This window comes from Daphnia magna, linkage group LG1, assembly GCF_020631705.1.
Source record: "Daphnia magna isolate NIES linkage group LG1, ASM2063170v1.1, whole genome shotgun sequence".
NCBI lineage: Eukaryota > Metazoa > Arthropoda > Branchiopoda > Diplostraca > Daphniidae > Daphnia > Daphnia magna.
This window is the reverse complement of record NC_059182.1, coordinates 2032454-2556667: the sequence shown is the minus strand read 5'-3', so window position 1 is coordinate 2556667 and position 524214 is coordinate 2032454. Positions and strand designations below refer to the sequence as shown.

At 40.2% G+C, this 524214-nt stretch overlaps 105 protein-coding genes, 19 long non-coding RNA genes, 5 other non-coding genes and 1 pseudogene across 246 annotated transcripts in view; 55 read left to right on the top strand and 75 right to left on the bottom strand.

Annotated features, from left to right (window-relative positions):
- The window catches only part of LOC116931670, a 4770-nt gene extending 910 nt beyond the window's left edge, over positions 1–3860 (bottom strand). Inside the window, exons 1-12 of one of the 3 annotated variants that reach the window (XM_032939278.2) lie at positions 3571–3860; positions 3247–3379; positions 2405–2575; positions 2212–2328; positions 1747–2141; positions 1479–1633; positions 1174–1226; positions 915–1116; positions 689–856; positions 526–624; positions 330–401; positions 1–213 (exon numbers count right to left, since the gene is read on the bottom strand). The exon at positions 1–213 is cut by the window's left edge and continues 910 nt beyond it. In XM_032939278.2, the coding sequence (XP_032795169.2) occupies positions 1–213; positions 330–401; positions 526–624; positions 689–856; positions 915–1116; positions 1174–1226; positions 1479–1633; positions 1747–2141; positions 2212–2328; positions 2405–2575; positions 3247–3333 (1732 nt within the window). In that variant the 5' untranslated portion in view covers positions 3334–3379; positions 3571–3860. Of the gene's footprint in view, positions 214–329; positions 402–525; positions 625–688; positions 857–914; positions 1117–1173; positions 1227–1478; positions 1634–1746; positions 2142–2211; positions 2329–2404; positions 2576–2973; positions 3185–3246; positions 3381–3570 lie in introns of those variants that run through there. The other 2 variants (XM_032939289.2, XM_032939296.2) reach the window with 2 other exon arrangements.
- A 13-nt stretch (positions 3861–3873) lies between these two features.
- LOC116931681 (protein MIX23) lies at positions 3874–4811 on the top strand. Its single transcript, XM_032939302.2, has 3 exons — positions 3874–4000; positions 4289–4414; positions 4490–4811. The coding sequence occupies exons 1-3, from the start codon at positions 3950–3952 to the stop codon at positions 4748–4750; spliced, it is 438 nt and encodes a 145-aa protein (XP_032795193.2). The 5' UTR covers positions 3874–3949; the 3' UTR covers positions 4751–4811.
- Positions 4812–5142: 331 nt separating this feature from the next.
- On the bottom strand, positions 5143–6216 carry LOC116931692 (UPF0389 protein GA21628). Its single transcript, XM_032939312.2, has 4 exons — positions 6055–6216; positions 5860–5964; positions 5693–5786; positions 5143–5625 (listed from the first exon to the last, which is right to left on the bottom strand). The coding sequence occupies exons 2-4, from the start codon at positions 5951–5953 to the stop codon at positions 5424–5426; spliced, it is 390 nt and encodes a 129-aa protein (XP_032795203.2). The 5' UTR covers positions 5954–5964; positions 6055–6216; the 3' UTR covers positions 5143–5423.
- Positions 6217–10335: 4119 nt separating this feature from the next.
- On the bottom strand, positions 10336–11490 carry LOC116931699 (UPF0389 protein GA21628). 2 transcript variants are annotated; one of them, XM_032939321.2, is made up of 4 exons: positions 11330–11490; positions 11145–11248; positions 10980–11073; positions 10336–10890 (listed from the first exon to the last, which is right to left on the bottom strand). In XM_032939321.2, the coding sequence occupies exons 2-4, from the start codon at positions 11239–11241 to the stop codon at positions 10698–10700; spliced, it is 384 nt and encodes a 127-aa protein (XP_032795212.1). In that variant the 5' UTR covers positions 11242–11248; positions 11330–11490; the 3' UTR covers positions 10336–10697. The 2 variants fall into 2 exon arrangements, with proteins under 2 accessions (XP_032795212.1, XP_045036574.1); XM_045180639.1 differs by having other exon boundaries at positions 11145–11253; positions 11330–11482.
- A 1734-nt stretch (positions 11491–13224) lies between these two features.
- Positions 13225–13989, top strand: LOC116931708 (histone H1). The gene is made up of 3 exons (XM_032939335.2): positions 13225–13379; positions 13462–13768; positions 13854–13989. Exons 1-2 carry the CDS (start codon positions 13326–13328, stop codon positions 13741–13743), a joined length of 336 nt encoding a protein of 111 aa, XP_032795226.1. The 5' UTR covers positions 13225–13325; the 3' UTR covers positions 13744–13768; positions 13854–13989.
- A 1081-nt stretch (positions 13990–15070) lies between these two features.
- Positions 15071–16191, top strand: LOC116927258 (cyclin-dependent kinase 2). The gene is made up of 3 exons (XM_032934277.2): positions 15071–15222; positions 15319–15565; positions 15641–16191. The coding sequence occupies exons 2-3, from the start codon at positions 15321–15323 to the stop codon at positions 16017–16019; spliced, it is 624 nt and encodes a 207-aa protein (XP_032790168.2). The 5' UTR covers positions 15071–15222; positions 15319–15320; the 3' UTR covers positions 16020–16191.
- A 583-nt stretch (positions 16192–16774) lies between these two features.
- On the top strand, positions 16775–17534 carry LOC123477208 (histone H1-like). 2 transcript variants are annotated; one of them, XM_045180638.1, is made up of 3 exons: positions 16775–16928; positions 17011–17355; positions 17387–17534. In XM_045180638.1, the coding sequence occupies exons 1-3, from the start codon at positions 16907–16909 to the stop codon at positions 17413–17415; spliced, it is 396 nt and encodes a 131-aa protein (XP_045036573.1). In that variant the 5' UTR covers positions 16775–16906; the 3' UTR covers positions 17416–17534. The 2 variants fall into 2 exon arrangements, with proteins under 2 accessions (XP_045036573.1, XP_045036571.1); XM_045180636.1 differs by having other exon boundaries at positions 17011–17534.
- Positions 17535–18683: 1149 nt separating this feature from the next.
- LOC116933484 (regulator of G-protein signaling 2-like) lies at positions 18684–19984 on the bottom strand. The gene is made up of 4 exons (XM_045180628.1): positions 19857–19984; positions 19669–19793; positions 19428–19591; positions 18684–19298 (listed from the first exon to the last, which is right to left on the bottom strand). The coding sequence occupies exons 2-4, from the start codon at positions 19784–19786 to the stop codon at positions 19107–19109; spliced, it is 474 nt and encodes a 157-aa protein (XP_045036563.1). The 5' UTR covers positions 19787–19793; positions 19857–19984; the 3' UTR covers positions 18684–19106.
- A 2412-nt stretch (positions 19985–22396) lies between these two features.
- LOC116933487 lies at positions 22397–23917 on the top strand. Of its 4 annotated transcripts, none has more exons than XR_006652506.1 (3): positions 22397–22508; positions 22715–23009; positions 23246–23557. It is a non-coding gene; the product is annotated as an uncharacterized LOC116933487 (long non-coding RNA). The 4 variants fall into 4 exon arrangements; XR_006652505.1 differs by adding an exon at positions 23785–23917 and having other exon boundaries at positions 22413–23009; positions 23246–23526; XR_006652504.1 differs by having other exon boundaries at positions 22413–22512.
- Positions 23070–25101, bottom strand: LOC116921401 (serine/threonine-protein kinase/endoribonuclease IRE1). 2 transcript variants are annotated; one of them, XM_045180510.1, is made up of 5 exons: positions 24948–25101; positions 24410–24608; positions 23807–24348; positions 23668–23733; positions 23070–23293 (listed from the first exon to the last, which is right to left on the bottom strand). In XM_045180510.1, the coding sequence occupies exons 1-5, from the start codon at positions 24967–24969 to the stop codon at positions 23217–23219; spliced, it is 906 nt and encodes a 301-aa protein (XP_045036445.1). In that variant the 5' UTR covers positions 24970–25101; the 3' UTR covers positions 23070–23216. The 2 variants fall into 2 exon arrangements, with proteins under 2 accessions (XP_045036445.1, XP_045036438.1); XM_045180503.1 differs by having other exon boundaries at positions 23070–23733.
- Positions 25102–25282: 181 nt separating this feature from the next.
- On the bottom strand, positions 25283–26784 carry LOC116921320 (serine/threonine-protein kinase/endoribonuclease IRE1). Of its 2 annotated transcripts, none has more exons than XM_032927614.2 (4): positions 26645–26784; positions 26304–26550; positions 25739–26235; positions 25283–25676 (listed from the first exon to the last, which is right to left on the bottom strand). In XM_032927614.2, the coding sequence occupies exons 2-4, from the start codon at positions 26546–26548 to the stop codon at positions 25525–25527; spliced, it is 894 nt and encodes a 297-aa protein (XP_032783505.2). In that variant the 5' UTR covers positions 26549–26550; positions 26645–26784; the 3' UTR covers positions 25283–25524. The 2 variants fall into 2 exon arrangements, with proteins under 2 accessions (XP_032783505.2, XP_045036454.1); XM_045180519.1 differs by having other exon boundaries at positions 26304–26535; positions 26645–26769.
- Positions 26785–27894: 1110 nt separating this feature from the next.
- Positions 27895–29263, bottom strand: LOC116933483 (serine/threonine-protein kinase/endoribonuclease IRE1). The gene is made up of 3 exons (XM_032941249.2): positions 28883–29263; positions 28319–28818; positions 27895–28253 (listed from the first exon to the last, which is right to left on the bottom strand). The coding sequence occupies exons 1-3, from the start codon at positions 29143–29145 to the stop codon at positions 28138–28140; spliced, it is 879 nt and encodes a 292-aa protein (XP_032797140.2). The 5' UTR covers positions 29146–29263; the 3' UTR covers positions 27895–28137.
- A 676-nt stretch (positions 29264–29939) lies between these two features.
- Positions 29940–31401, bottom strand: LOC116936488 (serine/threonine-protein kinase/endoribonuclease ire-1). 2 transcript variants are annotated; one of them, XM_032943633.2, is made up of 4 exons: positions 31254–31401; positions 30924–31192; positions 30371–30861; positions 29940–30298 (listed from the first exon to the last, which is right to left on the bottom strand). In XM_032943633.2, the coding sequence occupies exons 2-4, from the start codon at positions 31178–31180 to the stop codon at positions 30168–30170; spliced, it is 879 nt and encodes a 292-aa protein (XP_032799524.2). In that variant the 5' UTR covers positions 31181–31192; positions 31254–31401; the 3' UTR covers positions 29940–30167. The 2 variants fall into 2 exon arrangements, with proteins under 2 accessions (XP_032799524.2, XP_045036458.1); XM_045180523.1 differs by having other exon boundaries at positions 30924–31188; positions 31254–31386.
- Positions 31402–31615: 214 nt separating this feature from the next.
- On the top strand, positions 31616–38972 carry LOC116933489. 6 transcript variants are annotated; one of them, XR_006652428.1, is made up of 8 exons: positions 31632–32276; positions 32401–36770; positions 36831–37773; positions 37842–37904; positions 37963–38092; positions 38157–38228; positions 38303–38407; positions 38510–38802. It is a non-coding gene; the product is annotated as an uncharacterized LOC116933489 (long non-coding RNA). The 6 variants fall into 6 exon arrangements; XR_006652429.1 differs by having other exon boundaries at positions 31653–32276; positions 32401–32579; positions 33152–37773; XR_006652432.1 differs by having other exon boundaries at positions 31616–32276; positions 32401–37773; positions 38286–38407; positions 38510–38972.
- LOC123477149 lies at positions 38134–39409 on the bottom strand. Of its 4 annotated transcripts, none has more exons than XR_006652488.1 (4): positions 39126–39409; positions 38961–39053; positions 38489–38905; positions 38134–38419 (listed from the first exon to the last, which is right to left on the bottom strand). It is a non-coding gene; the product is annotated as an uncharacterized LOC123477149 (long non-coding RNA). The 4 variants fall into 4 exon arrangements; XR_006652496.1 differs by having other exon boundaries at positions 38969–39053; positions 39126–39408; XR_006652484.1 differs by having other exon boundaries at positions 38987–39053; positions 39126–39403.
- Positions 39410–40237: 828 nt separating this feature from the next.
- On the top strand, positions 40238–54761 carry LOC116936490. 24 transcript variants are annotated; one of them, XR_006652435.1, is made up of 18 exons: positions 40238–40566; positions 40820–40980; positions 48450–48674; positions 48754–48923; positions 48989–49133; positions 49219–49366; positions 49435–49563; positions 49935–50042; positions 50101–50218; positions 50304–50401; positions 50472–50659; positions 51306–51440; positions 51512–51680; positions 51788–51871; positions 51926–52209; positions 52386–52656; positions 52807–52953; positions 53500–54761. It is a non-coding gene; the product is annotated as an uncharacterized LOC116936490 (long non-coding RNA). The 24 variants fall into 24 exon arrangements; XR_006652477.1 differs by lacking the exon at positions 40238–40566 and adding an exon at positions 40577–40742; XR_006652472.1 differs by lacking the exons at positions 40238–40566; positions 40820–40980 and adding an exon at positions 47497–48023 and having other exon boundaries at positions 48085–48674; positions 53500–54229; positions 54362–54761.
- On the bottom strand, positions 42851–44093 carry LOC123477113 (serine/threonine-protein kinase/endoribonuclease ire-1-like). The gene is made up of 4 exons (XM_045180533.1): positions 43932–44093; positions 43626–43869; positions 43075–43565; positions 42851–43002 (listed from the first exon to the last, which is right to left on the bottom strand). Exons 2-4 carry the CDS (start codon positions 43859–43861, stop codon positions 42866–42868), a joined length of 864 nt encoding a protein of 287 aa, XP_045036468.1. The 5' UTR covers positions 43862–43869; positions 43932–44093; the 3' UTR covers positions 42851–42865.
- Positions 49551–53788, bottom strand: LOC116936481 (aminopeptidase N). Its single transcript, XM_045180555.1, has 16 exons — positions 53519–53788; positions 53252–53454; positions 53031–53186; positions 52791–52964; positions 52584–52727; positions 52137–52320; positions 51920–52076; positions 51777–51858; positions 51531–51708; positions 51273–51456; positions 50941–51212; positions 50678–50868; positions 50442–50612; positions 50228–50371; positions 50081–50159; positions 49551–50021 (listed from the first exon to the last, which is right to left on the bottom strand). Exons 1-16 carry the CDS (start codon positions 53786–53788, stop codon positions 49851–49853), a joined length of 2760 nt encoding a protein of 919 aa, XP_045036490.1. The 3' UTR covers positions 49551–49850.
- LOC116936484 (legumain) lies at positions 54128–56601 on the bottom strand. The gene is made up of 9 exons (XM_032943627.2): positions 56162–56601; positions 56001–56098; positions 55853–55934; positions 55699–55784; positions 55425–55633; positions 55167–55360; positions 54883–55101; positions 54564–54728; positions 54128–54483 (listed from the first exon to the last, which is right to left on the bottom strand). Exons 1-9 carry the CDS (start codon positions 56408–56410, stop codon positions 54358–54360), a joined length of 1428 nt encoding a protein of 475 aa, XP_032799518.2. The 5' UTR covers positions 56411–56601; the 3' UTR covers positions 54128–54357.
- A 211-nt stretch (positions 56602–56812) lies between these two features.
- LOC116936482 (CDK5RAP1-like protein) lies at positions 56813–59526 on the top strand. Its single transcript, XM_032943625.2, has 11 exons — positions 56813–57185; positions 57243–57482; positions 57542–57663; positions 57725–57813; positions 57882–57935; positions 58024–58115; positions 58173–58375; positions 58443–58745; positions 58813–58962; positions 59033–59164; positions 59227–59526. Exons 1-11 carry the CDS (start codon positions 56912–56914, stop codon positions 59365–59367), a joined length of 1800 nt encoding a protein of 599 aa, XP_032799516.2. The 5' UTR covers positions 56813–56911; the 3' UTR covers positions 59368–59526.
- Positions 59287–62442, top strand: LOC116936489 (transmembrane protein 242). Of its 7 annotated transcripts, none has more exons than XR_004401750.2 (6): positions 59287–59409; positions 59660–59830; positions 60494–60804; positions 61539–61706; positions 61836–61949; positions 62036–62442. XR_004401750.2 is itself a non-coding variant. In XM_045180543.1 (5 exons), the coding sequence occupies exons 2-4, from the start codon at positions 59734–59736 to the stop codon at positions 61698–61700; spliced, it is 570 nt and encodes a 189-aa protein (XP_045036478.1). In that variant the 5' UTR covers positions 59287–59409; positions 59660–59733; the 3' UTR covers positions 61701–61706; positions 61836–62442. The 7 variants fall into 7 exon arrangements, 2 of the variants coding, with proteins under 2 accessions (XP_045036478.1, XP_032799525.2); XR_004401749.2 differs by having other exon boundaries at positions 62033–62442; XR_004401747.2 differs by having other exon boundaries at positions 61539–61763.
- On the bottom strand, positions 61698–78249 carry LOC116936487. 2 transcript variants are annotated; one of them, XM_032943631.2, is made up of 7 exons: positions 77741–78249; positions 70145–70282; positions 68163–68377; positions 65093–65254; positions 64359–64598; positions 64043–64298; positions 61698–62254 (listed from the first exon to the last, which is right to left on the bottom strand). In XM_032943631.2, the coding sequence occupies exons 2-7, from the start codon at positions 70239–70241 to the stop codon at positions 62139–62141; spliced, it is 1086 nt and encodes a 361-aa protein (XP_032799522.2). In that variant the 5' UTR covers positions 70242–70282; positions 77741–78249; the 3' UTR covers positions 61698–62138. The 2 variants fall into 2 exon arrangements, with proteins under 2 accessions (XP_032799522.2, XP_032799523.2); XM_032943632.2 differs by having other exon boundaries at positions 70145–70277.
- LOC123477131 lies at positions 66292–70747 on the top strand. The gene is made up of 3 exons (XM_045180548.1): positions 66292–66641; positions 66797–66943; positions 70549–70747. The coding sequence occupies exons 1-3, from the start codon at positions 66488–66490 to the stop codon at positions 70653–70655; spliced, it is 408 nt and encodes a 135-aa protein (XP_045036483.1). The 5' UTR covers positions 66292–66487; the 3' UTR covers positions 70656–70747.
- Positions 78250–82562: 4313 nt separating the features above from the next.
- On the bottom strand, positions 82563–105416 carry LOC116936485. Of its 2 annotated transcripts, XM_045180494.1 has the most exons (8): positions 104730–105416; positions 102593–102664; positions 93230–93422; positions 91226–91440; positions 86347–86508; positions 85430–85669; positions 85114–85369; positions 82563–82838 (listed from the first exon to the last, which is right to left on the bottom strand). In XM_045180494.1, exons 3-8 carry the CDS (start codon positions 93357–93359, stop codon positions 82723–82725), a joined length of 1119 nt encoding a protein of 372 aa, XP_045036429.1. In that variant the 5' UTR covers positions 93360–93422; positions 102593–102664; positions 104730–105416; the 3' UTR covers positions 82563–82722. The 2 variants fall into 2 exon arrangements, with proteins under 2 accessions (XP_045036429.1, XP_032799519.2); XM_032943628.2 differs by lacking the exon at positions 102593–102664.
- Positions 87151–88094, bottom strand: LOC116936495. Its single transcript, XR_006652508.1, has 5 exons — positions 87865–88094; positions 87659–87807; positions 87467–87594; positions 87249–87393; positions 87151–87189 (listed from the first exon to the last, which is right to left on the bottom strand). It is a non-coding gene; the product is annotated as an uncharacterized LOC116936495 (long non-coding RNA).
- LOC116936493 lies at positions 88380–98456 on the top strand. 3 transcript variants are annotated; one of them, XR_004401761.2, is made up of 3 exons: positions 88380–88596; positions 88758–88926; positions 97486–98456. It is a non-coding gene; the product is annotated as an uncharacterized LOC116936493 (long non-coding RNA). The 3 variants fall into 3 exon arrangements; XR_004401759.2 differs by lacking the exon at positions 97486–98456 and adding an exon at positions 96494–97452; XR_004401762.2 differs by lacking the exon at positions 97486–98456 and adding an exon at positions 89063–91230.
- LOC116936480 lies at positions 105035–110301 on the bottom strand. The gene is given in 5 exon segments (XM_045180561.1): positions 105035–106104; positions 106106–106143; positions 106145–107900; positions 108496–108732; positions 109683–110301. Coding segments are annotated over 5 exon segments (2841 nt in total). The 5' UTR covers positions 109922–110301; the 3' UTR covers positions 105035–105533.
- A 1351-nt stretch (positions 110302–111652) lies between these two features.
- On the top strand, positions 111653–116615 carry LOC116936461. Its single transcript, XM_032943600.2, has 8 exons — positions 111653–111838; positions 111898–112634; positions 112706–113174; positions 113241–113395; positions 113462–115666; positions 115729–115982; positions 116048–116373; positions 116437–116615. The coding sequence occupies exons 2-8, from the start codon at positions 112626–112628 to the stop codon at positions 116475–116477; spliced, it is 3459 nt and encodes a 1152-aa protein (XP_032799491.2). The 5' UTR covers positions 111653–111838; positions 111898–112625; the 3' UTR covers positions 116478–116615.
- Positions 116616–118069: 1454 nt separating this feature from the next.
- Positions 118070–119248, bottom strand: LOC116936472 (ATP synthase subunit O, mitochondrial). Its single transcript, XM_032943615.2, has 5 exons — positions 119137–119248; positions 118845–118889; positions 118543–118786; positions 118366–118478; positions 118070–118304 (listed from the first exon to the last, which is right to left on the bottom strand). The coding sequence occupies exons 1-5, from the start codon at positions 119164–119166 to the stop codon at positions 118104–118106; spliced, it is 633 nt and encodes a 210-aa protein (XP_032799506.1). The 5' UTR covers positions 119167–119248; the 3' UTR covers positions 118070–118103.
- LOC116936476 (AP-2 complex subunit sigma) lies at positions 119218–120092 on the top strand. The gene is made up of 4 exons (XM_032943620.2): positions 119218–119350; positions 119419–119568; positions 119627–119800; positions 119868–120092. Exons 1-4 carry the CDS (start codon positions 119348–119350, stop codon positions 119967–119969), a joined length of 429 nt encoding a protein of 142 aa, XP_032799511.1. The 5' UTR covers positions 119218–119347; the 3' UTR covers positions 119970–120092.
- A 670-nt stretch (positions 120093–120762) lies between these two features.
- Positions 120763–122835, top strand: LOC116936475. The gene is made up of 2 exons (XM_032943619.2): positions 120763–121528; positions 122269–122835. The coding sequence occupies exons 1-2, from the start codon at positions 121217–121219 to the stop codon at positions 122398–122400; spliced, it is 444 nt and encodes a 147-aa protein (XP_032799510.2). The 5' UTR covers positions 120763–121216; the 3' UTR covers positions 122401–122835.
- Positions 122836–123411: 576 nt separating this feature from the next.
- LOC116936473 lies at positions 123412–126526 on the top strand. Its single transcript, XM_032943616.2, has 9 exons — positions 123412–123569; positions 123763–123893; positions 123961–124463; positions 124529–124562; positions 124628–124728; positions 125443–125782; positions 125862–126007; positions 126078–126264; positions 126349–126526. Exons 6-8 carry the CDS (start codon positions 125617–125619, stop codon positions 126249–126251), a joined length of 486 nt encoding a protein of 161 aa, XP_032799507.1. The 5' UTR covers positions 123412–123569; positions 123763–123893; positions 123961–124463; positions 124529–124562; positions 124628–124728; positions 125443–125616; the 3' UTR covers positions 126252–126264; positions 126349–126526.
- A 146-nt stretch (positions 126527–126672) lies between these two features.
- On the top strand, positions 126673–143276 carry LOC116936462 (serine/threonine-protein kinase Genghis Khan). 4 transcript variants are annotated; one of them, XM_032943601.2, is made up of 25 exons: positions 126673–126998; positions 127064–127174; positions 129012–129476; positions 130178–130449; positions 132336–132635; positions 132956–133099; positions 133331–133453; positions 133544–133752; positions 133829–134055; positions 134191–134351; positions 134469–134575; positions 134690–135524; positions 135645–135793; positions 135872–135978; positions 138484–138782; positions 138846–139469; positions 139547–139826; positions 139889–140142; positions 140248–140605; positions 140679–140864; positions 140935–141061; positions 141128–141416; positions 141480–141606; positions 141681–141795; positions 141875–143276. In XM_032943601.2, the coding sequence occupies exons 3-25, from the start codon at positions 129224–129226 to the stop codon at positions 142083–142085; spliced, it is 5757 nt and encodes a 1918-aa protein (XP_032799492.2). In that variant the 5' UTR covers positions 126673–126998; positions 127064–127174; positions 129012–129223; the 3' UTR covers positions 142086–143276. The 4 variants fall into 4 exon arrangements, with proteins under 4 accessions (XP_032799492.2, XP_045036364.1, XP_032799493.2 ...); XM_045180429.1 differs by having other exon boundaries at positions 126673–127174; XM_032943602.2 differs by having other exon boundaries at positions 126674–127174; positions 141684–141795.
- LOC123477094 lies at positions 129686–132477 on the bottom strand. Its single transcript, XR_006652392.1, has 2 exons — positions 132339–132477; positions 129686–131147 (listed from the first exon to the last, which is right to left on the bottom strand). It is a non-coding gene; the product is annotated as an uncharacterized LOC123477094 (long non-coding RNA).
- A 19537-nt stretch (positions 143277–162813) lies between the features above and the next one.
- Positions 162814–167284, bottom strand: LOC116936464 (DNA mismatch repair protein Msh6). 2 transcript variants are annotated; one of them, XM_032943604.2, is made up of 4 exons: positions 167191–167284; positions 165961–167105; positions 165519–165887; positions 162814–165455 (listed from the first exon to the last, which is right to left on the bottom strand). In XM_032943604.2, exons 2-4 carry the CDS (start codon positions 167068–167070, stop codon positions 163023–163025), a joined length of 3912 nt encoding a protein of 1303 aa, XP_032799495.2. In that variant the 5' UTR covers positions 167071–167105; positions 167191–167284; the 3' UTR covers positions 162814–163022. The 2 variants fall into 2 exon arrangements, with proteins under 2 accessions (XP_032799495.2, XP_032799494.2); XM_032943603.2 differs by having other exon boundaries at positions 165961–167235.
- Positions 167285–167477: 193 nt separating this feature from the next.
- Positions 167478–169700, top strand: LOC116936467 (serine/threonine-protein phosphatase 5). Its single transcript, XM_032943608.2, has 8 exons — positions 167478–167744; positions 167809–167994; positions 168068–168393; positions 168447–168611; positions 168675–168923; positions 168991–169144; positions 169220–169373; positions 169443–169700. The coding sequence occupies exons 1-8, from the start codon at positions 167678–167680 to the stop codon at positions 169582–169584; spliced, it is 1443 nt and encodes a 480-aa protein (XP_032799499.1). The 5' UTR covers positions 167478–167677; the 3' UTR covers positions 169585–169700.
- An 88-nt stretch (positions 169701–169788) lies between these two features.
- On the bottom strand, positions 169789–172960 carry LOC116936466 (protein sel-1 homolog 1). The gene is made up of 8 exons (XM_032943607.2): positions 171954–172960; positions 171552–171878; positions 171336–171488; positions 171042–171270; positions 170832–170980; positions 170589–170754; positions 170265–170512; positions 169789–170199 (listed from the first exon to the last, which is right to left on the bottom strand). The coding sequence occupies exons 1-8, from the start codon at positions 172683–172685 to the stop codon at positions 169945–169947; spliced, it is 2259 nt and encodes a 752-aa protein (XP_032799498.2). The 5' UTR covers positions 172686–172960; the 3' UTR covers positions 169789–169944.
- A 332-nt stretch (positions 172961–173292) lies between these two features.
- Positions 173293–174618, bottom strand: LOC116936474 (galectin-4). 3 transcript variants are annotated; one of them, XM_045177502.1, is made up of 5 exons: positions 174546–174618; positions 174089–174135; positions 173929–174020; positions 173636–173846; positions 173293–173558 (listed from the first exon to the last, which is right to left on the bottom strand). In XM_045177502.1, exons 1-5 carry the CDS (start codon positions 174601–174603, stop codon positions 173439–173441), a joined length of 528 nt encoding a protein of 175 aa, XP_045033437.1. In that variant the 5' UTR covers positions 174604–174618; the 3' UTR covers positions 173293–173438. The 3 variants fall into 3 exon arrangements, with proteins under 3 accessions (XP_045033437.1, XP_032799509.1, XP_045033439.1); XM_032943618.2 differs by lacking the exon at positions 174546–174618 and adding an exon at positions 174426–174513; XM_045177504.1 differs by lacking the exon at positions 174546–174618 and adding an exon at positions 174359–174473.
- A 102-nt stretch (positions 174619–174720) lies between these two features.
- LOC116936478 (32 kDa beta-galactoside-binding lectin) lies at positions 174721–175527 on the bottom strand. Its single transcript, XM_032943621.2, has 4 exons — positions 175386–175527; positions 175234–175325; positions 174958–175153; positions 174721–174892 (listed from the first exon to the last, which is right to left on the bottom strand). The coding sequence occupies exons 1-4, from the start codon at positions 175407–175409 to the stop codon at positions 174779–174781; spliced, it is 426 nt and encodes a 141-aa protein (XP_032799512.2). The 5' UTR covers positions 175410–175527; the 3' UTR covers positions 174721–174778.
- A 461-nt stretch (positions 175528–175988) lies between these two features.
- On the bottom strand, positions 175989–176060 carry Trnaa-cgc. Its single transcript has one exon. It is a non-coding gene; the product is annotated as a tRNA-Ala (tRNA).
- Positions 176061–176065: 5 nt separating this feature from the next.
- LOC116936469 (serine/threonine-protein kinase/endoribonuclease ire-1) lies at positions 176066–177601 on the bottom strand. Its single transcript, XM_032943610.2, has 3 exons — positions 176867–177601; positions 176317–176795; positions 176066–176251 (listed from the first exon to the last, which is right to left on the bottom strand). The coding sequence occupies exons 1-3, from the start codon at positions 177127–177129 to the stop codon at positions 176130–176132; spliced, it is 864 nt and encodes a 287-aa protein (XP_032799501.1). The 5' UTR covers positions 177130–177601; the 3' UTR covers positions 176066–176129.
- A 483-nt stretch (positions 177602–178084) lies between these two features.
- Positions 178085–186516, bottom strand: LOC116936465 (probable phospholipid-transporting ATPase IA). 2 transcript variants are annotated; one of them, XM_032943606.2, is made up of 19 exons: positions 186065–186516; positions 184880–185234; positions 183817–183915; positions 183586–183746; positions 183291–183502; positions 183068–183192; positions 182834–182975; positions 182533–182642; positions 182081–182453; positions 181863–181936; positions 181558–181761; positions 181268–181495; positions 181043–181195; positions 180272–180977; positions 179970–180204; positions 179773–179907; positions 179591–179707; positions 179426–179529; positions 178085–179230 (listed from the first exon to the last, which is right to left on the bottom strand). In XM_032943606.2, exons 2-19 carry the CDS (start codon positions 185099–185101, stop codon positions 179127–179129), a joined length of 3504 nt encoding a protein of 1167 aa, XP_032799497.1. In that variant the 5' UTR covers positions 185102–185234; positions 186065–186516; the 3' UTR covers positions 178085–179126. The 2 variants fall into 2 exon arrangements, with proteins under 2 accessions (XP_032799497.1, XP_032799496.1); XM_032943605.2 differs by having other exon boundaries at positions 184880–185088.
- Positions 186517–186637: 121 nt separating this feature from the next.
- LOC116936468 (putative neutral sphingomyelinase) lies at positions 186638–188294 on the bottom strand. The gene is made up of 4 exons (XM_032943609.2): positions 188113–188294; positions 187661–188053; positions 187393–187602; positions 186638–187318 (listed from the first exon to the last, which is right to left on the bottom strand). Exons 2-4 carry the CDS (start codon positions 188048–188050, stop codon positions 186746–186748), a joined length of 1173 nt encoding a protein of 390 aa, XP_032799500.2. The 5' UTR covers positions 188051–188053; positions 188113–188294; the 3' UTR covers positions 186638–186745.
- Positions 188295–188435: 141 nt separating this feature from the next.
- On the top strand, positions 188436–189997 carry LOC116936471 (DCN1-like protein 4). 3 transcript variants are annotated; one of them, XM_032943613.2, is made up of 6 exons: positions 188436–188574; positions 188643–188967; positions 189033–189177; positions 189248–189356; positions 189417–189624; positions 189702–189997. In XM_032943613.2, the coding sequence occupies exons 2-6, from the start codon at positions 188754–188756 to the stop codon at positions 189767–189769; spliced, it is 744 nt and encodes a 247-aa protein (XP_032799504.1). In that variant the 5' UTR covers positions 188436–188574; positions 188643–188753; the 3' UTR covers positions 189770–189997. The 3 variants fall into 3 exon arrangements, with proteins under 3 accessions (XP_032799504.1, XP_032799505.1, XP_032799503.1); XM_032943614.2 differs by having other exon boundaries at positions 188438–188574; positions 188629–188967; XM_032943612.2 differs by having other exon boundaries at positions 188453–188967.
- Positions 189664–191546, bottom strand: LOC116936470 (protein FRG1 homolog). Its single transcript, XM_032943611.2, has 7 exons — positions 191263–191546; positions 191078–191160; positions 190893–191018; positions 190640–190806; positions 190470–190580; positions 190296–190399; positions 189664–190208 (listed from the first exon to the last, which is right to left on the bottom strand). The coding sequence occupies exons 1-7, from the start codon at positions 191322–191324 to the stop codon at positions 190061–190063; spliced, it is 801 nt and encodes a 266-aa protein (XP_032799502.2). The 5' UTR covers positions 191325–191546; the 3' UTR covers positions 189664–190060.
- A 900-nt stretch (positions 191547–192446) lies between these two features.
- LOC116936458 (beta-lactamase-like protein 2 homolog) lies at positions 192447–193939 on the top strand. The gene is made up of 6 exons (XM_032943598.2): positions 192447–192614; positions 192831–192894; positions 192957–193120; positions 193178–193274; positions 193333–193531; positions 193591–193939. The coding sequence occupies exons 1-6, from the start codon at positions 192560–192562 to the stop codon at positions 193831–193833; spliced, it is 822 nt and encodes a 273-aa protein (XP_032799489.1). The 5' UTR covers positions 192447–192559; the 3' UTR covers positions 193834–193939.
- LOC116936452 (mRNA-capping enzyme) lies at positions 193922–196637 on the bottom strand. Its single transcript, XM_032943590.2, has 8 exons — positions 195984–196637; positions 195774–195925; positions 195440–195719; positions 195122–195380; positions 194864–195049; positions 194704–194804; positions 194426–194637; positions 193922–194231 (listed from the first exon to the last, which is right to left on the bottom strand). The coding sequence occupies exons 1-8, from the start codon at positions 196487–196489 to the stop codon at positions 194101–194103; spliced, it is 1827 nt and encodes a 608-aa protein (XP_032799481.1). The 5' UTR covers positions 196490–196637; the 3' UTR covers positions 193922–194100.
- Positions 196638–197027: 390 nt separating this feature from the next.
- On the bottom strand, positions 197028–211277 carry LOC116933818 (serine/threonine-protein kinase/endoribonuclease IRE1-like). Of its 5 annotated transcripts, XR_006649967.1 has the most exons (11): positions 210963–211277; positions 210434–210906; positions 210191–210363; positions 200625–201027; positions 200453–200520; positions 199100–200069; positions 198571–199025; positions 198188–198494; positions 197880–198055; positions 197601–197737; positions 197028–197542 (listed from the first exon to the last, which is right to left on the bottom strand). XR_006649967.1 is itself a non-coding variant. In XM_032943599.2 (3 exons), exons 1-3 carry the CDS (start codon positions 211172–211174, stop codon positions 210242–210244), a joined length of 807 nt encoding a protein of 268 aa, XP_032799490.2. In that variant the 5' UTR covers positions 211175–211276; the 3' UTR covers positions 210137–210241. The 5 variants fall into 5 exon arrangements, 1 of the variants encoding a protein (XP_032799490.2); XR_006649966.1 differs by having other exon boundaries at positions 200453–201027; XR_006649968.1 differs by lacking the exon at positions 200453–200520.
- Positions 197911–199332, bottom strand: LOC116936455 (cyclin-dependent protein kinase PHO85). Its single transcript, XM_045180331.1, has 5 exons — positions 199100–199332; positions 198778–199025; positions 198571–198621; positions 198188–198494; positions 197911–198055 (listed from the first exon to the last, which is right to left on the bottom strand). Exons 1-5 carry the CDS (start codon positions 199330–199332, stop codon positions 197911–197913), a joined length of 984 nt encoding a protein of 327 aa, XP_045036266.1.
- Positions 201378–203169, bottom strand: LOC116933819 (serine/threonine-protein kinase/endoribonuclease IRE1). Of its 2 annotated transcripts, XM_032943595.2 has the most exons (4): positions 202344–203169; positions 201812–202263; positions 201565–201740; positions 201378–201482 (listed from the first exon to the last, which is right to left on the bottom strand). In XM_032943595.2, the coding sequence occupies exons 1-3, from the start codon at positions 202571–202573 to the stop codon at positions 201589–201591; spliced, it is 834 nt and encodes a 277-aa protein (XP_032799486.1). In that variant the 5' UTR covers positions 202574–203169; the 3' UTR covers positions 201378–201482; positions 201565–201588. The 2 variants fall into 2 exon arrangements, with proteins under 2 accessions (XP_032799486.1, XP_032797403.2); XM_032941512.2 differs by having other exon boundaries at positions 201378–201740; positions 202344–203168.
- On the top strand, positions 205073–207360 carry LOC116936453 (tyrosine-protein kinase Src42A). 3 transcript variants are annotated; one of them, XM_032943592.2, is made up of 7 exons: positions 205073–205437; positions 205501–205720; positions 205849–205919; positions 205978–206153; positions 206217–206385; positions 206441–206941; positions 207003–207360. In XM_032943592.2, the coding sequence occupies exons 1-7, from the start codon at positions 205314–205316 to the stop codon at positions 207203–207205; spliced, it is 1464 nt and encodes a 487-aa protein (XP_032799483.2). In that variant the 5' UTR covers positions 205073–205313; the 3' UTR covers positions 207206–207360. The 3 variants fall into 3 exon arrangements, with proteins under 3 accessions (XP_032799483.2, XP_045033402.1, XP_032799482.2); XM_032943591.2 differs by having other exon boundaries at positions 205079–205437; positions 205798–205919; XM_045177467.1 differs by lacking the exon at positions 205501–205720 and having other exon boundaries at positions 205073–205453.
- LOC116936456 (serine/threonine-protein kinase/endoribonuclease IRE2) lies at positions 206934–208877 on the bottom strand. Of its 2 annotated transcripts, XM_045177494.1 has the most exons (5): positions 208209–208877; positions 207849–208146; positions 207592–207793; positions 207341–207522; positions 206934–207207 (listed from the first exon to the last, which is right to left on the bottom strand). In XM_045177494.1, the coding sequence occupies exons 1-4, from the start codon at positions 208451–208453 to the stop codon at positions 207368–207370; spliced, it is 900 nt and encodes a 299-aa protein (XP_045033429.1). In that variant the 5' UTR covers positions 208454–208877; the 3' UTR covers positions 206934–207207; positions 207341–207367. The 2 variants fall into 2 exon arrangements, with proteins under 2 accessions (XP_045033429.1, XP_032799485.2); XM_032943594.2 differs by lacking the exon at positions 206934–207207 and having other exon boundaries at positions 207289–207522; positions 208209–208876.
- Positions 211278–211346: 69 nt separating the features above from the next.
- Positions 211347–213842, bottom strand: LOC123474939. 3 transcript variants are annotated; one of them, XR_006649970.1, is made up of 9 exons: positions 213788–213842; positions 213355–213453; positions 213083–213187; positions 212887–212930; positions 212596–212687; positions 212361–212436; positions 212102–212150; positions 211856–211939; positions 211386–211683 (listed from the first exon to the last, which is right to left on the bottom strand). XR_006649970.1 is itself a non-coding variant. In XM_045177505.1 (6 exons), exons 2-6 carry the CDS (start codon positions 212397–212399, stop codon positions 211361–211363), a joined length of 327 nt encoding a protein of 108 aa, XP_045033440.1. In that variant the 5' UTR covers positions 212400–212436; positions 212596–212880; the 3' UTR covers positions 211347–211360. The 3 variants fall into 3 exon arrangements, 1 of the variants encoding a protein (XP_045033440.1); XR_006649971.1 differs by having other exon boundaries at positions 211386–211677; XM_045177505.1 differs by lacking the exons at positions 212887–212930; positions 213083–213187; positions 213355–213453; positions 213788–213842 and having other exon boundaries at positions 211347–211464; positions 211633–211683; positions 212596–212880.
- Positions 213843–214382: 540 nt separating this feature from the next.
- Positions 214383–223446, bottom strand: LOC116936401 (cadherin-86C). Of its 2 annotated transcripts, none has more exons than XM_032943549.2 (19): positions 223309–223446; positions 219338–219610; positions 219004–219248; positions 218860–218943; positions 218653–218787; positions 218444–218584; positions 218263–218386; positions 218008–218197; positions 217811–217901; positions 217508–217660; positions 217276–217434; positions 217067–217217; positions 216817–216992; positions 216654–216750; positions 216268–216592; positions 216080–216200; positions 215887–216017; positions 215734–215822; positions 214383–215666 (listed from the first exon to the last, which is right to left on the bottom strand). In XM_032943549.2, exons 2-19 carry the CDS (start codon positions 219552–219554, stop codon positions 214450–214452), a joined length of 3846 nt encoding a protein of 1281 aa, XP_032799440.2. In that variant the 5' UTR covers positions 219555–219610; positions 223309–223446; the 3' UTR covers positions 214383–214449. The 2 variants fall into 2 exon arrangements, with proteins under 2 accessions (XP_032799440.2, XP_032799441.2); XM_032943550.2 differs by lacking the exon at positions 223309–223446 and adding an exon at positions 220434–220608.
- Positions 217701–217771, bottom strand: Trnag-gcc. The gene has a single exon. It is a non-coding gene; the product is annotated as a tRNA-Gly (tRNA).
- A 765-nt stretch (positions 223447–224211) lies between the features above and the next one.
- On the top strand, positions 224212–231594 carry LOC116936396. Of its 5 annotated transcripts, XM_045177278.1 has the most exons (13): positions 224212–224349; positions 224441–224602; positions 224666–225001; positions 225066–226292; positions 226452–227063; positions 227140–228324; positions 228394–228553; positions 228624–228782; positions 229214–229329; positions 229398–229507; positions 229574–229741; positions 229804–231046; positions 231101–231594. In XM_045177278.1, exons 4-13 carry the CDS (start codon positions 225107–225109, stop codon positions 231355–231357), a joined length of 5196 nt encoding a protein of 1731 aa, XP_045033213.1. In that variant the 5' UTR covers positions 224212–224349; positions 224441–224602; positions 224666–225001; positions 225066–225106; the 3' UTR covers positions 231358–231594. The 5 variants fall into 5 exon arrangements, with proteins under 5 accessions (XP_045033213.1, XP_045033205.1, XP_045033207.1 ...); XM_045177270.1 differs by having other exon boundaries at positions 224666–226292; positions 228627–228782; XM_045177272.1 differs by having other exon boundaries at positions 224666–226292; positions 231125–231594.
- On the bottom strand, positions 228825–228910 carry Trnat-cgu. Its single transcript is given in 2 exon segments — positions 228825–228860; positions 228875–228910. It is a non-coding gene; the product is annotated as a tRNA-Thr (tRNA).
- Trnat-ugu lies at positions 229090–229161 on the bottom strand. Its single transcript has one exon. It is a non-coding gene; the product is annotated as a tRNA-Thr (tRNA).
- A 378-nt stretch (positions 231595–231972) lies between the features above and the next one.
- LOC116936439 (glutaredoxin-2, mitochondrial) lies at positions 231973–232777 on the bottom strand. The gene is made up of 5 exons (XM_032943588.2): positions 232540–232777; positions 232427–232474; positions 232246–232350; positions 232138–232183; positions 231973–232074 (listed from the first exon to the last, which is right to left on the bottom strand). The coding sequence occupies exons 1-5, from the start codon at positions 232624–232626 to the stop codon at positions 232025–232027; spliced, it is 336 nt and encodes a 111-aa protein (XP_032799479.1). The 5' UTR covers positions 232627–232777; the 3' UTR covers positions 231973–232024.
- A 99-nt stretch (positions 232778–232876) lies between these two features.
- LOC116936409 (copine-8) lies at positions 232877–235991 on the top strand. 3 transcript variants are annotated; one of them, XM_045177326.1, is made up of 6 exons: positions 232877–233157; positions 233454–233563; positions 233636–234350; positions 234420–234552; positions 234607–234934; positions 234998–235991. In XM_045177326.1, the coding sequence occupies exons 2-6, from the start codon at positions 233475–233477 to the stop codon at positions 235407–235409; spliced, it is 1677 nt and encodes a 558-aa protein (XP_045033261.1). In that variant the 5' UTR covers positions 232877–233157; positions 233454–233474; the 3' UTR covers positions 235410–235991. The 3 variants fall into 3 exon arrangements, with proteins under 3 accessions (XP_045033261.1, XP_045033271.1, XP_045033264.1); XM_045177329.1 differs by lacking the exon at positions 232877–233157 and adding an exon at positions 233177–233323; XM_045177336.1 differs by lacking the exon at positions 233454–233563.
- On the bottom strand, positions 235929–239119 carry LOC116936406 (splicing factor 1). The gene is made up of 7 exons (XM_032943556.2): positions 238515–239119; positions 238300–238375; positions 237583–237735; positions 237411–237517; positions 237181–237335; positions 236820–237119; positions 235929–236754 (listed from the first exon to the last, which is right to left on the bottom strand). Exons 1-7 carry the CDS (start codon positions 238948–238950, stop codon positions 236065–236067), a joined length of 1917 nt encoding a protein of 638 aa, XP_032799447.1. The 5' UTR covers positions 238951–239119; the 3' UTR covers positions 235929–236064.
- Positions 239120–239207: 88 nt separating this feature from the next.
- Positions 239208–241068, top strand: LOC116936449. Its single transcript, XR_004401733.2, has 2 exons — positions 239208–239974; positions 240089–241068. It is a non-coding gene; the product is annotated as an uncharacterized LOC116936449 (long non-coding RNA).
- Positions 240602–244576, bottom strand: LOC116936410 (tyrosine-protein kinase Src42A). The gene is made up of 7 exons (XM_032943560.2): positions 244108–244576; positions 243780–244044; positions 243103–243224; positions 242453–242616; positions 242167–242335; positions 241595–242089; positions 240602–241517 (listed from the first exon to the last, which is right to left on the bottom strand). The coding sequence occupies exons 1-7, from the start codon at positions 244253–244255 to the stop codon at positions 241306–241308; spliced, it is 1575 nt and encodes a 524-aa protein (XP_032799451.1). The 5' UTR covers positions 244256–244576; the 3' UTR covers positions 240602–241305.
- Positions 244577–245135: 559 nt separating this feature from the next.
- Positions 245136–246117, top strand: LOC116936438. Of its 2 annotated transcripts, XM_032943587.2 has the most exons (5): positions 245136–245370; positions 245429–245538; positions 245596–245809; positions 245875–246007; positions 246083–246117. In XM_032943587.2, the coding sequence occupies exons 2-4, from the start codon at positions 245436–245438 to the stop codon at positions 245900–245902; spliced, it is 345 nt and encodes a 114-aa protein (XP_032799478.1). In that variant the 5' UTR covers positions 245136–245370; positions 245429–245435; the 3' UTR covers positions 245903–246007; positions 246083–246117. The 2 variants fall into 2 exon arrangements, with proteins under 2 accessions (XP_032799478.1, XP_045033347.1); XM_045177412.1 differs by having other exon boundaries at positions 245155–245538; positions 246067–246117.
- On the bottom strand, positions 245820–248561 carry LOC116936425 (heat shock factor protein). The gene is made up of 5 exons (XM_045177359.1): positions 248365–248561; positions 248198–248297; positions 247813–248125; positions 247598–247756; positions 245820–247516 (listed from the first exon to the last, which is right to left on the bottom strand). The coding sequence occupies exons 2-5, from the start codon at positions 248293–248295 to the stop codon at positions 247148–247150; spliced, it is 939 nt and encodes a 312-aa protein (XP_045033294.1). The 5' UTR covers positions 248296–248297; positions 248365–248561; the 3' UTR covers positions 245820–247147.
- A 153-nt stretch (positions 248562–248714) lies between these two features.
- Positions 248715–250714, bottom strand: LOC116936423 (minor histocompatibility antigen H13). Its single transcript, XM_032943571.2, has 7 exons — positions 250383–250714; positions 250125–250223; positions 249808–250065; positions 249568–249751; positions 249380–249500; positions 249124–249312; positions 248715–249070 (listed from the first exon to the last, which is right to left on the bottom strand). Exons 1-7 carry the CDS (start codon positions 250560–250562, stop codon positions 249013–249015), a joined length of 1089 nt encoding a protein of 362 aa, XP_032799462.1. The 5' UTR covers positions 250563–250714; the 3' UTR covers positions 248715–249012.
- Positions 250715–250927: 213 nt separating this feature from the next.
- LOC116936407 (ran-binding protein 9) lies at positions 250928–253749 on the bottom strand. Its single transcript, XM_032943557.2, has 8 exons — positions 253435–253749; positions 253245–253356; positions 252751–253179; positions 252579–252691; positions 252270–252513; positions 251930–252195; positions 251699–251862; positions 250928–251576 (listed from the first exon to the last, which is right to left on the bottom strand). The coding sequence occupies exons 1-8, from the start codon at positions 253607–253609 to the stop codon at positions 251331–251333; spliced, it is 1749 nt and encodes a 582-aa protein (XP_032799448.2). The 5' UTR covers positions 253610–253749; the 3' UTR covers positions 250928–251330.
- Positions 253750–254670: 921 nt separating this feature from the next.
- Positions 254671–255888, top strand: LOC116936431. 2 transcript variants are annotated; one of them, XM_032943580.2, is made up of 5 exons: positions 254671–254741; positions 254806–254853; positions 254928–254997; positions 255062–255106; positions 255173–255888. In XM_032943580.2, exons 2-5 carry the CDS (start codon positions 254845–254847, stop codon positions 255760–255762), a joined length of 714 nt encoding a protein of 237 aa, XP_032799471.2. In that variant the 5' UTR covers positions 254671–254741; positions 254806–254844; the 3' UTR covers positions 255763–255888. The 2 variants fall into 2 exon arrangements, with proteins under 2 accessions (XP_032799471.2, XP_045033339.1); XM_045177404.1 differs by having other exon boundaries at positions 254672–254741; positions 255185–255888.
- A 117-nt stretch (positions 255889–256005) lies between these two features.
- Positions 256006–257363, top strand: LOC116936428 (serine/threonine-protein kinase/endoribonuclease IRE1). Of its 2 annotated transcripts, none has more exons than XM_045177370.1 (4): positions 256006–256139; positions 256199–256478; positions 256544–257037; positions 257108–257363. In XM_045177370.1, the coding sequence occupies exons 2-4, from the start codon at positions 256219–256221 to the stop codon at positions 257245–257247; spliced, it is 894 nt and encodes a 297-aa protein (XP_045033305.1). In that variant the 5' UTR covers positions 256006–256139; positions 256199–256218; the 3' UTR covers positions 257248–257363. The 2 variants fall into 2 exon arrangements, with proteins under 2 accessions (XP_045033305.1, XP_045033309.1); XM_045177374.1 differs by having other exon boundaries at positions 256021–256128.
- On the bottom strand, positions 256383–258206 carry LOC116936444. The gene is made up of 4 exons (XR_004401728.2): positions 257873–258206; positions 256935–257056; positions 256548–256857; positions 256383–256491 (listed from the first exon to the last, which is right to left on the bottom strand). It is a non-coding gene; the product is annotated as an uncharacterized LOC116936444 (long non-coding RNA).
- Positions 258207–259407: 1201 nt separating this feature from the next.
- LOC116936415 (glutamate receptor ionotropic, delta-2) lies at positions 259408–261798 on the top strand. Its single transcript, XM_032943565.2, has 9 exons — positions 259408–259637; positions 259730–259836; positions 259901–259988; positions 260055–260213; positions 260271–260427; positions 260580–260797; positions 260879–261004; positions 261067–261215; positions 261282–261798. Exons 1-9 carry the CDS (start codon positions 259509–259511, stop codon positions 261508–261510), a joined length of 1362 nt encoding a protein of 453 aa, XP_032799456.2. The 5' UTR covers positions 259408–259508; the 3' UTR covers positions 261511–261798.
- On the bottom strand, positions 260914–263069 carry LOC116936442. Its single transcript, XR_006649847.1, has 3 exons — positions 262933–263069; positions 261431–262865; positions 260914–261362 (listed from the first exon to the last, which is right to left on the bottom strand). It is a non-coding gene; the product is annotated as an uncharacterized LOC116936442 (long non-coding RNA).
- Positions 263070–263704: 635 nt separating this feature from the next.
- Positions 263705–271715, top strand: LOC123474775 (serine/threonine-protein kinase/endoribonuclease IRE1-like). The gene is made up of 4 exons (XM_045177395.1): positions 263705–263928; positions 264003–264150; positions 271087–271426; positions 271492–271715. Exons 1-4 carry the CDS (start codon positions 263705–263707, stop codon positions 271605–271607), a joined length of 828 nt encoding a protein of 275 aa, XP_045033330.1. The 3' UTR covers positions 271608–271715.
- Positions 265384–270129, bottom strand: LOC123474749 (annotated as a pseudogene).
- A 141-nt stretch (positions 271716–271856) lies between the features above and the next one.
- Positions 271857–273469, top strand: LOC123474773 (serine/threonine-protein kinase/endoribonuclease IRE2-like). The gene is made up of 3 exons (XM_045177384.1): positions 271857–272323; positions 272380–272864; positions 272927–273469. Exons 1-3 carry the CDS (start codon positions 272058–272060, stop codon positions 273046–273048), a joined length of 873 nt encoding a protein of 290 aa, XP_045033319.1. The 5' UTR covers positions 271857–272057; the 3' UTR covers positions 273049–273469.
- A 492-nt stretch (positions 273470–273961) lies between these two features.
- On the bottom strand, positions 273962–275941 carry LOC123474782. Its single transcript, XR_006649849.1, has 2 exons — positions 275555–275941; positions 273962–275478 (listed from the first exon to the last, which is right to left on the bottom strand). It is a non-coding gene; the product is annotated as an uncharacterized LOC123474782 (long non-coding RNA).
- Positions 275942–276872: 931 nt separating this feature from the next.
- LOC116936430 (serine/threonine-protein kinase/endoribonuclease IRE1) lies at positions 276873–278194 on the top strand. The gene is made up of 4 exons (XM_032943579.2): positions 276873–277013; positions 277129–277353; positions 277411–277904; positions 277972–278194. Exons 2-4 carry the CDS (start codon positions 277130–277132, stop codon positions 278100–278102), a joined length of 849 nt encoding a protein of 282 aa, XP_032799470.2. The 5' UTR covers positions 276873–277013; position 277129; the 3' UTR covers positions 278103–278194.
- Positions 278195–278448: 254 nt separating this feature from the next.
- Positions 278449–280086, top strand: LOC116936426 (serine/threonine-protein kinase/endoribonuclease IRE1). Of its 2 annotated transcripts, XM_032943575.2 has the most exons (5): positions 278449–278609; positions 278879–279080; positions 279157–279698; positions 279764–279898; positions 279954–280086. In XM_032943575.2, exons 1-5 carry the CDS (start codon positions 278588–278590, stop codon positions 279962–279964), a joined length of 912 nt encoding a protein of 303 aa, XP_032799466.2. In that variant the 5' UTR covers positions 278449–278587; the 3' UTR covers positions 279965–280086. The 2 variants fall into 2 exon arrangements, with proteins under 2 accessions (XP_032799466.2, XP_032799465.2); XM_032943574.2 differs by having other exon boundaries at positions 279764–280086.
- Positions 278613–280259, bottom strand: LOC116936443. Of its 2 annotated transcripts, none has more exons than XR_004401725.2 (4): positions 280149–280259; positions 279734–280067; positions 279572–279667; positions 278613–279475 (listed from the first exon to the last, which is right to left on the bottom strand). It is a non-coding gene; the product is annotated as an uncharacterized LOC116936443 (long non-coding RNA). The 2 variants fall into 2 exon arrangements; XR_004401726.2 differs by having other exon boundaries at positions 279734–279877; positions 280149–280256.
- Positions 280260–280293: 34 nt separating this feature from the next.
- Positions 280294–283124, top strand: LOC116936408 (sodium-dependent phosphate transport protein 2B). The gene is made up of 9 exons (XM_032943558.2): positions 280294–280614; positions 280706–280972; positions 281044–281184; positions 281260–281391; positions 281451–281642; positions 281703–281839; positions 281903–282008; positions 282073–282204; positions 282268–283124. Exons 2-9 carry the CDS (start codon positions 280828–280830, stop codon positions 283014–283016), a joined length of 1734 nt encoding a protein of 577 aa, XP_032799449.1. The 5' UTR covers positions 280294–280614; positions 280706–280827; the 3' UTR covers positions 283017–283124.
- On the bottom strand, positions 282066–288062 carry LOC116936446. The gene is made up of 5 exons (XR_004401730.2): positions 287931–288062; positions 286939–287014; positions 286763–286854; positions 282313–286684; positions 282066–282229 (listed from the first exon to the last, which is right to left on the bottom strand). It is a non-coding gene; the product is annotated as an uncharacterized LOC116936446 (long non-coding RNA).
- Positions 287019–288250, top strand: LOC116936432 (thialysine N-epsilon-acetyltransferase). Its single transcript, XM_032943581.2, has 5 exons — positions 287019–287245; positions 287353–287464; positions 287543–287594; positions 287668–287876; positions 287944–288250. The coding sequence occupies exons 1-5, from the start codon at positions 287157–287159 to the stop codon at positions 288139–288141; spliced, it is 660 nt and encodes a 219-aa protein (XP_032799472.2). The 5' UTR covers positions 287019–287156; the 3' UTR covers positions 288142–288250.
- On the bottom strand, positions 288246–301140 carry LOC116936399 (peroxidasin). The gene is given in 24 exon segments (XM_045177415.1): positions 288246–288883; positions 288946–289113; positions 289175–289467; positions 289536–289747; positions 289813–289930; positions 289990–290233; positions 290294–290731; positions 290798–291001; positions 291072–291264; positions 291330–291774; positions 291850–292110; positions 292183–292800; positions 293824–293875; positions 293877–293988; positions 294123–294308; positions 294380–294497; positions 294557–294717; positions 294878–294949; positions 295031–295102; positions 295565–295636; positions 295728–295799; positions 295993–296064; positions 300757–300830; positions 300832–301140. Coding segments are annotated over 24 exon segments (4461 nt in total). The 5' UTR covers positions 300940–301140; the 3' UTR covers positions 288246–288787.
- A 4521-nt stretch (positions 301141–305661) lies between these two features.
- LOC116936397 (chitin synthase chs-2) lies at positions 305662–312334 on the bottom strand. The gene is given in 18 exon segments (XM_045177161.1): positions 305662–306026; positions 306097–306343; positions 306406–306570; positions 306650–306838; positions 306908–307068; positions 307160–307374; positions 307440–308002; positions 308076–308243; positions 308318–308530; positions 308532–308746; positions 308816–309026; positions 309089–309382; positions 309445–310460; positions 310521–311033; positions 311104–311193; positions 311196–311347; positions 311736–311877; positions 312192–312334. Coding segments are annotated over 17 exon segments (4677 nt in total). The 5' UTR covers positions 311813–311877; positions 312192–312334; the 3' UTR covers positions 305662–305838.
- A 115-nt stretch (positions 312335–312449) lies between these two features.
- LOC116936413 (protein cueball) lies at positions 312450–315369 on the top strand. The gene is given in 10 exon segments (XM_045177212.1): positions 312450–312575; positions 312657–313128; positions 313436–313657; positions 313727–313931; positions 313988–314243; positions 314311–314388; positions 314390–314499; positions 314501–314617; positions 314681–314984; positions 315053–315369. Coding segments are annotated over 9 exon segments (1470 nt in total). The 5' UTR covers positions 312450–312575; positions 312657–313049; the 3' UTR covers positions 315152–315369.
- A 2107-nt stretch (positions 315370–317476) lies between these two features.
- Positions 317477–319891, top strand: LOC116936420 (dipeptidase 1). The gene is made up of 10 exons (XM_032943569.2): positions 317477–317780; positions 317941–318099; positions 318167–318320; positions 318383–318515; positions 318587–318737; positions 318794–318863; positions 318926–319187; positions 319266–319341; positions 319412–319547; positions 319615–319891. The coding sequence occupies exons 3-10, from the start codon at positions 318183–318185 to the stop codon at positions 319702–319704; spliced, it is 1056 nt and encodes a 351-aa protein (XP_032799460.2). The 5' UTR covers positions 317477–317780; positions 317941–318099; positions 318167–318182; the 3' UTR covers positions 319705–319891.
- Positions 319892–320500: 609 nt separating this feature from the next.
- On the top strand, positions 320501–323026 carry LOC116936380 (protein cueball). Its single transcript, XM_032943526.2, is given in 8 exon segments — positions 320501–320542; positions 320617–320642; positions 320713–320819; positions 321618–321839; positions 321906–322110; positions 322172–322244; positions 322246–322428; positions 322500–323026. Coding segments are annotated over 8 exon segments (1263 nt in total). The 3' UTR covers positions 322905–323026.
- Positions 323027–323684: 658 nt separating this feature from the next.
- LOC116936421 (protein cueball) lies at positions 323685–326134 on the top strand. The gene is given in 5 exon segments (XM_045177229.1): positions 323685–324077; positions 324609–324679; positions 324681–324831; positions 324894–325098; positions 325157–326134. Coding segments are annotated over 5 exon segments (1194 nt in total). The 5' UTR covers positions 323685–324013; the 3' UTR covers positions 325860–326134.
- Positions 326135–326300: 166 nt separating this feature from the next.
- Positions 326301–329139, top strand: LOC116936414 (protein cueball). Its single transcript, XM_032943564.2, has 7 exons — positions 326301–326715; positions 327056–327277; positions 327337–327541; positions 327601–327856; positions 327919–328220; positions 328299–328611; positions 328715–329139. Exons 1-7 carry the CDS (start codon positions 326646–326648, stop codon positions 328808–328810), a joined length of 1464 nt encoding a protein of 487 aa, XP_032799455.2. The 5' UTR covers positions 326301–326645; the 3' UTR covers positions 328811–329139.
- A 249-nt stretch (positions 329140–329388) lies between these two features.
- Positions 329389–331676, top strand: LOC116936416 (dipeptidase 1). Its single transcript, XM_045177223.1, is given in 11 exon segments — positions 329389–329521; positions 329630–329829; positions 329888–330041; positions 330103–330235; positions 330299–330449; positions 330519–330588; positions 330648–330747; positions 330750–330911; positions 330983–331058; positions 331120–331255; positions 331327–331676. Coding segments are annotated over 10 exon segments (1353 nt in total). The 5' UTR covers positions 329389–329521; positions 329630–329680; the 3' UTR covers positions 331549–331676.
- A 245-nt stretch (positions 331677–331921) lies between these two features.
- Positions 331922–333833, top strand: LOC116936417 (protein cueball). Its single transcript, XM_032943567.2, is given in 7 exon segments — positions 331922–332119; positions 332200–332418; positions 332488–332692; positions 332754–332811; positions 332813–333019; positions 333098–333493; positions 333556–333833. Coding segments are annotated over 7 exon segments (1272 nt in total). The 5' UTR covers positions 331922–332049; the 3' UTR covers positions 333673–333833.
- A 2014-nt stretch (positions 333834–335847) lies between these two features.
- On the top strand, positions 335848–337886 carry LOC116936419 (dipeptidase 1). Its single transcript, XM_032943568.2, is given in 10 exon segments — positions 335848–336190; positions 336258–336411; positions 336476–336608; positions 336666–336816; positions 336884–336953; positions 337013–337255; positions 337257–337275; positions 337339–337414; positions 337475–337610; positions 337683–337886. Coding segments are annotated over 10 exon segments (1305 nt in total). The 5' UTR covers positions 335848–335996; the 3' UTR covers positions 337812–337886.
- Positions 337887–338303: 417 nt separating this feature from the next.
- Positions 338304–340629, bottom strand: LOC116936441. 2 transcript variants are annotated; one of them, XM_032943589.2, is made up of 4 exons: positions 339141–340629; positions 338917–339016; positions 338590–338845; positions 338304–338452 (listed from the first exon to the last, which is right to left on the bottom strand). In XM_032943589.2, exons 1-4 carry the CDS (start codon positions 339354–339356, stop codon positions 338425–338427), a joined length of 600 nt encoding a protein of 199 aa, XP_032799480.2. In that variant the 5' UTR covers positions 339357–340629; the 3' UTR covers positions 338304–338424. The 2 variants fall into 2 exon arrangements, with proteins under 2 accessions (XP_032799480.2, XP_045033191.1); XM_045177256.1 differs by having other exon boundaries at positions 338598–338845.
- A 132-nt stretch (positions 340630–340761) lies between these two features.
- On the bottom strand, positions 340762–344452 carry LOC116936437. Its single transcript, XM_032943586.2, has 5 exons — positions 344394–344452; positions 343274–343463; positions 343109–343177; positions 341601–341654; positions 340762–340991 (listed from the first exon to the last, which is right to left on the bottom strand). Exons 1-5 carry the CDS (start codon positions 344450–344452, stop codon positions 340899–340901), a joined length of 465 nt encoding a protein of 154 aa, XP_032799477.2. The 3' UTR covers positions 340762–340898.
- Positions 341802–364248, top strand: LOC116936400. 4 transcript variants are annotated; one of them, XM_045177184.1, is made up of 10 exons: positions 341802–343082; positions 343945–344973; positions 347401–347520; positions 348155–349323; positions 352310–353156; positions 355417–355707; positions 356090–356322; positions 359362–360022; positions 360115–360574; positions 362831–364248. In XM_045177184.1, exons 3-9 carry the CDS (start codon positions 347418–347420, stop codon positions 360546–360548), a joined length of 3738 nt encoding a protein of 1245 aa, XP_045033119.1. In that variant the 5' UTR covers positions 341802–343082; positions 343945–344973; positions 347401–347417; the 3' UTR covers positions 360549–360574; positions 362831–364248. The 4 variants fall into 4 exon arrangements, with proteins under 4 accessions (XP_045033119.1, XP_045033105.1, XP_032799435.2 ...); XM_045177170.1 differs by having other exon boundaries at positions 341803–343082; positions 359227–360022; XM_032943544.2 differs by lacking the exon at positions 343945–344973 and having other exon boundaries at positions 341803–343082; positions 359227–360022.
- On the bottom strand, positions 359031–362615 carry LOC116936448. Its single transcript, XR_004401732.2, has 2 exons — positions 361291–362615; positions 359031–361223 (listed from the first exon to the last, which is right to left on the bottom strand). It is a non-coding gene; the product is annotated as an uncharacterized LOC116936448 (long non-coding RNA).
- Positions 364249–364650: 402 nt separating the features above from the next.
- On the bottom strand, positions 364651–366859 carry LOC116936435 (ubiquitin-conjugating enzyme E2 W). 2 transcript variants are annotated; one of them, XM_032943583.2, is made up of 7 exons: positions 366732–366859; positions 365699–365790; positions 365535–365637; positions 365396–365447; positions 365200–365303; positions 365063–365138; positions 364651–364998 (listed from the first exon to the last, which is right to left on the bottom strand). In XM_032943583.2, exons 1-7 carry the CDS (start codon positions 366831–366833, stop codon positions 364985–364987), a joined length of 543 nt encoding a protein of 180 aa, XP_032799474.1. In that variant the 5' UTR covers positions 366834–366859; the 3' UTR covers positions 364651–364984. The 2 variants fall into 2 exon arrangements, with proteins under 2 accessions (XP_032799474.1, XP_032799475.1); XM_032943584.2 differs by lacking the exon at positions 366732–366859 and adding an exon at positions 366012–366667.
- Positions 366860–367752: 893 nt separating this feature from the next.
- On the top strand, positions 367753–369252 carry LOC116936424 (inositol monophosphatase 3). The gene is made up of 5 exons (XM_032943572.2): positions 367753–368249; positions 368314–368473; positions 368531–368682; positions 368747–368861; positions 368930–369252. The coding sequence occupies exons 1-5, from the start codon at positions 367902–367904 to the stop codon at positions 369163–369165; spliced, it is 1011 nt and encodes a 336-aa protein (XP_032799463.2). The 5' UTR covers positions 367753–367901; the 3' UTR covers positions 369166–369252.
- Positions 369190–369888, bottom strand: LOC116936436 (eukaryotic translation elongation factor 1 epsilon-1). Its single transcript, XM_032943585.2, has 3 exons — positions 369572–369888; positions 369424–369519; positions 369190–369354 (listed from the first exon to the last, which is right to left on the bottom strand). Exons 1-3 carry the CDS (start codon positions 369719–369721, stop codon positions 369229–369231), a joined length of 372 nt encoding a protein of 123 aa, XP_032799476.2. The 5' UTR covers positions 369722–369888; the 3' UTR covers positions 369190–369228.
- A 1850-nt stretch (positions 369889–371738) lies between these two features.
- Positions 371739–375278, top strand: LOC116936405 (ATP-dependent RNA helicase Ddx1). The gene is made up of 16 exons (XM_032943555.2): positions 371739–371973; positions 372034–372177; positions 372235–372336; positions 372396–372598; positions 372673–372915; positions 372983–373159; positions 373232–373369; positions 373426–373665; positions 373748–373934; positions 373994–374134; positions 374208–374360; positions 374433–374478; positions 374549–374720; positions 374792–374840; positions 374899–374970; positions 375030–375278. The coding sequence occupies exons 1-16, from the start codon at positions 371958–371960 to the stop codon at positions 375158–375160; spliced, it is 2214 nt and encodes a 737-aa protein (XP_032799446.2). The 5' UTR covers positions 371739–371957; the 3' UTR covers positions 375161–375278.
- A 15-nt stretch (positions 375279–375293) lies between these two features.
- LOC116936429 (exosome complex component MTR3) lies at positions 375294–376500 on the bottom strand. Its single transcript, XM_032943578.2, has 4 exons — positions 376177–376500; positions 375860–376113; positions 375647–375793; positions 375294–375583 (listed from the first exon to the last, which is right to left on the bottom strand). Exons 1-4 carry the CDS (start codon positions 376352–376354, stop codon positions 375296–375298), a joined length of 867 nt encoding a protein of 288 aa, XP_032799469.2. The 5' UTR covers positions 376355–376500; the 3' UTR covers positions 375294–375295.
- A 22-nt stretch (positions 376501–376522) lies between these two features.
- LOC116936412 (beta-1,4-mannosyl-glycoprotein 4-beta-N-acetylglucosaminyltransferase) lies at positions 376523–378833 on the top strand. Of its 4 annotated transcripts, XM_045177205.1 has the most exons (8): positions 376535–376751; positions 376826–376887; positions 376956–377048; positions 377233–377488; positions 377540–377673; positions 377736–378212; positions 378276–378576; positions 378643–378833. In XM_045177205.1, the coding sequence occupies exons 1-8, from the start codon at positions 376673–376675 to the stop codon at positions 378813–378815; spliced, it is 1575 nt and encodes a 524-aa protein (XP_045033140.1). In that variant the 5' UTR covers positions 376535–376672; the 3' UTR covers positions 378816–378833. The 4 variants fall into 4 exon arrangements, with proteins under 4 accessions (XP_045033144.1, XP_045033140.1, XP_045033139.1 ...); XM_045177209.1 differs by having other exon boundaries at positions 376523–376659; positions 376726–376887; positions 377233–377673; XM_045177204.1 differs by having other exon boundaries at positions 376540–376751; positions 377233–377673.
- Positions 378762–381807, bottom strand: LOC116936434 (basic proline-rich protein). The gene is made up of 6 exons (XM_045177199.1): positions 381430–381807; positions 381236–381312; positions 381093–381174; positions 379666–381031; positions 379440–379595; positions 378762–379351 (listed from the first exon to the last, which is right to left on the bottom strand). Exons 1-6 carry the CDS (start codon positions 381487–381489, stop codon positions 378864–378866), a joined length of 2229 nt encoding a protein of 742 aa, XP_045033134.1. The 5' UTR covers positions 381490–381807; the 3' UTR covers positions 378762–378863.
- Positions 381808–381965: 158 nt separating this feature from the next.
- Positions 381966–387125, top strand: LOC116936403 (mRNA (2'-O-methyladenosine-N(6)-)-methyltransferase). 4 transcript variants are annotated; one of them, XM_032943552.2, is made up of 11 exons: positions 381966–382459; positions 383050–383391; positions 383595–384418; positions 384510–384631; positions 384692–384846; positions 384933–385164; positions 385232–385494; positions 385568–385743; positions 385841–386115; positions 386179–386448; positions 386511–387125. In XM_032943552.2, exons 2-11 carry the CDS (start codon positions 383118–383120, stop codon positions 386773–386775), a joined length of 2856 nt encoding a protein of 951 aa, XP_032799443.2. In that variant the 5' UTR covers positions 381966–382459; positions 383050–383117; the 3' UTR covers positions 386776–387125. The 4 variants fall into 4 exon arrangements, with proteins under 4 accessions (XP_032799443.2, XP_045033128.1, XP_045033125.1 ...); XM_045177193.1 differs by having other exon boundaries at positions 382020–382339; XM_045177190.1 differs by having other exon boundaries at positions 382020–382463.
- An 8783-nt stretch (positions 387126–395908) lies between these two features.
- Positions 395909–401889, bottom strand: LOC116936395 (platelet-derived growth factor receptor alpha). 3 transcript variants are annotated; one of them, XM_045177117.1, is made up of 17 exons: positions 401054–401889; positions 400562–400860; positions 400285–400333; positions 400069–400209; positions 399811–399932; positions 399585–399726; positions 399141–399515; positions 398964–399076; positions 398621–398793; positions 398032–398122; positions 397713–397893; positions 397442–397642; positions 397204–397381; positions 396977–397138; positions 396704–396915; positions 396537–396633; positions 395909–396458 (listed from the first exon to the last, which is right to left on the bottom strand). In XM_045177117.1, exons 2-17 carry the CDS (start codon positions 400667–400669, stop codon positions 396278–396280), a joined length of 2526 nt encoding a protein of 841 aa, XP_045033052.1. In that variant the 5' UTR covers positions 400670–400860; positions 401054–401889; the 3' UTR covers positions 395909–396277. The 3 variants fall into 3 exon arrangements, with proteins under 3 accessions (XP_045033052.1, XP_045033058.1, XP_032799430.2); XM_045177123.1 differs by having other exon boundaries at positions 400562–400840; XM_032943539.2 differs by having other exon boundaries at positions 399039–399076; positions 400562–401889.
- Positions 401890–402035: 146 nt separating this feature from the next.
- Positions 402036–404409, bottom strand: LOC116936394 (omega-scoloptoxin(05)-Ssm1a). Of its 4 annotated transcripts, none has more exons than XM_045177153.1 (4): positions 404197–404409; positions 404005–404113; positions 403188–403334; positions 402036–402560 (listed from the first exon to the last, which is right to left on the bottom strand). In XM_045177153.1, exons 2-4 carry the CDS (start codon positions 404069–404071, stop codon positions 402343–402345), a joined length of 432 nt encoding a protein of 143 aa, XP_045033088.1. In that variant the 5' UTR covers positions 404072–404113; positions 404197–404409; the 3' UTR covers positions 402036–402342. The 4 variants fall into 4 exon arrangements, with proteins under 4 accessions (XP_045033088.1, XP_032799428.1, XP_045033079.1 ...); XM_032943537.2 differs by having other exon boundaries at positions 404230–404407; XM_045177144.1 differs by lacking the exon at positions 403188–403334 and adding an exon at positions 402868–403020 and having other exon boundaries at positions 404197–404406.
- A 240-nt stretch (positions 404410–404649) lies between these two features.
- LOC116936393 (peptidyl-prolyl cis-trans isomerase) lies at positions 404650–405942 on the bottom strand. The gene is made up of 4 exons (XM_032943535.2): positions 405734–405942; positions 405256–405475; positions 405058–405194; positions 404650–405000 (listed from the first exon to the last, which is right to left on the bottom strand). The coding sequence occupies exons 1-4, from the start codon at positions 405905–405907 to the stop codon at positions 404929–404931; spliced, it is 603 nt and encodes a 200-aa protein (XP_032799426.2). The 5' UTR covers positions 405908–405942; the 3' UTR covers positions 404650–404928.
- Positions 405943–406602: 660 nt separating this feature from the next.
- On the top strand, positions 406603–408206 carry LOC116936392. The gene is made up of 3 exons (XM_032943533.2): positions 406603–406798; positions 406867–406943; positions 407025–408206. Exon 3 carries the CDS (start codon positions 407026–407028, stop codon positions 408139–408141), a length of 1116 nt encoding a protein of 371 aa, XP_032799424.2. The 5' UTR covers positions 406603–406798; positions 406867–406943; position 407025; the 3' UTR covers positions 408142–408206.
- A 23730-nt stretch (positions 408207–431936) lies between these two features.
- LOC116933058 lies at positions 431937–438370 on the top strand. Of its 3 annotated transcripts, XM_045177090.1 has the most exons (5): positions 431937–432266; positions 432332–432701; positions 432887–433847; positions 434319–436945; positions 437038–438370. In XM_045177090.1, exons 2-5 carry the CDS (start codon positions 432432–432434, stop codon positions 437533–437535), a joined length of 4356 nt encoding a protein of 1451 aa, XP_045033025.1. In that variant the 5' UTR covers positions 431937–432266; positions 432332–432431; the 3' UTR covers positions 437536–438370. The 3 variants fall into 3 exon arrangements, with proteins under 3 accessions (XP_045033025.1, XP_032796865.2, XP_032796860.2); XM_032940974.2 differs by having other exon boundaries at positions 431937–432701; positions 432890–433847; XM_032940969.2 differs by having other exon boundaries at positions 431937–432701.
- Positions 438371–438913: 543 nt separating this feature from the next.
- Positions 438914–441121, bottom strand: LOC116933078 (F-box-like/WD repeat-containing protein TBL1XR1). The gene is made up of 8 exons (XM_032940975.2): positions 440744–441121; positions 440468–440632; positions 440135–440332; positions 439966–440052; positions 439779–439897; positions 439548–439716; positions 439384–439491; positions 438914–439310 (listed from the first exon to the last, which is right to left on the bottom strand). The coding sequence occupies exons 1-8, from the start codon at positions 440999–441001 to the stop codon at positions 439284–439286; spliced, it is 1131 nt and encodes a 376-aa protein (XP_032796866.1). The 5' UTR covers positions 441002–441121; the 3' UTR covers positions 438914–439283.
- A 127-nt stretch (positions 441122–441248) lies between these two features.
- Positions 441249–443075, top strand: LOC116933094. Of its 3 annotated transcripts, none has more exons than XR_006649608.1 (3): positions 441249–442240; positions 442301–442628; positions 442688–443075. It is a non-coding gene; the product is annotated as an uncharacterized LOC116933094 (long non-coding RNA). The 3 variants fall into 3 exon arrangements; XR_006649607.1 differs by having other exon boundaries at positions 441249–442628; positions 442688–442928; positions 442994–443075; XR_006649606.1 differs by having other exon boundaries at positions 441249–442628.
- Positions 443076–443665: 590 nt separating this feature from the next.
- On the top strand, positions 443666–445468 carry LOC116933112. 2 transcript variants are annotated; one of them, XR_006649604.1, is made up of 6 exons: positions 443666–443803; positions 443864–444459; positions 444553–444659; positions 444733–444983; positions 445100–445241; positions 445313–445468. It is a non-coding gene; the product is annotated as an uncharacterized LOC116933112 (long non-coding RNA). The 2 variants fall into 2 exon arrangements; XR_006649602.1 differs by having other exon boundaries at positions 445060–445241.
- A 1070-nt stretch (positions 445469–446538) lies between these two features.
- On the bottom strand, positions 446539–448119 carry LOC116922326. Of its 4 annotated transcripts, none has more exons than XR_006647034.1 (6): positions 447940–448111; positions 447772–447856; positions 447469–447616; positions 447085–447299; positions 446873–446996; positions 446539–446817 (listed from the first exon to the last, which is right to left on the bottom strand). It is a non-coding gene; the product is annotated as an uncharacterized LOC116922326 (long non-coding RNA). The 4 variants fall into 4 exon arrangements; XR_006647033.1 differs by having other exon boundaries at positions 446878–446996; positions 447940–448110; XR_004393950.2 differs by having other exon boundaries at positions 446539–446996; positions 447385–447616; positions 447940–448119.
- A 799-nt stretch (positions 448120–448918) lies between these two features.
- On the bottom strand, positions 448919–451184 carry LOC116936379. Of its 2 annotated transcripts, XM_045178791.1 has the most exons (9): positions 451069–451184; positions 450850–450994; positions 450612–450764; positions 450396–450531; positions 450148–450278; positions 449923–450063; positions 449654–449793; positions 449307–449574; positions 448919–449230 (listed from the first exon to the last, which is right to left on the bottom strand). In XM_045178791.1, the coding sequence occupies exons 2-9, from the start codon at positions 450974–450976 to the stop codon at positions 449085–449087; spliced, it is 1242 nt and encodes a 413-aa protein (XP_045034726.1). In that variant the 5' UTR covers positions 450977–450994; positions 451069–451184; the 3' UTR covers positions 448919–449084. The 2 variants fall into 2 exon arrangements, with proteins under 2 accessions (XP_045034726.1, XP_045034723.1); XM_045178788.1 differs by having other exon boundaries at positions 450850–451122.
- Positions 451185–451192: 8 nt separating this feature from the next.
- On the bottom strand, positions 451193–453383 carry LOC123466552 (CUE domain-containing protein 2-A-like). The gene is made up of 6 exons (XM_045178797.1): positions 453037–453383; positions 452753–452955; positions 452542–452681; positions 452312–452476; positions 452126–452251; positions 451193–452063 (listed from the first exon to the last, which is right to left on the bottom strand). Exons 1-6 carry the CDS (start codon positions 453120–453122, stop codon positions 451908–451910), a joined length of 876 nt encoding a protein of 291 aa, XP_045034732.1. The 5' UTR covers positions 453123–453383; the 3' UTR covers positions 451193–451907.
- A 626-nt stretch (positions 453384–454009) lies between these two features.
- LOC116933128 (extensin-3-like) lies at positions 454010–456322 on the bottom strand. The gene is made up of 15 exons (XM_045180055.1): positions 456304–456322; positions 455896–455980; positions 455759–455842; positions 455600–455704; positions 455463–455546; positions 455326–455409; positions 455146–455271; positions 455009–455092; positions 454871–454954; positions 454712–454816; positions 454575–454658; positions 454438–454521; positions 454301–454384; positions 454164–454247; positions 454010–454109 (listed from the first exon to the last, which is right to left on the bottom strand). The coding sequence occupies exons 1-15, from the start codon at positions 456320–456322 to the stop codon at positions 454010–454012; spliced, it is 1296 nt and encodes a 431-aa protein (XP_045035990.1).
- A 113-nt stretch (positions 456323–456435) lies between these two features.
- Positions 456436–458920, top strand: LOC116933126. 7 transcript variants are annotated; one of them, XR_004399904.2, is made up of 9 exons: positions 456436–456577; positions 456663–456921; positions 457067–457349; positions 457429–457492; positions 457617–458081; positions 458140–458269; positions 458331–458393; positions 458460–458534; positions 458593–458676. XR_004399904.2 is itself a non-coding variant. In XM_032940992.2 (5 exons), exons 1-5 carry the CDS (start codon positions 458251–458253, stop codon positions 458865–458867), a joined length of 342 nt encoding a protein of 113 aa, XP_032796883.1. In that variant the 5' UTR covers positions 458140–458250; the 3' UTR covers positions 458868–458920. The 7 variants fall into 7 exon arrangements, 1 of the variants encoding a protein (XP_032796883.1); XR_004399903.2 differs by having other exon boundaries at positions 457603–458081; XR_004399900.2 differs by having other exon boundaries at positions 457429–458081.
- A 2016-nt stretch (positions 458921–460936) lies between these two features.
- Positions 460937–467729, bottom strand: LOC116936596 (nascent polypeptide-associated complex subunit alpha, muscle-specific form). Of its 3 annotated transcripts, XM_032943787.2 has the most exons (12): positions 467528–467729; positions 466081–466196; positions 464967–465142; positions 464503–464885; positions 463573–464306; positions 463346–463502; positions 462962–463285; positions 462589–462891; positions 462026–462528; positions 461684–461955; positions 461410–461564; positions 460937–461314 (listed from the first exon to the last, which is right to left on the bottom strand). In XM_032943787.2, exons 3-12 carry the CDS (start codon positions 465139–465141, stop codon positions 461060–461062), a joined length of 3261 nt encoding a protein of 1086 aa, XP_032799678.2. In that variant the 5' UTR covers position 465142; positions 466081–466196; positions 467528–467729; the 3' UTR covers positions 460937–461059. The 3 variants fall into 3 exon arrangements, with proteins under 3 accessions (XP_032799678.2, XP_032799677.2, XP_032799679.2); XM_032943786.2 differs by lacking the exons at positions 466081–466196; positions 467528–467729 and adding an exon at positions 465264–465423; XM_032943788.2 differs by lacking the exons at positions 466081–466196; positions 467528–467729 and adding an exon at positions 465264–465423 and having other exon boundaries at positions 464503–464882.
- A 338-nt stretch (positions 467730–468067) lies between these two features.
- On the bottom strand, positions 468068–471305 carry LOC116936598 (ADP-ribosylation factor GTPase-activating protein 2). The gene is made up of 14 exons (XM_032943793.2): positions 471152–471305; positions 471012–471051; positions 470674–470865; positions 470481–470612; positions 470284–470415; positions 470117–470206; positions 469993–470058; positions 469793–469927; positions 469575–469717; positions 469366–469515; positions 468968–469289; positions 468765–468893; positions 468604–468705; positions 468068–468531 (listed from the first exon to the last, which is right to left on the bottom strand). The coding sequence occupies exons 1-14, from the start codon at positions 471184–471186 to the stop codon at positions 468514–468516; spliced, it is 1686 nt and encodes a 561-aa protein (XP_032799684.2). The 5' UTR covers positions 471187–471305; the 3' UTR covers positions 468068–468513.
- Positions 471306–471700: 395 nt separating this feature from the next.
- On the top strand, positions 471701–483677 carry LOC116936597. The gene is given in 11 exon segments (XM_032943789.2): positions 471701–472076; positions 472078–472323; positions 472325–472440; positions 480049–480132; positions 480298–480365; positions 480507–480764; positions 481002–481109; positions 481228–481337; positions 481423–481565; positions 481731–481842; positions 482011–483677. Coding segments are annotated over 11 exon segments (1908 nt in total). The 5' UTR covers positions 471701–471876; the 3' UTR covers positions 482474–483677.
- A 451-nt stretch (positions 483678–484128) lies between these two features.
- On the top strand, positions 484129–488702 carry LOC116936595. The gene is made up of 2 exons (XR_004401780.2): positions 484129–488184; positions 488283–488702. It is a non-coding gene; the product is annotated as an uncharacterized LOC116936595 (long non-coding RNA).
- A 2274-nt stretch (positions 488703–490976) lies between these two features.
- LOC116936594 lies at positions 490977–491878 on the bottom strand. The gene is made up of 2 exons (XM_032943784.2): positions 491516–491878; positions 490977–491204 (listed from the first exon to the last, which is right to left on the bottom strand). Exons 1-2 carry the CDS (start codon positions 491805–491807, stop codon positions 491074–491076), a joined length of 423 nt encoding a protein of 140 aa, XP_032799675.2. The 5' UTR covers positions 491808–491878; the 3' UTR covers positions 490977–491073.
- Positions 491879–492416: 538 nt separating this feature from the next.
- On the bottom strand, positions 492417–492488 carry Trnaa-cgc. The gene has a single exon. It is a non-coding gene; the product is annotated as a tRNA-Ala (tRNA).
- A 138-nt stretch (positions 492489–492626) lies between these two features.
- Positions 492627–493552, bottom strand: LOC123475741. The gene has a single exon (XM_045178754.1). It carries the CDS (start codon positions 493491–493493, stop codon positions 492660–492662), a length of 834 nt encoding a protein of 277 aa, XP_045034689.1. The 5' UTR covers positions 493494–493552; the 3' UTR covers positions 492627–492659.
- A 339-nt stretch (positions 493553–493891) lies between these two features.
- Positions 493892–494567, top strand: LOC116936592. The gene is made up of 2 exons (XM_032943783.2): positions 493892–494206; positions 494274–494567. The coding sequence occupies exons 1-2, from the start codon at positions 493945–493947 to the stop codon at positions 494450–494452; spliced, it is 441 nt and encodes a 146-aa protein (XP_032799674.2). The 5' UTR covers positions 493892–493944; the 3' UTR covers positions 494453–494567.
- Positions 494552–496730, bottom strand: LOC116936589. The gene is made up of 5 exons (XM_032943780.2): positions 496590–496730; positions 495669–496503; positions 495491–495586; positions 494861–495430; positions 494552–494765 (listed from the first exon to the last, which is right to left on the bottom strand). The coding sequence occupies exons 2-5, from the start codon at positions 495767–495769 to the stop codon at positions 494702–494704; spliced, it is 831 nt and encodes a 276-aa protein (XP_032799671.2). The 5' UTR covers positions 495770–496503; positions 496590–496730; the 3' UTR covers positions 494552–494701.
- A 621-nt stretch (positions 496731–497351) lies between these two features.
- On the bottom strand, positions 497352–503800 carry LOC116936583 (protein Hook homolog 3). Its single transcript, XM_032943772.2, has 14 exons — positions 503567–503800; positions 503417–503502; positions 503275–503347; positions 502866–502968; positions 502294–502628; positions 502056–502227; positions 501705–501982; positions 501464–501628; positions 501254–501399; positions 501036–501173; positions 498331–498533; positions 497988–498268; positions 497755–497924; positions 497352–497691 (listed from the first exon to the last, which is right to left on the bottom strand). Exons 1-14 carry the CDS (start codon positions 503603–503605, stop codon positions 497676–497678), a joined length of 2205 nt encoding a protein of 734 aa, XP_032799663.1. The 5' UTR covers positions 503606–503800; the 3' UTR covers positions 497352–497675.
- Positions 503801–503948: 148 nt separating this feature from the next.
- On the bottom strand, positions 503949–507486 carry LOC116936584. Its single transcript, XM_032943774.2, has 7 exons — positions 507352–507486; positions 506866–507159; positions 506179–506251; positions 505844–506091; positions 505570–505785; positions 505300–505491; positions 503949–505204 (listed from the first exon to the last, which is right to left on the bottom strand). The coding sequence occupies exons 1-7, from the start codon at positions 507397–507399 to the stop codon at positions 504257–504259; spliced, it is 2019 nt and encodes a 672-aa protein (XP_032799665.2). The 5' UTR covers positions 507400–507486; the 3' UTR covers positions 503949–504256.
- LOC116936585 lies at positions 507120–523749 on the top strand. 3 transcript variants are annotated; one of them, XM_045178741.1, is made up of 20 exons: positions 507120–507262; positions 507342–507564; positions 507644–507737; positions 507821–508183; positions 508249–508583; positions 515395–515596; positions 515659–515808; positions 516324–516417; positions 516604–516807; positions 516986–517297; positions 517522–517600; positions 519488–519659; positions 519824–519999; positions 520243–520464; positions 520630–520790; positions 521813–521956; positions 522067–522254; positions 522327–522640; positions 522744–523133; positions 523234–523749. In XM_045178741.1, the coding sequence occupies exons 11-20, from the start codon at positions 517549–517551 to the stop codon at positions 523344–523346; spliced, it is 1932 nt and encodes a 643-aa protein (XP_045034676.1). In that variant the 5' UTR covers positions 507120–507262; positions 507342–507564; positions 507644–507737; positions 507821–508183; positions 508249–508583; positions 515395–515596; positions 515659–515808; positions 516324–516417; positions 516604–516807; positions 516986–517297; positions 517522–517548; the 3' UTR covers positions 523347–523749. The 3 variants fall into 3 exon arrangements, with proteins under 3 accessions (XP_045034676.1, XP_045034674.1, XP_045034670.1); XM_045178739.1 differs by having other exon boundaries at positions 515395–515583; positions 515648–515808; positions 516986–517600; XM_045178735.1 differs by lacking the exon at positions 516324–516417 and having other exon boundaries at positions 516986–517600.
- LOC116936593 lies at positions 517393–518414 on the bottom strand. Its single transcript, XR_006651037.1, has 2 exons — positions 518264–518414; positions 517393–518162 (listed from the first exon to the last, which is right to left on the bottom strand). It is a non-coding gene; the product is annotated as an uncharacterized LOC116936593 (long non-coding RNA).
- Positions 523750–524214: the final 465 nt, after the last annotated feature.

The window sequence follows — 524214 nt, the reverse complement described above, 5'->3', positions numbered from 1 at the left end:
GACGTGATTTCACTAACGATTTGTTCAAACTCGAAACCCTTCTTTGGTGGTTTCTCTGAGGAATTTCTTCGTTGCTGTTGATTTCAGTCCCACCACCAAACACGGCACTCACATCCATTTTCATGATCTCTCTGACGGCCATTGTGACGTACGACGAAGGCAGTATGTTGAATTCGACAACAAGATCAAAATTGCCATCTAAACGACATTCAAATAATAAACAAGATATTTTAGTGTGGAAAATTTTCCTTTAAAATACGTAACGGTTTAAAGAAAGGCGGGAAGTCTGAAGGATGCGCGAACGTTTGAAATTTCAATAAAAGGCAAACCTGCTTTAGAATTTGATAGCATTGCAGCATTGGATGCAATTCCGATTCCAACGTCTGCGACTTGTTTGGTAACTGCAAATAACGAACACGCAAAATACAGACGTACATTTATGTTATTTTTAAATGATTTTTCCCTTGGATTTTTAGTGTCCCACGCAGAAACGAATTCATTGATTTTATGGGAGGAAATGTTTACCTATGCTGCAGACCTTATTGCGTGAATCTGCTTTTGGTACCTCCCGCAAAGTGTCCGCCAACTCTCGTTTGTTTTTCCCTTTGTTCAGTTGTCTTGCTTCTGTAAAATCATTTGAAAATTCATGATTTCGATTGAAACAAGAGATTAGCTTTGCATTACATACCGTATGTTTTACAAAATTTGGTGGTTGGGTCAGAAGCCATAAATAATTGCAGTACTCTGAGCGTTGAAAGTTTTAGTTTATCTAAATCTACTACCACTTCTTCTGGAATCGGTCCGTCTACTTGCTCCAACGACCGAAAAATGTGAACAACCCGCGCAAGTTTATCACCTTAAGATAGCCCAATCAGAATTTAAGTATAAGAGCGCGTCAGCAATAAATAGCGTACTTGGAAGCAGTTGGATGCCAACACTAAGTTGTATTTTTTCTTCATATGACATCGGTTTGGTGTCGTCCTCGTATTTCATTTCGAAACCAGCTGGCGGAGATAAAATAGGCTTTCTCTTGCCCGTTGCTGCAGACGCTAAAAGCACCGACTTGAACGTCGAAGAATTCTGCTTCTTCGGCTGACTAATAGCACTCGTGTCAACCTAGAAACGAGGGAGCGAGTTGAAAGCAATGAAACAAAGTCATGTAATCACCATTACCTGAGATAGTTTCATTTCTTCCTCCGAAGATTCAGTATTAGGTTTACCGCTGTCTGCCAAACAAGAAGGTACGAACCACGAAAGAGAACCCACAGCCAAATATGCAAGAAAAATAATTAGATAGTTAAGTGTAGACAAAACTTGTCCATCTCTGTCCGTCAACATTGCATTTAAATTTAAGAGCTTTTTCTACTGATGTGTTACAAAACAAAATATGAGCATACTGTCCCTCACCTAAAAGAAGAAAAAATAATCTACAAACAAGACATGAAGGTCAGAGCAAAGTGGTTCAAGGGAGGTGATACCTTCTACTACGGCATTAAATAATTCTGTCTTTCCCACTTGATTCAAGACGATTGGGAAATGTCGTTGCGAAGAACTGTTCGAGGGTACGAATTTCCAACTCAAATCTGATGGTTTTGAAATCAGGCGACGGTATGTTGTTTTGAGGCTATACTTCCTAAAAGGAAATAGAATTGGTATTCAGAAAAATGCAAAAGCATTTGGTAGAACACTTTTGTGTGACAGCTAAGAACATAAAAGGAAATAATAATAAAAAAATCAGTTTGTTACTTGGCCTCTCTTTTGAAATCCATTTCGGTCAGCTCATCCACCAGTAAAAGATTTCTGTACCATTCGGCAACTTCGTTGATCGGATAGGTTATATCGTAACCCGGAAGTGGTAACACAACATCGTCGATTGTATAGTTATGGATGTTGTTTTTGTCAATGAAAATGAATTTGCATTGCACACAATCATTTTTGTTGCTAGAGTTGCTGCTATAGTTATCAATTTTCTCAAAGCTTTGAAGTCCCAAATCACAACTATCATCGTCTATCCCCAGAGCATTGACTAAATCCCCCAGGATCGGCTTCATGCCGAACGCAGCAATTCGCTTGGAAACGGCAGTGTTCCAGATGAAACTTTGGTAGGCGCGAATATATGTAAGTCGCATTGAAAAAGGAATCTGGATAAAAATAAGTAAAAAGAAAATATAAAGAAATTCGGGGTTTGAAATAATATGCAGATGAACTTACGGTGTTTAATGCACCAACGAGATCTGTAGCGTCTTTCTTCATAAAAGAGCGAAGTTCAGTTTCCATTTGATTGAATTTCTGCTGACTTTGAAATTCTTCTAAAATTAAATCGATGGCCTAAAATAAAATCCAGCAAGAAAAAATTTTTAGATAACACCAAGATACGTTCAGACTTCAAATTATTAGCGCTTACTCGCTGCCATTGGCTCAATAGTAGCTGTTTGCCAACCAAATGTGCCCGTGTTCTAAAATACTGAGTTTCATAGTAATTTATGAAACCATTTGTTTTGAATGAATCGAGATTAACTTTAATTAAATTCTCGTCACCGATAACCTTGCTCAACACAATGCTGAAACGAATGACCTGTAAAATACAAAAATGTACAATATGAGTACTCTGACGTGATTCATGAATCTAATATGTATATATATATATATATATTTTTTTTTTGTTTTGTTTTGTTTTGTTTTGTTTTGTTTTGTTTTCTTTTGTTTTCTTTTTTTTTTCTTTTTTTTTTCCTTTAGAAAATCATGGCCTAAAGATTTTCCGGTAATCTTAAAGCTTCCAAAAGCTTCCTTAGGCTGGGATTTAAGGTCACACTCAGATTTCAGAGGGTCTAGATGGGTAGTGGTTGCTACAAGCTGTCTAATGATTATCTTTTTCATTTTTCGGCCCAGTAACCATCAACGATGGCGAATGCATTCTTTAGTTTAAAAACTCGTTCTGTACTAGCCATGACAAGATTACAACTAGGATATTACTTGCTTTGCTTAGCGATTTTCGAAAGTACTGTTATAGCTTCTATAGCAGTTTGATTTTCCTTGCATAATACAAATGTCAAATGGTGCATTGCATTTCCATTCTGGTCCTTTACCAAAAAAATTGATAATTTCCTATCTTTAAATGGTCAAGAATCAGCTGATTCATTGTTGTTAGATGAATAGTTTTTCCATTCATACATATTACATGGACCTATTGGTATTTCTTATTTAGAAAAAAGAGAACTTATCCACTATTTCATTATTCCTGTATACCTGGCAGTCTGAGTACAATTTCTTCAAAGCAGCTGAAAATCCTTTTCCTCTCTGGGCATATTCTTGTATTCCAACTTGATCTTCCATTTGTGAAGATGTAATATTTTTCCTTGGTGCTCTTTTGATTGTATTCCTAATGAAAAGATAGCAATAATAAGAATTTATTCTTTCGTAGGTAGCATGGCCTTTAGGATATGATGCTGGCAACTAATATAATGTTTCCCTGCGACTGGAAGTGCTACTAAGGTTCTGAACCTACCATATTTAGGATTATGATTCTGAGATCCCATAAAAATGAAACATAATCTACTTGGATTAGAATACCTTTGAGAACCAGTTCATCTGTCCAATAGGAGATTCGCCATGCTGCAGCCTTGTTTGAAATTAACCTTTATCCCTTTTTAATACTCTTATTGCTCTATCGAAAGCATACAACAGTTCGAAACATGGGTGTGAACAAAAGAATATTTAAAATCTTAAGAATTCGGGACAAATAACCAATTAATGAAAAGAGCAGTAAGTGTAAAGAGAGATTAAAGATTTCCTTGAAGAATAACCAAAAACTTTTCGAAACTTCCGAGTTCCGACAATGAATGTAAATCATCAGCGGTGTTGCCAGCTTATATTTTTTTTTAGCAAACACGTGTTGTCAAAGCAGACGACGAAATATCAAATTTTTCTCTCGTAAATTTCGTCTAGTACCATGGCCGAGATGGAGAATAAATCAATTTGTTATGATATATTACAGTTTCAAGTATGATATTGATAACATTATGCTTTCCTACTAATCCTTTAAAATGAGCGATTTTTCTGGTAACGAATTTCGGTATTTATTTCATTATATTCAGTCTCCGACAAAGTCAACCCACAAAGTCAACTGAGCTGTTATGTCATATCTCATTAATCTTATAATAAGAATACCTGAGTTTCATTGTTGGATCAAATTGTTTGATCTGCATTACATTCTATGAGCTATACTGGTTTCAAACCAATAAATTTTTTGATCTGTCTAGTTTAATAATATTAAAATTTTATTGTACAGGAAACATTGAGGAAGATGAGAACGTTGGACGACAAGATTATTTACACATTCAACACATCAATACCTACAGACTCGTTTAAAGGACAAGTCAATGAATCTGCTACCTGCAAGCATTTATATGATGAGGTTAGCATAATACAAAAATGATTGCTGTATTTAAACTGAGACATTGTAAATTTCTGCGTGCTTATTGTCTTCTAGTTACAAACCAACTACAGAAGCAGAGAGCACAGCATCAAGCAGTGTATTGACATTTTGGCGAATGAAGTTCGTTCGCTTAAGCAGGAAAAGGACGCGCATCCCGACAACTTCCAATTGCTCAAACACTTGAGAAGGGAACAGACTTCTCTTCGACTTCTCCAAACCGAACTCGGAGTGGAAGAAGTAATTAAGGAAAGAACAATGAAGGTATTTTACGAACATTGCCGCAATTATTACAAACTTCCGGAAGCTTCACCATAGCTTTAAAAAAGACATGACATCCGAGTTAGTCCGAAAATAAATATGTTTCATATCAAAACAACGCAATAGTGATTGAACCTTTGTCTCCAAATGTCAGCTATAGTAGCCATTTTACCAACTTTCATTTTCAATGTTATTAGAGTCCGGTTTCAAACCGTATACGTTATGGAAACTCCAGCACCGCTGGCCTAGTTTACCAAAGGTCTCCTTGGTAACAGCGCAAATGATTCGAAGTTTTCTGTTGAATGTTTACGTTTTTTGTTCCGGCAAACAGAACTCGTCGTTCACAATGAATTGTCTACAGTAATGCAGCAAAAGCTAAAGTTTCTGGCCTTAAAAAGCTTTGCGGACCAGGATGTACGTCATTGTGAGAAAGTAAATTGAATTAACACTTTTCTTTTTCAACTTTCATCTGTATTTCGAATACAACACATTTTTACGGACAGATTTCCACTGCATAAAAGTAGAGGGCCAATGCATGAGAAGACTCAATACTATTACCGATCACAACATCATAAAACGTTGAATTCCGGGCCAAAAGTTAAACCACTAGGGGAAGAGAGGACACTATCAAGGACGTAACAGTTGGTCCGTTTACATTTCACCTTTTTTTTTTTTGATTTTTTGTTTTTGCTATAGACATTATATTATTAACAACTGGACGACAAATTACTTAATCATGAATAGTGTCGAATTTGTGAGCTTCGTTGTATCTTCGGTGCCACTCTGCGTTGTATTCGTTGATATTTTCTCCGCGGTGGGCGGCATTCTTTCCGCTGATAATCATCAGGAAAGAACCGAGGACGGTAATTCCGGCGATGGCCAGATTAACTTTGATCCTGAAGTGACTACGAGCGTTCTCAATCATAGCGTTCCTGTTTGGTAAGTAAACAGCTGATTAAAGTCTATAACCTTAACCTAGTTTGAGCTTAATGCACTTACGAGACAAGAGGAGGGACATCGGTGGTCTTCCTGAACTGGCCGCTCCAGACGAGCAATCGCTGCTCGAAAGGACTAACTTTGTGGGCGATTTGACCTGAACGAAATAATTAAACTAGTGAGCATTTCCGCTCGAATTCAACACCTTCGTAATAAAAACAAAAACTTACCGAGTTCGGAAACGGGCGAGATGTATCGGCTAGAGCCAGCGGTTGAGGACATGAGGCGCTTGGCAACAATGCTCTTTGTAAGTTGAGATGCCATTTTGAATTGACCTACGTAAAATCAAATTTAAGAAATAAATATTATTGTAGCTGATTTATTAATCGGCAGATAATTGAACTAAATGAAAGTTAAAACCATACCTTTGTGTTCTTTTTAGATGAACTTTAGGAGAAACTTTGTGAAGACGCTTAGCACAGAATTGCTAGTTGCTGTTGGTTGGTTGAAGGATGGTTTGATTCGAATGAGCGACGGGGCTGCCTTTTTATACGCTGGGCCGTGTTGAGAATGGAGGTGGGACGGGGGAGGGCCACATGGAAGGCGAAGAAGGAAGCAAAACAGAAAGTTCCAAGCATGGGCGTTTCGATTCGAATGCGCCGTCAACAATAAGGGAGAGAGAAAAAACTCAATGGTAAATACGAGAGAAGGGAAAAAAAGAGGCGCTAGATTGTCACGTACGCCACTCGCTGCCATGTGCTTCAGACGAATAAAAACACATAAACATTATCTAACTTTTTTTTTTTCTTTTTTTTCATATACGTAATAACAGCTTTGCTGTCAAGTGTCTACGTGGGCCACGTTTAGCTGCACGCGGAACCTTGCCGGGAAAAAGACCAAAATACGAAGATGTTGTGTCATCAAAAATGTAGGTTGCTCGAGATAAAAGAAATTCATACAGCCGACAAGTTTGATCGAGGACGAATCTCAACCTCGGATATCCAGCTGTGCACTTCCCAGACTTAAATGACTCTTACTTGATTCTTTTTTTTCAAGGACTGTTATGTTTAAAAGATTTAAAATTTCGGCTTCCAAGGGTTCCCTGTTTTCTCGATCTACGAGGCCTATACGTGAACACGTCATGGGGGTAGACACGTGAGCTATCTCACCGTTGGACCCTAAAATAACAAAGGGAGAGGAAATTCGAATTCAGAAAATGAGGCCTAGGTGCGCACCGAGGGATCGATAACCTTCCCGTGCCTGACCTACATTTTTTTTTAAATGTTAAATTTTCATTGTTTTTCAGGGTGGCCCTTTGTTCATCCCGTCAAAAATGAATTTACCACCCAAGAAAATAACCAGGTAGGCATAGACAAGACATTATGGATTGCCTCTATTCATGTAAAATTCATTAACACATCCGAAAATGACCGCACTTCATTTCATGGCAGGGAAGTGGAAATAGTAATTTTCTCCCCCTCTATGCAAATCGAAATGTGGTAAAGAAAAACTTGCGCAAGATGTTTTCGTTGTTTCATTTTCGGGTCGCTGTTGTTGTTGTTGTTTTCATGGCGCCACGCGAAAACCTGTTTCTGTTTACATCGCACAGTTCGCTGATTCTCGGAGACTCGCCCGCGGGAACTACACACGTGTTGCGTGCCGGATCCAATTCAAAAACTACGCAGTAACCGGCAACGAACCCATGGAACTCTACAACCAAAAAAACAAAACATAACAACACGACCGGGGCACTTGGCAACAAACATTTTTTAAAATAATTTTCTTTATCAATTGCCATTTATGGTTGGCTTGTTGCTCAGGCGTGTTATAAAAGCAAAAAAACAAAACAAGAATTTCGATGGAATGAAGAAGAAAAAAAAAAGCGCGATGAAGGACAAACGAAGAACGAACATATTATGGCCTCGACCGCTGAAGAAAAGGAGACGTTGGAGCCGCGTGAGTGGGGGTGGGGGGGGTTTGTTTGTATACATTATACGTACACACCGTTGCGAATGGCTGGACCTACTAGGATAGTACATTATAATGGGCTCCGAATAGGAAACCGGTTATTTTATATTTTTCTGATGGTGTACGTGCTCATACGAACGTTGGCTTAGTAACAAGGGAACTTCGGAAAAGCGCTGCGGTTTTTCTTTCCCATATGTTGCAGCTGCGGACCCTTATCGACCCATACGAAACACACATACGCATTTGAATATGTCTCTCTTGTTGTGCCCGGTTTTATCAGCTTTTTCTTCTTTGCATCACTTTTCTACACACTGGAAACACGACAGTGAGGGGATGAAACAACAACAACAGTCTTGCTCGTGTTTTCCCTCCTGAAACATTGTCACTTTCGTTCAGCCGGCCTCGATAAGGGTCCCTTTTTTTTTGAAAAAAAAACATCTGGAGTTTGGTGTGAGCGGAAAACACCCTAGGCCTCCAGCTGAGGGTATTTTTAAAAAAATGTGTAAGTCATTTTGAAACGACCCAGTTCTTTGTGGATGCTGAAATAACCGACAAAAGGGCATCGGACGATGGTGAGCCAAGAGGGAGAAAATAGAAGAATATATTTGACCTGTAGGCTCTTGTGACTATATGCATATTAAACTCGTAGTAGGGTTACGTCCTACATTTTCACGACGGAGGGTTCTTGTTATTTCTCCTGTATTTGCATTTGTATGCCAAGAAAACGTCAGGGTAAGAAAAAGAAAAGAAAAAAAACAACATTGAAATGGGGTAGCCTATATCTATGCCAGTCTGTATGTGATGGCAACGGTCTTGGGTCCTTCAACCTGTCTGTTGACATGTCTCCGCGTGACACGTCCCCCCTAGTAACAGCTGGAATACCAACTATACCCACCCATAGTTGGACACATATACATTTTTCGAAAAAGAAAAATTTATGTTGTTGAAAATAAATTGAAATAATTTCTCTTATTTTATTATCATTGGAGAGCCATCCGAAGATCCGAGTGTCAACAAACAATTTCGAATTTCATTTATTTTTCGTTTCTCTTTGACTAGTAGCGCGGTGGCTTTATCTCTTCACGTAATCTTTCAAAGCGGCATAGGGAAATATATTTCATGGTTGTCATCTGGCACTTGAGTGCTATTGAGTGTTGTGGTGATTAAATAAGAAACTTTGAACGAACTCAGCCGGCCGACGAACGAATTGTGCATAAGATTCATTCAAAACAGCAATGGCTTACTTTTGATTTAAGTCATGTATGTTGACAATTAAACCTCGTAAACACTTTCATAAAAAGGAATTAATCGTGCGTCAGGCAAACAATGGGCTTTGTTTGTCAGTTGTCTACGACGTCATTCGCGGTCTCGGTTTATTGCTTTCGCTCTACCTGGAACGGTTTCACGTTTTCTCCTTATACTTGGCTTGCTTTTGGATATAAGATATCCTCCTAAACTCATCCTTAATGCTGCAATGTTAATCATAATGCAATTCAACCTCGGGGGCTTTTATTTTTGTAATTTCAGAAAGAAAAAAAAAATATATCGGGTTTCGCGGAACAAGTCATTGGGTATAATCAGTGCTGGAACTGCTTCGTTCATGCAAATATATGCTTGCCCCGATTGCCGATTCTGAACGCAAACAAAATCAGGACTTGACTTTCAGACAGACAGAAATTAAAAAAAAACAAAAAGGAGAACTCGTAATTGCGTTTTTAAACCCTCATGTTGTTACATCACGCTAGGTAAATGTATGTTAACAACCGCAGTGAAAGCGCACGTCTTTAATAAAATGTCTGTGTTGTTAGCCGGGTGTAAACATCGGTGATGTAATCGAATAGCCTCCAGTCTAGAAGGGGAAAAACAGCTCGCCAGTGTGTGTATACTAACTGCGCAACTTGTTGTTGTTGATGGTGGTGTACGTGATGGAACCGGCTCTCGTTTTCTTCACGATGGCCTCCAAGTCTCTATGGTGTCGGTGGCTTTCTTCCAGGCAGACACGACTGTATACCTGCAGGCTTGAATGCATCGAAAAATAAGATGATAAAGGCCTCCAAAACGGGTTTTTCTAGAGTATGTGACCATAAAAATAGGAGCTATCTAGGTCTTTTGTGCAAAAACAACTTCGAGGGTCGATGCCCGCCTTCAATTCTCTTTTGCCACGTCTGCATTTTCACGGATCGTCTTGAATTTTTCTATAATACTAAATCAACGGTTTTTCTTTTCTTTCTGCATCGCCGGACGAATGTCATGTCAAGGTAGTTAAGGACTAATAACACGAAAGTAACAAACACATTCCTCTTTGCTGTGGATGTTGTCATGCCAACTACCAGACATGGAGCGACCCCTCCCTGTGGCATAATCTTGTCAATCTTGGAATCAAAAGCCGTGGGGGGTAGAAAAGCTTGTTTGCGTCGTTTCGTTCATGTTGAGCAATAAATATATTTGCTCCTGTAGCTGCGTGTGTGTGGCTTTTCACGCTGAAAAAAAAAACAAAAACAAACAAAAGATGTCATAAACTGCCAGTTAATTTATTATGCAGCGTTGATTATTTATGTAACAAATGTGCCAAACAATTGTTTGAGTTCGTAAAAAATCCGCTGGGTGATGCACAACAATATGTTATCATTTAAGCCTGACGCATTACACGTTATGACTTTAGCGACATCGTAAAATGCCATAGCCTTGACTGTGCGGATGTGGTGTACACCACGTAGCCCATAAACATTTGACACATATCGTTTTGAACTTTCAACTGTATTTCATTTTTTTTTTTTTGAATAACACAAAACAGGGAATGCCGTGATTTGTTTAAATGACAAGTTGATTTGAAAAAAATGAAAATCAAATTACCTATTGAAAAAAGAGGACTCACATGTCTACTAATACCAGTTACGACGATCACATAACGTTTCAAAGAAAAGGCAAAAAAAGCGTAAGAAAATTATTGTTTATAGCTGAAATCTAAGTGAAATGGGGCACATTATCACAAACCACGACATCTAACAGTCAATTTGTTCACATCCTGACTTTTTCACATTTCACTTTCTTTCGTCTTTTCATGTGGACTGTCGCATGAATATTGTTTTATTCTAATCACTTAATGATCGTATTTGTGGGCTTCGTTGTATTTCCGATGCCATTCAGCGTTGTAGTCGTTGATGTTCTCCCCGCGATGGGCTGCGTTCTTTCCGCTGATTACCATGGCGAACGAGCCGAGAACCGTCAGACCGGCGATGATGAGATTAACACGAATCCGGTAATGATTGCGGGCCTTTTCCATTGTATCGCGTCTATTTTTTTTCCCAGAGCAAATTATTATTATTTTTTTTTAATAGTTTGACAAGCCTGACCATTAATATTGAAATTTTAGTGCACTCACGAGACGAGAGAGGGAACATCGGCAATCTTTTTAAATTGCCCGCTCCATACGAGCAATCGCTGCTCGAATGGACTGACCTTATGACTAATTTGACCTATATTGAAATATACCATAAGAAGTTAGGACGTCTTAATTACAATAGCAGATTGTTTTTCAAGAACTTACTTAGGGTTGAGACCGGAGAAATGTATCTGGTAGTTTGGCCCGATGTCGACATCAAGCGTTTGGCAATGACGTTCTTGACAATGTTGTTAGTTGCCATTTTCCTGCTGTTCTTGCCGGAAAATTGTTCATAATTATTATTTAATTATGAACTCTTTTTGGGAAAAAAAAATGGCGAAAATGTCTACCTCTAAAAAAATGTTCTTCTGGTTGAAACGAGATGCTTTGAACACACAGAACTGCTTTAGTCTGTTGCAGAGAGTTTGTTTGATTCTATTGAAGCAAAGCGGTGGCCTTTTTATACGTCTGACCGGACACAACCTCGCCAAGTATGAATATGGTAATGGTGAGAGGAGGAGGGGGGGGGAGAACGGTCGTTCAGTACGACAAATAACGCGCAAATAATGTTTTGGAAACCTCGCGAATATATACCCGATAACGCTCTTTTTTTGGCACACTTGTGGCTCGCCTAGTAACCGGTCATAGACAGATACTTAGCACAAGGGAACGAGGTGCAATAAAATGCTACTGCGTATCCTTTTTGTTACGTGCGTCACTTGAAAACAGAAAAAAAACAAAACAAACCCGCACATTTTCATCGCAGTCAGCGAATGTCCATTTAAAAAAAAAAAAAAATTTATTACTGAAATCCGTCAACCAACCCGATGACAATCTCGTAACGACGTCTCGCATGTGATGCGCATACTCAATGGATCCGAAAATAAATCGTGATCCTTGGCAGTTTCGATGGAATATGAGACCTGGTTGCTAGGAGGGTTTCAGGGCGAGGCGCGCAGTTTCAAATGCCATTGGCACAATGATGTCCTCAGGCCATTCGTTTGTTATTTAGTTAACCTGGGAAAGTTTCTCGCGAAAACTGCTGCTGACCTACGGAATTTCTATGCGAATATCAATGTCTGTAGTCAACAATGATTGCAGTTATCACCGTCAATTCAACAACAAAAAATTGATATGAAGACAGACGGGTTTTTTGTATGTCAAAACGCTGACATGCGGCTCGATTGTTCGGTGTAGATAAATCAAGGCAACAATAATTAAATATCAGGGCAGCCGGCTATAGCAAACAACTATTGTTGTAGCTACTCGAAGTGGAAGGGAAACAGCGCGAGAGGAACTGAATTAAACTGAACAACAGCGAAAGCTTGAAAATGTCTTTATATATTGTGATGCTATATAGATGCAATTGGAAGTAGGGCATTGAAATTCTCAAAGAGTTGAACAACCCTCGATTTTCACAATTAATAATTGGCTTTCTAAACTTGTTATCCCACTTTCTTCACGATAAATAATGCCCTTTTTTTTCAAGACTCTTTCGAGTGGATTCATTTGAATGAAGTGCAAAATCCACGATCGTCAATTTAAAAAACAAATGCTAATGGGGTCACCTGCAGGTCTCACCTGATCAAATTAAAATCGAATCAGCATTCATTTAAGATTTCAAACAAAACAGCAAAATCCTATTGCGATGAAAACGCGGAAGTTGAATTCGTAATTCAAACGAGAAGATAAAATTGGACAGTCCTTGATTTCTTGATACACGCCAGCTGTTAAGTCGACCTCAATCTTTTGTTACTTGCGTTACATGCAAATGTGATGTCATTCAAGATGCACGTACACTTTTTTTTTCGGATCAAGGACTCGTCACAAGTACTTTGGAGTTCGTCTTCTGTGTATCTTCACGGTTGTTATCAACCAATTTTGTTAACTTTCTGTTTCCCTGTTTTGCCAAATAAAATGCTATATCTCTAAACATAGATTAAATTTTAATGCAAGGTCGTATAGCGTTTGCGCAATCTAAAAATGTTGTGGTCAATGCGTAGGCTTTGCGTATACACACATCTGTGCGGACGGACGGCAGTGTTAATTCGTCCTGCGTGAACAGTTGGCACTCCCGATATGTAAATTCATTCGTCCCACCTGAGTTGTATTTGCTCCGTGGGTGATCGAACCAACTAGAACCAGATTTATATCCTGCATGACCAATGACAAGTGCGCCAATTAAAAGCGGCCACATCCGCATTTACCGGATGACTGCCGATCACTGTGTAATTAAAACAAATCGATACGATTAAAAGAAAACGATATTGTGACGAGTATAAAATGAGGGCCCGTTTAACGTGAATAATTCACTGTTAAGACTGTCTCCTGACTAGCTGTTAAAAAATGAGGTTCTTCGCTGTTTTTGTTCTGATTTTCGTGTGCCTGGCTATCGCCGCGGTAAGCCCACTTTTCGATGGAATTAAAATAACTTAAATGCGATCTTACATTCATTTGTTTCAATAAATTTATTGTAAAACAGGACGCCCAAACCACGAAGAAGCCAAGCCCGACTACTGCACCTAAGCCTACCGCTAAGCCGAAGCCAACTGCCAAACCGAAACCAACTACTGGACCCAAGCCGACAGCTAAGCCTAAACCGACAGCTAAGCCCAAGCCGACTGCTAAGGCCAAGCCAACAGCTAAGCCCAAGCCGACTGCTAAGGCCAAGCCAACTGCTAAACCTAAACCATCGGCCAAACCGAAGCCAACCGCACCGCCCAAGCCCACAGCCAAGCCCAAGCCAACGACTCGTAAACCATAAGATGATCGTTTGAAGAGAGTTACTGGTATTAAACTATACCTTATAAATTGGCATTTAGGTTATTTAAAATACTAACAGGTGTGTTTTGTTTTTTTTCTGAATAAATTTAGATATTTTTCAGTTACGGCCAGGCTGGACGGTGTGAGAAGAGACTGCATAATTTTCAAATATGGATTTATTTTGTTGGATTTCGTTTTTGACGCTTCTTGTATTAAATGAAGCCACGAATAAAACAATAAAAAAAAAGGTGTCAAATTGTCGTCAACATTTTCAGTCACAAATTACCTTTATGCACCCATCGTACGATGCTGAAGCAAAGTATGGCAACTGCTCGTGGCATTGCATTTGTTATTTTTTCCAGGTCTTCACATTCCACTTCAAAAGACAAGTCATTTTCACCGTCAGGAGTGAAACTGTTTACCTCATCCGTTTCACTGCAGCTGTTTGTTAAAATTCGGCACTGAAAAAAATCTCTGAATAAATAAGTTCTGAAACGATTTAGAGAAAATGAAACTAATGCAATGAAATCAAATCGATAGTTCACTAAAGAAAACGTTGCTATAAATCTTTCCTGATTCTTGCCCTGCCTCTCGATTTTTTGTTTAAAGAGGGAAAGGATAGGGATAGGTTATTCCAATCGGGGTGTAGGTAAACAATTTGATGTATATATTTTTTTCTAAGCGTTCATTAACTGGCTGGGAAGTATAAAAGAAATAAAAACAATAAAAAAAAAAAGATATGAAGCGGTCATCATGGATTTTTTAAAATTCCCCTTTCCCTCAGTTCCGATGCGCTAACAAATTGCCCTACCTACGGAAATGTGCTCCTTCTTGAAACTGCCGATTCAAAAAGATATAAAGGTGGAAAGATCATTAAGGTCACAAATGGTTTACAAAAGCAAAAGGGAGAAAGGCTGAACCATCGCAGCGATTTGTAAATGCTTTCATGAGGAAAACGATGCTAATTCTTATGGTCCTGAAGAAACCCTTAATGAACCGAGCGTGAAATTACCAACACGTCCGCAACGTAACGTGCAATGCACATCATTTTGCTTTCAATTTTGCATTTCGTGTGTGTTACATAGGGATTTCCCCGCTATTGTTTCATCGATTGACCACATTATGCAAGCCCGCGTGAAACGTTAGCAATTGTATGCACGTTTTCATGATGGGTTTTATCAGATTCCTTTCAGAGCTGATAAAAGCTGAAAAGTTAACGAAATTTCAGAGCCGTTCAACGAGGTCTTTTACCAAACAATCATAGATTAACATTATATACACTTGCATCAATAAATGGCTGGTGGTTGTGGGACCTGTTTCTCGGCCGGTTAAAGATAAGACAGCTAGCATGAGTATACCACGTAGATATGCAGTTCGAGATACATACGCCATATAATCGGCTCAATAAAAATTAGTTGTTCTTGCCACGTCTTGCATAACTCGTTTAACTTAACACCCTTCCCGATTAATCAACACAAAGGTACATAAAAATACACTTTTAAAATATCATTAGAGCTTTTCCGCTGTGGCCAAGTTTATTGCAGCATTACTAATTGATGTTCCAACTTTGAACTAGACATGTCTTGTGAAGAGCCCAGCCCGATTATGGAGTTGGACGAGAAGGTACTTTTGGGCAAAGGAGCAGAAGGTCACGTATTCCTCGGCACTTTTGCTGGAGAAAAAGTTGCCATCAAAAGAGTCCTCACAAACGCGGACACTGTTGTGGACCCAGCCCGTCAACGAAGGGAAGATGAAACCATGAAAAAATTAGAACACCCCAATGTTCTCAAATTAATTGAGGTTGTAGAAAAGCCAAATTTCAGGTGAGTAACACAAATGATGATTCAGATGAAACTATTTTCATTTTGAATGGTCACAATTCCTGCTATACCTTTAAGGTATTTGATATTGGAGTTCTGCGTGGGAACGATTCGAGACTACATAAGAAAAAAGTACACTGGCCCAATGCCTTCCGAAATCGAAGGGATGATGCAAATGGCTAACGGACTGCAATACATTCACTCGCAGAATTTTGTCCATCGAGATATTAAACCAGAAAATGTGTTGATTTCTTCTTCCCACGTCCTGAAAATATCGGATTTCGGGATCTGTCGGCCAGTTACAACGAGTTCCCAAAGTTTTTCTTTGTCCAGCGTACCCACAGGCACTCGGATGTTCAATTCTCATGAATTGCTTCAATCGGAAGAAAAAAGCCCAGAAGAAAAGCAACAAATTAAAGCTTACGTGTCAACCGACATCTTCTCCTTGTGCTGTTAGTTTTTTAGGTACATCACGATGGGCGGTCATCCTTTTGCCAAAGAAAAGATTATCATCGAGTTTGTAACCGTTGCCAACATTTTCAAAGGGAAAAAGTATCTCGGCAAAGATGGCTGTGGTAACTAATCCGAGATCAAATCAATTCTTATCAAGACATAATTTATTCTTGCTTCTATTTAGAACTAGGTCTATCAAAGGATCATTATGCATTTTCAATGATTGATGGCATGACGGAGGTGAATCCAACCAGCCGTTGGACACTAGACCGCGTTTTGAAAACTTTAGAAAATCAGAAGCTCGAACTTGCACAGGATGAAGACAATAAACATTGAAATCTGTCAAAATCTTGTTCAAAAAAGACAGTTTAAGATGAACATACACGGCACTTTAGGTATGCACAAAACAAATCTTACGACAGCTTAGACGGTCTACCCATATCTGGATCGGTATATTATCCATACTATTAGACCATGTTCCTTCTGTGATAAAGCCCCAGTTAAACATCATATAACGAATCAGTTAAACGAATAATCAGATACATAAATTAAAAAATGGGATGCATCAATTCAAAAAAGACCTGGTTGGTATTTAACGGACGCTCATATTTGTCATAAAAAAACATTATTACAAAAATATCGATTGCGTTGAAAATAGATGTGACGAAATCTACTCTTTCCGTTGGTCGTTTGAATCAAATGGGCATGTCTAAGAGTCTCGGATCAAGATAAGATAATGACATTTCAAATTTCCTCTCAACGGTTTTGAATTGCACATAAGTAAGCAGATACATCTTTACCGTTACTAGTGATTTAGAGTACTTCAAACTGTGCGAAGCTTTCTTGTTTTATTGAGTTAAGTCAGATTGAAAAGAAGGTGCAACACCACAAATGGCAGATTCTGATTCCGAACGTACGTTTTTCAAAATGCAATATTTAAAGATTTCCTATTAAATGTTTAAGATTGAAGAAGTTTTTTTTTTTTAAACTTCAAGTTAAGGCATACAGAATGATAGTATGCCTTGTAAAACAGGACGCCCAAACCACGAAGAAGCCAAGCCCGACTACTGCACCTAAGCCTACCGCTAAGCCGAAGCCAACGGCCAAACCGAAACCAATTACTGGACCCAAGCAGACAGCTAAGCCTAAACCGACAGCTAAGCACAAGCTGACTGCTAAAGCCAAGCCAACAGCTAAGCCCAAGCCGACTGCTAAGGCCAAACCAACTGCTAAACCTAAACCATCGGCCAAACCGAAGCCAACCGCACCGCCCAAGCCCACAGCCAAGCCCAAGCCAACGACCAGAGTTGCCGTTCGATCACTAGTTCGCGAGCGATTGATCTCGATCTCGATAAAAAAAAAATTGGATCGTTTTGATCGTTTCGATTGATCAAAAATGAAATGATCGATCGATGATCGAAATCGATCGAATCGATCGCGTTAAATTTTTATTATTGTATTTCTGTTTGAATCTTTCCAGCAATTACACAGCAATAAACAGCATTTTTTAGTGGGGTTACCAGACGTTTTTGAGGGGTTTTTTTTCCCACTCACGACAGCAGGAGCCATTTAACTTAAAAAACAGCAACATATTGAAATTCAAATCAGATAGCTTGCTTCTCTCAGAAGTGAAAATTAAGCCTGCCGTACTGAATAATCCCTCACAAGCTGCTGAAGAAGGTAGACCACTATTATACTTCTAAGGGAAATATAAATATAAATTAATAATGTATAAATGAGCAAGAATTAGGAATAGAGCAGTAAAACATCCTACGTTGCACGTTCTCCACAAATGCGAAAATCTCATTTGTGTCCAAGTTGGTCTGCTGCGGCTGCAGCGTCTTATGGAGAAACCAACTTCTTCATGTTAAAAAATAAGTTTTCATAAATATAATTAAGATTTTCCCCCTTTTCTTCCAAGCAGGGGGGACCCTATTTATTTTTCATTTCCCAATTTTTTTTTTCTAGCCCTAGTTCTATCTGGTTTATTTTTATTTAGCTATAGTTTGTGAATGGTTTGTTGTTCATCCCCTTGTAGCAGACGAATTTCTGGCAGCAAACGAAATTCTTCGGCTAAAAGAGACGAGCAACTTACAATCAAAAATAAAATAACTGACAACAGCTCGACGAGGATCGAGAGGACAGTTTGAATCTGTTGCTATCACAACTTCAAATACGTTAATGCAGCATCCTTCTGGGACCTTTCTGTTCTTGGTACGTCAACAGATGTTTAGCAAACGCTTGTTATTGTTTCTGATAACAATGAAAGTTCTTCGATCTTCAAGTTTCCTAGAAAAACATCTTCTACTTCATGTCAATTACCTGACCAGTTGTTAACCCAGTGGCGTTGGGGTGGGTTTTTGGTATTTTTGCTTACCTGATAAACGTCGTTGTGCTTTCATTGGCAAACTAGACTAGCAGGCAGGGTACGAATAATGAATTTCAATGTCACAGGAAACTGTAGAAACGTAAGAGGTTGGGGGAACAAATAGAAAAGGTTTGGAATTTTCGCAACGGAATGCGGGAAAGATTCAAAGACGGAGGATGGGTGAGGAAATTCACAGTTCAAAACAAATGGTAGTCGATAGATATGAGCGAAATTCGATCATTTTAGTGTGTGGCCTTGCGGTGGATTCATCCCACAGTCTGTTAGATAATAGCGATACAATTTAATGTAAGGCAATTTCATTCTATTCAAGTGATACACACGTGATACATCCATGTTACAAATAGTATATATTGTTTTCATTTTATTTACAGGCACGATTATCAATTGAATGTATGTTTACAATTGAGGGAAGACGAAGTCGTCGGAACCAGCCGATTAGTCGTTTCCACATTTTGTCAAAAATCGCAGAAAAAATCACAGTTCATTTGACTACACAACAAAACAAACAAGAAATCTAAACGATAATTGATAACAAAAAGTATTTGGTAGTTTATCAATAGGACAGAAATCGATCAGTTTTTCAGAACTAGCGATGATGAAAGTGCGAGTGATGGCGATTTACAGAGACGCTCTCCGCATTTCAACTTTCAGTGTCCCTTTAATTCGAATGAAGTTGAATTTCACGGTCCCAGTAATTTTTTTTTATCGTGACGGTGGGTAGTTTTCCGTCTGGATGAGTTCGAGAAACAGTCCCGACTGGAGGAAACGCAGGTAAGAATCCCGTTCCATCATGTGCTGGATCCGCCTTTGTGCACGATCGAAAGCGTGTTCGTCCAATTGACTTGATTGGACATTAGTTAATGTAATGAGCCTCGTTTCAGCATCCAGATTGACCTATTAGGCAAACCGATAGAGAAATAGAAAAGAAGAATTAATTAGTGACGGATAAATTATCTTTGAATCAACAGAAATCTGCTGAGAATATCAACGTTGAATGAAACAAAACAAGATTTTTAAACGTACTTCTTTAGGTGCTTGAACGGCCACAAAATCCTGGTAAATCTGCGCAGCCCGAGCTGCCATTTTTTTGGGTTTCATGTTCTTGTAATATTCGACGGCCAGCCAAAATTCCAGGTTCTCGTTGCTGAATTCGCGTAGTAAAAAGGCCCGGTAAAGAGACGATCCGTCTGTTTATAAAGGTACGCACAAATGAATGAATTTAGTGAACAAGATATGCGTTTATTGGATAGACTATAAGACTTACATTTGGATGTCATTAAAGTCGAGAAACATTCCGTCCATTTTTGGGCCTCTTCCGGTTGCGGCCGAACCGACAATGATTCCCCTTTCCTTTTGCCTAGGAACGCAAGATGGATCCGCATTTCGAAACTGTAATAATTACACAATATTATTGAAATTTGAATCGAATCATTTATGGGAAATGGAACTGACCGTTTGATTGAATTCACTGCGAGTTGAATGATTTGAAAAGACGAGATGGTTCTGATGGTTGTGCTTTGCCAGTGTGAAGTCAGGGAATGGTCACGCCCGTTTATATAACGTGCGTTTTGCAGCGGAGGAAAAGGGTCTTCCTTCGAATATCCTCCGACGAGACGCCATTGCGCGCGCACTTTTTCAAAAGAAAACAGTCGATTTCTTAAAATCTTTTTGTTTGCACGATACCAGCATGCAGTGGGGGCAAGGAAGAAACGTGTCGCGTGAATCTCGTGTCCGTGTTTGACGTAAGGACAAACGAGTGGGATTCAATCAAAGAACGACAGTTAGGGGGTAAATGTACATGAATTCAATATAAGCTCTGTCCTTTACGACTTGAATATCATAACATCTTTTATACACAGCCGATCTATTCGCAGTTGATTTGCAGCGTATGATGTGATTAAATTATACGATGTACCGTTACATCTCCTGAGCCTTTTCCTCATTGAATAAATCATTGAATTCTGAACAGAATCGAGAATCTTTTACTGAGAAAAGAGGATTCAACTTCATCCAACATCGTCATGTATTTCATCCTGACAGTATCAGAAATTAAAAAGGAAGCGAATAAAAATTTCACGCACGATGACAGTGTAAGCTTCTTTCAGTCAGATGCTGCATTAAAAGCTTCTTTTTCTACCGAGTGGGTGATAAATACAAGATCACGCCCGAGATATACGCGTATGTGCGCCATTTTCGTGAACGCGCAGAGGAAATGGAATGAAATATTAAATCATGAAGATGCAGCAGTTTTTTTGTTTTTTTTTTTTTTTTTTATTATACTCTTTTTAGCGATTGGATTGAGAAATAGAACACATCCAAATCGGTCAATAAACGGGAAAAAAGTAAAACGATTCCCAACAGAAGTGTCACGTTCCGCGTTGCCAGCGTGTCAACATCTGATAGATCGAAAATCCCCACGTTTGCTACGCAATTCCCTGTCTCCTCGTGTTCACTTGGAACGTGTCAAAGCCAAGATTTAAACATGATTTGAAAAGATATACGACAGTACACAAGGATGCCCCCTCCCCCAGCAGTAGAACGTACATGAAGGGCAAAATCGGTAAACTTACAAGTGCGCAGGAGACGATAAAGAACGCACGGTCTCTTAGAATGTTCCCTGTTGCCGTCGTGATTGAATTAGAGTTGTGTATAAGATATTAAATAGTATTCGGGCGAGAACATTTTAAATCCTTAGAAATGCAACAAAAACTTTCTTTTGACCTATAAAGGGGCTGCTATTACTTGTTGCCATGGTAACCGTGCTGAATTCACGTGCCTCTCAACCTCGTGCCGTCCATTCGCACGTCTTTTGCTTTTCACCATCTACACCTGAACTCTATAGCTTGATTTGATTAATTAGTATATAGTAAGGCCTTCACGCAGTAGCCATTCAAGCGGGTAACACAGCGAAAAACGGGCTAGAAAGCCGGATGTCGTGAAAGGAACGGAAAAAGAATCATTACGGGCAAGTGCGCGAAATCCAGGGCAACTATCCCGGCAACAGGTAAAGCGAAGAAAATTGGCCTTTTTTTTATCTTCTTTTGGCTGTACCTTATGTTTATTTATAGCTTTCAAAGTTCCCACTTGTATAAAATAAATGTACATGACAACCGCTATGAGTGGAACTGTTTCATATCGATAAAGTTCAGCACGTGTATATACCATTTGGCTATCGAATAGAAGTCAACGTCAACTTTTGATGTGATTGCGTCTCAATCCAAACGTCACGATTGAATTTTTAAAAACATTCCATTGTTTAATGTTTGGTAAAAATGGAAATTTCAGTGTAAATGTATATATGGTTGTATTATAGGCTTTTCGTTTGGGTAAATAAGTGTGTTTTAGGATAGATCGTATACGGCTTCCACATTTGTCGTGAACTGTGGGCGGGTGGAAGATTGGATTCGGGTGGACTTTGCACGAGACAGGGACGTGCAAAAGAAAAAGACTTTCACGTGTCAACCCAAACAGCTAAGGTCCCTTATCGATCGACGTCTTCCGCTGGGCACGATCCGGCTGAACGCGTTCAATACGCAATAGAAGAAAGATGCAGAAATAGAAAAGCTTGGTCTCCTTTCTGTATAGACTATGCACATAAAGAAAAAACTAGGAAGTTTATTTATTTTATTTTTTCATATGACAATGTTCCGGATGCTTTCCGAAAAGCTTTCAGAGATTTTCATCACGCGAGCTGCTGGTCGTTATTGATTTAACGATTGCAGAGAAATATCGATTTAAAAAATATATCGAGTGGATAGTCTGGAAATAAAGAAAAAGAATGGTCTGTGCCTTCCAGCTGTTTCCTTGCAACAGACTTTAATGGATTTCCATTCTGTTTGCAATTGAGTGTGCGAGACAATTCCAGTTCCATCCCCCACCTGATTCGTGCAGTCTTTCATGTCGATGGTAGCCCATCTAGTTCTAGGTATATTTACGCATTTACGTTGCCGTTTAGTTATATCCGAAAACATGAGGATGAGTTGGGATTTTACAGGTGTGCCACAGGCATTGCGTATAAAGAGTTGCACGTGCCGGCAGAAGTCCTTGGACATTAATGATGTCTCAGCCTTTATACTCGGCAGTTCCAGAAAGCAGCACATTTCTGTAGGTAGGGGAATTTGTTAGGTCATTGATACTGAGGGAAAGGGGGATAAAAAAAATCCATGATGGCCGCTTCATATCTTTTTTGTTAATTATTTTTTTATTTCTTTTGGACTTCCCAGCCGGCTGTTAATGAACTTAGAAAAAAAAATATAAAATTGTTTACCTACACCCCGGCTGGAATAACATAAAAACTGTTCCTTTTGCAGCCCTATCCTTTACCTCTTTAAATAAAAACGAGAGGCAGCCAACTGACGACAGAACAGTTCGTCTCCCACCTGTGGCTGCGTTATTGATTACAGATAGTGCACGGCAAATCGTCTTTGAAATTCAAATAGGACGACACGTTTCTTGGATTTTTTTTTAGTTACGTAACAATTTTCGAGTAACACTTTTTGTTTAGTGCTTCATTGATGACCAACGTGAGTGTCATCATCATAATACTTCAATTTGCTGGAACGAGAACAATTTGCTGCTATCGCACAGACAACCGGATCAACTCAGGTGATCGACAGTAACTGAGAAATTTATACTTTACGTAAGGACATGAAATTAATCACAAGAGGCTGCTAAAGATGTCTATTTAAGAAGAAACAAATCATGTGACACGATTAGTTTTTCTGTACCTGAACGTTTCGTCTTTATCAATCAAATTAAATTGATCAAAATTCTGTTAATCTACTATGCAAGTCAACTGAATTATGTCTTCTGTTATTCACGTTGCAATTCCATTTCCAAAGTGCCTAGCACTGAATTTTTTCCAGGTTTACCTTCGTTCAAAACCCAGCTGTAGCAGACGGCTCATCTATCCCCTTACCCCTTTTTATGTCTGTACCCCGAGGCCCGTATGTAGACCGACTAGAGGGCGTAAGTGGCCCATGGAGAAATTGGGTGGCCCATAGCAGACGGGGTGTGATTGTCGTGGTGTGCGTACTGACGTACTGTGTGAATGTCATCTCGTCTCACGTGTGTGAGACTGGTCCTAAGGGAGGGCTGTGCTGTTTGTGCTGGCTACCCCCGCGTAAGTGTTAAATATATTTGTGTAAACCCTAGTCATTTGTAAGTCTTATATTACTCTAGTAATAAGGAATTAGTTTAAGTCCCCTTTTCATTCGGTTTGTTCGGCTGAAACCGCTCGCCGGCCGACGAACCGCAACACAGCGATGTTCAGAACGAGCTTTAGTCATTCCGTCAATCATTTTAAACGCATAGTGTTCGCTTGGTATTCCTTAATCAAATAACACGTTAGAAAAGAATCTGAATTTCTATCCTTATGCAGGTTACGTAACCACAGTTCTTACCATTCTCTTCGATATACTTTCTGTCGTTCCGGATATTCTCAGTGACGTCACTCTCATCCTTTTCTTGCAAGTTAAATGGCTTTCCTGGTGTCGAAAATAGATGAATGGAAGTCCCTTTTTTAACGATGTAAGTGAAAAACAGGCAGCCCAAGGGGAAAATGTCGATCGATTTGTCCTCTCTGATATTTTTCATTTCCTCATCTTTCATTTTACCGTCCTCTAGTCGAAGATACTCGGGAGCATGATAAGCCCTGGTTCCTCTAGGGCCGGTATAAGAATGTTTTCCGTCTTGCGTCATGGGTTTAGAGCACGCGAAATCCGAAATTTTCAAAACAAATTTGAGTTTTGGATCAGAATTGTTGGCAATGAGCACGTTATCTGGCTTGATATCTCGATGGACAATATTTTGCGAGTGGATGTAAGCCAATCCGCTTGCCATTTGCATCAAGGCTTCAACCTCCGTTGGCATGTGATCCTTGTACATTTTATCACCGTTAATGTAGTCACGAACCGTCCCTAAACATCGTTCAAGTATCCAAAACCTGATGAGTTGAAGTATAATTAAGTATTAGAATTGTTTGAGGTCAATATTTCATTTTGTACTTGAAATTTGGAGTTTCTTGGACATCAACAAGTTTTATGACGTTTGGATGATCCATTTGTCTCATTGCTGCCTCTTCTCTGTCTCGCAATCTTTCAACCATCCTTTCCTTTTCAATTCTCTTGACGGCCAAACCTGGATCCCCTGCAAAAACAGTAGTGTGTTCTCCTCTTCCAAGAACTTCGTTTTTGTCATAGTAGGCTGTTTTTAAGGCACGAACCGGAGCGCAAAGCAGGTTTAAACAAAAGACAATTAAATCAGCGAATACGTAAAGTTTGCCCAGTACTATAAACGTCTCAATTCCGCCTTTACAGATTAGATAGATAAATAGATAGTTGTAACGGCTCCAAAAGTGATTTTTGGCAAAATTTTAGGTAAAGTACCGGTAAGAAACTTAACGGGCAAGCATTTTTACACAAATAATGTTTTAGCATTATCCTGTACGGCTTGTATAAAACTTAAAGTTAAAAAAAAAAAAAAAAGCTCCAATTTTAAACATTTAATAGGAAATCTTTAAATATTGCATTTTGAAAAACGTACGTTCGGGATCAGGATCTGCCATTTGTGGTGTTGCACCTTCTTTTCAATCTGACTTAACTCAATAAAACAAGAAAGCTTCGCACAGTTTGAAGTACTCTAAATCACTAGTAACGGTAAAGATGTATCTGCTTACTTATGTGCAATTCAAAACCGTTGAGAGGAAATTTGAAATGTCATTATCTTATCTTGATCCGAGACTCTTAGACATGCCCATTTGATTTAAACGACAAACGGAAAGAGTAGATTTCGTCACATCTATTTTCAACGCAATCGGTATTTTTGTAATAATGTTCTTTTATGACAAATATGAGCGTCCGTTAAATATCAACCAGGTCTTTTTTGAATTGATGCATCCCATTTTTTTATTTATGTATCTGATTATTCGTTTAACTGATTCGTTATATGATGTTTAACTGGGGCTTTATCACAGAGGGAACATGGTCTAATAGTATGGATAATATACCGATCCAGATATGGGTAGTCCGTCTAAGCTGCCGTAAGATTTGTTTTGTGCATACCTAAAGTGCCGTGTATGTTCATCTTAAACTGTCTTTTTTTAACAAGATTTTGACAGATTTCAATGTTTATTGTCTTCATCCTGTGCAAGTTTCAGCTTCTGATTTTCTAAAGTTTTCAAAACGCGGTCTAGTGTCCAACGGCTGGTTGGATTCACCTCCGTCATGCCGTCAATCATTGAAAATGCATAATGATCCTTGGATAGACCTAGTTCTAAATAGAAGCAAGAATAAATTATGTCTTGATAAGAATTGATTTGATCTCGGATTAGTTACCATAGCCGTCTTTGCCGAGATACTTTTTCCCTTTGAAAATGTTGGCAACGGTTACAAACTCGATGATAATCTTTTCTTTGGCAAAAGGATGACCGCCCATCGTGATGTAACTAAAAAACAAACAGCCCAAGGAGAAGATGTCGGTTGACACGTAAGCTTTAATTTGTTGCTTTTCTTCTGGGCTTTTTTCTTCCGATTGAAGCAATTCCGGAGAATTGAACATCCGAGTGCCTGTGGGTACGCTGGACAAAGAAAAACTTTGGGAACTCGTTGTAACTGGCCGACAGATCCCGAAATCCGATATTTTCAGGACGTGGGAAGAAGAAATCAACACATTTTCTGGTTTAATATCTCGATGGACAAAATTCTGCGAGTGAATGTATTGCAGTCCGCTAGCCATTTGCATCATCCCTTCGATTTCGGAAGGCATTGGGCCAGTGTACTTTTTTCTTATGTAGTCTCGAATCGTTCCCACGCAGAACTCCAATATCAAATACCTTAAAGGTATAGCAGGAATTGTGACCATTCAAAATGAAAATAGTTTCATCATTTTTGGGTTACTCACCTGAAATTTTGCTTTTCTACAACCTCAATTAATTTGAGAACATTGGGGTGTTCTAATTTTTTCATGGTTTCATCTTCCCTTCGTTGACGGGCTGGGTCCACAACAGTGTCCGCGTTTGTGAGGACTCTTTTGATGGCAACTTTTTCTCCAGCAAAAGTGCCGAGGAATACGTGACCTTCTGCTCCTTTGCCCAAAAGTACCTTCTCGTCCAACTCCATAATCGGGCTGGGATCTTCACAAGACATGTCCAGTTCAAAGTTGGAACATCAATTAGTAATGCTGCAATACTTGGCCACAGCGGAAAAGCTCTAATGATATTTTAAAAGTGTTTTTTTATGTACCTTTGTGTTGATTAATCGGGAAGGGTGTTAATTTAAACGAGTTGTGTAAGACGTGGCAAGAACAACTAATTTTTATTGAGCCGATTATAAGGCGTGTGTATCTCGAACTGCATATCTACGTGGTATACTCATGCTAGCTGTCTTATCTTTAACCGGCCGAGAAACAGATCCCACAACCACCAGCCATTTATTTATGTAAGTGTATAATGTTAATCTATGATTGTTTGGTAAACGACCTCGTTGAACGGCTCTGAAATTTCGTTAACTTTTCAGCTTTTATCAGCTCTGAAAGGAATCTAATAAAACCCATCATGGAAACGTGCATACAATTGCTAACGTTTCACGCGGGCTTGCATAATGTGGTCAATCGATGAAACAATATAGCGGGGAAATCCCTATGTAACACACACGGAATGCAAAATGGAAAGCAAAACGATGTGCATTGCACGTTACGTTGCGGACGTGTTGATAATTTCACGCTCGGTTCATTAAGGGTTTCTTCAGGACCATAAGAATTAGCATCGTTTTCCTCATGAAAGCATTTACAAATCGCTGCGATGGTTCAGCCTTTCTCCCTTTTGCTTTTGTGACCTTAATGATCTTTCCACCTTTATATTTTTTTGAATCGGCAGTTTCAAGAAGTAGCACATTTCCGTAGGTAGGGCAATTTGTTAGCTCATCGGAACTGAGGGAAAGGGGAATTTTAAAAAATCCATGATGGCCGCTTCACATCTTTTTTTTTTATTTGTTTTTATTTCTTTTATACTTCCCAGCCAGTTAATGAACGCTTAGAAAAAAATATATACATCAAATTGTTTACCTACACCACGATTGGAATAACCTATCCCTATCCTTTCCCTCTTTAAACAAAAAATCGAGAGGCAGGGCAAGAATCAGGAAAGATTTAGAGCCTGGAACGTTCCTTAAATTTTGCCATTTCTGTTGCCAACTGACGACAGAACAGTTCGTCTCCCACCTGTGGTTGCGTAATTGATTGCAGGTTGTACACGTCTATAGTTATCATTGCCATTCAGGTAGGACGTCAAAATTCTTGCATCTTGGCAAGTTTTTGCGTCACGTAGACATTTCCAAGTGACAAATTTATTTAGTGCTTCATCATCATCGTCACTCCAGTTTCCAGGCAACGACGACACTTTGCTGCTCTCGCACAGACAACTGGATCGACCCAGGTGATCGACATCAACAGAGTAAATTACTTTACGTAAATACCTGGAATTAATGACAAGAGGTTGCTTAAAGTTGTTTAATTTAAGACGAAATATGTCATGTGACAAGATTAAGTGTATCTTAACATTTCGTCTTAATTAAATTTGTCGAAAATCTGTTGATCCATGACTGCAAGTTAACTGAATTAGTTCTTCTCTTGTGCACGAAGCTCCTTGCTCGCGTAGAATGTTTTCCAGATTTATCTTTGTCCTTGTTAACGAGGTATCGGTCAGTTTCCGATGAGACTGCTTCTGTTTCTTAATATGTTAATGCGTTAAACGAGGAGTTAGTTTTAACTGGACCGCGTCAAGACCCAAGCGTGTAACTGGAACAGCAGCAATCATTCCCTCGACAATGGATTGGAAAAGCGGGTCGGTGATCCCTACGAATAAATTAAAAAGATCCATTAGCAATCATAGCTAAAAATAAAAACTCTAATGTCTTTACCTTCAAGGTTGTACTTTCCTTCCAGAACGTTCGCCGGAATGAGGTAGAATCCCCTAGAATCTTCGAACGGATGTTTTCCTTTAGTCAAATAGCTGTAAAAGAGGCAACCTAGGGCGAAGATGTCGGATGAAATGTTGCTCCTCTGATGATCTAGGATACCGGATTTGGCTTGCTCATCGGATAACATGAGCAGCTCAGGTGAAAAGTAGCGTCGCGTACCTTTGACGCCACTTTTCAACGAGTAGGTGCCACTGGCCGTCGTTGGCTTTGAAAAGCCAAAATCGGAAATCTTGAGCCTGGTTTTTTCTTCAGTAGTTGATTTGTATATCAAAACGTTGTCGTCTTTGACGTCTCGATGCACCAGGCCCATTGAGTGGATGTAAGCCAATCCACTGGCCATTTGATACAGGGAATCAGCTTCAGGGGGTGGCATGGGACCAGTATAATTTCCTCTGATGTAATCTCCAATCGTGCCTTCGCACAACTCGAGATAAAAATACCTTACCCATAACGATATTATTGTCTGTTTTGAATAGCTGATTTATCAAAGTAACTTGAACTTACTTGTAATTTTTGTCGATTTCGACGTGAAGGAGTTTGAGGACGTTGGGATGGTCCAACTTTTTCATGTTTTCCTCCTCCCTTTGCTGTCGGGCGTTGGTTGAATCGGCGGAACTGTTTGAAACGAAGAATTCAGTCTTGTCAATCCGCTTAATGGCCACCCTCTTCTCATTCCATGATCCTTCGTAAACAATACCGTAAGCTCCTTTACCCAGAAACGTGGCATCTTGTGAAACGGACGTTTCGTACTCGCCTGTGACGGACATTATTGTAGTATCAGGAAATCAGATTCACGTTTGATTAAAAATGGCTTAACTTTCGAGGTTGGGCTTGAGCTATTGCTAGTTCATACAACTCTGATAGAATTTGGGTTTTCTTTTGTTTTTGTCCCATGATTTCATGCAGCCAAAATAGTCTTATCTTATTCATTGTCAAGATATGGACAAATCTCACTGTTGGGCAATTTGCTTAGTTTGTAGCGGAGTTAAAAAAATATAATTTGTTTGATAAAATGTTGCAATAGTGAACATTTAACTACTGTCTTATTAGTTAGAAACACGAGCTCATTTTTTTTAGCGTAAAGAAAACTGATATCCCATCTTCTGACGTGAGAGCTTGTTTTGTCCATATTCCCGAACTACAAAAGAAGTAGTTTAACTGCTGTGTATTTTGACTTGCAACATGCAATTTAAGCGGGTTTTTTCTCGAATGATATTTGTCTTCCAAGACCACAAGAATTAGCATCGTTTTGCTCAGATAAGCATTTTAAAATAGCTGTGATGATTCAATCATTCAACCTTTTGTTTTTTGGCACTTGCTTCAACGTTTGCGAATCCATTTGAAACGGACGATTGTGCCTTGTCCGTCTGTTTGTAGAGCACTTTTATTTCCGTAATATTTAATTATAGAATGAACAACTGTTCCCAGTAATTGAAATAGCCAACGATAAAATGGAATTCAGCATTTTCTCGTTCCACCTGTTGTGTATTTACCCCAGCATTAATTGCTTGACGACGTTATCGTATTTCACTGTGTTACAATTGTGAGCCAATGGCGTCTGTCTTGCCTGATGTACTTTATTTGAAAGCAAAAACGTCTTATAGCCCACACACACACGTAATCATGTAAGCTGTAATATAAACAACAACAAAACGTGATATCATTTCGTGTTGCGATGCAGATATCCTCTTGCCTGCCAGTGTTCTTTCTCTTTTAAGATAAGATTTTTTTCCTAACCGAATAAACAACTAGCAAATGCACATCTTAAAACAGAAATTGTAATTGAATTTTATTCCGTTCTAATTCTTTTAGCTTCATCATTAAGGGTTTCTAGGGCTTGTTCTAATTTCCAACGGTTACTGGGATCTTTTTCAGTCATCCCGTCAATCATGGCATATGCATAATGATTCTCCTGTAAACCTAATAAGAAAAACATTTCATCTGCGCTTTTAAAACTCGTTATTCATTCACAATTCTTTCTGATATGCTTACCCATCGTGCCATTGAGGATCTTTTCATCGTTTTGAATATTAGTGGGAGTGAGAACTTCATTGGGAGGCCCTCCATTGGCAAACGGATGACCGCCCATCGTAAGGTAATTGAAAAAGAGACATCCCAGTGAAAAGATGTCGATCGAGACGTTAACGCGGATTTGTTCTTTCTCTTTTTTTGTTTTCTCCTCCGTCGAAAGGAATTCTGGGGAGTAATAGACTCGTGTGCCTTTTGGTCCACTGGACATAGAAAAACTTCCGGAGCCTGTGACTCCCCGGCTGAATCCAAAATCCGATATTTTCAAAATGAACTTTGGAGAAATCAATACGTTTCCTGGTTTTATGTCTCGATGGACAAAACGATTGGAATGGATGTAAAGTAATCCGCTAGCCATTTGAATCATTCCGTCGATCTCGGAAGGAATTTCGCCCTTATAGTCTCCTTTGACGTAATCGAAAAGTGTACCGACGCAGAATTCCAAAATCAAATACCTTGCAATGAGCAGTAACAAATAGATTAAACTGCGTTAACTTATTTTAATGAACATTGGTACTTGAAATTATCGTCATTCTGAACGTCAATGAGTTTGAGAACGTTTTGATGGTCCAGAATTTTCATGGTGTCCTCTTCCTTTTTCTGAGCAGCTTCGTCCAAATTGTTGCCCACATTTTTCAAAATCCTCTTAACAGCGACCTTTTCCCCATTAAAAGTGCCTGAGAAAACTTGACCAGAAATGCCAGTGCCCAAAACGTCATTCTTGTTATAATCTACAGATTTCTTAGGAAAAAACAAGTTAACTATGAAGTCCATCCTAGAGCCTAACTGTAAGGGAGATAACTATTAAAAACAAATATTTTTAAAACTTAATTTTCGTTCTTTTTACCTATGTACGCGACTTTCGGTAAAAGGTTCACACACGTCACGCACAACCAGGTAAGGCACTAAATAATATGTTTAACAAATCAACATACTTTGTGTATTTCCCCCTCTGTTTTATATCAATAGCTGCACACAATCTTATCTCTTCATTTCGCAACCGCTAGAGACCAATCTGAAATCCACCAACTATTTGCCTATTTTATCTTTTTTTCAAATAATAATCATTCATCAGTTTATGCTTGAAAACCGCCAAAATGTTATAGTCAACCTTAATTTCTTTTGTTGTTGATGACTTCATCTCTTCCCAAAGAATGCTCACCCAACCTCTGCATTCTGCCTTTGCTTATTACCTGCAGCTGTATAGAATTTTAAAGACTCGTGGAATGGAAAATGAGGAAAGATGTCCCCGTCCTTTCTCCTGAATGCAAAACGCAATTTTCTACCCCATCCTTATTGTCTCAGAATCGAACAGGGTCATTTTCAATTTTCCATTCTCACAGCAGTCAGGCTTTCCAATTGCGCAAGGAAGGTGCCCTAATTGTGTGTTCCACCATACGTGCAAGTGTGTTGTACGTGTAATGCATGTGATTGCTAATCAAGTTCAAACTGACTTTAGAGTTTATCCCCTTTCGGCATTTATACTTTTCATGTCTTTTAATACTTTTTTTGCTTTTGATAATCCCGAAACGCCTTCAGTTTCTTACGTAGAAAAACATCAACTTGTCGGAGCTAAGGGAATCGTGGACGAAATGATGGCCGCTTCTTTTCTTTTCTCCTTCAACTACAATTTTGATTCGACTTTTTCTCTGTTTCTCACAAACTACATAGGCCCCAGTAGCTCATTTGATGAAAAGTCTTTGTTCATCTTTAACTGAAGCTGACAAAAATGAAACGAACTTAACTAGCACAGTCCTGGAAGATAACTCCACGTCTAAAAGTCCGTGCAGAAACATACATCTAGGTGGAATTCTTAACTTGAGAGGGCTGCAAGAATTCCAAATGGAAGTGAAACGATACCCCAAAAAAGGTGAGACAACTTTGCGTATTAAAGGTTAAGTGTGTAAACATGAAGTTAAACAACTGGGTTATCGTTTATTCAGTTCTAAACTATGGAAGTATAAAGTGACACCGTCAATTGTTTTCGATTGCAGGAAACGCTCACATGGGGGTTTTCTATCACGTCTACCAGTTGCGTCACCCGACCTTTAACAAATACTACCGATACTTATTTGCAACTGTCAGGTGCTGACAACCAACGGCCAAATACGGTGACTTTGCTGTGACAATGCCAGCAACAATTTGAGCAAAATCTTCTACACTAGTTTCTACAGTAAGTACATTTGTGCCTCTCATCCTAACATGTAAATGCCCGTAAAAAAAAATTTTTCGGATCGTGCATAACCAACGAAATAATTCAGCGTAATGCTATGTACATTGTTTTCTGGCCCGCTGGATGTTTCGTATGGTAATGTAGGGCAAATAGTTAACCATCCGTGTGTGTTGATGCACTGTAGAAATGTGTCTATTTTTATCCGTCGACTATAAACATGAAGGGCGAGAAATACCAAGGGTTTCCTCCAGTTCCGGTAGCTTTCGGTATTTGTTTCGCCACGTGTTTGAAGGTGAAGCCTAAAACTTTGCAGTTCCTTTTTCTTTCTTAGGCGAAATCCCATTCTTCATCACCGCTGTTGGCGATTACAGCGCAGGCAACGGCTCGTTTGTAGTTCGGTTTGATCCAAATGTGTACTAGAGATTTCTAGAGACAGTTAAAGGTTCGACAAGGATTCCTTCCAGACCACTCGCTTTAACGTCCATCGATCTATTTGAAAGAGCCGATTGCGTCTTTTGTTGTCTGTTTGAAGCAGACCTTACCATTCCGTTTTTTTTTTTTTTAAATTGTAGAATGAACAACTTTTCCCGGAAGTCGAATTGGTCAATGAGCGGGCGAGATCCAGTATTTTCGCGTTGCACCTGTGTACCTATACCGGCATTAATTGCCTTATAGACGTTACGGTGTTTCATCGTCTTGCAACATTCTTGTGGGGCAATCTCATTTGCATTGCCTGTACTTTACTTGAAAGTAAAAACGTCATGTAGCCCACACAGATTTAATCAAGAGGGCCACAAAAACAAGAAAACGTGGTGTCATTTTGTGTTGCGATGCACGTGTCGTCTTGTCTACCAGTATTCTTTCTTGTTTAAGATATGATTGTTTTCCTAACTGCAGTAAAAACTAGCAAACGCATGTCTTAAAAATGTGCTTTTGATTGAATTTATTCTGTTTCAATTCTTTGAACTTCATTCAGAGTTTCTAGGGCTTGTTCTAATTTCCAACGGTTACCGGGATCTTTTTCAGTCATTCCGTCAATCATGGCATATGCATAATGATTCTCCGGTAAACCTAATAAGAAAAACATTTCACCTGCACTTTAAAAACTCGTTATTCATTCACAATTCTTTCTGATATGCTTACCCATCCTGCCATTGAGGATCTTTTCACCGTTTTTAATATTAGCGGGAGTGAAAACTTCATTGGGACGCTCTCCATTGGCAAACGGATGACCGCCCTCCGTAAGGTAATTGAAAAAGAGACATCCCAGTGAAAAGACGTCAATCGAAACGTCAGCGCGGATTTTTTCTCTCTCTTCTATGGTTTTCTCTTCCATCGAAATAAATTCTGGGGAGTAATAGACTCGTGTGCCTTTCGGTCCACTGGACATAGAAAAACTTCCGGAGCCTGTGACTCCCCGGCTGAATCCAAAATCCGATATTTTCAAAATGAATGTTGGAGAAATCAATACGTTTGCTGGCTTAATGTCTCGATGGACAAAACGATTGGAATGGATGTAATGCAATCCTCTAGTCATTTGAATCATTCCGTCGATCTCGGAAGGCATTTTGTCCTTATAGTCTCCTTTGACGTAATCGGAAAGTGTACCGACGCATAGTTCCAAAATCAGATACCTTATAACGAAATCAACAAACTGAGTGAACTGTGTTGAATAATTGTTACGTTCATAGATACTTGAAATTTTGGTCTTGCTGAACATCAAGGAGCTTGAGAACGTTAGGATGGTTCAGATTTCTCATGGCGTTCTCTTCCCTTTCATTATTAATTTCGTCTAAGTAAAAATTTTGAATCCTCTTAACAGCGACCTTTTCCCCATTAAAAGTTCCTCTGAAAACACAGGCAGAACAACCCTCGCCCAAAACTTCTTTCTTGTTGTAATCCATTTGTCTATTTTTAGATGTGGACCCTATTCAAGAGCCTAATTGTAAGCAAAATAACTTTTATTATACATTTTTTATATAAAATTCTCTTTCTTTTTACCTAAATATGACTTGTTTTCAGAAGTATTCAGTCCATCAGTTACGCACAACCATTTAAGGCACTATAGAGTTGGCTAACGTCCGAAGTTGCCAGTTCGATGAAATTGTGAAAAAAAAATTGGACACGAACTAGTAAAGGTTCTTGCAGAGTCATAGAACCCTGGTTCGTTCACGACAGGGGCAGACAGGGGGGGAATCGTCTGTCTTTGTGCCTAATTTCGGAAATAGCAGTCAGAGCCTCCAGCGGGTGTGTAATGCACTACATCGAATGCACCAATAAGGAAATGTCTTTGAAAACTTAAACAGCCAATTGCAACAGTGATAAGGAAACGAATGAAGCAGACGACACTTGAAAAATTAGAGAATTTGTTGCAGTTCGAATTCGAAAACAACCAACACCAGACCAGTGCACCTAATATATTAAAAAAATAATAATAAAAAAAAAATTAAAAAAAAATAAACAATTCGGTAGGTATTGAATAATAACATACAATTTATTTCCTCTAATTTTTTATCATATATATTATCGTTTTTTTTGTCAACAACTTGCATGAGATAGAATTCCTAACTGCAGTAAAAACTGGCAAACGCATGTCTTAAAAATGTGCTTTTGATTAAATTTATTCCGTTTCAATTCTTTTAGCTTCATTAAGAGTTTCTAGGGCTTGTTCTAATTTCCAACGGTTACCGGGATCTTTATCAGTCATTCCGTCAATCATGGCATAAGCATAATGATTCTCTGGTAAACCTAATAAGAAAAACATTTCACTTGCGCTTTTAAAACTCGTTATTCATTCACAATTCTTTCTGATATGCTTACCCATCCTGCCATTGAGGATCTTTTCACCGTTTAGAATATTAGCGGGAGTTTGAACTTCATTGGGAGGCCCTCCATTGGCAAACGGATGACCGCCCATCGTAAGGTAATTGAAAAAGAGACATCCCAGTGAAAAGACGTCGATCGAGACGTTAACGCGGATTTGTTCTTTCTCTTTTTTGGTTTTCTCTTCCGTCGAAAGGAATTCTGGGGAGTAATAGACTCGTGTGCCTTTCGGTCCACTGGACATAGAAAAACTTCCGGAGCCTGTGACTCCCCGGCTGAATCCAAAATCCGATATTTTCAAAACGAATGTTTGAGAAATCAATACGTTTCCTGGTTTTATGTCTCGATGGACAAAAAGCTTGGAATGGATGTAATGCAATCCGCTAGCCATTTGAATCATTCCGTCGATCTCGGAAGGCATTTCGCGCTTATAGTCTCCTTTGACGTAATCGAAAAGTGTACCGACGCAGAATTCCAAAATCAAATACCTTGCAATGAGCAGTAACAAATAGATTAAACTGCGTTAACTTATTTTAATGAACATTGGTACTTGAAATTAGTGTCATTCTCAACTTCAATGAGTTTGAGAACGTTTTGATGGTCCAGAATTTTCATGGTTTCCTCTTCCTTTCTCTGAGCAGCTTCGTCCAAATTGTTGCCCACAATTCTCAAAATCCTCTTAACAGCAACCTCTTTCCCAATAAAAGTTCCTTTGAAAACAAGGGCAGAACAACCCTCGCCCAAAACTTCATTCTGGTTGAAATTCATGTGTCTATTTTTGGATGTGGACCCTATTCAAGAGCCTAATTGTAAGCAAAATAACTTTTATTAGACATTTTTTATATAAACTTTTTACCTAAATATGACTTGTTTTCAGAAGTATTCAGTCCATCAGTTACGCACAACCATTTAAGGCACTATAATAAGTGTTTAACAGATCAAGATATTTATGATTCTCCATTGCTGTTTCATATCCATACCTGCATACAATAGAATCTCTTGATCTATCAATCCTTAAAGACCAATCCAAAATTCCCACTTAGTTGCCTTATTTTATATTTTTTCTTTTTCAAATAATGAACATTAATCGTTTAATACTTGAAAATCACGAAATGGGGTGTCCCTAAAACGCGAAAGCGAAACGCGAAACGAACAGCAACTAAAACGCGAAACGAACAGCAACTAAAACGCGAAACGCCGTGCGAATCAAGATGGTTTGTTTCGCGGTTTAGCCGCTGAATGGTGTTTCATTCCCATGCTAAAGTGCGAAACAACGTTGCGAAACAGAAGGCTGCTGGATGGCTGGCGAAAGCGCGAAATGTTAATATTTCAATAAATAAAAAAAGAAAATTTTAACAGGAATCGCAGGTAATTTAAAGTCAAACATATTTGCTTTTACCAACGTGTTGAAAGTTAATTTTGGGCAAGGCTTTTACATTTCTGACAGAGCCAAACAGTCTCATGAGTTTTTTCAGGCCAAATTTAACATGCTATGGAACCATTCAAGGCACTCAGAGGTCAGAGCACTGGAGAACATCCCAGTTAGCCCACGGCTTTACATTTTTTGGTTTAAACTCAATTTAATTCAATCAATTAATTTCATTTACTTCAATCAGATTCTAAACACATTGTTATATTTAAAATACTAGTTTTTTATTCCCCATCGTGTTTAGTTTCCTATTAGCCAATACAAGTTAACAATTCGTCGCGAATTTGTTCAAGTAAATGCCAACAAATTAAAAAAGGACTGGAAAGAACCATAGATTTAAAAAATGAGTTTTTGTTGGCGTAGAGCTTACAATGCTTATCGGGGTTACATGTTCTCAAAAAAGAATAGTACATGGTTCTTATTTCTCTAAATGAAATGCCAAATCCAATGGCATTTTAAAAAAGGATTTCGCAAAATCATTTCGCTATTTAGGTTGCCTTTTTTGAGTGTTTCGCAGCCCATTGCCTGGGGGCTGTTTCGCACGGCGTTCCGCGTTTTAGTCGCTGTTCGTTTCGCGTTTCGCTTTCGCGTTTTAGGGATGCCCGTCTGCATACTTTAAATATTTAAAAAGTTGTGATATCTTTAAGGCGCGTTCACACCAGAGGTTTTTCGGCTAGCCGAAAGATGAAAGATGAAAACTATGGCAACCGGTTTTACCAACATTTATTTTTTCTTTTTCCCAAAAAAAAAAAAAAATCTCTACTCTTTCGCCATCTAGCGGTCGATCTTGAACTCGGTTTCCCAAGTGATTTATTCCCTTTGTGTGACATTGCACTATTGCAGTTGCAGTCGAAGTCCTCGCGTTGCTGAGTCCCTCAAACAGCCTGCTGATTTCTGAGCACAACATCAATCTTAAGTGATTTCGTCGGCCGAAAGCGTCAGGTACAACACCTCTTACTCATCATTATTAATTATTATGTGTTAGCCTTACACCTTATTTTTACTTTAAGACGTTGAATTCTGAGCACAGCATCACCATGGCTCAAAATTATTTGGTCGGCCGAAAGCGTCAGGTACAACACTTATTAATCATTATTATGCGTTAGCCTTACATCTTATTTTTACCTTCAGACATTGAATTCACCATCTGATAAGGGTATGAAGGTGAATTCCATCAGTGCTGTACTTAAACATTCTCTGTCAGTAGTTCCATGTCCAGACGGGACAGAACATCTATGGGATAGAATCATATGCTACGTTGGTAAGTGTTACGCAGTGTGCTTTCATTATAGTTAATACTAATAGCAGTCTCGTGTTTTATTCAGGACTTGGTTATTCAGTGAGAAGAATAACGTGAGAAGAATAACAACACACAACATTTCTCATTAGACTTGCAGGTGGGCATCATTTAAGAATGATTTACCTTTTTTATACTTAAGAAAACCCCTTGAAAGTTCCTCTTCGCGTTCAGTTAGGGATGACGACTTCAAAGACAAAACATCTGGAACAAGTTGGAAAGAATTGCTTCTCGTTCCTTCCAACAACCGGCTTTTCGTAACAACTGTTTCTATCTCTCGTAAATGCAATGCTAACACATAACAAAAAGCAGACTCCATTTTAAAAAGTAAAACAACCAAGTTAACAATCTTCTTATTACCGTTCTTTCCCTTTTCATTAGGTTTCACCATGTTGAATTCAACTTGACCGACATCAGCAGTACTGCAGGAGCGACGCTTTCACTTTCAGAGCCTCAGGAACGCGAGGACTTCGACTGCAGTATCACACAAAGAGACAGTGTTACCACGAAAAAAATCATGATCGGGATCGTTTACTGTTATATTAAAGTCTGTTGGAGACAATGTTGTCATAACATGCTGCAAAACTCTCCCTGTAACAATTTCCCCTCCACTTTCTTTAATGTAACTTTGCAATTCTTCTACACAAAGAGAAATACAGATGGGAAATAACAAATGTGACACAAGAAATCATTCGTTTGTAGAAATGAATCGGAATCTTTCCAATACCAAAAGTCAGCATCATTGCCTGCGAGCCTGCCAATGTTTTCCGTACTTGCCTTCAAATATAAAATTTGGTCATTGATGTACATCACAATTGAAAATATATCCAACCTATGTACATAATTTGTATTTCTTACTATGCATTGTGCTACTTTCATGTAGTTGAGGCCAACAGGTTGCACAGGTTACCCTAACCCCATTACTCTTGGAGTATATGTTATGCAGTAAACTTTTAATGCAAAGCACAGGTAGGACTGTAGGAGATTTAGTAGCTACTTTTTATTTTCGTTGCTTTCTGTCATTGGGCGATTTGCGCAGTTAATAGACCGGCCGAATAGCAGCTGGCGCTGGCCACACCGTCTCGGACGTGGTAAACCGTTTACGAGTACCGTGGCGTGTAGTATGCAAACGGGAATTTTAGAGGTACCCAAAAGAGTATTAATGACAAACTGTGATGTACTCTGTGAAACTTTACCTAGTGCGCCTGCGAATTCCAACGAGTACTAAGAGAAAATGTGTAAATATACGTAAACTTCAGCTTAATTCAAGGCAGGACCATATTACTTTACTATGAAAGTAATGTGCCAATTATGAATCAAACCACAAGACAGCAGCAATAAGAACTTTTAACGCATTTGAACAAAAATCATGTTCGGAAGATGCGATGCGTGATTGACTCGTTAAAACCGGTTTTTAAAAATTCATTCACAGGTTTTAAAAAACTTTGGTTCCTCCCGCTCATATTGCGACTTGCCAGTCACTACTTTGTTGTGTAAAATGGTTGAATTGGACCCTGGAATGAAAAAATACACCTATTCAATCAACAATTCTTTTTGAGATTCTCCTTTGCTGGTGCTTTTTGAAATAGATACAGTCAATCACGTCATGTTAATTGGAACAACTCCGTTTAATTTAATAAAGGCGACGCATGTGAATTCCTTTTCCGTGATTGTTTAGCTTTTAAGCGTTTTAAGAATTTGACTGTCGACAAAATGCTTTCATTGTATTTTAAGTATCATCGCAAATCTTTGGGTAGGTAGGCGCACACCTCTGGACAGAATATCTGCGTGCCCTATCATATGTATATCATCTATCGTGGAACGTAAATTTAAATGAGTCCCAAGTGCACGTTGCAATATGAGCGGGAGGAACCAAAGTTTTTTAAAACCTGTGAATGAATTTTTAAAAACCGGTTTTAACGAGTCAATCACGCATCGCATCTTCCGAACATGATTTTTGTTCAAATGCGTTAAAAGTTCTTATTATTACGATACAAAGGGAATAAATCACTTGGGAAACCGAGTTCAAGATCGACCGCTAGATGGCGAAAGAGTAGAGATTTTTTTTTTTTTTTGGGAAAAAGAAAAAATAAATGTTGGTAAAACCGGTTGCCATAGAAAACCAAAAGACGACAAAATTTCGTTTTCATCTTCGACTATTCACACTACAAATTTGTTCATCTTGGTAGATGGCGCTTATTACTTTTTTCGCTACTTAATTATTTGTGTCGTCTGCAGATTTTCTGATTTTTGTGTGTGATTATTGTGAGTTCTCTTTTTTCTTAAAATTAAAATGGAAGTAGGAATAGAAGAGAGTAATTATGAGTACGAACTTTGGATTTGGAAGCTGAAGGTCGACACGCTTGCATAACACTGAAGAAAATCGTGCAAAGCATTCTTGGTACAATAACTCAAAATTTAAAGGAAGGAAACAACAGGTAATATTTTCATGTATCACGTGTTATTTTTTCATTGTAAAAGTCAGTGGAACTGTCACCGACAGCGGTATGATTAACTTTTGGTTCTATTCATATTCACTTCATTAATAATAAATGAATGATGAAAATAATTTTATGTGGTCGTAATTTTTATAACAGCTTAAATTAAAGAAAAAGTGAGTTTGATAGGCTAATTACTACTTTAAAACTTTGGATTTACAAACTTTATTATTCATTTACATTTTGATGCTAGGTGTTGGGTTCTATTGGATTGCAAAAATTTGTCACCTGTGATAACAATCATGATTGAAAATTGATCGCAACAACAGATCTGCTGACATTGCACAGCTGATGATTTACTGGGTGCTCATTGGTTGGCCTATGTTGCTGCTGCACATTCACAAAGCTGAAGGGGTATAATCATCATTTCCCAATGTTTTCGTTCATATCATTATAACCTGAATTCAATAAAACAATGAAAATAGGGTCCACCTGTTGATACTTGCTCTACTTAACAGTAATTTTAACTGCCTATCTAGCCAAATTTATTTAAACCAGCTGGTATACAGAGTTCAGATTAAGTAATAATTTTCCTGAACAATATCTTTTGTAGTTTGTGGCTTTCTACCTACCACCCTTCCTCAAGAATGATCTCCCGCCCTCCGCATTTACCTTTGCCGTTGCTTATTAACTAAGGCTATGGAATTTTAGAGTTCTGAAATAGAAAATTCGAAAAGAAAGATTGTCCCTGTCCTTTCCCCTGTATGCCATCCTGCCCCATCCTGATTATCTCAGACTCAGACAGGGTCATTTTTAGTTTTCCATTCTACAAGCAGTCAGAATTCTTAATTCTGCAAGGAGAGTATCATTTAAATCCTGAATTTCATCATACGTGCAAGTATATGTTGTACGTGTAATATGAGTGTGGGATTGCAAATCAAGTTAAAACAGACTTTAGAGTTTCTCTCTTTCAGCATTTATTTTTTCGTGTTGTGTTAACCTTTTGCTTTCGACAATTCAGATAGAAAGCCGAGAGCTGTTTTCAAGTGTTCATCGATTTCTCAACTGGCCTCACAATTTAAATCGTAAACGAATTTTTCTCTGTTCCTCAGAAACTACATAGATCCCATTGCATTCGATGGAAAGTTTTGTTCTTTTTTAACTGAAGCTGACAAAATGAAACGAACTTAACTGGCGCTGTCCTGGAAGACGATTCCACGTCGAAAAGTTCGTGAAGAAACATTCCAAATTGAAGTAAAACGATACTCTAAAAAGGCGATTACCTCGCCTTTTTGGGGTATCATTTTGTGTACAACATCTTGTGTTTAAACGTGAAGGTAAACAACTGGATTGTCATTTAAACAGTTCTAAACTAAAGAAGTATAAAGTGACACCGGCAATTGTCTTCGATCGCAGGAAACGCTACTATGAGGTGTTTTCTATCACGTCTATACCAGTTGCGTCACCCGACCTTTTTCAGATGCCATCAGTGCTCATCTTAAATTTTGCTCAGGTAACAACCAAACACGATGACTTGGCTGTGACAATGTCAGCAGTATTTTAGGCAAAAAACTTCTACACCAGTCGTAAGTACATATGTGCCTCTTATCCTGACGCGTAAATGTCCTTCTAAAGGTTTCGTGGATCGCAGAAAACACAGAAAATAGAGGAGGTAATGCTGTACACTGCCTTTCAACCCGCTGGACGTCTAGTAGAATTTGTCCATTTCTCTCGGTCGACTGTAAAACAACAAGGGCGATAGATCTCAAATAAGGGTTCCAGTTTTGTTTTTTCCGGTATTTGTTTTGCCACCTGTTTGAAGGTGAAACCTAATATTCTAAACTTGCAGTTCCCTTTTTTTTCCCTTATTACTTGATTTAGGTTTTATCATTTCCATTCACGTGGGGAATGGCCAAACCTGTTCCTTCGGTTCGGGCGTAATTTTTACAGTTATTTAAAGATCTGTCTTTAAAAACGTCATTAACTCCAAGGATAATTTATCTCTCCCTTCCCAATAAGGAATGCATTGGGACGTTACGGTGTTTCATCGTCTTGCAACATTCTTGTGGGGCAATCTCATTTGCATTGCCTGTACTTTACTTGAAAGTAAGAACGTCACGTAGCCCACACAGATTTAATCAAGGGGGCCACAAAAACAAGAAAACGTGGTGTCATTTCGTGTTGTGATGCACATGTCGTCTTGTCTACCAGTATTCTTTCTTGTTTAAGATATGATTGTTTTCCTAACTGCAGTAAAAACTGGCAAACGCATGTTTTAAAAATGTGCTTTTGATTGAATTTATTCTCTTTCAATTCTGTTAACTTCATTCAGAGTTTCTAGGGCTTGTTCTAATTTCTCTAATTTCCAACGGTCACCGGGATCTTTTTTAGTCATTCCGTCAATCATGGCATATGCATAATGATTCTCCGGTAAACCTAATAAGAAAAACATTTCACCTGCACTTTTAAAACTCGTTATTCATTCACAATTCTTTCTGATATGCTTACCCATCCTGCCATTGAGGATCTTTTCACCGTTTTTAATATTAGCGGGAGTGAAAATTTCATTGGGACGCCCTCCATTGGCAAACGGATGACCGCCCATCGTAAGGTAATTGAAAAAGAGACATCCCAGTGAAAAGACATCAATCGAAACGTCAGCGCGGATTTGTTCTATCTCTTCTATGGTTTTCTCTTCCATCGAAAGGAATTCTGGGGAGTAATAGACTCGTGTGCCTTTCGGTCCACTGGACATAGAAAAACTTCCGGAGCCTGTGACTCCCCGGCTGAATCCAAAATCCGATATTTTCAAAATGAATGTTAGAGAAATCAATACGTTTGATGGCTTAATGTCTCGATGGACAAAACGATTGGAATGGATGTAATGCAATCCTCTAGTCATTTGAATCATTCCGTCGATCTCGGAAGGCATTTTGTCCTTATAGTCTCCTTCGACGTAATCGAAAAGTGTACCGCCGCATAGTTCCAAAATCAGATACCTTATAATGAAATCAACAAAATGAGTGAACTGCGTTGAATATTGTTATGTTCATAGATACTTGAAATCATTGTCATTCTGAACATCAAGGAGCTTGAGAACGTTAGGATGGTTTAGATTTTTCATGGTGTACTCTTCCCTTCCCTGAGCAATGTCGTCTAACTTCGATTTGTCAATCCTCTTATACGCAACTTCTTCTTCTTTAAAAGTGCCTCTGAAAACACAGGCAGAAAAACCTGTGCCCAAAACTTTATTCCTGTTGTAATCCATGTGTCTATTTTTAGATGTGGATCCCATTCAAGAGCCTAATTGTAAGCAAAATAACTTTTATTAGACATTTTTTATATAAAATTCTCTTTCTTTTTACCTAAATATGACTTGTTTTCAGAAGTATTCAGTCCATCAGTTACGCACAACCATTTAAGGCACTATCAGAGTAATAGAATACTGGTGTAGCCACGGCCATGTTAACTCCCCCTCTCGGATTTTTTCCGAAAAGTTGTTGCCAATTTCGCTTTCGATTGTGAGAAAATGAGGCAACATATCGATTTAAGTGTCCCATAACCGTAACTGCCACCTATGAATTGAGTTTTAAGGGTTGTTATTGTTATAACAACCCATATGTTTATACATACATTTTTTCACACTAATTAATTAAGCCACTTTTTGTTTACTTTCTGAAGTACAGACGACGAAAATGAGCGAAAACATAGCGAAAACGTAATACATCACAAGTTCACAACACAGCCGCTGTGGCGCTTTCGTTATGGACAGAAAGACTTTCAGGCCAAAAAAGCAATGGGAGGGCCCGCCATAAGCGTGGCTACACCTGTATTCTATTACTCTGGCACTATAGACAGAGTCATAGAACCCTGGTTGGTTCACGACATGGGGGGAATCGTCTGTCGTTGTGCCTAATTTCGGAAATAGCAGTCAGAGCCTCCAGCGGGTGTGTGATACGTGCACCAATCAGAAAATACGTTTGAAAACTTCAACAGTCAATCACAACAGTGATAAAGGAAACGAACAGAGCAGACGATACCAGAAAAATTGAAGCTCGAATAGAAACACTGAAATGGCCGTTGAATAATTCAGTTTCTCTCGATAGATGACTCTGATTCTAGTTTCCGCCACTTTGCTCCGCCCCAAAACTGTCGAAATTTTAGACATTCAGACCAACGAAACGCGTTATAGCGATTCCCCTCAGCCTGAACCAACCAGGGTTCTATGACTCTGCTATCAGAGTAATAGAATACTGGTGTAGCCACGCTTATGGCGGGCCCTCCCATTGCCTTTTTGGCCTGAAAGTCTTTCTGTCCCATAACGAAAGCGCCACAGCGGCTGTGTTGTGAACTTGTTATGTATTACGTTTTCACCAACACAGTCTTCATCTGTCCACGGAAACAGATCCGTTTAGATTGTCGGTCAAAAACGGATCTCCAAAGTGGGGGGAACGGAATTGTTTCCGATCACTATTCATACAGCTTTTTTTTTTTTTTTTTTTTTTTTAATTTTTTTCTTGGGGGGGTTTTTAATTTTTTTTTTTTTTTTAGCTATGTTGTCATTATTTACGTTTATTGTTTTTGTTTTTTCTTTTGATTTGGTTTTAAAGTTGTATGTATTTGTGTTTGTATTTTTAAAATCTATATATATGTTTAAAAAGAATAAACTTTTTTAATGAAAAAAATTGCTGTATTTCATTTTTTTTGAACCACGAAACAAATTTTACATTAGAACAGAAGTAAGAATATATTATTATTTGATAGGTAATATTAAATTATTTTTTTTTTTTTTATAAATTTTTTTTTTTTTTTTTTAAATTTAAAAAATTTTACAGTGTTACTCAGCCAAAGCTTTAAATTTGCATTCAGTGTGTTGGCTGCGTTTTCCATCCACGTTGGGAAGTACACTTTTTATTAAGAAGGTAATCTATTGTGGCATTGTAAAAAAATTAACACAATTATCAAACAGGTAACTTATCTCACAAAATTTTAATGTTATAGCCCCTTTTAATTTTTTTTTTTTTTTTTCTTTTTTAGGTTTTTGAATCCCACTAGGTTGACCGGGACAACAACCAACAATTGAATAGTCAATTAAAATAAAAAAACAAAAAAACAGAAAAACCATTAAAGTTAATTAGGTATTTTTCAATGTAAAAATGTAATTAAATAATCAAAAAATTTTTTTTTGTTACTCTTCACTCATTGAATTTGCTTTATGTTGTTTATGAATAAAACACTTGCTGCTTACTCTTTAAAACACATTGAGTTTTTATAAAAATGTACTTGTGTTTACATCATTCTTTGTTATTTAAAACGTTGGAATAATAATAATGAGAAGTTAGAATTCAAATTTGAATTACGCGCGTCATCAAAATGGCCGCCGCAATAGAAGGGAAGGGGGTATTTTTTTTTGAAATTTGTGGTTCTTAAACTATAAAAATCGAAGTAAAATATAACATCAAAACATGCTAGAGATAATAAAGAATCTTAATAATTTTTTTTTTTTTTTTTTTTTTTTTTTTTTTTTAAAAAAAAAATCCCCAAAAAATTTTTTTTTTTCCCCCCCCCCCCCCCTACTAAATTCCTCCCAAATGTCATAAAATAAAATAATTAATTACGTTCTAAGTTTTCAGCGAATTTTCGTAAGTTTTACGGCAATCGATAGGTATTTAAAAGCGCTATCTATTTGGTGAATTTCATCAAAAAATATTGAAAAGGAAAAAAATTCTAAATGAATCAAATTTTTTTGCGTTTTGTCGCTTGGGTCCAATACTGCGCTTGATCGATTAAATGAAAAAAATTTGATTCGTTTAGAATTTTTTCCTTTTCAATATTTTTTGATGAAATTCACCAAATAGATAGCGCTTTTAAATACCTATCGATTGCCGTAAAACTTACGAAAATTCGCTGAAAACTTAGAACGTAATTAATTATTTTATTTTATGACATTTTAGGGAGGGGGAGGCCAAAAACAGACATTTTGGGTACGTTGTTTGGTTACTAATATACACCAAAATAAACAAAAATATATTATTAAGATTCTTTATTATCTCTAGCATGTTTTGATGTTATATTTTACTTCGATTTTTATAGTTTAAGAACCACAAATTCCAATAAAATGTACCCCCTGGCCCCTTCCCGGCATCCATTGCGGCGGCCATTTTGATGACGCGCGTAATTCAAATTTGAATTCTAACTTCTCATTATTATTATTCCAACGTTTTAAATTACCAAGAATGCATGTAAACACAAGTACATTTTTAATAAAAACTCAATGTGTTTTAAAGAGTAAGCAGCAAGTGTTTTATTCATAAACAACATAAAGCAAATTCAATGAGTGAAGAGTGACACGAACAAATTGTTTGATTATTTGATTATTTAATTACATTTTTACATTGAAAAATACCTAATTAACTTTAATGGTTTATTCTTAGTTATTGATTCTAGGCTTAGAAGGTTGCTTTTTAATTGACTATTCAATTGTTGGTTGTTGCCCCGGTCAACCTAGTGGGATTCCGATACCTGGAAAAGGAAAATAAAAGAGTGGTGTCAGGGCTATAACATTAAAATTTTGTGAGATAAGTTACCTGTTTGATAATTGTGTTAATTTTTTTACAATGCCACAATAGATTACCTTCTTAATAAAAAAGTGTACTTCCCAATGTGGATGGAAAACGCAGCCAACACACTGAATGCAAATTTAAAGCTTTGGCTGAGTAACACTGTAAAAATTTTATGCATTTCACTAATCCTAAATAAAATTCGTTAAATGGTAAGAAATTCATTAATATTACCTATCAAATAATAATATATTCTTACTTCTGTTCTAATGTAAAATTTGTTTCGTGGTTCAAAAAAATGAAATACAGCAATTTTTTTCATTAAAAAGTTTATTCTTTTTAAACATATATATAGATTTTAAAAATACAAACACAAATACAACTAACTTTAAAACCAAATCAAAAGAAAAAAACAAAAACAATAAACGTAAATAATGACAACATAGCTAAACAATCAAACAAAATTGGAACGCCCGCCACGGAGACTATGTTGAACGGAAACAAATCGGAATAAGCCGTACGCATAGTGATCGGAAACAATTCCGTTCCCCACCACTTGGAGGATCCGTTTTTGACCGACAATCTAAACGGATCTGTTTCCGGGGACAGATGAAGACTGTGTTGTTTTCACTATGTTTTCGCTCATTTTCGTCGTCTGTACTTCAGAAAGTAAACAAAAAGTGGCTTAATTAATTAGTGTGAAAAAAGTAAGAGCATGAAGAGATTTCTTAACAACCCTTGAAGAGGCACTTATAAAGAAGAAGAAGTTGCGTATAAGAGGATTGACAAATCGAAGTTAGACGACATTGCTCAGGGAAGGGAAGAGTACACCATAAAAAATCTGAACCATCCTAACGTTCTCAAGCTACTTGATGTTCAGAATGACGATGATTTCAAGTATCTATGAACATAACAATTATTCAACACAGTTCACTCAGTTTCTTGATTTCATTATAAGGTATCTGATTTTGGATGCGACCACTGAAATAGAAAATTCGAAAAGAAAGATTGTCCCTGTCCTTTCCCCTGTATGCCATCCTGCCCCATCCTGATTGTCTCAGACTCAGACAGGGTCATTTTTAGTTTTCCATTCTCCAAGCAGTCAGAATATATATGTTGTACATGTAATACGAGTGTGGGATTGCAAATCAAGTTAAAACAGACTTTAGAGTTTCTCTCTTTCAGCATTTATTTTTTCGTGTTGTGTTAACCTTTTGCTTTCAACAATTCAGATAGAAAGCCGAGAGCTGTTTTCAAGTGTTCATCGATTTCTCAACTGGCCTCTCAATTTAAATCGTAAACAAATTTTTCTCTGTTCCTCAGAAACTACATAGATCCCATTGCATTCGATGGAAAGTTTTGTTCTTCTTTAACTGAAGCTGACAAAATGAAACGAACTTAACTGGCGCTGTCCTGCAAGACGATTCCACGTCGAAAAGTTCGTGAAGAAACATTCCAAATTGAAGTAAAACGATACTCTAAAAAGGCGATTACCTCGCCTTTTTGGGGTATCATTTTGTGTACAACATCTTGTGTTTAAACGTGAAGGTAAACAACTGGATTGTCATTTAAACAGTTCTAAACTAAAGAAGTATAAAGTGACACCGGCAATTGTCTTCGATCGCAGGAAACGCTACTATGAGGTGTTTTCTATCACGTCTATACCAGTTGCGTCACCCGACCTTTTTCAGATGCCATCAGTGCTCATCTTAAATTTTGCTCAGGTAACAACCAAACACGATGACTTGGCTGTGACAATGTCAGCAGTATTTTAGGCAAAAAACTTCTACACCAGTCGTAAGTACATATGTGCCTCTTATCCTGACGCGTAAATGTCCTTCTAAAGGTTTCGTGGATCGCAGAAAACACAGAAAATAGAGGAGGTAATGCTGTACACTGCCTTTCAACCCGCTGGACGTCTAGTAGAATTTGTCCATTTCTCTCGGTCGACTGTAAAACAACAAGGGCGATAGATCTCAAATAAGGGTTCCAGTTTTGTTTTTTCCGGTATTTGTTTTGCCACCTGTTTGAAGGTGAAACCTAATATTCTAAACTTGCAGTTCCCTTTTTTTTCCCTTATTACTTGATTTAGGTTTTATCATTTCCATTCACGTGGGGAATGGCCAAACCTGTTCCTTCGGTTCGGGCGTAATTTTTACAGTTATTTAAAGATCTGTCTTTAAAAACGTCATTAACTCCAAGGATAATTTATCTCTCCCTTCCCAATAAGGAATGCATTGGTGCGGATACAATTTTAATTCAATAAGTACTTCAGCGCCTTTTGACGACTTAATTTACTCTAAAATAGTCCAATTTCTTTTGCAGCCTTCCCGTGAAAAGAAAGTGCATACCAACTTATCTATTTTAACAAGTTTGTCTAATTAATCAAAGTTTAAGCTATCAAAAACAGCACGCTGACTCAAACAAAGTTAAGGAGGTATATTGATTTTAACAAATATTACGGTACATTTAGAAATAGGGTGAAATAGCTCGAAATTCGTACAGTACGTATAATAGTGAATTTTTTGGGAGGGTGATTACATGGAAGCGAAAAGTTTGAGCTTGATTCAACTTAAAGCGATTAACATTTTTTTCCCAGACATTTGTCGAGGTATAGAAAGAGTATGCCATCAGGAATCGAGGCAATTTTTCATCATTGGTAAACACAACATGAATAAAAATTCATGTTCTATACCAACACTTTAATTCGTTCGGGACTGGTGTTTACGTTAAGCTGAAAGTTTGCACACGAGACCAAGAGTCCAGTAATTTTGTAACAGTTTGAAAGCGTCGCTTTTTCCATTCCAGATTTATCCGGGTTCTTTCAAGTGCTTGCTGGACGGCCCGAGTTGAAGTACCTAAATCGCCTCTGCCTCCTTCGCTTAACGTGACCAACTGCAACAAAGAAATCTTTTGGTAATTATTTTTAATACAATTTAATCAATCATGCTTACGTTCTCCAGATGCGTCTCAGTGTCCAGTGTTTGCGATATTGTATCTACTAGACGTCCGAGAACGGCCAGACTTGGAAATCTGTCAAATTGAAATCCATGGAGAAAAATTAAAGACCTTAAATGTAAAATAGATTTTTGGTAACTTACTCTTTAACCATTTTGTCCCAGTGAAAAAGCACAAAATCAAAAACCATTGAAGATCCTATTGGATTTTCCGATACAGAACCAAAAACAGTTGCTGAATCTTGGCGACGTATACCGGAATTGGCATCCAAGGCCCATTCAAGTAACCTGATAAGAAAACAAATGGCCATCATTAACGTAAGTCAAAACATGTCGCAAGAATTTTAAGTATGTATACGTGTTTAACGCTTCCGGGCTGCTGGAACAGCTTAACGCATAAAGAAGCATTTCTTTTTCACTAGACAAATCTGTCGATAAGTAGCGCTCCAAGGCGAAATCCCATTCTTCGTCACCGCTGTTGGCGATTGCAGCGCAGGCAACGGCTCGTTTGTAATTCGGCTTGACCCAACTGTGTACAAGAGATTGACAGTTAAAGGATAAAAAAAAGCTTTCAAGGTAAGCTGAATCGTATACTTGTTGTTGTCAGGTTGCGCCATCCAAGACTTGTAAAGAACCATGGCGTTATTGACACATTCGGCAACACCCAATCGGCAAGCCCATGAAATCAATTGATTGCGATTCGATATCACTAAATGGGAATCGCCTTTTCTCTCGTCGAATCCGATTTGTTCGTACGTAGGAAGTAGCAGCCATTTGACGTATTCCTGTTTGGTGAAATCCGGAGGTTACAAGCTTGTTAAATGAGAAAATTATAGATAGAAAAAAGTCATACTCGCAATTTGTTCCTTGCTGGCCGTTTGGTACAGCATTCTGTCTAAATAGTTGAAGCTTTTAAAGGCTGAAAACCATGGCGCATAATCTCTTTCTGAGCGTAGATAGCGGCTCAATTCGAAAGCCACGTAATACGGAAGCGAACCCGTACGTGCGATATTCAAACTATCGTCGAGCAACTGAGAACGGCTAAACGTGGAAATGGCACGGTGGTCTTTAAGTAATTGCTGGGTAATTAGTTTCCAGTTAATTTCATCGTAGTTAACGCGATAGTAGCCTGTATAGTAATCATTGATTAATTCATGAGGCCAGTTGATTTCTAAAGAAAGATGCTAACCGATTTGATCGACATTGAAAATGACCCAATCAGTGGGTGCAGAGGGCAATTCAAGTTCGATTCCATCTTCCGTGCCCAGTATCCAGGCCTGGAAAGTTGTATTGAAATCGGTGGTGTATGTGAGGGGAATCCACCACAGAGGGAACTCTGACGAATTGCGAGACGCAAGTAAATAGAATCTTTCCTGTTCAAATGCAAAGAAAGAAAATGTTAAAATGTGTGTTTGTTTTTTTTGTAAGTCCTAAATTTGCTAGTTACCTGGGTCACGATAGCCGTTTGCAAGTCGTAGTTTCTCCTAACGGTAACGATTGGATAACCAGTTTGAAGAGACCAGCTAGTCATTATCGTTCTGATATCTGCTGGAAGGTCAAGTGCATCGATGGACTGGTTGCTCATCGCCTTCCACAGGTCATCATCCACCGCGCTTTGATATTTCCTTTAATTTTCAATCACAATCAAAAGTAAATGAATTTACAAATGATTAAACATTTCCATTTGTTGTACTTGTTATTCAGGTAGGAAGTGAGACCTTGTTGGAATTTCTTGTGACCCAGAAAACCAGCAAACATTCGAATCACAGCAGGACCTGATATAAAACGGTACATTCAGAATTTACCGAAACTATTTTACCTGTCACGTCTTTTTACCTTTAGCGTAGGGGATTGAATCAAAGAGTCCGTTAATTTCGTTTCTCTTTTTTACTGGCATTGACATGGCATGCGACGACAAGAGAGAGTCTACTGCAAAAACTTTTTGCGTTTCCTGGACGGTGAACTGTTGACCCATTTGCAGACTTGGTTCCACCTGACATGAAATTTTTATGTCAGCTCAGATCAAATCAATAGCAACTGAGACATCACCTACCACATCTAATCCGACGTACATCAAATAGTTGGCAAAACCTTCCTTCAACCAAAGATCGCTCCAAAATTCCATGGTAACGAGATTCCCAAACCATTGGTGGACTATTTCGTGAGTTAGAACGGAAGATAATTTTTGTTTGTCGGCAGTGGAAGACCGTAACGGGTCGTGTAACAAAGCTGTTTCTCTATTTAAAGAAAAACGGCATTTCAAAATAAATCTAATCATTATTAATTCTATTTTCTTATTCAGGCAATTCTTTCTAGCTCCGGAGGAAAACTGCGTTTGGAAATAATGTGTTTGCTACTTTGCATAGCGAGACGGACATAAAATGAAAATAAAAAACCCTGAAACACGGATGACTACATTTTGTCTACACAAAAGTGTGCCATGCAAAAATAGACACCCAAGGCTGACCCCAAGGAAACCGGTTTAAAAAAAGATACTGACCTGTAGGTGATAAGACCCCAGTTCTCCATGGCACTAACGGCAAAATCAGGAATGGCGAACATATCAATTTTGGGTAACGGGAAACTTATGTTGAAGTAGTTTTCGAAGTATCTCAATACTCTAGGGCCTAAGATTCGAGCGTATCTGCAATAGAGATTACATACTTGAGTCTTAATAATCTCTTAATTAATCCGCAATAATCTGTACTCGGTTTGTTTTCCAGCTGAAGGCATAGTCCAAGTGCGAAATGTCGTACGATCTTGCAGGTCGATTTCAGGCGAATCTAAACCTTCAAACTCTGAGACGATGAAGGCCAAAATGTAGGTGGACATGGGCAGAGTTTTCTGGAATTCGTCCCACACGTAATCCGGTAAGTCCTCACTAAAAAAAAAGGGGGGGATTAAAAAAAATCATTTTCAGTTGATTGCTCAATTTTCCAATGTTTACTTTTGGTATGTTCGCTTCAACGGCATGTTGGAGTGAGCTATCCGAGATTTTTGACGGCCAAGTGTTATTTGAAAAACAGCTTTCATTCCCGGTTCGTCATAGCAAGGGAATGCTCTCCTAGCATCCGTCGGAGAGAATTGCGTAGTAGCAATATACCTAATCATTTGAATGAAATCGTTTGTTATGGGGTGACAAACGATTTAAAAGAAAATTATCTTTACTTTTTGATTCCATTTTCAGTGTAGGACGCCCTGTAGAACCCATTTAGTTTGTCGTTCAGTTGGCTGACGAACCGAATCGAAAGTTTGTAGTATTTTCCCACTTGCAGCGTTTCATTTTTAGTTCCGATAACCAATAGTTGCCGAGTCTTGTCCTCAATGTAAGACTGAATAGGAACTCGTCTTGATTCAATAAGATCGTAAACCTGTTAAATGTTCGTAATCAACTAATGAAAATGATTTTTTTACAGAGCGAAATCCCGAAGTTACCTGGAGACCTTCGTCCTTGGCGATTCGAATTTCGGCCATGTGAAGCACAATCATCGTCGTTGGTTCCATGCATTCTAAAAGGATGTCCACTTGTCCATCGATAGTGAAATTACCTTCTTCGATAAATGGCAACAACCGCAGTTTGTAATGTCGTGGTAATACCCAATGAGGTAGTCGCCAATCCGTGTACTTGGGTATCGATCGTGGCTGTTTCGCTGTTCCTTGGATCACCACGAGGGTGAATATCAACAACACTAAACGAAACAACATGATGAACTACCCACGGTTGTTTGGAAGAAAAAGGGGGGAATTAGTGGGAACTGGACTATGTCACGGCTGACTCCCTCAAAACACGAGGATGTTGTGGCGCTTGACTTTTTCTGTCAGTGTGAATGACAGACCCCACAAGTGTTTATACGCACCTTACGGCGTACTCTCTCTTTCTCTAGTTTTCTCTCACCTGTTTGGGGGTCTCCTCATACCTTAGCTGGTACCTTCTGGCCTAAGGCCATTTCTCCACCCACTTTCCCGTGCGCGGAACGTCACATAAGGAAGTGAAAGTGGACGCGTTGCATCACACAATCAATTAAAACGAGACGAACCATAGCATACTGCAACTTATTCATTTACTCGCTTACATAATTTGGTATAGGCGCACATAGAATACGTGATGTGTGCAACAAGATTCGGAGAATATCAACTTTGGAATAGGTAAACCAAAAAAAGCAATTTTGCACTTTGCAATGGGACAACGAGTAAAATGTAGAAAATGTAGAAAACGTATCAGAAAATATAAAATGGAAGAAAGCTTATTGGAATGTTCACTTTTTTTCCCCTTTTTAGATGATTCCAGTGTATTTGCGAGGTTGGCAAACTTCGTCCATGGAGCGGATGATGACCTCCTTTGGAATCGACGACTGGCACATGTTCACCAACACGAACAGGTGGCGATATGCATACTCATTCTCAAGGATGAATAATATGGAAAATGTAAATTTGTGGCTTACACGAATTGTGTGGTCGTAAAATCAAAAATTCTACTTACCTTAGGCAGGTGGAAACAACGCTGAGAGAATGCATTGACAAGTTCTTCGTAGCAAGAAAAGTTGGTTAGCTTCAGTCGACCGGTAAGGATGAACTCTGTTTTAGCTTCATCCTCGGTGGCCTTCAAAACGATTTTCCTTAGGGTGTCTTTCAAATGTTGGCGTTTCTGTGGAAACAAGAAAATATCGTCTTTACTTAATCCGACTTATGTCTGATATAATAGATTTAAAAAAAAAAGAAATTGATAAACAAATAAAAAGCGAAAAATACGCAAACAAATTGGGAAAAAATGGAAAAAGAAAACAAAAACAAAAAATAACCTTTTCAATTCCACGAAGTTTTCGTTGAATTTCAGCGGACTCTGGGCTGGAATTAGTCCTCCGTAATTTGTGTCGCAAAATCGCTAACGGGACATCACCGCTGGGAACCGCATCCAAGAGAGGAGATACTCGCGTCCGGCCATTGGAGGCCACCGGTGCCTTGGCTTTTCCTTGGAATTCGCCAACTTTCAATTTACCAATAGATAAATCACCATACTCCTACATCGTTTTATAAATTACATAATGCCCGACGATCTTAGCACCAAGTTGCATGAAATGTCTACCTGAACATGAGAAGTATTGGTTTCCTTTCGAACAATGGAATACTGACGGAAGAGTGTCTCCTTTGTTAAATCTTCCTTTTCGGAATCTTGCATCCACGTGACGCTATAAACATCTCCGAGGTAAGTGTCACGGTTCGAGTCAAAGTAACAGGCAAAGGAATGTTCGTGAGCATTGGCAGCCGTCGTGACGAATACTTTATACAAAAACAGTTGAATTTTTAATGCACAAGGAATGTAAGAGAAAAAATTATGACGAACTGTTTAGGTTATCCGGCAGCAAATCTTCAAACATGGATCCCGACTCACACGCTTCAATGTACAAGACCAATTTCGCGAACTGTTTCCTTTGGTACATATCCAATAAAGTGTCAAGAAAAGGTCGTGCGTGTAGCTCCGCGTTAGGGAAGGCTAGCAAACCTGGTGCTCCATGATCCACAAAGTTGATGAAAATATGGTCAGATGGGCCACTGGAAATTTAAAAACCAAAATGTACTAAGGATCACCATGGTAATCATTTTCAAGTAAACAATACCTTAGTAGAACTCTTCCTGATCCTACACCCTTGAGACCTCTGATGTCTCCAGAGATCACTTTGAGAAATGTTTCTGGTGTAACATCCTAGAATTGAAATTTTATTGTATGTAGTTGAAATAAGGAAACAGGATTCCAATTATAGGTTAACCTACTTTTCCAACATAGTCTTTGCGTACCCCATTGTACACATCTTCTCCATTTGGTTCATTGATGATAATGCCTTTGGTAGGATTTCTAAAGAAATGTAATAAAATAATTTACATGCTATTGATTTCATGCATAATTTTGGGTTTTCATTACTCTGTGCTATTTGCAATATCATCATACATAAGTGTAATGATATTATCAGCAGGAATTCCATGGTGACGTAAAACTTGGTAGGCATGGCAAATATCAGCCTATCAACAGTAAATTATAATAATACAGTTTCAGATAAAAATGGCAAAGAAGAATGCATATACCTGATGCCTGTAATTGTAATAGCCATTAGAGCCAGCTACAAGTACTGCCCATTGTTTTGGTTGTGCAGCATTTGAATCATTAACTATTTTCTTATGGAAAATTGACTCGATACTTTTCACTGTTTCATCAGCCCGTGACACGATTTTGTCCAGGAATTTGTGATTGCTTTTGCTCAGTGCTACCACTGAGAAAACTGACGAAGACACCAACACAAAGGCAAGGAACGGGAAATAGACCCTACCGCGCATTTTGAACGTCTGATTTCTAACTGACGTTACTCAAATTCAACTGCTCAAATATTTTAGCTGAACTCAAAGAATATGTTTCGACTGTCTTTTAAAATCTAACCGCCCCGAAACTTTAGACGACTAGAACCTCCCCCATAAAACAACACCTAACTCACATGTAATTGTAAACACGAAAGATGATGAAAGTCCAAAACAAGTCCAGAAAAAAACCACTGCTGCCTGGCCAGCCTAAGTAATCTTATCACAAATTACCATTTACCATTACTAATTAGAGTAGCTCAGAGTTCAAAATTTCTTTCAAAAATATTTTTTTATCGCTGAGCCCAGCTTTTAAAACAGCTTTTAAAAAATCTATTTTTTCTAATTTTTTTTTTGCGCATGCCGGCAAAGTCTTTGTCTGGCGACATTGTTACGCAGACGACGTATGAATATTACATTTGTCCTGAACTTTAAAAATCCTAAACTCAAATAGAAATTCTTTATCAAACTAAATATAGCGAAATGCAAGCAATGTTAAGGAACTTTTCTTGGAGTAAATTTAAACGTCTTGTGGATGTTACACATTTTAAGGAATTAAGAAGAATTTTTAATGGATCTCACCCGTTCGGGAAACACACTAACGTACCGTTACGTCAGTATATAAAAAAAGGACCTGGTCTTGAGTATTTCATTTATAACAGTACTAAAAACTCTATAAAGAAGCAAGATGCAGAGGTTTCTTTCGAGAAACATCCTTATCTTAACAAAGAATCATGTGATGGACTTGGTTTAAAAGGTAATATATATTTGTTAATATTAAAATTAGTTGCAAAATATTTAACCATGATGTCAGTGTTTGTTGAGGTCTATGGCTGCCAAATGAATGTGAATGACACTGAAATAGTTCATTCTGTACTTGCAAAACACAATTATGCCCAGGCAACTTCTTGTGACAATGCTGACATAATTTTTCTGATGACCTGTGCCATCCGAGAGGGTGCTGAAAATAAAATCTGGCACCGACTAGGACAACTGAATGTCATGAAACAAGAAAGGAAAAAAAGAAAAGAAAGTCTAACTGTTGGAATAATAGGTAATAGAAGTCTTGATCTCTGATGTTAAAATCATCTTCATGCTTTCTTAATATGTCAGGGTGTATGGCTGAGCGATTAAAAGATAACTTATTGGAAAAGGGCAAAGTTGTAGATATAGTGGCTGGCCCAGATAGTTACCGATCACTTCCATATTTGCTTAGTCATGTCTCATCACACCAAGTATGCTATATTGAAATCAAAATTGTTTTTTTCTATGTTAGTCTATAACTTACTTCTACAGGCTGCCATAGATGTAATTCTTTCTGCTGAAGAAACCTATGCAGACATTGTTCCGATTAGATTGAATCCAAAGTCGCCATCTGCATACGTGTCAGTGTGTAGTTTTGTCATACTTCAAGTTTTAGTTTACAGTATCTCTAACGTTTGTTTTTATTTAGCTCCGTAATGAGAGGATGTGATAACATGTGTTCATACTGCATTGTACCATTCACGTAAGAACGATCTTGTGCAGCGCATAAGGCTTGAATTTTCTGTGTTTTGATCTTTAAAGACGAATTATTCATAAGAAATTTTCTTTAGACGAGGACGAGAGCGGTCGAGGCCCATTGATTCTATCGTCGATGAAGTCCGCTGTTTATCAGATCAAGGAATCAAAGAAATAACTTTACTTGGTTCGGTGGTTTTACTATTTTTAAATGATGTTTTAGGTGACTGAAATTTTTACTTAGGTCAGAATGTCAACAGCTACAGAGATACCTCAGAATCAAACCATTACGCTGAACCGGCAAAAACCAGAGTAACAGTAAACGCGGATGGTTTCAAAACCATTTACAAAGCCAAAACTGGGGGTCGTCGGTTTGCTGATCTTTTGGACAGAGTCAGTCAAGTAGATCCTGAAATTCGTATACGGTTCACCTCACCACATCCAAAGGTATCACCCAAATTTCATATTGCTATTACTTGTATTTATGGAAATGTAATGGATCTTTACGGAATAGGATTTCCCAGATGAAGTCCTTCATCTCATCAACGAGCGACCAAATATTTGCAAATCCTTGCACCTGCCAGCACAATCGGGAAACAATCGAATCCTTTCGTTGATGCGACGAAACTATACCCGTGAAGCATATTTCGCACTGGTGGAAAAAGTCCAGTCGATCTGCGGACACCAAGTTGCATTAAGCTCTGATTTTATATGCGGGTTTTGTGGTGAAACAGAGGAAGAATTTGAAGATACACTAGATCTTGTGCAGCGTGTTCCATATAGCACTGCTTACATATTTCCCTACAGTACACGTGAGGTAGGGAAAATATTTATTGCGTGGTAAGTACTACAAATACTATAACAAACATCTTCTTGTCGTGAAGAAAACCCCCGCACACCGTCGTCTTCAAGACGATGTCCCTCTCGATATAAAAAACGAAAGGGTTGCACGTTTAAACACCGCATTTCGCCAAGGCGCAGATAGAATAAACAAACGACTCATTGGATCAACGCAACTTGTGCTCATTGAAGGAGTAAGTTGATGCTATCGCAAACTAATTTAAATTTTTTAAATACAAGATTCACGTTCTCAATATTCTACAGGACAGTAGAAGATCAGACCAACATTTAGCAGGTCGTTGTGACAAGAATATCAAAGTCATTTTCCCAAAAGAGCCCTTAGCAAGAGGCGATATAAAAGAGCAAGTCAAACCTGGGGACTATGTAGCGGTGAAAGTAGGTTATATTTTACTAAGATATTATGAAGAAATTGATAAATGTGTATATTTTTGTATTAGATTCATGACGCAACATCCCAAGTTCTTAAAGGAAATGGACTGTACAAAACCACTCTGTCTCGCTTTGCGGACGACACTTTGAACGAGAAGCTGACCACAATGTCTACAGACCCGCATACGTTAATGTCGAATAGAATGTAATCTTCCTGTAGTAAACTGCGGACTTCAAATACTTCGAACCAGGTCAGAGACACTAAGCCAGGGCAGCCGAAGACTTGTGTATCTTACTTTGTTCGATTCGTTTTTCTTTTACCTTGTTATTATAAGTATTCCTGCAGAATAAAATAACATAAATTTTTACTAGTACTAGTTTAGTGGTTACAGCTGTTTGAGAATTAAAGATAATAATTAATAATCGAGTATTCGTATTCTTCAAAACGCTTGTCAAATTTTCGTATAGTTGAAATCTGGTAACGCCGTGTGTCTATTACAGTCTGCTACAATGTTTACATGGCTCTAAAAGCATATGAGTAGAGCTTGGGATTATCGCGAATTTTTGTTCTAGTCATGGACAAAGATGAAACAAATCATGGTCCTGCTATAAGTAGTGAAGCAAGCACCTTATCCACAAAAGAAAAAGATGATAGAGCCTTCAAAGCCAAAGGTACATAGTCATAAGACAAGTCGGTGACAAGAGAAGACTACACAGTATGATTTACTTAACTGGGTTGAAATTGAACTACAAAAAAAGAATACTGAATGTAAAATGTGCAATTACTGAATGTAATACAATGCAAATACTGTATGTCAAACGGCATTTTGATGTAAAGATTCGTTCGTACATTAAGAAAAATTGTTGTTTTTGTTTTACTATGCCAGCCAATTTGTTTTTTGGCTGGTTATTAATAATATCTGTAAACTTTACTAATTTTCTCTGTGCTGCAATATATTTTGATCCAAAAGCTTTCCCACAAGCTCTATCAGACAAAGCTTTGTTTTTGCATTTTTCTGTCATTATGTATGCCAGTACAAATTAGCTTTTTGCTTTTTTTTTTTTAAAAAAATAATTTTTTAATTTTTTTTTTTTTTTTTTTTTTAATTTTTTTTTGGCTGGTATTAATATCTGTAAACTTACTAATTTTCTCTGTGCTGCAATATATTTTGATCCTTTCCCACAAGCTCTATCAGACAAAGCTTTGTTTTTGCATTTTTCTGTCATTATGTATGCCAGTACAAATTAGCTTTTTGCTTTCGTCCTAGTAAATACTAAGTTATCAAGTATCCTAATTTCTTATTCTTATTGTTGTTATTATTTTATTTTAAACAGCTGCTGCATTTCTTGCTGGTGTGACTGGTGTCTCAATTTTGTTTGGGTTTGGGACAACTCTTGCTGCAGCCAAAAAAAAGGATCCCCATTTTTTCGATCAAGGGCTGACCGGACGCTTCGAAAAACAGGCAACAGAACCAACTTCAAGTGAGGCGGCTTCAGCAATGAGGAGGCGTGGCCCCGTATCGATTAGTTCTGCCGAACCGGGCGCGTCTTTGGCTCTTCGAGCCCTCGGTTGGGGCACCGTTTATGCAGTGACCGGATGTTCTCTACTATTTTACGGCATCTGGAAGCTTATGGCTGTTAATGACGTAAGTATAATGCCTCGCGATGTACTACGCCTCGGTATATAAAACTAGGCCAACTTTGTGCGAGATATGAGACTTCTTCTTTTCAAAGTTCATTTGTAGATCGGCTTAATGTTTTGCAACTTCACTCTTTTCCAGATGGATTGCATTTGTCCGTGGCCAGACTTTCTAAATTATTTATTAAGTGCCAAGCTTGGGATACTGTAAAGGAAAACAAAAATCTCTCCCCATTAGACTCGCCTCGTTCTTTTAAAGGGAAAAATCGACTGCGATCTATGTGTGACGAAACTAACGCTAGTTTTTTAAAACTTTATCCTTTCTATCTGTTCTGAGGAATCTTATTTCCCTCGATAGTGCCGGCAAGCAAGAGCATAATAGTTTTCAGGGTCCAACAATGGGGAAAACCGTTGATGGGAAAAATCTCAAGTACTGAGTGACGTTTCTTATTCCACCCTATCTACTATCATTCACAATTTCCTTTTTTTTTTAAAGATCTGAGAAAAGCTTGTTGAAGCGCATGAAAGTCTGGGCGCTGCATTCGACTTTCTAGTTAGCCTCAGTCGTAACTGGATGGCGGATATTGTTACATCAAACACTATCTCGTTGTTTTAATTCAAGCGAATCTATTTCTGAGTATTTGTTACCATCTAGTATACTATCGTACATTTATTCCGTTGCTTCTCAATTCGTTTACTACTGCGTATGATCTAACTAGTGTACTCCATTTGCTTCAACAGTTGAAAGAGTTTCGGCTGAAAGTTGGTGGCTGGTTGCCTGCCGTTCCTCGTAACACGCCACAGGGTCGCACGGAATTCTCGGGCCTCAATGATTTGTTGCAGTACATTATCGACGTTGACAAGGAGAAGAAAGAGGCGGCCAAGAAAACTGATGCCAAATGATAGTGTGTATGTGTATTCAACTATTTTCGCCATTCAGTTCAATGAATGTCATTGCTCTCAAAAGTTAGACAAAAGAGATACATAAATTATTCCATAGTAATAAGAATATTTTATTTTTGTTTTATTTTTCTCTAGGATTTAAGTCCAGTTAACTCATACAAACATTGAGATAGAATTTGCACTTAGTGACGCGCGAAACGTATTTTTGAAAGAAGATCGAGGAAACCGTTAGAGGGGATAAGAAACGTGGTAAACATTAAAAAGGGAGATAGGATTTAATGCCATAAATTTCCAAGATTTAAATTCTTTTCTTTTCTGCTTTTTTCATCAAGAAGAACCTTTGTACACATACGGGCACCGATGCAATAAGGATTAACAGTTAAGATTACAGCTTGTGGAACCTTGAAACAAAAAGAGAACAAAGCAACGGAGAATGGATCATCGATCTTGAAGAGGGATCTGAAGAAGGAGGAAATTTAATCCAAAGATGAGCACATTCAGTGGAATGGAAGATTTCAGCGCTGACTGCCTTTGAACCGCCGCCGGTCGATCACCTAATCAATTCGTTGAAAAAGAATTATACGTTACCTTCTTTGCCCTTTACAGCCGCATTACTTTCAGACCACAAACAACATCAGAAAAAAGTTGCATGGATGATCACAGGATTCCTGTTGTTGAGCAATCACCTGATGTGAAACTTTTTAAAATCGTTCTGCGAATGAAACTTTAAATTCTAATTGAATGACCGCCGTTCCGCAGTGAATTCAGGTGGAGGAGGTGGTATAATTTTTGATTACAATGCACGTGCGGACAATTATGACGAGATTGTCGTCTGTGGTTCTTGATAACACGCATTCAGCGAATGTTGACAACTTGCGCAAAGTTAACTATTTTGCGGCACTCTTTCAGATCGATCCAACAACAACTTCAAACAAAGTCTGGATGATAGAGAATACCAAATTCCCATGGCGCAATCCTTCGAAAATTGTCAATTTTTTTTCCCCCGTCAACATCACGGAAAAAACGAAAAAGTTTTTACACCAAACTGAGGAACTTAAACCGGATTTAAGCGACCTCCCAAAGCCACAATACGAAAATCAAGCACAGTCTGACATCAACACGCCAGATATTCGACAAGGGAAATGTTGAATTCCTAACACGCGAACAAACAGTTTTAAAAAGGAGAAAAATGCAATGCAAAACAAAAGAAATCGTGAAGGAGTCAAAGATCGGGGGAAAAAAATGTAATCCCTCTTTTACTGTCTCCAGTTTTTGTTTTCCATTTAAAAAGAGAAGAGTCTCGCTCGCGTAAGAAATGCCACAAACATGCGAGGAGATGAATCAAATTGGGGAGGAACGTGAGAACAGGAAAAAGAAACAGAAGGACAGCACGACTTTTTAATCGAACCGAAAAAACGAAAACGTCATGCACATCACATTTAAACAAAACAAAAAAGGGAAGAAACGCAGTAAGAGGAATTGAAATGTTTTTTGTTTTCCACTTTTGGGGGGGAAAAGGGTCGCTTTTAAAAGACAAGATCGAATAGTTATTCTTTGCTAACACTATTTTGTGTCTCTCTTGTTCTTGTGCTTTCACGTTCTCCCTCAAGTCTCGAAAGTCAATTTGTTTCACCACTTTTTCCATTTTCGTCGTCGGGTTACGCTTCACCCATTTGACAAACACTCTCTTTCAAGAGTCTTAGCGGAAAGTGCTTCCTATTATTTATTTTTTTTGGTGACCCATTCTATTCGGGTAGGATAAAACAGGAAAAAAACAAAACAATTTCATTTAAAAGCAAGTGGGTGGGATTGAACTGACAACTGCGTTTCATTCACAAGGGCGATCAATCAGAAATGTAGATCGGTTCAAAGACGCACTTGGATTTGTTTTTTCACTCACGTCTCGGTGTGCATCTGCACGCGTGTTTGCAAATACTCGATCAGAGCAGCAAAAACACTTGTCGCGTATCTAGTAATATTTGATTGTGCCGCTTTTAATCCTGTTTACTTTGTAATGTTGCCGTTAGTTTCAGGCAGCACCGTTTTCTATTACAATGACGCTGTTATTTAAAAATTTGTTGAATTTAACTACGAAAATGACGTGTGGTTTATCTGCCATGCGTAAGCGTAAACTTTCGTCCGGAATTTATACAGCCATAGGACAGGTAAATACTATATGACACGATATAACTCAATTAAAAAATTAGTTTCGAGTTTGTAATGCCTTTCTTCTTGACGAGCCGTTGAGATAGATCTAACAACATTAGAGCTTAGCTTTGTTTAGTAAACTGCAAACCCGTAGATAACAGAGAGCTGGTAGCTAATATCGATTACCAATTCACCTTGTGAGACGAAGACGTTGACAGAGGCGGCCTTCCCTCTCCACGGTACGCAGGTATAATTGCCGGAATCAGCCGGATCTGCACGCTGGATCACCAGACGGCTGGTCCACGCCATCCAGTCTCTTTTGCTAGCGTCCGATTCGGATACGCCTTCCAAGAAAACAGACACCAGTCCTAACCCGGCGGATGATTTGCTGCCGTGAACCAACGGCCGGCCATTATGGAACCAAACGAACGGTAGGCCGCCTCCTCCCACCTGTACGATGAAATTGTTCGACTTGATTCGATCAAAAATGAAAGGTAATGATAATTATACCGTGGGTAAAGTCAGCTGAGGAAATTTGATCTGTTGTTCTTCGACGCCGCTGCTGGCGTCTGTATCGTTCCCATTGCTGTTATTATTGTGAAGATTCTTGGCTTCCGGGTGAAGTTTGCAATGCAACTGGATGTTACTCTCAGCTTCGACGTGGTGTTCGCCACCCTCGACTACGGACGCTACAGGCGCCCAAACTAAAAGTTCGATAAAATGCGAAACTTGTCCCTGTCCACCTGCAATCTATCTCGGAAAAAAGAAAAATCCCTTTGTTATTAGCATTCCTTACGGGCGTGTCCGTGCAACGTGGGTTACTCGAGATACGATGAGAACCGACGCAATACGTCCTGTTCGTGACCAAACCAATATCAAGTTGAACTGGTGTTTACTTAGCAGGTAAACTAAACAAGCCAAGGACTCTTGTGCGTCAGACTGTCTGACTTTTTCTTTCATTGGAATTCTATAGATTTTTCTGCTTCTCAAACCATTCGACCGTATCGTCACGTAGTCCATGCACTGGCGGAATCCTCACGTAATCTACACACACAAGTCAAACAGTCGTCGTTTCCACGATCCAAAAAGCCATGCATCTTTTTCATATTATTCTAAGATGATTTTCTAGTGATAAAATTGTTTGGCCTATATTTTGGTTCATTTTCCTTACGTACGCATGTCTTTTGCGTCCAGCTTAAAAATCTGAGCACAAGGAGCTTGCCTCACGAATCATTGATTTTTACCTGGCACTCATATGTGCCGGAATCGTAGAGCTGTGGCGATTTGAGCATGAGAATCCAGTCGGGCGAGCCGGGCCGGTTGAGGACGCTAAAGCGATTATCGGCCGTGTAGACATGGCTGCCGGACGACATGATGTGCCAATCTCTCCGTCGAATCCACGAAACCTGTCAGAATGAGGTAATGAAATGGGATTCAGAGGGAAAACGACGAGAAAATACTAACTACACTTTAATCCAACAACAATCAATAATCAAGTTCCATCTGACGCTGATGACACACATGTCGGTATACCGAAGCCATGAAAAGGGGTTGGCCCAGTGTCAATAAATGCATCAAAACCCAACAACAACAAAAAAGTCCCCACATTATATTAAGAATTGCATAGCACATGTTTTGTGTACGTGTGGGGATTCTCCGAGTCTTTGGACTAATGATCAAGTTTTCCCAGGCCACCGAAAGTGTGCTGTCACTAGCTCTGCTTTAATTATACAAAGCGAACTCGTGCAAGTCATAGCTTATTCAGAACGTAACTATGACAGAACGTAATGCGTACGTTGCCACGAACAGGGGCCGTTGACAGGTGTTTTCGTACGAAAATACAAAGCTCTGGCGATTGGGAACTGCTGCTATGCTACAACTTCACTACGGTAAGTAATCAAATCCGTAGTAGATGGAAGTGGTTCAACAGCCCATCTGTTCTATTTAAAATGTCTTATGTTGTAGCATCTGATTTTTTTCTTCTTCAGAATGACGGACTAATAAGGACTAAACAAACTAAACAACAGATTTAGCAAATGTTTCGTTTTGGAAGGTATCTGATGTTTACAACGCACGTTGACGCCATGCACGTCAATCAGTAAAGACAAACAACGAAATCGGAGAAGTCGTTGATAAACAAATAAATCGGAATCTTTTGAAGAGTTGTAGAGAGCAAAACAAAAAGGGGCGGCTTATGTAAGAGACGAAGCTTCGTGTTTCCTTACATAATGCTTAGGGTTACGTAACATTATTTTGAAAAGAATTGGGCTTTTGGTTGCCTACCGAATCTTTTTAAACGGTGCAACTTTTATCTCGAAATTGTATTGGCATTTCGTTGCGTAGAAAGGTGACGTAATAACATGTGGATCATTAAAGGAAAGTTAAATGTTTTCTCTCCCTCTTTCTCTCCGTTTCCAGGGATGTTTCAAAAAGGGGCGTTTTCTGCCCATTCCCTTCGAACGACTATAAACTGCAAACGGAAAACCTTTTCGATTCGGATCTTTTAGGTTACCACTACCTAATTTCCTATCCTCAATGAATCGTCCAAGGTCTGATTTTACTGCGATGAATCGACAGGAAATTAGTGACAGTTGAGAACTGGGCGTCGTGACACCCAACCGAACTGCAGGAATTTTTGTATGCGAGTGTTCAACGTCCGTGAACTGGTACATTTCTTGCTCGTGATGTTTGATTTGAAACTGTGTCAATGTGTGACGTCGTCGATGAATTTCGAGAACGAACTGCTGGTTCTTCAAGACGGAAGGAAAGTTTTGCCAGTGATTTTCATTTTTGGTAAGTTTTCATCTCTTTTCATATTCTCGTCTGAGTGTCTAATGATTAATTTTGCTAATGGTTAGATGTGAATGTATCCTGTTTGAATGCGATTAATTATCGTTGTTCCCATAGTATTCGAAAAGCAATTACATTTTCTATGTGTTTATTTTAAGAAAAAAGGCTTCCTTTTTGCAACCGAACAAAGATCGGAATGACAACGACACCCTGCGTGAATTCAACAAAGTCAAGAAGAAACGTAACTGGGGAGCCTTTCAATCATTTCGTCTTTGCCTGCAGCTATGACGACGCCATCATAAAAGGTAAGATTGTTTCGACGAATCGTCCTTACTTTGCCAACGGTTGTTAGTGACGAGTGCATCTCAAGTTTTATTATTGCTTGAGAACTCGGGTTTTGATAGAGCTATTGTTAACGGTCACCTCTTGACAGTGTGGTCTTTATTATGTTTTTCTTTGACAGTCGAGAATGCCGAAAGTTTGTTTCATTTTCCGTAGTTTTACCTTTTTGTTTGGCTTGTTTTATCGTGAGTGTCTTGTTTCTGAGAAGTATGTAGGCATTGTTCAACAAGTTTGCGTACGGTTATCGATCACTTAGCAAGCTGATGGATATTATCTGGATTTAGTGTTGTCACTTTTGCGTTGCTGATGAGCAATTTTAGTGCAGCAATTGAGCAGAAATATTTTTTCAGAAAAGGTATTTGGAAAGCATGATTGTGAGGTATAAAATTTGCAATTAGAACGATAGGTACTTGATCTGGAATGATTGGTTGTGGGTATCGTCTGCTTTGATTTATTTTATGCATCGTAACTAAATTCGATTTTTTTGTTAAATTAAAATGTTTTAATAACTGCACTTGCTTGATTCTAATTTAATTCAGTCTCGAAATCGAAATCGATTTGAAAGATCACGACGGTTTTTGTGTACTTCCCCATTTTTTCGAACGCATTGCTTCTAGGGATTGCCCTTTTTTTAGTTCTTCCGCATTGAATCTATATTCCTCTGATTAGTGAACGAAAAAAACAATCGATATTGAAGAAAAATGTACTCACGAATAGAGCCCTTTATTTGCTTACTGCAATGGGAATAATGGCCTTTTTATCGTTTCCATATCAACTTCCAGTTGGGAAGACGAAATTGTTTAGGATTCAATTTTTGTGTTTGGTCGTATTCCAAGAAAGTTGTCTTTTTCAAATGCTATGGCTTACTATGAGTAGTAAATACAAGTCCACGATAAACGATCGTTTGAAGGGTCAGAAATTTGATAGTGACATGAATAATGGCGGCTGCCACAACAACACTGCATTCACCAGACTAGCACTTTTATAAGCGGTATTCTTTCTATCCATCTGATTCAATTTAATTCAGAATTATACCAACTACATCGGGAAATTCGTGGCAGAATTTCACAGCGTTTTTTCTACTGCCGAATGGGTGTGACGTTTCATTCATCATAGCTCGATCGATTTTGTATTTTGAACGAATTGTTTTTATGGGATTTTAAAAAATAGAAAGAATTATACCGTTCGCTGGCCAAGGCTGTAAGCCTTACAGAGAAGCAGAGCTGTGTCACCCTGTAAGACGGTCATGTGATTGGTCGTGCCATTCTCAGTGGTTTCTGGGAGGAGCTCTTCCAGCTCTACAGCGACTCCGCTGGACGTTAATGAAGCTGCCAACATACGTAGCTTAGATGTTCCGGTTGCTTCGAAGACTGGATTGTTAGCGGCTATGTCAGCTTCTGCGTAATCAAAACGTAGGCAATGTTTGAAACCCAAAGTATCTTGGGATGTGCATAGCTATTCTAGAACTTGGCTGGTATTTTAGATGCAAGTTAAAAGAACAGACTCATTCCATTGTGGCTACAGAGTATAGAAGGAGATCGTTTATTGTTAATGATGCTGGTTTTTACCATTGCTAATTAACGGAATGGCTCGTCCCTTCGGACTTTTTTTGTCGTTTGTACTGCTGTCGACGCTATCATTGTCGTTAGTGTAGACGGAATGATAGAGTCGGAGACTTTGATGTTACCTAACAATAGGGTCGATTGATTTATTCTTTATTATCTCTCCGACTAGCGCATTTATCATTCAAATAGGACATATTCCTTGTACTTTGTTTCCGGACGTAGGGATAATGGTTGTTTTGCTTGCGTGTTTACCGCTATCCCATTTTGTTTACATTGAAGAACGAATATGCAAACCGATCGTTAAATGGACAAATCCACAAGTTTTATTTTTATTTTTTTAAGGATTGAATGGGAAACGTGCCAATGAGTAACGATCTCGATTCATCGGAATTATTTATGCTTGAGCGGAGCGTGTTGATTATTTGGCGTTGGATCTAGCGCAGTAGACAACGATCGTGCATTCACGAAACAGCTGATGAAAGCATCGATCTCGTTTGTAAATAATCTGCATGAGCTTTTGCTAGTTGGAGTCTTGTGTTTTGCAAAGATCAAATGCGCAGCAGATTGATTGGTCGAACAGATCAAATGAAATGGTACTAATTTCAATGTTTGGGTTGTGCTGTACATTTCAGATTTCCGATATAGCCTTTAATGTTCTAAGAAGAGCCGGTTGTTTTTATTACTTGTGACAGTTTTGTTTAATGGGAATGTCTTTAATCTGATTGTTTTTTTATAATAATGTGTAACGTCATTCACTTGACTGTTATAATCAGCAATTGTATAGTATTTAAGTTGTGCAGTTTCCTACTCAAGTGAATGATTCTCTACATCGCTACGTTTCTTTTCAAAAATTCATTGACGTCTAATTGTTTCGTATTAAATTTAAATGGTGTTTGCTGTGCTGCAAACAAGACTTGTGCACGTCATTCGGCATTCTGTTGGGTACTGGTGAACATTATCGAATGATTTAACACATCTGAAAGTGTCCACTAGCTCTGTCATTGACGGCACGATCCATCACGTTGGGCGGGAAGTTCAAACATTTCGAACGCTCTGCTTTCAGAGTCTAGTGGTACGACGTCCAAACATTTCGTCCCTGCTTTGTTGTTGAAAATGGGTAGCTTAACCATCTGCCCTTTTCCTTTAAAAATCCAACTTGTCGATTGAAATTGATTAGATATTGATTAAACGTCTTCGTTGGTCGTTTGAACGTCACACTTGCATTAAACAAGACTTTGAATCAAAACGAGTTTCTGTGGCGCTAAAAGGTTGTGACGTAAACCAAAAATGTTTTCTTATGTGAAGATTGCTTTTAATTAGGCTAAAGTGGAACTGGGTCTAGCACCAAGCCGGCTCTTTCCTTGATTGTGCATGTCGTATGAAACGTTATTGGAGCTTCTTATCCATCTGTGGTCTGTTGTATTGGAAGAAATATTAGACGAACGGCGGTATTAGATTGTATCCCAGCAGGTAATCAAATAGAAACCCAACTATAGTGGTGTAGAAGAATATCTACTACGATTTTTGATGTGTATTAGTTCGATCGTTATTAATTTCGATTAAAGGCCGAACTATAATATAATCTTAGATTTTTATTACCTATGGATGATGTGGAATTTGAACCAGCTGAAATGTGCGTCACCATGCCGGCCAGGAAAATGGCGAAGTTGCAAACGAGTTTATTACAACCAACCATTTTTTATTGTTGAAGTTGAGGCGTGATGTGATTCACCTTCCCTTAAGAAAAAGGAAAACATTTGAGTTAAATTTAGAAAATTGGGGTAGAATTAAACGACCAGAGAAGAATGAGTGTCAGGCATACAAGCAAGGCAATTTGAATTAGATTAACATAGGTGATCATGTTTCAATTTTTTTTTCTCGCTTCGAATCGTATTTCTAGAGCATAGTTCATTTCCGTTTACTAATATATTTTTAAATAATTGACTTTGTATTTCGTATGTTCAGTAGTTAACAGACTTTAAATATTTAATGAGTGCGTCTAGGAGTATTGGGAGGGGAGCACGAGGACAGCCCTTTCCAACATCTTTGGATATTTCATTCTAATGGAATTGTGCTAGCCGGGGTTCGAATAAATTGCACCTTGAACTAGTCGCTGTTTCGAGACAATGAACGTGTCACGCAAATGTTTCTGTTTTTATTTGAAAGATTCCAAGCCAAAAATAAAAAGAATATGAAAGAAGAGGAAATGTCGTTGGTCTATTCAGTGTCACGTCGGTGTCCTATGAAATAATGTGACTCTGGGAACCTCCAGCAGTCACAAAACATTTATTTTTCGTCTTATTATCCTTGGGGCATTGGACTCAGCGATGACACTCGTAACACGGTTGTTTTGGAATGTTTAACGTGCACTTTTTTGTGTTATGACGCTTAACTTGATTCTGGACTAATATCGACAAGCGTCTCGCACCGACAGTTTTTATTGCTATTCCGGGTGGCAAGAATAAAACAGCCGTTATTATTTTGTGTCAGCACTTGTTTCTCTATTTTTCAAGCGTGCGGCTGACTATAATGAATAGAAAACAAGGTCTTACTATTTGCCGCTCTTTGAATTGTTTTGAAAGGTTACGTCAAGCCATACGCTTTTTGTTTGCAATGCCATCGTGGAAGATCCTCCCCAAATTTGATTCATTGTCTCTTACGTTGAACGACATTACGTTTAGCTGTTTTGCCATCATTTTCTGAAGAGGTGGGCCACCTTGCTTTTACTCTAAATTAAGAAATGGAGCTACGTTCTGGACATTGCGCAAAAAAATGACGGTGAAAAATGGCACATGTTTAATTTTTTCTAGTTATTTCTGTGTAATTTGCACGTTTTTTTCCCCTTTATACTTGAGACTGTCAGCTGTCGAGAAATTGCGAGATATAGGACTACTTGCGGCCTGTCGTAGCATCGGAGTAAACTCAATTTTCGCACAGCCAGTTGAGCGAAATTGGACGGTGACCATTTATGCGTGCTACCCTACAGGGTGCAATCTATCATCTCTCTTTTCACACACGTAACTGCAGCGATGGGGCATATATAATGTTCTTTTCAATCGAGCTAAAGAAACTGCTGCGTCCATTGGACATGCAAGTTTCTTTCCGATTCTTTCTATCGATCATTTTGGCGGATTTAACGACATTTCTACTTTGACCATGGGGTAGTATTTCAGGTCCCACACATCGACCGAAATACTTCTATTGATAGAGACTGGATTTTTCACCGAGCGGATGTGTGTACGCAATCGAAATTGAATAGCCTGGTGGAGCATATAAAGACCTCATTTTATCGTCGTATTATGATGGAGAATTGAGGCTTTCGTATTTTTAAAAATAATAATAATCTTTCATCGATGATGTGCGTCATATTACATGACACATTTAAAGAATGGCTACGACGATTTGATGCCACGAGTGTCGCATTTTGCGCTTGATATTGAACAAACTCCTATAAACTGTTGCATCATTTCTGTCTGGAATCTGCGAAGTCATTTAAATTGTTTCTTTTGAAAAGCGAAACAACACATCAAATAGGCCGATATACGTGAGCTGACTTTGCGGATTTAATGTTTTAGTATTTCTACATCTTTGAAGATCAATTTAGTGGAAGGCTGTAAAGGGGTTCTTAAGTACACGTCGGGTTGTTACGTTTTTACGCCGGTAAAGTAAACGCAAGAATCGAACCTTCGTTGCCACTTTGTTTCCTGAATAAAAAGTTATTTACTTTTACGGCTCCTTAAGATTGGACCCTTGGGAACAGGCCAGTCTTATTGTGTTTTGTTATTTAGGAAAAAAAACAGAATTACAAAAGATTTTTAATTGTATTTTGTAGAATTTAACGTCGGTTTGTTGGATGGCTGTTAAACATTGCCTTTCATCTTTTTCTCTTTCCGTGTTGTTCTTTTCACCAGATTTGTGTGTTTCTGGCTCTATCGGTTAAACAATTAATATAACGAGCTGTTTTGTTAGTTATTTGGCCTCTTTCCTTTTTATTCCTTGGCGAAACAAAGCCAAAAGTGGAAGATGAGTGGCATGTGCATTACTACTCATCAAGCCCCACTTGTCCCCTTTTCTTTCGCTTTTTTTCTACTTTAAATGAAACTTTTCAGCTGATGTCCTCTTAAAAACTGAAACCACGTTGATCATAAGTCTAAACCAGGCCATTGCAAATATTTAATTTCCTTTTTCTTTCCGATTACTTTGCATTTGATAGTCAAACTGTGGTGTAACAGACGTAAGCGGTGACAGCACCCACGTCCCTTTGTTGCAATCCGGATGTTTCATAACCTCCACGCACGAATTTTTACGTAGGTTTCAACGGCAATGTATTTATGGATGTTCTTTATCTAGCACGAAGTCAGTGTTCCTTCTTTTTTCGCATTTACGGTATATAGCCTTATTTCTTCGTTCCTTCTGCGCTTTCCTGTGGCGATAACAAACTTTTCTTTGCCTGTTATGTCACGTTGCTTTACCGACACCCATTTTTTTTTAGGTTACTAGACGAAGAACGTCATCGCTCTTGATGATGGCTATTGGTCTTTGTCCTCCAAGCCAAATGGGCCGTAAAAGAGAAATAAAATGGCGACTCACCTATTTTGCCAGGCCGAAATCTTTTGAGTTGAAAATTAAATGACGAGATGGCTTGACCAGGATAGTTTTTTTTAGTGCGATGGTCAAGCGAAATGTCACTCGTTCAATAGTAAATCCCTGATATCATTTAAAAAATACGCGAAAGGTATACACAAGAACAAGGCGGTTGTGTGCTATATCGTATAGAGATCCATTAAATGATAAAGCTTTTCTTGTGTTTTCTTTTAAATTTGTCTTTTTCAACTAAAAAAAGATGTTATAACTTTTTATCTATTTTGTTTATGTTCGAAGCTGTGTGTAATGTCAAGCAATTTATGCGGATAAAATATCACAACAGAGCTTATATCCTTATGGATCCACCTATAGGTGCTGCATTATCCGGAATTCCTTTTACGGTGGTCACTTAACCAGTGAACGGTTTATTCTTTCTAAATTCTTTTGAGGTGAAAAGATAAACACATTCGATGCGAATTTGTTTCACAGCCACGTCTGCCATTGAATCTATAGATCCACATTTCTTTTGCAATGAATAATTGCTCTTCCCATCTATTTATTTTATACGTGGGCACAGTTCAATATGGGTTTTGGCATGTCGTGCATGTAGTTTTGCGCACGAGCGCGTGTTTGCTCTCTTCTGAGAATGCCAAGTTCGATGACGGGGAGGCTGGACAACAAGTAAAGAGGTTAAAGCCTCTTCAATAATATAGGCGGCCATGACTTTAAAACTAAATACGTGGGTCGATGACGTCCGATGTTGTCCATCTCTCGGGCAACTCTTCACCGAAAGAAAACGGATTTTCTCTCACAAATTTACTGTTTTCTTTTTCTTTTTTCAAGATAAACGCAAGCGAAACGTGAACGAAGAATAAACAAACAATGGGGTAACAAAAAATAGCGGATTTATGTTGTCACAGACTTTGTGAAACGATGGGAAAGATATTCAGTTTTTGAAACTTTTCCTTTGCTTTCATGATCCCCATTTTTGAAGGATTGTTGTGATGGATCAAATTTCACTTTAATGCACTTTTGAGTACAGTAAGAGAAGCATGTGTTGAGCAGCAGGACCTTGCGATCCAGCAGCGGTAGTTGTCGCCTATCATTGGAAATTGAATCCCGTATTGATCCCCGCTTTAATTTGTTGTGCGCTCTTGTACAGGCCTCCTTCTTTTCTATCATATCTTCTGTATACTGATGCATCGTTTATTTCAATTACAGAAAGTGAACGATTTCAGCCGTCTCTTCCATTCTTCTTATTCGTTTTTCCATTGAATTTAACTGAATTTAAACGTCAACTTCTTAACCGAAAAAAAATGGAAAATAGATTCGAGGGTATATATAGTTCCCTGCGCTAGAAAAGGTCAATGGCTATTCTTGTCCATGCATTTCTTATGTCCACAACATCCGCTGCGGCCGTCATCGCGTGTCGGCAAACTTATCACGCATAAACTTCATTAGCTTCCGAGCCGGCTGTTGTCGGATACTGCTGCATATCACGGGGTATAACTGTCATCGACGATATGAAGCTGTTGAGGGCACACGAAGATGAGCAGCGGTCGGGAAAGATTAACATGCAGAAGACGTGAAATGACAGCAGCAGCCAAGGAAAATGAAAGATTTTTCATTTCCATCTCATCTGACCAATTGCTCCACTCTTGGACTGTAGGGGGGTCTCTGTGGAAATATGCCGCACATTGTGGACGTGGTCAAGCGTATACCAACATTTCTTAAAAGAACAGCGACTCTGGCGTGAAAAAGATCGTCCCTCCCCCCCTGTTTCTTATGGACTTGCAATAGTTAGTCTTTGTCTGCAGCTGAATAACACAATGTGGCACCGTCTGGGATGTGTGGTTTGTGTGACTGGTTGCCTGCCGTATGAGCGTTCTCATTCCACGAATTGTCTAGGTGAAAAATGGGTCGTCGTAACGGAATGAATGACGTCGCCGTCACACACTGAATGCGAAAAGAGAACTGAATCATGGATCCAATGATTATTTTTTTTTTTTCCTATTTTGGGAAAGGGATTCCTACGATCCCGCGTTTTATGTAATACTCCCTCTGGGGGGGGTTCGCAAGACTAGACGGAGGATGTCTTTGAGTAATAATTTCCCCCCCTTTTTTTTTAAACTCATTTTCTGGTTCTGTGGTGATAGGCTTTGCTTGAGGGCGGGTTATTTAATATGATATAAGCCGCTTTTTCGGCCTAATGTCGTTGGGCATTGTTTTGTTTTTTTCAGAAAATGACTTTGACATTTGAACAGAAATGTCGTTCTCGTTTATGACCTTGTTACTCTACTCGGCTCGTGGCTTGTGTCAATACACTGTAGCTCCGTTATCTGTCACCGAGACAAGATTAAGCGTTTGGGATAGACGATCAAATAGGAGGACTACTGTACTATGTAATGGCTCACTCGGGAACAAAACAAAATGGATCTCCCTCGCATCTCGTTTTTCTTAAAAATGAGTAGATTAGGAAGGAGATGATGAGGGGAATTTAGTTCTGGGAAAGGGCCAACGCCACTTTAAAACAACGGATAAACGGCACTCTAGAGGGATGGAGAACTGGGATGGCTATGTAAACACGGCCGTTGCTCGGAAACCTCCAATTGAGGCAGATCCACGTGTGATGAAGGTCATGCGGCACCAGTAAAAATTAACACGTGTTACATTTTAGCTGCGTCTCTTTTCTCATGCTATTTATCTATTCAAGTGCCTTTCTGTCCGTCGTTTCTTCTTCTTCCCTGGAGTCAGTTCTCGTGAATTGCAGATCCTCTCGGTATGTTTTATTCGACTTGCGTATCACGATTCGTTTCATCGTCTGTGGTGGATCGTGTGCTTTTATTCCGACCGAATGACTACGGGATTGGCTTCTACATCTCATGTATAGATAGCAATTAAGCAAGATTTGTCTGCCTCTGCTGTACATTTAGGCTATATAGTAATACCGGTCTTCTGTGTCTTGATTGGTTCCTAATAGTTACAACCATCTAGCCATTAATTAACGAACAGGCACTTCTTCTTTTTTTTATTTTTATGTTCTGTAATATTTTTCGGGATTTCAACTAGGCGATATATCAATAAAAAAATCTAAACTTTTAAGCGAAACGCAGATGAATTTACAATGATTTATATTTGATCTTGTTCGTGTAATAAAAGTGGCTCCGTTTGAGATAAAAGGATTTCTTCGGATTCGCTCATCTCCTACCGTAATAGTATCAATGTTTATACCACGGATAGGGCTTGCCTATATATGCTGGTCCTAGATTTACGTCGGGGATTTACGGCAGCGCAGTGCCACCAGAGCTGGAGAAGAATTGATATGAAACGCACCAGCAGTCTCGTCTAGTATAGGCGTCGAGGGAAAAGCTGCTGAGGTCCAAGAGAGAGCACACACACACAAAAAATCATTCGCTACTAAGGGGAAAATGAAGATGCTATCACGTGGGTTCTCAACGAACCAATCGATAAAGTTGGAGCTTGTCTATATGTGGAAACAAGTCCTATTGTCATCAAATGTCGCCGTATTTTGATAGCGTTTAACTTGAAACCGACGCAAGTTGAGGAATGATCGTTCAAACGCTCCCCGAAATCAATTTGTTTTTACGTCAATTTCATTTTCGTATTTGCCAACAGTGTCGCATGCAATGATGCAGATAATTTGTATTCATTTGTAGGGCTATTTTTACTATCAGCATCTCTTGTAATTTCTGTTTACCGCAGTGCAAACACAAAGGTTGCCTTTATAGTGTAAATCGCTTCTGATCCTCTCAGTTGGCAAACATAAGTCGCTGTAAATTTCTTGTTGCCTATCCTGTTTATTTCGAATCTTGAATAAGCCTCTTAATGGACCAATTGAGAAATGAGGCTGCTTTGCGAGCTTTACAACAAAAGCCGATTATTGAATTTTTAATGGACAAAATGGTATTCGTTCCATGTGAGGAGCGTCCCCTCTTCATTCCGCGTCCCCATCTACAAAACTTGTGTAGGGAGCTTGAGAGTATCATGTTTGAGCAGCATCTCGAATTAATTGGGTTAGTGTGATCGACCTATTAAAAGTGATAGTGGCACGGCAAGGTAAATGGGCAAACAGTTCGCGTACTTAATTTGCTGTTGACCTGAAAATTATGCATCAGTTATCTTAAAAATGCGTGTATATAGTTGTGCATAGGTTTTCTTGTTTTAACTGGCTTCATTTTTCCTTTTGAAATTTGAATTGTCACTATGTGAACTCTTGTTTTTTTGTTGTTGTGGTTTGAATTCAATGCTGTAAAAGCCCGACTTATTATTTCAAACATCAAAATCTACTTCACAATTCAAGTGAACTTGCTGTTCAGACAGTATAGGGTTTCCTTGTTTCTAAATTTTCAAACGGTTTGCAAATAGTTCATCATGTCAGTTTCAGTCCTACATACATTAGCTATTAACATTAAGATTTAAAAATTCGAAGATACTCTTTTACATTGCGCCTATTATGTTTAAATAAAAGGGCACCACTCACTTCACTCACGGTTTTCCACTATACATCATTACGAAAGTTGTTCAACGTGAGTCACACGCTCAGACATGGACAGATAGGTCACGCGCCCGCTAAGAAACACAATTTTTTACCTTTCCAATGCTGACAAGCTGTTCCTTTTCAATGTTGTAAAACAAATGTCAGACACGCAGCAGTCGTTGTATATTATACTATTTGAAGTTCGGTTCAACTTCCAACTTAGCAAGAACACGTACGACCGAGTTATTCATGTCACAATCATTTTAGCTTTTCGCACAGTTTTCACTGCGCGCACTTGAAAACGGGAAAGGAAATTGACATGATGATTATTGTTAAACAGTATTTCCTTTTCCTTCCTGTTTATCCAGCGATTTTCGTCCACTTGCTGGCCTAGAACAATTCACTGTCGATGATGTTCGCACGTGAAAGCCGATCATGATTCAATGCCTGTTTGTGACTATTAGCAAATGGTGCGACATCTCTTGGCTTGGAAGGTGTCAGTGTTACCTGAGATTTATACAACATAAACACAATACGCGCGGGATGGACTGACGTGGAAAAACTGGCAGTCGGTTTCCAACCGAGTCACGAACGCTGACTGAAATGCATAGGCTGTCACAAACACTGTCGGTTGAAACGAGAAAGAAACGCGTGCGAGAGAAGCAAAACGAGGAAAAGACCTGCGCGAGTCTGCGCACATTTTCACGAAATAAAAATGCAACACGATGAGAGTGAACTTGTCAAACGAGCACAAAACACACGACAGTTTGTTTATTTTCTTATCGTTATGTTACGTCAGCAAAGCATTTGTATTTTTGTCTTTATATTCGATTATTGCCGTGTTCTGACCTTCGTGTTTGTCTGATGGCTGTTAAGTTCTATAGGTTAATAGATTTCTAATAGTGAGGTATAATAATCACATCGTTGTATGGGAGCTGGGAGTTTGAGCGGAATAATTTGAATCTTTTGTTGTGTAATAATTTTGGCTTTATGTAAATTCCGGGAAACAAGAGAACATCACAGCGGCTGAGGAAATGTCGGCCTCCAGGTTGACACACATTACCGGTCATCGTTGTTCTCTGAAGTCTGAACTTCAAAGGCTTTTGTATACTATGTAATATGAAAACGATCGCCCTCGAGGCTCTAGTGTTCCTGTCTTAATTTGGAATTGCCGCCGTGATCAAGAAGGATGCCTCCGGCTAAAGCCGCATATCCTTTTTTTATTTTCGCAAAAATTTCATTGCCACTGTCGAAAGGAATAGCATAATATTTAATTGCTACAGGCGAAATATGCGGTGCTCCCGCAATCGATTCTTGCTGATCATTTGATGTGGATCACCAGTCGCGTTTGAAACTGATTCAACGCCTACAATTTCAAGCTGCGCTTCTTGGAAATGCAAACTAACATCGCGCGGAAGACGATCGAATCCCCCAAAGTCGTCGACTGTTGCCGAAACCAGGTCACGTTCCGGCTGAGAAAATCAGTTGAGATATCGAGCTGAAAAAGATAAAAAAAAAAGGGAAATCCTTTTGACGATTATGCGGATTGCTCAGGAGGCCATGATCTTTCGTTGGATTATTTCCAAAGCCATCGAGTTTTATGTTTGATTATTCCATTAGCACAATTAATGTGGTGTATTCCTTTGGGCCAACATTGTGCTCCATTGAAATGCTATGGATATGTCGATTGCCATACAGTCGGGATCATTGAGGCAAACTTGCCGTAAGCACTAGATCAAAACTCGCTCACTCCTCTTCAGGATTCTCTGCGTTTCTATGATTTTGAGGCAACCAGATGCGATGGATCCTGACAACCGTCGTCGGTTTTCCTGCCAAAACAATAATAATAAACTTTAACGTGACGTTATTCTTCAGGTTAGACGCTAATAATAGCGTGTCTGTGTGTTACTCTCTTTGTTGTTGAGTTTGTGTAGCATTGCCGGTTCAAGTTCGATTTGATTTCACCCCAGATGGCGACGTTGTTGCAAATCCTCATTTTGTATATGTTGCTTTATATAACCATCAAAAGTTGTTCTTTTTAAGTGTCGAAAGTTAGAGGCTTAAAAGGAAATTGAAGAGAGGGAATAATTAATGTACATCATAGCCCAGCAGTATAGGAGCAGTAATAGTGAGACAGTTATGTTCAGTTTTTGAATGAAGCGAATGCACCCGTGGGTGTTTAAGCAAGTCCATTTGGATATGGCGATAGAGTGGAACACTTTGCATAGAGTGCGAGACATTTGCATACCTCGCACTTGATCAAAAAAACTGGTGGGCTGGTTCTGCGTGCAGATCCGTTCAAGAGAGGCTGCTGCTTCTTTGCTCTCTTTGGTGAGAATTTTCAATGAAGCACAACCGGAAGCATATAATAGGTTGATTCGTTTTCTACAGAGGCACTGCGAAAACAAAAATCGCTTAGGATATACAGCAGCTAAAAGAGTTTGCAAGTTGTTTGCTGATTAAAATGCACAGTCATGTAAAAGATGTGATGGAACATAATGAAACGCAAGCGCTCAACTCTATCGTTTTTCTTTAGCAAATAAAAACAAGAATGTTTAAATGAAGATGCGCATCATTTTGTTGCTTTATTCACATCGTCCCAGAAATCTACGTTTGTAGCCAACTCTCTGTGACGTAATTGTGGCTGCTGGTTTGCCTCTTTTTTTTTTAATAAGTATAAACTATACCTCGAACGCAGGTTGTTGATTCCTTTGGATCGATTCCAGAATATTTTGAATTGAACTAGGAATGAAAAGACGATAGCCGTTGCCCGATCAACGGCCTTGCTACCAATTTCTTTTGTAACAGGTCATAAACTGCGCCAGTTTTCTACCCGGCTGCTGGTGTGTGTGTATATCTGGTTGGGGAATCATTTCTTGCCCGACAGCTCGTAATGATGTTGGCTGCCATCCAGATTTCTGATTTAGATTTTTTCAAAAAATAATACATGAATGTATTTACACGTAGAAGAAGACGTTGAACAAATCTTTTCACGCGCATCGCGTTTCTCTTCCACGTTTGAACGGATTTTTTTTTGGCGAATAATGTATACACCATTCCGACGTTCTATTTGTAGAGACTCTTTGGATGCATTGGATAAAAAAAAAAGAAAATGAATACGTGTGGGTTCCCTCCGGATCCAACAAAATGATGTGAAAAATGGCCTGAAACATCACCTCGTTTTCTTTGAATCGTTTTCCCACTTTCTGATTTAAGTGTTAAGTCGCTATTCGTTACTTGGCTATGCTGGCTGACTTGTATTTGCAAGCGAATGAGTATATCGTCATTGTTGTCATTTGTTAGCCCACAGGTAAACACGTGCGTGTTTATTGATCACATCGTCTCTATAATCTCTTGTTTTTCAAAATGTCTATACATCTAACAAAATTGTAGCTAAACGCTTAGTGTCTTAGATTATGTTGCATATGCTGGTTATCCTATTATTGGTGACTGATGTTCACTATACTAATCCGAAGACGTGTGACGCTCTATAGCGGTGCGGATAACGTTGTTCTGATGGTTCCCACTTTGGCACAGAAGTAAAAGGAAAGACGGAATCACCATTGCTCGTTGCGACAGTAGAACCTATTGCGCTAGTGCTGAGATTGTTACAGCTGGATCCGACACGCAATGGCCATCGATCAGCAGATTAATCCGCCAACACACCGTTGTCAGCCGCTTTTATATAGAGCCAACGCTCACATCACATCCTTTGATTGGATTTTCTCTTGTTCTCTTGGCCGGCTTTGCAACTTTTGTTCCAAAAAGTTGTATACACTAGCAAACTCTCGAAGAAGCACGATCCTGGAAATGACTCTTTCCATTTTGTGTTATTTGCGGATTTTGGGCGAGTAGAAAAGGAAAAAAAAACGGATTCGTTTATCTTTTGTTATCTGGCTGGACAAACACTCTTGGGCTCTTTTGCGAGTTTCCTCTTTTCTATCTTCTTTCGAAATAACTTGTTGTCTTAAACTACATATAGACACGCCAGCCTGCCAGTTTTCGATAGTCCATTTTCGTCTTTGGCTATGTGATATTTTCGTTTGTGATGTGGACCGAAAATAGACCGCGGGTTTACGTGGCCTTCATTTCACATCAAACAAGTTAGCGTTGGACACGTGCTGAAAACTTGAATAACCTAATATCCTTCAAGTATTTGATCTTTTACCAATTTTGGGGTGCAATATCGACGATGTGTAGCGTCGTGACCTTATTATATCAAAGTTTTTAACTGGAACAAACAGTTTTCGTGTGGTATTTAATCAATGGCGGGATAGTATTCGTAAAACCGTAACGCTGTATAAACTTTTGTGTGTTTTTTCAACAATTTATACTGAGCAATGCATGGGCGGTGATGGGGAATAGAAGAAAATCGATAGTTTTGTACGTGCATCAGTTGGCTTCATTTTTAAAAAAATATAAAGTTCAGTGATTTCAATTCCTGTTGTTAAGGTATATTTTCGTGAATACGGAGGAACACAATTTGAGGCTTGGCTGACAGGATAACGAGTGGATTCTTTTTCATTTCTTTCGACGCTTTTGCGGATGTCTCCGAGAAATCCAATCTGAAATGAATACGGCTTTAATCTCTCAGCTCGTCGGATAGCGCGACATTTTTTCCCTGAGCATGTCTGTGAACGTGTATGCTAAACGAAGGGAAGTCATAAAAAGTTGGACAAATTATGGCGAAGAAGCACAGGGATCGTGTTGTGTGCGTCTTACTTTCGAAAAAAAGAGGCTTTTCAAGCAGGAAAATTTGGTTTGATTCAATCGATGGTGGTTAAATGTGTTGAAATGCAAATGATGTTTGTCGAAAAGGCAGTTCGAATTCGCCTCTATACAGCTTTACTATAGCGTTTAATTCAATGACGTCAACTAAGAATTGAAAAACAGACGAAACTGAAAGGCAACACAAGGCATTTTGTTTCTTTAATCTAGTCAGCTTAATTTGTGTTTATTTATTTATTTTTTTATCGAGCAAAGAATTTGTACACGTATGGGCACGATGAAGTTATGGGATTATCAATAAAAAGAAGGACTCGAGTGATACCATAAAATAAAAAAGGAAAGAAGGTACAACGTAAAGAGACCGCAGTTATCGGTTTTGAAGAGGCATCTGAAGAAGAAGAAAATTTAGCCCAAAGATGAGCACATTCAGTGGAATGGAAGATTTCAGGGCCGACTGTCTTTGAACCGCCGCTGGTCGATCACCTAAATAATACGATCAAAATAAATTAAATATTATTTTATGATGAAAAAAAAATCAATTCTCCGACTACTAAATCGCGATCATTTTCGTGTTATCAGGTTTGCCTTGAATCGTATAGCAAAACGAACCCAGGTGATTCCACCTTTTAGACAAGTCACATACAGCTTAACTACATAGAATGTAAACGTTTGACGTTTACACATCATTGAATATAATGTCTACAGGTAAAATAATCCCATCGACAACAGGTTGCTGAGCAACAATACTTTTTTTTTTGCCCTCCTTTGTGTCCAGGCGCAGAAAGGAAGTCTCATCAAAGAAGCACTCTCGCAAAGCATTTAGCGGCCTATTACGTCAACCTGCGTCGCCTTTGATCGAGAAAAAAACAAGTTATTTAGACGAGGATTGATTACAACGCGAGGTAATGGCTATTATTTAGCTCACATAACGTATGGCTGTGCGTGTGATGAAAAGCAGAGTGAATTTGTATATCCTAGGATACGTATTTTTTAAGGAAGGGTTTTCTACCAACACAACAACTTGATCGCCACGTTGACGTTTTCAATTTTTCTTGATTGAATAAGAGAGGGCAACGGTCTTTGTCCACAGTCTAATATTAAAATCTAGGCTGCAGTAATCGATCCAACAATTTTTAATCGGTTCTTTGGCCGGGTAAAAACCGGGTCCACGAGTTCATTGTGCCCTTTTTTGGTTCAATTGACATGGGAAAATGTTTGAAAAACTTTGAACTGTGATAAACGAATTCTGTTGGCTCTCCGATATATATAGCATGCAGCAGATGTGCAATTGACATCAAACATTCTAGTGGGTAGAAATGTCCGGTTTCCAATGACACGCAAAAATGCAGTTGAAAAAGGGCCAAGGCAGATGGTAAAACGAAGGTAAACAAGAGAAAAATCTAGATGGACAAAAAAATGCTATTCTCGTGTCCGTTTTATTTTTTTTACTTGAAAGTCGATTTTATTTTTTCTCAATTCGAAACGAGAAGGAGGAGTTGGTGATGTCTCGGTCTGGGGTTGTGTAAAGATGCCACAAACACGCCACGAATGTTTGGAGGAAGAATATGATAACGTGATGAAAATGCGGAATTTTATAGGCAAATGCCAGACGGACACAGCGACGATGTCGCGTACTCAAAAACCCCGACAAAACAAAGAATTTTTTTTGTTTTTATCGATTTGCGTCACAGAAAATATTGCAACACAAAAATCAAGTTGTTTGTGCTTCTCTGGCGCAACTCTCGAAAGTCAATTTGCTTCTATTTTCCTGTACCATTTTTGTCGGTTATTCTTCCCGCTTCAAGACTCTCACCGTCAAAACTTATTTTTCACGTTTCCAGTTGCATTTAATAATCAAAAAAGGTAAAAAGCAAATGCGGTACAATTGAACTCAATTGTAGAAAAAAGAAAAGGCCATAATTGCTTTTCATTCACGATGGCCATCAACAACGAAAAGCGGCTCGTGCGTGTTACTCACCTGAATGTTATCTTAAGGGTCTACTCTAACGATCGATAGATAATTACGTGTGCACACAAAAACACGACGACCGTATGGCGTGTGAAAAGAGATAGTCTCCCCATTTCCACGGTTTGCCTAACGCTTTTCATTCGTGACCGACACAAGGAAAATAAGTGGCCTTGCAAAATGTTTGACGCGTCACTCGTAAGAGCCGCGACGAGCCAAAGAATCGATTCTGCTGGCTGAAGACGCACATTTATTTTCTTTTACCGTTTGTCCCTCGAGAATCTTCAAACCAACTTGCAAGTATTTATCTATAAACGCCATAACGCTCGTTTTTGCTGCTTTCGGAACGGTACATTTACTGTCGTTAGTTTCCCCGTTTCCAGCCCCTGTAATTTAACCGCGACGTGAACGCGTTTTCCCACCGTAATCCGAAAAATATTTCCCCGTTCTCCAGACGACAATAATTCATCGGTAGCAAACATGCCAATAATTCGATCAGAGATTTACGATCCTCGGGAATCTTATGACTTATACGATCCGTGAGTAGTTTCACGTGAGAAAACAATTTTCCTGTCTGGAAATTTATAGCCGTCGAAGGAGCGTCTAGCACGGAATAATTACATCAACAATTTGTTTGTTCATAATAGTCTGCTGTGCTGGAAACAGAAATGGCAGATCAAAAGTTTCGTTTTTTTTTGTGTGTGTGTGTGTGTGTGTCCAGGGTTTTTATGTTATGATGGCATGTGGCGGTGGATCCAATATCGATTGATAGTGTAAACAATCGCAATTCACCTTGTGAGACGAAGACGTTGACAGAAGCGGCCTTGCCTCTCCACGGTACGCAGGTATAATTGCCGGAATCAGCCGGATCTGCACGCTGGATCACCAGACGGCTGGTCCACGCCATCCAGTCTCTTTTGCTAGCGTCCGATTCGGATACGCCTTCCAAGAAAACAGACACCAGTCCTAACCCGGCGGATGATTTGCTGCCGTGAACCAACGGCCGGCCATTATGGAACCAAACGAACGGTAGGCCGCCTCCTCCCACCTGTACGATGAAATTGTTCGACTTGATTAGATCAAAAATGAAAGGTAATGATAATTATACCGTGGGTAAAGTCAGCTGAGGAAATTTGATCTGTTGTTCTTCGACGCCGCTATTGGCGTTTGTGTCGTTCCCATTGCTGTTATTATTGTGAAGGTTCTTGGCTTCCGGGTGAAGTTTGCAGTGCAGCTGGATGTTACTCTCAGCTTCGACGTGGTGTTCGCCACCCTCGACTACGGACGCTACAGGCGCCCAAACTAAAAGTTCGATAAAGTGCGAAACTTGTCCCTGTCCACCTGCAATCTATCTCGGGAGAAAAGATGAAATCACCACATCTAGATATTAGAATTTCCCACGATCGTGTTCGGGGCATATCAATTATGAAACGAGGATAGAACGGTGGGAACGGCAGCTACTTGCTACAAAACTCTTCGTGACCGAAGAAATAACAAACTTTGATTCGCGTTTGCCTATATAGTATAAAAAAACAAACTAGACGTAAAAACTTTAGGGTTTTCTGCCTGGTTAATTTTTGTTTTCTTTCTGTGCAAGAGTTTTGTTAGCGCCGACATGTATTTTCTACGGATCGTTACGTATTATATTCATACACGGACAAAGGGTCAATTTCTGAGCTTTTGCCAACATCGTACTGTTCTGTACGTGAACACTTTTCTTCTTTTCGGATATTCTTTTGTTGCTCTTTTTTTCATTACTCGCTGCGTTAAAGCCCAGTCTTTCTCTTCGTTCAACTTCTATTCACATTTTACAACATGCACGTCATTAAAAATGCCCCATGACGTTGAGTCATCTGAAAAGTCCAACTGGAAGGCCGGCCAATGCGTGCCGGAATCAACGGGATGATTCATTTTGGTCGCCAAAATGAAAGCAAAAAACATACCCGAAGAATATATTTCAAACATTTAGGATGTTCTGTTCGTTAGTAGGGCACTGACCTTTCCCTGATTAAATATTGATATTACCTGACATTCATAAGTGCCGGAATCGTAGAGCTGTGGCGATTTGAGCATGAGAATCCAGTCAGGTGAACCGGGCCGGTTAAGAACGCTGAATCGACTATCGGCCGTGTAGACGTGACTACCAGACGACATGATGTGCCAATCTCTCCGTCGAATCCACGAGACCTGTCAGAAAGATCAAAAATATCTGCATCACATTTTAAATTCATTTCATCTCTCTAGATTATACAGAATTATAGGTGAAACCTTAAGGGCACACCACCAAATAAACAACGTGAAATGTTTGCAACGAATGCGAGTAATTCGCCGAAAGCCAAATGTCATCGATTCAAGAGTAATCACAATATGTTCGTGTATGGAGTGTTGTGTTGGAGGAAGAAGTTTGCGTGACGTCTTTTGACTGATGATGAAGTTTCGTCAACGCTGTCGGCTGTGTAGGGAGATTGTAATATTACCACCTCTTCTACCATTAATGTATATAGAGACCTGCGATCGTGCGAAGCTATTGGTTAATTCAAACAGAAGCTGGTGACAGCTCTAATGCACTTTCTGCGCATTTCAAACAACGTGATGGTTGATAGGGTTTTTTGAACGAAATACGCAGCCCAGGAAACTGATGGGACTCGTACGCTGCTGTGCAACGATCGTGCTGGCACAAATAATCAAATGATTTTCTTTTTAGTTCAGTTCAAAGGAGAATAACAAGCATCCAGGGACGCTTTCAAATGCGTTTTTAATTTATCTTTTTTTGGTAAAGAATATTTTTGATTGGGCGTTTGTTCGGAGAGAGAGGCTTAAACTCTACGATTTCAGATTGAACTTTTAATCTTCTTTCACCAAGAAAAACTAGTAACAAACGTCACATGAATGAAGTAGGCTCATTATTCAATTAGGATAGCACCTACGTGGCATTTGCACAGTTCCTGGTATTCGTATTCTTCAGGACCTCCTCCTTTTCCATTGATTTTTTTCTCAACAATCCGCCACTCGATGAAAGAAAAAAGTCGACAAAAAGAGTTGGTCGACAATGGCGGTTTCGTTGTCACAGTTCTAATCAAGTTTGAGATAAGGGAGGAGGTTACTTAGAACAATTGAGCAAAAGATGAATCATATGAATCGTTACGTTGGCTAGTCGATTCTTTTCCAGAAGCACACCAATAATTATTATGAATTTGTGGGAAGGAAAGTATCAAAGATCGTATATCAAATGGTGTCGTCAAGGTAAAACTGTAGTACATCCAATAATCAAACCTAGACAGCGGAAACGGATATGCGTAGACAACAAGATTCAGATCGCTTTGAGAGTCTCGGTTACCGATAAGACCTTGCTTGTCGACGAGGCAGAACAACCAGCGTTGTCCTTCAAGTACGTTTTTTTTTTTTGAATTTAGCAAACAGGCAGATTCGTGTATGTTATGTAACGTTATTATTGTGACAAAGTAGTCTAGCTTCTTTTTAATTTTTCTGAAATAGATATACGATCAATCTGGCAACTATTGACTTTAAGGAATTGCAATTTACCTATTTCTCAGAGGGAAAAATGGCGATTGTGAAATTGACTTGTTGCTGTGCAAAATGGCTGTCGCGGGCTGTCGTGACAAACAAAATATTCAAGTTGGATAATAAATTTGTTTTCCCTGAAATCACTGGAAAAAAGGGGAGGGTAAACAAAACTAAAACTGGGGGTATGGAAATGTTTTTTTTATTATTGGCACATTTAGGTACCACAACCTTTTCTTCCCCCTGCCTTTAATAGAATGTACACCCGTCCCCATAAATATCGGACCTCTCCACATGGCGGGAAAAGTTTTATACCGCTTTTATTTTGCAAAAGGCTGTTTTCTAACCCCTTCCCTCACTCTTGCTTATAGAACATTTTCTTCATGCCAATACAATTCTCTTAACGATGAACAAAAATTGCAGCAGTGCTAAAAATTTCCCGCCATTCGGAGGGATCCAATATTTATGGAGATAGTGGTACAAGGTCAGAGCCAGAAGTTTCCTATGGTTTGGTTCGAAAGTTTAATTCAGTTCTGATTTAATTTCGGTTCGGAATGGAGGTGTTTAAAATCCTGCAGCAAAGTGGCTATAAACTACTTTTCAATTTGTATTATATCTTGAACTTCTAAAGTTGTGTTTTGTCGATGTGAAATACGACGAATGACTGAAAGTGTGTAGAGTCAAACGAGTTCCAAGAATCAAAATTCGTTTGGAAATGTAGCAGAGAAAAGCTCAACTTTGGTACTTGATTGTGTGAGTATTTCTCTCATTTTGATTTCCATATTTTTGTACATGTATCAAGTGTTTTTGTAGTTAATTGAACCCGAAACAAACTTGAAATCGAGTGCAATAGTCGTTCTCTTCCACGAAATCTTATTTCGCTTAATAAAGAGTAATTTCACGCTATATTACAGAAACTACCGTGCCAGAAGCAACCACTAAAAATGAAATCACATATTCGTGATGGGACACGTGGCAAATGTGAAGCAACAAGCATCACATTTGCAAACAACAAGAATTGCTGGCCCGGCAGCCATCTTTGTTCGCATGCTAGCCGTGATAATAACGACGCCACTATAGAAGGTAAGAACTCCTGATTAATTATATTCGCTGTAATTGTAATTCTTTTATCGACTTGTTTGCGTTTGTTTTCATTTCCTGCTGAAGCAAACATGTTGAGCTAGGTCATTATTTTGCATTCTTTTCTAAACATTTCTAGCCTTTTGCCATTCACTGCCGTTCTAACACTCGTCAGTAGGGGGAAAGAAAAGAGGATCGATCGATTTAGAGTTTTTTTCCACTCTCGTCTTTTCTTCTTTTCGCGATGTTGCTTGTTTTTTTTTTGAGCTTTTTCTAAAGCTTTCTAGAGATCCATTTGATAACTTTAAACAACACCGCTCGCAAGATGGAGTTAATCGTGCGAAAGGAAAATGCACTCAAAACAAGTTGTTTCACCATTGTTTTCGGAATTCTTTTTGTTTGTTTCCAAGAAATTGATATGCGGTCGATTTGAATGACGATTTTATAAAGACAATCTCTTTTCTACTCCACTTTTTTTTTCCCTTGCTTGAAAAGTAAGACAAATCTACGCAATTTCCAGTCTAACTGTATCGTTAATGTATATCTTACTTTTCTGAGCTCAAAAATATTGCAACTACTAAATCAATTGTAATTGAAACGTGTTGATACGGTAGGATGTAATGGCGTCCATACGATCAAACATTGCGAAAGAATTCGTCTTTTATTGCCTTTTGTTTCCGGCTTAGATTTGAGCAGAACTATCATCCTTTTATGGCACTTTTTATGATTTTTTCTTAATCGACGTGACAAACTGCCGAATAAGCGAGTTGTGCTGAGAAGAAACTTTTACGTTGGTACAAATGAAAGACATTTTTAGTATCACGTCTTCTCGCAATATGTTTTCATCATTTGGCGGGCTATAGACAGGAAGTAGGAATCCTTGACAAATGCGTTGGAATGTAACTTTCAAGCGTCATCTTTCTTGATAAATTACAGCCAGAAGTTGGTCCTTTTCTCTTTGTTAACGTTCACTTTATGGAGGTGGTATAAAAGAAGAACACTTTAATTTTATTTTTTTTTTATTAAGCCGTGGATCTCTGTGGATATTGTGTCCTCAGTAAATAGGATATTATTCGAAAAGTTTGTGTACGAAAATCGATTCCTAAAGTGACAAAGTTTTAACGCTGCTTTTGTTTGAATTTCTCTTTTGTGGATGATGTATTTGCCTGATCTGGGTTCAGATGTGCATCGATCTGTGATTCAGCATCACCGTAAAATCGGCGCCTTCTTTTGTAATTTTATTTTTCTACAGTCAGGATCATTAGTGGATTTGCATTCTGTTTTAAAGGTGTCTCTTCCTACGTGAGTTCATGTTAGCCAGTAAGTTCAAACGATTTTTGCTCACAATAGGATGGTTTATTCATTATGAAAGATCTCCTACCATTTGATAATTTTTGTTTTAAAGGAAAAGAAATGAAGGCACGAGAGATGTCGCTTTTTTGTCTGTTAATATGCATGAAGGGACTAATAAAAACTTGCGTCATACGGTGTCTATAGGAGTTAGTATCGAAATAAACTTGTCTTGTGTTCGTCAAATGAGTGTAGGCTGGAATTTTACCATTGACTATTCATGTAGCACTCAGTTTGCCGCGTCTGGACGTGCACAGTCGTGACACGAGACTTTTTAATGAGTCGCTTCGGGACCTATTTTCTTTTTCTCTTTGTAAAGCACAAAAAGAAATTTTTCTTTAATCTGTGGCGGCTGCTTGTTTTGTTGGATTCTTTGTTGGTTTTTTTTTACAAGAACCGGATAGCGATACGAGAAAATGGCCCTTTTTAAAAATCAATTTCTTTTTTTTAATCTACCGGAGAAAGTATTCGATTTTGAACGACGGATGAACGTCAACAGACAAAGCTTGCCTTTATCGCCCAACGGACAATCATAAAGTCCAACATTTATTTTTTTCCCTATCGATTTCATCCAAATTTTACAAGCAAATGTCCAATCTTTCCATATCGCAACATATTCTTCTTTGTTCGTGTAATTGTGCAAGCCGTGAATAGCGAGGAGAGGCACGACATTAACACCATCGAAAATGGAAAAAAAAAGAACGTAGTTACAAATGAATCAGAATTTCTTAAAATGGAGCGACAGGGAGAAAATGTTATTTTCGATCTATATGACGAACAATAACAGCCTGGATTTGTCATCACCGCCTTGGGTGGATGAAACATTTTCACGAGCAGCCACGTCTAGACGAAGCATTAGCAATAGCCCAATGAAATCGATATTATCCATCGTCACGACGTTGATTAATTTCTTTTACGTCGATCTCTAAAAAGATAAAATAAAAATGCGTACCGTTCGCTGGCCGAGACTGTAGGCCTTGCAAGGTAAGAGGGCGGTCTCGCCCTGTAAGATGGTCATGTGACTGGCCGTGCCGTTTTCGATTATTTCTGGAAGGAGCTCTTCCAGCTCGATAGCGACACCGCTGGACGCCAACGGAGCGGCCAACGCCCCTAGAAGACCTGATCCACCGGCTACGACTACTGGCCTGTTGTCCTCTACGTTGGCTTCTGTAATGTGTCAAAAAACAAAACTTGATTAATATTGTATGGCGTTAGGTTTTTTTCTAGTATTTGAGGCCGTTCTAATCTTCTTGTGTTGTGTGGCGGGGTCCCATTGTTTATACCGTTGCGTCTCATTTGTTATTAGACGCTTTGTGCAAGAAGAAATTAGCGTGGCTAATCTTCTTTGTGAAAATGTCTTGCTTGTTTGTCATGTCCTTCATCGTTATCCTCATCATTGATGCAGAAAGGCGGAGTCGTGCAGTCGAGAGGTTAACGAAGATGTATATTATTAGAGGCATAGATGGATTCAAGAAATTTTGCAAGTGCCGTTGATTATTTTTTTTAAAGCGCCTATGATTTAGAAAGTGATTTGAATCGCGTATCGTTTGAAGTACATTTTTTTTGTGGCATCACTCCAATGAAGAAAAGATTTTAGCAGGAATATCTTGTGGGGAAATTGATAATGAAAAAATGATTAAATCAATGGAGCTGGTCGACAGTGCTGATTATTCGTTACGAAGTAGCAGGGGCGATTGTATATGCATCTCGTATTAGATGAAAGCATCGGTGCCGTTGGAGGAGGTAAACAACATCGCTGTTTACCTTTTATACTATTTCTGCTTATAGTCTGGCTTTTCTTTTTCTGCGTCAGATCAAAGCCGAAAATGGATGGCAATCTCGAACACATTGATTGCCCCGAACTGGTCAAAAGTGATACGACTGATTTCGTTTGTCCTGCTGCACTGCAGAAAGCCATTTGATCTTTGCTTTATTGAAGAGCATTTTCGCAAAATCGATGTATTGATTTCCCCTATTGTTTGCAACAACACAACAAAAAAAAGGTTTTTACATCAATCCATCGAATGTTGATTATTTCTGAATAGGTTCCTTTAAAGTAATGCCCGTTGAGCTATTTTTACAAGTTTTTTCTTTCATTCTTTTGAATATAGCCAACACGCTTAGAATTTGCTTCGGCATTCAATGAAAACTCAAAAAAATCGATTAGCTTCTTTTATTTTTAAGCGTATCTTTATATCAGTAATATTTTATCCGTAAAGACACGTCGCCTATTGTTTTTGGAATTTTTAAAAATCCAGACTATAATGCCCAGCCCTTTTGAAAGATGGTGAGTCCTCCTTGACGTTGGAGGCCACGTCAGCATTTCAAGTACTTTTTCTCACATTCTCGTGCAACTGGACATGACAAAAAACTCCTCGACTTCTGTGTGTTTTGCATATATTGGCTAGAATTGTAGGTAGACCCAACAAACGGAGTGTTAATGTCCGTTTACGTCATTTGACTATCATTTTTGACTTGATGGATCTCGTAATGCATTTCTTTCAAGTTTTCCTACCTCGATAGGCAATTCTTGCTTTGTGCGTCGTAAAAGAATCGTTTGTTGATGTTAACTAATAGGGGAACAAATCGGACAGGTCTCTACGTCATCAGCTCTTAGTTTGATTATTGGGCACGTGCTCTTACAGTCCACTGGTACACGTGGTCATTGGACTATAATTGTGTTGGATGAAATATCAGATGAACGTCTTTTTTTTGGTTTCCATCACAGTCAAAATCGTTTAGAAACCCACGCAACGAAAACTATATATTCTGTACAGACTATTGCGTTAGGTTTGTTACTGTTTATAAGGAGGGTATCGATTAACCAAAGACATTGGTCTACATTTTGTTGTGTGATGAGGTGGGACATATTGTAAGATGACATTTAAATACATTTGCTTGATTTTTCTAAAAAGATTTGTTATGTTGTATGTAAGAAATGGGGTTGTATTTTTACCTGTGGATATGGCGGTCATATTTATTGAGGCAGGAGCCGTAACAGCTGCAATGTGAGGCGTTATCAGGCTGACCAGGAACAAGGCGAACAAGTTCCAAACAAATCTGTTGCTACCAGACATTTTAATCATTTGATCTATTTTGATGTAAGGTAGAAAAGACGACGATGACGTTCCTGGAACACTCCACTTTTCCTAATAATCTAGAGAATCAAACAAAATCGATGGCTAATGAGACGAGACAAACGATTGGATTTCATGCATCATTCATTTTGATTACATAAATTGCGATTCTACCCACAGTCCCCCCCCCTACTAATTATCGCGTCGATTATATACGAAACTTTTATTTCCCCTTCCGTTCGTGTTTGCACAACAATACGAACCGTCCCGATTCGTACGCGTCTGGGCACGTAAAATGCATGGGGTGTGATATAAAAATCTAACAAAAAGTTAGTTTAGCCGTCACTTGTTTCTAGAATGCCGCACTCGGCTGCTAATCTAATTGTTTACTCGGTCCCCACAGTTGCCATCAGTTTGACGGGTTTCTCCATCTGGGGTTTGCTCTTTTTTTGTTGTTGTTGTCAACTGACGCTGACGTTGTCCCCACCTGAACGGCTAAATTTAATGGAGGGTTTTCCATTAAAAGATGGCGCGCATTTTTGTTTTCAAATTTTTGTTTTTTTGTCTTTAAACATGACCTGTTTAAATTTGTTTATTAAAGAGCTTTTGAGATATCAGTAGTAAACGTAGAATATTAAACGAAGACGAGTTCACTTTTCTCTTGGAATTGTACCAAACAGCAGAAAGCGTAAATTATACGCTGAACTTGTCACTTGGATTCGAGACAATGAAAGTGTCGTGAATACTTTAATTCTTCTTGATTGTTGAAATGTGATACAGAAAAGACACGAAAGTCTTAAACAAAAAACGGGGAAGGGGAAGGAAATGTGTCGGTTCGTTCGGTAGTAGGCGGATGTCCTATTAGTGTGATCCGGCTGGAACAGAGACTTTCTCTTGGGAGACACATTGAGATCCATCCTTTAATTTAGTTATTTTTAGCTTTTTAATATTTATTGTTTGATTTTTTTTTCACGTGTTACCTCATCTGATTAAATTTGAAAAAAATTAAAATCGTCGACGTGTCGGGTAACTTGCTCTATTTTTTTAAAATAACAAGGTGGTGACTAGTTCAAAGCAAATAGGGAACAGGAGGGGGGACAATGTCGCCTTCGCTGGTAAATGAATTTTAAAAAATCTTGTTTTATTTTATTTCGTTTGTTTGATTGATACGATCGATAATTGATGGGAAAAGAAAAAATCGACAACGAATGTATTCGAAATGAATTTCCGAAATTTATTTATCGAATCGAATTGAATATCCTCGTACCTGATTCGAGTTCTAAACGAATCTGTCGTTGTATTTTTCTTTTAATTCTATGCATTTATTATAATCGTAAAAACAGACAACGCGTCGTGTTCTGCCGATGATAGCAAGAGGAATTTCAAAAGAAGATGGCACCCCATTCTGTCATTTAAATGGCCTCTGTCATTCAAACTAGCGTTTATATCTTTTTCGTGGAATCATCTTCTCTTGACAAGTTCTTGGGATATATCAAACCGGCAGCGTATTGGGATGGAAAGTGAAAGTGGCCGGGGAAACTTGTGCCCATTGATGTGCGCTACGGGGAGTAATCTATCATGTTCTTTTCGCCGATCTCACACCGACGGTGCATCTTTCGTTTTGAGTTTGATCCAACCAATGGCGTAAAAATGGCCATATCACAATCCTCGTATATATAGCCCAACGGTTTTTCTCTTTTATCGATCAATCATTCTTTGCGGATTTAACGGCGTAAACCCCTTCTGGCCACGAAATTGTATCTGTACATTTCAACAGCCCCTCAGCACGCTGCCAGACTCTTTTCTTTCAGATGGATAGGCTTTTTTTTTTTTGTTTTGTTTTGTTGCAACACCTCAAGTATAAGAAAGTTTCACTCTCTTATCCGTATACATAAGCGCAGAATTGAGCAGTTTCGGCGATCAGGACTAAATCCAAAGCGATAGATTATGATGGAGTACGTGGAGAGTGTCGCATGTTATTTTGGCCAGGTTGGCTTTGCATCCTTTTCTTTTTTTAAGAAGAAAAAGAAAAAAATGTTTCACGTACGGCTCGTGCCGGCTTTTATTCCAGTCTTGTGTGATGTATGTGGCAATGTAACGTCGTCAGACTACACAAGATCTTGGCTATATAATGTGTATATATTTAGCGATGAGATATTCTGATAGAGAACGTATCAAACGACGAGTAACATAAAAAATAGATTTGTCACATTTTTTTGTTGGTTGGTTGCAGCTGACTATCGATCGTTTCGACTCTATATTAATCTTGGTCTATTTTATTTTTTTTTTGAGGGGGGAAGGAGAAGAGGGATATTTTTGGTTAAAGTCTTGTGGCTTCCTCTTGTTGATAAATATATTGGTTTTTGCAATATATATTTTTTTAAATAGTCAAGCGGGGCATAAGCATCCCGTTGATTCATTTGCTTATTGGATTTGTTCCTTTTTTTTTTTTGGCCATCGCATCGATGACGTATTTTCTGAAATGATTAAACATTTTTTTGTTGTTGTTGAGGGGGTTAGATAGGAGAGCATCGCTTGCCATAGGCGCGAACAAAAGATATGTGAAGAAGGGCGTGTCTCGAGATCAAAAGAGAAGCTGCTCCCTGTTTGTATACATCAAAAGGTTTTAAAAATCCCGCCCGCGAGGGGAGCTACAAGAAGTGAAGCTAACGATTGGCTATTAAAATTTTGCGGGATTCAAGTTTTGCTTCTTGAAATAATGGCGATATCTTGCCTCAATTTGCTGCCTTCCGATTTTTGGCTGTTTTTAACCGTTTAATTATATTAGCGATTTATCTCTGTGTGTTGCAAACACGCACTTGAATTGTTCTTTTGTCCCCTTTTACTTTGATTGGCGAAAGAGGACATTCTTTGACAAAGTCATTGTGTCTCCTTTCGATCGCCTTTTGATGTTGTTGTAGTGGTTCCGACTATTTGTTCAGGTGAAAATAAGGCCAAAGTTGGAACTAGACATTGCCGGACTACAAATTGGCTCTTTGACTCAACTATGCCGAATCGATGCGAGTACGTCACACGAATAAACTATAGGCGATAATGTTAAATATATCGCCTCTTCTCGTGCTGCCGCAGTCAAGCGTTACGTCTACATATCCAGTGCGCGTGCTAACGTTTCATCTCTACAGGTTACCAGAGTTACAGAAAACAACACTGAGATTGACGAAAGAGAGGAGAAGAAGGGCCATCTGGATCGTAACGCGTCAGCGAACTGTTTCGACGACCCGAAACGGAGCAACTCGTTTCGCTGAGGAGCTGATTTATAAGGTCGGTGCCGGGCAGCAAACCGCGGGCTTGGTCGTCAAAAGCCGATTAGTAAACATCTTTTGTTTATTTTATTTTTTCCAAGCCGAAAACGAACATTTAAAATCGTATTTTGGTATTACGCCAAAGGCCCGAGAAACCGGAATTTAAAAAGAAAAAGACAAACTCTTATAGTTGAGGTGCACTTTGTAGTTTCAAAAGATGTTGTAAAGAGCATTGCCCGGAAGCGAAGAAAGCCTTTATAGATTCAGCCCAGGCATAAAAACACACGCACACGGGCCACGTTGTGAGAGAGCCGTGTGTTCAATCCAATCAAACTATCCCAACCCAACCCCTCCTCCTCCCAAACACGCCAGCCAAGAAGAAAAGATGTAGGACAGATTGCAGTGGTAGCGACTGTTATAAATGATGACGTCGAATTTAAGGCGACGTTTTCGACTTTTGACTGATTGTGGCGCTGCCGACCGCGCAACTCTGTAATGCGTGTACCGTTAGGCGTTGTGACGGCTTCCTATTTATCAGGAAAAAGAAAGAAAACTGAGAGGGTTTAAAGATGTAGGCGCTTCATTATTCATGTAGGCCATTTTTTGAACAAGAGTTGCAACTTTTCTTTCATCTTGGCTTCTTTCAACCTTCGTTTTTTTTTGTTGTCTAGCCTTATTGTTGCAATAATCAACCTAATGAGCCTCTTCTTGTATTCTTCTCTTTATAAATTTTTAAGACGAATCCAATGGAATGACTTGTTTTGAAAATAGGAAAAACGGCGTCTTGATTCGTTTTTGTTTTTTATCAAATGAAAATAATTGCTTGAATTATCCTTGCTAAATGTTTGAACGAGATGAAATTAAAATTGCAGATTTCCCCATTTCCATTGCTTTTTGAGATGGACCGGATGGTGGCAGCAGCAGCCCCGTCCGTTTACGCATTCTTTACGTATGCTTGTGCATAAATGGCAAAGAGTGGAAAAAGCTGCTGGACATTACTATATTCACTGTTATGTCTCCATTCGAGAATGGAGTAGGAAAAAGAAAAATATCCGTGTCTTCTTTCTTTTCGTTTCCTCCAAGCAAATTGTACACGCCTTATTTCCTCGTTTTTGTCGCAGCTTCCGGTGTGATAAGAAAGTTCTTCCTCTCGCCCTCCCCCCACCACCCTTTTTATTTTTTTTTGCCTTTTGCCTCGACCAAAACTCCCATTTGAGGCTACTAGATGAAATGAGAAGAGCATCACACGCTTGATGGAGGTCATTGGTCTTGCTTTCACAAACTGAATGGCTCGTATAAAATAAGTCGGCGTCTCCGACTCTTTTCCCGCTTCCCCTCCACCCAATCTTTTGGCGAAAAAATAAACTGGGTAAAGAAAAAAAAAAAAGTAAGTTTACTAAAAGGCTCTGGTTCTCTTATATGGTCAACTGGGATGTCGTTCGGTCAAAATGTTTATTCTATTTATTTACTTTATTTTATTTTATTTTTTTTTTTCTTGCTTTCTCTGTTGGGTTTTCACGTACATTGTGGACATGTGGGGGTGCCTTTACTCTGAGAGAAAAGAGTACACGTGTCCGTAAGAGCCAAGTGAGGCTTATATTGTACTATAGAGAGCCATTAGATTAGGAAGTTTTTTTTTTTTTTCTTTTTGGTTTTCTGTGTTTTTGTTGTTGTAATTCGTGATGCGTATCCTGTTGTTGGTGCACAGCAGGATGACGTAATGATGGAAAAGGGAAATAGCTGCACGAAAAAAAAAAGTATCCAACAAAATATTGCCATGCCACAGCTTTAACGCTTATTACTAATAGGACAGATGCTGCTACATTCTACCAACTTGGGTTATATGCAAATATCCCCCTCCTCCTAAATAAAAACTTTCATATTTTTTTTTTCCTTTCCACTTTTCATTAGTTTATTTGATCGATTGAAAAGGGTTAAAAAAACAACTTTTTTAATTTGACGTATCCGTTCTACGTTTTTAGCTCAACAGCTTTGAATTCGTTAACATTAGTTTTTTATTTGCAACTCGCGAGACGTTTAATTCGCTTAAAAGTCGACGTTATGGGATTTATGCCTTTTTCGTGTTATATAGCCCTGACGACTGTATGAAAGAAACGATCAAACAGCAAAAAGCCGTTTGGCTACAGCAATTCGAAACTATACGACGTCAATAACCATTGAACAGCGCGCGAGCCAGTTGTCCAATCAGATTGATGCGAGCGAGTAAAACAAAAAAATATATGTAACGTCCCCGTAGCTGTTATTATGTTTTTTCCTCCGACATTAAACAGCGATGTAAATGCAGTCTGCCACGGACGCAAATATTGTCCATTATTTGTGTACTGTTCGGCTTTTATATTGTTTCAATTGCTCTATCGCTTTTGAGCTGCCAAACGTTTGGCTTTATATATATAGAGAGAGTCCAATGTTATACGCAACCAGTTTCGGACTTGAGTCGTCACACAAAATAGCCGCCACCAGATATTCAAAATGGCCGTCGTGCGAATTTGTTCATTGACGACAAGGAATTGAATGATCGTCATCAACTCTGCTCGTATAACGTAATTTTCTCTTTTCAAAATTAATGTCGCTGGCTGATGAATAGGATCTGTGTAATACTCGAAAGTTGAATTAAAAGGCATTTTTTTTGTTGTGTTGTAGCCTATAACACAGGCAATCGCGTTTCACGCATGGACGCGTCCCTTTTGGCGTCCAAAAGTTTTGCATTCGATGAAGCGGGCCGGACAAACAAAAGATATGGTGTACATATACATATACAACGAGTCCGTATCGCCATTACTGAAGTTGCACCGATCGATGATATAGACTTACTAGTATTCCAAACAGGCTTTTTCTTTTTTTCCTACTTTTTCTTGTACTTATATACTGGAAATATAAACCCCTTTCTCAAATCGGATTCCCTAGTCGGCAAAGAAGAGAAGGCCTAAAAAACAGGGGGGGGTTGCACGAAGTCTTAAATTGTCACTGTCGTCAACTCGAGTATTTTCGTTTTTTTTGTCTCAATTTCTCAATTTTTGATGCATTTAAGTTATGGATCGAGTTTCATATCGCAATTTTCAGAGGCGAGCATTTAGAAAGTGGACGTTGGCTGATAAGCGGGCAGTGTAGACACACGATGGACTCTTCAGTGCGTTGACACACGGATGGAGCTCATTGAATCATTGTTGATCCCTTCTGATCTCTCACGAGAGCTCGACAGCCAATTCCTTTTGTTTGATCCTTCTTTCTCTTTTATACTCTTCTCGTTTGTTGTCCTATTCTTGTGCTTCATTTATTTCGATGGCAAATCAACGATTGGATCAGTTTCCTTTTGATTTGATTTTTTTCTTCTTTATGAAGAAAAAAATGAAAAATAAATTCGAATAGTATATAAGAACACGTAGTATTAGATCGTTTCAATGTGTCTTGCGTGCGCGTATAAAAACTGACAATCCACGACCGCATTCGACATTTCCGTCAGTCTGAACGATGACAATAATAAACATAGACGGCCGTGTATGTATGTGGGGGCCATGTCAGCAGCACATTCTCATTAGGTCTTAAAACTTCATTAGTCTTCCAGGCCCCGGCTATTTCGGATACAGTTTAAATGGATGGCTGACTTTTGGGTGGTGGGGTGTCCGACAGCGACAAAAGGGCGAGGAATATACAAAGCAGTTGACTGCACTGATGGTCAGTGGGCGGGGAGGGGGAGGGTATATGATTAACATGCAGAAGACGTGAAATGAGGAGAGAGCGAAAGACGTCTGCCATCTTGTGTGTGGTCAGTTTTAGTTTTACGTTTGGTCTCTGTGGGCAAACATTTTTGACGTGTACTCGATGACTCGCTAGTGACGTGATCAAACGTGCAGTCAATGATGGAACGTGCGCGTTCCATCATTGTCGCGAAGGCGGCTTTTGAAATGATTTGGGGCGTTGCAAAAACGCTAAAATAGTTCAATCAAGAATGATTGACAACATGATTACGGGGCATACGAAAGAAAGCTAAAGATCTATTGAATTGCAAATGATATGTGCTGCATTAATTAGCGTTATTGACTGGTGGAGAAGAAAACAAAAACGGCCAAAATCTATTTTTATTTGATGATTTTTTGTTGATTGCCTTTATCAATGCGATTGGAGCAAAAGTTTGCTAGTTGAATGGCCAAGTGTCTTTGTTCCTATGACATTGACTCGTGCTTCAATTCCAACTGCTGGAACTCGTCAAGGACCTCTCCTTACAGCGCTAGGTTGTTGCCCCCCCCCCCCAAACCAAAAATAACTTGACATATTTAATACGTATACTCGGTCGCTGTCGCATTTGTTTTTAGCTACTCTTTGTGCTATGAACTTGAAATTAATTCTTTCTGCGGTTCGTGTTCGGCCTGAAAAAGGAAGAGAAAGCCCCACACGTTGCCTAGGCGACGGCCATTGCGCGTCTCAACTGGCAATCTCGAGACCCTGCGGTATTGTTTATTAGGTCTTACTTTTTCACGATTTGTCCGCCATGAACGGCAGGTAATGGCATATGAAAGAGAAATATACTGAAACATTGACTGCATTGCTGGACATGTGACATGTGGTGGGGGGGGCTGGATTAAAAATGTACACAACCGTTCGAATAATAATAGCCTTTGAATTCACGTTCGTCTGCTCTGCGTGTATTTTGAATGTCCGTTTTTTTGTGTCCGTAGAAAGTCTGTGCAATAAGATGGGATACCCTTTTTTTTTTGTTTTTTTAATCCGACGAGCCACACCCTCCTTCGTGATGTTAGATATCGATCGATATCTACGGAGGTGCCGTTTGCTTTCACGCCGAACTTTTAGATTTCAGTCAGCATCTCCTCCGATGGAGAGGAGAGGAGGAGTCAATCAATCAGTGTTGCTGGATCTGATTTCTGATTAGCTTCTTTTTCTGGCCACCAGGGCAGCGTCCATGACTTCATAAATGTAGAGCTTTTGTTGTGCCTAGGGCCTTCTTTTTTATTAACGTACTTTTCTTGATTGGCTCTTGCTGACACGCTGATCCTCCACATCATCTGTCAGCTGAATGACGGAGAGTTGTGTTTTTAAGGAATAATTTTCATGCCTCGTATCGATTTTCACGTGGGCATATGATCCCTATTGTTTTTCATTCATTTTTTTTTTAAATATCTCGCTGGTTTAATTGTTTTTTCTTGTTTAAATCCCTTCAATTTTATTCCAAACGATTAAGCGCAAGGCATCGCTGTTTCATAAGATGCGCCACAAACAAAGTAATAGTTGACAGAATGCTTTGAAATTCAATTCCCAAGTTGTTTTTTTGTTTCTTTCGGGATAGAGTTGGCAGCAAAATCAAGTTATTGATTGATTTACTTTCATTCAATGCTGCTGTTACGTACATATTTACAGTCTGTGCGACAGAATTTGATGCGCCAAGAAAGAAATAAGAATAATCGGCCGTACGTGATTCAATGCGAAATGCCTTTTTGAATAGTGTAGAACATGCAGTTTGGCATAAATAAAAAGAAAGGCGGGACATTGTGCGAGATCCTTAAAAAAAAAATGGGGATTCTTTTGTTAAAAGTTTTACCAATAGCGGTAGTATACACCGTGTTGTTAGACCCTTTCACCTTGCGGTAATTGGCGTAACGATGAAATAGTGTGACAGGTATTCGTGCTGTCGCCCAAAGGCCTGAGGGCCCATTGCAGGTCTTTTTCTAATCACATTACGTCTATGCCCCCCGTGTGTTTGCTTTAGGTATAGAACGAAAACTTGATTTCCGGCCTTCAACCTCTATGCACATTTACGTAAGCTTATTTGTTTTGCTTATTTTTGCTACGCCCACACGTTGAAATCGATGGGGTCTTTTCGCTGTCTCCTCTTCTTTCTATATACATATCACGTCGTGTATATTTACGTGTTACATATTCATGTATGCAATAAGCCTATATACATTATACATGTAAGGGCATCGTTTTTGGACAGGAATTACTTACGTCAAGGCGGTCGGCCAGTTTTGTATGAATTCGCCGATAGCGAGGGTTTATGTTGTAACGGTTAACCGCAATCTATTGCGTAAAAGAAAAGACACACAAAAAAAAAATGGCGTAAGCGTCGAAATAACGTGGCGGTAAAAATGCCTGCAATTTGAAACGCGATCGGTTCAACAGAAAGAAAGTCGTTTAAAAAGAAAAACTGAGTTGAATTGACATCGTCCGGTGAATTAAAAATCATTTGAAGAAATTGGACGCCAGAGGGATTCATTTCTCGGCTAAACAGCCATGAGCCATCCTATTATTGTATACAGAAAATGACGTACAACTATTCAAGGACGCTGTTTGTTTGCTACTTAATTGATGTCTTGTTCATAAACGCAATTATATTTAAAATCCAAACTTGTGTTTCCAAGCGAGACGTTGTGCGCGTTTAACTGTAATGGGACGCGTCAGCTTTGGATGTAGGTATTAACGCATTACCTAAGCAAAGATGTTAATAACATTTTCAGACGCTAATATCATTCGTGCGTGCGCCTTTTCAATCGCGCAAAGGTGAAAACTAATCTTTGTAATTTATTCAGCGGACGACTGTTGTCGTTACGCAACGTCCTATCAAGACACGTATATATAACTGTTTGCCAATTAGCCTTTGAAACACATTTGAATGTGTTGTTCCTCCTTGAATTTTGTTGTCATCATCGCTTTCGAGTTTAGGAATAACAAAAGCTTTGCTTCTTGTATCGATTTTAAAAGTTAGACTTTTTGCGTAATGGCGCACTTCCGCTACTGTTCGCCAACTTTCCACTAGAATAAAGCGCAAAACAGCCTACAAAGTATGCAGCGCAAAGAAAACTTAACTCTGCCAGCTTACTCTAAAATGTGTTATCCATCATCTGTATACATCACGTCTTTTTAAAAAGGATCCCCTCTCTCTATTTTTTTAGTTCTTAAAATCCCACCAGCCTTTAATGATCTTTAGCTGTTTTTAGTTTCTTATATAATCACTTCATTTTTGTTTTTAATGGCCCTAACTTTTACAACGATTGTTGCACGATCGTCTTGTTCAATCTTAACGTTCCCATTGTTATCAAATTCCACAACAACCAAGTCAATTGTTTTTGATTGTCTATAGTTTTCAATAGAATATCACGTTGGGAAGTGTTAAACGTAAAGCCCCCCCCCCTGTTTTCTTTGGCGATATCTTTTCTATCTTAATGTTTGCTAAAAAAAAATCCGCCATTTTCTTAAACGAACATTTGAAGAAGAGGAGACTCGACATAAAAAATGGTTGGCCTAAGAGCAGAGGGGAAAGCCGATTATTGAGATTTTCATCACGAAAAAGAAGTTTCTTCCACTCGACGACTTCTTTCCACTCGTTGATTTTCGGGGGGCTTGTACAGTTGCCTAGCATTTTCGCCATTGCTCCAGTAAATCTGTGGAAATTCTCTCTTTTTTTCTCGTCCTCTTTTGATTTGATTCGCCATCGGGTGTCTCTTAGCTTTAAAAAAATGTACCGACGCAACGGGGGTCTAATGTAAATGAAGATTTAGCTAATAGAGAAAAAAGGATAATAAGCAGACTGCAAGGCAAACTTATACGCTTGTTTGTTTGCCAGCAATCATGGCCGTCATTTTCGATTACTCCGCTGAAGAAATTGGGAGGACAGCAAGTGTTTTCTTTGGGGGTGGGGGTTGGGGGAGATCATTAGCCAAAATAAAAGACCCTGGGAGTAAATATGATTCACAATGTAAAGCTGGTGATGAAACAAGTGGAAAACTCGAACGTTTTCAAGTCAAAATTGTAGATGAAAGCGCAAGTAGTGATGTCAGAACAAGTTCTAGACTTGGCATGGCGCGAACGCCAGTATCTGCACAACATGTTGGTAAGTTCATAAATTAGAGCGGGGCAGTCCGTACAATAGTTGGAGTGGTGAACAGCGTAATATGAATTGTCTTTCACGATGCCCTGCATATATTTCCATTCATAACGATACCGATGTGCAAACTTGGGCTATTCGTTACGACAAGTTTTGGTTCAACAGCAAAGGGCCTTTCGACATATGCCAACATAAATGAACGAATGCAAAATTTAAAGACGGTGCAGTCGGAAAGAAAGCGAACAAAATTTGGGGACTTACCTTGTAAAAATAGACGGGAATAAACAAAATTTGAATGGAAACACTTGGGGTTTTTTTCGGCGTATAATTTAATGTTTATTTTATTTTTTTAAATGTAGAAACACTTAAACAATGAACGATGAATGTTTTATGCGACACTATTCGATACGTTTCTCAAATGTCCAACAATTTTTTTTTTTTTCAGATTTGTTTTTTTAAACGTCACTTTTTCGCCATTTGTCTATCGCTGATGTTTGGCCGCTCGTTGAAACGACAGGAAGAACCAATAACGGGAAGTCGAAGCTCAATATCGAACATGATTCGCGATTTGCCCGCACTTGGCAGAATTATTATTATTTTTTTTTCAGAGAAAAACCTCAGCCCACTCCCCCCGCAAAATAAAAAATTTGAATAAATTTGAATGAAGAAAAGGGAAGCGCGTGAATGAAGATAAGAGACACTGCGCGGTATAGCAAATAAGAAACTTAAAAAAAACAAACAAACAAACAAAAATGGCAAGGAAATGCTTCAGTGCTCCGTGTTCCAACTAAGCCAACATCACCGACTGAAATGCACAGGCTGTCAAACACTGTCGGCGAACTCGACAAAAAATCCAACAGAGGAGGGACTCCCGGACCAAAGGTCCAACAAAAAGTGCGCGTCTGCGCACTCCCGGCTCAAGGTTCTATATACGAAAGGAGGGAAGTTAATAAATGGGCGCGAAAAAAAAAACAAAAACAAATGAAAAATCTCTCGCAACTGTTGTTTCACATTCTTATTTGATTTAATTTTGTATTTATTTATTTTTGTTTCCTTTTTAAGGTTTTATTTTGTGTGTGTGTGTGTGTGTGTTACGTGTTGGGATCGATAGCCGAAGGAGACGTCGCGACGCGCTTGCAATGGCTGTCGTTGATGTTCGCTTTCTTGTCTCCTGATTCTGGCTCGTTTCAGTTGGCGACGGATCAGTTCCAGGTTGGCCAGTGTTTCGGCCGCCTCGGGCAACAGGCAAGTCAAGACGGCCCTGTGAAGGCATTGACACTCGTTGGCCGCTTCTCGCAGCTCTTTGACGTCGATCGGGTCGCTTAGTTTGGCCGCTTCCGGCGGCCAAAATTCTTGATGATCATAAACGGATTGCGGCTCGGTTTGCGTCGGGACGGAGGAGCGAGACGGCGACAATAGCCTGGACACGTTGTGCGCGTCTTTGGTCTTTTTGTCCAGGGCATTTTTCATCATCGCCGAGTCCCCTGGATGAGTCGGATCGTTTTCCGGGCTCGGATGGAATGTCGTTGAGGCCGAGGGAATGGCCGACTTCGCTTGATGGACCTTCTCTGAAGTGGGATCTTGAAAGTTATTCCAGTATGAAACGGTCGCCACGGCCGGCGGAATGGACGTCGCTGTTTTGATTTGAAATCAGCAACGGCCACGCGGAACAATAAGCCGGCCGTCGTCGACGAAGCTGGGCTGTCTTTATTGGTGCCGTCGCAATTCTGCAACGCCGATGCGATGCGATATTCTATTTGGTCCGTGACAGACATCTCTGGCGGAATGGCATCCGGCCTGGATGCCATTCCGGCCTCTCTTTTCTTGCCCCTCGTAGGAATGGCATCTGACGTGTCGTTCGATTGATCGATAAGGTGCGGTCCATCATCTACAGTCACGTCCGATATTGATTCATCCGTAATCTCTTCCTGTCGTCCGCAGGCCGAAGACAGACGAAATGCCGATGCGGCTGTTTCGTAACGTTTGCCGTCCGCTTCTTTGGCTAGCGAATCAGCCACTGGATTGAGACCTTCCACGTGATAATAGACGTCGGCTTCTATCGTTTCCTGGCTGATGGAAGCGCATTCCATCGTCGGTTGGGTCACGTCCTCTTCATTGATTGCGTCCGGTGGATTCGCCGTGGCGACGGCCGTCCAGATTTTGTTGACTTCTTTGCCAGACGCAATTGTTGCCACCACATCCGGATGGATTGACGAAAGATTACCTGCAATCTCATCCGGACATTCGGCAATCTGTAAAGAAATGGTATCATTTGAATGTTGTTGGCCTGAATCTTCCGGCTTCGGATTATGAACGATGGGAGCCGGATCGAATTTCTCTTCCGCATTTGTTTTATCCGGTTGCCGATCGTTGGCCAGCCGATCAGCCGGATGCTGACCGTTGGATAAAAATAGGCTCTCGTTAATTTTGCTTTTCCTTTGGCGGATTAGTGCCATCGACAGTCTATTGCCGAACCGCTTCCGGCGAATAAATGAATTGTTTGCGTTTCTTCTTTCACCGTCGTTGCAGTTCAGGTTCTTTTCCTTCCGGTGAGCTCTGCGTTCTTTTAAGCGCTGCTGTCGCTTCTGGATGGAGACGGCTAACCTGGCGGGAAAGTTGGGCCATCCGGCGTAGTCGATCGAAGGCTCATCGGGCGGATCTAACAGCTCGTTTTTATCCAGCATCACTTGCCAAACGAGCGATTCATGTCTTGCAATCTCGTCCAATTCGATTTGTGATTGATCGTCTTCCTCTTCATCCAAACTATCTCTGTCGCTCTCGTCATCAGGGACGTTAACGACCAATGATACACTTCGTTTAAGAACTGCTCGAGGCGGCGGATGATCCATTTTTTGTTGTATTTGCTGTTGTTGCTGGCGGAAGGCCCACAACTTTCGTTGACGCACTTTAGCCACTTGGCGTTCGACCCAGCTAGGCCCGACCGGAGACAAATGCTGCGAAGTGTCATCCGTTTCGGCACCTTGCGCAGCGATTCCGGTTGCGGAGGAAGGAATTGCTAGAGGAGGAAGTCGTTGATCCATTTCGTTTGCCACGGGGCTCTCGTTTTCTAGCGTTTCTGTTTCCTCCGGTATGGGAATGATTGGCAATTTCGCTCTTTGACGAGTGTCGTTATCATGGCAATCTTCCATCTCATCTCGCTGGATAGCGTCGAAATGAACGTGGCGGTTTGCTCTCGTCCGCCAGTTGGCAGTTCGTCGCTTCAGGATGGATCGTCCGGATACGGTGCAATCCCACGACGGAGCTCCTTGCTCAACACTTTGGCTGATGGCTTTCTGGCGCAGGATATCGTCGAGTGGACGTCTAATGAAACGCTCCCTGTGTTCCAAACTTTGCTTACGACGGCGTTCCAGTACTGTTTGAATGTAACGCCATCTCTCGGCGGCCGCTGTCGACTCCCTCGCCGAAAGCGACCTGCAATTGAGAAAGAAAACAAAACAAAACAAAACAAAACAAACTGTGAAATGAAGATGAGAGTTGCAGGTTGATGGCAGTTGTTCCAATCACGATCGTGAATCTACCCGGTGGCCGTTCGCAATAGCCCAACGGGGAAGTGCGATGAGGGGGGGGGAGCGAGAAAATTTGAATATCCCAACAGCGAGAGGGTTGGCTCTGCACAACCAAACTTGCTAAGAGAAATCGAGCTTTTGTGCTGCCGAGGGGAGGATTATAATTTTGCCATGAAGCGCAGAGCCCAGAGGTATAGCAGGTTGAATCCGGCTTATGGAGGCGAAGCCTTGCGAGCAAAGGGGCGAGCTCGAAAACAGCAGCTTGTTGCCGCTTATATATACAGACAACCCGAAAAACTTTGGTCTGGTCCTATATGGTCTACCGGAGTATAATGAGACAGAAGCTCTTAACGAAAATCTATGCCCGAGTAAGTTGGTGCTTTATTATATATATATTTTTTTTTTTGAAACTAAACTTTTTAAACGTAGCAGATATTCAGCGGTGGGACGCTCGTTTCATTCAGGACAAATGTATGTAAATCGGCGTTAATGAAATGTACCTGACTTTGGTGGTGGATTGGGCGGCCAACAGTTTAAGCCGTTGATTCCTATGGATCGACTCTAGGCTGCCCCATTGCCGGAATGAAGTAGACGGAAGCGAATGAGACGAAAGTGGAAGTCGGCCGTCGATAGGAAACGATCTGCCCTGAATTGCACCGGTTTCATTGCAGTTGATCCGACCGGAACAGTCTCGCTTCGACAGTTCGTAGTGATGTTGGCTACTATCCAAAGCATTGCTTGATTTACAATTGAAAAAAAAAAAAAAAATTCTAAATGAATTTACGCTTTTTAAATTTTTTTCTTTTCTTTTCTTTTTTTTTTCGCATCTCATTTCATCGCTCCACCACAACAATAAGTCGACTTACTTAGCCGGATGCACTTTCTTTTGATGTTTGTGTGTGTGTGTGTGTGTGTGTGTGTGCAAATGTACGACCTACGTCCCTTTCCATATTTATAGAGTCTGTCGGCATACAATAAAGAAAAAAAAAAACGAAATGCAAATCAGTCGACTACAAATTTGTGCCGCAATTAGATTCAATAAAATGTATAACACAATGCGTGAATGCATGTATGTATAAGAGTGCTTAAAAATATCGCCATCTTAATTGATTTAATTAATCGATTTTCATTTGTTTTTCGTATTACCTCTTTGGCCGCTTTCGATGAAGTCTTTCACGAACTAAGCTATTAATATCACTCATTTTCTTTCCCTCAATTACTTTGGTTGATTAAATAAATCCATTCCAAAAATGTGATTTTTAAGTTCTACCGTCCTTCTATAACAACCCTCCCACATTTGCAGAGTTTGCCCCAATTGTCGACGATTGTCAAGGTAGAGCGCGCATGTAAAGTTTGCTAACAATGTGCTCTCTATCCATCAGCGAACCCCCTTTCGTATTGATTAGTTTCCCATGCATGGATAACATGTAAAATAATGAAGTGCTGCTCTGCATAGATACCTTCGTTGCGTTCGATTTTTTTTTTGTTTTTTTCAAACAGCGTGAATAGTGGTTATAATATACGGGATGTTATTATTCAAAATAGAATGTGTGTGGGCTAGTAACAAACTTGAAACGATAAGAATCAAAATGGAGGGGGGGAAAACGTTGACAATAATATACGCCGTTTTTGTTTGTTTTTTTCCCCCGTTTGCAAGTGGACAAATGTTCTGAATGCATACCATTACCTAATTAATGACGAATGGCCGCTATGACTCCGTAGAGATGCAATCCAGGAATTTGATGCTCGACTGCTCTGGATGACGTTGTTGCGGACCGAATTATTGGTCGGAGAGTAGAAGAGACAGAATGGATTACCGCTGCTGTTGCTGACAGCACTTCTTCCACCGATGCTCGGACTGCTGCAGTTGGATGCGACGTGCAGCTGGAATGGCCATCCGTCAGGAGATTCATCCGCCAACTCCATTGTCGAAGGACTACGCTTCTTTTCGATTCAATTCTTTTCAATTTCAATTTTAGCGTGAAATTCGAAGCACTCGCTTTTCAGGCAGAACGGTTGAAGATTCTTCATTCTTGTGTTTGCGGCTTGTTCTGATGCTGTTACGTCTTTTCTTATCTCTGTGGATATACCGGTCCAAGTGAAAGTTCTACGAGACGATCGACTCTTTTGTAGCGGTTTTCTTCCTCAGGTTGTCGTCATGGAGACGCACACGAGGCAGCACACCAACATCCCAACAGGAGAATGTTCACAAACACACTTTATTTTCCAATACTGGCCAGCTCCTTTAGCGTTCGATATTCTGTGGCCTACAGACTGTGCGTTTGTCGATATCCCCATTTTTCTTTTTACGTTGACTACAAAGAAACCGTGCAAAAAAAAAAAAAAGTAGAACTGTATTACTGTCTATTTACGTAACACACGCGGCACGTCGTGCTGCTTAAATGGCGGACTTGCGGCATCTGCCGTATTACCCGATATGAAATGTCTAGTCGACTTTGTAGATGTAATCCCCCCGGAAAATATGGGTTTATGACGCTTTGAGTATTGAACTGCAAAAAAAAAAAAAAAAGGCCAACAGAATCGTGCTGTTACTGACTCATCTTTGATAAAAATTCAATGTTCTCCTTCTTTTATTTGCTTCGACATCAGTATGGAATCAACATCGACTCGAACCCGAATTTATTAAAAGCATTGTTGACGCAACTGTAATCTGGATAAATACACTTTCGTCAGACGACTTTTAATTTATTTTTATGTACGTATGTCGGCATATAGTCATGTTTTTATTGTGGGATTGTATTGCCCAGATGCTTTGGTATTTTGGTGATTCTTTAGAAGAGAGGATAAGATCATAATATACAAGCTGCACGCAACGCACCATATGTTGTTGTCACATCACGAAGATGTGCTTGAAGCTTTTTGGCCTGACATGGAAAAATTCATTAATATAATGAGACGTAGAAGAGATCAACGGATGACTTAGGGGTCACGGCAACATGCCCTTTTTTACTTCACTAATTCAAATACTTAATTAAAATTAATGATATATCTATGTATTACGTAATCGAGCAAGTGTAAGTAAAAAGCTCTGCAAGAACGACATGAAACAGCTCACTATCGGCGATAAACATTAATCGTGTTTTTCGGTCAGATATTAAATGAAAAACAAATTTTCTCGATTTTTCACGTTTCTGCCGAATTCTCGATCAAAAATTCAAAATAATGGAGTAAAATAGCAAATAAATAGATGAAGGAAAGTCTTTACGCAGCCTGCAAGTGGCAACACTGCAATCCAATGTCGGCTGATTGAGCAGACGATATTTGGAAACAAAACTCAAATTTTACATCGCACGTCGTTTGCACGTGGTTGACATTTGAATAAGTTTTGTACAGTTTGTGCCAGAAATATTCAGTGTGTTTTCACCATGCTGTCACCTGAGAAACGGAAAAATCCATCAGATGTTGAGGACGAAGAAAATGAACCAGAAATGGAGAGGGAAAATCCGGAAACGTCCGGACAAAATGTTCCCAAAGCAGGTGTCAAGAAACGTAAACGGGATTTAGCGTGGTCGTTTATGGAGGGTTTGGCAGGCCCAGAACCATTTGAAGGCAAGAAATTATACCACCTTAATTGCATGATTATAAATTTGTCAAAAATCCAAAATCCAAGTGTTTGATTGAACTTTCATGTGCAGCTCTCAAGAGTTTCATTGCTGCAGCGGAAGCATTCAAATCCAGGGAACATGGAGCTGTTGATATTGTCAAGGATTTCTTTCAGAATGGTGGTACTGGTAGGGAGTTCCTGCCTCTCTTGGACATGCCCAAATGGAAAACAAATGAAGTTGCCTTAGTTTTTAACAGTCTTGAAATTCTCTTCCAAAGGTAAAGACCCAAATTCTTATGCTATGACATTGTAACAAAGTTATTTGGCAAACAAACAGAATGGCGAGTGACCTAACCGAATACCGTGATTTGGGCGCGAATGTAGCAAGCAGCATTCTCAAATCAAACATGGATACAATCTACAGGACAATGTTACCCTCTTCAAGTGCCACACAAATTAAATCGGCGCTTAGGCTTCTTACCACAATGGTTACCCTCGGTCACCTGACAGCCCGCGCAGTGATCACTCGTGTAGATTTCGCTCACGAAAACCTTGTAGAGGCTAGTCAACGCAAATCGCTCCATGATTTGCCAGACGTGCGCTCCACCTTTGTCATGTTCATCACATCTTTCTTGTTGGAAGAAGATTCAATGCTATTGCGTACGATCAGCGAAAATCCAGCTATTCTCTGGCCCGTCTTTTTCCATTTGCGTACTGACACCATCGGTGTCGTACAGCTTTTTCTAGAAGCTCTCCGCGACAAAGTTGTCATGAACCCGATGCTCAGCAAAACGCTTAAATTTCACATTTTCAAATCGAGCAATCTAGTACAGTTGATGCGTCTTTTCCATTGGATCGGACCTCAAAAGCCAAAAAGATTTGGTAAGGAAGACACCGCTGAAGAGCCTCCTCTCGATGAAGCTTTGGAGGAGGACAAAGTTACGATTGCAGAACTTCTTCAAAGTCTCTTGCTTTCACTTACGACGTCACACAAATTCGGAATTGCTTTTCCTGATTACAGTCTCGGTGTTGATTCCAACACGAAGAACAACCTGATTCCTTGAAATGTTACAGGTATGCCATTTCATCTGCTACTTTTTACAGCACGCGCACCTTTTTATTTCTTTATTTATCATTTTTTATAGAATTTGTTCAACTTCTGGGGTGGAACTTCCCCGCGTATTGTCGAAATCCAGTCGCAGCTTGTCGTCAAGACAATAGAAAAATGTCCAGATTTGTTGGATTGCTATTTTCGAAGTTTGGCACCAGAAATTGACATGATACGAATGTCAGTTCCCTGGCTGAAGCTGTGTTGCATCATAAAGGAAATCATTGAAACCCAAAAGTTGACAATGGTCTTCAATCCAAAAGAAAAACACACTGTAGCTCAACAGATGCTGCGTGCAGCCACGTTGGTTGGTCCCCTCTCGCTTCCGCGAAACTTTTTCACGAAAGGTTTGCTCATGGATCATTCCGGCATCAGATTGAACGTCGGCGAGATTCTTCAGGTCATATTTGCCAAAGTCAACGAATTCCAAAACATTTTAATGAAACACCCTAAAGCAAACATGTATTCGGAAACTGAAAAGAAGGACATCTTTTCAGCCTTTAAGAGTAAATGGAACCTTTCATTTTTCTAGCTTTGATTGTGCCTAATAATATCACCTTCTTCCTTTATAGAGAAAATCTCGTGGCAAGTACCGCAGGCATCAAAATTGATTGTAATTTGCCGTGAAATGCCCACCTTCAAAAAGCAGGTGTGGTACGGGAAATGTTGGCTAGTTCTTTTAGATCTATTGGTGAACTATGCAAAATTCGGATGGATACCAGAAGAGGTAATATTGTCTATAGATATTTCTAGTGTATGATTTTTTTTCAATTAAAGACGATTTTATTTTCAGGAACAAATCAATTTCCCCGCAACGGAAATGGTTGCAGCTGTAATGGAGTGTGACAACGATTTTTCTATTAAAGAAGATCTTTTGCAGAACCTGAAATTGGCTATTTTTACCCTTATCTCATCGTTATCACATCTTCCAAAAATGAGTGAAGACCAGCAAACATGTTTGGTTTCCCAACTATCATCATGCCTGAAAAAGAATATCAGGCCCGAATTACGATTGTGTGTTGGCTCACTGCTGCTCAAACTTGCCAATCAACCAGAGCTGCCACATCTACACCTGTCCTCAGCCGAGTTAAATATCTGGACATCGTCACTAGAAAGGCATCCTGAAGCTACTGAATTCTTCGCTGAAGTCTTTTCATCCTTCTTGACGTCATCCGAATCGTATAATGAAGAGTATGAATCCATTTTCGGTGCTCTGAAGACCGTAATACAAGAACAGCCATGCAGTCAACTTGTCCTGGCGGCCTGGAAATGCATTAACCAAATAGACGGTGATCAGGAACCCATCGCCTGTTATATCTCGGCGGTGATGTGCGATCTAGTACCTTGCCAAAAAGGTGACCTGAAAGCATTCGCAAACGTTTTGTTAAAAGCCGCCCCCAAGAGCTTATCTTCGAGGCCTGCACTGGACAGTTTCTTAAAATCGTGGACTAAGAAGAAGCGACCGGCTGACATATCGACAATGGGGCTTGATCGCACATCCGTGATTCTCTATAACTGCTGCTTTCCGAATGAATTGGATTGGACTACATTAAAAGCGGAATGGGAAAGCGAAATTGCTGCCAAGAGAAATCGATTAGACATTGTCGAAGTAACTTTCTATCAATGTGTTACCTGCCTTTCATTATCTGCTTCGCGGAAGTCGGATCAGTTGAATATTTTAAGCCTCTTACGCATCCTTGTCGACGGGGAAGTCGATGGATCGGGCTATCCTCTTCACGTCAAATTGCTCGAAGACTCTCGCACTTTAGAATGGTTCGATCTGATGAACACACGTGATTCGTACATCGTGGAATTCAATTCACTCGTCCAAGACTCGTTGAAGCTTGTCCAAGATCATCGTTTGGATCAGCTCTACCAACGTAAACTGAACGATTCGATCGCCTCTGTTATCCAAGGCGAAGGTTCCCTTGAAGAGATTGACGAAGACAAGCTACTGCTCTCATTGTCTGAATTAAAGATTAACGAAATTGAGCCTCAAATTCAATCGCTTGTTAACCGGTTAACGTCCACGGCCGACGACGTTTGCCTGCGTTACCTGAATGTGTTTCTTCAGTTAGCTGGTAGACTGCGACTAGAAGGTGTAATGCAGCGGATCTCCTGGTCAGTTTTTTCACAAGCTCTTCAGCTTTTTGTTTCCTTCGATGCCACTCCAATTTTGAAGAAGGGCATCTACGATGTTGTCAGCGTCTGCCCAGAATTTCTCGATGCGATCGACGACTTCACGGCTGTTTTAAACGCTTGCCTCAAATCCAAGTGGGATTACACATCCTTCGGCCTTCTTTTGGTTACGTCATCGAGCCAGTTGTGCACTGCATTCGGTCAGTGGTGTCTGGGACACAAAAAACGTTTAAAGGATATCAACTGGAGGTTGCAAATCATTCCGGCTTATCTCGCTAATGCAGCAGCCGACGACAAAGTTTTGGATATGATCCATCGATACATGTCTCCAGTATTGAAGCAGCTTTTGGTCAATCGCTCTGATTTCCTTAAAGTATGTGATGAAATCCCCAAATTAACGGAATTTCTCAGCGTTCTAATACCGAAACGCTGGACTGTGGAAGACTGCCATGAATTGGCCACACAACTATTGTCATGTACCAAAAAAGGTTTCAGTTGTTCCCAGTTTGTTGAAGCCGGCCGGCATGGCACCCATTATGATCTTCATGCCAAATTGTGTCTCCATTCAACTGTTCGTCAGTTCAAATCCGAGAATCCGGAACCAAGTGAAGTGGAGCAGCTCACCCAAGAATTCGATTGGCTATCCAAACAGACACAAGCTGATCTCCCTACCTTGGCCAAATCCATTGTTGAAGATGCTGTTTGGAGTAAATTCCTCAAGTATACGCTGCGTATCGGTCTTCGTGCTCTCACTATTAGTGAATCACCTCTACCACCTTTGGCCCTGCGACTCATGACCAACGTTTGGCATCTACTTTTGGCCGGCCAAGGAGAAGAAGTGGCGACAGCATCACAGAAGGTACTTTATTCAAGTAAAACATCATCAGTTGATCTTTAACATTTTCTGAATTTCGAATGCAGGTCCATGAGATGGTTATCAGCCATTCGGAATTTATGACTGTTATAATGGACGAAAGGGAGACGTACACGGAACAAAAGAAAGCAGTTTTGCAGCTCTTGACCGTACTGATTCGAGTGAATCCAAAAATTTGTCAAGGCAGTCAAATTCCATTGCTGTTGTCGTCTTATCACGCAACCAGGTCGACTTCGGATCAACTCATTTTAGGATTGCTGCGTACCTACGAGAAAAATGGCGTTGTACTGTCGCCTTTCAAGTAGGAATTTGAAGCGCTAGTTTTCAAATGGGCTAATTTATGTTTTTTGTTTATTTACAACTCAGGCCGTATCTATGGGGACCAGCGGCCGCTGCCCATTATTCAATTCAAAGAGGTGTAGCTACCCGGATTGCTAAATTGCCGGAAGCTGCTGAAGTGCTATCCTTATTGAATAGCAAAAAGCTACTGCACACCGCCTATAATTTCCCCATCGAACTCAGGCTCAATGGCATGGAAATCACTCGAGAAAGCGAAGACTACGATCCGCGTTTCACCCTTTTGTCATTAGTTCACATTCTCTCTTCACAGTATGAAGTTCAATGTGGCAGGTTCTCGCAATCGGGAGCCATATCATTACTTTTCGCTACGCTTAGCAGTCCCATGCAGCGATGTATAAGTTCCGTTCAAATCTGTGGTTTTATCGCGTTACTTACATCCATCGTTTTGTTTGTAGATGAGATCGCTCGGTTGGCTCGGTTTGAGCCGTCTTCATGACCAGTTTCAGAGTGCGACCGCTTGGCCGGAACGTTGTTTGTGGATTCATCTGATCAATTGCGTCCGATATGGCGCTGCCGATTACTTCAGAGAGCGATTCAATGGTGCTCGCCAGTTGCCTCCTAAACTCCCCAATATTATTGCACTGTTTCTTGCCAAAGCTGCAGCCATCATTCGCGATCCGTCTCACCCTATGTACCGTGCAGTCAACAACTTTCTGCTGGTAGAATTTCTTTAGTTACAAATCCTTTTATTTTTTTATTTTGCCTCATTTGATCTTACTATTATATAATTTATTTTTTGTTTTGTTATTATTTATTTGGTTTTTGTTTTTATTTTTAAGGTAAAATCTGCCATGGATGTGACGCAGGTTCCCGAATTTTTCGTCATGCTTCATAATACTGAACTTCCCGAACAGAGAGCGATTCAGAGAAGCTTCCTTTTTAATCTTCTGCGTGATGGCATCAAGAGTCGACAGGACTATTTGGTTTGCGCCAGAAGAAGAGTTTTCCGAATCCTTCTTTCTCTACAGCCGTCGAATCTGTTGACCGATAAATCTGAAAAGGTTATATTACCTTTTACTTTATTTTGAAATATTTAACTGACTCGATGTTTATTTATTTATTATACAGCGGCTCATATTGGAAATCGTTCAATCGTCTCTTCAAAACTCGATCATTGCCTACGACTTGATCCAGCACCGCGGCTTAATTATGTGGCTGGACAGCCTCTTGCTAACCGATACCGTTGCGGACGAACCTGCTTTAATGGTGTCGGTGGTTGCGACAATGTGGGACACTCTCTACAGTCACATGCAGAAGAAAAGGACATCGAAGGAGAAGGATGACAGGGAAGCGATGACAAAACTTGAAGAGGAAGTAGCCATGATGGAAGCAGAAGACGAAGGTGAAAGTAAAAGAATTTCCACATCTGGCAAACCTACTAACGGCAATAAGACGCAGCCGGCTAGAGCCAATAGTAGAAAACCCATTTGGGATCAACTTCCAATGCAACATCACGTGATTCCCCCCTGGATCATGTGCGAGCTGATGCAGCTTTTGGTCAGTTTATGGCATTTAATCTATAAAGCTGAACCAAACTTTGACACATTCAACAAATATGCTCGAGTTCTCTGCGCTGTCGCCTCGCATATTCACGAATCCAGAAAACTGATTCACGCAGCCCAGGACAAGGATATGAAATCTGTCCGGTTTGTGACGCCTCCTGGAATGTTGACCGTTAAACTGATGCGCCAGCTGGTTGAAGTTTCGTCCCGTTTCGTAAGCAAACTTCCCGATCTTAAGGATCATTTGGCAGTCGTTGAAAGTTCAAAAACACAATCATCAGTCGATCCCAATAGAATTAACTCGCAACTGGGAAAGAAGACACAGCTACATGCGAGAACTTATGAATCATGAAGAACCGAATAGTTCAACCAGATATAATGTTCATAATTTACTTTCTTTAGCTGAATGTGGTATTTGATTTAATAATTGACATGTTTTTTTTGTGTGCATACAACGAGAAACCCGTCATATGGATTTTATTTTTATAATCCACTACAGCATAATTTTGCCATTTGATGTACATAATTTCTCCCACTATCTCACAACCAATTAGAAACGTTTAGACGGGTTGCTTAAGAAGAGTGGTATAACGATCGATTTTGGAGGACAAACTCATGTCGATGTAACGATCTCCAATAGAAACTACAAGTCCGCCGACGATGGAAGGATCTACCTTGGTTGTAACGTTAAGACTCTGTCCTTTTTGAAGGAATCCAGAAAGCGCGGCAGTGACTTCCTTCAACGTGGCAGCATCCAAAGCCTGGAAACACAAAAACGCTTATCAATCGATACACTACAGTAGCATTCTGAGTTGGATATACCTTGGCTGAGGTGATCTCACATGTAACTTCACCTCTGAAAGCAGCCATCATAGTAAGAAAATGATTAGTCACAACATCCAGCTTGGAAAGCCTTCCATTTTCGGCAAGAAGTTCTAAAATTTATAAACAATATTTAAAAAAAAGCATGAAGGAGGGAGATCATGACTGCACACTTACGGAGAAAGTTTCCAGTGATTGAACTCATGTTCAATTTCTTGGCAACTGAACCAAGAGCATCTTTCTTCAATGATCGCTTCAAGGTAGGATTAGAAATGAATTCCCCAAGACGGGAATCTTTTGCAATGGTAGCTTGGAAGTCTTTCAACTCCTTCTCTACTTTATCCAAAGATTTCTGTTTGGAGGCAGCAGAGTAAAGGGCTGAGGCATAGCGACCATATAACCCAAAAACTTGGACTGGAGCCTAAAGAAACCTTGCAATTAGGTTACAATGTACCTTTCACCATATTCAAACGGTTTACCTTCACCAACTGCTGAGATGATGAACTGGTGCTGAAGTTGCGAGCCTAGGGATACAAAGAAGAGTTATTGTCTCGAATCAATTGCTCGAGAAATACAAGTGTAATATGTAACAATCTTCGAAAACAACCGACTATGGTCGCCAGCAACCAGCCGCTTTCGTTAGCAAAATGAAATTCTACGTTAATAAACTTAAGTATTCGATAAAAGAAGGGTCCATTAGCTAGAATACAAAATTGGTTTTCTTACTATTGTTATTTCTATATTTTAGTAATTAAAATGGATTTTACTCACGAGCACTCCGAATTTCGTTGAGGCAGCCATTTTAGTGGGTTCTACAGTCAGTGTTGCCAGGTCGAGAAGGCACGATATTGATGAAGAATTCGCAATTCACGCCGTTAGGTGGCTTTTGTCGGTGTTCTCAGCTGTGGTGGGTGTTTCATTTGACGGCATTTTTCCCGATATCTTTTTGTCGCCTTCTTTCAAATTACAAAGAATTAGCGACATGGTACGCATTTTACATTAAAATTAAACATATTCAAAATTATTAAAGTTTAAATTTAACCACAATCCCAGATTCGTTTTATCCTTATCCAAAATCGTGCTGGAAAGACAAGATTGGCAAAATGGTACATGAACTTTGACGACGATGAAAAACAAAAACTTATAGAAGAAGTGCATGCCGTAGTCACGGTCCGAGATGCTAAACACACTAACTTTGTTGAGGTAAATTCTATTACTTGGCTGATCAATGCCTATATTAATACCGTGGTCTCTATTTCAGTTTCGCAATTTCAAAATCATATACAGACGATATGCTGGTCTTTATTTTTGCATTTGTGTGGATATCAATGATAATAATTTGTGTTACCTTGAAGCCATCCACAACTTCGTTGAGGTGTTGAATGAATATTTTCACAATGTGTGTGAACTGGACCTGGTCTTTAATTTCTACAAGGTACATCTACAATGCTTCCTGGAAAATTTAAATATCACAAATGATGTATTATTCTTTTGTTCTATAGGTCTACAGCGTAGTTGATGAAATGTTTCTAGCAGGAGAAATCAGAGAAACAAGTCAAACAAAGGTATTGAAGCAACTTTTGATGCTCAGTTCTCTGGAGTGAACTATATACATTCTCATTTAAAAATTCCTTTAAACCCATTCGAATCGTTAGATTGATGTCTTGATGATCGTTCGTCTCTGTATTTTTTTTTGTGTTGTTATCCTGTACAAGATGTTAAACTCACTTCACCCATTTCATTTAAATTATTTTCTGCGTTTTATTGGTTTTTAGTGATCATATCTTATGAAGATTAAACATAGGGGTATTCCGTATTCTCGGACAAGTCTACCGTTAACCCGGTTCATTTTCATGGTCTGTGTATTTCTTCTGAAAAAATTACTTCCGAAGCCCAATGAAAATGGAGCAATGTTGTCGTTAATTCATCTGCGAGATAAGATAATGACACATTTTCTCATTCTTAACAATTTTATTTGTTTCACCGGTCTGATCATTTGTCGTGTTTTGCCCTTTCAGCACAGTTTATACATTTTTTTTTTTTTTTTTTTTTTTTTTTTTTTTTTTTTTTTTTTTTTTTTTTTTTTTTTTTTTAATTATAAAACCCGATTTAGGGGTTTATTTTCCTTTCCCATCCTCCCTTTATTTTTTCTTCTATTTCGTGATTTCTTGATATACATTCCTGCAGTGTGCAGTCTATTGTCGATCCGTTATTTTCGGTCAACCGCGTTGAAGCAAAAGAGCATCTTTTTTACCTCAACAGATGGAGTAATGTTGTATAGATTGATTTGCTAGAACTAACTTATACATTATGTCACGTTTGGTTTTTTTTCTTTTAGGACGAATAATACAAAAGGTGAACGATATGGGAATAGACAATTAGCCAACAGGTTATCAACAGATGATGTATTAAAATTGATGGCCTCATTTCAATCGGCTGAAACTAGTTGACGTTCCCACAATCCAAATATCGGCAAGTCAACCTACAGTTAAGGTTTAGCTAGAACGTCAGGTGGTCGCAATTGTTTTCTTAGTTTCTTTCCACTTTCCAGTTGCTGCGTGGGGCGGGGTTTCACCATTCGCCTGGGGTAGAGCCGGTTTACCTGGAGCAACCTTCAACAAAACCAAACTGCGTAGATCGTGGGCCCCGATTTCATTGCTTGCAGTTGTCTAAAAATCTCGCAACTTGAGTTTGATCCAGGGACCTGGTTAAAACGGTCTCATCCTTTCAGGATTTCCATCTGTGTTTTCTTAAAAGGGAAGATAACAGATCACAGTGGTCCAACCTTGGTGAAGAGTGAAGACTGCAATAAATTTTTCTTCCACCAGGAAGAAGAAGCGCCCGTGTTGTAATGGCTACCAAAATGAAGGCAATAATTCCTCCTGTCACGATTTTGCAACGTCCGCCTTTCACTAGTCGCGACGATGGCCAACAATTGATCCGGACATCTGTTCGCACAACTTCTAGCCGGCCAAAATTTTCCATTCGTTCCAAAAAGTCGGCATGTAAAAATTCTAAAAAAGTTAAAAAAACAGATAAAACTCAGCGTTCAACATCTACACGACAACCACCAGCTTGGGATGCATTTGAGCAATCAGATCCGCCTAGTGAAAACGCGAAAAAATTGAAAACTAAAACTAAAAAGAGGAAGATATCGTTGAAGGTACGTCAGATTCATCTATCAAACGTCTTTGATTCAATCGAGTCGGAACAAAACATTCGGTGATTGCTGAACTACGCCGCCCGAAGGACATTGGAAAGTGATCCGAAAGCAAGACGTGTGGATCGAGCAGCATTTGCCCTTCAAAACATAGGGCGCCCTTAAGCTATTCTTTGCCCTTTCTTTTTTTTTTTTTTTTTTCTTCTCCCTTTTATTACTAAAAAAATCCACCGTTGTGCACGCTCACGAGTTGAACAACATGTACGTTTGTCGTTCACACTCGAGTCACATTGAGAAAGCAAGCAATCTCTGGGAAGCAAAGTTTTCTTAGCAGAGGCAACAACAAACTTGAGCTTTATTCAACATCCGACTGCTTTTCAGTCGAGTCTTTTTACTCGCTGCTGTTCTGAAGTTTGTTAGAAACAATGCATTCCCATAAGGTAACAAACAACACGAATGTTTTAAATGTCAAAAGTTAACTTCGTGACCGGTTGTTAAATTACCGTTGCAAATTTTAACGTGACATGTTTTAAAATTCTTGGCAGTCACAACCGGCATGCGTTTGTTTAGAGGTGGTAGCCATTTTCTAGTCTAAAGGTGTCACGTACGTCGTGTGTGGGTCTCTGTTGTATGGCCTCAGTTGTGTGGCCTACTTAAGTTCTGCTTGTGAGAGCAACACGGCGATAGAAAAGATCTGCAGCAAAGTTTTATTTTTAATTGTTCGTTTTGGTGATTTTGCTTAGATTGTGAGAAAAGCTGGCCAACGTATCGAATGGTTGCTGAAAAAAGGTGCCAATTACTTTGGAATAGCCATCATAAAAATCTTCAATCAGCCTGGATTGTACACTGAAGAGTCACGTACGTGTGTCTGCTAATTCAATGATAATGGTATGCAGTTTCTCATCAAAGTGGTGTACAGAATACAGAATACCTTCCTAAATTTCCCCTAAACCCATTGCACCACCGATCAAACTCTGTCAGGATTTGATCGTCCCTGTCAGCTTGATTGTCTAAAAACGCTGTGAATTATGCCTTAACTTTGAAACGCCTTGTGAATTGTACGTTTCGTTTTTTTTTAATGTCTTCCCTATTTCCATGGAAAACCACACACACAAATGACGACATTCTTTTTACCTTCGCTTGATTCGTGCCTTTTTCGAACGAGGATTCCACTTTTAATGCCATTTGGTTCCTTGTTGAAAATTTTTTATCGTGTAAATGTATATTTCGGAATCAATCGAATGATTTTATATATGTCGTCGAGAGTAAGGAAAAAGGGAACAAATTTTAATACAATTCAATAAAACAAACTTCTTTGTTGTCTAACGTTTCTTACAGTGGAGTTATTGAAGACAAACTATGGTAGGTACTATATATGTTCGAAATTATCGTGTGCAGAGTCAAAGAGATTGTGATGAGGACAACACTTGTTTGATAGTCTTCTTTCTTTCTTTTTGAAAAGTCGTCGTTTTTCGTCCCAGGCCAAAGTTGGGAGTGTTCCTGACATTTCCTGTGCAAAATCGTAAAAAGACAAACCCGTGATAAGGCACAGGCAATTATTCTTTCGTGGACAGAACCATCCTGACTGTAACCATCCTGATTGTGTCAATCGTTTCACAAGGTTTTTTTCTTCGTAATTTTGTTTTCTGGCGGGTACACCACAGGTACATACGCTATCTAGTGACCGTGAAGACAAACTCTGGCTGGCGGCCAAACTTAATTTTCGTTTTTCTCAAAAACGTTATTGTTTGACGTACAGTGCAATAAGACAATGGAATTAACCATTTTTAGGAAAATTAAACTTAATGAAAGTTATCCTGTTAAATCTCGATAAATTCCGTAATACACACCATTTGGCAATCTCGCTTGTCGATTTCGCCCCTTGATTTTGTGAGGTTTGCGAGCAGCAAGTCAGTATCGACACAGACCTCCAAATTAGTGAGGAACACGCGTTTGCCTGTTGTATCCTGTTTGCCTTGCATCCACGAGATAAATATAGATGTATTTACACTGATACCAAAACATCCTGATCAGCTTATAGCCGGTAATGCAGACCTGGCAGCGTGTCCTTGAAAATTGGCAGAACGTTGTTCGTGCCAATAAATTTAGACAATTCGAACTTTTCTGAATCTTTCTGTCTACTATTTACTGTTGAGACGAAGATATGTGATCTTTTTCTATCAACCTTAGTTCTCATCCGACTCATTCCTAATATGCTACATTGTGCTTTTTGTCAGGTATCCATGCGTCCTGAAAGGAATGGCAGACGATATTTAATTTTGTCAGTCTTCCGCATGACGCGTTTTGGTCGTTTTCTTTGATTCCAAATTTGGAATTTGAATCTGAGATGGTTGTATAAGTCACACAGGTAGTATGAATTTTTATGCAAATGCAATGTGGCAACTCTAAATGACTGCCAACATTTCTGTTTCAAGAGGAAGGCTAAGGAAACACGTAAGCAGGTGACAACGATCAACGGCCATTTTTTCTTTCGACAATGTCACAAATCGTACAGACTTTTGAGTTGCAACAAGTTCTTTGCCTCAAATTCAACATGTTGTCGGATACCACAGATATTGGCAGTTGGCACAGGGACTTTCAAGCTGCGTAACAGTGTACGTGGCTATGTACCTAATGCGTATCGTCACGTGAGTGAATCACTATTTCGACATCCATGCGTGTCATACTCTAAATGCTCAATGCATTCGACGCAGCTGCGGCTGGAGTACCAGACCTGGTTTTTCATTTCAATGCCAGTGACTAACAAGAAAACTGAATGCTAAATTAAAAGAGTAACTAAGTTAGTTTTACACTCTGCACATAGACAAACAATGTATTTTGTGGCCATGGGCTTTTCAAGACCCGCCACACGAAAAGCAGTAAATCTTGTGTTAATCAACATGTAAATGGATTCTCTCGTGGTTTTGACGTTTAAGAGGTATAATTTTACACCAAATTAGTTTTTTGTTCTTTATTATGATATACGTGAATTGATGATAGTAGGACACGGGTTGTGAACAAAGTTCATTACTAATTGGTAAGCAGTTATTTCTTGGCAACAGTCAAACGACGAATACATTTTAGGATTTTTTACACCTTCAGGAGAACCGGAATCTTTGTGGATTTTCCCTTGTTTTCTATCGCCTTATCGAGATGCACTTGTTTCGAAGGATACGGCCATAATTTTAGTCACAAATAGAAAGGTAAGGACGTCTTCTTTTCAACCCCAAGCTCTCAAAGTCGTCGAATACTCTGAGGAAAAAACCTGACCTTCCTGACCTCACTTCAGAGGCTCAACATTACCTGAAAGTATGTACTCAAGCAGCAGGTGATGCGAGTTTTCTAGGAAGCGAACTAAGTCATCTTAATTCGAGGACAATCCTTCAGATCATTTAAGAGCTACCAACTACCTTTCTGTAAAACAAACACCATCTAGCGTACACAATAAGAAACGCTTTTTCTAGCTCATTAAAGCGCCAAATTTTGTTCTGTTCCGCTTAGCCTGTTGGTAACGAACTAAATCCTTGTGGCTTCTGTATTAGATGTGGATGTCCTAGCCTGACTGAAGCTTTCAATATTATAAAATGAAGTTCAAACGAAAATGATAAGAAAGTGATACGAGCTGTCTCAGGGATTGCTCGACTCCATGTCAGTAGTTGTGATTTAGGTACAAAGTTCAAGTTTTTTCCTATTCTAAAAACATTCCCCATCCTTGTTGAATCGTCGGACTACGTGCGGTAGCATAACAATACCGATGGGAACCGCCCTTTTAGGGGTTAGTAAACACAGTGGTCGTAGATGGCCACTTTGTCTTATGTGTTCCCAAGGCCTACATGTGTTATCTGGGGGTAGTAATCAGTCATTTGACCTCCTACGACCTTGCACCAATCTAATTCGTTTCTCCCCTCTTTCAACAGTTTTATGGGGGAAAAGAAAGTAAAAGCAAATAGTATGCGCCCTCTGTCAAGCTTGGTGTAGTAGTCGATGTTGGTATATAGACGCACTTACTTGCACTTTTCTCCATATTTCATTCGGAATCGACGACGTGAATTCCTCTGTGTTGCTCAAAAGTCAAATAATTTGTGGATATTATGGATATCTTCGGTAGTGCATTGATTAGTCCAACTGTTTCCTGGGCTGTCAATCGCAATATCTCATCAAAGAGTCTCAAACGAAATCACGAACAAGAGGATGAGGATAATGGTGAACCCGATCAACAGGAACGATCGGATAAATATTCGAATTACCGAACCAGTGGTAAGTAACGAAAAATTTTATTACAGTCATCTGGTCGTGAATTTTTGTTATCGTTTTTACATCTGTTCTTCATATTAAGATTTAGCGGAAAACCTGTTAAACAAAAGGTTTTCGCTCCGGGGTAAATTCAAAGAATTATTTCGCCGGGCTGGTGGTTCTTCCGAAGAGTCTCAGTCGCTGCTCATTACTAGCAGATCGAAAAACACACCAAACATCCCACGTGATGTAACTAGTGTAATCATTTTTCTCTAATCAAGGGACTTTGTTAATCCTGATATCTGTTGAATTTCTCTAGAAAATCAAGATTGCCGGAAAGCGATTGCGGAAAGCGCTCCATCAGTCAATCAAATATATGGCCATTGGGATGGAGAACATGGGCACGATGATTTACATTTCAACTAATGTACCCAGTTCCGTGTATTACTGTCGAAATAATACCAATTATGACCCAACTATGCCTTATTATTAAAGGCAAATCAAAGGTACTGACTATATATTCAAAATGATTCAAAAACCTCATATAAAGGTATTTATTTTTTTGTTGTGTTGTTGCGGCATGATTTCAGGCTTGGAAGCTAACACCACCTATCCTCAAGTAGGCGAACTGATTTTACCCCCCTTTTTTTTTGCTTCCAGAATTTCAGATTTTTTAAACTTTTGACGAAAAATGATAAACAACTCATACGATCTTTTCATATCAATAGTGTAGCAAAATAAACGATATTTCTTTGTTTTGTACAAATACTTACACCCTTCTCATTTCTGTTTTGTCTCGAAATAACGAATTTTTTGTAGAGAATCCAGTTTTCCCCGTCAGTTATATTTAGCCCCCACCCGGGTATACTTGGAGGATCTATGTGTGTGTATATGTGTGTGTGTGTGAAGAGGTTGGGTGTTGCCTGTGTGTGTATCTCGAAGAGTTCTGTCAATGCCTCAATGGCTTCGCGTGACGAAGACGAGTCTGCGATTCGGCCAGTTCTGTTGTGTTGGTGACTGAACCTAACCGCCCCGTTCAGCCCATGGTATCACGATTTTGCCAAGTGATTCGAATGTTTTTGTTTAGGTTGTTTTAGTGTTTTAATTTATAACTCTACCGTGGGGCAGAACGGGGCCCTTCTCTTAACTGCTGCGTGTATACTGCCAAAAAATATTGAAAAAGAAGACCAGAGGGAAGAAAAGAAATCTTCAGTGCTGAACGGTATTTCACTTCGTGCCTGTATGTGACGGCTCCAGTATTTTCAGTTTGGATGTGTTAGTTTCATTTCAATCCAACACTTCTAGTGTGTTTGCGATGGACATTTCACAGGACTGTTCCTAGGATGATGAGCTGATTAAGACTTTTGCTTCTTTTTACTCTACTGCCCAGCTGATCAGTCTACCAATTTACATCAGGTATGGTAACATACTAATATCAACCTCAATTGTTTTTTTACACAGCACTGTCTACGTTCAGCCATGATTGGCAAGGTGGATGAAACTAGGCAAGATAAGGTGAAGTTTATTGTGAGCTCGAAAACATGTGATTGTGTTGACTGCTAATCTAATCTAAAATTCAGGCAGGAAGTGTTTGCCATGGAAATCATAACTCTGCCTGCATGTTGCGAGGCATTTGCAAAGCACCCACATTGTACATCAATAGACAGATATGGGTGCTCCTGAAGTCTCGTAATCAATATTCCTGGCTGTCACGCCTGTGTGCTCAAAGGCCTTGCCAACTTTTCTCCTCTCTTGTTTTTTCACATTTGTGAATCCTATATGTTGTGTGGCGAAAAGACGACGATGGGTTGTGTGTCAAGTGTCTAAAGGAAGTTGGAACGATTGGCTCGCCTATGTTGATCATGTCTCCATAAGGTGATGTGAGAGTATACACCAAGTGCAGTGTGTGTGTGTAAAAGGGGGAGGTGTAGGAAAACAGAGAAGAGGTTGGGGAGGGTAGCACTTGAATCGTGACTTTGCATTCGGGAGGAAATAAAGGAAAAGAAAAATAGTCGGCCGTTCCGATGCGGGGGAGACGAGGAGCGGTTATGCGGAAGAGTTGGTTTATTCCTTAGTTACGGATGATTTCTTTCTCCCTTTTTTCTCTCTCTCGCCGTACCTACCCGGTTTTACTCGTTTCTCTGGCGCCGCCAACAAAAAACTAACTTTAAATGTGGGAAAAAAAAAACTTAAAAAAAAATCTTTTCAGTTTTTTGTTGTTGTTGTTTCGATTACATTTAGCGCCCGAAGAACTGTAGCCGTTGAAGAACGAAATAACGGGAAAAAATAGGGGAAAAAAAAATGAAAAAGAAACGAAACTTAGACCTGTGACTGGTTTACATGACTACACGATGCGAGTCTTGGGTTAAAAAAAAAAAAATGTTTGGCAAGTGTCTTATTCGAAGGGCTCCGTCAATGCCAACGCAATTATCGCCCAGGCAATTTATTTACTAGCCCCATTGCTTTACCTAGCTGGCCGGTATATAGGGCAGTAGATGGCCAAGAAGAAAAGAAAGAAAAAAAAATCTTTCCTGTACAATGAAGGAATGTCTCTGTGACTCTTGACGATCTCCCCCCACCTAGTAGTGCATCTCGCAAGGAGAGCCAAGAGAAAGAGAGGAGTATATATATCTCTCTTACATCTAATACGTGTGCAGTACATAAATACAAGGGGCTGATGGGTCGACCGGTCGGGATGCCCTGCTCCTCCCTTCTGGCTGCGCTACGGATAGGGGAGGAGTGATGTATAAATAAATCGAGTTTGTTGTCGGGTGTAGGTGGAGGAATAGGAAGAGTAGCATGTGTGGGATATTTTTCTTTGCCTCCCTTGAAAATATATTTAAAAAAAAAAAGGCAACTTGGCTAACGTAAGGTTTTCCTTCTTCTTATTCTTTCGTCCATTCAGACGCCGCAAATGGGTTCTGCTGGCCCCGCTGTCGGACCGGCGTGTCTCCCGCTGCGTGCGTGTGAGTGGTCGAGGGGGTGGTAGTGGGAGAGACAGAGTCAAAACTGATCTTCCATAACTCTCTGTGCTGTTTGTACGTAACGAGGAGGGGGGTCGTAACAAGAAAAGAGTAAAAGAATAGCGGGAACTGCTCGTTACATGAGTTAATAGTAGTATACAGTACCTTGGAGATCTTGTAAAACGATTTCCTCTGTGTATGCTGTGTAATCCTTTTCCCTTTCGTTTTTGTTTTATGTAGCTATTTAAAAACGAATTCTAATAGCTTTTCTCGCGTTTTCTCTTTTGCAGATTTCTTGTGCACGAAAGAGAAGAAGGAAGGAAGAAAAACAAGGATGTGTCCAGTTATGACAGCCGCCAAGGATTAGTGTTGACGATCCCAGTGTGTGTGTGTGCGTGTGTGTGTTGTTTATTTTTGTGAAAATTAATTTGGCGATAAAAGACGCTCTTCAACTGAGGAAGAAACAAGAAAACGGACTAGCGAAAGAGTTTCTGCTTGGCTAATGGCTGCGGCGGCGTCGTCGGTGATGGCGGCCGACCTGTCGCCGGTCGAGCGACGCCTCAAACAGCTGGAACGGCTGCTATTGACCAGCGGAGAGGATGGAGCCGTCAGCGCTAGCACGTCATCGTCAACATCCACGTCGACGATTACCATCAGCGTCGAGACGCTGCTCGACGCTCTCCTCGTGCTCTATGACGAATGTTTCACCTCGGCCCTCCGCAGGGAGAAAACCGTTTCGGACTTTCTCGAATTGAGTATGTCAATAATTTCGTTTTTTTTTGGTTTTTTTTTAGGTGTAGACGCTTTTTAATTTGTTTGTGTCTGCCTTTCCCTTAAAGAGAAATTTATTTCATTTAAAAAAAACAAAAAAACGGTGACGTCTGCTCAGCGCCCCTTGCGTACACACCTGACTTCCCGTGCGTCACGCGTTAGTGAAAAATCTATATTAGCATAAAAGCGAGTGTTTGGAGCCGACAATTTTTTATTTGCCACGGGTAACGAATTGTGTTTAAAAAAAGAAACAAGAGGAGGGGAAGAGGAGGTGGAGGAGGGATAAACAAAGGGGGTAGATGCTGTGGGTGATGGTGGTGTACGTGTTATTTTTGACTTAACGGCGTCGGAAATAGTAGTTGGACCGTGATAGCTGGGTGGTAATATACTCCATTATGCCTACACATTGTTGTTGTTGTTTGTTGTTCGTGTACGAACAACAGAGACGACAAGCAAAGGGCTGCGGAAGTCATCACCGGCTTTATCCGCCCCTGTCTTTCGCTACACGAATTTTATTTCCTTCGGAAATACCCCGACGAACATATGCAAAACACTTCCTCCTTTCCATACCCCCTCTTTTTGATAAAGTCTAAGTTATTGTTGTTGCATTTAGTGGGTGGGTGGGTGGGGGGGATAAAATCGACTGTTTTCATTTATTCCGTATTCTTCTTGTCGTTTGTCGCAGTGAAACCGAGCGTGAGTCAGATCAAGAGCCTTCGACTGACACGCGATGACTTTGAGCTCATCAAAGTGATTGGCCGGGGAGCGTTTGGTGAGGTGTGCGTCGTCAAGTTGCGGCACACGGAGCGCGTCTACGCCATGAAGATCCTCAACAAGTGGGTGATGTTGAAACGGGCCGAAGCCGCCTGTTTCCACGAAGAGCGCGATGTCCTTGTCCGCGGGGATCGACGGTGGATCACTGACCTTCACTACGCCTTCCAGGACGAAAACAATCTGGTATAACTAAGGCCTTTTGATAATATCGCATTTTTTTTTGTTGTTGCCCCCCCCTCCTTTTTCCCGTTTTTCTTTTTTTTTTCTCTCGTGTCCTTGTCCTTATAATAAGAATATCTTTTTCTTTTGGCCTGGCATCCTGCCCAGGTATTTCCTTCAGACGAAGACCGGCTCGATCATTTCAGATCTCCTTCCCAAAACTTTCCCTTTCCATAGTGACGTCTTTATCCCAGAAGAAGAGAAAAAAGCGAAAATGGCCAAAGAACGTTTTCTTTCTTTCTTTCTTTTGTGTGTTTCGAATTTCTGTTGGGAGGTGTCGATTCGATGTGCGCAGAGATCGAATAGCACACACGCACACAGATACACACACCTCCTTGTAATGAGAAGGGGAGGTGGTGGTTGTCTGGGCTGGCCGCGTTTGATGAGATAATTTGAATTTTCTTGTCGTAACGCTTGAATTGTCGGTCGGCCACTTCCTGCTGGTTGCTTGTGTTCGTTTGCGGTTGTCGTCACAGGAAAAAAAAAAATGGGGGGTAAAGAAATGGCAGAGAAATTCTTTTGGTGCGGGGTTTCGGATGACGAGAAAAACGGTACACGCACATACAACTAGTAAACAGTTTTACTACAAACGGCATAGGAGGATGTACTGCCTCCAAAGTTTGAAGACCTTTCTGTTCCAGCCGGAAAGCAAACAGCAGAAACTGAAAAAAAAAAATTATTGATTTTTTTTTTTCCCTGGAACACACACAGAGTTGAAATTCCAGACAATTGGTGTCTGTAATGAACGAAAACCAAACCTCATTCTTTCCTCCTGTTCGGCGTGATGGAAGCAGCTGCCCACCCTCTCTGTATTATGTGAAGGAAAGGCAGCTGTTTCATCCTTCCCTTAAAAAAAAAAAAAATGAAAAAAAAAAATCCCGACCGGAGGCAAAAGACAAATAGAGATCCAATAAGGGGAGTGGTAGAGAGGGGGGTGTCTGTGTTGTCTACCCCCGGAATGGAGGGTGAAGTTTTGGCCGAAATTATTTAGGACGTCAGAAAGAAAAAGGGACGTTTTGAAGTGTGCGTTCCAGACTCATAGCCGAACCTCCTGCCCAACCAAGTCTGTGCGTGCGCGTGTGTGTGTGTGTGTGTGTGTGTGTTTCTATTTATGGCTACATTTCTTCATGCCGGACTGGCGCGCTTCATGACTTGAAGCGTCAATATTTTCACCACCTGGGCCATGAATGTGTAGTACACACATAGATACGTGCAAGCATGGCGTCGTCTAGGCGAGAACTTTCAAGCGGAAGCGTTTCTGCAGACACAATTTTTCGTTTTGTTTTTTGTTTTGTTTTCCTCTTCTTTGAAATTTCTATTTCGCTGGGTCTCGCCCCCCTCCACCTCTGAGCTGGCCGTCACGCAACTTTCTGTGACCGACCGCACTGCATTACGTAAAAGGCGCTTATAACCTAACCAAAGAACTTTCTATCCTTGATGGACGGGCCAAATAGTTCGGGAAAGACAAAAAAAAAAAATTTAAAAAAAAAATACTAGTCGGTCAAGAAGATCGTAAATCACACAAGTCCGAGAAAGACATGACCGGGTGTCGAGAGTAAATGTCTATCGAAAGAGAAATAGATAGATTTCAAGCCAAAAACGTAATATTAAATAATATTTTTTCCAGCGGGTAGGGGGGGGGGGCATGTCAGCCAAAGATTAGAGATTCATCTTGTTTTTAGAACCGCCTTCCTTATCTCTCCTTTATTTCTGCCTGTAAATCATTTTCTTTTGATTGATTTATTAGTTTCTACTACCGAAAATAGTGTGGCAACGCTGGTTGAAAAGGCGTCAATTTCTAAATGTTAACTTTTATTGTTTTGTTTTTGTTTTTGTTTTCCCCTACCAAGTACCTGGTGATGGATTATTACTGCGGTGGTGACTTGTTGACGCTCCTGTCCAAATTCGAGGATCGTTTGCCCGAGGACATGGCCAAATTCTACCTGGCCGAAATGGTGCTGGCCATCGACTCGATCCACCGGCTGCGCTACGTTCACCGTGACATCAAACCGGACAATGTCCTACTCGACGCCAACGGACACATCCGCTTGGCCGATTTCGGCTCCTGCCTCAGACTGCGCGAAGATGGCACCGTTCAGAGCAACGTCGCAATTGGCACACCTGATTACATTTCGCCTGAAATCTTACGGGTGCGTGGTGACATTTCAAAAATAATTGTCGTCAAAGAATGCTCGCCAAGAGAGAGTTATGGCTGTTATTTAGAGCAGACGCAATATGGCGCCGTTAGAATTTTAAAGCGCATATTCGGTGCCAACAAGTTTGTCCTTTCTCCCTTTCTAGTTTGGTTTCGTTACATTTATTTTTTTTGTTTCATCTCGTCTATGCGCTACACTTAGTTTGGCATTGGCTTCTAGGCGTCTAATGGTATTTTCCTTGTTTTCTTAATTTTCTCTCTTGTCTTTTTTGTTTTTTGTTGTTTTCGGTTGTGGTGGGCGATGCTCGTTTCCAGGCGATGGAGGACGGCCAAGGACGCTACGGTCCGGAATGTGACTGGTGGTCGCTGGGCGTGTGCATGTATGAGATGCTGTACGGAGAGACGCCCTTCTACGCTGAATCGCTGGTGGAAACCTACGGCCGCATCATGAATCACAAGGTTTGTATACATCTGAATGTAATGCGTATATGATTTCAACGCGATCAAATGACCCCTGACTGGCTAAAATGACCCTATCGAATATCGCATAGCCTAACACATTGACGACTCAATTTCTCCAATGAGCCAATGCGCTATTTTGTCCATCCCTCTCCCATCTTTTTATTATGAACGATATTTTAAATATTTTGTAATAATTGTTTGTTTGTTTGTTTGTTTGTTTTTTTAAAGAGTTGCTTTGATTTTCCAACGGATTCCGGTCTGGAAGTGTCGGAAGATGGCAAGGATTTGATGAGGAGACTCATCTGCAGTGCCGAATATCGTCTTGGCCAAAATGGCCTCAGTGATTTCCAGGCGAGTCATTTTCTCTATTCATCGTATTTGCAATTTTGAATGAATCGATTGAGTGAACTTATTTATTTTATTTTATTTTATTTTGTAAAGAATCATCCTTGGTTTTCCGGCATCGATTGGGACAATATCCGTGATAGCACGGCTCCTTATATACCGGAAGTGAGCAGTCCTACTGACACGTCCAATTTCGATGTCGACGACACGGATCTTCGTAGCGCCGACGTCCTTCCGCCGACGGCCAATTCTGTTTTCAGCGCCCTCCACCTTCCATTTCTCGGTTTTACCTACACGCAGGGCAGGTAATGTTGTTGGGACAAAGAAATGAAATGAGAAATTGACGTAACGTAACCGTCACACTTTAATCATTGCCAACAGTCTACTGACGGACATGAACCGGTTGCTTATCCACTCAAACGGAACTGGTGACGGATACACCTCCGCCACTGCAGCCACTCTGACTCACGTGACTGCCGCTGCCCTTCCAGCGCTAAACGGCTCCTCGGGCGGCGAGAGCTCCGGCTCTGGCTGTAATCCGCCCGGCAATAACAACGATGTCCGACGATTACAAGACGAAGTCAATCAGCTGACGAAGCGTAACGGAGGTACAAAACTCTATCGTCTTGTACAGTGCACAGAGTCTTCCTTTGCTTTATCTTATCTTATCTTGTTGCAACTGCTGCCCTGATTTTTTGTTTTTTTGTTTTCCCCACTAATTCTCTTGCTTTCGTATTTCTTAGAGCTGATGCAGCAGTTGGCCAGAGCGGAACAAAACGGCAAGGAGATGTCGGCCCTAATGAAAAAGGATTTCGAACTAAGCGAAGGCGAGAAAAGCCAAAAGATTAAAGACATGGAAAAGAGTCAACGTCAATGGAAACAAGAAAAAGATGAACTCATTCGGGTATGTTTTCGCGTCTCTTTTTTCAATCGTGTCAATCCGTTTCACATAATCACGCGCTTTCTTTTTTTTTATATTTTTCTATTGATTTTCAATTTCTCTCTTTAAAAAAAAAAATAGGAGATGACCGACACGCAAGAAAAATTGCGACTGCAATCCAAAGAGTTGAAAGACGCCATTGGACAACGCAAACTGGCCATGACGGAATACACGGAAGTCTCGGACAAGTACGAATTCAATGACACCAACCAGCTTAAACCAAATGACGTTTCATTTTTATCTCATTTTCAAATATTTGTTCATTTTTTTGTTTTCTCTCGTCATGTTTGTTTCGCAAACAGGTTGTCTGAATTGCGGCAACAGAAAGCCAAACTGTCGCGTCAGGTACGCGATAAAGAAGAAGAGCTGGAAGGCACTCTTCAAAAGATGGACGCACTCAGGAATGATTTGCGACGGGCCGAGAAATTGCGTCGCGATCTCGAAGCGCGGGCCGAAGAGCTCCAGGCGGACGTGGTCCGCGAAAAGAGGCTGCGCGAACGGGCCGAAGAGCACGCTCGATCCCTTCACGAAGATATGGAGCGATTGCAACAGAAGGCCCAGGCTGGCGAGGCGGCCATGAACTCGATGGAACTCAATCAGGAACTTGTCCGGCTGCGATCTGAGCTTGAAAAGCAGGAAATGCAGCACAAGGAGATGGTCAGCCAGCTGGGCAACCGGCACGCCATCGAACTGAGCGCGTTGAACGATCAGCTGCTCGAAGCGGACAATATGCGGGCCACTTATGAGAAAGAATCGGCCCTGTTGAAAGAGAAAGTGGAGCAATCGAGGCAGGAAAGCGCCGTTGAAAACGAAGAAGTCATCGTCGAAGTGCGTCGGGCTCACGAACGGGAGAAGCAACTGCTTCTCGAAGACACGAAGCGCGTCGTTGCTGAACTGGAACGCTTTTCCGACTCGTGTATGCGGTTGCAGAGTGAGAAACGAGCCATGGAAGAAGAACTGTCGGAGCTCCGCAATAAGCAGGCGGCCGTCGCGCAGTGGGAGGCTCAAATATCCGAGATTATCCAATGGGTCAGCGACGAAAAGGATGCCCGTGGCTATTTGCAGGCGCTGACCAGCAAGATGACGGAAGAGATGGAAAATTTGAAGACGCAGGGAGTCGGCGGAACGCCGAGCAACGTACGTTTATTTCGATGCGTCCTAGAGACTTTGGAAAAGATTTTCAGTTCCAATTTTGTTTTTGTTTTTTTAAACTTAAAAATTAAAATTTTTCTTTTTTGGAAATGTTTGAATGCACAGGAAAAGAACTGGAAGAACCGGCGTTCTCAGAAACTGGACAAAATGGAAATATTGAATTTACAGAGTAGCCTCCAATCGGAAATCCAGGCCAAGGAGTCGATCCGAGAAGAATTGACGCAAATCCGAGCCGATTTTATAGCAATGCAAAAGTATCTTTCTATGGCAGACTTCATTTGTTCGGCGAATGGAATCATTTAAATTTGTACTCGATTCATTTTTTTTTTTAGGGAACTGTGGGAAGTGAAGGGACAGCGGGAAGAGCTGGCTCGTGATTTAGTGCGCAAGGATTCCCAGTTGAAAGAGATGCAACAACGACTCGAATCCGGAGACGGATGTAAGTATTCGGATACGTTTGCTAATGTAGTGCAATGGAATAATTTAGAGGATGGTGATATAATTCCTCCTACTTCCCTCTCGAAAAATCCATACATCTACCACAAAATGGGTAATCCCCTGTATCGAACTTCTGCCGGATTGCGATTTTGATCCCCGTGAGGCTCGATCTCCCCCTTCCCTCCCTGCACTATTTTTTTCTTTTTCAAAAGCTCCTCGTAGTGGCTCGAACAAAAACTATCCCACCATCACCAAACAAGTGGGCATCGTTTGTTAATTATCCGTTTTCATTTGATTGCAGTTGTTTAATCTTTTTTTTTTTTTCTATTTCTTTTCTTTTTTCTTTTCTCCCTTTGCACAACGATTTGTCCTGGCACAGCCGTTCATTCTTTCACGACTGCACCCACGTGACCCTCTCCTCCATCCACCCCCCATTGCCACCACAAATCCCGCAAAAAGATATGCACAGCAAAAATGTTATTTGATTTTTGGAATTTTTGCCCCCTGTGAAACAGCAAGGCCTTTTTAAAATTTAGATTTGCCGCTCTTGTTTTCCCGAACTTTAACCGGGTGTGATGATAATGGTGCTAATGATATAATGCTTTGACACCGCGAATGGCTAATAATATTAATTTCTTTTTATTTTTATTTATTTTTTTTTTTGACGGGAGCCGGGGATGGGAATACCACATAACCCCCAAAAGAATTTTCTTTTGCCCTAATATCCCTCACCTCCCTTTCATTTAGTTTAAAAAAAAAGAAACCCAGCTTGCTTTCAGCAAATATTGATGAATCTCTTTAATTATTTTTCTTTTCTTTTTTTTTTTTTTTTATTTTTTTTTTTTTTTTTTTGGGTTGTAACGATCTAATCCTCTTTTTTTTCTCTTTCTTTCTTATTCCTTTTTCCCCCTTTCTCACACACAATCTTTTTTTATTTTATTTTTTTTTTTCTACCGGGCCTCCTTCGTTCTGTCCCTTAATTTGGTTTTCTTAATTTCCAAACTTTCCCAGTCAAAATTCCCGTCTTCCTTGGCTTAACCAGCTGTCTGTGGGGCTTGGTCGTCCTGCTCATCCGTGCCTTTGTGTAGTCAGTTTGAATGAAAAAACTCAAACACACCCACAAAGTTTTTTTCCTTTTTAAATTAATTTCTAAAAAAAAAAAAAAAAACAAAATCAAACAAAAAACAAAACAAAACAAAAATAAATAACTTGTGACCAAAGGCCCCCCCCCCCCATCAGTAGAATAACGCGCTGTGCTCCGTCTCTCGCTTCCGGCAAAATCCTATTCATACGTATAGACAAATGAAACAACGCACTGTGCGCTTCCACTCGACTCGTTGTTATTTTAACTAGTCAAAAAAAAAAAAAAAAAAGGCTCAGCCATTCATTTGATGAAAACATGAGATTTAAAAAAATACAAAAATAAATAATTGCCTTATTGTTACCGCCCGTCCATCCTCATCCCTCCCAGCCATGGAAAGAAGAAGAAGTTCAAATATCACTCGTGCAGCCTCTACGTTCTTCCCAACGTTTTCTTTCTCTGTCCATCTTTTCTCTCTGTCTCTCTCTGTCTCTCTCTCTCTCGAAAAAACAAAACAAACAAACAAAACAAAACAAAAAAAAAACATTCACAAAACAAAAACAAAAAAAACAAACAATTTTAATGGGGTTCGACTCTTCTCTTCTCCTGTCTGGATCGCCTGTGGTCCGCCCGCGTTGGTGCAAGCAAAATGTACTTTCTCCTACTCTCCACTCTCCGGTTGTTGTGTTGTGAGACACTTTGACACACTCGGAGGAGACACTTTTCATTCGGTAAAGCAACAAACGACAAACAAGTCGCCAACCCAAAGCATCCTTGCCCCAAATGCTAAAAAAAAACAAAACAAAACAAAACAAAATATCTGTGCGGTGTTGTGCCCCCCTTGTGTGTTGTTTTGCCTGTGCTGGATGTATGGCTGGACACCTTTTTCCTGTTTCAATTGCGTCCATCCGCCTTGCTGTTTCTGTCTGGTTGTTTCTGGTACGCACCCTCTCGCACTACGTCCGGTTGTCCGCCGCATAGGAAATGAGCTTTTACCTTCCTAGCTCCTCCCCCCACCCGCCCCCCGCGCCGTCATTGTGATTAAACAATCGTAAATTTAATTCCAGAACGAAACTAATCGTCTCTTAGCCACCCTCCGCACCATTAACAAGAAATAGCAGAGAAAGGCGGGGAAAACTAGCGGGAATGGGAGGGATTTTGCCATTTATTTGATTTTTATTTACTGATCTTCGTTAGCGTGCTGGAATTTGCCTCTACCACCTCTCCGTTTACATCCGCACAATAACGCAGAAAATTCCCTGGACATCTCTTTTGTTTAAAAAAAAAAAAATCCTGATGGCAGTTTTAATGTAGTTGTTTGTCTTGTTGACTAGCTCATTATTATTATTATTATTATTTTTTTTTTTTCTCTGGGTTTTCCCCCCCTTTTTTTTTATGTGTTTTTTTTTTTTTTTTCTTCATTAGTTTTGGACAGACCCATATCGCAGATGTCATTCCTGGAGCAGTTTCTCAAAGAGTCGTCGATCAGGGGTCGGGCAGCGTCAGCTGACAGCGAGGAAGGCGACATCGAGGACAACCGAGCGCCATCGGTGCTCAGCAGCAGCAACAAATCGGCTTCCGATCTCAGTAGTCCCGTGCAGAGTGGGCCCTCTCACCACATCAGTCCACTACATCCAGGACAGCAAAGCCAGACGGAAGGTGGCAACGGTGGTTCACCTTTTGGTCATCGCAGCATCGACCGCAGCAGTGGCCACATGATGCAGGTGTGCTAAACGTCTTCTAAAATTTGTATGGACATGTGACTTACCTTGTCGTTGTTTGCCCAGGGTCCTGGAATGGTGGACATGTCCCAGAGCCAGCACACGATGCAGATGCAAATGCAATTGCAACAGAACCTGAACTTCTCCCACCCGTCGCCATCCAACAGCAGCGCTGGTTCGATGCCTCTGCATTCGTCACCGTTGACAAGCACGTTGTCGTTGCGTTCGAAATCGCATCAGTTCCTCGTCCGTTCCTTCCCGTCGCCGCTCAAGTGTAACCACTGCACGTCGCTCATGGTCGGCCTGAGCCGCCAGGGCGTCGTCTGCGAAGTCTGCGGTTTCGCGTGCCACGTGGCCTGCAAAGACAAGGTCCCTCCGCTCTGCCCACTTCCTACGGATCAGACGAAACGACCGCTGGGCATCGATCCTACCCGCGGCATTGGAACGGCCTACGAGGGCTACGTCAAAGTGCCCAAGCCCGGCGGCGTCAAGAAAGGCTGGCTCCGTCAGTTTGTCGTCGTTTGCGACTTTAAACTCTTCCTGTACGACATCTCTGCCGAACGCAACGCCCAACCGTCCGTGTCCGTCTCGCAGGTGCTGGACATGCGAGACGAGCAGTTTGAGGTCAGCTCTGTCCGCGACTCAGACGTTATACACGCCAACAAGAAGGACATCCCTTGCATTTTCAGGGTTAGTGCATCGCGTTTTGTTGCGTTCTCTTTGGTCCAGTCGTTTCATTGTTTGGCGTTCTCGTTTTACCTTCGCAGGTGAGCACTTCGATGATGGATCCGCCCGGCTTACGCAACCATTTGCTGATGTTGGCCGACACGGAAAGTGAAAAGACGAAATGGGTCGTGGCGCTCAACGAATTGCATCGCATCCTGAAACGCAACAAATTGCCCAATCGAGCCGTTTTCAAGCCCAAAGAAGTGATGGATAATTCCATCACGTTGATCAAAACGGCCGGTAGTGGCGCCGTCATCGACACGGACCGACTAGCCATCGGCACCGAAGAAGGACTCCTTTGCATCGATCTCGACCGTGAAGGTATGATTGTAACTGAACTAAAGTTCCATGAACGCTTGTGCTCACGATTCGGTTCCAAATAGAAATCGCCCGAGTTGGTGAGAGCAAACGCATCTACCAAATCGATTACCTGCCCGAGGAACAACTGCTGGTCGTCATATGCGGCAAACAGCACCACGTACGGCTCGTTCCAGTGCGTGCCCTCGACGGTGACGATGTCGAATGGATTAAGGTGGCCGATACGAAGGCCTGCATCAGTTTCACCACTGGCATTCTTCGTCAAGGACACGGCACTCAGGCTGCCGTCTATTGCCTCTGCGTCGCCGTCAAACGTCAGGTTCGTATTCCTTTTGCACGTGATCTCGTTTGTTGTTGTCGTCGCCATTTTGGAACGCTTTCAAGAATGTTGTTTTTCGTTCGTCGGTTCCGTTTGTTGATGCAGGTGCTGCTGTTTGAAATCACCCGGACCAAGGCACGTCACAAGAGACTAAGGGATATCCTATTACCAGCGCCAGCCCAGTGCCTCAACGTGATATCAGACGGGCGCCTCGTCGTGGGCTACCCTTCGGGCTTCGCTGTTTACAGTCTGATGGGCGACCAGCATCCGATGTCGCTTGTCCAAGCTGAACATCCCAGTATTTCGTTCATTACCCACCATCCGCTGGACGCTCTACGGGCCGTCGAAATCAACAGCCAAGAATTCCTGTTGGTCTTTTCCACGCTGGCCATCTACGTTGACTACCAAGGGCGGAAGTCTCGAGAGAAAGAGATCATGTATCCAGCGCCTCCTTTGGCCATTGGTAAACTTACCTGATTTGCCCTCGTCATTTGTGCCAGTTATTAATGTTCAAATATTTTTGGAATGCATTACAGTCAGCTACGATGGCCATTTGCTAATCTACTCTGAGACTCACGTCGACGTGATCGACTGTTTCACCGGTGACTGGGTCCAGACGCTTAATTTGAAACGTTGCCTCCCCCTCAATCATAATGGTCTCCTATCGGCGTCCTTTGCCTCCGAACAGCCTTACGTTGTCTACTTGCGAAACATCAACAAAGGTATTGGATCCATTCGATTTAAGTTCTTAATTTTCCCCCGGCCGACGAAATCATTTCGTTTCTTGATTAGTTTGCGACGCCGTTAACGTCCCAGAAAGCGAAGTGACTTTAGGGGGACAGAATCGAGCAGGAAGCAATCAACCACGAACACGAAGGCGATTCTCTGTTCGCGAAAACAATCGAACATCGAAACCAGCGTAAAGACGAACAACTATGAAAATGTTCGAATTCGGGATTAATCGTTCATCTCCGTGATTATGCAGGAACAACGACCGCCGTTCAAAGATGATCTCGGCACCGTCCAATTTCAATCACATCAGTCATATGGGCCCCGGTGATGGAATCCAGATGCAAAGACTTCTGGATCTGCCGCAGCTGGACAAGGCAGAACAATTTATTCCACACCAGGCTGCCCAGCATCTGCCCGGTGCCATTCCTCTTACAGGCATGTCGACCAGTTCGAGTAGTACCAGTATTACCGGATCGCCGTCACATATGATGACGCTGCAGCAACAACAGCAGCAACAACAGCAACAGCAAGGCATTCAGAGGGTAGGTTCCGACCGTGTATTTTATCGAACATCAAGCGCAATTGACCATGGCGACGGCCTCCAGGTGCGAAGCATGTTCCAGCAGTCCGGAAGCAAATTAACTGCTCCTCGTGTCCCGCCCCAGCCGACTGATCCTTCGCCTCCCCGTCGATCCATATCACAGTCAGGAAATTCGTCTTCCGTTCACAATGGTATCATTTTAATGTCCCCCCCATTCTTTCTTTCTTAAATTTGCTTAATCAAGTCTAATGTTCTTCGTCGTAAGCAGGTGTACCATTACCAGGTCTGCCTCCACGACGGCCAGCTCCTCAGGCACCGTCTCACCAGCGTCCATCTCTGCACATTTCTGGTCCGATTCTAACTTCTTCCACATTAGCCAGGTTAGCCCGATGAAATGAAAAAACATTAATTTCTTTCTATTTTCTTTCTATTTCTTACTGATGAGTTTTCGTTTGACAGGACACCCGAAGGGACTCAGATAACGCCAATGACGCCGAGCAGCGGTCTTTCGGGCCAGCACCTACCTTTTAGCTTCTCGACTCCGCACGATATGGGCACCAATGGCAGTCCGCGTCATTCAATCGCCTCTAATAGCAGCGGGCTGAGTAATCCCCCCAGCCCAGGTGTAACGAGTCATTTACGTGACAGCCGGGACAGTTACGAATCGTGAACGTTGTCTACACTTCTTCATAGAGGGAATCATTTCTTCGTTTCCACATCGAAAAATACTAAACGAAAGCGGCGTACTTATTTATTTGTCATAAGGACTCTTTAAAACACAATAAAACAAAACAAAAACAAAAAAAAACAAAAAAAAAAGAGGAACAAAATGCAACAAAAGCAAAATTGAAAACAACAAACAAGCCAAGCAAAAAGCGTGACGATGATGTTGTGATTGTGTTATGCATTGGCGCGATATGAAAAGGACGTACTTGTCACTATATTAAGATTCCTTTGTTGGTTTTCGCGTTTTGGGTAATTATTATTTGAAACAAGAGCGGATCATGTAGACCTCTCCTCGGCGTAGTGATTCGTCGAAACTTACAAGTATCAACCGCAACGTCACCGACTTCAACATCTCCCAATTTTTCTCAATTCGTCGTCTGTCTTGTGGTGCTTTCATAGACTTATTCCTTTCTACTATTTTCTCAAGCGAATCAATCAATTATTTGGCCCCACGTACTTAATGCAGTCTTGACTCTCATTATTCTTCCTTCAAAAAAAAAAAAATGGCATTTAAATATTGCATTCATTTTTTTATCAAATTGCTGGCCATTCATTTGTAGGATGGAAAAAAAATGCTTGTACACTTTCGATGAGAGCTGGCCATTGCATAACTTGGGTTTATCTGCACCGCCATTTCTTTATTTGAATTTTTGTGTTGTAATTCATTTTTCTTTCCTCCCTTATCCACGTCCAGGGTCTGTTGTACAGCCTTGTAATATCCCCTTCTTACCATTATTTTTGTTTTGTTACCTTTCTTATTATTTTGTGTACGTAGAGCGGCCGGTGACTACCCTCGTCTACTTATTAACTGGTCACCGGCCATTGGCGAGCGAAAGAGTGTCCCTTTGTTACGAACACCTCCATCTTTTACCCGCAGGTTCTCTCACTAATTTATCGTTTCTTAATCTTGTCGACACCGTTGGATAGTGACTTGTTTCCTTTGTTCACGCTAACCGTTCCGTCGTGGACTTCGTTTACTGAAATCTTTCTTTTTTCATCCGGATAATTCGCTTGACACTTCAGAAGAAAAAAAAAAAAACGCTGCCGCTCTAATAAATCCCAGACCTACATACTGTGAATGTTTACGTGCTCCCTAACTAGGTCTTCTTTCATAGGAAATATACAATTTATCAAAGGTGGACTACTCCATTATTTCAGAATCATGGGTCATGGGTTTGAATTTCTATGTTACAAAACGAGAAACCCAGTAGCTTACGATAGATTTAACGCGTTACTCGAAATCCCACATGACACCGAAATGTAAGACAGAAGCACCATATAGTTTTTCCTTTGTCCTTATTTAAGTCCGACAAAATAAGCCCGGCCAACCTATGGAACCGGTGTTTTTTCGTTATTAGCCTTCCAAAACTAAAAAAATTTTTCCCTTTTCCTCCTTTTAAATAATTAACACCAACTTTTTCGTAATAAACAACGGCAAAATAAACTTGATTTTCGCCCAATTCTGAATCGGAAGCATGTATTTTAAGCGTAATTTAAATTTTGCAAAAATGAAAAAGTGAAGGGTATAGCCTTACCACTAAATTCAATAAAAACCTTCAAAAAAACATCTCTTGAAATTCGACCAAATTCACACGATATTTATTAAAATTAAAACGCTGATTACGATTAAGCTATTGGTTTTCTCGTTTACCTGCCTTTTTGAAATAAATAAAAATGCTTTTTGTCAGCATACCAACTATTTGGTTTTTTTACGTTTAGTTCCAAAACTATAAAACCAACGGCAAAATAAACTTGATTTTCGTTAATGCCGCTCAATTCTGAATCGGAAGCATGTATTTTAAGCGTAATTTAAATTTTGGCCAAAAATGAAAAAGTGGGAAGGGTATAGCCTTACCACTTTCGTCAAAATCTTCAAAAAACGACATCTCTTGAAATTCGACCAAATTCACATGATATTATTAAAATTGAACGCTGATTACGATTAAGCTATTGGTTTTCTCGTTTACCTGCCTTTTTTGAAATAAAATGAAACATTTTGTTGTCAGCATACCAACTATTTGGTGTTTTTTACGTTTAGTTCCAAAACTATAAAACCAACGGCAAAATAAACTTGATTTTCGTTAATGCCGCTCAATTCTGAATCGGAAGCATGTATTTTAAGCGTAATTTAAATTTTGGCCAGATAAAATGAAAAAGTGGGAAGGGTATAGCCTTACCACTTTCGTCAAAATCTTCAAAAAAGAACATCTCTTGAAATTCGACCAAATTCACACGATATTATTAAAATTGAACGCTGATTACGATTAAGCTATTGGTTTTCTCGTTTACCTGCCTTTTTTGAAATAAAATGAAACATTTTGTTGTCAGCATACCAACTATGTTTGGTGTTTTTTACGTTTAGTTCCAAAACTATAAAACCAACGGCAAAATAAACTTGATTTTCGTTAATGCCGCTCAATTCTGAATCGGAAGCATGTATTTTAAGCGTAATTTAAATTTTGGCCAAAAATGAAAAAGTGGGAAGGGTATAGCCTTACCACTTTCGTCAAAATCTTCAAAAAACGACATCTCTTGAAATTCGACCAAATTCACACGATATTATTAAAATTGAACGCTGATTACGATTAAGCTATTGGTTTTCTCGTTTACCTGCCTTTTTTGAAATAAAATGAAACATTTTGTTGTCAGCATACCAACTATTTGGTGTTTTTTACGTTTAGTTCCAAAACTATAAAACCAACGGCAAAATAAACTTGATTTTCGTTAATGCCGCTCAATTCTGAATCGGAAGCATGTATTTTAAGCGTAATTTAAATTTTGGCCAAAAATGAAAAAGTGGGAAGGGTATAGCCTTACCACTTTCGTCAAAATCTTCAAAAAACGACATCTCTTGAAATTCGACCAAATTCACACGATATTATTAAAATTGAACGCTGATTACGATTAAGCTATTGGTTTTCTCGTTTACCTGCCTTTTTTGAAATAAAATGAAACAATTTGTTGTCAGCATACCAACTATGTTTGGTGTTTTTTACGTTTAGTTCCAAAACTATAAGACCAACGGCAAAATAAACTTGATTTTCGTTAATGCCGCTCAATTCTGAATCGGAAGCATGTATTTTAAGCGTAATTTAAATTTTGGCCAAAAATGAAAAAGTGGGAAGGGTATAGCCTTACTCAATTCAAAATCTTCAAAAAACGACATCTCTTGAAATTCGACCAAATTCACGATATTATTAAAAATGAACAGCTAATTACTGAATCAGCATATCAACCTTTATTGCTTTTTTTAATTCAAACTATAAGAAACGGCAAAATAATCTTGATTTTCAGCATACCACTAATTTTGATGATGTTTTTACGTTTAGTCATAACTATAAAACCAACGGCAAAATTAACTTGATTTTCGTTAATGCCAATGAATGGAAGGGGTATAGCCTTACCACTTTCGTCAAAATCTTCAAAAAACGACATCTCTTGAAATTCGACCAAATTCACACGATATTATTAAAATTAAGAACGCTGAAAAAAATGTGCAGCAACCAATTTTTTTTTTTTTTTTACGATTAAGCCAAAAATAAACTTGGTTTTCTCAATTCTGAATCGCATGTATTTTAAGCGTAATTTAAATTTTAAAAATGAAAAGTGGGAAGGTATAGCTTACCACTTTCGTAAAATCTTCAAAAACAACCTTTGAACATTCGACCAAATTAGATATATTAAAATTGAAAAATATTTTTTTTTTTCCCCTTTTTACATAAAATGCAAATTGTGTCAGCATACCAACTATTTTGGTGTTTTTTACGTTTAGTTCCAAAACTATAAAACCAACGGCAAAATAAACTTGATTTTCGTTAATGCCGCTCAATTCTGAATCGGAAGCATGTATTTTAAGCGTAATTTAAATTTTGGCCAAAAATGAAAAAGTGGGAAGGGTATAGCCTTACCACTTTCGTCAAAATCTTCAAAAAACGACATCTCTTGAAATTCGACCAAATTCACACGATATTATTAAAATTGAACGCTGATTACGATTAAGCTATTGGTTTTCTCGTTTACCTGCCTTTTTTGAAATAAAATGAAACATTTTGTTGTCAGCATACCAACTATTTGGTGTTTTTTACGTTTAGTTCCAAAACTATAAAACCAACGGCAAAATAAACTTGATTTTCGTTAATGCCGCTCAATTCTGAATCGGAAGCATGTATTTTAAGCGTAATTTAAATTTTGGCCAAAAATGAAAAAGTGGGAAGGGTATAGCCTTACCACTTTCGTCAAAACTTCAAAAAACGACATCTCTTGAAATTCGACCAAATTCACACGATATTATTAAAATTGAACGACTGATTACGATTAAGCTATTGGTTTTCTCGTTTACCTGCCTTTTTTTAAAATAAAATGAAACAATATTGTTGTCAGCATACCAACTTTTTGGTGTTTTTTTACGTTTAGTTCCAAAACTATAAAACCAACGGCAAAATAAACTTGATTTTCGTTAATGCCGCTCAATTCTGAATCGGAGCATGTATTTTAAGCGTAATTTAAATTTTGGCCAAAAATGAAAAAGTGGGAAGGGATAGTATCCTTACCACTTTCGTCAAAATCTTCAAAAAACGACATCTCTTGAAATTCGACCAAATTCACACGATATTATTAAAATTGAACGCTGATTACGATTAAGCTATTGGTTTTCTCGTTTACCTGCCTTTTTTGAAATAAAATGAAACAATTTGCTGTCAGCATACCAACTTTATTTGGTGTTTTTTACGTTTAGTTCCAAAACTATAAAACCAACGGCAAAATAAACTTGATTTTCGTTAATGCCGCTCAATTCTGAATCGGAAGCATGTATTTTAAGCGTAATTTAAATTTTGGCCAAAAATGAAAAAGTGGGAAGGGTATAGCCTTACCACTTTCGTCAAAATCTTCAAAAAACGACATCTCTTGAAATTCGACCAAATTCACACGATATTATTAAAATTGAACGCTGATTACGATTAAGCTATTGGTTTTCTCGTTTACCTGCCTTTTTTGAAATAAAATGAAACAAAATTGCTGTCAGCATACCAACTATTTGGTGTTTTTTTACGTTTAGTTCCAAAACTATAAGACCAACGGCAAAATAAACTTGATTTTAAATTAATAAAAAACAAAAAAAAATTTTAAAAATTTTAAAACTAAAAACAAGCAAAATAATTATTCGTTAATGCCGCTCAATTCTGAATCGGAAGCATGTATTTTAAGCGTAATTTAAATTTTGGCCAAAAATGAAAAAGTGGGAAGGGAGGTATAGCCTTACCACTTTCGTCAAAATCTTCAAAAAACGACATCTCTTGAAATTCGACCAAATTCACACGATATTATTAAAATTGAACGCTGATTACGATTAAGCTATTGGTTTTCTCGTTTACCTGCCTTTTTGAAATAAAATGAAACAAATTGCTGTCAGCATACCAACTATGTTTGGTGTTTTTTTACGTTTAGTTCCAAAACTATAAGACCAACGGCAAAATAAACTTGATTTTCGTTAATGCCGCTCAATTCTGAATCGGAAGCATGTATTTTAAGCGTAATTTAAATTTTGGCCACAAAATGAAAAAGTGGGAAGGGTATAGCCTTACCACTTTCGTCAAAATCTTCAAAAAAGACATCTCTTGAAATTCGACCAAATTCACACGATATTATTAAAATTGAACGCTGATTACGATTAAGCTATTGGTTTTCTCGTTTACCTTCCTTTTTTTATTTTTTTGAAATAAAATGAAACATTTTGTTGTCAGCATACCAACTATGTTTGGTGTTTTTTACGTTTAGTTCCAAAACTATAAGACCAACGGCAAAATAAACTTGATTTTCGTTAATGCCGCTCAATTCTGAATCGGAAGCATGTATTTTAAGCGTAATTTAAATTTTGGCCAAAAATGAAAAAGTGGGAAGGGTATAGCCTTACCACTTTCGTCAAAATCTTCAAAAAACGACATCTCTTGAAATTCGACCAAATTCACACGATATTATTAAAATTGAACGCTGATTACGATTAAGCTATTGGTTTTCTCGTTTACCTGCCTTTTTTGAAATAAAAGGAAACAAAATGTTTGTCAGCATAACCAACTTTTGTTTGGTGTTTTTTACGTTTAGTTCCAAAACTATAAAGACCAACGGCAAAATAAACTTGATTTTCGTTAATGCCGCTCAATTCTAATGAATCGGAAAGCATGTATTTTAAGCGTAATTTAAATTTTGGCCAAAAATGAAAAAGTGGGAAGGGTATAGCCTTACCACTTTCGTCAAAATCTTCAAAAAACGACATCTCTTGAAATTCGACCAAATTCACACGATATTATTAAAATTGAACGCTGATTACGATTAAGCTATTGGTTTTCTCGTTTACCTGCCTATTTGAAATAAAAAAAAAAAAAAAGCAAAAAAAACTTGATTTTCGTTAATGCCGCTCAATTCTGAATCGGAAGCATGTATTTTAAGTAATTTAATATTTTGCCAAAAAAAAGTGGGAAGGGTATAGCCTTACCACTTTCGAAAATCTTCAAAAAACGACATCTCTTGAAATTCGACCAAATTCACACGATATTATTAAAATTGAACGCTGATTACGATTAAGCTATTGGTTTTCTCGTTTACCTCCTTTTTGAAATAAAATGAAACAAAATGTTGTCAGCATACCAACTATGTTTGGTGTTTTTACGTTTAGTTCCAAAACTATAAGACCAACGGCAAAATAAACTTGATTTTCGTTAATGCCGCTCAATTCTGAATCGGAAGCATGTATTTTAAGCGTAATTTAAATTTTGGCCAAAAATGAAAAAGGGGGAAGGGTATAGCCTTACCACTTTCGTCAAAATCTTCAAAAAACGACATCTCTTGAAATTCGACCAAATTCACACGATATTATTAAAATTGAACGCTGATTACGATTAAGCTATTGGTTTTCTCGTTTACCTGCCTTTTTGAAATAAAATGAAACAAAATTGCTGTCAGCATACCAACTTTTTTGGTGTTTTTTACGTTTAGTTCCAAAACTATAAAACCAACGGCAAAATAAACTTGATTTTCGTTAATGCCGCTCAATTCTGAATCGGAAGGCATGTATTTTAAGCGTAATTTAAATTTTGGCCAAAAATGAAAAAGTGGGAAGGGTATAGCCTTACCACTTTCGTCAAAATCTTCAAAAAACGACATCTCTTGAAATTCGACCAAATTCACACGATATTATTAAAATTGAACGCTGATTACGATTAAGCTATTGGTTTTCTCGTTTACCTGCCCTTTTTGAAATAAAATGAAACAAAATGCTGTCAGCATACCAACTTTTTTGGTGTTTTTTACGTTTAGTTCCAAAACTATAAGACCAACGGCAAAATAAACTTGATTTTCGTTAATGCCGCTCAATTCTGAATCGGAAGCATGTATTTTAAGCGTAATTTAAATTTTGGCCAAAAATGAAAAAGTGGGAAGGGTATAGCCTTACCACTTTCGTCAAAATCTTTCAAAAAACGACATCTCTTGAAATTCGACCAAATTCACACGATATTATTAAAATTGAACGCTGATTACGATTAAGCTATTGGTTTTCTCGTTTACCTGCCTTTTTGAAATAAAATGAAACAAATTGTTGTCAGCATACCAACTATGTTGGGTGTTTTTTACGTTTAGTTCCAAAACTATAAGACCAACGGCAAAATAAACTTGATTTTCGTTAATGCCGCTCAATTCTGAATCGGAAGCATGTATTTTAAGCGTAATTTAAATTTTGGCCAAAAATGAAAAAGTGGGAAGGGTATAGCCTTACCACTTTCGTCAAAATCTTCAAAAAACGACATCTCTTGAAATTCGACCAAATTCACACGATATTATTAAAATTGAACGCTGATTACGATTAAGCTATTGGTTTTCTCGTTTACCTGCCTTTTTTGAAATAAAATGAAACATTATTGTTGTCAGCATACCAACTATGTTTGGTGTTTTTTACGTTTAGTTCCAAAACTATAAGACCAACGGCAAAATAAACTTGATTTTCGTTAATGCCGCTCAATTCTGAATCGGAAGCATGTATTTTAAGCGTAATTTAAATTTTGGCCAAAAATGAAAAAGTGGGAAGGGTATAGCCTTACCACTTTCGTCAAAATCTTCAAAAAACGACATCTCTTGAAATTCGACCAAATTCACACGATATTATTAAAATTGAACGCTGATTACGATTAAGCTATTGGTTTTCTCGTTTACCTGCCTTTTTGAAATAAAATGAAACAAAATTTTGTTGTCAGCATACCAACTATGTTTGGTGTTTTTTACGTTTAGTTCCAAAACTATAAGACCAACGGCAAAATAAACTTGATTTTCGTTAATGCCGCTCAATTCTGAATCGGAAGCATGTATTTTAAGCGTAATTTAAATTTTGGCCAAAAATGAAAAAGTGGGAAGGGTATAGCCTTACCACTTTCGTCAAAATCTTCAAAAAACGACATCTCTTGAAATTCGACCAAATTCACACGATATTATTAAAATTGAACGCTGATTACGATTAAGCTATTGGTTTTCTCGTTTACCTGCCCTTTTTGAAATAAAATGAAACAATTTGTTGTCAGCATACCAACTATGTTTGGTGTTTTTTACGTTTAGTTCCAAAACTATAAGACCAACGGCAAAATAAACTTGATTTTCGTTAATGCCGCTCAATTCTGAATCGGAAGCATGTATTTTAAGCGTAATTTAAATTTTGGCCAAAAATGAAAAAGTGGGAAGGGTATAGCCTTACCACTTTCGTCAAAATCTTCAAAAAACGACATCTCTTGAAATTCGACCAAATTCACACGATATTATTAAAATTGAACGCTGATTACGATTAAGCTATTGGTTTTCTCGTTTACCTGCCTTTTTTGAAATAAAATGAAACAAATTGCTGTCAGCATACCAACTTTGTTTGGTGTTTTTTACGTTTAGTTCCAAAACTATAAAACCAACGGCAAAATAAACTTGATTTTCGTTAATTTTTAAATCAAAAAATCTTAAAAAACACGATATTATAAATAACGCGATTACGATAAGCTGTACAATTGTTCACAAACTTTGTTTTTACGTACCAAAACTAAAAAACCAACGGCAAAATAAACTTGATTTTGTAATGCCGCTCAATTCTGAATCGGAAGCATGTATTTTAAGCGTAATTTAAATTTTGGCCAAAAATGAAAAAGTGGGAAGGGTATAGCCTTACCACTTTCGTCAAAATCTTCAAAAAACGACATCTCTTGAAATTCGACCAAATTCACACGATATTATTAAAATTGAACGCTGATTACGATTAAGCTATTGGTTTTCTCGTTTACCTGCCTTTTTTGAAATAAAATGAAACAAAATTTTGTTCAGCATACCAACTATGTTTGTGTTTTTTACGTTTAGTTCCAAAACTATAAGACCAACGGCAAAATAAACTTGATTTTCGTTAATGCCGCTCAATTCTGAATCGGAAGCATGTATTTTAAGCGTAATTTAAATTTTGGCCAAAAATGAAAAAGTGGGAAGGGTATAGCCTTACCACTTTCGTCAAAATCTTCAAAAAACGACATCTCTTGAAATTCGACCAAATTCACACGATATTATTAAAATTGAACGCTGATTACGATTAAGCTATTGGTTTTCTCGTTTACCTGCCTTTTTTGAAATAAAATGAAACAAAATTTTGTTGTCAGCATACCAACTATTTGGTTGTGTTTTTACGTTTAGTTCCAAAACTATAAAGACCAACGGCAAAATAAACTTGATTTTCGTTAATGCCGCTCAATTCTGAATCGGAAGCATGTATTTTAAGCGTAATTTAAATTTTGGCCAAAAATGAAAAAGTGGGAAGGGTATAGCCTTACCACTTTCGTCAAAATCTTCAAAAAACGACATCTCTTGAAATTCGACCAAATTCACACGATATTATTAAAATTGAACGCTGATTACGATTAAGCTATTGGTTTTCTCGTTTACCTGCCTTTTTGAAATAAAATGAAACAATATGCTGTCAGCATACCAACTTTGTTTGGTGTTTTTACGTTTAGTTCCAAAACTATAAGACCAACGGCAAAATAAACTTGATTTTCGTTAATGCCGCTCAATTCTGAATCGGAAGCATGTATTTTAAGCGTAATTTAAATTTTGGCCAAAAATGAAAAAGTGGGAAGGGTATAGCCTTACCACTTTCGTCAAAATCTTCAAAAAACGACATCTCTTGAAATTCGACCAAATTCACACGATATTATTAAAATTGAACGCTGATTACGATTAAGCTATTGGTTTTCTCGTTTACCTGCCTTTTTGAAATAAAATGAAACAAAATGTTGTCAGCATACCAACTTTGTTTGGTGTTTTTTACGTTTAGTTCCAAAACTATAAAACCAACGGCAAAATAAACTTGATTTTCGTTAATGCCGCTCAATTCTGAATCGGAAGCATGTATTTTAAGCGTAATTTAAATTTTGGGCCAAAAATGAAAAAGTGGGAAGGGTATAGCCTTACCACTTTCGTCAAAATCTTCAAAAAACGACATCTCTTGAAATTCGACCAAATTCACACGATATTATTAAAATTGAACGCTGATTACGATTAAGCTATTGGTTTTCTCGTTTACCTGCCTTTTTTGAAATAAAATGAAACAATTTGCTGTCAGCAAAAATAAATTTGGTGTTTTTTACGTTTAGTTCCAAAACTATAAAACCAACGGCAAAATAAACTTGATTTTCGTTAATGCCGCTCAATTCTGAATCGGAAGCATGTATTTTAAGCGTAATTTAAATTTTGGCCAAAAATGAAAAAGTGGGAAGGGTATAGCCTTACCACTTTCGTCAAAATCTTCAAAAAACGACATCTCTTGAAATTCGACCAAATTCACACGATATTATTAAAATTGAACGCTGATTACGATTAAGCTATTGGTTTTCTCGTTTACCTGCCTTTTTTGAAATAAAATGAAACAAAATGCTGTCAGCATACCAACTATGTTTGGTGTTTTTTACGTTTAGTTCCAAAACTATAAGACCAACGGCAAAATAAACTTGATTTTCGTTAATGCCGCTCAATTCTGAATCGGAAGCATGTATTTTAAGCGTAATTTAAATTTTGGCCAAAAATGAAAAAGTGGGAAGGGTATAGCCTTACCACTTTCGTCAAAATCTTCAAAAAACGACATCTCTTGAAATTCGACCAAATTCACACGATATTATTAAAATTGAACGCTGATTACGATTAAGCTATTGGTTTTCTCGTTTACCTGCCTTTTTTGAAATAAAATGAAACAAAATTTGTCAGCATACCAACTATGTTTGGGTGTTTTTTACGTTTAGTTCCAAAACTATAAAACCAACGGCAAAATAAACTTGATTTTCGTTAATGCCGCTCAATTCTGAATCGGAAGCATGTATTTTAAGCGTAATTTAAATTTTGGCCAAAAATGAAAAAGTGGGAAGGGTATAGCCTTACCACTTTCGTCAAAATCTTCAAAAAACGACATCTCTTGAAATTCGACCAAATTCACACGATATTATTAAAATTGAACGCTGATTACGATTAAGCTATTGGTTTTCTCGTTTACCTGCCTTTTTTGAAATAAAATGAAACAAAATTTTGCTGTCAGCATACCAACTTTGTTTGGTGTTTTTTACGTTTAGTTCCAAAACTATAAGACCAACGGCAAAATAAACTTGATTTTCGTTAATGCCGCTCAATTCTGAATCGGAAGCATGTATTTTAAGCGTAATTTAAATTTTGGCCAAAAATGAAAAAGTGGGAAGGGTATAGCCTTACCACTTTCGTCAAAATCTTCAAAAAACGACATCTCTTGAAATTCGACCAAATTCACACGATATTATTAAAATTGAACGCTGATTACGATTAAGCTATTGGTTTTCTCGTTTACCTGCCTTTTTTGAAATAAAATGAAACAAAATGCTGTCAGCATACCAACTTTGTTTGGTGTTTTTTACGTTTAGTTCCAAAACTATAAGACCAACGGCAAAATAAACTTGATTTTCGTTAATGCCGCTCAATTCTGAATCGGAAGCATGTATTTTAAGCGTAATTTAAATTTTGGCCAAAAATGAAAAAGTGGGAAGGGTATAGCCTTACCACTTTCGTCAAAATCTTCAAAAAACGACATCTCTTGAAATTCGACCAAATTCACACGATATTATTAAAATTGAACGCTGATTACGATTAAGCTATTGGTTTTCTCGTTTACCTGCCTTTTTTGAAATAAAATAAAACAAAAATTGCTGTCAGCATACCAACTATGTTTGGTGTTTTTACGTTTAGTTCCAAAACTATAAGACCAACGGCAAAATAAACTTGATTTTCGTTAATGCCGCTCAATTCTGAATCGGAAGCATGTATTTTAAGCGTAATTTAAATTTTGGCCAAAAATGAAAAAGTGGGAAGGGTATAGCCTTACCACTTTCGTCAAAATCTTCAAAAAACGACATCTCTTGAAATTCGACCAAATTCACACGATATTATTAAAATTGAACGCTGATTACGATTAAGCTATTGGTTTTCTCGTTTACCTGCCTTTTTGAAATAAAATGAAACAAAATGTTGTCAGCATACCAACTATGTTTGGTGTTTTTTACGTTTAGTTCCAAAACTATAAAGACCAACGGCAAAATAAACTTGATTTTCGTTAATGCCGCTCAATTCTGAATCGGAAGCATGTATTTTAAGCGTAATTTAAATTTTGGCCAAAAATGAAAAAGTGGGAAGGGTATAGCCTTACCACTTTCGTCAAAATCTTCAAAAAACGACATCTCTTGAAATTCGACCAAATTCACACGATATTATTAAAATTGAACGCTGATTACGATTAAGCTATTGGTTTTCTCGTTTACCTGCCTTTTTGAAATAAAATGAAACAATATGTTGTCAGCATACCAACTATGTTTGGTGTTTTTTACGTTTAGTTCCAAAACTATAAGACCAACGGCAAAATAAACTTGATTTTCGTTAATGCCGCTCAATTCTGAATCGGAAGCATGTATTTTAAGCGTAATTTAAATTTTGGCCAAAAATGAAAAAGTGGGAAGGGTATAGCCTTACCACTTTCGTCAAAATCTTCAAAAAACGACATCTCTTGAAATTCGACCAAATTCACACGATATTATTAAAATTGAACGCTGATTACGATTAAGCTATTGGTTTTCTCGTTTACCTGCCTTTTTGAAATAAAATGAAACAATATGCTGTCAGCATACCAACTTTGTTTGGTGTTTTTTACGTTTAGTTCCAAAACTATAAGACCAACGGCAAAATAAACTTGATTTTCGTTAATGCCGCTCAATTCTGAATCGGAAGCATGTATTTTAAGCGTAATTTAAATTTTGGCCAAAAATGAAAAAGTGGGAAGGGTATAGCCTTACCACTTTCGTCAAAATCTTCAAAAAACGACATCTCTTGAAATTCGACCAAATTCACACGATATTATTAAAATTGAACGCTGATTACGATTAAGCTATTGGTTTTCTCGTTTACCTGCCTTTTTGAAATAAAATGAAACAAAATTTTGCTGTCAGCATACCAACTATGTTTGGTGTTTTTTACGTTTAGTTCCAAAACTATAAGACCAACGGCAAAATAAACTTGATTTTCGTTAATGCCGCTCAATTCTGAATCGGAAGCATGTATTTTAAGCGTAATTTAAATTTTGGCCAAAAATGAAAAAGTGGGAAGGGTATAGCCTTACCACTTTCGTCAAAATCTTCAAAAAACGACATCTCTTGAAATTCGACCAAATTCACACGATATTATTAAAATTGAACGCTGATTACGATTAAGCTATTGGTTTTCTCGTTTACCTGCCTTTTTTGAAATAAAATGAAACAAAATTGCTGTCAGCATACCAACTATGTTTGGTGTTTTTTACGTTTAGTTCCAAAACTATAAGACCAACGGCAAAATAAACTTGATTTTCGTTAATGCCGCTCAATTCTGAATCGGAAGCATGTATTTTAAGCGTAATTTAAATTTTGGCCAAAAATGAAAAAGTGGGAAGGGTATAGCCTTACCACTTTCGTCAAAATCTTCAAAAAACGACATCTCTTGAAATTCGACCAAATTCACACGATATTATTAAAATTGAACGCTGATTACGATTAAGCTATTGGTTTTCTCGTTTACCTGCCTTTTTTGAAATAAAATGAAACATTTTGTTGTCAGCATACCAACTATGTTTGGTGTTTTTTACGTTTAGTTCCAAAACTATAAGACCAACGGCAAAATAAACTTGATTTTCGTTAATGCCGCTCAATTCTGAATCGGAAGCATGTATTTTAAGCGTAATTTAAATTTTGGCCAAAAATGAAAAAGTGGGAAGGGTATAGCCTTACCACTTTCGTCAAAATCTTCAAAAAACGACATCTCTTGAAATTCGACCAAATTCACACGATATTATTAAAATTGAACGCTGATTACGATTAAGCTATTGGTTTTCTCGTTTACCTGCCTTTTTTGAAATAAAATGAAACAAAATTTGCTGTCAGCATACCAACTATGTTTGGTGTTTTTTACGTTTAGTTCCAAAACTATAAGACCAACGGCAAAATAAACTTGATTTTCGTTAATGCCGCTCAATTCTGAATCGGAAGCATGTATTTTAAGCGTAATTTAAATTTTGGCCAAAAATGAAAAAGTGGGAAGGGTATAGCCTTACCACTTTCGTCAAAATCTTCAAAAAACGACATCTCTTGAAATTCGACCAAATTCACACGATATTATTAAAATTGAACGCTGATTACGATTAAGCTATTGGTTTTCTCGTTTACCTGCCTTTTTTGAAATAAAATGAAACAAAATTTGCTGTCAGCATACCAACTATTTGTTTGGTGTTTTTACGTTTAGTTCCAAAACTATAAGAACCAACGGCAAAATAAACTTGATTTTCGTTAATGCCGCTCAATTCTGAATCGGAAGCATGTATTTTAAGCGTAATTTAAATTTTGGCCAAAAATGAAAAAGTGGGAAGGGTATAGCCTTACCACTTTCGTCAAAATCTTCAAAAAACGACATCTCTTGAAATTCGACCAAATTCACACGATATTATTAAAATTGAACGCTGATTACGATTAAGCTATTGGTTTTCTCGTTTACCTGCCTTTTTGAAATAAAATGAAACAAAATTTTGTTGTCAGCATACCAACTATGTTTGGTGTTTTTTACGTTTAGTTCCAAAACTATAAGAACCAACGGCAAAATAAACTTGATTTTCGTTAATGCCGCTCAATTCTGAATCGGAAGCATGTATTTTAAGCGTAATTTAAATTTTGGCGGCCAAAAATGAAAAAGTGGGAAGGGTATAGCCTTACCACTTTCGTCAAAATCTTCAAAAAACGACATCTCTTGAAATTCGACCAAATTCACACGATATTATTAAAATTGAACGCTGATTACGATTAAGCTATTGGTTTTCTCGTTTACCTGCCTTTTTGAAATAAAATGAAACAAAATGTTGTCAGCATACCAACTATGTTTGGTGTTTTTTACGTTTAGTTCCAAAACTATAAGACCAACGGCAAAATAAACTTGATTTTCGTTAATGCCGCTCAATTCTGAATCGGAAGCATGTATTTTAAGCGTAATTTAAATTTTGGCCAAAAATGAAAAAGTGGGAAGGGTATAGCCTTACCACTTTCGTCAAAATCTTCAAAAAACGACATCTCTTGAAATTCGACCAAATTCACACGATATTATTAAAATTGAACGCTGATTACGATTAAGCTATTGGTTTTCTCGTTTACCTGCCTTTTTTGAAATAAAATGAAACAAAATGCTGTCAGCATACCAACTATTTGTTTGGTGTTTTTACGTTTAGTTCCAAAACTATAAGACCAACGGCAAAATAAACTTGATTTTCGTTAATGCCGCTCAATTCTGAATCGGAAGCATGTATTTTAAGCGTAATTTAAATTTTGGCCAAAAATGAAAAAGTGGGAAGGGTATAGCCTTACCACTTTCGTCAAAATCTTCAAAAAACGACATCTCTTGAAATTCGACCAAATTCACACGATATTATTAAAATTGAACGCTGATTACGATTAAGCTATTGGTTTTCTCGTTTACCTGCCTTTTTTGAAATAAAATGAAACAAAATTTTGCTGTCAGCATACCAACTTTGTTTGGTGTTTTTTACGTTTAGTTCCAAAACTATAAGAACCAACGGCAAAATAAACTTGATTTTCGTTAATGCCGCTCAATTCTGAATCGGAAGCATGTATTTTAAGCGTAATTTAAATTTTGGCCAAAAATGAAAAAGTGGGAAGGGTATAGCCTTACCACTTTCGTCAAAATCTTCAAAAAACGACATCTCTTGAAATTCGACCAAATTCACACGATATTATTAAAATTGAACGCTGATTACGATTAAGCTATTGGTTTTCTCGTTTACCTGCCTTTTTTGAAATAAAATGAAACAAAATTTTGCTGTCAGCATACCAACTATGTTTGGTGTTTTTTACGTTTAGTTCCAAAACTATAAGAACCAACGGCAAAATAAACTTGATTTTCGTTAATGCCGCTCAATTCTGAATCGGAAGCATGTATTTTAAGCGTAATTTAAATTTTGGCCAAAAATGAAAAAGTGGGAAGGGTATAGCCTTACCACTTTCGTCAAAATCTTCAAAAAACGACATCTCTTGAAATTCGACCAAATTCACACGATATTATTAAAATTGAACGCTGATTACGATTAAGCTATTGGTTTTCTCGTTTACCTGCCTTTTTTGAAATAAAATGAAACAAAATTTTGCTGTCAGCATACCAACTTTATTTGGTGTTTTTTACGTTTAGTTCCAAAACTATAAGAACCAACGGCAAAATAAACTTGATTTTCGTTAATGCCGCTCAATTCTGAATCGGAAGCATGTATTTTAAGCGTAATTTAAATTTTGGCCAAAAATGAAAAAGTGGGAAGGGTATAGCCTTACCACTTTCGTCAAAATCTTCAAAAAACGACATCTCTTGAAATTCGACCAAATTCACACGATATTATTAAAATTGAACGCTGATTACGATTAAGCTATTGGTTTTCTCGTTTACCTGCCTTTTTTGAAATAAAATGAAACAAATTGTTGTCAGCATACCAACTTTGTTTGGTGTTTTTTACGTTTAGTTCCAAAACTATAAAACCAACGGCAAAATAAACTTGATTTTCGTTAATGCCGCTCAATTCTGAATCGGAAGCATGTATTTTAAGCGTAATTTAAATTTTGGCCAAAAATGAAAAAGTGGGAAGGGTATAGCCTTACCACTTTCGTCAAAATCTTCAAAAAACGACATCTCTTGAAATTCGACCAAATTCACACGATATTATTAAAATTGAACGCTGATTACGATTAAGCTATTGGTTTTCTCGTTTACCTGCCTTTTTTGAAATAAAATGAAACAAAATGTTGTCAGCATACCAACTATTTGTTTGGTGTTTTTTACGTTTAGTTCCAAAACTATAAGACCAACGGCAAAATAAACTTGATTTTCGTTAATGCCGCTCAATTCTGAATCGGAAGCATGTATTTTAAGCGTAATTTAAATTTTGGCCAAAAATGAAAAAGTGGGAAGGGTATAGCCTTACCACTTTCGTCAAAATCTTCAAAAAACGACATCTCTTGAAATTCGACCAAATTCACACGATATTATTAAAATTGAACGCTGATTACGATTAAGCTATTGGTTTTCTCGTTTACCTGCCTTTTTGAAATAAAATGAAACAAAATTTTGCTGTCAGCATACCAACTATTTGGTGTTTTTTACGTTTAGTTCCAAAACTATAAAACCAACGGCAAAATAAACTTGATTTTCGTTAATGCCGCTCAATTCTGAATCGGAAGCATGTATTTTAAGCGTAATTTAAATTTTGGCCAAAAATGAAAAAGTGGGAAGGGTATAGCCTTACCACTTTCGTCAAAATCTTCAAAAAACGACATCTCTTGAAATTCGACCAAATTCACACGATATTATTAAAATTGAACGCTGATTACGATTAAGCTATTGGTTTTCTCGTTTACCTGCCTTTTTGAAATAAAATGAAACAAATTGTTGTCAGCATACCAACTATGTTTGGTGTTTTTTACGTTTAGTTCCAAAACTATAAGAACCAACGGCAAAATAAACTTGATTTTCGTTAATGCCGCTCAATTCTGAATCGGAAGCATGTATTTTAAGCGTAATTTAAATTTTGGCCAAAAATGAAAAAGTGGGAAGGGTATAGCCTTACCACTTTCGTCAAAATCTTCAAAAAACGACATCTCTTGAAATTCGACCAAATTCACACGATATTATTAAAATTGAACGCTGATTACGATTAAGCTATTGGTTTTCTCGTTTACCTGCCTTTTTGAAATAAAATGAAACAAATTTTGCTGTCAGCATACCAACTATGTTTGGTGTTTTTTACGTTTAGTTCCAAAACTATAAGACCAACGGCAAAATAAACTTGATTTTCGTTAATGCCGCTCAATTCTGAATCGGAAGCATGTATTTTAAGCGTAATTTAAATTTTGGCCAAAAATGAAAAAGTGGGAAGGGTATAGCCTTACCACTTTCGTCAAAATCTTCAAAAAACGACATCTCTTGAAATTCGACCAAATTCACACGATATTATTAAAATTGAACGCTGATTACGATTAAGCTATTGGTTTTCTCGTTTACCTGCCTTTTTTGAAATAAAATGAAACAAAATTTTGTTGTCAGCATACCAACTATGTTTGGTGTTTTTTACGTTTAGTTCCAAAACTATAAGACCAACGGCAAAATAAACTTGATTTTCGTTAATGCCGCTCAATTCTGAATCGGAAGCATGTATTTTAAGCGTAATTTAAATTTTGGCCAAAAATGAAAAAGTGGGAAGGGTATAGCCTTACCACTTTCGTCAAAATCTTCAAAAAACGACATCTCTTGAAATTCGACCAAATTCACACGATATTATTAAAATTGAACGCTGATTACGATTAAGCTATTGGTTTTCTCGTTTACCTGCCTTTTTGAAATAAAATGAAACAAAATTTTGTTGTCAGCATACCAACTATGTTTGGTGTTTTTTACGTTTAGTTCCAAAACTATAAAACCAACGGCAAAATAAACTTGATTTTCGTTAATGCCGCTCAATTCTGAATCGGAAGCATGTATTTTAAGCGTAATTTAAATTTTGGCCAAAAATGAAAAAGTGGGAAGGGTATAGCCTTACCACTTTCGTCAAAATCTTCAAAAAACGACATCTCTTGAAATTCGACCAAATTCACACGATATTATTAAAATTGAACGCTGATTACGATTAAGCTATTGGTTTTCTCGTTTACCTGCCTTTTTTGAAATAAAATGAAACAAAATTTTGTTGTCAGCATACCAACTATGTTTGGTGTTTTTTACGTTTAGTTCCAAAACTATAAGAACCAACGGCAAAATAAACTTGATTTTCGTTAATGCCGCTCAATTCTGAATCGGAAGCATGTATTTTAAGCGTAATTTAAATTTTGGCCAAAAATGAAAAAGTGGGAAGGGTATAGCCTTACCACTTTCGTCAAAATCTTCAAAAAACGACATCTCTTGAAATTCGACCAAATTCACACGATATTATTAAAATTGAACGCTGATTACGATTAAGCTATTGGTTTTCTCGTTTACCTGCCTTTTTTGAAATAAAATGAAACAAATTGTTGTCAGCATACCAACTATGTTTGGTGTTTTTTACGTTTAGTTCCAAAACTATAAGAACCAACGGCAAAATAAACTTGATTTTCGTTAATGCCGCTCAATTCTGAATCGGAAGCATGTATTTTAAGCGTAATTTAAATTTTGGCCAAAAATGAAAAAGTGGGAAGGGTATAGCCTTACCACTTTCGTCAAAATCTTCAAAAAACGACATCTCTTGAAATTCGACCAAATTCACACGATATTATTAAAATTGAACGCTGATTACGATTAAGCTATTGGTTTTCTCGTTTACCTGCCTTTTTTGAAATAAAATGAAACAAAATTGTTGTCAGCATACCAACTATGTTTGGTGTTTTTTACGTTTAGTTCCAAAACTATAAAACCAACGGCAAAATAAACTTGATTTTCGTTAATGCCGCTCAATTCTGAATCGGAAGCATGTATTTTAAGCGTAATTTAAATTTTGGCCAAAAATGAAAAAGTGGGAAGGGTATAGCCTTACCACTTTCGTCAAAATCTTCAAAAAACGACATCTCTTGAAATTCGACCAAATTCACACGATATTATTAAAATTGAACGCTGATTACGATTAAGCTATTGGTTTTCTCGTTTACCTGCCTTTTTTGAAATAAAATGAAACAAAATGCTGTCAGCATACCAACTTTGTTTGGTGTTTTACATCAGCCAAACGATAAACTATGGCAACAGCAATAGATATAGATTTACCGAACATGTTGATTTTCGTTGATTATTTCACTCACTATGAAGGAATTCTCCTAGTATGATTGTCCTCAGGCGTTGGCTATCCCTATCCGTTCACTTAACCGAATATTTTTCAGTTTCTGAAATTAAGAGTCATTAGTTGGTAGACGTCTTGTAACTACATCGGTAAGCAGGAGATAACACCTGGTTAGTAAACCCATACTAGGTAGCAACGGTAAAAGGGCTATTTAGACCTGTAAGTACAAAAACAAGGCTCTTAACGTTCGGACGGCAACATATAATAGTTAAGGTAATGGATATTTATCCAGATGCTCATCATTATATTTCTTGTACAATTCAAAATGGGGAAAAAAAACGAAACCTTTAAAATCGGGTGCAACAGAAAAAATAAGAAGAGAAACTTGGGGTGAGGGTAGCGTGACCCTAAACATTACATGAAACAACTGAGTGTTTTCTTTGTTACCGATTTGTTCAACGTTTAGCTAGATATCAACAGAAATAAACCCCCAAAATTTCACAAAAGGCAATTCCAATTCGGCTGGAAATCTACAGGCAAAGTCGTTTGCTTTTGAAACATATCTCGGAAAAGCTGAACAGAGAGCATCCTTGATTCCATTTGTTTGGCCTGCTGGAAGCCGCGGGTAATAATATTTCGCTCCAGACCAGCCAAACGAGCAGCGTGAAATCCATACGACTTGGGACAAGCTCCATCCACAAACTGGTAGAGAAAAATAATATTTTCCTGGCTAGGATCGTCAACTTCTTCATCATTTTCCACCATACACGCCATGTGGCCTAGACGAACTTGGGGATGCGATGAAAGGTCGTGAACTAAACTGTGATAATGCGTGGAAAACAAGGTACGACATTGTCGACGCGCCAAGTAATCCACAACAGAGTACGCAATAGCTGTTCCATCAAAGGTGGCAGTGCCTCGACCCAGTTCATCCAGCAAGACTAGTGAATGAAGTGTGGCATGTTTGAGAATCGCGGCTGTTTCACTCAGTTCGACGAAGAAGGTACTTTCACCTCCCAAGATGTGGTCATTGGCACCCAATCGCGTAAAGAGCCGGTCCACTGGAGTTAGCTCAAATTCTTCGGCAGGTACGAAAGATCCCATCTGGGCTAGGATGACACAGAGTCCAACTTGCCGCATCAAAGTCGACTTACCGCCCATATTTGGACCAGTTACCAATGTAAGGGAGTGATCTGCCTCAACAGGAGGGTCAGCTTCAGATGGAAGAAAAGATCCTATACTGACATCATTCGGAATGAACTCGTTGTTGGCAAATAGCTGGGAATGAGCAGGATGGCGCCCTTGTACTAGCCGTAGAAATGGGCTCTGGTGGCTTCCTGGAGAAACAATTCGAGGACGGCAAACTTTCTGGTCAGCTGCAAAAGCGGTGAGCGCCAGAAGAACATCTAGTACGGAAAGACATTTAATGGCATTCTCCCATAAAACATGGTGACTATCAAACTGTTCGAAAATCCGTCGACTTATATCCTTAAGTGCCGCATTTCGTTGTTCTTCAGCTGCCAGCATTTGTTGAAGAAAACCACGGGATTCCGTAGTGTAATAGCGCTTGAATCCCTTGCGCTGGCCTTGTAGCTCATAACTTGGACCTGCACGACCACCGACTGCCTCACTGACTTCCAACTGAAACCGTTTTTTATCAGTGCCGATGAAAGTTACTTTTCCGCCAAAGTGACGCTTTTGATCTTGCAGGTATTTCTCAGCTTCAGCCTGGACTTCAGCAATCCGCTCCAAAGCCTGGTCATATTGCTTGTCGACACCTGGTCGAGGAATCATCGTTCCTTCCTTAGCTGCCTGCTGGTGATCAAAGGCGAGACGAAAGAATTCCAGTTCTTTGTCCATATCCGGAAATTCCCCACCTTGGCTTTTTAGTTTGACCGATTGGTTGAGTAGCTTGGAAATAATGGTGGACTCGCGGAAATATTCCTCGACTTTTTGTGCGGATCGGAAACCCTCCAATGTCAGCAAGAAATCCGTGATTTTTTTCTTATTGTAAATATGTCCATCAAAGAAGACTGCGCGGCTATCTGGATGATTCTTTGCTTTTAAAGAGCTACCTTGACTGTGTATCTTGTTGACCAATCGTTCTAGATCAGGAAGAGTCTTGAGTATCTTTCCCACTTTTTCTACAACAGATGCATCGTTCAAGAGATACTCTACTGCATCTAAACGATCGTCAATGGACTCCTGTTGACATAAAGGTGCACACAACCAATGACGAAGCATCCGTTGACCAAACGCCGTATTGCAGCGGTTAAGTCGTTCTAGCAGTGATCCCGTTGCTGTACCCATGGAAGAGTTCACAAGGACATCTAAATTGCGTAGCGTCATCCCATCCAAAACCATATGGGAACCAATCAGAGCATCTTCTTGCGGTTCTTGATCAATAGGATGGTAGACTTGAAAAGAACGACGTGATAGAAGTTCTTGATCCAGTTTACATTCCTTTAGATACCAACAAAGGGCACCTAGAGCTCGAATGGCTAGTTCAGATTCCTCCTTGGCCGCCAAACCAAGGGTGCTCGTCTCATCTAGGAGAGGCTTAATGCCTTCTGGCCAGTTTAGATCCCCATTCACTTTAAAGCAATCACTTTCGGCTAGAGAGCGCAGAGTTTTCATTGGGTCCCAGCAATCGGCATTCGAACTGACCAACTCATGGAGAGCGGCAGGGCAGGCGGCATTCCACACTTGACTAGTATCCGCTGAGATTCCGCGTTTGGAAGAAATGATTTCTACTGGATTGTAACGAGTAAGGAGTGTCGAAAGGCGGGACCGATAACGATCATCTTCGAATTGGCCCAGCTGAAAATTCCCAATGGATGTATCGACAAACGCTACGCCAAATTCAACTTTTCCGCCAGCACCCTCTGGTCCACTTTTCTCCCACACTGCCATCAGAAAATGGTGCTCAACCTACAATTTAAAATTTCATGTAAAACGCTCAATTGAAATAAGGTGCATCATGTTAAGATATACCTGCCAATTATCTCCCTCAATCGCGTTGTACGTCCGAGTTCCACGGGAAGTAATCTGACATACCTCACGCTCCACGACGCGGTCAAATTTGGTGGGGCGAGACATGCGTTTACAACGTTCGACCATCATTTCTGGTGTTTCTGTCTGTTCGACTCGGGCCACTTTGTAGCCTTTTTCGATCAACTGAGAGGAGTATTTCGCAAAGCCTCGCTCAGGAAAGCCGCAGTGTGCGTGATCACCTTTCATCAAGATGATCCCCAATTCCTTGACAGCAATCAGCGCGTCAGTATGGTATAGCTCATAAAATTTTCCGACTTTGAAAAATAGTATGACATCAAAGTTATTGATTTTCATCTCCCACCACTGACGCTGTTAATGTAAACAATCATAAATGAAAGCGAAAAAATAAATATGGCTACTAACTGCGCACAAATAAAATTACCATAGCTGGAGTGAGGCTTTGCTTGAACGAATCAGGTACATAGATAGTCCTTGGATCGTATTCGGGATCATCAGGACGGCGCCGTTGTGCGTCACGAATTTTCTCTGGCTTGAGGAAATCGTACGACAAATGAGAAAAACGTCTATCTTCACTTTGGCTATCGCAAATTGCACCATCAGCATCTCTGCAACTGAAGTCAGACAACTTCTTTTTAGTACTATTACTGATGGTGGAAGGAGAATCACAAGCGAATGATTTTATATTAGACGGAGTGCTTATAACGCTTTTCGAATTCATAGCTGGTAGTTTACGTTTCCTTTTCACAGGAGTCTCTTCCTCTTCTTCTGGGATTTCTTCTTCTTGCTCTTCTTCAATTAGGCTGTCCTCAGCTTCTGATTCACTACTAGCAATTTTTACTGGCTTGTATTCTTCGTCTGAAACGTCATCATCGCTGTCAACTTGCGCCAGGATACGCCTTCTTTTAGGTTTTGGACCTTCAGGTTTTTTAGATGTTTTGCTTGATGTTTTGGGTGTAGATCCTTCGCTCATACTATTCTCTTCATCGGATGGAAGTAATTCAACTACCAGACTGTGCCTTTCCTCTAGTGGAATGTTTAATGCTTTATCAGCTTCTTTGCAGGCTTCATGCCAACTGCTGTCTTGAGGTTTCCCAACGCCAAGTGATTCAAAGCTCTGGCTTCCTGTGTAAGGTCTTGCAAATTTCATGTGAATCCAAGATCTTGTTGGCGGGTTGTCAAAAAACTGTACATGTATCTTCCCATTTTCCTTTTCAATTTTCTTAACAGGATGTAGACAAACAAGACTGGGCCACCAAGGAAAGCCATCAAGTTTTGACCAAACAAGACTGCCAAGTTCATAGCCTTCTTTTTGAGACAGAAGGGTTTTGGATATTCCTTGTTTAACCTTTAGTTTTGGGGTATCATTATTAGAAGGAGTTAAAGCTGTACGGCGAGGTGTTGTATTTGCTGAAGGACTTGATAAGGACGGAGAAGACGCCAAAGCAGAGGAGCCCCTTGAAGGTGTTGTACTCCCAGTGGGGGACTTCACAAAGTAGTTAAATAAAGTATTCTTCTGTGAAGACTTGGACATTTTTTTAGTTTTCACAGTTACGAGAACTGTAATGTCTTCCAAATAGATACAATATGATTTTTTTATTAAATTTGATCACAAAACCTTACTCGTGGAAGAGAAAACGGAGGCAAGACTTACTCTGTTGGCCATGAGATGGGACGTATTCGCGCCATAATAACAATTGCCAGAGATTAAAGGTTGCCGACTACTGCATTTAATCTACTACCTATTTCTAAACAACAAAGTACGAAAAACTAGCAATAACAATTTTAAAATATAATGTAGAATAAATTGTAATGTTTTTTGCTTGAAATAAAAATAAATTTCTCAAAGCTAACAAAATTTATAACACACAAATACACAATTGCCAATTGGACTTGGGCTTATGGGCTGTATTTATTGATATTTACGATAGCAGAACATACGTTTGGTTCAGCAACTTGCCAACTTCTGCTGCTTCAAAAACTGAAATATAAATTTGATTTCCATTTTGGATTTTTGACACACGTGACGGAAATTTCGGTGTTGGCGCAACTGGCAACGTTCAGGATCCCCCATCCCCCATTTCAAAGAATCCCCAGTAGAATTATATCAATTTGTTGTTTTATCAAATTTATAAGGGAAAATGGAACAGAACATGAATTTGGAAAAGGCGGATACCCTTAAAGAAGAAGCCAATGAATTGTTCAAAAGTAATATTAAAAAGTTTATGAGTATCATAATGCAGTAATTATGAATAACTTTTTGGCATTTTAGAACAAAATTATGTCAAAGCCATAACGCTTTACTCTAATGCCATTGAATGCAATCCTACCTCAGCTGTCCTGTATGCCAACAGGAGTTTTGCCTATTTAAAGACAGAGTGTTTTGGCTATGCCTTAGAAGATGCATCGAAGGCTATCAGCCTTGACAAAACATATGTCAAAGGTTACTATAGAAGAGGTACTGTCACTACACTTCACTGTGAAATATCTTAAAATTATGTCGAACTTGATTTTCTTTGAAAAATTAATAGCTGCATCTTACATGGCTTTGGGAAAAACAAAATTTGCATTAAAAGATTATGAAACTGTCTTCAAAGCCAGACCAAATGATAAAGATGCTAAATTGAAATTTAATGAGTGCAGCAAAATTGTTAGGCAACAGGCCTTTGAAAGAGCAATTGCTGTTGACACGGTGAAGAAGTCAGTGTCAGAATCTATCAACATTGATTCTATGGCTGTTGAGAGTACTTATTCTGGCCCTCATCTGGTCAATGGAAAAGTTACATTAGAGTTCATGCAAGAACTTATGGATGCATATAAAGATCAAAAGAAACTTCACAGAAAATATGCCTTCCAGGTATTGAATATGATTCTCTATTATGTGCACATAAAATTATTTTTTTTCCCCAGATACTATTAGAGGTAGCTGACTTGTTCAAAGCTCAACCATCACTTATTGATGTAACCATACCTGAAGAAAGCAAGTTCACAGTATGTGGCGATATTCATGGTCAGTTTTATGATCTCATGAACATTTTCAAACTCAATGGTCTCCCGTCGACCGAAAACCCATTCGTGAGTTTTTGTCCCAGTTTGCAGATAATCAGCGATGCATTGCTAATTATTTTAATTGCATAGCTTTTTAATGGGGACTTCGTAGATCGGGGTTCCTTCTCGGTAGAATGCATCTTTACGTTATTTGGCTTCAAATTACTGTACCCGAATCACTTTTTTATGGCGCGAGGTAACCACGAAAGCCAAACAATGAACCAAATGTACGGGTTCGAAGGCGAAGTCAAGTCAAAATATTCGTTACAAATGGCTGAGCTCTTCACCGAAGTCTATAACTGGCTTCCTTTGTGCCATTGCCTTAATCAGCGAGTGCTGGTAGGTTTCACTTTCTTTCCTCCTTCTTTAAAAACTTTAAGCTTGATTCAAGATACGTCTACCCTAGGTGATGCATGGCGGGCTATTTTCGCGGGATGGAATAACCTTGGAAGACATCCGTACAACGGATCGTAATCGTCAGCCACCGGAAGAAGGGATCATGTGTGAACTGCTATGGTCTGATCCTCAGCCGATGAAAGGGCGTTCTCCTTCAAAACGAGGTAAGTTAGAATTTGATAAGGCAGCAGTAAAAGTACATAGAAAATCAAGAGGAAAAATGAACATTGTCATTACAGGTGTGGGAATCCAGTTCGGTCCAGACGTCACAGCTCGATTTTTGGAGCACAATCACCTCGATTACATAATTCGCAGTCACGAAGTCAAAGCGGATGGCTACGAAGAAGCCCACGACGGAAAATGCATTACCGTCTTCTCCGCTCCCAACTATTGGTGATTACCTTTTGTTTAAAACATTCATGTTGTATGTTGACTAAAATTTTAATAATTATTCCGCCATAGTGATACCATGGGTAACAAAGGGGCTTTCATTACGATGAATGGCAAGGACATGAAGCCTCGCTTCACGACTTACGATGCCGTCCCACACCCGGACGTGAAGCCAATGGCCTATGCCAATTCAATGATGAGTCTGTTTGGTTGAATTGAACTGCTATATCTTCTAATCTTCCGGACCCTTTCAAAGGGAGAAATTTAGGTGCACTATTATGTACAATCCACAAACAACAGATTAAACATAAAAACAAAACAAAACAAAAACTCACCAGTTTCCCCGCATTATTTTGAAAAAGCATTCTTGTCAGTCGGTGAAGTTTTCTTTGCTATTCTTAGAGAGCTGCATGAAAAACTGAGTTTACTGTTGGATTTTATTGAACTGGACCCGCAACCGCAACTTTTCGTGTCTTGCGGATTCACAAATATTTCGATATATTACAATGACCCCGAATAGTTTTTAGTTGTTTGCAAAATCAAAAAGAAAAATGTTACACATTTTCTTCCATTTTCAAGGCTGAGGTCTCCTCAGGTAAACCACCAATACAAGTAGTCCCAGCAATGTTGTAATGAGGTACAAGTCCCAGTCAGGTCCTAAATAAGTGGCAGGATCGAGCGAAAGCGTTAACTCCTGCCAATCATTTTCTGTCATGTATCGAAGGCCGAAGAGAACTGACAACTTGGCAAGAGCAAGAGCTACAGGTACTTTAGCATCTGTGCTTGCTTCAGCAGCCATATCGTAAAACCTCTTGGCTAAATGGATATCCTAAACATAAAAATAAAAATGTACCATTGGCGACAATGTGGATCAGATTGCAAACAATTGCCTACCTGTTTCATTCCTAATCCTTGTTCATGCATGTAGCCCAGATTAAACATAGCTTGAGCACTATGCAGTTGGTCAGAAGCGATACGGTAATGGACAGCAGCGGAAGCGAAATCCACGTCGGTGCCCCAGCCATAGTAATAATAGTCGCCCAGACGAACGCGGGCAGGAGCGTAGCCTTGAGCCGCTGCCCGCCCAAGGTATTGCAACGCCCGGACCATCGTTTCGTTCACGTTGAAGAGATCAGTCTCCTCTGAAAGAAATCGGTGAGAAGTATAAAGTAGGGAACTAAACAAGTGTTAGCTTTTTTTTCCATAATCGAGACTTACTGCGATCGAGGATAAAAGCGGTATTGCTCTGAGACACTTCGTAACCGAGATCGGAAAGAAGCATATATTTTATCAACGCTTCATTGACATGCCCATCCCGATAATCTGCATAAGCTTCCATTAATTTATCTGCCCATTTTCCTCGTTCTACGACGTTCTTAAAAAGCTGTACAGTTATACAAAAATTAATAAGTTGCACGCTTAACAAACATTTTAAAAAAAAAAGGGGTGATGTGCTTTTACCTCTACTGCAGTATGACATGAGCGGATCATTCCAGTTCCGGCGGCATGCATCTTCGCTAGCTGGTATATTGCCAAAGTGTTGCCGGCTTGGGATGCCAGGTTGAAGTATTTGATGGCCAGCTTGTAGTCACGGCGGACACCCAATCCAGCTGTCATCGTTCATTGAAAAGTTAAGAGCAAGAACTTATCAAAACTTCCCAATTGGTATACCGAGGTACATGTTTCCGAGTTGGAGATGTCCATCCACCCAGCCTCTATCAGCGGCTGAATTGAAATACTGGAAGGCTTTGTTAACGTCCTTTTCAACATGTCGACCATGAAGGTACATCAAACCTAGTCCAGCCTGACCAACGGGGTTGTTACGATCAGCCGCTGCTTTGAAATATTGAAAAGCTGTGGCGTTATCTTGAGGTACAGCTTCGCTTCCCTCCAGATACATCTGCAATTTAAAAAAAAATCAGATATATTTTGCATTACAAGAATGAACTAGGTCAGATAAGATACCTTCCCGAGGAAAGCCATCGCGTGGGCATCACCTGCATCGGCAGCTCGCAAAAAGTAATTCAAAGCGCGTTGGTGATCCTGCTCAACACCTCTACCCCCTTGGTAATGTAGTTGCCCGAGTCCTAGCTGAGCTTTTACGTCTCCTTTTTCTGCCTGTTGTATCATAAAGCTAAAAAGAAACCATTGCTTTTCTTAAATGGAAGATATTGCGCATACCTGAAGCTGGTAATAACTGATGAGATCGGAATCAAGGACGCCGGATGATTGGCCTGGATTCTCTGCTTCATCATGCAGACGTAGACGATGCACTGCTGTGCCACCCGAGAGAGTTAATTCATCAGCCACTCCATTGGCAACTCGACGGTAAAAATCCAGCGCCTTCTCACAACTAGGCGTCACGCCGATTCCAGACCAATAACGGTACGCCAAAGCCATTTGAGCCCAAGATGATCCACCGATAGCACCAAACGTGTAGTAAAGAAGTGCTTTAGCTCCATTGGGTTCCAGGCCACCTAAGCCAGTAGCATATAAAAATCCCATGGCCTAATGAAAACATAGTTAATTAAAAGCAATCATTTCAAGGATATACAGGGAATGATGAAATTGCATTGTAATTACCATTTGAGAATCTGGCTTTCCCAGTTCTGCCAACTCTTCAAAAGTTTTTCTTGCAATTGGGAGCTCTTCAAGAGAGTTAGATCCCAGCAACTGAGACCAGGCAACACGTTCTTTTGCTGGAATGTACCCAAGTTCAGCAGCCTCCACAAACATGTTGTGTGCTAGTTTACGATTGGCTCGGGTCAAAGTTGTTATCTGTTTACCCTTCTCAAATATTTCTTTTCCTTTTTTCTCATCTTCTGTGAGTTCTTCATCGGAAACTTCATCTTCTAACTTGGATTTAATTGCCATTTCCTTTTCGTCCAACGTTTTTAAAGTATGTTGGATAAAAGTCCAATCAGCTTTTGTAGTAATGATTTTAGATTTAGCAGATTTTTGAGTATCTTCTTCATCCCCAATTATTACTTTGCTTTGGCTTAGATCAGGTGCAGGGACTTCATGTATCACATCACTGATTGTTCCATGAACAATCACAGGTTCTCCCTCTTCATTATTCTCCCCGTCCAGGGTAAGAGCATCTCCATCTGTCATCAACTGAAGCTGTACTGCAGGCTCAACTGCATCTTCTGTAGTCTCACTTGTGGCTTCTTCAATTTCCTTCAAATAGTCATAGAGTTCACTCCATGAATTAAAATTTATATCAGCACTGAAAGTTCTCCACTTTATCAATTGTGGTTTCAGATTCATCTTGGATTTCTTCTTCAGCTGCTTCAATATCGGAACCGGTTTCATCAACGGCTTTTTTAATTTCGTTCTTCGGCAATCACAAGTGAACCAATCGACAAGGCGATTACCCAAAACTTTAACCACATTCTTCAAGTAAGAAGTTTATGAGGAATACCTGTAAATTACTATAACATTCCAAATAATCTTTTCTATACCCTGGATTGATTAACACTGAGAATAATCAATCACTTTGATAAATAAAATGTAAGTGAAACACTTCTATCAATTTCGGTTGTGTACTAGTACTATTCACCCCCTAGTGACGTCTAGTTGTCTGCTTTTACGGCTACTCGTTGACCAATCAGATACGTCCAAGTATGTGTGGCGGGCATACAGAACATATTCAACACGTAGATCTTGAATCATCTTGATCGGTGGTTTGTATAAGCAAACATTGATACAATTACTAACAGCAGCCAACAAGTATTTAAAATATTATGGTCCTAATCTAAATTATCAATTTTTTGAAGAACTAAAACTGCAATAAAGCGTGAATTGCCAGGGCAAGTACCGATGAAATATCCCTAAGGTAATAACGGATATCAGAACGTACTTTACACGACTTCATAAAGCTTATCTTAACATTTTATTGTTAGTATTTATTACTGCAAACTGACTGCTGATGCTATAATTTATTGATCTCTGATGTACGAGTTAAAATACAAACAGACCTTCACTAAAGCATTACTACCAAGCACTACACAAAATAGGGTTAAACAAGTAACAAAGTTACCATTCTTCTTTTTAATGTAAAACATTTCAATATTCTTTTATTTTGACCGCCTTGATCTTGACATCTCCTTGGATTTTGATTATGTCTGCATTGCCGAGTGAAACACGATGATTGAAATCAAAATGATGAGCGTCGTTAAGCTCGACCTATTGAAAAGTAAACAAATTAATCATTGACACAATCTTCATAGACTGTGTAAGCAATATCTATTTTATCTTATTACACTAAAACGATCCTCCAAGACTTTGATCTGAAGCTTGAAAGGTTCTCCTCTTTCAAGCGGATTATCTGCACGCTCTTCTGCACCCCAATCACCAGAAGGAAAATTGGTGTTGCGAACGATCGTCCGTTTGTAAGGTTCTTCCTCGTTGAAACGGAAGTCCAAATGAAAAATACATTGTTGACTGTAATCTTCGATGAAGTTGACAGAAAATCTATTTTAAAGGTTTTTTTTTTATTAACAAAAGACAACAGTGATAATTTTTCTTTAAATAGGAAGAATTGAAAAGTTAATACCGAACAGCGTTTTCTAGAGGCTCGCCCTTGACTTCAACTTTATCTCCAACCTCAAGCTTGCCATCAGTAATAGTATGCACAATTGGTACTTCCTACAAAGTATTATACTTTGAACACATACATGATCATAGCAATAAACCTTAAAATTTTTTTAAATTACCGGGTTCTTCAAAGAAATTGTTTTGGACATTTTGTTGAACAGACGATCTAGAATACAAGCATACCACTGTCAAACTAGTTTAGAAATGAGAATAATGCAACACCCAAGGATTAACATAAAAGATGTGTGGGTTTGCTTGCAACAGAAGGGGGAAACTTTTATCGTTATCTTATTAGAGCGGAAGAGATAGCTTCGACCAAAATGCCACGAGGAAATGCACGCAGCTTTAGCTTAGCGTGTATTAAGTTTTAACTAAAGCCTGATATTTAACAAAAAACACGAAAACTGGAACGATGGTGGGTGTGAACGCCCAGGTAAAAGCGAATCAGAAACCAACCTTTCCAATCGAAAGTCAGACGAAAACTGTATGAATCAGACTCTTTTTAACCGCTACGAGTCGTGGTTGTTCCCCAAAAGGATATGAACTAAGGTATGGAAAACCGATTACCCCGCCCACCTGACAGTGTGGCAAAGATGACCTTGGGTGGCGTAAGTTTCGCAGCCTCCAAGGCCATAGTCAGGTACCCAACTTGTCGGGAAAATGCACGATACCGCATGGTACGTAGTACAGTACAATCGAGTTTTGCCTGGCATCAGTTAAGTTTAGTACGATTGCATCGCAGGAATTTATATTATTTATGACCTATTTGTATTGAGAATTTTAGTTCAATAACGAAAGCACCATCAGCACTAATTAATTTGAACACTCTGAATAAATACATCGCCTTCAATCATCAAGGTATCGGCCATGTTCATGTCGAAACGAAATGCAAATTCGCAATGGTACTGGAAATCGACAATGATCTACCGAAAAGTTAAAAGAAAGGTGAGTTCAAAATCGAATTGTTTGCAGATTTACGGTTTCATACCACGAAACGATCGGTCGAGCATTTGACCTCAATGTTGAATTTCCTTCCCATCAAGAGAGGTAAAGGGTGGCGTTCCTCTTCGCCCCAGCATCCGATTGGAAAATTTGAATTGAGGACTGCCTCGTTTTGATCAAAACGGAAATCCAATTGAAAAAGCCGCGTCCCGGAATCTGTCTGAACGAAACTGATGGAGAATCTACAAACATTAGGGTAAAAAGGTTTCATTACACATTTTTCCTTTATAAAACTTTGCATTTGCACAGGTAAGTTGAGGACCTTTGAGCTCCGTAGAATGCGTCACCAACCAAAACAAAATCACGACCAGGAACACACTGTTTCTCAGCTAAACTAACAGTGAATGGGATGGCCTGTCATAATATAGATAACCAGTTATCTCATAAGAACGATACAGTTAAATCAATTTTTACCGGGTTATTCCACATCAATGTCATTTTTCTCCTAGGGATTAGATTAACTTTGGAGCAACACCGAGAACAAGCACGTAACACCAGAATAGAATAAACAATATGGCGATTACCTCGAACTCCAACAAATTTAACACTTCACATCCAGGAAATCCAAATTCTAGAAAACATGCCTCGGGTTTTACCCATGAATGGAAATGCGGCTGTGATTTTAATAAGCAATAATAACTGGATTGTTCACGGATGTGGGAATGGAACGGAAATGAAATGCTTGTGTGTTGGAGAAACCCTAGGTACTAGGGAAATCAACAACGACTAAGTAAAGAAGCTATGGCTCGGGAGTAGAGCATCCGCTTTTGACGCAGAAGTCTGGCGTTCAAGGCCTATGAAGACCAAAAATGTATTCCGTCTGAATATTAATGATTACAAGATGGATCCAATTACTGAGGCGAAGAAATTTTTCTATTTGGCAGAAAATTATTTCAACGTTTTGAAAAAAGAGATTTTATTCTTTCGAACATTTCTGAGGGCCATTAATATGGAAAATTAATAGATGAAGGCCGATATTGCTCTTTTTCTACAAGAATCAATCGTCAAATCATTTGATGGAGGAGTGGAGGATTGAACTCCAGACTTTTCGCATGCGAAGCGAACACTCTACCACTGAGTTACACCCCCTTTTCTTTCCTTCAAAAAAGTATATTTGTGAATACTGAAACAAAATACACCGAGCAACGAAAGAAAAATTTAAGCACGTGAAATTTGCGGCTCTAGCAATGTCAACGCCTCATCCAATTTCATCCTTTCATGTGGTTCTCTCTTGATTAATTTTTCGATGATGGCCACAGCAAAATGTTGTTCTCCTAAAGCTGCAAGTACAAACAAAACCATTCATCTCCGTAAACTCATTTTTACGAAAGTAAAAGGAACTCACAAGCCAAGCTGTATTTCCCTTCGATGATGTTAAGAGGGACAAAATGACGGGATCCTCCACTGAGAAATGGATGATCTCCTTTAGTCAGAAAACTGTACAACAGACACCCGAGCGAGAAGGAATCGCTGGCTACATTATGTCTGGCATCACTTTTCTCTACACTGGAATTATCTTCCTCATTCTGAAGAAGTTCAGGTGCTTGCATTTCGAGTGAAGTCCTTTGACTACTACTCATGGAGAAACTAGCGTTAGCGGATACGGGCATCGTCAACCCGAAATCTGATATTTTAATCTGAATCGATGGTGAAATGAGGGCGTTTTCCGGCTTGATACTACGATGAATGAATCCCTGTGAATGGATATAATGTAATCCGCTGATCATCTGAAAAATGCCATCCCCCTGGCTAGGCACTTCACCTTTGTACGTGTCGCAACAGTAATCAAAAATACTTGCGACGCACAATTCCATAACGTGATACCTTTGGAATGCGAATAAAAACTGTTATCAAGATGTGTTCAATATTTAAGAAGTAAATTTTTTTTTTCTTACCGAAAGTTGTCGTCGTCGTAGACGCCTATAACTTGCCGAACGTTCGGATGATGTAATGCTGCTAGTTTGTTGAAGCTCTCGCCAGCTGTTATCTTCTCCCAGTAAGGATGCAAATCTGAAGTCATGATACGCTTTATGACCACTTGAGTTTGGCCTCCAAAAGTGCCTCCAAAAATGATAGCTTTTCTACTTTGACCGATCACATTTTTGCGATCTAGTTCAACGTCTGAATCGACAACATTTTGTCTGACTGCGCTAGTCATAACGTATCTTTTCTCGATTTTACTTGGTTAGTTACACTTACTTTGTTTAGAAAACTTTAGGGGAGAGGAGTCGACACGATAGTCTGCTATGTCTGTGCAGTGAACGTAGCTTGCTGAAAGTGAACCAGCCAAAAATGGTTTCCTCTGTTATAAGTCCGACGCGTTTCTTATCTTTATCATGCAGCATCGCGCTTAGAATGCAGTTGCACCACGCATGACAAAACAATTAAACATCTTTCTTGGGAAATTCTTAACAAAGATTTGAGAAAGAATATTTGAATAGTATTGGTTTGCTCAATTGTTTTCCGTTTTTTGGTTTTTACACAACCAGATATTAGGATTTTTAGAAGAATTCCAATATGTCTAGACAATGACGCCACGCAAATAAAAATTCCGCCCTTCAGCATGAAATTTCATTATATGCTTCTAGGAATTTATTTTTCATTTTGAAATACGGAACCTAGATTTCAAGTTGGACAACACAGTAAACGAATGCGACAACGAATAATCTAGAACAATTACTAAACAGAAAAGGAATGTAAGAAGAGAGTGACTTACCAAATAAGAAGCGCTGATGCAATGAAGCACGATCCACGTCACCTTCTTTATAAATACCTTTGCAGTCATGCTTGAAGTGGGGTTGCCTATCCATTCCTGCATCTTCAAGATTGGAAAAAAGCCAAAGCGAATACGACATTCCTACCCGGCTAAATATGGTACGAGTTTCACCTTTCACGCTAAGAGCAATAAATTTGCCCAACTCACACAAAATTGTTGAAATAATTTACAAACAAAACTGAATATTGCAACGGAAATTAAGGGGACTTACCGCAGCTAACCATTTTCCGTGGTGGCACCTGAAACTTCTGGAATTCAACGTAAATACGTTTTCCACCAAAACTAAGTGGTTCTTGGAACTCATTTCCGACGACTTTTGAAAGTTTGTCTTCAAACACTCTGTTCAATCTGTAATGGAAAACGTGACACCGGATTTTCAGCCATACACACCAATAGTAAGATAATGACAACAGTATATCGAATATAGAAAGGGCAGGTCGATAGAAAACGAAGATGTAGAGCGACCACATAGAAAGAGAGTCTAATAAATAATAAAAAAATTAAATAAAAAATTAATTCAGTGAGAAACGTGAAAGTGAGGACCCGCGAGAAGAATTAAGTGTGGGCAGGAAGACAAATAGAAACGGCACATGGAAATAAATAACTAGGTCCGCAGGAAGGAAATACGACGAAAAGAAACGTGGGCCGCAAATTTGAATTGGCAAGAAACAAAAGGCAGACAACACACTTATAAACACTTAAACCACCCCCCCATCCTCCTCATTCCACCACAATAATTGACAGGATAATAAATACGGGCAAATTTTTATTAATTGATCAGGAAAATTCTTCTTGACTAGAATTTGTTGAAAATTAAATTTATCGGTGAAATCGAATACTTGCTTGCGTGGTGATCACATCAGTCGATCGTGGGTTAATTGGGTACCTGTAAGTGTGTGTAGTAAGGAACAAGAATTGTGACTAGGAACAAAAGAAAAAACTAAATACAAAAAAAGATTAAAAAAAAAAAATTCGACGACACGAAGAAAGTTATTTCACAGTTAACACAGATGGCGCGGAAAACGAATAATGAAACATTCCCTATCTCGAACGTTCAACTCAGGATGTCCTTCGCTCACATCGACGGGGAGATGAAAGAGATACGCAACATGAAGCCGACACGGAGGCTAACGGGCGAACACCGAATTAAATGAATGTGGGTGGTCTTTCCTTCGCTTTGAACGTACTTTTGTTTTAAAAATGTGGGTAATAAAATTGAACAGACCAAGAATAGGCCACGTAAACAAACTGGGAACTTCCTTTTTGTTGTCTTATGTAAATTTTCCATGTGTTGGGCCCTCTTTTTTCTTTTAACGGAGGTGAGATAAGCGGGTGTTTACTCGGTAGATTTTCCCCCTCTTTGTTGTGTTTACTTTCTTTTACAGTTTGTCCATAGACCTCGAAGGCAAAGTGGTGTCATAGGCTCGAACCATGTCCCCTTGCCGCACCGCTCCGTGTTCCTCTTGCGAGAAGGCGTAGCCGTCTGAAATGAGAGGGAAACGACAAGACAAACACACACACAAACAAACGGTATAATAAACAATAGTTATCTGTATTAACTTAAAAAAAAGAAAAGAAAAAGAAATTTATCGACATTACTTTGTACAACGAAACGAATAGCGCTTAAGTCATGAACTTGTTTTTTAAAGAATTCTTTCAGAAAAATTTGGAAGATTACGAGAAAGTTCGAGTTCCGTTTGGCCGCGGGCTCCGTCCGATGAGGTGTGCGGCCGCCGGAAAACATTGCGGACGCTACGCATCAACCGGGCTGTCTCCACCAATCTGCATAAAGGAACGTTTTGGAAAGTGACAAATAAATAGAAAAACTGCATTCAATAATTACTTGGTCCTCGAATCCCTCCGCTGACTATCCAACAGTTTCCCCGATTCGGATCGCTGTAGATTTATCTCTCTTTCGCATACTTGGTCAGTGAATGACTTGAACATTGTGTTCCAAAACCTGTATCGAAATTAATGGATAAAGATATACATGAAAAAAAAAAAATAAATAAATTAATCAAATACGTTTTGATGGAAAAATCAGGGAGTAGGGCTGTGGCTGGCGCCATGATCAATCCCCACCAAAAGACGGGCGAAGACAGGAGCATGTGCGACATGCCGGCCATATTGGCAGCGAGGGGTAGACTTGGCCAGAAATGACTGTAGAAACCCACAAAAATCAACGTGACGAGAAAGAAATAAAATGATTGCAAAGGTTTTACCTGTAAAAGGCCAAAAAGAGGAACCAGGTCAAAACAGATCCCCCGATGGCCAATAAAGAAAGCCACGTCCATGACGAGGTTTCCAGGGCCGCTTTCAGACAGACTGTGACCACCACGTAAGTGTACACAGCATTGCCCAGTATCAGATAGCCGCCATCTTTGCCGTTAGACCACACAATATCCTCGCCAAAGGCCATCAACGGTAGCCAAAACAGCAACATGGAATGAAGCAGAGCTGCCAAATAGCCTCCCAGAATTACAACTCTATCGTGTGCAATACGGAACGCTGTCGAGTGACTTACCTTTCAACATCCAGTACCAAAAAACCTTGACATTGAAATGCTGGGCAGTTTGGGATGGTTTGTAGAGCTGAGGGTATCTGTAGGAAACCTCGGCAGTGCATCGGCGGTCAAAAAGTCCCAGGGCTAACGGTGGTGCAGCTGTGAATAGCACATTGTAGAGACCGATGGTCCAGCGCTCGAAGAGAATCTGACCGGACCACGCCGAGTAATGAGCGAACCACAGCTCAATAACGTAGAGGGTAATGTTCTTGTAAAAGGAATAAAGAATGAGGCGGCACATGCGGTAGTAATTGGAGGCGCCATGGACAAGTAAAAGCCGACGGAGGAATCGGAACTGGGCGATGGAGTAATCAGAGGCACAGGCCGCTTGCAGCCCTTCCATGCCCGAGATGCCGACACCGACATGGGCTTTCTGGATCATTGCCACGTCATTGGCTCCATCGCCGATGGCCAACGTCACCGCTTGCCTTTCAACTGTCACAGCCTCAACTATTTCTGCCTTTTGACTGGGCGTCACCCGACAACAAATGACCGCACGGCATTGCAGGCAGAGCTGGAGAAAGTCCTTCTTCAGATCGCAGCTCATGGCATATTTAAGGGTCTGTCCGTCCACGACAAGGGCGGCTGATGAAGCCATCGTGATGCTGAGAGGTGAACTACCTTCAGATCGGGTGCTCAACCACCGACCAATGACTTCCCTGGTCCCCTGCAATAAAGGTGAAACAATGAAATCAAAAGCCGGAACAAACCGATTTGAACGTGTCGACTTACATCGAGCGAATCCTCATTCATGACCAATAATTCCATGTTCGAATTGAGAAGGCGACACGCGTGACCGATATTAATGGCCGTTTCCTGCTTGTCACCCGTCAACATCCACACGCGGATGTCCGCCTCTAGTAACGCTTCAATCGTTTCCGGAACCTTGTCGACGAGTAGAAAAAACTACGATAAGGAATTTTCTATTCAAACAAAGGAAATGGATATCCTGCTAACCTCTTCCTGCAATTTGTCTTCAATAGCCGTTGCGCCCAATAAAACTAAATTGTTTTCAATGAGGTTGGCCGCATCCGCCAGCTTTTCCTCTCGATTCTGCATCGAAATCGACGCTCTGTGGTAAGTGTGCTTCCATTCTTCGTAAATGTCGTGCGGGATTTCTGCGACTGCGCAGCACAGCGTGCGCAAACCTTCACGGGCGAACGCTTCCAAATGGCTTGTTGTCACCTGTTCGAAACACCAAGTATAAAGAAAAAGAAGAAGAAAATCGACTCCATCTGACCGGATACCTGTCTGATGTATTGTTGATGTTGTTGAGGACCGGTAGGGACGACGCTGCCTAATCTTTCATAAATGACGGTATCGGCTCCTTTGCAAAAGAGCTTTATCTTTCCGGAAGGCGTCCGGACAATAACCGACATGCGTTTACGATCGCTGCTGAACTCGAGGATGTGCAGGAGTTGGTAACGATGTTCCATCCCCTCGGCTGTGATCTATTCCAATCGAAAAAAAAGAAAGTCCCACGCATTAATCACCATGTGATGCATCGTTGGCGTCGCAATCGAAGAAGAAAAATCAATGCCATACAACGTACCGTTATTGTTTCTGGTGTGCGTGACGAAAGGACCCATCCCAAACGGGCAGCTCCCTGAATCAGAGCTCTTTCATCTGATAAAAAACAGGAAAAGTCACGAACGGACACCGGAGAATGGAAGACGGGAAAAAAAAAATAGAAGGAAGTCCCACATAAAACCAATCACTATAAGTGAGAACATGAGCATCTAGGGTGGTGCTTATAAATTCATTACGGACCTGGAGAAGCAGCGTGATAGTGTAGGATGTCTGGATTGGTTTCATCTTTTTCGGGTATAACCGTGTGACAGACAGCCAAAAGGGTGAGGAACTCGCGGATGTAGGGAGCGTTCGAATGCTTGGCCGACAAATCTTGGATCATCGATGAAGCCATGCCCGAGCTGTTGACGACCACGTCGTTTTTGGCCGCGTAGATGGTACCACCCACTGAGCACTGCTGAAACTCCATTATGTTTTGCGTCAACGTGCCCGTCTTGTCGGTGAAAACATATTTGACCTGTCCGAGTTCCTCATTCAAATTGGAAGTTCGAGCACACGCCGGCGTGTTCGTCGCTACGTGATACATTTCCGAATCATTGTTGATGAATGTGGCCTACAAGAGAAATCGGACATGAGTAATCTTATTTGAGAACTGACAGCAGAATACGCATTTAGAAACGACGGTGTCCTACCTGAAAAAACCGCACAACTTCGATCGTGACTTGCAAGGAAATGGGGATGAGGTTGTTAAAAAGAATGATGTACGTCAATAAATTGTAGCCGAAGTTGGCAGTCGGTAAGTCTGGATAGAAGACAAAGAAAAAAAAGACATGCGATTCCATCAATCCCCAACGATTAAATGAAGCTTGGTAATAACAATTTCTTCGAAGTTAATTAGGAAGGGGAGAGCAGGACTAGTCCACAAGTAAACGGGGAACAACTGTTAGCTGGACAAAGGAGATTACAAGTTTAAGGTTTGTAATTTTTGTTTACCTTCTAATCCAAGGTACCAATGTGAGAAGCCAAAATAGGAGGCCCAAAACTCATTGAAACTGGAAGCCAGTAATGCGAGCATAACCAGCAAGAAAAACAGTAACAAGATTTGCATATTGGCTGCTTGATCTACAGTCGATCTCTATAGATTGCGTCCGTCACAAAAAGAAAAAAAAAAATTGAAGCAACCGATTATTGTCAATGAACCACAAATGAAAATGTCATCCAGTCAACTTTTAACGGGGCGGCTGCAGATGAATTTTGCAATAGTTTGGTCTCGTGGCCGGTATAGAGAACGATTCCTGTTGCCCATTTGGTATTTTGAAGTCGGGCTCCTCTCTGCAACAATTGATCCGGACCTAAGCAACCCAAACGTCATTTGCTATTATAAACGAGTGTCTGCGTCAAGGATAAATATAGAAAAAGCGATCGCATATAAGTAGCTCAGCAGCAATACCTAAGGCAAGCGGCTCGTGATTGGTGAGCCGAAGGGTGCCCGTGAATTCGTACAAGTGACGGTTAGGCAGTTCGCAATGCAGAGTCCCTTGCAAATGTCCGAGAGCCGACACACTCAACAGTTTGGCAGTGGTTGGCAAAGCCTGGCGGATCTTCAAGTTGGTTTCACCGTCTAAATTGGCCGTCTCGATGTAGCACAGCGAATGTGGCTCACTGTGCCAAGCATCCGCATCATAGGTGTAGGTCAACGTAAAATTGATGACCACGCACAAACAAAATTACAATAAACAATATACCTTGAGGAAATCAAAATTAAATCTGCTGGGAAGAACGCCCCCGCTCGGACTCTAACGACATCTCCGACATTAATTTGCTGCCAAGCTAACCAGAGCCATTGGCCACCACGTAGGACTTCCACCTGCCTTTTATTAGTCTCCTGGTCAGCTTTGTGTCGTTTCTGTTCGGCGTAAAAAGTAAATGGAATTACAAATGCTTTTTCTTAAGTGTGCAAAACACAATATACTTACGAAATCCTCGACAATTTCCTTGGTGGCAGACACGGCCAGAATGAATAATAGTGGAACAAGCGTCGTGTATCGACCCGTTGGTGACACATCAGGAATTTGCTGCCATACGACGCACCAAAACATACGAGAAAAATCAAAAACAAACAAGAAGCAAAAAAAAGGTCAGATAAAGGGTGGCGATGTGAAAAAGATCAAACATGGAAAAGAACAAAATACCAGGAAGCAAAAAAAAAAATAATAATAAATAAAATAAAAATAAAAGTCGGGCATAGCCAGACACAGATCAATCAGATAGGTCACGCCGTGTAGTAGAGGACGACGGAAATTTGGACGCATTCAGCTGAAAGTTACCAAAAAAGAATTGGCCATTGTGCTTTCTTTGCCAACAGCATTCTCGACTGATGTTCTAACCAACCAAGAAAAGAAATGCCCTCTCTCTCCTCAAAAACCTATGACGAAGCAAAAAGACGTATTGCTTTTTTCTTACCCCAACCCATTTCAAGTGCGGTTTTCCCCCCACTCCGTCATTAGTGTCTCAATTAGGCTTTCCACTAAAAGAATCATCCCATTCCAAGAAAACACGAAAGGGTTCCTTGCACTCCAGCAAAATGGGGCTCTCTCGACATTAAGAAAGAAAGTGAACTTTTTTTTTTTTTATTTCTCAGAAACTTTGTCCTCTTCTCAATAGTCTCTAGAACAAATAGGCTTCATACATGGCTACCGCTAAACAGCAAGAAGGCTTAATACACATTAATTTTACAGGGCCTGATATAAACTTCCTCCTAGCTTCTCATTTCGTTGCTTTACTTGCACGGAGGAAATGGTGAAACGAATTTAGAGCGTGCAACTTTTACACGATTGGCTTTCGAATAGGGGTACGCGTCGTCGTCTCCTCCCAAAAAATCAATGAGATTAAGGTGTGCGACACCGTCGACGCGGCTCAGACAACTACACGATCAATTTCCCATCATCTGGTACGCTAAAGGACATCTCACGATCAAATAGGATTGGCTGATCACATACTTTTCAACTGGAAATAAAGGTAAACGAATGTTTAATTTACCTGTAGTAGGGCGATGAAGAGAAAAAAGCAGTTGGAGTAGCGTCGAAACTGTTCAAAGAGGAAGCAGGGTAGAAAAGAGACGAAATTGTATTTGGCCGTTGAGACTCGATTGCTGCAGAAACGCTGGCCCGTCACTTGGATGCGGATGGCCCGCAGTTCGACGCATTCGGCTGCCTCGGTGGCGCCCGATGTTTGGTCGTCCTCCTCCTCTGTAACTCGCATATCACAACACAACTCGGATAGTTATCATCAAATTATCCGATCAAGTGGGAGAAGAAGGAGAACTAGAAGTACAGGGAGGACTTTTTGCGTTTCCATTCGGCTCCCAACGCACAAAAATCATCGCACCAATCGACTACAAGAACAAAAATAACCAAATTGAAGGACGAGAAGGAAACTAAATCACGCCCACTGACATCAAACACAATCACTATACAAATATCCAAGGAACATTGGATCCGTTATTGTTATTCAATAACAGCAACAAAACAATGCCCCTTTTTTAATATTCTCGAGTTTCTTCGTGTTCAGCAACAGGCGGTGGTGATAGGGCAGGGTGACGACACTGGCGCCTTCCGTCGTTGTCGTCTCCGATTCTCCTTTGAAATGAGAGAGAATAAGTGGAACACACCAGTCGAGTTGTGTTCCTTATTCGTTTCCTTTTGATGTTCTACCACGTTTTTGCTTCTGGGGAACCCCCACGCAGAGAAAATTGTTGGAGAGCGCAAGCGTCGACCGCCGGTCAATAATTTTCTCTTCACGAAACGCACCAAAGATCTTACTTGTACAAACTGTAGTTCTGTACACTGGTATATTACTGCACATGCACAATACGGAAGAGAGAAGGAAGGGAATAACGGGAAAAGACCGGAAAACGTGCAGCCCTTACCAAAAAGCCATCAATAGCATGTCTACTCCCGAGGTCGGCCATTCAACATATTAAAATATTAGGATTTGTTTTCTAGCATAAAGGAAGGTTTGATGTAATCCATGGATGAACTCAGTCAATATTGAAAAAAAAAACACAACAGAGAAACGTGACGGAAATAATTGTGATTCAAAGCTGAATGAATTTAAGGTTTTAATGGCGTATTGCTAAGAAAGAGAATAGAAAAGACGATATGAAAGGAAGATTCTAAGAGTAGAGTCTAAATTTGAATCCAAATGTTTGTTTATGATCATTACCGCTCAGTCGACTGATGATGCCAAAAGTTCCCATTGGTTTCTCTTTTTAATGGCGCGCAGAAAAGGTGCAGAGATGCAGCTGGTTGTACAACTTTTCACTATTTCATGTAAACAAAATTTGAACAATGAGTTGACTCACACACGCTTACGTAAACACTAACACCCAAACTGTAAAACAGGATTTTCAGTTTTAAAATGTCTTCCAGTTTAGCCTTCCTTTTCGAACTACATAATGCCACTCGGAGAATAAAACTGCCTTAGGCTATTTTCTAGATAACAAAATCAGCTCAGATAAACCAGAAAAAAATAGGCTTTTATTGATTGTTTTTAATCAAGTGAGCTTTCTTTCTGTAGTTGCCCAATCATTTAGCAACTGATATGAAATATAGCCACAAAAGGAGATATTATATATATCTACTTGGAATCCGCACTCGAGTGCACTGTGCAGGAGACAAAACTATTTCTTCTTCGCGTACGACACGAAAACGAACCGCCCTCTTGTACGCGAAACGCCAACTGCCATGCGCCATTTGTCTCAAAGGGGATCTTTGAATGCAACAAGTAACAGAGCCATCTGTCGGTAAAAAGCTTTATTTTCTTTGGTTCGAATACGAATACGGTAGTTGGTATGTTGACATCCTATGCTAAAGTATTTTTTATAAAATCTGATAAAATATGGTGTTAGATTAAATTTTCAAGGAATTTTAATCGAGTAATAATGGCGAGTTTCCCTGCCAAAATGCCGTGTAACTCGATCCGATTCCAAAGGGTGGCCATGATAAGGCAAAAGACAGCGACAAGAGTCAGGAACAAATGGGTGACCATCAAGGTGTAGTGAACAATACGTGAGCCATCGTAAGAAAAAGGTAGAGTCATTAACAGAACGATAAATAGACCAAAGGCCAGCCAGTAGTTTCGTCTGTCGTTGGAGAGATTCCTAAGCGCAGAATCACACACCTGTAAAGCTTCCTTCAATGAACAGATGGATAATTCTTTGCTCTGGCTTGAAACATTAGACTGGCCTTCCACAATTCTAAATTTGGCACAAACTGCTTCATGGTCTGAATAACTAAACGGATAGCCAGGAATGCGAGATGGCAGTGGAATGTTGACATTAACTGTCTCAATCTGTAGGCCTTCTCTTGAACTACCCATGATGAAATCGATACGTTTGCCATTAGGACAGGCATACAGACTTTCTATCGCTGTATAAGAGTTGACTGATGTTTCGCTAGTCGTACCTTCAGAGTCCGGCTGTAAACGGAAACAAGAGTTAGATTTTTCAAGTCAAAATTTAATCCGTAAGATCAAAATGGTGGTACACATACCTTTCCGGTGGCGAGATACAAATCTTGCAACGAGGTATGGTCAGAAATAAGTCGGTAGGCAAGACTTCCTGGCTCAGTATTTAAATCGCCACCAAGGATACAAACGTCAGCTTTGTTCCGCGTGTAGCGTATCATTTGCGACGTTTCAAAGGCTTGTACTACTCGGTGGGCATGGTATTCATCACTTGACGGATTGTATTCCGCATGTAGCTGAGAACAATTTTCAGTGTTAGGTTACACTCAAACTAAATTGAATTGATATACTTACATGAGTTACATAAAGATTGATTTTTAGGCCATGATAAATAACAGTACATAGCCCAACACCTTTTCCACCAAACCAGTCACCATGTTGGATTTTATGTATATATCCATTCAAGGACCAGGCATGGAAGAAAACATCTATAATTTTAGCTTTGGATAGAATGCAGATTCCTCCACCGATGACACCACTATGAAAATAGTGACTGTGCGGCATGACATTTGCCACTTTGTTGGCTATCAGTTGGAAATCTTCTTCTACCCAGACCTCTTGCAAAAACACAAAATCATAACATCCTGATTGCAGATGGTTTCCTATAGCATCTATGCGAATCTTGCGATCTTTCGAAACTCCGGCGATACCCCAACAGTTTAAAGTCAAAGCCGTTAACTCCATTATCTGATATGCAGAAAGATAACAACAGTAAGGAGACTTTTGTTCTATACTGTCAAGCTTACCTGCAGTGACAAATGAGACTTTTCTTTAAAATATCAACCTGTCCCGAAGTGAATGAGAACACACAACACAAGTTAAAACAATTTAAAAAATGACAGAGGACTTGATTTAAGTATTAGGGTCGTTGCCACCTTCCCAGTTCAAACACGTGAGAACTGTCTTGTTGTCAACAAACAGTCAGCTGCTTGTATCGATATTCAGGCAATCGATTTTTTCGCGCTTTGATCGGGGTAGTAGGACGTTGTTACGTTGTTCATAAAGACCTTGTTGATCAGCTGGTCATGTTTTTATATCGATAGCTTTTCACAATCGATTACTTGTCTCGAAAGAAAAAGTAAGGGTAAGCCCTAAAAGCCCATTGAAGGGTTCTCCGTTTCATCGTCAGAAACATAGAAATACAACGTTTGGAACGAACAAATCCAATTAGGATACCGTTGCTCAGAATAAACACATTACTCTAACTAGTAATTAATTCAAAAAACCTTTGGTAGTTAATTGCCTTCAAAAACCCAAACTAGCTAACCTTTTCAAGGACGAACACGAAACCCGTCTGTATGCCCAGCCGTCAGCTTCAATTGATTAGGAAATCGGTGAACACTTTTTTCGCCTTAATCCACGGGCGAAAAGGAATCAGGCAAGTGTGATGCCTCGCAATAGCAACAACAGTACCAAAAGGAAAATGGATCTGGGTGAGGATGTAAGCTCAATGTTTGGAAAACGTTCAAAAACTAGCAGCAACAGTACTGTGAATCGGTCTAGAACCAAAGGGATGGAAGAGGCACCCACCTCATTTAACCAAAAAAAATGCATTGCCTGGTTTCGACAGTACAGCACCTCCAACAACACAGACACCATAGGTAATGTTTTTTTTTTTTTTTTTAGGTGACCTGAATAAACATTTTATTTCTGTATGTACATGTAGGGCCTGAAGGTGTTGAAGCATTTTGTCGGGATCTGAATGTTGAGCCAGAAAATATTGCATTGCTAGTCTTATCATGGAAAATGGGAGCCAAACAAATGGGATTTTTCACATTGCAAGAATGGCTGCTTGGTCTCACAGATTTACAGTAAAGCTTTTCAACTGTCTCTTCAGTTGCATTAAACTTATTTCTTTATTTATTTTCCCCTTAACTACAGATGTGATTCATTAGCAAAGCTACAAGGGAAACTCAACTACCTTCATTCACTGCTGCTGGACAGTTCCCATTTCAAATCAATTTACCGATATGCCTTTGATTTTTCTAGGGTAATCTATAATTGTATGCTTTAACCCCTTTTGACCAGCGATTACAACCGTATTATTTAGGACAAAGATCAGAGGAGTTTAGATGTAGAGACTGCCAAAGCAATGCTAGGATTGTTGCTAGGAAGGCAGTGGTCACTCTTGAATTCCTTCTTCCAGTTTTTAGATCAATCTCGGTACCGTGTTCTGAACAAAGACCAGTGGTGCAACGTTCTTGAATTTTCACGCGCTGTCGATATAGATCTGAAGAACTACGACGTTGACGGAGCTTGTGAGTATAACGTCAAAAATACAATGGTCCGAACAACAGTTTTAATAATCGTGTGTTCTTTATTTGTCTAATTTTAGGGCCTGTGATGCTAGATGAATTTGTAGAATGGCTCAAGGTGACCAGAGGAGAATCCAACATTCAATAAATACTTTTCTTAGAAAATTTCAATGCTCTGATCGTCCATATATTTCCCAACCATCCTTAATTGGAGGGGATTTTAAGCCTGCTGTCTTTTGAGCTACCAGCCCGGATTCATCACTCCAGTGAGTGGAGCACAACTATTTGCCGAAAAAATTCATTTTTTTTTCTTTTTTCTGTTTGTTATTTTGATTTGAAACAATACAAAAAAGGCTCTACTCTTTTCAATCAAAAAGAATTTCGCGTCACATCTATTCCGTCAAACTCTTCCAACTTGCAAAAATCCAATTGAACTGATTCACTTACACATACGATCAGATTTCATTTTGCTGCGCCTATCTAATAGAACTTCGTGTAGGTATCCTTCGGCCTTCGCAGATTTGAGAACTTCCCGACTCTCTGTATTAATCCGCATTTTCTTATCTTGAAATTTTTGAAACTGCTTCCTAAAGAGCGAAACATTTTTTTTGTCATTAACAAATAAACTTGTACTAGCAGTAAAATTGTAATGGAAGATATGGATAGACACTAACACGTAATTTATCTCTATTTGCTCAACGCTGCCCTTCTCCTCAATAGGTCCTTTATTCTTTTTCTTGCTTTCAATGTCTGCTTCCAGGTCCTTATTACACCGTAACTATATGGTAAAATCAGTACAAGTCTTTCTTAATTTTTTTGTTAAAAAAAAAATAACGCATTTTTCCTACTTTCAGTACTTCATCCTGCCCAGCAGTGATACTCTGGGCGTAAAAACTGTCGTCTTCCGGCGAGACGGAAACGAATTTGCTGTTGGCAGCTTGTAAAGCAAGTTTTCCATCCTAATTGAACAAAGTCTATGCCAAATGTTTGATTTTTAATCAAAAGATGTTATATTTACCTGAAAAACAGGCTCCCATTGCTCTAAGGCACTAACAGCATCAGAACGGCCAACAACTATTCCATTTCTGTCAATGCCAAGGTATTTGCCATACCCAGATTTGAGTGTAATTTTAGTTTCACCAACAGGAAAAGCTGTGAAAATCTCTTCAGGTGAAGGAGGATCTCCTTAAATACCATGAGAGTCAATTCAACTGTCTACTTAGATGTATCTGTAAATATAATTCATGTGAAATGGTGTGGCAAGTACCTACCTTCATCATGTGGTGGTCCTAAAACAAACAAACCATTATCCAGTGCTTTGATGTAACACCGCTCGCCAAACTCAATTGCTAGGGCTCCTGATATTTGTGAAAAATTTTGCACAGACCACCATCCACCTAAGCATAATTTAACTTTGGAAATCCCATGGAAATAGAGTGTCATATCAAATTGTTACCATGCTTTATCATATCCTCTTTGTCTGATGCTGCTACAGCTTCCTCATGGGTGCGCTTCTTAGACTTATGTTTCTTGACTGGCCTGAAAATCATAAGGCAAAAAAATATCGATTTAACAATACACATATGTTTCAGCAAAATAATAAATGTTTGTTGATTAAAAGATAAAATAGTAATTTTTTACTTGAGATCCTTATGCCCCTTCAATTTGAGTCTTCCTGTTCGAATCGCAGAATACTCCGCCATAACGACAACTGATACTCAAAACTACAATCAACAACTGAACGAATCAGAAAGAGATACTATGAATACTAAAATAAAAAAAACTAATTTCGTTTTCTAGTTCAGTACAAAGAGATTGAAGCAAGTAAGAGTAAAATGTCCAAGAACACTGTTGTGATTCGCTATGCAAAACGTTGCCAAAGTTTTATCAACTGAAACTTAACCAGTTAACTCTTAACTTTCAAACTGTTAATTAGTCAAACTTACGTATATTTAAATGGCTATTTCATAAATTTATGAAACATAAATCACATTATTATTCATCGTGATACACAACAAAGTATTAGTAGTTGATTGTTTTGTTCTGTGTTCTGTCGAATAAAACTTTCGAATAAAATTTCGAATAGAATAACGCAAAAATTCGAATGTTTATTCGTTATTCGTCGAATAAAAATATACCTTATTCGAATAGACCAGTTTCGGATGCAATTTCGAATAAGTAATTTTATTTTCGTTCGGCAAAAAATCTCAGTTTGATTGCTGTTTAGTACAAATATTTTCTATTTTTAATGGCCTAAATTCAATTTTTATTCAAACATTTATTCGTTATTTTACATCTCATTCGAATGTTATTCGTATTCGCGAATAAAACATCCTTTTTATTCGTTATTCGTATTCGTTTACAAGACAAATCAAGTTTTTCCTTATTCGACAGAACACTGGTTTTGTTATGATGGGTAAGAGGGTGCAGACAGTCAGACACCCAGACGGAGTGCCTTGTCAGGCCTAAAAACGAACGAGTCTAAAGACAAGAAACCATGGTCTAACATTGGTGTTAGACATTAACATGGTCAACCAATGTTAGACAATGAAGAAACTAATGCGTCGCCGCTCGCCGGACAGCCAGGGAGCGGAAAAGTTTAGTAAATGGGTTGAACAGGGCAAAACAACGAGTGAGTTAACGGGCACAATCACGCCGATCACCGAGTGAGCAGACGGGTTGAAGCAGCAAGCAGGTCGACAAGCGAATAAACAACCCGGGCCACCCGTGCGCCGTGCCGACATGCACGAAAGAATTACGAAAAGAAATACGCATTATAGATATGCCAACGCCACCTATCCCCGGACCCGGATGGACTAGAAGCTGATAGTAGCGGATAAATATCAACAAATAAACGAGTAACATTTACCTTCTTAACCAGCCACAAGCACACAGCATATGACTGGTTCACTTTGTTTGTCATTTATTTACAATTGCAATGAATGTTATTCCGCGAGTTTCTCAGCTTTCTCCTCGTGTAATTCACATTCTAGGTAAAGCCTGTCATATTACATATATATAAAACATTAAATAAAGCTGAGGGTGCCGGAAAACGTGAGACAAATAAATATTTAAGACCGTTTTGCCATCCTTACCTTTTACAAATACCATGGACATCTGATTTAAACTCTTGATTTAAAACCATTTGATATCAGTTTGTGAAATTTATCTTTTTTTGTAACCAAAATTATTTAATTTGCTCATTGAAGGTTGCAATCCTGGTCCATTTACTTTGCAAGGAACTAACACATATTTGATTGGAACTGGGAAAAAGTAAGTATTAGTGTTAGGATCTGTTGCCATGTAAATTTAGCATCTGTGTACTTACTATACAGGAGAATACTGTTAGATACTGGGGATGGTGAGGCTCCAGAGTACATTGATTTACTTAGATCAGTATTGAAGGAACATCAGGTCACCTTAGATCATATTTTACTTTCACACTGGCATCCTGACCATGTTGGTGGTGTGAAAATAATCCAACAGTCAATTAACAAAGGTAAGTTTATAGTTGATTTCCAATACTGGACTTATCATTGAAAACAATTCTTTTCAGACTGTAAAGTGTCAAAGTTTCACATAGAAGAAAAGCCAACGAATTTTGAAAAGTTAACTGATGGACAAGAAGTTTCAGTTGAAGGAGCTAATTTAAAGTAGATTACTAATAAGTTACCTTTACAGACCCTCATTTGATTTGTAATTATAATCTAGAGTGTACCATACCCCAGGTCATAGCACAGACCATGTTGTCCTTCTTCTAAAAGAAGAAAATGCCTTGTTTAGTGGAGACTGTATTTTGGGTGAAGGAACTGCCGTCTTTGAAGACCTATACGATTATATGAAATCGTTAAAAACAATACTTAGCCTAAGCCCAAGTAAAATTTACCCGGGGCATGGCCCTTCAATTGCGGTATTTTCTTCGTTAAAATCTGCCTTAGTTGGTCGTGTTATTTAAATTTTTTTGTCTAGGATCCTACTCAACGAATTGAGTACTACATTGACCATAGAAACGAAAGAGAGAAGCAGATCTTAAAATTTCTTTCATCCCATACTAAGACTGAAATGTCTCCATTAGATATTGTGAAAGGTGTTTACGAGAATTTAGACGCCAGCCTTTATTCTGCCGCAGAGCGAAATGTTGAGCACCACCTTAAAAAATTGGAAAAAGAAGGCAAAGTTAAAAGCAATACAAAGCTGTGGAGTTCAATGTAAATTGCTGAATAGGAAATGCAGGCCTTTTTGTATGCAACATTCTTCACTACATATGCTTGTAATGAGTTAAGAGGCAATACAGTAAGAATAGTCTTCCAGGGTTAAATTAACCATTTATTATTATCCTTCATTCCCTAACTGCTTTCAAAGTCGCACTTTGAAACACCTCCTAGGATTTATAAAACAGTTGGCGGGAAACTGAGCGACGTCAAAGAGAAAAGTGGTATAGGAGGACCATGAGGAAGAAGAGAGACCACGAAATATCTGCTAATGTGGTCTTCGCTGGGGAGGGGGACGAGGAGGAGGAGCCATGGGCTGCCGTATCGGTTCTTTCAGGCTTTGAATAAAGTCCACTAATATCTCGTTGGTTACCGGTTCACGAATACTTTGACAAACCGCTACAAAAAGAAAACAAAAATGGTAAAGTAATATAAAAAAATAAATAAGCAGTGACGTAATAGTAAAAAAATAACAATAATAAACAAGAATTCATATTACCAAATAATAAATAACTAAATCAGTAAAAAAAATTTAATTAATATTAAACAATAGTTACTGAGGAAGTAGTTGTTTTCAAAAGTGATTTTGTTACCTGTGGCTGTATTAAAACTATTGGGGAAACTTTTGTCCGTTCGTTGCCTCATAAAGACCCATTTTCCTTCTTGTCGGCCATTGCCTATCTCATATCTGCATTCAATGATTTTATTTTCTAGAGGGATCATTTCCTTGGTAGCTTTCATGAATGCAAAAGGTGTGTCATTCTTGCCACCAACATACAAATGACCAAGACGCTCTCGCAACATTCTAATTAAACGAATTTTTCAATTAACTAATTTGCACCATTGATCAAATGTGAAGGAATATATTTACCCGGGACGGTTTTCTGTGACAATTTTTAGCCGAAAGTCGACCGAATTGTGAGATGGAGGCTTCCACTTTAGGACGGTCGGACATTGGCCTGCTTGATAGGGCTATATGACAAAAAGGATGTGCTTAAGGTATGATGGTTGGTTGCCTTTGGCATTGTTACCTCCTCAATAGGCTGGAATACGAGACCGTCAGGTTCGTGACCGAGTTTCTTCGTAAATTTCTCTCCTAACAGAGCGGAGGTAGTTTGCACATCCCAAAAATCTTTACGGCGGATGCCGATCGGCTCGCGTTCGCGAATAATCCTTCCTTCTTTCATAGCTTCTACCCGAGGTTCAATAATTTCTTTCTGATACAATGTTAAAGAGAAAGACCAATCAAACATAAGTACGACAAAATCAACTGAATAAGTGGATTATACCATAATAGTGCGATAGCGAACTGAAAAATTTTCGCGCATGATTTGGTTTCCTTCTAGCGAGACGAGATCGTATATCAAGTAACGTGGATGCTGTTTTCCACCGGCTCTATCGATGACCATCTCGCCATCTACTAATGTGTCAAGTAAATGTCGAGTGCGATCGTGCGAAGAAACGAAAGAAAGACCCTCGATTTGAAACACTGCATTGTCTCGATCGATAAAGAAAACTTGTCGAGGTCCCATGATGTACATCATATATCTGCAATTGAAAAACCAAATGTATCATTCTGTGCCGCAAAACACGAGGAGGCTGTTTACCTGGTACCGTCTGCTTTCCATGACACCATATAGGGTTTTTGAAGCAATGAAATATTTCTCCTGTCCATAGAAACAGGTTGACAACCTGGAAATCCAGACTGTTTGAACCCCGTTAGGCTTTTTATCCGCTTTTGCACTTCAGTTGTAATCTCCATATCGGTTACTGGCTGGACATTGGGGATACCTTCCATGAATACGGCTTTTATCTGTGCTGTTTCTCGTCGTGGTTTCTTCTTTTTGTCACCCGTACTGCCGCCTGCTTGGTCATCATCCTCGTTGTCTTCAAACGCAAACATGACGCCGGGTCAAATGCATGGTATCAACAAAAGCATACCTTCAGTAGCTTCTGGCTCCTCCTTGCTGGGGGTATCATCATCAGCCTCACAGTGCCACATTGGCAAGGCTGGGGCTGGTGGGGCATCATCTATGTCCCCGTAGAGTTGGAAGAGCTCATTGATGTAGTCTTCTTTGTAGATTCCAGGAGGTCTATGATACACATTGGTTTATCATTTGTCACTTCTGCACAAACTTAGGCAATACATACCTGGCTTTGGCAAATTCATTGACGGCAGCTTCTACTGACCAGTCCATGGCCTGCACCAAATATGAAACAATAAGAAAGCCTGTTCGGTTAAAACCATGGGTGCAATGAATGCCAATTGTTTGTGTAGGGTTCTGTGAAATGAACTGTGTGCATAGCTTGATGAATAGATTCACTGTGTCTGGGCTGGGGGTTTCACCGTGTCCTTTGCAGTTGAGTTTAACATATTTACATGACATTTGTTCTACTACATTTTTGTCGTAGAAACGGCTGGTATTGGTTAGATCAATCCACAGTCCAAGCTTCAATTTCATGTTTTTGGCTGAAGCAAACACCATTTCCGGATGAAACGTAAATTCATCATCCACTTGATTATCATATCTCGCATCTAGCGGAGTTTTGAACGCTAGAAATTTTTCTCCCACTGTAGAAAAAGCCTTTCGAGGGCAGTGCAGCCATCGTTGAGGAATTGGACCTGGGCCGTTGTCGAAATTCCTCTTACGGCTCATTTTTGTCAATAGAAGAAATGGTTGTAAAAATCGACCTTTATGTTTGAAGCAGTTCGTATTATTCCATTTATGACGTATAGGTTTTCACTACTCGAACTTCTTGAGACGTAAATCCAGAAACAACCTGATGAGATTCAACGGTACGTGAGAATGAGTTCCGTTAGGTGAACACAGGTGCCGCTGTTCAAGACCGGCTCCAGATTGGCGGGTTCCTAGAACAATTTAAATACTACCCAGTTATTATTATTCAATTTATCTACGAAATTGTAAAAAGTAGTGCCCAATGTTTACCAAAAAATCATATTTTTGATTCATATAAGTACTATGAAGTGCACAATAGAACTATAACGGTCGATATATAGTGGGGTTGTAATGGTGTTGAAAGGTGTAACACGCGGCTAGAGCATCTGCTCTAGCTTGACGGGGCTGCCTTGCAATCCCTGTCAGGGTTGGGGTTCTTTTGTTCGCTTGGTTCAGCTTGAGTTTTTGAGTACCGGTACTTCACCGTCTCAAGGACGAGAGAAGACTCGGCTTGTAATGGTGGTTGAAACTGGCGAAGAATTTATTTTTGAATTATTCTGCTTAGAATTGCAAAATGATGACAATAGACTTTTAGTAAAATATTAGGACCCAACCTTAAATTTATGAACCTTATGTTGAAGACAATACAAAAGCCGATTCAGTTTACGCGGACATCGCGACTGTGTCAACCAAATGTTTAGAAAAATTACAAAAATAATTATCCTACAAGTAAATTAATGTGAATCAAATTTTCGGGGGACATTAACATTTAAAAAATGTGAATAAACAAGGATATCTTAACAAGCCATAGCTTTCGTCACGCTAGATAATAAACTGAATCTTTGGACAGGGAAAGAAAAACTGGGGAGAAAACCAATAGGAAATACTAAACGTTAGAGTAAAAAGAAAGCTCCACATTTTACCGTGCAAGGTGCAATGAAAATCAAAATGTGAAAAAAAAAAATGAAACAAGCATCTTGACGTGTAATGGTAGTGATCAGACACGACAGTGGACCCACGTTGTATTCTAACCTATTAAGGAATTTTCAAATTAATTTAAATTAAGGATTTAAACGTAAAAAAAAATTACCATGCCAGTCAAGCAAAGGTTCCATGTTGACATCAGCACAGACTGACTTCGGTTTTGCCTTGGAAGGATAAAATAGGCTCCATGGTTTCCGAAGATTTCCCCATTTTCAATTTTTTTATTAAATATTGCTCTCCTTTCTGATAAAAATAAAATCAGAGTTTAGGTTTTCTAGTATGAACCAAATTGCAAATATCGTGCGCGGTACGCTTTTTGTTAGTAGCCTAACAAGTTTCCATACAGGAAATGACCTTAAAGCTAAAGAGTTAAGATGAGCGTTACTTTGAATTTCATGTAGAATTTGTTACAAATTTTAGCTGTGCAGGCTCTTGCTTTGGATTTTCCCAGTTTCGTCTTCTAGCACCAAGTCGAAATATTTCTGCCCTGGTTTGTTGGGTGCGGGGCTATCTATATATTTAAATGGCGACTTTTGAATGACTCGGGCTTTGATAGCCCACCTAAATAAACACATTATACAGTAGACTACCTATAATAGTTTACGTCTACACATATTACATATAGCTACTATTGGATTTCATGTGTAGTCTACTTAAGTTTTGAATGAATAATAAGCATCATTTGAAACATACCTGGGTTTCTTTCTCGCTCCTGAAAGCACATCCCCAATAGACATAATATTATCTTTTGGTTCTTTTTTTAGGGTTGGCTTCTTAGGAAGTTTGGCTGCTGCACTGGGTATCGGTTTGTGCGACGAGCCAACTACTTCGGCACCAAGTGCTCTATTTGCCAGCAATTGGTTATCAGAATTCCTTGATGAATTTTGGGGAAGGAGTGGTTCCAACTCCTGGATGATATCTTTTAAGGCCATCCGATCCTTAACTTTGTGGGAAATCATTTTGATAACAATTTTTTTGGCAAAATGATCGTCAGCAAGTTCTGAGAATTACAACGAAATTTAATAAAAATTTTTCCAAGAAAGAATGCGTTAGCAATAAAACTAGATAATTAATACCGTCAAGATTAACTGGGTTATTATTCCGGATGTTAGATTCGATTTCCGAATCTTCACCAAAAGGATGAACTCGGGTCAGAAAATAGAAAAAAACCAAGCCGGTTGAGAATATGTCGTTTTTCTTGAACCCCGACCACCTTGAACTCGAAGACCAAGAACTTCAGGTGCTTTCCAGTTTTTGGGTTCCAGGATTTCCGCTCATCGAACAGGAACCATTTTCATTTATCGCTTTGCTAAGTCCAAAATCAGCCCATTTCATTTTGACAATAGGATCTGGGTTTGAAATCAGAATATTTTCTGGCTTGATATCACGATGGATGATGCATAATGAATGAATGAATTCCAAGCCTGTGGTCAATTGGTAAAGCACTTCCGGCTCAGAAGGTATTGGGCCTGGGTAAATCCCTTTACAATACTCGTCTAAGCTAGCTGCACAGAGCTCCAACAAGTAAAACCTAACGGAAAATTTGTATTAGTGACACATTTGCAAATGTTAAGGCACAAGGGTTAACTATATGCCTATGCATACCTGAAATCCTTGTTAACCGGAACATCACCGATTAACTTGACAACATTCTCGTGAACAAGTTTAGCTAGTAAGGCTTCTTCTATTGGCTTACTGTCCTCCAACTGGACGCGTTTTACGGCTACGTCTTTACCGTAATACTTTCCACTGAAAACAAACCCATATCCACCTCTACCCAATTTTTTCGATCTGTTGTAATAACACCCATCACTTATAGGTTCGTATTCCTGACTCATTTTCTAGTTTCCGATCTAAACGCTTTCGTAGTCGCACTATGTAATGAGAACCGAGTTTTGCATTTCCCTCCAAAACGGTATCTTTTTGAATTGATTATCTGATTACAACCCATATCTGTACAGCTATAGGCATTCACCATGACAGTTCAGGATTCACACTGGCCAACGTTTTATCTCTGTACGTTTGAGAAAATAACCTTATCTTAAGTAACAGTTTTGCTTGGTTCAATTTTTGTTGTTCAAATACACCGCTCAATACGAATCCTCTTTATTATATGCCCTTAAATGAAATTTTGTGATTTTTGTTTGTTGTTAGAAACCCTTTACTTGCACACAAGATGGATTTTACATTAGTCTATTGCAAAAAACGTTCCACCATCGTCTATTTAAACAAGGGCATGATTTTCATGCTACCATTCAGCTGTTTTTGTTCCCCCAGTGTCGTTTTCTGAACGGCAAAATGCTTCACAATCTATTATTTCAAAAAGTATCGATTCTTAAAGAAAACTTATTAGGACGTGTTGTTAATACGAACAGCGTTTGTGCCTACGTAAATCATTTGCGAATTAGCGTTATCGAATGTCAATGACCTAAAAAACGGTGTAGAACTTTCTGCAGAAGCGTTCATAACGCGCGATCCAAGAATTCATTTTTAGGTACAGTTTGCGAAGGGTGACTTAGCTGAATTCTAGCATGTCTCCAGTTATCTCTTTCAGTCGGCTTACAAAGCTTTCAATCTGAATTGTTAATAAGGAAAAATATAGCAGCAATCAAGTTAACAAAATGCAATAGCTACAGATTTTTCGAAATTTTTATACAGGTTAAAGCAATACATTTAAAGTGCACATTAGATTCTAGCCAGATAATAGCAACATTTTTACAGAATTTGCATTCTGCTAATGTATCAACATTCCACTATGAAACTGCATTCTCCATTTATTCTTCAGATTCAGAGAATTCTGGATAAAATTCTAGTAACAATTGGAAATCTAACCTCTTCCACTGTAACATTTCCATGTGTCACTGCTTGTTTGAATGTAATAGAATTCTAACTCATTTCTTAACTTTCAGGAAAATTCTTAAATAATGAAGATTAAGTAATGAAGTTTATTATATTCACCAAGTTAGTAGTTTATACAAATGTATCAGCAGTCTACTATGATATTATCGTCGTGGTGTGACAAAACTCTAAGTAAAAATTCCGAACAACAAGCAGAAATTTTACTTAAATATTATTTTTTGCAACGGCTATTATTCTAGTTTGAATAAAGAAGAATTTTGGCTAGTACTACCTTAACGTTCAGGACAATTCCAACTGGTAGCAGCTGAAGCACCTTTGTAGCTGTGAAAATAATGAAGACAATTCTACACTGATCAGCTGAGTATATCTAGCCTTCATCTCAGCTAAACCTTATCAAGAACAGGATTCATGTACGAATGGCGGAACAAAAAACTACAGTATTCTCTTTGAGCGATTCAAATTCTGACTGAAATGTAGCAGAATGGAAAACTGAGAATATGACCCTGTTGGTGTTTGAGACAATAAGGATGGGGCAGCAAACTACGCTTTTGCATCCAAAGAGAAAACGACAGAGACGATCTTCTCGAGTTTTCCGTCCCACGACTCTAAAGTTCCATAGCTGGAGGTGATATATGCAAGGACACATGTAAGCGTGGAGGATAGGCGATCATTTTTAGGAGGGCATCGAAATTCGCATAAAACAACACAATATCACCTATACAAATTGTTATACAAATTGTTATACAAATTGTTACACAAATTGGATGCAATAGGCTACAAAGTTAGCTCGAATAAATTAAATAAAAACATCCTGTAGATCCAATTTGTCATCATTCTACTGACCTGTTAACAAGTATTAATTGATAACTAATAACAAACATGAGTACAAATTTAAAAACACCATCTTACCTGTGTGCAGCTGTAAAATGCGCATTGGTAGTGTTCGCCAAGGGTGACATATGCATCCGCAATCAATTCAAACTGTTAAGTTTCCTCAAAAGACGTTTAAAATGAAGCTATCAGATATGAGACTCCTCTGATGTATTATAATTTCCTACTGCATAGGTCATCAGACAAGTCAATGTGGCAGGTGTATTGTTAGGGGAAACATAACTTTGTAGACACCATCCTTAGGTATTCATTAAACCAATGCGTAAAAAACAAGTTCTATTTCAGTTAAGCTAATGTTCCATGTCGGCATTAGCACTCACTGACTTCCGTCTTGGAGGGATAAACTAGGCTGCATGCTGGTTGTCAACATCTCCTGGCGGATTGGGAGGCAGGAAGGGTTTCAACTTCCTGATGATTTCTTCTAAAGCCATTCGATCCTTAGCTTCGTGAGCAATCATTTTAATGACAACGGGTTTGGCAAAATGATCTGCAAGATCTAAGTATTGTAATGACATTTTAACTTTTCAAGAAAGAATGAATTAGCAATAAAAAATATATACTTAATACCGTCAATGTTAACTGGCTGATTATTCTTGATGTTGGATTCAATTTCCGAATCTTCACCAAAAGGATGGACCTTTTTCAGGAAATAGAAAAACACCAAACCGGCTGAAAAAATGTCGCTTGGTTTTGAACCCCGACAAGATGCACCTAGTAGACGAATGTGTTCAGGTGCAGTCCAATCTTTGGTTCCGCGAACGCCGCTCATGGAGCAGGAACCATTATCATTCACCAATTTGCTAGATCCAAAATCAGCCCATTTTATTCTGACAATAGGATCTGGTTTTGAAATGAGAATGTTTTTTGGTTTGATATCACGGTGGAGGCGTTTTAAATGAATGTATTCCAAGCCTGTGGCCAACTGGTAAAGCACTTCCGCTTCAGAGGGTATCGGTCCTGTGTAACACCCTTTGCAATACTCGTCTAAATTTGCAGCACACAGCTCCAGCACGTAAAACCTATCGGTAAATTTGCATTATTAACACATTTTCTAACTTAAAGAAACAAAGAATTAACAGTGTGACTAATATATACATACCTGAAATCCTTGTTATCTCGCCAATGATATAACTTGACAACATGTTCGTGATCAAGATGAAATAACGCTTCTTCTCTCTGATTCATTCTTTCCAACTCAATGCGTTTTACGGCTACGTCTTTACCGTTATACTTTCCACTAAAAACGACTCCATAATTGCCTTTACCCAATATTAGCGATCTACTGAAACTTAAACTGGGATCGCCTAGAGTTACTAGTTCTTCATCCATATCCTAGGCTCCGATCCAAACGCTTTCGTAGTCACACAATATAATGAAATGAAATTTTGTATTTCCTTTCGAAATGTGTATCTTTTCAAAAAGCTTGCCTGATTATTTCCTATCTCTCACTTGCAACTATCATCAAGCACAAGAAATGGGCAACACAATTCAGGATTTATTGAGCTCCGTACGTTTGAGAAAGTTTATCTTATCATAAGGTTCTGGAAGTTTCGGTTGACGCAATTCTGATTTTAGAATAAACCTGCTTATTGTAATTTTGTTTTAAACGCCCAAATTTCCTCGGTATACAATGCTGTCTGTTAAGATTACCACTAGCAAAGAGGAGAGTTTACCAAGAAAGTATTTGCATGGGCTGGTACTAATTTGAATGTAACAGAATTTTGACTGGTACCTTAACGTTCAGGATAATTTCAACTGATGCCGGGAGAAGCATTTAATTGATGACGGTACACAGCCAATCCTTGAATAGTTAACAAACATACATAGAAAAATAAAACAGTACACTTCCTTGCGCGATTCAAATTCTAACTGCAGTGGAGCAGAATGAGAAATTGAGAATGATCTTTTTCAATTCTGCTACAACGAGATAACTCTTAACTCGTTTTTTTTTTTTTTTTTTTTTTTTTTTTTTTCCAAAAAAAACCCAGATTGCGCGGAAATTTTTAAAGAAAATTGCGTTCCCGATTTCAAGCAGAAGAGAAAGTTTTCTGTGTTTGTCATTGGCTGGCTAGACGTGCCTGGGGCTTTTTTGTATTTTTTTGTTTTGTTTTTGTTCGAACTTGACACTTAATGAAGTGTTTTCGTCGAAGAACTTATCCTTTTTTTATACCGAAATGTATTTTTTTCAGCAAGTTTTTTAAATGTCATTCCTAATTGAGTTTTAATTTAGGCAGAGGTACACTTCTGTACAGTGGTACTTCTGCCAAGATAACTCAGTACATTTGCTTGCGCGATTCAAATTCTAACTGCCGTGGAGCAGAATGAGAAATTGAGAATGACCTTTTTCGATTCTGAGACAACGAGATAAGGATGGGGCAGAAAACTAGATTTGTGCATCCAAGGAGAAAGGATAGAAAATGAATTTTCTGTTCCACGACTCTAAACTTCCATAGCTGCAGGTGATATGCAAGGACACAGGTAAGCGTGGAGGATAGGCGATCATTTTTACGAAGCGTGGGGCATCGAAAGTTGCATAAATCAACACAGTATCCCCTACATGAATTATTTCGCAAGTAAGACACAGTTCAATAGTTAGCTCAAATAAATTGGCCACGTCTCAATCAAGCATTCAACGATTTTTCATCGTTTTACTGACCTGTTAATAAGCATAAGTACAAATGTAAAATTCCATCTCACCTGTTCAGCTGTAAATGCGGAATGTAAGGCTTCGCCAAAGGTGACACGACACTAGAATTACGCCATTAAAGTAACGGATGCATCCGCAATCAATTCAAACTGTTGAGCTTTCTTAAAAGACGTTTAAAAATGAAGCTCAGACATGAAACTCCTCCGATGTATTATGATTTCCTGTCGCATAGGTCATCAGACAAGTCATTATGGCAGTCCCGTACGATTGTTAGGGCAAACATAACGTTGGAGACACCATCCTAAGGTATTCATTGAACCAATCTTGGCACTTTTTCAACGTTGCCAAAATGGGCGTGGCTGTTCCGTTATAAGGATGCTCTTGAGCCAAGGTAAGCAGTTTCTGCGGTGAGGTATGAATTCTCCCAACAACTAGTTTCGGCTTGGGACCAACCGGAACGCTGTCTGTTGTCCGGAGTGCCTCAATTCGTCCGGCCTCGTTCTCGACGGCTTCAAAGGTAAACACACGGTCATTACGAAGAAACCGGGCAACTAGATACCATTGATGGAAATGGATGTTGTCCTTGTTTCGGGTAATGGTCAGCAAAATGTTACTGATGGGTGAAAAATCAGCCGGTTTGGTATACAACAGGATCTCGCATTCTCCAACGGTGTCGTCCAACTCTTCACAGTCCTGGACGCGATTCTTTTTCTCGTTATTTTCTGTCATTTTAAGTCTTCACCTTTCCTATCTTGCTATCAGTTTTCGACACGTCAGTCATAAAAATAGTTTTAAAAAAACATTTGGTTATTGAAAAAAAAAAAAATCAACTACTACTGTTGAATAACCAATGAGGGGATAGTGGAATATACCTCTGAGGAACTGTCCGTTTTTTTTTTAGTAACGTGAAAATTGGCCAACCAACGCTTGGTGTCCACATCTGTGGAATAACGAAACGAGCGGGTATTCGTCATAGGCTTGCTCAGTTATTGCTACATCACAAAATGAACACGGCTTATCTGTATCGTGCATGCTAAAATAACAAAGTGTCTTAGATAAAGTGACATTCGTTTGGACGGTCGATATTCAGTAAACACCATTGGTTTATAAAGATATCGTGTGCAAACTCGCCAAGGTCGTTCAAACGTAGACAATTTATCAAATCCAATGATACTTTGCACTGGCACTCCGTAAAAATTTGAGCCCGGAAAAAGTCTTCCATTACCCCATTCAAAAAATGTTTCTCCAACATAGAAGCTGTCTAATATTGCTAGTTTGATTACATTTTAGTACTCTTGATAAATTCGAGGAAACTGCCTTTGCAAAAACGGATGTGGTTGTCGATTACAGTACAAAACTCTACTTTTTCTTAATGCTTCCAACTCCAATGGCAGTTAGGCTTGGTAAAGCATCGACGACGCTATGGGAGGCCGTAGCAGCAGAAACAGAAACTGGGAACCATCATCTCAACAGGATCTTCCACCTTGGTATAACAACGAACATTCGTCGATTCATCCTGGACCAATAACGCCATATGTCTTTCAAGGCAAGATTGAAAACGGGTAAATGTGCTAGTGATTGTAACACGTCTTGTCCTTTATGCAAAAAGGTGTTCCAGAAATTGAAAGACCGCCCAGTATTATTTACGTGGCAGTCTACGATTATGAACCCAGAACTCCTGGCGATCTCTTGTTTAAGAAAGGTGACCATCTAGAAATCATCGACAACAATCACACTGATTGGTGGAGGGCTCGAAGCAGAACAAACCATATGGAAGGTTACGTTCCAGCCAATTACGTAGCTCCAGTTAGATCGATTGAAGCCGAACCGTATGCATATATAGCCTTATGAAATACTTTTCTCAGATTGTTTTAAATTGTATGATTTTTACCGGCTTACATGTCAGGTGGTATTTTGGTTCGATCCTAAGAATTGATGCTGAAAACATTCTACTCAGGTCCAGGAATCACGACGGATCCTTCCTTGTTCGCGTATCGGAGAGTCGCTACAATGGTTACGCTCTCTCAAGTACGTGTCAATCGTTAGTGAGAATACATTAGTTTTACAATCTCATTTGCGGTCGCAGTTCGCCTCGGCGCGGGGGTGAGACACTACCGCATAAAGAAAGAAAAGGATGACATTGGAAACAACGTCCTCTTCATCTCTCGTCGCAACACATTTGTGACTTTGCAAGAATTAATCAATCACTACATCAACAATAAAGATGGACTCGCCACCATTCTTACCAAACCTTGTTTGAAGGTACGATTTCTAAGCATTCTGCATTTTCTTTTAAATTACCATAAGACAAAACAACTTGAGTAGGCTGGAGCACCGGTGACGGCTACACTATCGCATAACACGCAAGACAACTGGGAAATCCCGCGTTCATCGCTCAAATTTGAACGGCAATTGGGACAGGGACAGTTCGGTAAAGTTCATCAGGGTCTTTGGAATGGCACAGTACCTGTCGCTATCAAAAGCCTCATACCAGGTGTGTACCTCTTAAGATTTCACTTGTGAAATTTTACATCTAATTAGATTTTCAGGAACGATGGACCCTCATGAATTCATAGCTGAAGCTCAGCTCATGAAGAAATTGCAACACGAAAAATTGATCAAGTTGTATGCCGTCTGTACGACCGAGGAGCCTATCTACATCGTCACGGAACTCATGAAAAACGGTAGTTTACTGGACTATCTCAAAAGTAGTAAAGCACGTCAAGTGAAACTGCCAAAGCTCAACGACTTCGCTGTTCAGATTGCTTCGGGCATGTGTTATCTCGAAGAAATGAGCTACATCCATCGTGATTTGGCTGCTCGTAACGTTCTCGTCTGTCACAAAGAAACTGTCGTCAAAATAGCTGATTTTGGATTAGCGAGGGTCATAAAAGAGGAAGAATACGAAGCTCGAATTGGTGCAAAATTCCCACTTAAATGGACAGCACCTGAAGCCATCAACTTTGGCAAATTCTCTACCAAATCAGATGTCTGGTCTTTTGGAATTCTTCTTACTGAACTAATCACTTACGGTCAAACTCCTTACCCTGGTCTGTCCTATATTTACCTTAATCACGAAGTGGAATGACAACAGTTTTTTGTTTTGTTCAGGTATGTCCAACAACGAAGTGTTACTCATGATCGAAATGAATTACAGGATGCCCATTCCTCCAAAATGTCCTCAATCCTGGTACGACATAATGTTGAAAACGTGGGAGAGTGATCCGATGAAACGACCGACTTTTGAGAAATTACGATCCACATTGGAGGAATTGTTGTTCCCCAAACGGCAAAATTCTTCGGAAATCAACTAGATCTGTAATATAGGCACATATTAATTAAGACTATTGACATTCTTATAACTTGATTATGTTGCAATTGGTTGTTGAGTCGCGTCTTGCCCAAATGAATGGCTTGTATTTTTGTAATGCCCTACTTAAGTGAATTACATAGCATGAGTATCACTGCACGGAGGGTTAAAGGGATCCAGAATCTTCGATGTGAAATGTCCTCGAGTTGTTCTCGTGAGGTCGTAAAATGCTAATGACTCCCGATAAGGCCCACCTTTCTTCTGGCTTCAATTTGGTCATATTACATATGATTTCGTGGGCGAAATGAGTCTGGCCCAATTCTGTTTTCCAACACACGACAATAAATAGTAAATATTCAATCTTCAAAAATTAGAAATTACGCAACTTACTACTTAAATTGACGGATTTTCCACGCATAATGTTGGGAATGATTAAATTCTTGGAGCCGAAGAGGTGCAATCCATTGGTCAGAAACGAGAAAAAGACAAGGCCCAAAGCATATATATCACTGGACACGGTTCCACGCCCTCTCAAACCGTCAGGATCACTGCTACTAGGATGTTGATTTTCCAAGTCCAGAATTTCTGGCGCCTAAATCAAAATGATTTTTTATTGAAAATGATTTAACGAGAGCAAATTTATATACCGTCCAATAATGCGTAGCCTTGATCCCATTAATCGCCATGGCTTCTTTCTTACTCAACGGTTTGCACAGGCCAAAATCAGACCATTTCACGAGCGCAGGTTCAGTTAACGAGATCAAGACGTTCTCCGGTTTGATATCACGATGAAGGAGCTTCCTGGAATGGATGTATTCTAGTCCGTTGGCCAATTGTAAGAGAACTTCGTGATCAGGAGGTAAGAATCCTTTGTATTTTCTAGAATCTCGATCGGCCAAACAGCATTGATCGAGAGAGGCTGCACAGAGTTCCAAAGCAAAATACCTGTTGGAACAACCAATAATAAATTAGTATTGTTATAAACGATAAATGCAACAAAAAAATACTTGAAAGTTAAGTCTTCTTCGATGTGGTAAAGCTTAATCACATTGGGATGATCTAAGCTTGCAAACATCTCTTCCTCTCTCTTTTGGACAGCTTCTTTCTGCATACTGGCCAATTTGACTCTTTTAATAGCAACGGGGATGTCATCGCCAAACGATCCTCGAAAAACGAATCCAGCAGTTCCTTTACCCAGAATGGCATTGTCGTCGTAACTGAGCCTGTCACTAACGCTAATAATTTTCTCCATGGCCAGTTGTTGTTCCACTTCAGTGCGTCTAAGAAGAAATGAAACTTTTCATGTCTTCAATCGAGACGGTAGGATATTTAGACTCGGTTAGGAACAGAGTTGCAGCCATTGACTAGTTCAAAAGAGCTGATACGATATCATTGCTATGATTTCGTGCGGTTTCAGCTCGACCCAGTTGTGGGTGCGATTGTCGGGGTGTTGTTTGGTTGCAGTACATCTCCACACACACTGCTTATCTCTATGGTTGTACACCATTATTAACGTGTGGGTTTGTCACGAAAAAAGTTGCACCACTTTTTGATAATAGAACACGAGCAGCTGTAAAATGTGCCGACAAAATTTTAGATATGTGACGAGGATTGAACGCAAAACTTAATACTCTTTATCGCGTTTCGACACCTCGACTTAACGAAGCCCGGAAGTATTTGAGAGTTGTGCATTAGCCGACTGCAATCGTTAAACTGAGCCCTTGGTGATTTTGACCAAGTCCGCCGGTCATGGTTTGCAGAATATTTTGTATTTTATAGGTTATGGAAATCAAGAAGGTCAAGGACAAAAGGAGAGGTAATATTGAACAATAAGCTTTTAGGGATGGGTGAGAAAATACCTGTGGGCGTTTACAACATTTGAAAGGTAGGGTTTACATATTGCGCCTCGTGGACACTGAAACAAGGTCAAAAGAATTACATAACAGAAAAATGTATCTCATCCTTTTCTTTTTTACGTGTCTTAGAAAACGCCAATAATACCAAAACGATAAAAAGTTAAATACATTTGTTTAAACTTTTATGGTTTAGTGAGAAGTTTTGTTTTATAACTGATCAAAATAGTTTTAAATTCATTCTTTTCGACCGTGACCTTATCATCAAATAAAGGTGTACTACAGAACAGCATTCGATCCATCTTTTTATAGACAACCATTACCAGATATCAACCACTTGAGATTTTTAGTTCTTGAGTTATTCAAATTCAAAGTGGTTGCGTTCAAAGCACGTTGATTAACGTTTTTATTCGAAAAACCGCTTAATTGCCAAACTTTTTTTTACAAAAAGTTGGACTTCTTTCGTCTTTTCATTAAAATTTGTGAAAATAGTTTCAAGCTTGGTTTCTAAGTGAAAGATCCGTTAAAATCCCCGTTTTACATAGAGATTACATGAATCGCCCTGCATAAAGATGGCTGAATAACTGATAATGGTTGTGGGCCCACTTGCTGATTAATAAGATAAGATTTTTCCTCTCTGCTCGTACACAGACGTGTCACATGAATTACTATTTCAGAAAATTCAGCAGGTGAGTGATAAAATACGGATCCTAATAAATTTAAACATTAAGAGTTACGTTTCTCTATGCAGACTGTTCCAAAAACATTTTGGCCTGTCGTCTTGTTCAGTTCAACTCGATTCCATTGTTCTAAGACTGTACAAACTTGTCCAAGGTATAAACATGGTATAAAGCAAACATTATCAGATTGTCTTAGAAAAGTCTTTCCCAATAAAGTACTCGATATACAGTAGTACTAAGACAACAAAATGGAGTCGGGATAACGTCCATTCGGTCCATGCTAACGTCATCAACATGTATTGTTTACTTTTTTTTCTCAAGGAAAACTGCTTATAGTGTAGGAATTGGTAGTAAAAGCCAAAAGATTGGTATGAGGTTTGCTAAATAACTTCAAACGGGAAATACTTTTCATAGCAACAATGAATGAATTTATTGTGTTAGACTACTCGTTTTGTTGCACGTCTGTTTGACAATGATGCTCAACAACATCGGAAGCCAAACCAAATTTTATGCATCAATGTATAATTTCAGAGACCCTTTGACGTTCTCCATCGTAAGTCTTTTTTCGGGATCTGCTTCAATCATGCCTTGAATCAAAGGTAAGGCGTAATTGTGTCTCTCCTCCAAGCCTATTAATGAAAAGAAAATATTTAGTAACAATATTTGCAAAGATATTGAGGGGTTTTAAGCTTATATTACTTCCTAAAAACTGATTGTTGCTAAGTATGTTTAATGAAATCGTGTGAATAGAACCATCGGAGAAAGGATGAATGCCCTTGGTGAGGAAAACAAAAAAGAGGCAACCCAAAGAGAAAATGTCGCTGGTGATCTTGCCACGCGGTTTTTCATGACTACTTCCCATGATCCTCAATAATTCAGGAGCAAGAAAACGTTTAGTTCCTTTAGCACCTTCACTCATCGAGAAACTTCCATTTTCTGAAGCAGGTTTACAAAATCCGAAATCGGCAATTTTCATTACCACTTCGTCACCGTTTAAGGCGAATAGCACGTTTCCAGTGCTTATGTCACGATGGACCAAGCCCCTGCCGTGGATATAGGACAACCCGTCGGCCATTTGGTACAGTGTGGCAGGATCAGCAGGCATTCTGCCATTGTACTTGCCTATACAGTAATCATTCACTGTTGCTAGTCCACGTTCCAAAATTAAATACCTGAAGATTTAAAAAAATAAATTAAAATGATACAAGTTGCATACTAATTAAGTGACTTGAAATTCTCGTCCTCTTCAACAGCATAGAGCTTGACCACATTCCGGTGGTTAAGGTCTTTCATGGTGCTTTCTTCTCGATCACTCTGTAGGTCGTGGAGTTGAATACGTTTGACGGCCACAGTTACATTATTCCATTCACCGGCGAAAACTGGCCCATAAGCCCCTTGCCCTAAAATCGTTTTTTGGTCAAATTCAAATGTCAGCCCCATGTTTGTGTCCTAAACGTGTCGGAATGTATAGGAAAGTGCTTTTGAAGAGAACATAATCAGAACTGTTCTAACGATCTACAGAACTCGCAAAAGCCACATATCCACAAACTCGACCATTATCTTAGATAGAAAAACCATCGCACATACACCCGATAATAATGGTAGTGCGACGTGTAGATAACAATTTTATTGTACAACTCGAACATGTAAGAAATTACACATAACAGGTATTCCAATTGTAGGGATTGAGACAGGTGCTCCACCTTGCAGCAACCAATCCAAGGACAAACCTATGTAAACAATTCAAAATGTAATTGGGATACACATAGGACATGTCATAATATGACAATAAAACAGTCAGAAAGTGTTAAATAGTTGTCTTATCATTGTTGTCTGAGAGATTCCCACACAATTATTCATCATTAAAAGTAGATAACTACGACGCTAAATTAACTCACCTGTAGAACGAGGACTGGTAGCCCCAAACAATCGTAAACAAGCGCCTATCACTACAAAAGAAACGGAAAGTTAGTCCACGCAGGAAACTCCATAACTTGACCATACAACTTTACTTCAGCAACTAAAATAATGGTTTCATAAAACCATCTTTTGATGATTCAAAACTCTAGCCTAAGTTCTCATCATGCGAATGAAACAATCGAAGACAATAACGGTACTCACTGCAACTCCAAAAACCCGGAATAACATCAACTGAGCCCAGCCGATCGATTTGATAAAATGGAAGAAACCCCTCCGAAACACCACCTACGAAGAAAAAATACACTGTCAACATAGGCAATGAAAAATACAAGAATTGGAAGCCCAAAGTCCTATCAGAGTCAAGATTTATAATCAATGAATTCAGGTGAAACACGGATGACAATAACATCATTTGCCAAAAACAGGAAGAATCAGCCCAACACCTACCATTCATAACGTACACCCAAGTTGGGATGACTGCAACCGAAGACCTTCGCTGGAAAATAAAAAACAAAATGGTAAGTTACAGGCAATAGCCCCGCATCACGCTACAATTGTAGGAGGTTTATTCCAGGACTGCATGGAATATCCATACCAGTCCAACGATGAAAACAATTCCAATGATATAGGCACTAGTCGACCAGCACGTGTATAAGAACGACGGCTGGAGATACCGCGCGCCAATGAAATGACGAAAAATTGTTACCTGCGTGAATAGTGCCGAGAAACGTCCCAGAAACTCCATGAAAGTCTTCGGCAGAAGACTTCGAAATGAAATGGTCCTAAAATGTAATCAGGTCGTTACTTACATTGCCAAATAAGTTTCAACAATGCTACACACTATCCAGACAATATTGTCCCCCTTATGTATAGCCACCAAACTTATGTGAAGGGAAGGTGGTAAAGTTAAGGGGTTAATTGTGACTTTAAAAGACACTTACCACAAGGACTGCAGTTAAATTCCCGAACCTCCACCGTAAAAAGACACACAAAGTTCCTGGGGAAGTCGCTTGCATGCCAAACCACAAGACGCCTATGCGAACAGAAGGAACATTCAACCGAGAATTCTAATAACTTAATTAGAAGTATGTAAATAAACGTATTAAGTGGCAAAAGCCTCAGTGAAACGTTATATATACTGCATTTCTTTCTCAGATGGGGAAAGAAGACATAAATTACGTAAGCTCATCATTTTGACACAGTTCCACGCTAGAATATGGAAGTCACATTACCTTGACAGTTCAGCATACATCAGTGTTCCAAAAACACGAGGTACCTGTAGAACAAAATTCTAGCTTTAAATCAATCATGAATTAAAAATTTAGAATGGAAGTTCATTTTATTTATCTGGCCTTTACGACATCAACAGCCAATTTTTACGGGCTTGAAGATGTGAACTAGACCAGAAGAGAAATGGCCATGTCTTACCAGTGAAATCCAAGATAAAACTGCATTCCACAGACATTGGCAGCATGTCCATCATTTTCCCTCCAAGGGTATCTTGGTTCAACACAATGACATAACTTTCCCAACCTGCAGGGAGAAAATTTTTAGTTTAAAAAGCAATAAGCCTTCACCATACACAAGATTTAAAAGATTGCTTCAGATCAATCCATTCATCAAAAATGATCAGAGACTCTAGTTCGGTTTCAATGGATATATCATCACATACGAAAAAATAAGTTGCAACACACACATACCAGTAATACTGTACCCCATAGACTAAACACCTGCAGCTCTTCCATCACATTTCCCTCCTATGTAATATCTGGGTTTGACAAAACACTCAACCTCTTAACCTGAAAGGAGATGAAATTTTTAGTTTATAAAGCAATCTTTGTCCACTATAAACAAGATTTAAAAACGGGTTCAGATTAATCCATTCATCAAAAATGATCAGAGACTCTAGTTCGGTTTCAATGGATATATCATCACATACGAAAAAAGAAATTGTAACACGTGGCAAAAGTACTTCTCGATTTACAAATGACTTCGTTTCCAGCTTCTTGGTATGCACAAAAATATATAAAACAATTTAAAACACTATATTTTCAGGACTAATAGGAAATGTAATTTAACTACAACGCGCTTTTCGAAAACTGACACAAAATTCTTTTTTTCCTCGCAACTTACCAATTCTACCATGAGTATGCTGATCCAATGCCTGGAAGAGAATGTTAAAACTTATAACATGATGCTGCAGAAGACAACTTATCAACTGCATTTTTAAATCCCTAAACACACAATATGGTTTTCTTTTCAATCACAGAATATTACTGCTCAGTTATCAGCGTAGATTAAATCTCAATTTAATTTTATAAATTAAGGGTGATAAAAATGTTCTTTTATTTAATAAAATATTAATCAGCATTACTTTATTATTATCAATAAAAATGTTTAAGGATTCTGCAATTATTCTCTGTTGCCAGACTTCATGTGAATGTTTACCTAATTTGAATTTGTAAAAAAACGAACACGGTTTCAAAATCAACACTCAAAGGAAATTATTCTAAAAAATTCATTGAAGTTCTTCTTTTAAAAAACCCAGATAATTAGGTTATGCGCATTTACTGCACAGCACAAGGCACTTGACACTTCAGTATGGCAAGTTGGCAAACATAAACATTTGCCGACGCCATGTTCAAACGTAATTATAATCACGTTCCAATTGTGCTAGACTAAGGCTTAATTTTCGTTTGTTTTTCAATTTGATTGAATATAAAGTATGTGGATCAAAATATTTTATATTCACCAAATCACAATACAAGATACATATGAGATTTACATAAAATATCTTAGGTAGGGAGATTGTCGGTAGCCGATGGAATTTTAGTAGTGGCAACTTCATCATATGCAATGGTGAAAATCGACTTCTTCTCCAGAAAACGACTCCGATTGTTTCCATTGCCTAGTTGCTGTTGAGAGTTGAGAACAATACCCGAATCATGATCGTCCTCGGTTAACAATTTGTTTGATTTTGCTAACGACGCCGAGGCAGCATTGACGACCGTATTACGACCAGAATTGCGCTGTGAGCGATCGTTGCTACTTGCACTTTCTGTTTCATCGCCATCCGCCATGATTGGATTTCTGCTACTCGATTTCGTCCTGGGTTGTTTTTTGTTGTTCTTCTTATTTAAATTCAATTTATGACGTAGAAAGCTCGACCGGTTATTGAAATAAGGCATTTCCCGTTCTAGCTCTTTGATTTCTTTCGAAAAACTATCCGGTCGCTTGACCGACATACTGGCTTCGTGTATGGCCGGATTCACTGTATCCGTTTGATGCCATGCCTGTCTAGCTCCTCTCTCCACATCTGGCGGAAGAAACTGCCGTTGTCCGCCCACATGTCTTCCACCAGGATGATGAAAATCAAACAGACCCTTTGGTCGAAGGTAGAAACTTGACCCGGTTTGCATTTCGCGCTCGAGGGCGCTATCTGTTTCTTCCAGTATAGGACTTTGAACATATTTGTTGAGACTATTACGATGTTGCTGTTCCGTGGCAACCCGCCAATTAAGAGCCATATGCTCTTCCATGCATGTACGATGTGGGAAGTTGATCATCGATTTGGACGAGTTGTTGACATCAATTTGATCGATCTCTGATTCGTTCAGTCTTGGCTCACTGTTACTCCTCCTAACTGTTTTGCATTGCAAATCTGTCGATAACCGACGGTTGCGCTGCATAGCTGTGTCCAGCTTCATTACATCGGCATTGCCCATCCGTTGGTAATAGAATGCATTTTCACCAACACCATGATGACTGGCTGAGTCTTCCGGGTGAATTTCAAGAAATTCCATGTCCGAATGCTCTTCAGCATATTGTCGAGTTCGTGACTGATCATAACCGGCAGCTTCCTCTGAGTAGATATGTTGCATTCCCCCATTAGCATTCTGAATTCGAAAAGCACGCCTGTGAGAGTCAGGTTCCGGCAAAGTCGCCATCCGATCTCGAGTTGTTCTCCGGATTTGATTCAGTCTTTTCCCGCCACTCCAAGCCTCCTTTCGGCCTTATTATACATCACATTTTAAATAGATAAAGTTCGGTGTATCAAACTGTTATCTCGATCGATTTACCTGGTGTAGTCAAGTCTGAAGTTTGACCACTCCTCCCATCAACGACCATAACTGGCCGGACGCCTCCACCAAAATGGCCAATCTTTTTACTGTTTTGAATCGCACAGAACATTGTCTATGTGAAAAACAACGAAATAAAATAATTTCTTTTACCGGTCATTGTAACAGTAGCAACCCGGGCAGCAACAACATATGGCTAAAAAGATTATTGTTGCCAGAAAAAACAGGAGAAAGGCAATCAAGAGCCATAACAGCACGTTGTTTTTATATCGATACTCCCTTTCCTGGAATTCATTAAACGATTAATCGAAAACGAAGAATGAATCAACGGCACTATTTGTCTTACGATGGAAACTCCACCGTTTAAATCGAATTCATTCGAGATTAATGCGTCTCTGATACGTTGAACGTCGACGATGGCGGCGTGTGGAGGGAAACGGACTGTTGCAACTAACCGACTCTTGTGACTAACAGGGAATAAGTCGTATGCGGAAATGAAGTAGCATTTAAATTTCAATTTAAAAAAATTATTACTTGTTAGGGTCCTGGCTGTCAATCCTTTTGCTGAGTGCTATAATTTCATCAAGATATGGCTGGACGTTGTTGATGGTTGTGGGTGCGCCAGTAAGCAAAGTTAGGAGCATTTCCATTTTTCTGACGTCTTCCTCTCTTTCCGGGAGAGAATCCATGCGTTTTGGCACTAGAAAATGAATACTACGAGCGACAACTTCTTGCGTAAAGATTTGAACGACCGTTTCTGCATGCAAATGAGGGACTCCCAAATCGTAAGCTCGCACGTGAAGCTGAATCAATGAAGGCAAATTAGTTGATGTCAGGGGAGCCATCAGCGTGACTTCACCTTCAAAATGGATAATTTTGAGTTGGATTGTGAAATATTTGAATTTATGTAAACTGTTTACCTGACATTTCACTAATTTTAAATTTGGATTCAAAGTTGCCTCTAACGATTTCGTAACGAACCGCTCCGTTGGTTGGACTTGTATCATTATCGATCGCCTAAATAGATTTATAAGATTTTGTTTTACGTGAAACGATTGCACAAAATTAATATCCCTGTTAGACCTGGACAACAACTTTGGAAGTTAATCGACTCAAATCCGGCGTTAAGTTAGTTTCGTAGGGCAGGCCAATGAATTGTGGCGCATTATCATTAATGTCTAGAAGACGAATAATAACCGGCACTGTGGCTGAACGGCCAGTTCCTTCCATATCCCTCGCTTCCACCGTCACCGTAATTTCTTTTTGAATAAAACAATCATAATCACGATTGTCTATTAATTGTCAGACATTTGATAAGCTGTACGCCTTATACCTGGGGATGTTTCACGGTCCAGCAAAACGCCCGAGCCGACTGTAATCAAGCCGGAAATGGGGTCTAGAACAAGAGCCTTTGAGAAGATGCCATGAAGCTGAGTGTAGCGAACTGTTCCAAATTTCCCGGAGTCGGAATCTGTGGCTCTGACCTATTAAACCTTCTTTCTATAATGAGCTGATGAGCATTCATTCAGAACTGGATAGTACTTGGATAACTACTGTTCCAGGCGAAGAGTGTTCGGCTATCTCGGAGATGTAGGTGTCCTTTTCAAATACCGGAATGTGATCGTTATCATCGGTAATGTAAACAATCACGTCTACCGTGCTAACTTTGTTACTCCCATGTTGGACTTCTTCAGCTACTACCTACATCGTTTCATGGAAAAAAGTTAAACTCAACGATACAGGAAAACTAAATTCACAATAGAAATTTCAGTACCTTAAAACGAAGCTGTTGCGTTCGTTCAAAATCAAGTAGAGCCGGGTTTTTTACACGAATCGTGAACGTAGCGGCATTTTCAGCCACAGAAGGCGATATTTCGAAAGTTGAATTGTCCCCTAAAAGTGATAAGGAAAATATTCCGTTGTGGCCCTTAAAAAAAGATAAAGAAAGGAAAACGTTAAAAAGTTTTTGCATCGACCGGGAATCGAACCCGGGCCGCCCGCGTGGCAGGCGAGCATTCTACCACTGAACCATCGATGCTTATACTATTTAATAATTTTGTGGCTAGTAAATGGGTACCTGATCGTTGTCGGTTACAAGAGGGTTCTGTCCATCGCCGAAATACAGCGCCGTCCCTACGGGTGAATTTTCCATCAAATGAGCTACAAATCTGAAATTCAATCACACAAATATGTTAATAGATTACGGATAAAATAGAAATTAAGTAATAAAAGAGCGATACTGTATCACAGAAATCAGAATGACTAAACAAGTACCGATCTTGATTGAATTCAGGAGGATCGTTGGTTTCGTCTTCGATCATTAGAGCTATGTCAATTGTAGTAGTCGTATTGCTCTCGTTGATTAAGCTTCCCATCTCTTCAGCCATCACGGTTAGCAGGAAAGGCGCCTTGGAGCGCACCATTTGATTGAGCGGAACGAGTTTTTTTCTTACTTTCAATTCGCCTGATTATAAAGCAAAATGCAATTCTTTAAAAAGGTTGCTTTTACAGGAATGAAGCATATTTTACCTGTCTGTGGTTCCATAAAAAAGAAAGGGGCAAAAGGATTGTTATCCACCATGATAACATAATTAATATCGCGGGGACTTCCTTTATCCCCATCTTCGGCTTTGACTCTTAGAACGACTTGACCCTAAAAGAACGATATAATTTTAGTATAGGCAACATAGGCATTTTTGTATGGGATTACAATTTCAAGCTTGTCGGATACAGCTGTAATAGGAGGAGCCTTTACGAAAAAAGGTGGTGTGTCTTGAATATCCATAACGAAGACGTAGATCAATACTTCCACTACGTTACGCGTGTCCATTCGATTGTCCACATACGCGTTCTAGATTTGCGTGTTTCAAAATGTACTTTGATAAATTTTAAATCGAAAGTTGGTAGGGAATTCATTACCACTGCTAGAATTCTAAGAATATGAACAGTCTGAATCTCGAAATCTAAAGGCTGTTCTAGAATTATAGAACAGTTGGTCCTGTTGGATCCAGCCAACTTGTCAGACAGCCGAAAATTCCGCGATTGTTTGGTCTTCTACAATTCAATAAGGATTAGTATAATTTTGGTTTGTTATAGTAAAATTTTAATCAGTAAGACTGAACTTACCCGCAGTTCCACTCGAATGCCACGGATATTATTTGGGTTTTTCAATGCAATAAAATAGTCAACAACTGAATCTTTCGCGGAATTCTGAACAAAGCAAAGGTCTGTTAATATAGAAGAACTATCTGATAAAATTTGAATATATACCTCTGGTATTGTAAGGTACTGATTCAAATGCTGGAAAGAGTCGCTTAAAGATGTCGATGCATTGGTGACTTGTATGGTACAAAAGACGGTTGTGACTCCGCCCGAAGTGTCCCGAACCGACAGGCTTAGTTCATAGATCTTACCCAGTTCTACTGATTCTTCCAGGATGACGTTTGCCTCACAGACCGAATGTTGCTTTCCACATGGTAGTATTTCGAGTGACAACAAATTCGGATGTTTTAAGCCTGCACGAAAAACGTGCTACTTAGTCACACAACTTTCAAATAAATGCTGTGTTGAAAAACAAAACAAAACCTTAACAAAAATACCATACTTGAGGAACTGAATTCAAGTGGATGATCGAAATCTGGATCAGACGCTCGAACACGATAAATTGTCGAGCCAGGAAGGGTGGAAAAAGGCAGCAATAAAATTCTCATTCTGGAATCTTCATCAAAAGTTGGTAGGTTTGCTCGAACATTTCCCGACGCGGCGATAATCACCACTAGAAACTCGCAAGCCAAACAGTAGGGCCACGGTGTTCTAGGCATAACGACCAATTTTGTTCTTCGTCACTTCGAAACACAGCAAAAGGACCCCAAAGTGCCTGCATGTTCAAACGACCATTAACACTCTGCTCGTAATGGCCGACAGTAGGATTTATTGGTGTCATTCGAATAAGAACTACGAGTTCAATGTCGAACTACACCTAACCATTCTTAAAGGGAAAAGTTATGCAGCAATCATTCGTCTTTAAAGACAGATTTATACAGGGACAGATTTACAAAGGGTCACGTTCACATATGTAGTTCACAGCATTGCCATTATGGTAACTAAAACAAAAACTATATCAACTTCACAACTTTGAAACTAAACTAAAATACCTTAAAAGAACAACCTGGACAGATTCATTGTTTATAAATTAAATTAGTGCTACATCTCGTATTTTCACACGAAAAGTTAGAGTTAGAAAAATAGATCAAACGATCGAGATCCTATGCACTTCCTCAGTCCTGCGTCCTGCCGACCTCGTGTGTTAAACGTTTTAAGCTTCTGCTTTAGTGGATCAGTTGCTCGAAACATCGGAGAATGTGGCTTGGCTTGAAGTGTTCCATCAGTTTTTTGTAAAAGAGTTATCCTCTTCTTTCTGACAAGTTTCCTGCATTGTCCCAGTTATATGCTCGACTAAAATTACCCAGAGGTATGTTAATTTTTAACTCTTATTTTTTCTCTTTTCCCGTCTCTCGTTCGTGGAGCGAACCACCGCGTGGTTGCCTTACTGTTTGTTACCAGATTACTACTTTTGTTCTTCTGAGACTTTGATACAATTAGTTTCAAATTTTAAGACGAATTCTGAAATAAGAGCTATTACGTTAATGTACATTTTTAGTTTCTCTCAGTAAGGATCAAAGGAAATTTGTGAATTTTACTGCGTTTTGACTCCAACTTGGGGAGACGTTCCACGTGTGTTGATGACATGTCTTTCAGATACGCACACAAATAATAAACAAGAAGTAAGACGGCACTGGTACCAAAGTTTCACATGACCTTGGAGAGCTTTCTTGCGGAACAAACTTTGAGAACGTCAAGTAGGGCAGTCCACGCTAACGTATTTATGTCCAAAAGCTTCGAGGCAAAAAAGAAATGAAAAAAAAAACGAAAGAAATAACCAATTGAATTTTAACTGATTGAATTTTCAGGGAAATGGACTTGAGAGATTACGACACCTACCGGTTGCGTCAAGTACTGCAGAAAAATTGGGAGGGAATTCTTTTTTTGTGTCGCGAAAAAAATGGCGAACATTTCGAAAAGGTAAGACCCGTAGAATTTGTTACATTTAAAAAAAGGCCAAGTTGATTCAAACTATTGTACCAGAGCGTAACATGTGGTACAAATGAAATTCTTTGGTCGATTTTAACTACATAATGCAAGTTGACGTTTGCGTGTCATATCAATCATACAGGCGAAACAAAAAACTTATTTTTGTAATAACAACAAAAGTAAATCCATTTGTTTGTAACATGATTCCTGTTGCATAAAACAGTTTTTTTTTGCTCGTAACATTCGCTACGAATAGCCACGAAATGGCAAAGTCATTTCCTGTTAAAATTTCCAGATCCGCTTCAGCCGCAAAATTCTGTTATTTTTTGTTGATAGTCTCTAAAATTTCGTAAAACCAAAGATTGCCTTTGTTGGTGACCACTAAAACTCTTGCCTTTGAATGTCTCTGCAGACTATTCTCGGTGCTTGCTACTCGAATAGGTCCGCTAAATGCCGTATCACGTGTGTTACGTTGTATACATTCTCCGAATTATGGGGCGTTCTCCTGTTTCAGCCATTTTACGAGATGCTCTCGACTTGATGACCTTTGCCAGTCATCATAAAAACATTTCACAAAACATGGAACTGAGGTCCATATCAATTTATGGTCCTTGAACGATGGCCGACTTTTAAAAAATTTGGGTACGTGTGTAGGCTTTTTAACGTGTTGGTATCAGACAGGGTTAGTCTTGTACAAACAGTATACATACATCTAACGCTATAACAGTATATACCATTACAGTTTACTTATATGCTGCCCCAACCCTTTTTTGATTGTTATGTAGAGAGTCGTATTGGAATAGTTGAAGTGGGTATAGTGAAAAAGGGGTTTGGTATTACTCGTGGCACGCGATGCCCGGCCACCCTCCCCCTAAGGCCCGTTCATGGCCCTTCAAATAGAAGTCTCGTCTACTTCTAATGTGTTGGATACGTTAGGCTCATACATGTATAAATCACTTGGTCTTTTCTTTCCCTATTTTTTGTTGGTGTTGTTATTGTAAACATTAAAGCTCCAAATTTCAGAAAATGTCGACGGAGGAGACGACAATTAAGGAGAATGGAACAACATCATGGCTGTATGGCATGACTGCGTCATCTATACGAGAGACTTTGGAAGTCAATGATGATGGGTCTGTGTGAAGCCGTTGATGAGAACTGGGCACGGAAGAAGCGTCATTAGGAGTCTCACGTCCAAACATCAGGGTAATAGGCAGGAAAAACAACAAAAAGGAGCCGAGTTGTTTGGCTGGAAAATGAAATAAAGACGGAAAAGAAGGCGGGACGTGACGATGTTGACGTAAAAACGGAAGGAAGTCATCAAGAGGCTTTTCCCTCGACACAGGAGGTCACAACAGCGATAGAACCAACATTGGAACGAGAAACGGACAGCAAAAAGAAGAGTGCGAAGCCTCGTAAGCTTATTATAGATCCTTTTGAACTGTATGATTGTTCTCTTCAACGTGTTATCGAATTATGTCTATAGGAAAATGGAGATGAACTACATGTCTGCTTCGTGTCGTGCGAAGATAACTAGCACCCTCGGCCATTTGCTGGAAGGCTGACGTCCCCGCCATCATCTCAACATCAAGAAATCGAACGAATCGAGTGCGTGTGCCCAGTTGTTATCAGAGTGGTACGCTTTCGTCGCCCAGGTAACCGTTCATGGAAGGTCTATACGCCTCCCGTTTGTATATACGTATAAGCCTCTATCCCATGTTGATGTATATTGTCTGTTTGTGTGCATTACTGAATAGTGTGGAGAGTTCTCCGGGCAAACTGATGGAACAAAAAACAACAGAATAACCCCTCCCATTGTGTATGGCCTCTTATCGATTGTCAATCATTCATCATTCATTACGTGTCTACGGGGTTGGGTGGTTTGACGGAACCCTTGTGTTCGGTTCTCACAGCGGGAGGGAAACTCCCGTGAAGCGTACGCACGTATACATAATAACCGCAACACGTTGACCACAGCTCATATGTTTCAATAAAGGAGGAGGGGTTGAAAGGTGTACGCACTATTCTCTACTTGCTACTTGATAAATGTTCATTTCTAACTGAATATATTTTAAAAATTTTTTTCTTTAAAAAAAAAAATGTTTAATTTTGATTGTCCTTCTTGATATTTATTTTTTTTTTTCAGCCAAAACGAAAGAAAAAGTTTTTGCTCCCGCTGGGCTATTTCCAGGCCTGGTGACTTATTATTAGCCCCTTACTCGCAAGCTGGAACGCGTTTCGGAACCCGACACGAAAGAGAGAAAAAAGCATTCAACGGACGCGCGGCATGGTTGGAAATTCCGGCTCAGAAAACACAAGCACGAAAACAATAACAAGCATTCAGGCAACCACTCGAAAGAAAATTCATTCCCCGATAAATCAGTCAATCAACAACTCGACTACCCCGTGTCTTGGACACGCACAAGGAAATAAAAAATGGTAGTCGAGTTATCTCACGTCAAAACATAAAGAAATTGACAAACTAACCTGGGCAATGTTTTTCTTTTCAGCGTCCGAACTATAGGAGAGAGAAAAATCCCGCAGGAGAGTTTTGCTGGAACCCGCGATGAATCACCATACGGACGTCAACCGCAGCGACGCATAAACCCGGCGCATAAAGTACTTACAACTTCACGTCGTCATCATATCCAGTATAAACGAAGAGGTAAAAAAAAACTCGCTCACACACTTTGAATGAAGAAGAAAACTGTGTTTTTATTTAACCACCAGCAGAGTTCGGTGATGCGGATGTCGCCCGTCTGTCTGCCTCTGCTAGCGACATGGTACTCTTCCTCACAGGTGACTTGACAATGTGACTATATGCCACGCCGCGCTCTTATGATCCGATCGATGATGGACTTGCGCGCCTTTCGGTACGGCAGCAAGTTTCACTTTTCCGCGTTGTCCGTCGATATATATTTTTCTTTCTTGACTTTGGGACATACGATCAAAGTATGTAGTCCAGTTATTTCAGCAGCATGCCACTCATCAATCGATTTCGATTGTTTTCTATTTTAGGGACGACAGTATCGGCAGACACGCAGGTGTACAGCCAGTTGCCATGTAACGGTCATATAGAGCCAAGGATGGTTTTTAGGGGTCCGGCTTCTGTATATATACACCGGCCTTGATCCGCTTTTTTAGCTGCTGTAGCGGCAGCAGAAAGTAGCAGAGTACAGAAGTCGCAATGGCAATTCAAATGTCGCCGTCGGAAACAGTCCTATAGCGATGAAGCAGCTTTATCCTACAGCGACAAAAAGCGGAAGCATGCGATTCTACCATCATACACAGAAGGTTACGTCCATACTATAAACTTTGCCAATCGGTTGAATTGTGAATAAAATCTCACAATACATGTACTATTCTAAAATATATATTTGATATACAGGTGAACTTACCTTATATCAAGGCAGACCGCAATGTTCAGTTGCTGGATATTCGCTAGGCCAAAAGCGCGAACGGATGGCTATAAAAGATGCAGTTGTGGAAGAAGAAAAAACAACAACAGCGACATGTGATTGAATCCCGGTACGTATGGACAACACGAAAGCGACCTCGATTGTCTTTGTTTAGGATAGTTGGATGGTAACCGACGCTCCTGCTCTTTACTATAAACCAGCTCCAAGATGGTCGAATGTCAATAGACAAAGGATTGCTGATTCCAGGAGCCCTATATGGAAAGAAAGAGCATTTGGTATTAAGTAAAACACATCCAAATGCTATCGTTCTACTCGTTCCTAAAAGTCGTCGGGTGTCTATGTCTCTAGTTAGCCCCCAGACGGTAAGTTGAAAATTTGTTTGTTTGTTTTTTATTCTTTTTGTTTGAATTTCTTTTTTTGGTTAGAGTCTTTCTCTACTTTTCTCCGTCTGTTCTCGTACCCTCTCCACTAAGGCAATCGGTGGAATGAAGGAGTATAGGAGGGAAATATTCGGCGCGGACGGATATAGACGAGCTATTTATAGTCGAGACGTTTGGAATCCTCTACCCAACACACATACACACACCTTACACATAGCCTATGTTACAGTATGAATCTGTGTGTGTGTGTGTGTGTGTGTGTGCGTGTGTGCGTCTTGCTAGACCTTGGTCTGACCCATCTCTTACGAGAGTAGTCTTCTCTTTGCCGTGTTCCAGTCGAGTCCGCTAAACGTCGGGATCTTTGCATTCCGACAGACAATGGTGTGAAAGTTTCAATTATCATTACCTTTGGTACCTCTACGCTATACAAACCGTCTTATGGCAGACGATAAGAATTTATCCAGTCCATTCGCCGGGCAAAGAGAAATGAATCCTACCGAGGCAGAGGAAGCGTGGCAACAGGAGAAAGAGTTTCTGGATTATATGTTCGTTTCGCTTCGTCACGGCAGTGGTGGAGACGAAAATGGAGCCGCTGAATCGAGCCGGATACGTCGAACTGGGCAGCAACAGCAGGCATCGAGCATATCTTGCATCACTACGACTGCTAATAATACAGACATTAGCTCCACAACAAACAAGACTTTGAGTCCTGTCAAAACGGAAGCTCCGGCCGGGTTAGATCACTTGGACAACCTGTGCAAGTTGATGGAACAGCTGGGCGAACTCCGCGATGCCAACACTCGACTCCAGAAACGAGTCCATTACCTTGAAGACATGAAAACCCTTCAGGAGATGCATCAGGAGCTGGATTTGTTCGTGGGCAGTGATTCAACAGCTTCCACCTCAATGCACAAAGCGGACGCTGGAGCTGATCGATCGTTGGACAGTCTTGATAGTGGCGAAATATTGCCCATTACGCAGGCAGAATTATTGGGTCACACTGCTGACTCCATCAAATCTACAAATAATAGCAGCAGTGACCATCCTTCCGGCGGAGGACATCAGTCACGTTCGCCGGCCGGCAAGAAAATCAAAAGCAATCACCACATGAAATTTAAAAAGCCTGGAACGTTATTGAAATACCGTGAACGCAGTAAATCGGTTGGATTTGATGAAAACGTCGTTCCGGCCATCAACAGTGAAGAAAATGAGGTCGATTATGATAATGCCGTCAATGCATCGACCACATCAACTCCATCGCCTGACAGTTACAAATTACCCGGAACGTCCGTGACTCCTCGAGGTCGATCCAAGACCAAAGTCTCCAAATGGACTAGAGTTAAAGAGGCTTTCCGTTGGGAGAAGGCCCATGTCGACCAACACCAAGCCAACAGTCCGTCATGTGCTACTAAAGTTAATAACAGCCCCTCCAAGCATCCGGAGAAAGAGGAAGCAGCACTCAGCAGACAGCAAGTCGTTGCTTATCAACACTCCCTGTCACCGGAAAGTCCCGGTCATGTTATGGCCCGTTCTCCTAGTCCCGTCTTCCGGTTAGGACGCAGAAGGAGGTCCACGACGTCACGGGGGACATCCACATCTTCGTCATCACTGTCCGAGTGTCCTCTCGAATCGGAAATCCTCAAGTCATTCGCCGATGCCCAGGAACTTCCTCGTACGTGGAAACTTGTTTTCCTTTCATTTTGATTGATTAGTTCATTTCAATCGCCACTAGGTGACGTCCTGTCGAGATGCCTGGATTTATTTTTGGACACAAACAATTTTATTTTTAATGAATGTGATGGTTATTTCAATTTCGTCTTTTTTCATTTAGTTTTCCATCTCGAAAAGAGGCCGTCTAGTCCCGAAGTGAATAAACTCTTAACGGAAGGCAGCGAAGAGGAATCTGGCGGACTGCTCGATTTGCAGCGGGGCTACGTGCTTTCCTTGCCGCAAATGAAACGACTGCATCGTCAGAGCACCGTCAGTTGCGATGGCAATTTCGCCACATCCTCGCCAAGCACGAATATTGCCCAACTGCCAGAACGAATCCCTGAATCACAAATACCTCCGTCTGAAATTCCATCCGAGCCGGATCCGATCAGGATGAAAGGGCCCGAATCGCCGAACCGGAGGAAAACTAGTAAAAATTGCAACACCTTGATGACGGCACCATCCGACCAGCAGGAACTCGTCCATCCAATCCAGGCCGGCGCTGTTGAAAGCACGGACGAAAATGTCGGATCGTTCATCTCAAATTTACGCAGTCAGTTGAAACCTATCAACGAATGGACGTCTAAATGGCATTGCGACCTCATGAAGAATAGCTCGGCTTTGCCCACCTCCCCTGGTGCCGTCAGTCATGTCGAAACGAGTTCCAGGAGTTCTCTTTCTGTACCTTCTACGCCGAATCAGCATCAGGCATTCACCTTTGACGAATTTCCTGGTACATATTGTGATGATGATACATATGCCATTTTCTTTGTTCTATTTTCAGCTGATCAGTAAAATTTTCTATTTAGAAGCTGGACTGGAGCTCGGAGCGGTCAGTAGAGAAAACAGTCCTGGAGGAAAGAAGAATCTCGATCTTGAAACCGCAATGATGTCAACGCTTATGAACAGCAATACAATCAAAAACAATCCTGGCTTATTGTTAAATAGTATTTCACCTGAATTCCGAAAGAAAGTTGAAGTTTGGGAACGGCTGAAATCGGGCTTGTCCCCGGCACCGGCCGCATTCGATTCCGGTGCTTTAGCTTCAGCGACCCCGCCAACTCCGACAACGCCTCACCAAATCCAACAACACGGTGGCAAAAAATCGGCGGATAGTCCGGATTGGAGCGATATTGGCAAACGCAGGAGCGAACCGGATAAATTGCCGCCTGCATTCAAAAAGAAATTGGCCGAATGGGAAATTCGTAAAGCGGTGGCTGGAAAATCCGATCAGAATGTCGAGGAATTGCACAAAATCTTACCACATGATTTTAATAGAAAACTGCAAGAATGGGAGCGAATGAAACAGCAACAAGCCGCTGCTGGGAAAATGTCGGTCGTTGCTGGAAATCAACCGGGACTGGAACGCCAAGGCTCCGGTAAACATAATCATCACAACCGCGGCAAACAAGTGAAATCGGCTCAGAAGACGGAAGAAGTGCAACAACATCGGGGCGAGAAACAAAAGGAAAAAGATCTTCAATGGCTGGAAAAAGAATTGCAAAAAATTGAGCGCGAAAAATTGCGACTGGAACGCGAACGAGAAAAATACATTGAAAGAGAATCTCGACTGGAAAAAATACGAGAAGCCATGAAACAGCCGGGTCACGGCCCTCAGCGCGAAATTTGCATCCGGACCTCAACGGGGGAATTTCGGTTTCAAGGACTATCCCGAAAATTCACGAAAAAACTTTTCCAGTGGGAGGAACAAAAAGGAATCCGTCCAGAAGCAAGCACTATTGCTTTATTGGATGGCGCGTTCAGTCCCAGCCGGCCTGGCCATCATCACCACTTGCACAACCATCACCATCCAACTGCTGGTGAATTTAGTTCCAGTATATCGGTACGGCCAAGCAATTTGTCGGCAATCTCACGATCGAAATCCGAAAGCAGCGTGGCAGATCTAGTTAGCGCTAGTGTACACAGTCAGCCGTCCAGCTTGTCTCTCAACGACGCTGAAACAGCTACCGACTTTGACCGTCGATTGGCCTCTGGTAAATGTTTGTGACTTCTCCCGAAGGGTTTCGAATAAAATTGTTACCGGGGTCTTCTGTTGTTTGTAGATCAAGAAGAAGGTGCCCAATCGACACCCGGACCGGGGGCTCTCCTCGTGGAGGTGGAGGACGTTACGGAGGAATGTGCAGCTGTCGTTGATATTCCGGAAGTCAAGCCGCAAGCCCCCATCTACAGCATCGCTCCAGCAGAGCTCCGCCAAACAATACAGTACATAACTTAATAACAACTAATTGTTTTTTGTTGTTGTTTTGTATCATTTATCTTAACTTATGTATAGTAGGAGCGAACAAAACGAACAGCCAAGGTTTCAGGTGGGGATAACCGGTCCGACAAGGGTGGAACGCAACGACTCCGTTAGGACTGAAGCCAGCTTTAAGCTACTAGAAGAAAATTTGTCACTTTTGGACAGGCTCAGAGCCAAAGGTGAAATTGTCAAGTAAGTAAAAGAAAGAAAAGAAAAGAAAAAAAAAAGAAGGTGTGCCTCCTGTGAGGATTGAACTCACGACCGCTGGTTATCTTCGAATGATTTACGAGACCAGCGCTCTACCACTGAGCTAAAGAGGCTCGTGTTTCAAAAAAGTTTTAAATAAGAATAAAGCGTAAAGGTGAACAACCTAGGATTTTATAAAAACATTAATGGTATTACGTAAAAGGAAATTGCTCCGGTATTCACAAAAATGTTATAAAACAAGTTTTTGATATTCGTTACTAAAAGTAAAGCAAAATGTAACGAAAAAAACGAATGCCCCCTGTGAGAATTGAACTCACGGCCCCTAGTTTACAAGACTAGTGCTCTGCCACTGAGCTAAGGAGGCGCTGACAAATCTATTCACGAAATAGTATAGAAAGCTGTCTGTCGTTCTACAGATACCTGGAATTACAGATGACTTCCCTTGACGGTGATATGGCGGGTGTCGTAAACACTCAGACGGAGGAAATGGTACGACTTAAGGAAGAGGAAACTTGTCTTTCCGATCAAGAAGGTAATTTATGGATACTTATTTCTCTATAGCGCTCGACTTTGATACATTACCTGGTTGTGTGACTGTAGAGAACAACTCAGTTGCGGGAAATACGTCTACCGTTGATCGCCTGAAACGGCGTATTGTCTTACTTGAAGGTCGTGGCCAGCAACTGAAATCTGAGAAAGAACATCTCCAGGTTGAATCCTATTCTACTTTGAACTCAAAGGGAATTAAAAAACAACGACTAATTTCGTATTTTCAGGCAGTATATCAAAGGCAATGTAGCCAGCAAGTGCACCTAGTCCAGCACTTGGTCGGTAAAATGCAACAACTGCGTGACATTGGCAACGTTTCTGGTACCACTCCCCCGCCGTTTGATCCAGAGGCCCTCCAGCGACTGGACACGCTCACCACAGAAATCCTTCAAGAGGTAGTACGCAATGCATTAGCACCAAAACAAAATAAATGTTTGAAACCTCACTTGTCTTTTAGGCCCAGACTTTGGAAAATTCCATGAGGCATTCTCAAAGGCTTCCGACGGCGTGTGGAGACCAGGGAGGGATCACTAGACCAACATCATCCGCCGTTAGATTTCCAGAGCAACTAAGTATTAAAGCCAATCAACTCAAAGAGGAATACGAACGCCTGCGTTCTTTTGATTCGGACTTGGAGACGAATTCGGATGAAGAGCCAGAATCGACTCCAGTTCCTCGAGTGCTACTGCCCCAGTTACCGCCAGTTCCATCCGAAATGAGTAGCGCAGCCCGTAAGAAAGTCTTTGTCGAGACGCACCGCTTGGTTTTCGCTCCTTTAGAGACGAATGTCACCGATCCTGTGCCCATCTTCCAGGCCGCTGTCGGAGAAAATGAAACTGAGGATGGCGAAGTGGTTCCATGGCGACGGATACGTAACGCAAGAGATCAGCCTAACGATGCCACACAGACATGGAGAATGAATTCGTTGACGACAACCCCAACTGAGGAGTCCCCATTCGATCAAGGCCGTCCGATGGCGGTCGCAACGGTCCGCAACACTGCTCCAAACATTCGACGGATGATCGATAAATATCACCAACGAGTCACAGCTTCTGGCAAGGATCGCTCAGCTCCAACGTTTCAACTCCGTTCAAGATGTGATTTGCTAACTGACGAGCGTTCCAGTTCATCAACACCTCCACCTACGATTGTTGTCGAAAATAAAGGCCACGGTTCGCCTCCTACACCAGCAGCTGATAGCCCATTACCATTCGAGCATGCCGGACAACTTCACCCCAATTGCATGGTGCAACTGAGCAAATCGCTGAGTGCAGGAGCTATGAACCCGACATCGACTGAAAATCAACGAACGGGGCCCTCTAGCTCTTCTAACTGGAAAGGGAGTGGAGTATTGCGTTCCCAAAGTGGACTCCAGTTACCCAGTGGTCAGGTTGCCCCATGCATTCGCAATCCAAGTTTTTTTCGGAAATCCCCGCTCGATCCGTCCATTGACGATCTGCTGCAGAAGTATCGAGGTAGAAGACAGGTGGGCAATGTGCCAGCAGACTTGCCTAAGAGCCCTACATCCAATCCGGAGCGAATACTTAAATTGAAGCAAGCTCGGGAAGCGTTTCTCACGGTTGGTCCCGGTGCCATTCCGTCATTGGAATTGCGCCAATCCGAAGAACATGCCCAATCAACATCAGCACCCGAAGAAGAGCTACAGTCCATCTCCTCAAGTCCAACCCTAGTTGTTCAAGGTATTGAAGCCAAATCAGTTGTCCAGAAGTTGTGCAGACAAAGTTTGTTTGTAGATATTACCTTTGATGAATGTGCAGAACAGCCAGACACCAGGAGCTGTAGGTCACAAGAAGAAAGCGTCAGTATGACTGGGGCCCGGCCTGTTGCTGGAAGCAGCGTGCCTTCCTCCCCTGCACCTTCTCGGCGATCTAGTAATAACGATAATTACCGTTCCCGAGGTGAAAGTCCACAGCGAAATCCGGTAGGCCGGCGCAGCTGGCTTAAACAGCCCTCAAAACTTTTCTTTCCCAAATCCCCAAAAACCCCATAAAATAATTTAAACAAATTAAACAAAGAACACAACCTTGATGCCCCAGACTTGCCCATACACACAGTATATAAAATATGCATAAAGTTGGCAAACATCAACGTTCCCGCGGTCCTAATTAAATCGTTTTCGTTTGTTCACAGTGCCAAAAGGAGAGAATGGTTGTTTCCGTTTGTTTCATGATTGCTTTGTTTCATTCGGCTTGATGAACAATCGAATTACACACTTGTATGAATATGAGACCGATCAGATTGCCTTCCATGTATCGTGGGTCTCGGGCTTCCTTTCTCACAAATTTCTATCAATGTCTTCGAAGAAGTTTCTCTGAAAGTATTACCATACGGTAAACTATCCAAAAGAAAGCTTACCAGTAGTAGCTACTAGAGTACTCAATAACGTTATTCTCTTGGGCAACTTTCATATGAATAACTTAAAAAGGCACAACATTAAAATAAGAAACGGTAGAAGCGTGTGATCTTGCCTGACAATTCCTGCCTTTACACGCAAGACAAAATCAACGATTAAGACAATTGACAAAGAATAGCAGATTTGATTTGCTATGACAGATATGTTAATTTTGCATCAAAGCAAACTAACATTTTGAAAAAGCTAACCAAATAAGACAATATGGCATGTATTGACACCACAATACCAACATGATGAACCAGCATTACTTCAACATTTCTTGAAGCTTTCCTCGTTTGTATAGGCTTTGGGTATCTAAAATTGACATTCATGATAAAGAACTCATATTTAAATAAATAATTTTGACAGCTTATTTACCAGTTCCACCTCCAATACATTGGCCTTTAATGAACACCCTGGGAACCTGCCAATTTATGGTTTGTAATACTGTGATACATAAACTTTTTAATTTAATGTGGAAATTACAGTTCGGGTTCCTGTCATTTTTCCAAGAGCATCCTGAATTTGTTCACTGTCTTGTACTTGATCTAACTCAATAAGATCATAAGGCTGACGCAACTTGTCAAAAACCTGAAGTGATAAGGTTATTATTCATTAATTTGTAGGTTTGCGATCACCAACTGTTGCTTCGAAAAGTACCCAGTACCTCTTTAGCCATGGTGCAATAGGGGCAATACGTTTTTGAATATATTACCTATTTTAAACAATTTTCATAAAATGATGAACAATAAAATATGGAAATTCAACTTATGTTTTTACCACAGTGTTTTGAGAAATTCTCTGTCGAATTGTGTTGGTTACTGCACCACTCATTTCACTAGATGGACTAGAAGAATTGACTCCCATCAAATTTGAATTCGATCAAACAGTAACACCCAATGTGACTAACTATACCAAGGAATATCAAAATTACGGGAGGACTGGGCGGATTTGCATGTAAAGGTTCAACCAGATTCAACTAGTGGCAAAACTATCTGTGATTTTGGGTACTATGCAAGTTAGGAAGAAGCCAAGCAGACGACTACAAGAGCCTTTTTATTTTTGTTTTCACTACGGCCTACGGGGTACACTGTACACAAGAACGGGCTCATTTATTATGGTAGGTTAGGACGTTAGGTCACCCTGGTTAGGTTAAGAAAGTGAAAGTTTTCATCATAATTTCGTACTTCATCTCAGCTGATTACAATTGTGCACCAACATGTATTACTGTATTACACAATAAAATTTTCCCTTCAAAACGTCATTCTTGTATGGGTATCGCGTAATCTTCTAGTAGGGCACCACTCATAGCTTTAAAATGGATAATCTTCCTTCTTTTCGTCCGGGCTCTGTTGTAGCTCCACCAACTTCCCAAGTGGAAGTGACATTTTCTGCAAGGCAAGTATAATTTATATATTGTATTGTATATATTATTCGTCGCCCAGATTTGAGATTACCACAATGAGATGATAGAATCCGAAAATACAACCCTTTAAGCCATAGCGATAAACACCAAAGATAAAAAATATATACGATTTTGGACGATTGTATCACGATTTTGTCGGTAAGCGTCCTTCCAAGTCCCAATACAGTTGAGGGTTTTGGATGGCTTGTGTTAAATCTCTATTTTCTTTGGGAAATGTTATAACTCCCTGTCCCCTATAACAGTTTTTTAAAGAAGTATCGCTTTTCAGGCCATAAATGTGTAAAAGAAAATGTTAGCTGCCCAAGGAAATAACATGACTAAGTTGGGCGGTTACGCGGCGGGATTATGCAAGGAAATGGAAATTAGTTTAGCTGGGAGGTTGTTATTCTGTTACTAGTAACAATTTGTTTGTTTATTTTGATAAAATAATTGCATTTTATTTTCTTTCAGGAATCTACCGGATTTGGATTATTTGTCGAAATCTGATCCAATGGTAGTGGTCTATATTCAACCCTTTGGGCACAATCAATGGCAAGAGTTTTCTCGAACTGAAGTAATAGTAAACTCCAGGAATCCTGACTTCACTAAGAAGATAGTGATGATGTTCCGGTTTGAAGAACAACAGAAACTCAAGTTTGAGATCTATGATGTGGACTCTTCAAGTTCTGACTTGAGTAGACATGACTTTATTGGTTGGGTTGAAATTACACTCGGAAACCTTGTCTCTCAGCATGTTATTCAAAAGAAGATTGAATATCATAATCCCAATCTTAATAGAGGGACACTGATAATTTCTGCAGAAGAGCTTTCCTACAACAAAGAAGAAGTGGAGTTCCAGCTAGTTGCTCATGGATTGGATAGAAAAGACTTTTTTGGCAAATCTGATCCTTTTGTGATCATTTCAAAATCAGTAGAAAGTGGAGAATATGTTGCAGTACACAAAACTGAGGTTATCAAGACTACTTTGAATCCTGTTTGGAAGTCGATCACGATCCCCGTGAGAAATCTCAATAATGGAGATTATGAAAGAACACTCAAGTTGGAATGCTGGGATTGGAATCGTAGTGGCTCCCATAGCTTCATTGGCGAAGCTTTCTTCAGTCTTCAGAAGCTTATAGCAGGCCCTTTACCCATGACACTTTTTTGTATGAACCCGGAAAAACAGGTATGCAACTAATTTCAAAAATGCAATATCCTTTGGTTATGTTAACCACATCTCTTTCGTCAAAATTAGAGAAAAAAGAAAAACTATAAAAATTCGGGAAATTTTGAATTCGTCCACTGCAAGATCAATCCAATCTATACTTTTCTTGATTATTTGCAAGGTGGTACAGAAATCAACTGCACAATTGCCATCGATTTTACAGGTTGAACCAAAGTTTGTAAGTTATTACCTTTTTCTAGCATTCATTTTAATATAGCGTCCAATGGCGATCCCAACACTCCGTCGTCGTTGCATTATCTCGGTGGAGGTCCAACGCTTTATGAACAGGCACTGTCAGCTGTCGGCGAAATAGTCGAGGATTACGATTCCGATAAACAGTTCCCTGTTATTGGTTTTGGTGCCCGCTTACCGCCGATAGGACGCGTTTCGCACGAATTCCACGTGAACTTTAATCCAACCAATCCTTACTGTGACCGTGTACCCGGTATCATTGGAGCCTATCGTTCCTGCCTTCCCCTTGTCCAACTATATGGTCCAACCAATTTCGCTCCTTGCATTCGCCATGTCACTAAATTCGCTCAAGCGTATGTTCTAGAATGTCGAAAGGTTTACCTCGGAAGTAATTGTTTTCTTCTATCCATCCCCAGGTATCAAGATGGATCCCATTATTTCATTCTCCTCATCCTCACCGATGGTATCATAACCGACATGTATGACACTAAGGAAGCCATTGTTGATGCCTCGAGCCTTCCTTTGTCCATTATCATCGTTGGAATAGGCAACGCTGATTTCAGCGCGATGGACGAATTGGATTCAGATACAACAGTTCTCACTGCGCCGTCTGGGAGAAAAGCCCAGCGAGACATTGTGCAGTTTGTTCCATTCAGCAAATTTTTAAATGCCAATATGGATCCCGCGCTAGGCAGACTTCATTTGGCCCGTGACGTTTTGCGTGAAATCCCTGACCAATTTGTAGGCTACATGAAAAGTCGTAAAATTAGTCCTAAACCTCCCCGTTATGACCTTTCTAGGTTACCGCCTGACCCTAACCTGTCCTAAATCACTTTCTTAAAATTCTCTTTAGGTGTCTTACGCTTCGTTTTCAATACGTGTGAGGTACTATACAAAATGTTTAATTGTTGTGATTTACTATACTAACATTGTTCTGAATTTCAAAGCCCAACCATGTCACTACTGTTTTGCTCATTCTTGTCCCTATTATTCCAGACATTTAAGTCCTTTACGCTAAAGTGTTACTGTTGGAAGAAAAAAATTAAATTGTTTAAACGTTACGCTTGAAGAAGTCAGAAAATTATCCCTAATTCTCCCCGTTATGACCTTTCTAGGTTATCGCCTGACCCAAACCTGTCCTCAATCACTTTCTAAAAATTCTCTTTAGGTGTCTTACGCTTCGTTTTCAATACGTGTGAGTTTGATGTACTATACCCAATCTTTAAATGTTGTGATTTACTATACTAACATTGTTCTGAATTTCAAAGCCCAACCGTGTCACTATTGTTTTGCTCATTCTTGTCCCTATTATTCCAGACATTTAAGTCTTTTACGTTAAAGTGTTACTTTCGGGAGAAAAAATTTAATTGTTCAAACGTTACGCGTGAATAAACAAATCAGCATGATCAATTTAGAAGTATGAATAAATTCATTACGCCTAATTGAGACCAAAATTCGGTACACAATAAACGTTCATCGGGAACTACTGAGGGGGTGGTGGTGGTGGTATTCCCATCATAGTTGACATATCACTACCGGGAGGGAGAGGTGGGGGCTGCTGCTGGGACTGACCTGGTGGAGGCGGTGGGACTCCGTAAGTTCCGTATGAGGACTGCTGAGGTTGCTGTCCCCAGCTATAATACCCTGGCGGGGGAACACCAGGAACAGGAGGAGGCCCTCTTGGCGGCGGAGGAACTGGGGCAACAGGAGACGTACCTGGCACAGGTGGTGGTGCCACTCCTGGAGGTGGAGGCGGACCTTGGGCGTGCCAACCTCCCCACTGAGGTGGTCCACCCATCCATGGCTGCATACTGGATTGTTGTTGTTGTTGCTGCTGTGAAGTGGAAGAGGCTCCTTCAGTACCAGGAGGAGGCGGAACCGATGACATGCCACTGTGACCCATCCATCCCCCGCCCATGGGAGTGCCCCAAGCTTGCGGACCATAGTTTTGTGGGGGACCCCATTGATTGGTAGCGGGCTGATTTGGCCCTGGGCCGCGTGGGGGTACACCACCACGGCCGCTCATTGGTGGACCTGCAGTAATAGCTCTAGGTTGTCCCTGTTGCCGATCAAATAGTCCCGAACTTCCATGATAGCTTTGACGAGTGCCACTTCCCGATCCCTCACTCTTAGGTGGAGGACCTTCTCCCAATTCAGCCATTAAAGACATATACTGTTTTGGGAATTCGTTAAGATATTAGTAAAATAGTAGCAAAGAACCACTTGAATATGAATTACCTCTTCGTCGATTTTGTTTCCAGGTGCTCCATCGGTACTTCCAGAATTACGTGGCGTTCGGCAATCGCGAGCGATATGACCAGTACCCCCACAGTTGTTGCAGATAACGGTATTAGTGACGTTAGGTTTGTCAGGACATTGCCAGGCTTTGTGAGTGGTAGCGCCGCAGTTTGAGCAACGTGGACCGAACTCGCCTTCACGAAACGTGCCATTCAGCATAGCCAATTCTCTCAGCTGCATTTTTCGTAAATCATTTTGATCCTCTGGTACTTCAACAGCTTCTTTAATGATCTTTTTAATCTGTAAAAAGAAATTGGCATCAGAGATAGTTTTGCATTGTAATAAATTGTGTCATTCTTACGCGGTCGACTGCCTTTTTTATGGCTTCCATACTATTTGCTGTTACGTAGGCATGTAGTGGTTCATCTTCGCCCGGCAAAGGCTTACCCACCTTACCTTCCTTGACTGAACCTTTACCTCGAATTATGATTTTTGCGCCAGTATCCTTTTCCATAGCTAAAACGAAACGACAAAATAAAACAAACTATTAATATTATTTGTTTTTGATTTGATGAGAAGAGAAGGCATTACATTTCAAAGTGTTTCCACGTGGGCCAATCAGCAGACCAACGAAATTGATTTCTGGATGCTCTTCTTGCGGAATCATGACTTTATCAGAGACGCGCGTCATAGGGGGTCTAGTCCATACAAGGGAAAATACTAAGCAAAAGATGACTATGTGAATGTTCAATAAAATTCTTACTTGTAGTCTACAGGGGGTTTAAAGTCAGCATTTAAAGAAATCATCTTGGTTATCATCGAGTGTCGCTCCTCTTCTAGCTTACGGCGCATCCGGTATTCTCGCGTATTCAACCTTTTGCCATCCGTCCCGTAAATTGGTTCCGGGGAGGGCGATCTAAAAAAAAAAAAAAAAAAGGGATAGAAGAGAAAAAGGAAGCACAAATGAGTTTCCCTTTTCTTGGACTGAATTCAGACGAGAATAATTGTGTACGATTAATTATGTTTTGAAATTGATTAAATGTTCTGAAAATTTAGTTAATCCGTCCAGTTGACCAATGAGATGTGAAAAAACAATGATAAAAAGCCATTTTAGAAAAAAAGGCAAAAATTTCCTATTGAACGATAATATTTCTTTGAAAATAATGCACGTCCTGTAAAGGTTCAAAAATGTCAAATTATAGGCTCCCTACATATGAACCTAACAGGCGGCATTAGTACGATTTCAGTTTGTGGTGAAATAAGATTAAAAAGTCAACCAATTAATCGTCACAACCTTAAATCATTTGTTAGATCCTGAAAGGTCTTTGGAGGAGATGGAAAAAAAATACATGGAAAAAATTTGTTTTTTGCCTACTTAGTAATTAAAAAGTGAAAATTCAAAGAACAAAAACCACTTGAACTTGATTAACTATGAATGTTTGGGAAAGAAACAAATTAGTATTGGCTTTATGTATCAAACCTTTCTTCTGGATTGGGGGCAATGCCTAAATCACCAGTCCTCAGTTTCCGTGTTATCTCCTCAATCTTGAATTGGACTGTAAAATCATAAGTCAATACACACAGTATTATGGTGAATCAGTTAATACACTAAAAGAAGACATAATATGCACTCCTGTACACAAGCAATGCATAACATTTGATAATTAAAATAACCTAAATGCACTAAATTATTACCTAGATATGCCTCCTCCTGATCCTTGGTTAAATTTGCTGGTAAAACAGTTGGCATGCCAGGAATGAAAGTTTTCTCTTTTTCATCTCCACCCCAGCGTGAACGTCTTTTCTTCTTTTTTTCTCCACCAAGTGAATTGTCATCTGAGTTATTGCTGTCCTCCAGACCTCTTTTCCATGTACCAGCACTGGCAGATGTAGATGAAGATGTCGCATAGCCGTAGCTGGGAGTCGTTGACGGTTGATCGAATTTCGATTCGTACCTTGTTTCATACTTTGGCTCGTAGCTTCCGTGAGAGCCTGAGCCTTCATCGTCCGAATTAAGATAGTTCGGGTTTAGAAGGGAAGAAGTTGCTTGCCGACGTCCACCGGTCAGAGCTGGATTTACCCTACCCAGAGGTGTAGTATTGGCACCCGTCGAATGAGCGTTACTAGGCATGACTGATGGCAAATATTGTCAGATTTTTTTAAGTTAAATGTTGAACAATCGAAAAAACAGAAAACGAACACGTATCGTCAGGTTAGAATGAGTTCAATATTTTAAAGACATTGGAGAGAGCGGTCGTCCGACGCCAGACGCCAAATTCCTTTTCCAATATGGCGAGGCAACATTGCCGTATGCACTGAATCGAAGTTTTTTTTTTCTTTCACATCCATGCAACGTTGCATAATGCTTGCCATTTTTGTTGTATTTTATTTACACTTCAAATTTACAATCACATAAATTTGCTTAAAAATCGTCACCTGTGTGAACGAACAGAATAAATCATTGATAAATAAAACAAGATCCCCATTTACAAATTACAAAAGATTGCTTAACTACGCCTCAGGCTCTCAGGAGGCTCAGTCCTGCAAGAATGTTTCTGTTTATTTCCGAGTAGTCTGGAATTTTAATGGCGGCTTACGAATTCAAATGGCCAAAAGTAATTTCAGTACAAAGAAGTTGACCATTAGACTCTTAAGAAGCGATATACATTAGGATTGGAGGATTGACTTGTTGTCAAGCATGTACGTATGTACATGGGATTTTTGCATGTGGCTTTCAAGGTTTTCTGGCACGTGTTGTGCTGAAACGAAAATTCTATTTAGTTCACCACACTGACTCCTAGTTCTCTTCCACGGCATGATTGTGACTACGGCCATTGTGCAATCATTCTTGCGTTACAGGTGGTAAAGACCGTTCGAAATCGCAGTCAATTCTTTTGTAATAAATTTCTATTCGAATGATGAAACAAGTGGAATGAGGAATAATGGACGACTGATGAAATGAAAATGCTTTATCGCAGCACTCAGCTACTTCAGTTGTACGTTCATAACTGCTCTGATTAATTGAAGAATATGGAGGACTTTGCATTGTATAACTCCAGAATGTTTAAACTCCGGGTTTTCTGGGAAGCTAGTAATCGCAGTTGTATTTGCTATCTTACGATCGACATTGGCTAGTCTACATGATCGAAGACTTGGTAACTCTCTTTCAATTTTGGATGCTCGATTTTTGAATAGTAATGGAATTTATAGCTGGGTAGTTGTATGTAGATAAATGCAATCTTCATCTTATTCTTTTGCTCCTTGACTAGAACCGGTTGGCAATGATGTGATCCTTGTCATGCAGACGTCATTTTTATTCTTCTAAGATCAATGATAATGATTCTCAACTCTACCCGTTGTCTATGCATCCAAAAACAGAGACGAATGTGTTTTGTGGACTTGTTTGGAGGAAGCAAGAAAGAAGTTATGTTGGAACGCTCTGCTTGGCTATCAAAACACATTTTTTTTTAAGGGCGTTAACTTCACCTCGATTTCGAATTTGGAGTGGCTCACTATTCCAGTTCTTGATCAAATTCAGCGTTTCCATTTCGGTTGTTTTCCGTGTAAGCGAAACAATGGTTTGTTCGTAATTTATCCATTTCAATTGGTGTCGACGAAACCGCAGAAGACTCATTATTGTGTGCTTTTTTTACATAATAATTAAGGGCAGTGAGAGACATTATCATAGATTGTTATTCTTCTCCACAGAAGAATGAATGCAGATTTCAAGTTTTAGAATAAATTGCGATTTCTCCTGCATCTCCGTGAAACAAACAGAAATCTAAAAGAAAAACAAGTGCTTTTATTGTCCAATTGTTCCTGGAAAACAAGGATTCAAAAGGGGATAATGATGAAAACACAATACCTTGACGACTGTAAAGTTCAAATGAAGACGAGACGTTGATGGGAACAAAAAAATCATAATAAAGGGACAAAGACGATTTAATAATAAAAAATAGGAAAAAAAACAAAAAAATAAGACTGACGGCAAAAATCGGGTGGAAGCGTAAACATCCACATTCGCATCAACAGCTTTCAAATGCCCGGGATGGAAATGTACATAACGTTCGGCTAAAAAACCAAACTAAGCAAAATAAATTGACGAGCAAAATTGAAAAGAAAGCGAAAACATAATCAAATAATCTCCCAGCCAATACTGATTACTTTGTATGCACTCTTTTCGTTTCTTAAAATCCCAACCAGATAAAAATAAAATGTGATTGTGTGTTGCGGATTACACAATATCAAATATTACTTGCGATATGGGGATAGTTCTTATTTTAAGTAATGCCATCAATAATAATAGACACGCCTGAGCACCGATGCGTCTTCGTTAAACCTTGTTCTTTAGAGGCAGTCCAAGTAAAGTCAAGACAAATAGCGAACTTGTGTGCGGTTACATGATTGTGTAGGAGTGTTTGTGTTTATGACATGAGTGGGTCAATCGCTCACCAATATTTTGGCTCCAAGTGAAACCGTAGATAGTCTAGTAGGCGACCGCAGCTTCTTTGTATTCAGACCCTTCGATGGTGAAAAAGTCCTCTAGTTTCCATTGAAGCGTCTCGAATGTAGGTCGTTTCATAGGGTCTTTGTGCCATGTTTCCAACATAATTTCATAGAGAGCAGGAGGACAACTAGGAGGTGCAGGCATCCTGTACCCGTGTTCTACCTGGTGTAGCACCTCCGCATTGGTCATACCTATAGCATAATTTTGATTGGCATTAATAAGCTCAAATCTACAAAAAAAAAAAAAAAAAAAATTTATCTTTTCTCACCAGGATAGGGAATGCGTCCGTAGGTAATGAGTTCAGTGAGAAGAATTCCGAAAGACCAGACGTCTGACTTGATAGAGAACTTGCTGTAGTTTGCTGCTTCGGGTGCGGTCCACTTGATGGGGAATCGAGCGCCCACTCTGGCTTCATATTCATCCTCTTTAATAATACGAGCTAAGCCGAAATCGGCAATCTTGACAATGTTATTCTCTCCGACTAAAACGTTGCGAGCGGCCAGATCGCGATGGATGTAGTTCTGGGATTCGAGGTAGGCCATGCCAGAAGCAATTTGTGCGGCCATGTCTATAAGTTGTGCTAGTTTTAGATTACGTCCCTTGCCCTGAAGAAATTCCAGTAGACTGCCGTTTTTCATTAATTCGGTGATAATATAAATCGGTTCCTCAGCCGTGCAGACGGCATAAAGTTGGATTAATTTAGAATGTCGTAACTTTTTCATAATCTGCGCTTCGGCCAAAAAGTCCTTGGGGTCCATGGTCCCTGTAATCAATAAAAAAACGTGACAATAAAACCTGTTTGATTTATCCGTGATTTGCGCAATTTCCGTTCGGAATTACCCGGCTTGAGCGTTTTTATGGCAACGGGTGTGGTATTGTTCCACAGTCCTTCCCAGACTTCACCGAACTGTCCGTGACCCAATTTGCGCACAAATTTGAGCGATGTCCGGTCGATCTCCCATTGGTCGCGAGTATTGTACGACATTCCTGCTGTCACCGGTTTTTCAATCTGCGTGGAACATGAAGATAAATTGTTATTGAGATGGAAAGGAAATCTACTTTATCTGGTACGATAGATCTTTTTAGTGACATTGTTTAGTATTAAAATAGATTGAAATAGTCTAACCTGGATGCATGGTTTACGCAAATTGACACATAGTCCATCTGCATCAGCACTATAGTGCTCCACCAGCTCTTGTAATGTTCGAAACGCTGTTCGGCGGGAGATGAAAAAGCCTCCTTCGTCCAATTGTCTAATTCGGTAATGCTTGACTGTGTCCCCATCACGAACTATAGACAGGATATAAATAATGTAATGGACATGGAAATGGAAATACATTAGCTGTATCAGAACGATTCCTAGACTTAAATTGCCAACATTAAAACTGTGGAATCAAAAGGACCGTGACAATACTGAGAAAAATTAAACGAAGGTCACGAAGGAAATAATTGACAAAGACACGGCCACTGCCCACAAAAATTTAAAGGGAAACGTGTCCAAACGAGCCTTGTTAATTGCGTAAATCTATGGTCGGCCTCTCTCGCTCAAAAAGTGTAGCTACTCATTGCCAAAAGTCCAATGCCAGAAATTATAGTCGATTGAGGGCGGGACTAAAGTACAAAAAAAAAAAAAAAACTACTACACCAGAATTTTCAATCACAAACGGAAATTAAGTTGCCTTATCCTTATTTTTTTTTATCACACAGGCATTAACGAATGAAAATTTAAAACAGGAGACACAATGTTTTAGAGAAGTACTTTAAAATTTGAATTACCAGATAACGAGTAATCATTTCGTCGACTCTCTGAATCGCGGACCAGAAATGCACCATGCTCGTTGTCCGGAAGTAGCAACTTTTTCTCAGCCTCGATGCGCTTAATTTTGCCGAAATACCACCTAACAAACAGATTTCCCTACATTAACATTTTTACAAACACGGTTGCTAGGGCAAGCGTTCATTCTTAGAACAAGAAAAGAGACAAGTCAATCAGCCCAGAAGCGATTTCCTTCATTTCCTACCACAACCTTGAAATAAACCTTTTTTTTTTTTTTTCCTTTTTTCAGGAATTAAAGTATGTCGGCGATGACTGGTTCTTACAACCGAGCAGACGATTGTCCGCGTTTCGGATTAAGTATAGATATTGTCAATAAATGATCATCGTTGAGAGTAGAACTCAGCATGGATATGCATCTGGTTGTCAACTTCCTAGTACAAATGCGTTGCCACGATGTCCTTGAAACGGCCTCAACCGGTGAATGGGAAAGGCCATTGTTACCTGTTTCTCCCAGCAGGTAAATAACCCCTGAGGCCATGTATCTTACACAGGAACACACAGGTGGCAATTTACATTCCTCTTTTTCCTGTTTTCTTTCTCTTTGTTGTTTTTTCTTCACTGATTTCTTTTCTTTAATGAAAATTTACTTTGAGATACTTAAACAAAGAAAGCTTACGGTTCTGCTTCGATGGATTTGAGCTTTGCCACATAGTTGGAGGGAATGTAGCCTTCCTGCTTTGTAGCTTTGCTGCGAGCCAGCCACCAGTCACCCTGAGTGTCATTTATAATTTCAAGATGTTCTCCCTTCTTGAAGCTTAGATCTTCATCGGTCCTAGCATCATAGTCATATAATGCCACAAAAACTTTTGCTGTTGAGCTCAACGAATCCTGGAGGTCTGGAGGTGCAGGAAGTGAAGGACCAATCGGGAGAATGCGACTTTCTGCAAAAAAATAAGCAAAGCATTGAAAGCGGGATCACCATATAGGTAACAGTTTATCATTACGTGGAAATTGTGTATTTTCAATGTGATTTATGTTGGGTGTGCCAATGGGATTGATAGGTGGTTGTGTAGGCAAAAACGGAACACCACTGATGGGTGGTTCTTCTACCCTTGGCACCGAACGACGGTCCGAACTGAAACAATTCCCCATTTTGTCGGCGCAACTATCTGTCCGAGACAGTCAAGAATGTCAACTGAGCTTCTTTATCAGACACCATGCACACCCAGTACAAGAGTGAAACCGAAGCACCTACACCAAAACAAATACAAATGATCGACACTGTTGTTGTTTCATTTTGCCAAAATCTGGACAGTTTCTTTCCCGTCAACTCGGACACCAAACAATAAACCCGACTGCACGGAATGACTTCTTGACAGTCTTCTTGCGTTCGATAAAGAAGTAATAGCCATTCACCTTTAGACCGGAGGCAACAAACTATGCGACTCTTAGTGGTAGGCCCCTCCCTGTTCTTTTTGCTGTTTCTGCTCGGGCATGTTTTAAGGCCACTTTTTACCAAGCGCGCGGTCATTTAGGAAATCTGGTTGCATTAGTAGAGTCCTCTGCTGGAAAGGCTTTGAAACGTTGAATAAAGTTTCAGAAGGTACAACGAGTATTTTACAACAATATAACAAGACAAAATAAACAGTGGATGAAAACGAAACGTTACTTGATTTATAATGTTACGTTGGTATGCTTTTAGCACTAGCTATTTAGTTATCTAAAGTATGTCAAAAGATTAGACCTTAGAGATTTTTTCAAAGTAAGCTAAACCACAAACTTTCAGGGTAACATGAAACAAATTTTCTTCAATGGTGCAGAATGAGATTTTTTTTTGGTTGCTGATAAAATTTTTAAAAAATCTTCTTTACTTACTTCATTTTCTGGTATGTACATTCGAGACATTTGCGGTTCCCGAAATTCCATCGAAGTCGGCGAATCCCCCCCCTTCTCCCAATACAGTTTGCTTCCTTATTGCCATCATTAATCTTTTACTGTTTGAAAAATAATAATTAGCTGATATGTAAAATCTCTGAAACAGATTTTTTTTTAGATTGTTTTGTAGCCTTGCAAGTTGTTTCTGGTCGTATGTTGTCCCCGTACCTCGTACTCTTTTGTCTTTTCACATGGCGGAAAGGCGGATGGCGCTGATTTAATCGAATACGCATTTCGTTCGTCATCTGTTTCCGCCATTTTGAAACCGAAACCCAACAACAAAATGTCAAAAGGGCTGTAGAAGTTGTTTTCTTTTTGCAGTGAAAACCTTGGTGAACACAATAAGTTTAGGAACATTAGAGGCTTTTTCTAATAAAGGTTTTAATTCAGAAGACGAATGCCTTATGTTATCGTATCAGGGAATTTGAACCCCACAAAAAACGGCGCTGCTAGTCAGCCGCCAAGCCCACCATGGAAAGTAGGCATTTCCGGATTAAAAGGTAATTTCAGCAAAAAAGATTATAAGTATCATTTCTGGATACAAATATTTTTCTTAGCTTGTGATTTGGAAGATTTGAAACGGTTCACATATGAACCTCACAGTGATGTACACACAGTTACATTTCGGCACCACCCAGTTGTGCTATTAAATGCCTTAGAAGTTCTGGGATACAGAGTAGTAAGCTCTTTTTATGTGAGTCCAGATAATTGTGTTTGGACTATGAGGAAAGATTTTCCGGAACCTTGCCCTGAACCTTCTGATGAAGAAGAGTAAATTTAGCTAAACTTTATACAGTGATCATCCGGTGTCTAACTACAATTCAAATACTTTATAGGAGTGATTCTGCTGCAGAACTTGATTAACAAATTTTGACATGGAGAAATGCACACACCATAACTGCCAGCATTCCACATCTGTTGGTCAGACATTAGAAGAAATGGATTTTGAAAGAGGGCCTTGGGCTGCTGGTAACCAAAATAATTCCTATCTTTTGGTTGATTGATTTCCCTTTGCCACATGAAAACAGATTCCTTTTGTTTTAGCACTCAATGGGGACTTAGATCGTCTTAGTAAATTATTGCAAAACATCAAAGCTGACACACTTGATACATCTGGATATAGTTCACTTCATTATGCTTCACGAGCAGGCCATTTAAAAGTGGTCAAATATTTAGTAACACATGGTGCGGACGTAAATCTTCCTACACGGAGCAATCAGAGTTCTCCCCTTCATCGTGCTAGCCAGCAAGGACATTTAGCAGTAGTAAAACTTTTGCTAGATCGAGGAGCCGACTCCGGACTACGAGATATTGATGGATGTACTCCACTTCATAGAGCAGCGCTGGCAGATCGTGCAGATGTTTGTCAGTTTTTGATATCCCGCAATCCTCAGCTTACCCAAGTTTCAGATGCACTTTGCCGGTTACCAAAAGATTGCTGCTCTAGCACAGCTTTGAAGAAGCTTTTAAGTTAAGCACGTAAATGCATCGGTTTCTCACAACCGAATGGTTGAACACTAAGCCTTGAAACATTCCAAATCGTCCTTTAAGTTTTCATATCGTCAATGCTTTTTTTTCTCTTTGCAAGTTGTGCCACTAGCCTTGTTCCTGTTCATGAGCATGAATTTGATTTAGAATAGCTACAACGTACGTTGGATACAATCAAACTGTAGTAATCTTTTATCAGTTGCCAAATTTCCTCACTGCTTTATACACAAATAATGTAACCATGTGTTATGCCATGTCTTTGTTGAAGAAAAGTTTTGTTGCTTTACTCCATACTCCTAAACTGCGCTTAATAAATAAATTTATAGATTTTTCCTTAATGTTTTCGTTTTTAAGTTCTGTTTAGGGTAATGGAAAAATAGCAAAATTCTCTCAAGCACATAAGAGAAATTACAATAAAGTTGATATCTATTAAAATGATAAAATAAAGTTTCATTTGAATCCAGTAGAAACATAAAAAAAAAATGCGTTCTTTGAGTATAACTATAAAATACCATCTGTCACAGAAGGCTACGATAAAATAAATAAATGAAAAATATTATTAATAAAAAAAACGAAAGAAGTACTCCTCGCAATAGTAAAATGTGGCCGGAAAATAAAATGTCACTGGTCGTGGCTACAAATGCTAAGGCCATCGCAGTCATCAGCTTCCACATCGATATCCATTAACTCCGTTCCATCGTCTTGAAAAATCTCCACCGCCAATATATCAGGGATCATTCCTGGCAATACGATTACCCTTTCAGTACCGTTGAATTCATAAAAAAGTGACAAATGATCATCCGTTTCTGCAGAAATAGGTTGCGTCAAATTTCGATCATGGTCATTTTTGCTCGTTGTCATTCCAGTCCAAGAATATGAATCTAATGACGATTCAAGACGATAAACGCGACGATGTTCAAGAGGAATGGTTTTCAACAAATGCCCATTCTTAATACTCGTGTCCACTACGGAAACACTATTGCTTTGATCCTGGAGCATTAGCGAAAGAAAATTCAGCAAAAAAATAATTTGAAGTCAAATATGTAGTAAATTAAAGTTTAAGAGATTTACGTCGGCAGTTGGCTCAGACAATTCTGAGTTGGATATTGGTTCCTTCAGCATGCCAATAGGGACTGTCGCTTCGTTCCAATTTAGCAGTTCTTGTGAGCCACTCAAGTCAAGACAATCAGTTTGATTTGATACTGATTGTGATTTGTTGCCATTGATATCCTTATAAGAAAAATATGGGTAAAATTGTTTTTAAGTACCTTTGTTTACGTTCATACATTTTTGTTCTGCTTATCGGAGATAGAGCTAGATCCAGCTTGGCTTTGCTTCCGCGGACGTGTAACCAGAGACAGAGAATCGTAAGTCCATCGACGAAAATGCTCATGCATATAGCAAATGCAGGTAGTAACATGGCATGGGCATTTACATGGTCCTTGGTTGTGTCCATGTGGGGGAATCTTGCGAAACCCGTACAAATTGAGTTGGCGAACAAAACTCGGCCACTGAATACATTTGAAGATCTTTCCTACAAAAATGCTAGAGCAAAACGCTTTCTGATCTATAATGACGCTATCACCGGAAGCACTCCATCTATAACACACGACAGGACTTAGTTTTAGAAAGTTGTTCTTTTTTTGTATTGAAAAATTTTAAATATACAACCTGATAGCACCATCAGTACACTCATCCATCAATTGCCACAATTTGTATGGAAATGTGCAAGGCTTCTGCCTCTCCTTTCCTTGTGATGCATTTGGCATTTCTTTGGATTTCAATACGAAATACAAAATAGACTAATACGTCGTATTTATTAAACTTTTGGTAAATACCAGCTAGGCAGGGAAACAACACTAGAAAAAGTTTGGGGAAAGAAGTAACGTTCGGAAAGGAATTCGCACACCCGCCACATTGACCGCCAACTGAGGAATGAAATAATGAAGTTGAAAAGGGCGGCTACTTGGGTTGCATATTATAGCCGCTAGGAGAAGAAAACGTTATGGCAACAACTCTTAGTGAGCGTTTTGCAACTATCCTCGTCACATTTAGGGAATATCTTAGTTGCACAACCTATATTTTTGCCACCAGGATCTGGCGGGAAAAGTACACATTCTCGAACCTCATGTCCCACAGCTGATTCCTTAATAACTAACACAACAGAGGTAACTAATCCTTTCTCTAATAGAATTTACCAATCAACCGTGTATTCCCAGTGGGAGATAATTTCAAATGACAGAAATTTCTTTCCATCTTATCTACTGTTGTTGGTATGACGATTACACAATGTTATACACATAAAAAATGTGTGGAATACGTCATTAGACAATTGTTTTGCTATTGTCAGGTAGCTCAAGTAAAGCCACTTTAAGCACACAAAGGAAAAACACCATGAAAAACATCATAATTATATAAACCAATGAGGGTGCTTCTTAGAAAATTCTGGTGCGTTCATGATTACGGGACATCTTTAAATACAACACTCACTCAAGCTTTTTTGTTTCTATCACTACTTCAGCCTCAGCAGGGTGATCTTCATACCTAAAAATAACAATGATTAACAGTTTCTTAGACTTCTTTAATATGAAACATACTTGAATAAAGTTTTGATGTCTCCTCTGACTAATGCCAGGAATAGAGGGGTTCCCAAGCAAGCAGGGACAAGATAAAGTAATGCAGGTTGGGCATGACGGTATAGGTGCATCACTAGAATGGTGGCCACCAATCCCATGAAGTAAGCAAAGAAAGTTGCATTGAAATAGAAGTTACTTTTCCTCTTCAAACTAGATGATAAAAAAAGAAATGACATTAGGAAACACCATCTGTACATGGACTCGCTGCACAAAAAACCTGTTGTCAAAGCGAAGCAGCAGAGCAATGAATATTCCTGGAATAACAATATCCCCCAGACCTAACATGGCAAAATTATTGGCATCCAAGCCTTTCTCCAGCAAATCTTGAGGGAAGACCACTAAAAAAATCCAGAAAGAACGATGCATGTCAGAAATTAAAAGACAGAAATAACTGAATTTCTTTACATTTAATAGGGGCCTCAAAGGACTTGGCAACAGTGACCATGACATTAGTGCCAAATACCCAGAAGATGTCATAGAAGAAAAGACCTCCAAGAAGAATGCATCCAGTAACAACATTGTTAAGATGTAGAAGTTCAATTCCGTTTACGGCAAATGCAAAGCCCAGCAAGTTATTGGCAATCCAATGCTGAAAGAAAAATAAATTGATTAAATTGAACTACAAATATTATGGCTTCTGCATACCTTTTTTAGAAGATACCATACTCCAATTCCTGAGCAAAGACCCATACAAACTAGATCATGAGAAGTGAATTCATAATTTAATATATCTTCAGTCTGTGGTGCTTTGCCTTTCACTAACAATAAGTGAAATGGAATGTTGGGAACAGATGCTGGGATAATTTTAGAGACAACTGGGCTCAACAGGTGTGTCAGTGCTAAAATACCCAGGAAAAAAAAGTAACCCGTGAGGAGATAGTTTATGTAGTCTTTTGAAACAAGCTGTAGAGGAAACAAAGTATGATTCTTTATGTAAGATTTGACATTTTAATCTATATCACCTGAAAGAACACATAAAGCCCAAATAGTGCACAGCTGGCAATTATCGGAAACATGGCAGCATCTTTCTGAGTCATTGTGTCTGGCTTCTCTCCTGATTCCTAAAAAATGAAAACAAAAAAAACAAAACAATTGTTGACTCATGTCCTACTAGCTGATGTCAAATGCCAGTATTCGTTTCTTAAGAACTAAAGTACTTACGAACTAAGTACTAAAATTAAATGACCATATTCGCTGTATACCATAGAATACTAGGTTACCTTTTGCTCTTTGTGGTGACGAACCGAGCGGAAAGCACCGATCAAAATCGGTACAAGAGCCATTATAACTAAACTTCCATAAGCAATAGCCATTCCCTCCGGAGTGCTAGGTACCCGGGCTGTGGCATTTGCGGATGCATTGACGCTTTCTTGCACTTCATCTGTGGCAGATTCGGACATTTTCGTGCAGATTACTTAAAATGCTTCGTATTGTGTCGTTCAGAGGTACCTAACACTTTTTCGCAGATTCCGTCAGTTCTTAGCTTAAAAGGAACACACACAGCACAAAAAGTGACGTGTAAAAGCCGAAGGAGATAGAAAAAGAAATCAACATGACGTATACAATGCAACGCTGCCAGCTACCTGCCAATTAGAATTTCTACTGCTATAAAAAGCCAGAGGGCAGACTGCAAAGCGCAGGGGAGGGGACATTCGACGATTCACGTAAAATGGATACCGATAAAAAAAAACACACCATGGCTATCTTTATTCAATCACTTAATTAAAACTTTTTCCATTTGTCATATTTCAAAGACAACGCGAAATTCGTCGTGATAAGTGTACTCTTTTAGTTGTCAATGTACTACACACTTTAAGGACATTCGCACAACAACGTTTGCCGGAAACGATACAAAGTATTAAACAAAATGAAGAGATGAGAAAGAAGACCACCAGATTCAAACATACGAAACTACCACCCAACACATAACAGAAACGAATGAATCAGCCCAAAGTTTCAGTGTACAAAGAAACTTTGTAATTTTTTTAGTGTTAGTTCTCAAATCCTCATATTTACCTTTATTTTTTTTTTATTTTATTTTTTTTTATTTGGTTGATTGGGTTTCACAGTTAAGAGGGAAACAGCAGGATAGAAGGAAACGCAAAAATAAACAGCATACAGTAACAGCTTTCGCATTCGCACATCTTCCGGCCGACCTAAATTATTAACTAAGGTTGCAATAGGTGATCAATATTTGCGAAGGCGCAGGACCCAAGACCGTTCTGAGCCATCAGCCGCAGAAGCTCCCTTGCATGTCCAATGGCTAGCTCCATTGGTGGCCTCCTTGGTAGGTGATGGGACTCCATTATAGCTGAGTTAAGTGCAGCGCAGACAGGTTCGCGCTGGACGGGATCAAGTTGCTCGCAAACTGGGCTTTTCCATGGGTCAGCATACGCTAGTAAACTAAAGGCATCCTTCAAGAACGAAAGAAAAATATGAATAAATAATAAAATAAAATAACACGATAAATAACTAAAAAAACAACAACAATTAAATAAATGAAAAAACACGAAAAGATCATGAACTCAAGATTTACCCTTAGCATCTTTTTATTAGCTTCATTCTTCCCATGCTGTCTTCGGAGTGTAACACTAAGGGTTTGCAACTCTTTACCAAATTCGAGTGTCCTTTCCATTGCTAACTGATTACCGCCACATAGCTGACGTCTTGTACAAGTGCTAGGGCCAGCAATATCGACTTCTACAATAAAGTTTAACATGAGGTTACCAAACAGATCATGGCAATGTGCTAACTAGATCCCAAATACCCATCTCAAGGAAACTGTCGTTTTTCACGCCTGAATATGTTGAAGTTTCACCCGTTACTGCATGAGAACCATTCTGGGAGGCTCCGTTCATTTCCACGTCCTCATCTGTTTCTTCTTGCATATCCGAGGACGATGGCGCTGCTACAGACGAACCGTTAAGATGTTGAGAAAAAGCTTTAGTAGACTGAATCACTGATGTTTGTACTGAAGAGTGGCCAGGACTTGAGCTCCGTGATCTAGACCGAGACCTTAAACTGGGGTGAGCCCTGATTGGAACCAAAGACATGGAGTAAATGAATACTGAAGAAGAAAAACAGTTAAAACAAATAAAATCCTTCACCCCTGAGAAGTTCCAAATCCACCATAGTTTGGGCTCATGCTTGGGCTACCAGAATTTTGCGACTTCGGACTCCTGTTAGTGGTTGCACGAACTTCTGAATCTGATCCGCCAACCATTTCAATAAACTGCCGCACTTTCAACAAAAACAACAAGTTGGGACGAGACTCAAGAAGAGTTGGATATAGAGTTTGTGTGGTCTCAATTGCTTCTCCCATTCTTCCACTCAATACTAGGCGTTGAATTCCTACAGGAAAAGAAAGGCAAAGGCTGCGAATTTCAGCAACAAATGACTTTTGAAGTGTTTCTTACGCTGCCTATTCTTAATTGAGGCTACTTCCTCGCCAAATTCTTGACCAGTAGATCGTGCAAATGCTTCAGCCGTAGCACAATAACCGTGGTGCACTAAGTACGTAGCTATCATTCTGAGGAAGGAAAAACGTCTCAGGTCAAAGTTAATGAAAAGATTACCCTAACTATTTACCTTTGCAATGAAGCTTCCCAATGCCCTTGTTTATCAGGTATAGGGTAATTGAGAATGGTAGATGCAACGCGCGCCCTGAGTTCTCTCATATCATCTTCGATGTCGTAAACAAAGGGAGACTGACCGAAGTTGGTGTCTACAATTTCACCAGGAGTCTGTAAACCAACGGTGGGGTACAGGTTTGAAGGCAAGTCGGCAAAGGCCGTTCCAAGATTGTGTCCATTTTTTGTGTAGAAACAAGTGTTATCAATGAGGTTAACTCCGCAGCCGATTACGTCGTTTGTCGTGAATGTTGGTCCATACGGTTGGCCAGAACCAGAAGAACAAAATGAATGGCCATCATCTCCATGATAACCATATGAATGTTTATCCCAGCCAGGAAGTCTATTCATATTGACTCCCTGTGCTGAAAGGCCGATGCCCATGTACCTACATGTGGGACAGGAAGAGCTTGTAAAAGTTTGATCCCTATTTACCAATGAAAGATTGCATACCCATCCCTTCCTTTACTGACAATCTTCACTTCAAAATAATACAAACCACAGGCTGATGGAATAGCATGAGTAGCTCTAACACTTGCAGCGTCTTTGTGTGTTTTGCCATAACCTAAAGGATACCAATGGAGATTTAATGATTTTTTTAACTGGACAAACTCTAAAAAATTATCATATCTTTATGGAATACCTTTGTAATGAACTCGAAGATTGTTTTGTGACAGTCCAATAAAGTTGTATTTATCTTTAGAGCTCCAACAGCGAGGCAGTGGCGTGTCCTCTTCATTGACGAAAGGATAGAGCATCTTGAGACGATCCAAGGTGTTGGACGAAGCTGAGCCACAGCTACTAGAAGAGTTATCCATTTCGCCGAAGACAGTATATAATCACTTGTCTTGCAAAATTCTTACTCGATCAATTTTTGATTGATTTTAACGGAGAAGCAATGCTACGACGTTTTTATTCGATCAGCGAAACAAAACAGAGATTCTCTGTTACGAAAATGCTGTTCGTCTGCCAACCGCTAGATGGCAAGAAGAGATTTTGCCTCGCCCTCGCACTAGATGACGATTTGTAAAAAGGCGAATTTCCGCACCAAATTCAAAAGAGCTAAACGCAAACACAGCCATCGTTCTCGAAACAATTTCGGGCTGCTGATTATTACCCTTGAGTTTCACACACTTTTAAGTTCATTTGGCAGTTAGTTTTTATTATGACGACGCCAAATGTGCTCAACTTTGGCGTCGTCAACTTACGCACATTTTATACTTTGTGATGTCTTGGATATCTTCCCAACTATTATATAGTATTGGAAAATATCGTAATGGAATTGTTGAATCTTCAGCTCTTTGATTTATTAAATGGGGTTGAGCAGCATTCACATTATTAAAGCATACACTCAATTACACTTCAAACAACAAACGTGGCCTCAGTACACTTGCCACATTTTTCTATGTCGTTCGGTTTTGCTTCCTTTGCTTCCTCGTTTCGGTCATACCTCAAATCATTGTGACGTAGAGATGAACGTTTCGCAGCGATACTACGACAGCAGCTTTGGGTTACTTGAAAAGTAATGTTGGAAAAAGATGTTTTTAATCGACCGACGTAATCTACTCGACATCACCACATCGATTGCGTGTACTGGAACAAGCTGCACGTCGCTCAGCTAACCAACAAATCACAATCGATGGCTATTCCTTTGACAGCTATGCTCTATGATAAATAAATGGTTTTTCTCGTAAATTTGGGTTTCGCATGCAAGCCAAAAATTGAGATAGGCAACCATGAGAATTTACATAACTCTTTATTTGAAGTAGCTCATAGACAGGCGTTCATTTCAAGATGCGGATTGCCATGAATTATGTTTCGAGTGCTGAAGAAACCACGTCAGCCACGATGATGACGGCCAACATTTTTTAAGCATTCCCAGTCTTGCGTTGCTGTTGAGCGCAGCCACGCCTATAGTTGTCTCAGCATTATCTCCCATCAACTCGAAACGTAATTCACTCTAAAAATATTATTACTTAAAATGTATTTATCTCATTTTCAAGACTCTATTCAGTGATTACAGATCATACCGGGGACACCTGCGGTCGCAACTATGAGAAACGTATATGTCTTTAATTTTATTCTATACTCACACTGGCTATCGTCAATCTAGAAATTGTTTCATTTTCCTTGTAGCGGGCTGCAATAATTGTCGTTTTTCTCGCGACAGCAGGAATATGGAAATGCCACACTAGCGCAGATAACAGTACACCAATTGAATTACTTTCTAAAGACAATAATTTTATTATTAAACACTGTCTTTGACTTAGATACAAACTTACCAGAAGATGTTGAACAGCTGAGAGACAAGAGAAGTAAGATTGAACATGGGAACTTTCATTCTACGTTCATGAATAATTCCAAATCCCCTTCTTTTTTAGCAACTAATCAAGGGCAATTACCAACGGTCGGAAGAAGAAGCCGGATCGTGTTACCAGCTGTTCCATTTACAGCGGAGTATTTAGAAAAATCGCGTATGATTTTTCACGCTCATCAGTTGCTGTTTGGTTCATTATTCGAATACTTTAAGGGCATCAGTAACGCACCGGCAACCGAAGATCTGAACAACGTCCTCAATCAATTTAAGAATAATTATGCGCAATATTTTAATTTGAACACGGCTCCCAGAAATCTACGCGATCGCTTCTATCAGATTTACCACCAACGTAACGAAGTTTGCCACCAGAGTTATTCGATTGAATGTTTCGATTTGGACAAGGAAGTGCTGCTTGAGGTGGCAACATATCTGGCCGGCCAAGCAACCGTTTCCAACAGAAATTCACTGGTTCAATCGGTGACTAATGCGCTCAACTATCACGGCCCTTCGGTTAGGTCATTTGGCATCAACTGCGCTCGTTATTCCAGCGACAGTCCTGGTATTTCACGCAGAGCAGAGAGAACCACACGAAGACCTTTTGGAAGGTCAACCAGATCTTTTTCTCTCAGCCGATTACAGTTACAAATGGCATGACCATCTTATCAATCGTTTCGTTTTCATCGACCTTAATTGAACGTCTTTGTTTTGTGTGAAACATATATTAGTGCTTATTTTTCTCCTTCTTTTGCTGCTTCTTTTAAATACAATACATTTCGGGGATTTTTAGCATAACATTATTTGTACTGATTTGGATAAAAATGTATATGACAGGATACCGTAAGTGGTGGTATCATTTTGTTTTAGCCTCCAAAGATTGCTAAATAAAGAGATAAGACTGTGTTTGCATCTTTGGATACAGAAAATAGAGGGGGGAATTTCGTAAACATTTTAATCGGTCGAATATGTTTTTCAGTCCACGACGAGTGTGATATGAATACGTTGGCTCATATTCGTGTTTAGGTAAAAGAAAGTTAGGAATTGTGTTAAACAAAAACCTTTTTGTTTGTATAGTTATTTTGTTTTTAATTAGGCTCTAGCGTGTCGATCAACATGTTTGCACATTTTTTCTCATCAAAGCGATCTCAACCAACTATGAAATTTGACAAGGAAAACGTTCTCGGGCGTGGCTTTTCTGCTCAAGTTTTTTCAGGTACTTTTAACGGAAAAGATGTTGCTGTCAAGAGGATTGAGAAAAGTGTTGGCTTGAATTTGGACAAAGCTGCTCAAGAACTAGAAGAGGAGACCATGAAAAACCTCGACCATCCTAACGTTCTCAAACTCCTTCATGTCCAGGATGACAACGACTTCAAGTATCTGTGTTCACTAGAAATAAGTTAACGCAGTTCGATCAATTTATTTCACCGTTGATTATTAGATACCTGATTTTGGAATTATGCGTCGGCACAATTGCCAACTACGTTAACGGAACCTATAAGGGCGAAATGCCTTCCGAGATCGAGGGGATGATTCAAATGGCTAGCGGACTTCAATACATTCATTCCAAGCATTTTGTCCATCGAGACATAAAACCAGCAAACGTATTGATTTCTTCAACGTTCGTTCTGAAAATATCGGATTTTGGATTGAGCCGGACAGTTACAACAACTTCCGGAAGTTTCGCAATGACTAGCGGACCCAAAGGCACACGAGTCTACTACTCCCCTGAATTCCTTTTCACGGAAGGGAAAACTAAAGAAGAGAAAGAACAAATCCGCGTTAACGTTTCGATTGACGTCTTTTCACTGGGATGCCTCTTTTTCAATTACCTTACGAAGGGCGGTCATCCGTTTGCCAATGGAGGACGTCCAAATGAAGTTCTCACTCCCGCTAGTATTCAAAAAGGCGAAAAGGTCCTCGATGGCGAAATGGGTAAGCAGATCTGAATGAACTGTAAATCATCTCGTATGGCACATGATTTATGGATTATTTTGAATCTTAGGTTTAGCGAAAAACCATTATGCATATGCCATGATTGAAGGAATGACTGAAAAGATCCCCGAGGACCGTTGGAAATTAGAAAAAGTCCTAGAAACTTTAAATGCTAAAGCCAAGAGTGCTCAAACTGAAGAAATTCAATGAAAAGTACATCTTGTAAATTGCCTATTTTCCAGTTGTGGTGCGATTAAAATATAAATCTTAGTATCGACTAAAATATACACTGGCAGGCTAGAGAATAGCTGCTTCGCAATTCGAAATGATGCGTTTTTTTTCTAAATTATCATTACAGCTTACGCGATTTAAAATGTACGGCCCAAACCGTTCTTATTTTTAAGTAAAATTAAAGTAACCACATCGGGATTACACTACACGGATATTGCAACATACTGAAGCACGATTACATCGATAAGGCATTTAAAACAAGTGCCAAATGGCAAACGGGAGGAAAACTAAACGACCCCAGCGAAACCATTTCACGGGGAAAACGATGATTTCTGTAGCAATCCAAACGCACTCGAAAAACAAAAACCTTGGTGACCCAGCCATGACATCATTCACGCACCCCGCCGACCGTGTATGGAAAAACCCTCTCTATTTTGCCTCCCGCGTGTAAATTTTTTTAAAACTCATCTAAAGGTGGGGGACACAGTTGTAAGCAATGGAAATTGGGTAGACAAGTTTCATTCCTAACTGGTATTGGCGCAAAAATTAAGATTCCATCGTTGGGAATCAATAAATACGGATACAACTATAAAATGCCTTTTACCTGGTGAATGATGGCCACGTGTGGTGTTTGCTCTGGGTCTGCGTGTGAAGAAAAGATTGGCCAGCTGATAAAAAACATGGAGAATTATGCACAACGCTCGAGCTTTTACTGTGTCTCAAAACTTTAGAGGTTGAGGCGATGGGGTAGGTGAGTAATTACAGTACATATTTCAAAACAAAATTTAATGGAAGCCGCCATCATGAATTTTTGACCTCCCTTCCTTCAGTTCAGATGAGTTGACCCAACCTAAAAAAATTCTCAGAACTGACAAAAAAAAAATGTATTTGAAAAAAAACAACAATTAGATGCCGAAGAGATGAAGGAAATACAAAACTATAGTTCCCCTCCTGTCTGACTGCCTTGGAACAAAATGAAAAGCTGAAAAGGAAACTATTCGATCTGAGACAATGACGTAAGGGATGTGGCAGAAAACTAGATTTGCATATGAAAGAGAAACGAGAGAAACATCTTTCTTTTTAAGTTTTCCGTTCCACCCCTCTAAAATTGCACAGTTGCAGGTGATATGCAAGGGCAAAGGTGACTGTGGAGGATAGGTGATCATTTTTAGGGAGTGTGGCATGTAGAATGGCACGTGCGATTCCTCGAAACGGCATGAACGACCTTTCTTTTCGAATTTTCTGTTCCACAACCCTAGATTTCCACAGCTGCAGGTGATATGCAAGGACACAGGTAACCGTGGAGGATAGACGATCATTTTTTGAAAAGGTGGATGTAGAATGACACGTGCAACAGTAGAATATACCCTTTCAAAATCGTTAAACAAACCAAACAACAATTCTAATTAGATATAATCCTATCGATTTGAGTTAGGTGTTTTTATTTCGAATCGTGTAAAGCCGCCATTGAATCAACATAGGAAATTAAACTGGTCTTGTACGCAGCCAATTGAAGCTGATATCCTATACATCAAATGGCCAATCGATTGGCTGTCAATGCCTGCCATTTCCGAGTACATGACAAATACAAATCGCCAAACGAAATTACAGGAATTGATTGTATTGGAATAGCTGCTATAACATTACTTGGACATTAGTACAGTTTAGCGTGCTGTACTCAATAGAGACTGGTATTAATTATTTCTTTCCTTGATTGGCAACATTGTCAAAGGTTCAGGTGAAACGTAGGGGATTTTTGTCCACGTTCGTGATGATTTTCCTCTAACTTTGTCCTTTCAAAGCAGTTTAAAATCTCATTTATTATGGGCTATCTCTATGCTATGGTTTTCTCGAATTTCAAAGCATATCCAATCCTAAAATTGGACAGTACCGAATAGAATACAATCAGAGACTACGCTAAACTTGCATAAATAGACCGGTTTTGATGAATCATGACTGACAGATATGTCAATCTGTCTAAAAGAGCCGAAAGCATTTACAGAAGATGAGCGATAGAACATTAAGACAACTGAATCTCGTATTGTTGGTACTGATTCTCGGATGTGTTACCATGGGCAACAAACATTTCAGCATCTTGCAAACTAACGCAAGCCAGTGAATAGCATAGTTGGTTTTACAGCAACAGCCTGGCTATATAAACAGCAGGTGAGCCGCTAATTGGAGTAATGACTACCTGATGTCCGTTCACGCTTAGCAGAAGATAAGGAAAGTGGGCAGTTATGTCTAAATTGTATTTTCTGCTGTTGGAGTTGTTAGTAACAACAAGCTGCAAAGTTGCCGATGATAACGGTTTACATAAACAACATAACGGCTTAAAAGGAAAACATCTGCAAATTGTCACAGGTCATGTAAGTTCAAATGAGGACATATTATGTGGAAATTAATCAATTACATGAGATGGTTTTTTATTTGAATTGATGGCTAACGTATTTTTCAATAGTTCCCTCCACCGATTGAAGTATTAAGAAATTCCTCTGGTCACGTTGTTGGCTATTCCGGTATGTTGTACCACCACCTGTTGTTCCTGTCTCAAAAACTAAATTTCAAGTAATTTTTTTCGCAACGTTGAACTTTGCAAAAAAACATGTGTCAAGTCTGTTGATAATGTCAGGTATAACATATTCCCCGCGGCAGAGAACACCAATGGAGTTAAGGTCAATGGCACATGGAATGGAATAATCGGAGCATTGCAAAGACAAGTATGCAACGTTCAAATAGAGAGTTACATATACTTAAGTTGGTTTCATTTGTTTGTTCTTCATCAGGAAGCTGACATTGGTTTAGCGCCAGTAGCTATTTCTCTACAGCGATATGAAGCTCTTGATTTTCGTGGAAGGATTGGAGGAGACTGGACAAGCATCCTGGTCAGATATCCTCTCCCTTACGTTTCTTTTACCAGTACGCTCGACTTATTTTCCAAAGAGGTAATTTAAATTCCCATTTTAAGTGGTTTTTATTGATTTATTTCGATGTGCGTTTAGGTGTGGATCGGATTTTTAGTTTCTGCTGTCGTCGTTGCCGTATTTTTCATCGTGTTGACCTCCATAGGCAAACGGTTGCACGTCACGCGTGAACAGAATTCCGAGACGAGCATTGCCACTTTTGCGTGGTACTTGTTCAGCACCTTCTTTTCCCAAGGTTGGATTAGTTTAATGACGGAAACGTACATAAAACAATAGAAATTGAACTGAACGAGTAATTGATGTTCATCTGTGAAAATGAAAATAAAATTTTCAAAAATAATTAAGAAACTAAATCGCTTTCTATTTGTTTGCTTTGTAAAAAAAAAGGGAATCGCATTCCAACTAGCCAAAGGTCTCAAAAAATCCTCGTCGCAACATGGTGTCTAGCAGTTTTCGTCTTCGTCAACACTTATAACTGCACTTTAACGTCTTACATGTCGGTGACTTATCAGAAACCAGACATCAACTCCTTTAAAGATTTGGCTACTTCTACTACGTACAAAGCAAACGTCCTAATCGGCTCCATTCAAGAGATTGACATACAAGTTGGTAGAAAAAATGTCTACGACTATTTGATTAAAGGATTATTTAGATTCGCAAGGATTAGTGAGCACTTTCTCCTATAGATGTCGACTAATGAATACATGAAAACGATTGCAGCGAGAATGAAACAGTGTCCTGATTGCAGGAAATTCAACACCAGTGACCAGGCTTTGCAAGTTGTAAAAAACGACAATTACGTTGCCATTATGGTAAGCATCTTTAAATTTAGATTTGAAGCAAGTAACACAACGTGTCGATTATGTGACGACAGACGTCCAGCGGTGGTAGAGGTAACATGCAGAAACATTCTTCTGAGAGAGGCAAATGTCTTTTAACTTTGGCCAAGGAGAAAACGACGTGGGCTAACATGTTCCTTGCCATCCCGAAAACAAGTCCATACAAGGAGGAAATTGAAAGAGAGTACATTTTTTTCTTTGATTAAAATAATAGATAATAAAAACAAATTAACTTTACGTATACATCAAGGTCTTTATGGTTCCATGCCGCTGGATTACGTGAATATTGGTCCGTCCGTCAAGACAAGTACCCCAGGCAATGCGAGCTCACCTACAATAACAAAGGAATGTCCATTAAGAGATCGAGCAATCGAATCAAATTGGAACAGTTCTATCTACCTTTTATGTTTCTCATTGCTGGCTATGCCCTGAGTCTCATTCAGTTTTTTCGCGAACTTCTTTGTCGTCGTAGACGTTGATTAGAAATGATGCCACGGTGTATTGCCATTTAGACGCAATTTCTGTGTTGAACGTAGTCGAATTTTATCAAACCTAGTTCACAAAATTGCTTAAAAATTACTCACTTGAGGAAGAGATAGATATCGAGAGGGGGAGTAAGAAAACGAGCTGTTTTGCAAACGCTCCTTCATCTTTGTTTAACAGACGTCATTCATCTCATTAGTGGAATGCGGAAAAAAGGTTGTAGCCCATATAATTCACATCAAATACATTTTTTTCGGTTGGTAGATAACCATTGCAAGATGTTATCTACATTAGTCAGCACAAATGCAGCAAAAAATAGCCGTTCACATATATATAAAGATTTAAGATAAATATTAGAATCTTTTTACTTGGGTTACGTGCGACGATGCGGTTCAATGTTGCCTTAAAGTGCGTAGAGAGCAATTGATAACAAGACGTTATCAATAAAAGAGGTCCAAAGCTCTTTTGATGCACTTCATCGCGCATCGCAAAATGATGCTGGTTCAATATAGCCAGTCGCTTTCATGATCGACAATAACAACATTGATTATTGCAATGGCCCAAGATCCAGAAAATGTTCGGAAAGTTGCTCTTATCACCGGTAATTTATACCGATTCTCTCGAAATCACTTGACTTATTGCGTTGATTTTTCACGTGTTCCAGGTTCAAGTTGCGGAATCGGGGCGGCCACGGCTGTCCAATTTGCCACTCTGGGCTACCGTTTGTCTCTTTATGCCTTGAATATTCCAGCTGACGAGGCAGGTTTAGCTGAAACGAAATCTCGTTGCCTTACAGCCAACCCTCAATTGACATCAGATGACGTAAGTTTTGTGCAATTTTAAAAAGCACACACAAATGGGAAATTAAGTTTATTTTGTCCGTTAGATCGTGACAATGACTGGAGATTTAACTGTAGAAGAAAACTGCCATTTTTTAATAGCGAAAACTATCGAAACCTTCAAGAGAATTGACGTTTTAGTAGCCAATGCAGGAATAGTCAGTGCCAGTCGACTTGAAAACATGAAAATGGAAGACTTTGATAAAGTAATGAACATTAATTGTCGCGTTGTTGTTTTAATGAACAAATTAGTCATCCCTTACCTGTCGGAAACCAAAGGAAATATCATCAACGTGTCCAGCGTCGCTGGAATACGAGCAGTACGTCAATCGATACAAACCAAAATGTCTTGTTTAATAATTCTTTTTTAATTATTAGTGTACAGACATGATGGCCTATTGCATGAGCAAGGCTGCAATTGCCCAGCTGACTCGCTGTGCTGCTTCAGAACTGGCATCTAAAGGGATTCGAGTTAATGCCGTTTGTCCAGGCATTATTGGCAATACTGAAATCTTTTCCAACGCTGGATTATCCAAGGAGCTTCAGGATTTTACTTTCGAACGTGCCAAATCGACTCACCCATTAGGTCGTGCTGGAACACCGGAAGAAGTAGCGAAATCCATCGCTTTTTTGGCGTCCGAAGAACACGCCTCGTTTCTGACGGGAGTGACGCTGCCCGTCGATGGTGGACGTTGTGTTTCATCGTAACGCAGATGCGTAGTGATTTTGCTATACTTGCCATAATGCATGAGGGCAATTTTACAATAGAACTTACTATTATTTTCAAGCAAAATGTAACGATGTTCTTAGATCTTTCTGTGAACATGACTGAAATTCATGTCGAGCTGTACAATTCAGCGACCATAAACTTGGCACTTGATTGCAATCATTAAGTAACTGCTTAGTTTGGTGAAGCAAAAGTTATAATTAAAGCCAGTTCAAATGCATTACAATCGTTTTCGACACATTACCAATCCCAAGAACGAGAATGTCGAAAATTGGAAATTTGTGGTTTTCTTGCAACATAATTTAAAACTTGTGGTTTTCTTGCAACATATTTTAAAATAAGGCTCGGCGATAGAGATAAGATAGCTAGAAGAACTATCACGTAAAGATATGCAATTTGAAATATGTACAAACATTAGAATCGGACCACAAAAAAAAAAAATTAGTTCTACCTGACACGCCCTGCAAAACTCGTGTAACTTGCATCCTTCCATTCGACGTCAGTTTAACCGAAATAAAGGTAATAGCGTAAAGTTTTTAAATAATTAGAGCTGCTCTACAGATGAGTAGCATGATTGGTTGATAATCAAAATGTTGACTGGTCCTTTTTTGCAAAACGTCTAGCATGATTGTGGATTACGACAGGAATAATTCATTGGGCGAGGGCATATCTGCCCAAGTGTTCTTGGGCACTTTTGCTGGAGAACAAGTTGCCGTTAAAAGAATACAAAAAAGAACGGAACAAGATGTGGACAAAGCCCGTGAAAGCCGTGAAGAAGAATCCATGAAACAATTCAATCACCCAAATGTCCTCAAATTAATTGAGGTTCAAGAAGATCCAGATTTCAAGTATACAAGTCAAAAAGATATCCATCCCCAGTTTCATCTTGAAATTACTCAATTCTATTGCTAATAATTCCAAGGTTTTTGATATTGGAACTGTGCCTGGGAACAGTTCGCGATTACATCAAAGGAAACTACACCGGCCCGATGCCTTCCGAAATCGACGGGATGATTCAAATGGCTAGCGGATTGCAATACATTCACTCGCAGCAATTCGTCCATCGAGACATTTTTTTTTTTTTTTAATTAAAAGGCGCAGCTCCCACCGGGAGTAATGCCATTTTGTATTTACAGCGAGGTCGATCTTGGATAAAATTACAGATGAAGATGAATGGAGTGAATAGGAGTTCAGGTGGTAGACGCAGTGACTTAAATCGACAATTTTCGCGAATGCGGATACAACATGTCGTGACGCATAGGTGAATGGGTATAGCTACACACTGAATGAGTCAGAAACCAGAATGTTCTCATCTGTCGCACGAAGCTAGTTTGAAAACATACGGATCTGCCCAGCCCGAATGAACGCGGAGGCAAAAACTCTCAAACATAAAATATGTTACAGGCCTCACGACAGCCAAAACTGGTACTAATCTCATCCGTCACTAAACATTGTGCGGTCGATTACCCAGTCCTTGCTGACACGGCGATACCAACCATAATAAGCAAATAAGTATACTATAAGCAGAAACAGGAGGAATCTCATCCGTCGCACAGGGCGAGGTCGAAACCAACCCGGTCTGATAGCAGGAAACAGATGCAGAGTAGGGAAAAGGGAAAGATCGAAAAGCAATAAATGGTCTTTGGCCTCAGACAGCCGAAGCTGGGAAGAGTCTCATCCGTCATTACATGGTGCGGTCGATCTCCCAGCTCCTGCTGACACGGCGTACAAGACGATTTGTTATCAAGGTGTTATACATTCAACAGAAATACAAATAATTGTGGGTGTGTTAAGTCTTCCGAGTCTTTGGTCGCAGAGATGTATCGCACCATTGCTGTCCAAACGGTCCGGTGCGTAGGTATGATGTCGAGTGAGGGGGCCAGGTTAGCTCGCAATCACTACACGCTGCAGAGAAGCTGATCCTAGGTTGGCTGAACAAAATGCAATAAAATAGAAAGTGCCATGACTCATGGGGCTCACCACAGGAGCAGGCGGGAGAAGAACGAAATTTAAAGCGGTATTGGTGAGGTTGAGTGCGGGTGACCGACAGGATCTGAGAGAGCTGGCAGTTCAGCGGCGAGAAAGCATTGAGGCCGACTGCACGGTAGGAAAGAATGACCTGGTCGTCGTAGCGTTTAACCCGGAAGCCCACTCCGTTCATGAAGCGACTTGATGAGCATGGACGCTACCGCTCTAGCTACCTCTTTCGGCTGATGCAACTCAATAACGGGGTGTCGTATATCTGAGGATTCACAGATCGCCCGAGTCAGGCAAAGACCGTACGTTGACGAGAGGTCCTGAGCTACGTAAAACGATGTATTGTGGCGAATTGGGACCATGGAATCCAGACAGTTTAGCTGAAGGCTAGAGACTAGTTTGCCTAGAATAAGAAAACTAAGCAGTTTAGTGGAAGGAGAGATGATTTCCACATGATCATGTGACTGTAGCGCTCGAGCAGCGAGCACAAGGGCCCGATGCATAGCGAATAGGTTTGTCATAATATCACTTGTGGAGACAGGAGAGCACCAGAGTCAAGGTCAACAACATTCTTGTGATTAGCAGAGATAATAGCAAACCGAGGAATGCCGGCAGATCGGGCTGTTGAACAAAGATGCGAGCAACCTGGGCTGAGGCTGGAAGGAGAGAACATCCCTGATTGAGCTGAATTGGCTTGGGAAGACAAACCCAAGGTGGCCATCTAGGAGGAGAGGAGAAAGACTACGCCCCCGGCGTCGGCAGTGATAAGACGTCTGGAAAGTATTTGCCCAGCCATTTTTAGTGTAGCACGAGAAGTTCGCATAATTACTAGTCGAAAGACGGAGGTACGCAGTTTTCATCACAGTAAAATCAATTGGGTCCACATTGGCAAGGACCAACAGGGCATCAGTAGAGGTAGTTTTAAAAGATTTGGTTCTGGCTATTGCAAACACTCTTGGAATGAGCGTACACATTTCACTCCTTTTTGTGGCCAGAAAAGGGCCCATAGGAGCACCCATACAGAAGAATGGGTTCGACTGCAGAGAGGTATAGGTATCGGAGCCGCCTGTCATCGTATCCCCATGTTGCCCTTAGGTATGACCTTAATGAAAAAAGCCTTTTTGCGGCCGCAATTTTCCTTGCTACATGTAGCGACCACTTAAACGTGCATCGAGAGTCAAACCAAGAAACCGTGGAGAGGAGGGGCCTATACGTGTTTCGTTAATAGAGAGATGAAGATCAGACCAATCAAAAGATTTTTAGATATTAACATGAACACCGATTTTGGAGCACTCAATGACATTTTGTTTTGTACGCACCAGTTGAGGACTTGATTACACATAAGTTGGAGGTTGTGAGTCGCTATAGCTGGATCTTTGTGCGATGTGGCTAAGGTGAGGTCATCTGCAAAGCCTACTATGGCGAACGGAAAATCAAAGTTTAGCCTCAAGACGTCGTCAATAAGGACGGACCACAGAAGGGAGATAAAACTCCACCCCGAGGGCAGCCTAAATTAATATTAACGCTGGCTGATGACCCGTTATGGGAGAGAAGAGCCAGTCTGTTTGATAGGAAGGAAGACACAAGTTTGACCAGGTAAGTCGGACACTTGCGCCGGGCAAGAGCCGCTAGAATTGCAGGGTGCCAGGCAGCGTCAAAAGCGCTTTTAATATCTAAAAAGGCGGAAGCAGTGGTACGCTTGCTGAGCATACCTGCCTCACAAAACGTTACGAGTGCATGACCAGCCGATTCTGTTGACCTTCCAGAAGTAAAACCATGCTGGTTGGGACTAAGCCAATTGGCTGACGATGAATGCCATTGAAGCCTATTCAGAATTATCTTTTCGAGCACCTTAGCAAGATTGTTCACTAGACTAATGGGGCGAAAACTGCCTAGCGCATCGTACGATGGTTTGTTTGGCTTACCAATTATGAGGACTTTAGAAGTTTTCCAGGCCTGGGAAAGAACTGAAGACGAACGCATTCTCTTACAATAAAGAGTAAATGAGCCTTTAAGACAGGAAACATTCCTTGATAATAGCAGCCGACAGACCATCGGATCCGGGGCCGCTTTGTAGTTGATTGAATCCAATGCGGCGTCCAGTTCCTCCACAGTGACAGGAGGGCCTTCAAATACGGAGGGACTGAAACTACATCGTCAACAAAGGACTCCACCAGTAGGTGAGATGGAAGGACAAGGGCTCTTTAGGAAAGAAGTGCAAGGCACACTGCTTTAGAATCAAGTTCGCATCGCTCACCGTCGAGCCATTTACAACTAGCGCGCTCGGGAGACTAATGCCCTGAGTTTTACCCGATAATACTTTTAGAGCAGAATGAAGATCGTTACTGTCGAGGTTTGCTTTGCATAAGAGATTCCAAGAAGCTCTCTTGGCGCGTCGCAACTCTCTCTGATAAATAGCCTTAGAGGCTGAAAAAATGGCCCTGTTTTCCTCTGTTCTCAAGGCAGACCAGCCTTTGAAGGCCTGTCTGGCCCTATGTCTCAGAGCGCATAGCTCCTGGTTCCACCAAAGCATACCCCGCGACTGACGCGAGCGTTGGTTGGTCCTTGATTCGCACGCTGCCACAAAAACGACGTCAGTCAATTCGGTCACTAAGGAATCTATCTGCTGCTCCGATGCTACTAACGGTATCACTATTCTACCAATTGTAGCTGCCACTTTTAGGCGCAATTCCGCCGTGTTGATACAAGAAATGTGAGGGATTCTCGGAGACCGACTGCCAACAGATCTACTCGGGTGACAGAGGGGCGACCGATCTCAAAATATATGAATGGGTGGTCGGAGAACGAGGAATGGATGGAAAAAACCAACGAGACAGACCAATATTGCCACCTATGGCCGTTATGTCCATGAACGTAGTGCCACCTGGAACGAAATTCAGCTCCGCTAAGCTGCAATTGGCCAATCTTAAACTAGCTTCAGACAAGAATAACTCGAACGCAACGCCTTTCTGATCAGTTGCCGGAGAGTTCCAGAGTCTGTTCTTGGTGTTGGAGTCGGCAGACAACACTGTGAGTGGGGTAATCAAAGGGGTCAATTCAATTTGCAGAGCAGCCATGAAATCAGGGATAGATGGACGGAGATAGACCGAGATGAAGCGGACAGAGCCTTTAGACGACTGCAGGTCAACCACTGCAATGTGATTACTCTCACATCTTGATACTGCTCGACAAGAAGTAGCCAAAGAAAGCTTAACCAATATGGCCGCACCATAAGCATGGTCGGAGTCAAGAGCGTGGAACGCTACGTAACCCTGGGGAATATCAGACAGAGTGGGTGTGGGTGTGAAGAGCGCATAAGGCTCTTGAATCAAAATGACATCGACACTGTTCTCTAGGATAACCTGGGAGAGGGAGGCAGTGGCCAGCTTAGAATGCCGGAGGTTTATTTGAAGACACTTGAATGTTGGTTGAGTCTGGAGACGTAAAGAGGAATTGGAGACGCTCATAGTTGGTTTGATGAGTTGTATTTTACGAAGTTCGCAACCGCATTTTTATGAGCCGCACACACATAAGAACCAGCTGCATGATTCAGGGAACAAGAAGCGCATTTCAGGCTGGGGTGGGAGACATTGCAAGACTGCGTGGCATGCGCTTGGCTGCATTTACCACATGTAACTGGATTGGTACAAAACCTGGTTAAGTGCCCATAGCCTTGGCATCGATTGCAGAATCTGACCTCTTTATTGTAGTCTACTTCAATTACGGCATGTGACAAATTGTCTAATTTTAAGCGTCCCTGTTCCAGATAACGATCACGGGTATTTTTGCAGAGTAAGCTTACTCTGACTAACGAGAACTCGGCGCGATTGAAAAGGATTCTGACATTAGCAATTTTACCTTTCAGTAATGGATTCTCGGAATTTAGCTTGTTTATGAGATTGCAACTTTGCTTGGTTCTAGCATTAAATAAGTCGGCGCTGCTGATTGATCCATCTTCTCTAATCATACTGAGCCCGGACACACCGTTCAGCCTTAGAATGGCCGGGTAACATTTCACCGGGGCATGTACATTCTGAAATACCTTTTCTGCTTCCGGACAGTCCAGGAGATCTCGGGCTTTGTCACGGTTAGCTTCGTCCCTAAAGATTAGCTTTACTGAGTTTCCGCTGTGTCGGATCAACTGTTGTACGACAGGTCCCCCTTTATCCTCCTCTAGACCGAGCAAGCTATCCACAGAACTTTCCGTGATCGATTTAACGGAGATCGTGTCCCTGACTCTAGCAATCAAAAATGGTTTTACCGGTATGCTAGCAGAAGGTTTTCTAATCGGAGGCGGAGCCAACGGGCCAGACGCAATTGACGAGGACTGATTGACGTTATTTAACTGAGCAGAGGGCGATGGGACGTGAATTGGGACTCGGCTTGATCCACCCCCAGTGAGTTCAAAAGTTTAATGTCTTTATCGGCGAGAGCAAGTTTGACACGCACGAGTTCTTTTCCATATCGGGTAACAATGGATGAGAGTTCCTGGCAATGGACAACTCGCTCTCTAAGTCACTAATCTTATCTCTAAGCCGGGACATACACTCATTAACTTTGGAATCATTTTCACGGAGATTGCAAATAAGAGTTTTAAACACCTCAATTTGATTGTCTCTCTCCATGACCATGAAGTCCTCTATGTCAAGACCGAAAGTCTCGTTGAAAGCAAACGCCAACTCATCTCCCTTAGAGTGTTTCGGACGATTATTACAAGACAGAGGGGAAATTACATTGGCAGCACGTTTGACGCCACTTGACTTGGGAGTTACTTTTGTTCTATCTCTACAGTTTGGGCAATACTTGAACCTTTTGTTAATGGGGACAAACATGATCTTGCACTCCTCATTGTGGCAATTGATTGTCTGGCTAATCGACTGGCTCAGATTGCTGACAGAATCGCGGACGGAGTCACCGTCCGAGCTATCCGGCATCTCTGCCTTTGGCTTATACTAGTAAGCCAGGTAGAGCAAACAACAAACACAACAAGCCTAACAGAAGAGAAGAGCAGGTGAGAGGGGTTCCGGGGCAATACGTGACCGATTGACCGTAGTAGACGACGTATACACAACCAAGAAGAGAAGTGAAGATAGAAATGCAGGAGCTCCTCTTCGACACTGGGAGGAATGCAAGGACGGACACGACGTCAGAAGGAGGCTATGACTACCCCCAGTTCCCTCCCCCCCTCACACAGAGCATGAGTAGAGTGACCAGCGTCCAAAACCCCCCAAGGTCTCCACCAAAAGGTTTCCGGCACTTCAACAGAAGCCCACGACACGAGGACGGATTGGGCACTAGTCGTGCCACTCGCTCAGGAGGACAAGAGAATCGCCAGGGATATAAACTCTATGAGCCAAAACGGGACCAAGCCTTTTCGGTTGTTGCTTATAACCAGACCGGACGGGGTGGAATCTATACCACTCACTTCCTGTATTTAAAAAACTTGAAAAAGAACTCCGCAACTTACAAATGAGCTGGTATGCACTGCTGAAATATCCGCGATAGGAAAACAGTTCCCACTGCTCGATATACACAAACTGTGTTTTGATCCGATAGGGCCTCAAAACATGCAAATAAAGAAAAAAAAGAAACGAAAAAAAAGAAAAAAAAAAAAAAAAGAAAGGATGCAGTTAGCACAAATCAAAACAATCAATAAGAGAGAGGTGATCGCGCAAAGCCCGCGCAAAGCAAAAAGTTAGACCAGGGGGCTAGGGAGGGGAGCCTTGTAAGGCCCGCGAAAAGAACACACAAAGAGGGACAAAAGAAAAGAAAAAAAAATGGCGAGTGAGACGAGAAAAGAAGTAGGGCAAATGTAATCCGGGATGAGAGACACTTAAACACAATTCCGAAAAAACTAAAAACACAATGGTGACACTACACAGTCTGTAGACTTAAACTTATTCAACTCGAGGGTGAAAAGTAAAGCCAAAAACGACTGGAAATAGACCACCAAGGACACACAAAAAAAAAAAAAAAACGAGAGCTACTGAATAACACGTCTGTACTGGCAGACGGTAGCAGATCCAGACATCAAACCGGCAAATGTATTGATTTCTAAATCCCACGTTCTGAAAATATCGGATTTCGGATTCTGCCGGCCAGTTACAGGATCCGGAAGTTTTTCAATGTCTAGCGGACCCAAAGGCACCAAGATCTATAACTCTCCGGAATTCCTTCGCATAGACGAGAAAAACGAAGAGGAAAGAGCAAAAATTCGAGCAAATGTGTCGACAGACATCTTTTCTTTAGGCTGTCTGTTCCACAGTTACATCACAAAGGGCGGTCATCCTTTCGCTGGCGGAAAGAATCCCGTCGAATTTGTAACCGTCGCCAACATTTACAAAGGCAAAAAGTTCCTGGACGACTCTGGTGAGCAACTTCAGATTACACGTAAACTTTCATTCATATATGTTACTTATTTGTGTACCTTTTAGGTCTATCAAAGGATCATTTTGCATTTTCAATGATTGACGGCATGACGGAGGTTGATGCAGCCAATCGTTGGAAACTGATCCAAGTTTTGGAAACTCTGGAAAGTCAGAAAAGCTGAAACTTTCGCAGGAATGAAAGGCACTTCAAATTAATTTCCTTCAAAATTCACCGTAGAAACAGTTTAAAATGCATATTGCAAACAAAATACACAACAGTTTAAAACAGATTATCGCACCAAAAAGTATAGGTGCAATACCAAAATGACCTCCATATTATTTGTACATCATGTCCGATTAGACGATTTACCACGGCAACATTTTCTTATACTAAAAGCACAATTTTCAAACCGAATAAGCCTAGGATATAAGCTACCCAACACAAGATTTCCACACATCTTGACACGATAAGATAAGACCCATTTTGTATGCATTCAATCGTGTGACGAAAAGAAAAAGAATAAACTCACCTTTATCTGCGATGTATCAGCTACCAAACGCTCAAACCAAACCCCGTTAGCTTAACGTTTTGAGCAGAGAAAGAGGTGCACTTTGTTATTGCTACTGCAACAATGTCCGTTACAGCCGGTGACGAAACGTCCATCGCAAGTAGTCCGAAATTATTGGGTAAAGGAGCCTTCGGTATTGTTTACGAAGGATCATGGAACGGAGAGAAAGTGGCCATCAAGCGGATCGACAAGACGGAATTCCTCGTTTTAAACGATGCGGCTGTCGACTCATCCAGCGGCGGACAACGAAGAGAGGAAGAAAACATGAAAAAGTTGGACCATCCCAACGTTCTCAAACTCCTTCACGTTGAAATTGATGAGAATTTCAAGTAAGTCTAAGTCAATTCAATGAACTCTTAAAACAGACAATAATATTATGGTCAAGGTATTTTTATCTAGAGTTTTGCGAAGCCACAATTGGAGATTACAATAAAGGAACTTACACCGGTCCTATGCCGCCATCTGAAGCCGATTCCTTACATCAAATGGCCAGTGGATTGTCTTACATTCACGCGATGGGCCAAGTGCATCGAGACATCAAAGAAGACAACGTCTTAATCCACAAATCGTCTGTTCTCAAAATTTCCGATTTTGGCTTTTCGAAGCCAACGACGGCCAGCGGCAGCTACTCATTGAAAAGCGGCGTTAAAGGCACGCAAAATTACTTTTCGCCCGAGCTTCTTAGACTAGCCGAAGAACAAGCTAGTTTCGGTATATTAGCCCATCAGAGGAGCAACGTTTCGTCCGACGTCTTCGCCCTAGGATGCGTCTTTTACGGCTACCTAACCAAAGGTAAACATCCGTTTGCCGATCCAAGAGGATCCTTCTTCATTCCGGCGAACGTTCTGAAAGGAAAATGCAAGCTCGAAGGTATAGGAAGTTTGATTATTTTATGAGCTATGATAGTTAACGAATCTTATTTTAATTCACAGTGATTACCGACCCGCTTTTCCGGTCCATTGTCGGGGGGATGATTGCTTCTAACCCTGTCACACGCTGGAGCCTTGACGCGGTTGAACTACAGTTAAAACCTCGTTTAACACAAAATTGTTAACAGATGGATTACGACATATTTCTTGAGTTATTTTTCTTTCCACTATATACTTTAATTATCTAGCGATTCAGATAAATGTAGACCATCTCCAAAGTACAACTTAAATTCCACATAACTCAAACAACCCACAATTAATTTCCCTGCATTCACTGCTGTTCCAGCCCTCTACTCAACTCTTGTTGCAGCCAAAGATGCTGCTTTCTCCATTCTCACGACAGCCAAATCTCCCCAATCGGTGAATTAGTGCAATTAAGCAAATCAAATCGTTAATCCAAACCAGTTCAGGAAATTGCCAGAAACCGGCAGTCAAATGGAAAATGTCCTGCAATTCTTCCATTATTATTAATTGCTAATGATGATTAACTACAAATTATTGGTTGGGTACAAAAACAACTGCAAAATACACTTTTACTTCAGTGCAGTTGTTCATCAGTCCTGGAAGTGTTCACTTAAAAGTGGCGTAACAAATGACAGACGCAACGCCCGTCATAACGCCGTTGGGGAAGGTGTAAAGTACCGGGAGATAACAGCAACCAGGAAATTTCCTAAAACTCAGTAAACATATGTCTGGTGTAAATGACATACGTGCATTACCAAATAAGTATGTAGCACAACATTGTGAAAATTAAACAAAAGCGAATGTAATGCAGGAAATTCAGTATAAATGATTGGCTCCACATACGAAGAAATAATATTTCCCAACATTCCGTTAAAATTCAACATATTTTAAAATACGTATTGAAAAACTTGAAATTGAAACAAGTCAACAACGGATAACAGATAAGAATATAAGATAAGATATCTTTCAAATATCGAATGCGACGGTTGGGCTGACTCTTTCTCCAGTGCTCGCACATTTGACGCAGTATCTTCCAACATTCACCGCAAAAATGGAATTTTATGAAAGCCCAGGTAAATTTTAAACAAAAAAGCTTTATTTAACATTAATCACCACTATAACAATATTCGTACAAACTAGAATCCACCATGAGGTTTTCAAGGGAAAACATTTTGGGTAGAGGAGCATTTGCTTGCGTCTTTGGTGGAACCCTGAATGAAGTACCCGTCGCTGTGAAACGAATTCAACTGCACGATTTAGAAGACGAAATTAAAAGCCGCGAAGAAAACATACTGAAATCAATGAGTCACGAAAATGTCCTAAAAATTGTGCACATCGAAGAAAACGAAGATTTCAAGTAATTTCAACATTTCGTTAAGCAATTGATTTTCTCACTATTTAGCGTTTAACCTTGTTTCAAATTAGATTTCTTGTTCTGGAGCTTTGCGAAGCCACACTACACGATTACATACGTAGACGTTACGTGGGAGACATGCCCCCCGACCCTAACGCGTTACATCAAATGGCTAGCGGATTGTCCTACATTCATTCCTTGGGATTCGTTCATCGCAACATCAAGCCAGAAAACGTCTTGATCAGTCAAACGGGCGTCCTCAAAATTGCCGATTTCGGTTTCTGCAAACCGTTCCGCAAGACCAACAGTTTTTCGATGAGCATTCCGAGAGGCAATCGGATGTACTGCGCACCTGAATACCTGCAACTAGAAAGCAAAACTAAAGAAGAAAAAGAACAAATCAATAACGATAACGCGATTGACATCTTTTCCCTGGGCTGCTTATCTTTCTGTTACATCAAAATGGGCGACCATCCGTTCGCAAAACCGGGATCGCCAGTCAATTACACCATTACTAGCAACATCGTCTACGGCAAAAAATATCTGCATCTTGGTGAGTAAACTAAAATCGATTCGAGAAGCAAGAATATTTGAAAAGCAAAATTGTTTATTTTTACAGCCATGTCACGTGATCACTACGCATTTGAAATCATTGACGGAATGACCCAAGCGGTTCCAGAAGATCGTTGGAAATTAGAACGTGTGATTGAAATGTTAACACCTCGCTTGGTCAAAGACAAGACGAGCGCGTAACTATGTCAGTCATGACTGAAATGCTGCTCGGGCATGTATTGTTTGGCTATCAATCGTGAAAAATTGCTGGCCTATAAGCCACTCGAGAACTGGCTTCTGACACAAAAATAAAGCGGCTTACCTAGACATACCTGGGGCGGCAACCACACGCCAGACACAATTTCAGCATGATCGTATATAGAAAAATAAAACAATTGGGAAATTTTAAAATAAACTTAACTTAGCTTTGCATTCATCTTTTTTTTTAACAAGAAAACGACGCCTACCTTGACAAACTCGCCATCTACCAAAAGTTAGTTGGTCTACGTACATAAAACAAATATTTGAATAAAAACTATGAAGAATCTACTTGATAAGGATCAAATTCTAAGAAGGTGTTGCAATTACACTTTATGTAACTGTATAAGGCGTGTGGGTGCATTTCAAAACCCAGACCAGATTTCCTCACTGAACTCTACGCCGTCGAGCCAGGCTTCATGTAAAGCTGATAAAGAACAATAAAGAACAATAAATTCACTATAAAGTACTGAATATCGCGGGAACATGACGTGAACACTTACCTCAACACGTACACAGTTGGAAAAAAAACGCCCGATCTGCGTAAGATCGTTTACAAATACAAGGATCCTGTGCCTTCATTATTAGAATACTTATGAAAGTGACACTGCATTTCCTACTACATCAAAGAACACTTAACCCAGGATGAATGACATGAATTTCTTGCAGTAAAGACATTATTCACACCCGCAAGGAAACCCAATTTAACTCACAAATAAGCATTGACTCTTTACTTTTAAAACTCTTGAAACTAAAGAAATGCAAGGTATCATTATACATTTATTCTATATACTAGTACTGACCAAAATGTCCATTTCACATTTTCGATTTAACCATAGACATGCACAAATATATCTCAAAATAAAGAACCACTCTTCATTGAAATGTTAAACCCTTTTGTACCTGCAGAAATTTGCATACGGTGAAAGACCTCCAGCCACTAGCGGATGAAAGAGGGTAGAAAACGCAATACATTTACGAATAAATCAGGAAAACAATTGTCAGATTGCAATGCCCCAACAAGACGATCCTTTCAATGCTAACTGTATTCAAACAACTAAGATCGTTTCGTCATCAAATGTTGATGCACAGCCTGTTGGTAGGGCAGTTCAAACAATCGAGAACATCCAGCCACGTCGAGCACATCAAGGTAACTACATAAAAAACACATCTGAACGACAAAATCAAAACTCAGATGTGGAAGTGGACACGTAACAAAAGGTGTGGGTAAGGTAAGTCTTACCTAGGGATGGGTTACCTAATCGACTTATTCGAAATGACTAAACTTTCTTTTTCGAGTCTTTCGTTCCACGACTCTAGAATTTCACAGCTGCAGGTGCTATGCAAGGACACAGGTAACCGTGGAGGATAGGAAAAGGATTTTTTGAAAAGGTAGGATGGCACGTGCAACAACACAACATCATACTTAAACTGAATAACGTATACTAGTTAACGCAATTAAATTTACACTTTCGATTAAAGGAAAATGGGAATATTAGCTTTTGTCTGTGTCCCATTTTAAGTGTACCAAGTTGAGTTCTTATATGAAATGACGAAGTTATCGATCTGCATTAGGTATTTTAATCTCGTCTCTTGCAATGTCTGGAGCGACAAAAATTAGAGCAATCCACTTGTTTCATCAAATGGGCAGTCTGTCAATGTCTGAGATGCAAGAATATTATTGGGTAAAAAGCATATACATTTACACGCTAAACTAATGGTTTTTGTGCGATGAAGCGAAGGTTCCAGCAGTAATAAAAAAAGCTCGACGATATAAGAATAAGAAAATGAGAAAAAAAAAAGAAGCACATCGTCAGAGATAAGATAGTGGGCAAGAGCAAAAGGTATAGATAGAAATGCAGTTCATGATTGTATACACCTTACAATCGGACCCAAAATTTGTTAGTTTACTTTCTGTCCAGCTCTCATATCATTCGAATCCTTCCATTAACTGAAACACAGGTAATCGCATCAAAATACATTCTTTTAAAGTAAAAATGGCTGTTCCATTTGCCAGTGTGTGCAGCATTACGGATAATTCAGCATTCTAACTAGTCGTTTCTTGCATAATATCTAGCATGGTTGTAGAGTTCGACAGAGGTAAAGTATTGGGCCAAGGCACATATGGCACAGTATTTTTGGGCACTTTTAAAGATGAAAAAGTTGCCGTCAAGAGGATCCAAATAAGAGCGGGCATTGATGTCAATGATGCCCGTCAAAGTCGTGAAGAAGAAGCCATGAAAAAATTGGAACATCCTTATGTTCTCAAATTAATTGAGGTTCAAAAAGACCTCGATTTCAAGTATGCAACTCAGTTTCGCATTCAATTTGCTCAATTCTATTGCTAATATTCTCAAAGGTATTTTATATTGGAACTATGCCGGGGAACAGTTAAGCACTACATCGAAGGAAAGTATACCGACCCGATGCCTTCTGAAATCGACGGGATGATTCAAATGGCAAGCGGATTGCAATACATTCACTCGCAACAATTTGTCCATCGAGATATCAAACCGGCAAATGTAATGATTTCTGAATCCTACGTTCTGAAAATATCGGATTTCGGATTCTGCCGACCAGTTACAGCTTCCGGAAGTTTTTCCATGTCCAGCGGAGCCAAAGGCACCAAGATCTATAACTCTCCGGAATTCCACGATTCGGAATACAAAAGCCAAGAGGAGAAGGAAAAAATTCGAGCAAATGTGTCGACAGACATCTTTTCTTTAGGTTGTCTGTTTCACAGTTACATCACAAAAGGCGGTCATCCTTTCGCCAAAGAAAAGGTGACCAACGAAGCCGAAACCATTGACAACATCAGAAATGGGGAAAGGTTTCTTAAAAACGGCGAGTCTGGTAAGCGATTTGAGATTAAGATAAAACCCGAATTCAGATTTTATTCGCGTTTCCTTTCATGTTCTAGGTCTTTCAGACGATCATTATGCATTTTCAATGATCGACGGGATGACGGAGATGATGGCAACCGACCGTTGGAAACTAGACCGAGTTTTGGAAACTCTGGAAAGTCAGAAGCTGAAACTTTCGCAGGAATGAAAGGCACTTCAAATTAATTTCCTTAAAAATTCACCTTAGAAACAGTTGAAGATGCACGTTGCAAGTTAAATACAACAGCAGTCAAGCTACCATTTTTATAGTTAAGGGAGTAGATAAGCATGCCATTACATCAAATAGCTGCAATGTCAAACGCAGTTTGCTTTACGCTTCAAAATGATTTCATGTTGGCTACACGGGCTGGTCAATTAGATAATTGCTATAGTAACATTCTCGTGCACAAACACCTCCACTAACGTTCGTTTAGCTTACAATTTAGAAGGTTAAATGTCAAAACGTTCAAGCCGATTACAACCTACGATATTAGATCAAGATTAGATAATTTATTCGTTGTTCGATGGTGTGTAATTGAACGAAGGTAAGCGGATATATCTTTATCATTGCCAGTGAGCTAGACTACTTCTAACTGTGCGGGGATTTCGGGTTTTAGATTTCAACCAAGTTAATAGGAAGGTGCAACAACCAAAATGCAACATCTTGATTCCAAAGGTAAACATTTCAAACACCATATTTAAAGTCTTCAGGGCACATTTTAAGTTTAATTAAAAACATTCCAGCCATAACTAACAAATCCGTCAATGTTTTCTTTTACCTGGTGGTTCTACAAAAACCACCTTTGAAGCCATTAAAACAACTAAGAGTATATTTAATTTGTAAAAATGGAAGTGTGACGAAATACTGGGGTAAAATGTACATAACCGACGATTTGATTGTTTTCATTTTTGCTCACACCTGGACGACACATGTGCCGTAACAAGCTCCCCACTATGACAATAGTGAAGTTCTCGGGTGTGGAACGTTTGCCATTGTGTTTGGAGCAGATCAAGGTAAGGCCGTCAAGAGAATTGAAATACATAGGACGGACAAAGAATTACTTGTCAGAGAGGAGACTGCAATGAGAAAAATGGATCACCCTAACGTCCTAAAACTGTTTGATGCCAAAGAAGACGAAAATTTCAAGTAAACAGTTTAACGTTAACTTTAAACAATACTAATACTTGATAATATTTCGTTAATTTCGATAATAACTCGTTAGATATCTGGTACTTGAACGATGTATGGGGACTGTTCGTGACTATATTTGCGGCGATAAAAAGTTCAGCAATAAACAGCTCGATAGTCAAATGCCACCGGAGGTTGAAGCCTTGAGACAAATGACAAGAGGACTGGCTTACATCCACGCTCAAGATGTTGTCCATCGAGATGTTAAGCCAGAAAACGTGCTCATTTCCGACAAGTTTGTTCTAAAAATTTCGGATTTCGGATGCTGTAAACCCACAGCGCCAGACGGGTCTATGTCTGCAACCAGCGGCCCAAAAGGAACCAGGGCTTATTACGCTCCCGAGTACCTGCAACTAGAGATCGACAACATTACAGTTGAGGAAAGGAAAAAAATTAGAGCGGATAAATCAATCGACATTTTTTCCTTGGGCTGCCTCTTTTTCACTTACATCGTTAAAAAAGGAATTTCCGTTCATCTGTTTGCAACACCAGGGAAGACATTTAAGTTTAGAGAATCGTACGAAAGTGACGTCACCAACAATATCCTTGACAATAAAAAGTTTATCGAAGAGAACGGTACGTACCGTGTTAATTTTTCTTAAGATCCAAACCTCGATTCTCTAACGTTTCGTTTCATTCAGGAATACCAAGCGGACACTATGCGTTTGAAATGATTGACGGAATGACTCAGGCTCATTCTAAAGATCGTTGGGTTTTGGACGAAAGTGAATCTGGAACAAATTCAGTGCTCGACACTTTGAACAAGGAATTGCAACGTGAAGAGAAGAAATAATTGTGGGTGATCTTGGACTTTTGGATCAACAGATTTAAGAAACATTTAATTGGTTAAGACGAAACGTTCAGAAACAACAACACAAAGGTACTGAGAATTCCAGGAAACCAGGGGGGTAATCATGATGTAGCTATTACTGTGTAGTAAATAAACTAGTTCGCAAAAAAAGCATCACTTAGAAATTGTTACGTCATGCAAAAATTTGACAAGATCCAAGAATTTTGTCTCCCTACCTGAATCGTGAGAGCCAGTACCGACAGGTAGAAAGAGAACTGTTCTGTCGACAGCTAACAACTGAAATGGCTCATTCTTGGAACATTCAAGACTCTGGATCTTTCCTGATTCTTGCCTTGCCTCTTTTATTTTAAAAAGGGAAAGGATAGGGCTGCAAAAGGAAACATTTAAGTTTGGATGTTTTTCGAATCCCGTTGTGAGGCGACTGTCTTTCAGGGGTGTAGGTAAGCAATTACGGTGATTACCGGCCATTAAAAAAAATATATTCCAAAGTTGATGACAAAGGATTTATTTTAATTTTTACAAACATGGAGAAAAAATGTCGCAATCGTTTTAACCGTTTCAAACCAAACGTGCAAATGAAGAAAATCTGTGTGAATTTCGATAGCCTATGGAAAGAGAATAATAATCTACATCAAGATAAGTGTGGCACAGCAAAAGAATCCTTCAGAAGGCAGCACTTTGGTAAGTAACTGCAGATTTGAACTCGAAGAAATGGGGTCAGAAAGAGGGAGGATATTCTTGAAAACTGATATTGCTGACTAAACATTTCTAGTAAATATATCCAGATCATTCCACTTCACAATTGACTCGTTCAAGGTTCACTAGTTGTCCCAGCAAAATAGACGTGAAAACGCATCATTCGTTTATAATTAAACGGAAATTCGTGCCATATAAATGATGGAGAAAGGACTTTCGAAGCAAGGCAATCTTCTTTCGAACGCCTCATATGGAACTTTAATCAGCAAGCCAATGACGCAACTCTCTCCCGAGGATCCGTGGGCTATCGTTGATCTCGTGGACGATTCAAAAAAATGGGCAGGTAAACTTAAACGGCCATAACATTTGAAAAGTCATTCAATTGTTACGTACAGTATATATTTTCTTTAAAAGAAATGACCACTAAAGAAAAAGTCTTTCGTGTTTTCGACAATGGGCTCAGAATATTGTCGGCCATCAGTTTACTTTACTTTTTCATTTGTTCGCTGGACTTATTGGCTAGCGCCTTCCGCCTCATTTCCGGGAAAACTACCGGTGAATATTTCAATTTTTTGTTTTTTTTAATTAAATTAAATCACCATACAACGGATTTTACTCTTATCGAAAAAGGAACGATATTTCGACAGAACAAACTTATGCAAAATCCTGTTGTCGGATTAATGATTGGCATTTTAGCAACAGTTCTCGTTCAGAGTTCCTCCACATCCACTTCCATTGTGGTAAGCATGGTCGGCACCAATGGTAAGACAAATTATTACCTCACACATAAGTCCATAATTTTGAATCGCTTTATTACGTAGTTTTAACGGTGGGAATGGCGATTCCAATCATCATGGGGTCTAACATTGGGACATCTGTAACTAACACGATCGTCTCGTTCGCTCAAATCGGCAACAAGAACGAATTTCGACGTGCATTTGCAGGGGCTGTTGTTCACGATATTTTCAACTGGTTATCGGTTTTCGTTCTCTTCACTGTCGAAATCGTTTGCCGTAAGTAAAACTATTTAAACACTCAAAACGTCCACTTGATTGATTGATTACACCCAAAAGAACCAATTTTCGGTATTGGGTACCTGGAGTGGCTGAGTGGCATTGCGGTTGGCAAAATCAACAGCTCCTCTTCTACAGATGGAGAAATTAACATTTTAAAAGAAATAACCGATCCTATCGTGGGTCTTGTCATACAGGTAAAAATTTCAATGCCGAAAATTTTCTATTTTAAACATCATTCTAAAATTCATTACATTCAGATTGATCAGAATGTTATCAAAGGATGGGCCAATGACGATCCAAGTTACGAGAATGCTTCACTGATTCGGCAATGTGGAGGCAATATCACCGACCCTATCCCATGCGGTAAGTTCCTCCATCAACATTTAAAGTAATCTGTTTAAAAATAAAATATTTATCTAATTTATAGAGGGGATTTTTATTTTTGAAAATACAACATTGAAGGACTGGTCCATTGGATTGATTCTTTTATCTATTTCATTATTCGTTCTCTGTGGCAGCATGATTTGCCTGGTAAAAATCCTCAACTCAATGATGAAAGGTAAATCTCTTTTTTCTCGCTGGAACTGCAGGAAAATTAAACATAATTTTAAACATTGTACAGGACATATTGCCAACGTCATTAAGCACGTCGTCAATGCCAAAATACCTTATTTTCCTTGGCTAACGGGTTACATCGCTCTTCTCGTCGGAGCTGGGATGACATTCATCGTGCGTTCCAGTTCAGTTTTTACTTCAGCTCTCAATCCGCTCATCGGCATCGGTTTCATTTCCATCGAACGAGTTTATCCATTGACTTTAGGATCGAATGTAGGCACGACCACAACGGCCCTTCTTGCAGCTTTCGCAGCTTCACCAGACGCTCTGCACGATACGTTGCAAATTGCGCTTGTTCATTTATTGTTCAACGTGTCGGGAATTTTACTTTTCTATCCCATTCCGTTCATGCGTTTTCCTATTCCGATGGCCAAGTTCTTGGGCGACGTGACTGCCAAGTATCGATGGTTCGCAATCGTTTCTCTTGTCGGCATGTTTTTCGTTTTACCCGCCACAGTTTTAGGTCTTTCTATTGCTGGAACTGTCACACTACAATGCGTCGGTATTCCTTTCCTATTAATAGTTGTAGCAGCTGTCGTTATCAACATTTTACAGAAGAAAAGTCCATCTTTGTTGCCGCCAGTGTTGCGAAACTGGATGTGGTTGCCTGAATTTTGTCGATCGTTGGAGCCGTACGACCGTCAGCTCTCCAAATTATCATGCTGCAATAGATTTAGCCAGGATGAACAAGAAAAAACAGTTAATGTTACAACGGAAATCTCCTCAACTCCTCTTTCAAACGAATCAATTCCTTAAATGAAAACCATGACGGAGACTGATGGTACAATCATGACGTAATGCCTCCATACTTCAATGCCTTGTTTTCTTCTTTTTATGGACATAATACAACAAATGCGTTTTTAATTCAAGAAATTCTATCGCAACATACACAATAATGACACTGTTGGAGTCAAGATAGCGATTTCACACTTACCTTTTAGCGATTACAGCGATGGAGACGTCTAGTCGTTTGAACAGTAGCGAAGCGAAAGGAGTCGAACTACCAAGGAAGAATTGGTGATGCATTTCTTAAAATTAAAGAAAGAATAATCCATCGGTAGCCTTGGCAAAGAATGCACAATTTCTCTGTTAAATGTTAAGAGCATTTAAAAATTCTTTCACTGTTTTTCAGATAGGACCTTATCTTGTGTGTAGTCTAAATTAAGTTCAACGACTAGATGGCGATTGTAAGATCAGTCCACAATGAGCAATCGTTATGAATTGTTTTTACATTAGCAAGGAAACAATTCCCTCTGGAAATTGTTAAGCCTAAAGAATATGAGAATGAATGGAAATTAAGCTGAAAATAATTGACAGTTGAACGAAGGCTTGACGTCGGCTCTAACAGCTCAATTGTAAAAAATCTCAAGGTAGTTTGAAGAACCAAAGCAAAAATGAGGTACACTAGTGATAGAGCTAACGGGACAATACAAATTCAAGGAATGGTGATTCGAATTTATGTAATTATAGTTACCAGCTCCTGTCTGAACATAGTTGGCGGATGGACTTTTTTAGCATTGAACGTAAGACTAGCGTATGAGCCCAAGGGATTGAAAATATCGAATGTACAAGTGAGAGACGTTTGGACTAAAAAAAACGAAAGGGTTTCGAGTTGCAAACGACTTGGATGGCACCACATTCTATCACAGTTTGGCCCTCACTAAACAAGCGCACGCAATGTCATCCCTCCGTTTGCCGATCAGCTGCGTCGAGTGAAATAACAAATGGCTGCATGAAAATGTCGTAAGTCTTACCCATTGGCAAACACATAAGTTTTCATTCAAATTAGTTTTATAAAATCCCCACTTCTATGCCAATCCACTTTTCTAACAGTCAAACAGGGAAAGAAAACGTTATCAATCAAGTGTCACTGGTTGACCTGCTAAATTTAGAGTTTAGTAAGAACCCATTGGTTTAATTAAAATTTGGCAATCAATAGCGAACAAACGACATTCCAAATTGTGTTGCTGTGCAGTGAAGACAAAATGTGCGAGGGTTTAAAATGGACTACGTTTTTTCAGCTGACTGACATCTACAAATTAGATAGCCTAATACTAGATAAGTAGACAAAGGAAATGCTAAAATAATCACAGAAGGTTCTTGTTAGTACTGTGCTAACTCAAACAAAATGCTGGGAGGAGGATTCCCTCTATGCTGACAGTATGCAGACAAACATTTCGAGTTCATCCACAGTTGAGTGTCGAGCTTACGAATTGAACGTTTTTCATTTTTTGGACGTAGCAATTTCGTATGTGCAAGAGAAGTGCTTCGTATGGAAGTTGCAATATTTAAAAAGCTTTTAAAAAAAAAGGCCAACGTTTGTTAATGAAATGATTAAATTCGATGGTGAAAGCAATTGTGAAAGGAGACAGTGTTTTAATGCGTCCTACGGCACTTTAAGGACCGTCACGTCAATGACACCGCCAGACGAAGATCCTTGGGCGATAGTGGATTTAGTGGACAATTCGGAGAAATGGGCAGGTACGTCATTTTAGATTTTGCCCATTCATTTTACGAAGAAGAATAACGTCCCTTTTTTGAATAGACATGAGCACAAAAGCCAAAGGAACTCGAATTCTAAGCAATACGACCAAAATACTTTCTGCTGCTGGTTTCTTATATTTCCTGATTTGTTCGCTGGATTTGTTGGCTAGCGCATTCCGGCTGACATCCGGAAGAACTGCTGGTGAGTTTATTCATTTCAACTGTTTTCAATCAGTGTCTTGACCGATTTCCTTTCAAAGGTACAATTTTTCAGCAGAGTCGATTGATCCAAAATCCTGTCGTCGGATTGATGATTGGCATTTTAGTTACGGTTCTTGTCCAGAGTTCTTCCACATCGTCTTCCATTATAGTAAGCATGGTCGGAGCTAACGGTACGACAGAAGATGTTCTGTTCTAGATGGAAATTGTTGCTAGAACATTTGTTTCTTTATCCAGTTTTGACAGTTGCTATAGCGATTCCAATCATTATGGGAGCTAATGTGGGCACTTGCGTTCCCAATACGATCGTTTCGTTTGCCGAAATCGGGAACAAAAACGAATTCCGGCGGGCATTCGCTGGAGCCATGGTTCACGATATTTTCAAATGGATAACGATGCTGGTTCTATTCGCCGTCGAAATCTTTTGCCGTAAGTTCTTTCTTCGAATTCACCACGATGGAATTTCTTCTACTTCATGGCTGGTTGTTAAGATCCTCTATTTGGTGTCGGATATTTGGAGTGGCTAAGTGGCATCGCAGTACGACATGTCAATAGTTCGTCCACCTGGAAATATGAAATTTCACTCTTGAAGGAAATGACGGATCCTTTTGTTGATCTTATTATACAGGTGATTCTTCGAAAATAAAATCAATTTTAAACGATTAAGTATTGTTTCTATTGATGATTGATTCATTACAGCTGGATCCAGAAGTTCTTAAAGGCTGGGCAAATGATGACGTCCAGTATGAAAATTCTTCACTCATACGACGGTGTGATGGCAATATCAGCGAACCTATCCCATGTGGCAAGTGTTTGTTGCACAGTTTTTTGCAGTGCGAATATCGTTGAATAACAGCAACTATTCACTTTCAGATGGAGTTTTCATTTTTGAAAATACAGGAATGGAAGACTGGGCCATCGGTTTGTTAATCTTGTTTATTTCGCTCGTCGCTCTCTGTGGCACTCTGATTTGTCTTGTGAAAATTCTTCACTCAATGATGAAAGGTAAATGTTCAAATTTGCATTCCTAAATCAGGACAGTTTCGGTAACAATTGAAATGTAAAGGACACTTTGCCAACGTCATCAGGCACGTGATCAATGGCAATATCCCTTACGTTCCTTGGCTAACGGGCTATATAGCGCTTTTTGTCGGAGCCGGAATGACTTTCCTGCTTCGTTCCAGCCTGGTTTTCACCTCGGCACTCGATCCTCTCATCGGCATGGGTTTCGTTTCAATAGAACGAGTTTATCCACTGACTTTGGGATCCAGCATTGGCTCGACTGCAACTGCTCTTCTTGCAGCGCTAACAGCTTCACCGGACGCTCTGCACGACACAATGCAAATAGCATTTGTCCATCTGTTCTTCAACGTGACGGGGATTTTACTTTTCTATCCCATTCCGTTCATGCGTTTACCCATTCCGATGGCCAAGTTCTTGGGCGACGTGACTGCCAAATATCGATGGTTTGCCATGTTTGCTCTTATAATCATGTTTCTCATTTTACCAGCCACTGTTTTGGGTCTCTCCATTGCTGGAACTGTCACACTACAGTGCGTCGGTATTCCGTTCTTATTCATTTTGATTTCTGTTGTAATCATCAACATTTTCCAAAGGTATTGCCCATCCATGTTGCCACCTGTTATGCGAAACTGGTTGTGGCTACCGCATTTTTGTCGATCGCTGGAGCCGTACGACCGTCATTTCACAAAATTCCCATGCTGTAATAGGGTTGAGGAGCCCGAAAAGGATACAAGTAGCGTTGTTGTTGTTGTGAATCATTCTGAGACTGTAATTACCTCGTCTTTGTATCAGTCAACTATAGAAGAAGACCAAATCACTGTTGAAAAGGAGTGAAACAAATTTGTGCTGCCGCCATGATTGTAATGACCTAAGAAATGTGTATACAGGCCTTGTTTGTTTTACTTTTACCGCAAACTATTTGGTCTCAAAATTTCAAAGCAGTGAGGGTTACTATTGGCTGCTGTAGCGATTCGTTGCTTGGATGTGTTTAAACCACGCGCCACTACGTCACCAGTCGTCTGCTTCGCCTTTGATTGTAAACAAAAGAAATTACGGTCAAATTTTGAAAATTGTTCGATAGCTTTTGTCAGGATCTCTCCCTCTTCTTTCTTATTTTGTTTTTACGGATTGTGTGATAAAATTAGAAAGTCTATTTTCTTCTTAATCATAATGGCTTTTCTGAAACGATTAGTCCAGCAATCAAGTTTAAGAATAACTTGGCCCACAATGTCGGTGTTTCGAGTGCAGCAATCTTTACGGTATGATATTACTTTGTGTTTTTCGTAATGTATTTTTCCAAACAATACAATCGTTCATTTTGAAAAAATTTAAAAGTATCATTCTTTAAAGTATTCACATGTTGCAGATACAAGAGTAGTGGGTGTTCAAAACATGGAGAGCTTTCTTTGGAATTGGATGGCTACACAATACGTAAAGCTGTTAAGCAAGATTGTCAAGCAATTCATAGACTCATCCAAGTAAGACAGTACACAAACGAACACTACCCTTCTTTATTTTACATGGAATAATCAAGCAACTACTGCGCAATATTTAAGGAACTGGCGAATTGTTTAGAGATGCCCGACGCTCCCCAGATTGATGCTGAAGGCATGCCTGCTTTCCTGTTGTGTTGCATGAGCTTTGTAAAATCTTAATTTTCTCTATTTACTGGATTTTACAGCTCTAGAAATAGACGGGTTTGGGGGTCGTAGCTTTTATGAAGGCTTCGTGGCAGAATCCCACAAGTTCAATCAAGTTGTGGGTTATGCTGTATATTATTTCACATATTCTACCTGGCAAGGTAAATCACTCTACATGGAAGACATGTACATCAGACCTGAAGACCGAAAAAATCGAATCGCTGTATCGTTTTTCCATCTTGTTTCTCGAGTAAGACAACAAAAAACAATGCTTATTTGAATAATTGTAAAAAATTAATCCTACCTGTGCTTTAAAGGCAGCCTTAATTGAGAACTGCACGAGGCTAAATTTCTGTGTCCTGGAAAGCAATCAGCCGGCTGCCAAACTGTTCCAATCGTTGGGTGCTGTGGACTTAACGCTTAAAGAAGGTTGGCACTACTATCGCATTCCACGTCTTGGCATCGAAGAACTTGCCAAACCCACCATTATTAGCACATTTAATTCTCAAATTTAAAATAATAATAATTGTAACACCTCAAAATCAAAAGCGTTTTGCGAAGCCAGAAAGATCGTTATTTTGTATTTTTGTATTATAAACAATTAAAATTGCAGAGAAAATGAAATGAGCCAAATGTTTATTGATCAAAACCAGACGCCAGTCACTGCCAAATAAAGTGAACACCTTGTCATTACCAGCTATCGGAATAATAATAAACAATGGGTTGAGCGTCCAATCTGCTATACGCTACTGGAGTGGCAACTGGCAAGAAGCGATGAAATAACCAGGAAGGGCCGGTCCGACTTGCATTTGACAAGAAACATGATGTGGAATATCAAAAAAACAAACAGCCCTTCCTATTTATATAAGTATTAAACGGCAAAACAAAGATTTAGAAGAGTTGGCATGAAAGGTTAGTTGAAAAACTAAAAGACTTTTGGCTATGAAAACGATGAATTCCCTTTCATCGTTACATCAAACTGTGAAATTTCTTTTCGATTTGCGACTGTTTTTTTTTAAGTAGAAAATCACTGGAACGTCGCACACATTTTTCTCTCGCTTAGTATACAAAATAAAACAAACAAAACAAAACGTGTTTCACGTTAAAAATGCGAGTCACACCAGAGAGCCTTCCGGACATAAAAAAAAAAGACGATCATCATCACTCGACGTCGCATAACGGACAACATTCACCTTCCACTTGACGGGGATTCTCGCAAACGGGGCATTGCAGTGTCGTGCATCGAATAAATCCTCCCTGTTGAGTAAAAGTAAGTCAAACAAATATTGCCACGTAAAAACACCTAAAAATAATCAAACCAGGCAGTTGCATTCGGTGCAGGTGTCCTTATCCCACGATTCTCCATTTTTCCACGACACGCCATCGCTGTCCAAACAATTCGTTTGTGAATGTTTCGTTTCATGTTTCTTCTTGATCGGTTTCTCGAGGCAAATGCTCTCCACGTATTTCAACTTTCGGGCCATTTTCTATATAGCATTAAACATTTTAAAAAAATTCATTAGTTTAAATCCGTTTTTTAAAAATTACTTTAAGAGTCCGCTGCATTTTAGCCATCATGGCTTCTAATCCTTCGATTCGTTCGTCCTGTTGCTCTGACTGTTGAGCCTGTTGACGGAACACTTGAGGATCAACTCGTTTGCGAGAAGAAACGGGCTCTTCATCGCCGGGGATCGAATTGTTGTAAAAACTATCCGATGTTGAAGACGTAATAGATAAAACAGACGCTTCTCCGTAAGCAGGTTTATCTTCCGGATACGAGTGATCGAGAGATCGTCTTGTCCGGCGCGTAATGGAATTGAATTGGCCAGCATTGCTGCATTCTGTCATTTTTTATTGCAAAAAAAAAGGTTAAGGCTTTTTGTACTGAAATGACGTTAGTATTACGAACCATGGCAACACTCGGCCCAGAATCTCAAATCAACTTTAGGTATTTCGTTGCAGGTGACGAAAGATGGCGATTGAAGGTTTGGCATTTTGAAAACATTTTTCGTGACTTCGAGGATGTCGTCACTGCTATCGCAAATGACTCTAGCCAACGTCGATTGCTTGATCTGAGTCAGCTGTTCCGGCTTAAAAACACCCGGATTTTCATACCAGAATCTAAGAGCAACAACCTTTAATTACTTAAATCGATTAATAATTTTATCTTCCAGAAGAAAACCAACCTGTCACCATCTCTCAAACGTCGGAATTGTTCGACCAGCAGACACCGGAAGGTCGGTCCCACCTTAGCGCCCTGAACTGGATCCTCAGCCATACCACCCACCCAAATATCAATGTTACCTTGAACAAATTCACGTTAAATAAAGCCATTGATCGATGAACGATCCAACGTTATTTACTGGGATGGCCGTAGAGTTGTTGCAATTTATCCCTCAACGCTTGACTATGAATTTCCGATTGAAGATCGTCAAACGTTTCGGCCTCTGGCAGTTTACAATAGCGACGCCAGTCATTGTAGCCGGGCAAGGCGTGGTCACGACCTCGCTGGATATTTAAGGCGGCCAAATCTTGAGATATGAGATGAGCAGGACGGAACAGCGACTCCGTTAAATTGGCATTGAGTAATTGATCAGATAAACGAACCTAACAATCAATCAACGTTAAACCACCAATGATTCTAAAGTATTTAATGCTCTCGTTTACTTTGGCGGGTCCGGCAAAAAGCCCTCGAAGGATAGGATCGACTCCACCTTGTTCCACCAGCCTCCAGGGGGCGAAAAAGGCGTCCTGAAGTAGCAAATGACCTTGCGGAATAGGCAAGAAACTGGCGTTGAGTCGCTGGAGAACGGGCTGGATGAGACCGTGTCCCATCCGGAGAGCGGCCGTAGCAAAAACGTTGGAAATGGTAGCGTCCGTTTGCGGATTGTATTCTTTGTAATGACCCATTGAAATCATCCCTTCGTGACCGATGATGAGCGGTAACCAATGCTCGTACGTGATGTGTTGCATAATGGCACCGATGATTTTGCGGGATTCGTGGTAGAGCATATCGCCATCCCAATGCGGATTGATTACCCGCAGTTCATCCGCAACGCGGTTGTGCTCTCTAAACCAGAGCGTGTGCATGGCTAACAATCCAGTCTTTTTAATAAAGAAAAAATATTAATTAAATGTTTGAATTAAATATTTTTTTTTAAATTGGGTTACCTGTTCATTTGCACGAACGTCTCCAGCCAGAAAACATCCGATTTCACTTTCTTCTCTGTCTCGTTTACAATCAACCGGAGTATTGGGTGTGGCGAAGGGTAACAATGGACCCCCTGTTTCTGTCAATAAACCTCGTCTTAAATGGCCATTGTTTCCGTGCACTTCCCTCAATTCACGAGCCTCTCTGTCAGTCGAGCCGTAGACCTTGACGCAATAAAAAATAAATAAATAAATAAGAGAAAGTTCCACTCAACATCGAATGGAAATTGTATACCTGAGATGCATCGATGTAAGATGTCAGTTGATTGATCTGTTCTCGGGGTAACATGGTGTTCAAAAGGACCGACGTTGCGCCCGAGCCGCAAACGGCGCTGTTGCGCACGAATTCCATGCACCGATGATGGCGGATCCTCGGATCATTTGGCGGCACTTCGATCGGGAAACACGGCGCTGAATAATCACAAGACCTGCGGGGGGGAATTAAACGATGAAAGCCAAGCCTTTTGAATGATGGGGGAAATCAATAACTCACGTCCGGCAATCGACAAACTCGCCGAAACTCTCGGAAGCCATTCCGGGCACAGCCAAATCGAGATCGTGATCCAGGAATTGTCCCCATTGCATCAACATGTGCGTGTAAATTTCATCCGATGTTGTTTGCGTGGTGGTAACGACCCGCGTGGAAATTAGCCGGGCGCTAGGTTTCGTAAAGCCTTTGTAATTGGTGCTGCGGCTCCAGCCGACGGGCAAATTGAATCCGTTCTCGTAAATCGGTTTGAGCAGACGCCGGAAACCGGTGAGAGAAGAGCCCCAAAGCGGCTGCTGGAAGTTGTTGCACGTCCCGTCGAATGTCCGATATTTCGAATGGAAACACATGTCATTGCAATCCGGTTTTCTTCTGTGCGTCAAACAGCCGGACGCGTTAGCGATGAGGTCCAGCTGCTGGGGACTCAGTGCGTCTTCGTAAGAGAATTCACCTAATTGAATTTTTAAAAAAAGGGTTGGGTTTAATTTTGTTTAAGGAAAGAGTTTGAGAATTAAATGATTTTTACGTGTGACGTTGAATTGATGGCCGCTTTCAATGTGGCGGCGGACAACGGCCAATGCGCGTTCGTAGACTTCGGGCGGCCGGGCTAATTCACGAGCTGTGGCCGTCGGGAATCGATTGAGACGGATGAGTTCGTTGTGAGTCAGCCGAGATGAACGATCGCGATTAAACAAAGCGGCAATTGTTTCATTGACGGCCCGATCGACAGCTCGGCGAGCTTCTTCCACGGCCGACAGGACCAAACGATTACTCACCGAGCGGCGTTCTAATCAACAATTTCATTCAAATCTGTTGATGGAATTCAGTTTGAATTGATTAGAAAAAAAACAAAATGTACCTCTGACTCTCATTCGTGCGCGCGCAACCACCACACCCATCTCATTCAAGGCCGTGCATTCGTAAGTGCCTTCATCGCTGAGTTGCACTTGCCGGAAGACGAGACTTCCGTTGCCCATCGGAGTGACGTGAGCCGATTGGCGCATATTTTGGCCGTCTTTACGCCAAACGATGGTTGGTGCTGGATCACCATCGGCAGAGCAAAGCAACTCGGCCGAATTGCCCGTCAGCACTTCGATGGATTCGGGCGTGCGGATGAAGAACGGCGCTCGGCGATTGGTCGATTGGCTGGACGACGATTGTGGTACAACGGCGGCCGGCCTGGGCGGACTAGTAGTGGGTCTGACGGACGGAATGACAGTCAGAAGAGCTTCAGCTTCTAATGTGGCCACCTGATTGGATACTGTGCATCGATAACGTCCCTGATCGCTTAACTGGACACGCTCGATGCGGATGCGAACGAGTCCGATGGCCGTGCGAGCGTCTGGCATTAAAGGTGCGCCATCTTTTGTCCAAACGAGTCCTGGCGATGGATAGCCATCCGCCGAGCAGCCCATCTCGACAGTGGCCTCTTCGAAGGTCGTTTGATCACGTGGCCAGTCACTAAACACGGGGCCACCTTGAGAAAATCAAACAATCGATTAGATGAACCTAATCCGGATGTTATCTTTTTGTTTGTCTTTGACAGTGTGTGGGAAGATGATTGTTGGGACTCTTTCTTTGCGTTATGCAAAGTATTGTGTTTGAACAGCGTCGTTTTTCAAAGTGGCCGTCTCTCTGAATTTGCTGTTTAACTTTCACTTTCTACGGAATTTTGTTGTACGTTGATCTTATTAATGAAAGTTTATTTAGTATTTAATTTTCGTCACGTCATCAGTGATTTCATTTTGATCAAGTCTGGATGTTGATGGATCACTGGATCGCATGAAACATTTTTATTCTTCTACCGTAGAGAATCCATTTCAATAAATTAAATGAATTACCACAACAAAGAAAATGGAATTTAACTTTTTTTTTTTAAATCTACACGCCTCCCCATTTTGTATTAATCATTTAAAATGGTGCACAGGGCAACCTGACGGCCTTCACTGCACGGAAACTCAAGAAAAAAAAAAAAAAGTGAGAGTGAAAAAGAAAAAAAAAAAAAGGATGACCCCCACGAGCGTTTCTTTCTTAACAACAATGGATTATTCCGTGCTGGAAGAGGTTCGTTGACTCCATAAGTGATGATGAATATCTCGTTTGTATGCGAGCTCAACAACACTTTTGAATCACTACATCTTTATGCATGTAAAACATGCTAATGGAATGCCGTATAATAAACATACGCGATGAACACACACAGTTGCCATTTTTGGGTTTTTGAAAACTTAAAATAAAAAAAAACAAACGAGTTCTACTTATGTGTCACACGACTTACTGAGAACTCTCAGCTGGGCAGGTGCTGAAATCTTTCCTAAGGAATTGCCGGCAGTGCAGCGATATGTTCCAGCGTCTCGTTGCCGTACCTGTCGGATGACCAATCCTCCATTGGCTAATAATTCTGTTGATTGAAGTAGAGGGTTGGAAAACGAGTTTAAAAACAAACGCACAACGCCAATTTAAAAACAAACAAAAAACACATCAGTTGGTAGGGACATACCTGTTCTTTGGCGATCAACCGGTCCGTCATTGAACGTCCAGGTGATGGCCGGTTCTCGGTAAACCAGTGACTTCGCAATCAAGTCGTGCAGACGAGCCGTCTTGAACGTCAACATCCTCAGGTGTCACGACAAATTTCGGTTTTCACTGTGCGTACGTGTGGAAAAAGAGTTACAATTTTTAAGTAGTAGATTGATTTAAAAAATCAATTAGCTGAAACCATTTTTCGAGAGTGGCCGGTTTGACGGGTCTCTCTCTCTATGATTCAGATATGCAAAACAAGCATCACCTTTGGTGGAGTTGTGGTTGCTGTGGCTGTTGGCCAAAATCGGTTTCATGTGAACGGAACGTGATTTCACTTCGCCAGCTGGGCTTTTTGCCATGCATTCGTACGAGCCCATATCGCTGTCCGATGCGTTTTCGATCATCAGCGTTCCATCTTGCAACACCTGATACTTGGGGTCGTCATCGGGGCTGATTTCGTTACTATAAAAAACCAAAAATACGGGGATTAAAAAAAAATCATTGAAATTAGAAATTCAGTTAAGGATAAATACTTGTTGTAGAGCCAAACGATATCGGGTTCGGGATCGCCTTCTGCTTTACAGGTGAAATAAACCGTCCCACCAAAGGTGATTTCAACGTCGGTGGGCTCTTCGGTTAGGACGGGCTTTTCTGCATACACGATCGTAATAAAACTAAACGCCCTTCATAATTTTATTTTTGTTTATTACTGCAATTGAATTCTTCGATGAGGGAAGTCACGGAACGGCCGTTGAGCTGATCGGGTGATTGGCAGATGGCGGCCGCTTGAGTTGTTCCCTGTTTCTCGTTGAGCATTTTGGCCAGCCACAAAATTTGACAGTCGCAAATGAGCGCGTTGCTATCCAATCGCCTTTGTTTTGTTTGAAAATAAAACATGAATGCATTAATGGAATACGAGCTATTTTCTTTTTTCTTCTTTTAAATAGATGTGAATAAATGATAAAGAGGGAAATGAGGAGAAACGGATTTACGATCGAGATATAATAACAATAAAGAAATTAGATTTTTACAGCCTCTTGAGCGACTCCATGTTGTGGAAAGCACCGCTGGGTATGCGCTGCAGTTTGTTGTTATGCAGAAATCTAAATAAAAACGAAGAATATTTTTTAATGATGGAGACGCACAGTGATGAAATCCATCGTTTAAAAAAGGATTGGACTCACAGTCGTTCGAGAGACGGAACATTAGAGAAGGTCTCCGGGTCAAGGTGGTCAATTTGGTTGAAGTGGAGATACCTGCGGTGAGTCACATTAATCGTTTTTAAGAATCTAGACACAACTTAAAATTGAAACAAACAAAAGACGGGGGGAAGGGGACGGCATTCATTTTTCAAACGGGAAAGTTTTATCCCAAATCAAATGCATCGACATCAACGACAGTCTATAGGCGATGATTTGATTATTCGGTTCCCTAAAACAAAACGCTGATGCCTTTTCAAAATCATTTTGAAGGAAACAATGGACAGAGTTCCCATTCTTTCTCGATAATCTTAAAACCATAAAATCTTTTGTTTTTCTGTTGCTTTAATAGGCCGGCTAGGATGATGCCCAACGTCACTGTCCCTCCTGCGGAAAGTGTAACAATGTGACTGGAACATTTCCGCTTGTTCACGCTTCTTTTAGCACCGACACGCTCTCGACCCGATGAGCATACAAACGAGGAAGGCGAAAAACCCAATGTGATATGAGAAAACTTACAGCTGTTCGAGCTTTGGCAAATCGTGAAACGTATGCTTGTCGATATCCTTGATTCGATTCTTGTAGAGGTACCTGTTTCAACGGACGCACACACAAAAATAATAACAATTAAAAATGTTTTGTAAATCAAAGACAATAAAAATAAATAAAAGGTGTATCGTACAGGTATCTGAGCTCTTTGAGGCCGTTGAAAACGCCTTTTTGAAGTTGATTGATGTGATTGTTGTTCAACAGCCTGGAGTGATGCGAGCGCGACGTACCGTTTTCGAGGTTTAAACATGAAATAACAAACCAACGAGATTATCACTGAAATTGTGTGTACACACACCAGACGGCTGAATAAATGTGCCGAAGATAAATGATTGATTTCAATCAACATTCTTATAATCACGACGAGTAGAAAACGAAAATAAAAGACAATAACTTACAGCGTGTTTAGTTGCTTCATGTCACGGAACGTGTTGGGTCCGATGTCCCTGATTCGGTTGAAACGTAAATCCCTGCCACACACACACACACAACAGATAGATCGTTATACACACGACAGTAAACCTAAAACACGATAACATCACATTGATTGTTTTGTTTTTTAAATGTTTTCGAGTCCCAATCCAGGTTCTATATCACTCCCCATACTAAGTTTAATGAAAGAGAAAGTGGAATATCCAAAGACGACATAGTAACCATAGAAACGTGTTTTCAAAGTCAGCCACACCCTGGGCATTTGTACGGGATAGATCACTGCTCAATGCAAATGAGGAATTTCACTTGAAACAAAAAAGAAATGTGGAAACCAGACATCTTCACCCTAAAGTGGAGAGATGGCCAACAACCCAAAGTCTGCAAGCTGTCCACACCCAAAAGGGGGAGGAGGACTTGCCACACAGACAAATCGAGCCCCCATTTGAATTAGCATATATCGTTTGGGTTAGATGCAACCATATAGCCTACCCCGAATTACCATAATCCCGTATACATGTTTAGTTGGCGTGAGAATGATACGACACACGCTGAGACGAGACTCTCACCAGGTGGTTGTTGATATTAAAACCAAAAATGTGTTGAATCAAAAGAAATCTAAGCCAATCTTACAGAATAATCACGCAGAAATAAAAAGAGAAATCAGCTGTTTTCTTTTTATAGGCTATCACGGCGACAGGTTGAGTCATCTTAACACTGATACACTTTCATAGATTTTCAGTTGATAATTTTGTTTTGTTTTGAATGGTCCAGTTTTTTTTTCTCCCCCCATTGTCACGCACGTATGGCATCTCACCTTTACTTAAAACTGTCCGTGACTTTTCTTTCTTTTCATTTCTACCGGGCTCCCCCCTCCCCTTAAAAAAAGACTTTTTCAGCGTGTCCTGTTTGAAGAGTCGTGAAATTCAAACACGGCTTTATCATTTCGGTTGAAACAAAAAAGAAAAATGCCTTTGAAATTTAAAATATGTCAGACGCGTCTCGACAGAATTCGAATATTTTTCGGAGCAAATCATCAAAACTGGTCAGAAACCAAATTTTTGTTTTTCACGCAATCAACAAAAGAAAACAACAACACTTGAGTTAACGCGCGTGTGTGTGTGTGTGAGAGACTGATGGCTATATAAGGAGCTTTCCTCAGCGCAAAGAATTTCTTTTTATTTTTGATTGTTTCCATAACCGACTCTCCTCTTTCTAGCACGTCTATACCAGAGCTTTCATGTCTCTGCTGTGGCGGCAGTTCCCCCCGCCGTCTCCGGATGATTCACAACGTGTCTATTCTTTCTTTCTTTTTTAGAAATAATAAATAGAAATACACGTATGCGTGTATATTTCTAGTTATGATGATGTCTTTTGAAACGATCTTGACAAAGACGAACGCGTGAATAATGCGTGAAACGAATACTATTTCCTTCTTTTTCATTCGAAATCAACCGAGCAAAGTAACGATCTTCTGCCATGACCTGATGCGAAAAAGAAAAATAAGGGAGGGACGCATCCGCGCGGATTTGTCAAGAAAATGTTCAGTTTCCCCTCTTGTTCTTATGTCATCAACTCGTATGGTGTTATAAGGTCGTATATTATTCGCCCCCCCCTCCTAACATTAAATTTCTATTGAATGACACCCGAAAAGGAGAAGAAAAAGTTTGAGAGTCCGACATTGTAATGCAATTTTAAAGAGCTCCACTCATTTTTTATTTCTTTCCCCTCCGTTTCAATACCCCCCTCCGTGTCCTAATGTATTTTTTTTTTTCTCTTTCAAAGTGTTAACGAGCTTGTTCTACCCAATCAACTATCCCGACACGTATACGTAGTACAGGACTGGTAGGGAAAAAGGAAAACAACTATCGTTGCGAGTGCTTTTTCTCAGACGTTTTGGGGTCTAGCCGCAAACAAAAATGAAATATTTGTTGTTGTTTCTTTTCGAACGTGTTTTCCTTGTATATCGATACACGAGAGAGAAAATACGGGGTGTAGAGGCGAAAGAAATAAACAACAAACAATAAAATGGCGCTGTTGGGCGGGTCCGGGAGAAATCAAACAACCCTGGAAAAAGAAAAAGGGGTGGGTACACAAACAAAAAATTCAAACTCATCGTGAAAAGCAATTTTTTTTTTTTAATCCTCCCGAACTCTTTTGTTGACAACTTCTTTTTTTTTAAATATCAGTTAAAAAATATAAAAAAAGTATTTGATGGTAAGGAAATATTTCAAATATGGACGCTACTTTCATGTGACGTCATGTGAAAATGTCAGGAATAATGTCCCAACGTATAGCCAACAAATGTGGTGTCTATAGTTTTGTACAGTCTGGAACGCACCGCTATATAAGGACCCCACGTTTGCTGGACATAAGGTACCCCCTGAAGGATCGGAGATTGTCATTGGTTCCGTGTTTTCGGGTTACTTGGCATTTTACATGGCACAGTCACACAGCACACGAGGAATTACAAATCAAAAAGACACGAGACAAGGTGAAAGCACAGTTTACGAAGCGTTTCATTTTGAAAATCGTGTTGGTGTACGCTAGAAATCTAAACAGCTATTCAACAAATAAGAAAGCCGCTTTCATATAATTTAAAGAATAAAAAAGGGCGTCCTCCACCGTCGTATGTGTACACAATCGCCAGTTAAATGGGGAAAACATCTTCACGGGCATATTTCATTTCTTTATAAAAGATGGGCAATGTCTCTTATCGAAATGAACCCGCCCTTAAAATCTTCTGGTGTAGTTCAAAACAGAAACAAAAATTCGATTGAATTCACGTTCAGGTGACGATGTTTTTTTGTTTTTTTTTTACCAGGCCTCAATTTTGCGTTTAATCATTTAAAAAAATATATGAATAAATCATCAGTACTGACAAGGGTCTATAAAAGAAATAAAAAAGAAAACATCAGTTGATGATAATGGCATTTCTCTGTTATGGTTGGGTGACCAGCTGAGCTGTTGCCTTCTACGAATCTGTTTGCTTTCAACCGTTTTCTTTTCTCCCCGTCTCTTTCTGATATGTTACCTTATTTGTCAGCAATTGTACAAATACATAGATGGATGCTGTATATCTGAATAGGGAGGAGAACTCATCATCCATCTGAATTTGAACGCACACAAAAGATGCATCCGCGCCAGGGAGTTCGTGCATCCGTGCGTGCACACCATATACTGTAGGCCTATTTTCTTCTCGCTACGGGCAAAAACATAAATAGAGACGTAAAATAGATCCCGATCGTGAGTCATCAAAAAGGTGAATCTATGTCTTTTTTTTTTTTTTTTTTTTTCTAGGGGGTAATAGAGTCAAAAATGTACAGATGACACAAACAATAAGCATCAGATTGTTATCCGGAGAACAGACTGAAGAAAGGCCAATGAGGACTAGCAAAGAGATTATTATTATTTTTTTAAATCTTCGGGTTTGTTTTTGTTGGTTTTACCTTTTTGAAGGAGGGGGATCTTTTTTTTTTCTCATTTAATAACATCAGTTTTTCCACTGGAGAGGGCGGCTGATGGTTTCAAGTTACCACACAAGTTATTCCAGCCGCCCTTTTTTTTTTCTCTCCCCCTTTTGTTATTTATCCTTTTTGACAGCAAATGTCTAGCTGAATTCTTTTCGTCACGTCACACACTTCTTTTTTTTTAAAGAAAATTTGTTGCTTTTTCCATTCATCTATTTTTTTTTCAAAACTGTTTGGTACAAGAAAAGGAAACATTTGCTCGCGATGATGTAAATGTAGTTGCCTATGACGGGAAGCTGCACGGTTATTCCGGGGCCATCAAGCGAAAAAGAAAAATGCTTATTCAAATATCCATCATCGACCTCGTTTCTTTGAACATTTCAATAGTATTACATCAACATTTGTATGTTGATGTAATGCTGTACGAAAATGGGCGCACAAATGGAGAGCCGAGTCATAGAGAGAAACATCACGACTTTAGCAAACGAGTGGAAATAGAAAAGAGAAATAAATTTAGATGCAAAGACTCAACTATTATGCAAGTTATATAGAAATGCAGTCGTGGTCATTTGAATCGTAAAAGAATTTCTTTTTTTTCGATTTGATGGACTGTAAACTCCGCTTTCGAGCGTAGAGCGGTAAGTATAAAAACACGAAAATTTCAATTGACCAAAAGAATGTGCAACCTAACGACCCACTCACTTTGAGCTTCTTTATTTTCCTTTTCGATCGTTAAGTAGATTTTTTTTTTTAAAGAATGTTTTTTATTTTGTTTTGTTTTGTTTTTCCCCTCAAGTTTCCCAGTTGTTCGATACCATTAGATACCGGAGAGCTTTTTAACTAGGGCTGAAGTTATCCACCAAAAACATTCAGAAGACAACATGTTCTTTCTCTCTTTCTCTTTAAAAAAACAAAATAGGTTATGACTTTTCCTTGTAGAAAAGAACGCTGATTGGTCAAGGTACGTTCAAAAGGGCAAACTTTTCCACATCGGTAGCCGAATGGTCTGCTGTGTGTGTACAGACACACCGAAGAGAACGTGTTACGAATGAACAATTCGTTTTTCTTTTCTTTTTTTTTTTTTCAAAGAGGAAGAGAAAATGTTCACCGTCTCGTTTAAACTTGTCTTTTTTTTTTATGATTGACCTGCTAACCGATATTTGCCGCTAGAGTGCACAATATACCATCCCAACGCAACCAAAACAAATTATACGGCTGGACTAATTTTTTGGTTTTAAATGTTATTGTCATGAAACAACTTACAGGATTGTGGTGTTGGCCGGCACTGCCGGCACTTGGTCCAATTGGAGGAACATGCACCGAACGGTTGAACGGAAAACAGAGACACCTGGCCGGGCATCGGGTTTCCGCGTTAACCAAGTCCACCATCATCACAAACGCGATTAACGCCACCATCAAGTGGTTCGACATTGTCAACAATCCCATTTTTCTTTTGAATTTTAAAGACGAGTAGAAACAAATAAATACACCGCACACTAAACGGCAGAGATGGTCATCACAATTTGTAATGGCGGAACTCGATCGGGACCCAACGAACGTTTGTGTTGAGCCGCGTTAAATGACGGACGGGACTCTGCCAACAACGTCCCAACAGCCCGGCGGTCGGAGGCAGACTGACCTTTTACACACTTCGCCTCTAATGTTTGCCTTCTTCCATTTTCTTCGATGGCGCTGCCGGTCGTAAGGTGAGGCAACTCTTGAAATCGAATTGCTGAACCCTCTCGATGGCCTAAAGCGACAAGGAAGAAGTGCCGTACGTGTGTTTTTCTCTCTCTCTCAAGTAGTTTCTTAAATTTTTTTTATTCTTCCTCTCTCTCTCTCCCCTCTTGTTTGTTATAATACTCCAGGCTGGAAGAGGAGGTGTCGAGTAACTGTCACGGGAGAATTTGCGAATAATAACAAGGCCAGAAAACTGGACAATTTTCAATATGTGTGGAACTTATGCGGACCATGTTCCATCATTTACCAACAAAAAATTGGCCATATAAATGATGTCAAAATATTTTCAAGTTGGTTTCACTTTTGGCAAAAAAAAAAAAAAAGATTTGCTTATCTATTGGAATTTTTCTTCACTCACAGCGAGACACGCAGATTTCACGATTGTTGAATCGACTGGATTCCTTGTAGACATTCATCGATGGCTGTCACCTCCTCATGATGGATCGTTTTCTTTGATGGGCGCAGACTTTGTGTGTCCACCTCTCAAATAGCCGAGTAAATTCTCTAACCGAAATTTTTGAAAAATATTTTCCTTTTTTTCTATTGACGCCCGTTCGAAAATTTATGCAGCGTTCTATCTCAGTTATCGTTCCGGTCGTTCCTTCAATTCCGCCTTGCTATAACCGATTCTTTTCGCAATTTTATCTTTTTCCTCACATTTTTCTATCGAGATGGAAACAAAAAAGCGACAAAGAAAAATTCCTTCAACCATCTTGTAATCGGTTCCATCACGAGTCCACCAAACGAAGGTCGATCAAAAAAAAAAAATAAATAAGAGATTGCCAATAACTAAGTCGTTTGAATTCTTCACGCTCCAAACTCTTTAAAAGAAAACATTTTTTTTCTGACCAGCTGGTTTTTCCTTTTAAATCATAAAAAATAAAAGAAGTGTAATTTATTATGTATTCTCCTTAAAAAAAAATAAATTATTTTTTGATACAAATCTTATGGCTTACATGATTTTATATCATTGGTTTATCATAAAGGGTGTGCGACACCCTGTCTCTCTAAAGAAAGACTATTAAAGGCATCGATCCGAAGAAATGTACAACTCGGATACACCTATATAGTGTAAAGGGGTAGTTAATATACTATATGGGTTTTATTATAATAGTTTAGTATGTGCATAAATCTCGTCACGAAATGCCTCTTTTATTTCGAAACGGATGGAGGGCTATTTTCAACCATTATCTATCCTGAAATTCACCTTGCATGGGTTTCATCGTGTTCTGGACAGTTTTTTCAATCTTTCAATCAGTTCTTAGAATCTCGTTCTCCATCTTTTTTCTTTTGAATTTTATTACTTAATCGAAAGATTATGTTAATTCGCTCAGGGGCGTATTTACGTAGCGCACACATCGATTCTGTAGTATGAAACCCCTTTTTTTTTCCTTTCCTCCTATATATGTAATAGTTCAACCACACGAAAGGTAAAAACTTACCATGCCTCAATGTCGAGCCACGCAGAAAACCACAATTTTTGTTCTGAACAAAAATTGAGAAAAACATCCGGAAATACACATATCCTCCCCCCTTTTTTTCTCTCTCTCTCTCTCCCTTACCCAAACGAAACACACACACACAAAAAAAAAGACGCACGAGCCAGCGGGGGTGGCAGCGTCAGAAGCCTTTCTTTTTCCTTTTTATTTGAAGAGGCTATATATTATTCAATAGATAGGGCTTATCTAATACGATAGGTTGCGCCGCTAGCTATACACCCATCGGCTGAAAATCTTCGGGACATACACACACACACACACACACAAAAGAAGAACACGATGCACGGCGGGGTCGTGCCATTATATGGACGATGTTTGACTATGTCGTGACCCTATTGAGTGTGTAAGAGTAGGTATAGTTACACACACTGAAGAGCTTCACAAAAGAAAAACTTATTTTATAGCAGTTGATAGACACAGGCGCTTGGAAATAAGACATTAAACGCACAAACAAACGGGACACGCAACAGCATCTCGAAAATCACGCAGAGATCTATAGCTGGTGTGTATACAGGCACAAGAAAATGGCGGCTCAGGGCATTCAAAACTTGGGTCACACACTTCAACAAAAAAAAAAGATGTCTATCTGTAATATAGACGATCAAGAGCTTCTTTTCATTGCACTTTCCATTCCGTTCGTTGCTCACACGAAAAAAGAAAAAAAGAAACGGAGAGAAATGATGACCGCCATTCACTTGCGGTGCCCAAAAGGTTCTTTTTATATCTTCTGTGCTGCACGTACGCAGCAAGAAGCCAACAGGCATCATGACGTAAATGACATCTTCGTTTCCTTATTCAAAAAAGGAACGTTTTTATAGCCGTCGTCTATACACAGCAGCCACCTATTTTGTGTTCAAATCTCCCCTTTTTTTCACAAAAAAATTGTGACGTTCTATACAAGACCGATTTTCTTTTAGACACTTTGGTATTCCGCCGTGTGTCTCGTTTACCTTTTTTTTTTTACGAGTCACGACCTTTAAAAGTCATCAAAGTCTAAAGATGTATATTTATTTTTTTTGAACCAAGTAGTTTCAGATTTATTCTCATTAAAAAAGAAAACCCCAGTTGTATATGGCAAAGGGAACTGGTTTTTCAGCCGCGTATTATCGGGAGCATAACGGCAGCGCCAATCGGTGCCGAGTCGAACAACAAAAGAAAACATTTCAGAAAATGATAACCTGTTGAATGATGCATATATACTTTTATATACCGAAGAAAGAAATGCGTTCATCTTTGGGGTTTGTGTGGCGATAGTAAAAAGAAAAAGAAATGCGTGTACAATGTAAATCGTTTGCGTGTTGGCAAACATTTGAAATCCGAGTTGGGTCGAGTATGGCGAGCGTGCACAAACGAGAGGTTGTTCACCTTTCAATAGCTTTTTCGATGCCTTCAAGTTCATCAGATTAAAATTATTTGGCGAGTTTTCAAGAAGAAAATACGAAGAGATTTCAGAGTTGAAAGTGCGTGACATCGTTGGCACGGAGCTATCGGATTCTAAACTTCACAAACTTCCGTTTCTTTATCCGTTCGCCCTATAAGGGCAGACATTGCAAAAATAGGAAAGATGATAAGTCCGTCAATTATTTAAATGTTTCGTTGGAGAAAATCTTTGAGTTAAGTGCAACCAACGGAAGCGATAAAAAACGTGAATGAAAACGCCGTGAAAAATCACGCACGCATCGTCTGCTATACTAAAATTCTATTGACCTTATAAAGACTGAAAACAGGAAAACGACGTCACACAGTCCAGAAGAGGGAAGACAACATTTTTTTTTGCAATCGTAATCAATCCCATCCCCCCCGTCTCCACGTAGCGCATTTTTAATGTGATTACATCTTCGTATGGACTGAGCTTTTTGGCCGTTAAAAAAAAAACCAAAAAGGACTTTCTTTCTTCTTTTTTTTTCAAGGTAAAGAAAGGAAACAATCTAAGACGATGTATCGTCCAAAACGAGCGATTCCGTCGTGACACGGAACTGTGCGGGCGCCATCTTGCTGCGAATAAAAGCCACGCAATTCAGTGTCGGTTGCTAGGCGAGCGATAAGACCAAAAAGCACACCCACAATCACCTTTTAAAGTTCCAGAATACACTGCGGATTGCCCCCCTTTTTTGTTCCCCCATAAATAGTCGCTGACGTCGTGAGTGTGTCATTGTGTGGCGGCATTGACTTTTACGGAGCGTGGGGATGTGTCAAGGTGGCGGTTAGTGAAGCGGGAAAAAAAAAAAAAAAGATGGATGCGAATTCCGGACGACAGCCGAAAAGAAACACCACCCCCTTTTGAAAATAGTAAACAAACGAAAATGTTTGGGGGAACTGCGAATTATTTTTGGTTCGGCTCTCGAATAAGCGCATATTCTCCTTAAATAGAATAGGTTAAAACATTCCTCGTTTGTAGCGACTAGACGACTATAGTTTTCTATATGGTAATAACCAAATGTTGACACGGGAGGCCATCGACAATAATCCATAAATATAATTTTAAAAATGGCGAAAATGGGATGATGGGTGTAGGTCTCATCATCCGCGCATTCTTGAAATTGCCCGTGAAAAACTTTGGAGTCGACCAAAAAAAATCGTTAAAAACGAAGGGAAATGCCAAAATGATAAGCAATCAGTGCTGACTGCTTGGTGTGTTATTATGATTAACGATTGAACGTAAACCATACCCATCGCGTTTTTTTTTAAATGCGACCACAAGACGTCGTAATATTTTTTTTTTTTTGGGGGGGATAAAAAATCGTTCCTTGTTTTGGTCGTCCTTGTTGAACCAACAGTTTTGCTGGTGGGAACTATATAATTTACATATCCACCGTGACTCGCTACGACTCGCTATCCGCGACGGACAGGTGACGCATTTCACACCTCCAACCGCACAGCTGTGAAATCATTTTCAAATTTCTCAGTAAATACGCTAAAGAAAAGAAAATTACGTTAGATTTTTTTTTTTTTTGTTCGTTTCAATCACAATAGTTTAGTAAATTTGAAATAATTAATAGGAAAATGATTAGAATAAAGTCCTTTGGTTATTAGTGCGAAAAAACATTTAAAAATGATAATATAATGGCGCCATTGTACACGCCATAGTTGTTCTGTCCAAATCTGATTATTCGAAATCATTTTCGTGATTGGTCGCCATGGCCATACTGGATAGGCGACGCGACCTCATGGCGTCGTGCGCCTGGAACGCGACGGACGATCTTCGCTTGACTTCGTTCATGATCGTACTACGGCGGCTGGCTAACTTGTGCAGCGTGTCTCTTCGTACCGACGTTCTGTTCCTCACATTCGGATCTTTGAATCGAAGTTAAATCAAATCAAATCCCGCAATCAAGACAACGTCAGTTTAAAGAAAACAATTTACCATTGGAATCGATATTCGCGCTGATCGAATCGATACGTTTACGGAAGGCGGCGTCCAAGTTGCCCGTGAATTGGGTCTTCTTGTGCGACTGTTGCAAATTGTGAATGGTACGCCGGCGGCTAACGTGATCTTTGCGATCGGAATTTGGATCCTCTTCGTTATCATCGGCGTTCTTCAATTGTTGCAATTCTTTAGCGATCTTCACGGCGTTCTTCTCCAGGTAAGCCTCGTCCGATACGTCTTCCATCTTAGGAAGCGGATGTGAATAAAGTTCACTGTGAAAATCAGTTAGGATTTGTTTAGGGGTACCTTTTTACTGCAGGCCTTGATGTCGGTGGTGGCAATAATTTGAGAGAGTGTTCCAAAGCGATGGAAGAACATGGCGACAAACTGGATAATCATGACCGAGGCGAACATCAAGAGGAAGACCATACCAATCGGCTCGAGTTGTAGATACGTCATTTCAACATTAACCTGATTTTGAAAAAGAAAAGGGCGCCAAATTTCAAAAGGGTTGAATAATCGAAAAGAAAATGATTTGAAAATCGATTACCGTTGGCCAGCTTGGAGGATCGAAATATTCGTAGCTGATGTTGTATTGAATGCCGAGGGGCCAATCGAGATGCACTTTGTCCTTTTCCAGGGTCATCAGGAAGACAATCGTCACGTAGAGCGCGTTTAGAATGAAAAATGTAAACACGGATTTGTTGCGCAAGTCCTTGAGAGCCGCAGCGATTTTAGCCTTTTAAAGAAAAAAGGTGTGACGTTTTTAAAAAGAAGCGAGTTTTTAATCGATAAAATTTGATTTTACCTGTTCGGCTTTGTCTTCATCGATTGGGTACAAATACTTTTCGAGCATGTCCTTCCAGAATTGAATTTCACCTCCGGTGAGGAAGTCCACTACACCCCGCACGAGGGCCTTATCTTCCAGCCAGTAAGGATTGATAAGTGGATCTCGCTCCTCTTTCATGGCTACAAATTTAGATGGCAGCACTCATCAGTCGACATTCCAAAAGTGAACATTTTTGATAAAATGATTCCAACAGCAAAACAAAAATGTTACCGGCCAGTTCGCTACTTTCGCTGTTATCATCGCTGTAATCTTCGTACTCTTCCTCGTCATCCATCTCGTTGACAGCGCTCAAATTATTCATTTCCATGTCATTGACTTTGGCACTACCCGAAGACGACGACAGCGGAATTCCGCGAACGGATCCTCTAGTCGAACCGCCTCGTGAGAAACTCTTGCGAGGTCCAGAAAAGTTGGGATTAATAAACCTGTACGTTAGCAATGAATGTCATTAAAGCAAAAACCCATTGAATTAAATCTAAAATCGAATCACCTCTCGATAGTGTCCAATCGCTTATTGAGAGCTGTCAGCGATTCGGATATGCAAAGCAGCTGATGTTTCTCTCCGTTGTCGGGTTTGCGGTGGACGCAGCACATGATTTTAAACAAACCGGCCAGCGAGAATTCCAGGGAACCTTCATCTTCCGGTTTATTGCCAGACGTCTGTTGGAAGAAGCTCAACAGGGCGTTGCCCTTGTTCTTCTTTTGAGCCGCCGCCATCGCAGCCGCTGCGGCCGCATCGGCACTGTCGGATTTCTTCTTCTTTTGCGGAGCTTCACGCGTTCCCCACGAGACGTTGTTCAGGTTGCAAACCGAGTAAATGATGAGCAACAAATACATGGAGGGTACGGTCAGGTAATAGACTAGACCACAGGGTAAACACCAGAATTCTTGCGGATGTAACAAGGCGGCAACGATGAAACTGGAAGCTGTAAAGACCAAAAAGATGCCCGACGGCGATAGCCATCCATCTTCGGACAATTGGAGGATGATTCCCACCATGACGGCCATCATGACAATCGAATAAGCGACGCTCATAATCTGGGCTACAAACACCTGAGCCGAAGTTATAAAAATTGGTGAAAACAGAAGGGATTTTCCTAATCGAAATGCAAATTAATGTTCAAACCTGGAATTTGGCTTTGGTCGTTAGACAAATGATGATAAAAAACAAGATGGGCACCAAATTGATCCAGAAACTTGTCCAGTTGTCAACGTGGAAAGCTACGCTCCAAGAGCCGACAATCATAAGGAAAATCGTTCCAGGTCCGATAACTGTTCCAATCATCAGCATAATCTACGAATCGATTGATGAATGCAATGTAAAATACATCAAAACAACTGAAGAATCGTTGCAAATTTCAAACTCACGTGATAACAAATGTAAGGGAATGAAATGTTGTCATTGACTTTGGTGACGCTCTTATAATCGCCCAAAAGATCGAGGATGTTGGCCGTTGTGGAGGGAACCCAACGACGACGTTGATTATAAAATTCATCGAATCCTTCCGGGCAGTGAGTGAAGGCGTCGCTAGCAGCGCAGTACTCGACTCGGTAGCCTCTTTGGAGCAAGAGCGTGCACAAGCCAACGATCCTCACCTTGATCGTACTGGACGTAATGACGGGCTTCGCTCGATTTCGTCGTGTACTTGGCCATGACGTTGTCGTCCATCAGACATTTGCCTCGGAAAAGAGAAAAGCATCCAGGACTACAAAGGACGCAACCGATCATGTGCTCGGTGGCTTTCTGAAGCCAATGGCCGATGGCGTATTCGAACATTTGATACCAGGCCATTAAACCTGCATATAAATTCAGCGATGCAGTAATCGAAAATTTCTTTAAAAAATTGATTTGAAGATGGGCGTTACCTGATCCGACGGGATGGATGCGTCCGCAAGCAGCCGCCAAATTTGAATTCCTTTTCATCAAGTCGATTAGAAGTTGGACAGCATTAGGCATGAAGTCAATGTCGCCATCGAGGGCCAGCAAATACGTATTCTGAGCGATGACGGCCTTACGATCGACCGAGATGGGCAGTTCCATTAACTTGTGGCCAAGTAAATAGTACATGTACATGACCTGTAGGATACAATATCATTTAAATAAATTCTTTTTCAGGTAAAATTGAATTCTTATCTAACCTGACTCCATCTCTTCCTGTTGCGGATCTTCTGTTTGTCCTTCAAATGGCAAATGATTTTCGTCTTGCCCGGCAGAGTCCAAACTAAACGGCCGCCGTAAGGTGTGGGGTACTTTTTAGGTGGCCGGATGCGGATGTTTGTTTGATGAACGAACGACGCCGCTTCGTCCATGCAATCGATCAACATTTTCACGTAAGAATTGACCACCATTTCATCTTCATCGTCATCGCTGAGCTCGAAGGCGTCGTCAAAGAAAATGTGCGTCTCAATTTCATAGTAATCCGGATCGACGACCTAATTTTAATTCAAATTTAATTACCACACGAATTTAAAAAAAAACCAATTTATTTGAATACCCTCAAATACTGCTGAGCCAATCTCCTGGAACACTGATCGTCGTCCAGGTAAAAAATCGATTTCAAGAAGGTGACCGTCTCTTCGGCGTTCTCGTGCCACATGGTGGCGCAAGTGTAGATGCGAGTGATGTGATCTGTCGGTCTAACTCGATCTTCAATCGAATCCGCATCGCTCTCCGAGTCTGAATCGTTTGTGGTTGGGCTAGGCATCATATCGTCGCCGTACTTTTGACTCAACTCCACATCAGTCGAATCGATTTGTTTCAACTGTTCAGTTTCAACTTCGACTTCATCGTCACGTCTCCTGCTCATCGCCATCGATTGGTCAACTAAGAACGCATTGTAAAACGGGTAGACGAAGAGTTTCTCGGTGGTGGCGAGCCTTCCGCATTTCGGGGTCCAATTGTGAGACGTGATCCAGGCTTGAGAAATAATCCAAAAGACCCACGCCCAGGCGTGTTGATTGGTCAACGTGTCCAGGAGGTATCCACCATCTGGACATTCGAAGAACAGATGAGGTGGAATGACATCGGAGAAGTAACAAGCGTTGCCCATTTTCAATCCGCAGAACGTGATGAGCAGAGTGATGGTCGTCGGGACAGTTAAATTAATGGGCAGGGCGAAACCGACTCCCTGGATGCGGATTTTACAGGCGAATTTGCCTGCCAAGAAACAAGCTAAAGCTGTGCCAGCTTGAATGCAAAAGACGTAGGAGGCCGTGTAAGGCCAGGCGATCAGAGTTTCGGTTTGGGCCGCAGTTCCTGTAGATCCCGCCACTGAACTTGTCAATCGCGTCGCTTGATCGGGCAGTTTGATCTCGGTCACGTTGTACGGGTGTTCGTGGAAAGAGACGTAAAAATAGTCAAACAAGTGGTTCACCGATCCGACAAAGATCCAGTCGATGCACAACATGCAAATGAAGAAAATCGCGGTCTTCCAGATGGTCAAGAACATGTAGCTGAAATAGCGAGTCCGTTTCATGTTCTCTTTGATTCCTCCCAGGTATTTGATAACGACTGAAAGAGGGTAAAACAACATTGAAACTTAAATCGTATGCAAATGAGCCATCGTCTTACCGAAAGGTGAGTCTTTATCAACGTAATTTTCCCACCATCCGAACGACGTGAAAAGCAGAGAAAAGGGCAAGATCCAAACGACGTTGTTGGTTGCGGTCCAGTTGAGCGCCGCCCAGAGAAAGAGGCCGCTCAATTGTGCGAGGATGGCCAAACCGTCAGCTGTTAGCAAATAAGGACGAGTCTGTTCGTTCGTCCCATCTCTGAAGCGCGAAAAAAATTTGAGCAAAGCTGGAACGAGGCAGACGCAGTTGGTCAACATGACGGCTTCGACTACTTTCAAATTGGGCAGGACTAGGTAAACAAGAAGGGCCAGGCCGATGACATGCAACGTTTCAAAGGTAGCGATGATAAAGAATTCCCCTGCGGTTGGTTTCTTCCACGTGCGGAAGAGACAAATACGAGTGGAACGGAACCACATGAACAATTCGGGCACGACAAAACAAAAGAAGATGGCCCACACCCAACCAACACGCTCTTCCATGCTGACGGATGCTTCAATTTCTCTTCCGGCGCCTATGCAAAAGAAGTGCATAAATTTATCTACCTGTCCCAGCTCATTTGATATTAAAACAGCAAATCATACGGGTGCTGCAGTAAGGATGTTGAACGTCTGGTTTCTTATCCGTTATTTTAATTTGCGACGTCATGAAGAGAAGAGTTCCTTTGGCAATACGGCTCCCGTTAGAAAAATGCAGAAAGTCACGATGTAGGCAATGACTTTGGCGATTTGAGAAAAGGCTTCCACAGTAGCTGCGTTCGCCAACGAGCCAGTCGTGTCCTTCGGCGGCATCGTCCGGAACGGATCCCATAATTTCCTTTGCTCTTCGCTGATAAGGTAAGAAAGAAAAATGAATAATTTTGTGTGTGTGTGTGTGTGTGAAGATCAAAAGTTAAAACCGAAAGGCTTTGGGTTCTAAAAGGAATGCACAAGTTAAATCAAGTAATGAAATCATGATCTGTAATCTCTAGAACGGCGCATGACGTTTGTTTTGTGACATTAGAATGGTTAGGAAAGCGAAATGTACGCCTTTACGTCAGTTGTCTTATCAGTTGAAGGGAAAAAGCCCTTGATGTAGAAATCTGATAAGGCCATTAAAAGCTTGCGAAACTCGATCTTTAGAGCGGCGTTTAATAATGTGAAAAAAATTCCCTTAGAGCATAACTGCAGGCATTTATTGGACATACAGTTTTTTCTGTGTGGTTTATGTAACATACCCTGTTGGCCCGTTGAGAGGAACTTCTTCTTCATCGCTGCAGTCACCGTAGATGTCGATCAACCTACCCGACTCCATGGCCTTCTCGGATGACGTCTGTTGGTGTCAACCAGTCAGCGTTAAAATGTCGCAACACTCACGTTCTAGAGAACGAAAAAAAGATGATTAGAAATGAAATCGAATAGTGAATAAAATTCTGCATTAAGCAACTTGAGCATTGCCTAGTGGTTATGTTTTTAACAAACGTCTGATCTGGCCAAGTTGTCAACAACAGCTCCCCCACAAAAAAAAAATTTATTTTATTTTTACCTGATAGTTAAAACAGTCACACAACAAAGGCAGATCACAGACTCAAAGATTAGTCAACACTTCTAGATCACTTTCGTGACAGTAACACAAGGAGAAGCGTTTGAATTTGTTAGATCAACAACTGAGCAGTGAACATAAGAAGACCTACCTTGTATAGATGGTTACAACGCACTAATTAGACAGGCAGGAAAAAAAAATAGACTCGACAAAAAATGAGAGACAATGTCAGATCGACCTTGTTCCAGTAAAAATTTTAAGACCACTGAAATTGCCCTTGTAGGCCGTCGATTAGATGGCTTGTCTCTGCGTTGATGATAACGAGAAAAAAAAAAATCCTTTCCGTCTGCGGGATTAATGTGACAGTGAGAACGTAGGTCTTATCACATCACCTATCATTTTTTACTCCTCACACCCCTTGTTTTATATGATGCCCATAATCTGACGTGGAACAGTACAGTTGGCCTTGTCTAGAGAGCAAAAACATTTGACTCAACTCAATGGACGTTTGCCTGCGCTGTCTTAGAAAAACCGGGTACAGCACATTAAAAATAGATTTTCGGCTAAACCTTTTCATTTATTAGTTTTTTTAAATATATATTTTGAATGTTCATAGGTGTTGATGTGATGATTGGATCTCGTTTTCAGCTTTACAAATTTGTTTAACGGTTTACTAGCCATCAGGGTGTTTCACTGACTGATACTGCATTCAACACGTTGCCCCCTATAGGTTTGTTATGTTCCGAAGAGTTGGGTACGTATAGACAAACTTGTTCTGGCACGTCTATACCCTAATCTTATGTAAGTGTACGAGCTATGCTTTGGTTGCCTCCATCTGATTTAGGACACTTAACGAAGAGATCGTCGCTTTGGCAAGTCGTGATTGCAGTTTGCTCTCCGATCGAAGACTTTTGAACCAGTTGTTAATCCGAAGATATTTTCAAATTTTTATAGCTCCATTCCGAATTTTTATTCAATTCCATCGTTTGATTTTGAATCGCTTTTTAAAATGCAATTAAAAGCGTCCCTCATTTGCATCGTTTTCACGCTGGGACTCTGCACGATCGGGAGCAGTCTCCAACACGATGGTAAGCAAATTCACGATTTTCAGGATCTTGTAAATTCAAAATCGCAATTGTAGAAAACAAATTGCACCTTTTACGTACAATTTAATAGTGGGCAAAATTATTATTTCGAAGATGATGCTTGTTTTCACAACAAACTATTGGGCATGCAAAGAGTCACGTACACATGTGATCCGAGCCTCACGTATTAATGAACGTTCGTGAACTTTTCTTTGCTCTTTTGCTCATCCCAACGAGATTTATCTTATCTGACTGGCAGCTGTCTGACCAGAGAAGACATGGTATTAAATATCGCCTTCTGTATATACAGATCTACTCATTGCCGTTGGCGATCAACTTGTATTTCTAACCAATGGAAGTTTGTACCGCACGCTGACGTTAGATTCTTTCAATGCATCAAAGTTGTCAGCCCTCACGTACGATGCCACAACGCGGAAGTTATTCTTCTCCGATCGACGACATCGACACGGTCACATTTTCAGTATCAAACTTGATAGTGAAGTACGTCATACTGTGGAAGATATCGTCGAAAGTAAATCAGACATTTATTACGTTATGCTAATGTTCGCAAATTAATTTGTTCTTTGATTGATAATGAAAGAAAACAGCAATGAAACTGTGGAGAGTTTAGCATACGATCCTGTAGATAAAATGTTGTTATGGACCGATGGATTTAATCGATCCGTCCGTCGAGTTCAAGTCGATCACGACAACGTCCACGTCGAAGAGGACGCAACTGTTGAGATTGTACACTTTTTGGACAACGAAGATAAACCACGTGGATTGGTGGCCGATCCCTGCACCAGGTATAAACATATCAATGTTCCATAAGCAATCGTTCTTCAGAAATTTTTATTTTTAGAAATTTATATTGGACAAACCGATACATGTCCCACCCGACTATCGAACGCTCGTTTCTCAATGGAAGTCATCGTGAAATTCTCATCAAGACTGATTTGTTGTTGCCCAACGCACTCGACTTGGACGTGCAAGAGCAGATGCTTTACTGGGCTGACAATCATCGCAAAGGCTACTTTCACATTGAAAGAAGCTTCGTGAATGGCACGGGAAGACAAGAAATGTATCGAGGAATCGGCCAGTTTGTCGTCAGTCTAACGGTATGTAAACAAGTCCGTCCTTTCTCTAGAAATCCTTTGTCTTTATTGTCCATTCTATCACAAAAAGGTGGGCACTGATCACGTGTACTGGAGCGATTACGATCACAAACACATTTGGTCTTTACCCAAGGATGGATCCTCTAAGAAATCCCATAATCCTCCGCACATTCCGCAACCCAGTAATGGGTGTGACAATCTTTCGTCATCAACCTCTCGATTGCAGCGTAGTTTCTCGAATTTCTGATCCAACTGAAAATTTCCGAACTGCCTGTCCAGAAAGAACAGATATCCCTATACGAAGACGCTGATTTATGTTTAGGTTTTTGCTACAATAACGGGGACTGTATTCTCGTTAATTCCGATTTACGTTGCAGGTAGTTACGCTCTTAATTTCACATCTTCTAAACATAGTGTCTCACTCTATTGATTTGTTACAGTTGTCCAGTGGGATTCAGCGGAGAACGATGCGAATTAGACGAAAAGTTTGGCAAAAAGGATTGTGAAACTTTCGCTCAAGATAGCAATCAATTCGAGATGATATTTCTGATATGCTTGATCATTTTCTGCGTGATCTTGTTGGTCATTGTGGTGATGCTCAGTCTTCAATTTATGAAGATGACGCGTGAGAAGCAACCCCGAGTGTTTAGAAGAAGATATCTGCAACGCCCTAATAAGAAGGAAAACACTTTACCAGTCAATGATATTGAGAATTGCTGTAATTCATTCGCCATGTGTGAAAGGGTAATTCAATGTGCTTTATTATAATTCAAACCACATTTAGCTGACGGAGAGAATATCGTTATTTTCAGCCCTGTGCCCAACAGCAAAACGTGAACGCTACGGCGAAGGATATTGGCTGGGAAAACGAAAGCGCCGATTGTTCTGTCCTGCTCAAATGTGAATTTTGATATCGATCGAGGATTCGTTGCTAATTCTTCATTTAATGTAATGAACGCTTATAGAGTTGTATCATTGTAAACTATCATAGGTAATTTGCGTTGCCAAATAGTGTCTCCTATCGAACTGCTTTTTTCATTGCTCGCATTGATTAATGTTTCCATTCTCGTCGTTTTCGCAAATCGTACGTGGTTTTGTTTATAAAAGACAAATAGAGTCGTGCAAATAACTTATGGATCCTCGGAAGTGATTGATTTCAGTGAAAACTAGCACTGCGTGGGATATGTCAAACCAACGTCCCGGTAAAACCCAAACCACGGTGGAAAACTAATCCGATTTCTTTTGCTGATACTATTGCAATTTACAAACAATTAACACTGAATGCTTTTATTTTTTCTATTAATAATACTTTGATGGCCATTAACGATTAATTCAACTTGAATATCATGAAAGAGAGCCAATACCTTTCGTCGCCCCCCCCCCCTGGTGGCGGACGCCGTAAGTTCCCAAACATTATTGGAATCACACGTGTCAGTTTCCTTTAATATAGGAGTCGGACCGACTCCTATAGAAGAACACTGCGAGTTGCAGAGAAGAGATCCCGGGGATTCACGAGTCTGTAAACGGTATTACGATTACGTTGCTAATTCCAAATGTTCATTTTGCAGGGGGATAATGGGAGTGATGACGTACATGCGATATTACCGAAGTCTACATGGTAATAAAAAAGTAGAAAGGTTAAACACTGTCCCAGTGCACACTAGTATCGTTCATACACCAGCCGGCTGTTACCCCCCCCCCAAAAAAAAAAGGCAATTGGCAAGTCAACGGTAACGGCCGTTTAATGGGTATGGCGCTACGGTGGCCGGTCTTGATAATATCAGGACGAGCATGTACGTACGTCTATCACTCCTCAACGAAGGCCTAAACGGCCCTAATTCTTTTGAGCATTTTTAGGCCTGCCTTTTGACTCGTGGTGATATAGGTGGACCAACAAGGACATGAGTGTAGGGTACATGCGACATTGGCCTAGGGATTGCCTTTGGGTCAATGCTAATAGGTTAAACACTGATCCCAGTGCACACACGTATCGTCTTGACTCAATCGGCTTTTTACCAAAGGTAAGTAAACCAGTTAAGTCAACGGATGGTAAGAGCCGCTCAACGAGCAGACGGATTGTACGTGTGGCCCGTCGTGATAGTATCGCGTCGAGCATGTAGATATCACTCCAACGGACTTAACAACAGGCCTAAGCGGCCATGGTATTTTAATTGGTGTAGTGTAATTTGAGGAACTAACTTCCGCCTCGGTCTACGGACCAAAAAGGAGCACGGGCAGGGCCTAGGGGGAAGTTCCCGACGGTGCTCAACCGTGAATAATGAGATGGAAAACTGCTTACCCGTTTTTCTTTTGTTTCCCAGAACCGACCAAGATGCGAATCTAGCAGCTCGGTGTGCCTCACGTTTGACGACTGACTCCTTTCTTCGTGATTGATTACATAACAAGTTGTACGCCTTTCCATTGTGTATGCCTAACCTTTTTCTGACATCATCGAATAAACTTAGTTTTGCATCACTCATTGTTTTTATTACAATTGGTAAATGTTATACAAGAATAGTAGTAGGAACGGTTTAGATTAAAAGCTCAAAACGCTCAAAACTTTAATTATCCTGGGTCCAAAAGAGAAGTTGAAAATGCAGTGCCGGAATGACGTTTGCTACGAGTCAAATGCTATGTGCGAAATTCCAGGCATGAAAAGCACGCTAATCGGTAGGTGGCGTGAATCGAACACGGTCTGATTAATTACGATGGAAAGCAAACCTGCCTTCGTTAGTCATCTGTTCAAAAGGACAGATACGGATCTGTAGAGTTTTAAAATCTCGATAAGGTAATGGAGAACTAACCGAACTAAATGAGTAAATGTAAAATTTTCGTTAATTCAAATGCACACAAGCATTTCCGGAAGTTCTCCTGTTTGCGTACCCCTGTTTTTATCGCTTCAGGTGGTTGTTTTTCCTTTTTTTCTCATCGACCACTTCTTTTCTGTTTTGTTCCGAGAATCTCCAAATTTTTTCAATATAGAAAAATTTTTGCAAGTGCATCAAAAACTGGAGGAAGAGTGAACAAAAATCCATGATGGCCGCTTTCCGACACGTGCATGCGAATCTGAGGGAAGGGTGAACAAAATCCAAGATGGCCGCTTCCCCTTTTTTCTCATTCCCTTTATCTTTCTTTTTCGATACGCAAGTGCATGCAGAACTGAGGGAAGGGTGAGCAAAAATCCATGATGGCCGCTTTCCCTTTCTTCCCTCTTTCTCATCTCCCAGCATCCTCTACAAAGTCAGTCTCTCCGTTGAGACTTAACGACTTGTAAAGCGACCACTGAGCTGATAAGACGAGGTGTGAAATACACACTCTTTGTTGGAAAAATAAGCTCAAACTGTTCTGTGTGAACCTTTCTTATAAGCGTAAAGTTCTTTCACGGCCTCAAACGTTGTATCTTCGTTACTGTTTTTCTTTCTGGTCCTATATTATTGTTACTATGAGAAAGAGTGAATTTGTATGTTTCACTGCTCGTCCTTACGTTCACAAATCAGAAATTAGGAACAGTTTAATTTTGGGCAAACGTGCTAATAAAAGGTATCGAAATGTTGTTTTTGTTACTTTATCGAGTTTTTGTCTCACACGACCCTAAGATATCAACAAGCTGTCAATCTCAATTTGTAACATCAGCCGATATCGAACTGATAGCATTTCAACGACGTATCCAAGTTGATGCTAAAGTCATTTGATTTTCCAGACGAGTTCAACTAAGATGAAATTAAGTATCATCCTAGTCCTTCTAGTTTACGGTGGAGCAGATTCTGAGCTCTCCCACTCGTCGAGTCGAACGGGTAGCCATCGAAACGTATTTAAACAAGGCCAGGGCTGTCCTAGATCGTGTCCCTCTCATCGATGGGTAAAGAAAACTAATAAGAAATCATCTAAAATGAAACAGTTTTTGAATGATAAATTTACTTTTGAAGCCACAATGATTTTGCAATGTCCCTACGTGACTATGCAAGGAACCAAGTTGGAGATCTGGACATTAATGATTTAACCGCCTTGGAACCGTGGGCCAGTTCCCCTTCGTCACACACGGATATCAATAGGCTTCGCCAAGGAAAACTCGGTGCCCAGGTAATAATATATTTGAGCACAGCAGTAAAATAGTGAAGAAATTTGTTATCGAATTCCTTCAGTTTTGGTCAGCCTACGTGGGTTGCACAACCCAATACAAGGACGCTGTGTCTAAAACATGGGAACAGATTGACGTCATCCATCGAATGGTCGAAGCGAATCCGACAACCTTCGAGTTCGTTACGTCTGCGCAAGGTAGCCTACTTAGCATAACTCGAAAGCGAAGATAACAAAGCAGAGGACATCATTTGCATTTTTGAAAATAGGGATCGAGGACGCTTTCGCCCAGGGGAAAATTGGAAGTCTGATTGGAGTTGAAGGAGGCCATTCAATCGACAGCTCATTGGCCGTTCTCCGTATGATGTACGATATGGGTGTACGTTACATGACAATGACGCATTCATGTGCTACTCCATGGTAATAGAAAAAAATTAAATTTCGTGTGTAATGATAATCGAATATATTTTAATTAGGGCCGATAATTCGCAAGTGGATAATCCAGGCGGTGTAGCTGTTCACGACGGTCTCACACCCTTTGGCAAGGTTAAGTAAATCCAACGTCTTAATCTTAACATCTGAATTAATGATTACTTCAAATTTATTAGACTGTGGTAGCAGAAATGAATCGGCTTGGAATGCTACTTGACTTGTCACACGTTTCACGAAAAACGATGAGAGACGCATTGGAAACGAGCACAGCCCCAGTCATTTTCTCCCATTCCTCGGCTTACGCGTTATGCAACAACACCCGTAATGTTCCCGACGATATTTTGCAACTGGTGGCTCTAAATGGAGGTATCGTCATGGTCAACTTTTTCCCGAGTTTCGTCACCTGTAGCTCAACGGCAACCGTTCAAGACGTCGCAAGTAAAACGCACATTTTAATTTCTTTACCTGTTAATTTGCATCTTTCAATTTTGACTTTCTTTTGTTATCTGATTTTAGACCATATGGATCATATCCGTAATGTTGCTGGAGTGGATCACATCGGAATCGGTGCTGATTACAACGGCATAACTGAGTAACTTTCCCAAAATACTTGTGGTGCAACTTAGATAAATTTTAAAAAACTACGATTATTTAAAAAATAGAGTACCTGTAGGATTGAAAGATGTATCTGAATATCCGAATTTGTTTGCCGAACTACTTGCTCGCGGATGGGCGGAAACTGATCTGGAAAAAATTGCTGGACTTAATTTGTTGCGAGTTCTCAGAGGCGCTGAATCGGTTGAATGTCTTTTCTTCTGTTGTAAATTGCCAAACCCTAACGTGTAACTTTTATTACTTAAAAAAGGTACGCGATCAGATGGCAGTTACGGGAGTGAAGCCGTTTGATGAGTGGATTCCGCAAGCGGATCTGCCGGCTGAATCCTCTACCCTGTAGCACCGGGCAGACAAAGAACGAACAATCATCTCCTCAATGACACAATTTTCCAATAAAATTCATTTAAATATGACAGCACATTTCAATTCGATTAAACAGCTCCGTCGTGTGAAGTTGATTTGCATTTATGCTAACGTTAGATTATTAATAGACTGATGTGTGCGCCTGTCGTGCACGTATTTAGCATGATCGTCATTTGAATAATTTAGCCAAAAGCGTTTTGACATTTCGTATTTTGTGAGCCCTGATTTGAATACGAAGGGATTAGCAACTCTGAATTTCCTAGAAATTAGCATAGGGAAGGGTACGGTACGATTTCAGCACCCATCCTCCTCCCCAGTTTCTCATTTATTTTCCACATTTTCTAGTTTCTGCATTCAGTTGTCCACCCCTAGGCCGAGTGGCACGTTCTAAATTTTTTATGCGTTTATCTATAAACAAAAAAAGTTTTGCATATTCAGTCGTGTTACGATCGGATGCGATTTTCATAATGTTCCATACGAGGACATTTTTTTACGATTATCTAATGGGAGTGCGACATGGTCAATTGGCTTTTCTTTTTTGTTAAAATAGCGTGCAGAGCTGCAAAATGTACGTATTGAGGTTAAGTTAAACAAATTCCCTTACTCGAGATCCAGTTTTCATACCTTCTCGCATGACAACAAACAAACAGTAGCGTCAATATTGACTTTTTCAGTTTTTGGTGTGTGAATGTTGTGTTTGATATTGCTGCCTTATAGCCATAACCAGCATCAAATGTTTATTTTGAAACATAATTCTCAAAAACATTGATACCATGCGGAGGAGGGGCTCCAAGTTGAACTTTAAACGGAAAATGGTTATACAAGCGCTAACACATTTGGGAAACGAAAGCGTTAAACATCGCACTATGCCCATTGCCCTGGAATAAAGAAGAGTTCACGTTCCATAGTCTACCAGTTAGATAATATGCTTTTTTTTTCCCTCTCTTAATTCATTCAACAGTTAACGAACATCTGGTTATTTTAGTTGGACTTTTAATCAACAGAGCCGACGGATAGTTGAAGGTATAATCCAGTTTGAGTTCGTGTCGTCGAGGCACATCCGCTCGAAGCTGATATCGGGAGCGACGTTAGGTTCAGTTAATCATATCCTTTAGTTATTTTTAGATGAAAAAACAAAATTGACTTTTGCACTAGTCGCTTTAAGATCAGTTCAACGACGAAATTTGCATATTCACGCGTGAATTAACTCTCTTTTTGCTGTACGCTTCTGCGTTCTGAGTTTTTGACTTACATGTGAGTGGGTACGTGATTTGCTAGAGGCTGTACATGTTTTCTTGTTCGCATTATTTCGATTATTGCGACTACTCACGCTTCGACTGTGCACTGCGGGATGGACGACTTCTTGCTTAATCGGTCGCCAACTACGACGTTCTTTAGCCTACGCAGTAAGCCTAACCTATATATAAGACACCCAGATTTCTTTCACATTAAAAACGATAAGAACGAATACAAAATCTGTTCGAAAAAGTTGCGTTGCAGTCAGTCTCCATTCACGTAAAAGAGAAGGCACAAATCGAAGGACCCAGCTTCTGTTCTATTCAATCTCTGGCATTCTAATAAAAAAATTTTTTATTGAATTTTAATAAGAGAAATGCTTTCAAAAGCAAGTTTAATTTTTATCGCATTCGCTAGTGTGACGGTTAAATGTATCAAGCACGAAAGTAAGTACTGAGCGCAATTTTCAAGTACTGTTTTTAGTATTTAAATGTACTGTGTAATAAATCTAGTGTTATGTAATGACTGTGATTAGTATATATTGCAAATTAAATGTTTAAAATAAGATTAATCAACTGTAATTCAAATACTGTTTATCACTGCTGCGTTTATTGTCGGATAAAATTGTTTATGAAAACCTCATTTTGCGTACAGATCTCATCATTGCTGTTGGTGATGAACTCGAGTTTCTCACTGATGGAAGTACGTACCGGACGTTGACATTAGATTCTTATAACGCATCAAAATTGTCGGCTCTCGCGTACGACGCCACAACACGAAGACTCTTTTTCTCCGACCTGCGTCATCGTCACGGTCACATATTCAGCGTGAGTCTGGACGAAGAATCCCGCCGACCAGTTGAAGATATCGTTGAAAGTAATTTTAGCCCTACAGTATAATGAATCTAGTAGTTGCTTAACCCATTTTGAATTTTATTTGCAGGAAATAATAACGAAACTGTTGAGAGCTTAGCCTACGATCCTGTGACTAAAACGCTGTTATGGACGGATGGGCTCAATCGATCCATCCGTCGATACCAAATCGATTACGAGCACGTTCACATAGATGAGAAGGAAGGCATAGAAATCGTACATTTCTTAGAAAATGATGCTAAACCGCAAACTTTAGTGTCTGACCCTTGTACGAGGTAAATTTAGATTTCCACAATGAAAACGTATAAATTTTAATTCAATTCATTTTCTTTCTAGAATGTTGTATTGGACAAATATTCACAATTATCGTCCGTCTATCGAACGTTCGCTTATCAACGGAAACCAGCGTGGAAATTATAATTTATTCAGATTTATTGCTACCGAACGCGTTCGATGTGGACGTTGTTGAACAGATGATTTACTGGGCAGAGGATCTTAAAGACGGACACTTTCGCATTCAAAGAAGCTCTGTCGATGGAACTGGAACACAAGTTTTCTATCATGGCATCGGCAATTTTATCGTCAGTCTTACGGTACAATTTACCTTAAATGTAATGCATTTTATTTCCCCCCAAAAAATGTATTTCTTAATTGACTTATCAAGGTGGGAGATCATTATGTCTACTGGAGCGATTACAGCCACAAGAAACTCTGGTCTCTCCGGAAGGATGGATCATCTAAACGCCCCATAATCCTTCGCACGTTTCGCAATCCAGCGATGGGTGTGGCCGTATTTCGTCATCAGCCGTTGAACTGCAGCTTAATTACGTCAAACGTTCATCATCAGGAACTTACCATGGAAAGTACTGAGTCGTTAATTGTAACATTAATGATTCTTACATCGCTTACTATCGTGGCAGCCGTTGCTATCTTAATCTTCCGGTTCGGACGATTAATCGGCTGTGCCCAACCATTCTTATCCAATAAAACTGAAGGCACTTTTGCGTTCCAGAATTTTCAGAACCCCGTTCCTAATAACACGTACAAAATGTGTGAAAGAGTGATATAATGGCTGTCACCCAGTATTTTTGGTTAATTTTAATTGCACTGTTGTTCATATCGATATTGTAAAATAATCTGATTCTCATTCATAAAATTTCTACTTTTAAAATAAATACACCGTTAAAAACATGGTTTTTTAATAGTGTGCACAGTTGCCAATTCCTTTTGCGTGGAAAGTACAACCCAGAATGCTATTGCCATTTTTAGAAAATTTCTAGGTCAGCATAAAGTTTTAATCTTGCCCGGTTATTATTATTTAATGACATAAACCAATATTCCATAAGCCATTTGGAGTTAAAACAAGAGGTTACGATCTAACGAACCATGCCTCCTGTACCCTACTCAGTGCGATCAACAAGTTTGTTTTTAGAGAAAAGGGTATCAAAATAAAAATGCGATTCAGAAAAACTGGTTTGATAAGAAATCCTCAGAAATAATTTTGAATAAAGTGGATTTATGTTTCATGTAAATAAATAATCAGGACAAATATCAAGATAAAACAGTTGCCTTTGGAAACATGTCAACAGACTACGTCATTGGCTTGTAAAAAAAAAAACCCCGGTAAATAGAAAACTGGGCTTTGTTTTCCATGCATGTCAAATTAGACTTTCATTCTCCAGTGGTCATTGCAAATGGACGCTGAATATAAAAAAAAAAAAAAATTCTTTTTGATTTCGTGCCGTTACGCTACCGGGCAATTATGGCGTCGATTACAAATGTTTTCGAAATGGGCTTTTGAAAAGCCGCTCTGAAATTAATCTGCAGATAAAAAAAGAAGACTAATATTATAAGATTGTAAGACAATTAAATTTTTTACTGGTCAACCTTCACTGGCCAATTCGACCTCAATATCGACGTTTTCGTAACCAGTCGTGACTGGGACCATTAAGTTTCTCTACCTGGTTCAATCGCGAACAGTAAAGAAAAATTTATCATCGAGCTTAGACTACCTGTATACATTTCGTCCTGGAACAGTTTCAAACTGGTGAGCACACGAAATTGAGCAAACCAAACATTGGAGTGAGTGACAAGTTAATTTTAGCTAAACCTTTAGGCAGTGGAATTTTTTATTGAGTTTCGGTTGAATTTCAGCATAAAGTTTCCAATTTCCATACAATGCGAATCGAAGTACTCCCCATTTTCCTTATGTTTCAGGTAGTGGTCAGTCTCAAACACAATGGTAAGTTTGGAATTGGTTTGGTGTTTTTTTTTTTTATTTGACCGACATTTCATAATTGCTGCTCTTGTGCCATGGGCGATGGCATGCAAATTTGATCTTTCTTCAAGTGAAAAATAATATGCAAGTTACAGCTGAAGTGTCAATAGCCGAAAGCCATCTCATTCTTACATGCTTAAAGCTGATCTACATATTGAGCTTTGTTCTAGAAATTCGAAAACCTTATTTTTTTAGATTCTACAAAATTATGTAAATCGTGAATATCTGACATCTTTCCTTTGCATTCTGTAGCAAAGAGCAAAAATTGTAGGGGCAGGGAATGAATTTGCTGTAGAAACATTCCAAGGCTAATGCCTTACCTTACTCATCCCCACCTGTTTAGAATATTATGCAAAACAGGGAATGGGGACGAAAAGAAACAATGACGACCTTATCGCTTAAAATTTTACAGTTCTAATTTACAGACAAATTAAACTCAAAGTAGTGCAAACAAAAGAGTTTTAAACAAATCGAAAATTTTATTTTATTTTACAGATTTAATTATTGCTGTTGGCGATACACTTGAGCTTCTCAGTGATGGCAAAACATTTCAAACACTGACTTTAGTTTTCTTACAACGCGTCGAAACTGTCGGCTCTCGCGTACGATCCTGTGGCCAAAAAACTGTTTTTCTCCGACACTCGCCATCGTCACGGCCACATATTCAGCGTCGATCTCAACGACGAATTTTATCATCCTGTCGTCGACATAGCTGAAAGTATTTGAATTTCTCTATTTAATTGAGATCGTTCAATGATTTTTCTTTGCTTGAACAAACAGAAAAGGATAACGAAACGGTCGGCAGTTTGACGTACGATCCTGTTGATAAAACGCTTTTATGGATGGATGGATTTAATCGATCCATACGTCGAGTAAAGATCGAACATGAAACCTTCCACGCGGAAGAGAAAGGAGATGTTGAAATCCTCCATTCGTTCGACGATGCAAAGAAACCAAGCGGATTAATTTGCGATCCTTGTACAAGGTAACTAATTTATTGTTTCCCACATTTCACAGTTAACTCAAAGCTATTTTTGATTTAGAATGTTGTATTGGACAAACGTACATGAATCTCGTCCCACTATAGAACGGTCCTTTATCAATGGAAGTCATCCAAAAGTGATCATTGCAAACGATCTGTTCCGGCCGATGACGTTGGATCTCGACGTGCCGGAACAGAAACTTTACTGGGCTCAAAGTCTTCGTAACGGTTCTTTCTATATCGAAAGAAGCTTCGTGAACGGAACGGGAAGAGAAGATATTTACCGTGATGTTGGCCAAATTATCATCAGTCTCGCCATACGGTTTGACGTCCTATTATAATAGACTACGTTATTCATTCTTATTCAATTCAAGGTGGGTGGTGACTACGTGTACTGGGGAGATTACACTCAAAAGAAGCTGTGGTCCCTTAGAAAAGATGGATCTTCTAGCAGTCCGTTAACTCTTGGAACATTTCGCAATCCACCGACGAGTATTGTATTGCGACATCAGCCGCTGGATTGCAGTCTGCTAGAACAATCTCAAACTGGGAAATTAATCGCACATCAATCAGCGACCATAACCATTGCCTGTTTCACTATTACCAGTCTACTCATAATAGGCGTTGTTGCTATTTTTATGCTTCGAATTTGGACGTTTAGAAGTGGGAGAAAATTGTTGGTCTCTGACAAGGATGAAGACACTTTTCCTTTTCAAGATTTTGATAACGGCAGGGATTCGTACAGCAGAAAAATGACGCAATAAGTGTAACATGTTGGCACATTTCACTGCTTTGCTTTAATTTTTCTTTCTCCTTGTTGAGAACTGCCATGACCGGAAAATTCGTTTTTTTTTATTCAACGCAACCCGTTTGTTTGATGCATAAAAAAGACTTTTGTTGCATTAACGGTTGTCCTAATTATGTGGGGAATACCAAGAACAATTCAGGTGTTCTTTCAAACTCTCGTTGACGGTTGAGGAAAATTCGTTGTAATGTCCGCGTGAAGTTCCGTTAGTTGAGAATACAAAGGTAAAACATTCTCACAAATTTAATAGAGAAAGGTAGATCTATAAATATCGATTATTAGGTCTGTTTCTGACGTAACATTGCATCATTTTTACCAGTTTAAAACAGAATAAGGAATACCGCATTAATTGGAGGTTGGCAAGCTGCGCTACGGGCACTAGAATCATTTGAATTGCAACAAAAAAAAAGAACAACAGCAAAATCAGGCTTTCTCCGACCGGCTTTCGCAGGTCATTCGACCGCAAGATCGATGAACCGCCCCCCTTTTTTTGCGTAATCGGTCGTGATGCGGTGTTCTTTCAGATAGTTAAATAGTGCGCAGGAAGACAATTGAGTGAAAGGTCTGTGTCTTTTCTTCTTTATGTTCAATTTAGAGCAGTCGAGGTCTACCGGAGGCGGTTTTCAAGTCATGCAAAAACATTCGATGGAAGAGCAAGTTGAATCGTCAAGTCTCGAGCAGTGCCAAATGTTCTCTGTTGCAGTTCGCTGGATTTAAATTTATTCATTTACATTCGTTCCAGAGAATGCAATCGCTAATTCTTGTTGTTCTGATTGCTATTTCGGTAGCTACAGTTTGCAGTCTCAAACAAGACGGTAAGTTCATTTCTTAATTTTTAAAATTCTTATCAGAGTGGATTCCATTTCAAGTTCCGATGCAGTTGGCATTCTTGCAAAATTTTAATTGAAGCCTCTTCCAGCCATTAAAATTTATCTTTTGCAAAGCCATAAACATTTCGAGCTCTACCGGTATCAAATGTCACTAGTTGCATAATCTTATGTATGTTCTATTACGTCAGCTATTAGAGGTTTTAGTCGCGTTCATTTGTAGCCGAGCAGTAGACGACCTACGAGACATTGTAGTCTATGTGCAGTGACCTTTCTACTTCCTGAATAACAGTTAAAATCAACGAAAATGTTGATTTTGTTCCTGCAGATCTGATAATTGCTGTTGGCCATCAGCTGGAGCTTCTCACTGATGGAAGTACATATCGACGACTGAAGTTGAATTCTTACAATGCATCAAAGCCATCAGCCCTGGCATACGATGCCACGTCGAGAAAACTCTTTTTTGCTGATCTACGTCATCTTCACAGCCACATTTTCAGCGTCAATGTCGACGAAGAAGTGCCCCACGTTGTAGAGGATATCGTCAAGAGTAAGTGAATGCCCTTGTGAGAAGTTCTGCCTTTCAAATCATTATTATTTTTAATACAGAAAGAAGCAATGAAACTGTCGAGAGCTTGACGTACGATCCTGTTGATAAGATGCTTTTATGGACTGATGGATTTAATCGATCCATACGTCGAGTGCAGATTGGACAAGACAATCTCCTTGCGGAAGAAAATGATGGCGTTGAAGTTGTGCATTTCTTAGAATACGACGCTAAACCACGAGGATTGGTTTCCGATCCTTGTACAAGGTAAACAGTGTCATCAGCTGTCATCTGTCAGTGGATTTCAATTTATTTTTCATTTTCAGAATGTTGTATTGGACAAACATCCATGAAACTCGTCCAACAATTGAACGTTCATTTCTCAATGGAAGTCGACGTGAAATCGTGATCGAAACTGATTTGTTGTTACCTAATTCGTTAGATCTTGACATGCTGGAACAGAAACTCTATTGGGTCGAGAGTCTTCCTAGCGGTTACTTTCACATTGAACGAAGTTTCGTGAATGGAACAAACAGAGAAGAGATTTACCGTGGCATCGGCCAATTTGTCATCAGTCTTGCTGTAAGTCTTTTTTAACAATCGATCGCTAAGGTAATTGCTTACTCTAATTGTTTCCTCTCAAGGTTGGTGATGATTACGTCTACTGGAGTGATTACAATCACAAGAAACTCTGGTACGTACGGAAAGATGGCTCTTCGAAAAGAGCCATAGCTATTGGAACCTTTCGCCATCCAGTAATGGATGTAGTGGTGTTGCGTCATCATCCAATGGACTGTTGCTTAGTTCCATCAAAACCTTGCCATCCAGTCGATATCGTTTCGAACTCGGAGCCAATTCATAGCGGACGTGGAAACGCGGACGTTTGTTTAGATTTTTGCAACAACAATGGCGAATGTATCGTCGTGAATTCTGATTTACGTTGCAGGTAATGTACTTACACCTTTCAATTTTAATATTGGTAAGTGTCTCAATTGTTTTTCCCCTTTTTTTTTTGCTACTTAAGTTGTTCGATCGGATTCAGCGGAGACCGGTGTGAATTGGTAGACGAACAGTCTGTTTCGTGGGTCGATGACGATGAGCTCAAAGAAGTGAACGAATCTGATGTCGAATCGTCGCTCCGCCAAACGTCTCCCGTATACGAAACGATAGCAAAAACGTGTATACCTCTTACGTGCCTTCTTCTAATTGCAATCGCCACCGTTATTAGACTGCGATTCTTAACCGGCGGTAAATTAACGCAAGGATCGTCGAACAAGACGAGCAGTGTTGTTATCACAGAAGATTTAGAGAACAATTCTCTTTCAATGTGTGAAAGGGTAAATATTACAATAACTTTATGTCTTACTAGCTAGATGATGAAGTAATATTATTTTAGAACAGACAATAATATGACATGTTTATTTTGATGTATTATTTTAGCCGGGCACGCAGCAGGAAGTCACGACCGATTTAAAGATAGACGATAGCTGGAAACAAACCGGTGATTGTGCCACTTTATTGGAAAATGAATTTTGAAATGCCAAAACCAGAAACGGCTATCTACTTTTAATCTTTTCCGAGTAATCTAGCGCTCCTTCCTGCGTAACATGCAGGACTTGCAGGTGCATGACGCTAATGCCAAGGTGCCCTTAAACTAAAGTCACCGTAAAAATGCGTTGATTCTATCGTTGCCCCATCTAGAAGATTCAACAATAACGAGGACTCTAACATTTTTCATTTTAAACTCACTTTTTGAATTTAAGAGTACCAATTCACCATACAATGTCAATTATCATACAATGTATGAATTCCGTTAACCGTCACGCATGCATTGTCACGCACACAGTACAGTCATAGAAGTTTAATTTGTTTGTTGCTAGTTCTACGTTTTTAACTTTTCAGTTGGTTATTTCTTACGTTAAAATTGGGTTTAAAAGAATTTTAGGGTTGATAAATTTATCAAAATTGAAAGTTTATTGTCTTTTTAAAAAGGCAAGTGTTAAGGCAAACTGGTTTTTGAGTCTACGCGATTACCTCAGCGCCCATCGGCGCAACTAATCCTTATAAGGATTTGTGAACCTTGAAAGCGGACCGAGTCCAATCCGAAAATTGTTGGCCTTGTTCTAGTACGCGTTGCAACTTCGGATACTCCCGTTGGCATCTTTGTTTTTTCCACAGTGTCCGTAATTGCAGTCGAGTTCGGTTCGTTCCGGTTATTTTCATTGAAACAATCGCAGTTTACCATTCGTAAGTGAGCTACCGAGTCAATAACATTGACTGTGTCCGTTTTAAAATCCCTGTCCTAAGACAGTCGAATTTTAAATTCTAATCAGTCGCGACATTCTGTTAAAGAAGAAGTAAAACAGGTTCTGCTAAGGGCATTGGATTTGCATATTTGCCAACAAAATGAAACTGTACTTCATTTTGTTAACGCTCCTGATTGCGACAGAGAAGATCCACAGCTCTCGTTATCATCGTTCCGTTGATCCACTTGCCTACAAGAATTACTTACCCAAGGCTAACGCTATTCTGGATCGAGTTCCGCTAATCGACGGGTAACTAGCTGAACTAAATTAATAATTTATGTTTTATTTAAATATTCATTTTGTGTAGGCACAATGATTTGCCATGGACGTTGCGCAATTATGCCAACAATCAAGTTGGTATTTTGAATATTACCGACTTGACCAACGTCGAGCCATGGGCCAGCTCCTCGTCATCGCATACCGACGTAATCAGATTGCGTCAGGGCAAGGTCGGAGCTCAGGTAAATATTTGCATTTTGACACGAAAAAAACAAGCGACTGTTTTTATTTATGGCTTGATAGTTTTGGGCGGCGTACGTAGGTTGCACAACCCAATACAAAGATGCTGTTACAAAGACATGGGAACAAATCGACGTCGTCCATCGATTAGTGGATGCTAATCCGGATACTTTTGAGTTCGTCACATCAGCTCAAGGTATCCTTCATTAACAACAAAAAACAGATGGTGAAAATGATTGTAGAACATTTTGATTTACAGGAATCGAAGATGCTTTCCGTCGAGGTAAAATTGGAAGTTTGATTGGAGTCGAAGGTGGTCATTCAATCGACAGTTCATTATCCGTTTTGCGGATGATGTACGACATGGGTGTGCGCTACATGACACTGACACACGCATGTCCCACTCCATGGTAGTTTTTGAATTACAAATAACATTGAAATATTTTGAAATCATTATTGATAATTTTTTCCTGGCGTAGGGCAGATAATTCGCAGCTGGATAATGCCGGAGGTGTGCCCGTTAGCAACGGTCTCTCCGCATTTGGCAAGGTACCACAAAAGTCCTTAAGGCATTATTGAAAGTCTAAAATTAACTGTTTTAATAACAGATTGTGGTGAAGGAAATGAATCGCTTGGGGATGCTACTTGACTTGTCGCACATTTCACGCAAAACGATGAAAGACGCGTTAGAAACGAGCGTAGCTCCCGTGATTTTTCTCATTCGTCAGCTTATTCCGTGTGCAACAACACGCGGAACGTTCCCGACGACGTTCTGAGATTGGTGGCCCAAAAGAAAGGTGTCGTCATGGTCAATTTTTACTCGGACTTTGTCACCTGTGGCATTTCAAAAGCGACTATTGAAGATGTGGCAAGTAAAAACGCTTTATTGTAAAATTGAAAACCATGGACAGAATTCAAAGGTTTTATTACGTATACAATGCAGATCATATGGATCACATCCGAAACGTTGCCGGAGCGGATTACATCGGAATCGGGGCCGATTATAATGGCGTAACTAGGTAGCCAACATTTCAAACTGTTTCTTTTTTTACATTCATTCAAAAACCAATTTTAACACAGGGTACCTGAAGGATTGGAAGACGTTTCGAAATATCCGGACTTGTTCGCCTTGTTACTCTCTCGTGGCTGGACGGAAAATGAATTAGAGAAAGTGGCCGGCCTTAATTTGCTGCGAGTCTTCAGAGAGGCCGAAGCGGTTGAGTCTTTTTTTTCTTTATTCCTTAATTTTTATGGTTTACATTTTAAGTTTTTTACCTGCGTGTATAGGTCCGTAATCAAATGGCTGTCGATGGAGTGAAACCGTTTGATGATTGGATCCCTCAAACGGATATGCCAGCAGAATCCCAGCCGTGTAACACTGGTGACTATGGCAACAAAACGAATCCTATTGTCGGTAACGCAGCCGTACGCATTGAACTTTCTTCATTTTCTTTTTTCACTTTGATTCTTTATTATGTCATTCCACGGTTCTCTTTATCCCCAAAGTGAAGCAAAAGGTGCTGGTAGGTTCGTTCTCCTTAGAATGTCGTTGTCCAATTAGATTCTTTAGAAACTCAAGATTTGTTTAGCCCTTTTTCATTGATTTTAATTTCAATAAACTTTCACCGGTGATTTAATATTCAGTTAATTCAATTAATATTAATTCTTGATTACAAATCTGTTTAGCTTTTGACTTAGTGAGACGCCAAACTTCAGTTTGTAAAACCTGATCTAAATATTATCCATTCATGTCACAAATCAAGTGATAACTGCGCATGATGTACTGCGAACTTAAACAAAATTGCGATATTTAATGTTGCGCAGTTGGACACGCTTACGCAATAATTTTTTAAGGGGTTCAAATTGACGTTCCTTGCTCTCCTCCGATAACGACTAGTTGAAAGAGTGATCGCTCCGTTGACAAGACGTTCCAAAATCGCAGCTCCAAAAGAAAATCCTAAACTGAATCATCCTTCTCCAATATAGTCCTACCTCATTTATAAAAATAAAATGCAATCGGAAGCTCTTGTTATTGTTATGGCTTTCGCTACTGTAACTGCCAGTGGTTTCAAACATGACGGTTAGTTCTCTTTGAATTTTAACCATTCTGGACTTATTATTACCCTGAATGCATGTCCGTTTAACTTCGACCTTTTGCAGATCTCATCGTTGCCGTTGATGATAGACTCGAATTTCTAACCGATGGAAGTATGAATCGAACACTGAAATTGGATTCTTATAATGCCTCAAAATTGTCAGCGCTCGCATACGATGCCACAACGAGGAAACTCTTTTTCTCTGACCGACACCATCTTTACGGTCACATCTTCAGCATTAATCTTGGAGATGAATCACATCTTGTCGAGGATATCGTCGAAAGTAATTCGCCACTTCCAGAAGTAGTACAGATGAATTTTAATCTACCAATTATCTTCCATGTTTATGCAGGAAACACGAATGAAACTGTCGAAAGTTTGGCGTACGATCCTGTCAGGAAATTGTTGTTATGGACAGATTGGTTTAATCGATCCATTCGACGAGTTCAACTCGTTCAAGACCATATCCACATCGAAGAAAAGGATGGCATTGAAATTGTCCACTTTCTAGAAGATGATGCGAAACCCCGTGGACTTGTGTTCGATCCTTGTATGAGGTAATCAACTATAGGTTCATTGTAAAATGAAACTGATTGTAATTGCCTTTTTTTCTTTAAGGATGTTGTACTGGACCAACGTGTACAAGTCACGCCCAACTATCGAACGTTCGTTTCTTCAATGGAAGTAAACGAGAAATCATTATTCAAACGGACTTGTTTGTACCGAACGCGTTGGATCTTGACGTGTTGGATCAGAGACTCTACTGGGCTGACAATCTTCGTGAAGGAGACTACCGGACGTTCAACATCGAAAGAAGTTTCGTCAATGGAACAGGCAGACAGAAAATATACCGTGGTATCGGCCAATTCGTCGTCAGTCTCACGGTATGGTATCATTACTCGAATCATTCTTTGATAAGCATTGATTTTTTACCACTAATTATCCATTTAATTGTATTGAAGGTGGGCGGTGATTACGTGTACTGGACAGATTACAATCTCAAGAAGCTGTGGTATGTACGAAAGGATGGGTCATCCAAGGGTTCCATGATGCTTCGAGCATATTCACGTAATCCAGCTATGGGTGTGGTTGTCTTTCGTCACGAACCTTTGAACTGTGGATTGCTCAACACGCCGGAAAATGATCTTGAAGACATGGCCGATTTTCAAACAAAGAAAATGTACATCATTTTCGTAAACCTCATCTGCCTCGTTATAGTGGCCATGGTGGCTACTTTAACCTTTCGGTTTTGGAAATTTACCGGCTGTAAACAAACCTTGGTGTCTAACAACAGCCAAAAGCTATTCGCGTTCCAGAATTTCGAGAATTGCACGAGCTCCATCACGATGTCTGAGAGGGTAATTTTTAATCTTCAGAAATTATGTAAAGATTTAAATGTTTGATTGTGACATTTTCGCAGTCGTCAACACAATCGGAGCCCGTTAGTCCATCGTCGATGGAGTCTATGGGCGTGAACGTATTACTCGCGAACGAACGACACAGCGACACTACCGCCTTATTTAAATGTGAATTTTAAAAACAGGCCATTCCATTCAAATGAAATGTTTCTTGAATGAAAACGAGCCGCGTTTAACCATTTAGGAGAATTACGCATCTCATCTGATATTGTATAATTTTTTATTGTGTTCTGTGTAATAACTCGAGTTGTAAATCTAATAATGAAATCATTCTAATCTTCGTCGTTTTTCTTTATTTAACATGTTCTCGAGTCCTGCACGCTGTAACATCCAACATGCCATACATTACGAAATTAAGTATAATTTTCTTTGATACGTTTAGAATTAAAAATCGTAGACGACAAATTATGTCAGGGTTCCGGCACCAGAAAAACAAATGATGTTGTAAATAACATATCAAAAATCAGAATTTGAATCGCAACGTTGGCCATTTTATATAACGGTTTCATCTTTCAGTTCGTTGGATATATTCGCGATAACCATTTGTACTTCATGTTTATTTTACACAGAATACTGTCTGGACAGTACGCAGTTAAGTGAAATTTATATAACCATTCATCAAATTGCCTCCGTTGCTTTATAACTCGATCAAGGACAGACGGTTTCAACGGACGATCTGCGCTTTGCGAGAGTTCAGTGGTCGTCGAGTCCGTGTCCACATGAAAGAAGAGTCGAGCGAGTTGAATCAATAAGACCACAACGCAGTTCAGTAGTCTCGTTTGCAATAACATTATACAGATATCCAGATAAAATAAACTTCACATTATTTATGTCTCGAAATTCGTACATGAAATTGAAAGCTTTTATTTGTTTTCAGTGCTTGTTTCTTGTCAGAAACTATGCAGCCCAATATGCTAATTGTATTACTAAAAAATATTGTTGAAATTTTCTCGCTGGTTTTATTGTTTGCGAACATTTATAACCTATATTATAAAGAGGACCATAATTTTACGAAAATGTAGTTCTTGTTACGTCACGTGATTTTCATATGACGCCACTCTTGTGATATGCTAACTTTTTGATCTATGATCCCTACAAGACCACATAAACGATGCTTTCTTTTTAAACGGATTGCTGGGTACGCAATCTTGTTTGATACCTTATTGAATTTCACTTACACATGCAGATGTTATAATGAGCCATCAGCTCGAATTTCAACGGAAATACGTATCAGAAATCGATGTTGAATAATTATAATGCGTCAAAGCTCTCAGCTCTTGCGTTGCAAATTCTTTTTCCTCCTACACTCGCCATTTTCCTTCAAGTTTTCGACATCAACTTGAATCGTCAATCGAAATTTTTTTCCTCCCACGCAAAATGTTACTGTCCTTGTTGAACTTGAGTTCTTTTTCTTTTGATTTTGGCTACAGAAAGCAATAACAAAACTGTCGATAGATTGGCCTACGACCCTGTGGAGTAAAATGCTGGTCCGGGGGGCTGATGGATCGATCCATTCTGACGGCTTTAAATCGATCAGGACCGACGTCCTCGTCGAACAGAACACAGCCGTTGAGATTGGGCACTTCTTGGAAGAACCCAATCAAACTGCATGCTTTGGTGATTGATCCATAGAAAAAGGGATGAAACGACTTCATCTGACCTCTGATAAAAACCTGATTGGTTTATCAGCTTTTTTATTTCCTTAAAGAAAATTATATTGCGCTAAGCGTTTCAAACATGCAAGGAAAAACCAGTTACGAAATTATCTTTTATTCTGATCAGCATATTGGGACAAAAACACCTTAGAGAAACAACCTTGACCAGGTGATCGCCCATCCTCCTAGCCTTCTTTCGTATATTGCGCGTCCTTGCACTTGATCTGCAGACGTTCAATTTTAGGGTAATGGAACGGAAAATTTCGTGGAATGAAAGATATTCTGTCCTAATTACTTCATAATCGTTCTCCACCTTTTCAGTTTATTCTAGTGCGTGTAGAAGCAAAGTCGCACGTGTCAACGGTCAAGTAAATTTTAGAACCCACGAGACCAACTTAAAGTTTGTAAATTTCAACGGTATATTCGTAAGACTCTCGCATTTAAAGGTAAGTTAACTACTACCAATGTTAATTCGCTAATATCATGACCTAGTGTCGCACTGCAAGTGGCTTTTCGAGTATTGCGTAATTGAGTTAAGTTAGCCAATAGATGAAAAGATATTACTTGTACTGATCTTGGCTTATCACAACAAACCGTCTACAAAAGTAAACGTGCATATTGATGTGTTTATCAGTTGTCTTTGTTTTGTCTGTGTTGACATTGTCACTCTCTGTACTTGAACCAAATCAACAGTTGAACGGTAATTTTCGTTAGCAAAGCCAACAATAGACTATCATTGTGCGCCATAATCAGAAAGCTAAAGCTATATTAATGCATTGGGAGTGTATATGATTACGTCAGTTGTGATATTGGCAACCCAACGAAATAACTTAAAAATGAAACTGCGTTTAACTGTTTTCTTAGTTTTGCTGGTGATTGAGCTGATCCTGAGTTCTCCTTCTCGTCGTTTCGATGGAGTGGCTTTTGAAAAATTCTTAATTAAAGCCAGAGACGTTCTGGATCGAGTTCCGCTTATTGATGGGTAAACTAACATCAGTAAAAACCATTTTAAACATTTTAAATACATCTTTGCGTGTGTGTTTTTACAGACACAACGATTTTCCTTATAGCCTTCGAAGATATGAAAGTAATCAAGTGGGAGATTTGGACATTTATGACTTGACAACTGTCGAACCATGGGCTAGTTCTTCTTCGTCGCATACGGATATCAATAGACTACGCCAAGGAAAAGTAGGAGCCCAGGTCAGAATCAATATTAAAATTTTAGGACAACATAACATGACAATTTTATGTGATTTACTCATAGTTTTGGTCAGCCTATGTCCCGTGTTCTACGCAATACAAGGATGCCATCTCAAAGACGTGGGAGCAGATTGACGTAATCCATCGATTAGTGGAAGCAAATCCGACAACGTTCGCATTCGTAACATCAGCACAAGGTTCGCTTAATTATCAATATTTTTTAAAATATCCTGATCCTATCGAATACTTTGCAGAAATTGAAGATGCTTTTGCACAAGGGAAAATTGGGAGCATGGTTGGAGTAGAAGGTGGACATTCGATCGGCAGCTCATTGGCCGTCCTCCGTATGATGTACGACATGGGTGTACGTTACATGACAATGACGCATTCATGCCCTACTCCATGGTAATAAAAATGAACGTTTGATTATGCCAGTTTCATAATATTCAAGCGTGGATTGTGTTTTATCTAGGGCAGATAACTCGCAATTGGACGATCCCGGTAACGTTCCTGTTCATGACGGCCTAACTCCGTTTGGCAGGGTACGTAAATCTTAAAAAATAGCCGAGATAATTCAATCATAAATTATTGCAATCAACAGACTGTGGTGGCAGAAATGAATCGGTTGGGAATGTTGATCGACTTGTCGCATGTTTCCCGCAAAACAATGAGGGACGCGTTGGAAATAAGCACAGCACCTGTCATTTTCTCTCATTCGTCAGCTTACGCATTATGCAACAACACCCGTAACGTTCCCGACGATATTTTGCAACTGGTGGCTCAAAACGGAGGTGTCGTCATGGTCAATTTCTTTGTTTCTTACGTCACCTGTGGTTCTGACAGCAACTGTTCAAGACGTTGCAGGTTTGATCATTTTTCTAATTCTTTCAATCCATGTTTAATTATAAATGACTTCTGTCGTTGCAGATCATATTGAACACATCAGGAACATTGCGGGGGTCGACAACGTCGGCGTCGGATCGGACTTTAATGGCGTCGCAAGGTAAGTGACATCCAGAGAAAGATGCGCCACAACTTTGTAGACAAAAGTTGATATCAATAGGACACCCGATGGATTGAAAGATGTTTCTCAGTATCCAAACTTGTTTGCCGAACTACTTGCTCGCGGATGGACGGAAACTGACCTGGAAAAAGTTGCTGGACTTAACTTGCTGAGAGCACTCAGAGGTGCCGAATCGGTGAGGATAGTCCTTTAAACAAACGTAGATTTCTTTCATTCGATTGTTGATTGCAACGGTTTTTTTTTACAGGTACGCGATCAGATGGCAGCCGATGGAATAAAACCTTTTGACGAGTGGATTCCGCAAACGGATTTACCGGCCGAGGCTCAGCCGTGCAGTACCGGCGAGTACAAATCCCAAAAACTATTAACCGAATGAAATCTTGGTTTAATTTAGCTAAAGGCTGTTTCATCCCCTGATTAGCTAATGAATTACATTTGATAGTCGCTGAAACAAAGGGTTGCCATCTATGCCTTATCTTGCACACGAGCAATATTACAAGTGAACAGAAGATGCAGCGATGACTAGATAAGAGCAAATCGAAAATTGGGCTTGCTAAGCCAGTTTTTGTGTGTAACGTGGTATGCAAGAATCGCTAATCGATACGACAAGAGGGCTTGTCTAGTTTTTACCCACATCTTCAGCACGTTTGGAAAATCATGGAAATCTATCGATAGAGCTTTAACAAAAGCGTGTAACTTTGCATTCTATGGTCTTGCATAGGTTCAGACATTTGTTTTTATCGCACAAATCAGCTGCGTCTTTCATTGAACAATAACAAGCACTTCAAAAGAGACATGAAGTTGCATGGACGAAAAAAAAAATGTGCTAGTCCGCTATTTAAATCTCGATTTGGACATGCTGACAAGATGGATTTTAACTCGTACATTTTCGAAACAAAAGACATTAACCAGCAACCATTCGAACAAGTGGAAGAATCAATGGTGTAAATAATGACGACAAAGTTGCAAGTCCATTAAATTTCTTGTCACTACTGGTCGGTTGGATTTGGCATCGATCTGCATTATAAATTGGATTCCATTAGTTGATGCTATAGCAACAACACAAAATTCTTTATACAATATTCAGCAATAATAGTCGTGTAAAAAAATGGTAAGTTTATAGCAATTCACTACATTTACTAAACTATTCTTACTTCGTTACCAAGATATCCGCGATACGAGCGAGACCGGCCGGCCTTTCGGATGCAGCTGCTGATGGATCACTCAAACAAAGAGCTTTGTCGTCACATTTTTTACTTGCAGGATTAAAACCTTTTCCTGATGGACAAAACATGTCGGAAGTCATGCCATCCTCGCAGAGCCAGAAACGATCGCACCGACCATCAGGATCTTCAAGATCTATTTTCGGGCTGCCAAATGGACAGTCCGGATCTTTGGCAAGCAGACGTGCTAATGGAAAGCAAAAGAAGCTATTCAAATTTCCTGGAGTATATAATTCTTTTTGCAAATATTTCAATTACCAGAAAACGAAAGAACCACCAACAAGCAGAAAAGGTAACAATTTACTGGACTCGACATGTTCCCTTCTCCTTCAGTTGTATTTCTCGTAATGAAGAGAGCCTACACCGAATATTCATTTTATAAGTTATACTGCTAGCCCTGACCTCGTCTTGTCCTTGTAATTTGTTATCTTATAACGAGAAATACGCCATCAAAGTAATTATCATGAATGATGTCTAATGACCTGATGTGATTGCAAACACTCGAATAATATTTGTAGCCAATGAATTCCACGAATTTTTCCTGAATCAAGATTCTCAGAAACATTCGGTGCAATTTCACATGGAATAGAGGCACGCAGTGCACGAAGAAGGTCTTGCAATTGGACGACCGGAATACATTTGGAAGCACGGAAAACTCCCCGATGAATAATCGCAAGATTTGTGTAAGGGGAGGTCATTCCAATCAGACTCTACTAAACAATGAAGACTTTGATTTTCGCTAGTGAGAATGACGAGAAACACCAGAGTAACGAACTGCTAATCTGGGAAAACTAGAAGACCCCCTCTACGGTGGACTCGTGAGATAATTTTCAACAATCGTCTGCTTTGAGTTCTACACATTCTCCCAAGGTGATGTTCTGCCCATTGAATCCTTTAGTCCCGAGACTCTTTCAACCCCATAGGTACACTTATTCTCAAATCTCATTGTTTAAAAGTAGGGCCATCAGTTTGCAATCGTCTTTTTTCCTGCCACGTTTGACAGTTCTTGAAAGATGAACGGATTCACAGAAACTCCTTGGAATTATTTGGCTCGACTTGCAGGACAAATTCTTTGTTCGTTTTTGTGGCTTCTAGTATAATTTTATCAAAACAAAAGAGTAATGCAGTGTTTAAGCTGTCGAAACGACTAGCGGACAATACGTTCTGGTCTTGTGCGAAGACACAAGGCCGAGTCTAGGTCCATCTGCTTACAGGCTGTTAGATAATAAAAGGCATCAGATGCGATTTATTTGCTCGTAAAGATTAGTTGGCCCTGAAGTGTTGTACAATATTTACGGTCTACCTTATCTTGAAGTGACTATAAGTAGCACAAGGCCAAAATAATATTTCGTTCGCTAACTAATTTTGTGCATAATTAACTTTTTTCCTTGTTAGAACCACACTGGGACCGATTGGCAAACACCTATTAAATCATCTGTGGCATTTTGCGTCATCTACGTACAGTCACTAATGGTTACAATTTCTTTTCTATCATGCCAGATGTTCCTAACCTCTAGCAAAGTGATAACCAATGACGGCTAAAGGTTGTGCTGGCAATCTGAAAAAGAATCAATCTATCTGTCAGGTTCACTCAATTGGTCATGTCCTCAACGGATCGAAGTCTCGCCCACAACCCAGGAAGGTCGTAAGGATCACCAACAGACGCCAAGACTCCCTCTACACAATATAATTGTGAATGATTGCATTCTATATAGCTCACGAGGTTTCTGCCAAAAAAAAAAACATGCAGCCAAAGAAACTCCATTCAAACCATGCCTTCCCAATATTTCGGATGACGTATGACGGTAAACCAATAACGACTTGGCGACTCGTATCCAATCATGTCAAAACACGAGGAAAGACAGCCATGGAACTGTAACGAGGTGAGATTGCGTCACGACCCTCTTATAACTACTTACTTCCAATCTATTTGACGTGTACGTCGAATGCAAAGTATTGGCCCTTTCTTTAGAGGATCTGCTTTAAAAAAGATGGGAGGTATCCAACGAGAGGCAGTTTAAGTATACAATGACGTCATTGCTTTTGTTAAATCGCTTGGAGTGGGGAGTGAAAAGATGAATAACAAAAGAGGCAGGCGGATGATGCACTTGCAAATGGCATTTGTATTGATATTATTCCCTAAACACGAGACTGAGACAATTACATGTCACTTTTATTTTGTGGAAGTTTGGCTTCAAGTTGGAAAAAAAAAGAAAATGGGGTACACGCGCTATTTGGTTTCATTTGTCGCCCGTTGGTGGAGGTTTCTTGTACTGCTCCATGAGGGACTGGATCTTTTCCCACACGACTTTTGGCTCGTCCACTCTCGGAATCTGCATAATAAAACAAGCCCCCCCAAAAAAAAGAAAACAAATTCAATAATCATAAAAGATTCAAACAAATGGCTTTTCCCAACCGCCGTTTGCAAGACATTGGGCAACGGTTCAAACAAACGCGCTGAAATCATTTGGAAAATGATTAAGGTCACCATCCAACTCCTTATTTATTATTTTTGTTTTCGCTGTACCAGTTTTCCAATCTCCATCGTCAGCAGTTAAAAATAGAAACACCCACCCCAAAAATGATCATACGGGGAAGATGTCTTTTTATTTTCAAGCAGATTCCCGCTTTGTAATCACCAGACACTAACGAAAGTTATACCGTCATCTTTTTTTTTTTTTAAATCTTCACAACCGCTCAGTTGGGGTTCTGTACTCCGGTCGGTAACGGGAAGACACACACGTCAATCAGACCCGCACGCAAAGATTTTTTATATTTTCTCCAGGATGGTTTCGCTTTTTTTTGTGTGTGTGTCTGACATTGGAATGCAACGGAGTAGATAAAACACGTTTGTTGTTTCTTCAAGACACACACAAAGGCATGTACACGTCTACATGCACGTATCTATTCTGGTTGTATAGCCAATACGAAGGTACACATACCTGGTAGTTTTGACTGAGGTAAATTCCGGCATAGATTCCAACACCAAATGTCAACTGGAAAACAGAAAGATGAGTCATTAATTTTAAAATGTGTAGACCAATTTAAATCGAATTTTGGAAATTCATTCAAAGATTATTGGGGAAAGAAGAAATCGGATAAGACACGAAGGGATGCGATTAGATGTCCCTTACTGCGCCACCTACTGCCAAATGCAGGGCGATGAAGACGATCAGAGCAACGTTATAAAGAGCTGTCAGGAGCGTCATGGTCCCGATCCAATCAAACGAAGAAGAATGTTAAAATCTTGGAAAAGGGGAGATCGATTGAGACACAAGATGGAATCGATTTTCTTCTTTAATGTCCAGCAACCGTGGATGAAATGTTGTTCATTTTTTTTTCCACCCTCGCTAATCTGATGAACTCGGCTGATGGACACGATTGTGACGTAACAGAATTTCGCTCGAGTCTTTGGCGCAAACGGAAACATACACAAACAACTGACACTTGCGCTTGTATAATGCTCTTCTTATCGGTGTTCTTTTCGCTCTTCTTTGCGAAGGGAAATTGAAAGACAACAAAGCAAAAGCAAACAAGCTCTTGGGTATAGTTGGCGTTTCCTTCCTTGGTTGTTTGTTATCACTTTGACACTGTCAGTTAAACGAAAAGAAAAGAAAAAGAAGAAAAAGAAAAACAAGGTCCGAGAACGCGGAAGACGGCCCAGTTCGTCGCCGAAAATGAGAGGAGACAAAACGTCAACAACGACAACGGCGAAAAAACAACACGAACGAAAAAAAAAAAAATCTATTCAAAAATTGAAAGAAAAAGAGAAGCCGGGGAGATTCGTAAATGTTGAAAAAACCTCGCACGCAAGGGACGAGAGCACAGATGAAAGAATAAGTGACTCTAGAGAGACGACGAGGAAATATACATTCAAGTGATGGCGTCGCACCGTGTAGACACACTTCTCGTGTGTCAGCCTCCACCACCATCACCGGCGCCTACTACCCTCGCCAGCAGTTTAAAAAGAGGGAAAGTAAAAAAAAAAAAAAGGGAACCTCTTGAATCTCTCACTCTGAGTCCCGGTGTGTGCTATTTTTAAAACCGCGCGGTATGTAACGCCCCTGACCGAGACAGCACCAGCACCAAATAAAATGAGATTGGAAAAAAAAAAGGAATAAAATAAAAGTAAAATTGAAGAGGGGGGTGGATGGGAAAACAATAAAAGTGGAAGGCAAGGGAAAGAAAAAAAAAAACCCACAAAAACAGAAGTGAGGAGAGAGGGCTACTAAAGTGGAGAGGAAGGGAGAGAAAAAATATATTCAACATCGCGCATGGTGGAAATGGGATGAAGGGACGCACCGGTTCGCTCAGTCACATGCGTTTCGGACAGCGGAATAAATAGTTTAAAAAGTTGGTGTCTGGAATAGAGGAATTTTTAGTGAGGAATTTGGTGATGATTGGTGTGTGGAGCTTGATTTGGGGTGAGTAACTATGTAAATGTTCTTACCGCTCCACGAAACATGTTTGAGTTCCTCAAGAAAGGTTGTACAGTATTGTTGATGGACGGATTCAGGCCCTGTAAAATGGAAACAAAAGAAGTAATTGTTTAGAGGCCATCATTTCTGTGTAGGGATAAATGCACCACAGACAAACAAACAACACAGTTCATTACGGTGTTGCTGGTGTGCCTGTGGTAAACGGGCCAGATCCTACACTTTGATGGATATAACCCAAATGGGGGCAACGAGTCTAAGACAAGTATCCTCGCACTTTGGTCGACCAAACCGACTGCTAATTTAAGACTGCAAGGTTCAGCAAGATGAGATTTAAAAAAAAAAGTGTCCTTAAAGCTAGAGATAGAACTGCAAGCCCAGGACGTGTTGTTTTTATGACAATGTTTTACAAATTAAGGCCGTTGCGTATGTTAAAACTGTTTAGGATTATTCTAACTAACAACAGTTAAAAAGACACTTAAATTTAGAAATTTGTACAAGTTACAACGAATACCTTCGTAAAAATTTGTAAATGTTACACCAAAACAACTTTTCTCTTCAGTAATCGTCTGCTATTGGGTAAACGCTGTCGTCGTCTCTCAATTCCCAACTTCTTGGGGCCTATTCTTTTTGGCTAGGTTCCAGTAAAGTCTATATTGGGAATCTTTAAGCACTTGCATAGCTTGACGTGACTATTTCATCTTAAGCTGGTTTAATTGCCTTTTTTTTTTTTTTGTGAATCAATTAACAAATTACGCGTCGATTTCGCTCTAGAAAAATAGATGGCAGCACCGTATGTTTAGAATGGAAATGATAATGTTTTCTTTTTTTTTTTTTTTTTTTTCTAAAGAAAACCACTCCACCACATAACAGAGCACTGCTGAAGTAGATGAAAGAGGGTAAACTCGTTTTTTTTGGTTTTTTTTTGCACGAGCGCCTGCGCTCCGGAGCTTCTCCGACCAATAACGACTGGCCGGCGATGAAAGAGCGGGTCGACATCGGGAGGAGGGACGAACGGAGAGACAAGAGACGGATGGAGTTTTGGGTCTCCTCATCCGGGCGGCAGCGCGTGGGTCAGAGTACGCACTCCCGAAAATAAAAAAAAAAATAAAAATCCTACGCAACACACACACAAAGATGACGAACGCCAGTGAAATATCCAGTAACTGGCGGGTTGTCGGTGTTGAACGAGGTCTCACAGTTGAACTCCCCATCCATTTAGCGAGCCACTTTCATTGAAGGATGACTATTCCTTTCCTAAACTGTTCATCCTTCATCTTGGCCAGTGAATTTTAAAACCCCAGTTTGAGCGTTTCTGCCACAAGTGATTTCCGATTTCCTTCGCACGGTTCGTTCATTTTATTTTCAGATTTATTTATTTTCTTTTTTTGAGAACAAGAAAAGCGAAGATTGCGAAATATTAAAACGAGGAAATCATTAGTACGTCGTTGTCGTTACAACGACCGTGCCTGGCGCCGAGTGCTGTCGTGAGAATGCCGTAGTTGCTGGTGCGTGTCGTCGCCATTAGACGCGATTTGTGTCGTCTCGGTGAACAAACACACACAGGAGAACCTACATCCCAGAGCAGTATTTTTGTTTTCCCTTCGTCCAGTGTATCTGTGTGTGTGTGTGTGTGTAAAGACAATTACGGAAGAGATCGAAAAGATCGTAATCCAAATGCAATCAAAGAAAGAGAATAATGGAAAGGAAGCAAATGGGAATGATAATAACGAACGTGTTGTCCTGCAACTGGCCATTCCATCAAAACCAACAGTCATCAGTGTCTCGGTTATTGTTGGCCTGCGGTGTTAGTGGTGCCAGTGATGGTGAAAGTGCTGCGATCTTATTACCCCATAACGTGTCGTTCTGGCTGATCCAGGTGATCCAGCGCTCGTCAACTGACGAACTTCAATTATAGTGAATTAAAAAACAAAAAAATGATTGTTACCTTTCGTAATTATCCCCCGCTCCTGGCCAATAGTCTATCATGTTGTCTTGTTTATTATTTTGTTCATCCATTTTTGTTTTGTCTTGTTCTCTTCCGCACGGCTTATTCTTTTCCATCATCACGCTCTGTTCGTTATCCAACCGACAAACGCTGTTGCTTCGTATCCACTGGCTTGCGTCCCTTCATTTCTGGTGAAAGAGATAGGCAGACGGATAGGAAAAAAAGAAAGATAGAGACGAGTTACATATCGAAAGAGGAGAGAGAAAAAAAAAGAGACGGGAAAAAAGTGTTGCTCGATAGACTCCTCTCTTTCTGAGCTTGGCTCGACGCCATGAGACGCCGACGCCAATCCCCTCGACACCAGTTGGATGTGATGGCGTCTCAGGTATTATCGCGTGCCCTCCTCACATACTCGAACCCTCTTCTGCGAGCATCATAAAAAGCGAATTAATTTTTATGCCATGTCTACAATAGATTCCTCGTGCACTACCTAAATCTGTTTGGCGTGATGGCGTCTGATTTCATCGATCATGCAAAGTGTCGGCCATCGTTCTCTGTCGCAAAAAGTATTTTTTTTAAAAAATTATTGAAACCGTATCAAATTGGCTGGCGGGATGGGTCGTTCTTTCAAACGCGTAAAAATAATCACCAAAACCCAACAAAATAAGCAGAAGAGTCGTAACGGATATTATCAGCTGGAACAAAACAAAACAAAAGAGGAAAGAATGGCGTCTATGTAGGCAGCTACGGCGAACCCTGCAGCAGCAGCAGCAGCTTTTGTGTGTACTGCGTGTGTCTAGTATATATATCTACCTCGATAGCTCCTAGGCAACGTGTTTGCTGGTGTATTGATCGCGTCTCGAAACCGGGCGACTCTCCGTTGTGCGAGCGCCCGTTTGCGTGCCGCAGATATACACGTCGATTGAACCCTCGTATCTTTTTTTGAGTTTGCATTTGTTGTTTTTGTTTTTTCACGTAGAGTAGAGTATAACAAATGCCGTATGTAATTATCAGAGGGCTTTATTTTCTATGAGACATGTTTGTTCAAGTCTGATTGTGACCAGTCAAATAGAAATGGGATGTTAGGGACCCCAGGACACGCCCATTACCCTTCTCTTTTGATTACATCAAAAGGGAATATAGGAAGAAAGAAGAAAAAAAACGGAGTTAGGAGACAAGGGATTGTCGATGTCTGTTACACACTAGCCCACCATTTGTGTGTACGTATCAGTGTCTGTAACTCTCGGTTATGGCATCACGTTTCACGCGTACGTTTTTTGCCCTCGAGCTCACACGGTCGATTGTCAAACAATTAGGCTACTAACATTTTTATTGGAATGTCTTTGACGCTTTAATTTGTAAACGAGACATACCTGAACTCTGATACATTCCCACATGCAAATATCAGTTTTTTCTTTCAAAAAACAAACAAAACGGGTAGAAGCATGAACGAAATCACGCGGGTCTTTTAGGCAACAGGCTTTTCCCTTTTTCGTTCCCTCAAATCCCTACACACACATTATTTGTCAATAACGTAAGCCTTTCTACTTTCTTTTATCCATCTCTCTTCTGCATACAGTCATGTTTGTTCTTTCTTTTCTTTTGTTGTTAAAACAAAAATTATTCTCACCTTACTATTCTGTACACAAACCGAGTGTCGAGTAGGCCTTAACACAAGTTGCAGGCGGATGCAGCTGCTACCCGAGGCAGATCAATAAAAACCTCCACCAGTTTGGCTATGTCTATATAGCTAGAACGCGCGCGTGTGTGTGTGTGTGTGTGTGTGTGTCTGGAAGTTCTGTTTGGGACTCTATATAGTCTTTGATATGAAGTACTTACTATTACCTTATATCGTATACTAGCCTCTCTCTTTTCTGTAGAGGGTAGAGAAAAGGTTTCGTTCTTTGTGGATCGTTGGCCATATAGACACATCCTGATACCATCCGACCCATTCGATCAGGCGAAAGGCAGAAACAAAAGAGAAACTTTGTTCTTTTGGCGACAAGATATACGGACGCGATACTAATACAATATAGGCACAAACAAATGGCTACCCTCCGGAGAAAATAAAAGAAGAAATCTTGATCTATCATTTATATGGGGTTGGGGGTGGAATATATACAGGAAGAATAGTTTCGATGAGAGAAATCGATGCCCAAATTGAATGGCGGTTAGGTGGTCCACCGTTTGCTCTCTTATGCTATTGATGTGCATCTAATTAAATGTAGACTGTATGACTTGACTCAAAAATTATCCCTTTCTTTTTTTTTGTAGCTGTTAATAGTGACTATTATTTGCATGAAACTATGTGTTTTAACTCTATTTTTAATGCAAACACTTTGTTTTGTTTGACAATAGATTGCCAAGACTGAGGAATGAGTGACAGTAAGCCGGACAACAATCCAAAGGCGGTAGCATCAATTTCTACTTGTACGCCAAGCTCTTTACCTTCTTCACCAAAGACCACTGCTAGTCAAGGTAATACTTAAACAGCCTAAATAATAATGTGATGTTATCAACATGCCATTCGTGACAAACAATGAAAACACCCTCTTGTTCTTTGTAATGTAATTGCATGCTTCGCTCTATCGTATCCATTTCGTTTTTTTCATTTAATGAAACGAATAGCAGCTCGTGTAGCCTTTCAAAAGATTTAAATACGTGCCATGTAATTCTAGTTAAATCTAATACCACACCCTTATTTGCCGTCTCGTATACGAACGTGCAGTACATAGATATTTGTGAAGGATTAGCTATAGCAAAGACTAGCTTGTACCGTAGACGGAAATCAATCAGATTGTTTGATTTTTACTCTCTTTTTCTGTGTTAGTATCTAATTTATCCCCCCCACTCTTGTTTGCCGTGCAAGGCAATATTTCGATTCGGTCTACAACTTCCGATATCGATCACACAATCATTGATCCGTGTATACGAGGTCCGTTTCCATTCAATTTCTCATCCTTCCCAATATATTCTAGGATAAATAACCTGGCCTTCCGCTATCGATATTGACTGTGGATGCACACTGTTTAATTTTAATTACAAAAAAAAAAAAAATTAAAGTTCAATATTTGATATTGTCAGTCATAATATCTTGTTGCGGTGTGCACAGGCGGCGGAGTGAATTGTGCTGGCGTGGCCAAAATGACTTCGACGAATTTTGTGCCGTTGCCAGCAGCGAACGCGGTGCCAGGGACGCCCGCAGCGTCGGCAGCTATTGCGGCGACGACGACGCCCACAACGACTGCGAACGTGGCTGTCCTCGTGCCGTCCAAAATTGATCCTCTCCATCATCATCAGACTCAATCGCTGCAGCCGAAGAAACATCAAAGCGTCAAGCTGAAAAAGGTGAAAAAACAATTGCAAGCCATGGGCATCCGTGCGCCAGCCACGTCTTCCAGCACCGTTCCAGAATGGCGTTCGTCTTGGAGCCGTCGATCACAGCGCTCCGAACGGAGCCATCATCCGGAACAGCCGTTGGCCAACAACAATAGTGTCATGACCGTCAGTACGCCCAACATGTCGAGCGCCATCAGGCGGGCGGCAGGTGCGACAGCTCCGGCCGATGTGCAAAGTGCAACGGGACGCGTTGGACTATTGTCCGGCAGTGAAACGGATCGAGACGAAGAAGAGAGGGAAGAAGACGAGGAAGAAGAGCAGCGATTAATGGCCGGAATGCGCATTCAAATGATGTCGTCGCCAGGTGGAGGAGGTCCAGGTGTCCCCCTCCATCAGTATCACTCGCATTCAATGACTTCCCTTCCGCCCGAACCTTTCATGATTATGCGGAGCAAAGCGCTCAATCGCCGCGTCAGCATCAACGTCGGAGGCGTCCGGCACGAAGTCCTCTGGCGGACGCTGGAACGCTTGCCGCACACTCGGCTGGGCCGGCTGCGGGATTGCAACAGTCACGAAGCCATCGTCGAATTGTGCGACGATTACTCGCTGGTGGACAATGAATATTTTTTCGACCGCCATCCGCGCTCGTTTTCGTCCATCCTCAACTTCTACCGGACGGGCAAACTTCACCTGGTGGAGGAGATGTGCGTCATCGCTTTCTCCGACGACTTGGAGTACTGGGGCATCGATGAGCTCTACCTGGAATCGTGCTGTCAGCACAAATATCATCAGAGGAAAGAACACGTGCACGAAGAGATGCGCAAAGAGGCCGAAAGCCTCAAACAGCGCGACGAAGAAGAGTTTGGCGAAGGATTTTGCGCTCACTACCAGAAGCTTTTGTGGGACCTCCTGGAGAAACCGACATCTTCGTTCCCGGCCAGGGTAAGTTTGTGCTTTTGCCTTCCTTTTTTTTTGAATATTTTAAAATGTCTCTTTTCGCGCGTCATCCAATTACTTTGCGAATGGCGAAAGATGGTTGACCCGAGGGCGCCAAACAACTGCTGTTATTATTGCGGGAGGCAGGCCATTAAAAATGATTATTAGTTTCTAATAGTCTCTGTGTGTGTGTGTTTTTTTTTTCTTCACTTTGCATCCTACTACCCTCCGCAATATCGAGCTCGTTTATTATGCGCAACCAAGCGGCGACGCTTCTAATGCAAATGCGTTTGTTAATTTAGACTTGTATATTGCCGAAGCTATAAGATACGTGGATCTCAATCTAGAAAAAAAATGGATGGTCTCCTTAAATTTGTTGTACGAGAACGTAATATTTGTAGGGTTAAACCTGTGTCGACTTGGGACGCAAAATGCGTATTAAAAAAGGGGGGGAGAAGGGGAACATTAAACGTTAACAAGATAGACGTTCGATTAGTACGGTGGGAGGGTGTGGGGGGATCTTTAAAGACATACCCTTTTATTTTGTTGCTTGTTCCCGTGAGTTTCGAGACGATTCGTGTTTCAGATTGCAGACTAGACGATGGAGAGACATTTATCATCGTTTTTTTTAGGGGGGAGGGGGGAGAAATTTCGTAAAAAGAAATGGGAGAGACAAGTAACTCAAATAACAGTTGGAGCAGAATATATTTAAATAGTAATGAGCTTTGCTTCAGTCCCTGTGGTCCTATAAATACAACGGCATCCTCTACGCCGATGTCCTTTAACTACGTGTTTAACCCAACTCGTTTTTACATGATGGGTCAGCAGGAACATCCAGTTCATATTTTTCTTCTATGATGAGACAATAATGTTAATTCAAATTGAGGATGTGTGTTTGTTTTTTTTTTGAAAAATGTCTTTGATGATTGAATTTTTTTTTTTCATCGTTATAGCCAAAAAGAATTCTGTTATCATTAATGACTGATTATTGTGTTTGTAGGTCTATAGTTTGATTACGCGTAGAGGTAGTATTAAATGTTGTTGTTTGTTTTTTCTTAAGTTTAGAATTCAAGTTGGAGAGTTAAAAATTCTGGATAGATATATATTTTTTAATGTCACAGAGTTGGTGGTGTGCGTGATTTATATTGAAACTCGTAGGGAACTGCCTTAGAAATATGACGACGATGGTGTTTCTGTTTTTGTTGTTTTGCTGTGTCGGTGTGAAAACCTCTTGGCTTTGGACCTCACACGGAGACATAATATCGATAATGATCTATTACTTTTTGCGTTCATTTCCATCCTTCATCATCATCTTTTCTTTTTGTGCCTTTTAACTTCTTCCTTTACATTTCCTCTTCCATTTGATTTCTACCTTCTCATTCCTATACGTTCGGTTTTAATTCGTGTACCTCGTCGGGTATTGACAACAAATGTTTCTTTTTTTTTTTTTGTTCTTAATGTTTGGGACGCATGAAAAAAAAAAGAATCAAAAATTCGTAAAAAAAAAAAAAACTAAATAAAAGAACAAAAACACAAAAATTTCGGATGGGCAATGGCAACGACAGTGCTTTCCGTATGAATGCATCATCACGCGAGCTGGCTGGCAAACCACAAGACCTGAAGAGGCTAATGACTGCGCTGCATCAGTTTTGGGACATTGTTATATCAAAAGCCGAAAGGCAAATAACAAGATATGTCAGCCTTTCTCGTACATTTCAATTCTTTTTGTTGACTTTAAATCGAATAGCAAAGACAAGAATAAAGGAAAAAGGCTTACGTACAACCCACCTGGCGTAGCGCAGTTGTTTTAAATCCCCAACCCTTTCCACTCGCTAAACATTTCGGAAAATCTCGACATCGGAAAATCTTCTTCGCAATCGCTGGTGCAAAGACGCAAATTCAAGCTTTGACTTGGTCCCCTCTGTGTAAATGTTGTTAGACGCCAACATCCGTAAAGATTTTATGACTGCCGTCATCACGTGATTAATCGGCTAGTTTTTTTGTTTTCTGCAAAAACAGAAGACGATGAACGAATGGAGAAAAATCCTTTTTATCCTGCCTACCTTTTACAGCCCTTTCAATTTGACATGGAAAAGTATAGTTTGCATGCACACCTCACTTGTGCATCGTGTTTAATGATCGCAGTAGCTTACGACATCTGCACGTTAGGTCTTGATTAGTCAGCATGATTTTGCACGTTTGATGTTTTTGCAACTCGTACCATTTGTTTTTTAGTTCGATCTTTCAAATTTCACTCTACTTTGAAATTGTTTATTTCCACTTACAATTACGATATGCCGTTTCTGTATTCAAAAAAAAATTTATGCAAAGTTAATGAAGATCTGCGGGAAGGTAGCGTATATCGAAAATCAATGCAACTTGTTTATTCGACATCAGTTTTTTTTTGAAATCGCATTTATTTTTAGCCTCGTTTTATTTCTCGAATGGTACTTTTTAAAAAATTCTACTAATCGACTAAGAAACGAAGAAATTCGAATTGCATGCGAAATTGCTGATGCCGTTTAAATCATTTTACATACATATAATATCTATTTTTTTTTTAACTTTATACATTTAGGTAGTGATGATGGTGAATGCTGAACGAACTATAATTTTTCTGTACATTTATTCTAACCACAAAGAACATTTTTGAATTCCACTACTTTTTGATTTGATTACTGGGACAATTTAAACACAGCATCAACCACAAAAATCCACCGCTTATTCCCCTTTTTTTCAATAATCCCGCATCGGATATCTGAATTTCTTAATTCGATGTTTGACAACGACGATTTTTCTCCATTGGATTCGCTAACATTTGATTTCGCCGGACGAGTTTATAAATGAGGGCCTCTAATAACAAGACACTCTCTCTACGGAAAAATCGAAACGCGCGCGCTTATCGAAACTTTGGCGCCCTGATTTCGATGATTTCAAATGCGAAATGAGCAGACAAGCCGAAATCGACTTAAAAATACGAAACAAATGGCAGGTGGTGGCGGTGATTTCGATCCTGTTCATCATCCTGTCGACTGTGGCGCTGACTCTGAACACATTGCCGGCCCTGCAAGAGGAAGGCGACGTGGCCGGAACGACAATGGACAACCCGAGTCTAGCGACGGTCGAGGCCGTGTGCATCACATGGTTCACGGCCGAGTACTTGCTGCGCTTCGCCGCCTCGCCCAGCAAGTGGAAATTCTTCAAAGGCGCTCTGAACGTGATTGACCTGTTGGCCATTTTGCCCTATTTTATCTCGTTGCTGCTGATCGAGACGAAGAACAATTCCGATCAGTTCCAAGACGTCCGGCGCGTCGTTCAAATCTTCCGCATTATGCGCATTTTGCGCATTTTGAAATTAGCCCGCCATTCGACTGGCCTGCAGAGCCTCGGCTTTACGTTGCGCAATTCGTACAAGGAGCTCGGCCTGTTGATGCTCTTCTTAGCCATGGGCGTTCTCATTTTTTCGTCGCTGTGTTATTTCGCCGAGAAAGACGAACCCGGTTCCAAGTACACCAGCATTCCTGAAACCTTCTGGTGGGCCGGAATTACCATGACGACGGTCGGCTACGGTGATATCTATCCGGTCACACCCTTAGGGAAGGTTATCGGAAGCGTCTGCTGCATTTGCGGAGTACTGGTCATTGCCTTGCCCATCCCCATCGTCGTCAACAATTTCACAGAGTTTTACAAGAATCAAATGCGGAGGGAGAAAGCGCTCAAGCGCAAAGAGGCCTTAGAGCGGGCTAAGAGAGAGGGCAGTATCGTCTCGTTTCATCACGTCAACCTACGCGACGCCTTCGCCAAGAGTATGGACATCATCGACGTCATCGTCGATACAGGTAACATTTCATCTGATTTCTTCTTCTTCTTCTTTTTATTAAGTTTCAGTTTCATTCGTTTTTTTATTTGGGTGGCGGGGGGAAGCGGATTGTTAACGTAGCCGGATCGATAAGAAAAGGGGCCAGATCCACTCTCGTTTTAGCTCTTTGGCCTTTTAGGGAAAAATGTGTACACTAGGACGAATTCGCTAAGAAAAAAGAAAACACGGTGGTGGATATAGAAGACGCAATCTCAGCTCGGTTGTTGGGGTTGGGAATGTCTTTAAAGAAAAACGGCCACAAAATGGCGGTCTGTATAATTCTGCAGTGCTGATTCATTCCCGTTAAGAAAAGATAAAGATCCCGCGTAAGGCCAAGATAAAATTATGTGGGCAATGAAAAATCAGGTGCAAATCCATTTTTTGTTTTAAATAGTTAAAACTTGGCTGAGTTAACTTGCGGAAGGCCTTTCTTGGGTGGAATAGAGGGACAGCGCCATGGAGTGGGTTGGTGAAAACGATCAATATGCTATAGGATACAAGGACGTATAAGAGGGGCGAAAGAGCGCAGCATCCAGTCCAAACTGGAACGCACATTTTAAAGGCTCTATTTCGATTTTTGGCGCAATTTCACGTCATCCAGTCGAAGAGAAAAAAAAAAAATACGTTTTAATCGATTTAAAAACCTTTATCAAAATGCCAAACTAGAAAAATCCATTCCCATTTCTTCAAAAATCGTTCAATCGATTGGAAATGTTTTTTCCCGATCAAACATGACGACATTCGTACTCTGTATCACGTACAAAATCAATTTCTTCTTGCCTTCTCGGGTTGGTTTTTGTCTATTAGCTATACGCAGGGTTTTACGATCTAAACAAGAACAGTGTGTGTATGTACAAATTGTACGTGAGCGAGGGTCTTCTTATTCTTAAAAAGGAGCCTATAATAGTTTTTCGTGATATCCAGCACACAGAGACGCACACGAAGAAAGAAGACACTATCCTTATTGTATAGCTTATTGTGTGTTGCGTCTGCTGCAGATGTTATTGACTCCTCTTTCACGGCTCGACAGTTGTGAGAGACCAATTGTGTTTTACATGTATCCGCACAGATGATGCTCTGCGGTCTAGCGCTCTTTTGCCTCGCTCCGCAGTCGTTAGTATTATGCCATTTTTTTTTTTTTTTATTATACGAACGGGTTGTCTTCATTTTTTAGTACAGCAATATAAGAAAGGCCTTTTTTTTCTTTTAATACATGGTCTTTACATCAAGTTCTTTTGGCCTTTGCCGCAGCGCGGAAAGAGGAGAAGAAGAAAAAAAAATGGAGAGCAAACGGGGGGTGAAAGCTTGGCCGGAAGGAAATGATGGGATCAATAAAAAATAGAAAAGAATAATTGGAAGTTATGCAGTGGAGTATTGCGGATGCGTACCATTTTCCCTGATATTTCGCTTTAAATTTATTGGCAATTTTATAAACAGCGTTGAGATCAAATTGTAGGGACAGAATTGAAGATCTGGATGCTATTAATCATTATTAGCAAAAGACAATAGAAAATGTCCGCATTTTCTAAGTTAATTTTCGTAACATTTTACAGATTTCAAAAGTTCAATTGTCCAATAATTTTTCAGAATTAAAACATCCAATTTCTTTTACCATATTCACCTCCCGGATGCGCACGTGACGTTGGCAAAGTCGCCATCTGTCCGTCCTTCTTACACGATGACATTTAGCTCTTCTTTCTCTCTCATTCTATCTCATTCACTTAATTGAATTTTCACTCGGAACGGCACATTACACGCAACGGTTAGCCATTTATTCTGAACAGGCTTATACACATTTATTTGCTCATCTCCACACACAACACACACATTGTCTTTTTAAGTCCCCGCTGATGTGCGCCGTACATCACGACGATTAAAATTTGATTATTATGGCCGTTCATGATCTAACGCACGTGTATATAGAACCGAGCAAAATTCAATTAGCTATTCGTTCAGCTCGATTACTAACATAACCGCGTTATGCCTTTATCTCTTTGAAGCTTATTCTATAAAGTCAAATAAATTTTTAAAAAATTATTTTCGATCAACAGAACAAAAACCGCCTAAAGACGACGACATGTTTACTGAACTTTTTTGCTTTCCCGTTGATTTTGTGTATCTCACACCCCCACCCCCGGCCAATAAACAAACTTTTTATTTTTGTGGGAAAATGTTGGGGTGTATCCATTTTATTTTGTTTTGTTTGTTTATCTGTTATTGTGATTGTGGATTTGTATAAGGTCACAACATGTCGCAAACGGATGGGAACAGTATGGGCGGCGAGAGCGGACCTGTCGGCCACACGGGCACCGGTTGCTATAAGAATCACGAGCACAGTCTGATGCTGCATCCGCAGCACGGAGCTGCCAATCGGCTGGTACCTGCCACCGGTGGCCAAAGGAGACAGTCGGCCACCACCGGCGCCATATCAATCGCCGCCGTGACAGCTCTACTCGCCTCCAGTCCCGCAACGAACGTCAGCGGCATTCAACACCCGCCCGCAGCGCCACCCAACAATTTGGTGGATTTAGGTAAATATAACACCTTTTTCTTTTTTTTTTCTTTTTTCTTTTTGTTAAATCATAAACTTTGGATGTGCGGGAGAAAGACCATCCGACAACAATAGGCCATTAACTGGCAATATAAATGGCAAGCGTTTCTCGTCTTGGATGATGAGTCATTGTTCGCTAAACAAAAGGGGCTTTTCGCTCGAGAATCACGCGGATGTGTGATTCACGAAAAAAAGGGGGGAGGGGAAACTCAGCAGTTCTTTTCGTGCGTTAAGACGCTGATGTCAGCACGCAATTCGATTGAAATCAGCTGACGTGAGCCACCGTCGTTATGTTTGAATTGCATTTTTCAAGTGTAAAACGGTTAATCGAATGCGATATTTTCTGTTGGCGACTTGAATAGGTGATTCACCGTGTTCGAGGAAGAGGTTGTTATCGTTCAACGATCAACAACATCCGTCCGTCTCTAGTCCGTTGTCGCCGCACAGGCCTCCGCGTCGTGCGGATAATAATAATGGCGGTTCAGTGCGAGCTGCACCTCCCGGTAATTCAAATAGTAGTAATAATAACTCTTCTACCGCCGCTGCCGCTGTGGCTGCTCTTGCAGCAACACCTTCTTCCGCATTCCACTCGCCGGTAAAGAACAAATTTGATTTTTTTTTTTGCATTTTCTTTTTCTTTTCTTAGAGGTTTAGCCATTTCAAATTTACGTTTTTTTTTTTAAATTGGGGTTTGATTTAAGTGTTAAGTTATTGTAGCGTATCAGATTTAGGAAACGAGGGAATGGAGTTTTTGTTTTTGTTTGAATTCTCTTTTTTGAATGTGTTTTTCTTTTTTTAAATTTAAATGTTAGAAGGCTAATGCGAATATTGCATGTCCATTTGATTCGGTTTGAGCTATTGTAGTCCAGCAGTTCTCTATAATAATATGCACATCAGCCAAAAAAATAGGATGTTACGTATTGTACAAGTCTAGACGGCCTGCATGTGCCTTGTGACACTTTAGTGTGTGTGTGTGTGTGTGTGTGTGTGTTGGGCGCTATATCCATTTCCCCCCTTCAAAGAAACGTCACCACACACAAACGTAGAAAGAATATACGTCGATATATATTTTTCTATAAAAGAGAATTTCCAGTACGTCGTCAGCGATCAATACGAATGCTCAAGTCACACGCATGGAGTCTAAATAAAAAAATTAAATCGAAGATTGAACGAACATTCCAGATTGAGAATAACGGGACAAGTAATTCAAATGAGTTTGCATTTCCATCTCATTATTGGGACGGACCATTTTTAAGTGGCAAACAAGGGCTAGATCCACATGTACGCGTGTAGACTTTTAGGTCTAGCGTTGATTGCAATTAACTAAGCTGATTGGATGTTGTACTTGTACCGCATTAATCTTTAACAATTCCCTGTCACAACATCATCAAAGAACTGCGAAACTACGCAGCTATTGCTCTACGCGTATAGATTAAGCTAACCGCATACTCGGGCGCTGTGTTGCTTAGATGCAACAAAGAAGCCGTTGGGTGCCATTTGTGAACGAATGTGATTGACCTTTTGCCCCCACCTAGTAATCGCACTGAGCTGAGTGTAAAAAAAACGAGCCCACAGCAACTCTGTTGGGGGTTTAGTGTCGAGATTAAGTGACCTTTCCTTTATAAGACAATCACGTCCCTTGGATATGTAGAGGAACTGTTGGAATCAAAACCTTTGTAATATACCATTAGTTCCCAACGCCCCTGTACAGAACTTAGAAACAGTTTTGAATTTGTACGTTTTATTTAAAACACGATCCATTGGATTTCATCATTATTTCTTTTAATGTGCTGTTATACTGTATACAGGGTGGCCAAGTGATGCAATCCCAGAGAGCCCGACCGGTCGTCAGTGATTTATAAGACAAATATCCCAAATTTAAATAAACTAAAGTAAAAAAAAAAGAAAAATGTACGGACAGAAAAAATTGTTTTAGAAAAAAAAAAAATGTGTTACACGAAAGATGAAATGAAAAGGCCGACCGGGACAAACGAAATTTGCGGATCTGTAAAAATTTAAAGAGCGGGGGAAAAACATCTATAGGTAACTACACAAACATCATAATTATACATAGTATAGCCCTAAATATATAGCTCTCCTAGCCTCTTTGTAGTTTCCATCTGTCCGTCTGCATCTATCCAGCATCCAGCCCCAATCGCGAACAATTTCCTCCATTTTTTTCTCCCCCCCTCCCAATCAAATCGCAAAATCCCTTTAAAGAAAAAAAATTAATTAGAACATTTCCTTCGGGATTCTATTCTCAACCTTAAAAAAAAAATCGATTTTTCATTCCATTTCTTTTTAACCAATAATATGAGGAGCTTCATTAAGTAGATAGGAAACGGGGTCACTGACCAACAGGGCAAAGGGCCAATCCCCCTCCCCCTAATAACCACAAATAATATCAACAGAAAAGCGATTTTTTTTTCCCCCTCTCACTTTATTATTGTTACGATGACTAACATATGGCTTCTTCTTTCGGCTACTTCCAAGATACTGAGCCAAAAAAATTGCAAGGCTCAAGTCGTCAAATTCAATTACGTCGACGAAGCTTCGCTAAACCAATGAAAAGAATGTGGGAACGTTTTCAATTTTCTTTCTTTTTAAAACGGCCGATTTTTCTTGGCTGACTTGGCGACGTAATCAATCACAATAATTAATACATCATCGACCCGCTTTCAATGTCCGCACATTTTCTTTTACGTTCCAGACCTTTTTTAATCTTTTTTATGACACAAATATTGGCATGATCTTCAGCCTTGGCTTGTTTTAAATTTTTCTTCCGCATCGCAAATTACATTCTTGTGAACTGATGTTGGTCATCATTTCTCTTTTCTTATCGTTCCTCGTTTTTTTTTTTGATGTGACCGTGATTTAAATCTTCAAATTCCCGTTTATCTCTGCCCTCCGAAACATCACATCATATGCGTTAGCTCTATAATAGCCCTCGTATATATATATATATACGAGAATGCAAGTAACAAATGATGGGACCCTGGTGTCCAGTGCTGTACTCAGTGAACTGCAATCTCTTTTTTACACGACCGTCGTAGCTAAACGCGCAAGAGAAAACTCGACATCCATCGCAATCGAATCCCCATAGGCTATATATCTTCAGTCTTAAAAACACATACACACTCCCTCCCCCCTCCCCCCCAAAAAAAGCCGTGTATGTCTTGTACACCCACGTTCTTCCACTATTTTTGGTTTCCCTCTATTCGCTTTATTGCTTTACATTTATTCTAGATTTGAAAAAAACAAAAACAAACAAAATTGGAAAGTAGGGAAAAAGAAAATTAAACATAAATTGGCATCTATTTATTCATGATTTTCGATATACATCATTTTGATTGAGTTGTTTTTTATCTTCGAGGTTCGCGTATATATACGGTTCGATATCTTTGATTCTGTTTTCTTTTTCTATTTTTTTTCATTCGGTTTTTATGTTTTGTTTTCTTGTTTTTGTTTTTTTGGTTTTTCATTATTGGATTTCTCGTAGGATTTGAATGAGTTTGTAGAGTCGCTACCGGGATTGAAAAAGCTCCAGCCCTATTCTTCTTCTTCTTCTTCCTCGGCTGCTGCTGTGATCAATATGATGACGCCTGGGCCGGCAACGACGCTCATCGAAATGCAGCCAATGGGACGCAATCCGTCGTCGTGTCCCACGGCTCCCAGCTCCATCCATTTGTCCGCTAGCAACAAATCGTCACCTGCCAGGTCACAGAGACGGACAAGACCTACCGATTTGGCCAGTTTCGACAGTTCGGACACCTGGGCCAGCTGTAATCCCTTCCCGAGTATCACCGATTTGGCCGGCTGGTCACCGCAGAGCGGGACAGGTCCAGCAGAAAGAGATGCTTCCGATTTGTACGTGAAACCTTTGGAGAACGAGAACAAACAGCAACATTACGTCACGGTAGACGAGACTTCCAGGCTACTTTATCAATCGATTAACGAACAAGCAGACGACGATGATTCGCCCGTCAAAGCCCAAGCGGCCAATCGAAAAATTCAAACGGCCAGCAACAAACCGCGGCCGAGATTCAAAGAAGCTTTCAGCTCGGACGATGAAGAACGCCCCACCACCGTCGTCACCACTAGTTCTTCCAAGAACAAAGAGGCCAGCAGCGGAGGATTCGGTTTGAAGGGAGGCGGAATTGTCGGTTCGGTCAACAAAAAATTCCGTCAGAAATCAAGTCCATCCAGCAGTGGCAAGCCTTCCTTCCTGACGGGCAAAGGTATCGCTTCCGCCACTCGTTTCCTCAACTATCGATTCCACAGTCTCCAAAGCGCAGGTAATTTTTAAGAAAAACCTCCTTACGACAATGTTTCATTGATTTGCATTCCGCAATTTAATTCATTTCTGTGTTGTTGTTTTTCTTTAAAGATAATCGAGGACGCGCAAGTCCCGATCGCAAAAAATCCATTTTGAAGCGATCCGGAGAAGTGAGTGGAGGGGGTGGAGGTGGTGGAGGTTCAACTTCTGTGGGTTCAACATCAGCTGGAGCTCTATCCGACCAGGACACAGAGATGGAGAAGTTGATTGGTGGTGAAGGAGGCGGCGCCACTGCATCCGAGAGTGGCTCCGAACCCTTTTCGCCCGTCGTAGCCCAGCGCAGCAGTAACCGAAGACGGATGAATGACGCATTGGTAGGAGGAGGCAACAAGACCAGGCCGTCCGAAACGGCCGACAGCGGACACATCAGCATCAACATGGGCGGCAACTTGATGACATCTTGCGCACTAGACGATTGGCCTTTTGCCGACTATTCGCCAACCGAAGAGGCGATCACTTCCGGTCATCCATCCACCGCAACGTGAAACCGGAAGCCAATCCGCATTGTGGGGTATGAATTTTGTTTTTGTTGTTTCCGTCGTTGTGGCCATGACAAGGGCTGAGATTTCTATAGTTCCATCCGGAAACCCATTAGAAATGGTGCGCCATCTGCGTGCTAATGTGTAACACTGTCGTTCATTTCCCAAAACTAAAAGTTACTAGCGGCTGCGTTCATTTTCTGCCGACTGGTGCTGCCCTCTTTCTCGGAGAAAAGTTTTGCGCTGTTTGATCTCTTCGACACCCACGCCGATTCAAATGCGCTTTTTACATCAATAGATTTGAGCGCATTTCGTGTCTCACTGTCGATGAACTTATTTTAGCGTTTTATTCCGAATGCGCTCCGCCGGAATTCAGAAAATGATGTGCAGCATCAGAGACAATTAGAAATAAAAAGCCACAATTTTTACTTTAAGTGATTAGCAATCATTTGGATATTGATCGATTGGAATGGAAAGTGGCGGGGAGCTAAACACACCCATACGTTCGATCACATTGAGAGCCGTCCCGCACCGGCACGCGCGTGTTGGATGTTGATTGAATGGGGCATCTCGTTCATTTCCCCACACTCGAGGAAAAAAAAGAGGCGGACAAGTCGCCCATTAACTTTCGTTTTTCCCGAAGGGCGTGGCTATTCAGAATAGGCAGACAGCAAAGACCATCTACAAGCAGCAACAATGATAATGTGACGTTTCTTGATATTTGATGATGACTTATGGCTCTTATTACACGTCCGTGATGAGGGATGTTAGGAGCTTCGAGCGAAACAAACTGTTGTATCGATTATCAAGATCGCTGATGGTCGTGCGGTAGCTCGTTACAGCTGTAAACCGAATGGATTTCTTTTTGTCGAAAAGGTGATGCGCTTCATCCTTGACGTTAACGACATCGATCCATCAGAGTCACCCCGCTGGCCTAGTTTAATCCTTGCAACAAAACAAAACAAAAGTTAGGAAGAAACGATTCCAATTTTTTTTTTTCCGGTTCGATCTTTGAATTAGTTCAACGTGCTAAAATCCAACGAGAATATCTCACATCTCTTTAGATCAAATTTAGTTTAAATTTAAATATACGTCCACGAATTGAAGGCCGATGATCAACTCCCAAAAAAGAAACTAAGAAAAAACGATCGTATTGCTTTTGTTATTCTGACTGCGTTTACTTTTATGTTTAATCTTTAAAAAAAAAAAAAAAAATAAAATAAAATATAAAAAAAGTAGAAATAAATATTTGATGTGTTCAGTAGAGAGACCCCCCCAACCGATTTCCCCCATATGACTCCATTTGCAATGCGTCGCCATAGCAGCTTGGGGTATTGATTCACCCGCGGGAGAGAAGCGGGAGAAAGTAGACACACAGCTAAAAGACGTAAAGCACGTGCCTCTATAGAAGGAAAGGCAAAGTTGTTGTTAGGGTGGGGGGTTCGGTCGGTTTCGCGTGTGTCGGTCAGAAACCCCCCCCGGTTGATGGCTGCGATGGATGGGTGGAGGCAAATAGAAAGAAACATAAGGACCCCGACTCGCGAGCTGAATTTTTTCTCCATAGCTACTGAACAACAACAACAACAACAACGGAGAAAAGGATTCCGTTTGTCAAGAATTGTTGCACCGCAACAACAACAACGAAAAAAAAAGAGGGGGGGGGGCGTTAGTAGCCATCCTTTTAGACGAAAGAGATGGACGCAAGTAAAAAGAAACTGTTTGAACGCAACCCAGTGTAAGTGCGGAATCGCTACACTAGCGCTGCATTGTGTGTGTGTGTGTGTGTGTGTGACAGTTAGTCGATAGACATTTTCAATGCGACTTGATGGTGTGGTTGCGCTGTTGCTCTCCACTTGGCTTTGCCACTCAATGGCTATACAAACTCCACATAAGCGGACTGACTTCCGAGTGATTGGACACACACACACACACACACACAGAAAAGGAAGATGTTTCTTTTTTTTTTTTTGTCGTCCGAGAACTTCCTATTGAACTATTTTTCGCCTTTCATGTGGGTTTGTTTGTTGTCGCCACGTTTGATTATGCGCTCGCAGCCATTGTTGTCTCGCTTTATCAACATCGCCGGACAAACTGAATTACAAGCTGGACAGCTCGCAGCATAACTTAATTAAAGGGATTTTTTATTTCTTTCTTTTGGCGCTTTGAAATTTGACATGGCGGGAAGTTTGAAATTCAAGTTGCTCCCAATTTCAATGTTCTCGTATATTTAATTCACGATGACAAACTCGTCACCTTTGATCTATTTCTTTTTGTTGTTGTTATTGTAGAAGGCTGCCGTCCAACACCCACTGCCCTCTGTGAAGCCGAAAGACAAAAAAAAAAAAAGAAAAGAAAAACCCGCTCAACTCCGTAACGAAAACGACGTCCCTCGCGGAGAGAAATACAATTGGCCTCAAAGGCACACGCATCAGACGGGCCGTCAAAACTTTCCAAGAAAAGTGACAATCACACACACAGATACACACACACACAGAGAAAAAGGCTCTCTTTTTTGTTCTTTGTTGTTAAATAAGGTAACGAAACACCACAACTATTTCTCTCCCTCCTTTCTTCTTATTTTTCGCCGAAGCAATATTATATGTATAGGAGGACAACTATTGGCTGTCTCTATTTCATCGTTATGTCGGTTCTCTTATTGTATGTATGGTGCGTTATATTTAAAAATCATCCCGAGTGACTGGCGTTCGTCTCGATTTCTCTTCATTTTTGTTTTGAATACTTAAAAAAATGTGCAAAGTTTGTTTTATCGTCTTGTGTGAAGGGTTACAAAAATCGTTCACAGAGGTCATTCCAAAAGAAAAAAACGTGGCCGACATCATTTAAAATTAAAAATCTTTTTGTGTGTGTACTTTCAAATATCCTCGATCTCTCCCTTTAATAGTTTCGATTTTTGTTTGTTTTAAACCTAGAAAAAAAAAAAAAAAAGACTTGTCCCGCTCAGCTTAAATGCCGCTACATTTTAACGCACAATGTCTGTTAATCATTTCAGATCCAAAAAAAAACGCATTGGCAGTAAATTACGAACAGCGTGTCTGCGTGTTTGTGAGTTAAAGAAAGCGGTATACATAATAGTATGTGACGTTTTTCTCTCGGACATGACTAACGTCTATCTCGAAAATGCTTTCTGGTTAATTGGTTGTGACTTTTGTCGTCTTTTATTGTTTGTTCGTTAGTTTTTTCGCAGACAGATAGACTCTTTCCTCATAGGCGATTGGGTTTGCGGAGTAAAGTAGCTAATGTCGATGACTTAATACCGTGTGACAGAGGACCTCTTTAATATAATTGGCGCACTTGCTATGTGTGTACAACCATAACCTTTTCCTTCCCATCTCGCTAATATTAAATTGGCCCTATTGTCTCATGTCTCAGTGCTTTGTTTTTTAATGTTATTGCAAGGATGTAATAGGCTGCCCATTTCCTTTGTCAGTCGTGTAGAGTGGGGATTATATTCGACATGAGCGCTCAATCACTGTTAGTCTCTTTTCTTGATTATGGTCACTTCTAAAACTTTTTTTTTTTTAAATTCTAGTTTTGAATAATGTCCTTTCTTTCAGCTCATCCGCTATGGTAATTGACATTGGTCAAATTGTACACACACTCCCAAGGTTAACAGTTAACGTGTATGATATTATGTTACTAACGAAACAACAACCTGAATGGAGAGAAAAAAAAAAAAAAAAACAAACCCAATTTAGGCTCTGATTTTTGTTTTCTATTTAGTTTTGTGTTATTCCTACCCCTCCAATTTTTATATCGCTTCAAGTATACTATAGTCACTTGACCCGTTTGTTTTTGTTTGTCTTCAATTGCCATCGCTCGTCTGTTATAGCGGAGCTAAGCTGTCTTGGAAACGGTGAAACGAATCCTCTGCTCTTCTTCTTATTTTAACTATACACACACAAACACACGTCCTCCCTACCCCTTACTTAACAATGCAACAAACGAAAAAGATTAAAAGACAAAAACAAAATGTTACCTTGCCCTCCCTTTTTCCCTTTACGAAATATACAGCATTATTACTTGGCTAATGTCTGTTTCACTATAACAGGACTCGACGATCCGATTGAACAAAAGACGAACGAAAATGTCGAAGTCTAATGCGGTAATATTGCTATTAGGTGACATTGGAGGGAGTATCAATAGAACTGCAAAAAGAACCATTCGTACGGGGGGGGGGGATCAAACATAATTAAGAAACGAAACAAAGAATCAACGAATGAAATGGATCCTTAAGTGTTTCCAACGCAATAACGCAGATGCTGGAAGGTGAAATCGCTTGAAAAAAAAACAAAAAACAAAAAATAACCAAACAAAATCCTCCACTTTTTGGGCGACTAGAATATCTGACGCACGTTTTTGCATTGCGACAATGTTGTCACAGAGTCGCACACACGAGTAAAGAAAAACTGTTTCCTTCTTTTTCATACTTCTTCATCTGAAAATATACAAAAGTATTTAGAAGCAGATTTAAACAGAAACTTTAATCATCGTTTCCTAACCATGGTACCACCATTTGGTTTTTTTGGGGTTCTTGCTGCACGTTTTCACGTACATACTGTCATCTGGTGGTCTCTTCTACGAAAGTAAATGAAATGAATGAATGAATCGGTTGGATTACTATCAAAGGAAGACTTACCTTTTCTTTGCAAGAGCTGAGCATTGAAATAATGGACACACAAACCGAGAAAATGGAAAGAGCTGGTGACCAGTCATCGGTCAGTATACTGAGGCAGATGTGACCTGTTACGTAGAGAGAAAAAGAAAAGCAACGTTAAAAATGTATCGACTCTTTCGACCACATCTAAAAGTTTTTTGAGTGACTTTTAGTTTACCGTTGCTGTAGACGTGAGGATGAACAGGAATTTCTGTTCCGACAAAAACAACCTACCGAAAAAAGAACAGTCGGGAAATAAGGTACGTGTTAGTATTAAGCAAACTGGAAGCTAAAGTTTTTTTCAAATGTGGTATTACCTCAGGTGAATCAAAAGGGTATTTTGGTCCGAAACGGAACTGTAACTGAAATTGTTCTCCCTCGTAAATAGTTCCTTGAGCTCCATTAATACTCAACACCAGTCTAGATGTTAAATTAAACTGTTAACTTAGGCCTTTTGGGTTCAATGATAAAAAATATTTACAAGTCTAGGCTTTGTCCTACGGATTCTCCATCTATTACAACACCAGGTGGTGGTTCCTTTATCAGGGATACAAGCTCCTTTTGCAGTCGTTTCTGCAAAAAAAAGCATGGAGGTAAGAAATAGGTATGAACTTTTTTATTTAGATTTGTGCTATAAGAACAAACATTACATACAAATCAACTTGACATCACAAAGTTTACACTTAGTGTAGTTAGGCTGATGTTAAAGAAATAATGGGTTGCCAATAAGCTTGTTATTTAACTAGGTGACAATAACAAGTGAATCACAAAGTATTGGAAAGAATGTGTAAAACCTCCTGTCTTTGAAGTGTACATGACTGTGTCAGGCTTGCTTCACTAGGTGGTGAATACATTTACATATATGGAGAAACAGCCGGAAAGAAACAACTGCTATCAGTTAGTAACAAAACTATACTGGCCACACAAGTCCCCTTGCCTTTCACTTATAAAATTTTCCTTTACATAAGGAAATGGGAAGGGAGGGAGATCTAGGATAGCAATTTCATTACTGTGGGGTTTCACTTCATGCAAAAAAAGGATGCAAATATACACTGGCTATGTTCCAAAATGGCATGTGTCAAAAGGCCCAAATTTCTAGGGTTTCACACTGTTGGGTGACTCCACTTTTCACAAATACAGTGTGGAACATAGAACCATAATTGGTTAAGTACACAGTAAATATAATGATATTGCCTAATCGGAGGGTTGTGTTTCTTTACGTAAGACATCTGCTATATGTAAAAACAAGAGTTTCTTATTTACTGTATTAACTAAAACACCTTTCATTGTTACATTGAAATATGTTAACTGGGTAAATTATTTTCTCTATAAGCTAACACCTTGAAAAGTCAAGGACAACTGCAATTGCCAGGTGTTTCGGAGGGCACATTAACATGGCAACCAAACACAAGTTCGATTACGTTACTACTCCTTGACTACAACGTTTCGTTATTTCTATAATCTATGAGTGCTTAAGAAGATCATTAACTATGTCTTTCATTTTGTTTATTTACCTGAGCAGGGGAGCATGTGAAACGTGAGTGGTGGGACATGTTTGTTTTCCTTTGTACCTCACTCGGAGTCCGACTGGCGGCTAAGTTTTTCTTTGCATTCATTCATGGTACTACGTAAAAAAGCTCAAATAAGCTAAGCTATAAAAAAATTAAAGATAAAATTTTTAATTTAGCTGAAATAAAATATAGTTATGATTATGCATATTCAGAAATGCAAAATTTTTTCACAAATACATATGGCATTGACGTATTTTTTGCTAACACTTCCTGCGCGGCCTCTTTGATATCTCAGCAGACTGAACAATTGATCTATACGTCTATACTAGAAGGAACAAGGAGAATGGTTAAGGTTAGAACTAGAAAAAGCGATTATTTCTCTTGTAAAGTACCAGAACCATGGTATATGCCAGAACTAAGTATTTCTTTCGTAAATTACCGAATAACTGTCATTTCCAATTGAGAATAATATTATAGCCAAATTCACTTGGAATTGCAAAAGCTAATGTTGCCATTGGTAGAATTCCAGAAATTCATTCTTAAATTTGTAAGTAACAATCACATCTGCTTAGTTTACTTTACGATGAGATTAGATAAAATACATTATGTGTTACTGAAAAGTGAAAACCCGTATTTTCCCATTGATTGTCTTGCTCCGTGTTGGTTGCTCTTGCTCCGGATCTTATATTAACCTATGGGAATAATATTTGATGTATAGTTTGGCAAAAAGGGAGCTGTGAACCCAACTAAGCCCTACATCAAGCTTCAACCATGAGAGAAGCTGAGAAGAAGGGTTATTTGCTAAATACTGTATATACAATGTACTATTTACCAACGTTCATAGGTGAAACTCCCGGTCTAAACATTTATATTCGCAGTAACAAGCAAATACTGCAAAGTTAATGTAAATCATGAACTGAAGCGGAAACGGGACATATGCCATTCTGCCTGCGGGGACGGGCAAAAAGACCATGTTGCGTTTAATATCTGGCAACATTCAGGAATTCCAACCCTGTTGAATCTTTCGAAACAACGTTATGCGGACTGTTGACGTCTGCAAAAAGCCACCTGACGCAGTTTTGAGCGTGAATTCTGAAAGTTGAATCGTCACACAAGACAGTAGTTGGATGACTCCGTAAACTGTGTTCAGTGATTAGATATTCATCATCTTAAATGAATTTCGGGGGTACCATTCGACCCAATAATAAAGCCGTCGCTATCTTCCTGATTAGCGTGGCGACGCTTTATTTAATTTATACATGGACGAGTAGTACATCTGCGGCAAAAGAATATTCAGCCGCGGCAGAAAAAGTTAGCATTGGCGAAATATTATGTGCTGCCATAGCTGCAGCTGAAGCAGGTGGCAGAGAGGTGAAAGCTGTACGAGAAAAAGGAACTGAATTAAATGAAAAAAGTAAAGGCAAAACAAAAGAAGGTGTCAAAGATGTCCTGACTGACGGGGATATTAGATCTCACCAAGTCATGTTCAGGACCCTAACTGGTGCTTTCCCTCATGTTAAGGTAAGAAAAAGTATATTTTATGTTTTGTATTGTGTTTAAGTGTTTTATTTTCTATTTTATAAAGGTAATTTCTGAAGAACACGACGAGAGTAACATTTTGGTTGAATCAGCTAAATTTGAAAAGAAATGCCCTGCTCTTGAGCAAATATCAAAATTAGAATGGGCACCAAATGATTCAATAACCATTTGGATTGATCCATTAGACGCAACCAAAGAGTACACAGGTATAAATATTAGATGCATTTAAATGGGATACAGCATAATGTTGAAAATATTGCCAGAAAACTTATTGGATTATGTGACCACCATGGTATGCATTGCTGTGAAAGGTGAACCAGTTCTTGGAGTCATTCACAAGCCTTTTGAGAAAAAGACCTATTGGGCATGGGTTGGACAGGGAATGGCAGAAGAATTACTTGAAATCAGTAAAGCGGTAATTTACGACACAGTTATTTTCTAACCATATTTTGCTCAGATTTTGTTGATTTATTACCCAGCCGGAGGCGGAAAATGACTCTTTTATTATTTCCCTATCACATACCGGAGACGCCGTGGAAAATCGTATTAAGTCAAAATTTCCCAACGCAAACGTGGAGAAAGCTGGTGGTGCAGGTACTTGATCTTTACATTCTACTCTTCGTGATGACAAAGAAAATTTACAAATAATGTGTCCATTCAAGGATATAAGTCTTTGCAGATCGCTAGTCGACACAGTGGAGCATATGTTCACATGACTCACATAAAAAAATGGGACGTATGCGCGGGGCATGCAATTCTTAAAGCTCTGGGAGGTCGCGTTACGACCATGAAGAATGAACCTATTAAGTATGGTGCAAATGATCCAGTCCTTATCAAAAATGGTCTGCTTGCCAGTTTACATAATGGAGATTTCTATTCAAAATTATTTACAGAATAAGGAATCAATTTATAAGAGTACAAATATGCTGTGACTCTGTTTTCTTTATTTGTCCAACAACACTCAATACAATGAGCTTCTGCTGAATGGGATTGTAATTGAGAGTTTATCATTGGTAATATGTTGAACATGTCTGAACCATCTGGTAAGATGAGGATATTTCTCTTTCAATTGTATACTTTGGGGACCCTTTTAATATCCAAGCAAGTTAGGATTGTTAACTAGATGTAATTTGTTTTGCTCTGATTTAAGACTTACATAAAATTCTATTAGTCCTGATAGAAGTTCAGCATCAGCCTTGGAAAATTTGTTTCCAGCCAAATAGCTTGTATTTTTCAGTTGATTGTTAAGCTCCTAGCATTCAAAATGTCATTAAATAATCAAATGACATATAACTGTAACTTACATGAAATACGGAATGTGGTACTGGTTGTTGTGGGTTTAACCTATCTAAAACAACTTTCCGGTACTCAATCCATTGACGTATTAGCGCCTCTTGCTCCAGAGTAAATTCCTCACTAGAATCTGTCATATCTCGCTTCTTCAAATTTCCCATTTTTGTCGTTAAAGTAACTAGAATTTATTAACGAATAATGAGCTTGTCAAGCTTGACTTTTCTCGGACGCAGACGACAGCAAGAACATGTGAAAGGTTTCAGCAACGCATGTCCTTGAGCTGGCGTGCTAGTGTAGAGTCTGTAGACCAGTTAGAAAATGTTCTGGCGCACCAGTACATTACCAAGGCCTACTTAATGGTTAAGGCCTGTAAACATGTATCTACTGCCATGAAGGCGACAGGTGTAGCCAGAATTCCTATCCCTGCCCCTGTGAGAGCCAATAAGACGAAAAAGGGAGGCGAAGACTTCGCCATCTGGCGTTCAGAATCAAACTCGTTGAAAAATAAATATTGAGGCATGAAATGAAAAAATAAACAAAAAATTAAGGGAAATTAGTTATGAAACGGATATATTTTTTACATGCATAACAATCAAATAAATATCATTCGTTCTATTTTCGAACCTGTCGAATGTACAGAAATCTTGTTTCAGCGTGTGTTCACGACTTAAACGGAAATAAAAAAGGTAGGGAACTGTTATATAGGGTTGAGAATGGAATCAGGGAACGGTGTTAGAAGCTATTAGATGCACGGTAATTCCTCGATGCGCCTTAAATGTGCCGAGTGAAGTAACTGCAAAGCAAGGTCGTCCAAGGGAAAGGCAAATCCGTCCCTCAATCACAAGACGATATAACTCTCGCAATGACTGGGTAGATTTATCAAGTTGGCAATCAGATGAAGTAGGTGGCCGTGCGGAAGAAAAAACCCTGTCATTTATGAATTCCGATAAACAAAAACAAATTAAGACATGCAAATTTACTTCAATTGCTGAGAAGAGAGAGGGCACTACTCAATATTATTTCAAAACTTAAAATCTCATAAACAACATTACCCTTATTGTTTTTTACAGACTGTGGTGGCCTTTTCTATCCCACAGTTGAGTTTGTGTCAAGGCTGTGGACGGTGTATCTATTTGTAAAGGAGTGCCTTTGACAGATGTCAAGCTCGACTTTCATGTTGAAGGGCCTTGTTGAATTCCTTCTGCCCCATCTGGAGACATGTAACACTTTTCTCTGTGAAATCGCTCGTCCTGGTGAAAATAACAAAGCATTAATTGAAGTTATTTTGAGAAAATTTTTGAAACCAATTTTGTCTAACAAGAAAAAGTTGCGTTTAAGTTTAAATAAGAAGACCAGTACCTTTGGTCCAGCCAATAAGGAACGTAGGGCCAGAACACTGAAACAATAAATGAAACTCAAATTCTGCAGCATTTTCTATTTCTTAAATTTAAATAACAAAATGCTTACCATTATTTGGCTGAAGACGTCAAACGTTAGTCCCAACCCCCATTTTCTTTCTATCTTCCCATCCTTACGAGGTGGCATTTTTGAACACCAGACGGCGAAGTCTTCGCCTCCTTTTTTCTTCTGATTGGCTCTTGACTGGGGAAAGGATAGGGAATTTTGCAAATCCTCTCGCCGTCATAGGGGAACATTCAAGTTTACAGGCCTTAACCATTAAGTAGGCCTTGACATTACGTTCATAATTTCAAGCTTTTTAGCTTTTTCCATTGCTAAAGCATGGGCTAACCAAAGCGTTGCCATCACTGCGTATTTCAGTAATTATTTATTGTCTCATTTTTTATTTTTATTTACGTAATATAATGCCTCTTAAGTTTTTTAAAAATCTTGTTTATTTTTTGGTTTTATGTATAACTAAGCATAGAGTGTTTTTTATTTGGTAATTTTTTAGATTTTCCCCCAGTTGACGCGGTGCGGGTACTGTACCTTCTGGCTGAAGAACGCAGGGGCGGTAACACCTTGGTTCATCCTATGCTTAAGGGTGGAAAAAAGCTAGAGAATAGGCACGTAAAGCACTGCCGTGCTATTAATACCACGAACCAGAGCATACTGGCGCGCTAGCTAAAGCCTGTTTGCATAGATGTTGACATGATCTACTAGCAGTAGGCAGGATCCTAGTTTCAATTCTGACCGCTAGATGTTTCTTTTGTGTGTGTGCAATGTTGTTGTCTGCTATTTGTTCCAGGTGTATTAGTTCATTCTGTTCTGCAATAATTCGTTAGCCGGCCTTTCTATCCAATCACAACTTTTCCAGCCTGTGAGTGCTGAACATACAATTTCTGTTCAAGCTAATTGCACGCTTTAAGATTTTGTATAGGAAAATAAGATTCAGTGAATATCACACTTTAAATTGAATCCTTCTAAGAAAGAATTGAAATGGCGGCTTTTGAAGGTAATACCTGAAAGAACACCATGAGAGCGTGCACATGATAATATTAAACAATTCTCATAGAAATGGGGGTTTTGCCGCAAATCGCGAAACGTCTAGAAGAACTAGACTGGATGTTGCCCACAGATGTCCAGGCTGAAGCTGTACCATTGATCCTTGGTGGAGGGGATGTTCTAATGGCAGCAGAAACTGGCAGTGGAAAAACAGGTAAATTTAATTATACTGCAACATTTTTAAATTGTGTTTAACCCTGTTCTAAACCAGGGGCATTTTGCTTACCAATCATCCAGATTGTGTGGGAAACTATTAAAGATATCCAAAGTGGAAAAGCAGCATCTAGATCTGGCAATACTAATGCCGCCATAGGTGATTTTTTCCATGATTTATATTTTGTTAGTACCACTTTATGGTGATAAATTGTATAGAACCTCAAGATAAATGGATTTTAAGTGCATATGACAGAACCCCAGCTATGGCCATAAACACTGAAGGGACATTGTGTCAATCAAGAGATGCAGCCTGGGCTGGTGGAAGAGCAACAAAAGGGTTGCTTAACAAAGGGAAGTATTACTATGAAGCCACAGTTTCAGATGAGGGTCTATGCAGAGTAGGTTGGTCTTTGAATGAGGTAAGCCAAAACTTTTGTTTCCATCTTTTTATTAATTTTTTTTCCCACTGTACCTTCACTTTATTGTTTGACAGGCATCCTTGGATCTTGGTACAGATCGCTACGGATATGGCTTTGGTGGCACGGGCAAAAAATCTAACAACCGACAGTTCGATGATTATGGCACTGCCTATGGGCTGAACGACGTTATAGGCTGTGCACTCGACCTTGACAACAGAGTCATCTCGTTCTTTAAGAACGGTGTTGATTTAGGAAAAGCTTTTGACATAAATCCGGAGTTCAGAAATAAAGCTCTCTTCCCAGCTGTGGCACTCAAGGTCTTAAAATGCTCAAAAGTGATTTGGTGTTGTTCTTTACTGACCAGATGTACTTTTCATCTTGCAGAATGCTGAAATAGAATTCAACTTTGGCCATAAACCTTTCAAATTTGGAACACCTAAAAATTTCATACCAGTTTGCCAAGCAGGAAGTGATTGTGCGTCTTTAAACTCGAATTCTGGGGTTGCTGTGCCTGCTCAGGTTAAACTAAAGGCAAATGCTCCACAGGCCGTCATCATTGAGGTATAATTTAGATTTATAATCAAGTTATAATTCTGTTTCACGCGTATGTTACATTACCTGTTCTGGGTTTAGCCTTCCCGCGAGCTCGCTGAACAGACTTACAAAGAGATAAACAGTTTCAAAAAATATTTGGATTCTCCTGATATACGAACGATGCTTGTGGCAGGGGGCATTGCAATCAAAGAGCAGCTTAGCGATCTTCAGAAAGGAGTAAAAGATATTTGGTAGGTTTGTTCATTTCAATTTATGTAAGTTATTCTTTGCAGGTTGATATCGTTGTGGGCACACCGGGCCGACTGGAAGAGCTAACCAAGAGTGAAAATCTTCTATTGACCCATTGCCGCTTCCTTGTTTTGGACGAAGCGGATGGATTGTTGCAACAAGGCCATGGAGAGTTGATCAATCGCTTGCATTCTCGAGCTCCGAAAATAACCAATGACGGGAAACGCTTGCAGATGATCGTATGCTCCGCCACCCTTCATTCGTTCGATGTGAAAAAAATGGCCGTGAGTTGATATTACATAAAGTCATTATATTTGAAGGCAATTGAAAAAAAAACGACGATTTTCTTATTCTCCTCTTCCACAGGATCGCCTGATGCATTTTCCAACATGGATCGATTTGAAAGGTGAAGACTCAGTACCAGACACAGTGCACCATGTCGTCGTTACGGTAGATCCTCGTACTGACATGTCGTGGCATAATTTACCGAAGCGAATACCAACCGATGGGGTGCACGCAAATGACCGCTTAGTTCCTACATCCGCCACACCTGGTAATAATTGGTTATCACACAAAATATACTTTTTGATGACCATTCGTTTTATATTCTAGAGATGTTGTCTGAGGCAGTAAAACTACTAAAAGGAGAATATTGCGTCAGGGCCATAACTGAACATAACATGGACCAAGCAATCATCTTCTGTCGCACAAAAGTCGACTGTGATAATCTTGAAACCTACTTGAATTCCATCGGTATTGAAACTTACTTCCCATTGTTTCCGTTGATGCATTTGTGGTTTTAAAATGTGGTTGTTTTTGCCTAAAGATAAGAATAAGTTCTCATGCGTATGTCTCCATGGTGACCGAAAGCCACAAGAGCGTCGCGACAATCTAGAAGCTTTCAAGCAGAAAAAAGTAAAGTTTCTCATCTGTACTGACGTTGCTGCGAGGGGTTTGGACATAGGCGGTTTACCTTTCAGTAAGTTTTGAAAATACTGTTTAGCTTAATGAACATGTTACGTGTATGTACTGTATCTATGTATAATTCTAGTGATTAACATCACATTGCCGGATGAGAAATCGAACTATGTCCATCGGTAAGATAAATCTCGTATAAAAGTGTCCGTTGAGCTTTTCGCTTGTTAACATGCCCATTTTTCTTTCTAGCATTGGTCGAGTTGGTAGAGCAGAACGAATGGGATTGGCCATTTCTTTTGTATCTAATGTTCCTGAAAAGGTATGGTTTCACGGTGAGTGGTGTTCGTCGCGCGGCAAAGGGTGCACTAATTCAAAGTTGACCACCCAAGGTGGATGCTGCATCTGGTATGATGAGCAACAGGTAAGCATTGGCGTATTTTACTTGTGTAAAACTCAGGATAAATGTGATGTGTTATTGGAATGATTTTTCAGTGTTTAGCCGATGTGGAGGAGCACTTGGGCATAACGATATCGCAAGCTGGTAACGATATATTTTTTAAGATAAATGATGAACTGGTATTAAATGTGCACTTTTTTAGGCACGGACATTAAAGTCCCACAAGACGAATTCGATGGTAAAGTGGTGTATGGACAGAAGAAAAAAGCTACAAGTAAGACAATTTCTCTGCTTTTCAGAAATATTTATAAGTTAAAATAAATATTTCTGCAGCCTCGGCTTACCAGAGCCACGTGGCTCAAATGGCAGGGGCTGTTCAGGAACTAGCAGTCCAAGAAATGAAGGCTCAACTGCTTTTCCACTCCTTTGCTAATAATGCTAAGAAGATTTTTGGGTCTGCCTGATATTGATACTTTCTTTTGTTGGTGTGGTTTTTACAGTTTGCACATCTAACAATATGAATAAGTGAAAACGAAAATGTTCTGTCTTTCTCAGCCGTGGAAATATTACTGTTAAAGTTAAGTGTTTGCTTCAAAATTCTATTCAGCATCTTTATTTTCACCTTCATTTGCGAGCATCTTTTCGATTGTTTCTTTCAAACAAAGTTGAACAACAGGTTGAACTTTTAAACAATATTCAGTGACAAGTTTAAGCATCTGTTCAAGCTCTTCTGGGTTTGAAACACCTTCATGTACGTAAGCACAGATTTGTTGCATAGAAGGCATGAAGCCAACAGTGAGGTTGGAATTGTTTTCATCATGGTTAAGCTTTGGTTGCCATTCTTCATCTTTGGTTGGATCCAGCAATAGCAGTTTGGGCAATTGTCTCTAGAAAAATGAATAATACTAGAAATGAGATGGTAAAATTTCAACAAAAATAAATAACCATACCACTGCTGTTCCAATCACCAAGTCATACATGGGAATACTAGCACTTGCTAGAGCTAAACTAGCACAGGTGAGAGCTGCTGCCAGTGGAGAGCCATCATTTTCAATAACCATAATATTAACTTCAACTTGGGCTTTGGGAAAATGATGCTAAAGAGGGAAAAAATTGTTCTTCAGACACAGATTGACAGTAAAGTACATTACAGTTTCAATTACAAGACAAACTGCAGCTTCCAATGCTTCCCTTAGTAGCCCACTTAGTACAAGTTCTTCATTATCCTGCTGGTGACTTCGTCTCTTTTGACAAGAGAATGGGGCAAACTTGAACTCACAGAAGAGCTGACCATTTAGTCGGAAATCAGATTTCTTCTGCACTTCACGTGGACCATAGACACCACAAACCAATTTTGTGTTGCCCTGTTCTATGTATGCTGAGCCTTTTGCCTGGCTAATGATTCCTGTTCTTAAAACTAGAAAAGTGATAAGATCATTCAAATTGAATAAATTTGGGAATGGAAAAGGTTAGAGAATACATAGTGGTCTCGCATCGGTAGGCTTTCGTTTATCTTTACGGACTTGGTTGCTGCCAATCAACATTTTCTGCAAATCAGCAGATAATACGGATTCTTCTGCGTTGGCATCCTTTTTTTCCAGCAATGTGTAAGAAAACGCACTTTCAGGTCCCTGCAATCTTCGCGAATCGACCGGCATTGTTAAAGTTGTCTTGCGTCAAAGTAGAGTTTTCAAACACGTTTTCGCTTTAGTTTTCAAAATGTTCACATGTAAATTCGTCTGCACCATTCTTTGACGTTGCCGTTAATCTTCGCTTTTTTTAATTCTTTTGTTTAGCCCGGAGCCGCCAAATGGAAAGGAACCTCCCAGCTCCCACCAATGTTTCAGTCTTTCATTGGGAATTTCGAATGGCACTAGTCTGTTTTTTAAGCCCTGCCTTAGTCGTGTGGAGACTTCCTTGAAGTCTACAGCAACGTCTAATCAGTGAATATTCAAACTCAGAGGTCTAATGGATAAATGGTAGAAGACTTTTCGTTTTGTGTCATCGGTTCTGTACTTTCCGCATTTAGATTTGAACACGAAACAGCTGGAGGTTGTAAGTTAATTTTACTGTCTGGTAGTTTATTCCTTGACACCTTTAATAAATACAATGAAGATGCCACCTTCAAGGTCGCTCGAGATGTAAAAGCCTCGTGGCGTTAAAGAAAATCAAGTACAGCGTGCTATCGAAGGTACGCACAACCTTTAGAAGAATTACGAATGTAAAAAGTTGAGTCCAAGGTGTTGTTTTTTGGGGTAGATGATCGTTCGGTCTTTGAAAAATTGCTTGTTTCACTTGAAGCAACAAAAACGCGGGACTCGACGTTGGATCGTCTCGGTCGCCATACTTCAGGTTCACCGCCCTTCTTTTTGTTTTTGACGGATTGAAAGTTTTTTTTTTCCGCTTGCAATTACTGTTGTCATCTGTGATGGTTGGTAAAGCACTACAATAGCTCCATTAACAATAATGCAACGACGAAAGCTTCGTCTCGGTGGTTGAATAATTACAAAGTTAACTCCTTCTTTCTTTATTGCAGGTTCTCACGGTTCTCGTGTTCTTTCATTCCTCAACCAGCGTTTCGAGAAACTCTTTATCTCGGCAAAAGTTGTCAGTTTATAGTGGGGGAATAGAAACTTCCACCAATCCTTCGCCATCAGTCGGCTTTAACGAGAATCTAATAGTTTCGCTCGCAGAGGACGAGACCTTACATTTTCAACCAGTAGGAATTGCGCCATTCTGTTACGTGGAAGGAACAGATGTCGAAGCCACCTTATCCACCAATAGTTCTAAATGCGTATGTCGCACTAATTATTTTGGTCATGAATGCGGCATTCCGGCATCAGCTTGGCACCGAACGATTTCCAAAAAATATCATAGATGGCCATTGAAACCGAGGAAGGTGCCAAGAAGAATAATTCACGGTCTCAACATTAATCATGAAACTGATTTCTTTCGTGTGCGGCTTGAGGAGCTCAAGGTAAAAGTAAAATACAATATTTACAAACTTCTATTCTTACTCAGTTTAATTGCTTTTAAAAGGATGCTGTTGACGTATACATCGTCTGTGAATCAAATTACACAGCCCACGGGGACGCCAAACCACTTTACTTGATGGAAAAATTACGATCCGGTTTTGTGGAGAATTTTCATTCCAAGATCGTTCATGTATCACTTCATAAATTCCCACCAGAAGGCCGAAAAAATGGTTGGTACATTGATATGTATCTGCGTACATATATGGGCACCCATGGTCTCAATCGAATTCGTGGAGTACGTTCCGACGACTTATTTGTTTTGCTGGATGCGGACGAAATTCCTACACGGGAGGTTCTTATGTTTCTCAAACTGTATGACGGATATCCGGAACCAGTTCGCCTTGCTATGCGTTGGTCTGTTTTCGGCTTTTTCTGGAAACGAAAGAAAGAAAAACAGACAGGATTCATACTCGACTGGCTACGCGATGCTATGAAAGAAGATTCAGAAAATGACAACGAAGACTTGCTCCAAGTCACAGCGGTAAAACTTAAGATATTGCATACATTTTAAATCTATTGTAGAAACAAGCATTCCATGACGCAGGTGAGCACGATGAATTTGGTCTGGAAAGTTTGCCGGAACAACACGTTCCTCATCCGTAAAGATATGACGAACTATGCGGATTTCCAAGAACGATTAAGTCAATACCGTATAGAAGGTAATCGCATAACTCCGTGGACAGCCGGGACAAAACATCACTATGCTGGCTACCATTGCTCATGGTGTTACAGTCCGGAAGGCATCCGTACTAAACTATTATCAGCCCATGCAGACGATAAGCCACGATGGGGCGACTTTGCCGAGAAACTGGATATTGCGTACATTTCTCGACTGATTCGTGAAGGTGAATCTTTTCTGTTATATGCTAACACTTCATTAAAAGGCTGATAAGTCACTTTTGGATTTGAAGGTGAATGGTTCGACGCAACTCATCCATTCCTGATGGCTGACTGGGAGAAAGAAGACCAGTACGCTCCAAAATTCATGCTACAACACTATCGAGAATTTAGTCAACTTTTATATCCTCCGGACATGACAAACGTATTGTATTCTTCAAACTCACATAACCGTGATTCTCAATAATTAATTCTTAAAAAAGAATGCACTTGCAGCTAATAATCGCTAAAGAAATTAAGGTGGTGGTTGGTACGCTGGATAGCGTGGTTGTTCATATCCGGGATACTGTTGCTGAGGCGGACCGGGAGGACGATATGGTCCGTACGAATTAGGCGGTGGTGGTCCTGGAGCTGGATAGCCAGCGGGAGGGTAACCATGGGGCGCACCAGGCTGCTGGGCATTTGGTACTGGTGGATAACCAGAAGGAGCCGGAGGGCCATACGGTTGTGGGCCTTGGGGAGCTCCATAAGCCGGCTGCATGGGAGGATATGGCTGAGGTCCTCCTGGGGCCCCGTAGGCAGGCTGATTAGGCGGAGGTGCGTAATGTCCGGGTCCAGGAGTCGAGTATGGACCTGGTTGTGGCGCGCCTGGCTGAGGATGACCTGCTGGTGGTGCCCCATATACAGGCTGCTGCGGTGGTAAAGGAGCTCCAGGTGGAATGCTGTTGGCATATGGATATGGAGCTGCTGGTTGTGAATGGGGATAACCACCTGGTGGTCCACCTGTATGTGAATGAGAGAGGACGACACAAAATAGACGTAAGGTACTTGACATTATGATTAGCGTTATACATAGTCAGATTCAACGTACCTGCATAATTATAAGAAGGCTGGGGTTGCTGCGACTGATTATGGGGCGGACCCTGGCTATGGGGAGGTCCCGGTGCTTGATTGTGGGATGGTTGTCCTGGATTATGCGGAGGTCCTGGAGCAGGACTTGTTCCTCCAGTTGCCGGTTGGCTATACACTAAATTAACGCCAAGCCGTTAGTCATGCATCAAAAGGTTTGATATCATAGAACGCACACAATGTCTTACTCGGTTGTGCTTGCGTGGGGGTCGATGGACCCGGAGAGCTTCTCTGTTGAGAGTGTTGTTGCGGACTCGGGTGTTGCGGCGGATGCTGAGGCGGATGCTGAGATGGATGTTGGGCTGGATGTTGTTGTGAAGAATGCTGCTGAGAAGGATGCTGTTGTGAAGGATGTTGAGGATGCTGTTGAGGAGGATGTTGGGTATGCGGCTGTGAAGGATGCTGTTGCGGAATATGTTGTTGAGGTGGGTGTTGTTGGGGATGTTGTGCGGAGTGTGGTTGAGATGGATGCTGTTGAGAAGGATGAGGCTGAGAAGGGTGAGGATGAGGCTGAGATGGATGGGGCTGAGATGGATGGGGTTGGGATGGATGGGGTTGGGAGGGATGGGGTTGGGATGGATGGGGTTGGGAGGGATGGGGTTGGGAGGGATGGGGTTGGGATGGATGAGGTTGAGATGGATGGGGTTGAGATGGATGGGGTTGAGATGGATGGGGTTGAGATGGATGGGGTTGAGATGGATGGGGTTGAGATGGATGGGGTTGAGAAGGATGGGGTTGAGAAGGATGAGGTTGAGAAGGATGGGGTTGAGAAGGATGGGGTTGAGAAGGAAGGGGTTGAGAAGGATGGGGTTGAGGGGTATGCGATTGAGGCGCATGTGGTTGTGGAGTGTGTGGTTGAGGAGGATGAGGCTGGGGAGGATGTTGCTGAGGAGATTGAGTAGCACCGGTTGGTGGTGAATAACTCCCCTGTGCGACGGAGGACGTCGGTGGCGTAGGACCGTTAAAGGCTGCCGATGACTGCGGAGCAGCTGGAGAACCTGGCATCGGATTTACTGGGGCATTTTGGCCCTGTGGCTGTTGAGACCCGTATGGAGCCGGCTGCGGATATCCGTATGGTTGTTGCTGTTGTGGTGGGTAATAGCCCTGTTGTTGTTGAGGGGGAGCAGATTGACCACCATAGGGTTGATTCTGATAACCTGGCTGAGGAGCTGGGTTGTAAGGTTGGTTAGGATACTGCGCTGGTGGCTGTCCACCATACTGGGGATATTGAGGTCCATAGTTTGGCTGAGGAGCAGGGGGTCGATACTGTTGCTGCTGTGGTTGTTGGCCATAGGTGTGTGGTGATTGTGGGCCATTGTAAGGATACCCAGGTTGCTGTGGACCTTGGGGACCTGGTTGTTGTCCAGCAGGCATCATTGGTGGTCTGTATGGTCCTGGTTGATTAGTGGGGGGTTGTCCTCCATATGACGATACTGGTGGTCCCTGTGGTCCACCTTGCTGAGAATTGGCTGGAGATGGTGAGGCTGAATCCTGATTATTTGGGCCAGTTGCTTGTGGGGGATTACCTGGTGTACTTGGCATACCTTGAGGTGGCTGATGAATGCATAAGACATTGACGTTACTTGAAGTTTTCACATTTGTTTGAGAAACTTACAGGAAGAAGAGTTTGTATGTTCTGAGCTGGATCAGCAACAGATGCCAGGTAAACCAAATTTCGATGGAGGATTTGCTCTACTCTGTGATAACAATGATTAAATTTCAAACACTTCAGATTTAGATGGAATAGAGAATGCTTACTGCAGGCACTCATGTGTTTTTCCTCTGGCCTGGTAGTCCTGAATTGTCATTATATGTTGACTATTTTCATCCAGTAGCTAAAAGGAGGGGAAAAGTCGGTAACATGGGGTAACGAATATGGCACGAAATAAAATAACGGCAATTTTGTCCTGCTGCCATTTATGACGTCGCAGTTGTGTAGGGGCTAATCTCACCTTTTGGATCTGAGCAGGTGAAGGCGGTGGTCTCCCTCTTTGAGCAAACGTAAGAGACATGTTAATTTGATTCTCAACGAGTTCTCTCGACTGTTTACGCTAGCGGAACTGTATGAATTTATTCAAATTCTCTGAATGAGCTGTCACGTACAGGCAAGAAAATTGGACGCTATTAATTCCGGGGTTGCCGATCTTTACCCGCTGGTTGTTGGGTCAGGGGAGAGAAAAGGCTTCGTTTCCATGTGGTAAGGTGGCAGCACTGCAAAGTGCTGTGCTTTCATTTGTATGTTCAATCATGGCTCAATAGTGGTATTTCGAGACAGTTAGTGCAAATGTGATAAAAATTTTGTTTAAAATTATCCAAAAGAAATGTTTTAAAGAAAATTAGATCTATTGTTGTTTTCGAAATCTGAAGCCATCTAGTGAATAAAACATTATTATAAAGATTAATGCCCGCTAGATGGCTTCTTTAGTCACTATGGGAAACAAAGAAGCTTGATCCAGCGTCCATTACACACGAAAAGTGTTTTGCCCGTTCAGCAGCAGCAGCATTTTGTAGCTTCAAAGCTTCAGTCAACCGCCATTGCGCGTTCGATAAGGTGCGGCCAAACTCTGCCGCTGTCCGTCTCAATAGTCCGCCAACGTGTCCGACTCATTTCCCGCGCCTGTCCACCTTTCGCGAACTACAGCATTCTTTCATTACAAACTCAGGATAATTTTGGCGTTCACTTTTTGTAAGTTAACCAGCAAGAAGGAGCGTTTGTACGAGTGTGTGAGTTGTGCAGTGTCCTGTGTGGTGCAGCGGCCATTTTCTTTGCTCTTACAAAACTTGATTGAAAAGTGATCATCAACGTCATCACTGCATGCATCGTGTATATGTGAAGAACAATCATCTAGGAAATGCATTGAAGTTAGTTCATCCTATTCCTGTAGGCCACGATCTCGTTTGGCACCCAATTGCATAACACAACAATACAGCAGCGGTCCACAGAGTGGGACAGGCAGTGCGAGGGGAGACCCTTCCCATTTAGTAGGTTTGTCCCACTTGTCGGGTTCCCACAAGGACAATACTATGGGTTTATGCAACTCGAACTGGGTTTGAGAAGTTTTTTTTATGCGCACATGTTTCTCTCAATCCGACTTGCTGAAACCTTGTTTTTTGAAAAACGTTATGCTATATTATTAGGAATTTTATTATTTAGAAATTAAATGGGATAACAAAAAAAAAATAATTAAAAATGACACTTTTTCTGGGTATCTTCATCGTTCCTTCGTAAGAAATTAAGCAACGAAGAAAAACGGATGTATACGAATATATTAAACTTGGGTAGCAACTAAAAATTCGAATGGGTTTCAGCTTATAATAGAAATAAACCAAAAAATTTAAATACTAGAAATCTTGAGCATTATTTAAATCGTAGTCATTCCTTGAAAAAATCCAAACAAACTCTTGAAAGTGAATTTTCCGAGAGTTTGTTTTATTTCTTAGAGTTAAAGAAACAAACTCGGATTGCTAGAATCGGAAGAAATGGCTTCGATCATTGTGACAGGGAGAAGGGTTGCTTGAAAGAAGGCACTGTATCACCGGTAAGATTACCTCAAAGGTTCCTTTCCGTGCAGGCTCCGCCTCTTCCTACGTTACTCGTCTCCCACATTGTGGACCGCTGCCGAATCACCAAAACAAAAACATGACTGATATCAGTGCCAGCAAACGTGAATCGCTGCCTGGATGGGAACCAGGGTCGGTTGCAGCATTGGCTGCAGTCGCCTCCTCATCATCCGGCGGACCGTACCCGACTGTCGGTCTTTACTCGAACCAGTCTGGGAGTAGTAGTAGCGGAAGCAGTGGTGGAAACGGCGGCGTTCCACTGCCACCCCCTCACCTGCCATCACCCTACTCGTCATTCTCGCAACCGATCCCCTCTTCCGCCTCGTCCTCTACTCCTTATGCGCAGCCTCAAGGTATTGCAATCTCAGAGCACCGCCCCATTATTTGTGTTGTCTAATCTCTCTCCATCCTTTTCCTTCCCCCTTTCGTAATCTTATTACCATATTCCGTTTTTGGCTCAGACTCTTGTCACATTGGACAATGTCCAATTACGATTTCATGGCCATGTTTCACAATATTCATTTCTTTCCTGTTCTTTATGATTGTTGGAAATTAGGTTTGCCACAGGGCTATCCTTACCATGCATTGGAGAGCTACCCTGGCCAGCATTTGGGTTATCCATTACCCCATACGTCTCATCATCCCTATCATCATCATCAAACGCAATCATACCCTGGGTTGCCATCTAGCTCTTTGTCTCCGCAAAATTATCCGCCTCATTCCAGCATGATGGTTCATCCTTATCATCATCATCATCATCTTTATTCACCCCAACAACCTGCAGCGCCGACCCAGTCACCAGGAATGGGCTACACGCTGACCGTTCATCCGCAACAACAACAACAACAACATGGTGAAGTCCACCACCAGGCCCCACAGCAGCCGCAACAACAACAGCAACCAGTAGTTAGTCAATCACAACCTGGATATCCACCACTGAGCTATCAACAAGCACCGACTGGATCGACCCAACAGGGAATTAGTATGCCAATATCAACTTACATCCCTCCTGTGCAGACATACGAGCCACCCTTGGAAAGATCTGAGAATCCCCCACAAATTCAGCGACCGACGCCGATCCTTGCCGAACGGGAAGTGAATACAAATTCCGCACACATGGCTCCTCAGACGCCGAATTCGGCGGTGCCCATATCGTTCCATCTTCAGCAACAGCAGACGTCACCCGCTCCTCCATCTCCAGGTTCTTCGGGCATGATGACACCGGGAGGAGGATCTCATCCAGATCTGGAACACGATCTCCCGCCAGAGCTGCTCCAACAGGGATGGAGAAAGATGTGGTCCAAAAGAGAAAATCGAATTTATTTTTGGAACAAGACTAATGGCGAGTCACTTTGGGAAATGCCTCCCCTTCGAGCAAACGTACGATATTGTTTTTGTTTTTGTTTAGTTTTTCTCCTCAGACTGTTATCTGCGTTATTGATGATTTCATAAACTATTGATTTTCGTTTAGTACGACCCGGTATCTGACCCACTCGGTATTCAACAACCAAACCAGCAGCCTGCGGGAGCTATCAAACGGCGTGCATCTGATGATGGAATTGGCAGTCCTTTGGCCAAACGCTTTATTCTCTCGTAATTTCAGCCTGTTCGGTTTTCAATTCATCAGTGTGTCACCTTTTGATCATTTTATAGGGGTCCGTGGGATTTGGAAGTGCCTACCAACGCTGTAGTGTTTGAAAGGAGTCCACTTAGCTGGCCCCATCCTCACCCAGATATTGAGGCTTACCGAGCAACTTTGGTTACCAAACTTCGCCAGGCCTACCAAGAAATGTGCCATTCTAGGGAAGGTACGTGACATCATGCGACAAAAATACCTTCATGGCAAGTGAAATAATTTGATTTGTTTCCCACACCATAATGTGGTGGAAAATAGCTATCGACGCTCCTAGAGATTCGTTTAACCGCTGGCTGCTAGAGCGAAAAGTGGCGGACAGTGGCACGGATCCACTCTTTCCTGGCCAATGCCAACCCGAAGTGTCACTCTCCATGTACAAGGAGATCATGAACGATTTACCCATGAAGCTGGAACGCCCAAAGTTCACGGGTGATGCACGAAAGCAGCTGTCTAAATACGCGGAAGCGGCCAAAAAAATGATAGAGACAAGGTATTTCTTTGTTAATCTTCCCTCAAGTTGGTGCATGGCCATTGAATAAATAATATTTTTGTTACAGGAATGTAAGCTCCGAGAGCCGTAAAATTGTCAAATGGAATGTGGAAGAAACTTTTCAGTGGTTACGACGAACTGTTGGCGCTACCTATGACGACTTCCAAGAACGGCTGGCGCACCTTAAACGTCAATGTCAACCGCACCTGACGGAAGCTGCCAAATCATCCGTTGAGGGTATCTGCATCAAAATGAATAATCTTTCAGCAGAATATGCAAAAAAGATACGAGACAAGCACAACGAGTTACTGAAGGAGAATGGACTTGCTGGTAAATTTACACTTTTCTTTTCTTATATTTATTCAAACGGACAGTTGCTTATTTAGTTTGAAAATTTTATCAGATTTGGAACCTAATGTGAACCTACTCCACCCGAGAAAGGTATGGTGTTATCCGGTCCTCTTTGCCCTCCCATGTCCTCGATTGCCGCCAGTCGAATTTCTTCCCGATAAGGACCAGACGTTGCTACGCTACAAAGGTGATGCAGTACGAATTAACAATCTCCATTTTCAGAAACTGGTATGGTTGGATCACTCCTTTTTTTTAAGCCACCAACGTAGTGATGTGTTTTTTTTTTTGTTTTTTCTTCTATTTTTTTAATTGTTCGCGTTTTCAGGAACAGCTATATCGGTACAACTGTTTCGAAGACCGCAAGTTTGAGTGGTTTCTGCCGCGTGTTTGGTGTTTACTCAAGCGGTATCAGTCCTACATGGGCGGACAGACAAGTAATGAAGGCCAAGGCACTCAGGGTGCTCTCCCGTTGACCGTCTTTGAAGCCCTTTATAAGCACTTTGGTGTCTCTTTCGAGTGCTTTGCCTCCCCGCTCAACTGCTACTTCCGCCAGTTTGCCTCCGCTTTTCCCGACACAGACGGCTATTTTGGCTCCAGAGGGTATATGCTATTGCGTTCTCGCTTGTATCAATAATTTTTCAACTTTTTCTCTGAACCACGTAGGCCAATTCTCGAATTTAAGCCAGTATCGGGATCTTTTGAAGCCAATCCACCCTTTTGCGAAGAGTTTATGGATACGATGGTCACACATTTCGAGAAGCTTTTATCCGACTCCAGCGAACCACTGTCTTTCATTGTTTTCATACCAGAATGGCGAGAGCCAGCCCCACCTGTTCTTAAAAGACTGGAAGAATCATCGTGGAAGAGACGTCAGGTTGTTGTGCCCACCTTCGAACACGAATACCGACATGGTTATCAACACCTCGTCCCAAAGTAATTATTATCCTGGAATAATGACACTTCTTTTTTATATGAAGTGCATTTTGTCTTCTTAGATCTGAAATAAATGTTAGGGCGGCACATGGGACAGTCATCGTTTGGTTACAGAACGAAGCCGGATACCAAAAGTGGGGACCAACAGATGAACGTGTAGATGCTTTACTGGAAGCTTACCGGCCTGGTCGAGAAAGAGAACGAGATCGCCAAGAGCTTCTAAGTCCTCCAAGACCAAATCAGCCACTTGATGGGCCTATTGCTAACATGGGTAGCATGTTAAATGTCAACGGTAGCTCAGCAATTACTGGTATGAAACCCATTTGAACATCTTTTTCTGGATTAGAGGCTTATCTCCTTTAAATCATTTTTAAAATTGATAAACCAGTGTTGTTCTGAACTTAAACGATAAAAAAACTATTGATTGAAAATGATTAAGTTTGGTTGATTCAAATCTATTGTTTTCTGACTTCCTCAAAATTTTGGCTTTATTTGAAACAAAACAAAAGATGTGTGAAGCATACAAATGTGTGTGCATTGTTATGGGAGCTTTTCTTGTGACCAATGCTGTTTCCTTTTTGTTTTTCTTTCTTTGTATGTTTGTTGTGATTCTTCTGCTGAAAGGATATTTTATAAAGATAAAATTTGAAATAATAAAATATTTTTGACCAAACAAATTTTCAGTCTCCTCGTCGGTCAGCAGTTGGTGAATTCAAATAAAAAAGGTCGTCTTCCCCAAAATAAAAAAAACCAGAACTTTCAGATAAATAATCCTTCAAAATATCAGCGTTTAATCCGTTTATCCCCCAAAATCAGAAAGATTACAAGCAATGATTTAACTCGTCAGAGTTAATAAACATTGAGCACTCATTCCGAATATGATATATGCATACATTCCGGGTGTGTTCCCATCGTGCATACATGTGAAAAATAGGGAAAAGAGGGGGTAAATGTATAATTTTATTACCATACCAAAGAATTAGAATAAAATTTTTAAATAATTCACGGGGTACAGGAAGGGGATCTAGAAAATTAAGGTGTACGGTTGATGACGTAAAGTTAAATACAATTCCCGCCAATACGTGTGTGTGAAGCACGTATTCAGTACTAACATTAGAAAAAGTAGGAAAATTTCAGAAAGTATACTCCCGCTTCCCTAGCGGTAAGACCAAGCATCGCCTACTGGATTTCTCTCAGCCTTAAAGGCGATGATAGCGGTCTTTACTTCGTAGTCTGTGGTTCCGGATAGAGCAGTAATATATCCTGCGTTGCGCGTTTTCTACAAATGCGAAAATCTTATTTGTGTCAAAGTTGGTCTACTGCGGTTGCAGCGTCTTATGGAGAAACCATCTTCTTCACGTTAAAAATTAAGTTTTCATAACTATAATTTAGATTTCCCCCTTTTCTTCCTAGCAGTGGGTACCCTATTCATTTTTTCATTTCCCAATTTTTTTTTTCTAGACCCAGTTCTATCTAGTTTATTTTTATTTTATTATTGTTTGTAAGTGGCTCGTCTCTTTTAGCCGAAGAATTTCGTTTGCTGCCAGAAATTCGTCTGCTACAAGGGGATGAGCAACAAACCATGCACAAACAATAGTACAATAAAAATAAACCAGATAGAACTGGGGCTAGAAAAAAAAATTTTGAAAATGAAAAAAGGAATAGGGTACCGACTGCTAGGAAGAAAAGTGGGAAAATCTTAATTATAGTTATGAACACTTATTTTTTAACGTGAAAAAGTTGGTTTCTCTATAAGACGCTGCAACCGCAGCAGACCAACTTCGAGCTTCGACACATGAGATTTTCGCAATTGTGGAGAACATGCAACGTAGGATGTTTTACTGCTCTTTAGCTTTTGTTTTTTACTTTTAATTCAAAAACTTTAAGACCAATAGTAAATAAACTTGATTTCCTTTATTGCCATTCGATTTTGAATCGGAATCATGTATTTTAAGCATAATTTAAAATTTGGCCAAAAATGAAAAAGTGGGAAGGGTATAGCCTTACCACTTTCGTCAAAATCTTCAAAAAACGACATCTCTTGAAATTCGACCAAAATCACACGACATTATTAAAATTGAACGCTGATTTCGATTAACCTATTGGTTTTCTCGTTATACCAGCCTTTTTTGAAATAAAATGAAACAAAATACTGTCAGCATAATAATTTTGTTTGGTGTTTTTTACGTTTTGTTCCAAAACTATAAGACCAACGGCAAAATAAACTTGATTTCCTTTATTGCCATTCGATTTTGAATCGGAATCATGTATTTTAAGCATAATTTAAAATTTGGCCAAAAATGAAAAAGTGGGAAGGGTATAGCCTTACCACTTTCGTCAAAATCTTCAAAAAACGACATCTCTTCAAATTCGACCAAAATCACACGACATTATTAAAATTGAACGCTGATTTCGATTAACCTATTGGTTTTCTCGTTATACCAGCCTTTTTTGAAATAAAATGAAACAAAATGCTGTCAGCATAATAATTTTGTTTGGTGTTTTTACGTTTTGTTCCAAAACTATAAGACCAACGGCAAAATAAACTTGATTTCCTTTATTGCCATTCGATTTTGAATCGGAATCATGTATTTTAAGCATAATTTAAAATTTGGCCAAAAATGAAAAAGTGGGAAGGGTATAGCCTTACCACTTTCGTCAAAATCTTCAAAAAACGACATCTCTTGAAATTCGACCAAAATCACACGACATTATTAAAATTGAACGCTGATTTCGATTAACCTATTGGTTTTCTCGTTATACCAGCCTTTTTTGAAATAAAATGAAACAAAATGCTGTCAGCATAATAATTTTGTTTGGTGTTTTTTACGTTTTGTTCCAAAACTATAAGACGAACGGCAAAATAAACTTCATTTCCTTTATTCCCATTAAATTCTGAATCGGAATCATGTATTTTAAGCATAATTTAAAATTTGGCCAAAAATGAAAAAGTGGGAATGGTATAGCCTTACCACTTTCGTCAAAATCTTCAAAAAACGACATCTCTTCAAATTCGACCAAAATCACACGACATTATTAAAATTGAACGCTGATTTCGATTAACCTATTGGTTTTCTCGTTATACCAGCCTTTTTGAAATAAAATGAAACAAAATGCTGTCAGCATAATAATTTTGTTTGGTGTTTTTTACGTTTTGTTCCAAAACTATAAGACCAACGGCAAAATAAACTTGATTTCCTTTATTCCCATTAAATTCTGAATCGGAATCATGTATTTTAAGCATAATTTAAAATTTGGCCAAAAATGAAAAAGTGGGAAGGGTATAGCCTTACCACTTTCGTCAAAATCTTCAAAAAACGACATCTCTTCAAATTCGACCAAAATCACACGACATTATTAAAATTGAACGCTGATTTCGATTAACCTATTGGTTTTCTCGTTATACCAGCCTTTTTGAAATAAAATGAAACAAAATGCTGTCAGCATAATAATTTTGTTTGGTGTTTTTTACGTTTTGTTCCAAAACTATAAGACCAACGGCAAAATAAACTTGATTTCCTTTATTGCCATTCGATTTTGAATCGGAATCATGTATTTTAAGCATAATTTAAAATTTGGCCAAAAATGAAAAAGTGGGAAGGGTATAGCCTTACCACTTTCGTCAAAATCTTCAAAAAACGACATCTCTTCAAATTCGACCAAAATTACACGACATTATTAAAATTGAACGCTGATTTCGATTAACCTATTGGTTTTCTCGTTATACCAGCCTTTTTGAAATAAAATGAAACAAAATGCTGTCAGCATAATAATTTTGTTTGGTGTTTTTTACGTTTTGTTCCAAAACTATAAGACCAACGGCAAAATAAACTTGATTTCCTTTATTCCCATTAAATTCTGAATCGGAATCATGTATTTTAAGCATAATTTAAAATTTGGCCAAAAATGAAAAAGTGGGAAGGGTATAGCCTTACCACTTTCGTCAAAATCTTCAAAAAACGACATCTCTTCAAATTCGACCAAAATCACACGACATTATTAAAATTGAACGCTGATTTCGATTAACCTATTGGTTTTCTCGTTATACCAGCCTTTTTTGAAATAAAATGAAACAAAATGCTGTCAGCATAATAATTTTGTTTGGTGTTTTTACGTTTTGTTCCAAAACTATAAGACCAACGGCAAAATAAACTTGATTTCCTTTATTCCCATTAAATACTGAATCGGAATCATGTATTTTAAGCATAATTTAAAATTTGGCCAAAAATGAAAAAGTGGGAAGGGTATAGCCTTACCACTTTCGTCAAAATCTTCAAAAAACGACATCTCTTCAAATTCGACCAAAATCACACGACATTATTAAAATTGAACGCTGATTTCGATTAACCTATTGGTTTTCTCGTTATACCAGCCTTTTTGAAATAAAATGAAACAAAATGCTGTCAGCATAATAATTTTGTTTGGTGTTTTTACGTTTTGTTCCAAAACTATAAGACCAACGGCAAAATAAACTTGATTTCCTTTATTGCCATTCGATTTTGAATCGGAATCATGTATTTTAAGCATAATTTAAAATTTGGCCAAAAATGAAAAAGTGGGAAGGGTATAGCCTTACCACTTTCGTCAAAATCTTCAAAAAACGACATCTCTTCAAATTCGACCAAAATCACACGACATTATTAAAATTGAACGCTGATTTCGATTAACCTATTGGTTTTCTCGTTATACCAGCCTTTTTTGAAATAAAATGAAACAAAATGCTGTCAGCATAATAATTTTGTTTGGTGTTTTTTACGTTTTGTTCCAAAACTATAAGACCAACGGCAAAATAAACTTGATTTCCTTTATTCCCATTAAATTCTGAATCGGAATCATGTATTTTAAGCATAATTTAAAATTTGGCCAAAAATGAAAAAGTGGGAAGGGTATAGCCCAGTGTATCGTATTTGAAAAAAAACGAGTATTTTAAAAATACAAATACTATATTTTAAAATACTCGTCCTTCAAAATACATTTTTTCTCCCAAAACCTCAAATACCAAATAAAATAAAATACAAATACAAATACAAATACAAAATACTTTTTTCCTTTATGGAGCAGTTGGACATCCTACGTTGCGCATTCTCCGCAAATGCGAAAATCAAATTTGTGTCCAATCTGTGGTACGCTGTCTACAGCGTCTTATGGGAAAACCAACCATTTCACTTTTAAAATATTGTTTTCTTCTCTATAACTATGTTTTACCTCACTGTTGTACCTAACAGTGGACAAATGGATAGATCTAATCAATAGCTATCCATTCTTGTAATTTTTTTCAAATATAGAGCTTATGGTTTACCGATTATAATTCATTCAGTCCACGATCCGTCAAACCACACCGACAAAAATATCCAATCGGTTTACCACTCGGTTAGGTATTTTTTAAGTAAAAATTTTACGGAAGTGGATAGCCCCCATCATCGGCTATCCATTTCTGTAAAATTTGTTTATTTAGACCTAATATGGTTACCTATAACGCTATTTTAATTTTGTGTACTGGGATAGAGGGATTACCCGAGACACGTTAAACCGCACCGACCTACCTACCTGAAAAATAGCTGATCGGTCATTACTCGGGTAGGTGCTTATCAAGCGGTTTTCTTTCGTTTAAAATACCCACTTTAAAAGATATGGCCCAGCCTTAACTTAAAATGGGTGAGCAAGTGAAGGAAAATAAATAAAACTATGATGTATTGCAAAAAACAAGTCAAATAGGGTACACAGTAATGATATCGGGTTTTGAAACCGGTTCCACTACCCGAATGCCCATGAGTGGAAATTCACAATTATTATAGTAATTTTAATGAAATTATACCATTAATTAATTAAGTAATATTCTAATAAATGAAAACAAAATTATAAGGTTAAAAGGCATTGTATTAAGGAAAGGAAACAGAAAGAAAAATAAACAATAATCATAAATAATAACAAACACAAAACAAAAAAATAACGGCTCGGGGTTTTGTGTTTTTGCCTGACAGGGTTCAGGTCCCTGAACGAGATGGAGTTGCAACTGAATGCGAAAGGCAAGTTGCGCTAGTAAAGCGAATTGAGCTGCCTATCTCTTGCTGCAAATTGTGGCCAGGGACCTGAACCCTATCAGGAGTTGTCGTCATGTTTTGCCTGACAGCGTTCAGGTCCCTGAACGAGATGGAGTTGAGTTACTTTCGATTCATACACTGTTGCCAATTTACAAACTTCAAATCTTTGAAAAAAAAGTATTTTGTATTTGTATTTGTATTTTATTCACTTTCAGCGTAAACGACCAATACAAATACAAATACTTTAAATAAGAAACAGCCCAAATACAAATACCGAATAAAATACGTATTTTAAGTATTTTATTTTAAAATAATTTTATTTTAATACCCAAATACGATACACTGGTATAGCCTTACCACTTTCGTCAAAATCTTCAAAAAACGACATCTCTTCAAATTCGACCAAAATCACACGACATTATTAAAATTGAACGCTGATTTCGATTAACCTATTGGTTTTCTCGTTATACCAGCCTTTTTTGAAATAAAATGAAACAAAATGCTGTCAGCATAATAATTTTGTTTGGTGTTTTTTACGTTTTGTTCCAAAACTATAAGACGAACGGCAAAATAAACTTCATTTCCTTTATTCCCATTAAATTCTGAATCGGAATCATGTATTTTAAGCATAATTTAAAATTTGGCCAAAAATGAAAAAGTGGGAAGGGCCTTACCACTTTCGTCAAAATCTTCAAAAAACGACATCTCTTGAAATTCGACCAAAATCACACGACATTATTAAAATTGAACGCTGATTTCGATTAACCTATTGGTTTTCTCGTTATACCAGCCTTTTTTGAAATAAAATGAAACAAAATGCTGTCAGCATAATAATTTTGTTTAGTGTTTTTTACGTTTTGTTCCAAAACTATAAGACCAACGGCAAAATAAACTTGATTTCCTTTATTGCCATTCGATTTTGAATCGGAATCATGTATTTTAAGCATAATTTAAAATTTGGCCAAAAATGAAAAAGTGGGAAGGGTATAGCCTTAACACTTTCGTCAAAATCTTCGAAAAACGACATCTCTTGAAATTCGACCAAAATCACACGACATTATTAAAATTGAACGCTGATTTCGATTAACCTATTGGTTTTCTCGTTATACCAGCCTTTTTTGAAATAAAATGAAACAAAATGCTGTCAGCATAATAATTTTGTTTGGTGTTTTTTACGTTTTGTTCCAAAACTATAAGACCAACGGCAAAATAAACTTGATTTCCTTTATTCCCATTAAATTCTGAATCGGAATCATGTATTTTAAGCATAATTTAAAATTTGGCCAAAAATGAAAAAGTGGGAAGGGTATAGCCTTACCACTTTCGTCAAAATCTTCAAAAAACGACATCTCTTCAAATTCGACCAAAATCACACGACATTATTAAAATTGAACGCTGATTTCGATTAACCTATTGGTTTTCTCGTTATACCAGCCTTTTTTGAAAAAAAATGAAACAAAATGCTGTCAGCATAATAATTTTGTTTGGTGTTTTTTACGTTTTGTTCCAAAACTATAAGACCAACGGCAAAATAAACTTGATTTCCTTTATTGCCATTCGATTTTGAATCGGAATCATGTATTTTAAGCATAATTTAAAATTTGGCCAAAAATGAAAAAGTGGGAAGGGTATAGCCTTACCACTTTCGTCAAAATCTTCAAAAAACGACATCTCTTCAAATTCGACCAAAATCACACGACATTATTAAAATTGAACGCTGATTTCGATTAACCTATTGGTTTTCTCGTTATACCAGCCTTTTTGAAATAAAATGAAACAAAATGCTGTCAGCATAATAATTTTGTTTGGTGTTTTTACGTTTTGTTCCAAAACTATAAGACCAACGGCAAAATAAACTTGATTTCCTTTATTCCCATTAAATTCTGAATCGGAATCATGTATTTTAAGCATAATTTAAAATTTGGCCAAAAATGAAAAAGTGGGAAGGGTATAGCCTTACCACTTTCGTCAAAATCTTCAAAAAACGACATCTCTTCAAATTCGACCAAAATCACACGACATTATTAAAATTGAACGCTGATTTCGATTAACCTATTGGTTTTCTCGTTATACCAGCCTTTTTTGAAATAAAATGAAACAAAATGCTGTCAGCATAATAATTTTGTTTGGTGTTTTTTACGTTTTGTTCCAAAACTATAAGACCAACGGCAAAATAAACTTGATTTCCTTTATTCCCATTAAATTCTGAATCGGAATCATGTATTTTAAGCATAATTTAAAATTTGGCCAAAAATGAAAAAGTGGGAAGGGTATAGCCTTACCACTTTCGTCAAAATCTTCAAAAAACGACATCTCTTGAAATTCGACCAAAATCACACGACATTATTAAAATTGAACGCTGATTTCGATTAACCTATTGGTTTTCTCGTTATACCAGCCTTTTTTGAAATAAAATGAAACAAAATGCTGTCAGCATAATAATTTTGTTTGGTGTGTTTTTACGTTTTGTTCCAAAACTATAAGACCAACGGCAAAATAAACTTCATTTCCTTTATTCCCATTAAATTCTGAATCGGAATCATGTATTTTAAGCATAATTTAAAATTTGGCCAAAAATGAAAAAGTGGGAAGGGTATAGCCTTACCACTTTCGTCAAAATCTTCAAAAAACGACATCTCTTGAAATTCGACCAAAATCACACGACATTATTAAAATTGAACGCTGATTTCGATTAACCTATTGGTTTTCTCGTTATACCAGCCTTTTTTGAAATAAAATGAAACAAAATGCTGTCAGCATAATAATTTTGTTTAGTGTTTTTTACGTTTTGTTCCAAAACTATAAGACCAACGGCAAAATAAACTTGATTTCCTTTATTGCCATTCGATTTTGAATCGGAATCATGTATTTTAAGCATAATTTAAAATTTGGCCAAAAATGAAAAAGTGGGAAGGGTATAGCCTTACCACTTTCGTCAAAATCTTCAAAAAACGACATCTCTTCAAATTCGACCAAAATCACACGACATTATTAAAATTGAACGCTGATTTCGATTAACCTATTGGTTTTCTCGTTATACCAGCCTTTTTTGAAATAAAATGAAACAAAATGCTGTCAGCATAATAATTTTGTTTGGTGTTTTTTACGTTTTGTTCCAAAACTATAAGACCAACGGCAAAATAAACTTGATTTCCTTTATTGCCATTCGATTTTGAATCGGAATCATGTATTTTAAGCATAATTTAAAATTTGGCCAAAAATGAAAAAGTGGGAAGGGTATAGCCTTACCACTTTCGTCAAAATCTTCAAAAAACGACATCTCTTGAAATTCGACCAAAATCACACGACATTATTAAAATCGAACGCTGATTTCGATTAACCTATTGGTTTTCTCGTTATACCAGCCTTTTTTGAAATAAAATGAGACGAAATGCTGTCAGTATTCACAATTTTTCTCCAACTTTTCAAATTTTTTTATTTATTTCAAAACTCTAGACAGTTTGTCCTAGTCGTAGAGAGTTTAATATTCAGACACAATTGAGAGCACTTTGATGAATAAAATTTTATGTAAGAGATCGGACAAACCAGTTGTCAAAATCTCAAAAAACATGATTGTCTTGCATACTGACACAACTGGTGGAGAATGTGACTAAAATTCATTATGTGAGACCATACTAACCGATTCCCATACCATTCTCGATGATCTTTAAACCGTAAAACCATGAGGCCAAGACGATTACGTCAATAAGCCTCATCCCTCAGTATTCGGATGGATCAAAACTCGAACGCTTCATTCAAGAAAGTCTAATTTTCTAACGGTAAACGTTTTAAATTATTGTAATTTCTTCCTCAGTGGGTGGAAGGGCGTGAGCCTGCGAGCTGGACGAGCAACTAAAATCCACGTAATTTTCATGATGGGCTTCAAAGTCTTCCAGCGAGCAACGGAGCTCACGGAATGTGGGACGGTCATCAGGATTTGCGCTCCAACATTTCAGCATCACTTCGTAACTATAAATAGAATTTAAAAAAAAATAATGTTAATGCCACCTAAGATGATTAGACTCGCAGCCTTAAAAAGTAGGTTACAGTTTTTCGGAGACATTATCTGGCCTCATTAACCGATTGCCAGACAGCAGATACGTCATCAGTTGTGCATCGGAGATATTGGCATAAGGGAATCCACCTACAGAGAAAGTTTTGATTCATTTTGTTGTTTTTAAGAATACTGAACCAATAAAAATAGTGTGAGAAACCTAGCGTGCAAATTTCCCACAGTACCACGCCGAAGGCCCAGACGTCGCTCAACGAAGAATACAAATTATCCGTCATGGATTCAAGAGCTAGCCAGCGAAGTGGAAGCATTCTTTTCCGCGTGTTTACGTATACACCGTGGCGTGATAGTCCAAAATCAGAAATTTTCAGCACACGGCCTTCACTGACCAACAAATTGCGAGCAGCTAGATCTCTACACGAAAAATTTAAAACCGGTAAATTTGAGTTTTTAATTGATTTGAATCATCGGTTACCGATGCGTAATTCCCTTCAACTCCAAATGTTCCATGCCCCGTGCAATTTGCCGGGCGAAATCATGTAATTCCTCAGTGTCTATTGTTCTGCTCGTTGGGAACGCTTTCAACAAGCCCCGATAATAGTTCGGTATAACATAAGACGAAGACGAGTGCGATGAACTAAGAGATCGATCGATAAAGCAATTAAATATTCCGGATGCTGCTATTAAAAATTATTTGCGTACCCAGTTGATTGCGAGCTCATCGAAGTGAAAATGTGATTCAGATGATAGGATTTTGAACTGTCTGATGTGCTGTGCGTAGCTGACTTTCTCGGTAGCAAGGCCACCGATGAACTTGATCCTCCTATGCTGGCCGATACGGTATCCGGATGATGTTGGACTTTATTGTCAACCGACCACACTGTAGAATATTGTTCAAAAACATTCAAAATAAACGATTTAACTAATATATTGTTGTTACCTTTTGATTGGTGATAAACTGTTCTCAAAGTTCTTAGATAATGGAGCAAATCCCCGTATGGAACGTATTCTAGGACCATCGAATACGGCTGGGTAAGGGTAACACATGCCAGCATAACGACAATGTTTTCGTGTCTACCCACGCGTTTCATCATAGCAATTTCAGCCAGAAAATCGTCCCTTTCATCCAAACCAACTTTCTCTGTGACAAAGACGCAGCAACAATCGTAAAAACGACATTGAAAAAGCTTTGATATCAACAATGAGCTTACTTTTCATTTGCTTGACGGCAACAAGAGTCGGACCAGGAAGGCCGGGTAGGTTTTCGACTGTTGCCAGGTGAACGCGACCAAACGCTCCTTTTCCGATTTCTACCCCTAGCTTCACTTGGCTAGGATCAATTTCATAGTCATCTACGATTTTGTTATTTCCAAGTAAATGATGACGTGGTTCCTAGTTTTAAAAGAATATCCATTAGACCGCTAGAATAATCGATCAAGTTGCAACAAAGTTTGACAACTCATAAATTTTTTCTTTTTTGTCTCCTTCTTTTCCTTTAATACAAGGAAGTCTAAAACTGGTTGCACTTACTTCCGACTCTCTATCCGCGTGCAGGACGTTCATCAAATGTTGGCAGGTACTACTGGAGCCATTAGTTAGCAAAGTCGTGCGTCGGCTGTCCCTATACGAAATCGATCATAATGACAGTTTCATCATTATAGAGTTTCGAAACTTTTGTTAACCCACGGATTATACACGGCTCCTTTACCGACAGCCAAATACCCCTGTACTATGGGAAACTTGTACTACCAATAATGACGTTATAGATTTTTGTTTTCACCAAAACTAAGTTTTAAGTTCAAGACGGACGTGTAATCAATCCGATGTTTGCACCAGAAAGTACTTCCAATCATTAGTCAAACGGCTTTCATCAAAGATCTTTATGGTACGTTTCTTCATAATAACAAAGTTCAGAGTGTGCCTTTTTTTCTTTTTTTTTTTTACCGACTCGCACCCATTGGTAAATACAAAGTACGTATTTTTTTGAAAAATTAATCCGTCTGGAAAGAAGCGGAGAAGTGGTAATCAAGAATGCGTCGTGGAATGTTAAGGAGAAGGCGTGAATCACTACCAGTGTGTGAAGCGACTGGAACAATCATAAATAAATTGAAAATTAAACCTGTGAAAATTTTGAGGAGAGCGAGAGTAACGCGCCGGGGTGTGATTGCCTGCTGCAGCAGTCGCCGCCATAAGGTGTAATCGTCGAAGAAAGCGTCTCCAACTGAGTGCAATAACGAGAGCTGTGACGGCCAAGAAAATAATGCCGAGGACGGCTGCGCTCACCATAGTTTCCTTTAAAAAGAGAAACAAAAAACAAAGGTATATACTGTTAGACGTAACAATTATACGAAAGCCGTGCCTTCAATAGACATGTGCCGTTAACCAGCATAAAGGTCGAAATCGGCTAGAGTAACGTTGATGGAAATTCAATTCTTAATGGAAAGGCAAAATAAATAAATTACAACAATGCTGAAAGCTGAATATGGAAAATCGTGCCTGACGTACGTTTCGCCTTCTAGTACATGTAATGGATATACCTTGTGCAAGCTAGGATCTTTTTCTAACTTCACATCTCCTGCAAAGAAAAACATTGAATTATTAATTACGGGATTTCACGATTAGCGCAGTGGAATATTTACTGTTCACGTAAACTTCAGCTATGTGGCCCTCGCAGTGGTGCGAGTCGTAGGCGACGATACGGATACGGTAATTGGAATGCATCTCTAAATGATGAATCGGCTGCTGGAAAAGGTTGAGACCCGGTACAACATTGTGCCTGTATTCTCTGACTTTCCGGAAAACAGGTCCGAGGCCAAGGACATTTTCCGCTCGTTCCACTCGTGCAACCAAAGTGGTGTCAGTGGCATCCCGCAATGAGGCTAGATACGACCATGAAACAAGATAGCTACGTTCGTCATCGAGTCCGGAAGCCGTGGTGATCTCGTGTGTGGCCAATTCTTCCGGTTTCGGCAAACGCGGACGTGAACTGCACCGACAGACTCCCTCCACGCAATCTAATTTTGGATACGTCCGTTATATTAACACGGAAAAAGCATTTAGTCAATAAGCGAACGGATGCCAACCTGGGACGGTAATGTTGACAAAGAGTGGGCGATCAGGAGGAATTATGGGTGATGCTTGGACACTGACGGCGTAAGAGCATCCAAACTGGACCAGATGATCTCCTTTCTTCGTCCCACTTCCGATTTCGATGGATGGCGTTTCCTGTATTTTTCATTGAATCAAAAGACAAAGAAGAAGATCTGTGAGCAAGTAATTACCCTTTACGGAAAATGAGCTCAGACTTACGCTGTACTCTACGTGATGAAAGAAATCCGTAAAGTGTTCGGTGCACGACGACGTGTCGCCCGTCGAACGAGTAGATGGAATCAATGGCCTTACCTCCACATTGTATCCCTCGGGTGGTTCTCCTTTTTATGCCATAGTCGGTACAGTAATTGACAAAACCTCAACTTCGTACTTTACCAATCACGTTGACACAACGTTGCACACACCACGAAGAGAGAGAGAAAAAAAAAACAAAATTCGATCAAATAAGATAATTACCGGTTGTCGGATGAAGCCATCGTATCACTAGTTTGAGACGTTTGTTTGCCACCGGATCTGATGGAAGGGAGGAAAATTCAGACGGATCTCTGGCAGATAACACAACCGAAACCGTCAGATTCAACCCACCGTTGTGGGCACCTAGGCGGTATGTTGAAAAAGTACATAAGGAGAAAGATCAAGAGGGATGGACTATAAAAAGACATGCAAAAATGCCTAGGGAAGAAGAGTTGTTGAACTCCTGGAATTCGATTTGGTCCTTTCCCTGTGGATAAACAAAATTGTCAAACTAATCGAATTGCAACCAAATTGAAAGTCAACAGGTTTGAAAACTCTTTGAGTCCATCTCGCTACCTCATCACGCACCAGCATCAACGCTGAACCGTTATCGTTAGATCAAGCGATGAACGAGCCCATTTCATTTTCTCGCATCGCTTCTTACAACGATAAACAAATAGTCAAATGAATTTCATCCAAGATATTAAAAACTTACATTGGATGAAAGATCTGGCTGAATAATCGAAGGTGAAACCGGTAACGAGTAGATGCAACCGGCAACGACGAGGATAAATAGCAGGAAATGCCATTGCCCTAAATCCATTTCGTCGTTAGTCCCGAAACCGTTGGCGGAAAAACGTGAGAAAGATCGTGCCAGGGAGTAGGGCTTACTGGCGTAGAAATTCTGTCCAATGGTGACTTTATTGCAGGTCTTGTAAGTCTAGAGAACTTGGAAGCTCTGACTTGCGCAGATGATCCGTTATAGAGGCGAAGGCTGGAAGAGAAATATGAGTTCTGCAAACATCAGGAAATGGAATATTGGGATGCAAAAAAAGTAAAAACGAGTAACTGGTATTATGAAAAAATAATAATATTCGTTCTTTGCGGAAAGCACGATCGATTTGATCTCGCGACTGATAAGAGGAAATTTCTCGAGGTCGGCTAAACGGTAGAAGGAAAAAAACAGAACAAGCGTTTGTTATCTTACCATTTTCCTGGTCCCCTCCACGTGTGGTAAACCTGTCACGATGCGAATGAAAAAGTCAGTGTAAAATAAAAAAACAGTCAATGGCCTTTTCCTACGCTGGACCGGATATGCCGACCGATAAAAATCCTGTCGCAGTAATAAGGTTATCGATCGCCTTTGTCTTTGTTTCTAAAATCCACGGTCCATTTGGCGTCAGCATCCGTAAATATTATTATTCATGGTAGCTTGTTTGTTTTTAAAAAGTAGGCGCTGGGATCTAAATAATTTCCTTTGAAATTCCAAACTTCAAGACTTCCATCGATGTCGTAAATTGAATAACTTATCTTCAACGCGGCAGTGGACTCACATTGTGGGCACGGACCACGGACGGTACACTCAATCTAACAAAAGGGCCAATAAAAGAAAGTATTAAAAAAAAAAATGGATGTGAACAACTTTCCCATTAATCTTGTCGTTCACTTCCTGCTAAGCTTTCAACTGATGGAAGCGGAGTATGCAATCGTGTGGGTGGCAGTTGACCGTCATCCGTTTCATAGTTGTTGACAAAGAGTCCGCTGTTTTGGAATCACGCCATGTGCTTCACATTACAGATCCAGCACTCTAATCAATTAGTCGTGGGGCACGTATAAACTTTGCCAACTGACACGTTTAGTGCAAAGGCTCTTGGCAAAGCACTGCCGTTGCAATGGAACTTTTTTTTTTTTCAAAGCGCAAAAAGGTGGTTTTTGGTGAGTGTGCGGTAGAAAAATCACGCAGATCGACTGTCACTCCTCTTTTGTTTCGCGAAGAAAGCCTTTATCCTTGGTTTTTGCAAGCTGGAACTTCCTTTTTTTCCGATTCTGAATGGGTTGAAGATTTAACTTTGGCCTGCAACCAACAAGTGTGTGCATTTTCTTTTCGATGTTCTATTCATTGAATTTGGGAGAACAGACTTGTTCTGATCATTATGCACATCGCTAACAAAATGCCTCACCTTTGCCGATTTTTTTTTTTCTTAAAAAGAAAAACATTTATTCATCATCATTGATTCATGTCTTTCAAAATAAACGTGAGATGCTGATGTAAAGTCAGGCAACTCGTTTTTGTTCTACAATATATGGAAGAACGAATTGTTACTGTTTAAGAGAAGAAACAATGTGAGATTCGGAAATTCGTTGCAATGGTCAAAAGTTAAAACGTGTGGGTTCCAAAAGGAGGAATGAGAAAAGGCAATGCTAGTCACAACTGTTGGTAGCCTCCAACACAGTTTTAAAAAAAGAGGATTCTATGAAATGTAAAAATTGCACCGTTTATAGCCGATGAGATGTCATGGCTGTGGCAGTCAATAGTAAGAGTGCCGACATCTGGATGAGCTTCGTTGGAGTTAATCCAGTTGAGCTGTTGCATCCGTCACCCGTGCACGTATAGACGCACGAGCGGTACTCGCGTTGGTCGCCTGGCCTCCGAACATAAGTGCAGTAGTTGTCCAGGAAACGTTCGGAACAGAAACGTTTTGCTCCGAGATTGCCTTGAACACAATTAGATGAATTAGTTTATCGGGACAGTTAAAGAAAAAACAAAACAAAACAAAAAACAAAAAGAAAGGGAACAAGCAAGTACCAACACCATAACGCAGCCAGAGCACATTACAAACTGCCCTTTAACACAAGGCAAAAAGCGTTTCATAACAATGCCGAATAATAAACACAGTCATGCCATTGTCGCTCAAAGCAGTACATGTTTTCAAATGTTATTTCTGGGATCGAGCACATCAACCACTCCAATAAACACATAATTTTTTGGCAAGCAGCTTTTCAGTCAACAACAGGAAATACCCGAAAAAATTCCAGTCGTTTTGATGCAATACTTTGCATCTGAAAGTGGACATTCCGTCACACTGACATCAGTGAATTTCGGGTCAAAAAACTCTCCGCAAGTGTATTCGTCTTCTGACGAACACTGGTAGCAACTGAGAGATTCGGCTATGGCTATAATGAAAAGATCAATCAACATGGTTAATACGATGACAATCTTCAGCATTTTCTCGATGCGACATGTAGACTTTTTTTTTAAAGGCGACTGGCTGGGTGCGAATCTTGTTGTTCCCTTACCTCAAAAATCTACTACAAATACCTCAAAAATCTACTACAAATACCTCCAAAAATGCCTGTCATCTTGACACAATATCTAGGTTCTGATAATGTGTTACATGGCAAAGAGCGTAGAAGATCTCTACTGGTCAGGTCTTCACTGCAGCGGATGTCTACAGCTGAGTCACACTGGTAGCATGACAAGCTACTAACTAAATGTCAATGCATCGCAAAACTGTTAGTTTCGGTTACACGAGAAAAAGCTCACAGTCCAGGTGCAGTGACAGAAATGAACAGGTTGATTTTGTAAAGGGAAATTTCTAGATATATGAAGACGCTCTAATCAACAAGATTCGCAATATACCACATATACAAGAATAAAACAAATATAAAATTTATAGTTAAAACTTAATGGAGAAATAAGTAATAATAAAGAAAAAGGGTTTCTGTAAGTAACTGTGGCTAATAAAAAAACTTGTTCCTGAATATTTTCTGAACCAAATCAACAAAGTCAATATGTAAAACTCCAGAGCTTGATTTTCAATTTTTGGCTAGGAAACAGGGAAGGGAAATTTAAGACAATCAGGAAAGACATTTTTGGAATGTGTTTCCTTATTGCAGTGCTACACCAGATGTTATTTTAAATATTTGATTTTCAATTGTCAAAACTGTTTTTCACACAAGCACCTTGTTCTTCAATGTTATCAGAGATACATACATGAAATGCTTGTGTTTTATGTGAAAAAAACAAAAGAAAAACAATATTTATGGAATTTTATGTTAGGCAACTCCTAAACAGCGGAAAGACACTGTGTCGGTGCACTTTCAATCAATATAATGTGAAACATCCAAATAGAATTTCATGTTGATGTTTTACTTTACCTAACGAAAAGAGACTCAGTTGTAGAATTATTGCAAACATGTACCCAGTTGAGGTAGCTAGTTTCATTTTCAGAAATGTATGGTTGTCACAGGAACAAGCAAGTAATTCCTGAAAGTAAGCGTTTAAAAATTAAAATTATGCGTACCACTTGGTTCAATTCGTTACAGCCAACGCCCCAATACGTAACGTACCACTAAAGATATATCTAAAACCAATGAACTTACACAGCACTCTACTGACAGTGTTGAGAAAGGAAGTGATAAGTTTCACTGAAATACTAAGATATTCATATTTCCAAACAACGGAAAAAAACAGCTATCCCCAAATCTTTCCTGGTTCCACTAACTGTAGCACACAAACGCCTCAGAGGTATGAAAGTTGCTGTTTCCATAGCAACTTTAGGCCAAAGGAGTTTTAAGCGCCTAATCTTCGCGCCATCTGGTAGTAGCGAAAACAGGTTCTACGCCATCTATTGATCTGAAATTCAGCATCTCAACGCCATCTATTGGTCTGAAATTCAGCATCTCAACGCCATCTATTTGATAAGTATCGTTCTTAACCATACGCGATTGATAACATTTACATGGAAAATTTAATTGATCCTTTTTAATATTGAAATGTAAAGAAAAAAAAAAAAAATTGCATTATCGTATTATCGCCATGTATTGTTCAAAGTAAACGAGCGCCTCCACGGAGATAGTGTTAAGAATACGACACGTAAAGGGAACAATTATGCCTCAGTTTGTTTCACATCTATGTGGAATGATTTTTGTTGTAGCTAAGGGAGCCGGCAAAAGACGGAGATTGCTAAGGGTAAAAATGGGGAGAGCAAGGGTAGGATCCAGATTGTAATTAACACATAATGCTGAAACTCAAAAAGGGCAAAGAAAGACACGGCGCCGTTTCTTGCATAAATCTGCCTTCTACAGCTGGCCACAGTCGACGATCTTAACGGGCTTGGCTGGTTTGCCACTAGAAGAGCCGCAAGCTTCAATCTGAAATAACAACACCATCATTTCCAGTTACAAATGTTGCTTTGAATTTCAAATTACCTGTCTGAGGAGCTCCATGCCCTCAACGACTTGACCAAAGACCACATGCTTTCCGTCCAACCATGAGGTCTTGGCAGTGCAGAGGAAAAACTGACTGCCATTGGTGTTAGGTCCAGCATTGGCCATGGACAAGATGCCTAAAACAAATCAAATGAAATTACACAACATGGTCAACTATACATTTCAGCGGGACCTTACCTGGGCCAGTGTGCTTAAGCTGGAAGTTCTCATCCTCAAACTTGTTGCCATAGATGGACTTTCCACCAGTGCCATTGTGGTTGGTGAAATCTCCGCCTTGGCACATGAATTGGGGGATGATGCGATGGAAAGTTGAACCCTTGTAGGTCATTCCACTCTTTTCACCGGTGCACAACGCTCGGAAATTCTCGGCTGTGCGAGGAACCACATCAGCGCGGAGCTAAAGACAGATAAGATTAAAATTCAGTGCACGAAATCAATGCGAGTTATTCATGACATCGTAGAGCCTTGACAACAAATATTACAAGTCATAGAAATCATTAGGGTACAGATTCTTAGTGTCATGCACGTGGCTCACAAGCCGCCATGTTGGACCACGCCAAACGGGAGGGATTGCAAACGCCGGCAAGAATAAATATGAACTATTTTTAAACTAGGACAGGTTCCAAAAATAAGAATAAAAAGTTCCAACAGTTACCTCCATGACCAATCGTCCAACATTCTGGTTGTTGATGGCGATATCGAAGAAAACCTTTGGGTTGGCCATGATTTTTTCGGTGTTTTTGGCGAACAAACGAGAGAAGGAGACTGCAACACGCGCCGTAGTCAAGTGAGAAGAGAGAAGCGACGAACGGCTAACGATAAAAGCCATGGCGCCAGTGGACAATGACGGCAATGGGTGGGTGCACTGCTTCAACTTAAGGCATTGGTCTCCAGGAAAAAAGAATAAATGTAAATACGCCATCTGTGAGTCGTCTTTAAAGCTCAAGAGACTAACAAACTTGACATTTTAAAAGATTTTCTTTACCTTTTTGGAATCTTCCCAGAATCTTTCTGAGCAACTCAACAAATACCAAACGTTATGAATGTAAAATAATTTATTCTTTTCCAATAAACTGCTTTTGTTTTCCTATTTTAAAAATGTTCGCGAAATTGGTGTATTCGGCAAGGCAAGGTGGCTTTAAACTACTGTAAATTGCCATAACAAAATAAAAAGAAAAACAATATTTAAATATTTTTTCAGGTTTGCATTTCCGCAAGGTCAGGGAATGTACTTGTACGACAGTTGGTCGTGACATCGTATGTGCTACGCTAGCACCATGTCGACGTTCCTTGTCGTTGTTCGGTGCCCACAGCGAGGCTACGAAGATACGGCGTTTACTGGAATGGATAGCGTTCCCTTATGCCAATATTAATCAAGTTAATATTTTTCAAATCAACTTTGTTTTGCAAGTCACGACCGATTGCCATCACTTGGCCTTTTCCAGTCATGGATCTGCTTGATTACGTCCCTGTTTCTCTTAGCAAAAGCTGCCAAAATGAAACGACGATCGAAAAGTGAAATACCTTTCGTGGCGCCCTCCTACATGTTTCTAACATCCAAGAAAGTTAGCGAACAAGTTGAGTCCATCACCGAGTTTTCCAATGCCAAACGCGAATTATTCCAAACTGGTTCCAGTGCAAGGTTGTTCCTGTTCAAATCTTATCGACAATATCGTTCCACACCCTTCACAAGAAACTAATTGAACCAGCTCTAGTATAGGTGAATTGGGCGTTTGCTTTTCCTTTCTTTTGTTCTAGGCACTTGTTAATCCATATAAATACGCTTAGAAACTGTCACCTAACTTAATTCACCGGACGTTGTCAGAAAATCAGGAGTACTCACAGAACAAACCCGCGGTCCTCAGGTATAATGGAACGTTCTTTTCTTCCCCCACAATGGCCCTGTAATTAATCTATACTCCTTCCTTGGTATTTTATTGATTCAGAATGCATTCACAAGCTGCCGTAGTAATCACAACATTTGTGATTATTGCAGCACTTTTAATTGGCCAAATATCATCTCTTCCAACCACGAAAAAGGCATTGGATGTCACGTCGTCATCGACTTCCACGACTGGTGTGAATGACGTCACAACTGCCATCTCCAGCAACAAAGCAGCCATTCTCCCGACATCTAATTCCATTGGCAACAAAGGCTACATTCGAGTCAGTCTCGATGACAGCAAGCTTCAAGAATTATCTGCTTTTGCTACGGAGCAGATTCGATTACGTCAGAAATCCGCAGAAATCTCATTGAAGGGCGTTTCTTTCGCTTTGAAGCAAATTTCGACATCGCAAGCCGAGAGCAACTACAAGCTGACGTTAGTACTGGCTAACAAGGGAGAGAAACGATCCCAATTTTTGATATGCAACGTTGACATCGTTCACGATGCATCCGCAAATCAGAGGCAAGCGAAAACGAATTGCGTAAGGGCCAACATTGTGACCGGCATTCAATCAATACGTCCCGACGGAAGTTTCCAGGAGGACGCCGATCTTGCGGCAACTGTTTTCGCAGCAAACGAATTCAATCGTCAGGGCAACAATTCATCTCCGCTGACTCTCTTGCATTACGTGGCTTCCGGTTCGCACGAAATGATTTCCGGCACTGAATACAAATTGCACATGCAGGTGCAGACAAGCCCTAAAGACGACCAGGTTTTGCTTTGCGAAACGAGTGTTTTGCCGAGAAACCCTAGGATGCTGCACGGAACAGAATGTGGCCATCTAGCGGGAAAAGACCATACCGGATCTTACAGCGCAGCCGACATCAAGGATGCGGATGTGAAAGAGACAGCCGAATTTGCTGCCAATGCCCTGAAGGAGCGACAAATTGTAGAAGCATCTGATGGATTGATTCCAGTGAAAATTGCGAGAGTTTGGAAGAAACCTGTTCGCGGAATTCAACGGCGACTACGTATGACATTGAGTGACGATGGCGAAGGAGCCCAGCCATCTTCTTATTGCCTCGCAGTCGTCTTTGAAGACAGGCTGTCTGGCGAATATGAACTGGTTACCGGACCTGGAAACACTGTCTGTTCGCCTACGCCACCTACCGCTTGAATTGATAAGATTTTTATACTCAAAACCACTTGACGTTTTTAAATAAATACCTGCACTTTCTTCTACAATCGCTTTTAATCTATCAAAAAAGGATTAATTTTTAAGAAGGTCTTACATCACACTGTTTCTTTTACCGAAGAACAAAGGTTTCTTGAGCGTTCGTCGTTTCTCGTTTGTCGCTTTCCCCGATTTGAATTTTCAAATGTTTATCAGAAACTTGGTACATTTTTTACTCGATAGATGGCGTTTCCTGTTTAACACCACCGAAAAAAATGAAAAATAAATAAATAAAATAGATAAAACTCGGAAGACAGAAATGAGAATGACTGGCACACAAAAAAATATTAAAGACAAATTAGTGGATGGACATCATGTCAAGGAGAAACTAATAAAGTGCTGATGCTGGACGTATTTCGTAGTAGAATCTGACGGACAGAATTTCCCGAAGACAGAGAAGAAGACGCAGTCTATTTACTGAAACAAAAAAAAAAAAAAAAGAAACGAATAAGTACGTGTGTTTAGCCGAGTCTTTTGACCCTTTGGGCCGTCATGTAGGTTAATGATATATTGACTCTAAAAGGACGGGGACAGACGGGGGAAACGTATATACGGAATGTCACAAAATCAACACGGCACCGTGACTCTCCCCCTACTTTTCCAACATCCAGCGTAATAATCAAATATTCTATTTCCCAATTTCGGTCCAACTTCACGTTCACAATTTGTCCTTTAAAAAAAAAAATAAAACAAAATAAATAATTAATTAATAAAAAAATCCCAAATAGCGACACATGACCTCGAGCTGTAAATAAATAGGATGGATTGATGAGGCCGAGTCCATTCAGTTGACATTTTTCAAACGTGAAACGGAACTAGCGCGTTATTCCGTATTTGTTTGCCTATATACTTCGGTGGAAATTTGGCTGTCCAATGAGTCGTAACGGTTAGTCCATTTTCTTATGCATGGGAATTCATAAATACGAGACCCGCTGCGCTGACACTTTTCGGCATTTTTTTTTTTTAAGGTTAGACCTTAAAGAATAGAATCTCTCACATCCGATTCGTGTGTATAGTACTGTAAAATGTCTTCTTGTTGTTAAAATAATTCCCTTCCTTAACCGGAATCACGATCACTTTTTTCATGTCGGGAACGGTCGGGATTTCATTTTTTTTTTTTTCACATAGTCCATCGTTTCCTCTTATGTGAATTTTCCTTTTTTTTTTAAATTTTTTCTTTCATTTTATTTTGGTGGACACGAGAGTTGAAATAACTGGACGATGGGCCAGGAGCGTGATTCTCAGTTAGAAGGCCGGACGGGGGAAACGTATGGCGGTGTGTTTTCCAGCCATCGGCGCTGGCCCCCAAGTCATTTCCGGATGAATGGATGACCGAAGAAATAAGAGGACACACACACACACACATCCCCACATATATCCCACATCCTCTCATTTGCCTCAGCTTTTTTTCTTTTCGGGGTAATAAGAAGAAGTTTTGGGGAAGACAAGGCCTACATGCACAGGATTATGCCCCAAAGGAAGTTTCTCAACCTGTACAAAAATAATAAATAAACCAACTCAATTGTTTCAAGAAAAAATGGGCAGACGTGTGTTGCGGATGTGCTGTCTGTTGCTGAGCTTGCCATCATGTCCCGACGTCTTCCACATTTTTTTTTTTTTTTTTCCAGTGATGATGGGGCGTGCCTGCCGTTCTCCTCGCTCATTACCAGGTGTTATTTTCGGGATACTTTTTCCTTCCTTCCCTGTGTATTTCATACGTGTCCTCGTGCGCTTCTTTTCTTGTTTTTTTTTGTTTTGTTTGTTACGGAAGAGTCTTCAGGCTATGATGATTACAAATCAACTAACGTACATCTTCCTCCTTCTGTCCTATTGTTCTTCAAACTTGGATTTTAAATCATTTTTAGTTCAGAAAAAGAAAACAAAAAATCCAAGCGGGAAAGAAAAAAATAGTTCAAATCAAATGCGGATTTGAAAATCCCAATGCCCAATTTTTTTGTTTTTTCACGCATCCAGAATTCAGGTCTGGCCGTGATGAAACAAACATCCGTGTCCTTTACTTGTTTTGATTTTTGTTATTTTCGGTTTGCCGCAGGTGCTAAATAAAAAAACACGAAGAAATAATAAAAATCCCGAAAAAATCGAGATGATAAAAAGAGAAATATACAACGTATATATATAAGTATAGACTATATATCTCGTCCGGCTGGTCCACCACCAAACATATACCGCCCGCCGTCACCACACCGCCGCTGCCTGCCGGCCTGCCGCCGCCCTTCTTTTTGCGGTTTGCTCGATGTTCCCGTTTGCTGAGTCCGCACGCGCACACGTTTCGTTTGGGCTCATCAGCCGATAGACCATACTCACCTATGTAACTCTCACATGAAAATTTCCGCCTGCGGAATTGTCTTTAAAAAAAAAAAAAAACGCATCGGTATGTACTTGGGAACTAAACAAAAATAAAGTCCGTCCGGTCATCTTTTATTTTTATTTTTTAAAGGCCGGACGTCTCTTTTTTTTTTCTTCTTCTTCTTCCGTGCAACGGGTCAGGTGATTGAACTCACCTGTGTACATCTATCTCTATATACTTTAATAATATTGTTCGTATATATACGTTACTTTGCGGCCGAGCGCTGCTGGCACTGCCGTGTGTCCGGTTCTGACCTGGCGTCTTCTTCCTTTCTTCCTCTCGGTATAAGCCATCAAAGTTCTCTAGTTTTTGTTTTTTTTTGCCAGAGAACATCAGGGAGAGTTGAAGAATCCGTTGCGGATATCCTCCGCGCTAAGGGAGACAACGGAGAAACAAGAGAAGAAGCCATTGTTGTTTCGAACTGCGTGTGTACGTATATGAACTTCTTTCTTCACGGCCTTCCTCTTTGGAGAAGACGCACAAATGACGTCTTTTTCTCTCTTTATTTTTCCCCTCACTTCTTCCTCCGTTCTATTTTTTAACAAAATATACACAAAAATCGGGGATATTAAACGCATTCGATAACGACACAGATAACTTTTTATTAAGAAAAAAAAAATAAACAGGGGGGGGATAGACTTTTTCACAATAATAAAAGAAAGAAGAAGAAAAAAAGGGACAAGACAAGAGCGGAAGTTTGAAGCTCTTTTGTTATTACCATATTCTCTTATCCGAAGAAGCCGTGCAACACGCAAAGCGACTGAATTACACGCGTCGCATTCAAAAAAATAAAAAAAAATAAAAAGATTCTTTCGAAAGATTCTTCTTACAAGAAAAGGATGTATAACACAGTTTTTTCTTCCAGCGCTCCTGGCGCAGGATATGTGTAATGATCTCCCCCCTAAAAAGAAGAGATGACCTTTTCAGCGTGGGGGACGATGTGTGTGGAGGTGGCTGCTGCAAACAACAACACGGTCCTGACCTTTCACTTCATCCCGACACGGAGATGCATGAGAATGGCGCGCGAGGCAGCGCGTCATCTTCAAGAAGAAGAATTAAAAAGAAAAAAAGGAGAAGAAGAGGAGCGTGATGCCGTCAAAGGTTACCGTCAAAGTTCAAGGTGGGGCAGACTCGCAAGATCATCACCGAAAGAAAACAAAAATAAAAAGGTGAACCTTGAAGAGAGAGAGAGCCAAAAAGAAGAAAAAAAGATGAACGCACATGTTTTTTCAACTTAATCTCGATCTTGTAGACGAAAAGCTGCGAGCAAAAGAAAGGGATATTATCGGTTATTACATCAATAATAAGGTTTCTTTGTATGCATCGCATAAGTAAATATGTGGCTTCTTTCATTTCTTTTTTCCTGATCTTGTTAGAAGATCCTTCTTCTTTTCCAGACTAACAAGTTAACCAACCGAAATGAATTCAAAAAAGGGGGAGTCTGTCTGTTTCTTTTTTGTTTGTGTGTCTCCGTTCTTCTTTTATTTTTGAACTCCCACCTTTGGAAAAAAATGTTTTTGAAGGAACATCAGAAAAAACAAAAGAAAATCAAAGTTTGCTTCTTTTGATTTCGAACGTCTGGCAGAGTTGCGTCACTCGATGCCGTCTGATTGGCGTCTGCGTTGCAGAACGGCCGAAAATGGCAGACGAAAGGGCCTCTCTGTCACGTGAGCGGAACGAAGGCGAAGTTTAAGATTTCAGTTCCAAAACGAAAATCATAAAAAAACCAAAAAGAAAAATTGAATTAAAAAATTCACGTGAGAATTCCATCGAACCCAATCACCCTACCTCCCCTGTGTGGAACGTTAGGGTTGTAACAAACTATGCTTCGTCCAAATTGTTTGTTTTTAAAAAAAGGAAGAGGGGGGGACACAAAAATTGACGACAAGTGCCCAACAAAATGGCGAAAATGACCGATCGATAGGCGGAGCATAAAATGGTTACCTTGACGACAGCTGGATCGATCCGCACTATCGACAGCACATGAACGACAAACTAAAACACATTTTTTTGAAACCCCTCTCCCCGAAATCAAGGGGAAAAATGGCACGCATGTTGTCAGTTTTAGAATATCAAATTAGTTTGAACAAAAAAATTTAAATCAAAAGCAAAAGATGCAAAAATTCGAGAGAAAAAGAAGGGGAAGAGAGACGAAAACTAGTCCAAAGAAGAACATAAGGAAAGAGAGGGGGGGTTCGCATTAGGTAATGACCAAATCGAGTGACAACACGTCCACACATCTAATGCAATACATTTCCAAAGATTTGAAACAAATAACTTCAACAAAAAAATTGGGAAGATGTAATATAAGATTGTCTTGGTGTGCTGGCAATCATACGAGATGAAATGTCTACACAAACGGCGGATGGACGGAATTGTGTGAGAAGCATCCGCAAGCCGCGGGCTAAACAGCATCCGGCATGGCGACCGCAAAATATAAAAAGGGGGAAATAAATAAATGTGATGAGGGGCTCCCTTGCACAAGTCGACACACTCAAAAACAACATCTACTAAATAAATGGTTGATCGTATTTACCTTCTTTTTTGTTTAGCACCTGATTCTGCCAAACGTCTGCAACAGACATGTCATTTAAAAAACAAAACAAATGTGGAACACACGCGCTGTTCGATTGATCGTAACAATGCCCAAAGAGAAAGACAACGACGTGTGTTTATTCTGAAAAAAAACAAACAAAAAAAACAAAATGGACGAAACGGGAGTATCGATTCCAGTTGTTTATAAGGATGGCGTGAAAAGAAACAAACGAACCCGAAAGACAAAAATTCGAAAACATCGTTCACACAGACATCAGCTTTTTAAAGAAAATCAACCAACAAAATATAAACAAAGATATAGAAATCAATAAACGTACGCATACACCCGACTTCTTTTTCATTTGCCTTGGTAGGTAAAACTTGTCGACGAATAAACAGGACCACCTGGGTGTTGTCCATCCTTTTTATTTTTACCTGGGCGATGAAAATGGGAAGAAAAAAAAACAGGAGCACACACAAAAAACAAAAGAACAGCAGCCTCTCAAGGTGTGTGTGTTTTTTTTGTCTCTTCTTTTATTCAAAAAAACCCCCCCAAAAATCTTCATTGAAAAACGTCTGGTCTTTTCAAATGAAACTGGTCACAAACAGACAGAACAGGTTTAACAACTTCCCCCTTTTGTTTCAACGTGGCAAGATGTTGACGGTGTGGCATCTCCAGACATTTTCTTTTTTTTTTCTTTTCAATTTTACCTGATGACGATTTGATATTTCAAATCACCGACAGACAAGACACAAAAAAAAAAATCAAACTTTTTTTCTCGTGCGTTGTGTGTGCGTACACGTCTCGCTCAGGTGATTCGCTTGATGCGAGTTGGTTATTATCGTTTGGTCTGAGTGAGGTGTGGAGGCTGCTGCGGCTCCTTGAGCACACGGCAGACAGCAACGCATCCGGCCGGAATACACGTAGTACATAACAACCTTGACATTTTCCTTCTTTTTCTGTTTTCTATATCTTCCTTTCTCTTCTCTTCATTTTCGTTCTCGTTTCATTTGAAAACACACCGAAAGAAAAAGGAAACAAGAAAGAAAAAAAAAGGGAGATATAATTATGAATCGTTTCTTTTCTCTGTATACCTTCTCGGTGCTGCTGCAGAAACACACACAGACGTCAAGAGACAGCAGAAGGCTGTGTGTATAGGAGGTGGGTCTGTTTCTCCCTCCCTCCCCCCCATGTCTATTTCACCTGGTTGGTGGTTTTCCGGTGGCGGATGAGAGATACACACAAACTGAGAGAGAGAAAGAAAAAAAAGACGAAGCGCTGACTTGGAAAAGAAAGAAGAAGAAGTCTTTGGGATAAAGAGAGAGAGAGGATGTAATCATCTAAGAAGAAGAAACCGGGAGCACCTGGTTGGGTCCTATACTTCTCATTATATCATTGTCATTAAGTTTTTTTGTTTTTTTTCAAACATCCTACCTTCTCTTTTATCCTTTTTTTTTTTTTTCCCAAGATATACAACAGGCCAGTTTTTTTTTTTGTTTTAAGTGTTTGGTTTCCGCATGAAATGAAGAAGAAGGACGTGCGATGTGGGACTAGTCAAACGGGTGATGAAACGACACGTTTCTACGATGCAATTGGGTAGATGACATTTTCCACTTGTGAACAATGATCGATGAATGCAGCCTATAATACATAAATAAATAAATAATTGAATTATTTGTTAAATGAATAAGAAAATAATAAGAAAAAAAAATGAAATTTATTTATTTATTTTTTGAACTTCTGGCAAGACGTTGATGAATAAGAGCGGCGGGGCGGTGATCCCTTAACAAAGATGTGCTCCGTCTCTATATATATTTATATATATCTATAATAATAATCTGATGTCCAACGTTTTTCCCTTTTTCTCTCTTCTCGCATCGTATCATTTACGGTTCCAAAAATAAAATTGAATGCGTACATCAACAACCGGTTCGGTTGCCATGGAGACCCCCCAAAGAGATCTGAAAAAGGAAAAAAAAAGAGGGGCAGGTAAAACTTCAAATTCAAAAAGGACATGGAAGAGTTGGAGGAATCGAGAGCAAAGCAGCTCCTTTTTTTTTTTTTTGAGTGGAAAATCAAAGTCACTTTGGTTTTGCTTTTTGCTTGTCTATATAGTCTAGACCTATTAGAACACGAGACGAACGACTAAATTAATAAACACGCTTGAATAAATCCCCCCCCCCCCTTTTATTTTCTCAGGAGTCTATATAAAAAATGGAAACTGCCATCTGTCAGCGCCATTTTCGGTTTGTCCACCGAAATCAAAAACAAAAAGAGATGCTGCGATGAAAGGGATAGGTGTATGGAGGTTTTTCGTTCATCATTAAAATAACGTCTCGAATTGAAAACAAGTTGGAGAGACAGAGACACAAGAATTCTTTCTTTCTCTGATTGGACACAGAAGAAGAAGAACCTGTTCTTTCTTTTGTTTTTTTCAAAAAAAAACTGGTGGCTATATCTTGTCAACTGTACACACAAAACTCTTGATGTCGGCTCTGGGATCCAACTCAATTTGAATGCCGGACTAATGAAGACGCGCCATTGGAATCTCTTTTCCTTCCATATTCTTTTTCCCGATCTTATAGACTTTAATTTTTCAAAACCAATCCATCAAGACCCATTGTTTTGTTTTTGTTTTCCACCAGATTAGGCCCTGCACGATCACAGCGCTACCGTCTCTCATCATTGATTTCTTTATACATAACCCGCTCAAACTGTAACGCATCCTCCTTATGTCGAAGAGAAGATGGGCCAATCAGAGATTGTCTCTTTCGTTTTGCTTTCTTTTTCGAATTCCACCCCCTCCGTTTAGATTGAAGAAGCCCCTATATGATCGAGCCACGCGGATCGATAGACGCCCTAAATACCTTCTATGCATACACACACACACACAGCAATCCAAATATGTAAATGAATTTTTTTGTTTTTCTCGTCAATATTATACATACGTGCTCCGTCTGTTAGATCCAGCAGGTTTTTTTTGTTGTTGTTGTGTCGTTCGTTCATTTTGTTTCATCCCCCCCCCTCCTTTTATTTCGTGCATGCCTCCGAATGCCATTTGTTTTACGTGTTCGTGTCCATTTTTTTTTTTTTGTAGTTGGTTTTCGATCCGCTTTGCTGCATCCCGCCAATCTTCTCCTATATAATACCGACTAGATGATGATGGCAACCAAGGAGACATTCCTAAAGGCCAAGAGATGATTCCATCTTATATAGAACAAGTCTCCAAGAGTTTTTTTTGTTGTTGTTGTTGTTGTTGTCTTCCACTATGTCGTATAGAACGCCGCTAACATCAGCAAGTAGCGGATAGAGTTTATATAGAATCTCGTTCTTTATTTTCAAAAAAAATAAAAAAATAAAACAAGGAGAATGGCGATGGATACATCAAAGAGACAAGAAAGAGCTCAAGAATCCGGATCACTTTCTCAATCTCATTTTATTTGTTTTGCTGGCTCGTCAGTTGGGATGCGGCTGCTGCAATATCTGTCGGAATGCGGATCGTATAGCCCGAACGCGCGATGCGCAAAGGAGATATTTTCCTGTTCTGCCCATCAAGACTCTCTTTTCGGGAAGCAGGGGCAGCATGCAAAGCGGCCAGAAGAAAAGAATCACGTAGAGGAGGAAAGGAAAAAAAAAAACGGCATTCTCTGGATGTCATCGTGAGAGATTTGAAAACTAGACAACAAACCGGAGGAAGGAGAAGAAGAAAAAAAAAAACAAACAAAAATCTTCTATGTTTTTTTGTTTTTTGATTTAGTTCTTTAAATTCAGGCAGATGGATAAAGAAAAAAAAAAAACAAAAAACAAAGAAAAATCGTTTGATTTTGATGTACACGAAAATTGCGGATGACATGCGAGTCAATGGCGAAAGGAATTGTTGGCACGACGGATGTGATTGGATGCGATGCAACACACCGATCCGCGCTTAGGGGGTGGCCGTAGTTCGAACGGCGTTCAAATCAATCGGATGGATGAAGGGCGTGGTCCAATTTTACATACGGCGCATATCCATCCGGCGTCCAAGAAGGGCCGAAACGCGCAGCATCCAATCACGGCGCTAGCTGCAAGAGAAACAAGAAGAAATCGAAAAATATGGAGAAACTCTTTGCGCATGCGCATCCCCCCCCCCCCAAAAAAAAAAACAAACAAACAAAATCCAGCATCCTCTTCGTATTTAGACGAGTGCCTAAAGGCAACCGCTCGATACTATACACAGCAGCATAAAAGCTGTGTGTGTTATATAGACGGTTGTCATGACGATTGCTAAACAAGTAGATATTAATATAATGTATATATTTTTTGGGGGGGGGAAAATTCATTGATTATTATTTTTGATATGAACATTTGATAGAATAGGCCTTTACGTTCGTTTTTATATTTATACTTTTGGTGCACATAATCGTGTATAAGGAATCGCGAACGGATCGGTTCTATATGTGTAATAACCATGTAGATAAATACGTGTAATATAGGTGGATGAACTTTTGGTGAAATGATTGTGAACGCTTTGCCATTTTTTCAACAGAGTTATGACTGGCGGGTCCATCCGCCGCCGTCCGAGAAAAAGAAAAAAGGAGGAGATATGCCGGGCTGGTGCGGCGGAACAGGTGAATAAGAGCCAGCCAACGTGATGAGCATCTTCCGGTTGTATATTTATAATATTCTTTCTTGAAGCAGCAGGAAGAATGGCTGCTGTGTGTGTGGGGGGGATATATAATAATGACGTATATGTATAGGGATGTTGATGTTCTATATACGCCATTTTCTTTCTCCTATAGCAAAGACGCTATACACACATCTTAGTTAAATAAATAAAAGATGATGTTTTTGCTCTCGATTAACGATCAAATTTAAATTTAAAAAAAAAAAGGGCTACTGGTTTTGTTTTGCTTTTTAAAAGTCGATTTCTACATTTGACGGTTGATGTTCTTCAAAGGGGGGGAGTTGACGTCGCCTGCGGAGATGGTCGTTAAGGTTGCAGACTGACCACTAAAACTTTTTGGTCTTCTTCTTCTCCTGTTTTATTTTATTTTTTCAGAGAGTTGGTCGCCAAGTCCACCCCCCCCCGCCATAAGAAAAAAAAAGGAAGAAGCGAACTCTCCTGCGCTGATTACCTTTAATGGCCGCTCGCGCACGGGAACTCAGCAACTGAGAAAAGAAAAAGAAAAAAAAAAAAGCTTTTCGATGTATATAGATATACACAGTATATATAAGGTAGACACATAGACAATTTAAACGCCGTGTTGCCAGTTGCTGCATATAGCGGTGGTGCACCTGTAATTATTTACACTCCTCCTTCTTTCTTTCCTGCGTCCGCCTTTTCCTTTTCAAAATGATTCAAAGATTGCCGGAGGTTGTTCATGCTTTGTATAGTCCCAATCTACAGCTATACAGTGGTCATTTTTGTTTTTCCTTTTGCCCGTCAGCGCGGCTTATTTTATGCCGCCCCGAATGTCCTGGCTCCAAGGGATATGCCGGAAGCCATCCGGTCACCTTCTTTACTTCATTTTTTTGTTATTTTTTTGTTTCAGCTCTCTCTTTTATTTGATTTTATGATTCAAAGAAAATAAGAAAAGATTATTGATGTTTTTATGATGATCATCTGTACACGCGCCGTTTCCAAAGGTGACCACTTTGACGTTTGTTCAGCAGGAATTGCGCATCGTCTCACATGACATCGTCGCATTTGTTGATACATTGTGTATATATATCCAGCTGAACGTCAATTGTCTTCTCTTGTGATTGAAGAGCAAAATCGAGGAAGAGGCGTGGTGATTTAAAGAGAGAAACATCACAAGTTGTTGCGCCATTTTACGTCTTTACGTACCGGAGTTTCTTGTGGCACCTGCAGGCGCTCCATCACCACTAACCAAAGCCAGAGGCTACGATGACCGAGGTCTACATCATTTTCTTTCGCCTTTCTCTCTCTCTCTCTTTTTTTCAAATTTATTCATTTCAAATTAAAAAAAATAAATAAAAAGGAAATCCGAAGGTGTACAGCAAGGATCTGTGATGGAAGTAACGGACGAGTGGTGGTATATTTAAAAACACTTGGGATATCTTTGACCATGTTGAAGCCTTTTTTTCGTGTGTGTGTGTTTTTTACTGTTGCGCAAGCGCACTCACGATACAAGAGCCCGTGTGATTGTGTTGATGATGATGGAACAAGGTGTACACCAAAGACGTTAGACTACGGAGAAAGAGAGAGGAAAAGCCTGCGGCGCGGATCTCTCTTACATCCGCTAGCGAACTCTCGATGCCCATGGCTATGCCGACTGGACATGTGTGTTTCATTCTTTTCTCTTTTTTTTTTTTATTTTTGAATGAAAAAAAAAGTGGGGGGGAGAGTAGTCGTCTTTATTATTATTCTCTCTCTCTTTCTGATTTATTTTAACACAAAGAAATGATGAGAAAGAAAGAAAAAAAAAAACAGTTGCTACATCTTAAGTCTATAAGGTATAGACGTTTGCAATCTCCGTCAAAGAAAAAGAACGTGAAATTTCTCACGGAGCAATGTTTCTGTGGCTCGCGTGTGTTCTTCAAAAGATGACGGCCAACTTTGGAAAAGCAAATAACAAAAAGACTGACCCCATTCTGAAAGCAATAATCGACGTTGAAACGCAGTTTGAATTCTCCCCCCCCCCCACATTTTTTTATTCTTTCGTTCACGTCAAATGGCAAGCAGTGTATAGTATAGAACTCCGCTGTATATATAAAAATATATATTATAGTAGGATATAAGAACAGCAGGATGAGCCGGTCAAGCGTTTCCCAGCAGCCCGGCCAGCTGTCATCGAAGTTACCTCAATCCGGCGAAGGAAACAAACCCCCCCAAAAAAATTCAACGAATAAAAAATGAAATGTGCTGTTTGCTCTTTCAATTTGATTGGCGAAATATAACATCCAATCAGAATTGCAGAGATAACCCTGTCATCAGGGTCGGTGTCTTTATAACATCGGACCTTCTCTTTCCTCCACATTATAAAGTGGACTTAATAATTTAAGACTCTTAAAAACGAGTACACACACAGTGTATATTTATAGAACGTGTAAGGGTGTAAATATAAGGGGGGGAAATTTGGGGGTCCACCATCATCTCATTTTTTTTTTTTCTTTAAAATTTTCTTCAAAGTTCCAGGTGGCTGCTGGAACATTTTCGGCGGGTTGTCTTTCTCTATATGTGTGTGTGCTGTTGTGGGGGAGGTGTATATTATAACAATGTTTTAACCTTCTTCTTTGCCCATTTTTTCGGAAGAGGGGTCGGAAAGAAAGCGGAATCGGTTGGTCCAGCAGCAGCAGCAGGGTCTTTTGTAATGGGCCGGAGAAACAGGATGAAGGGGGGGGTTATAGTACAGGACCCCCACCTGGAATCAGATTGAAGGGATGATGATGATGATGGCCTTAGTAGAAAATAATAAAAGGGACTTCTTCTTCTTTTTTTTTCTGTTTGAAAAAAAAGGGGGGAAACAAGAAAGGGCCCCATCTTATTTTTCTCTTAAAAAGGGACTATGGAACATCTTGGAAACGGACCCCCATCCACAAGAGTCTCGTCGCTCATCTGCTGCTGACCTTTTCTTCTCTTTTGGCCGATGAGAAAGAAAGAGAAAAAAAAAAGGGAGAGGTTATATTTTAAAAGAGGAAATTGAAAAACTAGAACGCCGTTATTCCTTTTTTTTTCTATTTATAGGCCCTTCCGTCCAGCTGGAACTGCTTTAAAAAAAATGTTAAAAAAAAATCCTTCTGTCATCATCGGATTTCAATTTCAAGGTGCGCAAAATGCAGCATCAAATGAAAGACAACGTTGCCATTTTTTAAAAATCAATACACCCGCATTTTCAAATCTCTTCTTCAATTATCGTGTGTGTCTGTGTCAACTCATTTTGTTCAGTATTGTTTAAAAAAAAAAGAAATGTAAACTAAACTCATCAAACAGAAATCAAATAAACGCGTGAACTCACGGACCGCTGCCCCTTTACTCGACTTGTCATAAGAATATTGTTTGATACTATACCGACCAATGTAATTGGATTCTGCGAGAAAAAAGAGAGAGAGAGATAGTTTCTCTTGTTGTTGTTGTTGTGTGTGTGATATCAAAACGAGAACGATGAACGAGTTATTAAACACAAAAAGCGTCACACCCAAGTTCTTCTTTCCTCTTTAAAGAAAGGGGCCCTTGACGAGACGATATAAATTCCTTTTTTCTTTTTTCTTTTTTGTGTGGCCGGGGATGGACCGTCGTCAGCGTCGTGAGACGCCTCGAAGAAAGAAACAAAAAAAATCTTCCATTTAATTTTGAAAAAAATAAAAAAGGAAGAAAAGAGAGAAAGGATGTGAACAAGAAGAAAACGACGCTGCAGGCGACGGAAACGACGCCGATTTTCAGTGTCTATTTTCCCTTTTTTTTTTTTTTTCGAGCGTTGATTGCTGCGTCTTTTGTGTCTTACCATCGAAAACTGAGGGCGTCCCCTCCCCCCCAAAAAACTCACGTCCTTTTCGTTTGCAGAATATCCATCGTCTATTCTAAGAAATTGGCGAGAATTTCAAATTGCAGAGCGTCGCCGCGTTTTTATTGCGTATAGCCTATGGTTATACGAATGGACGGCTATAGATAAATACATTATTTATCTCTCTCTAATCACCACTGAACGGGTGCTATCTCTCCCCCATTCCCCCCCTCCAATGCCTTTCCCTCTTCTTTTTTTTTAAATATATTTTTTTTTAAATGTTTATTCAATCGACGGCCCGTGCGCGCGCGCGAGCCCTCGAACGCGCCTCCGGCTCCGTGAGTCCCCTTGCGCCGCTACTGCGGGTGCGTGTCTCCCCAGGTGTATATGCAGGTGCACCTTTCCGTTTTCAAAACACTTTTCATGTCAGACTCTTCTTCTGTTCTTCTTTCGTCTGACGAGGATTTAAAAAAGAAAAGAGAACAAACCCCAAGAAAATGTGAACGCGGAAAAGAGAACTCGACGTGCGCACGCAATGGCCCATGACAAACGACACGAAGCCGAAACGTCTTCATCAGCTCGCGTCTGTCATCAGCCCATCCTATATACACCCGAATTCGACATTCATAAACAAAACAAAAAAATATACCGATCCCCCCCCCCATCTTTTTTTAAAATTTGTGGGTGTGGCTGCATAGTTTGTCGAACAGACGAACAACGAATCCTTATATGTAGATCACATCTTTGAAGCAAAAAAAAAAAAGGTTATATGGAAATTGAAATGAGGTCCGTGACCAGCGTTTCGTCTCATTGATTTAATAATGGCATATATCCCTTGTGCTGTCATCACGGATTTCAAACACACAACAACAACAACAAACAACCAAAAAAAAAAGCAGAAGACGAAACAGATATATCGCTCTGTATTATATAGACACACAAGGAGCTATGTATATATCGTGTGTGTGACGATCGGGAACGATCTCGTTGCATGCGCAAGTGGAACACACGTCGCGGGGGAAAATGATATAGGCGCGGACGAAGGAGCAGAGACGAGGGCGCAGGCCAATAACATCCCGCATGATCCATCCTATATATTTTTCCTCATTGATCCGTTCCTCCGCTTGTCTTTCTCTCTCTCTTGATATGCATGTAGACATCATGCGGGAATCTCGTGACACACTAATAAATCTATGTCCTTGTTTTGTTTTCGTATTATGTTTCGTTTTCATCGCATCCCAAATGATCTTTACACATTTTGTTTTAGCCTACAAAGGTTTATCGATTTGTTGCCGGCTGCTGTATATATATTTACATATAACACATACGTGATGTGTGTGTGGCCTATTGATTGTTGAGGAGGGACCCCGCCCTTCAGTTAATGGTCTCTTGTTCTCTTTTTTTTGCTGACTTTTATTTTTAGATCATCAAAAAAGATGTCATCTCGTTCTACCCTTCTATGATGTGTGTATATGTTTGAGGGGGTTTATGTATACCACTCCTCTGTGTATATATATGAATCTCTCTCTATTCTCTCATCCCTCTTTTTGTTTGTCTCTGATGATGTGGCGACCACACCCAGCCTCGCCCCACCATCGGCAAATGTTACACTGTCTTTTTTTTTTATAATTTAAACGCATATCACGTCCCTCTTTGAATGATCTCATCAGAGTTGCATATTAGATTAAGAGGCCGACTCAATTTTTTCACGGATAAGATCGAATCTTAAAAGCACAACGGTCAAGGTGTAGGTGTAAAGATAAAAGAATCTCTTCGTCTTAAAAAATGTTTAATCTGTCGTGTATAATTCGAATGGATTCTTAGTTTCTTTCTCTTTTAAAATCAATAATTCAGATCGTTAACACGAAAGAAAAAGAAAAGAAGGGGGGGGGGGCCTGTTGTATACATTTAGTCTTTAGACACGAACGACACAGGTGCAGCTTCGAAGGCTTCCCTCTCATTCAGGTGAGGATGTGAGTCAGATGAGCAAATTAAAAGGGGCGCATGATGAAGGCCTTTATGCCTCCCATCAACAGTGGACGCTCGTACGGAAAGGGGAGGAAGAGAGCGCCGGCTCCACCCACTCGTCTCTATTTTCATTGGTCGGCACGCTAGACATTTTTTTTTTTTTGTTTGAAATATATTTTTGAAAATTTAGGTTCCCCACCGACGACTTGGACAGTCCCTTTAATGTTTTTTTTTTCTCTATTTAAGCTGCGTATCATTCACGTTTACCACTAAAGAATAAAAAAAGAAGGCTGCTGCTTATATTAATTACATCTAAAAGAAAAAAAAAATGAAACTTTATATCCCACATTGAAAAATGAATGTTTGAAACATCATCCGAACGGACTTGATCTTTTGCGGGTTTCCCTTATATTATATATATTATTTTAAATCAGAAAAGCAAGGGATATACACACATACATCATGTTACTCTCTTTTTTCTTTTTCTTTTTTAATTCTTTCTTCCGGCGACGAATTATCCGTTTTCTAATACTCGTATACGAGGGGAAAAAAAACAACAACAACAGTGGGGTGGTGGTGGAGATGGGTGGATGTATGCACTTGCCGGATGTTGTTATAATACAGCAAAGAGAGAGTCACACCGTTACACATATAGCAGAGCAGCGCCCATTTTTCTTCATTCTCAGGTGTCTATATCTATGTGTGCAGGCTATACGTTTGGTAAGGGGGGGGGCAGTGAAGGGGGGAAGGATCGAACTCTCCAACGTCCATCATCCCATACTCTCTCCGCTCTCTCTCTCTGTGCGCGCATTTCAAAATGAAGGGGAACTTTTATTTTGTTGATTTTGTTTTTTTTTCCAGCGTTCACATGTCAACCCCCCCTCTTCGCTCTAAACCACAAAGATTTATATATATGTGCAGGAGGGAAACCATGGCAACGACTCTAACACGAATTTAACACAATTATACATTGGCAAAAGAAACACGAGGTAGTTTGTTTATATTTTAGGCTGATGGACCCCCCCCCACATCTCACCGCGATATTCGGATGAACTTTAATCATCTCCATCCGTGTGAATTCATTTATTTCCGTTAAAAGGGGGGGAGGGGTGAGCTTTTAAGGCTATACACTCGGAAAAAAACAAAAAAACAAGACGTGACTAGTCAATACTTCCGTTCAATTAGCGAAATATTGCCAAAAAGAGGGTATACATAACATTCAACCCACCCCCCCGAAAAAAAAGGGGGGGGGGGTGAAGAAAACGCGCAATTCCGGAACACCGTCATCTCCTTTTCGTTGTGTTTTCTCCCTTTTCATTAATTTGATTTGATTCCATTAAGATATGTTTTGTTTCAAGGTAAGTTTATACTATAGGTGAAGCCAAGCGTTGCCATGGCCACAGCACCACTCGCTCCGCCATCATCATCATCTTCCTTTTCAAGGGTGTTCTCCACACTCTTTTGGCCGGCTGTTTTTTGTAATCGATATATCGAAGGATAGCATGTCTTGGCCTACACACACACACACATATAGGGACCCCCCCTTCCTTTCTTTATTTCGGGTATATATCTATAGAGAACACCTTTCCAAACTCCCACTGTATATATGTGAGCTTCTTGGCTCAGCTGCCGAGAGAGTCTACCGCTGCACACCTGCCGTCTTGCAACAGCAGTCACACAGGAGGGGAAGAAGCAGCTGAAAGAAGAAGTAAAACCTTCCGCTTTTCTTTAGTCTATCTACATCCCTCTCAGCTCAAATAGAAGCACCCGACCACCATCTTTTCCCCCTTCTCATATCTGACGTCACTTTCCCTTCTTCTTCACAGTCTAGAAATTGTGATAATGAAGATTCTCTGTTGGACGATTGTTACATGAAAAAAGAAGAAGAAGAAGAAGTTGGGAGTGTAGGATTCTTGTACACAATTCAACGAGTCGAGACGAAGGAAAGACGGTGCCGACGATGCACACACACACCGCCGGTGATATGGTCCAGAACAGAAAATGATAACCTTCGTCCATTTCTCCAATTTTTTTCTTTTTCTTTCTATGTAGACACATGCATCTGCTCCTTATATTCTCTTTCTTAAGGGGGGAGGTATAGGTAGAGGGGGAGGGGAAACGATTTGAATGCTTCTTCGAAGATGTTGTCATCTTCCATCTGCTCCCCAAAATCTATTGAAGAAACAACCCCCCCCACACACACACGTTTCTATGGAGCAGGTCACCTTTTTTTTCTTCTTCTTCTTCTTGTGTATAGAAGAAGAAGGAAGGGGGAGGGTTACATCCTATATGATCCATGAATATAAGAAGATATACTTTCATCCGGCTACATATATACATCTGCAGATATGATGGGATCTGTCAAACGGAAAACATCTGCTCATCATTTTCTGCGCATCTCGAACATACAAATTTCAAATGTCAATGTTATGTGTGTGTGTGTGATAAAACGCAGCATCATTGATTTTAAAATGCGATGCTATATCGGTCACCATGGCAACCGAGATAATCAACTACATATTAGCCCTCCCCACAGCCATAAAATGCGTATAGTTTCCCCATATTTAACACGTTACAGATAATGAAACTGAACAAATGTTTAGCAAATTAGACAGAGAACAGCAACTTCCTTTGTAAGAAATAAAGAAACGGGTTGTAAACAAATACGAAAACGAATGAAAACCAAAAAAAAAAATGAAGCAGCAATTGATGAATAATGGAATACACACGTGAGGGGCGATGCTATGACCAAAGGAGGTTTATATACGATCGCACGCATCAGCAGTTCATAGGTGTTTGAGAGAGCGAAAAAAAAAAAGAAATGCACGCGCGTGTTTTGTTTTTTTTTGTGTGTGGATTGAACCGAGGTGTCGGTCGTCATGGCAACGCCACCCCCGCCGTTTTTAAGCCCATTGCTATATACAATATACACACAACGTTTTTTATGGAAGAAGTTCTATATCCTCTCTCTCTCTCATTTGTCACGCCGACCAATCCCTTTCGTGAATAATAGACGCTGTGCCCTTCGTTCCAGTTTCCCTTCTTATGTTCCATCAAAAAGAACTCTTTCTGCCAGCAGACTCTCTCTGTGTGTCTCCATTGGATTATCGATAAAACAATCCACCCCCCAGGACACAACAAACAAAACCGAAAAACAAAACAAGTCGACAGCACAAATATCAAACGGATGCATTCGATGCACACAAATGATGACCTGCTGCAAACGAATGAAATAGGCTAATATAATACATTTGATTCATCCATTGCAATTCAATTCGGCTCTCCTATATAATGTAATAATAATTCTCTGTCATCATCAGCTCATGCAGATTAGATTACAGATATCACCGTGAAAAATATATAAATGTGATGTCTTTAGAGTCTATATACTTAATACCGTATATAGAAATCCCGGTCTTCTTCTTTTGCGACGTTTCATTGTTACACCGCGAGTGTTTGACATTCCTCTCTTTCAAAATGCGCTTTGAAAAATCAAAAATAAATAAATAAAAAAAAAAACCGGTCGTCATGGCTACTTTAGAGCAGCTGTGGCATGCCTCTCCTCTCTTCTCTGTCCTCTTGATGTTTATTGATTCAACAAGACAAATTTCAATGGCCCAAATGCTATGATGTCCATCAGGGTAAACTGTGCTACAGTTCACTTGAAATTTATCAGCATGGATATAATAATATTTTAGGAAAAAGAAAAGAAAAAGGATGAAATTTTGTGTACGAGGGAAAGAGCAGGAGGGGGGAGGGCTTACGTAAACATAAAGAAAGAAGAAGCCATTGAACCGATACGTTATAACGACTCTACGGGACGATGACAGAGTTATTAGCGGTCCCTTTTCTCTTTCTTGTTTCATACTTAACACACACACACACACACACACAGAGAGTGAACTGGGGCTTGTTTCCAGCTGACTCACGAAGCCTTACATCATCTAGCGCACCAACAGCAAAGGGCTGAACGCACGATGATGAATAGAGTAGATGTGTGTGTGTACAGCTCGTGCTCGTTCCTCTCGATCGTGTGCCCGTCGTTAGACCAGCACAGAGACAATGTTGATTTCTTATTCAATTAAAAAGGACAACGAATTTCGTAAGGACAAACAACGACGAACTGGCTGGGGAAAAAAACAAAAAAACAAAATAGAGGAGGAATTTTTTAATTTTATTTTTTTTTTTTGAATGTGTTTGTTGACAGGTGACCAGCAAACTGTTTTTGCTCTACAGCCTTGAAAAATCTTGTTTTTGTTTTGTTTTGTTTTTTTCTTCTCTTCTTTTGTGACTTTCGGGGGTGGGGGATATCGGTGTGTAGGTGAGGGACGTGGGAGAGTAAGATCATCAGATGATATAGCCAAAGAGTCAAAGGTCGTCCCGCATTTTTGCGGTGTATTTTTTTTTTTTTCATTTCACCCTGACGTTTAAACAGAAACATTTGCCGCTTGAGAGGAGAAAATCTCAAGAGGTCCATCCCCAAGTGGATCGTTCCAGATTTCTTTTTTTTTTCACCTGTGTGTGTGTCCCACCCATCAGCCCCCTCCAACGATGACCCCCCTAGTGTCTTGTGTATGTGGAATGGTTGACCAAAAGGCCCGAAGAAACTCTTTCCTCCCTACTATTTTCTATGGAAAGAGAGCGCCATTTTTAAAAATATTTCGCTATATCCTTCTCATTTCATTAGCATAAAGCATTTCGAATTTGTGGTCCTTGAGGAATGTTGTGTCTCTTCTTTTACAAAGCCTTCCATCTTATGTGTGTTTTTTGTTTTTTCATTTGTGTGTTTTGCCCATTGATAAAAAAAAACAAAAAACAAAAAATCAAAACATTCCAGGTGAATGGGAGAAGAACAACACATCTCAGAAATCAAAATGTACACTGTGTATATTATAGATATGTGTGTGTATATACGAAAAGCTTTTCCCTCCTTCTTCTTTTTTTTCTTTTCGTCATCATCAGCTTCTTATTGTTTTGTTTTATAACCTTCTGATGTATCAAACATTCCGATGAAGAGGACAGGTTATAGATGTTACGGGCTTAACATGAAAATGACCTTATAAGGCTGTTTTAATTGTTTGTTTTGTTTTTTTGGCCGGCATCTTATAATATTACTTTACTTCCATTGTTTTCACTGGATAAACTTATAAGAGCCACTCACCAATGCCAAAGAGCTTCACCCTCGTCAATAATAAATGTTTTTTTTTGTTCTGTTTTTCCACTCTATACGCAGAATGCTGTTCACTTGGCCAGTGCTATCATCACGAAAGAGCTCATCACGAACAGTTATATAACAAACGATACAGACACGTTTGATTATTACCTGTTTCACCATCTTTCCTATACTGAATAGTCTAGCAGCAGCAGCAGCAAAACAAAATTGAATCTCGTTAGACCGGATTTGGCAACCGGATCTCTTCTTTTTGAAAGAAAGAAGGATGGGTTTGATAAGAGAGAGCAAGACATTTTCTTTGAAACATTCCACGTCTGCTAGTTTTTGATTGTTGAAACATGAGACAATGGGAGGCTGTTTTTTCTAGCTGACCCGTATCATCTTTACATGTGTGGACTTGTTCGTCCTATTTTTTTCTTTCTTCTTCTTATTTTATTAGGCTATTATGCATAGTAGTTATGACACAGCAAATCAAGCTTCACGATTCTCGAGTTAATTCGTAATTAACTGGAGAGAACGAGAGAATCAGAGAGATGATTGATGCATCGAAATTGGAAGATGACGACCATCTTTTTCGTTTTGGACAAACAAACAGATCGCTAACCACCCCTCTGATTTTTAAAACCGCTAATCGGTTTACTTTTGTTTTCTTTATTTGTGCGAGGTGTTGAATATCACCAAACAAAAGGGTCGGAGAGAGATTACGAAAAAGAAAAAAATGAAAAAGGTCGTTCAACTTTCACTTTGTGTCTGAGAACGAACCCGCAATTTGTTTGTTTCACATCATCCATCCGTTTCGTTTGTTTTGTGCAAACTGGAAAAAACAAAAAAACAAACGAAAGGTTTACGTGCTGCAATAACGTCTTCATTCCGGGTTTCCGGTCTGACGGAATCTGGAATATCCCCCCCTTGTCGTATAGCCTATCCATATTATATATACGCGTCTCTATATCTCTATACGTCAAACTTTAACCGAGAACAAGAATCCGGGCCTTTTTTTTTAAATAGCTTTCCGGACGGAAGTTAAACCATTCAATGAGAAAACAAAAAAAAAAAAAAAAAGGGGGGCAGTAAAAATTGCATCATTCAAAAATTTGTATTTTATTTAAAAGGACCTTCGATAATAAAAGATAATTGATCCCTTTTTTTTTTAGAATTTTCTTTTTCAAATTTATCTCTACCAATCCCCTCCCAAAAAAAAATATGAGACCTTCACTTTAAAAAAAAAAGTTTGGGGTTAGGTATATAGAGCGGCTAAGGTGGGCGGATCTTAGCGTGTGTGTGTGTGTGTGTCGGGATGACGTCAATCACGCAAGACCCCCGTTTGTATCTGGCCCTTTCTGTTGATCAATCAACCGTAGCGCAGCTTGCAGCACACACAGCTTCACTTACAAGCATTTTTTTTTTATCCCGGGCCGTGTGTCTACATGAATATGACGAACGCAAATGCAAACAGAGCAACAATCTCTGGAAAATTGTACAAGAAGGGAACAAAAAAAATGGATAACAAGCATTGCGGAATGAGTCGGCCCATTACAAAAGGCAAATCAGGTGAGTAAAAAAAAAAAAATGGAGTTGGGGAAAGCTTTTTTTTGTGGGAAAGGGTAGAATATTTGTGCATCCTCCATTTTTCTTTATTTTATTTTATTTTTTAAAATCTCAAAAATAAATTTTTTCAAGAAGAAAAAGAGCAAAATTGTTCGGAAGAAACGGCCAAGGTTTCGTCTGCGGTTCGGCCGGCTGATGATGACACGGTCCGCCACCGAAAAATGACTCATAAAACCCCCCTCCCTCCAACTCCCAAAAATAAGAACTGGGTTCATTTATTTGTCAATCATCTCGAATCGATTACCACACACGCAACACAAAAACATTGCAAGTATTTAAATTTTGTTTGACCTGTGCGACAAAGTCTTTTTTGTCCTTTGTCTTTGTATATACGGCCCGTTACTGATAACGACATGGGGAATTTTCCCTCGCCCCATCCTCCTTTTTTATTTTTATTTTATTTTTATAAATATATTGTCCTTGACAACGGACTTTTTTTTTCTTTTCTAATCAATGGGCAAGAGAATAGGTCCATACATTCGTTATTTTTTAAAAATATACTGCAGACGTTATACCTCACTAAATTAGTGTCACTCTTAATAGTGATTCATCTCATATGATTATTGTCAATTTCAATATTCAAAATGAATGGATTTAGATTAAATTTTTTTTTAATTTTCAGTTTAAAATTGTTTCATAAATCTCGTCACGGACCTTTGCTTGATACAGGTAGATGTACACAATTGCTAAGCATATTATATTTGAATCGAAGTGCAACATCCCGATCTCGTAACACGAAACTGATGATTTCATTTTTTTTTTTCAAACATAAGTCACTTTAAACAAAACAACAGCCGGTGCATCGTATGGCGCATTGCGCAGCTGAGCAAAAGCCACTGATAAATCATGATATCACCTGTACATTAGCTGACGATGAACGAAAATATCCTGCACATTACGGCCGCTATCGTTCTAGCCGTGACGTTTAATAACGTTGTCATCCCATTGGCTCGTGTACAGATTTCATCTCGTTTCTGTTGATTACTCATCAAATGCGATAACGAGCCACGCCTTTGCACACCTGAAAAGGGGAAAAAACGAGAGCTGTGCATCAAGTTGGAACAGCAGTACGTTTTAATGCACGAATAATTCTTCATTCAAAAAACAAAAAACAAAATTAGATCAAACAAACGGCCCAGTGAAACAAGACAAGAGATGAGGCATAAGAAGAACAGGGGAAAAAAAGGGGGTCTATACGAGGTCTATATAGGAGGCGGGAAGTTTGAAACCTTTTTGTGTGCGCACCTTTTGTTTGTAGGAAGAGAGAGCCGCACCGGATAAGACGACGCTGTGTGTGTATAGGAAACAGTACACATCCACCCACTCTTCTCTCTCTCTCTCTCTCTCTTCTTCTCTTTCTATAGGAGGAGGAGAGAGCCAAGGAGAGCGGGGAGGGGCTTATAACGGGTGCACACCTGAGTTTTTTTTTTTTCTTTTTTTGTTTGAAAAAAAAGGTTTTTTTCTTTCTTTTTTTTTCTTTCCAGGACGCAGGAGAAGCGAATCACGTGACCGCGCCCCCTTCTCTTCTCTCTCTCTCTCCTGTCTCCTCTTTCTCTCTCTCTTTTGCTCAGCGTATGTATACGTCTCATATTGGACGCCTCTTATTCACCACCGTGTTATTCAGCTTCAGTCCAGCGCCAGGCGCTTAACAGAGCGGTCGCATTTTTGTTCAAATCCGCGCTCCGATTTTGAAAAGATAAAACAGTTGAGTTGCTTCATCTCCCACCCCCCCTCCACCTCGCATCCCATTTCGAAATCTCATTTTTTTTTTTTTGTTGTTTCTTTCATTTTGAAATCGATATCATTTGATTGATTTGAATCGTGCGGGGAAATTTTTAACGAACGAGTGAAACGACGTTGAATAGTGTGACGTGAAATATTGAAGAACAACAAACAACAACAACAAACAGATTGTTTTAAATGTGAAATACGTTGGTGGATTTTGTTGTTTGGCGGACGTTAAAGTGAGAGGTGAAATAGGAAAAAAAAAACAATCGTCTTTGTTTTGATTGTTCGATTGAATTTGACGACGGTAGGGCAAGATCCGAGTGTTTGATTGGTCGGTTGTCGAGTGCTGGTGGAAGCGTCGATCCGGCGGGAGGAGGCGGAGACGACTTTGAGAAGGAGGAGGAGGCGATGATGCAGCCTCGCGACGCTCACGACGACGGCGATTGCGCAATGGAAGAGGCAGGCGCTCTACTACTACACTCATCGCCTTTGCCGGCCGTCATGACTCTGACGACCAGCTCCAAGACAAACGCCTCTTCTCCATCATCGTCCAATCAGCAGACAAACGATCAGATCAGAGACCGTCAGAGGACGGCCTCGCCGCTCTCTGCAGCCGCCGCGGATGCGCTCGTTGGAGCCAGGAAGCGCAAAGCCATCAGAGTAGTCAAACATCAGCAGGTCAGTCCCCGCTCTTTTTGAATAATTTGTTTTTTTTAAATGGAAATTTGCATATTTAAAAAATTAAAAAAAATAAATATGAGTTAATGGCCGGGAATGGGCCACACTTTTGCTTGTAGTCTATTCACGTTGAATTTGCATTGCTAATGCCGATGTAAAAATAAATAAAAATGGAAATCAAATAGCAGGCATCGAGTCCTGCGAAAGAGGATCCCGAGCCGGAAGAGCCTATCGTTTTGACGAGAACGAGCGACTTGGCTGGATTCAGTGGAAACAAGACGGCCGAGCAAGGCAACACGTCGATGGACACGGGCGTGTCATCGGACCTGTCTGAATCGAGGCCCAGTCTGGCCGGCGAGGAGGAGGACGAAGAGGAAGACGTTGAAATTCTCAACGAAGACGAACGTTCGCGGGGATCTGCTGGAGAGGAAGAATCCGGCGGTGAGTTTTACCAGTCGACGACTCGCAATCATCTCCGCCGTCGCGTCGGTCGCCATTCGGAAGATTCCGAGAGCAACGAGTCCGGCAGCGGACACGAAGGCGGGCGGCGGTTGAGACAGAAGAATCGGCGCACGATGAGACAACGGCGCGATCAAGGAAGGAAACGCCAACGGACAGCGGATGAGATGATAGACGAGGATGATGAGATGGATCCTTGCGGCGGCCATGCGGACGACTCGCGCCGCTGTCATCCGATCGCTCAGCAGAAGACGAGAATTTCGATCCTGCAAGACGCGAGTAGCGTCGGTAGCGTCGACTTCTCTTGCCGCGCCAATACCAACATGATCCATCCGGCGACCTTGGCCCGTCCCCTCATTTCTTCCGCCCACCTAGCGGCGATGGCATCACACAGTTCGGCCGTCGAGAACATTGCGTCTAAATCGTCCGTTCTGGCCGTGGTGGAGACGGCCGGTGCGGCGGCGGCAGCCCTCCGCGCACCGTTGGCCTTGTCGACGGTGATGACATCTAGCGGTCGGCACGCTAACCACTTGTTCCAACACGACGAGATGCTGACCAATCCACCGGAAGAGTACAAGAACGAGGAGGACGATCCTTTCTCGGCCGTCCTGCGCGAAATGAAACTGAAAGGCGAATTCCCCTGCAGACTGTGCGAGGCCGTGTTCCCCAACCTGCGCGCCCTTAAAGGTCAGTTTGAAATGTTCATTTTTTCTTATCAACGTGACGGGAAGGAAGTTGTGAAAACGGCGCCTTATCGATTTCAGACGAGTTGTTCAAACTCGTGACAGAATTTTACACGTAAAATATGCCTACAGCTAACAACGTTGTTGCTATAATTACAACTAATATTATCTAGCCGTAGATAGCCAAGTCGGGGAGGGGCGCAGTCAGATATTTGTGTCTCGTGCACCGGAAATGCGTTAGATATAACCGACAGAAAAGGGAGAAATCTTACAGTATCACATTAACGCACGTTCCACACACACACACACACACAAATATACGCAATAAGATCATGCGAGATGCAAGAGGAAGACGATGGGGTTATGGGGAACGGGATCATCTTCGTCTTAAACGAACGATTTATTTGATTTTGTCCCGTTAACCAATTCTCAATTTCTTTTTAAATTAAAAAAAAAACAAAAAAATGGAATTCAGGTCACAACCGGAACCATCTGACTCACGCTCCTTACAGGTGCAACATGTGCCCGAGCACGAGTTTGGACAAGGGCGCTTTAATTCGTCACATGCGCACGCACAACGGAGAACGGCCGTACGAGTGCCGTGATTGCCAGTACGCCTTCACGACCAAAGCCAACTGCGAGCGCCACCTGCGCAATCGGCACGGAAAGGCCAACAGGGACGCCGTCAAAGCCTCGATCGTCTACCACTTGAGCGAAGATGCGAATCGGGCGCTCGGCGGCGACAACTCCGACAACTCCGGCAGTTACTACAAGGCCAACCACAACGACCAATCGGCTCTCGATCTGAGCGCCGATCGCGATGAATCCATCGACGAAGAGGAGGAATCAACTGATTACCCATCGGAAGAAGAAGAAGAGGAAGAAGAGAAAGAAGAAGAAGATGGCGCTGCCATCGAGCAAGACGGCCCCTTGGATTTGACGGTGGACGTGTTGGATTTGCGCAAGCGACGACAGGACCCAAAAGCCACGCAATTTGCTTTGACTTCTACGGCCGTCGTTGCAGTCACGTCGACATCGCATCATCACAACCGCAACGCTGTCGCATCAGCACCTACGGCTGCCGTTGCGCCTACCGTTCAAGCTTCGGCCTCCGATGTGAAGCCAGCCGTTTCCTTCGCCCCGCCCTATTTCCCGTCGTCTTATCCGGGCACGGTCGCCTCGCTGGCCGGACTGCCCTTCTTCTATCCGGGCTTGGGTGGAGCCCCTTATTCGGCTTTTTTCGAATCGAAACTGGTCGAAATGGGCCATCAAAATCCGGCCGTTGACTTGTCAGCCTTGGCTTTGGCCGCGGCTCATCACGACGCCCTGCGTCAGGCGCAGCAAGTGCAGAAGCCGCAGCCGAGCCATCCGGCATCGGCTTCATTGGTCGAAGGACTCTTGATGCCCGCAGCCAAAAAATTCAACGCGGACGCTGCGGAGAACATCCGTCCCGTCGCCATGCCCGTCGCCATGGCCGTGGCGACCAGTCCAGTTAAAATGGAGCCTAAAAAATCGAGCCATCACCACAGCAGCTCGTCGGGCCAGGCCGTTAATGACCCCGGAGTTAAGATGGTGCTGAAGAACGGCGTGCTGGTCAAGAAGCAGAAACAGAGGCGCTACCGGACTGAGCGTCCGTTCGGCTGCGAGCATTGCACGGCCCGTTTCACCTTGCGTTCTAACATGGAACGGCACATCAAGCAACAGCATCCGGACATTTGGTCCAGCCGTCCGCGTGGGCACCGAAGATCGGCTTGCGCATTGACCAAGTCAGCCGCTCTGCCCACCATGGTCGACTTGAAAGGTCACATGGTCAATTCGATGCCGGCCGTTGCGCCGCCCATGGCGCAGGAGGCTTCCGTCAAGCTGGAAGTGGGCGGCAAAGCGCCCATTTCGGAGCAGGTCCGTCAAGCCGTCCAGCAGAAGTTGAAGAAGCGTCGCAACAGCGAACATTCGGAAGACGAGGAAGAAGACGATGATGAAGGCGAAGAGGAAGAAGAAGAGGACGGTAACTTGGTCATCGATATTGAGAGGAAAGATCACGGCCCAGTCGGGCAGCGAACGGTGGCCAGCAAGACGGAACCGGCCGATTTGGCCAGCGTCTCTAAATTGCTGAACAACGCGGTGGCGCAGAGTTTCCAGCAGTATTTCAACCAGCACCGCGATCCCGAGGTTGAAAGCTCTGTGACGAGCGACAAGATCAACCGGGCCAGCCCGTCTGAAGGCAACAACACGGACGAAATGGACGAAGGCGAGTGCACGAGCATCAGCGATGGCCACTCGATGGGCGGCAGCGATTTCGGTGGCAATCGTTCGGACAGCGGCGGCCAGGCCGTTTCGAACATCAAAGGCAAGAAGAAAAGCGCCTATTCGAACGCTCCTCACAGGGTCAGCTGTCCGTACTGTGCCCGGAAGTTCCCCTGGACCAGCTCGCTCCGTCGGCACATCTTGACCCACACGGGCCAGAAGCCGTACAAGTGTCCGCAATGTCCGCTCTGGTTCACCACCAAGTCCAACTGCGACCGCCATCTGTTGCGCAAACACGGCAACCATTTGCGTCACGCCGGAAGCGGCGAAACGGCCAACAACAACAGCAACAACAGCGTTGCCAGCAACGCGGCCGACAATTCGCGCAATGTCCCAGACCGGCCGTACAAGTGCGCCCTGTGCCCGTCGTCCACCTTCGCCACGTCGGACAATCTGAAGAAACACGTCGATAACAAACATTGCCCTGCCCATCACGGCGGAATGAGCAGCCCGGAGTCGATGGCTGCAGCCGACGGCGAGCCTGAGAAAGTGCACCGTCATCAGTCCAGCAATCCAACGAGTCCAGCACCTCAGGCAGGTGACGGCAATTCGGCTGCGGCTGGCGGCGAACAGCTGCCTTTCAAATGCCATTTGTGCGATGATTCCGGAGGCTACGCCGAGAGGCAAGAAGTGCTGGATCACCTCCAGCGAGAGCACAGGGACGAATTTCACGACTTGGTGGGCAAAGTGGGAGCCCTGGTGGCCGAGCCGCCGCCCATGCCCTCGGCGCCCACTTCGGACGAAGGCGAAGATTACGATTCAGTCCGCGGAAAATTTCCCGATTACGTAAATAGAAAGGTGAACATTTCTCTCAGCCAGTCGTATGACTATAGAAAATGAATTCATTTTTGTTTTTTTGTTTTTTTTAATTCTTGTTATTAACAAATTAGGTGATTTGTGCCTTTTGTTTGCGTCGGTTCTGGTCGGCCGAAGACCTACGACGTCACATGCGAACTCACAGCGGAGAGCGGCCGTACCAGTGCGACGTTTGCTCACGCCGGTTCACGTTGAAGCATTCCATGTTGAGGCACAGGCGGAAGCACGGCGGTTCCGGCCAGGCTGAAGAAAGCGACGAGGAGGAAGAAGAGGAAGAAGAAGAAGAGGAAGGATCGATCAGTTCGGATCATCGAGCCAACCAACGCCATTGCCGACGGGAATCGTCCAGATCTTCAGCCAAGGCTAAAGTGCGCATGCAGGCCGCCCTCTGGAGCGGCTCTAAATCGGGCAGCAGGTCGACGGGCGGAATGAGATTGCGCGGTCCTTGCGGATCGGATCTGATCAGCAACTTGCTCGGCATTCAAGACACTTCGCTAGTGGACCAGCTCATGTCCAAACCGGCAGACGATGCTGCCCGTCTGCTGGGCGTCACAGGAGGCAATCGAGTTTGAGAAATGATTGCCAGCAGACAAAGAAATAGTAATTCCATTTATCATTCCTAATACGCATTTTAAAAAACAAAAAAAAAAAAAAAATCAATTAATTAACGATTTAAAAAAAAATAATTTGAATATTGAAATACCAAAGATCAACGTGAATCATTCCTCTCTAATTTTATCATTTTTGTCTTGTCTTTTGTGAAATTTTTTTTGTTTGTTTTTTTTTTAAGATGGAAAGGGGAAAATGGGGGGAGGGGCTGATAGGGTTTAGAAATGTCTGTCTTGTTCTGTGTACTGCTGGGACACTTAGCTATATATGCGTGTATATAAAAATAACGAGATCTCTTCGACATCGATGTGTGTTTCAACTAAATTTGACAAGACATGTTCTTGTTTTCTTAACTGGAGAATACTGATGACGTATATCCTTTTTTTTCCCCTCACCACTAACTATATATCGATACACATTTTGAAAGAAAAAGAATAGAAGATAGGAAGAAAAGAAAAGAAAAAAAAAATATGGGGGTTAAATCTTCATCAACAATAATTATCAATTTTAGAATGTCTGAATTACCGAGTCATTCGTTTCCCAAAGAATAGCAATATTGCTGTGTACCTATTATTATCAGACTTTTATATAACCTCCCCCGCTCTTTCTCTTGAACGATGTTAGTTCCTCATTTTTATTTTATTTTTTTGTTTCTGCCACTCCTCATATCGTAGACAGATTTTGTTGTCGGCAAGCAACAAGGATTGCTCTGGATAATTTAATTTTTACTGCCCTAACGTATCCCTTTTATTGTAACAAGGAAAGAAATCAAATGAAAATGCAGTACTTGACAAGTCACTTATTATCGTGAAATCTTTCTTTTTGGGAAGTTGAGAATCGGATGCAATTTTTTTTATTTTGCAATTATTATAAACATTTTATTATTATTCATCTCTCCACTGTTCGGCAAGTTCCATTCAATTTCCCGTCCATTCTCTGGAACGCCCCCCCCTCTTCATGAATGAACATTTCATTCCTAATTGTCTATTTTTCACACATTCCCCCCCCTCAATCGTCAAGTTTGTTTCCTTTTTTTTTTAGTGCGATTCTGATTTTTTAAAATTACCAAACAAGAAAAATTTCAGTTCGTCTCTTTTTTTTTTAAATTCAATGTATAAGCACATTCCTTTCGACTGATTAAACAAATGATAAAAACGAAAACAAGAGTCTGTTTCATTGACTTTTAAAGGATCGAATGTCAGCGAGGTAATGCAGTACCACGTACATTCGTAATGAGTGTCTGTTTCAACGACGAAACTTTGGCTCATTAAGAAGTGAAACATTTTTGCCAACTCGTCGGCCATTAAAATTCAAAGCGTTTATGAAACCAAAAAAAGGAAATTTTGTCACAATTTTTTTGTATTATTTATGTGTGTGTGTGTGTGTGTGTGGCTATTTTAAAAAGTTTTCGAGTTGTTTGCATGTCGTTGTTGACTTGAAATCAAAAGTGGCCACGTATGCACGTTCACGCTGAAGCAGCGCTATTTATCGTGGTGTAGTGTCGAAAAGCCAACAAGCGGTCACGTTTCGCTCTCATGACTCGTGTTATAGCACAAAAACAACAAGGGTTGAACGTTTCGCGACAAACACAGAACATGAGTCAAACGCAACCACAACGATGCGAAAAGAGAATCTCGAAGATAAATGTTTTAAACAAATTGGCAGACTTTGAAATGCGTGAAACTGGACGATTCAGGTTACTACCGATGCTCTAATGGAGTATTTCGACAACAAAAACCTGTGAAGCAGATAGAGCGGATGTATCAGCTATAAACGGAAGGATGTATTCTCTATTTGGCCTGCGTATATACCTCGGAACTAACGTTGGTCACTGCTAATTTGTCACTGGATCCACTCCACGAAAGAGTTTGGTGCCAGTAATTGGGTCCTGTCTTGGCCTCGTACGCTTTTCGCCAGTCCTGTGGCAATTCAATTGGCTGGTAAGTGAATATGATTAGCGAGATTGGTAACTAACGGTCGTCAATCGGATGATCAAGTATCCATCTTGATCAACGGAGGCTAACCATCGCCTGTCTGGCGAAAAGGATACGTCGTTAACGGCAAGAGAATGTCCGTAAAGCGTTTGGTGTTGATCTTCGTCGTCATTCAGATTCCAGACGATTAGCGAACCATCCGCACAACCCCTTCAAAGTCAAAGTAATGTCGAAAGCGTGAAATTTCAAAGATTTTATCATCCATTTCTCACCCGACAATGAGTAAAGAGTCAGACTCACGTCCCGGTGGAAACCAATCAATGCATCCAACTCGCGATTTATTCGTGTAATTTAATCTTCTGATTGGATCTTTTCGACTCGGTGACCAGACCTTAATTAGGTAACATCTCAGGTATTTTACTACATCAAATGAAATGAAATAATTTTTGTTTTATTAACCTGTAAAAGCAGCCGGTCGTCGCTAGAAGATGACACCGAAGCCAAAAGATTGAATCGGCCATTCCATTTCAGCGCCTCTATCGAATCCTAATTTACGTGAGCCGTCAGCTTCAAAGTGATCGAATTTCAATTGCAACAACAGACAAAGACGTGGTGATGTCAGACTTACACCGTGCACGAACGTCATGATCGGAGTTTCTCTACCGATTTGACAAATGTGAACGATCCCGTCATTCTGGTCCCTGGAAAACGAAGCGAATTGAATTTCGGAAATCCAAACGACGTCGTGAATCCGATCTCCGTCATGAGCCACGAATCGTTGGACGAGCGGTGAAGGTTTCTTATCAGCATCCCACACCAAGGCCGACTTGAAATTCAACAGGAAAATATAAAAAAACGAAGCCCGAAAGAAAACCAGAAGAAATGTAACGTCGAGTCACGTAGGATTTATCGTGAAAACATCGCGTGCTAAACAGCCATTCATTTTACACTGATTTATTACCCTGTCGTTGCTTCCGCTGGCGAAGACATTGAGCAGGATTGGATTCCATCGAATGCTCCAAATTCTAGACGTGTGTTTTCTCCTTTCGAACAAACGACATCCGTCCCGACTCCACAAAATCAACGTGCCGTTTTCGTAACCAACAGCTAATCGTTTGCCTTCCACCTTGTGTAAACAGCCCATTCATTCGTGTTCGTGTAACACGAATCAGCGTGGAAAAACAAAAGGGTTAATCGAATTACAATCTCAAACGGTTCATGCCAAACAAGAACTTACGTCCCACTGTAGACAGGAAATTCCGGAAACGGGGTATTGTGTTGGAACAGGATTAAAAACTGTCTCGTTCCACTGAGACAAAGGAACAATCAATTCAGCAGCACCTTTGAATTCGGTGTGTTGCTTGTGGTACAAGCAAATTTTTCCACCATCGATTGCACAGGCGAGAACTGGTTCACTCGGATGGAAAGAACATTTTGATACTTGAAGACCAGCGTCGTAAAGATTTTTCGACGAAATTGTGAATTCGACTGGCATGGCTTAAAGCACGCAACGATTTGATAATTCTCGAGTTTTGTTGACAGGTTTTCTAGAGTCGATAAAACCACAAACTTATGGCCATGCAAACGAGGCATATCTGAACTTTACTCTTTAGAAAAAAAATGTAGTTTTATCTTAAATCTACTGATAATTTGAAGTGGGTGCTCCGGTTCCACTGTCTCATCGTTTCAAAGGATGACGCAGCACTTTCTTTTTTGTTGATAAAAAACCACTGCGATATGTAGTTTTCCGATACGGAAAACTAAACTTCTGTCTAGATTCTAGATGATTGCTAAATTCAACACCATTTCTACGGATATTTCTGCCAATAGATGGCGTTTTCAACACTAAACCGATTTGATTGCGTTTTATTCATAAACTGCAATACTAACGGGAAAACTGATATTGTATCGGAAATCAGCGTTCAATTTTGATTATAATCCATGAGTTTCATAGAATTCCCGGAGGTAACATTTTTTGCCGATTTTGACAAAAGTGGTAAGGGTATAGCCTTCCCACTTTACCATTTTTGGCTAAAATCTAGATATACTTAAAAACACATGATTTTGATTCAGAATTTAGCGATGATCACGAAAATCGACTTTGTTTTCATGTGCAACTAATAGTTTTTGGGTTATTCGAAGAAATCAAACTGTCTCCAGTCGGCCGACTGATCACTCATGTCATCAGTTACCAAACAGACAGTCGCGTGTATGGTTCTGCCGACTGCAAGCTGAAACAGATTTCCGTGCATAGCTTCGAATTAGATTTCTTTTCTAGAGGGAAAATTCTAAACGCCTGCTGATGATTTGATGATCTCTTGTATGCAGACACGACACACATTAATATTTCTGGCATTGCATTATCTGTAAAAGTTTTGATTGGATATTGCATTTCACCCAGCTGTGCACCAGAAAGATTTTGGGTAGGTAAGTAAAGATTCTCGAGTGAAAGTCAGTGCCTCAAAAGGCCTCGAAGAGCATGTTAGAACCAGTCATTCCGAAAGTTAAAAACCTTATTTATTTTGTTTTTCTTTTAAATTTTTATTAGTTACAGCAGGTCCATCATTTGAAAATTAAATTTTTACAATTTCATTGACACAAACCTATAGAATTACTAAAACATGTTAAATGTGTTAAGTAATTACTTTCTTTTACAAAATGGCTACTGGTATGGGAACTATTGTTAAAGGGATCAAAGTTTGATGGATTAATTTCTGGGTGATGGTGACATGTGGTAGAAGATGAGAGCATTATGAATGTTGCATAGTTTACTTATTCTGTTTGTACCTTTCAGGTATTTTATTGAACCCCATTGTTCACTTTGTAGAAAAAATAAGTATGTTGGGTGGAATAAATGAGATACCAACAATTTCGGGGATCCTTGTCTTCCAAGAAATGTTAATAATTTAAGTTCCCTAAAAGTTTACGAACAGAAAGATTATAGAATTTTGTCAGTTTATTTGAATATTTAATATTTTTAAAGTGGAAATATCATGGAATTACAAGAACATTTGAAGACAAGATTTTGCATCGGTACCTGAACCAGTATGTTGTTACTTGGTTAATTGTTCTTTGTTCTGTTGTATCAACTTTCCCCTGGGCAGGAACTAACAGCTCAAAAGGTATTTTTGATTAATCTAAAAACTTCAGGAAATTATTGTCCATTTCTTATATTTTTAAGTTGCAGACCATGGAATGCTGACCAGTTATCTGCAGGGTGGAAATGTGCTTGACAGAGCCTAAATTGGCCAAATATTCTGAGCAACTATCATGAAAACCACATTTTCTCTCAGTAGAAATTACATGCCTCAATATCTGTTTGGTCTATGCATAACGTCTCTTGTGTGAAAGAAGCTGCATCGCCAATGTGTCTGACACTAGATCATTCTAAACATAAAATCTAACAATTCATAAGTCATTATGTAGGTTTGAAAGTTTGTTAAGTTATTTATACAGACTTATAATGTGTGGGAGAATTTTTTTACAGGTTAAACGTGATTAAGTTCCCCATGTAATTCTTTCAAGTTCTATCATCTTGGAATAATTTGCATAAAACCGTTTGAAAGGTGTTTAGCTGACTACTGGTCTGATATAATTTGGATGATTTTCTCCCAGTTGTTGCAAAAACGAATTATTAAGATAATTAATTTAAACCTGTATAGTATCTGTACTATTTGTTTAATGATTCGACGCACACATAGATGGCGCTGCGATCGCAATCGATCAAAACCATAGCCTACTAGATTAATAGTTATGGGCTAATGGTTAACTAGGGAAGAGGAGTTGAAGCAAGTTTTGTATTCGTAATCAGGGTTCAGTGATTATTATGGATGAGTTTCTTTTTAGATTTTTGGGGGGGTTTGTGACATCTCGTACCCAAAGTATCTCGTACCAATTTTTTCAACGATCTTGTACCAGTACGAGATGGTGGAACGAGGTGGCATCTGTCGGCAGAACACTACCGGCTGGTACGAGATGGCTGGCACTCTACCTTCTATATGAATGCCAGCTCCAGAGTCCAGAAGAAATTTTGTTTGGTAAATCAAAAAATGCTGTGCTGTCAATCTGTAAGGCATAAGAACAGACAAAGAAAAGTACCGAAGCAGAAAAAAAGCAGAGGATCAGAAAAAGGAAGCAATTATGAAAGAACAGAAGCATGAACATTTACAGTGATGGTTTCAAAAGACTACCTTCAGTCTGTTCAATACAAAATCTGCTTTGCCTGTGCACTTCCAACATGAGAAAATAAAACGAAGAAAGGAATCTGAATCAAACGACAAGTTAACCAAACGCATAAGTAGGTTCCCCAAAGTCTAATAGAAACTATTCGTTATTGATACCTTTCTACTACTTTCAGGATTTAAACACAAAAATAGAGAAAAATGATATAACATCGCCTGATTTTAGTGCAGCAATCCTCGCTTTAAAAAAGTAGAAGCTGGGGGAAAAAAAGTAGAACTGGTTTTTCTGAACCTGGCATTAGCATTCAAACAAAATTTTGTCAGAAAATGTTGTATGATGAAGAATAACATTTATTGCTATTGTCTTTCATATGTTTGTTTTTTTTTGTAGTCAGACCGTCTTAATCTTCATCTCACCATTCTTCATAATCTTCCGGTTGGTACGGGATGTCTGGTACTTAGATAGAAGGTAGAGTGCCAGCCATCTCGGACCAGCCGGTAGAGAGTTCTGCCGACAGCTGCCACCTCGTACCACCATCTCTTACTGGTACGAGATGGTTGAAAAAGTTGGTACGAGATGTCTAGATACCATTTTTTTTTTAATTCTTTATTCCGTAACAGTTTTAGGAAGTTACAAATCGGGATATTAGATGGCGTTGACATGCTGCTAACATGTCCGATAATCTCTGACAAGTTAAATCACTGCTTGTAATCTTTGAATTTTGGGGAGGATACGCTGACAGCTTGAAGGATTATTTATCTGAAGTTTAGGGTATGGTTAACAATATTTATTATATCCATTGTCATGCATATTTTTGTAAAAATAACATAACACTTAAGAAAAATTGCTATTTGTATTGGACAGGGTTTCCCTTGCTGTCAGCTGTATGAGCTTCTGATCCAGGATATAGTGAGATACTCTACTAGTCTCTCAATTTCATCATGTTTTCCTCATTGAAGAGATTTTCTAAGGTTTTCAACATTTATAATACTTAATAGCATGATTCTTTTTTGAGATCATACTTGTGAAACTTAATGCACACAGGTTACTAACACTGGAAAATCAACGTTGACCTTTTAGACTTGGACACCACCATTGCAATCAAGCAATGTTTGTTTGCTCACACTATAGTGGTCAATGGACTGAAAATGTCAGGCTTCTGCTGATGGAAGTCTTACCCAGCATTAGCCCACAAGAAACTTGAAGGGAAATACCAAAATGGACTTGTATTGATTCTTTGTAACCCTTGATTATCCCACTTTTGGTGTCTGCAGATAATCTACTTCTCGGATAAAGTATCAAACTTCTCTTTTTTTTTGCATGTACTATATTGCTTAATATTCAATGTTGTTATATATGAAAATGTTACAGGTGGTTTGAGACCGGATTTAATTGAGTCTGTTTTGCATAGGGCTTCTTTTCACGCTGATGCAATAACATTGCAAGATGAATGTTTAAACCCAAGGAGATCTGGTGAGCAGGATGCAACAGACTATGTCATGTCAAAACATTAGCTGAATACAATGAATACCTTTGGTCCCCGAGAACGAGATGTAAGATTATTGAGAACAAATTGATAGAAAAACATTTATATATTGATCCATGTTTTGTTTCCTTTACATAGGTTAATAATCATACTGAATCAAAAGAGGCGTCAAGTTAAACGAGATTTTAAAATGATAACAGTTGGAAGCGCATGTGGTTATTTCGAAGAATGCTAGCTAAACGTTACCTTTAGTTGCTGATTCATCTCGAAGATAAAATAAGTTATTTTTATAAATTGAAGTGCATATCTGGGCTCCCTTCTTTTCTGTGGCCCCGTTTCCCCTTGACTTGTGATAAGCCCGTAGGGGGTCATGCCCCTACTGTGATCAGCAGCAAAGGTTGTGAGTGCGCTGTCCGGAAAGGGGACGTGGGGGTCCTCAAGTTCTATGATATCATTGGAGGGCGAAGAGGCTACCCACAAATCCGAATTAACGGTTAATCGCTCACGTAAAAACTTGTCCGAAACCTTCCATCCTCTTCCGGCTTCTCTTAGCCACGCCCCGGGTAATCTCCCCGGGGGCTCAAATTCAATTGAGGCAGTGTCTCGGCTTGTCTTGGTTGATGGCAAGCGGAGACACTGCCTTAAATAACTAATTACTACCTAAACAATACAAATATTTAAAAATATTAATTTGTTTTTGCTTGCTTTCATGCATGTTCTTTTACTTGAAATTCATTGCAGACTTTAATTCTAGTTCCATTTATTCACACCTATTAACATGCGTTGCCCTTTATGAGACTTTCTAATTAAGTACTCATTCATTCAATATGTACTGTTTGGGGATCGAACCCACTACCTTTAGCTTATAAAGTCAATGCTCTACCACTGAGCTACAACTTATATTGTAATGAAATCTACTACTCTTGCACATTGCTGTGCCTAGGTGAAATGTACGTAAAAAGCATTTGATTTTTTTTTACCAATATTTTGTCTCTCTTATTTCGCATTCATCTTGTGATATTTCAGGATTATACCCTAATTGTAAGTGCTTACCGCTGCGTGTACAAGATTCATCGACTCATTTGTAACCATGAAGCATTTTAAGTCTGCCGGGAATCGATCCTAGACTTACGGCGTACCACACCAGTGCTCAACCATAGAGCCATGAGTTACAAGGAAACTGGAGAATATAATCCCTCTATAATTTTATGGGCATAACTATTTCAACCTTGTCGAACTATGACTACGCACTGCTGCACATCCACACTGTTATATGGAAAACTAATACTACTCGAATAAAGGTCTATAAATAGCGCTATTTCCTCTTTAACCTGTAAATCAGTACCAGCTAGGTTTGACACTGATCAGGCGTAATCGAACACTGTAATCTCCTGAAACGAATTTTAAAAATCGGACAAGTATTTCTCATATAGATTGGTTCGGCCTCGACGCATGACATTACAGTTTTACTGGAAACCAAATTAGAAGAAAATTCTTCTGTTTCTTCAACAGCAAAGTCGAAGAGAGCAGCCATCCTTTTCATCGTCACACCAGTGTAGTGTTTGGCGATGATGCGAACATTATATTCAACAATACGTGTTTTGGGAGCCTTCCAGTGAGTGAGTTTCTCACGTTACTCAGTACTGAATAAAAGAAGAAGTAGATTATCCGTTTTTCTCCACTACAGATGAGATTTACTGAACTTATCCACGGTAAAGACACGGTTGCTAAGGTGGAGGCGTTTTCCTTTCGAAGTACTATTTGGTACTGTTGGCACAGCGTGGCCCAGTGCTCGACAGCGACCAACAATTGCAAAAGTTCACTGGAGAGTGATAGAAAAAGAAACTCATTAGATTTATAACAACAAAAAAACAAAAAACAAGACTAAATTAAAGGATTCTCGTTTTTACTTGTACTTAGGAATTTCATCGACAATCTTCTCCTGAGTGCGTCGGTGCGATCGAAATGTTTATTACCAAACGTATTCAGCTGAAGGTAAAAGGATGGCATCATCATGTGTCTGTTGGATTCATTCTCTTGGATCCCTGTTGTGTTATATGTGGCTTAATAAGATTTGTCAACGTAAAAATATGATCTCTTGTTTTGGTCAACATCAATCATGAACCTGTATAACAATGAGCAATTAACTAAGATTTCACCTCCAGCAGACACAGTAAAATTCTTATCCATGGTCTGAACAAATGCATTACCATGCATATTCAACATGAATGAAGTTATAAGCAAAGTACTACTAATAAGTGATCTAAGTTGGAGTCCATTTGCTTCATAATTACACTTAAATTGAAGCTCACGGTGAACTGATTTTGAATTTTAGGTGGATAGCTGCATTATATTATTAGCTCTATGTGTGGAACAGGGGATGTGTTCTGGTTGCTGAAATACCAGCCAAGTATTCCTACTTGGCTGATCTTTCCTGTAAAACTTCAACGATGGTTCATAAAAATTAGTAAATGAGATTTAAATTGCATGAGATTAACTAAAAAAAGTGTAAGAGGTTGTTTACACAGACATACAATGGCCAGGGCAAAAACAAAACTTTTTTTTCATTAGTTTAAATTTAAATTTTCTCCATTTACCATTTTTTCAAATCCATGGCAGCAAGTTTCATCCTCCCACATTTCAATCCCCATTTCATTTAACATTTTTGTTATTCTGGTTACTCTGTAAAAAATAAACACAACATACAATATCATACACAAAAAATTCTCATGCATTTATGGATATCAATGTGCGAATGCTTATACCTTAACCACCATTAAACAAAGCTGAATTTGAAGTATCACGCAATCGAAGCTGCACACGATGTTCAATTTTCAGTAGCAAACATGCCGCCATGATGCCACAATCAATTCGATCGATCTGTTTTTGATTATCAAGAGCAATCGATTTGAACAGTTCTGAAATCGAGATCGAATGGGATTTGATCGATTCCATTTGCGAACGCCATCTATGTGTGCGTCTAATCATCAAACAAATAACACATATAAGGTTAAAATTCGTTCTTTTTTTTCGTTTGAAAGTATCGGGAAAGTCATGTGGCTTTCCCCTTAAAGTATAGAAAAAAACATGTAGAGTATAAAGTTGCCGTTCGCTCACCATTTGGTGATCAACGCCCGCTGATCACTGAAATTTATGGTCAATTCGCTCCAATCGCTCGATCGTTTAAAGTGATCAATCGCTGATCGATATGCTCAAATCGCTCACCAAAACATTGTATTTCTGGAATGACCCACTGTCCATCAAAACAATTACCGACTTCCCGAAGAGTTTGAGTTTTTATCTTGACTTTCAGTTTCAGTTCTAGTAAATTAGTAATGGAGATAATTCAAAAAAAAAGTGAAACTTGGTATCATAGATATGGCAAAAAATAACTACAAATCAATAACAGGGCATCTTTTGATGTGGAAGGCGGGATCCATCTCATAATTGTTCGTTTGCTGAAAAACTGTCAATTAAAGTGGCGTCTTCAATGGCAGACCACTTCACATGTTACAACGGAAAAAGGCAACCGTTCAACGTTTTACAGATCTTTTAATTGCGACCGCTAGATGGCGCTGAAGTTACGATCGATATCGCTCAACACCATTCGCTCTTGATCTCGCTCTCGATAAATTGGGGCGATCAATCGCTCGATCTCGCTCGCAAAAAAACGAGCGATCGCTCAATCGCTCTCGATCAATCAATCGCTCGCGGCAACTCTGAGAGTATTACCCCGCTAACTCATTTTTATTGTATCAAATGTGTATTGCAATTCTAGTAGAGTACAAGATTTGTCAAGAAGATATTTATCCATCTCACTCATCACACTAAAAGATTACATATTAATTAAATTATTACAAACAAGCGGGTAAAACAAGAAACCTGCAGTTTGACTGAATGCAAACTTTATTTAGATAAAAATATTCTGAAATCTGTTGGTGGAAGCTGGACATGGCTCTTGCTGATAGGTTAAACAAAAACCTAAATTACCTTGTTCACCCTCGCCGGCTTCCAGTCCGTTAGTGAAGTAACGCAATTCGAACGGCACGGATCTCGCTAAAAAAGGTAGAAATTCAATAAAACAATTTGCATTCTCGGACAGATGTCTTGAAACAAAATCTTATCAACTTACTAAACACTGGCGTTGATCGGGTTTCGGCATTGATGCTGTTAAAGGCACTGCCGCATAACCGAGCGGCACAAACGGCTCCGTTCGACTTAATAGCTTGACCTCGTATATCCGAACCACAAGGTATCATTAAATAATCCGCGGTGCACGCTGCATCGACTCCGGACGCAACCGTAGTAGCCCCAGCCGTCAAAGCGCCTGAGATGGAGAATCCGAGGCCCGGTAAATTGACCTGATCAGGGCATGGGTTGTACTGCATTTCACAGAAATTCTGCAAAATTAATGCGTCCAATATTTAAATCAACTGAATTTCTTTGAGAAAATTTTTAAATTTCGTGTGTTTAACTTACGGATTCTTGGCGGATGCAAATCGTGTAATCTTGAAACGAGAGCTGTCGAGCTGTATTCACGCCTCGGGATTCAAAAAAAAAGTTGAATGACCTTATCACACCTACACTTCCGGTAAAATATTGCAGACATCCCGGCGGCGCTATAACGATTAAAATTTGATAAGTTTTTTTTTTTTTGGTTTTTTTTACTTTGGTTTTGAAGCAGGAAAGATAAACAAAAATCAAGAAAGAAAATGACGAAATAAAAAATAACGAATGCATTTGCATACCTGCAAAACCTTCATTGCAAGGAATTTGTGAGACTCGTATCTTCCAGTTGCGGGCAGAAGCGACACCGCCAACCATCAAATTACTTGTAATCATAGTCAGCATGATGGGAGTTGTACTATTGTAGCCGATATTCAAATACACTGGTAGATTCAATCGAAAAGAAAAAAAACCGGTTAACGAACCAATGAATATTTTATTTTTAATGAACTCTTTTATAAGCATACTATGCTGTCCAGCATTGTCACCGCAAATGACAGGTACTGGGGACGTGGTACCAGTTACCACAAAGCTATCCGTGACGCAGCGATGTTCCACCGATTCCGGTTGGGCAATTGAAAATGCCTCGAAATCCAGCCTTGGAATGGAATTATCATAATCAGAGAGATTGTAAGTTATTTTACAACACTGTTATTTTGTCCTTAATTTATTTTTTGGTCCCTAAAAAAATGCTAAAACTATTTCTTAGTAATACCGAAGTTGACAAATGTTGGGTGCTAGGCGATTAACAGTGGTGTAGCATTGCCCTGCAGCGGTATACGATGCCGGATAACCCTGATTGACGAAATACGTGTTATTGGCGTAAATAACACCCTGGCAGGTCTTTGTGGCTAGAAAACGAAAAAAATAAAGAAAGAGGCATTTTGTTATTTCGAACAATTATCCTAACGTTTCGATGTGTGCGACTTACTGACACAACATAATCCAAATCCCCTGCCGCAAGCACCCGAGATGTTACCACGGAAAGCAAAACATTCCGGATAAGAAAGACAGGTGCCAATGTCACCACTCAATGCCCTGCAAGCTCGGTTATTGTTGATGACAGTTTCAAATAAGCCAAAAACTGTCGGACCAAATTCAAATGAAAGAAAAGAAAAATTCAATTGATTAATTAGATTTCAAATTAGTTTTAGAATTAAATGTGTTACATTTTCCATCGCGAACGTCCAAGGCTGGATTCAATGAAGTGTTGGAATTGGTTGGGCTGATTTCCGATGTAACGAAGGGCGAAAAGATAACGATAGACAGTAGCAACTGGACCACGGCCGCCAGCATCTTTGAATGGAGGTTGACCTGCGAATGCCCGACAGAATGGAAAATAAGTTACATTTAAAGGTTTTCCTACTCGCAATAACTTCCGCCTTGACCACTGGCTATGCAGGAAAATATGCAAATCTCAGATCCGTTACTGAGTTGTTCGTAACGGCTTGAAAGGTGTAACTTCCGCCACGATCGACGCATTCGCTCCACATTTTGGCAGCCACAGTCTGATTTATCCGTTGAGATGCTGTGTATTCCGGAATGTACGACAAATACGTTACAGTATAATTAGAGCAGGGTCAAGAATTCCAAGACAAAAGAAAATCTAGAAGAAAACTAGAACATAAAATTTGGTTTCCTTTCTCGCATGAAGCCACTCAAGACGGAGAAGAGGCAAGAGAGATCCTGGTTGCATTCACTGTGATTTCAGATAGTTTTAAATTTTGTTGTTGTCCTCTCACATTTAAAAAGTAGCGATAAACAAAACATTAAATAGTTGTTCAACAATTGGCGCCGGGTCAATGGGGAAATAGTTGAGAATATTATCATATGTTAGTGTAGAGAATACCCTCTGATTCTAAAAGGGCCCGTGGTTAAGACATTGACACCGTACCAAGGCTAGACGTGATAACGAGATTTCTTTCCTTTTTGGTTCGTGAGGTGAACTCAGAGAGGTTCAAAGAATAAATGAACACAACAAAGAGAAGAGTAAATGGAAGATCAACAATTGTTTCGAATTGGCATTGGCCTTCTGCTTAGTATAGAAAGAAAGCAGAACAATTGCACCGTTACTATAAAACTAAAGAGACATTTGTGTGCGAAAGGGTATTGCCTCTGGGTCTAGAGATTTGAATAGCTATATCTTACATGACAGGCGTGTTGTTGGGTCTCACATGTCCAACAGCTTAGCTACAGATACCCACCTACTTGTCTCCTAGACTCGTCTTCAATGGAATCGGTACTGGCGAGCTGGTTTAAGCGTGACGAACGTTTTCTTGGCCTCTTCTTTATTTGCCTCGGTTTCCTCCTTGATTTCAGTGTAACGTTCTCCTTTTATTGTCACCACCTTGTTGTCTAAATATCGCACCATCTTTTTGGGTTGCTACCAAGAGAAATAAAATAGTCCTGACTGAACATATAATTAAATGAAAAAACTCCGATTACTGTTTTGACTGGCGGAGGCCTGTGTTCACGTTGGTCGTCATCTTGGTCAATATAGGAATACTTTTCAATAATCTTCTTCTTGAGAGTAACATCGTTCACCGGTCTGGTCTTGTGCAAGGAAGTGGTCTAGCATACCAGTACTTTGCATTGGATTTTTCACATAAATAATTAAAAACAAAAATATACCTCCGGGTTAGAAAGGGATTCCCCTGTTTCCTGCCTGTGGAGAACAAGTTGTACTGCTTCTTCAACACAACTATTTGATAGTGAAAGACAATGAGTGGCTTCTACTAGAGAAATTGATGGGAACATCTCCAATAAAAGACGAACATCATCTGTTTTCTCAAACTCCTAAGGATTACAGCATAAAAAGTTATAAACTTTAGCACATAAAACAAAATAAAAATATTGCTTACCTGGAAACCTGACTGAGATGAGTCACATGTGCTTGCATCACTAGATTCTGACACTCTTGGAGACAGTCTGTCTGCTTTTATCACTGCTGGAGCAGGGAACATTAATCCAAGATCCGTCATGACCTTCAAGCCTTTTGAATCTTATCCAAGGACAGAATACAGTATTATTATACAACTATACAGCTAGAAACTGTATAAACAATCTGTGTACCTTCTTTAGATTTTGAGAGTTTAGATGATAGTTCAAAGATCCAGTGACAAATGATGGAATGAGGAATAGAGGCAAAGTCGGGAAAGTATGCAGTGAGCATCTCACTGAAAGATTCTACATCAAATATATCTTCCTGGCACAAGTCAGACCCAATTTCTTCTAAAATGCTCACCACATAGCTTAAAACAATTTCATCGATGTGACTGAAATGGAGTAACAGACAAAGCAATAAGTTACTCCCATTCCTCAAAAGATACTTTTCAGGAATAATTAAGCGATTCAACCTCAAGTTGGCCTGTGGAATGTTGTCTTTAAGAAATACCAAGAGAGATTCTTTTACTAAAACTTCTTGGTCTTCAACGCAACTCATGATTCAATCAATAAGACGAATAATGAGATTCGATTTCGGAAGAAATTTAAGGTTGTTTCGGTAGCTTCTTTAATGCGGGATAACAATACACGAACTTTACCAGTACAACTGTTTATTTTAAGGTTTTAAAATAGACGAAACTCTTCAGAACTCTACAAGACACAGTAGGCAGTGTCGAACGAAAAAATATTGACACGGGAGTGTGGATGTTGCCAGATTTTGAGGGGAGTTCGGGATTTTGGCAAGAAGTTGGCTCGTTTGCCTCCGCGTTACACCATGAGAAAACTGCACGAGCTAGGGCTCAGCCCCGCGTCGATCGGGTTGGTTTTTTTGCTGAGCGGGTGGTTCATTTTGGTTTATGGGGCGGGTTGGGCGGGTTATGTGCTGCTTTTAATTGGCCTAGTGACCCATCAAGATTTTATCGGGTTGCCAAATCGGGGTATGAAACCCGATTACAGAATTGTTTTTGTATTGATATCTTATTCAAGACACCAGTCCATATTCAATAGAAAACAATAGACAGAGATAACATCATTTATTTTGTTTTACTATTTATTTTGAAAGCAATTAGTGTTAGTATACCTACACCACCAAGTACTAAGCGTGAAACCGATGTAAGCAGTGCTAAATTACCTAACACACTACTCCCTACCCGGAGCGTAAAAACAAACACAAACGGTGAACGTACCGTGGGGTAAAGGTGTAGTGAATGTGCGTGTTCAGTGCAAGGTGAAACCATAAGCCTAATGCTGGTAGGGAAAATAACGGTAAGGAAAAAGGAACGAAGGCAACACATTTGTTAATCACACAAATGACAATACGAAATAAAGTAAGAAAATGCCAATTTGGCAATACTCAACCGTACCATCTTCTTTTTTTCGGTCGTCCTAATGGGCGTGAATCTCGGGGCTGGGCGGTGATTCTCGTTGCTCCAGCGGCGCTCCAGCGGTGATCCTTGTTGCCCAGCAGCCTCTTCGGTGGGTCCTCCTAGTTACATAAAAAAAAAACATGGTTAGACAGTTAAACATTTAAAACATGTACCTGAACATCCGTGGCGTCGATCCTCGTTGCTCCAGCGGCGATCCTCGTTGCCCAGCATCCTCTTCGGTGGGTGGTGGGGCCTTCCTAGTTACATAAAAAAAAACATGGTTAGACAGTTAAACATTTAAAACATGTACCTGAACATCCGTGGCGTCGATCCTCGTTGCTCCAGCGGCGATCCTCGTTGCCCAGCATCCTCTTCGGTGGGTGGTGGGGCCTTCCTAGTTACATAAAAAAAAACATGGTTAGACAGTTAAACATTTAAAACATGTACCTGAACATCCGTGGCGTCGATCCTCGTTGCTCCAGCGGCGATCCTCGTTGCCCAGCATCCTCTTCGGTGGGTGGTGGGGCCTTCCTAGTTACATAAAAAAAAACATGGTTAGACAGTTAAACATTTAAAACATGTACCTGAACATCCGTGGCGTCGATCCTCGTTGCTCCAGCGGCGATCCTCGTTGCCCAGCATCCTCTTCGGTGGGTGGTGGGGCCTTCCTAGTTACATAAAAAAAAACATGGTTAGACAGTTAAACATTTAAAACATGTACCTGAACATCCGTGGCGGCGATCCTCGTTGCTCCAGCGGCGATCCTCGTTGCTCCAGCGGCGATCCTCGTTGCCCAGCATCCTCTTCGGTGGGTGGTGGGGCCCTCCTAGTTACATAAAAAAAAAACATGGTTAGACAGTTAAACATTTAAAACATGTACCTGAACATCCGTGGCGTCGATCCTCGTTGCTCCAGCGGCGATCCTCGTTGCCCAGCATCCTCTTCGGTGGGTGGTGGGGCCTTCCTAGTTACATAAAAAAAAAACATGGTTAGACAGTTAAACATTTAAAACATGTACCTGAACATCCGTGGCGTCGATCCTCGTTGCTCCAGCGGCGATCCTCGTTGCCCAGCATCCTCTTCGGTGGGTGGTGGGGCCTTCCTAGTTACATAAAAAAAAACATGGTTAGACAGTTAAATATTTAAAACATGTACCTGAACATCCGTGGCGGCGATCCTCGTTGCTCCAGCGGCGATCCTCGTTGCTCCAGCGGCGATCCTCGTTGCTCCAGCGGCGATCCTCGTTGCCCAGCATCCTCTTCGGTGGGTGGTGGGGCCCTCCTAGTTACATAAAAAAAAAACATGGTTAGACAGTTAAACATTTAAAACATGTACCTGAACATCCGTGGCGTCGATCCTCGTTGCTCCAGCGGCGATCCTCGTTGCCCAGCAGCCTCTTCGGTGGGTGGTGGGGCCTTCCTAGTTACATAAAAAAAAACATGGTTAGACAGTTAAACATTTAAAACATGTACCTGAACATCCGTGGCGTCGATCCTCGTTGCTCCAGCGGCGATCCTCGTTGCCCAGCATCCTCTTCGGTGGGTGGTGGGGCCTTCCTAGTTACATAAAAAAAAACATGGTTAGACAGTTAAACATTTAAAACATGTACCTGAACATCCGTGGCGGCGATCCTCGTTGCTCCAGCGGCGATCCTCGTTGCTCCAGCGGCGATCCTCGTTGCCCAGCATCCTCTTCGGTGGGTGGTGGGGCCCTCCTAGTTACATAAAAAAAAAACATGGTTAGACAGTTAAACATTTAAAACATGTACCTGAACATCCGTGGCGTCGATCCTCGTTGCTCCAGCGGCGATCCTCGTTGCCCAGCAGCCTCTTCGGTGGGTGGTGGGGCCTTCCTAGTTACATAAAAAAAAACATGGTTAGACAGTTAAACATTTAAAACATGTACCTGAACATCCGTGGCGACGGTCCTTGTTGCTCCGGCGGCGATCCTCGTTGCCCAGTGTCCTCTTCACCCGCAGAGATTGCCCTTCCTATCGTACAGAAACGAGAACAACAACAAAAAAAAATGCTTTTGAATAATTGAACAGAAACAAGTTTCATCTAAATTCTAACAGGCATCAGGTACACAAATTAGAATCACATTTTATTGCAAATTTCCTGAAAAAAAAATGTATGATTAATCGTTAGTTAGTAATCAGGAGGTTGATTGGATTGACGGTTCATGTGAAAATTGTGTGAAGAAGTCGAGACATAAGATTTCATTGCATGGAAATGATTGTGAGTGACGACTAGAGATAAATTATGCATAAAACAGTGAAAGACAGTGATTGGGGTAATGTTGTGCAAAAGTAACCAAGTGAGGTGGAACACATTTATATTCTATCTAAGCTTATCTAACTAGACTACCCACTAAAATACGGTTTTTAGCATGTGCAACTAAACAAAATCAGTGCAGTGGCAAATCCCAGTGCTGATGCAGTGCTATTTTAAGTGCGTGATTGGTGTATATCCACGAATTGCGAAACATATCCCGTTTGTGAAAGAAAACTACATCCATGTGCGAAAATTGTGTGAATCGCTACACCAGAATAAAAAGCCACAAATCTAGACTAGTGCATGCCGTGCAGGTGAGTGAGCTACTGAGCTGCAAAATGTAAAGCGGGGTTTTGATTCTTCATTATTGAATTGCCCAAGGTTATTCACTTATTCCAGGTCATTACAAGAGATTGGGTCAAATGAAGGGGAATGGCCATATCCTCGAGCTCACGTGGAAACATACATTTTTCCTTCAAGTTGGTGACCTTCAGAATTAGGTTCCTCTACCCTAAACTTTGATTCCTGGAAAGACCAGGATGTGGAACGTGTTGGCGTGTATATAAGACGATATCCAGATCCACAGTTCACATTCATCCAAGGATCTTCCACATCAACTGGACCGTTGAAAGCCGCCATCGGACGCTTTGATTGTCAGGTATATGTTGATGTTTTCTTCCATTTTATTTTTCGTATCAGTTAATATACGTATAAAATAATTGTTCTATTATTAAAATGCAAAAGCACATTCTTTAATTTGTCATCATGTTAACTGAATTCCTGTTGTACTACCTTGTCTTTAGAGTAACACCAAAAGGACAAGGTTGACCGAGTTCTCGTTTTGCTGAAGGAACGCGTAGGCTAAATATTGCGAAGCAGGCTGCGTTAAGCGAACAACTGACTAGTGTAACGTGGCACTAAATTTTGTAATCATTTAAATTATTGGCTGTTGAAATATTGCGTTGATTACGTACCTCTGGTTGAGATTCCTTCGAGAAGTGCTGCGTAGTTTTAGGTGCACCATCTGCTGGATGTTCCTGTCATGCCGAAGACAATCCATTCCACAAAAACGCATCTGAGCTTAATGTAAGTTGAGGGGTCGGCTAAGAGCTTTAACCACAATCTACCAGTGAAAATGCAGTTGAATGTTTGGGTTTCCATTTAGTAAGTTGCCACACCTTCCGGAAATACTCGAGCCCTTCATACAATGGGATCCACTACAAGAAATAGTACGTTGGATCGTTCAAATTGATGTCTCTCTTCGTCTTCATTTGCGGGAAATGAAGTTGATGACTTAATGCAAACGAATAATTAAATTATTCAACACCTTTCATCACAGATTGTTTGTTGAAGGTAATGGGAGTGATTTGCCTATCCTTTCCATTCTGAGAAAATATCCAAGTGTCCAGTATCACAAACTCGAATGCAACACCAATCAGTTCAATCGCTGCAAGGGGCAAATCACGCAAGATCCCCTCGAAAGGACGTTTAAGGACAATGATCTTCATTAAAGAACGTCTAATTAAACGCCTTTTCTCTGCTATCGCACGACAAACACGATCTGTGTGGTGACAAGAAAGCTTTGATTAGAAAATAAAGACGATAGCTGCAAGGAATATCAGCAGGTTTCCTTCCGGAGAATCGATCGTTTAACGATATACGGAAGACGTTAAACATTTCCAGTGAGGACATTGCGTGCAACTGTTGAAAGAAAAGAAGGCCCGTACGTATAAAAGGATGACTGTCTCCTACACTTTCATTAATTCGACGCGCAAATCCGGTACGAGTCGAACTAAGCGGATAAAAATGCCGATATCGGTAAGTTTATAGTTAATTATCAGTTAAACTGTTTAACTTTATGTTTCGTATACCTTAGTTTCTTGTCGTTGTACTTGGATTCGCACACTTTGCCTGCTCCTAGTTACCAGCTGCAGCATGGAACTACCATCCGTATCATTATTCGTATTCCTTGGTTCATCCACAAGACATGGGAGAAACTCGTCTAGGTCTGTTATGTGCGCCTCAAAGATACATTAATTGCAATTTGTTTTAACTGATTACTTTCAGATACGTCACAACGAATGGAACAAACGGCGATAGCTCTTCAGACCATGCAGAAGGAATTGAATGGTATATATTATTAAAACATTTTGTTTTTTAAATGGAGAAGAGTCTTATTAATCGATTTTTGGATAGTTTTGGCAGAGACTTCGCAACATTTGGCGAAAACAATGTTCACCGTTTGGATCTTGACGACAGCCAAATTAGACGGTAGTGAATCAAAGAAACGTTTTATACTTAAACTAAACGAACGATGTACATTTTACAGAGACTGCCCGATGTTCAGCAGAAATTTCGCAGCAGTTGGCAGAAACGAATGACGTCACCTTGAATTTAAGGAAAGCTCTGAACGGTAATTCATTTGCTATGAGGATAACCAATCGATTCTAAACATTTAAAGTCTTAATAGAAACAAAGAACCCTTTTACACCATGCATTTTAGGAATTCCGGCGATTCCGGGTAGGGCTCGTCCCCGGTTCTCGAAAACCCGGTTTACCCGCGGTTCGTCGCCAAAAAAAGTCGCCCATGAGCGATCCGGGTAGTCTATTTGCCAAAGTGGGTAGGCTGGGCGGATTTGATGGGCAAACCGGGTATACCCACCGCCATCTTGGAAAATGGCGGCTTGCAAAGCCCCATGTTAAATTAAAAGGGAGGGTAGCAAAAAAAAATTTTTTTGGCGGGAAATTCAAAGGGCGTCACTTGATTTCAGGGGAAAACTCGGGTAATCGGGTAGGAAATCGGGGATAACCAGGTTTTGAACCCGGGGAATAGAAACGGTTTTCGAAATTGTGTTACCCACATGGAACCCGGGTAGGTAGTGGGCACAAAGTCTTAGGAACCGTTACCCACCGGATCCAATTTTTTTGCCGAGAAGACCTACCCATTCGCCCAAATACCTACCCATTGGACACGGGGCCGAGCCCTACCTCCGCCTCGTTATCTCGTTTCTTCCATTCCTCATTACTCGTTTACTTAGTTATCGCAATACAAAAGTCACCGACTGTGTATATGAATTATTCACTATTTGAGATCATCATCAATAACTTGCTTATCGACCCATACAAATAATTACATTTTACACTTGTACTTTGTCTGGTTGTCTTAGCTAGGAAGTAAAGCTACCAACTCTTGACAAGTAGGCTACAGGCAGAGATGCGTACAAGCCTTTAAAAACAGTTGTTATACACAAAATAAAAAAAATAAAAAACTAACAACATTTCTTTGTATGAGCAATCAACCAAACAATTCCCAACAGGGGCCAAAAATGGGGCTTACAACTTACAAGATCAATCAGCCTGCCCAAAGGACCACAGAGCGTTTACACAAACAATAAAGGTATTACCAGGTAAAACCAGTCAATTAGGCCATGTATGGTCCCTTCAGGTTTTAACCTAAAATTTCAATTTTAGGTGGGTTGTCTATGCTCTACTCTATAAGATAAATGTCTAATATTAAGGTTCTGTTGATTGAAAGAAAAAAAATCTATTCGACTAGGTCGTTGGATGAAAGTTGCTTGATAAGGATACCTTCACGGCAGCCCAAATCCTTTTTGTAGCTATATTTTACTATTTTAGCATGCAGAGTTTCATTTACCGATTTCATGGTTTCTTAAAATCGGACGTAGGTCTGCTCTCTGCTGTTCTGCCGCAGAACAGCTGATCGGCTGCTTCGTCAGTGTGAGATTTTAAGTATGTTTCATTAATTAACTAGGGAAAATTTCGACTGGGAAAAAACGTAGAAAAATAAAGCGTAGAAGAAACTACAAATTTCAAAAAAGCTTATCTTCAAATAACAAATAAGTAGACGATTTCTTTCATCTTGCCACATTCGCCCTATTCCTCCCATGTTAATATTCCTACCTACTTGCCTACTGGTCTACTTCTTTTTGGTAGACAGGCAGGCAGAGTTTTTAAATATTGCAACTCAGGATCCGGTACAACTCTATGCTTCGTGAATCGTAATTACTACGCAGGATAAAAAAAAAAAAAAAAAAAGAAAGTCTAAAACAAATGACATGCCAAGAGCGAAAAATTGATTAGATTCGAATTTTTTAAACATGCCCTTAAGAACGAATAACTAACAACTGATTCAACGAAGGTTTTGTACGTATAACTAAGCAGGTAAATTTTATCAAAATAGCCAAAGCCACGCATGTTTTCTGTTAGACTACACGATCGGTGAAAGTTAAATTTAAACTGGGGATACTAAAAGCGATGAACTGACTCATCGACGTGGTGGACTGGCAGTTCAAAGACAAAAGAAAACTTGCCAGTACCGTAAATGGGAATTTAGGGACAGACATTCGCACAGTTTAAGTGTCCGATGACGTATTTTTTAATGCCAGCTGTCTACGCTTTTCAAGCAAAATTTATTGAAAGCTTACAGAAAATGTTTAATCTCAGTCCTGAGATTATGCTTTCTCAGGAGAAAGCATTAAAACCCTGCTAGACCCTGAAGGCAATTACCATTTTATAGCCACATAAATTAAGATTTTTATAAGACAATATTCTAATAAGGCATAACGGTAAAGGGAATGACTTCAACTTAAAACGCTAAATTGTCGGCTACGTTATTTGATATATACATGATCCCAAAATAAACAACGCATATGTACCAGAAAAAAATTTCATTTATTATTATTTTTATGTATAAACAAAAGGAGAAAGTATAAGGCTAAAAAAACAAACATGTGGGAAGTTTGAGAATAGAGATTTTTCTGTTTGTTTGTTTTGTTTTAACGACCATAACCAGCTCCAGGTCCAAACTGCGTTTGGAATTGCTGTTGTGTTTGGAAAGCTGAGTTAGACTGTTCGATCAGACTGGCTTCAGGTTTAGCCATTTCTTGTTGCATCCAAGGAGCGACGGCCATTACATCAGCGTAAACACCCGGCTGTTGCTGATTACTGCAACCCACAGACCAGGATGACAGACCCATAAGGACGTGACTTCCATCAGGCCGTACACAGACCAGTGGAGATCCTCCATCGACCTGCAGAATGCATAACATATACAAATTTAGATAGCTGACTCATTTTTCTATGATACTTTCCGAAATTAGCATAAGTTTTGCAGCTGGTGACTCACCTTGCATGGGTTAATGCTGTTTTGGGTAGACGCACAAGTGAAACTCTTATGTAATTTAAAATATTTGCCTAAATGACTGCTTTGCAGTGAGTTTTGGCAATCTTCGTTCCGCACAACATCAACCTGGACCTTATTCAAAACTCCGCTTTGTAAACCTGCCAATTCCATTTGCATACCATTAGCCATGTTAATTTGTAAAAAAAAATAAAAATAAAAAATGATGACGTCTGGATCGAATTGAAACATATTTCATCCCAAATTAGACAGCACTTACCGGATAGCGTATCGTGGCCCCATCCGGAGACTACGCATTGCGAAACCTGTGGTTCAGATTGAGATGGAAGACATATAGGAGCAATATGTGCTTGTCCTGAGGGTGCGTCTGTGGCCAGCATGAGAACGGCAGTATCATGGAAAAGCGAACCTTCAGCGAAATTAGGATGACCAACCACAGCCGTCACGGGGATTTCGTAATGCGGGAGAGGCTCATTAGTAGTGCCGACATACTGTTCGCCAAGTCGCACAATCAGGTTAGAAGGGATAGTCCTGAAAAGCCAAACATCATTTTAAGATTAGACATACGTTCCGAAAGACACGGACATTTTGTTTATCTTACCCTTGGACACAGTGGAACGATGTAGCGACAAATTTCGATCCAATGAGAGCACCGGAGCAAGTCATGGATCCGTTGACGTTAGCAATCATGACGTGCCAAGGAAATTCGCCTAACGCAGCTTCACCATTACCAAGTAATTGAGAAACAGGTCTGGAGATACCGCATTGATTTTCCAAAACTTGGTTAGCTGGCGCAGGCGGAGGTGGTGGTGGAGGGATGAAGGATTGTTCCACCACAGGTTGCGTTGTTGGTGGAGGAAGAACGACAACGGGTGGAGGAGTCACAACGGGTCCAACCGGAGGAGGCAAATAAGATAATGAAGGAGCTTCAACTGGCTGTACTGGTGGTGGAGGTGGTTGTGTAGGGGGTGGAGGTGGTTGTGTAGGGGGTGGAGGTGGTTGTGTAGGGGGTGGAGGTGGTTGAGTAGGGGGTGGAGGTGGTTGGGTAGGGGGTGGTAGTTTACAGCAGACACCAGCCTGCCCATCTTCGGGGTTTTGGCATCTCTAATGAATTGAAACAAATGAGTACATTGAATTTTAGTTAAAATGAAACTGTTGCCTTACAGCGTTTGGACTGTCGTTGAAGGGTTCGAAACGACCACCACAGACGTGAGCGGGGATGCATTCTTGAGTAGGAAGACACTGAATGTACGGTGGTTGAGTAGGGGGTGGTGGAGGTGGAGGTAAGTAAGAATCAGGAGGTGGTACTACTACGGGTTCAATCGGTGGAGGTGGTCTAGTAGTTGGCGGAGGGGGAGGTGTTGTAGTAGTTGGCGGAGGAGGAGGTGGTGTAGTAGTTGGCGGAGGGGGAACAGGCAGTGGTAGTTTGCAGCAGACACCGACTTGATAGTCGACAGTCTGACATCTCTGTAAAAGACAAACGTTTGAATGAAGAAAATTATAGCAAACTAAACGAAATGGATTTTTTTTTCTTTACCGCGTTTGGACTATCATCAAACGTTTCAAACCGACCACCGCACACATGAGCTGGAACACATTCCTGGGTTGAAAAACATTGAATGTATGGCGGTTGAGTTGGGGGTGGTAGTGTAGGAGGTGTTTGAGTTGGTGGTGCATAAGGCTCAGTAGCAATTACTACAGGCTGTACAGGTGGGGCAGGTGATTGCGGCTGAATTTGTTCCTGGACAACTGGAGCCAAAGGAGGCATGCCTGGCATGGGCATATCAGCTGGCCAGGGATCGTTGTACAACGGATCGCGACAGCAGAAACCAACTTGATTGGTTTCAACATTCAGGCACGACTAAATATAAGCGATTCAATCAGAAGCTAAACAATTTGTAATAATTCAAAACCTAATTACCATGAGAGGTGTACGGTAGGGTTTCAACTGTTCAGAAAGGAAAACGGGTTTGTCGATCATAACACCGTCAATGCTGCAATACTCTTCCAGTACGCATTTCAAAGCTGCAGCGCAACCGGGGTAAGGTAAAGAATTGGCTGGCGGACCTTGTGCCACTCTTGATTGTTTAAAAAGGCAAAGAAATGAAGATGCAAAAGCATTTGAATTTTTAAAAAGGAGATACTCACGAAGCTTGTGTTGGTGGAGCAGACGGTGGAAATGGTGGTCTAGTTGGCTCCACCACCACTGGAAGTGGTGGAGGTGGAGTGTTAACCGGTGGTGGTGGCGGAGGTGGAGTGTTAACCGGTGGTGGTGGCGGAGGTGGAGTGTTAACCGGTGGTGGTGGCGGAGGTGGAGTGTTAACCGGTGGTGGTGGCGGAGGTTGGTAAGTTGGCGGTGCTGGTGTATAAACGGGTGCAGGGGACGGGGTGTAAACGGGTGCAGGGGCGGGTGTGTAAACAGGTGCTGGTGCGGGGTTATAAACGGGTGGAGAAGCCGGTGTGTAAACTGGTGCAGGCGAAGGTTGGTAAACAGGCGGAGCCGGTGAATAAACAGGTGTAGAAGTTGGTTGATAAACGGGTGGAGACTGAGCTAAAACAGGTGCCGTCGCCGGATAATAAACCGGTCTCCGCGTAGTGGTTGTCGGCGCTGGTGGATAGTATATCGGTGGCGAAGATGGCAGCTGAACCGAAGGGTATGAAGACGGCGGAGATGGATGATGAACCGGCGGTGGGTAATATACTGGCGATGTAGTTGGTGTACATCCACCGGAGCAACCAACAACTTGTTGGTTGTGAGCTGGTGCTGAAGGGGGATAATAAGTAGCAGGAGGTTGTTGTACCACCGGTTCCGGCCTTGGAGGGGCGTCCTGACAACACACTTCGATTCCGGAAGAACCGCAAGGTCGGCCGTAGTTCATCAACTATATCCAAAAATCAAATAAAAAAAAATAAAAATCTGCAATTCATCCAAACATCCAGAATATTTATAAATGACTCATTGTTATCGTGTCTTGATCAATCGGCATTCCCCGCCCGAACACGTTAGCTAAATTTCTTCAGGTGTTGAAAAAAACAAAAACCGGTTTTTAAAAACTCAAGATGACACGAATAAATTACCTGGTCGATTGATGGTCTCTGCGAGGTGTGGCTCGCAGTGGATGCAAGTGAGATGACGCCATTCCTGCAAGATTGGTAGTGGACGCAACTAAATCGACGCGGGCAATCGATTCCTTGGTGAGTGGAGCACGGATGGCCAGGTTTTTGCCAATAATGATTGCAACAGCTACCGCCTCCACCGCTGCTGATGGAAGGCGATGCTGGTGGTGCGCTAAATAACGGAGAACTGCAAGCTTCGCCGCTGCATCCGGCGACCGAAGCGTACGTCTGCCCCGATTTACTCGCCCCAACGGATGAAACACCTTGATTTTGACCCGCTCCTTCGCTAAACGGCGATTGTGAACCTTGCCACCAATAATGTTGTTTCTGTTCGTTGCGACCTGCTTTGAGTTAGTTTGCAGTCAACATCGATTGAGGTCTTAAAAAATTTTTTACGACGTTGGTTGTAAAGTCGAGACACTTACCTGAACGACTTGGTTGGATTCCCAATGAATCGTAGCTGGATGCGCTGAAGGCTGGCTCGAAACTGGATCCGACCACTGCATTGTACGAAGTGTGAACCTGGCCGCGAGGTTTACAGTCAATCAAACCAAAAATGGATATCAGGAGACAGGTGAGTGTCATCAAATGACAAACCATCCTAGAATTGATTAGAAAAATAAGAACGAGAAAAAAACAAAACAACATGTTTAGTTGGAGTGAGATTGAATTACTGATACAATGTCTTCCGAATATTTTCAATCCATCAGTTCAAAAGTTACCTGAAAGATTGAGAAATTGGGAGGGAAAATGAGCGGACCAGACACTAGGAATGGAGAGACGTAAGAACTAAACCCAAACTGAAGGAGCCCAGGAGTCTGACTGGGCTTTAAATACCTGTGCATGCGAGAGCCTCTCTGATTGAGCCCACCTTGACGGTTAGCTTATATGTACCATACACATTATTTTTCTCCTTTTCTTTCTTTTTCTCTCAGTCTTCCTGAGCCAAAAAAAAAAAACACCTCCTTTGCCCGCTAGCGTTTGTTTCTCTCTCTCTCCTCTCCCATTTCTTTCGTTCATACGCGTAGGTGTTCGTCTTTTTTAGGGGGCTTTTCATCATGGAACACCATCCAAAAAGTCACGATATGACCGGGAATATTCACGCATCTATAGGCTTGACTTGACACATAAAACAAGAATTTTTTGAAAAAGATTAAAAACCAGAAAAAGGTGGAATGTTGTGTAAGGTCAATGTACACGTTTGGTGGTTGCCGAAGTAAATGTTATACCTAAAAAGAAAAAAAGAAAAAGATTATGGGACTTCTTTCGGAAGAAATAATCTGCTATCACGGCTATTTATCTTCGCAAAGACAAGTACTGCCATTAGGGACGGAAAAGCCCGAGAGTACAGTTACTTAAAAGTGCCGGGAAGGAACGAAAAAAAGGCAGCGGGAGCAAAGAAATGCGGTGTCACGGGCGTCTAAAGTTCACGAACACCATGTCTTCGGTGCCTGTGGATGTCCACGAGCAAAAGACGCACGCATACATCATAAAAAACATGTTTTGTTTTTTTCTTTATGTGTTTTTATTTTTATTCACCTTGCGGTATTTGAGGTTTTCTGAAGCTCCGTGTGTGTGTGTCTGGTGAATTGGGTCGTCGTCGATGTTGTCCGAGGAAGCGGAATGAAATTTTCGCCTTGACGACAACTACTAACCTAGCGAGGAATAAATAACAGACATATTAAAAAAACTACTATGACGCAAAATGAAATTTACTTGATGTTGATTCGCTTGGGGTATTAGAAATCATTGGTGAAAAACGTGATGGATAGCACGACCCGGGATAGATCGAAAATGGCATGAGCAGATAGAGATAAAAATTCGCCTCGCCCTGTGCCCATATTCAGAATCAGAAAAAAAAAAAAGGCAAAAAAAAAAAAAAGAGGGGAACAAAGAAATAGCCTCCTCCCATGTTTCACGATTTTTTCCAGTTTGGATCTTAAACAAAGTATAAATATATATGTACCATCCTTCAAGAACAAAGGAACGAAAAAAACACCTCGCTATTGTTTGCGCATTCGTTCTCTTAATATGGGGTTTTTGTCGGTCCGATTCACTATATTAGCGCTGACGTCACCTCATAACGTACGTGCTTCCCCAACACGAGTGGTTTTTACTCAATTTGTTTTACGCAATAAATTTTCGAGCGACATTCTTTGTTCAACAACGACCCGCATGGCAATGTCGAACCGGAAACTAACATCTGACATATCTGAAAGCTGCAATTGTCTGAGACTCGTAAGAAGAACAATCATTTTTTTAAGACGCAAAAATTCACCGTGGACCTTGAAACTGGACGATGCCAAAAATAAGAAAAAAAGCATTTCGCTAACACACCCAAGAAAGAAAAACGAAAGGTCTCTTCCCAAGACCAAAAATGGAGGGTTCAATTGAAGTTGACTTGCCAAAAGAAATGGTAAGATGGATACGCCTTTTCATGAAAATAGTTCTACGCATTTTTGTTTTGTTTTTCACAAAAAACCAAATCGAGTAGCAGTTCTTTCCCAGCTCGTCACATTAGAATGATTAATGATTTGGTGGAGCTGAATTCTTCCCCGAGAGTGCTGCAAGGTTGACATGCGAGGGAGGACTTCACGTCAACGAAGAGACGGATCTCTGTACACTACACAATTGACCTTACCCTCGAAATAAAAAGGAAGGAAAACAAAAATAGTAAGTTACCAATCTCATTGGCAATGGAGGACGTTACGGATGAGTAGGGCGTCGTGAGAACACTCAGCCCGGAAGGTTATATTCATTTACGATCATGCCCACAAAGAAAGACAATCAACTATAAGGAAGCTCTGAGCATAATGCTAGTTAAGAAAACATGTCAAACATTATGAAGGAAACAACCGAGGCCACAGCACTCATGTCATTTTTGGTCGCCAATAATCCAGAGACAAACAAGGCCTGCGGTTCTTTTTTTAACTGGGCCTGGAAAACGTGGACGAGTCTATTACAGGGGCGTCGTTCTGATACTCACGAGACAGGGTCATTCAAAATGGCCGTTGGAAGAGCCAAAGATTTAGATCATGAAGCATGACTTTGTTCATTTTCTCCTTTTTCCCTGTGGCTGAACACTAACTGACAGATGCTGATATGATGGCAGTCAAGTCCTCTCGACAAAGACCAGATCCGGGTTTCATCTTCTTCACACATTCTTTTTGACACTGCTTGGATGTTGGCCAACTAAAGGGAAAGCTTGAATGATCCAACGTGTATTAGCAAATCTTGGCGCGTCGTTGCCAGAAAGAAAGTGAAACTCGTCACTGGCCTAGAAAAACAGGAATAGCAAAACCGCGCAAACGAAAAGGAGAAAACAAAATAACAATAACAAAAAAAAAAACGGAAAAAACTAATCAATAATAAACATCTTGCGTAGTAGTGGCAGCACGGGTCGACCGCTTTCAATGGATGACTATTGGCTAATCGCCCAAGTTCAACATCATGCGCTGAGTCATCTCAAGGACGAATTGCACAGTTGCCACCATCTAGTGCAGATTAACATCAAAACAAAATGGGCGATGGCTGATATTGTTTTTTTATTGTCTGCAAAAGACAAACAGATGGAGAAGAAGACCAACATGTTCATGAAAGAAAGGAAAAAAAAAACAAAAAATGAAGATGGAACTAAATTAATTGGGCGAGATAGAGCACAGATTGCAGGAAGAAAATAGAATTTTAAGACGGCCAAGACCAAGACCATTTCGAAAAGTAATCAACCACACAGCCAAGAGCAATCAATTGCACTTGGGGTTTACATTTTTTTAATTATTATTATTATTATAATTTTTTTTTCCGTAAAGGTGGATTTTTCCCTCCCTTTTTTAAGAGACACCAACAAAAAAATCGTTTTAAATCTCTACCAATATTGGAAACAAATCTGTAAACGGATTCAAGGAAACGAGCGGTCCTGGATAAAATGCTGTTCTCCATTAGCGCCTCATTATTTAATTGTTATGCAATAAATTAATAACCGTAACGATCCTGTAGAATGAAATGAAACAAACATCGTCAGTTACTTCAAGACCTCCATATGAAACACTTCTGATTGTAAACCTGTATGCTGCTAGCGAAATCATTAGCCAGCGAGGAGAGTTTGCTTGCCACCTTCGTAACGCCCTGACGAACGCTTTCCTTCACTTCGTCCAAATCCGGAGCCTTTAAAACGACATGAATCGATTAGAAAGCAGGTGCATAAATACAAGCAATGACATTACCTGGATGTTGTACCCAGCTCCACCCGAGTTTTTAGAACCTCCAGTGCTGGAATTGCCAGTCCCGAAATAGTCCGACGAAGAGATTCCCGACGAGCCCTGAAATCGTGACAAGTTCGACCTTCGTTCCTGCTGCAATTATTTATACAAAATATTTCCGTTATGGTCAGACCAGAAATGTTATTTTTCGGGGGAATAATATTTACATCAGCACTGCCGGAATCCTGGAAATATTGGTCAGATGAAATGGCTTTGGCGCTGCCAAACTTTTTTTGCGCTTCGCCACTGTCGGGGCCGCCAGACGAAAATTCCTTCGTTTTCGTAGAAGAGCCATACGTTGAGCTGGATGATTTGCCACTGGTCGTGGATGATCCATAGTTCGAGCTCGAGGAAATAGGACCTCCGTAACTTGCCGCGCTTTGAGACGGCTTGGAAACGGGGGCGAAATCACTCAACATGTCCCAATCCGAGTCACGACTAGATTTGCTGCTTCCACCACGAGTCAGCAAATCATCGAGCCCGGAATTTCTGAGAAAAAAAAAAACGTGATTTGCGGTTAAAAAACATCCCTCAAACGACTTCTTAAAAGGAGAAATCCTCTTACTTGGAGTAGAACGAATTAGAAGATTCTTCTGCCACTGCAAACGTTTTTCGGTCCAATGAAGCCAAAACGGACGCACTCGAGCTACTAGTGAAGGCCGAAGAATCTTGTTGAATAATAGCCATGTCACTAATGGCGGAATGACTGATATTTCTGCACAAAAGGAAAGGACCTGACGTGCTGCTCTTTATTATTTTAATAAATGTATTTACCTCGGACCACTGTTCGCTCCCATGATTCCCATACCCAAACGTTCCACCTGTTGCGCTTTCGATGGATCTACTTTTTGTAGTCGTTCCGATTGTTTCTTCGACTCGAGGCTCAAATCTTGATAGGCTAGTCGTAGAGAGTTTGTCTGTTGAGCATTAAAAAATACTTTCAGTAGTAAAAGATTGAAACACTTGTTGACTGAGAAGACACAGATACATACCTGGGATTCGGTTTCTTCTGGTTTGACGTCAGCGCCTTTCTGCGAACGCATCGAGTCGGCAAGTTGAGCTTCCTTTTCAATTTCGTCAAAATTGGTATGCACTTTGGTTGCACCCAATCCTTTTTTGGCGCCCATCTGTTAGAGGAAAAGAAAAGAATACAGGAAATTGGTAGAAGAGTGTCGGCTAAGCTAAATCATACCCCTGGTTTTTTCGCAGCTGGTTTGCGTTGCCCAATAAGAGATTTAGCAACTTTTGGTTCCGCAACCTAGAAAATTGTTAAGTCATGACTTCTGAATTAAACCGACATCAAGAAAATGATTTACCGCAGGAGATGGATTGCTAATAACAGCGACATTCGGTCCAGCACCTTGGCATTCTGTCTCAGATTCCTTTGATTTAACAGGTTCTGTGGCCTTTTAAATTCAGACACAAGATATCCTTATAAAAAAACTGTAGTTTTTGTGTGTGTGTGCTAAGCATGTAGACTCACAACAATTTTGGGCAAGAATGATCCATTTGTATTAACAGGTGTTGTGTCTGGGAATGCTTCAGTTACTGCGAAGAAATCTTCTTCCTTCTTTTCCTGGGGAGCCACTGCTTCCGTTCCTGAATCGATGTGAAGCTTCAAGGAAAAAAACTCAAGTGAGCAACTAAAAACTTGTGGTAGAGAGAATAAAATGAAATTACTTGAGTTCCGTGAATCTTCAAAGATTGGACAGCTAGATTAGAAAGCTTTTCCTTGTACAGCATGGCTGCTCTAGAATTGTACTTGGTCTGCGCATCCATAGTGATGCAGTTATGCTGCCGGAAGAAAGTTGCCTACAGATTGCAATACATCACGATTATAAAGTATCCATTGATGTGTTGCAAGGTTTCATACGGCATTGGCGTTTCCTCCAAGTTGCATGCTCCGTAGTTGCACCCATGTCCACTGCGTGTCTAGCTGTGTGGAGCGGACGAATGTGAGATGGACCCCCAAATTTCTATGGACCGAAGAGCAATCAATGCAGATGAAGACTCCAAAAGTCACTGTTGACCATGTAGGATTTTTGGCTCCACAATCAAAACATGTCTAGACAAAAAAAAAATTTGAGAACTCTTAAATGTCCATTTTTTCTGTAAAATAATTGTTTGTATCGTTCCACGATTCGGTTAGAAAATGAATAAGCGAGCATTAGATAATTAAAAGTATTGCACAAGGCTAAACACCTGACTCACCTTATTAGAGGGAATTGATCGTAACCTCTTGAAAATGGCCCTGAAATAAATCAAACGAAAACAATAAATGAAAATTTCTTCATCTGGTGGTCTAAGAATTAACGCGACAGAATCTAAATCATTTTGAAAAGTCAATTTACTCAATATCGGCTTTATTAGGTGCTTCCACCGCCATTTTTTCTTTTGGGCAGATGATCCGATACGTCAACAAAAAACAATCGCCGAACGCTGCCACGTGAAACAAAAGACAAACGCCTCGTGAGGAAACTATAGATGGGATAGCCTACTAATTGGTTCTTCTTTCGGACTGCTAGCGACATCGACTATCTCGTGCCGAGTACCAAAACTCTAAACTCTGGTATTTTCTAACCCTATGCAAACTCCGCATCTCTTCCCCTGTAGCCTAAAGCTATCCTGGCCATGTTGTGCCTTTTGAACACAATGGCGCTGCAGGTAAAGTGACTTGCAGTGTTGGCGGATTCCAGTCTGCATCCCTTTGTCATTCAACGTTGCGTGAAGAAGCCTCGTGAATCGATTCAATCGTTTCCACATGATAGACTAGGTAAATAGTCAACTAAATAATGTAGATAAAGTGTCTGCCTCTTGCTGAAACAATGACGAGTTGAAAAAGAGAACAGACTTGTCTGTTGGTATCATTTTACGATTGTCGAACAAAAGATCGATACCAGTTGTTGATAGAGGTTGCCAGGGCAACCAATCGAATTATCATATGGAAACTCATCAGCTGTTCTACAAATAGAAAGTATGTTGTGTGTTGGCGAGAGCATTGTACCGGAGAGAGCTTATTTTGTTTCGTTGCTGCCGGAGGTATATCACATTTTACAACACGACGAGCTCTTGAACAATGTCTAGTCGACGTGAAGCAGCAGCAGCAGCAGTTCCTTCGAAGCCGAGCAGTGCACCTTTAGTCTTGCCCATGAACAGAGCAGTGCCCTTTCGTAGCTCCATCAAAATCAACGCTATGCGTCCGCCAACGGCACACAGCGATCGCAACGAAGTCAGTTCGCGAGTGGTTATCACCAGTAAAACAAGTGGCCTCGTGTCGAGAGATTCTCAGCAACAAAATGAGTTCGAAAAGCAGTTCAAGTGGCGTGACATCGTCGAAACCTTTGTGGCAGACTGTCAAATCGTTTGGTGGCCGATTGGACAGAGTGGCGCCAAGTAACAAACAGGGCAAAGAGAAGAACAACAAGCAAGAACAAATGGCCACTTCAACTGGCACCGAATCTAGTGGTGTCTTCTCCAGTTCGGAAAATGGCAGCTTGAAAGAGTTGAATAAAGACGTTGTTACGTCCAATCGATTTCTTACGTCCACCTCAGTCCTCAACTAGTCGACTAACTGCAGCCATGGCCAAAACGACGAGCAGGCTTGTCAAACGTCCAACGCCCACCGTCACCAGCACCGTTGGTAAGTTGAATGGCAATCATCTTTTGATAATATGTCGACTTTATGCGAGGTAAAAAGCCCTTTTTTCTTTGTCTATTCCCTTTGAATTGGCTTCCCCACTACACTAGAATAATGGTGGTTGTTTGCTTGCTATTTTGTGGTTTTCATTTTTTTACACATTGCAAACCAAGTTTTTCGTTCGTTTGATCCAATTTTGGAAGCAACGAGCAACGGTGCATTTTATTTCGTTGTTGTTGAAACGCACTATCTGCACCTGAGATAAGGCAGTGGGTTAAAAGGCACTGAATATATCAAGCCAAAACAAAACAAAAATGGCCAGCCATTTCCTGCTGTACATAACAACCGGATTGGAGTGGATTCACGCGTGACTGGCTTCTCTCTGCGTGCAAAGTATCAAGACGCCACGTTGGAAACGGCTCAATCCGATTAGCATAGACTCTCTATTGATGTGCGCCTCTTTTCTTATCCTTTTGTGCGAATGTAAAGATGTCGACATCGCGGCAGCTTCGTAACTACGTCATTTACAGCAGGTGGTTTCTCTTCCGTCACCTCTTCCTAGCTCTCCATTTTCTTTCACACAAACACACAAAAACAGTCGACCTTTTGACAGCTGATTTTTATCCGACCAGCAGATGGAAGTAGAAGAAGAAAAAAATAAACGAGGCCGCGGGACTTTTTCTTAAAACGACAGCGTTTTTTTTTAGTTGTTGATGTTGTTTTTTTCGAAACCCGTTTCGTTCTCTTTGGCTCAAAGAAGTTCATTGCTCGTTTTTGCTTTTCGGTCACGAACATTGGAAACAACAAACCACGCCTTGGGTTACATAAACCAATTTCTGTCTTTCTTTTTTTTCTCTTTCTATTTTTATTGGGACGCTTCTCAGGTAGAGCCGAAAGCTAATCAGTGAGAGTGGACGCACATGCAGTAATAGTAAGCCATTTAATTCGAAAACCACATTGACGCATTTTTTCTTGACAAACATTTCAAAGGACCTTGGTCGAACCCAATCAGTTTTTTTTGGTAGATGATCCGTGCGGTTCACCACAAGAAAAAATAAATAGAAAATCAAATCAGTTCCACCATTTTTTTTTTTTTTTTACTTTCGACCAGAGTATTTGAAAGAAATAGTTTGATCTAATCCAGAAACAATGCGCCATCGCAAAGAGAATGCAACGAAGAAAGAAAGAGATGAGCTGTAAATAGTATATACTGAAGGGGGGAAAACAAAACAAAAAATTCTATTTCCCGAACATATGTGGAGTAAGCAGCTCCCGATATCGTCGTCCTTTTTCTTCTTCTTATTTTTTGATCATTGCCGAAATTCTTGCGCTTCTTCAAATATTTATATTTTTCTTTTCTTCGACATCATTCAGTGGCGCCTCTTCTTTCGTTCAACTTAAAAAAAAAAAGAGGAGGCAACGATGCGCGGCGAGAAAAGAGAGAGAGAGAGAAATATAGAAACGACGTCTATTTTGTTGTTTGCGTGTACAAGTTTTGCTCCCCCCCCCCTCTCTCTACTACTCCCGCGGGCAGGGCACGCAGCTCTCTCCTGGCGCTTCTCCTCGTGGTGCGTGAGAGACTCGACCGCCAGTCGAGTAAAGAGAAGCCGAGCGTACGGTCACACGAAAGAAATCAAACATTTTGGTGGGGGTTTTTTCCTTGGCATTTTTGGCGGGATTTTTTTTTTTAACTGCGAAAGAAATAAAGGTGGACATTTGCCGGACTGGTGGAATAATTCGATGTGCGTGTGTCTGCGTGATTGCAATCGTTTTCCGATGTGACTCGATGTCAGTGAACGTGTCCAACGGCGCCATCATGACGAGCGGAATAAGCGGCAATCTGTTGCATCGGCAGCAGCATTTGATTATTGCCAAACCGACCCAGCATCATTACTTGCTTCTGGTTCGCCTACCTGCGCCAGCGCTCATCCAGCAGAGGTGCACACTCCGCCAAGGTAAAATAAAAAACGCGCCAAATTTCGAAAATAGTATTTTTTTTTTTCTAAGACGAAAGTGTTGAGCAAATCAACCCGGAAAAAAAAAATGATTCACCAATGTTACATCAAAGTGTTTCTTTAGCTTAAAAGGGCATAGGTGTCTTGTTTGTTTCTACCTGTCGGGGTGGAAAAAGAGAAAAAAAAAAAAAAACGTGTTTGGCAATGTGAACGGTTAAATATGCGACTTGAATAGCTGAACGATTGCAAAACAAAACAGAATCTGCGTGTAATGACGATCGAAAGCGATTTACAAGGAAAGGAAGGGCCTGATATCAAGCTGCGCGTTCCGTGTTGTTTCAAATCTTCGCTTTGTTGGCTGGCCTTGTGACACGAATGTCTCCGTTTTTGGGTAACTACACATTGACATTTAGCAACGAGGAAGAGGGAAGAAAAGAAAAACGGTCCATTAAATTCATCAATTAATTCTTCCATTTTATTTCACGGGGAGGCAATTATTCTTTTAAAGGATGGGGGGGGGGGTGCTGAATTCACGGTCTTCTTTTAACGAATCAGACCGTGAAAACGGTTGCTGGCCCGATTTGGAAATGTATCGACACAATTGGACTTGTTGCGGTCACAATTTGCTTTGTTTCGATTGGTTCGCCTATCTGACTCCCCTGTTGTGCTTTGCCCATTTAGTCTTCCCTTTTGGTTTATTTCCTCTCTTCCTTTTTTTTTTTTTATTTGCTGAGCGATTATGTCCGCCCTACACCTGCGCGCACCCATTCCAACAACCTCGCGCAAGAAAAAGTTGAAAGCAATTGAACCCAATTTGGTTTGGATGGCGGGCACACTTAAACGAGTGGCGTATTGGATTTCTTCTGCCCATCTCAAGGCTGTGCACTTGTATAAATTTTGTTTTTCTTGTTTATTCTCCGCCCTGGAACATCAGAAATCCAATCCAATCCAAAAAAAAAAAAAAAAAAAAAAAAAAGAGGCATTTTTTCTATCTCTCTCTCTCTCGAATTTTAGATATCAAAGGTTACCATATATTATAAGGTCCTCCTAGCGTTGGCCAGCAAAAAAAAAAATTAAAGAAAAGCTCGTAGGGCTACACACAGTTTCTGCATATCACTGCCGCTCGTTGCCCATCTAAGGTTATAATTGCTTTAAAACGCCCCAGACTTTTTTTTTTTTTGAAGGAAGACCGATGACTTGCTGCTGGCCCTTCCAACGTAACTCACTAAGCAAAAAAGAGTGTGTAGGGCTGCCGTGTACTGTCGAAGCTTCTTAACTTTGAAATGCAACAAGTTTAAGAAAATAATTTAACGGATTTAAACAGTTGAAATGGGACAGCAAAACACACACACACACAAAATGTTGTTGAAGCAACAACCTGGGCAAATAAGAACCGGACTCTTCAAAAGTTTCTTGTTTGAATAGAGTCAACGGGTGGTGTAGGAGAAGAAGAAGAAGAAAAAAAAGGGGGGGGGGACTTTAGAGCTGGTTATCACGCGTCCAACATCACAGTTTCACCTTTTTTTTTTTTTTTAATTTACATTTTCTCTTTCCGCTGTCTCTTGAAAATCCTGAAATCAAAAAGAAAAAGAAAATCAACTAACAAGACACACACACACACACATAAAAGAGGTAAAGCTCGACGAGCTCGAGATATCCTTCCATATATTTTTTTTTTCTGGCTTCTGGTTATTTTCAAATGTTTTGGAAATGTAAATTTTTGGGGGGAAGTTAAAAAAAACAAAAATAATCCCATCGTGAAATCTTTTAGTGACGTCAATGTCTTTTTTTTTTAGGGGGGGATGGAACCAATGAAGTGGAATTTGCTAAATAAAATAAGACGTCAGCAAAGCCAGGAAAAAAAAAGCGCTTTTATTTATAGATCACCGCTGCGTGAAAATTTGCATCCCTTCTTTTAAAATTTGAGAACAACTCGTCACACACACAAACACACACACAAATTTCTAAAAATCCAGAAAAAAATATTTTTGATGAAACGGCAGGTGGGCCTGACCAGGAATTCTCGTTTTCCCCCCTTCTTTTCTTTCTTAGGATCGCAGAAGGTTGTTGTTGTTGTTGTTTTGTCTCTTTTTGTTTAAGTAGAAAGTCGAGGACTGCCCAACGTGACCGGAATGGCAAAAAGCTGTTAGATAGAGCCGACGTCTGAGGAGAGAGAGAGAGAGGGGGGTCCTATTGGCGTCGCACCTTGTACGTCTATTTACACGCTACGAAGTATAGCTTTTTCTGCGTCGACATCATCGTTCTATCTTGTTTCGCTGGCCCCTTCTTTTCTTTTTGCATTTCGCGATTTTCGATTTCGACTGGAGGCTGCAGACAATTGGTTCGTCCTTGATGCCATTTTCTTTGCCACCAGCTTTTTTCGTTGATGATGAAGAAAGAAAGAAAAGAAAAAAGAAAAAAATGAAAAAGATGTAAATGTTCAGACTAGATAATTTATGCAGCGCGTTAAAGAACAGAACTCGTACGCTACAAATGGCTGGCCCAGAGGACTGGATCCATTTTTGGGGAGGATGTGGCTCGCCATACCTTCTCCAACATGGAATTGCAATGCTGTTTTTTTTTCTCTTAAGCGTCCGGCTTCCCAAAACAAAACAAGTAAACAAGAGATCAATTAAAAATTAGCCTAGAAATTTTTTTTTTAATTCCCAATATTGTACTACTACGATGATATTAATGTAGAACAACCCAAAACCTAGATGCCTATTGTGTCACGTGCCGAATTATTTCATTTCTTCGGGAAACTAATGAGACCTCCTTTTCCCTCACGCACCTGGCGGTATACTCACTACGTGCGTATGAATCTGATTGTACTGACAATGTCTTCCTGGAAAAAAAAAAAAAAATAAATAAAATAATCCAGGCTAAACGACCATATGTTATCCAGTTTGAAAATGTACTGTACATTTAAAAAAAACAAAACACAAAAAAAGAGAGGATCCCTTTCTCTTTGCGTCTGATGGCGGAAAGATTCGTGCCGCGGGAAAAATTGAAACAACAACCCAACGTGGGTATTCCGGCAGGAAGTAGGTGTGTGTGTGTGTGTGTCTCTCTGTTTTGTATTCCCCCCCTCTAAATCTATTCTTCTTTGAAATTCAATGGAGAAAGAAAAAAAAAAGAAAATGCAAATGGAACGCCTTTTTTGATACCGACTACCACCGCGTGTTCCTCCTCTCTTATTTTATTTTTTTGGTGTTGCGTTATTTATACATTCAACATCACGCCATCGTTCACGTATTGATGCAACTGTAAGGGCGGGGGAAGGGGGAAAAAAAAAGGGTGATAATGCAAACACATTGAATGGTAGGTCATCACTCATCGTTTGAATTTCATTTGCCCTCGCCGTGAAAAGTAGCAGATAGTAGGAAATAATTTGCATACCAACAGCGAAGATTTCTTTTCTTTTTCACCGTTACGTCGTGTGAGGCATTTTTCATTTCTTTTTCAAAATGAGTTGGCAGAGATGTTCGCAAAAAAAAAAAAAAAATGTTTCCGGAACTTTCTGAAACCTCCCCCCGCAATTTCGTGTTGTTTTCCTGGACAATTTCCAAAAGACGATTTATTTATCCCCCTCTCCTTTAATTAACACGAAACTGTTTTACCTTCCCACCTGGAGGCGATTTGAAAACGACTTTCGACTTTTGTTTCATTGTCTGTACATCATAAAGAATAAAAGGAAAGGCTTCAAAGACAATCTCAACTCGAATAAAAGAACGAAGAGCTTGATATTGCCAGTCCATAAAGCCATCAATTGTTGTGGTTCAACCATATGTTTGCCCCCAACAGCCGCTAAAGAAAAAAGGGACGCCACTAGCGCAAAAGACACACATCAATGAAAGTGAACGGTGTTCCAATGTAACGTGTCTAACCTGATCCAACCTGATTGACAGCTTCGTTATATATACGTGTATGTGCGCAACGTTCGTTTGTGTATCCGACTTCTTTTCCATCTCTGTCGCTATCAATTAACAAAGCCGAGAGGGGAGGTGGGGGCCCCGTATAGACATCATAATTGATTTGAAACTTGTTTTATATTTTGTTTGTTTGGCTTTTTCCTTTGTTGCGGAGACAGTCAAGGAGATCGAGTTAAAACGGCATACGGTTTTGAAATGCGTATACGAAAATGTTCACCGTCCCTGCAGCCAAATTGTGGCCCAGATTACGACGACCCTGGCTTCCTTTTTTCTTGTTGAATACGTTTTGTTTTTATGAATTATTTCTGTCGTCTTTTCCGTCCCATTCGCCTTCGTTGACCATATAGGCAGAGAATGCGTACCTTAAAGAATTCAAAAAAAAATTTTTTTTCTTTTTTTGTTACTGACTTCCGCTATACAGTTCGATATTGAAATTCCATTTTGGTTTGATTCAAGAAACGTTTTTTTTTTTAGAATTTTTACCTTGTCTACTCTATACATGGACATCGTTCCCCGTCCACTAGATGGTGGAATTCAAACTCCTTCAGCCTCTAACATCCGCCTTCTTGTCACTTTTTACCCTGGAACCCGACACACACAAATCGAATGGCTGCGTCAATGACGTATGCGGTTCGACCTGAATATTTGAGGTTCACTTATCTCTTGTGTATCATAGCCTCTACTCTATCTAACGGAGTATAAGACTTGGCCGGACTAATGGTGTTTTCGTTCACTTGTTCCATGTTATTAGACAGAAGAAGAAGAAGGAAAAGAAAGAAAAAAATGTATTTTTTTTTTTTCGAAAGTGTTTTTCCAAAAACCGCCAACACACAAAGCCGCCCACTGCAACACGACGGCCTCTCCCGACTCGTTTTTTTGTTTTTGCGCTATCAGGTGGGCGGTGACTATTTCTGGCCTCGAAAGTCCAAATGAAATTTAAAAAAAAATGGCGCATCATCTCACTAGAAGCCACGCTATTGCCAAGTGGCTGCCGTTTTGTTTTTGGACAGCCAAACGGGACAGACGTTTGGCATGATCACGCAACCGAACGGGCTCGTTTTCGATAGCGAATGTGGCGTTTGGCGCTTGTTGCGCTCCGTCCAGTTGAGAGTTGGAGGCCATCGCAGCCTGGTCGGTTCTAAATTGTGGGTCGGTTTTCATTCGAGAACGAGACAGCTGTGGTGCCTTGTGTGTGTGTGTGTGTGTGTGTTCTCTTTGGATTTGGGGGTGGGGGGATTATTTTGCGCGTGTGCCCGTCGTGTGAGAAATTCTTTGACGTCGGCACCTATTTTCTTTTTTTTGTTTTCTTTCCCGACTGGAACGCGACTGGAAATACAAACAAGAAAAGAAAAAGAAAGGGACAAAGAGAATCCCAGCTGTTTGGGGGGTGGGGAGAGCTGATCCTGATTTTTTGTTGCTGTTTTGTTTGCGTCGCATCCGCATGGATTTGTTGATTCTGTGTTTTATAGTCATCGCCATCATGTCCATCCTGTTGTTTTTATTCGGCTCCTGGAAATCCAGGCGGCTCAATAGCAATTTTATTCAAGGTTTGGCTTTTTTTCCCCTCGTTTTCTCTCTCGTTCCATTTCGTGAAAACGATCGATCCCTGTCGATCGTATCTAACGATAGCGACGAGAACAAAACAAAAAAAGTCCTGCAATTTAAATGTTTAAATTTCTCTTTTTTTCTTTGATGTTTTTTTTTTTCAAATCTGCCCGTTCCAGTAGATCAGACTGTTGAACTGCACAACCAAATCCACTTGCTGAAAATTCAACATCACGAACAACTCGAACAGCTCAAGCGTGAACGTAAGTGTCTGCCTTTTGTTGACTTGACACAATTCCCTTCCTCTTGTGACCGTCAATAATAAAATTTTAAAAAAAAATGGAGGGGAATTTAAAAAAGGGAAGCCATTTTAACTCACTCTCTCTCTCTCTTTATTCGTTTTTTTTTTTTTGTGTGTTATCCAACAGTCAACGACAAGTTGCAGAAAGAACTGACCATCACTCTTGCCGAAAAGGAAAACCAATTCCAACAGCAGGTTACTATTACGATGATGCAAATCCCTTAAATGGCTGAAGGCGGGAATTTTGAAATTCCGATTTCGGTCGCAAGAAAGAAAGAAACAATAAAATGTTGTGTGTTTTTTTTGTGTGTGTTTTTTGTTTCGATGAATCCTTAGTTGGAAGCGAAAGAAGCGGCCTGGACAGCCGAATGGACTGCCCGTCTGGTGGACGAGCGCACCGAGTTGGAGCGTCAGCTGGCGGAAGAGAGGGCAGCTCGAGCGGAGGCGGCAGAGGCGGCCGCGTCCTCATTGGCCGAGGAGCGAAAGTCGTGGCAGCAGAAGATCGATGCCCTTCTAGAGAAAACGCGGGGTCTGCTGGCTGAGAAAGAGCGACTGGAGAAGAACATCCGGCAGGAAGTGGAAGTCCAAGTTCAGGTCATTCAAACACTTTGACAGAGTCGGCCATTTTGAATGCGATTATTTCTTATCAGTTACCTTTGACCACCCGTTAAAAATCCCCATTTGATTTCTGCCTGGCGTAGAATTTTTTGAGATTATCAAATGATATCAGCAGTTTCTGCGCTGTTCAGTTTGGGTTGTTCTCTACAACCGGCGAGTCGCTAATCGTTTGTTTTTTACGCCTCTTCCCCTCACCCCTACTTTGTTATGCAGGCCACAGTGTGCGAATTCAACGAACTGCAAAAAGAAACGGCGTCGCTGCAGGTCGTCTTCGATCTTCGATGCGAAGAGGTCCGCAATTTGCGTAGCGAATTAGAAAAGGTAAAACAAAAAAAACGAGGAATTTAAAAAAAAAAAAATAAATAAACAACAAACATATCAAGTAGCCGTCGTAAAAAATAGAATCGTATGACTTAACGATAACGTGCGCGTAACGCAGGCAACCAATATCGCCAAAGAGGTGCCTTATCTCCGCGAACGTGTCACCACGCTTGGCAACATGGTGGAAGGCCTCAAAGCGCAGCTGGAGCAGAAAAACATTGAAGAAAGGTATTTACTGAAAAATGAATTGGATTGAGAACGGAAATATGTTAATTCGTCGACATCAAATTGAAAATGTGGACATTGAAAATAGGCGATTGCAATCGGAAGTGAAGAAGTTGGAGGCGAGCCATAAAGAGGAGGCCACGATGGTCCAGCGGCTCTCCATGCAGAACGAGCAGCTTCGTTACCTCAACTCGTTGGCGCGGCGTCCGTCACCTACCCACTCTCAAAACGGTACGTTACTTCAAAAAAAAACATAAAATAAAAAACCCCCACCAAAACGCCATTAAAAAAATAATAATAAGAATTAATAAAATGAAAACAGGTTTCGGTCTAATTCATTTTGTTGTGGTTCTTTCTTATTTGTTTTTGTTTTTTTTTTACGACTCGGTTAACTAGACTGCGATCGAACGAGTCCAACTAAAGGCCACAATCCGTCGTCGCCGTTCTCTTCGACGCCGTCCGAAACGCCCAAACTCAGTCGAAGGGGCCTGCCCTCGCCCAGTTTAAGGTATTTAATAACATTTTAAAAGGCCCAATTTTGTTTCGTTTTTTCATCATCACCGCCAGTTTGTAACGATCCCAAAAAAAAATGTTATAAACCACCATTTATTAATTTGTCTTGCATAACCGTGAATGATTACGATGTTTTTTTTTAAAAAACGTGGATTAATAATAGCCCCATTATATCGGAAAGCGGGACGGGAGAGAACAACAACAACAGCATTGCCAGTTTAACGCCGGATGGTGGCGGAACAGGTCAGATCAAGAGGCGCCGTGACGCTGTCGTCAGCAGTGGGAACGGCAACGGCCGCGCATCCGTTCAGAGCGACGTCGACGACGTTTTCAGTCCCAACACGTCAACGGAAATGGCGTCTGAATTATCGGAAGCGGCGGCCGAAGCCGGAGATGACGCCGAATCGCCGACGGTTCGTGATTTCACCAAGAAACACGACTCCGTCTCGTACGTCCTCGACTTGGGTGGCGAACATTCGCCTTCCGTCTGCGCTGGATTGCCGCCCTTAAGCGCCACCTATCAGCTCCTGCCGCCCAGCTCGCCCTGGACGTCGCGCCGACATAGCGGATTGGTCCGTTCAGCCAGTCTGCGCTACCCGACTCGGCCCTACAACGCCCACCATTGAAGTTTTTTCGGCCATTGCTGAACAATTTTTAGTTTTTTTTTTTCGATGCAACATCGAGAAGAAAACGCTCGAAACAACTGCCGTGAAAAATTCATTTAATGAAATCCGCTTTGTTTGTTGTTTTGCTGATTTGTTTTTTTGTTTTTTTTTAATTCTTTTGATGGGATTGATGGATGCGGCTAGTATTATATAGGAGAGGAGAACTACGGCGATTCGTGTGTGGAGGGGATTTTTTTTTTTAAATTTGATTTAATGCAAAACATTCCGTGGGAAAAAAAAAAAGAGATAAATAAGTTTTAAGAAAAGAAAAATATGATTTCAATCAGGACGGTGCCAAAAAAGTACGTTCAAAACGATCCATCACACTTGTGTTTTAACATGCAAATTTTCGAGCGGTTGTGTGTTGTGTTTGGCACAACTAGAAAAACAACAAAAAAAAAAAGCGTTTGAGAAAATCATGGAAAAAAACACAATGGCAACACAACAAATTTGATAGTAGCTGATTTCACGATCAAAACTACGTCTTTTTATTATTATTATTATTATATATATTTTTTTTTTACATTCATGATTCAATCACACATCACTGACGCAATAATCATCGATCGAATTTAATTCAGTATAGACATACACATTTTTGATAGCGATTTTGATATGAAAACTTATGTGTAGAAATAAAAGTTGACGAAATTTTGCTGTGCATTTTTTTAAATTTTATTTGTTTCATATTCAAATTAGACAAGGCGGAGAGGGAAAGAGATCGAGTGCCATTATTTTATAAAAGGAATGTTTGGGTTGTTTTTAAATCACTGACGTCTTCTTTTCATCATATTTACATACACACGAAACAGTTGTAGTCCGTCCATTTTTCTTTCTTCATTTTTTTTTTTACGTTGTGTTGTTATTTTTGTCTTTTTCTACGTCCTTATTCTGTTATTCAAATCACACACACATACTATATATATATCCAAAAATCCCGGTGACGTATTTTTTTTTTTTTTGTTATTGTCTCGTCATTTTCGGATTTTATCTATTTATTTTTGTTTTTTTAATTTTTCGTCAGAAAATTATGGGTGGGATAAATCTGAAAAATGGTGAAATTTTAGTCTGTCTTTGTCCACGGTAATATCAACAATTCTATATATTATATATATATATAAATTTATGTGTGTAAACAATACACGAATGTATTTGGTCAAGAAAACGGATATGGATGTTTGTCTTTTTTTTCGGTTTGTGGAATATTCCATCAATTTCTTCTTGTTTTTTTTCTAACCAAAAATAATTTTAAAAATGCCGAGTCAAACGGCAGACGACTCGCGCCAGCTTCGAGCCCGTATTTGGCAGCTCCCTCTGGCGGAACGAACCGCTGACAGAACGGAGTTTTCCCCCATATCGACTGAAACGCCGGTCTAAAAACGGTTAAGGAGCCAAAATCCTCCTAACGGATTGCAAATCACAGAAACTATTCAGTGAGCTGTAAAGGTCTTTGTATGTCGAGCATTTCAACAATAAGTTATGCTAGTTTCATTCGTAAATAATTGCTTTTTAAAGCAATGGAAGTGTTGCAGAAACGCTATCGGTACTGAAACGGTCTAATACTATAAAGGTCTCTGGGTGGCTCATTTCAAGTACGATCCTTCTAGGTCAACGGGGAAATGACGAGTTGATGAATTCATTCCTGTGAATGAAGTCTGCGTCACCAATTGTTACGACATGGCAGACGATACACTACCGATCCCCTTTCTTTTTTAGTAAATTAACAATATAAATAGTAAACTTCCGAGTCTTAAACGAAACGAAATTCATGCGTGGAATTCTTTATTTTCTAAAAGAACAAATTTCCGGAGTTGTACGGGAAGTACGAGAGGACATGAAAAATATTCTTAACTGTTGGGTTGATCAAATCTAATTGTTTACGTGACTCGGCTAGAAAATGAAGAATTTCGCTGGTCGTGATTTACGGGCTGTTGTGCATGCCGCATAACAAAACAAACTTGAAAAAGAAACGGGGGGTTAACGGTGGTCTAGAGGAATGATGGACAAATATTTGTCAGAAATTTCGTTCGTTGCCCCACGCTGATGCACGACAGTTAGTAATTGATTTCATAGAAAAAGCGGAAGTCGACGACACACACACACAAAAAAAAACACAACGCACTTCTTTGTCATATGTCAACCAATAGGGAAGTAAATAAATAAAAAATGTTTCTTACTTCGGTCGGGAATGTACGGGAAAAAAAAAGTCGCTTACGTAGCCGTTCATTGTGCGACATAAAAGGTTAAAAGGGAAAAAAATGATAATAATGAATAGAGAAATATTACGATATATAACCCATAGAAAAGTTTTTACCATTTCAAAGTGTTCCCTCGTCAAGTCCGTTCTTGTCGGTGCCCTCCCGCGGTGCGCAACGCGGTTCTTTCTTTGCCCGTTTAGCCCGACGGGTTGTCGAGACGAAGACGACGTCATAACGCAAAAGACACGCATGACGAAAGGAAAACACATTTGAGTACCGTAATAAGAGAACATTCTCTTCATCTCGTGTATAATACAAAACAAAAAGACGACCTTTGTTTAAAGACGTTAAACGGGAAACATCTGACGCCATATTTTTCTTTTTGTTCCGTTCAAACGAAATTCCGCGTAAAAACCCTTCAAATTTTTTTTTTTTTTTTCATTAAAAAAAATTATAATTACAATAAATTGTGAGAAATTCAACAGGAAAACTGCTGTTGCTCCAATCAAGCCATCAGCTTCATCAACAAGCTCTTTGATGGATAGGCTCTGCACTTGTAACGCAGTCGTGATGAGCAACAGCGAGCAGCTGGCCGCGTAGTAGCAAGCCCAGTCATATCCTGTTTGAGCAGAGAGGAAAAAACAAAACAAAAAAAAAGGGCCGATCCGTAAAACTGACCGGAGAAGAACAAAAAATTGTTGAATTTCTCTTTACTGTCGGATTTAAAAAAAAAAGAAAGAAAAACTAACGTTCCGCTTTCTTTCTCAAACGGCTCGCGTCTTTTGTTATACGATCGACACGAACATAATAATAATGAGCGACTGTTTACTCTCTTGTCTTCGTCATCTATCTTTCCATTTTTTTTTTTTGCCCAAATAAAAAGATGATTGAAATGACGTCACAGAAGTTTCGTTATTCAATAGTGGGAACGTTGGCTTCTGCCAAAATTGGCGAACGAACGCAAAGATGTGCATATATAAAAAAACGACTGTGAATTATCGCGTTAATCTGCGCAGTGCTAGAACGCATTCAGAGCGTGAAATAAGGTTTCGCCTTTTTGCTAATGTGCTTCGCACCGAATGCAACGATCGAGAAGAAAACGCGGGAGTCAGCGAACTGCAGCCGCTCAGTTAGAGACTGACGACCGCATCGTGAATCACAAACGACGTGAATATTAGGGTCTACACAGGCGAAAGAACAGCGACAACGACCGCGGGAGTGAACCTTCTTTTGGCGACGATGGTTGAATATACTCACGACAATATTTGCTGGTTGCAAAAGAAAAAGAGAAAAGAAATTTTTAAAAAATTGTATATACGCAATCAAACAATTGACTGCGCATAGTCTGAAAACGATAAATCGACTTTCACTTCCATTTGGAAAATCCTAAAACTTCCATTGAACTTTGTTGTGTTGTTGGCCGGCAGCGATGCGATTGTAAATATTTGCATCGGAAAGCGACTTGAAATTAGCGACCCGTGTTTTCTGTTAGCGCGTTTCATTTTCAGCGTTGCTGGGCTTCTTTTGACGGCTGTAAATTCCTTCCATCCGTAGAGCATCATCAGGCCTCTCTGTTCTTTAAAATGTGCGCATAATCATAATCATTTAGTTTTCTATTACACCTGAGCTGTTTCGCTGTTGTCGGCGAATTTTTATTCAGTTTTCTACGACGCACAAAAGTCTCCGCCGGTCGTTTACATTTTCCGTGAACCAGTTTTTGCGAAATGCGTTTTTACAATCAAAATGGGTCGGAGAAAAGCCTTTTATTTTAAATACTTGCATACATAATTATAATGTTCGCGAACTTTTTTTTTTATGATTTTCTTTTTCCTGTACAACTTCAAATATAATTTGGCTATAGGCTTTTTCATGCAAATAACAACTGAGAAAAAAGAGTCACGAAACTTCTGCTGCCGCACATCCCGTGATTTATTTATGATTAGGACCCATACAGCGACGCCAGATTGTTTGCTATCATTGTCTAAATTTTTATTTCTTTTCTTTAAAAACAACCATGCCGTGTCAACCAACACGACAACGGTTCGGTAGATTGATGATATACCTTTGCGCACAGGAATTATGGAGAAGCCTTTTTTATATTTTACACTCTCTCATCAATTCGAGCATTTTACAATAAGAAACGGAGGCCAAAAGAAAAGCTTCCACCTTTGCGTGACGAAGACTACTTGGCTTTGAATGACAGTTGACTTTGTGCCTTACCTTTTGCCCTTGATGTACAGAATTTATTGTGTGTTGCACTCAAACCATTTTGATTCGTTATATCTCAACACAGACTTTTAATAGAGTACGAACGATCTATACGAATATCGGTTTCAATCTTTAGAAACAATTCATCGCTATCCCTTAAAACAAAATCGATATATTTCTTTCACGAATCGCGGTCGAGGTAAAACGTAAAGCTGAGAGATGGGCAGGTAAGAAGTCACGACCGCTACAACTATATAGCAGCTCCCGCTCAATGACGTAGCGGATCGTGAGTAACGTTGTATGCGGATAGTGATGGTGAAAAACATAGTAGGCTATACTCATTCCGTCTGCACGCCATCTGTGCCTTTTTTTTTTCACGCAGAGCACAAAACAGACGGGACAACACGAAAAAAGAGAAGCGGGACGACGATGTTATTGGACTTGCATGGATTATGCACGCGGTCTATATACATTGCTACTGGCGAAACAAATTCTTGCAGCCATAAAATTGGATGAAATATGGATCTGGCAATCAAAAGAACATGGGTATATACAGTCCCTTTAGAAACGATATGAATTCCATGTAGAAGAACTAGACTGTCCTAGTTGTGGGCCAGTTCCTTTCATTCGCCAGATTCTATTTTTTTTTGTCAAAAAAAAAATACTGGAACTTATTTGAAAGAGCCGAATATTATTGACACACTTTAGCTGTCAAGATTATAAGCAAATCCCTTTTAAATTTTGGGGAAAGAATGACTTTGCGGGAAAATGTAAATGGCGGCTTCCTTTACGAACGCCGTTCTCTTTTGTCATTTACTGTCATCAAAACTGATTTCATCCGACGGGGTTGGTATATACACATCTCTCTCTTTTTATTTTTACTGGATTGTTGTCAATATAATGAACTCTCTCTTTCACCAACGAATTTGCATTAATATAAAGAGAAAGGCGTGACATCCACTAACGTCAACTAATAGCATCGGATCGTGTGTATCATCTGCGAGAGGAGAGAGTGACGCCAATTTATTCTTCAAACACTAATTACATTTATGCATGTAATACACAGAGATGCCGACTATCTGAAGTCGATTCGAATGATTTTTTCAAATGCGTCTATTTTGTTTCGCAAGTCACGGTATAAAAGGCAGTTCGTCTATAGCAATAAATGCAAAGTATGTCGCCGCAAGTATTCGTCGTCTCCCATCACCCCCTATCTAATTCTTTCACCACACGTTTTTTGAAGAAGCGCTGGAACATTCCATCATCGTCAGTCATCAAACATTTTTGCAGCTCAAATGAAATAATAACTTTTCTCACAACCGTTTCTTTTCCCCTTCGTCTTTCTTTCTTTTCTTGAGTTTTAGATTGACATGATCACCTCCGAGCGGCTCATTATCAGTCATCCCGATCTCCCGCCGAGTTTGCTGCTCATCACACAGCACAGAAATGCAGTTCAACGAACGCGTCACAACACTCGAGAAGGAACGGTTGCAAATTGGCTTTCCCTTTCACATCACCAGACATTATCATTATTTAACGTAAAAAACTCAGCTTGAAAGAATGCAAATGAATCAAGAGAAAATGTTCAGTAACAGATGGGAAGACAAGACCCAACATGTTTATGTAATATAAATGGATGTTATTACATATACACTATAATATGCACATACCGCTATTTGTAAACGGTTCGAATTACATCTTACAGCATATTTATAGACAGCGCCCACTACAACATACTTATACTACACATACAAGACGACAATACATTTGGTAATTCATTTCAACTTCCCCTGAGCATCACTCGGCCCTCACACAAAAATTAAAGGAATTTCTCGTGTTATGGTTATCTGTCTCGATTTTCCATCGTTGAGTCGAGTGGAGGGGGGACTCATCAGCGCAGAGACTGATGATGGGCGAGGCTCGCTTCTATTTCTCTCGTTTATATTTAAACAGCTGCTGGTGCTTTGCTTATACTTGTTACATTGGGGCGTTCGGGAGAAGAAAGCGTAGATCCTGCGGCCCACACATGACACGGAATTTTTTTAGTTTGTCGTATATATACAGCTGCAACCGCTGTAAGCAGCGGTAGCGGCGGAAGGATGTGGTTCACGTGGATATATAGGCTATGCTCATATCTTGGGTATCATCGCGCTCTTTTGGCTCTCGTATCCACTCGGCTGATGAACTCAAGGCCAGAGACATTCGAATTTTCAATTTCCACTTTCTTTTTGTATTTTTTTTCATGATTTTTGGATTTTATTGTCTGATGAAATTAACCTCAATGTTTAATGTAATGGCGATAGTTTTTATGATATTACCCGCAGAGAGCAACCACCGTTATTAACCGACCCATATAGATCTCCTTATAATTTAATAAACGAATAACTAAAGCAGAAAATGTGGGTCTCTTTGTTTAGGGCGATTGGGGCTGTATGTTAATAAGACATTCACGAGGGGAACACAATATTTTTTGACACGTAATTATCGTGTTGCACTTAAAGATATTCGCTTTTCCTCAACTAACCAGTTATTCACCTATAGACTTCTATGCGGTACATCAAGCACGAAATTGATCGTTTTACTAATTTCGTGAAATGGGATGTCACATCCTGAGTGAAAATTCTTCCCCTTCTTTCTCTAACATTAAATTTTTTTTTTCGACGTTTGATAGCGTAGAAAGTCGGTATAATTTAGATAGACCTCATTGGCTTATATCTTATCTCGATCCGCTCATTAGCCACGGCATGAGACACTTTGTCCTTTTAACCATCCACGATTTGGGTCGTTTAGATCATTCCCTTTTTTATCACGCAAGCGTCGCTACCGAATCAACCAAACACACCGCCCATGCTTAAATGCTTTATATAAACCCAACCGACGAAATGATTGCCGACGGTAAAATTTCGTGAAGACTATAAACCAATGGCCATTTAAAATCCTGCCCGCGTTGAACGAAACAAAAACAAAAAAACTGTCCGACAACAACAGAAAGTAGGTGACAGCCGGAAACACCTGTTGGCGCTGTAATGGCAGGGTCTGCTGTTGGTCGTTTAACGACAACGCAGAGCCCCCTATTATTAACAAATATAGCGGTTTACATTTGCTTACAGCTATACACACCATTAGACCCATGTGCCCTTCGCACTCTGCGTGAATCCCAGAAAAGAAAAAGGGCAATGACGTTATTAAGACGGAGAAAAAAACAATTACATTTCTATTTTTTTTGGAGAGGTTTTCTTTCGAATTAACGAGACCTTTAATAAGCTCCACCTGGTTGGAAAAATCAAGGAACCGCATCACGTATGGTAATAATGATGATACCCGAAAAGAAGAAAGATGATAATGAGTTTGCTTGGTAAGAGAAAGAGAAACAAGCGCATTGCGGACGGTCATAATTGAGGAAACGGAATGATGAACTGTACGACTATATATGCGATTGTACAATGTTGGCAAGACAAACGATGTTGTCATTTTGTGCGCAGAAAGAGAGAGAAAAGAGTCGACCTCGAGCTGCGGATATGACGTCATTTAATATGACCTGCTCCCGATCGGAAAAAAAAAAGGGGCATTACATCAGCAGCACAACATTGGCCAGATCGTAAAAAAAGGGCCGAATGGCGATGCGGACTGTGAAGACTTAAAAACATTCCACAGCAACAAGTTTTTTTTTCTTTTCATGTTTTATGGGGATGTAGCAAATGCCAATTGTTTCGGAAATGGAGCCCTCCCCTATTTGGCTGCGTGAAATGGCCTTCGGGTAGGCGAACCAAAAAGGTCATGACACATCATTTTGTATTGGATTTTTGCAATGTACTCCAAGACCCAACAGGTCATGGCTTGTTAGAACACGAAATGGAGTCGTTATTTTTTCTTGTTCTTAGATTTGGGCGTATGTGAAATAGAAATTTATGAAGCTTGATTTTTCTTTTCGAAAATGCCTTGCAAGGTTGTCAATTGTGTTTGCCCGCCGTTGGGGTGCACCACTATCCGGGAATTTAGCATTCACTACAAGAACATCATTTTCCTTGTCTCAAATGAAGAATGAATAAACTCTGAAATGTTAAACGAATGCATAAATCTACGTGTATTTTCTAATTGCATAAACATTGGTTGTCCTGTGTAGTACAGGTATTCACTGATCACATTTAAATTCCATCAAAACAGCGGAGGAATCTTACCCACAGCATAAGATATGGCAATTCTTCCGACGACTTGAACAGCTTTCTTTACGATCTTCTTTCCTTTTTTCGAAAGTCCACGTTTAGTCCTGTACGATTTTGTTTCATCTATATGAGAAATGCAGATATTTTTAGACTTGTTATTGTATGGCATTTATCAAATAACATTTCTTGATACTGAAATTCATTATCAACATTTGCCTTAAAATTTAATGCGACTTTCATTTCAACGGTTAGATTATCAGAATGAGATTTTTTTAAAACCGTAGTAATTTGTTTATAGATTATCCATGAATCCAAGCTTAGCACAAGAGAACTGAGTATGTTCCGACAAAACTATGAACATTTTGACCCAAAATGTTTTGATTTTTTAAAAATCTAACTCGTTCAAAAATAATGATTTGATCGATATCACTCACCTGGCAAAGACTGTGTTAGAGGATCCTGTTCGATAGCCATCAGTTCAGCTTGATATGCTGTACCATCTACTGCGTATTCAGCATCTTTGTCCTCATTCGAGTCCTCGCTGATTGGATTAACGGGAAGAGACGCGATGTTTTGGCTGTTGTCCGATTCTCCATCAGCAATCGGAAGAATTAGCTGGCCATCGTTAGTTTCGTCCAACGGTTCACCAGGTGCCACGGGAAGGCCAAGAGTAGACACGACGAGTTGACTGCACAGGAGAATCGCTAGCAGATAACATCTTGCCATTATGATACGTTTTCGTTCCAGTAAAACAGTTGGACTCAGTAAGACAGTTTCGTTTCTCGTATTTATAAGCGCCCGAAAAAATTGCGGGGATGATTCGTTTAATATAGCTTTGGTAATTGTTGATAAGCTTTCTTTCATTAGTTCCGAATTATTAAAGGATTAAAAGACGCAAATAAACAGGATGAGAACGCGGAGAAACTTTTTCCTTAAACTGTGTTAGAATGTTGGCCTTCAACGGAGCCGCAGTTCTCGTAAAAATTTATATTGCCTAGCTATTTGAAAGTTTTTACCATTTTGCTGCTGGTTTACGAATACATTGTTTAATTACCCAGCTAGTAAAATATAAAGAATTTCAAAATGCTTAATCTCATACAAAATATCTCGACTATGATATTATCAGCAATTGACGAACTAAATGACGGATTAGACGTGTATTTAGCGTGTGGCCAGTCACGTACACGATGTAATCATTCGGTCAAAACAAGGACAATAGCACAAGCAATGAATTTAGTTTGGTTCAGATGGAATTGCTCCAAAAAAATATGTCCTGTTTTTATTCGTCCTCTGTACGGTTTATTTAAATCTTTGATCGATCGACGATGTAAAACTTGGAGTTGAGGGGGATTGAACCCCTGACTTCTCACATGCGAAGCGAGCACTCTACCACTGAGTTACAACCCCGTGTTGTTTAAGTTCCGCACATACAGAGAATATAGTTTTAAAGAAAATTCTCTTATTCAATTAAAATGATAAAATCTGCGATTGTTTGCTTTGTTTTTTAATGTAAGTGTATTGATTAAAAGGGCAAGTTATTTTAAGGTCCATTTAGACGACCATCAGAAAGCTTTCAGGTTATACACGTAGGTCGATGTTTGAAAGGAAAAGAATTTCATAGTCAGACCTTGAAATGTCGAGATGTTCTCCGACTATGCGACCAATACCGTCCAATAACGCAAGGTGAAATTCGTCGGTATTCATTAGTACTTCAACAAACACCCTACTTCCCGATATTGGCATAGGCATTTCGATTGCTTCATCGTCAAGATATAAAACCCAGTTATCATCCGGTTGTTGTTCAGCTAAAATTACAACTTCGTCGTCCTCGGCATCAACATTGGGATCTGGTTCGTAATCGCTGATTTCATCTGACGGAGAGTCTTTGATCCAGGGAATTGAATCGGTGATTGGATGTCTGCACATGGGACATTGCAATTTAATGCGAGTCCATTTCACCAGACATTTGTAGCAGAATGTGTGGCAGCAGCTCAGCCAGTATTTATCCACGTACGGCTCTAAGCAAATGGGACATTCCTCGACACTTACCTCTACCTGTTTTCGACTGCTAGGCATCCTCTTTTTGTGGCACTTCCAAAATATGAAACCAATGATGCTGATGGCGATAGCTATGCAATTGGGATGGCTGGTACGGTAAATCATATTTCTATCCTGAGTTCCAATTAAATTTGCATAGACCATCTTGGGTGTGACTGTTTGAAAAAACCCAGATATGAAGGATCGAATAATGTCTACCATTATTTGATAACTTGTTGCAATTCTATACCGAAAAGTAAGTCGAACGAGTTTGTTATTAAAAATTCGCTGGCTGATAACGCATCGGAGCGTACGCGCTGAGCATACGATGTACGTGTTTTGCATCAGAAATTCAGACAAATATGTTTTCACCATAACATTATCGACAAACACCGTATTTTATCCATCTATTTCAATAGCTTCCACTACAATAGAATTACCAGAAAAGGGTCGAATCGACGCAAAAGTCTGTGATCCGGGTGTTGTAAGCGAACAATCTTTTGGAAAAAAGCGGATGGCTTGCCCGTTGGCTACGTATCGCTCTAGAAGGGTCTCATTATTTTTTCGTCGAATCGATATTCTCCTTCATTGGCAGACCAAAAGGATTGCAGGAAATATACCTGGGGGACCGGGACTGTTTTAGCTGATTCTTGCCCCAAGGTTGCGCGAAAAGAAAGCTTGATTGGGGAAAGTCCTATCAGCTTGCTAACGATTTTCGGAAACGACCTTCACTTCTCTTGTCACCCATCCGTATAAATAAAGCCACAAGTACCTGACATCTTTACAGCAGTTGGCTTCTTTCTTCGACATTCGACGCATTTAGAAAATGACTGGTTCCTATTTGCTTGCCATTTTATTCTGCACTCAAGTTATCCTGACAGCTAACGGCCGTCCTGTTGGTGATGATGGTGAGTGGATGGATGACGTATCCCTTAATCCAGACATTATGGGATTGAACGATGAAGACGACAACGATCTGCCACGATCTGCTCCGGCCGTCGAAGACAATGGAGAATGGGTGGACGATGTTACTGGTAACATGTTCATCATGGGCGAAGATCCTTTAAGCCAATCAACTGGATTGTCTGGTAAGTGTAAATTCCAATTTTCAAGCGAGTGATTCTATAAAACGGCCTTTGTTTTTTTCTGTGACAGACGATGCAAACGGTCGTAAGAAACGAGATGTTGGTAAGAAGATTCTGAAACTTTTGAAGAAGGCGTCCAAGAAGTTGAAGAGAGAGGTGATCGATACTTTGACCGTTGAGCGTGAAAAGAAAAACCCTACAAAGATTAAACTGGAGAAGACGTTGCTTCAGACTATGAAGAAACCATAAAGAAAATCAGCTGCAAAAATTCTATGGTGTAATAAATGAAGTTTACTTTGCATTCGATATAATTGCTTCTGATGTTTCCTATATACTAATTGCAACCAATACAATGTTAACTGTGTCTTCTAATTCTTGTTTAACGATTTACATAGTTTTAAAAACTACATTACGAGGTGTCCTATATTCTCTTTATTCTCTTGTGGACGTAGAAGGTATGCGGAAAACGGTGATGACATGACGAAGGATGTTTCGCATTTAAGACGGCGCCACGTTCTCTTCGACCACCGGCGATTCAACCGTCTCATCGTCGTGAGTGTACCTTTAAAACATCCCCAATTTGGAAATCATTATTCGCTGTGAAAAACATCTTTATGAGCTTATTGTAACGAAACGACGCTTAGCCACAAAACGTACCTTATTTGGTCCGACTCTTTTTCTGGAACATGGGCGATATTGATAGCAAACATCATCCATGTCAACTGTTGCTCAGTCAACGGTCCACCGAGAAAAGCGTAAGCAGGTTCTCCCCAGCACGTAACAGTATATGGCTCATTATGTTCCAGAGAAAATGTCTTTTCATTTACATACAAAAGTATTAACTCGGCAATCTTGGCTTTCTCCAAAGTGGACGCGATCTTTGCTAGCGATTTGAGGACACGTTGGTAATTCTCCAGAAGAAACGGATCGTGCGTATCGGGCAACTTGCAAGCTCGATGGAAGTACGGATCGGCATGAACGAGAAATTTTAAATCCTCTGCAACTGGACTCATGTCCAACGTCGGAAACATTTTGGTCCATTTTTTCTCAAGTGTTTTGATGACGTGAACATTGTCATTAGATAACAGGGCAGGGTATTTCGTTTTCCAAGGATTTCCCGATTTATCTCTGCCATCAAAACAATCTTTTAGACCACTGAAAGCCACTCTGTAGTTTTCGACGCAAAGTCTTGTTTGTTCTACCAACGTTTCCTCTTTGGATTGGTACCTATGGTGAGACACTAGCGTTTTAGATGAAGACGTATATTTATGAATTAAGATGATTTACATGTAGTGATTGCAGCGAGAACATTCTACATGCCAAAGACTTCTGATGATGTAGCTTCTCTTTCCTGGTTTCAAAATGGCTTCCATTCTTTCTTGCCTGAAACAAACACACACGAAAAAACAAAGGTTGGCACTTGTTTTTACCAAGAAAATGGACGAAAAGACACACAAGCTTTTACCATTCTCTGTAGGCAGGATTAGATGTCTTTATGATTTTGTTTTCTCCAGCACCAAGGACACTTTTACCGAAAATATTTTGCAAAGTTTGCAAGAAACTCATTGTCACAGTTTTATCTTCCACACTCGACTGACTCAAATTTATAGCTTGAAAATTAATCACTTGTATTCTATATAAACGTTTGACTTTCTAACTAGTACTCTATGCCCCTAAAAGAAACGTTTACTCGACGTTGTTACTAAACTATTTTTAAAAATGTATTGTTTTAAAAAAAGAAACGTTTGGCATATTTAGTCCTCGTAATCTTCCACTTCGACTTCAGCCGATTGGAAGATTAACCATCTGACGAAATTTACGATGCCTTGAAAGAATCCGACACCGGAAGGCGAAAAAATAGGCTCTTGTTCCAGTTGTTCTTTATCCATAAACACGATAATGTCGTAATCATCGACTGTGCCTGTCATTAGCTCGGGAAACTCTTCGTCTTCAGGAAGGTCTTGCTTTTTATGCAAGAGGGGTGGTTGCTGGAAGTTCTTCAATCGTCTTTGTAGTTGACGTTGTCACCCTTTCTGTTGTTGTTGTTGTTGGAACAGTAGTACTTTCTACCGGCAGAGCATCTTTTTCTTTATTGACATTCACTAGTTTTCTAAATTTTAGTCTGTGACGTAACTCGTAATACTTTTGAAAGGACCGTTCTGACAAATCTGTTGGGATAACATTCAACATGTCGTTGCTTGAAGACTCGCCAATTTTCCGTATTGGTTGTTTCGTATTCTCTTGGTCCATTTCCAATCGAGTGTCATCCGAATCGTTGGCGTATCGCTGTTTTAGTCGGTCTGCGGAATTCCCAGATTAACAGATAACACTGTAAAATATGCACACATGTTCTATTTAGTGACACAGAAAAGTTTTGGCAACTCACCATCCAGTTCTATCCTTAGAAATTCTTCGCTCGTGACACAGTCGCACGCAAATATAGCCAACAAAATCAATGGCCCCATCACGGAATGCATAGTGAAATTGTGCTGTAACGTTTTCGGAAGCTCGTCTCGAACTCAAGCCAAGATAAGAGAGACACATGACAACTATTATATGTTTTAAAGGTCGCTTTTCCAAGTTTATTGTTTTCAGATTTCAATTCCATAGAATCATATAGCTGATATTTTTATTTCTCTGAAAAAGAGGTTTGACAGTCAATAAAACAACATGTTATGTCAACAACCTCTTTTGACAATCCTTTCTAAAGAAAAAGAGAAAAACAGTTCAAGGCTTCAATGTTTTTCCTGTTCTTTTCTTGAAGGTTATGATTTCCCTGTTGTAACATTTTTTAACCTTAAAAATCAAAGCTCATTAAAAGAGATGCATATAAACAGAGGATCACTAATGGCATTCATGGCTTAAGGCGACTTCTTATTTAGCTGGACGGCTTCCTGTCTAGGTGGACAAGGTTCTTAAGAACTTGGCGAGACAATCTAAATTGGGCTAGACGCTCAACCATAGTTAATCAGGTCGCGATTGAAAACGACCGTCAATCCAATGGGAATTTCCCTGTTGCATTTATGTTCTATTTTAAACTGGCTCCTTTCCTCCTGTTTAACCCTATTAAGGCGACCCTGATTTGACATCCTGACCACTCTCTCCGGAATGATTTCAAGGTTTTTAAAGAAACAAAACAAAAACACGGTTAGCTTGCCACGAGGGGAAATGCTTGTACTGGGACACGCCATGAAGGACACGTAAGTCCTCATTCCGGAATTTCAAGTCATCAAATCAAAGACAAATCTGAAAAGCTTTTTTCAACAAAAAAAAAAAAAGTGTATTAGTAACTTCTTAGTAACTTCTTGTTTAACTGGTGATGGAACGGTTCAAATCCCGATTTTGCGGACCCAATTAAGATGCTAGTCTGGGGGGAGGGGGATTGATTTTAAATTACACAAATCAATGGGTGATCACAAGGAAAGACAAATGTCCCATCGAGTAATCCCTAAGGCGAAAAGAGTTAAGTGATCTAGTTGAAGGTTTCTCTGGAATACAAAAAAACCAACCATTAAAAGTTGTTTGAAATTAGTGAAAATTCTGCTACTTACCCGTGCTGATTAATGCTCGAAGTTCTTCCACGGACGGCAGCTTGTCTACTGCGTGTTAGAAAACCCTGGCCAGCTGTAGACGGGGCCGGCACTGGAGCCATCGCTTGGTTTTGGACGGCATTGCTCGAACCCAACCGTTGTTCCATGGCTTGACGTTGAAGTTGCATTCCCTATTCAAATTCACGTCATTAGAAAAACACGATATCGTTTATCATGATGATTGAATTTCATACCAAATTGTAAAAGGCTGTTGTGACGAGTTGGTCCTCAGTTTCGCGTAAAGCTTTGTGTCTTTCAGTCTCTATTTCCAGCCGTTCAATCAATCGATCTTTTTCTCTCAATTGGGCTTGTAAGGCGGCCATCTCGGGTGAAGCGGCCGAAGGATTGTTTTTCGGATCCAGGGTCTTCAACACCATTTTGGCCTTTTCAATGTATCTTTTGTAACGTTCTTCCATCGCTTGCATTTCATTTTCTTTGCGGTTCAACGTTTCTTGTGCTCCTTTTGTACGTTCCACTACAACACGCAAGATGAAGATTAATGTGCAACACACACAAGTTCCAGCAATTTGTCCTTACTTTGTTCAGTCAGCCTGTGTTCCATCTTTTCGACTTCGAGTTTCTTCTGTTGCACCTCCCTCTCCAGACTTTTGATTCGTATCTTCAAAGCAGCAACGTCCTTCGTATCAGATTGGCTTTCGGCACCGCTGCTGGACACGGGCGATGCGACTCGATTGTTCTCCAATTGGATCTCTAGTTCCAGCACGCGCTTGGTCGATTTCCTAAACAACCAAGATGGCCACAGAAGCGAAACAACACAAAAGAACAATTCAGTACACCTGTTCAATAACTCGATTTCAAAACTTCATTCCTTTTCTAGTGCATTTTTTTTTTTACCTGATAGTTTTGGTCGAAGGCGGATGGGGACTGCGTCAAACCCTTTCTTTTTTTTTTTTTGTGTTCGCATTTTTTTTTTTTCTCAAACCATCCCGAAAAAATTTACTTACTGAACAAAGTTTATTGCAATTGTGTAGCAAATCAACTACAAAAAAAAAGATAGAACGAGTATTTTTTTGTTTCGTTGCAAAATCACACAAAAGGCTGACGTAAACGACTACATCTACAGATTTTTGGGAGACACGATAGTAACGATATTGGAAATTGGATTAGTAAATAGAAAAAAAAAAATACCCCCTATTTTTTTTGTTCCCTTAAGGTTTTTTAGTAAATATTTTCAATTCACCACCCGCCTTCGACCAGAACAACATTTGTTTGTGCGTATTGGCAATACATGATAATAATAATACATTCACACTGGATAGCTAAAGTTAATTAGGTTTCTCTTTCATACTACTACACATCGATTGACTCTCGAATCGGGCACGGTTTCTGATCGCTACACAATTTGAGTACGTTCTTTTGCCTTCCATGCTTTTTCATTGCATTTTAGGGAGAAGAAAAAAAAATAAAACAAGAGAAGAAGACGAACGGAGTAGAAAAGATCTCGAATAAATACTGACATAAAGCATATAAACTCTAACAGATTGGAGTTCTCTTTTGTTAGGACAATTGGGGTGGGAAGATCTTGGTGAGAAAGACCAGTTTCATGTCTCTATTGTTTGTGACGAGATAGAAATTGGCCATGGGTGAGAACTTGTACGATATATCGATATAGGACCCGAATATCACAGAGAAAGCAAGGGATTCTTCTTTCTACTTCTGTACTCGCATCTACCACACAGAGCAAAATTTAAGTTCTAAAATATTTGTTTTGTTTTTTTCTTTATACGAGCACAACCCTGTTACCTGCTTTCGTTCTCAACCTTAATTAAAAGTCTCCATTTCTTACTAATACGATTTTTCTAGAGTAAATGCTTAAAAAGAACACACAAAAAAAAGAGGAGAGGAATGTCTACTATAATGGCACGTAGGGACCGACTTTTAGGATCGTCGTTAACTGAAAAATCAGTTCTCAGGGCTGTATAGTTAGCTGCTAAACGACTTCGAGCGCCACAAGTTTCTATCGGGGTAAGACACACGCCATGAGCAAAAACATTATGTATAATAGAAAAAATAGAGTGAATATTTAGGTCATGAGAAAAATTGTTCGTATCTGTTTTTCTTTGTTTCAAGGGCCGCAAAGGGAAAACATCGCGTTCGCTGCCGCCTTGAACATTTTACGTTTCTTGAGCGACTTTCCGAAGCTCTTCCGCGAACTCGTGTCGTCGGAATTGCGATGGGCAGAAGAGCGCGGAGTCAACAAAAGCGATTGGGATCTATCGAATGAACGATCGGAGCTGACGATCGTCTCACTGATGATTGAAAAGGAGGAGACCGAAACAGACTCGCTATCGAACGAGGCTCTTCCATCGTGAAAGGAGACGTCGATCTCGATGGAATCGTCCGGCGGACTACGCAGCAATCCGGCACCACTGCCGCTGACATCCTTCTTGTAAGGCAAGGCATTAAAGTCGATCATAATTCCATCGTCAAAATGGCTACTGTTGGGCGAATAGCGGGGCGACGAGGTGGATTCTTCGTAGTGAATCGAATCTCCGCCTCGATAGCCTGAATCGGTCTCATCACGCGGTGACGAGTCTCTGGTGATGACTACGGCCTCCACCGGTGGCGGTGGCGGTTTATGGGATTGCGCTTGATGATAGCCGTTCACTTCCATTTTGAACAAGGCTGGATCACTTTCCCTTCGATGCGGTAGATCGGCCAGACGGAGGAGACTGCTGCGGTCGCCTAGGCCGCTGTTCGACGGTAGCGACGTTTCTAATTGCGAAGTCTCGCTTTCGGAACTGGCCCACTTTTTGTCCGATGCCTGGGAACTCGTGGGGACGGACGCTGCAATAGGGCCACCGAAACCTAGGGCTCTGTCGTAACCGTAACTGACTGAACGGGAAAATACTCGAGACGGCGTACTCAACTGGGGAACAACTTGATTGCAACTGGAGCCATCGCTATTCAAAAAGGCGTCTTTAAGGCGCTCCACTCGGCTAACGGTAACTTTCGATTCGACAGGGGCGGATTCGTTCGACATTGGCGCGCCGGACGTGGTTAGACGATTGTGAGAGCTCAACTGAGAGCACGACGATGATCCGTGCAGTGATAAAGTTTGGGAACTATTGGTGTTCTTAGCCATGAGCGAACCAGCAAAAACGGGTTTGCTCGCTAATCTGGCCTTGATACTAGCCACGATGCTGCCTGATGTCACCAAGGGCTTCCCTTGACACTCTACTAGGGATTTTCGTGGCAGGGAGGGGACTCGACATGTGCACCTGTTCTCGGCTTCTAGGCGACCGATGCGCTCCAGCAGACCCGCGTTGACCGTCTGCAAAACCTCCGCTTCGTCCTGGCCGCCGTCCTTTTTCTCCTTCAACAAACGGTTTTCGTGTTGCAATCTCAACAGCTTCTCTCTGCAAGAGCGAGAATAGATGTTGAAATCATCGGTTAAATCCCATTGCAAGCCCTTGGATGGGCAAACATGAAGACATACCTAATTTCGGGCGGGATCATGTCGAGCGTGTCGACCCCAGTTGTTGAAGGTGAACCTTCTTGGGGCATCATGGCGCCATTGTTGAGTTGTGCAAACTTAAATTCTTCGTTCAATTCGATAAGCTTGTCGCGTTCAGTGACCAAACGCTACACGAAGAAGAAGAAAATTAGCATACAAACATGTTGCTGTGAAAACACATTTAAAATTTACCTCTTTTTCCAGCGTTAGAGCTTCATTGCGCTCAACCACGTTTTTGAATTGCAGTTCAAACTTGTCTGCGCGCCGACGTTCGTCGTCCAGCGCAGCCTGAACTTCGGCGATCTGCTTCTTCTGCAATTCCAGTTGCGACTTCCACGGTCCCAGCTTTTTCAATTCCTGGAAAATGGAAGAAGAGAATAAAAATAGGAAACCTCAAAAAGAGTATTGAACAAATTTAATCACGTGATTGTACCTCTTCCAATTCCATGTTTTGTTGGATGTATTGGCTATTCTTCTCTTCCAGCTTGCGTAACTGACGCTTCAGTTCGTTCCCTTCTTCCACTTTGCGGCGCATGCTGTCAATAGTCGACTGGGCATTTTCCAGTCTAGCCGACCGCTCGCGAAGGATGTCCACTTCATCTTTAAGGCTTCGAGTTTGTTCGGCGGCGCTTTGCAGGTCATCTTGTCGCATACGCAATCTCGCCAATTCTTGCTCAAGGGCCTCGCAACGTAGGCGGACTTCTTCCCGAGCTTTTTTAATAAAAAGGAAAACGGGACAGGAATGAAATTGATACACTCGTCAGGAAAATGTGGGTTGGCTTACCAGAATCAGATCTCAAGAGTTCCTCGGTAAGGCGTACAATCTCACGTTTCTGCATGAGTGCCGACGGATTACTTCCGTCGGACCTATCCAGGCTCTCTAACGGTACACCACCTGATCGCAGCGATTCGACTTCAGCCTGCAAATGCTGAATCTCGTCTTGCAAAGTTGATATCTGCAACGATAGTCGCTTGTTTCAGTGCTGTCCACATTAAATTACGACACACGCGATTGAGGTTACCTGTAAGTTGAGCTTTTGACGTTCTTTGGCCAATAGTTTCCTTTCTTCATTGGCTGCTTCAAGTTGTGCCATCAAATTTTGGAACCCCATGCCTGTTGTTTGACTGGGGCTGCGTCCGGCCATAACGGCCAATGAATCAGCGTTGGGAACTAACGAACCGCCGGCCAGCTCATCGATACCAGGTAATCCCTGAATAGCAGCCATGATTCCACGCTGGACGTCTTCTTCCATCTGTAGAATAGCCTGGATGAATTCTTCCTGCCGTTCACAATGAACAGCGCAGCCCAACACTAGCTGTAAAAGTCTGCACAGTTCCGTTTCATCCTCGCTTTCGCCTAAACAACAAGTTTGGATGAATCCACAATCACGACGAGACATCAGAAACAACTGTCATGAAAATGGCAAAAAAAAAACAGGGAAGAAAAAGTAGCGGCAGAGAAACGGCTGGCTCGCAAACTTTCTCACTCTTTCCAAATGTGGTCAAGGGAGGGAGGAGTTACGTCAAATTCTTTCGCGAAAGTGACGGCAATAAAGCAAATAAAATACAATGGCAAAATCGGATGGTAGCTCACCTATCTTGCTGACGTCTGGCATGGTGAAGCCGGATAAACGTTGCCCCAAATGGACCTCGTAATAGTCAACAAGTCGTTCCAATACTTTCTTCCAGTTGCTAACCTTGAGTGGGCAATTGAAAAAAGAGTTAGGCAGAGCGGTCAAATCGTGCGTGCTATATGTTCAGCAGCGTGACGGTGAATGGCGATTACACAGTTTCGCCAGTATTGTATTTTCTTTGTCAAAGGCATACATGATAAATAAAAAGGAAAGAGAGGATGGAAGGGAAACTAGGGCTCAGATAAGAAAAAGAATGTAGGTTTTTAGGAGTCAAATAGGTATAGCTTCAATAGAGCAAATCACCAAGAGAAAGCTTATGAGTACTTCGTTTAGTCTTATGAAATACCAAAGAACATGTACAGAAATTACCTTCAATATTTTGTTGGAAGCTACATTTTCCTTTATTTTTGAAAGCCAGGTAACATTAAACCATGGGGGGTCACTAAAAAAAATGCAAAAAAAAAACATTAATTTAAATACCTACAACTAATCGACATATTGCATAACCTACATTAAATTCAGCACTTTTGCTACAGTGACACCATCACTCAAACTGGCAGCATTAGGCTGTGGTGAATCCAAATTGAATTGATGGAGCTGTGAAAATTTAGCAATAATTAATTGGGTTGCATCATAGGGGATAACAAAGGCATCGACTTACCCATTGCAAGAGGTGATGGAGCTGCCATTGTGCAGCCATGATTCTGCACTAGGGATTGGGAAAACAAAAATAAAAAAACTTAATCCTAGCTGCTCTTCAAACGTTTAAGCTCTAGAGTGCTAGCGAATGCAAGGATCGCATTACTTGAACTACGATGTAAACAAAAACAAAACAAAAGAAATATTAGAGGAGATGTGTTAATGGACAAAACATGAAACGTCAGCCATGAAAGGCCACCCAAGCAAGCATAAATGACAACAACGACGCGACGTAGCACGTAGCTCCCTCTATCTGTCACCACAACATCTAATGAAACTTGGACTTGTTGATTAATTTAATGTAACGTAATGATATTTTCTAGTCGTATAAAGTAAAATTGATATATATTTTTTTCATTTATTTGTTTGGTACCGGGTTGACTTGGTACTTCATTTCTTTTGCACACAAAAAAAGTTTGGTCCAAAGTTATTATATGGCAATGTCGCATCATTTCTATGCTAATTATCGAACATTTTGGTTCGAAAAAAGGAATAGAGAACGAAAAAGTAATGTTGGAAAGAGATACATTGAAATTGATTGCATTCACGATTACATTTGTCGTTAAAACGGACAGTAGGAAAGTAAACTGAAAGGGAAGAACTGATGTAAATGTTTTCCATCTGTATGCTATTGCATCAGATGGGCTCTGTCTTATTCTTCCATGCTGGCACCCGACGAATAAGGAGATAAACTTGAGGATACACTTGATTTTCGACTAGATTGTTGAGATCTGGTGGACACCATGAGTAAATCGCTGTCACCAACAGGCGTGACCTTGTCACCAATTCTCTTCTTTTTGTAGTATGAAAGAACTGAACTAAGAAGACTAGTCCTTGCTGATGAAAGGCTAAGCATCTGGTCACTGAAGAGGTCAAAATTTGCTTCCCTTACTTCTTTCAGTGAGGACAAAGATTTAATTCCATGCTTTTTCATCCTTCCTGTCACAGGCAGACCCTTGGGAAGCTCAATTTGATTTGGCTCGTGAAGCCTCAAACCACAGAAAGGAGTTCCATCTTTGACATGCTTTTTCATATACTTTTTGCCTTCCAACTCTTTCAGCTTTATCTGATTTAAAGGCACAAGCTTCGTAGCTGTTGGTGGCTCTTTGGCTAATTCCTCTTCCCAGTCATATGCAGGCCCGATTTCTTCCCCTGATGATTTTACCAAAGATTTAACACCAGCTTTTTCAACTCCCTTCAGCCTCTCAGTTGCAGTGACTGATTCTGCAAAGATCTTTTTCAAGTTTGTGATGAATTTGTCGAAGACCTCGTCTTCTGTATGATATCCGAAATCCAAGAGACCTTCACGAAAACGATATGGAATTTTGCTCTCTGCCCCCATTCCGGTTTCTTCAGACTCTTCCTCTTTCGTCCTGCCTAGCAGAGCCTCAACTATCCGGGGTCCTTGCCCGTCCTGTGTGGACTGGCTCAACTGAACGCTTGCTACTGAATCACCGCATGCGACGTACAACACACGCTCAGATGCAAGGAGTGGCCTCTGACAACTGAACTGAACTCGATCTTCCCTGTTTCCGGTGCTGAAGGCCAAGTGGATCGTGTTCAAGCATTTCCCATCATTAAGATCCCAGTATCGCAGCTCCTGGTGTAATAACATTAACTGTGTAATAGCATTTTTTTCGAGAAAACTAACAGCATAACTTTTTATGACTAACAATTTCCTTTCTTCGTACTTACAGCCTGATCGGAGAGACTCCATAGGAAATCGGATTGTTTTACCAAGCAAACTGCCGCAATGGTGGCGGCGTGCCCAGTCAAGACCATCCAAGGCTTTGCCAAATGAGTAGGACTCCACGTGCGGATCTTGCCATCAGTACTGCCCGTCACGATTAAGCCCTTTTCGTCGTCAAAATCGAAGCACGTTATCCCCTACATACCAGTGAAAAATTTTTCATTCTTACACTTTCGGTTTTTAACAGGAATCCTTTTACGAACCACACTACTTACCGGGCCCGTACGGAGAGTCACGGACGGCATAGTTACTGGATTGTCTATGCCTCCGGATTGGGGACGCAAGTGACGTATGAGTAATGACCTGGAAGAGCTCTTGCTGCAAGAGACGACACGTAACATGGTTGGTTTTAAATCTACCTGTAACACAGGACTTTCATGGCAACCGGGCATGATGGACAGCGTTACCATCCCGGCTTGCAGGTGCAATTCCTGTTTTATTGTTACGATAGATAAGTTGATAATTTTCAATCATTTTAGATTATCGTACTCGCCAATAGACATGTTGAATCTCGCCATCCGCTTCTCGTTTTTTGAAAAGAGAAGTTGAAGCTTTTAAGAAGCGGAGTACGAAGACATCACCTCCGTCGTCGCCGACACCCAGCAAAGGCTCTGCTCGGATGGCTCCAGGTGCCGGAGCCATGTAAGCAAGTGACGTCGGAATATCCTTCATTCCATCAAGCCGGAATCTCTCGACAAAAGGAGTCACGACGGTAGTAAAAAAATGAAGGCATCGCCCTAGAAAATTGTTTCAATTAAATACTCGCGTTTTCCCCCCAAAAAATTCAATTTTATTTAGCAAGCGTAAGAAATGTCTTTCCTCACCGCTTGATGCCACCACCAGGGAACTGAATTCGTCCATGTGAATGCAGTCTGTGATCCAGCCGTTCAAGTGCATCTTTTTTTTGGTATGAAAAAAAAAAAGAAAAACATTTTCATAATCTCCTTTCGTTTTCAATGCAGAGGCGCAAAGAAAGAAGTTTTTTTTTTTTTATTTCAAGAACGCCGCATTTATATCTCAAGGTGGCAAAGTTTATTTGGCTGGCTGTCACCATTTGGACCACCACTTGCGATAGACGGTGTGAAAAGGGGTGAAGTGTTTATAGGTCTATACCTAAGCTTAAACTTCTTGAGACGCATATTGAAAAACCTCGTGTGATAGATATCATAAGCTCCTGCAGCTTATGTCCTACAGAGTCAATGTTTCAAGAGGACCCAGGTGTTCGCTGCTCGTTTCCCTTTTTTCATTTTTTTTTTAATAATACCCTTTAAAAAAAAATAGCAGAGCTGCGATGAAGCGGAAGGATTGAAAATATTTTTGCACCGCTCCTCTCCTATATGCGCAAAGTTTACTGGACTGTGCTCAGAAATCATGACATTCTTTTCGCACGTTGAAATGCAGAAGGCAGAATGGAAGAGAAAGAATAAAAAAGTTTTTGGGACCAAAGGCCATGGAATGCGCATTGTAATTCGACTTTTGAAGTCGATTCAAGAAGAAAAAAAGAGAAAAACCTTTTGACTGGAACCGGCATTGTAAGTGATGCCTGTTGAAGAAGTAGTAGCATTGGGCCTTGTGCTGCTGCCTGACGTTCTTGACGCTGCCGACGGAATTGATAATGGAGCCTTAATGCTGGCTACTGGAGCGGAGCTGAGACGAAGCGTGAAAGCCGCGGCCAGCTTCAAGGACATGTCGTAGACGGCCACGCGCCCTTTGGCCGACACCATCACCAGTGAAACGGACTGCCGTTGTTGTCCACTGCCGGCATTCTTCTGATTCACAGTCATCATCCGCACAATGCTCTCCCTCTATTGAAGTCACATACAGAAAGAGCGAGAAAGAATTTATCAGGAGAAAGAACGAAAAAAAAAAAAAACATCAACCTGCCAAATTGTGAAGAAAAAAACTCAGGTAAAGGAAAAAAAAAAAATTGAAATTAATGGGCTAGTAGAGGAGACTATAGAAAAGATATTTTGATCGGTTTCTAAAGATAAAAATACCTTTAACGGGGAGCAGCAAGTGTAGGAGACTTGCTGGTTGGCGGCCATCGTTGTCTGCTTTGCGTGGGCACCGACATCAGCCACCGTGTGGAAACAAGGCAACCAAATAACAGGCTTGTTGTTGCTGGGCAACGTTGGTCAAGCAAGACAAATGACAGCGCTGGACAGCTAGAATGTGAGCTTTAAGGAGAGAGCAACAAACAAAACACGCACGTATACACACACACACCATTTATTTTATTTAAAAAAATCAAAAAATCTCTTTCTCATTCCTTTTAATATGTTGGAACAGTGTGGGAACCAAACAGTGGAGGCTGGACAAACTACGTAAAAAATTCCGCCTAGACACATTTGTTAACTAGAGACAAATTCGACTGAATATTTGGGTATTTATCATATTCCCTACCTTCATATCTAACATTTCAAATCGTTTTTAAGAACATTCATTGAATGTTCCATGTCAACAAAGAGAAAGAGGATAGGGAGAACAACTCGGGTGGGTTCTCAGGAGAGAACGTGCGATGAATGCCGTAAATACCACCGTTTCTGCCTCTCATCGATCAGGAACCCCCCAGTTCGTTCATCATGAACACATTGACGAGGGATGAAGAGGAGCCTGACCAGAGTTAAATCCTCACGACCGGACGGCGTACCCAAATACACAAGCGGTGGGAAAAGCAAAAGAAAGAAAGAATAATGGATGAAACCAACAAACGAAGAGGGCACGGCTTTCTCAGACGGAAAATGTTCCACGACGGAGGAAGAGAAAAGCGTCGCACTACGTGCTACTGAGAAAGGCACGTCAGATTTCCTAGCAATTCAATAGCAAAAAGTATAAAAAAAAAAAAAAGGACCCGATGAAAAGAGGAAAACGTAATCACTTTTAATGTTATTTAGGTTTTTGCGGCTCCAGTTCTTTTCCAAAAGAGATATACCTGAAAAACATGCGCGATACGAACCACCAACGAGGGGGAGGATTTAGTTGTATACAGTTGAGCTTATATTATAAGGCTTAAGCTGTACAATGGCCGATTGATTGAACGTCATCATTGTCACCTTAATGGCCGACAATGAAAGCACAAGCTCAGCAGCTCCCTTATATTAGTCGCTTCATGGTGTTACTTAACCTTCTCCGCCCCTCTCCTCGCTTATTTCTACCTGGATGGACACGGACAAAGAGGACGCAAGGCCCCAGCGCGGACACATCAACATCGATTTCACGCGAGCCATGAGTAAGTCAAAAATTGGACATTTTCTTTCTTAAATTGTAAGGTCAGATATTATTTTATTTTTTTAAATCTGTTCGTCGTCTACTCCATTTTTTCCCACCCCCTACCCACAAAAATGGGAAATGATGACAAAAGATATTTAGTTGTTTGTTGGGATAAAAAGAGCATCATCACTCGGCAAATGAAAGGGACATTCCAGAATCGGATTTCCAAGTTGATTTGTGGTAGGTCTCTGCAATTATGAATCGGAAAATGATGAATGCCATCCGAATCATTCCATTCGGCGTCGTTATTATTTAGTAACTAGGCAACGCCCGTCTTTTAAACGTTTTGCGGATGAATTAAAAATAATAATAATACGGGAATGTTTTCGGCACTTTGTAGTACGCAGAGGACGATGTACCCTCAGACGAACAAGGATATTTTTGTCAAGCCCTGAAAATAATGTCTACACTATTCAACATACACACAAAATAGGAAAACGTTAGCCCTTTTTTCTTTCTTCAATGTGCGCGACAGACGAAACGAAAGGAAAAAAAAAAGGTAAAATGAATAGAAAATCCCAGGTATACAACAGAGATTTTTTTTTTCCTTAAAACTATTCATCCAATTTCTCCGGATAAATAGCTCTAGGATTTTTTTCATCCTCTTTTCATGTGTGCACTAAAAGCCTCTCAATTCTATTTTTACCCAGCAGTATATAGTCCACTGTACATCATTGTTTACCTTTGCAAAAGTAAAGCAGACAGCCTCCCCCCAAAAAAAAAAAATGCTACGAGAATTATAGAGCCTAGAGTCTATTTTTGTGTGTGTGCCTTGTGTATAGGTGTTTTTATTCCGTTTTTCCTCGGCAGTTATCAATAGGCTTTTATTCGCCCCCCCCCTTCTCCTAACACAGTAAAAATTACTAGTGCACCATACCTGGTGGTAGCAAATACAGGTTCCAGGTGTTTGTTGCTAGAAAAGATGCTGCGACCTGTTTTTTGTGTGGTCTCTCTCCTCTTTTTTTTTTCAACTTTTATTTTTTTTTTCCTTCTGTTTGTTGTTTTTCTTTAGGGGGGGGGGAGGAGGAGGAAGAAGAGTAAACAGTTTTTTTTTTTTGGGGGTTCGTTCATCGTGATAAGAAAGGGAATAGGAAAAGAGAGCCTTATCGGGACTGGGCCATCTTTTTCTCGCGTCGCGGATGATCGCTTAAGCAGATGAAAACGATTTAAACGTTGATCTTCTTTTATTTCTTTTTTTTTCCTCCATTTTATTTTATTGTATTTTATTTTCTACTGTAAAATAAAAAAAAAAAAAAAGGGGGGGGGGAGAAAATCTTGTCGTGATGGGGGAATCATCCATTCATTGCCCGTGTGGAATGATTACAACTATAGTAAAAATTCCATGTCGTCTTATTAAACGTCATAAAAAAACAAGATTTTCTTCCTCCTCATCTTCTACCCTCGACGATTCGTGGAAAGAACTCGAGGAAATAAAAAATAAAATCTACCTGAACTCGTTACACAACTAAAGCTCCCAAAACTCTTTTGGCTCGGATTAATTGAGTTTACTCTTAAAAGGGGTGAAGATGTGGACCCTTTCGCTTATCGCCGTCAGTTTCTGTTTTTTTCCCCCTGCATCCAACAAATGAAAGAAAACCCCTTGTCCAATCAGCGGCTAGCAGCGGTAGGTGCGCATAGTTTATAGGCTCGGAAAGAAATGACATGGTACTGTATTTTATTTTTAATTTTAAATGGATCGCCGTGCAATTACATGTGGCTGAGCATAGCAGTTGAATTCGAAATAACGATGGAAATGTATTTATTTTTCATTTCCCAATGGTTCGAAAAAAAAAATGGACTTGAGGAATGTGTTTCTTTAAAGGCCAGCCAAAAACTCCGCATCCATCGGAAGGGGTCGAAGCGAGCCTCGGGGTGGGCTGGCCGGATGGCGGCTATCGGATTGCAGGTATATATATCTAAAAGCAGACAACAACAGTCGAATATAAGAGAGGGGCAAGGAATGGAGCTGGACTCTTTAGACGAAGAAGACGAGGAAATATGTTGTACGCTGACCTTCTGTTTTCAGCTGCCATTTAGCTCCTCCTCCATCATCCAACTCGAAACAGATAGGCAGGGGGGCTTGTTGAAGTGTAGGAAAGGTGGTACCCCCCGTTTTTTTTCTTTATCTTTCTATTGGAAGTGATTCTTAGATAAAAGAAACTTAAACATAATCAACAGCCCCAAATAGATTTTATTTTATTTTTTTACTCTTTATGTAGTTCAGAAAGAAAGAAAAAAAAAATCTGAAGAAATGCGAAACACTTTGAAATCAATGAACTCCTCGACTTTCTTTTCTCTCATTTTTTTTTTTTTTTGAACTACGAAAAAGAAAAGAGGAGGCAGTTAAGAAATAAACCGAGTAGTTGAATGGGGCGGCCATTCATCATCAAATGGATGGCAAAGCACGGGGCATTTCCCCCTCTAAAAAATATAATAAAAACAGGGCGAACATCGTCAGCCATGCCTAACTTTCTTTCAAAGGAGAAAAGATAGTTCTATTGTGTGCACAGCAGACTAGTTGTTGTTGTAATAGTCGGTAACATCTCCCTCATCTCAGTTTGTTTTTTTTTCAAACTAGAAGAGGAAGATGTGGTGGTAAATGACGTCAAACTTGACTCTCTACTTGCTGTGTGTTTGTTTTAACGCACAAGAAATTGAAAATGAAATAAAGAGATGCCACTGCAGCAAATGACTGAAATCATCGTTGATATGATGATGATAGTGCCCCCCTGACTGGTAGAGAAATATATGTCAAAGTTGTATGTCGTCTATAACACAGCCGCCATTTCCCACGGCTCCATATCGTGGCCTCTTAGTGAAAGAGCCCTTTGGGGCTGTTTCTCAAACATCTTCAGCATCTTTTATTTTATTTTTTTTTTGAAGAATAGCCGACACGACCGAGAGAAACCGATTCAAAGTGGCCGTGTGTACACACACACACACAAAATGAAGTGTTATAAAAATGCCGTTCTTCTTTCTTTGATCGCATTCCTTCCGCTGACGTGATCCCTTCGTGAATGATGATGACATTTTATACGCAACCCAATCAGACGCAGGAAAAAGGTCCGATTTCCATTCGCAAAAACAAAAAAAGAAGGAAAAATACTTTACCCAATATCCCTCGTATTTCGAAAAGGGATGCGCCCATCCGGCGCCGTGTTGTACGTGATGTTTTTCCATCCCAAATAGTGGGGGTGGTGTGATGGACTTTTTTTTTTTTTTGGGTGCAGCGACTTGTTCGTGCCGCTGTGTAAGCGTCTTGCATTATGAAACATATTCGACTCTTTTTTTTTTTGCCGACCGGAAATGGAGTTGAGCGTGGTCCGCTCACTTTCTCACCTTTCAGCTATGTGTACAAACGTATCTATCCTTTTTTTTTTTGTTTCGTGTAAAAGCTTCAGGAATGTGTCTTTCTCTCTCTCTCCAAAACAAAGAGGAGAGATTTTAGTTTTGTATGCATAATCACATTTTTATTTTTTTTTCTCATCCGGAGAGGGGGGGGGGCAGCAGAGTGAGAATAGAAACAAACATAGGTCCATCAGAGCCGGCACTCTTCGGGTCTACCGAATCCCTTTTTATTAAAATTTTTTTTTTTCCCCAACCGGATACATAGCGCACTATGCGGCCGATAGTGCGGTGGGAAATCATAATGTTTTCTTTTACCGTTCCGTGTTGTTTGTGATGTTAAAAGCCCTTGGAAATAAGCGGAGGCGGTGTGTAGGAACACGGACGGGAAGAAGTGTTTAAGATAGATTGTGGAAAGAGAAGAGAAGAGAGAGAGAGAAGGCACAGCACGTGAGAAAAAGCGTTCCGCTGGGCCGGATCGGACACAGGACAGCAGCCCGTCGTGTCATTGCCGAGTCCATCAAGCGTGAAGAACACGACGGCCAAGTGGCACGGCCTCCAAGAAAACAAGCGCTCCATTCTTTTCTTCTTCTTCTTCTTCTTTTTTTAAAGACATCTATTATACACCTCGGGAAAATTGCGCAAGTCTTAGTCAGCAGCCAACTAAGTAGTTTGTGTTTTTTTTTTACGGGGAATATTGCGACACAGAAGTCAACTGACCAAAACAGAAAAAGGGAAACAATTCTTGTAAAAAATTCTTTCCGTTTTCTTCCGAATCGTGATACGTCATTATGCAATAGACATTTCAATGTAATTTACTGCTATTTTCCACAAAAGCTTACGGCAATTGTTGTATTTCGAATTGCAGATGAAACTGTCGTAAACATCACGGTCCTTTTCTTGCACTCCGTGTCCAACTTAAACACCCAGGTGACAGCGTTTTTCGACCTTATTGTTCAAATTTTTATTCTTTTTGGGGGGATACGTTTGTCCCCACCCCTAGTAGCGCGTGCATACAGAAGAAGGAATAGACTGTGCCGAACCACCTTTAAAAATATCCAACAACTTGATATGTATATTGGACGGGGGGGGCAGATGTCGAAGCCAAAGCAACAAAAAAAAAAAAAGAGAGGGACGTTGAGTCGGTTGTCAACCATCTGGTTTATTTCTACTGCACAAAGAGAGAGAGAGAGAGAAAGCGGGGGCCAGACGTATAATATTCCAATTTTTCTCGTAGAAGATGGTGGATATTATATTTAGAAAAATTGTGTGTGTGTGTGTGTGTACACGCCCCTTTGCATTGTTAGATGATGTTGTATATTAAAAATGTACGTCTGTTTTGTTTGTTAACGGTATATTCGCGGGGGCTGTGAAGAAATTGAGAGGTGCGCTCACCGCACGCCTTCGAACTTTGATCGTTTGTTTTGAAAAGGAAATCGTGTGTGCCATTACCGGTCACGCGGAAACAAATACGTCCGCCAACTACTCTCTTTGTTCTTTGTTTTGTTTTGTTTTTTTAACTTGTTGTTGTTGCTATTTTCTTAGACAAGACGTGCAAGTTGTATCGTTATCGCGTGCTGATCGCATCGGCACGACTTGTTTGGCTCGATTCATTCAAATTGGCCGCCCTTTTCCCTCTCCCGTTCCCTCCATTCACGAAACGCGCAGATGTAGAGATGCAAACCGTGTCACTATTCAGTGAGGAAATGACTAGCACCCGCTTGACAACAGATCACATTTCAAATCGTTCAATTTTGTTTTGAACGTGGTTGAAAATTTCAGCAATTCAATCTCGCTCAACTGTTTGAATGGGTCTCGTGGGGTGGGCTGTGGCACACTGCCGGATTCTCTTTGTCGGTGGTCTTATTTTGTCAATGGACGAATAAGGACAAAGAATTAAAAAAAAAAAAAATTAAAATCTCGAGATTTGATTTTTCTGAAAAAATTGTGTGGATTCTTTTGTCTCTTTAAAAAAAAACAAAAAGATGTGAAAAGAAAGCGAAGAATTTAAATGTCGGACAAAATAGGAACCCCACTTCTCTGTTTTATTTTTTTTAATATTACGAGGGCGCCCGCCGTGAGCGGAACATGAACGACGATTACCTCTGAAGAAGAAAGAAGAAGAATAGGACAACGGTCTGTAAAAGAAAAGAAGGGGGAAACGATCAAAAGAGGAAATGGGCTACACACATACGTTATTTGGAAGCAAAAAAAAAAAAAATGAAAAATCCAGTCAGAAGAAGAACGAAAAAAAAAAAAAGGAATCGAAGAAGAACCGGAGGCGGTGCGGATGCGGGCGGTTCCGCTGAGGGGCTCCTTTTTCTCACTCCTCCTCCCATCCCCCACCCCCAAAAAATGCACGGACTATTAAACACATACGTACTTGAAGCCGGACCCTCTTTTTTTTTTTGGGTGGTTTAGTGGTTTCGGAGGAGAAAAAAAAAGAGAGAAGAACAAAATTAAAAATGAAGATCGTGATGAAAACAAGTGGGGGGTGGAAGAAGAAAAGCGTCGTCGGACTTCTCACGTCCTCTTCGCATTAGTGCCTCCGCAACGGGGCCCGTTTACGAATATTGAAGACCCTATTGGTTTGTTCTCGGTGCATCTTGGCCTTTGTTTTATTTTTTTATTTTTTTCGGAAACATCCAACATGCGGAAGGATCGTTAAAATGAGGAAGAAGGTGATGGTGGTTTAGTCAGTATGGGGGATACAGTAGTTTGACACTGGTCATCATTTGTTAAAGCCCCGAAAAAAAAATGAGAGCTAACGGAGTCTTGACTCGAATTTCCAATCAGTTCCCATGAGAAAGAGAAAGAAAAATGTCTGAACTGGCCAGTTCCAGTTTCTGCTCGATTAATGGCAAGATATCTTTTTCTTCTCTGTCTGCGTTGGTGTAGTTTATCTGAAAAGAACTCGAAACCGGAATCTCATTCTTCTTGTTCCTCTTTTTCTTTTCTTCCCATTTTTTCCAGGATAATGTTTGGACATTTGATGCTATTCGATGTGTGTATATATACGTATATATATATTTTTTTAAAATCCACTATCCCTTAGTTGCAAGTAGAATAACGTGAGCTGATTAAAACGAACTTTCCCTCGGTTTTCATTTTGCGTCAATCAAACAAAATGAAATGTTTCTACCGCTGTTATTATAATTCATTCATTTGACATTCCCCCCCTTTTTCTTTTCTCTCTCTCTCCATTTTGGATAGCAACAGTTTCACCGTTTAATGTTTTGACGTTGTGTCTTGCTATAAATCACGACGTTCCAGACATCTAAACATTGCCGACGTTCCACTTTGTTTTACCGACATCATTTGAAAAAAAAAAAATTCGCATGCAACTCACGTACTAAACTAATTCCAAAACAATTTTTTATTTTTTAATAAGTCGCCTTTTTTTTTGTTATAATTTTTGTTTATAGGAGAGAAAGAAAAAAAAAACAAACATTGAAAGAGGCGCCTAGACGAAAGCGGAGAGAAGAAACCACTAGTCGGTCAATCGTGACGTCCCGCAAAGTTAATTTCCTTTCGGAGGGGACGATGGAAATGGTTTGTTCCTCCTCCTTCTTCTTCTTCTTCCTGCCCCAACAAGAAATAGAAGCAAGAAAGAAGTAAATTTTAAAGGTACATACACACACACACATATTAATCCGACTTCCGGTTCTTGATGGTCAGGTGCTTTTTAGTGGTTCTCCTCCCTCCTCGAGCTGAGCCTTGTGGTGGAACATTTTCTCATTTTCATGAAGAGAGACAAGCTTATGAGGACAAAAAGAAATCTCCATTTCTTTCTCTTTTTTTTCTGGCCAGCACAAAGAACTGGACTAGCCAACCCAAAGGTTTGTGTTTTTTTTAAATTCTTTTAGCCAATGGTCACATTTGAATTTCCAGCTCTTTTTTTTTCAATTTTTGCCCTAGTGGATTCGATGACAACGCCATGACAAAACTTGACAGGCTTTTTCTCCAGTTTTACCTTTTTTTTTTATTTTTAGTGGCTCCCCCTTTTTTTTTTAATGAGATCATTAACATCAATGAGCTCTAGAGGTTTTGGGCTTCTGCCTCATTTCCCTATCCGTTTATGCGCACGTAATTATAAGAGACACGCAGTGTAGAGGCACTTGGCCAAAAGGGAAATGAAAGAAAGGATTTTCTTCAATCTCATCTTCTTTTTTTTCACGACTAGTTTTCTTTTCGCTAATGGGGGGACTCGCATACGTTTTAAGCTTCTTTCGTCTCCATTCGATTGCAATAATTCCTCAGCAGAGTACTTAAGGATATCTCTTTTTTCTCTCTCTGTCTCTCTCTCTCTTTTTTTATTGACAGGAAAAAGAAAGAAATAACATTTTTTTTATAGATTGAAAGGAGGCGGTAGGGAGAAAGGTCGGACCACAAGCTAATGGAGTTTGGCAGAACTGTCTACCCCATTTTTAATGATTTCTCTGACTACGGTATTTGAGTTCCATTTGTTATTTAACTCTTTGTTTTATCCAGTATTTTTGCAAAGACAAAATTTCAGGGTATTCCCAATCGTTTTTACGACTCTTTTTGTAAGACAGAAAAAAAGGGGGGGGCATCATTAAGCTGACGGTATATTTTGTGGATTAAGAAGATTCATTTAAACTTTTTTTTTTCAGCTTGCAGATATCGTGAGATGATGATGATGATGGTAATCCAGGAGCCGACCCAAACCAGTATCGTTACGACTGCCTTGAACTCGCTCAATTAACCCCTGCTCCTGCTGCTGTTGTTACACAAGAAATCAATCGAATGGAGAGTGGGGGGGGGGAGTGTAGGAGCATCAAACCACCGGGGCAATATAATATATACTACTGCAGAAGGTAGAGAGGATCAACACACGCAGAGAGAACCATCAACAAGTTCGGAAAGGGGCCTTTGCCTTATTATTTCCCCCTTTTTTTTTTATTTGTTGTCTTTTATTTCTATTTTTACGATTCCCTAAGACTCCCTTTTTTTTTCTAATTTTCTCTTGTCTTAAAAAAAAAAATTTTTTTCTAGGCGCAAGAGGAACAGGAATAGAAGCTGAGGCGGAAGAAGAAAAATAAAAAGGGGGCCGTGAGCACGGTGGAACCGCGGAGCCCTCGAGGCGAGTCCATCTGCTTCGGAAGTGGGTGGGAGGGCTCTTCGACACCATCAAAAACTACTCGGCAAGCAGCGAGCAGCCAGCAGGAGAGCCCGAACTGAAAAGAAAAAAAAAAGGGGGACTACACCACACCATCTATAGTCACCGTACTATTTACTGCGACTGCCGTACGGTCCTCGCCAGTTCAGTCTAAGCGACGCGAGCCGAGTGAGCTCATTCATAAGTCGGTAACGGCTCTGACAGGCCGCACATTTTTGTTTATCTTGCTCTGCTCCGCGTTAACTCTTGATCTAAAGCACAAGTGATTCAAGTTCTCTCGTTGATTTGGTGGTTTTTGTTTTGTTTTTCAAAACACAAGAAACACTTTGTTTTGTTTTGTTTTTTTAATTTGGTTGCAAATTTTGGTCAAAGCAGACGACTAATCAGCAGACGACAAATCGTTTGATCACAGTGACATTTGGATCGTAGCATCGTCGACATGGCTGGATTAATTGCCGTCTTGTCCCTGTTGGCTTTCATCGTGACTCCAGGTGAGTTTTGATCAATTCATTTGATTTAAAAGGGTTTCGTTATTCATAAAAAAGGATCGTGTTCGTCAGATTAAGTTGCTAAAAAAAACAAGACGAAAGAAACAAGTAGAAAACGATATGAGGTGAAGCCAAAAATAGAGCGATTAGCATTCCTTGTCAAAAGTCTTTTGGGCTTCTTATTCCCAATTTGACTACTCGTTTCTTCTTCTTTTCGTTTCCAAACTTTTATTGCTCGCGGTCTATTAAGTCAAACCGGATAGTGTCAAAGGTCGCGGGCCACGGGAGTCACGATCTTCTTTCTTTTCAACTTAGGAATTCCTTCTATTCGTTCCTTGTGGCTTTTCCAAAGAAAAAGGAGGGTGAAACTCTAGAGACACCGCCCCACACACACACACACACATAGAAACTGGATTACCCAAAACTTTTCGAGCCCTGATTGCATGCCTGCCGCCAACCTTTTTGGTTCCAAAAGGGGGAAAGCAAAAGGAGTAGATAAATTTAGATCAGCTGTGAAGTAACAGCAGATGTGGGTGGCCGACATTGGATAGTACCTCTTCGTTAACTTCGTTGAGTTAAAAAAAAATAACCAAAAACAAAAAAGTTGATGAGTTTCAAGTTTTGAACTTCAAACGAAATCTGAAACGAAAACAAAAGAACATTCACCTGCTGTCTGCTTTCATTTGCTACTGCACAGTTTTTGTTCTCTCTTTTCCTTCCGGACGAGACACTAAAGAAAACGAACGACCAAATAGACTATAGGAATCAATGACCCTCCTTCGTGTGTATGTTCCAAGGTAATATTCCTAGTGCTGGGCCTCTCTGTTGTAAACGTGTGTGTGTGTGTGTGTGTGGACTTTTTCTCCTCCCCGTTCTTTTGGCGGCATCGTCCAGTAAAAAGTAAGACGAGGAAAATGAAAAGAATAAAAAATAAAAAAAAAAAGTCGAAGGGAAACAGAATTGGGGTCTGCTTCGGGGCACTTGTGTTGTCTTTTTTCTTCTCTCTCTGTCTGATTGTTGTGTACATGAACAAAATGTATAGACTAGCAGCAGACCTGTAAATATGTTGTTGACGTTTCTGATGGGTCACCAGCCAAGAAGGATAGGAGAACAAAACAAGACATTTACTTATGTCTTTCCATCCTTGTCTCCCCCCTTACAAGAGAAGATTCTATAACTGGGGGAGGGGGGGTATGGAAAAAAACAATCAAGAACATTGTCACAGGATCAAATTGAGCTCAATCGATTGATAAGGAGGAGTTGGGTTTTTTTTTTAGAGCACAATTGTTGGTGTTTGTTGTTTGGCTATGCTCGAAAATGTGTTGCGATAGGTAAAACCAAAGTGGCAGGTGCTGGGTGCGATCAACTTCCTCTTCGCATCACCTACTCATGCGTTGCTTCGTTTTCTTTTCTTTCTTTCTTATTTTTTGTTTTTTAATTTTTAAAAATAATTTTTCCTATCCCAACTTGTTACACCACAGCCAAGCACCTGGTGACAATCGCTCACGACCGCACAGAACGCATTTCTCACGTCGATATCCCACTTCTTATTTATTTTAGTTTTCGGAAGGGCTTTTCATGGAAATTCCTCTTTTTTTGTGTGTGTGTTTTGTTTGTTTAATTGAAATTGGCGCTCGTACAAAAAAAAAATCTTATTGTTATTTAATTATAATTGTTATTATTATTTCCCACCGAATTGTGTGCGAGTGTCGTGTGGAAATCAATACGACCGTTATTCGCCACTGTTATTACGTACTGTTTTCTCAAGCGAATTACGAGTGAAAAGAAGTTGGTTTTTTGTTGTTGTCTTAATTTCTTTTTTTTTTTTTTTTTATTGTTATTATTCGTAATGAAATAACGTTTATTTCAATTTTTTATTTTTCCTATCAGGATTGGGAATGTGTTTCTTTCCGGCCGAATTCCAAGGCGAGTACATGACGCAATCGTCGTCTCGTGGTGGCGTCAACCTCCAGTACGCGCCCATCAGCATCCTGCCGGAATCCATTCCAGTTTGGGGTGTGTGTCACCGACGATTTGGCAATCGTGTCATTCTCATGGACAGGTAAACAATGAAAACATTTCAAATTAAAAAACAAACAAAAGAAAAACAAATAATTTTGATTCCGTGTGTCGAAAAGACGAAAGAAATGTCGACAGGAATCACACGTTGCAAAAGTTTAAATTCATTTCTTTCTATTTACTGACGAATGAATTTGAAAATTTAAGGACTGGCGGTACTAATTGCATCCGCTGCTTCGAACTGACTTTACGTTCGCTCAACGTCGTCCAGATCCACACGGAGGGACTCGATAAATGCTACACGACTGAGGAGGCGGCCATGGCCACCTGCCCGACGGACGAAAGCATCGCTACGGGCAAATCGCGAGAAATCATGCTTTACAGTGAGTTGTTCTACATAGCCCTCCCCCACTTTTTCTGTCTGCGCGTGGGAGTTATGTGTGTGTGTTGTGTGTGTGCGTGCTATCTTTTGTTCTGGCATCCCCTCCACCTTTAGTCGACAACTTCTTCCGTTTGCATATGTAGTACTTTATTTTACATAATGCCATTTCCCGTCTCGATGTCGTCATCGTTTCATTTATTAATTTGATTCTTCATTTTCTTTTTGTTGCTTTCTTGCCTTGCAGAGACGAAAGAATTGACCGGCGATCCAGTCGTTGCTCAAGAATATTGCCCGGTTAACGGTCGATTTGTTTTCACTTATTCCGTCAACGACGGCCTGGCCGATGATCACGTGACTGTGGCCGAAAATGTCAGCGGATGCCAAGAGCCCGTCTCGGAGCTCTCCAATTGTCCGTACGGTTTCGGACTGGGACTTCGATTCAAGCGTTGCTCCTTTGGCGAACTCGGTAAGACATTTTTAGTAGCCAATCAAATTTAGAAATTTCACTTTTTTTTTTTTGTTTTTCTTTCCCTTAAAAAAAAATGGAAAAATTTTTTTTTGATTACTTAAACCCCTCTTCTTTATCATTTGACATTTCTTACTTTTTTTTTTTCTTCCTTTCTTCTTTTAGAAATCAACTTTCAATGCCTCGGTGATTGGATTGGTCACAACGGTGAACGTTACATGGCCCTGTTGGACGTCCAGGACTCGCAGTCAACAACGACGTTGACGACGGCTGGCGGCGTTGGGATTATTAACGGCGCCGAACGCCGACCCCGTTATCGTTGTGCGGTACGTGTTATTTTATGCCCCGTTTTTTTTTTTTGTTTCTTTCTTCCCCCACTGTGGTCGCTCTTGATCGTGTGTTCGTCTATTCGACATTTTTCAAATTTCCCGTCTTTTCAACTGAAACTATAGCGGAAATGAGGCGGCGCAATTCTCCTTTTTTTGTTTTGTTTTCTGAAAAGGAATCATTTTTTTTTTTTCTTTCGTAACGTGACGTGTAATTTTGACCCAAAATAACGAAAACAGGGGCACCCAAACAACAACAGAATGACCAGGTCATGTGAAATCCAACCCCATTCGTCACTGTGATGGCGACTTACCGTGAATGGTCGTCGTTTATTTCCCCCCCTAACCCGGCCGAGAAAATAAAAAAGAAATACATTGTGGGATAGTTTTTTTTTCAAAGAGAACAGGACAGGATAGAAGAAGAAAAAAAAAATTATCATTTTCAGAAAAATAGTGGGTAACGCACATCCTCTCTGTGGTCGTGTGAGTTGGGACACAGCCCATTATGAATGCCTTTATTGTGAAAAAGAAAGAAACACAAAAATGTCTATGAAGGGCGGGGCGGTAGAGTGCGGATCGAATCTGGAATTCCAAACAGGTGATTCGGATAATGAAATTGGTTCTTTGTCAAACCCAATCATATCTCAGTCATTTAATCCTACTTCATGTCTACTGCAACGCGTAAGGCCGCTACGAAACTAAAAAGTTTAAATAACAAAATAAAAAGAAACCTTAAACAAAAGAAGAAAAAGACAGTAAAGAGCCCATTGTTTTCCACTTCCGCCGAGTTAAAAAAAAAAAAAAAAAAGGAAGAAAATGTTTGCCTCCCCCCTCCCCCCAATTTTTGTCTGCTTTCTCTTCTCTTGGTCAAATAGGCGTATTTCCATCGGTTTCAACTACGTGTTGCACACGTAATGGAACTGGACTTGTCAAGCGAGACTTGAATGTAAACAAGTGGCGCCTCTTTTATCGTTTCTTTTTATTTTTATTTTTTCTTTAAAAAAAAAAAAAAATGATTACAGCTGTACAAGGAGGATCCGGAAACGAGCAAAATGTACGTGGCGCTATCCAGTGATTCGACGTGCACCAATGACCTCAGGAGCCCCAAAGAGGGTTATGAAACCCTGGTACTGACCAGCATAGCCCCACCGCCATTACCATTCGAGGTAATTGATCAAGACAATAACATACAGTACAACATTCATCGTGCAGGAAAGATGACGTGGGATGTTTTGTTTCAAAGTTATGAACGTTTTCTTTTGCTTATTATTCATAGGTGAGCACCAGTTCTTGCCGTTTCCCTTCATGGGCTCATGGCCAATGGCAGGATGCCTACGTCGAAGACGACACGCTCATCTACAAGGACTTGCGCAACTTCAAGACCTACACTCTCAAATGTATGGTGGATGATAAAACTTTGCCTGACGATCAGGGCAGGTTCGTCGTCTACGCTCGGACTCAATGGTATTGTTTTAAAAACAAAACAATTTCCTTTAAAGTTCAATTGGTTTAATGGGTTTGTTTTTGTTGCCATAGTGGAGATGATTTCTATACCTGCCTGACGGTGGAGAAACGAGGCGTCAACGTCATGGAGTTTCAATTGGGAGCCGAGACATCGACGTCGTACAATCAAAGTCTGTGTCAGAACGAGAAATTCCCGCAGGAGACGTGGGTCACTCAAGGAAGAATCACAGTCTTCTCTGAGGAGGCGTGCCCCATTTCCGGAGAATACACGGGCGTGATCCCTGACGCTGTTGGACTTTGTGCCAAATTGTATTCGGATTGCCGCAATCCTCAGCGCATGTTTTACAGCGTCTCCAATTGCCACAATCTCAGCGAAGTCTATGAAGGTACGACGACATTTGTCAATTTCGCGTTGATTCCATAGCGATGTTCCAGCCGCAACAATTGTCAATGGATAAAACAAAATGTTTCTCCTTTGCACCATTTCAGAACGCGAATATCGTTGCTTAGGCAAATTCACCGATCGTGACCTGACTTATACGTACACTGAGCGTCGCGACGTCTTAGGTTACGAATGCTTTGTCGGTGTCATCATCAACGATGGCGAGCTCTTTATTAAAGAGGCCGGCGAGCATTGCCAACGTGACGTTGAACCTCTTCGCCTCGGCATGAAAGTCACTCGTCAAGCCACTTGTTACACGCCAAGGCCTTCGGCAAAACCAAACGCCATCGCTACAGCGGCCACGTCAACGACCAACTTCAACACCAACATGCATCCATCTGTTGTCGACTCGAACGGTGTTCACAGGCCGGCCTCATCTCTACCGCCGCACAACGGCATTCAACCCACAACAATCAAAACGTGGAAACCCGTCACAGGTAATTTTTTAATGCCTGTTATGTTTTTTTGTTTTTTTGTTTTTTTATGGACGAAGCAAATTTTAAAGTTCGTTTTATTTTTCTTCTTATAAATCAATAGATTCACCAATGGGATCATCAGGGTACAGAAATGTTTTTTCCTCTTCGATGTTGCTGATGGCTTTCGTGGCGGTTCAACTACTCGATCGAATAACGGGCTCGCGGTTCTATTGATTTTGCTGTTATAGTGTCTGTGGGAAGGCCCCCTCCACAGTGGTGTAAATCTGTTGTAAATAAAGATTATCAGAGTGAAACGTAGAGCGATAATTTCCCACTCAAAGTCTATAACGGGACTGTATAAAAACAAATATTACAAAATTCTCCATATAAAGCTGATTAACGGGTACCATTGATACAAGTATTGCAAATGTCGTTTGTCGAATTGTATGTACCGTTGAAGAAAGTGGACCGTTTTCCTTTTTTTGTGATTCGTCTTGTGAAACAATAACAGGCAAAAATGCATGCAAAAAGTAACGCCGTTTTAGGCCTTTTTCTGAATAATCGAAACGCGTTGTTACAACATACTTTTTCGATTGTATCATATTGAATGTCAAATACAACCGAGAAAAATCGTAAACAACGTTTGAAATATTTCATTCAATTATTGCGAAGATTTACCAGCCATTTTTTAAAGAAACGAAAACCAAGTGCTTTTAGGTGTTAGCGCAAAAACTTCATCTTTTTTTTTTTTTTTTTTACGTTTAGCTATAAAACTATAAGACCAGTGAGAAAATAAACTTGGTTTCCATGATTTTCATTCAACTCTGAATCGAAATCATGTATTTTAAGCAAAATTTGAAATTTGGCCAAAAATGAAAAAGTGGGAAGGGTATAGCCTTCCCACTTTTGTCAAAATCGGCAAAAAACGACATCTCTTGAAATTCTCCAAAAATCACACGGCATAATCGAAATTGAACGCTGATTTCGACTTAGTCATTGGTTTTCTCGTTAAACCAGCCGTTTTAAAAATTAACGAAAACAGTGCTGTTAGCTCACCAACTTAATTGATGATGTTCAACGTTTAAATAAATAACTATAAGAC

Coding starts and splice junctions, on each gene's coding strand:
- LOC116931681 (XM_032939302.2), top strand. CDS start 3,950: ATGGCCGAGATGGAGAATAAATCAATTTGTTATGATATATTACAGTTT. Junction 4,001..4,288: donor ATGATATATTACAGTTTCAA/GTATGATATTGA, acceptor TTTATTGTACAG/GAAACATTGAGGAAGATGAG. Junction 4,415..4,489: donor GCAAGCATTTATATGATGAG/GTTAGCATAATA, acceptor ATTGTCTTCTAG/TTACAAACCAACTACAGAAG.
- LOC116931692 (XM_032939312.2), bottom strand. CDS start 5,953: ATGGCATCTCAACTTACAAAGAGCATTGTTGCCAAGCGCCTCATGTCC. Junction 5,787..5,859: donor CTCGCCCGTTTCCGAACTCG/GTAAGTTTTTGT, acceptor TATTTCGTTCAG/GTCAAATCGCCCACAAAGTT. Junction 5,626..5,692: donor GATGTCCCTCCTCTTGTCTC/GTAAGTGCATTA, acceptor CTTACCAAACAG/GAACGCTATGATTGAGAACG.
- LOC116931699 (XM_032939321.2), bottom strand. CDS start 11,241: ATGGCAACTAACAACATTGTCAAGAACGTCATTGCCAAACGCTTGATG. Junction 11,074..11,144: donor TTCTCCGGTCTCAACCCTAA/GTAAGTTCTTGA, acceptor ATTTCAATATAG/GTCAAATTAGTCATAAGGTC. Junction 10,891..10,979: donor GATGTTCCCTCTCTCGTCTC/GTGAGTGCACTA, acceptor GAAAAAAAATAG/ACGCGATACAATGGAAAAGG.
- LOC116931708 (XM_032939335.2), top strand. CDS start 13,326: ATGAGGTTCTTCGCTGTTTTTGTTCTGATTTTCGTGTGCCTGGCTATC. Junction 13,380..13,461: donor TGTGCCTGGCTATCGCCGCG/GTAAGCCCACTT, acceptor ATTGTAAAACAG/GACGCCCAAACCACGAAGAA.
- LOC116927258 (XM_032934277.2), top strand. CDS start 15,321: ATGTCTTGTGAAGAGCCCAGCCCGATTATGGAGTTGGACGAGAAGGTA. Junction 15,566..15,640: donor GTAGAAAAGCCAAATTTCAG/GTGAGTAACACA, acceptor TATACCTTTAAG/GTATTTGATATTGGAGTTCT.
- LOC123477208 (XM_045180636.1), top strand. CDS start 16,907: ATGGCAGATTCTGATTCCGAAC. Junction 16,929..17,010: donor GGCAGATTCTGATTCCGAAC/GTACGTTTTTCA, acceptor TTAAACTTCAAG/TTAAGGCATACAGAATGATA.
- LOC116933484 (XM_045180628.1), bottom strand. CDS start 19,786: ATGCGGATCCATCTTGCGTTCCTAGGCAAAAGGAAAGGGGAATCATTG. Junction 19,592..19,668: donor GACTTTAATGACATCCAAAT/GTAAGTCTTATA, acceptor CTTTATAAACAG/ACGGATCGTCTCTTTACCGG. Junction 19,299..19,427: donor CCGTTCAAGCACCTAAAGAA/GTACGTTTAAAA, acceptor TTTGCCTAATAG/GTCAATCTGGATGCTGAAAC.
- LOC116921401 (XM_045180503.1), bottom strand. CDS start 24,969: ATGGCAGATCCTGATCCCGAAC. Junction 24,349..24,409: donor CAAGAAACTCCAAATTTCAA/GTACAAAATGAA, acceptor TCAACTCATCAG/GTTTTGGATACTTGAACGAT. Junction 23,734..23,806: donor AAAGTATATCGAAGAGAATG/GTAAGAACTGTG, acceptor TATTTGATTAAG/GAATACCAAGCGAACACTAT.
- LOC116921320 (XM_032927614.2), bottom strand. CDS start 26,548: ATGTCTTGTGAAGATCCCAGCCCGATTATGGAGTTGGACGAGAAGGTA. Junction 26,236..26,303: donor GTAGAAAAGCAAAATTTCAG/GTGAGTAACCCA, acceptor TATACCTTTAAG/GTATTTGATATTGGAGTTCT. Junction 25,677..25,738: donor TCTCGGCAAAGACGGCTATG/GTAACTAATCCG, acceptor GCTTCTATTTAG/AACTAGGTCTATCCAAGGAT.
- LOC116933483 (XM_032941249.2), bottom strand. CDS start 29,145: ATGTCCGTCACAGGCGAGTACGAAACGTCCGTTTCACAAGATGCCACG. Junction 28,819..28,882: donor GAAATCGACAAAAATTACAA/GTAAGTTCAAGT, acceptor GTTATGGGTAAG/GTATTTTTATCTCGAGTTGT. Junction 28,254..28,318: donor AGGAAAGTACAACCTTGAAG/GTAAAGACATTA, acceptor ATTTATTCGTAG/GGATCACCGACCCGCTTTTC.
- LOC116936488 (XM_032943633.2), bottom strand. CDS start 31,180: ATGGACTTCATAGTTAACTTGTTTTTTCCTAAGAAATCTGTAGATTAT. Junction 30,862..30,923: donor CAGAATGACGATAATTTCAA/GTACCAATGTTC, acceptor GCTCATTGCAAG/GTATTTGATTTTGGAATTCT. Junction 30,299..30,370: donor GATCCTCAATGGCACGATGG/GTAAGCATATCA, acceptor TTTTCTTATTAG/GTTTACAGGAGAATCATTAT.
- LOC123477113 (XM_045180533.1), bottom strand. CDS start 43,861: ATGGGATCCACATCTAAAAATAGACACATGGATTACAACAGGAATAAA. Junction 43,566..43,625: donor CAGAATGACAATGATTTCAA/GTATCTATGAAC, acceptor TTTCATTATAAG/GTATCTGATTTTGGAACTAT. Junction 43,003..43,074: donor GATCCTCAATGGCAGGATGG/GTAAGCATATCA, acceptor TTTTCTTATTAG/GTTTACCGGAGAATCATTAT.
- LOC116936481 (XM_045180555.1), bottom strand. CDS start 53,788: ATGTTGTTTCGTTTAGTGTTGTTGATATTCACCCTCGTGGTGATCCAA. Junction 52,321..52,583: donor TGGGGTCTTATCACCTACAG/GTCAGTATCTTT, acceptor TTCTTTAAATAG/AGAAACAGCTTTGTTACACG. Junction 52,077..52,136: donor TGTACGTCGGATTAGATGTG/GTAGGTGATGTC, acceptor ATTTCATGTCAG/GTGGAACCAAGTCTGCAAAT.
- LOC116936484 (XM_032943627.2), bottom strand. CDS start 56,410: ATGCGCGGTAGGGTCTATTTCCCGTTCCTTGCCTTTGTGTTGGTGTCT. Junction 54,729..54,882: donor AACTTCGTGGAATTGAAAAG/GTTATTTTTTGT, acceptor TTGTTTCCACAG/AAACGCCAACATTTGAAAGA. Junction 54,484..54,563: donor GTTGTTTCCACCTGCCTAAG/GTAAGTAGAATT, acceptor TTCATCCTTGAG/AATGAGTATGCATATCGCCA.
- LOC116936482 (XM_032943625.2), top strand. CDS start 56,912: ATGCAAGCAATGTTAAGGAACTTTTCTTGGAGTAAATTTAAACGTCTT. Junction 57,936..58,023: donor TACTGCATTGTACCATTCAC/GTAAGAACGATC, acceptor AATTTTCTTTAG/ACGAGGACGAGAGCGGTCGA. Junction 58,116..58,172: donor CAAAGAAATAACTTTACTTG/GTTCGGTGGTTT, acceptor ATTTTTACTTAG/GTCAGAATGTCAACAGCTAC.
- LOC116936489 (XM_045180543.1), top strand. CDS start 59,734: ATGGACAAAGATGAAACAAATCATGGTCCTGCTATAAGTAGTGAAGCA. Junction 59,831..60,493: donor TAGAGCCTTCAAAGCCAAAG/GTACATAGTCAT, acceptor TATTTTAAACAG/CTGCTGCATTTCTTGCTGGT. Junction 60,805..61,538: donor AGCTTATGGCTGTTAATGAC/GTAAGTATAATG, acceptor TTGCTTCAACAG/TTGAAAGAGTTTCGGCTGAA.
- LOC123477131 (XM_045180548.1), top strand. CDS start 66,488: ATGCGAGTGTTCAACGTCCGTGAACTGGTACATTTCTTGCTCGTGATG. Junction 66,642..66,796: donor GCCAGTGATTTTCATTTTTG/GTAAGTTTTCAT, acceptor GTTTATTTTAAG/AAAAAAGGCTTCCTTTTTGC. Junction 66,944..70,548: donor TGACGACGCCATCATAAAAG/GTAAGATTGTTT, acceptor GAGTGCGTCTAG/GAGTATTGGGAGGGGAGCAC.
- LOC116936487 (XM_032943631.2), bottom strand. CDS start 70,241: ATGGTTGGTTGTAATAAACTCGTTTGCAACTTCGCCATTTTCCTGGCC. Junction 68,378..70,144: donor AAATTCCACATCATCCATAG/GTAATAAAAATC, acceptor TTGATTACGCAG/AAGCTGACATAGCCGCTAAC. Junction 64,599..65,092: donor CCGGCACATATGAGTGCCAG/GTAAAAATCAAT, acceptor TTTCCGAGATAG/ATTGCAGGTGGACAGGGACA.
- LOC116936485 (XM_045180494.1), bottom strand. CDS start 93,359: ATGATTAAAATGTCTGGTAGCAACAGATTTGTTTGGAACTTGTTCGCC. Junction 91,441..93,229: donor TATGACCGCCATATCCACAG/GTAAAAATACAA, acceptor GACACATTACAG/AAGCCAACGTAGAGGACAAC. Junction 82,839..85,113: donor CAACGTCTTCGTCTCACAAG/GTGAATTGCGAT, acceptor CGTATTATTTAG/GTGATCGACCAGCGGCGGTT.
- LOC116936461 (XM_032943600.2), top strand. Junction 113,396..113,461: donor TCGGATGGATACCAGAAGAG/GTAATATTGTCT, acceptor TTTTATTTTCAG/GAACAAATCAATTTCCCCGC. Junction 115,983..116,047: donor GTTGTACTGTCGCCTTTCAA/GTAGGAATTTGA, acceptor TTTACAACTCAG/GCCGTATCTATGGGGACCAG.
- LOC116936472 (XM_032943615.2), bottom strand. CDS start 119,166: ATGGCTGCCTCAACGAAATTCGGAGTGCTC. Junction 118,787..118,844: donor CATCTCAGCAGTTGGTGAAG/GTAAACCGTTTG, acceptor AGGTTTCTTTAG/GCTCCAGTCCAAGTTTTTGG. Junction 118,305..118,365: donor GTGAGATCACCTCAGCCAAG/GTATATCCAACT, acceptor TTGTGTTTCCAG/GCTTTGGATGCTGCCACGTT.
- LOC116936476 (XM_032943620.2), top strand. Junction 119,569..119,626: donor AACACACTAACTTTGTTGAG/GTAAATTCTATT, acceptor TCTCTATTTCAG/TTTCGCAATTTCAAAATCAT. Junction 119,801..119,867: donor TGGTCTTTAATTTCTACAAG/GTACATCTACAA, acceptor TTTGTTCTATAG/GTCTACAGCGTAGTTGATGA.
- LOC116936475 (XM_032943619.2), top strand. CDS start 121,217: ATGGCTACCAAAATGAAGGCAATAATTCCTCCTGTCACGATTTTGCAA. Junction 121,529..122,268: donor AGAGGAAGATATCGTTGAAG/GTACGTCAGATT, acceptor GATTTTGCTTAG/ATTGTGAGAAAAGCTGGCCA.
- LOC116936473 (XM_032943616.2), top strand. CDS start 125,617: ATGGATATCTTCGGTAGTGCATTGATTAGTCCAACTGTTTCCTGGGCT. Junction 125,783..125,861: donor TTCGAATTACCGAACCAGTG/GTAAGTAACGAA, acceptor CTTCATATTAAG/ATTTAGCGGAAAACCTGTTA. Junction 126,008..126,077: donor CACCAAACATCCCACGTGAT/GTAACTAGTGTA, acceptor GAATTTCTCTAG/AAAATCAAGATTGCCGGAAA.
- LOC116936462 (XM_032943601.2), top strand. CDS start 129,224: ATGGCTGCGGCGGCGTCGTCGGTGATGGCGGCCGACCTGTCGCCGGTC. Junction 140,143..140,247: donor GCGTCGCCGTCAAACGTCAG/GTTCGTATTCCT, acceptor TTGTTGATGCAG/GTGCTGCTGTTTGAAATCAC. Junction 140,606..140,678: donor AGCGCCTCCTTTGGCCATTG/GTAAACTTACCT, acceptor AATGCATTACAG/TCAGCTACGATGGCCATTTG.
- LOC116936464 (XM_032943604.2), bottom strand. CDS start 167,070: ATGTCCAAGTCTTCACAGAAGAATACTTTATTTAACTACTTTGTGAAG. Junction 165,888..165,960: donor AAAGCCTCACTCCAGCTATG/GTAATTTTATTT, acceptor TTACATTAACAG/CGTCAGTGGTGGGAGATGAA. Junction 165,456..165,518: donor TTGAGGGAGATAATTGGCAG/GTATATCTTAAC, acceptor TTTAAATTGTAG/GTTGAGCACCATTTTCTGAT.
- LOC116936467 (XM_032943608.2), top strand. CDS start 167,678: ATGGAACAGAACATGAATTTGGAAAAGGCGGATACCCTTAAAGAAGAA. Junction 167,995..168,067: donor CAAAGGTTACTATAGAAGAG/GTACTGTCACTA, acceptor AAAAATTAATAG/CTGCATCTTACATGGCTTTG. Junction 169,374..169,442: donor TTCTCCGCTCCCAACTATTG/GTGATTACCTTT, acceptor ATTCCGCCATAG/TGATACCATGGGTAACAAAG.
- LOC116936466 (XM_032943607.2), bottom strand. CDS start 172,685: ATGAAACCGGTTCCGATATTGAAGCAGCTGAAGAAGAAATCCAAGATG. Junction 171,489..171,551: donor TCAGTTATTACCAGCTTCAG/GTATGCGCAATA, acceptor ATGATACAACAG/GCAGAAAAAGGAGACGTAAA. Junction 171,271..171,335: donor CGATGGCTTTCCTCGGGAAG/GTATCTTATCTG, acceptor TTTAAATTGCAG/ATGTATCTGGAGGGAAGCGA.
- LOC116936474 (XM_045177502.1), bottom strand. CDS start 174,603: ATGGCCTTGGAGGCTGCGAAACTTACGCCACCCAAGGTCATCTTTGCC. Junction 173,847..173,928: donor CCTCTAGAAAACGCTGTTCG/GTATTAACTTTT, acceptor CCTTTAAAATAG/ATTTTCTGTCAACTTCATCG. Junction 173,559..173,635: donor TCTTGGAGGATCGTTTTAGT/GTAATAAGATAA, acceptor ACTTTTCAATAG/GTCGAGCTTAACGACGCTCA.
- LOC116936478 (XM_032943621.2), bottom strand. CDS start 175,409: ATGACATTGATGTGGAATAACCCG. Junction 175,326..175,385: donor CATTGATGTGGAATAACCCG/GTAAAAATTGAT, acceptor ATATTATGACAG/GCCATCCCATTCACTGTTAG. Junction 174,893..174,957: donor GCTCGACCGATCGTTTCGTG/GTATGAAACCGT, acceptor ACTTTTCGGTAG/ATCATTGTCGATTTCCAGTA.
- LOC116936469 (XM_032943610.2), bottom strand. CDS start 177,129: ATGACTAGCGCAGTCAGACAAAATGTTGTCGATTCAGACGTTGAACTA. Junction 176,796..176,866: donor TACGACGACGACAACTTTCG/GTAAGAAAAAAA, acceptor CGCATTCCAAAG/GTATCACGTTATGGAATTGT. Junction 176,252..176,316: donor AGGGAAATACAGCTTGGCTT/GTGAGTTCCTTT, acceptor TTGTACTTGCAG/CTTTAGGAGAACAACATTTT.
- LOC116936465 (XM_032943605.2), bottom strand. CDS start 186,098: ATGGGAACTTTTGGCATCATCAGTCGACTGAGCG. Junction 183,503..183,585: donor TTAATTTTGATTTCCTCAAG/GTATATTGTTTA, acceptor TGCTTGGCACAG/TGAGCCACATTCGCTGTGCT. Junction 180,205..180,271: donor TTGGTACTGGATGTTGAAAG/GTAAGTCACTCG, acceptor GCTATTTGGCAG/CTCTGCTTCATTCCATGTTG.
- LOC116936468 (XM_032943609.2), bottom strand. CDS start 188,050: ATGGAGTTAACGGCTTTGACTTTAAACTGTTGGGGTATCGCCGGAGTT. Junction 187,603..187,660: donor TCAATCTTTATGTAACTCAT/GTAAGTATATCA, acceptor AATTGTTCTCAG/CTACATGCGGAATACAATCC. Junction 187,319..187,392: donor TGTATCTCGCCACCGGAAAG/GTATGTGTACCA, acceptor TTCCGTTTACAG/CCGGACTCTGAAGGTACGAC.
- LOC116936471 (XM_032943613.2), top strand. CDS start 188,754: ATGCCTCGCAATAGCAACAACAGTACCAAAAGGAAAATGGATCTGGGT. Junction 188,968..189,032: donor CAACAACACAGACACCATAG/GTAATGTTTTTT, acceptor ATGTACATGTAG/GGCCTGAAGGTGTTGAAGCA. Junction 189,625..189,701: donor CTACGACGTTGACGGAGCTT/GTGAGTATAACG, acceptor GTCTAATTTTAG/GGCCTGTGATGCTAGATGAA.
- LOC116936470 (XM_032943611.2), bottom strand. CDS start 191,324: ATGGCGGAGTATTCTGCGATTCGAACAGGAAGACTCAAATTGAAGGGG. Junction 190,581..190,639: donor AATGGGAGCCTGTTTTTCAG/GTAAATATAACA, acceptor TTGTTCAATTAG/GATGGAAAACTTGCTTTACA. Junction 190,209..190,295: donor CAAATAGAGATAAATTACGT/GTTAGTGTCTAT, acceptor TTCGCTCTTTAG/GAAGCAGTTTCAAAAATTTC.
- LOC116936458 (XM_032943598.2), top strand. CDS start 192,560: ATGAATGTTATTCCGCGAGTTTCTCAGCTTTCTCCTCGTGTAATTCAC. Junction 192,615..192,830: donor TCGTGTAATTCACATTCTAG/GTAAAGCCTGTC, acceptor TGCTCATTGAAG/GTTGCAATCCTGGTCCATTT. Junction 193,275..193,332: donor GTTGAAGGAGCTAATTTAAA/GTAGATTACTAA, acceptor ATTATAATCTAG/AGTGTACCATACCCCAGGTC.
- LOC116936452 (XM_032943590.2), bottom strand. CDS start 196,489: ATGAGCCGTAAGAGGAATTTCGACAACGGCCCAGGTCCAATTCCTCAA. Junction 195,050..195,121: donor TTCGCTATCGCACTATTATG/GTATAATCCACT, acceptor ACATTGTATCAG/AAAGAAATTATTGAACCTCG. Junction 194,805..194,863: donor TATTCCAGCCTATTGAGGAG/GTAACAATGCCA, acceptor TTTGTCATATAG/CCCTATCAAGCAGGCCAATG.
- LOC116936455 (XM_045180331.1), bottom strand. CDS start 199,332: ATGAGTCAGGAATACGAACCTATAAGTGATGGGTGTTATTACAACAGA. Junction 198,622..198,777: donor GATAAATGAAAATGGTTCCT/GTTCGATGAGCG, acceptor CTTTTGGTGAAG/ATTCGGAAATCGAATCTAAC. Junction 198,495..198,570: donor TAACCCAGTTAATCTTGACG/GTATTAATTATC, acceptor TGTAATTCTCAG/AACTTGCTGACGATCATTTT.
- LOC116933819 (XM_032943595.2), bottom strand. CDS start 202,573: ATGGATGAAGAACTAGTAACTCTAGGCGATCCCAGTTTAAGTTTCAGT. Junction 202,264..202,343: donor CGAGATAACAAGGATTTCAG/GTATGTATATAT, acceptor ATTTACCGATAG/GTTTTACGTGCTGGAGCTGT. Junction 201,741..201,811: donor TCAGCCAGTTAACATTGACG/GTATTAAGTATA, acceptor TACAATACTTAG/ATCTTGCAGATCATTTTGCC.
- LOC116936453 (XM_032943591.2), top strand. CDS start 205,314: ATGGGAGGCCGTAGCAGCAGAAACAGAAACTGGGAACCATCATCTCAA. Junction 205,721..205,797: donor AGATCGATTGAAGCCGAACC/GTATGCATATAT, acceptor CTTACATGTCAG/GTGGTATTTTGGTTCGATCC. Junction 206,154..206,216: donor TTACCAAACCTTGTTTGAAG/GTACGATTTCTA, acceptor CAACTTGAGTAG/GCTGGAGCACCGGTGACGGC.
- LOC116936456 (XM_045177494.1), bottom strand. CDS start 208,453: ATGGAGAAAATTATTAGCGTTAGTGACAGGCTCAGTTACGACGACAAT. Junction 208,147..208,208: donor GAAGAAGACTTAACTTTCAA/GTATTTTTTTGT, acceptor TTGTTCCAACAG/GTATTTTGCTTTGGAACTCT. Junction 207,794..207,848: donor AGGCTACGCATTATTGGACG/GTATATAAATTT, acceptor ATTTTGATTTAG/GCGCCAGAAATTCTGGACTT.
- LOC116933818 (XM_032943599.2), bottom strand. CDS start 211,174: ATGGGGCTGACATTTGAATTTGACCAAAAAACGATTTTAGGGCAAGGG. Junction 210,907..210,962: donor GAAGAGGACGAGAATTTCAA/GTCACTTAATTA, acceptor TTAAATCTTCAG/GTATTTAATTTTGGAACGTG. Junction 210,364..210,433: donor CAACAATCAGTTTTTAGGAA/GTAATATAAGCT, acceptor TTTCATTAATAG/GCTTGGAGGAGAGACACAAT.
- LOC123474939 (XM_045177505.1), bottom strand. CDS start 212,399: ATGGAGTTTCTGGGACGTTTCTCGGCACTATTCACGCAG. Junction 211,940..212,101: donor TTGGGTGTACGTTATGAATG/GTAGGTGTTGGG, acceptor TTTTCTTCGTAG/GTGGTGTTTCGGAGGGGTTT. Junction 211,465..211,632: donor TACCAGTCCTCGTTCTACAG/GTGAGTTAATTT, acceptor TTGTTTACATAG/GTTTGTCCTTGGATTGGTTG.
- LOC116936401 (XM_032943549.2), bottom strand. CDS start 219,554: ATGCCTAGAACACCGTGGCCCTACTGTTTGGCTTGCGAGTTTCTAGTG. Junction 219,249..219,337: donor ACTTGAATTCAGTTCCTCAA/GTATGGTATTTT, acceptor TTTTTCGTGCAG/GCTTAAAACATCCGAATTTG. Junction 216,593..216,653: donor TAAAATTAGTGAAATGTCAG/GTAAACAGTTTA, acceptor TCCATTTTGAAG/GTGAAGTCACGCTGATGGCT.
- LOC116936396 (XM_045177265.1), top strand. CDS start 225,059: ATGGCAGACGATAAGAATTTATCCAGTCCATTCGCCGGGCAAAGAGAA. Junction 227,064..227,139: donor CACCTTTGACGAATTTCCTG/GTACATATTGTG, acceptor TTTTCTATTTAG/AAGCTGGACTGGAGCTCGGA. Junction 231,047..231,100: donor TCCAACCCTAGTTGTTCAAG/GTATTGAAGCCA, acceptor GTTTGTTTGTAG/ATATTACCTTTGATGAATGT.
- LOC116936439 (XM_032943588.2), bottom strand. CDS start 232,626: ATGGGAGTCAATTCTTCTAGTCCATCTAGTGAAATGAGTGGTGCAGTA. Junction 232,475..232,539: donor GAATTTCTCAAAACACTGTG/GTAAAAACATAA, acceptor TGTTTAAAATAG/GTAATATATTCAAAAACGTA. Junction 232,351..232,426: donor ATTGCACCATGGCTAAAGAG/GTACTGGGTACT, acceptor TTATCACTTCAG/GTTTTTGACAAGTTGCGTCA.
- LOC116936409 (XM_045177326.1), top strand. CDS start 233,475: ATGTTAGCTGCCCAAGGAAATAACATGACTAAGTTGGGCGGTTACGCG. Junction 234,553..234,606: donor AATTGCCATCGATTTTACAG/GTTGAACCAAAG, acceptor ATTTTAATATAG/CGTCCAATGGCGATCCCAAC. Junction 234,935..234,997: donor GTCACTAAATTCGCTCAAGC/GTATGTTCTAGA, acceptor ATCCATCCCCAG/GTATCAAGATGGATCCCATT.
- LOC116936406 (XM_032943556.2), bottom strand. CDS start 238,950: ATGCCTAGTAACGCTCATTCGACGGGTGCCAATACTACACCTCTGGGT. Junction 237,120..237,180: donor TAAAAAAGGCAGTCGACCGC/GTAAGAATGACA, acceptor TTCTTTTTACAG/ATTAAAAAGATCATTAAAGA. Junction 236,755..236,819: donor GAAACAAAATCGACGAAGAG/GTAATTCATATT, acceptor TTCCCAAAACAG/TATATGTCTTTAATGGCTGA.
- LOC116936410 (XM_032943560.2), bottom strand. CDS start 244,255: ATGGGGAATTGTTTCAGTTCGGACCGTCGTTCGGTGCCAAGGGTAGAA. Junction 242,336..242,452: donor TGCGTAAACCATGCATCCAG/GTTAGACTATTT, acceptor TGTTCCACGCAG/ATTGAAAAACCGGTGACAGC. Junction 241,518..241,594: donor CGGACGCATTCCCTATCCTG/GTGAGAAAAGAT, acceptor ATTATGCTATAG/GTATGACCAATGCGGAGGTG.
- LOC116936438 (XM_032943587.2), top strand. CDS start 245,436: ATGCCTTATGTTATCGTATCAGGGAATTTGAACCCCACAAAAAACGGC. Junction 245,539..245,595: donor AGGCATTTCCGGATTAAAAG/GTAATTTCAGCA, acceptor TATTTTTCTTAG/CTTGTGATTTGGAAGATTTG. Junction 245,810..245,874: donor GAACCTTCTGATGAAGAAGA/GTAAATTTAGCT, acceptor AATACTTTATAG/GAGTGATTCTGCTGCAGAAC.
- LOC116936425 (XM_045177359.1), bottom strand. CDS start 248,295: ATGCCAAATGCATCACAAGGAAAGGAGAGGCAGAAGCCTTGCACATTT. Junction 247,757..247,812: donor CCGATAAGCAGAACAAAAAT/GTATGAACGTAA, acceptor TTTTCTTATAAG/GATATCAATGGCAACAAATC. Junction 247,517..247,597: donor TGTCTGAGCCAACTGCCGAC/GTAAATCTCTTA, acceptor CTAATGCTCCAG/GATCAAAGCAATAGTGTTTC.
- LOC116936423 (XM_032943571.2), bottom strand. CDS start 250,562: ATGTCCGAATCTGCCACAGATGAAGTGCAAGAAAGCGTCAATGCATCC. Junction 250,224..250,382: donor GTCACCACAAAGAGCAAAAG/GTAACCTAGTAT, acceptor TTCATTTTTTAG/GAATCAGGAGAGAAGCCAGA. Junction 249,313..249,379: donor CTGCTTCGCTTTGACAACAG/GTTTTTTGTGCA, acceptor TTTATCATCTAG/TTTGAAGAGGAAAAGTAACT.
- LOC116936407 (XM_032943557.2), bottom strand. CDS start 253,609: ATGGATAACTCTTCTAGTAGCTGTGGCTCAGCTTCGTCCAACACCTTG. Junction 252,692..252,750: donor TGGGAAGCTTCATTGCAAAG/GTAAATAGTTAG, acceptor TTCCTTCCTCAG/AATGATAGCTACGTACTTAG. Junction 251,577..251,698: donor CTAATAAAAAGATGCTAAGG/GTAAATCTTGAG, acceptor TCGTTCTTGAAG/GATGCCTTTAGTTTACTAGC.
- LOC116936431 (XM_032943580.2), top strand. Junction 254,998..255,061: donor CCACACTAGCGCAGATAACA/GTACACCAATTG, acceptor TCTTTGACTTAG/ATACAAACTTACCAGAAGAT. Junction 255,107..255,172: donor ACAGCTGAGAGACAAGAGAA/GTAAGATTGAAC, acceptor CTTCTTTTTTAG/CAACTAATCAAGGGCAATTA.
- LOC116936428 (XM_045177370.1), top strand. CDS start 256,219: ATGTTTGCACATTTTTTCTCATCAAAGCGATCTCAACCAACTATGAAA. Junction 256,479..256,543: donor CAGGATGACAACGACTTCAA/GTATCTGTGTTC, acceptor GTTGATTATTAG/ATACCTGATTTTGGAATTAT. Junction 257,038..257,107: donor GGTCCTCGATGGCGAAATGG/GTAAGCAGATCT, acceptor TTTGAATCTTAG/GTTTAGCGAAAAACCATTAT.
- LOC116936415 (XM_032943565.2), top strand. CDS start 259,509: ATGTCTAAATTGTATTTTCTGCTGTTGGAGTTGTTAGTAACAACAAGC. Junction 259,638..259,729: donor TGCAAATTGTCACAGGTCAT/GTAAGTTCAAAT, acceptor ATTTTTCAATAG/TTCCCTCCACCGATTGAAGT. Junction 260,798..260,878: donor TTCAAGAGATTGACATACAA/GTTGGTAGAAAA, acceptor TTTCTCCTATAG/ATGTCGACTAATGAATACAT.
- LOC123474775 (XM_045177395.1), top strand. CDS start 263,705: ATGATTGTGGATTACGACAGGAATAATTCATTGGGCGAGGGCATATCT. Junction 263,929..264,002: donor CAAGAAGATCCAGATTTCAA/GTATACAAGTCA, acceptor AATAATTCCAAG/GTTTTTGATATTGGAACTGT. Junction 264,151..271,086: donor AGCAATTCGTCCATCGAGAC/ATTTTTTTTTTT, acceptor GCAGATCCAGAC/ATCAAACCGGCAAATGTATT.
- LOC123474773 (XM_045177384.1), top strand. CDS start 272,058: ATGTCCGTTACAGCCGGTGACGAAACGTCCATCGCAAGTAGTCCGAAA. Junction 272,324..272,379: donor GAAATTGATGAGAATTTCAA/GTAAGTCTAAGT, acceptor ATTATGGTCAAG/GTATTTTTATCTAGAGTTTT. Junction 272,865..272,926: donor AGGAAAATGCAAGCTCGAAG/GTATAGGAAGTT, acceptor TTTAATTCACAG/TGATTACCGACCCGCTTTTC.
- LOC116936430 (XM_032943579.2), top strand. CDS start 277,130: ATGGTTGTAGAGTTCGACAGAGGTAAAGTATTGGGCCAAGGCACATAT. Junction 277,354..277,410: donor CAAAAAGACCTCGATTTCAA/GTATGCAACTCA, acceptor ATATTCTCAAAG/GTATTTTATATTGGAACTAT. Junction 277,905..277,971: donor TCTTAAAAACGGCGAGTCTG/GTAAGCGATTTG, acceptor TTCATGTTCTAG/GTCTTTCAGACGATCATTAT.
- LOC116936426 (XM_032943574.2), top strand. CDS start 278,588: ATGCAACATCTTGATTCCAAAG. Junction 278,610..278,878: donor GCAACATCTTGATTCCAAAG/GTAAACATTTCA, acceptor TGCCGTAACAAG/CTCCCCACTATGACAATAGT. Junction 279,699..279,763: donor AAAGTTTATCGAAGAGAACG/GTACGTACCGTG, acceptor CGTTTCATTCAG/GAATACCAAGCGGACACTAT.
- LOC116936408 (XM_032943558.2), top strand. CDS start 280,828: ATGATGGAGAAAGGACTTTCGAAGCAAGGCAATCTTCTTTCGAACGCC. Junction 280,973..281,043: donor CGATTCAAAAAAATGGGCAG/GTAAACTTAAAC, acceptor TTTCTTTAAAAG/AAATGACCACTAAAGAAAAA. Junction 281,840..281,902: donor TCGTGGGTCTTGTCATACAG/GTAAAAATTTCA, acceptor CATTACATTCAG/ATTGATCAGAATGTTATCAA.
- LOC116936432 (XM_032943581.2), top strand. CDS start 287,157: ATGGCTTTTCTGAAACGATTAGTCCAGCAATCAAGTTTAAGAATAACT. Junction 287,465..287,542: donor CAATTCATAGACTCATCCAA/GTAAGACAGTAC, acceptor GCAATATTTAAG/GAACTGGCGAATTGTTTAGA. Junction 287,595..287,667: donor TCCCCAGATTGATGCTGAAG/GCATGCCTGCTT, acceptor TGGATTTTACAG/CTCTAGAAATAGACGGGTTT.
- LOC116936420 (XM_032943569.2), top strand. CDS start 318,183: ATGTCCCTACGTGACTATGCAAGGAACCAAGTTGGAGATCTGGACATT. Junction 318,738..318,793: donor CATTCATGTGCTACTCCATG/GTAATAGAAAAA, acceptor TATTTTAATTAG/GGCCGATAATTCGCAAGTGG. Junction 319,548..319,614: donor TTCTCAGAGGCGCTGAATCG/GTTGAATGTCTT, acceptor TACTTAAAAAAG/GTACGCGATCAGATGGCAGT.
- LOC116936414 (XM_032943564.2), top strand. CDS start 326,646: ATGCAATCGCTAATTCTTGTTGTTCTGATTGCTATTTCGGTAGCTACA. Junction 327,542..327,600: donor GTTTCCGATCCTTGTACAAG/GTAAACAGTGTC, acceptor TTTCATTTTCAG/AATGTTGTATTGGACAAACA. Junction 328,612..328,714: donor CTCTTTCAATGTGTGAAAGG/GTAAATATTACA, acceptor GTATTATTTTAG/CCGGGCACGCAGCAGGAAGT.
- LOC116936441 (XM_045177256.1), bottom strand. CDS start 339,356: ATGACCTCCCCTTACACAAATCTTGCGATTATTCATCGGGGAGTTTTC. Junction 338,846..338,916: donor GGTGGTTCTTTCGTTTTCTG/GTAATTGAAATA, acceptor GCTTTCCATTAG/CACGTCTGCTTGCCAAAGAT. Junction 338,453..338,597: donor CTCGTATCGCGGATATCTTG/GTAACGAAGTAA, acceptor TTTATAATGCAG/ATCGATGCCAAATCCAACCG.
- LOC116936437 (XM_032943586.2), bottom strand. CDS start 344,452: ATGAACGAACCGTGCGAAGGAAATCGGAAATCACTTGTGGCAGAAACG. Junction 343,178..343,273: donor ACAGGCACACCAGCAACACC/GTAATGAACTGT, acceptor TCCATTTTACAG/GGCCTGAATCCGTCCATCAA. Junction 340,992..341,600: donor ACCTCAGTCAAAACTACCAG/GTATGTGTACCT, acceptor TTTATTATGCAG/ATTCCGAGAGTGGACGAGCC.
- LOC116936400 (XM_032943544.2), top strand. CDS start 347,418: ATGAGTGACAGTAAGCCGGACAACAATCCAAAGGCGGTAGCATCAATT. Junction 353,157..355,416: donor CGACGTCATCGTCGATACAG/GTAACATTTCAT, acceptor GATTTGTATAAG/GTCACAACATGTCGCAAACG. Junction 360,023..360,114: donor CCACAGTCTCCAAAGCGCAG/GTAATTTTTAAG, acceptor TTTTCTTTAAAG/ATAATCGAGGACGCGCAAGT.
- LOC116936435 (XM_032943583.2), bottom strand. CDS start 366,833: ATGAATGCAAAGAAAAACTTAGCCGCCAGTCGGACTCCGAGTGAGGTA. Junction 365,638..365,698: donor GTAGGACAAAGCCTAGACTT/GTAAATATTTTT, acceptor TTTAACATCTAG/ACTGGTGTTGAGTATTAATG. Junction 365,139..365,199: donor TCAGCTCTTGCAAAGAAAAG/GTAAGTCTTCCT, acceptor TTACTTTCGTAG/AAGAGACCACCAGATGACAG.
- LOC116936424 (XM_032943572.2), top strand. CDS start 367,902: ATGAATTTCGGGGGTACCATTCGACCCAATAATAAAGCCGTCGCTATC. Junction 368,474..368,530: donor CGCAACCAAAGAGTACACAG/GTATAAATATTA, acceptor AAATATTGCCAG/AAAACTTATTGGATTATGTG. Junction 368,683..368,746: donor TACTTGAAATCAGTAAAGCG/GTAATTTACGAC, acceptor TTTATTACCCAG/CCGGAGGCGGAAAATGACTC.
- LOC116936436 (XM_032943585.2), bottom strand. CDS start 369,721: ATGGGAAATTTGAAGAAGCGAGATATGACAGATTCTAGTGAGGAATTT. Junction 369,520..369,571: donor TACCACATTCCGTATTTCAT/GTAAGTTACAGT, acceptor TTTGAATGCTAG/GAGCTTAACAATCAACTGAA. Junction 369,355..369,423: donor CAGGACTAATAGAATTTTAT/GTAAGTCTTAAA, acceptor GGATATTAAAAG/GGTCCCCAAAGTATACAATT.
- LOC116936405 (XM_032943555.2), top strand. Junction 373,370..373,425: donor TTAGCGATCTTCAGAAAGGA/GTAAAAGATATT, acceptor TATTCTTTGCAG/GTTGATATCGTTGTGGGCAC. Junction 374,721..374,791: donor TCTGGTATGATGAGCAACAG/GTAAGCATTGGC, acceptor ATGATTTTTCAG/TGTTTAGCCGATGTGGAGGA.
- LOC116936429 (XM_032943578.2), bottom strand. CDS start 376,354: ATGCCGGTCGATTCGCGAAGATTGCAGGGACCTGAAAGTGCGTTTTCT. Junction 375,794..375,859: donor TGGAAGCTGCAGTTTGTCTT/GTAATTGAAACT, acceptor TTCCCTCTTTAG/CATCATTTTCCCAAAGCCCA. Junction 375,584..375,646: donor TGGTGATTGGAACAGCAGTG/GTATGGTTATTT, acceptor TCATTTTTCTAG/AGACAATTGCCCAAACTGCT.
- LOC116936412 (XM_045177204.1), top strand. CDS start 376,673: ATGGTAGAAGACTTTTCGTTTTGTGTCATCGGTTCTGTACTTTCCGCA. Junction 377,049..377,232: donor TCTCGGTCGCCATACTTCAG/GTTCACCGCCCT, acceptor TCTTTATTGCAG/GTTCTCACGGTTCTCGTGTT. Junction 378,577..378,642: donor TTCTCGACTGATTCGTGAAG/GTGAATCTTTTC, acceptor TTGGATTTGAAG/GTGAATGGTTCGACGCAACT.
- LOC116936434 (XM_045177199.1), bottom strand. CDS start 381,489: ATGTCTCTTACGTTTGCTCAAAGAGGGAGACCACCGCCTTCACCTGCT. Junction 379,596..379,665: donor CCCCACGCAAGCACAACCGA/GTAAGACATTGT, acceptor GCGTTAATTTAG/TGTATAGCCAACCGGCAACT. Junction 379,352..379,439: donor GCCTTCTTATAATTATGCAG/GTACGTTGAATC, acceptor ATTCACATACAG/GTGGACCACCAGGTGGTTAT.
- LOC116936403 (XM_032943552.2), top strand. CDS start 383,118: ATGACTGATATCAGTGCCAGCAAACGTGAATCGCTGCCTGGATGGGAA. Junction 384,632..384,691: donor GCCAAACGCTTTATTCTCTC/GTAATTTCAGCC, acceptor ATCATTTTATAG/GGGTCCGTGGGATTTGGAAG. Junction 385,744..385,840: donor ATCTCCATTTTCAGAAACTG/GTATGGTTGGAT, acceptor TCGCGTTTTCAG/GAACAGCTATATCGGTACAA.
- LOC116936395 (XM_045177117.1), bottom strand. CDS start 400,669: ATGGATTTAGGGCAATGGCATTTCCTGCTATTTATCCTCGTCGTTGCC. Junction 399,077..399,140: donor AGCTGAAGTTTACGTGAACA/GTAAATATTCCA, acceptor TTTTCTTTGCAG/GAGATGTGAAGTTAGAAAAA. Junction 396,634..396,703: donor GTGGGAAATTTGCACGCTAG/GTTTCTCACACT, acceptor CTTTCTCTGTAG/GTGGATTCCCTTATGCCAAT.
- LOC116936394 (XM_045177144.1), bottom strand. CDS start 404,071: ATGAAACTAGCTACCTCAACTGGGTACATGTTTGCAATAATTCTACAA. Junction 403,021..404,004: donor ACTGAGTCTCTTTTCGTTAG/GTAAAGTAAAAC, acceptor TTTTCATTATAG/CCATAGCCGAATCTCTCAGT. Junction 402,561..402,867: donor AACGACTGGAATTTTTTCGG/GTATTTCCTGTT, acceptor ATTGTGTTCAAG/GCAATCTCGGAGCAAAACGT.
- LOC116936393 (XM_032943535.2), bottom strand. CDS start 405,907: ATGGCTTTTATCGTTAGCCGTTCGTCGCTTCTCTCTTCTCACTTGACT. Junction 405,476..405,733: donor TTGGACGATTGGTCATGGAG/GTAACTGTTGGA, acceptor ATCTGTCTTTAG/CTCCGCGCTGATGTGGTTCC. Junction 405,001..405,057: donor GCATGGAGCTCCTCAGACAG/GTAATTTGAAAT, acceptor TTGTTATTTCAG/ATTGAAGCTTGCGGCTCTTC.
- LOC116936392 (XM_032943533.2), top strand. CDS start 407,026: ATGCATTCACAAGCTGCCGTAGTAATCACAACATTTGTGATTATTGCA.
- LOC116933058 (XM_045177090.1), top strand. CDS start 432,432: ATGATGCAGCCTCGCGACGCTCACGACGACGGCGATTGCGCAATGGAA. Junction 432,702..432,886: donor GAGTAGTCAAACATCAGCAG/GTCAGTCCCCGC, acceptor GAAATCAAATAG/CAGGCATCGAGTCCTGCGAA. Junction 436,946..437,037: donor CCGATTACGTAAATAGAAAG/GTGAACATTTCT, acceptor TTAACAAATTAG/GTGATTTGTGCCTTTTGTTT.
- LOC116933078 (XM_032940975.2), bottom strand. CDS start 441,001: ATGCCAGTCGAATTCACAATTTCGTCGAAAAATCTTTACGACGCTGGT. Junction 440,333..440,467: donor CCAGCGGAAGCAACGACAGG/GTAATAAATCAG, acceptor TTGAATTTCAAG/TCGGCCTTGGTGTGGGATGC. Junction 439,898..439,965: donor ACGACCGGCTGCTTTTACAG/GTTAATAAAACA, acceptor TACCTAATTAAG/GTCTGGTCACCGAGTCGAAA.
- LOC116936379 (XM_045178791.1), bottom strand. CDS start 450,976: ATGCTGGCGGCCGTGGTCCAGTTGCTACTGTCTATCGTTATCTTTTCG. Junction 450,064..450,147: donor TGACAATGCTGGACAGCATA/GTATGCTTATAA, acceptor TGAATCTACCAG/TGTATTTGAATATCGGCTAC. Junction 449,231..449,306: donor CCGATCAACGCCAGTGTTTA/GTAAGTTGATAA, acceptor TACCTTTTTTAG/CGAGATCCGTGCCGTTCGAA.
- LOC123466552 (XM_045178797.1), bottom strand. CDS start 453,122: ATGAGTTGCGTTGAAGACCAAGAAGTTTTAGTAAAAGAATCTCTCTTG. Junction 452,956..453,036: donor ATTCCACAGGCCAACTTGAG/GTTGAATCGCTT, acceptor ACTCCATTTCAG/TCACATCGATGAAATTGTTT. Junction 452,064..452,125: donor GGCCTCCGCCAGTCAAAACA/GTAATCGGAGTT, acceptor TTCTCTTGGTAG/CAACCCAAAAAGATGGTGCG.
- LOC116933128 (XM_045180055.1), bottom strand. Junction 455,272..455,325: donor TCGACGCCACGGATGTTCAG/GTACATGTTTTA, acceptor TTATGTAACTAG/GAGGGCCCCACCACCCACCG. Junction 455,093..455,145: donor TCGCCGCCACGGATGTTCAG/GTACATGTTTTA, acceptor TTATGTAACTAG/GAAGGCCCCACCACCCACCG.
- LOC116933126 (XM_032940992.2), top strand. Junction 458,394..458,459: donor CATGCAGAAGGAATTGAATG/GTATATATTATT, acceptor ATTTTTGGATAG/TTTTGGCAGAGACTTCGCAA. Junction 458,535..458,592: donor GACGACAGCCAAATTAGACG/GTAGTGAATCAA, acceptor TACATTTTACAG/AGACTGCCCGATGTTCAGCA.
- LOC116936596 (XM_032943787.2), bottom strand. CDS start 465,141: ATGGTTTGTCATTTGATGACACTCACCTGTCTCCTGATATCCATTTTT. Junction 464,886..464,966: donor AATCCAACCAAGTCGTTCAG/GTAAGTGTCTCG, acceptor ACTAACTCAAAG/CAGGTCGCAACGAACAGAAA. Junction 461,956..462,025: donor TCGTTCCACTGTGTCCAAGG/GTAAGATAAACA, acceptor TTGGCTTTTCAG/GACTATCCCTTCTAACCTGA.
- LOC116936598 (XM_032943793.2), bottom strand. CDS start 471,186: ATGGCGGTGGAAGCACCTAATAAAGCCGATATTGA. Junction 468,894..468,967: donor AGGATTCCGGCAGTGCTGAT/GTAAATATTATT, acceptor AAATAATTGCAG/CAGGAACGAAGGTCGAACTT. Junction 468,706..468,764: donor GAGCTGGGTACAACATCCAG/GTAATGTCATTG, acceptor GTCGTTTTAAAG/GCTCCGGATTTGGACGAAGT.
- LOC116936594 (XM_032943784.2), bottom strand. CDS start 491,807: ATGGCAAGATGTTATCTGCTAGCGATTCTCCTGTGCAGTCAACTCGTC. Junction 491,205..491,515: donor TCTAACACAGTCTTTGCCAG/GTGAGTGATATC, acceptor TTTCTCATATAG/ATGAAACAAAATCGTACAGG.
- LOC123475741 (XM_045178754.1), bottom strand. CDS start 493,493: ATGGTGAAAACATATTTGTCTGAATTTCTGATGCAAAACACGTACATC.
- LOC116936592 (XM_032943783.2), top strand. CDS start 493,945: ATGACTGGTTCCTATTTGCTTGCCATTTTATTCTGCACTCAAGTTATC. Junction 494,207..494,273: donor CCAATCAACTGGATTGTCTG/GTAAGTGTAAAT, acceptor TTTCTGTGACAG/ACGATGCAAACGGTCGTAAG.
- LOC116936589 (XM_032943780.2), bottom strand. CDS start 495,769: ATGAGTTTCTTGCAAACTTTGCAAAATATTTTCGGTAAAAGTGTCCTT. Junction 495,587..495,668: donor AATCCTGCCTACAGAGAATG/GTAAAAGCTTGT, acceptor TGTTTGTTTCAG/GCAAGAAAGAATGGAAGCCA. Junction 495,431..495,490: donor TCTCGCTGCAATCACTACAT/GTAAATCATCTT, acceptor GTCTCACCATAG/GTACCAATCCAAAGAGGAAA.
- LOC116936583 (XM_032943772.2), bottom strand. CDS start 503,605: ATGGCTGCACAATGGCAGCTCCATCACCTCTTGCAATGG. Junction 501,174..501,253: donor ATGATCCCGCCCGAAATTAG/GTATGTCTTCAT, acceptor TCGCTCTTGCAG/AGAGAAGCTGTTGAGATTGC. Junction 498,269..498,330: donor ACACAGGCTGACTGAACAAA/GTAAGGACAAAT, acceptor TGCGTGTTGTAG/TGGAACGTACAAAAGGAGCA.
- LOC116936584 (XM_032943774.2), bottom strand. CDS start 507,399: ATGGCCGCCAACCAGCAAGTCTCCTACACTTGCTGCTCCCCGTTAAAG. Junction 506,252..506,865: donor ATGCCGGTTCCAGTCAAAAG/GTTTTTCTCTTT, acceptor ACCAAAAAAAAG/ATGCACTTGAACGGCTGGAT. Junction 505,205..505,299: donor GGAGTCTCTCCGATCAGGCT/GTAAGTACGAAG, acceptor TTATTACACCAG/GAGCTGCGATACTGGGATCT.
- LOC116936585 (XM_045178739.1), top strand. CDS start 517,549: ATGGCTGGATTAATTGCCGTCTTGTCCCTGTTGGCTTTCATCGTGACT. Junction 520,000..520,242: donor GCGAGAAATCATGCTTTACA/GTGAGTTGTTCT, acceptor CTTGCCTTGCAG/AGACGAAAGAATTGACCGGC. Junction 522,641..522,743: donor TCTCAGCGAAGTCTATGAAG/GTACGACGACAT, acceptor GCACCATTTCAG/AACGCGAATATCGTTGCTTA.